At 41.9% G+C, this 521,614-nt stretch overlaps 2 protein-coding genes and 1 long non-coding RNA gene across 5 annotated transcripts; 2 read left to right on the top strand and 1 right to left on the bottom strand.

The window, feature by feature from the left end:
• The first annotated feature begins 19,237 nt into the window (after positions 1-19,237).
• On the top strand, positions 19,238-51,591 carry RGCC (regulator of cell cycle). The gene is made up of 5 exons (XM_038370411.2): positions 19,238-19,763; positions 20,353-20,586; positions 45,356-45,469; positions 49,300-49,362; positions 51,211-51,591. The coding sequence occupies exons 1-5, from the start codon at positions 19,727-19,729 to the stop codon at positions 51,216-51,218; spliced, it is 456 nt and encodes a 151-aa protein (XP_038226339.1). The 5' UTR covers positions 19,238-19,726; the 3' UTR covers positions 51,219-51,591.
• Positions 51,592-115,049: 63,458 nt separating this feature from the next.
• Positions 115,050-416,529, bottom strand: VWA8 (von Willebrand factor A domain containing 8). Of its 3 annotated transcripts, XM_038402763.2 has the most exons (46): positions 415,991-416,529; positions 404,847-404,924; positions 385,680-385,810; positions 381,214-381,324; positions 359,442-359,609; positions 355,373-355,537; positions 354,620-354,669; positions 353,404-353,512; positions 341,823-341,927; positions 335,057-335,188; positions 332,631-332,765; positions 332,458-332,535; positions 316,087-316,247; positions 312,700-312,813; positions 305,077-305,245; positions 304,617-304,694; positions 296,463-296,578; positions 295,310-295,416; positions 293,083-293,189; positions 287,299-287,370; positions 275,130-275,206; positions 246,993-247,068; positions 242,593-242,728; positions 241,182-241,301; positions 238,913-239,118; positions 229,485-229,636; positions 216,811-216,919; positions 215,580-215,718; positions 213,503-213,702; positions 205,740-205,856; positions 204,655-204,719; positions 204,428-204,553; positions 203,590-203,699; positions 199,650-199,757; positions 198,281-198,435; positions 190,553-190,754; positions 186,414-186,495; positions 182,967-183,171; positions 158,582-158,690; positions 157,722-157,878; positions 142,535-142,643; positions 137,602-137,727; positions 135,832-135,990; positions 123,630-123,728; positions 121,540-121,778; positions 115,050-118,965 (listed from the first exon to the last, which is right to left on the bottom strand). In XM_038402763.2, exons 1-46 carry the CDS (start codon positions 416,364-416,366, stop codon positions 118,857-118,859), a joined length of 6,054 nt encoding a protein of 2,017 aa, XP_038258691.2. In that variant the 5' UTR covers positions 416,367-416,529; the 3' UTR covers positions 115,050-118,856. The 3 variants fall into 3 exon arrangements, with proteins under 3 accessions (XP_038258691.2, XP_038258710.2, XP_043360479.1); XM_038402782.2 differs by lacking the exon at positions 199,650-199,757 and having other exon boundaries at positions 415,991-416,528; XM_043504544.1 differs by lacking the exon at positions 199,650-199,757 and having other exon boundaries at positions 213,503-213,706; positions 215,581-215,718; positions 415,991-416,528.
• Positions 207,343-212,293, top strand: LOC122457951. Its single transcript, XR_006277741.1, has 3 exons — positions 207,343-207,477; positions 208,370-208,491; positions 212,218-212,293. It is a non-coding gene; the product is annotated as an uncharacterized LOC122457951 (long non-coding RNA).
• Positions 416,530-521,614: the final 105,085 nt, after the last annotated feature.

The following is a 521,614-nucleotide window of genomic DNA, read 5'->3' as shown; positions in this document are numbered from 1 at the left end:
CATCCATCTTCACAATTTTCTTTTTAAAAGGTTAGTGATATAAATATGAAAAGGAATAAGAGTCAGAGTCGTAGCTTCATACCAGCTTGTGCTGATGAAGTACTGTTGAGGATTTTAATATTACTAAGGTCTTATGTTGGGAATTTGTCATGGTTTCATCCATCTGTAGCTAATCACCTACATAGCTGCGTTAGCACCAACACCTTGTGAACAGGTTAAACCTAGTTTCAACTAATATAGTTGCATGTCTATAATAGGAATTCATTCATACAGAACTTATAATCAAGGCAATTCCCCAGTTCAGGGATTTGAACAGCTCTCCCAGATGGGAGGACCATGCCCTAGCCATTGAGCTATGGCGTATTCTAAATTGAGTGTTGTTCTGCTGTGCATGTCACAGTGACAAGTCCTGGTCATTCATGATAATGAATAGTCATAGGACCAGGAAGAGAGCCCAAGCAAACGACTCTACAGCTTGATGGTTAGGGCAGTCACCTAAGGTGTGGGAGACTAGTTCCTGCTCCAACTATTCTTCAGTTATTTATATAAAGTGGAATCGCTTCAACAGCAGAGCCCCACATCAGAATACCCCATGGTCCAGTAACTAGGGCATTCCCCTGTAGCACAGGAGACACACATTCAAATATCTTCCATATCATGCAGAGGGGGAGTAGCAGTGTGGCTGCAGTGGCTTGTGCTAACAACCTGAATATGTACCAGGGAATTGGGGAGTGGAGTTGTACATGGGAGGCTAGCCTGAGCCTCTGCCACACTGCTATTTTTAGGTACTAGCTGAAGCAAAGCTAGCATCTGTATCTGTCTGAGCTGGTAATTGCACCTTTTAGCTGCTGTGTTGCTCTTAATGCCTAGGAAAGGAGCCCACAGTGTACCTCCACCAGCTTAACATGCTTTCAAATATAGTTTGCCCTTTTCTACACTCAGATTTTAATGTGTGTTAAAACATCTTTTCCCCATGTAGACAGCCTTTGAAGATAGGCCTTTGCTGCACAATTAACCCAGAAGATTGGCACTCAGGTCAGGGCACCCAGGTTAGCCTAGCCCAGGTGTCCACATTCTCACAGCAAAACCCTACCCATGTTCATGTGTCTTCATGGTTTCTTCACTTGCATGTATCCCATGATTATTCTTCAAGCGATGGTCCCTATGTGTATTCCATATGTGGAATACACATGCACACCATGAGCTTGAGTCCTGAATTTTTTTTGTTAGCTATGTGCCATAGCGCTCCTGGTGCTGTGAACTGAGGGCATAAAAGTTGGTGTGGGCTGATGCCTTTCCAGTTCCTTCTTACTGCTGCATGCTTTGAGTTGGAAACTTTGGTATCCTTGGCTCCTTTTTTTCCTGTGTCATTGCTGTAAAATGTTGTATATAGTTTTTTAGTAGCTTTAGTAGTTTTTTTTATAGTCTACATAGTATAGTTAGTATTTTTCTCCATTATTTTCCCAACCAGGAACTTTTTCCTTGCAAGAAGTCCAGAATTATGCCCAGGGTTCAAACACTGTATTTTCTGCCCTTGCTCCTTTTTAGTGTGTGACTGTAGCGAGGTGCAGCTGACTCCCTCTTGCTTCTGCCCCTGCTGCCCTCACAAACCTGTCAGAGAAGCCTCAGGTTGATGCAATCACCAGTGTATTTTATTGATATCTATTTCCCACCACCACCTTACTATCTATATACAGGATTTTACAGTCAGGTTTCACAAGCAGCAGACCAGAGCCATCAGGCTCTCGCAGCCTCTGGCCTTTCCCTTTTCTCCCCCTGGCTTCCTTCCTCCCAGCCTTTATAACCCCTGGCTAATTAGGCTGGCAGCTGTTTCTAGTTGCCAGTCTTCATCTTTGCTGCCTACAAGCCTAGCTTCTCTCCAAGTACTCTCCAGAGAAGGGCAACATCAATAGCAAGGTGACAATTCTGCCCAACGTTTCAGACTCATCTGGAGGACAAAACCAGAGAAGATTTGGGTGGGGCTTCCTTTCGTCACACCAAATCCTGAAGCTACCACCGTTATCAACACCATTTTCTTGAACTGGGATGCTCGCTTGGGCAATCATATGGCACAGTATGGGAGTCCAGAATGCATATCAATTTACTAGAACTCCGGGTGATTCCTCGAGGTTACAATGCCTTCATCTCACTCATTTGATTCAAACATGTCCAAGTAACAGTGGACAAATTACAACAGGATTTTATATGAAAAAGGGGAAGAGATCTCTCCTTTTGTCCATAGGAGCAGTCACCCTCTGGAATTGGTCCATCAGCCATCACCTAACCCTATCAGCAGCATATTTGCCAGGCTGCAAAACTCCCTAGCAGACTGCCTGAGCAGACCTTTTCCTGCAAATTATGAATGGGAGAGTCACAATTGAGTTTTCAACAATATATTTTCCCAGTGCCAATCAGGGACATTTTCACCTCTCAGTCAAATAGGTAATTTCCGTGGTACTGCTCCAGATCAGCCCTGGGAAACAGGTTGATGGGAGATGCCCTACAGGTGTCATGGAAGGGTCGCCTGGGGAATGCTTTCTCTTCCTTTACGTTGATACCACAACTTCTGCAGAAGAGCCACCAAGACAGAGCTTGAGTCATCTTGATTGCACCCAACTGACCAAGACAGTGTTCGTTTACAGATCTGCTGAAGCTCTTAATTCAACTGTCCATGGAAAATCTCCACTTTGCCAGATCTTTTAACACAAGACAGGTGCAGGTTCATGCAGTCCAAGCCAGGATCGCTGCAATTCAGAGCCTGGTATTTGGATGGGCAGAAAAGACTCAACGAGAAGCTGGTACTCGGCAAAATGGAAGCATTTCTCCTCTTGGGCTCATCAGCGCAACTTGTGTCCAGAATGTACTGGGATCCCTGCTATCTTGGAGTATCTACTTATCCTTAAGTCTTCGGTCTCTGCAAATGCATTTAGCAGCAACCAGAACTTTTCATCATATGGCGGATATCTATACAATCTTCACTCATCCTATCACAACTAGATTTCTGAAGGGGATTCTCAGATCCTTTCCACCACTAGTGAAATTTGCACCAATGGGACCTCAACTTTGTCCTATTTCCTCTGACTAAACCCTCCTTTGAGCCTCTAGCTACATTCTCTGTGTTCCATTTGTCCACAAAGGTGGTCTTTCTAATAGCTATAACATCAGTCAGAAGAGTCGGCAAGCTGGGAGCACTCATGGCATACCCACCATATACTACTTCTATAGAGAAAACTCTCGTCCCAATCCCACCCTAGATTTGTTCCTAAAGTAGTTTCCAAGTTTCATGTGAGTCAGACAATCCACTTACTAGTATTTTTTTTTTCCAAAACCTCATGCCTCAGATGAAGAGAGACATCTGCATTCTCTGGACAGCTGAAGGGCTTTGGCCTTTTATCTGCAAAGAACAAAGGATATTAGGAAGACACCTAAACTATTTGTTACCATAGCAGAGCTATCAAGGGGTCAAGCTATATCTGTGCAGAGACTTTCAGAATGAATCTACGGATGTATTATCCTTTGTTACCAACTAGCTTATGCTCTCTCTCCAGAGAGGGTGAGGTCTCTTCCCACTAGAAGGTAAATTACTTTGGCTGCATCGCTGATATGTACCGCTCCTAGAAATACATAGAGCAGCTACTTGGAGCTCTTTGCATCCCTTCACAAGTCATCAACTGTGGGGACAGCAGTACTAGAGCCAGCTATTACTTCTGCACGCACAGCCTATTTTACTACTGCTTGTTAATCTCCCACATGTTGAATATACGTAGGGACCATCACTTGAAGAAGAAGTGGCAGTTATTTACCTGTAACAGATGTGTGGTCCCTGTCTGTATTCCACGACTCCCCTCCCTCTCCTCTGCTGCAGCTTGTTTTGAACTGTGGTAAGAACTGGAAACTGGAGATGCGTCTACCCATACCACTTTTGATGTCCTTGATTTAGAGCCTGAGGAGAGCTACGGTGCATGTGCGGGCCAACTTGCAAAAGATTCCAGACTCGTGCACATGTGTATTGCATGTGTGAAATACAGATAGGGACCACTCATGTCAAAGAACTTCCAGTTACTGGTAAGTAATCTCCATCTCTTTGTGTTGAGATGATCTAGGATTCTTTCCCAGTCTGTTGGGTCAATTGCAAAGAGAACGTCTGTCCTTTTACAAGGAATTGTGGGAAAGCATTGGAGGACTAGCAGTACCTTCATGATTTAGCTTCACTGAAAAGTGGGTAAATTCCAGCTCAAGTTAAAGTGGAACCTGGACTCTAATCCATATCCCCAGTTGGGTAAACTAGGTTGGGCTTAATGCCCTGCAAACTCGGACATGTGTGGACAGTAGGAGGGTTTGTGTTTAAAATCCTGGTTGATCGTGCAGTGAAGATGTACCCTGAGTGTGCTGTTAATGTCTAAAGTTACTCCTAGTCAAGGGGACTTTCTTTTTTCTTTCTCTCTCTCTCTGTAATGTGGGGAGTAAGGGGTATTAGGTAAAAAACAGGATGGGGGTTGGTTATATTATTAGGAAATGGATAAAAGTAGTAAGGGGTTGATAACATACTCTAAATGAAAAAAGAGTAATTGCAAACTCCATGGGGCAGCGACTGTCTCTTTGTTCTGTGTTTTTACAACACTTAGCACAGTGGGGTCCTGGTCCATGATTTGGACTCCGAGGTGCTATGGCTATACTAAGACAAAATAAAATCTTTGAAAAACAAATAAAATGAAGTGTTAAATTGTGGATGAGCTAGTGCAATACACAGGGGCATAAAGGGGTCTGTCCTTTGCTCAGGAAGATTCTAGTCCTATGAGATTTAGTATTTAAAAGTTACCTCTTCCTCCTCTATCTATTTAGCTTGTACACTCTTTAGGGTAGCGTTTCTCAAATGCAGCCATTTTCTTTTCCTGCAACAACGACAGCCTCCTGGGCACTGATGGGGCGGGATATCAGCCTCTTACCCCCCGCTCCCCATGTTGCTCCTGGATGTGCTGCCCTGCACTGCCTCTGGAGATGGGTGGGGCACAACATTGCAGAAGCTAGGTGAGTTCTCAACCCACCTTGGAGGCAGGGGAGCCCTCAGATGGTTGGTTGGCAGGCTCCGGCAGTGGGACTTCAGGAGCCTGGTTGTGGGTCTTTGGGGGCTGGCCCTAGTTCTGGCTATGGGGATCTGGCTCCAGACATATTGCGGCAGGAGCCGGCCCTGGGTGCTGACCCCTGGCCCAGGCCACGTGGCAGCAGGTTCTGACTCCCAACTTCAGTTGCGTAGCACCCGGGTCTGACCATGCAGCAGCAGGCGCTGATCCCCAGCTCCAGCCATATAGGCTGACTATCTCCTCCCCCATCGCCCCTGGCCCCCGCTGCCTCCCCCTCCAGCCCCTCCCTCATCCAGGGCTTAATTTGTCCTGGGGCTTACTGATAAAGGTAATATTAAACATGCAAGTATCACTTTTCACAGCAGACTTACTAGGTAGCTGGGAGGCTGTGATAAGTGATACTTGAATTTTTTTAATATCACAGCGTCCTAGCTAGCTACTAGGTGTGCTGTGAAAAGTGATATTTCTATGTTAATATCACTTTTCACACCATTATTTTTATTATTGAGTCCACACAAAAAAACTCCTACATAAATAAATTACAATGATTTGGATATGTATATGTGCATATTTGTTTTTCCTACAGTTAATTAAACAAGAGTTGCTGGCGGCACTCTGAAGTCACCAAAAAATTTGTTGAGAACCCCTGTTTTGGGGCAGGAGCCCATCTCACATGTATGTAAAGCAATGAGATATTGGTTTTAGTAGTACCTCAAAAAATCTGCTATTTCTAGAACAGACCCTTAATAGTTATGTCTTTTATTGATTTCTTGTTCTATTGTTGGGAAGGGGGTGGTGTTAAAGTGTTTTCCTCTTAAACACAAACGGTTATAGAGGGGAAGAATGGCCCACTAGATAGGGCACTAATGTGAGACTCAGGAGACCAAGTTCAATCCCAGATTAAGCAAATTGCTTAGTCTCACTGTACTTCAATTCCCCATCTGTAAAATGGGAATTAATAGCTCTTCCATGTCTCACAGGGTTGTGAGGCTAAATATGTTGTAGGTTCTGAAGTTGCTTTGATGGTTAGGAGGGGGCATACTGTTCTGAAATAAAACCGAAGAGCATTGTTCCCCTTTGGAGCTGATTCAGTGAATGCTCTGCACGTGAGACCCCAGCTGACGATAGTGAGCATTCCAGACCTGTTTCCTGATTCTCCACTGCCTTGTTTGCAATATTAGGTGTAAACTGATACCCAATTCAAATGATAGATTTTAAACTGTGCACAGGTGTAAATGGCTACACAAAATGAGGCCTATGGGCAACAAGCACAGCAGGAGAAACCCTTTGCTTGCTTTTTTTTTTTTTTCTTTTCACTTTGAGAAAAAGATGCTGAAGAAGGAATATTCTAACACTGTCTGGATGGCTTCTCTCTAGAGATGGTCTCAAGCTGCAGAGTTCACATTCAGCACCCTTTTTGACACGCCCAAATTTATTGGATGTTGAGCTCTGCCTATTTTGATTCAAGCTTTTTGCTTTTTCTTCATCATCATTATCCCCTGGCACCTTTCTCTTTGGCAAAGGTATTCGATATTTTTTTCAGACTCCATTCGAGCGTGACCCACAGCCATTACTAGGCCTATGAATGTTACTAACCCAAACCTGAGTGTTACAAACCTCTGAACAACTTTCCAACAGCTGCTATTTCTTTTTGAAAGAACCTGTCACCAAAACATTTCCTCCTTTTGTACCAAATGTGGATGTTTATAAATCGCTGGTATTGTGTAAGATATTGATCCTTAAAACTGCTACACCTTGATAGATAGAAAAGCAATTTTCAGTAAAATTTTCAAAAGTGCCTAAGTGACTTAGGTACTTAGAAGTCTAAGGCTCATTGAAAGTCAACGGGATTTAGATTTCTAAGTCCAGATCCCCAAAGCTATTTAGTCACCTAACTCCCATTGGCCTGTGCCTTTTGAAATAAAGACTTAAGATCCAAGTTTTTTTTCACCTGCAGGCCTGCACATGATACACCAGGCATAAGGCATGTGTTGTTTTCAGCTGGAGAAATGTGGTGAATAAGGCCAATACACAATTTTAAAATTCTAAATGTCCTACGATAGCTTCTCTAATTTGTAGCATAAATAAAATAAACTTCATGCACAAAATATGGTCTCTGTGCAGCCAAATATTTTCAAATGTGGGTGCCTAAAGTTGGATTCCTATATCCACATTTCAGTATCTAAATAAGTTATCTGATTTTTCAGAGGTGCTGAGAATCAGCAACTCCTGCTAGGTTTTGTGGATGTTCAGAAGCTATGAAAACCAAGCCATTTTTACTTAAATGTTCAAAATGTGGATTTAGGAGACTGTTTTAGGCATCCAGTTTTGAAATGTTCACCTATATTATTATTAAAATACAATTCCCTTAATACAACACTTGATATTAGGCATTGCATCCTTTAGCTTCAGGACTAGCATACCATGACACATGGCTTCTAATGCACATCTTTGTCATAGAAAAGTGCGCACTATGTCTATCACTACATTGAGAGGCATGCTACTAAATGCTGCAGTAGAAACAATTTCTATTCATTTGTGATTCTTCCTATGTGATGTTCTGTCACTATTCAACAAAATAAAGGCTACTTATATTTGTAATGCAGTTATAAGTATGTTTTCTCGTAACAACGGTAAGTTAAAAAATAATTCAACTTTTTTTTTTAGTTGACCCCTCAGAGAGCATGTAGATGACAGATGCCTCATGACTCAGCAAGGCACATAGAACACGTGATCCCTGACTCCATGTTTGAGACTAACTTTGAGACTGCGGGATATAAATTGGAGAGTGTGACATCATCCCCTTGCCTCTTTCCTGCCCCGCATTTCTGGATTATGATTTCTAACAAAGAAGAACTTTGAACAATGGACTGAGGACTCTAGTATTTGGGATGAACTAGAGAGACTTATTACCAGCTGGCAGATTTAACATCACTGCTGTTATCCTGATCTATAAACTCTGAAATCAACTGTAATGTATAAGATTAACTTTAACCTCTTAATAACTCTTCCTTTTTTATATATATTAATAAATGTTTTGGTTTGTTATAAAGGATTGGCTACCAGTGTGGATTTTGGGTAAGATCTGAAGTTTATTTTGACCTGGGGTGTGTGTCTGGTTCTTTGGAACTGGACAACCCTAATAGATGTGATTTTTTGCTTTTAATAATCATTTATCACAGAAGTCTGGTTTGTCTGGGTGATGCATGAGGGGCTAGAGAGCCAGAAGGCCCCTGTCTGTGGCTTGGAAGAACACATTTGTAACGGCCTTGATGAAATCTGATGAAAGAGAATATAGCACCAGTTTGGGGTACATGCCCTGTTTTCTGGCAGTCTGACCTGAGATTGGTGCTCTTAGCTGTGTCCCATACTAGGAAGCATGACACAGGGAATGAGACTGAAGGCTTAAGTGGATTCTTCATGTCATGGTGTAATATGAGCTATGTTCATAACATAGTTCCAGATTTCACCTAGACTTGCAGTCTGGGTTTAGTACAGGTCTTAAACTATACACATATTTTTGATTGTGTTGTACTGTTGTTCAATTGTTGTTGTTTTCTTTAAATCTGGTCTTCCGTAAATATATTGAATATACAGCTGTGACTACAAATCAGCAGAAATAACCTCATAAACAAGCACCGGAAGAAATTACAAATGGATGCATCATAGAAGATTAGGGTTGGAAGAGACCTCAGGAGGTCATCTAGGCTCAAAGCAGGACCAACACCAAATAAATAGCCAGGGCTTTGTCAAGACAGGCCTTAAAAACCACTAACGATAGAGATTCCATCACTTCCCTAGGTAACCCATTCTACTGCTTCACCACCTTCCTATGAAATAGTTTTTCCTAGTATGCAACCTAGACCCGCCCCCACCCCCCCACTGCCACTTGAGACCATTGCTCCTTGTTCTGTCATCTGCCACCAGTGACAACAACCGAGCTCCATCCTCTTTGGAACCCCCCTTCAGGTAGTTGAAGGCTGCTGTCAAATCCCCCCCTCACTCTTCTCTTCTGCAGACTAAATAAGCCTAGTTCCCTCAACCTCTCCTCATAATCCATATGCCCCAGCCCCCTAATCATTTTCATTGCCCTCCACTGGACTCTCTCCACTTTTTCCACATCCTTTCTGTAGGGCCAAAACTGGACACAATACTCCAGATGTGGCTTCACCAATGCTGAATAGAGGGGAATAATCACTTCCCTCGATCTGCTAGCAATGCTCCTACTAATGCAGCCCAATATGCAGTTAGCCTTCTTGGCAACACTGTTGACTCCTATCCAACTTCTCGTCCACTGTAATCCCCAGGTCCTTTACTGCAGAACTGACACTTAGCCAGTCAGTCCCCAGCCTGTAACAGTGCATGGGATTCTTCCATCTTAAGTGCAGGACTCTGCACTTGTCCTTGTTGAACCTCATTAGATTTATTTTGGCTCAATCCTTCAATTTGTCTAGGTCACTCTGGACTCTATCCCTACCCTCCAGTGTATCTACCTCTCCCTCCATCTTAGTCATCCGCAAACTTGCTGAGGGTGCAATCCATCCCATCCAGCTCATTAATGAAGATGTTGAACAAAACCAGCCCCAGGACCGACCGTTGGGGCACTCGGCTTGATACCGGCTGCCAGCTAGACATAGAGCTGTTGATCACTACCCATTGAGACCAATGATCTAGCCAGCTTTCTATCTACCTTATAGTCCATTCATCCAATCCATATTTTTTAACTTGCTGGCAAGAATACTGTGGGAGACCATATCAAAAGCTTTGCTAAAGTCAAGAAATATCATGTCCACCACTTTCCCCATATCCAGAGAGACAGTTATCTCATCATAGAAGGCAATCAGATTGGTCGGGCATTTGCCCTTGGTGAATCCATGTTGACTGTTTCTGGTCACCTTCCTCTCCTCCACGTGCTTCAAAATGGATTCCTTGAGGACCAGCTCCATGATTTTTCCAGGGACTGAGGTGAGACTGACCGGTCTGTGGTTCCCCAGATTCTCCTCCTTCTCTTTTTTTAAAGATGGGCACTATATTTTCCTTTTTCCGATTGTCCAGGACCTCCCCTTATCACCACACGTTTTCAAAGATAATGGCCAATGGCTCTGCAATCATATCAGTCAACTCCCTCAGCACCCTCGGATGCATTAGATCTGGCCCCATGGACTTGTGCATGTCCAGCTTTTCTAAATAATCCTTAACCCAGTGGTGGGCAACCTGCAGGCGGCATGCGGCCCGTCAGACTAATCTGCTGGCGGGACGCGAGACAGTTTGTTTACATTGACCGTCCCCAGGCACGGCTGCCCACAGCTCTCAGTGGCCACGGTTTAAAATACAGCCAGCTTTCCTGGACTCCTTTCTACCTCATAGCCTCTCAGGGGATCCTGCCCATCAGTTCCCTGCATCACAAAACAGCACTCTGAATACATGTTATTTTTATAAAATAGAAGCTGGAAATAGAAAATGAGCATATGGGTAAAGTTTCTGCCATAGATTCTCCTTCAGGCTGGAAAACTAGAGTATAGTTTAGTTGGCTTTAGGTTTTTTCCCCACTATGAGATGTCACAAAAAATATTCCAGGGTTGAGAAAAACTGGCAAAAACAAAAGCTCTTTTTGATTAAAATGAAATACAATTGTCTAAGAACATCGGAGGAGAGGGCTGGACAGCACTGACCCCAACTGTATGGCTATTTCTCATTTATACAACTCTTGGATTAGCCAAGAGGTCTGCTTTGCAAAATGACGGCATGGTTATTTCTCAGCGCCAGACATGCAAATCCCTGTGCTCTGACTGGGTTATTTAGTAGCTAATCAAAGCACAATAATCTTTGTGTTCTGCTTGTCCAGTGCCTAGAACAATGGGGTCTTGGTTCCTGCCTGGTGCTATGGCAATACAAATAAATAAACAATGAGAAATAAAGACAGTACAGATATTTATTGATAACTGTAGAATGCAAATCCTTTGGCTACTGCTCTCACAGGCATAACCATGTGCCCCCACCGAACACGCTGCCTCTGCTTCTCCCTCCCACTCTGTTATTGCACATGGACCTGGTTCGCAGCAGCAGCCCTGGTCCTGTTTCTCCTGATGAAATGTTCCTCCTCCTCCTCCATTATTTTGAATACTCCTGCTTCAGTGATTGGTGCATGCTGATAGGTCAGAATCTAGCTGTTCACTCCTTCCCACGCTCCCTGTAATCATTCTGGTTTTTAGAAGGCTTTGAATGGACACAAAATTTTACACATCTGTACAAGGATAAAAACAACACTTTCTTTGTTCCAGAAGTGAAAACATAAAATGAGGGACTGCTGTAGGGTTATTTCAGTCTTGTAATACAGCAGTTAAAATTAGTTTTATATTGCATTAACACACAACTGTCTTTTGTCATAGTGTTTTTTGTTTGTCCCCTTTTTAGCTGAGTGGTTAGCAAATATTTGGGGTCTTCTGGACTTTTTCCAGTAGGAAAAAACACAGCACCTCAGGTGTCTTCAGACATGGCTAAGGACTATATACTAGACAGACACAGTCTCTCCAAATGCATCACAGTACCTCCAAAAGTTCTGGACTCTCTTTCAGGTGATGGAAGGACCCACTGAAGGTCTGTGTGGGAATCCCATTCCCACATTCCTCACCCGCCAAGATCTTCTCAATAGGTGCCACCCTTTTTTGGATGCAGGGCTCACCTCCACAGGGTTACAGCCTAGGGCAAGTGGTCTACACAAGAGGCCATGCTCCACAGCAACTTCTACATCTAAGAGTAGTTTGATAAGCTTGCCAATACTTCTTTCACAACATACAGGGTCACTTTGTCAGGATAATGCTGGACAACAGGGCAACAAACTACCAGGCCTCTAGAGTACAGTTGCAGACTCTCCGAACGGGAACTTGCACCCAGATCATGAATGGGAGCTCAACGATACTGTCTTCCACAGCATCTGCTAGAATAGGGGCTTATCAGACGCAGACTTCTCTGCTAATCCAATCAACACAAAATGTTGCCCCTTCTGCTCCAAGGAAGGATACAACCACAACTCACTGGAAAATGCTCTGATAACACAGTGGCCACATACCCTGCTATATCCTTACCTGCTTCTACCTGTAATTCTCAAGACCCTGCTAAAACTGTGACAGGAAGAGCAAGAGTTATCTTCATAGTACTGTCCTGGCCAAGACAAGTGTGGTACTCAAACCTTCTTCACCTCTCTGTGGCAGTGCCTTGCAGCCTTCCCCTGAGGAGGGATCTGCTGCCACAGAACTCGGGGATCTTGATCCATCCCAGCCCCTCTCCTTGAACCTGAAAGCTTGGTTCCTGATGGTTCTTAAGCATGGAGCTAATCTGTTTGGCTAGACTCGTGGGAAAACTAGATGATGTCATAGGAGACTCACCATTCACTACCTTCTACAGAGATAAGATTTCACTATGTCCCCATCCTCACTTCCTCCCTAAGGTCTCAGGAAATCCAGGTACCAGTGTTCTATCCAAAGGGCTCTTGCCTTCTTCCTTGACAGGACTAAGATCTTCGGGGCCTCTCCAAGACTATTTGTGTCTTTTGCAAAGAGGAAGAGAGGACAGCCCATTTCCACAAAAAGACTGTCAGAGTGGGTGTCAGGTTGCATCTTAATGTGCTATGAGACTGCTGGAATATCTTGGATCTGCCTCCTCAGCACCCACCTACGAGTTAAGTTATTGGCTGAGAGTATATTACAGGGGAGCCCCCATAAGGGCATATACTTGAAGAAGAATGGGAGGTTACTTACTGTACATTAACGTGAGTTCTTCAAGATCTTTTTTCCCTAGCGGTGCTCCACCTCCCGCCCTCCTTTCTTGCCACTGTGGAGTCTCTGGCTTTGTGGCTGAGAATGAACTGAGTGGTGTGGGTCCATGCCACCTCATATGCCGTTGAATGGGAACACGAGGAGCTGCTCTGTGCAGCCATGGGCCCACGGACAGTGCTTCACAATCTCTGCTCAAAGCATCTATAGTGACAAAACATCTGGAGGAACTCAAGTTACTGTACAGGTAAGTAACCGCTCCATCTCTGATTTGCAGAGACAAATAGTGAAACTAGACAACCGACTTCACAATCTGCAAGCACAAATACTTGTGTGAATCAATTTTAGGGTTCTTCTAAATGTAGATACATAAAGCTGGGAGCCCACACGTGTGTCAAAAGCACAGTAGTGCCTCATGGGAGCCTTGCTATTTGACAACAGAAGAGTTCCTGCTAATATTTTTAAATTCTTTCCCTACTGTGTCCTTTACAGACACATGCCAAATCAGTAGAGCTACTTCAACTAGCTGTATGGGTCAGCTTGCAAGGTTAAAAACGTAATAGAAAAACATAGGTTGGATTGTAAACACTGTATCATTGGCTCACCAGGAGCTGGAGACGCTGTGGCAAATGTTCAAGAAGTACACTTTTTAAATACACATTGGATTGTTCCTTGGAAGAAGGGAGGGGATTCAGTAGTTGAGGTTTACATTACAAGTCATGTGTTGGATATTTCTACTGAAAACAAAAACTGACATACTTGTCAGTCTACAAGGACAAGTACAGAGGCCTTTAGCAGACAGCCAGATTTCCTTTAGAAGTTACTTTTTTCAGCTGACCAAATGTAGGGCCTTACCTGCTCCCATTGTCACGAATGGCAAAAATTCCATCAAATTCAATGAGAGCAGGTTGGGGTCATTAAACAATATTTATGCAGCTGCAGCCAATATGTTCATGGATGTAGTTAATATGAACCCTTTCTTTAGAATGGATGGGCATAAAATTGATTTCTTAATTTGTTGTCATGCACAAGCTTATGGGCCAAACTGAAAATTGAAATTCACCAGCTGAATCACAGCTGCATTCAGGATAACTTCAGACTGCTTCAAAAACAGTAGAAACTGCTGTAGGCAGCTAACATGGACATTAGGAAATGTTGTTGTTTTGTCTATAGAAATATTAAGATCTTTGCCTAGAAAATAATTAAACATAGTCAAGTGGTTTTAAGCCCCATATTTAGGGTTTGTTCTGAAAAGAAAAGACTCAAGAAGACAAGTGTACATAACAGGTCCGGGACTGAGGAGAGGAAGACTATGAAATCATTTATACTGCATGCATAGAAATTTTTCTGAAATTTTTAAAATTGAAGTTTTTAAAATGTCAGTATTAAAAACACTTTAAAAAATTAAAACCATCCAGTAGTGTCAGAAATCCAGAGAGAAGAACCAGGAGTGCATGAATAACTGTGAGGACTGAAAAAGCTAGGGACATGGCAGGTCAGACAAACCTGGCAGTTCCACTGTTGACTTTCTATGTGATCTTATCCATGTTACTTATGGCTGACTTTTCAAAAGTGGAGCTTGATTTTTGGTGCCTCTGTTTTTGGGTGCCCAAATTAAGACACCTTGGCACTGATTTTCAGAGGTGCACTGCTGAGCACCTACAATTACATTGAAGCCAGTGGGAGATATTGGGTCCTCCAGCACATTTTACAACCAGTACGTGCCTTTAGGTATCTAAATATAGATTCAAGAACCTAACTATAGCCACCCAAGTCTGAAAATCTTGGCTTAACTGTGGCTCCCTTCTGTAAAACGGGGATAATACCTCTCTCACAGAGAAACTGAGAGGCTCAATAATGTTTGTAAAAGGCTTTGAGAACTTCAGATGAAAGGCCCTATTGATGGATAAAGTGTGATTATTATTTTATGAAGAGAAAATGACTGCTCTTGCTTTGTTTACTTTGATGAAATGCAAAAACATAAAGGGCAAATTTTTCCAATGTGCCTACTAAGTGATTTAAGAGCTTAAGTCCTATTCTCAAAAGTGACTTAGGTTATTAGAATCCTATATTTTACTTATTCAGTTATCCTTAGGCTCCTAAGTGCCTAAGACACTTTTGAAAATGAGATTTAGGCTACCATGTTATTTAGACACTTTTGAAAATTTTACCCAAATAGTGAAATCTAGATTATTTTTAAGTTTTCCATTTTAATAACCAGTGTTGTTTGAGATTAGCAGTAGATAAAGTTTGATTATTTATTTCAATAACCATCCAAAAACATGCCTATTTGAACAAAACGTTTTCATTGTGAAAAAAGCAAGACTCTCCAATTTCACGTTTTAAAGTTAAATAACTGTTTGCAAAATTTTACAAAAAATGCAACACTTTGTAAGCACAAAAATGAGTGAAACAAAACTGGAAAATTTAATGAAAAATAGTCCATAATTCTATACAGCCCTGTTTGTAACATAGGTGGTGGTTGTGTTTGTGTTAAACTCTGTTATACACACCTCCCACAAGCCCCAAACAGCAAGAAGAGCAGTGCTCAGATTTTTACCCCCTGACATCACAGTGGATGTCTGCACTTGATGCCAGATGCTAAACTGCTTTAAATGAGCATAGCTCTAAAAAAGCTATGGAACTAAACCAATTTACACCAATTGAGGCTGTGGGCCCTAGAGTTTTGGAACTGTGAATTCTTTTCCAATCACATGCTCAAATCTCCTGCTGCGTCCTCTCACCTCCTTCTATCTTTCTTCTCCTCTCCTCACTCATCAGCTTCATCCCTCTCATCTTTTTACTCTCCACTTTTTTACCCCATTTCCCACCTATCTCACCCCCAAAAAATGATTACGTGCAATGTCACTTTTATTACAGATGGAACAAAAGAATCCATATAACAAGCTGTTAGTCAAACTTCACCCTGGTCACTTGTTTGTACGTTATATCCCTTTTTTCCACCCTTTGTCTGGTTTTTTTGTTCTCTTTTTTTGTCTGTTAAGTCTCTCCCCTGAACAACAGATAGATGCTAAACTTCCTATATGTTTGTACTGTGTCTAATACAAAGTGGTTCTGATTCTGACTGGGGACTTCGGATGCTACCACACTATGAATAATAAATCATTGAGACATGTAGTTTAGCCATGCTACTTTATCGCCCTGGATTTACGCGGCAATCCATTGCTCAGACCTATATTTACAAATTATACTTAATTAAAACTTTTATTATAAGTAAGGCTGCAAGTTTATCACAGAGGTCATGGAAATCATGGATTCCGTGGTTTTCTGTGACTTCCATGACTTCTGCAGTGGCCGATGTGCCTGGCTCTGAGGCAGCTCAGGCAGACCCTGCTCCAGTTGCACCAGCCGCTCCTGGGGCAGTCTCGGGCCACCGCGCCCCAGCAGGAGTTTGGGTGTGAGAGGGGGCAGGGGATTGAGGCACAAGACGGGGTGAGGTAGCACTTAGCTCACGGGATCCCCGGAAGTGGGGACATCCACCTTGCTCAGCTACTAGGCCATGGTCCTGGCCAATGTGAGCTGCGAAGCCAGTGCTCTGGGCGGAGGCAGCGCACAGAGCTGTCTGGCCACACCTCCGCCTAGGAGCTGAGCGATGGGACTGTTCACACTTCTGGGGAGGTGTGGAGCCAGGTAGGGAGCCTGCTGACCCCCCCACCCCCGCTAAAGCACCAGTGGGGTGATAGGCCATGTGCCGCCGCCCATGCCCCCCCCCCAGCAATAGCAAGAGTCCTGGTGGGGCTACATGCTGCTACCCACTCCCTTCTCCCAGCACCTATGGTGACCCTGGGCTACCACCCCCCCCGGCACCCGCAGCAGCCCCGGGCTTCCCCCCCCCCCCCGATTTAGTCAGGGGCATGTAGTAGAAATCATGGTCAGGTCACAGGCCATGATTTTTTGTTTACTGCCTGTCCATGACTTTTACTAAAAATACCCATGACTAAAACGTAGCTTTAATTATAGGTGATAAATATTCAATGCAGTTTTTGAAACAAAATGAAATGAGTGTCCATATAATATCCTCATTACATAACAACCAGTTAATTCCATTAGGAACCCTTATGTATTTCGCTGTTCTCGGCCAATGAATGACTTATCCGTTTTACTTTTGTTTATAATTAGTTTCTACCCGGTCCATTTTCTGGGTCATATACACTAACACAATGCTGTTGTTTTGGGGTTCAGTAATGCAAGGTAAAATTTAAATCAAACCCTTCTTTTATAAAATCCTTGTTTAATATCTGCTAAATTTTAGGGTTAAAGCAAGTTGACAGTATCCCCATAGATGAATGTTTGCTTTAATTCAGCTATACAGTATTTAAAACTCTGATACTTTCCATTATAAGTCTCTTATTTCTTGGGTTTATAATTCCTCAGTAAAAAAACATTGTGTCAAAAGAAATATATTTTTGATTGCAGTATGTGTGTGGGTGTGTAGGTGTGTGTGTGTGTGTGTGTGTGTGTGTGTATATACTACTCAAATCTGGGGAAATTCTACAATGGAATTTTTTTTTATTCTACCAGTTTTACCCTGACTTTAAAGGCAAGAGCAAGTATCTTTCTTAGGGTGTGTTTTCACTGCAGTTACCCCAAATGATCAGCACCTAGGTCTGAGCACCCAGGTTAGTCTAGCTTGGTTGTGAGCAGCCACATACCTCAATACTAGTGCTGCACTTGCCTTTGTGAGGTGCTAGGACTTCTGAGTTCTTAAAACTGCAGTAAGCTGAGCCACTCTGATTCTTTCCTAGTGAACTTTGGAAGAACTTGTCAGTCCCTCTGTGCACATAGGGGGAAATATAGAAGGGCACTGAAGTGTTTTAGCCTGTGTCCTCACTGCAAAATGTGCTAGGTTACCAGATGGAGATAGGGAGTACTCAGGCTTTAACCTATATCCTGGATAGGCTGGCTAGCTATGTTGAAACTGATCTGAAAGCATCACCGTATTTGGGGAGAGGGTTGTGTGTGTGAACGGGAGTTGAGTTAGGGACAATATATGAGTAAGAGCCAGAGTTAACTGCAGTGTAGACAAGCCCTTATTCAAATAGCTCTCAAATATTTCAAAACATTCCAGATGGTCATCTGATTTATTCAGCTCTTTGATATTCAACCCTTTTCAGCCTTTTTCCCATGCAAATTCCTTTTGAAGGAATGAAGCATCACCAGCAGGTACCTCCCCTGAGTAGGTGCAGTAGTTGGATGTTTATTATATGAGAAGTAGAAGTGAAACTGCTAACATTGTTACAGCATTTAAATAGCAATTGTGATAATGAGGCTATAACATTAACACCTATTGATAAATGAGGGACTTTCCCACTTTCAGTGTGGCTACAGCCTCAAAAGCATTGCATTTAGGTGTTTTCTGAAAGTTATCTTCATGGTTAGATGGGTTTCCCCTGTGGTAAGATTGTAATAAAAATGCCTTCATTTTGTCTAAACAGTTCCTCCCGTGGCTATGCTATTGGAGCTGTACGGGTCGAGAATTACAGGATCCAATTTACCTAGTGTAAATTCAGCCTTCTAGTTTTTCCTTTCCTTAGTGCTTTCAAGCCTTTTTTGGAACTGTCTTGCTAGGCCATGTCCTACTGGAGTGACTGTGACTTTACCTGGTGCTGCTGCTGCTGCTGCAGGTACATCATTACTAGACTAAGCCTCCCTGGAGCTCTGCTGACACAAATGCCCCCACGGGAGGAAGTCAAAAGGCTGAGGAATATTCCATCATTGCTCTGATTTTATGGAACATGAAATGCCTTCGAGACTAACGGATTTATTTAGGCTTAAGCTTTCCTGGGTAAAAAACCCACTTCTTCAGCTCCAATAAATCTTTTAGGTGGCCCTGGACTCCTTGTTCTTTTTGTGTATATGGACTAACACCCCTACCCTCTCCTAAGGTGAAATTTCTTAGCTCTCCTCTTGCCAGTACCAACCAGAAGCTAATGTCCCAGAGGGAAGGCGTGCGTGCTGCCCTACCTCTTCTAGTATGAAGCGGGCCGCTGAGCCACTTTATATTCATCCCCAGCAAGGTTCTTCAGCTCATTTTCCCCCCCCCCCCCCCGCATTAAATCAACATTTAACAGCTTTTTGCCTTGATTTTACAGCGCTAGATAAATAGAAAAAATTAGCTGTTGCTCCCCTCAAGGCCCTGGCTCACTTGTAGCTAAAGTCTCCTTGTTCCTGCTGCAGCCTCCTGTTGCTCGCGGGTAGTAAAAGGAAACAAGGCAGGTCTTCTACTCTGCAGCACAGGGCTGTAGCCCTAAGCACTCGAGTGGCCCTGGGGAAGCTGTGCCCACAAGCCGCCCTACTTCAGACTCGCCCTCAGGCCTTCGCTGCCAGGGCCCATCCGCCCCCGGCCGCTCGTGCTTCGCCCCACAGCCAGCCAACGCCTCCCACCCACCGCTGCAGCGTATTTCCTGGGTGGGACCTTGACGGTGTTTTGCTGGGGGGGAGGCCGGCCCGGACCGTCTCTCTCGCGCAGTCTCTGCGGGGGGGGGGCACAGGAGCCAACCCCTGCCGCGCCCTGACACTTCAGGGGAGAAACGCCCGTCCCCCCGCCTCGGGCAGGCTGCATGGGGGGGGGGGTGCTCGGAACTCCCGCCCGGGGAGGCCCGCGGCGGGCACGTGGGAGCTCTGCGGGACCAGGCGGCGGAGGCTGGGGGATAATCCAGCCCCGCTGGCGAGCCGAGTCCTTCCCACGTCGCCGCCCCAGCGCGATAGCGGCAGCAGGGCGCGGCCGTGCCCCCCCCCGACGCCCGCCCCTTCTACGTCTGGCGGCCGCTCCCCCGCGGCACCGGCTATAAGAGGCTCCGGCTGGGGCCGGCCGCACATGCTGGCGGCGCAAAGCGGTGGGAGCTTGCGGCCATGAAGTCCCCGCGAACTAAGAGCGCGGCCGGCAAAGGTGAGCGCGGCTGGCCCGGGCGCTCGGCTGCAACCCCCTAGCGAGAGCCGCCGCCTGGGGCTGGTGGGAGGCGGCGGCTGCTGCTGCCGCCGTCGCCGGGCTGCGGGGTCGGTGCCTTTCGCCTCCCGCCCGCAGGCCGGGCTGTCCCAGGGGCCGGGCGGCGCTGGGGGGGGCGCTCAGCGGTGCAAACCCCCGCTAACGCTGAGAGCAGCGGCGGCGGCCAGGACCCGACCCCGGCCCGGCCAGCTCGGCTGCTGCCGGCTCCCTCTGTTGGCTCCAGTTTCCCCGCTCGCTGGGGGGCCGCGTGGGGGGGGGGCTGGAACAATTTATGTAGGGGGGTGCTGAGAGCCAATGAACCGCCCTGTAAACCCTGCATATGATGGAAACCGTTTCAAGCCAGGGGGTGCTGCAGCCCCCTCCCTACCCCTAGTTCCAGCACCTCTGGGGGGGGGGGTGGCTCCGTCTCTCTCTGAGGGGAGATGGGGGGGGGGGTGTCGCTGCGGGAGGGGTGGCTCGGTCTCCCTCTTGTGCTCCAGCCCTGCTCTCGGAGGGTCTGGGGGATTTTAAGGGTGTCCGCGTTTCTCCTTAGGCTCCGGTGACGGGCTCCCTCGTGCCCTCCCGTCCCGTCCGGGCTCGGGCCCTGGCGCCCTGCGGGCGGACGCCGGGGAGCTGGCGGAGGTGCTGGGCGAGTTCGATGCCGTGATCGAAGACTTCTCCTCGCCCGTCAGCAAGCGCCACTTTCAGTACGAGGAGCACCTGGCGCGGCTGAAGCGGCGGAGCAGCGCTAGTGTTGGCGACGGCAGCGGCGTGAGCGACTCGGAGAGTGAGACACCCCCGCCCTTGCTCTGCCCTCCCGCCCGCTTTCCTTCCCCCCACCCTCCCCTCCCTCCTGCGCAGCGGGCACGGGCAGCTGGCCCCCAGTTAGTCTGCTGCACCACATCTGCATGCAGTTCAGTGTTGCTTTGGCTAGCAAACCAGTTGTTTCACAGCTTATTCCTGGGGGAGGAACTTTCAGAGCTGACAGGTAAAAATAGCTTTGACTTCTAGACACTTGACAGCTCTCCCCCACCCATCACAAAGCAAAACGCTGCTTGGCTTCCCCCCCTCCCCCCTCCTGTCCTTGTATTTTGGTGTCTGGAACATAGGTCTTTTCAGTAGCATTTGGGGAGACATTGTACCAGTTTCTGTGATCTAAACTAAATGGACATTTCTTAAGAAACAGGTCTTTGTGTTACAAAAGGCAGGGATTATCTAGCATTATTTATACTAAAAGAAAAAGGGGTACTTGTGGCACCTTAGAGACTAACAAATTTATTAGAGCATAAGCTTTCGCGAGCTACAGCTCACTTCACCGGATGCATTTGGTGGAAAAAACAGAGGGGAGATTGATATACACACACTTTCATGTTCTCTGTGTGTGTATATCAATCTCCCCTCTGTTTTTTCCACCAAATGCATCCGATGAAGTGAGCTGTAGCTCGCGAAAGCTTATGCTCTAATAAATTTGTTAGTCTCTAAGGTGCCACAAGTACCCCTTTTTCTTTTTTGCGAATACAGACTAACACTGCTGCTACTCTGAAACCCACTATTTATACTGTTGTCCCCTGCTTGCCATAAATTAAAGCTATTATGCATTTAATTGTGCTGTCTTATCCAAGCGTTCCCCCACCTGACTCTTCTTTGTTCCTTCCATCAAACAGCTTGTTGAAGGTGGCCTGCAGAGGATGTCTTTTAATTAATTTGTGTCCTATTTCCCCCCCTTCCCCCCCATCCTCTTATGACGCATAAAAAAATCTGGAAAGATTTATATTTTTAAAATTTTCTTGTTTTTTCCTTCACAAATATCAAGAATGTCAAGTCTGGTCTTCTCTGGTTTTGTCATCTTGGAAGTCTCAGACATTTCTTGTTAATTCTCACACTTTAACTGATCAATCATAAAGATGCAGACAAGGACCGAAGCCCTCTTCTTTTTTTCTCTTCCCCCTTCCCCCCCCCCCCCCACCACAGTGGGTTCCCTTAATGTTGATAATTGCTGGGGAGAATCTTGCTATGCTATACAAAAGTGAAAAGTCAAAGAGAAACACAATGGTACTTGGTGTGGATAAGGTCAGAGACTGGAAAATAAGGTGTCGGAGAAGGAAGAGTTCCCAGCTGGCTGGTAGACTATAGAGGCACTCAATCTTTTTAGAAGCTAAAGAAAACTCTAGTCCGTTCTAGCAGGAAGACTCCTGATGACTTCATCATCTTGTAGCTAACTAAATATTTACTAAACAAGAATGTTGTATTAAAAGTATTTTCACAAGAGGTTTATAGAAATACCAGAAACTACTTCCTCCTCTACCTTCAGTGAATGGTGCTGTTTTCTAGTTTTGGAGATTGCTGTTTTAAAGGTAATTTAAATCACAAATTCCAGTTTGAGGCAAAACATTATTTGCACAGTGCAGAAAAAGTGCTAGTTGTACAAAGGTGTATTAAATTTAATACAGATAGCATACATACAAGCAAAAGATATGGAATCAAGAATGTCCAAAAGCAAGGTAATTGAGCAATAAAGTTTAGCATACATTTGTTAGTGCTGTGATTTTTTTGTTCAAATTTCTTTAAAAAAATTCTATATTTTGGTGGTTGTTTGTCAAGGAGAGTGTACCAAAATTAATAGTAATTAGGAGGACTGAAAGAACCTGCTTTTCCATTAAAAAGCCATAGAATCAATTTTTAAGTTGTCATAAGTTTTTTTTTTTTTAAATTGCACAACCAAAACCTATTTTTTAAATTGCTAACTTCCTCTCCTCAAAAAAATTCTATAGAATTTTCCTTATAAAAACATCTTTCTTATTTTCAGTGAATTTCTAGTAATGAAACTGTTTCTTTCACTAAAATGGTAAATTGGGACCAGATACTTTAACCTAATTAATATTAACAACAAAGGGGAAGGAACACAAGCCAATATAGGGAAAGAATGGGTTAAAGACTATTTAGACAAGTCAGATGTAGTCATGTTGTCAGGGCCTGATTAAATGAATCCTAAGGTAGTTGAGGAACTAGCTGAAACAATCTTGGAACTGTTAGTGATTCTCTTTAAGAAAACATAGAGCATGGGTGAGGTCCCAAGAGGACTGGAGAAGGGCAAACATAATACCTCTCTTTAAAAAGGGGGTGCGGGGCGGGGAACCAGTCAGCCTAGTGTCAACACCTGGAAAGATACTGGAACAAATGATTAAACAATCAATTTGTAAGCACCTAGGGGATAATAGGTTATAACAGTGGCTTTCAAACTTTTGTAATGGTGACCCCTTTCACCTTTGAGTGTGACCTTCCCCCCCTTTATAAATTAAAAACTCTTTTTTTTTTTTTTTAATATATTTAACACCATTATAAATGCTGAAGGCAAAATGGGATTTGGGGTTGAGGTTGACAGCTTGTGACCCCCTGTGAAAGAACCTTGTGACCCTCTAAGGGGTCCCAACCCCCAGTTTGAGAACCCCTGGGTTAAATTAATAGCCAACATGAATTTATCAAGAAAAAATCATGCCAAACCAACTTAATTCCCTTCTTTGACAGGGTTACTGGCTTTGTGGATGGGGAGGGGGAAGCTGTAAATGTTACATATCTTGATTTTAGTAAGGCTTTTGACACAGTCCCACATGACAATCTCACAAGCAAACTAGGGAAATGTGGTTTTGGTGAAATTACTATAAGGTGGGATCAAAACTAGCTGAAAGACTGATTACTACTCCAAGTACAATGGTTTGCTGACAAATCAGGGAGCATATCTAGTGGAATTGTACAGGGTCTGTTACTACTCAGTATTGTCATTTAACATCCTATAACGAGTGGAGAGTATTCTTATATAATTTGTGATAACACCAAGCTGGGAGGGGTTGGTAGCACTTTGAAGGACAGGATTAGAATTCAAAATGACCAAGTTGCAGAATTGGTCTGAAATCCACAAGATTAAATTCAATAAAGACAAGTGCAAAGTATTACACTTAAGTAGAAAAAAAATCAAATAGAGCTACAAAATGGGCAATAACTGGCTAGGTAGCAGTACTGAAGAAAAGAATCTGGGGCTTATAGCGGACACAAACTGAATCCGAGTCAAAAAAGGCTAATATCCTTCTGGGAGTACTTGTGGCACAAGTACTCCTTTTCTTTTTGCGAATACAGACTAACACGGCTGCTACTATGAAACCTATCCTTCTGGGGTATATTAGCAAGTGTCTTGTATGTAAGATAATTGTCCTGTCCTTGGCACTGGTGAGGCCTCTGCTGGAGTACTGTGTACAGTTCTGGAAACCACAGTTTAAGAAAGACATGAATGAATTTGAGAGTCCAGAAGAAAGCAACAAAAATGATAAGTTTAGAAAACTTGACCTGTGAGGAAAGGTTTTAAAAAAAACTGGGCGTGTTTAGCTTTGAGAAAAGAAGACTGAGGGACCTGATAAATCTTCAAATACAGTAAGGGCTGTTATAAAGAGGATGATGATAGGACAAGAAGTAATGCGCTTAATTTTCAGAAAGAGAGAGTTAGGTTAGATATTGGGATAATCCTTTCTAATGATAAGGATAGTTAAGCTTGCCAGGGAGATTGTAGAATCCCCATTTTGAAGATTTTTAAGAACAGGTTCCACAAATACCTGTAAGAGATGATTTAGTTATATTTAGTGATCCCTCAGTGCAGGGGGCTGGACTAGATGACCTCTTGAGGTCCTTTCCAGTTCTACATTTCAATGATTCAGTCGTGCTTTGCATCATCAGTTTGTCAATATGATAGTTTTGTATAAGAGTTTGTTTTTATTTAACACTTTAAAATGTTAGCAATATATTCTTCATAACAATTAGGCTAATGGTTATATTATAAAGGTATTTCCTTCAATCAGTTGGGGTGTAGATATTGCTGATGGGACATTTAAAGTACATATAAATTACCACAATGATTTCATAAACTTCCATTTGTATGAAAGCATCAGGTCTGAGTTGTATATACTGCACTCTCTCTCTCTCTCTCTCTCTCTCTCTCTCGCTTTCTTTTTTTAAGCTGCTGAAGTCTGTGAGTAGTTTGTTCTATAAGCCTGTGTCTACTGCTGAGTCTTCTGGCAATAGTTTCCCATCCTTGATAACAATGGTGCAGTTCCACCATTAATAGTCATAGTAGGAGCCCTACTTTAGACAAAAAGAAAAGGAGTACTTGTGGCACCTTAGAGACTAACAAATTTATTAGAGCATAAGCTTTCGTGAGCTACAGCTCACTTCATCGGATGCATTTGGTGGAAAAAACAGAGGAGAGATTTATATACACACACACAGAGAACATTCCTGTTCAAATGTTGTTCAAACATGTTCTCTGTGTGTGTGTATATAAATCTCTCCTCTGTTTTTTCCCACCAAATGCATCCGATGAAGTGAGCTGTAGTTCACGAAAGCTTATGCTCTAATAAATTTGTTAGTCTCTAAGGTGCCACAAGTACTCCTTTTCTTTTTGCAAATACAGACTAACACGGCTGCTACTCTGAAACCTACTTTAGACAGTTTCTGAAGTCTCCAGCATTTTGAATACAATGTAATCTAACCATGTTCTGATCAAATTTAAAAGACCCCAGTGTTAAAACTCTGGTAGCTCATAGTGGGAGGAGCCTTGTCCACACTAGTATTCTCACTATTTTTACTACCCATTAAATACCCCAGTGCTAGAGTTAAGCTAAATTTGGTACAAAAAATTAGTTAAATCTTATTTAATTATTTCATTAATCTTTAATCCATTAAAAAAAAATTCTCCGCCATTTTCAGATTTATTGCAAGCCTGTAGTCAGGTACTTCAGTTTACTAAGAGACCTGTCTATACTGGTATGTCCTGCCTGGATTTTTTTTCCTTGAGTCTCTAATCTAGTCCTTGTAAAAATACTCAGCAAAACTTGCTTCTCTTTCTGAAGACATCATGTAATATAGTAAATCCCTGTACCATTTTGGTGAAATCAGAGACAAATGGCAGTTTTTAATAAAGAGGGTGTTTCATATCAGAGAGAGGCTCAAATATCAGATGTAAAGATAAATTCAGTTACACTCCCCTTGTCTTTCATAACTCTTCTTACTATGTGTGTTACTTTCCAAGCTATTTCTATTCAAACACAGGCTTCTTCCCTCAGCCCAGCTTCTTGTCCAACTTGATCTTTTAGTGAAGTTGTAGTGACCTCACTATTCCCGTGGCAACACTTGCGTTAAATGTAGCTGGGCTGTGTGGAGACACATTCTTAAAACACAAATCTGCAACAACAGCAAAAGAAATGCTGACTAATTTTTTCTGAAAACTGCTTTTGCTGAAAAGTGTAATTCATATAAACTCTCTCATCTTCATAAATCTGTCAATTCCACACCCATTACTCTGTGTATAAGAGCTACAGGATCATGTTTTTATGGTGTGATCCTACAAGTGCTTGCTATGGGCCATTGTACCACGAATAAGGTTAAGATTTTTTTTTCAGAGTAGCAGCCGTGTTAATCTGTATTCGCAAAAAGAAAAGGAGTACTTGTGGCACCTTAGAGACTAACAAATATATTAGAGCATAAGCTTTTGTGAGTTACAGCTCACTTCATCGGATGCATCCGATGAAGTGAACTGTAACTCACGAAAGCTTATGCTCTAATAAATTTGTTAGTCTCTAAGGTGCCACAAGTACTCCTTTTCTTGTTAAGATTTTTGTCAGTTATTTTTCGTAAAAGCCCAAGACTGGTTGCAGGCAATAAACAAAAATTCACAGAAGCCTGCAACCTGTCTGTGACTTTTACTAAAAATAATGGGGGGATGGGAGGCAGCCCAACATGGCTGACAGCTGCAGGGCTCATAGTTCTGGGGTTCCCATCTACTGCTAAGAGCTGCGTGGGGCTGAAGCAGAAAATGTCACAGAGATCTCTGAAAGTCACAGAATCCATGACCTCTGTGATAAAATCTTTATCCATGAACCACAGTTGGCTTATACCAAGATGTAAACAAAAGGGCCACTGATTTTGTACTTCGGTTTTGGGGTGCCCAACATGAGACATCTTGGGCTGATTGTCAAAGGTGCTGAGCCACTACAAGTACTCTGCACGCACAGGCTGGGCATACCAAATCTGAGCTATCCAAAATCAGTGGCACTTCTCAAAAATTCTGAGTCTACTAGTAAGCGTTTGCCAGGGTCAGGCTCAAAGATGGAAAAAGACACAATGTAGTTACAGCAATTTTTGCACTATTGATCTACTTTAACATTCAATGTACCTGGTAACAAATACCTGGTAACAAATATCTTCCTCTGAAAACTACTGTTTTGTAGTAGGGTGTGCAAATCCCTTCCTCTTTCTAGAGCTTCTGCCAGCAGGATAAGCCACTTTCCTTTTGTAAAAGCTTGCATTTCAGCTCTTGCCCATAATGTCTTGCTAAGGCAGAAAGCATGATCCTTTACACATTGCTTCTATCTGAAAAGTCCCCTTTTAAGGAAATGGACACCAAAGGGGCTAACTGAAGATCTTGTACCATATATGGGAGGCTTCTTGAAAACTTTAGAATTAGAGTCCTAAGATATTTTCCCTGTCTAGAAAATTCTCCCTTTTTGTGATCTTTGTCATACTACTTTAGATAGTATGGTCTTTGGCGCAAGGTTCGTCTCTAACTATGACTATGTACAGCACCTAGAACAATGGGCTCTAGAGCCTACTATAAAACAAAGAATTCTGACATGAACAAACATTAATCAAGATCTTAGTCCTGGATCCATAAAGGGACTTAGGCACATAAAGTCCCAGTTTTAACTTAACTGGGTCTGCGCTGGCACTCATTACACATCTAGGATAAATAACTAACTACTAGGATAAATAGTGCCTACATGTTTCAGCTGAAGCCCTCAGTGAGGTCAAAGTACAAGTATAAAAGCTCCAGGCATTAGATAGTTGTTCTTGTAAAGTTGGTGCTTACAGTAAAACTTCTAAGGCTAGGTCTACCCTACAGACTTTTTTCAGCATAGCTCTCTTGGTCATGGGTAGGATGATACGTGATTTGTGACTGATATAGCTGTGCCAGCAATAGCTCCTAGTGTAGATCCAGTTATACTAATAGAACTGCTTTTTTGGCTGGTATCTGGTATAGTTTGTTTCACATGGTGATTGGGTGGGAATGGAATAAACTATGCTGGCAAAAACACAATTTGGCTGGTATAAGCTGCATCCACACTAAGAGTTCTTTGCCAGTACAGTACACCACTATTGATATATAGGCAAAATAATTCTAGTGCAGACCTTGCCTATCTCTCCTTTCATTTTGCTTCTTTAAATTCTTATCCTTAATTAGGATCTTGAGAATACAAATGTTTCCCATAACTATAGCATTTTGTGCACCAAAAAAACAAAACACTTTTTACAATATAAACCTTAATCCGCTATCCTACTCTGGCTACAATGTTGTAACTTGATATCATTCTTGACTTAGGGAGTAAACTTCTTTGTCAATCAACTCTTAGCTTTCAAAATCAAATCCCACTCATGCTGCTTTAGCATTATTTATTTTATAATTTTAAACCCAGGTAATAATAATTCATCATGAAAAGCCAGCATTCATTAGCAATCCTGCAGTAACAAACCAGTATGTGGATATGGTGGAGAAAAATATTCTAAAAAAATAGTTTGTTGCCTCAAACCTACAACAAGATATTACAATCAGCAGGGAGCAATAAAATGACTAATGAAAAATACCTTATCACTTCTGGGTTTGTTCTGCCCTGCACTTGCCCCTCCTGCATACCACTTTCTTTTACTTTCATTATTTTTGCTCTAGGAAAAAGAATAATCATTAAACAAGAGAAGGTTTGAAGTAAAAATACTGCCTCACAACTAGCAAGATTGATGGGGACTATAGAGGAAACATGTAATGAGAAACCATGATACACATTAAAAATTACAGCTACTGGTTTCCCATGATCCCTTCCTGGTATCTTCCAGCCAAAGAGTTAAGGGAGATTTGGAGCTCTTCAAATCTTCAAGCCCAGGTTGTGCAAGCTGTCTCAGGCTGTGCCTCCCACCTTTTTTATTTTGTTTTAGTTTTTTGTTTAGAGTCTCAGCAGTGGAGCAGAAGGCTGATAGCGTAAATGATGCAGCAAAGTGTGAGCATGTTTATGTCCAAAGTAAATAGCGCTCTCTCTGGTTGTGACAGCTCTATTTCTTCCAAGACTTTTAACGTTCATTTTTAACTGCAGCATTAGAACTATTTAAGTATTTGACTTCTTGATTTTTTAAAAAAATGAACTTCTAGAGCAGTGCTACTCAAAGTGGTGGTCCGTGGACCGGTGCCGGTCTGCGAGCCATCAACTGCTGGTCTGCGCGCACATTGGAAAAAAAAATTGCCGGTCCCTCACATCAGATAGCTTGAGAAGAAGTAGTGATCTAGAGCACTTAATGTTAAGTAGGAGTTGAGCTGTGCAATCTGTGAATAAAAGTTCTGAGCCTTTGAAGAATAATAAATAATGATTTAAAGAGGCTTTAAAATGAAGCTTTAAAATTTTCCCTGTGAAAACTATAGGGATGAGATTTCAAAAACGTTCAGTGTTGGTAAAAAGTCCCTTTGATTTCAGTGGGAGCAATGCTAGGCCAATACTAAACACTTTTGAAAATCTTGCCCTAAGTTGCCTCTTCTAGAATACTATGATGAATATTTTAATAAAATATTTGCATATATCATTGCCTGTTTTAAAAGGGAAGGTCTGAAGATTTCCTTTTTCAGCTAATTACTATCTAGAAAGTTTCAATTGCTTAGCTCATGAAAATATTGTATATTTACATGGCCTTGCAGTGCGTTTTATGCTTTGAGGCTTAACACTGTTCTGGGACAGCAAAGGCCAGTGAGAACCATGAATTATTTCACTAAAGTACAACCCACCCATCTTTACTCCAAACCCTTCATTTTGTAGCTATTTCTTCATCCTCTTCTAAGTATATCAGCTGAACAGACTGACTTGGGTTCAGCTGGCAGCTTTATAAAATGGCAAAGGCTTTTACCGGGTTACTTCTTAAAAGATAGTCACTCAAGGATCATAATTTAACAAACTCTGGTTTGCCAGAGGAATAAAACAAGAAAGCCATAATAATAATTAGTGATGAGACTGATGTCACAGCTAGGAGTGTGTGGCATGGGTAGGAGCAGCCATGTGCTAAATCTTTGACATCAGCCTCTAGCTAGTGGGTATCAGGATGCGTTGGGAGAGTAGCTTCTAGGATGGTGGTGGTGGTGGTGGTGAGGATTTTAAGGCTCACACCCTTTCTGGATTCAGAGTAGCAGCCGTGTTAGTCTGTATTCGCAAAAAGAAAAGGAGTACTTGTGGCACCTTAGAGACTAACAAATTTATTAGAGCATAAGCTTTCGTGAGCTACAGCTCACTTCTGTGTCTTTTGAACGATGCACAAAATACACAAACTGCCCTGGACAGGATGTTTAGGGGAGGGCGAAGATTGAAGCTTCATTGTCCCAGCCATTTCTCTATCCTACATCCAGACTAAACCAAGGCTGATATTTCATAACATAAAAATAATACATAACAAATGGAAGAAATGGGAAGTTGATTGTAATAAATGTAAATCAGAAGCTTAGAATTGTAGAAAGTTTATAAGAGAAGCAAAGGGACACAAGGACAAATCTATGGTCTGCAGAGTGAAGGGTCATAAGAAGGAGTTAAGTATATTAGGAACAAAACAAATCGTAACAATGGTATTTGGTCCATTACTAGATGGCAATGGTAGAATCATCAATAATAACACAGAAAAGGCTGAAGTGGTCAATAAATTTTTCTGTTATGGATTTGAGGAAAAAAACAGATGATAGATCCTATGATTATGATAACACTTTTTCCATTCCCTAGTATCTCAGGAGGATGTTAAATAGTAGCTACTAAAATTAGACATGTTTAAATCAGAAAATCCAGCTAACTTATTTGAACAAGAGTTTTAAGGGAGCTGCCTGATGAGCTGGCTGGACTCTATTGTTGATTTTTAGTAAGTCTTAGTACACTGGGGAAGTTGCCCAAAACTGGAAGAAAGTTAGTGTGCCAACATTTTAAAAGGGTAAATGGGATGATGCAGTTAATTATAGGCCTGTCTTGCCTTGGACTGATGTCAGAATGAGAATGGAGTGGCTGATATGGGACTCAATTAATAAAGAATTAAAGGAGGATAATTAATGCCAATCAACATGGGTTTATGAAAAATAGATCTTGTCAAACTAACTTGATATTTTTTTTTTCTTCATTGAGATTACAAGTTTGGTTGATAACGGTAATAGTGTTGATTGTAATATACCCAGACTTCTCTACTACATTTGACTTGGTACACACAACATTTTTTATTAAAAATCTAGAATTGTGTAAAATTAACATGGCACACATTAAATGGATTAAAAACTGGCTAACTGATGTGTCTCAAAATGTAATTGTGGACAAGGAATCATTATCAAGCAGTGTGTTTCCAGCGGGCTGCTGTATAGAGCGGTTCTTGGCCCGAAGCTATTTAGTATTTTTATCATTGACATGGGAGAACACACAAAATCATCACTGATGAAGTTTGAAGATGATACAAAAATTGGCGGAGTCATAAATAATGAAAAGGACAGGTCACTGTTGCAGGGATATCTGGTAAACTGGGTGCAAACAAACAAGGGAGACCCTGACAGGAGAAAGAAGCCAAACCAAATGGGCTGAGCTCCAGTGAAAAAGTGCTAGGACTTGTGGCTTTAGGTGGAGCAGACTGACAGAGGAAGAGCTCTGGGTGTGGCAGCAGAATCAGAGCTAGGTATGAACTGTTGAATTACATAAGAATGTCCATCCAGGGTCAGTCCAGTGGTCTATCTAGCTCAGTATCCTGTCTTCCAACAGTGGCTGATGCCAGATGCTTCAGGGGGATGAACAGAACACGGCAATTATTGAGTGATATATCCCATCATTCAGTCTCAGCCTCTGTCCCTCTTAGGGGACATCCAGAGCATGGGATTGCGTCCCTGACCACCTTGGCTAGTAGCCACTGATGGATCTATCCTCCATGAACTTATCTAATTATATTTTGAACCCATTTATACTTCTGGCCTTCGTAACATCCCTGGCAATGAATTCCACAGGTTGGCGCTGTGTTGTGTGAAGTACTTCCTTTTGTTTGTTTTAAACCTGCTGCCTATTAATTTCTTTGGGTGACCCTTGGTTCTTGTGTTCTGTGAAGGAGTAAATAACACTTACTTTCTCCACACTGTTCATGCTTTTATAGACCTCTATCTTATCCCCCCTTAGTCTTCTCTTTTCCAAGCTGAAAAGTCCCAGTCTTTTTTTAATCTCTCTTCATATGAAAACTGTTCCATATCCTTAATCATTTCTGTGACCCTTCTCTGTACCTTTTCCAATTCCAATACATCTTTTTTGAGATGGGGGTGACCGGAACTCCACACATTCAAGGTGTGGGCATACCATGGATTGATATTTTCTGTCTTATTCTCTATCCTGTTCCTAATGATTCCTAACATTGTTAGCTTTTTGACGGCCAGTGCACCTTGAGCAGATATTTTCAGAGAATTATCCACAGTGACTCCAAAAGCTCTTTCTTGAGTGGTAACTGCTAAGTTAGACCCAAGCATTTTGTATGTATATTTGGGATTGTTTTCCAATGTTTTTTTACTTTGTAATTATCAACATAGAATTTCATCTGCCATTTTATTGCCCAGTCACCCAGTTTTGTGAGATCCCTTTGTAACTCTTCACAGTCTGCTTTGGACTTAACTATTTTGAGTGGTTTTCTACGATCTGCAAACTTTGTATCTCATTGTTTGTTCCTTTTTCCAAATGATTTATGTATATAATATATTGAACAGCATTGGTTTCAGTACAGATCTGTCAGGGATTTTGCTACTTACCTCTCTCCACTGTGAAAATTGACCATTTATTCCTCTCCCTTGTTTCCTATCTTTTAACCAGTTACTATCCATGAGAGGACCTTCCCTTTTATCCAATGACAGCTTACTTTGCTTAAGAACCTTTGGTAAGGGACCATGTTAAATGTTTTCTGAAAGTCCAAATAGAGTGATCCAGTGGATATAGTGTTTTCCACATATTTGTTGACCCCCTTAAAGAATTCTAGTAGAATTCTGAGTATGAACTTAATTTTGGGGAGTCATTGAGGAGTGTTTGGATTATTTTGCGATTAAGGAGTCTGAAGACTGTGTGAACTCTATTTGATGTTAAACCATCCCCAGTGAGGGGTGCTGCGAACCTGAACAGAAACTGTGTGAAATGCTTAAGGGGCCTGCAAGAGGAGGCTAACAAGGTCAGGATGCCTGCAAAGTGATTGTGACAGATCTCTGGGTACCCAGGACTGTGGGTTACCTTGTTAGCCCCTGCCCCAACATGCGGGATTAGTAACAGGGTATCAGCCCCCTAACGCCACCAGCCTTTCAGCCACTCAAGCAGGTAGAGACGGAAGGGGCACACAGAAGAATTCTTCTTTTTCTTCGAGTAGTGTCCCTATGGGTGCTTCACTTTAGGTGTCTGTGTGCCCCTGCACCTCTAATGGGAGATTTTTGGTAGCAATGTCTCATTGAGCCTGCACGCATGTGCTCTCCCTCCCTCGTGGTCTGCCTTGAGGCTATTTAGCACTGGGGGAGGGAGGAGAGGGAACTCCCTTCTCCACTGCCTTTGGCCTCTGACAGAACAAGCAGTTGTCCCTTCCTTATCTGTGTCATTAAAGTGAGCTGTAGCTCATGAAAGCTTATGCTCTAATAAATTTGTTAGTCTCTAAGGTGCCACAAGTACTCCTTTTCTTTTTGCGAATACAGACTAACACAGCTGCTACTCTGAAACCTAGCATAAGTAGTGTTTGTTTTGTTACCTTTGTTCTCCCTAAAAGTACTCAGGCTAGTGTTTTTATTTTATTCCTTTGGTTTAAAAAGAAAAGAGAAGAAGGAAAAGAACTTCACTTTTCTTCCCTGTCTGGGAGCATTCCCCCTCCCCCCCCGCATCTAGTAGACTTCTAATTATTTTCTTTTTCAGTTTAAAAAAAAAAAAAAGTAAAGACTATGTTCTTCTGTATATTCTTCCCTGCTAGAGAATGACACCCCTGCCCAGGGGCTTGCTTGGCTCTCTCTGCTCCAAGCGGTGCCTCTCCTGCCAGGAGTCAGTTCCTGTAATGGCCAGACACTCACTGTGCCTGGGAGACCCTCACAGAAGTGCTTTACCTGCCACACCTAAAACTGCAGCCTCACAGGGGGGAGGGATAGCTCAGTGGTTTGAACATTGGTCTGCTAAACCCAGGGTTGTGAGTTCAATCGTTGAGGGGGCCATTTAGGATCTGTGGCAAAAACTGGGGATTGGTCCTGCTTTGAGCAGGGGGTTGGACTAGATGATCTCCTGAGGTCCCTTCCAACTCTGATATTCTATGCAAGTATCTATGCAAGGAGCTGGGAGCTGAAGTAAAAATTCCTCCCTATAGAGAAAACACTTCAGTCTGCAGGGGACTCCGGTGGGCGTTGACCTTCAAAAGGGGTCGAGCGGTGAAGAGGCCAGAGAGAACGAGAGAGAGAGAGAGAGAGAGAGAAAGAAGCAGCCACCATCAGACTCCCCCTGGAAAGGCTCCTCCGTGCAAGTGGCCAGTCAGAAGGGTGTTCCCTAGTGCCGCCATCTCTGCACCGATCCCCGAGTACCCGGCCAGCCAGTGGGACTCCCCAGAGTGGGCACTGTTCACACGAAGCTCTGGAAGCTGAAACCTGAGAAGGGGCTTCCTGCTCTGAGCTCTGCTCTCAGCACCGACAAGGGGCTTCTGTAAGCTCTGGGCTGCTCTGAGTTCTACTCTGGGCAACTACTGCACCGAGAGGGCACCGTTACCGTACCACCTCTAAAAGAGCGACACAGAGAAGCCCTGCTGTCAGCTCTGCTTTGGCACCCAGACACCAGAGGCTTCCACCCTCGGCTCTGAGGCAACAATACTGTTCCCTAAGGAGCGGGGACAGTTACCGTACCATCTCTAAAAGAGCGGCATAGAGAAACCCTTTAGTACCAGATGCAACAAAACTCCCATCTAGGAAGTGTTCTGCACCTTCCCGACCATTGATACCGACTACAGAGACTCCTCTGGGTTCCGGATGAGCCCATGGTAACACAGGTGCTCTGATGCTCTGGAGACCTGTGGCCTCAGTACCCAGGGAGAGGAAATTACCATACCGTCTCTAAAAAAAGTGACACCAACAAACTTTTTGTACTGGGCAAAACTCTCTCATTTAGGGAGTGCTCTGCCCAACTATCGGTATTGACAGTGTACCAGGGACCCTACTCTGTGGTACCAAATGAACTCATGGTCCTCCAGGGTACCAGAGCTCATGCAGACCTGATGATTGGGGAAGAACCACAATCCCCATTACTTGGTACCAGGACCCCGGTATTGAGCACACCCTGGCACCCAGAATCGCTCTTAGCACTGGGCTTTATACTGCCAATACCCCAATCAGGGGAACCTTTACTCATTGACAAATCTGACACTGGCCAGGAGGAGATCATTCCCTGGCCCCTCAAGGTGGCCCACCACCACGCTACAAGGGTCCTCCCCAATTCCATCACGCCAACTGCCCATGCCTGCCTTCCTGCCTCTCCTTCCCAAGGCCATATTGTAACTCTTCGGGTATATACACACATGGCGCAACCGTCTCCAGTGTCTCTCAGGACACTGAGCCAGGGCAGGAAAGCACCTGAGCCAGGACAGGAGAAAACTTTTTCAGAACAAGAAAGAAGGGGGAAGGAAAAAAAAAAAACCTGAAGAGGAAGCAACATCTTCAGCATACTTCTCCTCATCTCTCCCAGATGAGACTGTGCTGCCCACCCCTCATTACTAGGTGAAGATTTAAGAACTTTCTGGATCTTACCAAAAGGGTGGCAGACAAGCTGCAGATTCCCTTACAGGAGGTGGCAGATACACATCACAAGTTGGTAGAAATTCTTCACACTACCGTCTCATCTAGAACTGTCCTCCCAATTAATGAGCTGATTCTAGATCCTACCAAAATCATCTGGCAGAGCCAGCCCCCATCGTACCAACCAGCAACAGAGTGTAAACAAAAACAACCCTACATCTCTACCCAAAGAGGCAGACTTAGTTTTCAACATCCGCAACTCTACTCTATCATAGTGGATTAGGTTAATGCATGAAGCAAGCAACATAATGCCAAGTCAACAATGATCAGGCTTCACAAGATGGCATATTCATCGACCACATTACTGTTTAGAGTCATAAATTACCAAACTGTCATGGCCAAAACAATTTTTTTAATCTTGGGAAACCCAGGATGTTTCTGAAACATTACTGGAAACACAGAAAGAACAGATTCAGACCATTCTTAGAGAAGGTCAGTTAATAGCCAGACCGGTCCTAGAGACACCACTGGATGTAGCTGTTACAGCTGCCCGCCCAGTCTCCATGACAGTGGTACTGAGGTGGGTTGTGTTTTCTTTTTTGTTCATTACACTTTTCTAGATTGTCCAAAGACTTCCAATTTGAAGAGCCAAACTCTTTGCGGAAAAGACAGATTTTCTCTCCACATCATGAAGGATTCTCGGACCGCAGTACACTCCGTAGGAATCTACACTGTGGAACAGAAGAGAAGATATACCTCTCAACCACACCACAGATCACAATCTTCTCAATACTCACCATCTCTGTGCTTTTATGAGCTACAGTGTAAGAGGCCCAGGGCTCAAAAGTGAGAACAGTCTGCACCCCAGTCCATGACCTCTCAAACTGCCTCTTATAAGCCCTTGGATGAGTTGGTTGGGGGCCTGAACAATGATACCTTACAGCATCAGCTGCCATCTATACACCTGTCATGCCACTCAGAAGTCACCTTACGTTACTTCTCAGCAGTTAGGACCAGGGCTCTAGAGCAAAGAGATTGATTTCTAGCCCTGAACCTACGGAATGCCTACTTCCATATCTCAATACAACCATTTTACAGGAGATTTCCTACTGCTTACCTTTGGGGCAGGATCACTATAGATACAGACTGCTCCACACAGGGTATTCTCCAAGGTTCACTTCATTGTAGTGGCATACTAACCCTGGTACAGTAACTTTATCAGCACCAACCTGATGTAGTACAAGCGAGAGCGCTCCTCTCACTACCCACATTCATCACCCGGGGACATATGTCTCCCTAATGTGCTGGGGAGCTTACCTACACAACAACAAGGTTCAGGACAAATGGCCTTCCACAGAAATGACCTTCCATATCACTCTTTTGGGTCTAAGGGCTGTCAGGAGGGCCTGTGCACAAACTCTGCCTTTCATCAAAAACAACACACACAGGTTATGATGGACTTAATGTGACCTGTATGTTTTGTATAAATTGCCAAGGAGCTGCCAGATCTCCCTCCATCTGCAAGACATCATTCAAACTTTGGAATTGATGCATCCATCACAATGTGCTCATCTCAGCTGTCTGTCTACAAGGGATACAGAACGGGATAACCAACAGTCTCAGCTGGAATTTTCTCACGACAATGAGTGTATACTGAATTCACAGGTGCTTCAAGATATAGCCACCCTTTGGGGAACCCAGCCTATGGATCTCTTTGCTACTTATCGGAACAAGAAAGGTCTTTGTTACTGCTCCAGGGCTGGTTTGGGAAAACATTCACTTGTAGTTGCCCTCATCTTCCCAGCGGATAGGACCCACTTGTATGTCTTTTCCCAGTTTCCTATCCTGTCCAAGAATCTGTTGAAAATTCAACAAAACAAAGAGAGAGTTATTGTGATTGCCCCTCTTGAGTATGACTGGCAAAGACTGGTGATTGCCCCTCTTGACTATGACTTGACTAAGTCTGGCTCCCTTACCTGATGCAGATGGCAGTATGCCCTCCTGTTCCTCTGATGTCCATCCATTCCTCACCCGCTCTCTCAAAACAGTGGGCTGACCCTTCACCCCAACCCTTGGGTCCTCCGCCTCCATGCTTGGATCTTTCTTTGTTCCAAGGCTTAGAAGCAGAATGCTCTGACAAGTTGAAACACATGTTTGAACACAACCACAAGTTGACCACTCCACATACCTATCTACAAAATGGAAATGACTCCAAGTTTGTACCATTCCAAACGGACAGACCCAGCCTCATCTTTCCTCCCTTTTTAAATTCTCACTCAGCTCCCTTAAGGTACATCTCATGGCAAAAATGGCTTCCCACTTGGTGTTTGCTCAACCACTAATGCGTAGATTCTTTAAGTGCATTGGGACTCTCTTCCCCCATGTGACACCACCCACTCCAGCCTGGGACTTTAATCTAGTTCTCAGGGCTTGGACTAGACATCCCTCTGAGTCCAGGGCAACTTGTTCTCTCTTATACCTGTCCATGATGACAGCATTTCTAATTGCCATTACCTCAGCTAGACAGGAGAAATAGCGGCCCTGATGGCACACCCATCATTCATGGCCTTTGTCTTAAAACTAAAACAAAACAAAAACTCTAAGGCCATATTCCAAGTTTCTCCCTACTTTTTCTGCACTTTCCATATAAATCAACAAATCCATCTCCCTGTTTTTTCCCAAAACCACATTGTGACAACTGGGAGACAATTGTGCATATATTAGATATTAGAAGGACATGAGTATCCTACTTGGACAGGACTAAGGACTTCAGAAAATCCCCTAAACTCTTCCTTTTGTCCACAGAAAGATCCTAAAGCTCTGTGATATTTCCTCAGTCTATCCAAATGTGTCTCTAGTTGCATTAACCACTTAGGAAGGGCGCAACTTGCTCCCGTCCATACGCACTCCATGAGATCAGTTCCTACCTCAATCTCCCCAATCTATAGAGCAATGATTGGGGCCTCTGTCCATACTTTCACAGAACATTATGTGATCACTGAAGATTTGGCTGCTGACACCATCTTCGATTCCACAGTACTCTCTGTAGTAAAAGACTCTGCTCCGAAGTCCCAGCCTCCAGTGGTGGGTACTGCTCCAGAGTCACCTAAAGTGGAGCACCCATAGGGACACTACTCGAAGAAGGAGAAGGAGAAGAGTTACTCACCTTGTGCAGTAACGATGGTTCTTCGAGATGTGTCCCCCTATGGGTGCTCCACAACCTGCCCTCCTCCCCTCTACTTCGGAGTTCTCTATAGTGCTCTGTGGTTGAGAGTGAGGGGGGTTCGCCCGTGCAGTGCTAAATAGCCTCAAGGCAGACCACGAGGGAGGGAGAGCACATGCGCGGGCTCAACGGGACTCTGCTCCCAAAAATCTCCGATTAGAGGTGTAGGGGTACACAGACCTAAGTGGAGCACCCATAGGGACACACATCTCAAAGAACCATCAAGTAACCATCGTTACTGCACAAGGTGAGTAACTTCCTCTTCATGGGGTCTTCTAGTCACTACCTCTCAAGGAGATGGATTTACTACAGTGACATAAAAACCCCTTCTGTTGCTTTAGCAAGTGTCTTCACTACAGCAGTGTAGCTGCAGCAGTAGCACTGTGGTGCAGTCATGCCCAGGGAAACTCCAAAAAACAAGCACAACTAAATCATCTGAAGGCATTCCACTTAAGCAGAATTACTATCAGCACTGAGTAGCAGCCATTGCGGTAAAGCATAATGAGGTTTAAATTTGTCTCCTGGGAGATGTCCTAATTAAATGAAGTGCATTATTGAATTCAAATTCAAATGTTAATTTTGTAGAACTACATTTTTTAGGTTGTTGGCCCCTAATGTGGGAGCTGGCAGCTCTAGAAAAGCAGTACTTGTGGCACCTTGGAGACTAACAAATTTATTAGAGCATAAGCTTTCGTGAGCTACAGCTCACTTCATCGGATGCATTTGGTGGAAAAAACAGAGGGGAGATTGATATACACACACAGAGAACATGAAACAATGGGTTTATCATACACACTGTAAGGAGAGTGATCACTTAAGATAAGCCATCACCAGCAGCAGGGGGGGAAAGGAGGAAAACCTTCCATGGTGACAAGCAAGGTAGGCTAATTCCAACAGTTAACAAGAATATCAGAGGAACAGTGTGCAGCTCTAGATATCACACAATAACAACTCTTCCATTCACTGGAACTGTGACTAATACTTTTCAAGAACTTGGTGTCATGGGGCCATTATTATGAAAAGAGGCACAGGTCCCCTGGCCTCAGAACTATTGGTGGTGGTGGTGTTGAAAAAACCTGAAAGCTTTGCCCCACATCCCAAACCAAATAACATTTATGAGGGGATTAGACCTATTGCTTTTCCATAACACATTCAGCCTTTCTCCACAAGTCCTATAAAATAAGAGTGAAGAATATCATCTCCCGAGGCGGTACCATGGGCTGGTATCTCAGAGCCCTGTATAAAAGAACTATATTAAAAAAAAAATTATCCAAAGACACAAGATCTAAAAAAGCAAAGGGAGCGATATCAAGAGTTATAGGCAAAAGAAATGAGATGTTTATAGATGAGTTTTGAAGAAAGGTAGAGTAGATTAGGCAGAAAGAGGGAGGAGAAATTTGTCAGAGGTAGGAACAAATGATGTTTCGCTCCCCTATGGTGGTCAGATTGTGTGAAGTGTCAGAAGCATCTGTTGCTAATAATAGTGGCTGATGTGCATCTCTGTTCTCAATAGCAGCCGTGTTAGACTGTATTCGCAAAAAGAAAAGGAGTACTTGTGGCACCTTAGAGACTAACAAATTTAGACTAACAGCTCACGAAAGCTTATGCTCTAATAAATTTGTTAGTCTCTAAGGTGCCACAAGTACTCCTTTTCTTTCTGTTCTCGATGTAATTTTGCATACTGCCTTAGATTACCGCACATTGTATTTATTCAGCATTGACATTGCAATTGCAGTGTTACACTCTGACCCTGCTTTTGTGGGGCTATGTTTGCTACAAGTTTTTAAATGATATTTTAAAAACCAGTTCAGTTTAACACGTTTTATCCTGCCATTGTGAATCAGGCAAGGCACATAAGGACTTAACTGAGGTGGGGTAGCTACTGAATTTGATGTAATTACACAAGGGATAAATTTGGCAAACTGACATTTCTCTCTCCTGCGCTTATTCTGGACTGTGTCTGAGATTAAGTGCTTTCTAACATATAGACATTGAAACACTGGTTTTGAAATGATGGATGATCTAATGGTCCCTTCTGGCCTTAAAAATCGATGAATCTGTTCTATAAGCTTTCAGGCATTCTGCCTAATGCTTCTTGCAGAAATTTTTTGTCTGAGGGTGCAGACATTTACCATACGTGTAGTTTGACTTCTGTATTTAAGGAGGGGCCACTCCAGTCAGGCCAACAGGGACGCCTGTGTGTGTATGGCATATTCCGTGCCTGCCCACAGGGGTGCCATTTCAGATTTTTTGGTGGAGGAAGGGGGATGGTCAACTTTAATTGTAATTCCAGGGGCCATTAGACAACTGAAAACTCTTGTTTTTTGGCAGATAATAACTTATATCTGACAGGAGCACTGTATCTAATTCCTATATCAAGAAAGAAAAATAAATAAATATTAGACCCTCTCAACTCGAATACTAATGTGTTCTGACCAGTGTTCCCTCAAATTTTTTACATCCATGTGTGGAATGAATTTTGTTGTGTACAAATATGGAGGAGATGTGTGACACATCCCCTTCATATTGATGCACATAACAAAATTCATGTGGTGGGGGTAGGGCCAAGGGGTTCAGAGTGTGGGAAGGGGCTTGGGGCTGGGACATAGGGTTGGGGTGTGGGGGGATGAGAGGTCTGGCTGGGGTTGTGGGCTCTGGGGTGGGGCTGGGGGTGTGGGCTCCAGCTAGGGGTGAAGGCTCTGGGGTGGGTCTAGCGATGAGGGGTTTGGGGTGTGGGAGGGGGCTCAGGGCAGGGGCAGAAGGTTATTGTCTCTGGGGTGTAGCTGGGGATGAGGGGTTTGGGGTGCAGGCTTCCCTGGGAGGGGAGAAAGGACTCCCCCACAGCCCTCTCCCCGGCTGCGGCAGCTCTGGCAGGGCTGGGCTGGGCTGGGGGAGGAGTTCCTCTCTCCCGGCCATGGCAAGTTTGGGGCAGGTCCATGCTGGGGCCAGCGGAGAGAGACATCTCTTCCCCGCCGCAGCCCTGAGCCCCTGAGCAGGGCTTAATAGGCAGCTACACAGCTGGTTCTGACAGCTTGTGGCAAGTCACTTAAGGGACAATGGTTAGATTTAAAACTTTAATGTATATTCTTACTCAAATACTCTTACTGAAGTCAGAAGGGACCATCGTGGTTATCTAGTCTGACCTCCTGCACACTGCAGGACACAGAACCTCACCCACTCACTCCCGTAATAGAACCGTAGCCTCTGGCTGAATTACTGAAGTCCTCAAATCATGGTTTAAAGCAGGGGTCGGCAGCCTTTGGCACATGGCACATCAGGGTAATCTGCTGGCAGGCCGCGAGACGTTTTGTTTATGTTGACCGTCTGCAGGCACGGCCCCCCGCAGCTCCCAGTGGCCGCGGTTTGCCGTTCCCAGCAAATGGGAGCTGTGGGAAGTGGCACACATCTAGTGTCCCTTCTTCAGCCATTGGGGATTTTTGCTACAGGCAGTCACCAATGGGCCATATGCATTGTAGGCAGTCCTGTCATACCATTCCCTCCAGAAATTTATCAGGCTCAGTCTTGAAGCTAGATAGGTTTTTTTGCCCCCACTGCTCCCCTTGGGAGGCTGCTCCAGAACTTCACTCCTCTGATGATTAGAAACCTTTGCCTAGTTTCAAGCCTAAACTTGTTGAAGGCCAGTTCATATCCATTTGTTCTGGGGTCCACATTGCAGTGCTTAATTTAAAGAACTCCTCTCCCTTCCTGGTATTTATCCCTCCTATGTATTTATAGGGAGCAATTGTATCTCCCCCTGCCTTCTTTTGGTTGGGCAAAACAAGTCAAGCTCTTTGAGTCTCCACTCATAAGGTAGGTTTTCCATTCCTCAGATCATCCTAGTAGCCCTTCTCTGCATCTGTTCCAGTTTGAATTCACCTTTGTTGAACACTGGAGACCAGAGTTGCACACTGTATTCCAGATGAGGTCTCACCAGTGCCCTGTATCATGGTACTAACACTTCCCTGTCTCTACTGGAAATACCTTCTCTGACGCACCACGGACTGCATTAGCCTTTTTCAAGGCTGAATCACATTGACTGTTCATATTCATTCTGTGATCAATCAATATACCCAGGTCTTTCTTGTCCTCTGTCACTTCCAACTGATGAGTCCCCAGCTTATAGTAAAAATTCTTTTTTTTTAGCCCCTAAGTGCATGACCTTGCACTTTGTACTACTAAATATCATCCCATTTCTATTACTCCAGTTTACAATGTCATCCAGATCGTCTTGTATGATATTTCTAGCCTGATGGTTCATCTTTCAGTATGACCTATTGTAGTCTCCTCTTTAACCAGTTCCTGTTCAGCTTTCAGTTCTCATATTCATCCCTATCTTCTCCAGTTTAACTAATAATTTCTCTTGTGTAACTGTATCAAATCATTACACAAAGTAAAACTATTTCCCCATGTTTATTCCCCCCCCCAACCACTGTTCCTCAGACGTTCTTGTCAACTGCTGGAAATGGCCCACCTTGATCATCACTACAAAAGGTTTTCCCTTCCCCCCCCCCCCGCTCTCCTGCTGGTAATAGCTCGCCTTAAGTGATCACTCTGGTTACAGTGTGTATGGTAACACCCATTGTTTCATGTTCTCTATGTATATAAATCTTCCCACTGTATTCTCCACTGAATGCATCTGATGAAGTGAGCTTTAGCTCACGAAAGCTTATGCTCAAATAAATTTGTTAGTCTCTACGGTGCCACAAGTACTCCTTTTTCTTTTTGCGAATACAGACTAACACGGCTGCTACTCTGAAACCTGTATCAAATGCCTTACTGACATCCAGGTAGATTAGAGCTACTGCATTTCTTTTGGCTAAACAAATCAATTATCTCCTCAAAGAAAGATATTAATAACTTTGTCAAGAATCGGGGGGGTAATCGTGTTAGTCTGTATCCACAAAAACAACAAGGAGTCCGGAGGCACCTTAAAGACTAACAGATTTATTTGGGCATAAACTTTCATGGGTAAGAAAAACTTCAGATGCATAGAGTGAAAATTACAGATGCAGGCATCATTATACTGACACATGAAGAGAAGGGAGTTACCTCACAAATGGAGAACAAGTGTTGATGCTACCTGTAAGTTCCGAGTCATGCACGGATGTGTGACTGGCCCATGTGACTCCAAAACTCCATATTGTAGCTGGGATTCTACATGGGGGGAGGGAGTGGTGTCCACCCACAAGAGAGAGTCTATTTAAACCCCGGGGAGACCCCTCCATTTTGTCTTCAGCTGGCTCAAGAGAGAGCCTCTCCACACCGAAGGATACCTGAAAGAAACTGGAACAAAGGACAGTAACTACAGGGGGTGTGAGTGATTGCTGGACCCAGACTAGAAAGAGACTAGTCTGTAAAAGGAAGCTTGCTGGAATTCCTCTGAGGGTGAGGTTTTTATTTGTATTCAGTTTTCTTACTGTATTAGAGATAGACGTGTGTGTTCTATTTTATTTTGCTTGGTAATTCACTTTGTTCTGTCTGTTACTACTTGGAACCACTTAAGTCCTATTTTCTGTATTTAATAAAATCACTTTTTTACTTATTAATTAACCCAGAGTATGTATTAATACGGGGGGGGGGGCAAACAGCTATACATATCTCTCCATCAGTGTTACAGAGGGTGAACAATTAGAGTTTACTCTGTATAAGCCTTATACAGGGTAAAATGGATTTATTTGGGGTTTGGACCCCATTGGAAGTTGAGCATCTAAGTGTTAAAGACAGGGACATTTCTTAAGCTGCTTTCAATTAAGCCTACAGCTGTTAGGGGACGTGATTCAGACCTGGGTCTGGGTTTGCAGCAGGCTAGCGGGTCTGGCTCAAACCAGGCAGGGCACTGAAGTCCCAAGCTGGGAGGGCAGGAAAAGCAAGGGTAGAAGTAGTCTTGGCACATCAGTTGGCATCCCCAAAGGGGTTTCTGTGATCCAACCCATCACGGTGGCCATGCATCTGAAGAAATGGGTTTTTTACCCATGAAAGCTTATGCCCAAATAAATCTGTTAGTCTTTAAGGTGCCACCGGACTCCTGGTTGTATTGTAACTTTGTGACTACTTCCTGAATACAACAACTGAAACAACTGTAGAAAAATGTACAATTACTTTCTGTCATTTAGGCTACTTACTTTTTGCAGTTCACCAAACTTGGAACAGATCATTTAACTTTAGAAAACATCCTAACAGCCCTTTCTTATCATAATCACCTGTTAATCACTGTGTTTATAAATGAAATTCTGACTCCATGTCTCTGGGGTGCAAGCTGGGAGCAGCACATCGCCTGTCTCCTCTGTGGATTCAATTGCACACTCGGACTGCCAGCCTGAGGCTTGCAATTTGGGGGGGGAATGCCTCCCCATACTCCCCCCCGCCCCATACCACTCCCAAACTCCGCCTATGATGTTTACATTGTTTTGTTTTGTTTGTTACTGTTATAAACTTGCCATGGGCATTGGTTTTAATTTCTAATGCTTAGAATTTTTCTTACAGGTGCAGATTCACTCTACAGAAACAGTTTTAGCTTCAGTAATGAAAAACTTAACTCTCCAACAATGTCAATTCCAACTCCAACTTTACCATCTCCAGCAGTAACTTCTTGTAAAGGTAAATCTCATAATTTTATTTTAGGTGTTTAAGTTTCTTCTGAACTCTGAGTGGTGCAGACTCATCTATGTAAAATGTTAATCTACTGATATTTAAGATGCGAACAAACTCCTGAGTGTTAGTATTAAGACTACTTCAAACATAAGTCCTACTAGTATCTATGCTAAACACCAATGGCACACTAGGTGTAATGTCTGCAATAACCAATGGTTCACAGGTGGGCCTGCCAACTCTATTAGCTATAAATCTACAGCATTAAAGAAAACATTAGTTTTTGGCTGATCTAAAATTGTGATGTGTCTTACTAAACACTTACTTGAATGGGTTTATTTTCATTGTAGAGTTAACTCATGGTACAACTTGAATGTTGTCTAAGTCATCCTATGCACACAAAAACGCTTAACTTGAGTGCAGGGGCGCTTTTAATGCAAGTTGGCTGGCCTGTCGGGGTGGATAGCTATAACTTGAGTTAGCACAACTTGTCAGCTGCTGACACAATTCTTCTTTGCAGTATCACTGCTCTCACTTGAGCTGGGCTAACTTGAGAGGCCTTAACTTGAGCGCAGATAACTAACGCCTTTTCTGAAGAGTGATGTCTGCACTGCAGCTGGGAGTATGCTTCCCAGCGGGGACAGGCAGACCTGTACTAGATCTGCTTGTGCTAGCATGCTAAAAATAGCAGTGTGGCCAGTGGTCCAGCTGGTGGCTCGGGCTGGCCAACTGAGTCCTATACCCAGGGGGCTGGGTGGGTTTGTACTCAAGGGGTTAGCCTGAGCCATGCCGCCATGGCCACGCTGCTATTTTAAGGCAGTAGAGCGAGCAGAACTAGCATGGATCAATCTGCCTATGCTGGGAAGCACACTCCCAACTATAGGGCAGACATACTGTAAGCCAATGAAAGGAACAGGCATATATTCAGGCTACACAGAGCTTTCACATAGAGTAGCACCTCAGAGTTACGAACTGATCGGTCAACCACACACTTCATTTGGAACCAGAAGCATGCAATCAGGCATCAGAGATGGAAAAATAAAAGAAAAAGCAAATACTGTACAGTATAGTAGTGTGTTAAATGTAAACTACTAATAAAAGGGGAAGTTTAAAAAAAGATTTGACAAGATAAAGAAACTTTCTGTTCTTGTTTAATTTAAATTAAGATGGTTAAAAGCAGCATTTTTTTTTCTGCATTGTAAAGTTTCAAAGCCATATGAAGTCGATGTTCAGTTGTAAACTTTTGAAAGAACAACCATAACGATTTGTTCAGAGTTACAAACAACCTCCATTCCCAAGGTGTTCATAACTGAGGTTCTACTGTACTTGCTCAAGTATTTTGCCCACCTTCATTCATATTATCTGCATACATGTATGGAGATCTACTGTCACATTCTGGGGTGCAGTCCAGGCTAGTGAGGGGTTGTCACCACTTGTCCCGCAACCTTGAGTGCCTCACAATGCTAGCTCTTGTAGCTCCCAACTGGGCTGCTCACAAACAGCCTGCCAGCATGCAAGTCACACCCTGAGTGTTTGTGTATAGCTGCAGCCCTGGTCCAGCAGCTCTGATCCAAGTAGCCTGTCAGCAACACACTAGTCACACTCTGGCTTCCACAAGCCTTGGTTACTATTTGCATCCCCAACACACTTCCAGTCCTGAATTTTCCCAGACACCCGTGGCCTGCACTGTCCAAACCTCTCCTGGACAGTTCAGATATTAAAGGTCTGTTGCCCCTGTAAAGGGTCAATAATCAAGTTTACTGCTTTAACTGGAGGTACCAAACAGTTCAGTTTAAACACAACACTGGATTAGTTTAGATTAAAAATAAAACAAGTTCATTTAACTACAAAGAGAGAGGTTTTAAGTGAGTACAAATATATGGTAATAAATTCAGAAATGGTTATAAGAGAATAAAGATAAAACACTTTCTAGTAGCTGAAACTTAACAAGCTAGACTTGATTTAAGGTAAAATCCTTATCACAGGTTGCCAGCAACATGGTTGAGCAATTTCTCAGGTCAGGATCTCCCCCCAAAGTCAAAGGGCTGGTTCCTTTGTCCTAGGTGAAAGAGAGTTTGGGGTGTTTTTTCCCCCTCACATTTATAGTCCAGTCAACTTTTGAAATGTAAATTTCTGAGGATTACCCACAGAAAAAATTCATTCCAGTTGAGAGGATGCACACATGGAGTCTTATGGTGAAAGAAGTTCCATGCTGCTGTTTGCTAAAATGCAGATCGATCTTTTCCTGCTTTCCTTCATTGCCAAAGAATGGCAATCACCTGTCAAGTGGCTAATCAACTTTGATAACACCTGGCTAGAGGTGTCAGCTTGTCCTTTATATTTGAGAAACCAGTTTACTCATTTCCTTGACTTCTCTAATAAACACACTGTAGTCATAATTTCAGTTTATAATAATAAAAATTTCATAACTCTAAATACGCATTTTGTACACACATTACACAAGAATATAAATGATCAGTGTGGTTTTTAGTTTTTAAATGATACCTCACAAGGCATATTTTGTAAAAAGATGAGTACAATAGTCTTCAGAGTAGCAGCCGTGTTAGTCTGTATTCGCAAAAAGAAAAGGAGTACTTGTGGCACCTTAGAGACCAACAAATTTATTTGAGCATAAGCTTTCGTGAGCTACATGAAAGCTTATGCTCAAATAAATTTTAGTCTCTAAGGTGCCACAAGTACTCCTTTTCTTTTTGTGAGTACAATAGTGTGTAGGGTGTGAATACAGAGATGCTTAGGGTCACACCTACCCATATGTGAACACACATGCTGACATGCCATATATTTAATTTAAATTCCTTACATAACCTAAGCTAAGGCAATATTAAGGCTGTGCAATTGAGCACCCATTACAGGGAATGTGGAGGGATTTACTTAGGAGGAAAGATGAAAAAGCTACATATGTACAGTTTGATTAAGCCATCTAAGGGGTGGTGGGGACATAACCTTACAAGTATTTGTATATATCAGAATTAACTATTAAGAATTAATAATTATATTATTAATTAATAAATAATTAATAATAATAATTAAGAATTAACTATTTACCTTGGTACTAGGGAGGTAATAATGAGGAATAATGGGATCCAATAAAGCTGGCAGCAGAGACTTAGCAAAGAATTCGAATTAATTCGAATTAATTCGAATTAATTCGAATTAATTCGAATTAATTAGAATTAATTAGAATTAATTAATTAGAATTAGAATTAATGCATCCGATGAAGTGAGCTGTAGCTCACGAAAGCTTATGCTCAAATAAATTTGTTAGTCTCTAAGGTGCCACAAGTACTCCTTTTCTTTTTTCAAAGAATTAGACTGACTGTCTGGAAGCTATTTCTGAGAGCAAGGTTTATTTGATTGTGTAATAGTCTCTAGAAGGAAGTGATAGAAGCCACTTGCAATATTAAAAAACTAGATTGGACAGAATACCAGAATATATACATAAATAACAATTCTTCACTATCAAGGAGTGGACATCTAAGAGTGATGGAAAAAGCTTAACTTTTTTAAGGAAACAAAATGAGTTTTGCTCTAATGTCATCATGTGACTAACTCCCAAAAATAAAGGAATCAAAATTTTAGGCCAGATATACGGACAGTCTTTTCTCTGAAGCATTTGGACATTGCGGTAGGACTATTAAAGGAAGAGGTCAAGGAACTTCTCTGAAGATAATCAAGAAGAGATGAGATACTACTGGGAATAATGTTGAGAGTTGTCCTTCAAAATTCAAGTGGTTTCTAATGGCCTTTATTTGCCTCAGTGACAGAGACTTGCATTTTTCACTTATAAACAGTGCTGACCTTATTCTTTTATTTTGCAGCAAAGCTTGGGGACACAAAAGAACTAGAAGACTTTATTGCTGATCTTGACAGGACATTAGCAAGTAAGTAGATTCACTTTGTGTGGTACCTTAAAAATGATGGAAGTCAAAGTATTTACAATGTAAAACATCAGCAGAGATGGTATTTTTACATAATTTTTACCGTATTTTTACATAATTTCCTTTAAAATATTAGAAGTTTTTTTGTCTTTGTTGTGGGAGAAGTAATGGGGTAGAACATGGGGACAGATCTGCCTTTGTCCATGTATTTGTACTTTTAGGTCTCTTTAGTCTGCTTTTCCTGTCTGATAGTGTGATCATATGCTACATAGATGCTCTCATTTATCCACTCCCCTCTCTCCTTGTATATAGTCCCATTTTTTAGCAGCCAAATTCAACTTGATTTTGACTAACACTTTCTTACATATAGCATTTTTGGGACATGAAACAAGCCATATATTATGAAGTTGCTTTGATAGTACACCTATTATGCAAGCAAGAGTTCTTCAAAAACTGATTCAACACCATGAAAAACAGGCTTGTGTCTCATAGTCCTATAAGTCTAAATAACTGGCCAGTAACTATGAATGACCGGTATAAATATAAGTATTAGACTGCTGTCATTATCTTTACAAAATGATTATGAAATGGAAGCCCATACTTTATACTTCACATTTAAAAAAAAAAAAACACAGTTGATCTAGTCTCCATTAAATACAGACCAAATTTTTCACTACCTGACAATCTGTTATTCAGTTACACTATTCTTTGGCTCTTCATCAGACTATGGAAAAACTCTTCTCTTTTTAAATATTGTGTTACATCTGTTCCCCTTCTCACCGTTTGCCTGTGCTGTTCATTTGGGCCATGGTCTTGTATTCCTTTGCATGCAAACAGAGTGTTGAGCCCACTGGGCCCTAAATAAGCAGTACAAACAAAAAACGAAAGGTGTAACAAAAATTGATGGTGGGTTGTTGTTTTTTTTAAATCCTTTGTTTCCCCTTCTTTGTATTTTTTAAGCCTTAGTTGATTTGCCTTGAGTTTAACTCAAGACAACTTCTTTTATGATCATAAACTTGTGTTATGATCTGGCTTATTGGTGTTTAGCCTTTCTGTCTTTTCACTTGTATCTTAATTCTGGTCTAGTTTCACTTATTTTAAGTGTTTTCTTATTTACTCTCTTTTGCAATGGATCCATTCTAGAGCTATCCATTCTTTACCAGTGAGATTAAATTTATTAATCTGTAGACCCTTTTCAGAAAGGCAGAGAGTCAGGAGATTTGGTATTCAAGGAAGAGCAAAACCCAAAAAGGAGAGTCTGATACAACCTTTTATTTGGGTTTTTGCTGCTAGGGCTTTCACAGTTGTATTGCAGGTGACTTTCTTGGGCTGTCAGTTTCATATTGACTTCATGAGATTGTCCATTTCATAATGCAGGGCAAGTTGAGAGGGTGAATGCCACCTACTGCTGCTATAGTGCATTCTAATAAGACAATGGTCCATGGTTTTTCAACCCTGTCTTATTCATTCACAATGTAACCGCCTCTGCTTTCACATACCAACTTTATATTTGACTCTGTAATGCAGTGGAAAAGACCAACTTCAGTCTTGTATTACTATCACATATTTTGAGTTCTACTATATAGTTGGGGTTATGTAACAGCCTACACTTACTTGTGCAGACGCCTTTTGATACCTAAGACACACTAGAGCAGTGATTTTCTTAAACCAGTACAACTTTACAATCTTTATAACTTTTTGGCTTCTCTATATATTTTTTGTCTTTCTCCCCTTTCACGTCAGTTAAACAGCAGAGAATTTAAGAAACGGGACATCAAATAGACATTTTGTAAGTGAAACGTAATCTTGCTAAGTGTAGCATTTGAGATCTCTCATCTTTCATGTTTACAGGTATGTGAAGCAAAGGGATTTTTGGCATCATCCTTGTCTACAGGTAATTCCTTGAAAGATGCAATGAAGACCTAGTGATGTGGATCACTGAAAGCTGCTGCCATGTCTGACAACTGTCAACTTTGCTATCCAGCATATTCATCTTCTGAACATAACAATAGTCACTTTTGCTAAGCATTTAACTGATGACATCAGTTTTGTAACTTTGCAGCAGGCAGGATCAGATGACTTAAATGTGCCGTTACTATATTTTTTCTTAAAAATATCGCTTAAATTTTAATTTAAAATTGCTTTTATGAAAATATATTTGTAATTTTATATAGTTGGGAAACTTTAATGCTTTTAATATATTTTTGTATACAAATAAAACCTGAACTGAAATCTAGCTGTCTAAAAATCTCTGCGGGTTTAAGAAGATTGAAACTTAATAAATTAAACTTATCTCGGTTCCTGAGAACATGCATCAGATTTTAAAATGTCTGATAACTTACTTCATGATAGGCAAAATAACAAAATGCAGGCTTTATGCAAAACTACATTTTTCTCAATTAAAGGGCCAAAGTTGGTAATTGTGAGTATTACATATTTTAAATATCTAGGAAATTGAGCCAAATGCTGATTTCACAGTAGAATAAGTCTTGTATAATTCTACGGACTTCAGTACCCCTTAGGTGTGTGTGTGTGTGAGAGTTTTCAAGACCTATCCAAGAGACCCCTTAATGAACTTCAAAGCTTTGGTGGTGTCATTTAAATGTTGTTAATATTGAATGAACCACTCTAAGTCAAACACTGATTGGGAGCCAACACACCTAAGGCCAAGTTATTTAAAGATGCGTAGGCCTTGCAGTGCTGAGCAGAGCAATGCCTCAGTGACCATCCCATTGACTTTCAATAAGATTTAGGCTCCTACGTACCTAAGTCACTTTTCAAAGTGTGACTTAGCCATGTAAGTCACTTTGGGTCAGAGCCACATAAGTATTTAGGTAACTGCCTTTTAGGGAGCCTCTGCCTGCCACTGCCTGTAGGCACCTTAGTTTTTGGCTTGTCAGCATTTGCAAAGCCACCTAAGCATTGATGCTGTGCCACAGCTAGTGAGCTCTTACTGAAGAAGAGGCTCCATGCAGGATTCTCAAAGTGGGTGAGGGAATCAGGGCTGGCATTATGACATAGCAAGTAGGGCAATTGCCCAGGGCCCCACATCACATGGGGCCCCCGCAGAACTAAGTTACGAGAGCGGGAGGGTGGCTTGGGCTCTGGCTTCAGCCCCAGGTGGTGAGGCTCGGGCTTCGGCAGGGTGGGAACCCACTCCTTAGTTTCTGCCTTGGGCCCCAGCGAATCCAACGCCGGTCCTGGAGGGAATGCCTGTCTTGTCAGCAGGGCCTGATGCTTTAAGCATGCTGAAAGCATTGAGAGAAAGCTAGATAGTAGGGCTGTCAAACAATCAATACATTTTATCGTGATTAATTGCAGTTTCAATTACACTGTTAATAGAATACCAATTTAAATTTATTATAAATATTTTTGGATGTTTTCTATATTTTCAAATATATTGATTTTAATTACAACGCAGAATATGAAGTGTACAGTGTTCACTTTGTTTTATTACAAATATTTGCACTATAAAAAAGATAAACAAGTGCAATCTACAAGTCAAAGCATGAAGAGGTATACGAATGTTTAGCTTATCTCGCATGTTAATACCTTGCAATGCTGGCTACAAATGTGCCATGAGAATGCCTGTTCTCACTTTCAGGTGACATTGTAAATAAGAAGCATGCAGTATTCTCTCCTGTAAATGAAAACAAACTTGTTTTCTTAGTGGTTGGCTGAACAAGAAGTAGGACTGAATGGACTTGTAGGCTCTAAAGTTCTACATTGTTTTGTTTGAGTGCAGTTATGTGAAAAAAATTCTACATTCGTAAGTTGCACTTTCAATATAAAGATTGCACTACAGTACTTGTATGAGGTGAATTGAAAAATACTATTTTGTCTTTTTTACAGTGCAAATATTTGTAATGTAATGTGAGCACTGTGCACTTTGTATTCTGAAGTGTAATTCAAATACAAATTCAAATTCTATATTTGAAAATGTAGAAAAATATCCAAAAATATTTATAATAAAACCGCAATTAATCACAATTTTTTTTAATGCAGTAAATTTTTTTTTTAGTTAATCACTTGAGTTAACAGCAATTAATTGACAGCCCTACTAGATAGCAATCTTTTCAGTATGTACTCTTCCCTTCTGGTGATTAGGGCATTCATGTGAGAGACCCAGGTTCAGTTCCTTTGGTTGTGTGATTTGGAATAGGGACTTGAACCCCTGTTTGCTACATTTCAGTTGAGTACCTTAAATGCAAGGCTGTTCTAGGATAGATGTCTCTTGACCTCTCCTGTTGAAGCTCTTCTACTTTAATTATTTATATAAACATTTATTAGGCCAGATAAAACTAGAGCTGGCCTGATGCTATAGCCCTGTGGTTGGGGCACTAACTTAAGATGTAGGAGACCTAGGTTCAAACCCTCTTCCACAAAATATTTAGCTATTTATATGAAGTGGAACAGCTGTAACAGACAAAGTTGAGCAGCCCAGCCCAGCCTTCACTGCAATATGGCAGACCTGGGTTCAAATCCCTTCTCCCAGTAACCTAAACACCAGGCTTATTGATTAGGAGGGAGGTGCCTACCTCTCAGCTAGCTGGAAAAGACCCAGATCAATGGGAGTTAGGCACCTAAATATGTTTGAGGATCTGGACCTAAGCCACTCCCCTTTCCGCTTCATTTCACTCCCAGTTAGCTTAGTTGGCACCCTACTCAGCTAGCTGGCTTTTGAGGATTCTTTCCTCAGGTGCCTATATCTCCCCATGTGGCACTTAACTCTAGACTGAGGATTCCATGAGGTGGCAGGGACAGGTCTAGGCATTGCAATGCTGAGTTGAGAAATGTGCAAGTACCTTTAAGTATCAGGTCCTTACAGTACTTACAACGCAGAGTGGAGCAATACCTTGAAAAAATCTGAATGTGACTTTAAGATCAACTTCAGTAGTGTGATGTTTCTCCATTATGAAAGCGTGAAGGAGCTGAAAAGCCACCCTAATGTCTTCCTTTCCTGGACTTAGTGGGCTCCTGGCAAGCACAGACCTGGCATGGCTATCTCAAACATCTCCTTTGCAGCAGCCCATGAGGCATATCAGGGATGTGTTGTGGGAAGGAGGGGATATGGCCAGGATGCATAGGCAATGAGTGGCTAAAGGGGGCTCAGTCTCCCCCTCTATTTTTCTGAGTCACACTACCACCTGTGCGCATACCCAGCTCAGCAGGTAAAGTTCCGCATCCAGTAGTGCCAGGGCCCTGGAGGGTAGTGGGGCGGACAGGCCTTCATGGGAAGAAGGCCCTACCTGCAAACTTGATTCCTGGCAGATGGTGCTGGCTCCCAGCTCCTGAGTGGCGCATCCCAGAAAGGTTCACTGGGGTGGGGGCAGGAATTCAGGGAATGGGGAGGTCCTGAGGAGACTGGGGAGGAAAGGAGAGTCCTGCGGGGATGGGGGGGAATCCTGAGGTGATGAGGGAAGGGAGTCCTGGAAGGAGGGGGGAGATTTGAAGGTGACGGGAGGAAGGGGAGAAGATCATGAAAGGGTTGGGGGACAAGGAAAGTTCCCAGCAAAGGGAGGTGGGGTGAGTCTGAGGTGATGAGGGGAGTCCCAGGGGAAGTGGAGTCCTGAGGGAAGGAGGGATTCTGAGATGATGGATGGAAAGGGATGTCCCGGGGAGGAAGGGGAGTTCTGAGGGATGGTGGAGCTCCTGAGACCCTGTGTTCAGCGGTACCAGGAAAGGGGATGGGGCCTGGCATCCCAGGGATATGACCCTGCCTCCGTGTAGAGGCACAGGTCAGGTGATCCTGGTAGGTTCCTCTGAATCTGCAAGTGTTGAGAGCCAATGGTCAGGAGGGGGAGCCAGGAGCTGCCACTGTGGGGCGAGTGGAGGGCAGGCTCAGCCCCAGCACCCCAAAGAATATTTTCACCACCCACCTATGCTAGGATGTTCTTATTCTCAATTTATTCCCAGTGGTGGAAACGGGCCCACATATGCCTTTGCAGGTTGGGGGTGCCAGTTAAGGTGCAGGCTGGCTGCTCTTTCTAAACTGCACTGGTGTCTAAAATGGCCCCTGGCAAGTCCCAGGACAGGGAAGATGTAATCTCTGCTTCAAGCTCAGCTCAAGAGGATGGATGAACTGGTCCCTTAAAATCGATAGCGCCTGATCCTGATCTCACACTGATGTAATTAAACTGAAGTCAGTGTAGTAAAGCTGGTGTGAGATCTATTGTCCCAGGCCCATTGTCTTTATAAAGTCCCATGCCCCTGATTTCCTACTATGGGTTCTTTACCCACTCATTCTCCAAAGACAGACACTCCTGTCATGCCGTGAGTTAGAGGTTGTTCTTTTCATTTGCCAGTCCCACTTCCCTTATAAGAGTTTTGATTTACTATCTCACTACCAGCTCAGGTAAAAGCCCTGCCTAAAACCTGAAAATGCCCTTTAAAAGTAAATGTAAGATGTTTGTTTAAAAACCCACCCCTTTAAATTTTCTGCTGCAGACTAGAGAGGTAATCTTCCCATTGGAGTGTAGATTGGAGAGAACTGGTTTCAGCTGCATTGAAGCAGAATTTAAACTCAGACAGATGAAACAGTTAAGGTAGAAACTTAAAATGGAACGTTAGCATGTAACTCCAGGCAGATAATGAAGCAACAAAATCCACAAAAAATGGTTTTAGCTGTTGAGCTTAAAGAATTTCAAAATCTGTACTTAGTGTAGGAGAAAAGACTCCAGTCCAGAAAAGTAACACACTTGTAATCATGCCTGAGATCTAATATCTGCTCAGATGGCTACTGTACAGTGGGAAAAATCAAGCTGAGGAATTAGGTAGGCTTGCTCTGGCAAAGGAGTAACAATATGAAAATTCAAACCTGCAGGAGCAAATTTTCCTTTTGGCTACCCTAGTGTAACTGAGAGGAGAATGGCCCTTCCAGTTTAAATTCTTGAATCCTAGTGAGGCTCTGTGTTCCAACTCTAAGGGAATGTTTCTAATATGCTCAGTGAAGGAGATTCCTTGATTTGGCTGAATCTGAAAGTGCTGTCTTTGGGAAGAAGTTCTGTGCCTTTAGCAGATGATAACAGAGAAATAAAAAGGGAAGATGATTTTTTTTCTTATTTTAAGTAATAGCATTAGATTTATATTGGAAAAATGATATTTTGACAACTTGAAAAAGTGACATCAGTTTCACCATCTCCATTTATCACTGATTCCCTGGTTATGAGAGGTAGAACAATCTGATGTGAGAAAAGTGGTGATCCAAAAGTACATGATGCTCAAACTAAATTTTAAAACAATTAGCACTTGAGCTATTATGCTAGAAGAATGGGGATATAAGCTACTTGTTGCACTGTTACTGAACTCAGATAGTTTGAGGTGTTGGGGATGAGACTTGTTCCTTACCGCTGGACCCTCAGATCACATTTTTTGCATTACCCAATCCCTTACAGACTTTGGGCCTGGAATTGAGATCCAAAACTGTCTCACCCCATATCCTGTGTGCTGTTGCCTTGTTTATGTATGTAGTAATTGAAATATTTTAGTTATACTTGTTAGAGAGACACTTTGCTAGGTACCTAGGTCTGTAAGGCTGGATTCAAATTCATAACTGCAATAACACCTCAAGAGGGGTTTAAAATATAGTCCATTCCTTACCTCATATGATATGATGTTAATCTGGGGCTAAAATCAGGCAATGACTTGCTGGCTATGCCTACATGTGTCATCACATTCTCCCCAGCCTAGGCTTTGGGAGTATTAGAAATGCTTTATCTCCGTAGTACCTATTTGCTGAATATTGAGCAACTTTCTTAGGAAAAAGAATACTGTGTTGACAGATGAGTTGTGCATAAAAGAAAAACAGACTATTATTTACTAAACTCAGTGCTCAAACTGAAAAATGTGATTGAAGAACAGAAGTTGTGGAAGTGAACCTCGCTTATGTTCTCCCTCCCATCTGGCCATCACTTGATGGAAGGGTGTAGGAAAAGTTAGGGCTAGGAAAATAAGTGTCTTCAATTGAGCAGCTACATGAGGGTGTTTTCATACCATCATTTCAGGACGGGGTCCCTTCAAATGGAAGGACTCGTTCATAGTTAAGCCTTGTTCTCAGAAGCGGATGTTTGCAGAAGTAAAATACACACAGAAAGTCCTCTAGAAGGCAGAAGCAATCATGTCTGCAAATAATGTTTTTAACTGCCAAGCTCTGTGTGGTTCGAAAGTGAGTCCCTTTCACTGGCAGAAGCTGGTTCAATAAAAGATACTACCTCACCCACCTTGTCTCTCTAATATCCTGAGACCAACACTACAAATATTAATGTGTCACTTTAAAGTCTTATCCTCCACTATCGGCTTTCAGTGTGAAGCACAAGGAAAAATTTTACTAGTAAAATGGAAAATGTTCCACCTTATGCGGAACTCTGAGGAAGTGTAGAGTATTAGCTAGATGCAAACAGCTGTTTTCTAAAACTGACCAGCTCAACAATCCGAAAGTTATTCCCATCTCTGTGGAGTCTCAGAAAAATGGCTGTCTTATGTAAGGTTCATTTAATCAAAAGGGCTTGGGAATGTTAGGACATCTGCTAGACTGTTGGAGTGAAACTTTCAGTAACACAGCTGGTGGTTGTGCTTGGAAACAGAGTGAATCTTATAAAACCAATATGGCTGCTGCAGCTCTTGACTTAAAGCCAAAATTAGATATTAGCATCACAAACTGCATATGTTCCATGGGAAAACTCCAGTTTTCTGTATGACTTTAGTAGGCTCCCCACATTACTGATTTCATTTCAGCTTGGCTAGCAATTCTGCCAGTCTAAATGACAAGATAAAAAAGATGTAACCTAATATTGTTTGCTATTTCTCATTAGTTTAGCATTTGTGTTATTTTGTAAAATAGAACATTTTGGGCTCACTTCTTCTTATGGTTCTTCAGTCATCAGTTAGTTAGTTAGTTAGTACCCATTACGTCTCTGGCGTTTAGGGAAGCGACAAAGCTCCTCCTTTCCTGTCTGTTTCTGGCAAGTCTTTCAATGGTTCTCCAGCCGTGCCACAAGTTTTTCAGCTCAGCTTCCACAGCTCTTTGCCATGTTGTTTTTGGGTGGCCTCATTTTCGCTTGCCTTCAGGTGTCCATCTTATTGTTACTCTGGTGATGGAATCAGTTTCCATCCGAAATACATGGCCAATCCATCTCCAATGTCTCCTGGTAATGATGGTGCTCATATCCTCTTGGCTGCACTGTGTCAATAGATCTTGGTTTGAGATTGTTCTGGGCCAAAAGATATGGAGGATTTTTCTGAGGCAGGTTGCATGGAATGAAGACAGTTTGGGCATGTCATGCTTTTTCATTCCCCAGAATTCTGCACTGTAAAGTAGTGTTGAAAGTACACAGCTCTCATAAGTCTTGAGTTTGATTTTGATGTTATATTTTGATGATTTCTAGACTATATTTAAACTCCTGAAGGTTTTCCTGGATTTATTGATTCTGTCCTGGCTTGTTCCACTGTTCTGGCTGATGGTGCTGCCCAAGTATGTGAATGTTTCTACATTGGGTGAGAACATGATCTTCTATACATACTGGTGGTCGTGAGGCAATATTAAGGCTGAAAGCCTCAGTCATCAGATAAGCATTTAAAGCTGGTTTGTCAGCATCAGACTGGGGTTGGCCATACCACTCAGCACAGAGCATTCTTACAGGAGGTCTGTTCTGTTCTCTAAAAGAAAAAATATAGATCATTTCCCCCTAAAAAATCACAAACTAAGAACATGGTCCTCAATTCCCCGGGGATACACACATCTCATTGGTATCAGTGGGAGACTTGGGGGTACCTGGAATATGGGATCAGGCCCTAAACTAGCAGTGAATACATCTCTATCAAAATCTTTGTTTTTCTATAGCTCACGTTGCTGTAGTACTAAGCGTTTAAATATTTGGCTATGGTCTTTACTTTTTAATATGAGAAAATATCTGTTAAGGCATGACCACATCTTGATGGTTCGGAAAGTTCTTGCTAGTCTAAAAACGTAAAGGGTAGAATTTTGTAATTGTTCTAACGATAGAGTAGTGAATAACAACTTCATTGGGCTGGGTTGTGTACCTGTCCAGGTTACATAGTAGATATAAAAAACAGAGAAATTACAGTTTGATGGGACCTAAGAAAACTCTGATAGTTGCTAGGACTTCATTATGTGGATTGCAGGCAGTATATACCCTAAAAGGGCTAAGCTTGCAAAGAACATAGAGGCTTAGCTGCAGAAATCTTTAACTGAAGTTATACAGCACATCATACAATGCTGCCAGACACAGCTGTAGGAATGAGAGAGAGAGAGTGTGGGTGGGTGTGGGTGTGGGTGTGGTCAGTCTCCATTGCTGGGTCACTAAGCTTAAGTGAAGTCAATGAATACTTAACCCCTGCCCTCTAACAGGGATATCACTTTCTGTAACCCTGACCCATGTCATTTGACTGAAAATAAAGACCTATCTCTTATGAGCATTCATGTGTCACATCTTATTAGATAAATAGTCTGCTCTGCAGGCCCTCTGCCACTTTGGAGAGGCCAGAATGGGGACAGTTCTACTTCTGGCTGCAGTTTTTCTGGTTTTGCTTAAGCATGGTGGCAATCAGAACTTGGCCCAAAATATGCAACATTTCTAATGTACATACTTATAAGAGGCATTGGTATACAAGTATCAGTCCTTTAATGCGTTGTTCTGGGCAAGCATTGTCTGTACAGTGCCTAACACATTTTGGGTGTTACCATAGTATACACGAATTAAACACAAAAAACTACATTAAAAGATCATTATTAAGGTTGCAAAGTCAACCCTCCAAAAGTTAGGAAATTCCCATGTGATGGGGTGTGTACCTCATACCTGTCACAGAAACAGTTGACTAGAGCAAGAGAGCAATTAGTGCAATGGGTTACACCTGGAAGGTGGGCCAGGACCTATTCAGGATTAGGCCTAGATGGGAAGGAGCTGGGTGATTAATAAAGGAAGAACTTCAGGGTAGTAGAAGGGAGGCCTAGGGGGAGAGTAGGCCTTTGACTATTCTCCCAAGAAAGGAGTTCTGGTGAAAGGCCAGAATGGATACTGGGAATCCCCAAGAGTGGAGTGAGCTCCTGTGGTGAGCCTTGACAAAAGGGCAAGATCCCAGGGGGAAGGCACTCTGGGGGCTGGGTCTCTGGAGGAAAGAGATATGCAAAGTGGCAGACAGGAGCCAGGCCTCCAGGGAGAAAGTACTGGAAGGTGGTGTTCAGTACAGGAGCTGGAAAGAGCTCTGCAGAGTCTTGGAGAGGGGCTGGCGAAAAGGGCCTAGAGACAGGCTAAGGTAGGAAGTAGCAAGGAGTCTGAGGAAGCAACCCAGAGTAGCAGGGGGGCCTGAGGTCCCTCTCTAGATGCCAAAGAAGGTTGTGTGAATGCCCCTTGATTAATTTATTTAACTAAAGTGGAACAGCTTCAATAGGAGAGATTGAGACACCTGCATCAGAGTAGTCCAAACTCTCCTATTGAAGTTGTTCCACTTAATTAATTGGTTGAATAGCTAGTGACTAGAACAGGGATCTGCCATCTCTCAGGTAAGTGTCCAAGTCCCTTTTTCCCCTTGAGAAGGAGGGACTTAAGCTGGGGGTGTCCCACATCCTTGGGTTTTATCCACTAAGTTAAAGGTTACCAGGGAGGTCCTTTGCTGGCTATTTTGTGACTTGGTGATTTCGCCACATTTCTTCCCCAGGCTCCTGGATCACAAGCAGAGAGAGGTGCCTCACTGAAGCCTGGATTTAGATGCCTATCCCTGTGAGAGGGGTGGCCTTTCCCCAGTGTCTCCCATTGGCTAGTTTAGGTAGCACGCTGGCTGTGGGGAGTCTAAAGTGCCTGCCTCTTCCCATCAATTGTACAGGGAGCCTAGGTGCCTCCTCAGGTTTTGGGGATCAGAGTGACTTTTCTAGACACCTAAAAGTTAAGTGAGCTGTAGCTCATGAAAGCTTATGCTCAGATAAATTTGTTAGTCTCTATGGTGCCACAAGTACTCCTTTTCTTTTTGTAAAAGTTAAGAGTTGTAGTGCTCAGGATTGCAGTGCCTATGACCTTCTATGGATCTGGGCCAGGGAGATTAAAGTCAGAAGAGTCTGCTAATTTTGTGTGCTGCAAATTAGGTGGGACCTGATTTTTTTTTTTTTTTTTTTTTTTTCAGAGCACTTGGCATTATATAGTGCTTTATCTTCAAAGCTCAGCTCCTATTGACTTCACTTGTGGCTGTGAGTAATCGGCGCTTCTGTAAATTAGACACCGGGGTATTAAGTCAGGTACACAGTAAATGAAGAAAGCACAAGTAGTGACGATCTGTGAAAAGTCTGGTTTAGGTGACTTGCCCAGCATCACACAAGAAATTTCTAGTAGAGATAGGGATAGTCAATTAATTTATTCCTGTCTGCTTTTTCTTACACATCATGGAATATGAACCTTAAAATGTTTGAGTTTGAATTCAAGTTTTGAACCCACCAAATCAGGCCAGACATGTTCACCAATCTTCAAACATACCAAATTGTTTGGAACTTAAAAAGTGCTTTGTAAATCTCCACATAGTTAATTAGTATCTTAATTATAGATAGTAAAATTATCTATAATTAATGGCTTATTTACTGAGGACCAATTCTGGTGTCACTGAAGTTAATGGTGAAATTTTCATTAACTTTAAGACTGACAGCTTGTTCAATGTTTCAGAACCTCCAAGAATTTGAGGTGATCATCTTTCACACAAGACATAAATCTGAGGTCCTGACCACTTGTACTTATTGACGATCCTATAACACTTTTTGCAAGAGTAATCCCATTTCCCAGGCTAAATTCCAGTTTGAGTAAACATCATCCCAACTATACATATGAAATGATGGGGTCTAAATTAGCTGTTACCACTCAAGAAAGAGATCTTGGAAAGATTGTGGATAGTTCTCTGAAAACATCCACTCAATGTTCAGTGGCAGTCAAAAAAGCTAACAGAACGTTGGGAATCATTTAAAAAGGGATAGATAATAAGACAGAAAATATCATATTGCTTCTATATAAATCCATGGTATACCCACATCTTGAATACGGCTTGCAGATTTGGTCGCCCCATCTTAAAAAAGATATATCTGACCTGGAAAATGTTCAGAAAAGGGCAACAAAAATTATTAGGGGTATGGAACAGCTGCCATATGAGAAGAGATTAATAAGACTGGGACTTTTCAGCTTGGAAAAAAGATGTCTAAGGGAGATATGGTAGAGGTCTATAAAATCATGACTGATGTGGAGAAAGTAAATAAGAAAGTGTTGTTTACTCCTCATAACACAAGAACTGTGGGCCACCAAATGAAATTAATAGGCAGCAGGTTTAACACAAACAAAAGGAAGTATTTTTTTCACACAACCCACAGTCAACCTGTGGAACTCCTTGCCAGAGGCTGTTGTGAAGGCCAAGATTATAACAGGGTTCAAAAAAGAACTAGATAAGTTAATGGAGGATAGATCCATCTGTGGCTATTAGCCAGGATGGACAGGGATGGTGTCCCTAGCTTCTGTTTGTCAGGAGGTGGGAATAGGTGACAGGGGATGGATCACTCGATGATTACCTGTTCTGTTCATTTCCTCTGAAGCACCTGGCATTGTTTACGTCAGAAGACAGGACACTGGGTTAGATGGACCATTGGGCTGACCCAGGATGGCCATTCTTATATTCTTGAGTAATTATATTCTGCCAAACTAAAACACTCTCTCATCCAGTCATAGTTAAATATAGTCTTCATGTCCATTCCTAAATTATTAGACTGATACCCGCACTTTCATGAGGGGTGAAATGATTATTGAAATTATATGGCTTATTCATGCTCCGACAGAAGTCAATGGAAGCAGTACTAGGCTCTTAGGAGCTGATTATGCAAACACTTACCACGTGGAGTAGTGACTTTGGTGGGATTACTCAGAGTAGTAGGTGCCAGGCTTAATAGTCACAGCATTTGTAGGATCAAACCCTCAGATGCTATTTTTCATTCATAGCTTTTCCCACTTGGAAAAATGATATATGCAGAGGCATTTGATTAGGTGAAATAAAGTATACAATCTTGTTAAAGTATACTTCCTTCATTTTTCAAAATCTGTCAAGTAGGCTAAATAATTATCTTCTGTACAATGGAGAACAATATGTACTTAATATAATGGCAGGTACATCACAATAACCTCTAAACTCTTTAGCGTATTGTACTGTTTTTCTAACGTCTTTGACTTTTAAATCTTAAGTCCCTTAGGAAAGTAAGATGTGGTTTAGCTGGACTTGGTTTCTATATCAGAAATTTAATGGCCCTCCCTTTTACTGTCTTGCTGTGAAATACTAGCTTTTATATTGGTTTTACAGTTTGTGAAACAGATTTTTATTTTCCATGTTGGATGAGTCCAGTGTTCATAGCTGGAAGAGGATCAGCAATTTAATGAAACATAGTGATTGTTATTACTGCATGCCCCAAACAGTTCCAGGCAATACAAAGCCAGTTCCAAAGGGACATTCTGCAGTTTATGACAAGAACAGTTATGAGAGTTGAATGCTCAACCGGAGAGCATTTGGTTTTTAAAAATCCCTTTTCCCCTCTCTCAGTTCTTAGCATGTGGCTAAAATTAGGTGAGCACAGTAGTAAAGAGACAACACTGTTTCTTGACTATAGAAAATTACTTTGGAGAGAAAACAATGTGAAAAGCTGCCTTAAAACTATTTCACTAGAATCTGAATTTTGTGTAGGAGTAGGGGTATCAGACTTGAATTCTGGTGGAGAGTAAAGATGTCCAGTGGTTAGGGAGACCCAGGTTCAGTTCCCTATTTAGCCACTGACTCTGTGTGACTTTAGCCAAGTGGTTTTCAAACTGCCAGTTGTGACCCAGTACTGGGTCGCAGAATGTAAGGCACTGGGTCGTGGCAGCTCTGGTCAACACCGCCAACCAGGCAGTTAAAAGTCCCGTCAGCAGTGCTGCCCAGCTAAGGCAGGCTAGTCCCTACCTGTTCTGACACCACGTTGTGCCCCAGAAGTGGCCAGCAGCAGATCCAGCTCCTAGGCGGGGGGACCACAGGGCTCTGCATGCTGTACCTGTCCTGAGCACCAGCTCTGTACTCCCATTGGTCAGGAACCAGCCAATGGGAGCTGGGGGTGGTGGTGCCTGTGTGTGAGAGTTGCGGGGAGCTGCTTGTGTACCTCCGCCTAGGAGACGGACCTGCTGCTGGCCGCTTCCAGTGTGCAGCATGGTCAGGAGAGGCAGGAAGCCTGCCTAGCACCCCTGCTGTGCTGCTGACTGGGAGCCACTTGAGGTAAGCCTGTGCCCCAGCCCTGAGCCCCCCAAACCTAGAGCCCCTTTCTGCACCCCAAACCCATCATCCATGGCCCCACCCCACTGCCTGCACCTGCAGCCCAGAACCCTGCCCTCCTCCTGCACCCCAACTCCCTGCCCCAGACCTGAGCCCCCATCCAAACCCCTCATCCCTGGCCCCACCCCAGAGCCTGCAGCCCCATCCCATCCCACCAAAATTCCCCCTCCCCCCCATCGTGGCTAGAATTTGACACTGAACTCATTGCTCTCAGAAAAGGTACAATGGGAAGGTACACGAGTAAATACAGTACATATTTAACAAGCTTTTAACCTCTTGCTTTCCGGACTCCAGTCTTCCCCAACAATGTTGGCCCCTTGCTGTATAATGGAGGATGACCCAGTTTCCTATTTACATAGTGCCTCAGTGAATGAATGTGGCTGTGGAGTCACACTGCTCTCACTGTTTCCTTCCTTGACTGCCAGTGTGTCCTGGTGAATTACAGGCTTATCCTTCTCTTTTCTTTGGGTGCACTAGTCCAGCACTAAGCACTGAAAAGCAATAAAATAAGAAAGGGGCTTTATTTGCAGGGGCTTTCTGAGATCGGCTTTCATACAGTCTCCTCTAGCCTACACTCTCATTTTTCCCCCTCTCGTTTGGTGTTTTAACCACAGTTTTAATTAACACTGTCTTTCATGCTGGTGATTAAGTTTTACAACTTCTCTTGTGTAGGAGAAAGGAAGTTTCCATCTCCAGTCACACATGCTTAATTCAGTGTACCTGGTAAAAATGTCAGGGTTTCACCTTTTTGTCTTTATGTAAGCGTGCGTGCGTGTGTGTGTGTGTGTATACACAAAAATAAGAATTTGAGGGAAGCATTTGTTCCTCCTGAAATGCTAAAACCATGTAAGTTCAATTAGATTCTGATGTTCACTTTTTTTCTTCTTGTTGGCTGGAGCCCCCACAGCCCCACCAAAGTACAATCTCTAGGATTACAGGTAACTGAATTTGACAGCTAGAGTTCTTACACAAGGATGAGTGATCTGTGAAATAATCTTTCAGTGATGCACAATGCATGTGTTGCAGTTTGTAACTGTAATGTCTCTACTGTCTCCATTGAAATTCATTAAGGACTTTTTAAACTAAACCAACTTCTTAAAAATAAAATGGTCATCTGTGATGGGAGCGATATCTATAACTAAATAGATAATAAATAAAACACACACAATATAATAACTTAAATATTGTGCATTCTAACATTGTATCTAGTTCTTAAGATGATGTCACAAATGTTCTCCTCTCCTTTATTTGGGGTACAGAGCTTTGAGCTAGGGGTGTGATTCCCAGTTTTGAGGGACATATTCATTCTCCCTCTGGTTGAGCTAGTGTAGGCTGTGGCAGTGCGATGCGGTGGGAAGGCCTAGCTGCCCCGAAAATATACCTGTCTGAGACATTAGGCTAGCTGCTCCCTCTCCCCAGAAACACTCTTGCTTTAGCACACTAGCTTGATCAGAGGTACATGGGAATGCCTCCCCAAGCTGGAATCAGATCTCCAGCACCAAGGGAAGATGTACCTTTATTCCTGCTCTCTAAGCTCTGTGTAAGGCTCTCTCGCTGTTGTATAATTTATTATTATTTATTTATAACAATCAAGATCAGGGCTCCAGTGTGCTAGGCGCTGTATGTGTATGTAAGAGATGTGGGAAGGGCAGGGTAATCATGACCACCTACTGCCTGTTTGTGAGGTTTGAGAGTTGTCTTAGAGTTTTTATTCAGGCTCTCTGCAGATCAGGCAGACATCACTGTATCTATTTATACCTAGCTCATGTTTCTGAAGTTGTCTCTGCAATGACAAGGGGCTAGAAACGTAACTGATTCATTTTAAATGAAATGGTAGAGAGGACGGAGCAGGTGTTGCAATTGCACTGAAACCTGGTTTTGACCCTCTCCCACCACCCCAGGTTAAGAACCCCTGATAAATGAAATTCAGTTACAACCTACACAGAGACATATTTTCAATGGTAGGAAAAGTGGAACTAGACCCCTAGCCTAAGATAGTCACTACCATCGTCCATATTTAAACCTGTAATATAAATACTTTTTAAAAAAGTGTTCTACAACAATCCAGGTTCTAATCCTTCAATATATTCTGTACAAGGGGCCCTGTGTACCTGTACAGAGGCCCATTGACTTCAGTAGGACTCTGCACAGGCATAAAGCTTCACCTGTGTGGATCAGATTGCAGGATAGGGCCTAAATAGCGTTGAAAACACACAGTTAGTGGCTAGTGATGTTTTGACACTTCCCTTTAAATGTATAGTAAAGCACAATAGTACATTAAACAACAGATTGATAGATGGTAAAGGAAATATAGGGGAAATTTCTTCTCAGCTTTTATGACACCTGATAAGCTATATAATTTGAACTGTAATATTTGAGATTTTTATTGGTAAAATTGTAGTGTCCAGAGGTTGTTCAATACTCAGAGCTGAGCAAGCTGCTTATTCCCTGAACTGTGAAACCTTAGGGATCTGACACACTACAAGTTTGTCGGATTTAGCAGCATTAAATTGAATTAACCCTGTACCCATCCACACAATGAAGCCATTTTTTTGACAGAAAGGACTCTTTAAACTGATTTCTGTACTCCTCCCCAATGAGGGGATTAGTGCTGAAATTGACATCGCTGTTTCGAATTAGGGTTAGTGTGGATGCAATTTGAAGGTATTGGCCTCCAGGAGCTATCCCACAGTGCACCATTGTGACCACTCTGGACACCACTCTGAACTCGGATGCACTGGCCAGGTGTACAGGAAAAACCCCGGGAACTTTTGAATCTCATTTCCTGTTTGGCCAGGTGAGCTTATCAGAACAGGTGACCATGCAGTCCCAGAATCGAAAAAGAGCTCCAGCATGGACTGAACGGGCGGTACTGGATCAGATCGCTATATGGGGAGAGGAATCCATGCTATCAGAACTATGTTCCAAAAGACGAAATGCCAATACATTTAAAAAAGTTTCCGAGGCCATGAGGAACAGAGGCTACAGCAGTGACACAACACACGTGAAACTTAAGGAGTGCCGCGTGAAACTTAAGGAGTTCAGACAAGCGTACCAGAAAACCAAAGAATCGAACGGACGCTCCGGGACAGAGCCCCAGACATGCTGCTTCTATGCTGAGCTGCATGATTCTAGGGGGGGCCGCCACCATTATCCCACCCCTGTCCGTGGACTCCGATGATGGGGTACTCGCCGCCATGCCTGAGGATTTTGCAGATGGGGAAGATGAGGAGGAGGACAAGCTTGAGGAGAGCACACAGCACACTGTTTTCTCCGACAGTCAGGATCTTTTTATCACCCTGACTGAAATACCTTCCCAACTGAATGAAGCCGGAGAAGGGACCTCAGGTGAGTGAATCTTTTAAAATATAATACATGTTATAAAAGCAAGTGTTTTTTAATGATTAAGTAGCCCTGAGGACTTGGGATGCATTCGTGGCCAGTACTGCAACTGGAAAAGTCTATCAACATGTCTGGGGATGGAGCGGAAATCCTCCAGGGACATCTCCATGAAGCTCTCCTGGAGGTACTCTAAAAGCCTTTGTAGAAGTTTTCTGGGGAGAACAGCCTTATTCCGTCCTCCATGGTAGGACACTTTACCATGCTAGTAGCAAGTAATCTGGTATCATTGCATGACAAAGCCTGTCAGCGTGTGGTCCCGGTGTTTGCTGGCATTCAAGCAACATCCGTTCTTAATAACTCTCTGTGTTATCCTCAGGAGAGTGATATCGTTCATGGTAACCTAGTTGAAATAGGGGAATTTAATTACGGGGACATTCAGAGGTACCCGTTCCTATTGGGCTGTTTTCCTGTGGCTGAAAAGAAATCCTCCCCGCAGTTAGCCATGCAGTTGCGGTGGGGGGGGGCATTGGCACTGAGCTGTTCGCGTTTGGCTAGCAGGGATCTTCCCTGATACCAGCCATGCGGTGGGGCGAGGGGTAAAGCAATCATCCCAGAGAATTGGAGGGGGAGCGGTTAGTTTGGTTTCTGCTGCTGCATGTTAACAGGAAAACGTGCTTTGCTTGGTATGGGAGAGGAGGGCACTGCTGTTAGGAAAGTTGCAGAAGCCGAAAGACTATGGCTTACCATGGCCACCTGCAAGCCGAATTCTGTTGCCTGGCCCTGCATGTGTGATTTCTAACACCAAAGCTGCAGGCACTCTATATAAGATGCAAAATGCGACCTTGTACCAAAATCACGTGCTATGTAATGTGAATAGTGGTGTTCGCTGTGAAAGAGTATAGCCATTGTCCTGTAAAATGTATCTTTTTAAATACTTCACTCCCTTTTTTTCCTCCAGCAGCTGCAAATGTTTCAAACCTCCCTCCTCTGTCCCAAAGGCTATCTCAGATAAGGCGGCGAAAAAAACGCACACATGATGAAATGTTCTCTGAGCTCATGCAGTCGTCCGGCACTGACAGAGCTCAGAAGAATGTGTGGAGGGACACAATACCAGAGTACAGGAAAGCAGCTGATGAATGTGAGGAGAGGTGGTGGCAGGAAGATCAGAGGAGGCATGAGGCAATGCTGGGGGTACTGCGGAATCAAACGGACATGCTCCGGCTTCAGGTGGAGGTTCATGAATGGCAGCAGGATCACAGACTGCTGCTGCAGTCCCTGTTTAATTGCCCTCCCTCCTCCCCAAGTTCCATAGCCGCCTCACCCAGATGCCCAAGGGGAAGGCTCCGGACACCTAACATTCCATCCCAGTGGACAGCCCAAGCAACAGAAGGCTGTCATTCAAGAAGTTTTAAAGTGGCCTTTTCCTTCCCTCCTATCCTCCTCCTACACCCCACCCAGGCTACCTTGTGAGTTATCTCCCTATTTTTATAATCAATTAATAAAGAATACATGTTTTTTAAACAATAGTGACTTTATTTCCTTTGCAAGCAAGCTGTGATCGAAGGGGAGAGGGTGGGTGGCTTACAGGGAATTTAGAGGCAAGCAAGAGGGCGGGTTTTCATCAAGGAGAAACAAACAGAAGTGTCACACAGTACCCTGGCCAGTCATGAGACTGGTTTTCAAAGCTTTCCTGATGCGCAGTGCTTCCTGTTGTGCTCTTTTAACCGCTCTGGTGTCTGGATATGCGTATTCAATGGCCAGGCGATTTGCCTCAACCTCCCACCCCGCCATAAACATCTCCCCCTTATTCTCTCAGAGATTGTGGAGCACACAGCAAGCAGCAATAAAATGGGAATATTGGTTTCGCTGAGGTCTGAGCGAGTCAGTAAACTGCCCCAGCGACCCTTTAAACGTCCAAATGCACACTCTACCACCATTCTGTGCTTGCTCAGCCTATAGTTGAACAGCTCTTTACTACTGTCCAGGGTGTCTGTGTACGGCTTCATGAGCCAGGCATTAAGGGGTAGGCCGGGTTCCCAAGGATAACTGTAGGCATTTCAACACCCCCAACAGTTATTTTCTGGTCTGGGAAGTAAATCCCTTCCTGCAGCCTTTTAAACAGACCAGAGTTCCTGAAGACATGAGCGTCATGAACCTTTCCCAGCCATCCCACGTTGATGTTGGTTGTGACATGTCCCTTGCTGATCCACCAGTGCTTGGCAGACACCGCTGAAAAGTACCTCTTGCGGTTTTATGTACTGAATTGCCCTCGTGGTCCGGTCCCAAGATAGGGATATGCGTTCCGTTATAGCCCCACCACAGTAAGGGAATCCCATTGCAGCAAAGCCATCTAGTATGACCTGCACATTTCCCAGAGTCACTACCTTTGCATAGCAGCAGCTCAATGATTGCTCTGGCTACTTGCATCACAGCAGCACCCACAGTAGATTTTGCCCTTCCAAATGATTCCGATCGACCAGTAGCTGTTCTGGCATTGCAAGCTTCAACAGGGCTATTGCCACTCACTTCTCAACTGTGAGGGCTGCTCTCATCTTGGTATTCTTGAGCTTCAGGGCAGGAGATAGCAAGTCACAAAGTTCCACTGAAAGTGCCCTTTCGCATGTGAAAGTTTCAGACCCACTGGGAATCATCCCAAACCTGCAACACTAAGCTGGTCCCACCACTCTGTACTTGTTGCTGGGCCCAGAATCGGGTTCCACGGCATGAGCCTGCTGCAGTAGCACCTGATCTCCAAATTGCCGAGGACTGCGGTTTTAGAGAAATCTGGTTCATGTCCTCATCACCACACTGCCGTCACCTTCTCTCCTGTTTTTTTTCAGGTGCTGGTTCTGCATAACTGGATGATAATGTTGCGAGGTTGGGTTTACAATGGTCATAACTGCTGCAGTGAGCTGAATGGGCTCCATGCTTGCCGTGTATGGCGTCTCCTCAGGCAATCCAGGGAAAAGGGCGCAAAATGATTATCTGCTGTTGCTTTCATGGAAGGAGGGAGGGTTGACTGATGACATTTACCCATAACCACACGCGACAAATTTTTGGCCCCATCAGGCATTGGGAGCTCAGCCTAGAACTTCAATGGGCAGCAGGAACTGTGGGATAGCTACCCACAGTGCATCACGCGGAATGTTGATGCTTGCCATGGTACATCGGACGCAAACCGCCGAATTAATGTGCTTAGTGTGGACGCATGCACTTGACTTTATACAATCTGTTCCCAAAAATTGACTTCTGTAAAATCGGAGTACTTTTGTAGTATAGACATTGCCTGAGAAGCTGAAGTGACTTAAAAATCCCGATCTACTGCTGTTGCTGCCCGGTTAGCATAGTCGTTTTAAGCTATTAGGGTTATTTACACAGCACTGCAATAACAAATGTGTATGGTTCTTTTTAAGATTAAATGGCCTTAATGTATTGTAGCACATCAATTTGGAAGCCCATCATTTAAGGGTTCATCCTACTGTGGAAACGAAGCCAAGTGGAATATTTCTGCTTCTTCTGCAATACTAAAGCAAGTTCAAAATGTCTCTATGGGGGGTGTTTTTCTTTGCAGAGATCTTTCAGCGAGTTTGCATCCTGCAAGTTAGAAAGGTAAGAAGTTTCACAATGGAAAGGGAATGGATTTCATCCTCTTCCACCCCCTACCTCTCTGGCCATGAAGCCTCCCCCAGGAATTAGGACTTCCCTGCTGCACAAGGGATTCTAGGGGATTGGGGAGGGGCTGCTTTCTGTGGTCTGTGATCTGCTCTGCTCCATGGATTTTTTTTTTCCTTTCTCTGTGGCATGCAAAGAGTGGTGGAGGAGAGAGAGAGGCACTGGATCAGAAGATCTGCCATTGCACTGATTATTTGGTCTTGGTCCTTATCTGTAGTGTAGCCACATTAGGGGTGCTCAGTCCTGGGGCCGAGACAGCCTCTAAGGCAGGGGTCTCAAACTCAAATGACCACGAGGGTCACATGAGGACTAGTACATTGGCCTGAGGGCTGCACCACTGACCACCCCCAAACCCCCCTACTTCACCCCTTCCATGATGCCCTGCCCCTGCCCTGCTCCCACCCCTTCTCCCCCTCCCTTCCTGGCGTAGGGCAGGGGGCTGCTCAGGGCAGGGGTTGGGGTGTGGGTATGGCAGGGGGCTCAGTGCAGGGGGTTGGGGTGAGGGGTGTAGCAGGGGCTCAGGGCAGGGGGTTGGGGTGCAGGAGGGGTGGGGTGCGGCAGAGGGCTCAGGTCAGGGGGCAGGGTGCAGCAGGGGGTTCAGGCAGGGGGTGGGGGTGTGGGGTGCAGCAGGGGGCTCAGGGCAGGGGGTCGGGGTGCAGGAGGGGTGTGGGGTGTGGCAGGGGGCTCAGGTCAGGGTTGGGGTGCAGGAGGGGTGCGACAGTGGGTTTAGAGCAGGGGGTCCGGGTGCAGGAGGGGTGTGGGGTGCAGCAGGGGGCTCAGGGCAGAGGGTCCGGCCCGGTGCACACAGGGGAGGCACAGGGGTCTGTGCGTTGTCCTGGCCTCTCCTCCAAGTACCTCCCCCGAAGCTCCCATTGGCCAGGAACTGCGGCCAATGGGAGCTTCAGGAGGTACCTGGAGGAGCGGCCAGAGCAACACATAGACCCCTGTGCACCTCCCCCACCTCCACCAGGAGGCGCAGGCGCTGTCAAGGTGGCGCGGGGCAGGGCAAGCAGGCAGGGAGGGAGCCTGCCCTGCCACTGGTGCGCACCGGGCTGGAACCACTCTAGGTAAATGCTGGAGGGACGGGGGGGGGGCCACGGGGAGCTGGTGGGCCGCAGAAAATAACCCCATGGGCCACATGTTTGAGACCCCTCCTCTAAGGAATGGTGCTGCAGTTGCTCTGTGCTCTTGGAAGCCTTCTGCTTTCACCCCACTGCCCTTCCCCAATCAAATGCTTGTATTAACCATAACTAGATTTGTCCCTTTTGCACTCCTTATGGGTTCTAATGTGGTTGGGCTCGGGGCATGGCTGGGCTTTTTGGGGATTGTCTTTGGCAGCTGCAAAGTGGTCTGGGTGATTGACTCATTCACAAGGGGGAGATCCAGTTGTGTCCTCCACTGGGAATTAAAAGCAGAACAAACCACTATGGAGGCATTCCCGAGACAAAAAAATGGTGCAGTGATTCTTCATGAGTATATTCATGATCTAGGGACATGTCAAGCCTATTTGGGATAGTTCAAGCAGGTTTGGAGATGGGAATGGCTTCTAAATGAAGCAGATAAATTGCCATGCACAGAGGCCACAGATGTGAACCTTGGGAGCACAGAAGGGTTGCCACAAACCCTGTGTGGGAAATCCTCACATATGTTTCCATCTCCCTTTTGGCAGTCCAGTATTGCTTGTGGAATGACTTCTCTTAAACCAAAATGTCTTGCAACCATAGATCAGCACTATGTAAATCATGATCTCTCATCAGAGACTGCCTATATTTCCTATAATGAAAGGGCTGGTTCTGGCAATACTTTGGCTTCCGTAGGCTGGGCGAGAAATCCATTGTGTAACTGTGCTATCACTCAGCTGTTGTATAAACCTGTTCAAGTTGGCAAGATATTTTGAGAGTTGGGGTGCTACCTGATCTTAACTTTATTCATTTTACCCTGGAAACAGACTGTCACAGATAGCTGTGACTTTCGGGGAGCTATTTAGACATCACGGGTCAAAACTCTGCTCCGTTACACTAGTGCAAATCTAGAGTATCTCCACTGGTTTTCAATGGGAGTAACTCTAAATTACATTGTTGTAACAGAGCAGAATTTAACCCTGCAACTAAAACTTCAGAGTACAGTCTTCTAAACTGACAGTTAACAAATACATGGTAGAAAGGTAAGAGCAGACAGAAGTAAAGGCATACGCCTTGATCTTTTAGGGAGTGGAACTCCATGCTATGAGTTCCAAATGCCGGATTGAGGCTGGTTCATTATTCTGTAAAACTAGAGGCAATTCTGGCACCTTGCTGGTTTCTATAACCTCTCAATACCAAATCTTTCTAGAGAGCTCATAGTGGCTCTGTCTGATATGGCAACGAATGTGCACAAGATTAATTGTCTGGGAGCCTCAACATCTATGTGGAGGTGTTTCTGGTATAATAGATGTGATTTAAATAGAGATGGGCCTGAACCAAGCCCAGGATCAAAACACTTGAACTTTGGGAAAGTTCAGATCCAGACAAGGATCTGATCTTTGAGCCTGGCCTCTCTAGAGTGGACTGAAAAAAAATCCCTGGATCCAACTCCCTAAACTTGGATAAAGGTCATATAACAGACTTTTTAAGCCAGAAGGGACCATTATGATGATCTGATTCTCATACCACAAGCCATAGGCTTTCATCAATATTCCTACATCAAGCCCTTAACTTGTGATTGTGATAATTTGAATTATCTATAGCTAATCTCTGCGTCTGGGGGCCATATCTACAATTGTATTACTTTAAGTAGTAGCTGATCACACAAGTTCCCCAGTATGTGAAGAAGCTTCTAATATGTAAACTATTAAGCACAGATACATTTTTAGTCAAGAAAGTCTCTGTTACTGCAGGATTGATTGTCCTCCTAAGCACACAAAATGGTTTAAAAGCGACGCTTCACTGATTATGGTATAGAGAAGCCCAGAATAATCTTGGCTTTTTCTCTCTCTCCCAGACTAACGAGAACTTTAGCAGTAAATTACAGCTGGAAAGCAGACATACCCTACAAATTGGATATGTTTCAGAGTAGTGAGCTGGGATTCCTTCCAGCCAATTATTATTAATGTTAATGACAGTTGCAAGGCTAAATCTCTAAGTTGCTGTGCTGAAAATGTAAGTCTTAGGTTTAGATTGTCTTTAATTGAATAGTAGCAGCTGTAGCTTCATGCACAGAATAGCAATATCTTTGTATCCAAAGGATCCCAAAGTACTTTACACATATAGGGCTCAATCCTGCAAAAATTGGGCCCTAATCTGAAGGCTGTCTACACTTACCAGGGGATCAATGCGGGTAAGACCCACTAAATCAACTGCAGATAGCTTCCCGGTCGACTCCTGTACTCACAGGATCAAGAAGAGTAAGAGGAGTTGACAGGAGAGCGTCTCCAGTGTATTGCATAGTGTGGACCCCGATGGTAAGTAGATCTAAACTACGTCAATTTGTGGTATGCTATTCACATAACTCAAATTGCGTTATGAGTGTCGACAAGGCCTGATGCACATTCTGTCCTCAGGTATTGCTTTATCTGCCACTGAAAATGCCATATTTCATCCCTGAGGTAAGAGGCAATGTTTTTAACACATAGCAACACAACATCAGTTTAGGAAAGGAAATAAAAAAATGATCCAATTAAACTACAAGGGGAACTTGGTTAGACAGGAATGCTATCACCAGAATAGGAGTTTTGGCTGGGACATTGGGTTAAAAGTTCTCTGCTTTTACAGAAAAAGCTATGGGATCCCTTAATGAAAAGTGCTCATCTCAAAGACTGATGCTCCAGTAATTGTGTCCTCTAATACCTACGCAGAGCTTTGTATAATACCTTACCTTACGGACTTGGAGGAATGAGCATCACTGACTTAATTAACACTTTTTTGCACCGTTCCCAATTCTTTGAACACATTTACAAATTTTTGGTTACTTTTAGCAAAGGAGTAACCCGAGTGTCTTCCTGGAGCTTAACCCTTAGAATGCAGACATCTTTCAGCCTGTAGTTGGATGGGTGCGTTGGACCTAATACTTAGACTATATGATGGGGTGGTGAAGTACGGGTTATATGGGCATACATTAGGGATGGTTGTCAATCACTAGTGATGTAGCCATGGGTGCATTATGCAAGTCATCACACACTAATGCTGATAACACCTTTGTAACACACAGTGAGGTGTTTTGTACAGGCCATATTGGTTATAGAAGCAAAGGCCTTTGGAATGTGTCAAAAGGTGTCTTGAAAAAATTACCAGAACTAGTTCTTATTTCCCTCTGCCTTAATGCCTGTTCCTTAGTTTCCATGAGTTCAACTCTACAGGGCTGGGGCAGGTAGGGGGTGGGGAGGGAAAACTCTCCAGAGGTTCCTTAAAATGTCTTTAAAGTTGGTTAACAACTTGTTGCCAAAAGCAATACTGCCATTTCCATGGGGACATTGAGTATCTCCCTTACCCAGTGGGATAAAACTGCTGTTTCTACAGGGCCACAAGATAATAGACTTTTCCTGACTCTGTGCTTTGATTAGCTGTTAACGGTGCAGGACTGAATCTTGGCCATCCATAAGATGTAGAAGGGAATGTTTGTGTCTGACTTCGTACATACAAGGTGACTTACTATGAACGTTAAGCTCTTCAAGTTCACATAGTTAATGAGTCTGCCATACATTTATCTCACTCAAGTGAGACAGATGGCTTTCATTCAGGATTCCCCCTCCACCCCACAAATGAGGGGATCCTGAATGAAAGCCATCTGGCTTAGACACAGTACAGGAAAGATAGAAGTGCTGCTGATTGCCAGTGTGATATGGATCCTTGCTTGCTAGCAACTGGTGGATTAGTGGAAAGGGGACTGTGATGTGTATCCATACTCATTAATGTGAGTAAGAAATAAGCTGAACCCCAGAATCTTCAGACCAGGTCAGAGGGCTCTGGCCCTAATGTGGGGGAGGAGAAGGCAAGAGGTTCTCTTTAATCCTAGCACTGACCTGGGGTCAGTTACAGTCCTTGCCCTCAAGGGAGCATAGAGCCAGCTCCACAGGGAACAATCCATCCTAGAGGAAGTGGGTCCCTGGCGCCGGTCCTCCTCTGCACTGGCCTGCAGATCTGGCAAGTGTGCTGGAGAAGCAGACTGCACTGTTGCAAGGGATGGTGTGTATAAGCCACCCCCGGAGTGACGTAAGTTACATCACCCTCAGCATCGGTGTGGACAGTGCTATGTCAGCGGGAGAGCTTCTCCTGACGATATAGCGACCACCTCTTGCGGAGGTGGATCTATTATGCCAATGGGAGAGGTCTCTCTCATTGGCAGAGACCTTCTTCACCAGACATGCTATAGCAGCTCAGCTGCATTGGTGCAGCTGCGCTACTGTAGCGCTTCTAGTGTAGACTAGGCCTATGTCCCTACTGTAACCTTCAGACATTCAATATCTAATTTGCCTTCTGCTTTAGGCAAAGCTATTTCCAGGAAGGGATTTCCTGAATAGCTCAGCTCTATGTTTAAAAGAGGGGCACCAAAACGCACTGTGTCATTCTGGGCAATAAGTGTTCTACCTGATCTACATCCCTGATTCCCCTGGTTTGGTTTATACTGTTTCCTTAAATTAGACCTAGTCCCATTTAAATAGAGCCATCGTGGGCTATATGCAGCAGCAATTCATGTCTTCTAAACCACTTCTTTGCAGCAGGTTGGTTTCCATGACTATGTCAAACTCTTGCTTTGCTCTCATTGCACAGGTTTTTTCTGCCATTTACTGTAAGGCCTTGTCTACACTGCAGAGTTTTGTCAGCAAATGGCAGCTTTTGGTGGCAAAATAATGGAGGTGTACACACTACAATGCCACTTTTGATGACAAAACTCTTCAGTTCTGGAGACAAGATAAAACCACCTTGATAAGAGAGAGAGGGTTTTTGCGTAAAAGGTTTGTCGACAAAGTGCCAGTGTAGACACTGCCTTGATTTTATTGCTTTAATTGGCCTCTGGAAAGTATCCCACAATGCCCATCCAGACCACTTTGGTCAGCAGTTCCAATGCTGCCACTGCTTGCAGCCAGATAACCAACCATCTGCCCCTCCCCATTTAAAACCCTGGGAATTTTTGAAATTCCACTTCCTTTTTGTTCAGCTCCATGCAGCAGATGCTCTCTGACATGGACCACTGCAGAGCTGCTAGATCTGCTCAGTATTTGAGGAGAGGAGGCAGTGCAGTCTCAGCTGCGCTCCAGCCAGAGGAATTTGATACCTACAGGCATCTCTCTCAAAGCTTGTGCAAAAAGGGATATGGTAGGGACACAGTGCAATGCAGAGCAAAGATGAAGTAGCTGAGGCAGACGTATCAGGAGGCAAGGGAGCCAAACCCTCAGTCCGGTGCTGCGACGAAGACCTGAAACCTGCTATTTTCGTAAGACACTATCTTCGGTGGCAAGCCCATCTCTACCACCAAGAGCCCTGTGGATACTTCAGCAGGGCTGGAGCTGGTGGAAAGTGGACCTAACCTAGAGGACGAAGTCATTGATGAAGAGGTGGGAGTTAAATGGCAATGTGGAGCCCATGGTGGGATCGGCTGGTGCTGTGGCCAGTCAGGAGCTGTTCTCCATCCTGAGATGTCTAACCAGTCTCGGCAGTCACACTCCTTCAAGCAAGAAGCAGGAGAGGAGACCACAGTAAGTGGTTTTGTTTTGTGAAGTGTAGAGGTGAGTTGAGGGCACAGAAATGTACAGGGATGACTGTGTTTCTGTGTGCTGGACATTTTCCGGTGCAGCTAAGCAGTACAGCGGAACAGTGTGTGGATGCACACCAAGATTTCACGGGAATCCTCCAGAGCGATCTTTAGGAAACTTTCCTGGAGGTATTCGGCAATCCTCTACCAAAGGTTCCTTGGCAGAACTGCTTTGTGCCTTCCCCATTGAAGGAAGCTTTCCCATGCTATTCTTCAATCATTTATGCAGGGACCAAAGTGGCACACAGTCAAGCAACATAGGGACTGGGTCGGAAGCTGCAAGCATGCGATAGATGCATCTTTGCTTCCTTACTTAATCTCAGGAGTGAGATATCTGCTACAATGACCTCTGCTTGTGGAAAAGGGTGGAAAAATTTAGAATGTTGTTCCTAGTCGACTGCATATTGCTTTTCTCCCCATGTAGAATGCCTGCTGCCCTGGGATAAACTCACCATGCTTGGGGTGTTCCCCAACATGTGTGCTTGTCTAGGGTCAGTGAGAAAGTGATTGGTATGCAGTGACTCTGGAACATTTTTAATAGTGGGGGTGCTGAAAGCCAGCCTCCTTACCCCGTCCATGGCCCCCACCCCAGAGTTGAGGCCGGGAGCAGGGCCATGTCCGTGGGAGGGGCGGGGCCTGGACAGGGCTAAGCGGGCTGAGGATGAGGCTGGCAGCCGGGACCCTCGGATGTGGGGCCGGCAGCTGGGACCCCGCATAGGGAGCCAGAAGAGTAGCACAGTGAGTGGGTCCGGATCCCACTTGTGGAGCCAGGAATGCAGCCTAGGCACGGGGCCAGCAGCTGGGACCCCACATGCGGGGCCGGGAGCAGAGCCCCATGTAAAACCTGGGGGGTGCTGCAGCACCCCCCATATCTCTAGTTCTCCACCTATGTTGGTATGTTACTAGAGGTGTATTTTATTGCACTGTTTCATTGCTGTACATGTACTTAACAATCACACTTCTGTGTATTGTTCCTTGTGCTTCTGCAGATGTGGCCTTTAGAGGCACTGCCTACACATTGGTGGAGCACCTTCGCCAGATAAGAAAGTGCCTGAGATGGAGCAAGGAAGACATGTTCCGGGAGCTGCTGCAATACTCAGATGCAGAAAAGAGGGACCACATGGAGTGGAGGGAAATTGAAAGGCAGGACAGAAAAGAAAATGAGGCCTTTGTTCAGGAAGCTACTGGGGGGAAGAGGAAGGGGTGGAGGTGGTGGTGGTAGTGTTTTCTGTGCAATAAAAGCAACATTTTTGGTATGATAAGTAATCTTTATTTGTTTCATGCAAGTTCTGATAGCTGGTGGCAGCAACACATACACAAGCAGTTTAATCATAGAATATCAGGGTTGGAAGGAACCTCAGGAGGTCATCTAGTCCAATCCCCAACTAAATCATCCCAGCCAGGGCTTGTCAAGCCTGATCTTGAAAACCTCAAAGGAAGGAGATTCCACCACCTCCCTAGGTAACCCATTCCAATGCTTCACCACCCTCCTGGTGAAAAAGTTTTTCCTAACATCCAACCTAAACTTCCCCCACTGCAACTTGAGACCATTACTCCTTGTTCTGTCATCTGCTACCACTGAGAACAGTGTAGAGCCATCCTCTTTGGAACCCCCTTTCAGGTAGTTGAAAGCAGCTATCAAATCCACCCTCAGTCTTCTCTTCCACAGACTAAACAATCCCAGTTCCCTCAGCATCTCCTCATAAGTCATGTGTTCCAGTCCCCTAATAATTTTTGTTGCCCTCCACTGGACGTTTTCCAATTTTTCCACATCCTTCTTGTAGTGTGGGGCCCAAAACTGGACACAGGACTCCAGATGAGGCCTTACTAATGTCCAATAGAGGGGAATGATCACGTCCCTTGATCTGCTGGCAATGCCCCTACTTATACATCCCAAAGTACCATTAGCCTTCTTGGCAACAAGGGCACACTGTTGACTCATATCCAGCTTCTCGTCCACTGTAACCCCTACGTCCTTTTCTGCAGAACTGCTGCCTAGTCTGTAGCAGGATTCTTCCATCCTAAGTGCAGGACTCTGCACTTGTTCTTGTTGAACCTCATCAGATTTCTTTTGGCCCAATCCTCTAATCTGTCTAGATCCCTCTGTATCCTATCCCTACCCTCCAGCATATCTACCACTCCTCCCAGTTTAGTGTTAGCTGCAAACTTGCTGAGGGTGCAATTCACACCATCCTCCAGATCATTAATGAAGATATTGAACAAAACCAGTCCCAGGACCGACCCTTGGGGCACTCTGCTTGATACTGGCTGCCAACTAGATGTGGAGCCATTAATCACTACCCATTGGGCCCGACGATCTAGCCAGCTTTCTATTCACCTTATAGTCCATTCATCCAGCCCATACTTCTTTAGCTTGCTGGCAAGGATTTTGTGGGAGACTGTATCAAAAGCTTTGCTAAAGTCAAGGAATAACATGTCCACTGCTTTCCCCTCATCCACAGAGCCAGTTATCTCATCATAGGGTATGTCTACACTATGAAATTAGGTCAAATTTATAGAAGTCGGTTTTGTAGAAAGCATTTTTATACAGTCAAGTGTGTGTGTGTCGCCACACAAATGCTCTAAGTGCATGTAGTCGGCGGACTGTGTCCACAGTACCGAGGCAACCGTCGACTTCTGGAGCTTTGCACTGTGGGTAGCTATCCCACAGTTCCCGCGGTCTCCACTGCCCATTTGAATTCTGGGTAGAAATCCCAGTGCCTGATGGGGCTAAAACATTGTGGCGGGTGGTTCTGGGTACATATCGTCAGGTCCCCGTTCCCTCCCTCCCTCTGTAAAAGCAAGGGCAGACAATCGTTTTGCGCCTTTTTTTCTTGAGTTACCTGTGCAGACACCATACCACGGCAAGCATGGAGCCCGCTCAGCTAACCGTCACTGTATGTCTCCTGGGTGCTGGTGGACGTGGTACTGCATTGCTACACAGTAGCAGTTTATTGCCTTTTGGCAGCAGACAGTGCAGTATGATTGGTAGCTGTCGTTGATGTAGTCCTGGGTGCTCTTTTAATCAGGCGCCTGGGCAAACATGGGAGTGACTCAGCCAGGTCATTTCCCTTGTTTCATCTCATGGCAATTGAGTCCTACCGGCAGTGCACTGTCTTTTAATCTGCAGCCAGCAGAAGATAGTGGCCAGTAGTCATACTACACCGTCTTCTGCCGAGCACCCAGGAGGTGACGATGGCTAGCGGTTGCACTGCACAGTCTGCTGCCAGCAAGATGTATAAAGATAGATGAAGTGGCTCAAAACAAGACATAGACCAGATTTGTTTTGTATTCATTTTCTCCTCCCTCTGTGAAATCAATGGCTTGCTAAACCCAGTTTTGAGTTCTAGCCTTGTGGTTTTGAGTTCTATCCTTGAGGCGGCCATTCAGTTTCTTGCAAAGCCACCCCCTTTGTTGATTTTAATTCCCTGTAAGCCATGTCGTCAGTCACCCCTCCCTCCGTCAGGGCAACAGCAGACAATCATTCCGCGCCTTTTTCCTGTGCAGACGCCATACCACGGCAAGCATGGAGCCCGCTCAGATCACTTTGGCAATTAGGAGCACATTAAACACCACACACATTATCCAGCAGTATATGCAGCACCAGAACCTGGCAAAGCAAAACTGGGCAAGTAGGCGACGTCAGCGCAGTTATGAGAGTGATGAGGACATGGACACAGACTTCTCTCAAAGTACGTGCCCTGGCAATGTGGGCATCATGGTGCTAATGGGGCAGGCTCATGTGGTGGAATGCCAATTCTGGGCCCGGGAAACAAGCACAGACTGGTGGGACCGCATAGTGTTGCAAGTCTCGGACGATTCCCAGTGGCTGTGAAACTTTCGCATGCGTAAGGGCACTTTCATGAAACTTTGTGACTTGCTTTCCCCTGCCCTGAGATGCAAGAATACCAAGATGAGAGCAACCCTCACAGTTGAGAAGTGAGTGGCAATAGCCCTGTGGAAGCTTGCAATGCCAGATAGCTACTGGTCAGTCGGGAATCAATTTGGAATGAGCAAATATACTGTGGGGGGCTGCTGTGATGCAAGTAGCCAATGCAATCAAAGATCTGCTGATATCAAGGGTAGTGACCCTGGGAAATGTGCAGGTCATAGTGGATGGCTTTGCTGCAATGGGATTCCCTAACTGTGGTGGGGCCATAGACGGAACCCATATCCCTATCTTGGCACCGGAGCACCAAACCAGAGAGTACATAAACCAAAAGGGGTACTTTTCAATAGTGCTGCAAGCACTGGTGGATTACAAGGAACATTTCACCAACATCAACATGGGATGGCTGGGAAAGGTACATGATGCTCGCATCTTCAGGAACTCTGGTCTGTTTCAAAAGCGACAAGAAGGGACTTTCTTCCCAGACGTGAAAATAACTTTTGGGGATGTTGAAATGCCTATAGTTATCCTTGGGGACCCAGCCTACCCCTTAATGCCATGGCTCATGAAGCCATATATAGGCAGCCTGGAGAGTAGTTAGGAGCTGCTCAACTACAGGCTGAGCAAGTGCAGAATGGTGGTAGAATGTGTATTTGGATGTTTAAAAGCGCACTGGCGCAGTTTACTGACTCAGACCTCAGCGAAACCAATATTCCCACTGTTATTACTGCTTGCTGTGCACTCCACAATATCTGTGAGAGTAAGGGGGAGACGTTTATGGCGGGGTGGGAGGTTGAGGCAAATCGCCTGGCTGCTGGTTATGCACAGCCAGACACCAGGGCGGTTAGAAGAGCACAGGAGGGTGCGGTGCGCATCAGAAAAGCTTTGAAAACCAGTTTCATGATTGGCCAGGCTACAGTGTGAAAGTTCTGTTTGTTTCTCCTTGATGAAAGCCCCCGCCCCTTGTTTCACTCTACTTCCCTGTAAGCTAACAACCCTCCCCACCTCCCTTCGATCACCGCTTGCAGGGCAATAAAGTCATTGTTGCTTCACATTCATGCATTCTTTATTAATTCATCACACAAATAGGGGGATAATTACCAAGGTAGCCTAGGAGGGGTGGTGGAGGAGGGAAGGACAAGGTCACACAGCACTTTAAAAGTTTAAAACTTATTGACTGCCAGCCTTCTGTTACTTGGGCAATCCTCTGGGGTGGAGTGGCTGGGTGCCAAGAGGCCCCCTCCACCATGTTCTTGGGTGTCTGGGTGAGGAGGCTATGGAACTTGGGGAGGAGGGCGGTTGGTTACACAGGGGCTGTAGTGGCAGTCTGTGCTCCTGCTGCCTTTCCTGCAGCTCAACCATACGCTGGAGCATATTAGTTTGATCCTCCAGCAGCCTCAGCATTGAATCCTGCCTCCTCTCATCACGCTGCCGCCACCCTTCAGCCTGCCACTTACACTCTTCAGCCCGCCACCGCTCCTCCCGGTCATTTTGTGCTTTCCTGCACTCTGACATTGTCTGCCTCCATGCATTCATCTGTGCTCTGTCAGTGTGGGAGGACAGCATGAGCTCAGAGAACATTTCATCGCGAGTGCGTTTTTTTCGCCTTCTAATCTTCGCTAGCCTCTGGGAAGGAGAAGATCCTGTGATCCTTGAAACACTTGCAGCTGGTGGAGAAAAAAAAGGGACAGTGGTATTAGAAAAGACACATTTTATAGAACAATGGGTACACTGTTTCATGGTAAACCTTGCTGTTAACATTACATACATAACACATGTGCTTTCATTACCAGGTCGCATTTTGCCTCCCCCCACCGCATGGCTAACAGCAGGGAACATTTCTGTTCAGCCATAGGCAAACAGCCCAGCAGGAACGGGCACCTTTGAATGTCCCCTTAAGAAAAGCACCCTATTTCAACCAGGTGACCATGAATGATATCACTCTCCTGAGGATAATACAGAGAGATAAAGAACAGATGTTGTTTGAATGCAAGCAAACATACACTGCAATGCTTTGTTCTATAATGATTCCCGAGTATGTGCTACTGGCCTGGAGTGGTAAAGTGTCCTACCATGGTGGATGGAATAAGGCTGCCCTCCCCAGAAACCTTTTGCAAAGGCTTTGGGAGTATATCCAGGAGAGCCACAAATGCCAGGGCAAATTAATCATTAAACATGCTGGCTTTTAAACCTTGTATAGTATTCTAAAAGGTACACTCATCAGAGGTCCCTTCTCTGCCTGATGGGTCCAGGAGGCAGACTTGGGTGGGTTCGGGGGGTACTGGCTCCAGGTCCAGGGTGAGAAACAGTTCCTGACTGTCAGGAAAACCGGTTTCTCCGCTTGTTTGCTGTGAGCTATCTACAACCTCATCATCATCGTCTTCCTCGTCCCCAAAACCTGCTTCCGTGTTGCCTCCATCTCCGTTGAAGGAGTCAAACTACACGGCTGGGGTAGTGGTGGCTGAACCCTCTAAAATGGCATGCAGCTCATTATAGAAGCAGCATGTTTGGGGGTCTGATCCGGAGCGGCCGTTCGCCTCTCTGGTTTTCTGGTAGGCTTGCCTCAGCTCTTTAAGTTTCACGTGGTACTGCTTCGGGTCCCTGTTATGGCCTCTGTCCTTCATGCCCTGGGAGATTTTCACAAATGTTTTGGCATTTCGAAAACTGGAACGTACTTCTGATAGCACGGATTCCTCTCCCCATACAGCGATCAGATCCCGTACCTCCCGTTCGGTCCATGCTGGAGCTCTTTTGCAATTCTGGGACTCCATCATGGTCACCTCTGCTGATGAGCTCTGCATGGTAACCTCTGCTGATGAGCTCTGCATGGTCACCTGCAGCTTGCCATACTGGCCAAACAGGAAATTGAAATTCAAAAGTTTGCGGGCCTTTTCCTGTCTACCTGGTCAGTGCATCTGAGTTGAGAGTTCTGTCCAGAGCGGTCACAATGGAGCACTCTGGGATAGTTCCCGGAGGCCATCTAATTGCTGCTAAATTCGACCTCAACGCCTAGTGTAGACCAGGACATAGAAGGCAATTAGGTTAGTCAGGCATGACTTGCCCTTGATGAATCCATGCTGACTGTTCCTGATCACTTTCCTCTCATCTAAGTGCTTCAGAATTGATTACTTGAGCACCTGCTCCATGATTTTTCCAGGGATTTAGGTGAGGCTGACTGGCCTGTAGTTCCCAGGATCCTCCTTCTTCCCTTTTTAAAAGATGGGCACTACATTAGCCTTTTTCCAGTCATCCGGGACCTCCCCCGACTGCCATGAGTTTTCAAAGATAATGGCCAATGGCTGTGCAATCACATCCGCCAACTCCTTTAACACTCTTGGATGCAGTGCATCCAGTCCCATGGACTTGTGCTCATCCAGATTTTCTAAATAGTCCTGAACCACTTCTTTCTCCACAGAGGGCTGGTCACCTCCTCCCCATGCGGTGCTGCCCAGTGCAGCAGTCTGGGAGCTGACCTTATTCGTGAAGACAGAGGCAAAAAACCATTGAGTACATTAGCTTTTTCCACATCCTCTGTCCCTAAGTTGCCTCCCCCATTCAGTAAGGGGCCCACACTTTCCTTGACTTGCTTCCTGTTGCTAACCTACCTGAAGAAACCCTTCTTGTTACTCTTAACATATCTTGCTAGCTGCAGCTCCAAGTGTGATTTGGCCTTCCTGATTTCACTCCTGCATGCCCGAGCAATATTTTTATACTCTTCCCTTGTCATTTTTCCAATCTTCCACTTCTTGTAAGCTTCTTTTTTGTGTTTGAGATCAGCAAGGATTTCACTGTTAAGCCAAGCTGGTCGCCTGCCATATTTACTATTCTTTCTACACATCGGGATGGTTTGTTCCTGCAACCTCAATAAGGATTCTTTAAAATACAGCCAGCTCCCCTGGTCTCCTTTCCCCATCATTTTATTCTCCCAGGGGATCCTGCCCATCAGTTCCCTGAGGGAGTCAAAGTCTGCTTTTCTGAAGTCCAGGGTCTGTATTCTGCTGCTCTCCTTTCTGCCTCCCAGGTTCCCATCTACTTTTGCTTCCCCTACTAATTCTTCCCAGTTTGTGAGCAGCAGGTCAAGAAAAAAAATCATTAGTTTACATGGAATCCTAGGCCACAAAAAAAAAAAAGAAGAAAAAAGAAGAAAGAAGAAAGAAGAAAAAATCATTTGATTACATGGAATCCTAGGCCACAAAAATCACAAGTGCTTCCTAGAAAAACTCAATTTCACTGAACATTGCAGTCCCGAGCATAATGAGATACATTATTGGTTCTCATTTTCAAAGAGTTGCCTCAAAGCCTCCCTGATTCTAATTGCCCTCTCCCCCCCATTTTATCCCTCTAATAGCCCTGGTATCTGGCTGAGCAGCCAGGAGGTCTGCCTCAGCAGTCTACCCCTGAGCAAATTTTTCACCCTTAGCTTCACAAATATTGGGCAGTGTACAACATGCGGCTATGACCATGGGGCTATTTTCCTCATTGAGATCTAAACCTCCATAAAGGCATTGCCAGTGTGCTTTTAATCTGTCAAACCCACATTCCACGATCATCCTGTATCTGCTCAGCCTGTTGTTGGACCACTCTTTACTGTTATCCATGTTTCCCATGTAAGGCTTCATTAGCCATGGGAGTAAGGGATATGCTTGGTCTCCCAGAATCACTATGGGATTTCAACATTCTCCACAGTAATCTTTTGGTCTGGAAAGGAAGTCCCCCTTTGCAGGTTTCTGCACAGGCTGCTATTCCTGAAGATATGTGTATCACGACTCTTTCTAGACCACCCTGCATTGATGTCAGTGAAACACCCGCGGTGACGCACAAGCGCCTGCAACACCATGGAGAAGTACCCCTTCCTATTGATGAACTCCATCACAAGGTGGTCCGGTGCAAAAATTGGAACATGCGTGCCATCTATCCGCCCCTCTGCAGTTAGCCTCTCTGCATCTCTGCAAAGCCATCCACTATTTCATGCACATTGCCAAGAGTCATGGCCCTTCGTAACAGGATGCGATTAATTGTGCACTTGAGCACTTGTGTTAATGCAGCCCCAACGGTCCCTTCGTAACAGGATGCGATTAATTGTGCACTTGAGCACTTGTGTTAATGCAGCCCCAACGGTCGACTTCCTAACACCAAATTGATGCATGACCGATTGGTAGCAGTCTGGAGTTGCCAGCTTCTACACGGCTATTGCCACACATTTCTTCACCAAGAGGGCAGCTCTCATTTGCATGTTCTTGCACCGTAGGGCTGGGGAGAGCTCTTCACACAGTTCCAGGAACGTGGCTTTCTGCATCCGTTGCAGCCAATGCTTGTCATCCCAGACCTGCATAACAATGCACTCTCACCACTCAATGCTAGTTTCTTGAGCCTAAAAGCGACAGTCCAACATATGCAGCTGTTCCGTGAATGCCAAAAGTAATCTAATGTTGCTCCTATCCATGTTGGAAACTACGTCAGGAAACTGTGAATCCTACTGAGTTAGGAACATCACGATTAACTGCACTGCGATCCACAATGTGTTACTGACAGCTAGAAGAGCAGTGCAGGATCCATCCTTTCGCACAGAGATGGCGGGGTGAATAGCAAACAAGGGCTACGATCCACTCCACTGTCGCACAAGACCTAGTGGCAGAAGGTGGTGAGCTGAACTGTGGACTAGCTACCCGCAGTGCATTGCTCTCGCTAGCGATGCTAGTACCCCAAGTGTGGGATGGCCTCTGTGACTGAGGGAGCCTAGCATGAACATGCAATAGTGATTTTCTTTTTTTGGTCGGCGACAAAACTTTTGCCGACAAAACTGTGCAGTGTAGACAAGGCCTTAGTAAATCTCTGGATTCAAAAATCTCACCTCAGCTTCATCTGACACAGACCACTAGTTGCTTATTTCTTAGCCACTGAATACATTCAGCAACTAAAGCAAAGTAAACTGTCCACTCAGTTCATGAGTGAAAGTTGGGCAGTGCATGTAAATCATAGTATGTCGGGGCATTGTTGAAGTTAAAAGCTTCATAGCCTGAAAAGAAATTGCATAAACTCACAGTATTTTCCCTAAAGAAACAGGAATGAACACTTTGGGCTAAATCAGTGTAATGGTTTAGCTCAAACCAAACTGGCCTGAACGTATGTCATTTCACTCTTTTATTACAGCAAAAGTACACATTCGGGGCCTGTTTTTGACTCCACGTGATAAGGCATGTCTAATGCGTATATGCAGATCCTGTCAGGATAGAAGACATTCAGTGGGTTATTTTTTGTTTTGTTTTTGTTTTTTTTAATAGGCACAGATGGCCAGTTTGAAGTCTATCTGGCCATTTGAATGCACATCTCTGGTATTGATGTATGTAAATTAAAGTCCCATTGTTTTTAAACAATAACGGTTCCACAACAAAACACTCTTGTGCTTTGGTGCTGTCAGTCCTTCAAAATCACAGGAGCTTTTGTTTTAAAACCACTGGCTCAGGGGGTTGGGAATGGAATGCAGGCCCTTTGTCTTCCAGGGGGTGCTGGTTCTACTCCAGGCCCAGGTCAAGGGCACTGACTGGATCAGAGGATCAGGTTAAAGAACCTGGAGTCCAACATTTTTGAGGGGAAGTGACATATAGTAGAACTAATAAATGCCCTCAGTTACTCCATGAATGGGGACAACAGAAATGTGTAAACAGCTTTCCATGCAAACTTGATATCCTCTTCAGAAACTGTCAAAGAGCCTTCAAAGTGTCCTGTTGTTCCCATTCAATGAAATACAGAATGAGTTTCTGCTAGTCCTATGCTGTGCATTTCCTCCCAAAATGATAGTTATCATTGATGAAAGGCACATCCATATTCTATTACAGAAATACTACATCTGCAGCAGGTATTTCTTAAAAAAAAATCTATTTGGGGATTAAAATATCTATCTATGTAAGATCTGATTATAAGTCACTTGAGTTTATCTTTTAAAGGTTTCCAAAGAGCATTTCACAAATCTCTTATCTGTGGTTTGTGCAGCATTTTGAAATTAGAAGCAGGATGTTTCTCATTGAATGTAAAATTGCCCAAGTAGAGCTATAAACAGAGCTGTCATTTTTTGAGCTACAAAGAGATTACTGTTCTGCTTCCAAATGTCAGGCTTGGAAACACAGGTTTTTATTGTTTATATATGATTATACAGCAGATAGGGTATTTAAAACAAGATTTCCAATTTGGGAAGAACAGGGAATAGTGATGAACTGTGAGTGAGAAAGAGTTGAGATTTGTATCATTTGCATTACCAGTTAATATATCTGGACTAAGAGAAAACTAAAGCTCTGAAGAGATGAGATGAGAAAGAACTTGAAGTCAAATTTGAGAGGGGATGTTATTTAAGACACCCTGAAAATATTATAATATCTTCTTGGGAGGAAAGAGCGATTCCATTTTCTCTTCCAAGGAAATAAGCCTCTCTCTCTAACAACCCCCCACAGGCTCCTACATTGCCTCCCAGTTTTTCATTAGTGAAATGCAGAAGCTGGTGCATCAGTGTATATATCTGTACAGTATGTGCATTCCATCTACCAGCTGCAGATGGGGTGGCTGCAGGACATAGGAAACAGATTTGAGGGTGATTACATTTTAAAAAACTTCCACAGTGCAATGTGCAGCTGTATTGGAAAAGGACCAACAGGATACTAGGTGATTATTGTTAGGACTAACTGAAGTCTCCATGTTATGGCAATATTATTACAAAGAGGCTCAGTAAGTGAAGTGTCCAAATGCAAAGACCATAAAAACCCAAACATGTCACCTACTGATGATGATACTGGGACCACAAACTAAATCAGAGACAAAAAAAGATTAGAGACTATGTTTCTCAACTGTGAGATTAGCTAAAACAACGGATCTTTCTAGCAATTAATCTTTGGAGCTATAAAAATAGGCACCTTACAGTTAGGGTTGCCAACTTTGTAATATTTAAAAACTGGATACTCCAGCAGGAGTGCCAGAACTGCCCCACCCCTGTCCTATCCCTAGGACCCTGCCCATGCCTTGCCTCTTCCCCCAAGGCCATGCCCCTATTCACTCCTCTTTCCCCCTCCCCTCTGCCTGGGTCAGGAGGTACTCACCTGCAGAGCTAGAGCTATCAGCTGCAGCCACCTGATGCAGGTAGGAGGTGGCCTTAGCTGTATAGGTGCTGGCACAGGTGATGACCTGATGCTTCCTCACCTGCAGTAACTGGACTTGGGGTGTCCGGATAGTAGATCTGATCGGATACTGTCAGGTCCCAAAAACCGGACACCTGGCCACCCTACTAACAGTATAAAGAATGACATGACACTGTCCTGATATCACTGGGAGTTAGTTACCTTTTAAAGATACCTTTAAAAATCCCACTAGACACTTATCTGCATCTTGAGGCATCTAAATACCTTAAAAATATGGCCTATTGTATCAGCTGTGTCCTCGAGGCTGCTCAAAATTATCACTTTTGGTTATCAAGAGTATGTGATACTTTTAACAAAGGATAAAGGTGTTTAATCTGATCTTGTTTCATGAACCATGTGCTGGGCAATAACAAGAGAAGACTTCACACTTGTAAAACTAATCTGGCTCATTATTAACAGAAGTATTTACAGACATACTGTAGCTAGCATTCTATCCATGTGCACACAGATTAACCCCCTGGTGTGTCAACAAACGCTCTTCTCCTGCGACCTGTGCTCCTCACTACAATTTCTACGCATGTTGCTACAGTCCTGACCTGCTATTTCAGTTCAAAAGACATTTTTCAGTTTCTGTCCTGAATCATTGGGGGGAGGGGGGAATTTTAACGCTGCATGAGAGTGGATTTGGTGAAACCAAGTTTTAAATTTAAGCTCGAAACCAGAGCTCAAATATTAAATTTCTATGTAATCCAGCCCAAAAAATGAAAATAGATGAAAAATAGATTTGTGAAATTATGTGCATATGTGAGATAAATTTACAAGCTGCTCCAGGATGCCCACTAGCATCTGTCAAGTACATTGTTTGTAATTATTTGCTCTGCCCAAGTCTTTAGTCTATTATATGCAGGAATAAATAGGTCACAGAGTCAATATTGAAGACAAATCTCGCCACAGTATAAACAACTTAGCTATGAATTTTTCACAGAAGGGTACCTGAAAAACATGGAGCAAACTGCCAAAATCATCTGTTAAATAAGTAACTCAAGAAGGAGCTGGGCATATTTCCAAGACTGGAGAGTATGAGGTGGTTTTGGTGTTAAATAATGAGAGGTTGCTGATTGATATTTCCTGGGGTTAAGGAAATGTTTAGAAACTGGAGGGGGGGGGTGTAAGGGGGATTTCTAGCCTGAATGCGAGTTACAGAATCCATTTTTTTTAGTTTGTCTGTACAACGCATTAGAGGGGCTGTGATTGTGAAGGTCTCCAAGTGCTGCACTTTAACTGCCCTTTGTAAACCTTACTGGTGTGAACTAAAAGGCACCCAGTTTGCATTAATGTAGTCATTTCTCAGTCTACATTAAACACAAACGCGGTAGCTTTCAGTTGGTGCCAGCAGGATCTACATGGGGCAATTAGAGTGCAGTACATCACAGCGTTTTGGTGAGTTGCCTCCAGGACAGCTTCAAGCGTGTTACCAGCACCTTCTTCTGCAGCTCACCATTCAGCCTTTGGGAGAATTACAGGGGCATAAATTCACTTGGATGGGCAGTTCGCAAACAGTTCTGCAATGGACAATATTAGGCAGAAAAAGTGCCGCAGTATAAATTGAGGAAAGACAACCCAGGGCTAGTAATGCTATCCTTCAACACAGGGGTCCCCAAACTTTTCAGGTTTGCGCCCCTTTACCCCGTCCATGACTCCCATTCCGGGAGCCAGGGCTGGGAGCGGAAGTCATGGCTCCTGGGTGGGGAAAAGGAGGTCATGTGGATAGGGATAAGGATGCTGAGGTTGGGGATGGGTCTAGGGCCAGGCCTGGGCCAGGAACAGAGCCGTGGCCAGGGGCCTAGGCTGAGGGATGAGGACGGGAGTGGAACGCAGCCGGGCCACGGTGGAGGCCTTCAGCTGGGCCCATGGCAGGGGAAGGGGCCAGGTGAAGGGCTGGGAGTTGGGACTGCTGCAAGGTGGGGCCAGAGCAGAGGTGGGGGCAGGGTGGGGCTGGGTGGTACTCCCTCCCTGCCTGCCCCTCCTTGGGGGCTGGCCTGGGCATCCTATGCTCCCCACCCTTGAACGTTTCTCTGTGTCCACTACAATGCTAGAACAAGGGGGCCCTGATTCTTCATTAGCGGTTCTTGGTGTTATTGCAATACAAATAATGTAAATAATTCTAACACGAGGCCTACTGGTCCTGATTACAAAAAAGAGAATCCTTCTAAACCTCACTCCAATACCCTTTCAGCCAGAGAATGTCCTGTTGCTGAGGTAATTGTGTATTTGGATGCTCTTTGGGGAAACTACAGTTGGGCTTAAAATAGACAAGCATTTGTATTTACTATGAAGGGTTAGAGCCACAGAATGGAACCCTACCACTGTAGCCTGTCTCACATATGAAATAATACTCTACTATGAAAATGTTATTTTTAAATGCACTGTAACAAGGTAACATTCAATGCTTTTTCAGAGGCTACCTGATAATTGCTTCAAGTATTTACTGAGCTTGGAGCATTTAAACATCACCAATGTCACAATTTAAACAATGCGCATCTTCTCTTCAGGTTTCATGGCAGATAACTGTTTTGGATTTATGTTGTGTCATGCTATCTCTGTAGTATAACCTGCTGTCAGACCTCTGAGAATTTGCAAGTTTCTCTTTTCCCAAACACTAATATAGGGTTTGCCACCTTAAAAAAGCCATGGTTTGCCAGCCTACACTATATAATTACCACACCATCACCAATTATTGCCTATTACAAGTAGAGATGAAAATTGAGTTTCTCAGATACTGCATTATTGCAATGGTATCTGGCATCTTGATAAATACTCACCCCCCACCCGCACACAGAGGTGGAAGAACTGTGAATGTAACAAAAAAGTGAAAGATTCCACATCTTGGGCCAGAATCGCAACCCAGGCTAAACCCAATTGTGCTGTTCCTTGGCAGCAAGGAGAACGTAAAGCTGGCCTTCTTCTACACTACTTGAATCTTCTCCCTCCCCACCCACAACCCCCATGCGCACACACACAGAAGCAGACCAAGGATGAGTGACGGTATGTTCCAGTCATCTTGGGCTATTGCCAAAGTTTTTCTAGGTACTGTTCTAGCAGAAGTACATTACAACGTCCCTGTGGCTGCTCTGATTTGTTCTGAGTTCTGGTTGAACTGCCATCTAGCCCTAGGATTTGGATGAAGCAGAAGGGTGACCGAGAGCCACTTTTGCTTCCCCTTGAGTACTGAGCTCCTTATCTCTGTCTCTAAGTTTTTCACATGGTATCTCAAGTCAGTGGACTGGGGTGAGACCAGCATGGGTGAAAGCAGGCTGGCACCAAAAAGCACAGTGGCTGTATTGTAGTTCAACAACATATTGGTAGGAGAGGCCTTTGCCCGATATTGGCCAATGTTCTTGCACTATAGCAGGGAGACTTAATGAAAGAGGGCACCTGTCCCATCAAATGCCTTAGACTACACTCTCCTCTTTTTATTTGCATGGTTTACATAAAACAACCCCCCCCCACACACACACACACACCGCACCCCCAAAGGGCTATGGAACTCCATTTTGTTGACATATCTCGTCAATAGATATTTCTAGTACAGACGATGCATTAGTATTAGCTTGCTCCAACAATGACATATAAGTAGCATCCTATTCCAGCTGCAATGCAGATGTGTGAACTTGATGACAAGTCTGCAAGGTAAGACATCTGCACAATCAAATACCTATCACATATCTCTCTGTACACCATTCATGTAGCAATGACACAGATAGAGGAGGAATGTTAGAACTGAAATGTCTCACAACCCAGAGAAATAATACAATTGCACCAGAATAGCAGCTCTGCTTTCAGAATAGATTTTATTTTGTTTAAGGCCAACCAGGTGAATAGTATAGTCATGTTATTGCTTATTGAAAATAGCTCTCTGAGTCTTTGCCTGCCTGGAGCACTTGTTTAATCACGTTGCTTGTTAATGTTAGCACAAGCTCATATGATCAGTTGATAATTTGGGGAAAATGGCACGGGAGTTAGTCATATGCTAAATAAAGCTAACCTAAAATAATGCTGCTGGTTGTTTCTTAGGTGTATGCATTGATCTGACATGTAGCTATTGTGTCCTCCAGAGAAAGCAAACCGTGAAAAATCTCATACTAGATACTCAGGTCAACTGTAATTCTAATTACAAGTTAAGAATATGGCATATTTACTACTTTACAACTGTGACAGGTTAGATCCCCTTCTGATGTACTGGGGTTCACTGAGCTCCTCCTGCTCCACCAGCCTGGATTCCCTCTCGCTGTTTTGCTGAATTAGGCTCTCCGGCCTCTTGCAGCACACACACACACAGGTAGGGTCACATCCAGCTGTAGTCAGCTCTGTGTGAGAGGATTCACCCAGCACTCATGTGCACACCCCCTTTGGGGAATAAATCCAAAATAATACTGTCTTCCGCTGTATAGAAAGATCTGCACATAAAAATTCGCCTTCTCCATCATTGTGAAGAGAGATATGCACAGCTTCTTGCCCTCCGCTCCCAGTTGTGGATTGCACAAACTGGATGATCACCAAGAAATAAGTTTATTAACTACAAAAGACAGATTTTAAATGATTATAAGGGATAGCAAACAGAACAAAGCAGATTGCCAAGCAAATAAAATAAAACATGCATACTAAGCTTACAATCTTAGAGAAACTGGTTTCAAGAAATAATTTCTCACCCTATATGTTGTTTTAGGCAAGTTGATGTGTTTCTGTAGCTTAGAGTTCCAGTTATTTCTTCTTACAGACTGGACCCCTGTCTCAGTCTGGACTCACCCTGCCTTTCCCCTCAGGTTAGTTCCTTTTCCTCTTCAGGTACTTTCAGCAGTCTTTCTCTTCGGGTAGACAATGGAGGAAAGTCCAGCCTTAAAAAGGATTAACCCCCTCCCCAGCCTTAAAAAGGATTTACCTAAGGCGGGAAACCTTTGTCTGATCTCCATCTCCCTACAGAGGAAAAGTACCAGCCGTGTCCAAGGTGGTATTTTGCATCATGTGGCATTACCACCTGATCTTGTAGTGTCAATGCAGCACCTCAGGAAATGCCTCAGGAAGGTGGGAGATTAGTATCTTCAGAGTTCTACTGTCCTTCTTAAATGGCTCATTCAGGATGATTGCTTACTGTCTGGTGCATGTGTTTCCAAGCACACACACAGTTGTAATGGTTACATAGTTAATATTCCTAACTTCAGAAAAGGAAATGATACATGCACACAAACTGGATAATCAAATTCAGTAAGGGCACGTCTACACTGGCAACGTTAGCTGTCGTGGCAGCACTTTAACGTGGCTTGTGAGTCGCGGCACACCACTGGAAGAGAGCTCTCCTAGCACTCTAAAATAACCACCTCCACGAGGGGTGCATCTCCCAGCGCTGGCGCACTGTCTACACTGGTACATTGCAGCGCTGAAACTTGCAGCGCTTGGGGGGGTGTTTTTTCATACCCATGAGTGAGAAAATTGCAGCGCTGTAAAATACCAGTGTAGACAAGCCCTAAATCATAACCTTTCCAATGATATCTTACATGAGCCCTCTTGCATAAAGTATAGCTTAGGTATGCCATATTCATATCATAACCACAGTTGCCAACTTTCATGTGGTAAATAAGCACCCCGACTTTCAAAATAAGCCAAAAATCAAGCTAATCCCATTTCAAAAGAAGGCCAAAACAAGCCAATCCATAAGAACCCCAACACTCTGTGTGACTAGATTCCCCCCAGCATGACTGTGGTGGGCCCGTTGTGACTCTCTCCCCCCTTGCCCCTGCTTGCCCCTCACCCCTGCTTGACTCCACTTGTCCCTGCTTCCCGGGAGCCAATCAAAAAAAAAAAAAAGCAGCAACAAGCTACAAGCCAAACAAGCAACAAGCTACAAGCTAAAAACTAGCCAACAAGCAACTCACAAGCCAATTAAGCCAAAAACAAGCCCAATTTCTGTGTTTTTTTTCACGGGCTTGGCATATCTGATCATAACCATATTTCTATGAAGAATATAGGATGTAAAATCACAACAACTATCTAGGAACATTACATCGCACTATTTCTAGCCCCCAAACCCTTGTTAAAGTCAAAACTATTTTAATTACTAGTCTATTACTAACGTCTTAATAATTGTCCTTTGACAATCTAATACTACACAGCCTCAGTTCAGTGCTCTCAGAAAAACCTTGTCAAAAGTAGCTGATTTAAAAGGTCTTCTAGTGCTAGGGATAGTTATTTCTCTTCAGAGGTAAACTGCAGCATCAAGTCCTGGATTTATGAAGAAACTGAGGTGGAAGAAGTTACTGATTATTTGGGATAAAAATTATCAACAACCCAATAGTATTATCAACAACCTGCATAATATTCTGCAGAATTCCAGAGAAAAGAATCTTAAATGGAATAGAAGAAAATGCCATATTGGGCTGAAGGGGGCCTGGTCTATACTTAAGAAGTTTTGCTGGCATATTATGTTGGTTGGGAGTGTGACAAAATCTGGTATTTTAGCAACACTAGCCAAAGAACTCTGGGATAAGCTGCATCTACACTAGAAGGTCAGAAGGGTCCAAATAAATGGCTGCAATTTTGGAACATCTAGTTTTAGTGGCACGAAAAAAAATCAAGCAATTTAAACATATTTTAACTTAAAAATCCATCAACCCCCTAGACTTTTATTTTGAGAGAAGTTGACTGAACTCTGACATTCACTTTTTTTGTAGACTCAGAGTTTCCCACATTTGCACGCATGCTTTTGCTAAGAAAAAATCATCCAGAGAAACAAAGTGTCTTTTGTTAACCTAATTAGCTGTCCTTAAATATCTTAAGTCTCCGCTACAGTATTGGAAAAGGTTTCATGACCTCAGCTTAGCTGTCTCTTTCTTCTAAACTCCACCCGATTATGGTTGGAATTTGCAGAATAGTCAATGGCAGCCATATGCCATGATTTCATACACTCTTCACAATACAGGGTCTTTGAGAGCTGGATGCAGTGAGGTGTTTTTAGATTTCCCTTCGTTATATAATGTCTGGAAAAATACAAAGGAGTGTTGGGTTTGAACAGTCTGTACTAGGCTGGCAGAGTCTAACACCCTTGCAGAGGAAGAATGCAGAACTCCTGTGAATCACCCTTAGCTCAGGTGCTATGGCCATGAATAAAGATACAAAAAAATGAATAAGTGCTGACTCATGTTGGCATCTCTCTTTGTTGTCTTACACTCTGGTACTCTTCTCACTGCCACTCACTTTAGTGGCACTTTGTTTTCCAATCACTTTCTCTAATTTCCCCAAGCAACTCTGCTCTCATATCTTTCTTCATTACCTAACAACCTTAAGGCTGCTCTAAGGCTATGGGCATGGCTACACTTGCAGATGTAGAGCACCGGGAGTTAAACCAGCCCTCAGAGACAGCAGTCGGGAAAGCACTGCTGTGTGTTCACCCTCTGCTCCTTGTGACTGTGAAGCATGTCCACATTAGCTGCTTTTGCAACGCCACAGAGAGCAGTGCAGTGTGGTAGCTATCCCAGTGTGCAAGTGGCTGCAGTGTACTTTGGAAAGGGTTTGCAAAGCATGGGGGGCAGAGTGTGCCAGCATGCTATCTTGTAAGTTCAGACAGTGGCAGGGGGGAAGGAACATCAGCCCTCGCCTCTGTCTCACACACATGCACACGCACAAAGGCCTGTCTTGGCGGCAGCAGTATTCCACAGTAATGGTCGCTTTGTCCCGGAGCAGATGAGCAGCTGGCTGTCAGAAATGGAGCTTTGAAAGGGGATAGTCGCGTGCCTGCAGCTGAGTTCAAAACAATGACCAGAGTGGCCACTTGACTTCAGGGGATTATGGGACATTTCTGGAGGCCAATCACAGCGCAGTAATGCAACACCTCATCCACACTGACATCCTGGTGCTCCAGCTGGGTCGCAGAAAGCTCTATGCTTCTTGTGGAGGTGGATTGTGTGGCTCCAGCCACGGGGTCTGGGCTCTCTACATGCCTTGCCAGTATGGACACCTCAGGAGTTAGGGCACCCGGGGCTGAATTAAAGCGCTCTAACCTTCAAGTCTATTCCACCATGATTTCAACAATTTCCATCCCACCATCAACCTCAGTCTGGACTAGTCCACACAAGAGATCCACTTTCTGGACACTATAGTGCTAATAAGCGATGGTCACATAAATACCACCCTATACCGGAGACCTACTGACCGCTATTCCTACCTACATGCCTCTAGCTTTCATCCAGATCACACCACACAATCCATTGTCTACAGCCAAGCTCTACGATATAACCGCATTTGCTCCAACCCCTCAGACAGAGACAAACACCTACAAGATCTCTATCATGCATTCTTACAACTACAATACCCACCTGCTGAAGTGAAGAAACAGATTGACAGAGCCAGAAGGGTACCCAGAAGTCACCTACTACAGGACAGGCCCAACAAAGAAAATAACAGAACGCCACTGGCCATCACCTTCAGCCCCCAATTAAAACCTCTCCAACGCATCATCAAGGATCTACAACCTATCCTGAAGGACGACCCATCACTCTCACAGATCTTGGGAGACAGGCCAGTCCTTGCTTACAAACAGCCCCCCAATCTGAAGCAAATACTCGCCAGCAACCACACACCACACAACAGAACCACTAACCCAGGAACCTATCCTTGCAACAAAGCCTGTTGCCAACTCTGTCCACATATATATTCAGGGGACACCATCAGAGGGCCTAATCACATCAGCCACACTATCAGAGGCTCGTTCACTTGCGCATCTACCAATGTGAGATATGCCATCATGTGCCAACAATGCCCCTCTGCCATGTACATTGGTCAAACTGGACAGTCTCTACGTAAAAGAATAAATGGACACAAATCAGACGTCAAGAATTATAACATTCAAAAACCAGTCGGAGAACACTTCAATCTCTCCGGTCACTTGATTACAGAGCTGAGAGTGGCTATCCTTCAACAAAAAAACTTCAAAACCAGACTCCAACGAGAGACTGCTGAATTGGAATTAATTTGCAAACTGGATACAATTAACTTAGGCTTGAATAGAGACTGGGAGTGGATAAGTCATTACACAAAGTAAAACTATTTCCCCATGTTATTTCTTCCCCCACCCCACCCCCCACTGTTCCTCAGATGTTCTTGTTAATTGCTGGAAATGGCCCACCTTGCTTGTCACCATGAAAGGTTTTCCTCCTTCCCTCCCCCCTCCTGCTGGTGATGGCTCATCTTAAGTGATCACTCTCCTTACAGTAAAAAAGAAAAGGAGTACTTGTGGCACCTTAGAGACTAACAAATTTATTTGAGCATAAGCTTTGCAGTGTAGCCATTCTTTGTTGCTAGGAGCGAGCTCTCCTGATGACAAAATAAAACTGCGCCCAATGAGGGGCGGTAGCTTCATTGGAGGGAGAGTGTCTCCCGCTGACAAAGCATGGTCCACACTGGCGTTTTCATCATTAAAACTTGTCATTCAGGGGTGTGGTTTTTTTTCACCCTCCTGAGCCACAAAAATTTTAACTACAAAAGAGCAGTATAGACTAGGCCTTAATTATACTAGGAGCCAAGCAAGTTGAAGGGAAGCTGTCAAATGTATAGGATAACTGCAATGTATCACAAGGATATTACCATCATAGATGAGGGTTGGGTGTTTATATAATCATAGAATCATAGAATATCAGGGTTGGAAGGGACCTCAGGAGCTCATCTAGTCCAACCCCTTGCTCAAAGCAGGGCCAATCCCCAACTAAATCATCCCAGCCAGGGCTTTGTCAAGCCTGACCTTGAAAACCTCTAAGGAAAGAGATTCTACCACCTCCCTAGGTAACCCATTCCAGTGCTTCACCACCCTCCTAGTGAAAAAGTTTTTCCTAATATCCATAATGTAGGGATGCAGTTTACAGAGTATTTCAAAGCAATCTGATGTGATGGTTAATTGGAGAAGACCAATGCTTACATGAAAAGATGAGGTGTGGTTTTAAAATGCCATTGGTAGATAAAATATTTTGGGGTATATTTTAAACTTTCTTTAAAAAAATCAAGTATGAAATCTTGAAATCACTTTTATAATGCCTGACTAGGAAAAGGTGGTGCATCTAAGAACTTAAGAACACTAATGACAGGGATTTAACTTGAATTTAAAGTAATAGTCCATCTGCCTGTCAGTCTTGATTCAGCTAATGGATGGTGCATTAATGAGGTAAAGGATTACTATGAATCAGGCTAATAAGTCTGGAATTGGTTCTTTATCTGTTGCCAACACATTGAAGTATTGGAATGGTGCAATATGTTTCATAAATTGCTGTGCTGTTTTACTACACTGACATCATTTTCCTTTACATTTATTTTGCAACTATGTTTTAGTCATTTAACCGAGTTAAAAATTCATTAATGCTCCTGCATCTCGCTCTTATGGCAGTGACGAGTTGTTCCGTAATCACACATTTTGAGATAGAGCCTTTCAAAACTGGATGAAAATCGGCAACTTGTGCTTTCATGAAAATTCAAAGGAGAAAGGAGAACTACTTAAGTTTCACAATGAAATCTAAACCTGATGCTAAGGATTTTGCAGCGAGAATATTCCATGCTAAAAACCTAATTTAAAAAACATTAAGTTTGCAGAGTGAAAGACTCAAGTCAGCAAATGCCAAAGTTTAGGTGGCACAAGCAATCCTTAATTCTGCTCGCTTTTATGTGTTCATAACAATGCAGGGCCTAGTTCTCTGGTGTGATGCAGCTGGTTTGTGGCACACTGCCATAGTAACGAGGCTCTACATTTAGCATAATCAGCCAATGGAAGATTACTCTGCTGTAAAGTTGTTGCAAGGGCTTTTATGACATGCCCTGTCCCTGCTGCTTGGGAACGGGTGCACAGTTGGTGTGTCCCTGTCCCATACAACCTTCCCAGCTGCAGTTTTGGGCTGGTAGCAGGCCTCAGGGTTCTCTAACTGTACGTGTGGGGAGGAGTATCCCTGTACTGAGCTGGCACCAAGCTCAAGAGAGTGCAAAGATGAGCTTTAAGCCACCTATGTATCATCTCTTCCAACATGCACTTGGCAGATCAGGTGCAAACCAGGCTCTGGCTCACTGCCTTTAAATGTATGTTCACATACTTCCACAGGCTTGCGACCTCAGCTTTTGGCAAAAGATCTTGCTTCACTGAGCTCCCTGAGAATGCAAAATAATCAAGATCCAAATTGAATTTGCAAATTAAACCTTTTAAAAGGTATAAACCGCATTGTCACTTTTTATTCTTGGTTTTCTGTAGTGCATATGATTTGAATTCTTAGGTGCTCATTTCCTTTTATTCTGAGTTGATTTTCTGGATGTCTACTAAACTGTCACTTTGTAATTTAAGAACAACTTTGATCTAATGTTTCTTTTAAGTCTTTCTTCCCCTTCAAATTTCAGATTGAAGCACACTTGGATACGCTAATAAATGAACACGCTTCCTGTGTGTTAACTAGGGCGGGTCTAAGTTGCATATACAAATCTGTGCAGTTGCACAAACCAGAGCAGGCAAGTATTTACTTTTTCAGCAGCCAACGGAGTACTTAATTTTGCCTGAAACTGTTGAATGGCCTGATTCTCTAATCTACAGCATAAGTGAAACTCCATTGAATTAATGGCATTAGACTAGCCTAAAACAGTTCTGTAGTGGAGAGGAGCCTCAGGCCCTCAGTTTACAGGCTTGGTGCTGTACTGTGAATGAAGAAGCTGTGCTGTATAACTTTCTTTTATCCTTGCTGTTGAGTACTAGGAACCAGCACTCATCTTGTTCACTAGACCAAGATATTACAAGACAGGAGCCTAAGAGCAGGAATCTATTTTCACAGTTAGGCTCTGACATAAGTGATCAGATTCTCAAAAGTGCTGAGCACTCAGTAACTCCCACTGAAGCCAAAAGGGCCTGGATCCACAAATGGCCAGAGGTGCTGCGATGCTCGCTAGCACCACACCTAACTTTTAGCTACCTAGAAAATCAGTGGCACAACAATGGTATCCACAAAGCCTGAGTTAGGCACCACAGCTCCCTAAACACTAAATGGGGAGAGAGAGAGGTACCTAAGAATGTCCTAGATGGGGAGACTAAGCTATCCAATGGGATGATGCTGGTGAGAGGTATGTGTCTTACCTGCCCCTTCTTGGAACTGGATGTCAGTCACTGTTAGGGATCCACACTCAGGAACCACTCTCCTGAGTCAGGTGGGGCTTAGGCGCCTAAGTCACTTCTTGTGAGAATCAGCTAGGTGCCTGCCTCACTCCTCACAAAGCGAGTGTGGTAGCAGTGACGGACCAGTCACCTTATAACTTTTAGCCCAGTGATTAGAGCCCTCACCCAGGATATGAGGGCCCAGGTTCCATTCACCGGTGGTCTTGATTGGCAGAAATAATTTGAACAGGCGTCTACCACTGTCCAGAGCACTCAGAAACTTTGATATGGGGCTCCCTCAATCCCTCCTGTTGAACCGGTTCCTTTTGTATAAATAATTAAACAGTCATTGGAGCAAGAGGGACTAAAGCCTGGATCCCCCACCTCCCAGGTGGGTGCATTAGCTGCCAGGCTACAAAATCCTTCTCTCCTTGGCCTAATACTCTCTCCTGTTGAAGCTATTCCACTGTGGATAAATAATGAAAGACCGAGGGAGCCCCACAGCAGAACACGCCATAGCTTAGTGGTTAAAGCACTCTCCTGCCAGATTGCGGGTGGTGGGGGTGTCCCAGTTTAAATCTTCTCTCCGCCTTTGGCAAGGGAACTGCACCTGGGTCTCCAACATCCCAGGTGAATGCTGTAATCACTGCACTCAACATGATAAAGTGGGTAGCAGCAGCATCACCAACTTCTCCAGCCACCGTTTGAATGGGACCCAATGCTGTGGGTGGCCTCTGAGCACGCCTATTAGATCAGCCCCCCCCAGGTGAGTGAGATGCTCCTCTGTCTATCTTCTCCTGGTTCTTGGATCACTTTGGGACTCCTCCTGGAGCAGGGAATCTGGATGCCTAGAGTAAAGTAACAGTACACATGCCCAGAGGCAGAAACATAGGTGACTTGAGAACTTTTACAGTAAAAATGTAGGCACCTCCATGGTTAGGCAGCGGCTGAACGGGAGTTTTATGGTTTGCAGTGGCTCCTAAAACTGGGACTTAAACACCTGAGTTTGCTGTTAGGCACCTAAGCGCCTTTGTGGATCTGGGCCCCCCTTCCTCCCCAAATCTTGGCCTATGGACCCAAATCTGCTCTAACACTGGTGCAACTTCAGAATAAATCCATTGCCTGTGGTGGATTTACTCTAAATTTACACTATGGTAATTGCCAACAGAACTTAACCCCACATGGATCCACACACAGACGTATTCACTGTACATCAACTCTCCTTTCCTCTTATACAAGGATAACTTCAGTGAAGTCTGCATGGCTGCTTCTGATTCACAAGAGATTAAGTGAGAGGAGACAACTCGCATGTGAATCAGAAGTAGCCATGCAGGCCCCACTGAAGTTATACTCCCCCCCAATACCAGACCAGGGACGGTGTTCTGGGAGAGGGCAGGCTTTACTTGGTCTGAGGTACACTTACCAGTGGGCAAATGTAGGGGCACTGAGGAACTTAATTATTGTCACAGTTCTTGAGATAATGTTAAGAGGTAAGTTTGATTTTCAAATAGCTTTCCTGTACTAACATTAAATATCTTATACGGACTACTCTTGCTTCATGGGTATGTGTAACATGTTGCCATTTGTGAATATAACTAAATTAATCTCATGTTTAATCCTACTCTTCTGACCTGTTATACTTATTTATAAGGGAATATATTTTTAAAATGCATAGACATCTTTGAGCTGCCTTAGAAACCATCCTATAAAGTTGAGCTGTAGGGGTTCCCACTCTGCAGTGTTGAGCTGCAAACCTAAGGCAACGGATGAAGCTGGTGCCTTACAATAGCCCTTTTTGGAACCAACTTGTCACAGAAGAATTTGTTACCACTGAACTAGTTATAAGTAAATGACAACAGCTATTCCAACAGTACCTGTCGAACAGATTGGTCCTTCTTTGAGCAGGGGGTTGGGTTAGATGACCTCCTGAGGTCCCTTCCAACCTTGATAGTCTATGATTCTACCATGGAGGTTGCTGATTCAGCAGTCTATTTCTGGCCTCTGGACAGAGCAGACACTTGCCAGACACTGACACTTGATGGCTCTACTAGCCAGAATTTTTTTGTTGCCATGTCAACAGCCCCAGAGGTGGTCACTCTACTTCAGAAGAAAATTGTCTTCCCCTTTTTCGGCATGACCATGACCATCTATGGTGTAACTGCATTGAGCACCAACCAAAGGCAGTGTGTAGCCCAGAGACAGCTGAAAACTATTTTTTTCCAGTAGTGGGAACAAAGGCAATTTTCTCCCAAGGGGACACCAACATGGGGGAAATGAGACTTTTATGGAAACAGCAGCTGACCCTCACTCTTATCAGTAAAATTAGAAAACCTGTGAGACAAGGCCCACTAAAGATCTTGAGGTTTTGCTGTTCCTACAAACTCTGGCCCTTATGCAGCAATCTAATACATTCTGCCTACTGCCTGAGCAGATTCCTACTGAAGTCAATGAGCCTGTATGAATGCAGGAGTCCCCCCTGGATCAGAATGCGGGATTAGGGCCTATTTTGCCATTGCTCTTCATAGTATCTTCAGAACACCAAGATGTCTACGTACAATTGTACAGCCAGGCTGGCTGCTTTGTCCTTTCTCTCTTTCCCACCCCATATGCCACACTTAGGCATTTTAATATGCCCACCACAAGAGCTTCAAGACTTCCATTAAACACAATGCATGTCTATTAACCAAATCAAGTCTGAAGAGTTAATAATGTGCTTACACATAAATATAGTCAAGAGGACTTAAAAATACAAACTTATTGACAGAGTAAGTGCAGAAGGCCCTGGTCTTTCCACTTACATTTAGTGAAAGTGAAATATTAGTACTGAGCTAAGTCAACTCAGGCCATGTCAGGGAGCAAAAAATACCTAAACTAGACTCTCCACATGTAATTATGCACAATTTGGCAAGTGTAATTGGTTCTGATTAAAGTGAAGCCCTGAACTACTGACTCCCTTCCTATTCAGGGTGGTCCCTTTAGGTTAGGCCTGAAGTTACCCACAGGGCAGAAGAGGAAAGTTCTCATTGTGGGGGTTGGTTAGCAGATAAAGAGGACTTTGATTTTTTGTGTTTCCCATTCAGACTTCAGCACCTGGCATCATGACACTGAAAGTCTGAACGGCATTAAGAAACATTGAATAAGGTGGATTGGAGGTGTGTGGTCCAGAAAGAGATACCTATTACATAGTGTATCTGTTTTGTTTTTCCATTGTGCTTTTTGTTGCAGAGAGTATAAGTATAGTAAGGCTAGACACCTGGAGAAGTAGAGCAGGGAGTATCTGAATATACAGGAAAGTCCAAGAGAAAAGTAATCAAAATGAGACCTGACAGGCTAGTCTAATTTTCAGCTCTGAAAGTATTTTCTTCCTTTTCTGTTGGGTGTAAATTGTTGGAAAAGGGTTTGGGTTAGTGGCCTATGCCTCAGCATCATCATTATTATTATAGTTTATTTATTAAATGCTGACTGTGCTTGGCACTTGTTCAAACATGAAGACGTCTCTCTGCTATGAGAAGTCTCCAATATAACTCAAATATGGAAAAATACAATTCATATATTATATGATACAGTACCCCATATAGGGACAATCCAGCCTCATTCTATTATTATTCTCAATTAGGAAACTTCTGTAGATGGCCCTAATGGCCTGAAACCAATCCAGGCTTGAATTACAGCTGTTTATATACTATATTCAGACCACATCCGACAGGATTAATTCATAATAGGAAAAAAAGATGGTACATCCCGTTTGCAGGCCTGTACTATATAGTTATAGTAAGTTTGCAGGCCTGTCCTATATAGTGTAATACATTTGCCCAACCAAGTAAATATTATCCTTGGACTTTATACAAACCACTGTCTGCTTGTAATACTCTATCATGTCGCTTACTAAGATGGTCAAGATAATTACCATAAAATGCATTGAACTGAAAAGACCACTGGCAAAAATGGGATTAATATCTGTCCAAAGCAGAAAAGGATTGTTCATCATATTGAGAGGAGCTGAATGAAAGTTTCCACTCTAAGTAAAATATTACAGTGATTGCTAAATTTTGAGTTGTGCTAGGAAGCACTGAATTGTATGTGCTTGTTTTAGGGGAACAATACATTATTATTAAGAGGATACATTCGTCTTAATCCAAAACACTTGTATTTATTTGAGGATATTAACTAACTTTAGTTAATTTAGCTGCAACAACCTTCTGAGTAGGGAAGTAGTTTATTATCTGCATGCTACAGGTGAGCACAGAGATTAAATAACTTGCCCAAAGTCACATACTTGAAGTTTGTAGCAAGGCTAAGAATAGAAACCAGCTCTTCAAATTCTTAGGTCTTCATCCTTCCTTCTATCTTGATAAACACTTAGGGCCAAATTTATCCCTGGTGCCCCTCTACTGTCTATCTAAATTGACAGTTTAAAAAACAATCCTGCATAGGCTGTGTTAGTCCATTTAAAAAGTGACATAGAAATGACTCCATTTTCATTAAACTAAATATTTTAGTGTGCAAAAGAAAGAATAAGCCCTGAAAACACTCCCCCCCCCGTTTTCAAACTATGATGGTGCAAAGTTTATAAATGACAAGGAAAAATACCAAACAGACAGAGCTCAAGTTAGAGAAACAGGGAGATTTCCCCATGTTTAACTTACTGTCTGTAAGGTGCAAGTTGCTGGGTTCTCTGTTCAAAGGAAACTGGCCCTTCAATTCTCTGGATTTCTTTTTAAGTGTAGCCTGATATCCTCATGAATTTGCTTTGTATCAAACATAGTCTAGCACCATTCAAAGATGGCTAGAAGAGTCTGCATGCAGAGCAATATAGAAAACACATTACTTTTCATGATTTCTAGCTTTGTTTTATTATTAAGCATCTCTATAGTGTCATAGATGTACACCGCATTTTGCAGAACATAAGACACACACTGTTCTGAAGAGTTTACAATCTAACACACCATATAAAGCAAGGAACATGGTATAGCAAAAGCTTATTTTACACCTGAGTAATAGCCCACAAGATATGGTGTACCCAAACCTGGGAATATTTGTTGTCTCCTAACAAAATTCAACCTTTTGGCTACAGTAATGCTAAATGAATCATGTTCAAAATTTGTCCTGTCTTCCAGTGGGGTTGGAACACTTTTAATAGTGGGAGTGCTGAAAGCCAGCCCCCTTGCCCCTGTTTGCAACCCCCCCCCCAAACTGGGGCCAGGAGCAGGGAAGTGTCTCTGGGAGGCGGGGACCCAGAAAGAGGTAAGGGGGCCGAGGCTGAGGTTGGCAGCTGGAACTCTCAGGCGTGGGGCTGGCAGCCAGGACCCTTGGGTGTAGGGAGGCAGCTGGGACCCCATATATGGGGCCTGGAGCAGAGCCCTGTATAAAACCTTAGAGTATCTTATAAAGAATTTAGCCAATGCCCATATGGCTGTGCTGCTGGCTTGGCCAGTCTGACTCTTTTGAGGAACCTGGATTCTTAGGGTTCTCTGCCAAGGATCCTGCTAACATACTGGAATGCTATGGGGTACTGGGCTGGAGACCTTTATCCACACCTTCTTGTAGGAAGTCCAGAATAGTTGGAATTCCTGGATCTCTAGGGTCTACACCGTGCTCCTGGCCCCATACTCTGAACTTGGCCCAGCTGGAGGAGTAGGCTTTTAGCACAGAGACTCCCCTGGATGACAGCAAAGTTTTGATGACTTTGGAAGAGAGGCCAGATGTTGCTAGAGCTTCCCGTTAAATAACCAGGATGTTAGCTGGAGACGATGGAGAAAGGGACCCTGGAACAGGATGTCCAGTCCCAACAGTAGCTGCAACACTGGTTCCAGCTTCAGCAATATCAACTCAGAAAACTAGGGTCTCCTCAGGCAGTATAAGGTTAACTTGCTTGTTTCTTGTTGCTTCCATTTATCTTCTGGCTCACTTTCCCCAAGAATGAAAAGGGTGAAAATGCATATAGCAGGCCTTGGGGCCATCTGTGCGACAGGGCATCTGTTCCCATGGACTTGGGATCTGTTTCCCTGGTGAAGTATTTGGGACTCTGTGTTCTTGTGGTTTTCAAACAAGTCAGCTGATGGAAAGCTGGAGCTCTGCAAGATCAGGTTGAAATATTCCTGGTTTAGAAACCACTCCAAGTTGTTGAGTCTGCATCTGCTGAGCCAGTTTGCCTTCTGGTTTAGCTCCTCTTCTAGGGAAGGAAGAGACTCCATTCTCCATTGCTTCTGCATGTAGCACTGGACTCCTTGTCCCTCCTTGGTTGTTTATGTATGTGATCATGGTCGTGTTATCCAACTGAACCAGGACATTATTGCCTGGAACCTTCAAAAGGCTACTTTGACAGGTCTCATCTTCTGGAGACTGATGCTGTGGTTCCTCTCTCCATGGCTCCAGAGTCCTTGTGCAGTTTGGGTTCCTAAATGAACTTCCCAACCATCAGGCAAGTGCTGGTTGTGAGAACCAGAGGATCTGGAAGGCATAGGGAGTGATCCTTGCAGATGTTGCCTGAAACTGTCAATTTTAGGGAATCATGCACTTGATTTGGGACCAGCACATAATCTTTCATGCACTCTGGGGAGCAGTTCCATATTTTGAGCAGGAAGGCCTGGAGACATGTGATGTGCGATCTTGCCCATGGAGTGATCCTTAGGCACAACACAAGAAGGCCCAATAGCTGAAGACACTGAGCCATGGCTGGCCTTGTGCACTCTCAGCGATGGACAGACTTTCATCATCGAGGTGTCTATGTCCATTCACTGTGTCCACTTACTATTGTCATTTCGGGTTTCCTTCCTCTGATACATCTGTGAGGAGGAGGGGCGAAACGAGCTTCTCTGCCTGAAAGTGGGCTTGTACGCCCTTCATAGAACACGTGGCAGAAAGGGGAAGGCCTGCTTTGATTTTTGCAGCATTTTCTGCCACTATCCTGTCCAGCTTTTCTCCAAAGGGGAGAGATCCTGTGAACTTGGAGAACCATAGGACATGCTTGGAGTGAGAGTGATCTGTAGCTCACGAAAGCTTATGCTCAAATAAATTTGTTAGTCTCTAAGGTGCCACAAGTACTCCTTTTCTTTTTGAGAATACAGACTAACACGGCTGCTACTCTGAAACCTTTCCCAGAGCAGAGGCTCCTGGCTGCTGCACTGGATGCCATGACCCTGGCTGAGAATCTCATTGTGTTCAGCAAGGCCTCAGCCAGAAATGCAGCTGCCAGGGAATCTTTCCTAAGTGCAGCGCCAATGTCGGGGTGGTTTCTGTCCGTTGGGCCCTGAAGTCCACCAGCCAGCATTGTGTTGTTCTCACAAAGCACGTGGCTGACAGGGATGCTCTGAGGGCGATCGAGGAAGCTTCAACATCCCTTCTAAGGGTGGCTTCCATTCTCCTGTTAGGTCCTTTAGGGAAGAATTCCTCTTCTGAAGGAACAACCATGTCTCTAGCTCAGGACACTGCTGCTGCATCAATCTTTGGGACTTCAGTAAGAACATTCTTCGGGTCTTGCAACTTGTAGAACCTAACCTCATGCTTGCTGCTAAGTTTACCTGTGCCAGACTTTTCCCATTCTTCCCTGATTACGTCCTCGAAGGAGGAGTACAGGGGCATCGCTGTCTCAGGGATGGCTCTGGAGTGAGAGTATTTGCTTTGAGGCTTATCTTCAGGGGCCTACTCAGATTGAATCTGTGTTGTGGCCACCACCTTTTTGCACTCAGATTTTGGAAAAACTGCAACAATTGTTTTCTCCTCTGCACAGATTCAGATCCCGAAAGCTCGCCTTCCTTGGCAGAGGAGGAGTCTGCATCAGAAGCGGAGTATCTTCTGGATTTCGTATGTACTTTTCCTTCCCCTCTTTATTCTTTTTGGACTTTTTTGGCACACAGTTGTTTGCAGCTTTCTTTTGTGCAGAGCCCTCTAGAAATTTCTCCCTGGAAGTCCTCCACTTCAGGGTCTAATTTCTCCAGAGTGTGTGTGGGGGTCTCATAATCAGAGTTCTCTGGCTTGTTTTGGGAGGAAGGGGGGCTGGATATAAGCCCAGCTTCTCTCCTATGGCTACCTGAGACCTATTTCCAGACTTGGTGGGGGTGGGGCGGGGGAAAGTAAGAGGACTGGTAACCATGCAGGAGACTTATGTCTACGGTCCTGTGTCACCCCAGGATTTACTCCTGGCTTATCTGGATGTAGTGGTTGTCCTCAGAGTCTCTGTTCTGCCCTTGGTCTTTTTCTGTGGCAATCATGGCTACTTGGAGGGGATAGGGGCCCCAACATGCCTATCTGACCTAGAGCCTCATGCCCTAGCAGCAAGAGGGTTAGCTGGGTGGGAGCAAGCTGCTCCTGGGAAAGCTGTCTCACATCTAGAGCCCCATTTGTACTTAGCCCAGTGCTTGCACAGTGGCTCTGTCATGTCTGTAATGGGGCAGAGGAGATCAGGAGGAAGGAGCTGCATTAGAGGTTCTGGGGGCAGTACAACACTGCTGCACAGCTCCTGAAGGAGGAGTAAGATAAAAGAAAAAAGGCTCGTTACTGCACAGAAATGGCGATAAAAAATAAAGATAACAGGAAGGGATAGATGTAAATGAAACAACACTTGATTGCTATCGCAGAGGCAGGAGACCTGTTGGCAAGCAGGAAAAGGAGAAAAGGTCAGCATACACTATGCTGCAACTTTGAACAGCCTCTGGGAATTGCAGAGTAGAGGGGAGCAGCCCTGCCGTATCAGACTTGTGGGAGATGCTGGGCTGCAGAAAATACCTGTAGCAGAGTTACACCATGAGAATGTTGTGCACAATATTGAAACAAAATGTGATTGATAACTAGAAAGCTCTTCACAGGCTTGCATGTTGTGTCAAAATGAAAAATTGTATATAAAGTTCAGAAAGCCAAAGTTCATATATTTTAAATCTATCTTTCTTAGCTTGGTTGTAGAATCTGATTGTAAAATAGTTTTGACATTATAACATCTTTTGGTTTCGTCTGGAATTTCCAAAGGCTCTTTGAAAGTCGGTGAAAGAGCATAACTCCTTTAGCTGCTTTTGAAAAGTTAACTCAGAATATTCAGTGTCACAGCTGGTCTCCTTTTCAAGCCCACTTATGTGATCATCTGATCTAAACCAGTGGTTCTCAACCAGGGGTCTGGGGCCCTCTATGGGGCTGCAAGCAGGTTTCAGGGGGTCCACCAAGCAGGACCAGTATTAGACTTGCTGGGACCCAGGGCAGAAAGCCAAAGTCCCACTGCATGGGGTTGAAGCCCAGAGGCCTGAGCCCTTCCACCCAAGGCTGAAGCTGAAACCTGAGCAACTTAGCTTCATGGGGCCCCCTATGGCATGGGGCTTTGTGCAGTTCCCCTGCTTGCTACCCCCTAACGCTGGTCCTTGCTTTTATATGCAGAAAAAGTTGTTGTGGCACAAGGGGGCTGTGGAGTTTTTAATAGGACATGGTGGGGCCTCAGAAAGAAAACTGATCTAACTTGTATATGAAAGAGAATGTGAACTCAACTCAGAAAAGTTAACCAGTGAGAAATAAAAGATGAGAATGGGGTCATTTTTAAAAGCATATCTTTTAAATTAGATAAATTGTTGCTTGTTCATTTAGATAATTATGTGAACTATGGTTCTTTTCACTTTAAAGGCTATATGTATTGTTAATCCAAGTAATAACACTTCTACTATCAGAACATAACACTGCTTCATTTCATAGCAATGTGCACACTAGCCAGAAAAATACCACATGTAAAATTTGGGTTACTTACTTAGCAGTTCGCAAAAAGAATAGGAGTACTTGTGGCACCTTAGAGACTAACAAATTTATTAGAGCATAAGCTTTCGTGAGCTACAGCTCACTTCATTGGATGCATTTGGTGGAAAAAAAAAGTTTTTTTTGTTTGTTTATTTTTTTTCCACCAAATGCATCCGATGAAGTGAGCTGTAGTTCACGAAAGCTTATGCTCTAATAAATTTGTTAGTCTCTAAGGTGCCACAAGTACTCCTTTTCTTTTTGCGAATACAGACTAACACGGCTGCTACTCTGAAACCTTACTTAGCAGTTATGCAACATTGGCATTCGAAAATAATCTGTATATGAATCATTGTATGAGTGGCAAGGAGAACACTCTCTCTGTTTAAAGGTTAAGATTCAGACTATTCCTTGGCTCCCAAAAGCTCTTCAGTCCTTCTCCAGTTGAGTTTGCTTTGCAAGCGGTTTTTCTAGGGGAATCTTTGTTTAATAGGGTTTAAACCATTTTAAATAAACAAGCACACATTGTTCTGTAGGAATAGAAAGGGCAGGCAACATTCTCAGTGAATAGTGTTTAGTCACTTAAGAGATTTGCAAAAAGAAAAGGAGTACTAGTGGCACCTTAGAGACTAACAAATTTATTTGAGCATAAGCTTTCGTGAGCTACAGCTCACTTCATCGGATGCAAAGTGAGCTGTTGCTCACGAAAGCTTATGCTCAAATAAATTTGTTAGTCTCTAAGGGGCCACAAGTACTCTTTTTCTTTTTGCGAATACAGACTAACACGGCTGCTACTCTGAAACCTGTCATTAAGAGATTTGCTTATAGATTTTTTTTTTAAACTATCATTCCTTAACAGCATGGACCTACAAGGTGTTAAAGTCCCATTGATTTTTCTGGCACCTGAGGGCACTCTGCATTTCATAGGATAGACTTGGCAACTGTGTCTATATTCCTCCTTCCTTATTAATGGGGAGATACACTACAGTGCATAGTGTCCCTGGAAGCTTAAAGACTCCAACAGAGTTTGTGTGGTGACTAGGGACTTGGAAAGGCCACACTGAGTGAATTTCAACTTAAACGCTTAATGGAAAATGTCTGTTCAGCTGTAAAAACACTTGAATGCCACGAGTGCCCTTCTTATAATAATTTGGGCAGAGACTGAAAGTGAGAAATGTTGCCTATCCTTTCATGAATGGATCACTTTTTTTCCCTTTCTTAAAAATAGGAACTATATTAGCAATTCTCCAATCATTCGGTACAACCCCTGAGTTTACAGATTCATTAAAAATTCTTGCTAATGGACTTGCAATTTCAGGTGCCATTTAGTCCCATTAAGCTGTTTGAGTTTCGCTTCTACCTCAGATATGGTAATATCTACCTCCATATCCTCATTCCCATTTGTCATGCTACCATTATCCCTAAGATCCTCTTTAGCCTTATTAAAGACTGAGGCAAAGTATTTGTTTAGATATTGGGCCATGCCTAGATTATCTTTAACCTCCACTCCATCCTCAGTGTTTAGCGGCCCCACTTCTTCTTTCTTAGTTTTCTTCTTATTTATATGGCTATAGAACCTTTTACTATTGGTTTTAATTCGCTTTGCAAGGTCCAATTCTACTCGACTTTTAGCCTGTCTCACTTGATCCCTACATGTTCTGACCTCAATTAGGTAGCTTTCCTTGCTGATCCCTCCCATCTTCCACTCCCTGTATGCTTTCTGCTTCTTCTTAATCACCTCTCTAAGATGCTTGCTCATCCAGCTTGGTCTACAACTCCTGCCTATGAATTTTTTCCCCTTTCTTGGGATACAGGCTTCCGATAGCTTCTGCGCTTTGATTTAAAGTAATCCCAGGCCTCCTCTAACTTTAGATCCATAAATTCTTCAGTCCAATCCACTTCCCTAACTAATTTCCTTAATTTTTGAAAGTCAGCCCTTTTGAAATCAAAAACTCTAGTTGCAGATTTATTTTTGTTAATCCTTTCGTTCAGTTTGAACTGAATTAGCTCATGATCACTTGAGCCAAGATTATTCCCTACAACCATTTCTTCTGAGGTCCTCGCTACTCACCAATAGCACTGCTCCTGTTTTATGTTTGTCTTTCCATTGATTTTTGTTACATCAGTGTATTAAATTAAGAAATTAAAACTTTACAAAGGAAGACTCTGAGCTATAGCATTACATACATAATGATTTCCAGACATGTCTGCAAAGGAAACTAAACTAAAGATGATAGATTGTAACGACAAACTTCAAAATATGTAACTGAATGACTGATTGGGTCAATGAGACAAGGTTGGTGAGGTAATATCTTTTATTGGACCAACTTCTGTGGGTGAGAGAGACAAGCTTTCGTGCTTACACAGAGCTGAAGAAAAGCTTGTCTCTCTTACCCACAGAAGTTGGTCCAATAAAAGATATGACCTCACCCACCTTGTCTCACTAATATCCTGTGACCAGCACCGCTACAACAACACTGCTGGAGTCAGTGTCAAGGATTAGCAACCTGCTCTTAATCTTTTCACACTTTTATTTAGGCGCTTTATACTAATACAGGGCATTTTACAAGTAATGATACAAGGCTGCTTTAAGTTTTTAAATGTGCTTGTCTAATGCACTTTTCACATTCCAACAGAATGAATTCTGTCTTCTATTTATACCATTTGCTGCAGTATGCATCATAATCCTGATGGTAATAAATACATCGAAGTGTCTCATGCTGCTTGAAATGAAAAACAACAGTCAGTACGATTACACTTTATACACACAATCATTTAATGATTTTAATGAAAACCAATTAAAAATTGCATTATTAGAGGTAGTTAAGATTACTTAAGCAAGGATGCTAATAACACATCAGTTGCAGTAAATCAGAACCCTACAATAACAAACAATATCCATGCAACGAAGCAATGGCAGTTCAGTAAATAATAGATTTCAAACTCCTAAGATGGTATAATTAACAGTGAGAAAAGGAGAAGTCAGATGTCCTTTTAAGATACAGTAAGTCCTATTAAATCAAATGGCAATTTAAGGGGATCATTGGTACATGTATTTTGGTGGACTCTGGAATGCTAAACAGGCAGTGCTGAAGTGAACAGCTAATCAAGATGTTTCTCAAAATTGTTTTAATTAAATGCATATTTGAAAGCTCTGTCATGACTTAAGGACACAGAAGACCAGTGTGAGTTTGCTAAATTCTTCTATTAACTGGCTGAGCAGCAGAATTTTTTTTTTTGTAGATTCTAGAGGAAGGGAAAGAACAGCTGCTATTTTGATTTCTCAATGCCAGAGTGATGGATATTAAAGCAGGTGAGATATAGAGAGTCCAGATGGAATTTCTCATATTATAACAATGTAAAGGGACACTGTCAGGTCAACTATGTCCCAGAAGTGAGACACATAAGTAAAGACCCTTCCAGAACCAACTGAAATCATTTAATGGTTTGAGGTGGGAGGCGGTGAGGCGGGAGGGGGGCTGTCTTAAATTCCACCAGAAGATGCTTTTTAAAAAATTCTCTTGAAGTGTTTGAGTTGAAACTGATGCAGCATGTTGTTAGTACATGGAATCTGAAAATAAAATTGAATAGACACTGGATGGAAACAAAATAAAACAAATATTTTCATTGTGCCAGAACTGTGAAAGAACTGCACATAATTAAACAGCATAAATAACTAGTACACTAGATTTTGAACATTTTTAATAATCTGAGGTGATGTGCGCTATACTTTTTGGAAACATATTTATCCTTGTCAGTCTCCTTTTTAAAATGTAAGTTCAAAATTTAATCTAAACTACTCTACTGTGTCCCCAAAAGAAATTGGAGTCCATTAATCTCTATTGCAAAGTTAATGAGGTCACTGAAGTAAACAGAGTTACACCAGGGATGGATCTGTACAATCAAGTGGTCTACAGCAGTGCTTCTCAAGCTAGCTGATGTGGGGGACTGGCAATCTTTTTCCCCAATGTGTGCGCAGACCAGCAGCTGATGGCTTGCGGACCAGCACCGGTCCGCGGACCACCACTTTGAGTAGCACTGGTCTACAGTAAAGTAAGTATGATAAAAATCTTTAGTTAATTTAAAAGGGAAAAGTATTTTCCTAACTGTAAGAATCTTTAAGGATAAAAGTAGAGTTTATTTTGAGAAATTGCAAAAAGTTGACTGCTAAGGAGTAATAATTCCATTTAGCACTATTATACTTAGGGGGCTGTTATAAATACAATGAATGTATTTATAGGTCTGAGAAGCTTATATAATCATATTTTGACATGTGCAGGCAGCAACTGTGTGATTTGTTTTTTAATCCAGTCACAGAGTAGTGTCCCAGTGATCTCTTCTCCCCAAGAAGCATAAGACAGTCCAGCTGGGTGTTGCTTTGAGTGCCTGGCCAGTTTTTAAACTCTTTTTGAATTAGGTTTATTTGTGGAGTTTAGTTTGAACAACTACTTCACAATACTGGGGAAAGACTTACTGCTATGGTATTAGGTATCTGGCAGGGGGGCAATTTAATTTGGCTTTTCCACATCCCAGGTGAGTGCTCTAACCAATGGGCTAAAAGTTATAAAGTGGGAACCATGCCCACTGCCTCCTCCGGCTGGGTTTTGAGTGGGACATTTGAGCACTCTTACAGTAGCGGACCCCACATGTGATTTAGACGGCTGAATACCAGTCTTCCCTGGTTTGTGACTTGCTTTGGGACTTGGGCAGGAAATCAGTGTTTGACCGCATGCCCAGAGATAGAAACAGAGGGGCCTAGGGAACTTTTCCCCTGAAATGTTAGGTGCTGAGCGAGTTTAGGCACTTACCGAGTTAGGCAGGAGGTTTGTGCATTGCAGTAGAGCCACACCTGGCACTTAGACACCTAGCTCCCAGAATGCCTCAGTCTTTGAGTTGCTGAGCACCCTTGACTGCCTTTGTACTTGAATGGAAGTTGAGGGTTCTCATCATCTTACAGGATTGGGTCCATAATGCTGCTGTGGGGCTGACATGGTGGAAAATGGCAAGACTAGCAAAAATGCATTATGGTACATTTAAAAACTGTGATGGTTTTGTAGAAATGAAGGAACAAACAGATTCTCTCTCATCACCCCTCATCCCTCCCAAACAGCATCTTTAATGTAGCTAGAAATCTTGTAGGAATTAGGAAACTCATTTTTGCAGTGAAGTACCACAACTTCTAAGCATGATTGGAGACAGTGCTCTTTCTTGCATCTTTCATCTCTTTATAATAATCAACCATGGGGCAAGTGTCTTTTTATTGGTGGTGATGAGAGTTAACAGTTACTTGCGGTAGGGTAGTGAATTCAATTTATTAAGTATTCCAGTGTTCCTGAAGCACAGTGATTGGAAAAGTACTATTAGTTAGCCCATATATAGGGATTTTCATCTTCAAAGTGCTGTACAAACTTCAACCAATTTAATTCTAAAGCAAGAGTTCCTGTTTGAGAATGTGGAAATGGGAGGAACATATTTACAATAGAAAAGATGCAGAGTGAGAATGTTCTGCATTAAAAGAAGACCCCCAAACACAGATTTCCTACCAAAATGAAAACCACATACTTTTACTCTCTTGATCTATTTTTCCTTTTTACTTATTTTCTTCTTTATTAAAAGTGTTTTTCTGACGCACAGATCTGCCCTCCAGCTCCACATTTTAGAAACCAAAACAGAACATGCAAAGAGCTCTTGAAGTGGAAGCAAAATGTAATAAAACCATGAGCACATCCAGCCTCTGGGGGAAGAGGCCCTTTCCTAGGAGTCCTGGCAACAGAGAAACTAGACGTCATCATCTGCTACCATGCAGTGACAAAGTCATGGTGGTGCACCCTTTTGAAATGTTCATAGATGAGTCTTAGACCCCTTTAACTCTGTCTTTCCGGGAAAAAATAATTTAACTTTTTTCTAGGGATTTTTGCTACTCTGAGCTGTGCGCCAGATCCAATAATGTATGTTTATACTGCAATGTTCCGAGCTTCCACACCATTCTATTGTTCCTGACATCCAATAGCAAAGGTCAGATGCAGATCAGGATAAGCAGTCTTGTTCGAATGTGCAGTTACTTGCATTTCTAATTCTGAACACAGCACACACAACAGTGGAGCAGATTAGCTGTGTCCGACTTGCACATTGCTGTATAACTTGGTATTCAACCCCATGAAACACTGATAATAAAATTGAGTAAAATGATGCTGTCCCAAAGAGCTGCTGGCAATATATCAGCCAGAATGGTCACAAACGATCTGTTATCTGTCCCTCTGTTCATTTGTCACAGATATTTTGTGCACTACATCAACCCCCTTGAACTCTCTTACCCCTCTGAATGCAGAACTTTAAGTCACTTGATGGCTATGCTGTACGATTTCACCAAAAATCTAAGCTACACAGTGTTATTTTTGGTATTTTGATTAAGGGACTGTAATATTTCAATATGAAAATTATATTGATCAGTTTTATAGTTCTTATCTTCAACAGGAGCTGATTTTGTCTTTCACCAGGCAGCTTGTTTCTGAATTGTGTTTGTTACATTGTGTAATTATTTAATAGTAACAGGAACTTCTTAGGCACTGGACAACATGGTGGATGTAAAGATCTGCTGCAAGATTTGGGGGATCTGCTTGGTATCCAGGGCAATAAAAGACCGGCCTGCTGGTAGCATCTTCTGCAGCCTAGGGATCAGAATGGGGGAAAAAAAGAATTACCATTGCAAATTATGTTTCTGACCGCAAACCAAAGAGTCCTGAGAGTTCCTTAAGAAAGGATGTTTTTACTTTTGAATCCCTTCTGATACATACCATTCACACTGCTGCACTATGCAATTAAAAACTTAGGAAAGCAACAGTGCAAGGAAACACTGAAAGGGGTTATGTCACAGAGGTCTTTTCAGCAAGACAACTGACCTGTTTCTACAGATTTCCATTCCTTTGTTATTGTCACTGTTTCTGGTGTGTGAAAATCTCTGCTGAGATTAAGGTACCAGTGACCAAACAAGGTATTAGCACAGTGATCTTCTAGAAACAACTAAAAACTCACTCTCTGAGGGGGATCATTTAGTTCATTTAAAAATGTTACTGTACTAACCTGGCAAAGTGTTTGGGAAACTTTAACTCCACCCCACAAAAACTACTGATTTTATCTGAAGTTTTATATATTGGCTATAAATGTGCTGTTGATACTTCAGCTTCTAGCTTACAATAGGTTAAAATGAATTCATGTTTTTCTACAGCTGCTAGCCCAAGGCCTAAGATAGTCAGCCTTGTACATTTTTATTCAAAGCTTTTAATAGTACACAAGATGTACATTACAAAATTCACATCACTAACATTTAATCAGCAGTTTTGGTGTATACTGTTTCACTGATTTTTTAAAACAAGTTTTAATTTATATTTGTGTCCCACTATCATTTCCCTATAGCCTATAACTCAATCCCAGAGATCTCCCATTTGAAATGAAAATATAAGCCATGTGGAAAGAAAAATGAATAAAAATAACTCCCCTCCTGCCTTCCCACCCAAAATTATATTTTGAAGGAAAGCTTTGCTTAACTATGCATATATATGCAGTTGTATTTCAGTGATACCGTGTCATATATATATATTCCATATCTAGTAAACTGGTCAAATTGATAACCTCTTTTCCTCATGGATGAATGTGAATGATGAACCCATTTTTCCAGTCAGAAAAATAAAACTCAATCTCCAATAATATTTCAGAATAGGAGCTCATTATGGGGAACACAAACAATAGATTGATGGAACCTGCAGAAATTCAGTGAACAGCAACCACTGTGCAGCTGCATGTTCCAAACCTTTTAAAATTATACCATATGCTGTGGCCTAACTCCTTCTCGGCTTGATCCTACCACCCTTTCAGTCAGTGACTTTTTTTTTTTAAAGCAGAATTGGCCCTTTAACATTAGTAGTAACTGGCACATGTTTATGATAGAGATAATAGCTTTGAATTGTATGTACTGGTGACTGGGCAGCAGATGCAGAAGGTTGGTTTGTATAAAAGTTCTCTGTCTCCCCTGTACCATCTCAAGCTATGACTAGGGCCCCACCAAATTCCCAGGCATGAAAAACATGTCACGGACTGTGATAGCTGGTTTCCCACCATGAAATCTGGTCTTTTGTGTGCTTTTACCCTATACTATACAGATTGCACAGGCCAGACCAGCGTTTCTCAAATTGGGGATCCTGACCCAAAAGAGAGTTGCTGGGGGGTCGCAAGGTTATTTTAGGGGGATAGGGGTATTGCCACCCTTAACTTCTGCACTGCTTCAGAGCTGGGCAGCTGGAGAGTGGCAGCTGTTGGCCAAGTGCCCAGCTCTGAAGGCAGTGCCCTGCCAGCAGCAATGCAGACGTAAGGGTGGCAATACCATACCATGCCACCCTTACTTCTGTACTGCTGCTGGTGGTGGCTCTGCCTTTAAAGCTGGGATCCTGGCCTGGAGCTGCCGCTCTCCAGCTACCCAGCTCTGAAGGCAGCGCCACCGCCAGCAGCAGCACAGAAGAAAGGGTAGCAGTACCGCGACCCCCTCTACAATAACCTTGCGACCCCCGCACAACTCCCTTTTGGGTCAGGACGCCTACCATGAAATTTCAGACTTTAAAAGCTGAATTAATGAAATTTACAATTTTAAAAATCCTATGACCATGAAATTGACCATAATAGACCGTGAATTTGTTAGGGCCCTAGTTATGATATAGGCTATATGTATATATATGTGTGTGTGTATGTCTATATATAATCTCAGAAATATAGTTAGTTGTTAGACTATATACATGTATTTTTAACTCCCTCATTAGGAAAGAGTCCTCGGGTGCTGATTTGTGGCCAAAACCTTAATTCCGTACTGGATTTATGCCTTTGAAAGCCACTGTCTCGGAGCCAGAGAACTGAATGGATACCCTTTTGATGCCACTAATGTCTTGAATTGTCTGGAAAAAGAGTAGCAGCCGTGTTAGTCTGTATTCGCAAAAAGAAAAGGAGTCTAAGGTGCCACAAGTACTCCTTTTCTTTTTGGCTGGAAAAAGTTGCTGTTAAGTAGCATAAGGCCTATGCTGCCACCACTGCTCATCAAACAACATGGGACAAGAATAAAATCTTACTGACCTGTAACTTAGAGCAGAACACTATTGCTTGGTCATTGCACCTACATACTTTTTTCTGAAAGCACTCTTTAGAGTCATGAAAAAGGCAAATCACTGTATTTTTCAGGGACTAGCAGCAATAATATTTACCTGTCTGCCTGGTCTCCTAAGGATCCTATGAATATGGCAAAAGCATTAACTTGAGGGTTGATGGTCAATGTTTGGGCAAATCTTGCTGGTGGGATACCATATCGTTCAAGATTTGCATCGCTTAAAACTATGACAAAATATTCATCAGCCTCTTCTTTAGCAATTTCACGAACAGCATGCTCCGTCCCTTCCAGAGTATGGTCTCCGCTCATACAGAATTGAGCATGGGCGTGCATTATCTGGGTACACAACAAAACCAAAAGGAAATGTATAGAGAGAACTATTCCAAATAAAACACACATTTTAGTTGGTATGAAAGGGAGCAAACATTCTTCTAAGCCATATTAAGTGAAACACATTTATTAATGTGCATCCTGCTCCAGATTTTAGAGAATATGCAGCATTTTAGGATTCATTTCACTCAATACAAACATAAATTCTTAAAATCCAATTTGCAATGTCAGAACTGGAAAAATCACACAGTGGGAGTTTGGCTTTCAGAACTAGAGAGTGAAGAAATAAAACACTATGGTAGGCTGGAGATTGTTTCCCCATTGCTATAGATCTGAGGGAGAATACCTTGACCAAATCCCATCTGTTCATAATGTATATTAAACTAATGGACTTCAGAATGAAGTGTTATTGCCAAATATAAGACTCATGATCAGATTAAAGAATTTTGTGGCCCTATACACTGTGGAAATTGGGGCCCCCCACCTTTCTTAAAGTGCTTTCATCCCATATATGCCACCCCCCGCCACAAAACGCAGAATGCCCCTCTCTCCACCCCACACACAGACCCCTGAATGCCCCTCCTATCCTATACCTACAACCCTTCACCACCCCCCACTTATCCTGACAGCAACCCCCACACATCCCAGCAGCCCCAACATGCATCCCACTCCGCAGGCCCCAAAATTTTTCACTTACGCCATAGCCCACCAACAACTCTCCCCAGCTCCTCACCACTGCCCTCCGACTCAATGCTCCCATTCCAGGCGAGGGCAGCTCCTCTCAATCCCAGTCTCCCAGATCTGCTCCCTCCCCTTTCCCGGCCCACGTGCACACGGCCCCGAACTGCTCAGGTCTGGCCCAGCCATTCCTCCATCACAACAGAGGAGTGTCTGCCCCAAATCTGAGTGAGTGACATTGTGATCTGGTGCACAAGGTGGCTGCAACACCCAATTTTGTTTTTGTTTGGTGGTCAGGGACCTCTTTCAGTGGGGCTCTGTGAAAGTGCCACAAGTGAACATTGGTTAATCCAGTCCCGCTCATGGTGACAATATAGACTTTAAAATTATTTAAACGTATGGTTTACAAAACAAGAGAGAAATGTGTAATTCTGCAATGGAGAATATGGAGGACATTTCCTATACAAAAACTAGGGAGTTTGGTCAATGGAAAACCCAGTTCTCCTAGTCTAATAAAACTGCCTATTTCTGGGGGAAAAAAACAAACAAAACAAAACCCTTCATAAGAGACACACTGATTTAGAAAACAAAATATACAGTTCCACAGTGCCATTCTGTTAATTAGTTCAATTCTATGTTATATTCAGATTTTCTGCTGCTTTGATGCAGCAAAGGTTTCCTAATTACATTGACAGTACATGTTTGCTTCGCAATGATGGTTTAACACCTTTTCAATCTAGGAGTTTACATACTCTTACTGCTATTACAGCACTTTACGGCTTCCAAGCACTGTACAAACAAATATTAAGGATCACCCCCAGAGTTTCACTCATCAGTGGCTACATGTTAACAATAATATTTTTATTAACAGAGAGCTTTCCATTATAGCTGTACCAACTGATCAGTGTGTATGGAACTTCCTGTAATCATTAATGGACTGTTTAGGACATAGATCCCAAAGAGATGCATCCTTATTCTATTACTATAGCACAGGTTTTTTAAAGTCGAAAAGTTTTTTCCCCAGCTTCGTTTTTACATACATGACTCCTCGTATCCCTCCTTTGCCTCCCTTCCAGCAACTTCCCTCTCTTTACTTTTTGTATTCTGTGACCTGTAGGAACTTATCCTCAGCATTTTAGAATCCTTGATTATCCAGAGCTATTTATTAACAGGATTTACCTTAATAATCTGTAATCTTTGTTTATTATTCTTGGGAACTTTGTCACACCCAACCAATGCAAGGTTGAAGCCATCTCCTGAATGTCCAACGATATCGTACTGCAGGAAAGAGAATTAAAGAGTAATCTGTTAAGAATAAGGAGTGACTGCTGACTCAGAATGACATGAGGTCTGATCAAAGGCAATTTGCTTTTAACTAAAAGATAAATACTGACTGCAGTTTACATTTATGATCAGTTTAAAGGAATTGATCACAATTTCTCACTACCACTAAAACACTTTTGCAAGATAAAATTGCCCAAACTAATGAAAATAAGCATCAGTAACTCATTAATTTCTTGGGTCTGATTCTGACTCATTCCACCAGTTTTACAGTGGTGTTAAGTGAGATTAGAATCTTAGTTTTTTACACTGCCCATTTTATCTGTAGAGTTACAATTTACTCTCTTCTCCCTGCAATCTCGCACACAAGAAGTGGATTGTTAAAGAGTAGCTCTGATGTTTGAAAAGCTGTTTATGTGACCTCACTGTGATCTGAAAAAAAAAGTGTTACATGCTATTTTTTAAAATCCATCCTTCACATTTTAGGTCTGCACATTAGATCAAAACCTATGGCTGGAAATACCCAGAGGGGTGAGTTCCAAGAACCCCATTATGTTTTCTGATTTTTAATAATGATAATAATAGCATTGCATTCAGCATACTTTGGGCTTAGTGGAGGAACAAATCCAGTACAGTAATGCAGTCACACGGTGAAAGCACAGTGCTCAGTATTCAATACTGTATCGCTTCCAAAAATTATATATATTTTGTTCAAAACAATATGGGTTACTTTCTAAATTCCATTAAGTGTAGAGATGAGGTTCTCTTGAGTTTAAGGTCATATGACTCTTTCATAATGTACTATCTCTTTGGATCTGGACCTTCTGATTTCTTCCCCAGATGGCTGTTCTGACACTGATGTTAGCGTACCAACTTTAAGGGTTTCAGGGTAGCAGCCATGTTAGTCTGTATCTGCAAAAAGAAAAGGAGGACTTGTGGCACCTTAGAGACTAACAAATTTATTTGAGCATAAGCTTTCATGAGCTACAGCTCACTTCATCGAGCTGTAGCTCATGAAAGCTTATGCTCACATAACTTTAAGGGGGTATTTCATATTTTGCTGCCTGGGAATACCACCCTGCTGCTTAGCACAAGACAATAATGAATGAGCCTTTCACTCTGAAGCTACTGGGTTCAATTTGAATTTAGATGATTTGTGAAAGTAGGCTTTGAGTAGCTCCTAGTCCATACGTCACAAAACCAAGTCACAGTTTGGTATGCTTCTCATTCCTGTATGAGAGAGGTCCATGACTAGTGTCTATGGGCAACTGCAGGCCAAGGCGAAAAGGTATCTGAAAAACTACTTGGAAGCTTGAGCACCTGGCTACAGTAGGACTGACTTAATCAATGCTATTAGTCTCACACTTTAAGAATCATTAGCACAAAAAGGCTTACGAAAGCAGCTTCCCAAATAACTTTTATAAACAGAAGTCAAATGCAGAACATCTTGGCCTTCTATTTATCTTTCAGTGTCTAGCAGCAGACAATGCTTTTTCTCATGAATGCCGTTGGGAAAAAAGATTAAGTAAGAATTAAGAACTTTGGGTGTGATCCTGGTGGAGGGTTTTTTTTTTTTTTTTTAACACAGTGCAAGTTAGCCTCACACATTAGCCTCACAAACATGGCTGCACACACAAGGGAGATTAAAGAGATTATAAACATAAAAAAATCAATAATAATGGGGGATATCAACTATTCCCATATTGACTGGGTACATGTAACCTCAGGATGGGATGCAGAGATAAAGTTTCATGACACCTTAAATGACTGCTTCTTGGAGCAGATAGTCTTGGAACCCACAAGAAGAGAGGCAATTCTTGATTTAGGCTTAAGTAGAACACAGGATCTGGTCCAAGAGGTGAATATAGCTGACCCACTTGGTAATAGTGACTCTACATAATAAAATATAGCATCTCTGGGGGGAGGGGGAACACCAAAGCAGCCCACCATGGTAGCAATTAATTTCAGAAAGGGAACCTACACAAAAATGAGGCCATTAGTTAAACAGAAATGTAAAGGTACAGTGCCAAAAGTGAAATCCCTGCAAGCTGCATGGAAACTTTTTAAAGACACCATAAGAGAGACTCAATTTAAATGTATATCCCAAATTTAAAAACATAGTAAGAGGACCCATAAAGTGCCATTCTGGCTAAACAACAAAAGTAAAAGAAGCAGTTAGAGGCAAAAAGACATCTTTTAAAAAGTGGAAGTTAAATCCTAATGAGGAAAATAGAAAGGAGCATAAACTCTGGCAAATGAAGTATAAAAATATAATTAGGAAGGCCAAAAAAGAATTTGAAGAACAGCTAGCCAAAGACTCAAAAAGTAACAGCAAAAAATGTTTAAGTACATCAGAAGCAGGGAAGCCTGCTGAACAACCAATGGGGCCACTGGACGATTGAGATGCTAAAGGAGCACTCAAGAGAGATAAGGCAATTGTGGAGAAACTAAATGAATTCTTTGCATCAGTCTTCATGGCTGAGGATGTGAGGGAGATTTCCAAACTTTGCAAATTTGAGGAACTGTCCCAGCTTGAGGTGTCAGTAGAGGAGGTTTTGGAACAAATTGATTAACTAAATAGTAATAAGTCACCAGGACCAGATGGTATTCACCCAAGAGTTCTGAAGGAACTCAAATGTGAAATTGCAGAACTACTAACTGTGGTATGTAACCTATCATTTAAATCAGCTTCTGTACCAGATGGCTGGAGGATAGCTAATGTGATACCGATTTTAAAAAAAAAGACTCCAGAGGTGATTCCGACAATTCCAGGCCAGTAAGCCTAACTGCAGTACCATGCAAATTGGTTGAAACTATAGTAAAAAACAGAATTATCAGACACATAGATGAACACGATTTATTGGGGAAGAGTGAACATGGTTTTTGTAAAGGGAAATCATTCCTCACCAATCTACTAGATTTTTTTGAGGGGGTCAACAAGCATGTGGACAAGGGGGATCCAGTGGATAAAGTGTACTTAGATTTTCAGAAAGCCTTTGACAAGATCCCTCACCAATAGCTCTTAAGCAAAGGAAGCTGTTATGGGATCAGAGGAAAAGTCCTCTTATGGATCAATAATCAGTTAAAAGATAGGAAACAAAGGGTAGGAATAAATGGTCAGTTTTCACAATGGAGAGAGGTAAATAGTAGTGTCCCCCAAGGCTACCAGTACTATTCAACATATTCATAAAAGATCTGGAAAAGGGGTAAACAGGGAGGTGGCAAAATTTGCAGATGATACAAAACTACTCAAGATAGTTAAGTTCAAAGCAGACTGTGAAGAGCTACAAAGGGATCTCACAAAACTGGATGTCTAGGCAACAAAATGGCAGACGAAATTCAGTGTTGATAAATGCAAAGTAATGCACATTGGAAAACATAATCCCAACTGTACATATAAAATGATAGGGTCTAAATTAGCTTTTGTCACTCAAGAAAGAGATCTTGGAGTCATTGTAGATAGTTCTCTGAAAACATCCACTCAATATGCAGAGGCATTTAAATGATTAGGAGGATGGAACAGCTTCTACATGAGGAGAGATTAATAAGAGGATGGGAATTTTTGGCTTGGAAAAAAGATGAGTAAGGGGGGGGATATGATAGAGGTCTATAAAATCATGACTAGTGTGGACAAGAAGAACAGAGAAGCGTTGTTCACTCCTTCTCATAATACTAGAACCAAGAGCCACTAAATTAAATTAATAGGAAGCAGATTTAAAACAAACAAAAGGAAGTATTTCTTCATACAACACACAATCAACCTGTGGAACTCTTTGCCAGAGGATGTTGTGAAGGCCAAGACTATAACAAGGTTAAAAAAAGAACTAGATAAATTCCTGGAGGATAGGTCCATCAATGGCTATTAGCCAGGATGGGCAGGGATGCTCTGAAGTATTCCTAGCCTCTGTTTGCAAGAAGCTGGGAATGGGTGACAGAGGATGGGTCACTTGATGACTTCCTGTTCTGTTCATCTCCTCTTAAGCAACTGGCATTGCCCACTGTGGGAATATAGTATACTGTGCTAGATGGACTATTAGTCTGACCCAGTATGGCCGTTCTTATGTCTGTTTAAAGCTGACTTACAGCCCATGTGTGTTACAGCACAAATCAAATAGCCCAGTAATGCTTAAATTGGTGCAAGCTTCATTGACTTAACTGATTATTGCACTACTTGGTGCTGAATTTTCTAATACCATCAGATGCTCTGTGAAAGATTTTGCTCTATTAAACCTCTGGGTATACAAACTGCAAAACACAAGTCTCCCTAAATATCATCTTTTAGTTCATTACTTTTCTTCAGAAGTTAGTAAAAGTTCATTCTGCTATTAAATACAACACATACTGTGTTGTTGCTACTGTGCAATTCAGAAAGTGTGCGTGAAATGAGAAAAATGTCATCTTCCACTGCTGCTACCACACTCTGCACAAAGATGTTGCTTTTTTCAAAGCAGTAAGGAAAAATGAAAGGCCATGTTTGTTGAATGGAAAATGTATTACAAATCAGACAGGCTTTTGTTGGAAGGAATACCAGCTCTTCCAAATTCCCTCCAGTTCTGGACAACACTAAATATACCCTTTAATATTTTTATTTAGCCTGCCACCCGCTTGACTTTAAAAAAGAAATTATGCTGCCAAGCATTACAGAACTTTTCTACTTTTCCCTCTTCCACTTAAATGGCACTGCCTCTAACGTCAGCTTCTCAGCTGTGGCCTCCTGAATTGTGTATATAAATGTGTAATGCTCCCTTTTAATATCACTATAAATCAAAAACTTAAGGAATTTCCCAACAATTATATAGCTTGCAGTTCATGGAACCATTTCTGAAGTTTTTTGAAACCCTCATAAAACCTTTGCTGCATAGTCTAATAACAGAGTTATGGCTCTTGATCTAAAACCATAAGACTTTGTACTTTATGTAAAGCACAGAACTAACGTCCATCTTAGGAGCTATTGCATTTTCAAATAGGTTCAGCGTGTAATGGACAACACTAGAAAAGATGCTGTAATAATTTCAAATCTGCAAAATGACTGCTATTATAATGTGTATCCTGGCATTTGCACATGTGAAAAGGGTAGATGGATATGCAGGTGCACCTTTTGCATGCATGATTTAGGAGTGGCTTTTAAAAATGTGACCTCCTGGAGTACTACACAGTTAGCAACGGTAGTAACATTTATTAAACGCCAACAAGGAGCTCAGCCACTTACAGGACAATTGGACAGAGAACGATGCATGTTACCTTCCCCAAGAAACTTAGAATCTAAATAGACAGCACAGAATGAACTGAGAGACTTGGAAGAAGGTTCAGTTTTAGAGCTTCATTCTCCTCTCTCCCACACCTTTAATATGTTGAGTTAGAGCCTAAGCCCTTGTGAGATGCATGGAAGAGGCGATTTTGGAGGAGGAATTTAAAAGATGGATTTAGACCAACTGATTCCCTGATTGTAGAAAGAATCTCCCTTCTCTTCCTCTCTGAACAAGGTTGTCCCTATGAGAACTGGAAACAAATAGCCACCTTGGGCATAAAGGTGAACAGACAGACAAAAAATGTCCATTGTCACTCTTCTAACCTTAAATGGATCACTACCATATTGTCTGTCTTGGAGCAACCACACTGTGCATTTTTAGTTCTTGCCCCTCGATAAATGAAGTAGCAGATAAAAAAAAAAGTGAGTCTACTTCATGTATTATGTAATCAATATGTCAGGCCTAAAGACTAATCTGACAACAAGGAAATCCTTGTCTCATGGGATGATGACCAAAAGGATAATATATATGTATTTGAGAAAGGGAAAAAAGTTCCCTGATTCAGTCCCCTTTTCAGCAGAGAACTAATTAAAGCACAAGAACAAAAAGTGGGCACAGGCTGGGGAGTGGTTTTAAGCAGTCAAAAATAGAACTTTAATAACAGGAGCAGAGAATTTCAATATGTAATCAGTTTTGAACATTTTGCTTATACTGCTGCTTCACAGATCCACCAGACACTCCTAAAATCTGCTCTCAAATGGCTGCTCCTCTGAGAGGTTAATCCAGTGGTTTTCAACCTTTTTTCATTTGCAGACCCCTAAAAAATTTCAGTTGGAGGTGGGGATCCCTTTGGAAATCTTAGACAGTCTGTGAACCCCCAGGGGCCCAGGGATCACAGGTCTGAAAACCATTGCATTAGTCTACAACAAGAAGAGGTATCAGCAAGTATCTCTGAAGGTCAACAAATTCTGTCAAACCAAGTTATGGGAAGGGTGTGGGGAAAGGTGGAGGGATAAGAGAGAAGAGAAAAGAATGAAGGCCATTTAACTCTTGCCTCTAGAGAAGTAAAGTAGCAGAGAGAAAAAACTGTGAGTCTACTTCATTTATCATGTAATTAGTAACTCAGGCTACAATTCCCAAACACTCTAAAGACTAGTCTGATAAGATAACAAGGAAACCTTTGTCTCATGGAAGAGATAAAATGATAGTATGTATGGGGGAAGCATAGTTAGCTCAACTGTGGCTGGGTGCACCCACTGCCCTACAATTTCATGGGTCCAAGGCTCCCCCATTGCCCATTTGGGTCAACTCTGCTGGTCAGTGCAATGTGAGGCCATTTCCCCTTATTGCTAACTTTGGAGAGAACAGCACTGGTGATGACACTGGTCTTCTGCAGACCTTATGCTCCAATTGTGTCTAGTCCTTATGAAGCAGCAGAGAGAGAAATGGAGAAAGAATAGTATCTCACTTGCCCCAGATAAGAGCTCCTCTAATTCAAGATGGGTCCAGTTGGGGCAGAATCAGGGAGCTATATCTAGCTCCCTGACACCACCTCTATTCTCTTGTACTGAACAGAGATCTGATGCACGGGAGAACTGAGCTAAGGTCCAACTTAAGTGCAGCAGACATAATGGAAGAGGAGAATGCTTCTTTGGTGTGCCACAAATTTCCAATATCCTATCCACCACTATTATGTTAAGTATAAAATGAGCCTTGCAGTTCTTTACGAGAGTGGCAATTGTCACAACTAATAACTGTGTTCCATTTTTGTGTGACTGTTTTTATAACCATTAAGTTGGTTGTTAAAAGTGTGACTAATACTACAATTAACTACACTTTTAACTACTTATATGGCCAAATATGTGGTTTGACCTATGCCATTAGGGGACATGCCCAGCCAACTGAAATTATTTCTGAATACGATGTGATGATCTGTAACCCACAGAGAGGAATTTGAGATTTTTGAGGCCAGAAGACAGCATTGCAATCATCTAGTCGGACTTCTTGCATAGCAGAGGTTATAAAACCTTGTCCAGTAATATCTGCACCAAGGCACCATTATTTCTGTTTGAGCTACAGCCTATGTTTTAGAAAGACATCCAGCCTTTAAATCTAGACTTCAGGAGACAGAAAATCCAACATATGCCTTGGGAAGTTGTTTCAATGATTTATTGCTCTCACTCTTAAAAATGTGCACTTTATTTGTAGTCTGAATTTGTCTAATCTAGTAGAAAAAGGTGTAACAAAATCCAATGGTTGCAAACTGATGATAACAAGCCATCTACTATCGGAAATCTCTTCTCCATATAGGCATTTGTAGATCTCTTAACCTTCTCTTGGATAAAATGACTGAGCTTCTAAAATCTCTCACTATCAGGAACATTCTCCAGACCCTGTACTCATTCTTGTAGCTCTTTTCTGAACCCTTTCCTATTTTTGGAAGTGTGGACATCAGAACTGACAAAATATTCCAGTAATAGTCTCACTAATGCTGTACACAGAGGTCATCCCACCTCTCTACTCCTATATGTTATTCCTCTGTTTATGCATTCAGTGATGGTGTTTGTCCTTTTAGCTAGAGCACTGCATTGAGAATTCATATTTAGTTGGCTAACTACCATTACCCTAAATCCTTTTCCATGTTCCTGCTTTCCAGGACACTGACTACTATCATGTAAGTGTGACCTACATTTGTTGTTCCTAGATGTATGGCCTTGCATTTGGCTGTATTAAATGAGCCCACCTTACCAAGCGATCCAGATGATTGCTCTCCATACCTGACCTACTCCTATCATTGTTTACCACTCCACCAATTCTTGTGTCATCTGTTTTGCCAACAATGATTTTATATTTTTCTTCTGATATAAGGGAACTGACCAAGTACCAAAATTTAGAGGAGATGGCAACAAAAACTGGAACAAAGAAAAAAATTCTGGATCCTTAAATTGAAGACATTTGCAACTCAGGGTTTAAGGGTAACCAGCAAAGGAAAAAATAGGCTTTGTCTTTTCAAAATTTCTTTACTTTGATTAATGAAGGCCTGAAAGTTTGTTTTTCCTTGTTTCTTACATCAGAAATTCAAATCTTGTTTTGTCATTTCCCAGAAGACGCTATGTAAGACTGGTAAGCTTATGCCACCAGAGAAGCTATGTAAATAGGCTTAGAAGGAGTTGATTTTTATGGGTAAATGTCATAAATGTCAATTTCACCATACACACACAAACCCACTGCACATTATTTCCTTTGATTGTAACTTAAATTTATGGATGGGCAAAATAAGAACATAAGAATGGTCATACTGGGTCAGAACAAAGGTCCATCCAGCCCAGTATCCTATCTAGTGACAGTGGCCAATGCCAGGTGCTCCAGAGGGAGTGAACCTAATAGGAATGATCTAGTGATCTCCTGCCATCCATCTCCATCCTCTGACAAACACAGGCTAGGGACACCATTCCTTACCCATCCTGGCTAATAGCCATTAATGGACTTAACCTCTATGAATTTATCCAGTTCTCTTTTAAACCCTGTTATAGTCCTAGCCTTCACAACCTCCTCAGGCAAGGAGTTCCACAGGCTGACTGTGTGCTGAGTGAAGAAGAACTTCCTTTTATTTGTTTTAAACCTGCTGCCCATTAATTTAATTTGGTGGCCCCTAGTTCTTATATTATGGGAACAAGTAAATAACTTTTCCTTATTCACTTTCTCCACACCACTCATGATTTTATATACCTCTATCATATCCCCCCTTAGTCTCCTCTTTTCCAAGCTGAAAAGTCCTTGTCTCTTTAATCTCTCCTCATATGGGACCCGTTCCAAACCCCTAATCATTTTAGTTGCCCTTCTCTGAACCTTTTCTAATGCCAGCATATCTTTTTTGACACATCTATACACATATTCAAGATGTGGGCACACCATGGATTTATATAAGGGCAATAAGATATTCTTTTTCTTATCCTCTATCCCTTTTTTAATGATTCCTAACATCCCATTTGGTTTTTCGACGGCCACTGCATACTGCGTGGCCGTCTTCAGAGAACTATGCACGATGACTCCAAGATCTTTCTCCTGATTAGTTGTAGCTAAATTAGCCCCCATCATATTGTATGTATAGTTGGAGTTATTTTTTTCAATGTGCATTACTTTACATTTATCCACATTACATTTCATTTGCCATTTTGTTGCCCAATCACTTAGTTTTGTGAGATCTTTTTGAAGTTCTTCACAGTCTGCTTTGGTTTTAACTATCTTGAGCAGTTTAGTATCATCTGCAAACTTTGCCACCTCACTCTTTACCCCCTTTTCCAGATCATTTATGAATAAGTTGAATAGGATTGGTCCTAGGACTGATCCTTGGGGAACACCACTAGTTACCCCTCTCCATTCTAAAAATTTACCATTTATTCCTACCCTTTGTTCCCTGTCTTTTAATCAGTTCTCAATCCATGAAAGGATCTTTCCTCTTGTCCCATGACAACTTAATTTACTTAAGAGACTTTGGTGAGGGACCTTGTCAAAGGCTTTTCTGGAAATCTAAGTACACTATGTCCACTGGATCCCCCTTGTCCACATATTTGTTGACCCCCTCAAAGAACTCTAATAGATTAGTAAGACATGATCTCCGTTTACAGAAACCATGTTGACTTTTGCGCAACAATTTATGTTCTTCTATATGTCTGACAATTTTATTCTTTACTATTGTTTCAACTAATTTGCTCGGTACTGACATTAGACTTACCGGTCTGTAATTGCCAGGATCACCTCTAGAGCCCTTCTTAAATATTGGCGTTACATTAGCTATCTTCCAGTCATTGGGTACAGTAGCTGATTTAAAGGATAGGTTACAAACCATAGTTAATAGTTCCGCAATTTCACATTTGAGTTCTTTCAGAACTCTTGGGTGAATGCCATCTGGTTCCAGTGACTTGCTACTGTTAAGTTTCTCAATTAATTCCAAAACCTCCTCTAGCGGCACTTCAATCTGTGACAATTCCTCAGATTTGTCACCTAGAAAAGATGGCTCAGGTTTGGGAATCTCCCTAACATCCTCAGCCGTGAAGACTGAAGCAAAGAATTAATTTAGTTTCTCTGCAATGACTTTATCATCTTTAAGTGCTCCTTTTGTATTTCGATTGTTCAAGGGTCCCACTGGTTGTTTAGCAGGCTTCCTGCTTCTGATGTACTTAAAAACCATTTTGTTATTACCTTTTGAACCTTCGGCTAGCTGTTCTTCAAACTCCTTTTTGGCTTTTCTTATTACATTTTTACATTTAATTTGGCAGTGTTTATGCTCCTTTCTATTTACCTCACTAGGATTTGACTTCCACTTTTTAAAAGATGCCTTTTTATCTCTCAGTGCTTCTTTTACATGGTTGTAAAGCCACGGTGGCTCTTTTTTTGTTCTTTTACTGTGTTTTTTAATTTGGGGTATACATTAAGTTGAGCCTTTATTATGGTGTCTTTGAAAAGTGTCCATGCAGCTTGCAGGGATTTCACTCTAGTCACTGTACCTTTTAATTTCTATTTAACTAACCTCCTCATTTTTCCATAGTTCCCCTTTCTGAAATTAAATGCTATAGTGTTGGGCTGTTGAGGTGTTCTTCCCTCCACAGGAATGTTAAATGTTATTATATTATGGTCACTATTTCCAAGCGGTCCTGTTATAGTTACTTCTTGGACCAGACACTGCACTCCACTCAGGACAAGATCGAGAGTTGCCTCTCTCCTTGTGGGTTTCCTGTACCAGCTGCTCCAAGAAGCAGTCATTTAAAGAAAAATGCTGTTTGAGAACTTATTAGGATATTTACATTGTATATTTTGACATGTGATGTTGACAATTTGTGTTTTAATGGTTATAAGGCTTTACCTTCTCAAATCTCAGTATCTGTCATAAATAATTATTTTCCGATTCCCCTGTTTTCTGACACCCATAACTTCACAGAACTGTTAAAATTTAAATAGATAAAAATAGAAAAAATGCATAAAAATAAACACTGAATCTGTCAAAATTTTAAAAAAACTGAATTCTGCCAAGCCAATATGTAAATAAAAATGGATTGACTAAGATAAGGACAGGATTTTTATTCATTCTATTTAAAAATTTTCATATTTTGTTTTGATTAACATCTATTTTAAGTAATATGCCTGAATAGATGGAAGAAAGGTCTTTACTAAATATCCAACACCTGTACCCTTTCAACTAAGGGCTGAACTCTCATGCTTTGGTTCTCCAAGAATGACCTCCAGCAAAACCGGGAACTCCAGACCTGGCATCCTTATTTCTAAAGTTAAGAAAACCTTTCAGGCCATATTTATATATCATAGAGAAGAAAAAGGGAGGAGGGCATAAACCTAATTTTTATTTCCCTTATGAGTTATCTGAAATAAGGTTTGGGTCTTATACCGGTCAGTGTGAGAAATAGCCACTTTTCTTATGTTCATATCATCATAGGAGGATTGGAAACAATGGTGAATGTAGCAGAGGGGAAGGACCTGGTTCTTCTTCCAGCATGTATGCATGGGTGTTTGAGCTCTGGTCACCAACAAAGTCTAGTCATGCTTGTGTGTGAATTGAGCTCATGTCCCTGTGTTTTATAGGCTTATAGGCTTTTTTTAAAAAAAGAATGTTTCATAAACTGAATCATAATCTGCACTCATAGTGTTCAATGCTTTCTATCCAGGGGCTGGTATTATTTTCAGGCTGCTAGCAACAGATTTAATTAAGTCTATATTTCCTTACATGCATGAATAATACTCTTTGGCTAGACAGAGTAATGAAATACTTTTTTCCACTGCCTGTACGCAGCCTGTGCAAGTACTCATTACCACTAAACTCCTGGCCCAGCTATAGTTACCTTAAACTTGTGCTCGTAATTCTCAAAAGCTTCCATGACCATGCAGACAGCCTCCATGGAACGCTCTAGTCGACCATCTACCCCGTTAAAGCGATACATGCTGCCAGAAACATCCACTACCAGGCGCAGACGCTTAGGCTTCTGCTGAGGGCTCCCAAGCTATGAGAGAAAAAAACCAGAAAGAACTTTACGATTGGGAAAGCTACAGTTTTGATAAGAACAACACACTTTAAAAGGAGTTCTCACACACTTTTCCAAAACACGAGACAACAAAAAACTCAGGCAATCTCTCTCTAGCAAGTTCAGGTTATTTTTAAAAAAGGTGAAATTATTTGAATTTTTCTGATTAATAGTTGAGAAAAATTTATTTTAGATACCTGAATCCAGTCTCTTTCTTTCTCTGTTTTATATACTCAATGGCTGGAAAAAAAATACGACGACTCCACACATTTATAGGGAAAATACCTTTGTTGCTATATTTCTAATTAATAACATTTTATTACCATAAAAGGAATCTCAAAAATCCAGTTTCTGCCAAGCGATGTAAGGGTAGTGCCTCCTTGAATTATGGTACTAAAGGGGACTCCTATAAGATTGTAAAGTTTGTCTGTTGAAGTTAATACCTTTCTAAAAATGTGTGAAGTCTTTTTCTGATTAACTCCTCAATTTTGTACATTCTGACTGTAAAGCTTTCCCCACTCCCACTTCCCCCTCCCCCTTCAATGTCTGTTTTAACAATTTCTGTCATACTAGGTTCTGGAAAGGTATTTTATCCCATATACAATGAGACAACTCTGGATTCAAATGAAAGGTTATTAAAAGATGGTCTGGCAAAAAAACAAATATTTAAAATGTTTCTTTATCTGTAACTGATTTCCAAATATTTCTCTTTCATTCAGCTAATTATCATTAGCATTTGATAATTTTTGGTTTAGTTTCTTCTTTTTATTATTAATGTAAAGGACTGCAATATCAACTCCACCCCCATCCCACTGAAGCCCATGTTTATATATTTTAATTAAAAATGTAAAATTGCCTCCTTAGCCTTTTCCCTGCTCTTTTTATAATGTATTGAAAAATACAAAACCAGCACTTTGAAGAGTACTGGAAATTAGGATATTATAGCTTTTCCCTTACTGAGCTCTTATTTAGGATAGCTAGGCTGCATAAGCTGTTCAAAACAACAAATAGTGAGACCATGTAGCATGAAAAATAATTTAGAGAGAGTTGTATCAAATATGTATTTAGCTACTGAGAAGAAATTATGTTCTAAATGATTGTTTGCAAAATAAAATTCCTTCATGTGTAAAACTTAAAAATTAAAATTAAAAATAATCTGCTATATTAAATCTGCCTATTACAATATAATGATGATTAAGACAACTACCCTTAAAGTTGCTTTGTTGGTGTGTGTCAACTGGTTTCACTTTCAAAGACTCATATAATTCTAACAAAAAAATTTTCTGACAAGATGAGTCAGATCCAAAATGATGAGTAATCATAAAATAGTAGATTTTTAAAAGCTTTTATTTAGATTTTAATTATTCACTCATTTTCTCATTAATTTTATATTAGAATTGTTAATTGGCAAATCCGAAAACCTGAGTGCTGCAAGTTTTCTTATATCATGATAAAGTGTGTTAGTGAGGAAAGATGTGATAGTCATTTCATTTTATTTGAACTTGTTAACCATCTTTACTAGGCTAGCATAATGGAGCTCAAGGAACTAATAAACTCGCTAGCTGCACCCATTAGTTATGGAATACTTACTTCTGGCTCAAGCTCTCCCCGTCGTTTATAAATGGCTTTTTCTCCTGTTAGTCCATCAATTATTTTGGCATCATCTAGCTCTCCAATAGCTTGGTGTCTCAACCATTGTCTTTCCTTACCTTTGGCCTACAAGAGAAAAGCATCCTTAATTCATTCAGTGCTGCTGGAACATTTTATACTGTTTAAGAGATACAGAACATGACACAAATATGGGTTTTCTTTGTAATTATGTGCCAGCTCTGGCACAAGTTGGTGAAATCTGAACACATTTTCATCAATGCCTGGTCTCTCTTGCTGAGAGACTAATTATTGCTGACAAAGAATATATTTTTCCCCACAATTTTTGTCACTTCTAAGCCTGTTCACATACAGAATTTGAAATATGGACCATGTAATCTTTGCATTTTAATTGCAGATATGTTGGAAAATAGTACACAAATGAATCTATGCAGAAATCCATAAAGCTAGAGGGACAGGCACAACAGAAGTGTTTTCCACCCAGGTATTGTGAGAAAATGTATTGGATGACTAAAACAGAGGCAAAACTCAACAGTATTACGTAAAAATACTGACACTGAAGGAGAACCCTATGTAATGGACTCAAGTATCAGAGGAGTAGCCGTGTTAGTCTGTATCCACAAAAACAACGAGGAGTTCGGTAGCACCTTAAAGACTAAAAGATTTATTAGGACATAAGCTTTCGTGGGTAAAAAACCCACTTCTTCAGATGCATGGAGACAGATGCATGGTGCGTTTGAGGTGGGTTTTTTACCCACAAAAGCTTATGTCCTAATAAATCGGTTAGTCTTTAAGGTGCCACCGGACTCCTCGTTGTTTTTATGTAATGGAGTATGAGTAGTTCCTTTTATAACAGCATTCATAATAATCTGGTATGCAATTTACAATCAAAACATTGCAAATAGTAATAATCAAGAAATGCTAACAATGAAATCAAGAAATGCTAACAGCATTTTAGGCTATATAACTAGGACCATTGCCAGCAGATTCAGGGACTTGATCATTCCCCTCTATTCGGCATTTGTGAGGCCTCATCTGGAGTACTGTTTTGGGCCCCACACTACAAGAAGGATGTGGAAAAATTTGAAAGAGTCCAGCGGAGGGCAACAAAAACGATTAGGGGGCTGGAACACATGACTTATGAGGAGAGGCTGAGGGAACTGGAATTATTTAGTCTGCAGAAAAGAAGAATGAGGGGGGATTTGATAGCTGCTTTAAACTACCTGAAAGGGGGTTCCAAAGAGGATGGATGTTCTCAGTGGCATCAGATGACAGAATAAAGAGTAATAATGGTCTCAAGTTGCAGTGGGGTTGGATATTAGGAAAAGCTTTTTCACTAGGAGGGTGATGAAGCACTGGAATGGGTTACCTAGGGAGGTGGTAGAATCTCCTTCCTTAGAAGTTTTTAAGGTCAGGCTTGACAAAGTCCTGGCTGGGATGATTTACTTGGGGATTAGTCCTGCTTTGAGCAGGGGGTTGGACTAGATGACCTCCTGAGGTCCCTTCCAACCCTGATATTCTATGATTCTCAGACTATGCACTTTTTGCAACCATGGTTGTTTGTGCACTGACTGTTAATACTGATGTACCATTCTCTACAGCTAAATCCTGAAGTCCATACGCTAGTAATACTCCCACTGAAGTAAGCTCTGAGGAATTGGGTGCTTAGACAAAAATAATGTTAATAATAATATAAGAACAAGGATTGTTTCACAATGACTTGCATGTCATAGGGTCCATTTGAAGATAGCACAGTTTATTTGCTGAGTGTGGATTTCATGTTTCACTTAATGTATGGTCGGATTCACAGGATCTCCACTTTAACCCACTGGTCCTGTCAGTACAGCTGAGATTTTCATGGAAAGAGAGAATTATTTGGGAGTGAAATGGGATGGTTTGTGTGTGTCTGTCTCCCAACCTACGAGAAGTTGGACATTATACTCCTTTCCTGTAAATTAAACATCAGTGGGACTGGATTAAGGCGTAGGTATTATAGATCTTTGCTAGTGCTCCTGGAGTCACATGATTATGAGGACAACAGGGCTTAAGTGTCCTCTTAATGGTCTCTCATTGTCCTCACAGATCCTGGTTCTTTCAACTGTTAGAAATGTCAGTTTGTCTTCCTTTGAAATTACCTCTCATCAGAAATCTTCTGAAGCAGGGACCATGTTTTGCCAATCCCAGAGAAGTTCAAGATGCATGCCTAGAATTTGAGAGGACAGATCTCTGGAACTTTGTACACTGTGGACAGCTATTTGATGACCCACTACAGTCCACAAAAATTCTACATCCCAGCTCACTGCCTCTGGCATGTGTTCAAATGTAGGTGTTCTGAACATGTCCTCAGTTTGAAATCAGTTCTAGCAAAACCTACTTTTGGTTCTTAATTGATGGATTCATTAAAGGTCTGAGCTCTAAAGCCTTATATGTCCAGGTGTCTTTGTTAGAAGTCTTCTGTTTACACTCTGGAAAAGAGATTTAGTTTAACACACAGATTTCTAGGTTCTCCAGGCAGTGAGAAAACCTCACCTTCCACTTCAAGCCCACATAGCCAACTGGATACTGAATTTCATAGTGGAACAACTGATGGAAACAGGTGTCTTATTTCCCAGATGGGCAAGGACTGCGAAAGCCACCATCTTCATATGAATCTTGGGGAAGCGGTTGTGAATCTTGTATGAGAATGGGCAGAAATCATCCTTCTTATTTAAGAGCTCATTCTACAAGATCTATTTCCACTTCAGGAGCAGAGAGGAATATGAGGAAATCTGCAAAGCAAATGATTTGGGCATCTTTTCTGATTCATAAAGCAATTCAAAGTGGAAGTCTCATCTTCCTCTGATGTAGCCTTAGGTCAATAAGTTTGCAGTCTGTCATTCTGCCTTGGTTCCTTTTCTGACTGTATTAACTTCCAGATGATATATACACACCCTATAAAAATTTCAAAAGTGATGGCCAGTTTGCCCTGTCTCACACAGAGACACACAAACGTGAAAAGAACAGTAAAATGGGCTGAGATAACATTTTATTCACAGCATTGACTATGAGTATGGATGGGTCTTTAACACACCCAGTTCTGAGGACTGCTGTTCTTTCAAATATTTGTGATCTACTTCCTCTTGGTCAACAGCAAGGGAAAAACAGCAGAAGGCAATAAAGTTTCAGCTTCACTGAGCATATTCTTAATTAGTTTAGTTATTGTTTACATTGACAAAGTTATAGCTTTGAGGATATTCACTACGGAAGGAAAAGATATGTGGAAAGAAAATGTTTTGACTAGCGGCATGGTTCACACACTCCTTCTACTCTCTTAGTCATTTTCAGAAATGTGTTTCAAGTGATGATAGCTTCTTCTTGAAGTATGTTTGCTATTCTGATTATGCATTAATTAAAAGTATTTGAGTTGTAAACATCTTAAGGGAAAAACAAGTTGACATTCTTTTCCTGCTAAAATTTGAACTAGTTTCTTCTCCAAAACATTGCTAAATTATTTAGAATATTCAATGACTATCCCTTCCACGTAGAATTGCATACAGTTCCTATTCTATCTATAAAGTAAAAGCAAAACCAAACCACACCAAAGTGTTTTCAATATATTTTGCAAATGCATGTGATGCTGCTAAAATAGAAAGAGCAAACTGTGCCTGAAAACTCTCAAGCTATTTTTTCATAATGATTTTCAGTTGTTTTTATGTCAATAAAACAATGGCCCATCTTTAAAGGATTCATGATAAAGCAAGAAGAAAAGGAGTACTTGTGGCACCTTAGAGACTAACTAATTTATTAGAGCATAAGCTTTCGTGAGCTACAGCTCACTTCAAAAGCAAGAGACAAGTACACAAATATTAGGGTCTGAATAATATAAACAATGTGCACACATTATACAATCATAATAAGTTTAAATTTGTCTTTATTTCAAACTTAATTTGAGAAGTTATGAATTTGTACGTCTAGTTATTGCAGTTTATAATACCTCCCAAAGTTAGAAAGTGATTGAGGATTTTTAAGGAGCTTAGTTTTCAAAACCATAATTACTCAGTAAAATTTGACCTAAAAGTGACACCACTTTTAATTGCACCACTGACTTTATATTTCTGAAATAAAGAATGTCTGCCTGATAAGTTAACTAGTTCTATGTTTTCTCATCTCTAGTGCTATCCACATCTGCTCCCATTAAAAATGTAAAAATTCTTTCCTTTTTCCAACTTTCTTCACTTTTATCTTGAAATGAATCTACTTGTTTTTGTTTATAGTATTTGTGTACAAGCATTGCTGGAAGCTAGCACAGTTCTATGGTTAATTAACTGATAATACAGCAAACAAAGGCAATAAAGGACAAACTTTCTTGTTGGTTATGTACTAAATAAAGAGAGCAGCTATTTTTATTTTTAAATGTGCCAATGCGATGTTTCTTTTAAACTGAGTCAAATTTAAGCTTTATAAATTTAAGCTTTCTGCTACACATAGTCGGATGCCTGAAAAGCTATGACCAGGCAGGAGCCATGCGCCCTCTATGAAAATCTGCTTTATTCACACTTCTGAGCCACAGGGGGGCTCCAGGACAGAATCAGGGACACGGAATGGGATCCATGCATTGTCACACACATCCTTCTCATCTCCCAATGTCTCTTCTCTCAATCGGTTTAATTGTGCTTCTAAACAAGTCATCCCTGTGGTGAGTTGTGTGGGAATCCTGATTCTTGGGTTGGCCGGAACACAGGTCCACTTTAATGCTGCTTTTGAAATAGTCACATATTCCTGTGTTTGCCCTAATTGTATGTAGGACCTGAATTTGCTCTCGACTCCCAATGATAATATTAATCAAATAGTGATATAATGTTAAAGCACAGTTGGTAACATTTTGGTCCTAATCTAGTGAGTTGACAGTTCCCTTTACCAGTGAATCAAGTGTTACCTGCAGATTGTCTAGGATGATTCGGAGAGACTGAACTTGTCTTCGGACAGCTCCAGAGAACTTTTCATAAGTAGATGCATCATATTCACTCATCTGGATCTCCTTTAATCTGAAGCAAGAAAGAGGCTAAAAAATTAAGAATGGAATCGTGAAAAAGCATCTAATGCATTTCTACAGGGAGGGGCAAATTTATTTGTTGACAATAGTGTGACAGACCCAGACCAGTGGGGAGCAGGAGTCTGGTAGAAGGCAAATATACTGGCCACTGGAAGAACAGTTTTCTGTTCCCTGAGTGACCAGAGCAGGGGCTGCACTAGAGCCATCAGGAACCTGTTAGAACCAATTAAGACAGGCAAGTTAATTAAGGTACCTGGAGCCAATTCAGATCATACTAGAATCAATTATGGCAGGCAGACTAATCAGGACACCTGGTTTAAAAAGGACCTCCCATCTGTTAGTGGAGGTCTCAGTCTCAGATCTTTTTGTTTGTGCAAGGAGCAGGGAGTGAGAAGGCATGCTGCTGGAAGACTGAGGAGTACAAGCGTGATCAGGCTTCAGAAGGAAGATCCTGTGGTGAGGATAAAGAAGGTGCTGGGGGAGGCCATGGGGAAGTACCCCAAGGAGTTGTAGCTGTAGCTGTCATGCAGCTGATATAGGAGACATAGACAGATGCTATCCACAGGGCCCTAGGCTGGAAACCGGTGTAGAGGGCAGATCTGGGTTCCCCCCATCCCCTGATCAGACATAGGAGGAGCTGATCTGGTCTGTGAGCAACACCAGAAGGGAAGGTCTAATTTGGAAAGGGATCTGGTCTGTCCCCGACCCACTAGGTGGGACAACAGAGACTGCAGAGATTGTTCTCCATTTCCCCCATGCTGGCCAGTGATGAGGTCAGCTGAGTGAACGGCAGGTTTGAGCCTCTAGGAGAAGCGGCCAAACTGAGGCCTGCCGTGAACCACTGAGGTGAGTAAATCTGCCAAAAAGTGCCGGACCCACCAAAGCAGAGGAGGAACTTTGTCACAATAGCTAAACTCAAACAACAATGGACGGATTTTGAGGAGTAGCAGCTGCTTTTGTTGAGTTCTGAAGAGACAGTTAACAATGGATGTCCACAAAGCCTACATCACATTTAAAATGTATGGAGGGTACTAATCCTTTAGCAGTCTCAGATCCTTTTGTTTTAGTAATTAGGCTGCAAGTCATATACTTTAACAACTGTGATAAAATTACACAACCGTTGCTGGCTCAGGTGTAGCTATATGTACATAAAGGGAGTTGTTAAGGTGTGTATTTTTTACCTCATTTGTAATGCATTTTAAACATTCTGGTAACCAACATTTATCACAAAGATAAGGTTAAGTAGTGCTCTGAAAGTCTGTCCTGATAGATCTAAAACTAGTTAGTACCTTTTAAACACCCTTTACAAAACAAAGAAACCTCAGAACAAATGGAAAGTTTTGAACAAATGTTTAAAAGAATTACTCCTAAACAAAGAAGACAGAACACAGAGCTTAGTGTTGTTAGGAGGTCTAAAATAGAGAATTATTTCTGAGCTGCTGATACTGGTATATATATTTTATACCATCTCCTCTAGGGCTGGTCTAAACACACATGTTCTACTGCTTTATCTGTTTCTAAGCAAATATAGTGAAAGCAGTGCAACACCCTACTATGGATGCAGTTACACTGGTACAAAGGTGTTTATATCTGTATAGCTTATTTCCAGTAGAAGCACCTTTATACCAGTACAATTGCATCCACACCAGGGGGCTGCACTACTTTAACAATATTGGTTTTTAATCAGATATAGTTAAAGTGGTACAAAAACTGCAGGTAGACTAGGCGAGGTAAAACTTAATTTGCTATTACAATATACTTGCCTCAAGCATATTATATAGTAATAGTAACATGAATTCTACAGATGCATTAGGGCCGTGGTTCTCAAACTAGGGCTGCCGGTTCCCGCAGCCCCCATTGGCTTGGAGCGGCAAACTGCAGCTAGTGGGAGCCACGATCGGCCAAACCTGCGGAAGCAGGTAAACAAACCGGCCCGGCCTGCTAGGGGCTTTACCTGAACAAGCGGCGGCCCTAGTTTGAGAACTACGGCATTAGAGCCTAATCCAACTTGCAGTGAAAGCAACAGAAAGACTCCCATTGCCTTCAGTGGGAGTTGGATCAGTCCCTTAATGAATAATGTTGAGACATAAAGATTACAACTTTGTTTTCTTTACTATGATCTAATGTTTTTCTACACTGAATTATACACTTTGTGAGACAGTTGTTACAGAAGATTATTACAGCACCATAGCTAGGAAGAGGAAAATTCTCAATATTGTGCACTGAGACAAAATAGGTGAGGTAAAATCTTTTATTGGACCAACTTCACAGAGCTCTTGTTTAGGAAGGTAACCAGAGTGTCTAAGCAGACCGTCCGTAGCTATTGTGGGGCCCTATGCAGCCGTCCCGCAGGGTGTATGAGTGGGGCCCCAAGCCTCCGCCTGGGGGGGGATGGGGCTAGCTTGGGGGTCAGAGGGGAACCTCCCCCCAGCACTCACCAGCGGCGCAGCTGGGGCCAGGCTGCTGCACTTCCCGCCGCCAGTGAGTGCAGGCCCAGCCCTGCTGCACTCCTCAGGGGTGGAGTGGAGCAGGAGCTTTGGGAAAGGGGTGGAGTGGGGGTGGGAAGAGGCGGGGCTGGGATGGAGACCATGGGGAAGAAGCGGGGCGGGGCTGGAGCACCAAGCAGCTGCGCAGGGCACCAGGAAATTTGGTGCCCCAAATTTCCTGGTGCCCTACACATCTGCATACTTTGCGCATGGGTAAGGATGACCCTGTGTCTAAGCTAAATACAAGTTGGGACAGATTGTAAAGCATAAGGTGTTCACACATGCTGAAAGAGACCACTTAAAATGAAGTAGGCAGTTATTGGTAAGCAAGTGGGTCAAGGGCATGTGTGGTGTTGTGATGATCCATAAAACCAGTCTCTGCTGAGTCCATGGTTTTTAGTGTGTAGCAGAGTTATCTTGTGTCTCATATCCTGGGACCAACACGGCTACTGCAAACAACATTGTGCACTGGCATTTACCTTGGTGACTCCTGGAATCTGAGTTTAATACCTTCGCATCACAGAGAAAATGTATCTCCTAAATATTAAACTAAAGATCATGTTTTACTATAGTAGTCTATGTGATGTTGTATTATTTAAATGCAACAAATGGACCAAAGGTATTAACATAATCATTCACTGCCCAACATTAAACAGTGTTAAAGGTCTGAAGTTTAGTATACAGAGACCTCAGCCTGCTTTGTATAATGGCAAACATACCATTAAAAATCCTTTTAACTTTTGAAATGTAAAGTATTAAGTAAGACTTCATTTTAACCACAATTCTTGTTCCCTTTCCCTTTAGCTGGAGAGAGTTTTTAAAAGGAAAATTCCCATTGTTTGAGAGTCTCTTGGAAGGTAAAAACTGTCCTTCTGAGGGAAAGAGAAGAAGTTAGTTGAGTTGAGTTAGAGCTGTTGTTATTGCTGTTTTAAAGTCCAATACTGTTTCATCTCAGGTGGTGTTTTGGACACAGCTGGGATTCAGCTGGATAAATCTTACATTAAACATTAGAAATTTTAAAACAAAGTTTTGTTTGAAACAAACTTTGAAAATAATCGCTTGTTTGCTGAAGTGCCATCTTCTAAGAGAGTCACACATTGGGCTGCCAAAAATATTGCATTAATTTAGATGGAATAAATGGATCAATGTGCAAATATAACTGTCCAACATTAAATAGTGTTAAATTCTGTTCCGTCTCCCTTTAGCCGGAGAGAGTTTTAAAAGGAAAAAAAAAACCATTTGACAGTCTGTAAGATGGTACCGAAGATGATAAATCTGTCCTTTTGAGGAAAAGAGAAGTTAGTTGAGATGAGCTGGAGCTGTTTGTTGCTGCAGCTGCTGCTGAAGTCCGATAGATCCCGTTTCACCTCAGGTGGGTTTGGGATTCAGCTGGAGCTGGTAGGGGTGGTGATATCATCTGGATCCCTCTCTCTGCCTCAGTTTGGTCAAGACACCTCAGAATTAGGACAAAGGTCTAGGGTCTCAGGACATGGTGCGGGAGGCAGACATGATGGAGAAGCTCACTCTAGTAGCCTCCGTCTGTTTCTTCTCTCTTCCATCCACCCAAAGTCTTTCTTTAAGAACCCACAAAGGGAATGGTGGGTGGAATAGCCCATCCCCTCGTTATTTTGTCCATCAATTAAGCCTAATATCAGACACACCAATTCTGGTTCATTAATTTCCAATTTCACATATTCTGTTTTTACCAAAAATGAATTTAGCAGTCCTTGAACAATATGAGTAGGCCCTTTTGCTTAGCTTTTTAATTTTTTAATTTTTAATTTTTAATTCAGCTTTTCTATCTCCTTTTTGTATTTTTTCCCATCAACATTAGTTATTATAGATTATTATGACATCTTGTGAACTTTCACATACTTTTTACAGTTGAGCTCACGAGAGTAAATTTATAGGCCCAATTATCACAACAGTGATCATCCACTATGAAAGTCCACCTGCCAGAAGTAGTTTGATTACACTACTCTATTAACACTCACATGTCCCTCCAAATATTTACAAAGGATTGTCTAAATGTCAAGGTGGATCCTGCATGAAAAATGATACAATCAGCAGACTACAATCTATTAATTTGATGTCTACAGTGGCTGTACCTTTTATCCTCTCCCTAGAGAAGGGAATTATACTGCAAGATTAATAAGAAAACCACAGTGCTTAGTTTTCCTCCTCCCCCCCCTCCTGCTGGTGATGACTCATCTTAAGTGATCACTCTCTTTACAATGTGTATGATAAAACCCATTGTTTCATGTTCTCTGTGTGTGTGTATATACATCTCCCCACTGTATTTTCCACCAAATGCATCCGATGAAGTGAGCTGTAGCTCACGAAAGCTTATGCTTAAATAAATTTGTTAGTCTCTAAGGTGCCACAAGTACTCCTTTTCTTTTTGCGAATACAGACTAATACGGCTGCTACTCTGAAAACAGTGCTTAGTTTAGAATTAAAAACAGTTCAACAAAAGAGCTATGCAATATCTGAGGTTTTGTATAAATTGTCTGATCTTTGAGAGCTCAAAAAACACATTGTGCTTACAGGTATGGATGAATTGTATGATCACATTACACATAAAAATCCACCATGTGGGGTTTAGGTACAATGAAATCTGGAAATAATATGACAGGTTGTAACAGTTTTATGAAAAATCTCTTGTAAGGTGTGTGGAACTCTCAGGGGATTCTAGAAGTTGAAACTAGGGTGGAGAGTAGCAGAATAAACAGAGACCACTTTTATTCAACTGATAATGTCAGTGATTTGATGTGTTTCCATAGCCAGTAGTATTCAGCCAGGAAATTTCAGGAGTGATAATTTTAAATCCTAGTCTCTCACTCAGAACTGCTAAACAGGCTGCACTATATTTAAGTAGTCTTTTCAGATAATTACATATAAACAGTGAATCTTGCAATTCACTTCACTCTTTCCCTAGTCTAGACCCCAACATTTCTTGGACTATGCAGCAGGTTCCTTACTAGTTCCTATTACCACTCAGTAAACTTGACAGTAATATTATTATTTATTATTTGCATTATTGTAGTGCCTAGGAGCTTTAGTCATGACCATTCTGATGAGGCTTTTTGAGGTTTGTGGTCTTACATTGGCCTGGAGAGAGTACCAGCCACCTTTCAATGTCTTGTAGATTACTGAGGGGACTGGAGAAGTTTGCTTGGCATATGTTGACAACATTTTTAGCCAAATCTGGGAAGAACATATGTCCCAGGTTAGGAGGCTTCTCCACTGCCTTAAGGAGGCAGGACTGGCTGTAAAGGTAGAAAAGTATAAAGCGAAGTAGTGGAAGCGACTTATCTGGGACACAGTCTGGGGAGTGGTCACATGAAGCCAGACCCCGCAAAGATGGAGGTCATTAAGGACTGACCCGCTCTCAAAATAAAAAAAACAAAAACAGGCCCACTTCTTTATTTGATGGTGGGGTTTTACAGGAGATTTGTACCCCCACTTTAACTCCCTAGCTGCTCCTATCATTGAATTATAAAAGGGTAAGTAAGACAAAGTAGTTTGGATGGTACAGTGTCAAATAGCTTTCTGTGAACTTAAGGAAACCCTAAGCAAAGATCCAGTGCTGGTAAACCCAGATTTTGACAAACCCTTTATGGTCTTCAGATACCTCAGACACTGTGTTGATGCAGACTAATGCTTAGGAAGAAAGACATCCATTTGCACAGCTAAGCACAAAACTGCTCCCCAGGGAAAAGAATTATGCAACTATTGAAAAGTAATGTCTTGCAACTGTGTGGGCTCGTAAGAGGATACATGGAAGAAGATCTGTATGGGTGGCACTATATGGATGGTATACGGATCGCTTGCCTGGCTCAATCATATGAAAGGTTCTAATGCCAGGTTGTTATGGACTATAACCCTCCATAATTATGATTATGAAAGTAATTCATATTAAGGGGAATGCAAATATTATTGCTTATGTGTTGTCCCAAGGAAGTGCTTGAATGTCCCTAGATCACTGGGAGTAATTCTGCTCAGTTGTTCTTAAAGGGGAAAGAGATGTGGAGCTTGGGGGAATTTTTGTAATATTTTTATGAAGCATTATTCAGTTTACCCACTGACTTTGCATGTCTAGTCACTGAGTGTGAAGGGATTAATTTCTATTCTGGGACAAGAGGAACGAGAGAGATGTTGGAATCATATAGGTGTCAGCCTGTCTGGATGGGACCAAAATGCACCATCAAGAACTGAATGGAATCAGTACAGATAAATGGAGAGACAATGGAAGACCCAAGGACTGGACATTAACTTGTGAACATAGCATAGCTGCATCTGGAGACAAAGCATATGTCTACACTGCAACGTAAACCCAGGGTGTGTGGGGGCTCAAGTATGCAGGCTTGGTAAGTCAAGGCCTGAGAGTCCATGCTGATTTAGAATTTCTGGATTCGGGTCTCCCACCTGCACTTGTGCATCTATACTGTACTTCGCAGGCCCGAGTCAAACCAGTTTATCCCAAGCTTCCTAGCACCCTCCCGAGCTGTAGCCACTCTAGCCCTTGTTTGTGGTGCAGTGTGAGAAAACTTGACTGCCCATCCCATGGTAGTTTACAGGAAGTTGTTGCAGCCTCTAATACATCATGTGGGGCCATGTTTTGGGTCTGCATGCCTCTGGCAACTGGAGCCAGCAACAAGGAGTCACCACCATCTATCCTGCTTGGGCTGGAGTCTGAGCCCAGGCTTACATTCCAGTGTAGACTACCCAAAGGGATCAGGTATGAACAAACACAGACAGCTGCAGCGGCACAGAGGCAAAGAGGCTCCATCCTCTTTGGAACCCCCACCTTCAGGTAGTTGAAAGCCATGTATATACATTTATATGATGTATATAATGTTTGCCATTATACAAAGCAGGCATGAGGTATCTGAAGGGAAAAGCTCAGACTTACAGATGGAAGCAGGTCTGGGGAATTTTGAGGGGAGACTGGGTGAGGAAAGTGGTCAGTGGAAGCATGTGACTAAAAGAACCAGGCAGAGGAAAAGACAGGCTAGTGAAGGAGAAATAGAGCTCAAGAACAGGTTTGCAGAGTTGGAAAATGAAGAAGGGGCTCACCAGGTAGTTGCTGAAGGTGGAAGGGCAAGGAAGAAGAAAAGAGAGGCTAGTCCTATAGGAAAAGGGGAAGAGTCAAGGGAGACTACACCAAATATGAGCCCCAGGAGGATACAGGATGGGTTGAAGAGGATTATAAGGCAAAATAGGAATGGAAAGAACTTGCAGCCAGAGGGAACAGGGGAGAGACTGGAGAATAGCACTGTCACCAGGAAAAGGCAGGCCTATGTGATAGGGGACTCTTTATTAAGAATACACAGGCCTGTAACCAGAGTAGATCCAGAGAATAGAAGGGTGTGCTGTCTTCTGGGTGCTAAGATATGGGATGTAGACCTGAGGTTGAAAAGGATCCTAAAGGGAGCGGGAAAGAATCCCCTAACTATCCTTCATGTGGGAACAAATGATACGGCTAGATTCTCGCTGGAAAGTATTAAGGGAGACTATGCTAGACTGGGGAAAACGCTTAAGGAAATTGAGGCTCAGGTGATCTTTAGTGGGATCCTGCCTGTTCCTAGAGAAGGGCAACAAAGATGTGACAAGATTATAACTGTCAACAGATGGCTTAGGCAGTGGTGCTATAAGGAGGGCTTTGGGATGTATGGCCACTGGGAGGTATTCATGGACAGAGGGCAGTTCTCTCGGGATGGACTTCATCTGAGTAGGGAAGGAAATAGACTTCTAGGATGGAGGCTGGCACAACTGATAAAGAGAGCTTTAAACTAGGAATTTGGGGGAGATGGTTGGGAGATGTCCAGGTAATCTCCACGCCAGATTTTAGCATTGAGAGGGAAGAAGACGAAGTAAGAAAGGATACAGCCGTGGGTAGGAGAATGTATATAAGGAGCGAGGGCGGTGTGGATACTAGTCTAATAAGTTATACTGGCTGTAGAATGACTGTGCCTCTAATAGGGTACAAAATGTGAGCGAGGCCAAACAGCAAAAATTAAGATATTTGTACACCAATGCGAGGAGTCTAGGTAACAAAATGGAGGAACTAGAGCTACTGGTGCAGGAAGTGAAACCAGATATTATAGGGATAACAGAAACATGGTGGAATAGTAGTCATGACTGGACTACAGGTATTGAAGGGTATGTGCGTTTAGGAAAGACAGAAATAAAGGTAAAGGTGGTGGAGTAGCATTGTATATCAATGATGAGGTAGAATATAAAGAAATAAGAAGCGATGCAATGGATAAGACAGAGTCTGTCTGGGCAAAAATTACATTGGGGAAGATAACGAGTAAAGCCTCTCCTACGATAGTGCTTGGGGTGTGCTATAGACCTCTGGGATCTAATTTGGATATGGATAGAGCCCTTTTTAATGTTTTTAATAAAGTAAATACTAATGGAAACTGCACGATCATGGGAGACTTTAATTTCCCAGATGTAGACTGGAGGACCAGTGCTAGTAATAATAATAGGGCTCAGATTTTTCTAGATGCAATAGCTGATGGATTCCTTCATCAAGTAGTTGCTGAACCGACTAGAGGGGATGCCATTTTAGATTTAATTTTGGTGAGTAGCGAGGACCTCATAGAAGAAATGGTTGTAGGGGATAATCTTGGCTCAAGTGATCATGAGCTAATTCAGTTCAAACTGAACGGAAGGATTAACAAAAATAAATCTGCAACTAGAGTTTTTGATTTCAAAAGGGCTGACTTTCAAAAATTAAGGAAATTAGTTAGGGAAGTGGATTGGACTGAAGAATTTATGGATCTAAAGGTAGAGGAGGCCTGGGATTACTTTAAATCAAAGCTGCAGAAGCTATCGGAAGCCTGTATCCCAAGAAAGGGGAAAAAATTCATAGGCAAGAGTTGTAGACCAAGCTGGATGAGCAAGCATCTCAGAGAGGTGATTAAGAAGAAGCAGAAAGCATACAGGGAGTGGAAGATGGGAGGGATCAGCAAGGAAAGCTACCTTACTGAGGTCAGAACATGTAGGGATAAAGTGAGACAGGCGAAGAGTCGAGTCGAGTTGGACCTTGCAAAGGGAATTAAAACCAATAGTAAAAGGTTCTTTAGCCATATAAATAAGAAGAAAACTAAGAAAGAAGAAGTGGGGCCGCTAAACACTGAGGATGGAGTGGAGGTTAAAGATAATCTAGGCATGGCCCAATATCTAAACAAATACTTTGTCTCAGTCTTTAATAAGGCTAAAGAGGATCTTAGGGATAATGGTAGCATGACAAATGGGAATGAGGATATGGAGGTAGATATTACCATATCTGAGGTAGAAGCGAAACTCAAACAGCTTAATGGGACTAAATCGGTGGGCCCAGATAATCTTCATCCAAGATTATTAAAGGAATTGTCATCCAAAATTGCAAACCCATTAGCAAGAATTTTTAATGAATCTGTAAACTCAGGAGTTGTACCGAATGATTGGAGAATTGCTAATATAGTTCCTGTTTTTAAGAAAGGAAAAAAAAAGTGATCCAGGTAACTACAGGCCAGTTAGTTTGACATCTGTAGTATACAAGGTCCTGGAAAAAATTTTGAAGGAGAAATTAGTTAAGGACATTGAAGTCAATGGTAAATGGGACAAAATACAACATGGTTTTACAAAAGGTAGATCCTGCCAAACCAATCTGATCTCCTTTTTTGAAAAAGTAACAGATTTTTTTAGATAAAGAAAACGCAGTGGATCTAATTTACCTAGATTTCAATAAGGCGTGCCACATGGGGAATTATTAGTTAAATTGGAGAAGAAGGGGATCAATATGAACATCAAAAGGTGGAAAAGGAATTGGTTAAAGGGGAGACTGCAACGGGTCCTACTGAAAGGCGAACTGTCAGGCTGAAGGGAAGTTACCAGTGGAGTTCCTCAGGGATTGGTTTAGGGACCAATCTTATTTAATCTTTTTATTACTGACCTTGGCACAAAAAGTGGGAGTGTGCTAATAAAGTTTGCAGATGATACAAAGCTGGGAGGTATTGCCAATTCAGAGAAGTATCGGGATATTATAGAGGAGGATCTGGATGACCTTGTAAACTGGACTAATAGTAATAGGATGAAATTTAATAGTGAGAAGTGTAAGGTTATGCATTTAGGGATTAATAACAAGAATTTTAGTTATAAGTTGGGGACGCATCAATTAGAAGTAACGGAGGAGGAGAAGGACCTTGGAGTATTGGTTGATCATAGGATGACTATGAGCTGCCAATGTGATATGGCTGTGAAAAAAGCTAATGCGGCTTTGGGATGCATCAGGAGAGGTATTTCCAGTAGGGATAAGGAGGTTTTAGTACCATTATACAAGGCACTAGTGAGACCTCACCTGGAATACTGTGTCCAGTTCTGGTCTCCCATGTTTAAAAAGGATGAATTCAAACTGGAGCAGGTACAGAGAAGGGCTACTAGGTGATCTGAGGAATGGAAACCTTGTCTTATGAAAGGAGACTTAAGGAGCTTGGCTTGTTTAGCCTAACTAAAAGAAGGCTGAGGGGAGATATGATTGCTCTCTATAAATATATCAGAGGGATAAATACAGGAGAGGGAGAGGAATTATTTCAGCTCAGCACCAATGTGGACACGAGAACAAATGGGTATAAACTGGCCACCAGGAAGTTTAGACTTGAAATTAGACGAAGGTTTCTAACCATCAGAGGAGTGAAGTTTTGGAATAGCCTTCCAAGGGAAGCAGTGGGGGCAAAAGATCTATCTGGCTTTAAGATTCTACTTGATAAGTTTATGGAGGAGATGGTATGATGGGATAATGTGATTTTGGTAATTAATTGATCTTTAAATATTCAGGGTAAATAGGCCTAATCCCCTGAGATGGGATATTAGATGGATGAGATCTGAGTTACCCAGGAAAGAATTTTCTGTAGTATCTGCCTGGTGAATCTTGCCCATATGCTCAGGGTTTAGCTGATTGCCATATTTGGGGTCAGGAAGGAATTTTCCTCCAGGGCAGATTGGAGAGGCCCTGGAGGTTTTTCGCCTTCCTCTGTAGCAAGGGTCACGGGTCACTTGAGGGAGGATTCTCTGCTCCTTGAAGTCTTTAAACCACGATCTGAGGACTTCAATAGCTCAGACATAGGTGAGGTTTTTCGTAGGAGTGGGTGGGTGAGATTCTTTGGCCTGCGTTGTGCAGGAGGTCGGACTAGATGATCAGAATGGTCCCTTCTGACCTTAGTATCTATGAATCTAAACTGGGGTTTAAGCTGCACACAGTTCGAGACAATGGACTCTAGCAAACCATGGAAAGTTGGAGCAATTGCTTCAGTCAATGCAGACTCTGACTTAAACTTGGCATTTCCATGCAAACCTAAGGACTTTCAAAGGGTTGATTTCAGTTGACTAATAAATGCTGGCTTATTCTGAAAAGACTGCCCTGCATTGCTCCCTGCAGGGGTAAAGTCTCTAACAGGAGCCTGAATTCATTTGGACTTACTGGAGAGTGCACTATGACAAACAAGGGTGTTGTGACCCAAAGGGCCCAATCTTGGAGTCATGAGACTGCATCATCCTTGTAAAAGCCAAACTAAAAGCCTGGCAATAATAGGAGTACACCCAAAGGGACTATCTGAAGGCTGGGACATCAAACCCCATGTAGATCCATGATAGCTGGTGACAGACTGTCAGGTACTGGATAGAACAGTAGTATTTCGCAACAAGTTACTGCAACAGCTAAAACATAGTAAGTCAAAGGAAACAGTAAAGAAAATGGTGTTTAATTGGCTCCATAAGGAAGATTATACAGCCGTTTAGTGAGAAAAGGTTAAGTGTTGGAAAAGCTAACCAAGTCACAGCTGATTGAACTGCTTGAGAAGGATAATTAGGCCAAGAACCATGGTCCAGTTCCAGACAAAATTCCAAGTAAGCAGCCCAACTCATCAGCATCAGTCAGAAGGGACAGAGGCCCAGCTATCTCAGAGGGGAGAAGAGAGTCCAAGGAGGACAGCTGCAGCGTTATACAGAATCAATGTGGTTTCAAGCTCCCAGAGTGGGCGAAATACAGTATTGTGTGTATATGTCAGTGGTGGGCAACCTGCGGCCCATCAGGATAATCCACTGGCGGGACACGAGACAGTTTGTTTACATTGACCGTCCTCAGGCATGGCCACCTGCAGCTCCCAGTGGCTGCAGTTTGCCATTCCCAGCCAATGGGAGCTGTGTGAAGCGGTTATGGCCACAGAGATGTGCTGGCTGCTGCTTCCCACAGCTCCCATTGGCCAGGAACTGCAAACCGCAGCCACTGCAAGCTGCGGGCAGCTGTGCCTGCGGACAGTCAATGTAAACACTGTTTTGCAGCCTACCAGCGGATTACCCTGATGGCCCACGTGCGGCCCATGGGCCGCAGGTTGCCAACCACTGGTATAAGTCCTGGGACTTTAATAATCCATGAGTTATTGATGGTTATTGATATTCAGGTTCTATAGCACGCAGCTGCAACATTCCCATGTCATCTATCGGTAGGCGCTAGCCTCCCCTGGTAAGAAGGATAACATTCTAAAAAGGGGTAACTGGGGGAAGGGAAAAAACATAAAAGCATGTTGGAGGGAGGTAGAGAGGGGTGTGTGTATGCATCTGTATGTATAATACAAAAAGCTACAAAATGTCAAAATATTTCATAGCTAACTGCAATAGTTGAGTCATTTTGAAGAACAGATATATAAAGTGAGGTAAAAATATTTACCAACATCAGGTTCTATAAATAAATGAATAAAATATTGTACAAAAAGGAAATAAAACTGGGGTGGGTGTACATATTGCCAGTTGAAGTAAGTTTTTCTAAAAAGCCATTTTGTTTCATAGAATCATAGAAGATTAGGGTTGGAAGAGACCTCAGGAGGTCATCTAGTCCAACCCCCTGCTCAAAGCAAGACCAATCCCAACTAAATCATCCCAGCCAGACCTTTGTCAAGCTAGGCTTTAAAAACCTCTAAGTATGGAGATTCCACCACCTCCCTAGGTAACCCATTCCAGTGCTTCACGCCCTCCTAGTGAAATAGTTTTTCCTAATACCCATCTAGACCTCCCCCACTGAACTTGAGATCATTGCTCCTTGTTCTGTCATCTGCCACCACTGAGAACAGTGTAGCTCCATCCTCTTTGGAACCCCCACCTTCAGGTAGTTGAAGGCTGCTATTAAATCCACCGTCACTCTTCTCTTCTGCAGACTAAATAAGCCCAGTTCCCTCAGCCTCTCCTTGTAAGTCATATGCCCCAGCCCCCTAATAATTTTTGTTGCCCTCTGCTGGACTCTCTTCAATTCCTTTTGTTTTCCATTATCATTTTCTGTGCAGCTCTCATACAGTGTTTATGTTTTCTTTGTCTTAACTGCTTTGAACTCAATGTTAACCCCGTTGATGATCATAGAATACTACAGGTAATTTGGTAATAAAATACTGCTGAAAATAAAGTTTTGAGCTGAGTGTTAAAGAGCTAAATTGTTAATTAAACAAAAATCTAATGATTTAACAGTGCAGTGCACATTCTACATTTAATACCCCCAAGAAAACAATAATAAAAATTGTTTATATATCTGTGTAAGTAAGTGGCATTCCCACCCTGCTTAAATAACAGCAAATGTCAGTTCCTGATGGAGCTTCTCCAGAACTTGGTTGTTTCTAGGATTTTACTCATCTAGTAGTTCCTTCTGTCCCAGTGACACTCTCAAACTATCACATAGACTGGGAGGGAAATAATAGAACCCACTTGGTCTGGCTGCCAATATGAGTCAGCAGAAGAACTCTGCATCTTTATGCAACATACCACAGTTTGACATTAGGGTGTGTCAGCAGAAAATGCTGAATTTCTATGCATGGTCTTAGAACCTGACACACTTTGCACCTAAAAGCTATTACACATCATGCTAATGCTGGTAAGAACTCTGGTCCTCTTAAGAAAGTCATCTGAATTATGACAATTTATATCAGCCAAAGACTTGGCCCTAGATCCTTTAAAAATAGCCATTTTGCTTTTCAAGGATAATTTTCAAAGCAGTTTAAAGGGACTGTTTGTTGGATACTGAAGCTTTACAATGGTGGATTTTTACCATCTGTATATAATCTGAATTCTTCATAATTTAAATGGGAATTTGTATATGGTTATGACATTTTTCTTAAGAGTAGGAGCATTTACATCAATGACCTGAACAAATTCTCACTCAGGTAATTATAAACTGCCCACACAAATCACCCTAGCATTTTAACAGTGTGGTTTCAATTAGATATAGTTTTCTTCACTTCCTGTCTTAAACTGTGAAACAGTATGCAGGTGTACTGGTAAACAGCTGTGATTACTGTATGCAGTGTTGTTGTAGCCGTGTTGATCCCAGGATGTTAGAGAGTCAAGGTGGGTGAGGTAATATCTGTTATTGGGCCAACTTCTATTGGTGAGAAAGACAAGCTTTCAAGCTTACACAGAGCTCTTCTGTGACTGCTGTAATTTCATCTGAACAATTTCAGCCATCTTTGTTATAATGCTTCCATACAGCTATTCTTCTTGGCATGGATGGGTGGTGGGCAGAATGGAAGCCGAAATAAAATTTGAATACTAACCTCTGTTTAAAGGCCTTTTCACCCATCTCCCTTGCAGCTCTCTTCACCTCCTCAGGAACAGCATCTTTCTCAGCCTGAGATATCTGGTAAACTTTGTGGCCAGCATCCAGTCTATAGGGCCCACCTTTGCCGCCCAGCCCTGCTGTGTCTCTCCCACCTAGAACAGATAATATGAAAATCAAGAATGTGTCATAACTATCACATACATCTTCCTCTTTTAAAACCTCCATTATCACCCCACCCCAAGTCCCATAGAAAATACTTTATTTGCATCTGCTTGCATCTGTACTTTCAAAAGTGAAGTAATACCATGGTAAAGCGGAGTTCTGACTCCAGTTTTATACTATTTTGCGATCAAAATAAGGCCCTTTATTTTTCAAAGATGAAATTCACCCCTGTGCAGAGAGCTTGCACTCCACTTAACTCCTACTTTAATTCCTCAAAGCTATTAGACCTTAAAACTATTAACTTTGCTTCCTGTAAATTAACAATGTAACTCCAGAATTTATTGTTGGTGTGCCTATGGTTTTCACTACTGTGTGTAGTGTGACTGCTGTCATATCATTCAGAATTAGGAGACACTGAACTCTTTGTATGGATGGAATCAGATATTAACAACCTTAACCAAGTGTAAGAAATAAAGATTTCTAATATCTACTTGCCTGGTCCTGGGCATCTATGTTTATATGATTCTGAAGAACGTTTTACCTTCCACAGAATGCATTCAGTGTGGATTAAAAACTGCCAGCAGGAAAATAATTTAATGATAAAATACTTTTGAAATTTAGAACTGTCACCAAAGTTATCTGAAACATCCTTCAAATACTCATGCAAATCACGAGAACACAACAAATGCTAACCTGTTCCACCAGCCCAGGTGTTTCCGCCAACATGGGGCATGTTGTCTAGATCTATCTTTCCATGCTTAGGGGAACTCACATCCAAACCACTGTCTCTCTCAATGGTTATCTGTGAAATTAAAAAGAAAATGAAAATATCTCTTATTATACCCAGCATGAATTCTATGACCATCGTGATGGCATGATAATACATTGTGTCCTACTTAGGAGCCATAGGCCCAGAGTGAATTCAAGAGACGTATTATTTCATAGGCCAGTAACTACAAAACACGTAAAAAAAAAAAATAGCTGGGAGGAGAAAGGTCAGAGCTGCACAGGCTCTTAGAATACTGCAAACCAACCAAATCACGGAGCAGTCTTGGGACTTGTCCACACTAAGAAAAAAGGTGTTTATTTAAAATGTGATAACACTTTTAAAATCCGAACACAGACAGGATAAGAAATAGTTTTAATGTGTGTTGGTTGGTTGAGGTGAAGCTGAGGGGTCACCTCATCCAGCTAATATGTTAAAACTACAACTCAGTGACCGGTTTCAAGATGCCAGCTTCAAAGACCTGAAGGCTGACCTCTCTTCACTCACAAATAGGCAAATTTCCTGCGTCTCTCTACCAACATGCTTGAACCCTGTTCTTAAATAAAAGGTTAGTTCAAGTTACACACTCATTTAATCCTTGGCCTGTCTGCCAACAAAGGTGATGTCTGTAATGGTGGTTTTCTGATATGAACACTTGTCCACTGGGGGGCTGGACTTTGCCCACCAGCTCAATAGACACAAAAAACACCAACAGCGGTCGGATGGTAATGACAGCATCAAATTGAAGACATATAGGTAAAAGAATGATTCTCCATTACCACTCCTTTGAGTCATCTAGTGGCTCAATTCCTAATGCATACATTTTCTTTACAGTAAATTTTGTATAAATTAAAAGCTATTTACTGTTACTTGAAATATAATGACACAGAACTGTAGGTAATCAAATTGATCTAGCTTCTGTGAATGAACTCTTCCCACCCATATACTTACTTTACATTTATTTTAATGTAAAATTGATGCATTCTGAGAGTACACAATTTTACAGGCCATTAAGGAACAAGTTCTCTCGCATTAGCAGTGTTTCCAGCAGAGCCGCAGAATAATTTAATCCCTGAATTTACTGTGTGCTGCAGACTCAACGCAACACTGATGGGAATTCCAAATGTTCCTATGATCTGAAAACATGTTCTAAAAACAATGTATTGGCAACAGTTCAAAGAATAACCTTTTTTCATCCTCATATTATTTGTATTAATTCATAAAGGCATAATATACCCTCTGTGAAACATGTCATTAATGTGAAATAAAGGTAAATAAAGATCTAATCTGATAAATATCATTAATTTAAAATTTGCATACTAAAAACACACCACGGTGTTTTGTCCTTATTTCAGTGGGCTGTATAATTTTTTTTTAAGTGGGTGCCTTTAGGGTTAAAGTAAACAGTACCTTTTAGTGTAACTGCTTGACTAGCATTTTAAACATACCAAAATCAATGGGTACACCAAAATAGCTGAGTTTATTTAAAAAGAAAATGAATGTAGACCTTATAAGATGTAATAAAAATATTTATTCTTTAAAAAGAAACTAAAAACATGGGAAATTAGCTGCACTTTGGCCCTCATGGACCCTTTCTCTATTGAAAAATAAACAAAAATCCTACAAAGGAAAGCTTTATGCAGCTTGTTTTGGTGTACTTAGTGACATTCAGCTGGTACCTTATTTTTCCATTGAGCAATAGTTCACAAAGTGCTGATTATTTTGAAAGACAGCCATTTTTGACATATTGCTATTGGAAAGTTATAGTTTGAGATAGAATTGTGTACTAGCTAGTGTTTGCAATTTTAAAATTAACATAAAATTATAAAGCCCTTTTTTTGTCAGCGTAAGCTGCATCTACCCACTTTTCAAGTGCAAACCTACCCTTATACTCTGTGGCAATTTAATTAATACTTTAGCTTTTCCTAAGAATTTGGCACCACTATTGCTCTTATTTTGATTAACAATCTGTCTTACTGTTCTTAGCACAGCAAAATATTCAATATTATCTTAATTTTTATTAAATTAAAACAGACAAAACAAAAAAAATAAGTGAGAGAAAGAGCAAGCAAGCGGTCTAGAATTAGTCTTAGTTTAGCAACTTGCCCTTACTAAGTTCTCTGTATTTAATTAGCAGATGTTTTTGTTTGAATATTTGGAATACTCAAAGTGCTAGTATGGTATATAACAACAGTGATGTGTATTAACTGTTACAGTGACCTGGACATGGATCAAAAGGGAAGGCTGAATCAAAGATGAAAACACGACTATGGACTTGAATGACTTGGAATATTAAGACACAAGGAGGAAGGAGAAGGTTATGGGGGAAGATGAAGAGCTAAGTTTTGATCACGTTAAGGGTCAACTAACGGCTTGACATTCATAAGGGTAAGTCATAAAGATAGGTTGAGAATTTTGTTTGGCTGGAAGAAGATAGGTACAGAGTATATTTGTGAGTCATCAGCATAAAGATAATAGTCAAAGCCATGATAGTGAATGACACCATCCAGAGAGGAAGAAAGGGGAAGTGACAATGACAATGAAAGGGAAAGAGCAATGACAAAGCTTTGAGACTTCCACAGTAAGTGGGAGAGTGGAAGAGGATCCCCCTGCCAATGAAACTCTGAGGAAGCAATCTTAGAGGTAGGAGGAGAACCAGGAGAGAACAGTCAGGGAAGTCAAAATTTTGAGAAGAATTAGTCAATGACACCAATGGCAGCTGATATGTCAAAGAGGAGGAGGAAGAGGTCCTGAAATATGGCAGGTAGAGGTTCTCAGAGACTGGTGAGAGCCATTTCAATTGACTGTAGGAGTGGAAGCTAGATCGGAGGGGATCTTAAATGAAGTTAAAGGCATATGTAAGACAAAGGTGGTAGACTGCATGATCAATGAGTTTGAAGATGAAGCAGAGAAGAGAGATGGGATCAAAGCTGGATTTTTTATAATGGGAGAGATCAAATTTGTGCATCCTTTGGTTAACTGGATCCTCCACTGTGTGAGAGTTCTAAGGAGAGCTAGGTGAAATGCAGCAGAATGTGTGCTGGAGCTAAGATCACCCCTCAACAAAATACAATCAAAAGTTGGGAGTCATCTTAAGGTAATTGACTGTTAAAAGTTAAGCAGAGTCAGGAAAATGGAAAGATTCAAGTAGGGGAATGATCTAGTTAGGCATGTTACACATACATAGATAATTTGCCAGTAGAAATGCTAACTATCCCTTCTGATTAGATTTCTTTTGAATTCATTGTATGCCTTTATCAAACTAGTTAAATAATTTGATTGTTTTAGTCAGGTTTTAACTATAGTGAAATTTCAATTTTTCTTGAAGTGAAACTTGTGCCATTTAATTATGTGTTTATAACTGTAGGCAAATGACAAGCTTTCCTCATTACTATTAAGATTTGCATGGTATGCTGTGCATATCACAGCTAAGTGAAACAACAGATGAATTCAGTCAAGAAGTCTTTTGAGCTGTAGCTATGAGGTAAAGGTGACAGCAGAATAGCTGGAAAATATTTTGAAATTTTTCTTTTAAGATTTCCTTCTCTGAGGACTGGTTTCCACCATAACCACAAGCTCTACAGTGACCATGGCATGTCTTTCTTTTTTGTGTGTCTAGTTTTGTTTACATGTTAGTGATTCATGCTCTAGAAATGGATTTATTTTTCCATTTTATTTGCCTTTCTTTGGCCAAGTACTTCTTCAGGGTTTCCTACCCACAAAGAGCAGAATTGTCATCCTCTACTAAGCTGCATATGAGCCTGATCCTGAGTCCTTATGAAGACACAATTTCCAATGAAGTTAATAGGTTGATCTGGACAAGTTGTCCAGGGCCCTCAAATTCTAAGGGAGTTAAAGGCCTGCCACAAATCACAGGATAAGACCCCAACTGACTCGATCACACAGTTCTGGCTTTTTAAACATCTCACTGTATTACAGGACTGACATATATTTATCTCCTCTTACTGATACTCCCAATACTAGGAGTGATATAAACTAACAAAGAAGAAAAAACACATCACTCTTCATATATACAAATGTGAAGTAGACATACAGCCTCAGAGAGCTCAGATATATGACTTACTGAATTGAATGCCACAATGAAATTAGGTCTTCCGTATTACATTTGTGCCAATGAGCTATTTAATTTATGCCATACTGTAATATGTACAATATGGAGACCTATGCTGGCCAGGCAATATATGAAAGGGGTACTCTGTCATGTGTTAATTGAGTCTAAGCTACTTAAATATGTTTGGAAGTAGGTCCAGAATTACATTCACAACACTACTTGTGTAAATGTGTCATTGCTTACATATTATTAAATAAAAAGAAAAGGAGTACTTGTGGCACCTTAGAGACTAACAAATTTATTAGAGCATAAGCTTTCGTGAGCTACAGCTCACTTCATCGGATGCATTTGGTGGAAAAAACAGAGGAGAGATTTATATACACATATAGAGAACATGAAACAATGGGTTTATCATACATACTGTAAGGAGAGTGATCACTTAAGATAAGCCATCACCAGCAGCAGGGGGGGGAAGGAGGAAAACCTTTCATGGTGACAAGCAAGGTAGGCTAATTCCAGCAGTTAACAAGAATATCAGAGGAACAGTGGGGGGTGGGGTGGGGGGGAAAAATACCATGGGGAAATAGTTTTACTTTGTGTAATGACTCATCCATTCCCAGTCTCTATTCAAGCCTAAGTTAATTGTATCCAGTTTTCAAATTAATTCCAATTCAGCAGTCTCTCGTTGGAGTCTGGTTTTGAAGCTTTTTTGTTGAAGGATAGCCACTCTTAGGTCTGTAATCGAGTGACCAGAGAGATTGAAGTGTTCTCCAACTGGTTTTTGAATGTTATAATTCTTCACGTCTGATTTGTGTCCATTCATTCTTTTACGTAGAGACTGTCCAGTTTGGCCAATGTACATGGCAGAGTGGCATTGCTGGCACATGATGGCATATATCACATTGGTAGATGCGCAGGTGAACGAACCTCTGATAATGTGGCTGATGTGATTAGGCCCTATGATGGTATCCCCTGAATAGATATGTGGACAGAGTTGGCAACGGGCTTTGTTGCAAGGATAGGTTCCTGGGTTAGTGGTTCTGTTGTGTGGTGTGTGGTTGCTGGTGAGTATTTGCTTCAGATTGGGGGGCTGTCTGTAAGCAAGGATTGGCCTGTCTCCCAAGATCTGTGAGAGTGATGGGTTGTCCTTCAGGATAGGTTGTAGATCCTTGATGATGCGTTGGAGAGGTTTTAGTTGGGGGCTGAAGGTGATGGCTAGTGGCGTTCTGTTATTTTCTTTGTTGGGCCTGTCCTGTAGTAGGTGACTTCTGGGTACTCTTCTGGCTCTGTCAATCTGTTTCTTCACTTCAGCAGGTGGGTATTGTAGTTGTAGGAATGCATGATAGAGATCTTGTAGGTGTTTGTCTCTGTCTGAGGGGTTGGAGCAAATGCGGTTATATCGTAGAGCTTGGCTGTAGACAATGGATCGAGTGGTATGATCTGGATGAAAGCTAGAGGCATGTAGGTAGGAATAGCGGTCAGTAGGTTTCCGATATATGTTTATGTGACCATCGCTTATTAGCACCGTAGTGTCCAGGAAGTGGATCTCTTGTGTGGACTGGTCCAGGCTGAGGTTGATGGTGGGATGGAAATTGTTGAAATCATGGTGGAATTCCTCAAGAGCTTCTTTTCCATGGGTCCAGATGATGAAGATGTCATCAATGTAGCGCAAGTAGAGTAGGGGCATTAGGGGACGAGAGCTGAGGAAGCGTTGTTCTAAGTCAGCCATAAAAATGTTGGCATACTGTGGGGCCATGCGGGTACCCATCGCAGTCCCGCTGATTTGAAGGTATACATTGTCACCAAATGTGAAATAGTTATGGGTGAGGACAAAGTCACAAAGTTCAGCCACCAGGTTAGCCGTGACAGTATTGGGGATACTGTTCCTGACGGCTTGTAGTCCATCTTTGTGTGGAATGTTGGTGTAGAGGGCTTCTACATCCATAGTGGCTAGGATGGTGTTTTTAGGAAGATCACCAATGGACTGTAGTTTCCTCAGGAAGTCAGTGGTGTCTCGAAGATAGCTGGGAGTGCTGGTAACGATGGGCCTGAGGAGGGAGTCTACATAGCCAGACAATCCTGCTGTCAGGGTGCCAATGCCTGAGATGATGGGGCGTCCAGGATTTCCAGGTTTATGGATCTTGGGTAGCAGATAGAATACCCCAGGTCGGAGTTCTAGGGGTGTGTCTGTGCGGATTTGTTCTTGTGCTTTTTCAGGGAGTTTCTTGAGCAAATGCTGTAGTTTCTTTTGGTAACTCTCAGTGGGATCAGAGGGTAATGGCTTGTAGAAAGTGGTGTTGGAGAGCTGCCTAGTAGCCTCTTGTTCATACTCCGACCTATTCATGATGACGACAGCACCTCCTTTGTCAGCCTTTTTGATTAGGATGTCAGAGTTGTTTCTGAGGCTGTGGATGGCACTGTGTTCTGCATGGCTGAGGTTATGGGGTAAGCGATGCTGCTTTTCCACAATTTCAGCTCGTGCACGTCGGCGGAAGCACTCTATGTAGAAATCCAGGCTGCTGTTTCGACCTTCAGGAGGAGTCCACCCAGAATCCTTCTTTTTGTAGTGTTGGCAGAAAGGTCTCCGTCGGTTAATATGTTGGTCAGAGGTGTGTTGGAAATATTCCTTGAGTCTGAGACGTCGGAAATAGGATTCTAGGTCACCACAGAACTGTATCATGTTCGTGGGGGTGGAGGGGCAAAAGGAGAGGCCCCGAGATAGGACAGATTCTTCTGCTGGGCTAAGAGTATAGTTGGATAGATTAACAATATTGCTGGGTGGGTTACGGGAACCATTGTTGTGACCCCTTGTGGCATATAGTAGTTTAGATAGCTTAGTGTCCTTTTTCTTTTGTAGAGAAGCAAAGTGTGTGTTGTAAATGGCTTGTCTAGTTTTTGTAAAGTCCAGCCACGAGCAAGTTTGTGTGGAAGGTTGGTTCTTTATGAGAGTATCCAGTTTTGAGAGCTCATTCTTAATCTTTCCCTGTTTGCTGTAGTGGATGTTGATCAGGTGGTTCCGCAGTTTCTTTGAGAGTGTGTGGCACAAGCTGTCAGCATAGTCTGTGTGGTATGTAGATTGTAATGGATTTTTTACCTTCAGTCCTTTCAGTATGATGTCCATCTGTTTGCATTTGGAGAGGAAGATGATGTCTGTCTGTATCTGTGCAAGTTTTTTCATGAAGTTGACAGATTTCCACTCTATACGGCTAAATTCAGTGCCTTGCATAATGACAGGTTTCAGAGTAGCAGCCGAACCACCTGATCAACATCCTCTACAGCAAACAGGGAAACATGCCCCCCCAGGTCATGTAGATGTAGAACCTACATTTCGTGGGTAAAAGCCCAGCCCTATTAAAGTGAATAGGAATTTTGCCATTCACTTCTATCGGACCAGGATTTTATTCCATGACTCTAATGCCTAATTTACCATGCGTTTCTGAATCTGTAAAATGAGGAATAGTATTTCTGACCTACCTCTTTTTCTGCCTATAGACATTCAAAACCCTGTATATTTTATGCTTTGGTAAATACCACTGCCCCTACACTTTACCAATTCTGAAACTAAGACAGAGTGAGGGTTAATTGACTTGCCTGTGAAGCATTCTGATTTAGAGATTTAGGTATAGGAATGGAAGTCAAGTGACCAGTTTTCTGATCAGTTGCAGTTGTATGACTTCAACCATGTCATGCATCTTCTCTGAACCTCTATATTTCAATCTGTAAAATACGAGGAATAATATCTAGCTGCTAAATGTTTGGAAAGTACTATACTAGTGTGACATGGATGGGTATAGAATCAATGGCTTCCAGGAATGTGTTTAAACCACTAGATCATGTGGATGTGATTGGTACCACCTTCTCATGCTTTTTCCAAATTCACAAAGGTGAATTTTCATATGAACGTGGCATGTCAAGTTCCTGGATGATTCCTTTCTAACAATTCTCAGTCTACCAATATATCACAAAAATTAAACATTTCAGGAGGCATGAAATCATCCAAAACCAGCAGACAGAAACTGCTGAACAATTTTTGCTAATCGTTTTTCATCAACTTTGTTGCACCTTGAATTGCTCCTACAAAACCTTAGAAGTTGAGTAAATAATTTACAGGGGCAGGAAAGGCAAGAACATGTTTTTTGAACGACGGTGTTTTCACAGAAAAGAAAAGAAAAGAAAAGAAAAGAAAAGAAAAGAAAAGAAAAGAAAAGAAAAGAAAAGAAAAGAAAAGAAAAGAAAAGAAATCTGGGCAAGAGAAAAGTTGAACTGAACTGACATACTTCAGACACCTCTGAATAAAGAGGCTGTTCAGAAAGCCAAAGAGAGGTTCTGTAGCTCCACAAAAGTAACATTACCAATCTACGCTGGGCAACAATATGGATTTTTTCCTGTTATTTAAGAAATACCACTTCTAGCCAGCAGGAATCCTGTGAATACAGATTAGTATAAAAAAGTTTATTAGTATTACATTTCTTATTTATTTCTTTAAATCTTGCATATGAACTATTGCCTTCACTAGATAACCTTTTATTAGTCTTTACCCCAAATCGCTGTCTCTTTGCCACTCAGATTTACATATACACGATTTCATTATTAATGCTCCATGTCCAAATCGTCGGTAATACAACAATGTCCTGGACATTTTCCTATTCTAATTTAGGCACTTTGGTTTACTGCAGGAAGGACAATCATATTAGTGTTCTGCATCCTGTTCTCCTAGGTACAAAATCCCATCCTCCTCTTGTATTATTTTGACATCATTTTTTTGTAGCAGAGATATAACCTGTAGACAGCAGATGTACCTAAGGGCTAATCTACACTGGCAACATGGTTTGTGTGGTCTTGGTGCAGCGCTGGGAGAGAGCTCTCCCAGCACTCTTAAAAAAAACCCACCTCCACAAGGGGTGTAGCTCCCAGCACTGGTGCATTGTCTACACTGGTGCTTTACAGCGCTGAAACTTGCAGCGCTCAGCGGGGTTTTTTTTCACAACCCTGAGTGAGAAAGTTGCAGCACTGTAAATTGCCAGTGTAGACAAACCCTAAGTAATGATTCAATCAGAGACTGACTCAGTCAATAAACCACTTTAGTGGTGACCTATTCAGTTTCTAAAACAAATTGCACCACAACTAACAATAAACATTTGTCTAAGACCTAACTGCCCGTATATTCAGTCAAAGTACATTTATAAGACTATTTGCAATGGAGCCATCTGATGACTCAACAATGTTATCCCTTCTTGAACAGCACATTGAGATGCTCCTTGCCTTTGTCAATGAATAACTCTCAACATCCATCTAACCCCCCCCCCTCAAAAACTACCTGTTGTTAGTGCTGCTGTGTTTGTGGATCTATGCTGGTATAAAGATGCCCTCCTATGACTTCTCCCTGTATACATTGATACAAACAAGTTACGTCATATACTCCAGATGTTGTTAGACAGCACCTTTATACCTTGTACCTGGTAGTTAGATCAAAACATCCTCATCCATTATCCTGTTACGCCCTCCTTATCTTTATGAGGGGTCAATGTGTTCCTGTACCATCTCTTAGGAATGTGTTTACATAGTTACTTGAAAATTCTCATCCTCTCAGGTCAGGAATGTGCTTACTTGGTTAGTTGACATCTAGTATTGCTAGTCTATTAAGGCCTACTTTAGTTCATGCTGTTTGCCATGCCTAGGATTTCAGCGAAGCCTTCACTACCAACTGGCCTCCAGTACTCCCCTCATCTCTCCTAATACATCTTTTTTTTATGTCAGGGTGTATCAAATATTATCACTGCAGAAACAAGACGTCATCGTCTCATAATACAAAAACAGTTTCACTGATACAACTCCATGTATAACTTTCATTGCTCCTTTCTTCAGTTCCTCTCTTTCCTGTTCTCTCCTGAGTCTACACAAATAATCTTACTAGTCAGAAACATTTAATTTCTCCTTCACTACCTATTTCCTTGTAATAGTAAGAATTAAAGAGTCAAAGATATTGCTGGTCCTAGCACATTGATAGTTGCATCTCTGTGGTGTATTTACCTACAGTGATGACAATTATCTTGTGTTCCTGCAAAAATGGCACAACCCCTTTAATTCTTTAAACTATATCATGAAATTCTAGCAACATGTAAGCACTATGTCTCTAGTAAGAAAGCTGCATAAACTTTGAAAAATGTACCCACACAGATCTGAAAATGCTGAAAGCACTGTTCCAATGTTTCCTCTATTATATGATGGTTTGGTGCATACACAGTATATTGGTCAGTCATAAACAAAACAAAATTAAATAAAAAAAGTATTTTGATTCCCTCATAATCATCCTAACTCTATCGCAAGCTGAACACACTGAAACACTGAAAAGACATGGAATCAGACATCTTGTTCTACTTCAACATGTTCTGTATTTTAACACCTGTGTAAATTCCATTTTGTATCTGTCATCACCACAAGTTTCCAAGTTATTTTTTTGTTTAAAAGATGTGAGATCATGGCTTTCCTAACATGCTGTTCCACCAAGTAACAAATGACTATAGCATATAGATTGAGGCAGGAGTACTTCTCATTTTCTTCTCACAGAACTCCTAATTAGTTTCTAATTACATTGTTTTGGCAGTTTATTTTACTACGTGCAAAAGAAACCATGTTAAATTAATGCTGAGTCTTTTAAAATTATTGGGTGAATCTGTTATATAAAAAAAATGAAAGACTGACAGTACAGCTTAAAGAGAAAGGTCAAAAATTTCAGAAGTGCCTAATGACTTAGGAACTAAGTCCCATTAACTTTAATTCATTACTTGTGACTTAGGCACTCTTGTAAATTTTATCCACTGTGTGGACAGCATTATGTGAGCCCATGTAGATCTGCCAATATATATCAATTCTTGGACACAATATCGCTGTTATTCCAGTCCCGATTATCTTCAGAATGCAGATGATAAAATATATTGTAACTTTTAGAGATATGAATAAACATCTGAGACAAGGATGAGTCCACCATAATCATTTTCATTTGGGATCTAACCAGGATTTGAATTCAGACTTTCAGAGTGAAACATTTAACCAGATTCAAGAACGATAACTGACCATTTTTATACTCCTGATCTCACCAAGCTGAAATGAGGACTGATTTGCTTGAAAAATTAGCATCTCATGTTCTGACTTGGGTACCTAAGAATACAGTTTCTTTTAAATTAGCCCAGAGAATCAATAATGGGAACGGCGCTGAAGGGAAGACAAAGTTTCTGATTTGCAAACAAGGGGGAGATTTTACTTGCAGAAGAAAACTTGAAAGGAATTGCATATGAAAGCAGAAAGATGATAATTTTCCACAGTCTTGGGGCCTGCAAGCTAGACCAAATGTCAAATTTTCCCTTAGAAAGTACAGATCTGAAATATCAGCTTTGTGGAAGAGACTGAACTGCTGGCTTTGTTTTACAGGTGAGCCACCTACATCTAGAATTACTATAACATATTAACTGATCTAATATTTTGATACCTTGTTTCTTTACAGTGATTACAGAGTAAGTTTAATAATGGCGGAACTATTATCTTTGTTTGATAACAGTGTCATCACTCATGTTATGAGCTCTAGCCTCTAAGGCCACAGCACTCACTGGTGCAGACACTTTGAGCAATAGCACTGAAGGATGATTTGTTTGGGAAACAGATTATTTTTGCGAGCTACGGTCTCCCACATTTCTAGGGGAAAGAAAGAGACACTTTGTATCTACCTGCTCTAGGAGAAAGCTAGGATTATTGTTCCCATTTACCCTTTGTCTGTCTTCTCTAATTAGTTTGTAAAATCTTCAGGGCAGGGACTGTCTTTCATTACGCATTTCTACAGTGCCTACAATGAGATTCTGATTTCAGTTGGCAGCCTTGATGATGATGTCACTGTTTCAGGGTAACTACATCTGTATTCCCCAGCTCTGTGATCCACTCCAGGAGTGCCAGTCAGGTCTCAGGTTTCCAGCCATCACCTGTGTCTGGATTGGAACCCTTTGACCGACTCCCTTCTGAAAAGAGGCACTCTCTCAGAGGACTATGACAATGTTTTTACAAGAGGCCACACAGCTCTTCCAAGCAAGCACATTAATTCAAAGGGCAAAAAGCTTTACAGACAAAACATAAAAAACAACAAATAGATTTAAATTCACCCTCTAAACATACCAGAAAGCACCCATCTTCCACACGGACAGTCTGACAGACAAACATCCCTTCCAACCCTTCAGCAAGGGTTGGGGCCTCCCCTTGGACAGAAAGGCATTCCCATTTGCTAGGCATCCGGTTTTCGACCAGAACGCCCAGTCAAAAAGGGACCCTGGCTGCTAAAAGTCTGGCTGACTGCAGCTGCCAGCTCCAAGTAGTTCCTGGAAGCAGCTGGCATATCCTTCTGATTCCTAAGCACAGGGGCGGCCAGAGGGGCTCCGTGTGCTGCCCCTGCCTGAGGCACTGGCACCGCCCTGACCACCGGCTCAGCAGCTCCCACAGTCCGGAAACCGTGGGCAATGGGAGCTGCGGGGGTGGCGCCTGTGGATGGAGCCACCTGGCCTACCCTCTGCCTAGGAGCTGGAGGGACATGGCAGCTACTTCCAGGAGCCACCTGAGGTAAGCGCCACCCAAAGCCTGCACCCCAACTCCCTACCCCAGCCCTGAGCCCATTCCCGCACCCAATCTCCCTCCCAGAGCTTGCACCCCCTCTCACACCTAAACCCCCAGCCCTGAGCTCCCTCCTGCAGTTAAAACCCCTCAGCCCCAGACAAGAAACCCCTTTTGCAGCACAAATGCTTCATTTCCTGGCCCCACCTCAGAGCCCACACCCCCAGCCAGAGGCCTCACCCCCTCCCACACTCCAACCCGGTGAAAATGAGTGAGTGAGCGAGGGTGGGGAAGAGCGAGTGATGAAGGGAGGAGGAATGGAGTGAGCAGGAGCAGGGCCTTGGAGAAGGGGTTGGGCAGGGGCGGAGCCTTGGGAAGAGGGAGGGCAGAGGTGGGGCAAAGGTGTTCGGTTTTCTGCAATAGAAAATTGGTAACCCTACCATTTGTTGAATCAAAAGGCCACAAGTCAGTTCAAGCTCATCTTTTTATACCAAAAGGCCTTTCTTTGTTTCCTAGTCTCTAGAAAACCCAGGAGATGCAAACCACCCTGAGGGTGGAACTTCTCTGGAATTGTTTAGTTTTTGTGACTTGCCTTAATCCTGGAGGAGCTGTGCTAACCCTTGTCAATGAAACAGAACACAATCATACCTAAACCACTCATACATTTAATACAATGGTCCCCAAAGACATTGCATGGGGTTGCAATATTTAATAGATGAGATATAATAGATATTTAATAGATGAGAATCGTTAGCGTTTTTAGCTCACTGATACCCTCATGTGGTCAGAATAAGCAATTATTCTCAAAAGAAAAATATAGAAAATGTTACCCTTTCAATTAGTGAACAAGTATAGTAGCTATATGTAGTAAATGATGTCATTTAAATACCTTCCCTTTCAGCAGATATGAAGGATTGCAGCCATGTTCTGCACAAACTTCATGACAAATATGGCATTTAATGTCATAGAAAGGCTCATTTTTCAAGGCAATGTTTTAGAATAAAACTCCCCTCTTCCCCTGTCAACACTAACTGAAAAATATTTCAAAGGATAAAATTTTCCAAAGCACTTCAGTGACTCCGGACCCTAACTTTCCTTTTTAAAAGTATTATAGGCTCTTAGGATCCTAAGTCTCACTGAAAATGGGACTTCAGCTTCTAAAAGCCTAACTCACTTTTGAAAGGACTTAGGAGCTTTTTATATTATTACCCCAATTCAACAATCTGGTTTCCAAACTGAATTGATTCATGTGAACACAAGATTGAACTGATGTCTTTTCTGGATGTAAAGCATGTGCAAGTTGCAATCACACAACAGTCATTAGGTCTCAATAACACCTAACTCTAGAAGTAAATTTGAGCAACTAAGCTGTTTTAGTGCTAAACTTTCTTGAGCAGTATGGTATTTTACAGCTGCAGGAAATTAATGGAAATAATAAATGAGTTGAATAAAAATAAAAGTATTAACCCACTTAAAGGGTGAATAACTTACTATAGAGTTGCTTATGCACAATTGACGAGAGGAAGGAAAAAAGAATGCTCCAGGACTGCCTGAAAATTATGGAGAATTGAGTAAGCAATACAACTTATCTGCCCTCAGACTACAGGAGAGGAAAGGGGGACATCTCAGGGGATGAAGGAAAAGACACTGCCATTAAAAAAACAAAACAAAACAAAAAAACTTTCCAGGATCCTTTTTCTTCAGACATATAAATAATACTTTGAACTTAATATTGCTTTGGATTTACTCCAAAGTAATTAAGTGTAACTCCCTTGATTGCATTGTAAGGGGAGATATAATTGCTCTCTAAAAATATATCAGAGGGATAAATACTGGAGAGGGAAAGGAATTATTTAAGCTCAGTAACAATGTGGACACAAGAACAATATAAGAATATAAACTGGTCATTGGGAAGTTTAGACTTGAAATTAGATGAAGGTTTCTAACCATCAGAGGAGTGAAGTTTTGGAATAGCCTCCAAGGGAAGCAGTGGGGGCAAAAGATCTATCTGGCTTTAAGATTAAACTTGATAAGTTTATAGAGGAGATGGTATGATGGGATAACATGATTCTGGCAATTAATTGATCTTTAAATATTCATGGTAAATAGGTCCAATGGCCTGTGATGGGATGTTACATGGGGTGGGATCTGAGTTACTACAGAGAATTCTTTCCTGGGTATCTGGCTGGTGAATCTTGCCCATATGCTCAGGGTTCAGCTGATCACCATATTTGGGGTTGGGAAGGAATTTTCCTCCAGGGCAGATTGGAAGAGGCCCTGGAGGTTTTTTGCCTTCCTCTGTAGCATGGGACACGGGTCACTGCTGGAGGATTCTCTGCTCCTTGAAGTCTTTAAACCATGATTTGAGGACTTCAGTAGCTCAGACATAGGTGAGAGGTTTATCGCAGGAGTGGGTGGGTGAGATTCTGTGCCCTGCATTGTGCAGGAGGTCAGACTAGATGATCATAATGGTTCCTTCTGACCTTAATATCTATGAATCTATGAAACTATGTGCAGAAGTGTTGCCCGTCTGAGGATCTCAAGTGCTTTACAACATTAATAAATATACCATCACAACACCCTGGTGAATTAGCTACCAAGCCCATTTTACAGATGAGGATACCGAGGCACCAACTACTTAAATGATTGGCCCCTGGCTCAAACTCAGGTTCCAGGGATGCTGCCATGGAGAGGGGATCTTGCCAGACCCCTGGGTCTTGGCTCTAGCTTGGGCTCCAGCCACTGGCAGGCTTCCTGAGGAGCTGTGAAGCCTGAAACACTAGCAGGTTTCCAATGGAAACCAGTCTGTGTTGCAGTGAAAGTTTTGTCAAATCTGTAATAGATTTAGTGAAACATTTTACTATAAGGAATTGGCATTTTTTAATGAAACTGTTTCACCTGAAAATTCCAAACGAGCTCTACTGGGAACACAAGACTCAAGACCCCTACAATTAATCTTCCCTCCTCAATGTGCAATGAGGTTAAGGCTTTGCTGCTTCTCTCAGCTGATTAACCCATAGTCTATGAAAATTGTCATTTTAGGTTCCCCCCCTCACTTTTTTCTCCCATTTCCCCCGCATGGTTTGAACTATTGCTATTTACAATTACAAGGTTTAGATATTATTTCTGAATTCTAAAACTTTTGTTTTCCTGACTCTGAAGACTTTGCCTCTTTAAGGCTATGTCTACAGTACGAGCTACGGGTTTGATTTCTCCTGCTCATGTACACATAACCACACTAGCTCTCACCGAACTAGCATGAGTATAAATAGCAGCATAGCCGCGGTAGTACTGGTAGCGGCAGTGGAGGCATGGCTGAGCTGTGCTGAGTAAAAGCTGCAAGAATTTCATTTTTTTCTGGGAGGTTGCAGTAAATTTATATCTTCGGGCCTGTTACTGGTAACATAGATTAATTCAACCAGTAGTTGGGGTGCATATTTCAGCAGTCTGCATGCACTGTGCTGCATATTTTAGAGCAAAATGTGAAGATTAAAGAATGAAAAGGAAAGTCTCTATCAGCGATCACAATTTCTAATGTATTTTAAATGTTATATGGTGAAAACTAATTGATGGCTTATTATTCACTTGCAGCTAAATCTTGCACGGTGTATGCAAAAGGTCTTAAAGGCAGGGAAAAAAGTGCTTTACTTTTGGTGGGCTAAGGGCAAGATGAGGAGAATGAAGGGAGCCTTCAAGTGTTCCATGCACCTAATGGGTAGAGGACTTGGGGAAGGAGCTGGTGGACCACGACTGCACGGATCTCAGAATCAAACAACCTTGTATAGGGGAATGGTGGGAGAGGAGAACAGGAGGTTTAGGGGCTACTGCAGCCGTGAGGCTCCTCTTTGTGGTGATTGGAGGGCATGCTATCAAACCCTACAGTGTGCAGCACATTGACCTTTAATAAACTAGGAGTTAACTCTTGCAAGGGAAAACAGATGTATATTTATTTTTCATGCAACTATCTCTATCTCCTACAAATTTTAATGTTCCTTTAAAAATATCAGTCCAAACTAAGGTGGGCCTACAAACACTATTATATCCTAATCACAACTGTCTGGTTATTTCATGGCATTGCTACAGGGCAGAGTTAAGATTGTTTGGATGCCTTACCTGTACATTTTCATACCTTAATATGTTTGGATTTCTTGTAAGTTTATCCCTACCTCTGAATTTCCTGGTTTTATAATGCTTATTTTTGGGATAACTATGACATGTTTTTACCCTTAAATTACTGACGTTTACTCAACTTTAACCCCAGTTTAACACAGTTTTAAGATGAGTATATATGTTTTAAATGTTTCTAAGTACACAACTTACATCTGTATTTGTTTACTCACTATTTCCTCAAATCTAATAAATATCAATACATTGTTTGCAGAAGAAAGCTTGAATCTTGGGGGCCATAATCTCACTATGCAATGCTGCCAAACCCACTCAAACGATGTCTAATCAAGAGAAGCTCTCTCATTATTGGATGATTTCTCAATTAGGGTACATCTACACTAGAATAAAAAATCCATGGCCCAGGCGCAGCTAATCCAGGTCAGCTGGCTCGGGCTGAGGGGCTAAAAATTGCAATGTAGATGTTTGGGTTTGAATTTGGGCTCAGGCTGGAGCCCTGGCTCTGAAACCCTGCAAGGGGAGGGTCTCAGAGCACAGGCTCTAGCCTGAGCCCCATAAGCCCAAGTCAGTTGACCTGGGCTCTAAGATTCTGTGACACAGGTTTTTTTATTGCAGTATATGTGCACAATCTAGGCACATAAAAACAAAGGGCATTAAATTGTTTAGTTATTGATGGAGGGGATTGTTAATTATTGTGAACAGAAACATATTGTTCTTTTTAATGTTTGCTGGCAAAATGATAAAATTAGTTCATGTTTTATGTGGCTATGTTTAAAAGACATCACGTTCTCTGACTTGTTCTTTTGAGTGCTGCGAGAATAGCTGTGAAGAAAGCCATTTTGCTTTGCAGCATTTTAATTTGAGAAAAATCACTTTACTCAGTTACCTTGAATTTTGCTCTATCTGTCTATATTGTACTCTTCACAATAGCAAGCATGTGCTTTATTCTCTAGTTCTGAGTTAACCGGTCTTAATACCTCAGATCTGACCACATTACAACATAAAGATTTAGTATCCAAAGTCATAGGCAATCTTTTGAAGGCATTTTCAGTTTCTTAGGTGTGAGGATGTCAGGACTCCTAGATTCTATTTCCAATTTTCCCACTGATTTGATGTGAACTTGAGCAAGTTACCTGACTTCTCTTTGTTTTGGTTTCCCCATATGCAAAGTCGTGATAATACTTACCTCATATAGATCACGTGAAGAGGATATATGTCTGTAAAGTTTTCTGAGATGTGAAGAGTATCATATAAGGATAAAGTACTAACTTTCCCAGTTCCCTGGGTAAGGGCACAACCAGATTCATGTTTTGCAGGAACACTGGTTGAATGTCACATTAATAAAGTGCCAACTGGCCAGAGCTGAGGCCAAAAAGACCATAACCCTCCATGATGTTTCTCTTTACTGAAAACAAGTAAGTAGAACAATCAACAACTGTTCTTGAGAGGTATGAGTCCACCGTTAGGTGTGGTGGTTGGCACAAAGCACCTTGTCTTGGTGTACAGCGGGATGACCAATAGTCTTCTGTGATGTCCAATTTGATGGGAGTGTGAAGATCAAGATTTCTTCATAAAGTTGGCTGACAAAAGTTTTAATAAAAGGAAAAGGAGTACTTGTGGTAACTTAGAGACTAACAAATTTATTTGAGCATAAGCTTTCGTGAGCTACAGCTCACTTCATCGGATGCATTCCATTTTTCCACCAAATGCATCCGATGAAGTGAGCTGTAGCTCACGAAAGCTTATGCTCAAATACATTTGTTAGTCTCTAAGGTGCCACAAGTACTCCTTTTCTTTTTGCGAATACAGACTAACACGGCTGCTACTCTGAAAAGTTTTAATGTCTCTACAGAGTAGAGTAGTGGGGTGTCGGACATTCGCCTGGTTTGGCCTCTCTGCCATGGGCGGTAAGAGAGACCTGAGGGAGGGTTGTGGCTGCTCTGCGCTTTATGCTCTCCAACAGAAACTGCTTTTCAAAAGACTATGATCTTGTGTACATGACATGCATGTGCACCTACAATGGGATGCACAATGACACATCAAGAAAAACTACTCTACTCTCCATCTATCACTGTTTTTAAAGGAAAGAGCTCTGGTATGGAACACAGCAGCTCACCTCTGCAACCACTCGTGGTGCCCAGAGCACAGAAACTGCCTTGAATCTAATGGATCTAATCTAAGTTTTCATGGTGGTATTGTCTAGATTGAGACTGTGAGAATTTGGCGACATTTCACAATGGATCAGTTAGCAGCACAGCTACAAAGAGGGAAATACCATGGAAACATTAGAGTGCATTGGCCGGAGGTCTTCAGTAAGGCACTAGTGGCAGCGTGGTTTTGAATTTTGGGGGTGTGCAATGTGTGGGAAATTTTGTACACATATTTTATAATTTTTTAACCCAAGCACTTTATTTGCACTTGTATTCATCAGGGACTGATGTTTCAGATGTTTGATTTAGGCTTCTAAAAGCATTAACATTTTGACTATAATTTTCTACACTTGGAATTCTGACCCTGAGTCTAAGTAAACCAAGTTTCATGTTCTAGTTTTGGCAACAATTTGCAATAGTAAAATGTGAAGAGTACTGACCATGGGGAATGTTGCTAGATGGCAATTTATCAGAAATGACTAATTTATTTTAATTCTGTATTTGGAGATGGAAAGCTAGCTCTGAATGTTTCAGGTATATAAAGTACCTGATGTATAATCGCATTATTAAACTTTGCACACCTTCTAAAACGTATCTCAAAGCTTGTTTTTATATAAATATTGTGGTGTGAGTGGAAGAACCCTCTATTCTGAATGCATTGCAAACTAGATGGGACATAAGATTCAACAATGTGCTGTAGGAGACAACCAAGCACTGGGAGAATTTATAGGTCTTAGAATCATAGAATATCAAGGTTGGAGGGGACCTCAGGAGGTCATCTAGTCCAACCCCCTGCTCAAATTAAATCACCCCAGCCAGGGCTTTGTCAAGCCTGACCTTAAAAACCTCTAAGGAAGGAGATTCCACCACCTCCCTAGGTAACCCATTCCAGTGATTCACTATGCTCCTAGTGAAAAAGTTTTTCCTAATATCCAACCTAAACCTCCCCCACTGCAACTCGTCCACTGTAACCCCTAGGTCCTTTTCTGCAGAACTGCTGCCTAGGCACTCGGTCCCTAGTCTGTAACAGTGCATGGGATTCTTCTGTCCTAAGAGCAGGACTCTGCACTTGTCCTTGTTGAACCTCATCAGATTTCTTTTGGCCCAATCCTCTTAATTTATCTAGGTCCCTCTGTATCCTATGACTACCCTCCAGCATATCTACCACTCTTCCCAGTTTAGTGTCATCTGAAAACTTGCTGAGGGTGCTCTCCACGCTATCCTCCAGATGGCTAATGAAGATATTGAACAAAATCGGCCCCAGGACTGACCCCTGGGGCACTCCACTTGATACTGGCTGCCAACTAGACATGGAGCCATTGATCACTATCCATTGAGCCTGACGATCTAGCCAGCTTTCTATCCACCTTATAGTCCATTCATCTAGCCCATACTTCTTTAACTTGCTGGCAAGAATACTGTGGGAGATCGTATCAAAAGCTTAGCTAGAGTCAAGGAATAACATGTCCACTGCTTTCTCCTCATCCACAGAGCCAGAGTCTTTTCTGTCTCTAATTTCTAGGTCTGCCCTCTAATAGCAACCAACTAAATTTTACTGAGGGTTCTGTGTACATTGCCCTAAAACATTTAGGGTAAGTTTTTTTTCTTTTAAAAATGAGTGCCTAAAGGAAAGCTTCTAAGCCCATACTTAGGCACCTCATAAAGTGGCCAGATTTTCAAAAGTGCTGGACTCCCAGAACATCTAGTAACTCCATTGACATAAATGGGTGTCCAGCGCTTTTGAAAATCTGAACACTTTATTGGTTGCCTAAATATGATCTTAGAAGCCTAACTTCAGACACGCAGATGTAAACATTTTGGCATACTATATAAAATCCCCGACACACACACAGAGTCCAAACATTTTATGAAATAGGGAAAATTTATGATTACATTTTAACATGTAATTTTACTTTTAGAAACTATTTTTTGTAGCCTCACAGTTTCAGCAGTTTGAACACTGTTGAGTGTATATACAATACAAAACAAATACTGACTGATTTGAAGGCTAACAAAAAATTATACCACTGGATCCCAATTGATGAATACAAAGGCCAAATGGAACAGTTGTGTTTTTGCCTAAAACCTATCCATATTTGTTTAGCCTTGTGGACTGCTCTAGCTAAAGAGAGTTCAGAGGAAGTCCTTGTTGACATTTTATTTAAATACTGTTTGCTTTACATTTGTTTGGCCGCTTATGTGCATACTGTCTGTTCTGAGGTTTAATGCCTGCTTGCAGAAACTAAAGCACAAGTCCAGAAGCTAAAACTAAAACTGGTTTGGAGGCCTGTTTTCAGCTATCAGAACATACTTCCTATCAGAGACTTCAAACCATTTTGCTTCAGAGGACAGAAGCCTAGCAGATATGTTGTGTTGTTCGGTGGAGGGGTCAGAAATGTCTCATTAAATACCCAGGAAAAGTCCAACAACTTGAACAAATGTAATTGCAAGATACTTTTGATTCTTCAAATGTGCGTATTAAGCAATATTTTGATGCAGCTTTTTTAGCAGAGCAGCTTGTCAGTATCTCCTGAGGCCAAGGTTAAATTCACATTTCTTATTTCTTGCTTACTTTCAGACAGGGTAATAATTTTTACGTTTGATAGGGGATAACTTGAGAACATATTTATGCATTGCAGTATCATCCCTTAGCTTATGAAATAAATGCCATATATAAAACAAAGCTATTATGTCTATATCCATTAAAAGGCTAACCGCATATGGAAAAAGGACCTTCTCACTTCCCCACACCAGGTAAACTTATATTTCACAATATGCACATATTGCGTGCCAACATTTTTTAAAAAAAGATACATTAAATGCTAAATGATAAATTATTTACTTGCTGCTTTATAAAATGCTGTGTGCTAAAAATAATGCATTTTGCAGCAAGTTTGATTTGTAATATCTCAAAATCCTGACTTTTTTTTTAAAAAAAATAATATGTTGAAAAACGTGCAGAAATGAATATGGTCTGAATTTACAGACCAAAATGTAGGTTTTCTTCTCAGCCTTTCAGTTCAAATCAATGTTATATAATTTTAAAATCTGACAGTGTCCTGATAGGATATGTATCTCCTGCATTGTCAGAAGGAAGAAGTAGATACACTAACAGGATTTTTCTAACTTTTAGAATCTTATAGCCAACAAAAAAAGTGGCAACGTGTCTTGTAGTAATGAAGATTTGGTGTCAAGAGAACTAAGTTCTATGACTAATTTGCCATTAAATTACTCTGTGAGCTTGGGAAAATCCTGTAGCCTTTCTGTAATAATTATTATTCAATGCTGTAATGTGCTTTGACATTTTCAGATGAAGTATACTTCGCAAGCACAAAGTAGATTTTTTTTAAAATATTCAGCTGAGTTGACTGAAATTATAGTAATTCGATGAGACTGAATCAAAAGAGAGCTACAGAAACAAACTAATTAAAGCCAGTAATCCTGACACTGTTCTTCCAAGATAAGAACAGTGATATTTTGTTATTAACCACATCAACAAAAAGCAACGAGGAGTCCAGTGGCACCTTAAAGATAACAAATAAATCTGTTAGTCTTTAAGGTGCCACTGGACTCCTCATTGCTTTTGTGGGTACAGACTAACACGGCTACCCCTCTGATACTTGATACACATCAACCAAAATGCTCTGGTTAAAACTGACTACATTTGGCCATTAGATGGCGCTAGCACAACTTTACTGACAATGAAAATGTCTGGCACTGGTAAAGCAATAAATAACAACACAAATGTTGGTACTGGAAGAGTGTTTTCTTTTCTCATGACTTTTATGAAAGGCATTTGCTGAGCTCCAGTAACAAGAATATGTCAGTGGTTGCACAAATTTCTATAAATACAGAACATCTTGTGGAATGGGAGTTGGGGGTAGGAAGAGAGAGTGAAAGGAGAATTATACTTTCTGCCTACTAAATCCAATTTATACTTTGGGCTACTGGATCTCTTGAAAATAATGTGGAAAGATTTAATTTAGAAAAGATTAAATCTACTGTCACATTTGAAAGTGCTGGAAAAGGGGTTATACAGATTGATGAAAACTGAAATAATTATATATAAAGTTTACAATTCCTTTTTGTGCAAAGAGACAAAAAGGGAGTAACATATTTATGGCCAAACGGGGCTATATAGAGATTGATATACTGCACAGCATGGTCACTTGGAAATTTATGGCAAAAGCTGGAATAGAACTCAAATCCTTCTGAACCTCATGTCCTACTGATTCAAGTATAGGAAAACCTCTTTTAACTGTTAACAGTATACAGATTATGAGACAGCTGAATAGTGCTGATTCTGTCCATTATACTGCTGCAGTGCACATACTTACTAGCTGATACATGTATATGTATTTTGTGTGTGCGCACACATACCTATGCGCACACAGTACTCACAATTTTTTTTTTTTTTACTTACATGCTGTATATTGTCATTATCTACAAATCTATTCAGCAATGGAATTTTTGAGACACTTACAATTTGGCCCAATGTGCCTAGATTCTCATGGGGACAGCAAGAGACACCACTCTCGAAACTGGACCATTCTCCTGCAACGTTTCAAGTTCCTTTTCTAAAGTATGAGGTGGTACAGCTCTTAAAACAATTCCCAATAATTTCTTTGATTACTGGAAAAATACCTATTTTGGAAATGACTGAAATATTTTCACTGAAACGTTCAAAAAAAATCTATAATGAAGCAAAAAGCAAGCTTGGAAAATTTCAGCCCAAATGGTTAAAGTCTAGTAAAAATGCAAACTGGAAACAGGAGGATTTACTGGAAATGTTAGGCAACTGTAACAACAGGCATCACTACCAGAACGTAAGAACAGCCATATTGAGTCAGACCAGTCGTCCATCTATCCCAGCATCCTGTCTTCTGACAGCGGCCAGAGCCAGATGCTTCAGAGGGAACGAACGGAAAAGGGCAACTTCGAGTGCACTATCCCGTCGTCCAATCCCAGCTTTTGGTAGTTGGAGGTTTCGGATACCTGGACCATGGGGTTGTGTCCCTATCCACTTCAGCTAATAGTCATTGATGGACCTATCCTACATGAACTTATCTAATTCTTTTTTGAATCCTTCAGAATATCTCCTGGCAACGTGTTCCACAGGTTGACTGCACTGTGTGAAGAAGTACTTCCTTTTTTTGTTTTAATCCTGCTGCCTACTATCAGTTCCACCTATAATAAGCTCTTAAAAGACCACATGATTTTTCTGCAAAAAGATCTATTTGATTTTTGTTGCTGGTCTAGGTCTAATTCTACTTCATGATACTTTTCATCACAATTTATTTTTTAAACAACCTAGAAACTTCAACTTACTGGCAATGTTTTGTTAATGTTTTTAACTTGAGATTTTTAAAGTCCTACCTGCACAGGTCTACCATCCTCTTGTCCAATCATGTTTCTCCAGTCCTGCAGAGAGCGCTGTAGGCTGTCAAGTCCCGTCTCCCAAAGCCTGACACTGCCTCCCATATCCACTGTAACCAAACCTACTTTGCCCAGTGGCGCCAACAGAACATCTGTGTCCGAGATCTTTGACAGCCATGATGTATATGGTGAGAGAGACACTGATCTGAAAAATAAAGCCAAATATGGTTTATCTAACAGTCACAATTGATACTAGAGAGAATATTTCTGTAGCCATGGTGCCAATTTTAAAAAATACCCTTGAGCAAGATCACAGAAAGCTGTACAGTATGATCCATTGACAATCCAAGACTGAACCTGGCAGTCCCACTATATTACCCAAAGCACTCCACATACTAGAACTAGATAGGGTAGAAAGATGTTTGCATAATACTGATAGCTGAATAAAAGATAGCTAAGACAAATGTAGCTGTATAAGTACCCTTTCTCTACAATCTATTTTAAGGAGATCAGTCCTCTTGTTAGAGAGAACAAGGGGGGGGGATGAAATAACCAGGTCAAACAGGAAGCAAGCAACACAGAAAATCTGGAAAATAGGGAAGTTGAGCAGAAATCCAAAAGAGCATTTGTATCCTGACTGTTATAACCTCTAAGAATGACCTTTATTCAGGTGCCAGCAGCAAATTTATTAGTGATCCCAAACTTATCATGCTGGGAATTACAGGAATGCTCAGAGAAGAGAAATAAAAGATATGATAAAATTATGATTATAAAAATATTTGGCAAGGGAAAACACAAAAGTACAAAATAAATGGGAAAGAACACAATAGTAACTTTGGAAAATAACTTGAAATAATACAGAAAATTTCTCTAAGACCTGGTTTAGACACTAAGTGGCACCGATTTAATTAAAGGTGTGAAGTTAAAATGATTTAAGCCTTGTCTACATGGCAAGTTACTGCACGGGAAACCAGGTTATGAATCTCCAGCATACCCGCTTGCCGCACAGTAACTTACGATGTAGACACAGCTACGGTGCACTGAAAGTCTTAGAGTATGGCGTGGCTTACTACTACTTGAAATCATAGTACACCAAGCCAAACTCCAGGACTTTCAGTGCACTGTACCTGTGTCTGCATGGGAAGTTACTGTGCAGCAAGATGGGATGCTGTAGATTCACACTGTGGCTTGCCATGCAGTAACTTGCCATGTAGATAAGGCCTAAATCGATTTGGTGCAATTTAAGATTATATAGGTTTAAGAATCCCTTAAATCAGTTTGTAATCATTTTAAACTGAACTGATTTAAAGACTCTTAAATCCCACACTAGGAAAGGTTGTGCCAGTTTAACTAAATAGGTTTCTATCCAATTTAATTTGCGTGTAAACTGTATGCAGACAAGGTTTATCATCTAAATAATCTGAAATTAAATTAGTACAGCTAAATAACATGCAAGTGGGACTGGTTTCATGCCACAAAACTGTCTGCATTACCACATGCAGAAGTTAGCACTATATATCACAATCTTAACCCAGAAGGAAAACTCTGGGACCTTGATTCAAAAAAAGCATACAGTCCCATGTTAAGTTGTCAGAGTTCTATAATTTTTTTTTATTATGTAATGTATTGGAGTAAACAAATATTTTCATTGTCAGAATTGGAATGATTGATCTGTTTGGTGTTATGAAATCTGCTAATAATAGTGATGCAATAACGTTATGTAGTGATATGTAGGTCCTGAAAGTTTGTTATTTTAACTATATTAAATATATGGTGTAGCAACTAACATACCTAGTTTTCTGTAGTTAGGAATGTTTTAGTATATGTATACGTTTGTGTTATAGGGCATTAGAAATTAACCCTTAAAAAGGAAACGTAATTTTATAATCTATTTGGACGTTTGTACATATTTTTGAAAACTTTAACAGGAAGAATTAATGCTGACACAAAATGTGGCATATGTAATTTCAGACCGAAAGTTACCTTTTGGGGGATGTTTTGGGAGTTTGAAAATAGGGCTTATAATTGAAGCTAATTCCATCTCACTTATGAAGCAACTATCACTGCTCCATAATAAGAAGCACCTCCGGAACCAAAAAAGGTTCTGAATATAAATTACTCACCCAGATTTGGAGGAAAGACCCAAACAGGACTTTCACCTGTATTACTATGATTTCATGCCTTTTAACCTATGTGCTGAGGCCCTGCAAACAATGCATTTCCCTGCCAAATGCTCTCTCTACAAATTGATAGCACAAAAGATCTAGCTGCAGATTTGCTCTTTGGCTGAATATATTCAGAACTTTTAGGTTATGCAAACCATGAGAAACATGGATGAACAATCATTTCTAGATAAAGCTACACTGTACTATAAATAGAAATGTAGATTGCTCATTTACATAGTAGATTCCATTAAAAAAACCTATACTAAAGAATGTTAGCGATGCAAAATGAAGCTTTCAAAATTCAGGAAATAATTCCATATGTACCCTCAAAAATCAACTGGAAGGAAGCAGAATACATTTAAAATCTGGTCTCATTCTATAGATGCTCTTAAAGATCATATGGAATGAGCCAGGTTTTTTTAAAATCAATATAATATTTCATACATTTTGGTTACACACACATGCGCAGGACCAATGAAAAGTTGGGAGACTGTTATTCAAGGAAAACTTTATCATTGTGAAAAATGACAATTCATAAGCAAAGTATGCATTTAAAATTATACTTTGCACTTGTTGAAGATGAATTTATTAACGTAGGCTGTCAGGTACTATAATGTGGAGGCCATATAATCTATCTAAGGTACTCATATGGCCTCACAATTTTTAAGGTGTTAATCATCCAGCACTCCTGTGAGGCAAGAAACTGCATTTTACAGACTGGGAACTGAGGCAGAGACAGACTTAAGCGATTTGCCCAAGATCACACAGGAAGTCAGGTGGAGCAGGAACTTGGAGCCCAGGTCCCCCTACCACCGGACTGTCTTTCCTCTCTATACTAGACCTTAGAGAGATAGAAATATGAAGAAGAGAAGGGACAGATGAAAAGAGAGAAGGAAGGAAGCAGGGAAGATGAGGAGACAAAGAGTGAGACAGGGGAAGAGAGGAAATGGGGAAGGGAGAAAAAGGAGAAGAGGAAGGTGCCTCTAATATCAATTGCTAACACAAAGTTTTTCCTGGGTACCAGCTAATGTATAAATACAACTTTTTAATAGAGGAGTACACCATACACATTTGCTGAAGAATTCTGCACATTGGAGTAAAAATTACTTTCACAATATTAAATAATCCAATAGGTAATAAGGAAACAGTGCACTGAAAACCCACCCATGCGTCACATAAAAAATATAAGAAAAGCAAATATCTATTCTAAATAATAGAGCTTAATGAATTGTATTTGTTATTCCTACAAGATGAGGCTGTTTTACTGATGGAAATCAGATACCTGGGAATAGGGATGTATTTAAGTTTCTTTGAGTTAAGGTCTGTTACTTCCAGATATCCAGCTGTTTGTGGAGGAGTGATATCTGCAGATAAATACATTTGTTAAAGAAAATTACTTTAGCTACATCATTAATAAAATATTACATTTGTATTTATCAGATTAAATTTAAACATACATTATACAGAACATAACGGAAAATGATAAACTTTCAAATTAAATGTAGGTCTATACATTGCAATTATTGAATTTTATTACTGATATAATAGTCAACAATTAGGAGGCTACAATAATAAAAGAGCAACATTGTACAATGCAATGGATGTCAAAACAAAAAAAGTCCTGGTCACAAAAATGCCTATCAGGCATTATTGCAACCTCTACCTCATTTCTTTTACCTGTCATTGAAGATAATTCATATTGTTCATCTGACTGACAGTATATTTGTGGAGCATTTCAAAACATAGTGCTTTTAAAAATCTTGAAAATAGCAAGGTACATATTAACTGTGAGGTACTTTTTTAAATTAAATCTGCTGCCTATTAATTTAATCAGGTGATCCGTGGTTTTTGTATTGCGTGAAAGGGTAAATGACATATCTCTATTCATTTTGTCCACACCATTGATGATTTTATAGGCCTCTATCATATTGCCTCTTAGTTGTCGCTTTTCTAAGCTGAACAGCCCTAATTCTTTTAGTCTCTCCTCCTATTCAAATCATTTATGAATATGTTGAACAGTACTGGTCCCAGTACAGATCTTCTCCCCACTGTGAAAACTGACCATTTATTCCTACCCTTTGTTTCCTTCTTTTAACTAGTTATGGATCCATGAGAGGACCTTCCCTCGTATCCCATGACTCCTTATTTTGCTTAAGAGCCTTTGGTGGGGGACCTTGTCAAAGGCTTCCTGAAAATCCAAGTATATATATCCTGGATCACCCTTGTCCACATATTGGTTGACCCCAGCAAGGAATTCCAATAGATTGATAAGGCACGATTTCCCTTTACAAAAGCCAGGCTGACTCCTTCCCAGCATATTGTGGTCATCTCTGTATCTGATAATTCTATTCTTTACTATAGTTTCAACCAATCTGCCCGGGTCTGAAGTTAGGCTTACCAGCTCATAATTACCAGGATTGCCTCTAGAGGTTTTTAAAAATCAGCGTCACATTAGCTATCTACCAATCACCTGGTACGCAATAAATTACATACCACAGTTAGTAGTTCTGTAATTTCATATTTGAGTTCCTCCAGAACTCTTGGGGAATACCATCTGGTCCTTATAACTTATTAATGTTTAGTTTGTTCCAAAACTTCCTCTACTGACACCTCAATTTGGGACAGTTCTTCTGATATGTCAACTGAAAAGATGGCTCTGGTGTGGTAATCTCTCACATCCTCTGTATTAAAGATCGATGCTCCATTAGCATCTCAAATTGTTCAGTCGCCCTATGGATTGTTTGGCAGGCTTCCTGTTTCTGATGTACTTAGTTTTTTGCTTGTTAGATTTTGTGGCTTTTGCTAGTTGCTCTTTGAATTCTTTTTTGGCCTGCCTAATTATACTTGTACACTTGACTTCCTAGAGTTCTGTTTCTTTCTATTTTCCTCAGTAAATTTGACTTTCAATTTTTAAAAGATGTCTTTTTGTTTCTAACCACCTTCTTTACTCTGTTTAGCCACGCTGGTAGTTTTAGGTCCTGTTTTTGTTTTATTTGAAGTATACATATAGTTTGAGCCTCTGTTACGGTGTTTTAAAAAAGTTTCCATGCAGTTTGCAGGCATTTCACTCTTGTGACTGTTCCTAGCATCCTCATTTTCCTGCAGTTCTCCTGTTTGAAGTGAAATGCTACTGCGATGTGTTTCTTTGGTATTCTCCTCCTCCCCACCCCCCCCCGGGATGTTACATTTAATTATATTATGGTTGCTGTTACCGAGTGATTCGGCTGTCGTCACGTTATAGACCAGATTGTGCCTACACTTAGGATTATACCAAGAACTACCTGTCTCCTTGTGGGTTCGAGGACTAGTGCTCCAAGAAGCAGAAATTTTATCTCTGCATTCCATCCTGACATGTTCCCAGTCAATATGGGAATAGTTGAAATCCCTCATTATTATTGGGTTTTTGGTTTTTGTATCCTCTCTAATCTCCCTGGGCATTCCACAATCATGTCACCATCCTGGTAAGGTGGTCAGTAGCATATGCCTACTGCTATACGCTTATTATTGAAACATGGAATTTCTATCCATAGAGAGCCTACGTAAATAAGATTTTTATTATATTTGACTCTGTGCTCTCTTTCACATATAGTGCCATGCCCCCACCACTCTAACCTACTTTGTCATTGCTATATATTTTGTATCCTGGTATTTCCACATCCTATTGATCATCATCATTCCAAAAACTTTCTCTGATGCCTATTATATCAATATCCTAATTTAATACCAGGTCCTCATCTGCACCCATATTTATATTTAGACTTGTATTTGTATACAAGCATTTATAAAATTTGTCAATATTTAGTTGTCTGCCTTCATGTGATGTGGTAGAAGTAAGCAGTTATTTTAAATCCATACTCAGTAAATGATGAAGGCACAAGTCCACGTTTGCCCTTGAGTAGCCCTAATTTACACATCCTTGCTTTCAGACTTAATAAGTATATTACTGAAATATGACACGATCCCTTACCTATGTTTATATTTTGAGAGCACAGATCTATTTGGTATTCTTTGGAAAGTTAATTATTTGCCTTTTTTTTTTAATATAGCTACTATCTAAGTTACCAGTTCCAATAAAATAAAGAACAACTTCTTTGTTTGCTGCTGCTGGAACAATCTTGACAAAATGTATTGCACTGTGTTAGAATCTGGCTGAAGTATTTTAAATTCTTAATAGAAATGAAAGGCTGTGTGCCAAAACTGACCAGTTACTGGGGAGGATGGGAAAAGTAGGGCTACAAACCAAATTCCAGTTATTCCAATTTGACTGGACACTTAGAACAAATATTTTTTGTTTTTTTTTATTATAACAAATTGCAAAGTTGCTGCATAAGCATTCTACAGCATTTGCTCATGCATAAAGCCAAGCTTACAGTGATTTTTAATGATTGTTTTATATGCAATTTTCTTCTGTTTCACATGACAACTCAGTTTCGCAGAATAAATGGTGTGAATAAGCAACCTTCTGCTACACATACAAGCTCAAGAAGGTAAGAGGCATGTATTTTATCCCTGAAATCAAAGTAAATTTCACACATCAGAATGAGTGAGTCAGCTACAATAAAAGCATTTTAATCATTTGAGTGGTTTAAAAATAAAATACACTTACATAATAACAAAATAAAACACTAATCAATTTAAAAAGAAGTACATTACATTAAAGCAATATGTTTTTATTAGGAAAATTATATATAAACAGGGAAATTATATATAAATTATATATAAACATTCATCCACAAAATATAATAAATAGTCAAATGTGATTTTCCTGGGAAGCAGATAAGGAAATACAATAATATCCCATTTGGCAGATGAGGAAACTGAAGCAGATACATTAAATGATTTCCCAAGGGAACATGGCAAATCAATGGAAGAAAAGCAGTTAGACTCAGGAATTGCATATGCTCAATATAATAAAAATATTTTGTTCTACTATGCCACCTTCCATCCACAGATGCGAAGGCACTTTACAAACATTTGTGGATTAAGCTTACAACACCCCGATGATGTACTGGCACACAGAAATGAATGCTAAAGGCTATACAAGGAATATGTAGCCGATTTACCTGTGCATGAACCTCACGAACACCCCTTCTACCTTAGAGCATGTATGTGCACAGATGGCCACAGAGTCAAGTTAATGAAGACACAATTAACTCCATTAGGATTAACTCCACTAGGATACCTGTTCTGTGGGTATTCAGATGACTTAATTCCCTAATCTTACAATTTAGGATCTTTAATGTGCACTAAATTCATTCTAGAATTGGTAAAATGTGTGCAACTCCCCAAATCCAGTTAGGATTTGAAATGTTTGCTTTCTAATTCTTTAAAGCATTTTATAAACATACAGCATGAGTACTCTCCAATTAAAACAAAGCCTTCATCTACAGTTGATATAGTTGAAATACGGTAATCTCTTACCTTTTGGATAAAGTTCTTTCAAAGGGACATCTCCAGGTGCTAAAATTCTGACTATCTGATTAGTAGCTAATAAAGTCACACAATTGATTTGTTTTGCAACTCCAGTTTTACTGCGCCTCCCATAGTAAAATGGATCAGAAGGAGAAGCATGTCTGCTGCCCAGCGATGAGTCTCTCTTCCAGCTGTACACCTCATTGGGAGACTGAGAGAGAGAGAAGATAACTTGAGGACTTCAGTGAGCAAAGACTTGTATAAAGCACCCTTTAAACAAATGGTTTTGATAAGCTCCCATTTCAAATCAAACATAACCATTCTGAACAATTCTCAGTTCATGCCACAACAGGTAGAAGAGTTGGCTGTCTCTGTCTTTGAGGGAGCTTCTGCTACATAAAACAGCCATATTGGGACAGACCAAGGCTCATCTTGCCCAGTACCCTGTCTCTGGCAGTGGCCTATACCAGACCTTCAGGAAGAGTGTACAGAACAGGGCAATTATGGAGTAATCCACCCCTATCTTCCACTCCCAGCTTCTGGCAGTCATAGGTTTAGGGTCATTCCGAGCAAGGGGCTGCGTCCCTGACCATCTTGGCTAATAGCCATTGATGGACTTATCCTTCATGAACTTATCCGGTTGTTTTATGAACATATTTATACTTTTGGCCACCATAACATCCCAAGGCAATGAGTTCCACAGGTTAGTTGTGCACTGTGTGAAAAAGTACTTCCCCTTGTTTGTATTAAACCTGCTGCCTATTAATTTAACCAGGTGATCACTGTTTTTTGTATTTTGTGAAGGGGCAAATAACACTTTTCTATTCACTTTTTCCACACCATTCATGATTTTATAAACCTATATCATATCCCCCCTTCATTATCTCTTTTCTAAGATGAACAGCCCTAATCCTTTTAGTCTCCCATCGTATGGAAACTGTTCCATATCCTTAATCATCTTTTTTTTGCCCTTCTCTAAATCTCTTCCAGTTCCACTATATCCTTTTTGAGATGGGGTGACCAGAACTGGACAAAGTATTAAAGGTGTGGGCATATCATAGATTTATATAATGGCATTATGGTATTTTCTACACCTTTTCTAATTGTTCCTAACATACTGTCAGCCTTTTTGACTGCTGCTAGGCATTGAGCAGAAGCTTTTAGAGAACTATCCAAGTTGATTGCCAGATCTCTTTCTTGGATGGCAACAGCTAATTTAGAACCCATCATTGTATATATGTAGTTGGGATTAGGTTTTCCAGTCTGCATTTCTTTGCACTTAACTTTGAATTTCACCTGCCATTTTCTTCCCCACTCACCCAGTTTTATGAGATCCCTTTGTAACTCCTCAGTCTGTTTTGGACCCAACTATCTTGAATAATTTTGTAGCATCTGCACACTTTGCCACTTTATTGTTAACCCCCTGTTCCATATCATTAATGAATATATTAAGCGGCACAATTCCCAGATCCTTGGGGTACTCCACTTGTTCACCTTTCTCCACTGTGAAAACTGACCATTTATTCCTACCCTTTGTTACCCTCTTTCAACCAGTTACTGATCCATGAGAGAACCTTCCTTCTTATCCCATCACTACTTAGTTTCCTTTGGTGAGGGACTTGAAAATGGCTTCCCGAAAATCCAAGTACCCTATATAAACTGTATCACCCTTATCCACATACTTGTTGACTCCTTCAGAGAATTCTAATAGATTGGTGAGGCCTGAATTCTCTTTAGAAAAACCATATTGACTTTTCCCCAACAAACTGTGTTTATCTATGTATGTTCTTTATAATAGTTTCTTTCAATTCTCCTGGTGTTGAAGTTAGCCTCATCAGCTTGTAGTTGCCAGGATCTCCTCTGGAGCCCTTTTTAAAAAAAATCAGCATTATGTTAGCCACCTTGCAGTCATCTGGTACGGAGGCTGATTTCAGTGATAGGATTTGACTTCCAAATTTTAAAGGATGCCGTATTGCCTCTAACGGCCTCCATAACTCTGCAGTTGGTCCTCCTACTTAAAAAAAAATATTTGGGGTTTACATTTAGTCTGAGCCTCTATTATGGTTTTTTAAATAGTCTACATATGGCTTGCAAGCATTTTACCCTTGTGACTGTTCTTTTTAATTTCCGTATAACTAATGTTCACATTCTTGTGTAGTTTCCCTTATTAAAGTTAAATGTTAAGTGGTGGGTTTTTTTTTTTTTTAACTCCCTTCCCCTCAAAGGATGTTAAATTTAATTACATTAGGTCACTATTGCCAAGCAGTTCAGCTATGAAAAGTTGCTCTTGGGCCCAATCCTGTGCTCCACTAATAATTAAATCAAGAACTTCCTCTCTCCTTGAGGGTTCCAGGACTAGCTGCTCCAGGAAGCAGTCATTAATGATGTCTAGAAATGTTATCTCTGCATCACATCCGGCTGATGACATTTCCCCAGTCAATATAAGGATAGTTGAAATCCCCCATTATTATTGTGTTTTCTAGTTTTGTAGCCTCTCTAACATCCCCTATAATTTCAGAATCACTGTCACCATGCTGGTCATGTGGTCAGTAGTATACTCCTATTGCTATACTCTTATGACCCAAGAACTGAATTTCTATCCAGAGAGATTCTATGGTACTGTCTGAGTCACTGAAGATTTTCACCTTATCTAACTCTGCTTTTTTTTTTTTAAACATATAGTGCCATTCTCCCACCAGTGCAATCTACTCTGTCATGCCTATATATTTTGTTCTCTGAAATTACTGTGTCCCATTGATTTTCTTCATTTCACCAAGTTTCACCAAGAGATAGCAATATCTTCATTTAATGCAAGACACTCTAGTCCACCCATCTTTGTATTCAGACTTCTAGCATTTGTATATAAACACTTACATATTTTGTCAATATTTAGCTGCTTGCTTTCATGTGTTATGTTTAAATGGATTTCTTTTACATTTGGCTGTTCCTCAATAAATCCTACCTGTACTTTACCAACTTCTGTTCTATCCTCTATACTAGGATATAGAGTTCCCCCTATAATAAATTCATCCCTCACAGATATCTCCGTCCGAACCATGTGCTTCTCCGCACCTGTCAGCATTCCCCCAACCCTTAGTTTAAAATCTCCTCTGCAACCTTTTTAATTGTACGTGCCAGCAGTCTGCTTCCATTTTGGTTTAGGTGAAGCCCATCCCTTCTGTATAGGCTACTCTTTCACCAAAAGGTACCCCCAGGTTCTAATAAACCTAAATTCCTCCTCCCTACACCATTGTCTCTACACCAATAGATTTTGCAGTCCTGCCTGTCCTCCTGGCCCTATGTAGGGAACTGGGAGCATTTCAGAGAATACTATCGAGGAGGTCCTGGACTTTATTCTCTTACCTAGCAGCCTAAGTTTGGCCTCCAGGACCTCTCTACTGCCTTTTCCTATGTCACTACTTATAAGGCTATCTTGATGTCTCGTGAGATCTGCTACCTTCACACCTGGCAGGCAATTCACCATGCAGTTCTCTAGGTCATCGCAAACCTAACTAGCTATGTTTCTAATAATCTAAAAACCCACCATTATTATCCGTCTCTTCCTAATAACTGGGGTCCCTGTCCCCAGACGGATATCCTCAGTACAAGAGGATATCATGACATCATCTGGAAGGTGGGTCCCAACTATGAGATCGTTTCCTTTTGCTCCAGCTTGATTCCCTGAGACTTTCACCCTCCTCAACAGCATGGGGCTGTTGGACAGGAAGTGGGACCACTCTAACTCTACTATGTCCCGAACAGTCTCTTCTATGTACCTCTCTGTGCTCCTCCAATTCAGCCTGTGGGGCCTCAAGAGCCTGTACTCTGTCTCTGACAGCTGTGAGTTGCTTGCACTGCATGCATACATATGCTACCTCCCCAAGACAAGCAAGAGGCCAAAAGCACACAAGTCTTGTTTAGGAGAGGTCAGGCTGCTGTGGGCTTCAGAGTTGACTCTCTAAAGCCTTTTCAATAAAAGCACTTTCATTATTAAGATGACACCACAAAAGATTTTTACGCCCTCAGGCCATTCAACTACGAAGAAAAAAGGTTTCAACAATTTGATTTGTAACCAATCTATATAAAGGGGTTTATTTACAAACTGTTTCCCCAACCATGTGATACTGGAAAAAGCCATTAGGTCTGCATTGCATATAAAACTATTTAATGTCTATTTCCCAACATTCAAGAACATAGTTAAAACAAATGTATGGAAACAAACCCATGGAAAACAAACCTAGTCTAATTACATAGTATTTTAAATATAAATCAGATCAAACTGAAATACTATCCTGTAAAAGTATAGAGGGAGATTTACTTGCTATTTTCCTAATCTATTTTGGATTTCAGAATACTAGCTAGCTTTTTTCTAATGCCAGCTAATGGTTTCATTCTCTTATTTACCCTAACATATTATATGACCAGAAAAACATTAGACTAATAGTCCTTATAGTCATGAATCCTGTCTCTGATCTTGGCAAGTATGAGTTGCTTCATAAAATGTACTAAAACCCCTTACTGAAAAGCTATTCAGTAATATTGACTAACATTTCTTTCTAATCCAAGGTAGGTAGTGGTTGTCTTATGCAATGAAACATCAGGCCTAGCCAGTGTAACTGTGGCTGATATTGTAATTATTCTTAGAAATGTCTAAATCCTTGCTTCAATTTTAGTAAGCTCCGTACTTTCAAGTGCTACGGCAGTGAGTTCAATGAGTTAACGTTGTTATGTGCTATGTCAAAAAGTATTTCCTTTTATCAATTGTAAATCTGATGACTTTTAATTCCAACAGGTGTCCCCTTCGCCTTTTATTATTAGATAGCAAACAGAATTATCCTAAAAACCTGCTTAATACCAAATATACCCCTATCATGTCCCTCTTGTTCATCTTCATTCTGTGCTACATCCCTAATTGATATACTCTCCCCTCACATGCCTCACACACAACTATTTCACATTTGAGGACAATATATACCTTCAAGTCAGCAGCACTGCTATGGGTTCCCGCATGGCCCCATAGTATGATAACATTTTTATGGCTGACTTAGAACAATGCTTCCTTAGCTCTTGTCCCCTAATGCCCCTACTCTACTTGCGCTACATTGATGACATCTTCATCTGGACCCATGGAAAAGCCACCCTTGAGGAATTCTACCAGGATTTCAACATTTTCCATCCCACCATCAACCTCAGCCTAGACCAATCCACCAAAGCAGTCCATTTCCTGGACACTACTGTGCTAGTAAGTAATGGTCACATAATCACCACCCTATACCGGAAACCTACTGACCGCTGTACTTACCTACATGCCTCCAGCTTCCATCCAGGACACACCACATGATCCATTGTCTACAGCCAAGCTCTAAGATACAACCACATTTGTTCCAATCCCTCAGACAGAGACAAACATCTACAAGATCTCTATCAAGCATTCTTACAACCACAATAACCACCTGCTGAAGTGAAAAAACAGATTGACAGAGCCAGAAGAGTACCCAGAAGTCACCTATTACAGGACAGGCCCAAAGAAAATAACAGAACTCCACTAGCTATCACCTTCAGCCCCCAGTTAAAACCTCTCCAGCGCATCATCAAAGATTTACAACCTATCCTGAAAAATGATCCCTCACTCTCACAGATCTTGGGAGACAGACCAGTCCTCGCTTACAGACAGCCCCCAAACCTGAAGCAAATACTCACCAGCAATAACACACCACACAACAAAAACACTAACCCAGGAACCTATCCTTGCAACAAAGCCCGATGCCAACTCTGTCCACATATTTATTCAAGTGACACCCTCACAGGACCTAATCACATTAGCCACGCCATCAGGGGCTCGTTCACCTGCACATCTACCAATGTGATATATGCCATCATGTGCCAGCAATGCCCCTCTGCCATGTACATTGGCCAAACCAAACAGTCTCTACGCAAAAGAATAAATGGACACAAATCTGACATCAGGAATCATAACATTCAAAAACCAGTAGGAGAATACTTCAACCTCTGTGGCCACTCAGTAAAAGATTTAAGGGTGGCAATTTTGCAACAGAAAAGCTTCAAAAACAGACTCCAACTAGAAACTGCTGAGCTTGAATTAATATGCAAACTAGATACCATTAAGTTGGGTTTGAATAGAGACTGGGAGTGGCTGGGTCATTACACATTGTGACAAAGTTCCTCCTCTACCTTGGTGGGTCTTGTGCTTATTGGCGAATTTGCTCACCATGGAGCTTCACAGCAGCCCTCAGTTTGGCTGTTTTCATGAACCCACAGTCCAGGTCAACTCCTCCTGTGTCTGACCAGGAGTTGGGAGGATTTGGGGGGAACCCGGGTCCGCCCTCTCCTCCGGGTTCCAGCCTAGGGCCCCGTGAAATGCAGCTGTTTAGAGTGCCTCCTGGAACAGCTGTGCAACAGCTACAACTCCCTGGGCTACTTCCCCATGGCCTCCTCCCAACACCTTCTTTATCCTCACCATAGGACCTTCCTCCTGGTGTCTGATAATGCTTGTACACCTCAGTCCTCCAACAGTATGCATTCTCACCCTCAGCTCTTAGCGCCTTTTGCTTCCAGCTCCTTACACGTGCACCACAAACTGAAGTGAGCTCCTTTTTAAACCCAGATGCCCTGATTAGCCTGCCTTAATTGATTCTAGCAGCTTCTTGATTGGCTGCAGGTGTTCTAATCAGCCTGTTTGTCTAAATTGTCTCCAGAAGGTTCCTGATTTTCCCCAGGGAAAAGGGGCCTACTTAACCTGGGGCTAATATATCTGCCTTCTATTACTCTCCTGTAGCCATCTGGCCTGACCCTGTCACAACATATTGAATCTATTGCCTTAAGTTAAGTATCCTCACACCTTCTTGTCATCTGTCTAAATGGGACATCTTGATTATCACAATAAAAGTTTTTTTTCTCCTGCTGATAATAGCTCATCTTAACTAATTAGCCTCTCACAGTTTGTATGGTAATGTCCAACTTATCTGTATGTGTATATATCTTACTATATATGTTCCATTCTATGCATCCGATGAAGTGAGCTGTAGCTCACGAAAGCTTATGCTCTAATCAATTTGTTAGTCTCTAAGGTGCCACAAGTACTCCTGTTCTTTTTGCGGATACAGACTAACACGGCTGCTACTCGGATGCCTCTCATATTCCTCTAATCAGTTTCATTTCCCTTTCTGGATCTTTTCTATTTCTGCTATAAAATTTATGAAACAGAGTGACCAAAACCAAATATGGTATTCATGATCAGGCACAACATCAATTCAGCCAATGGCATGATAGTATTTTTCTGTAGTACTCTCTAGACTTTTTTTTTTTTTTTTTTTTAAATACAGCTTGGCATCTCATTTACTGTCTTGTTTGCTGTTGCATACTGAGTAGATGTTCATACAGCATTGTCCATAATTATGTCATTTTCTTGAGTAGTTACATTTAATTTAAAACTTTTCCATGTGTATGAGGAGTAAGACTGTTCTTCCATGCGTAGTGCATGAAACTTATCTCCGCTGAATTTCATCTGCCTTGTGTCATCCAATTTCCTATCACTGTCAAGTGCTTCTGAAATCTCTCTACACTCTCTATGCTAACAAACATTGCATATTCTGCACATTTTATTACCTCATTATTCACTACCTCTTGCAAATAATTGGGTTAATAACTATTTAGATGAACTGGTTATGAAATAAATGTAATGATCATTATTTTACAATTTAATAATACTGGTTTTACCATAAGTTCTGGGAAGCCAACAACAATAGTGGCATAATTATGCACATCCAAGAGAATCCTGTTGGGAGAGCTGATCTTTTGTCCCACAGCTACGCTTAGGTTCTCTGAAGATAGTTGGTCACTTGAAACTGTGTGCGGCACACACAAATCAGATGCTAAAGTGGGGAAACAAATGATAATCATTAAATCCAGATAAACAAGAGGAACCAATTATCTTTACAAGCACTGAGCACTAATTACTACTATTCTTATCATAATTCAACAGACATAAAATGAAGAAAAAAGTAAAGATCTGTTTATGCTATATTGTACTACATACAAAAAATGATGTTAAATTAACATTTTTTAGGTTGCAAAGTTGAGCACTCAAAAGTTAGGAAAGCCTTAATTCTGCCAATTTCCTAGATTTTTATGGAATTTTTCTTTTAAGGAAAAAGTATAATCAAATTCTATTATGTACAACAGTAACAATCCCCCCACCCAATCATGAATCATCAGCATGGTTTCATCCGGGAACATTTTGCACTGCAGCAGAGATTGTTGCTACTAGGACTACAGGAATCACCATGTTAGCTAGCAGCAACAGCAGGCTTTTTTCGATGTGTGAGATGGGTTGCCAGTTGCAGGTGGTGGGTCTGGGGACTGGTCAGGGGGATGCCCAGCCTAATGAGGATCTCTCTTGCCCCTGGGAAAACTCCCAGCCCTGGAAAAACTCTGGCCCCAAGTATTTACCCATTTGCTGCTCTTCTCTGGTATTCTTCCAATTCTATTGTAACTTTTTTGAGATGTGAACACCAGAACTGCACACAAGTATTCAAGATTTATATAGTAGCATTATGTTATTTTCTGTCTTATTATCTATCCCTTTCCGAATGGTTCCTAACATTCTATTAGGTTTTTGACTGCTGCTGCAGATTGAGCAGATGTTTACAGAAAACTATCCATAAAGACTCCAAGATCTCTTTCTTGAGTAGTCACAGACAATTTAGACCCCATCATTTTATATGCACAGTTGGGATTATGTTTTCCAATTACTTTGCATTCATCAACATTGAGTTTCATCTGTCATTTTGTTGCCCAGTCACCAAGTTTTGTGAGAACCCTTTGTAATTCTTCCCAGTCAGCTCTGGACTTAGCTATGAGTAATTCTGTATCCTCTGCAAACTTTGCTACCTCACTATTCACCCCCCTTTCCAGATCATTTATGAATATGTTGAACAGCACTGGGCACTGTTCAGATCCATGGGGGACCTTGCTATCTCTTGCTCTCTCCTTGCTCTCTCCACTGACCTCATTTCCTTTGTTTCCTATTTTTTAACCAGTTACTAATCCATTAGAGGACCTTCCCTTTTATCCCATGACTCCTTACTTTGTTTAACATCCTTTGGTGAAGGACCTTGTGAAAGACTTTTTGAACATCCAAGTACACTAAATCCCACTGGATCATCCTTGTTCACATAATTGTTGACTCTTCTCCCTATTAAAAAATTCTAATGGATTAGTGAGGCACGATTTCCTTTTACAACAGACGTACTGACTCTTCCCCCAACATATTGTGTTCATCTCTGTGTCTGATAATTCTGTCCTTTAATATAGTTTCAACCAATTTGCCTGGTAGTGAAGTTAGGCTTACCAGTCTGTAATTGCCAGAATCTCCTCTGGAGCCTTTTTTAATAATTGGCGTTATATTAGCTATCCACCAATCATCTGGTACAGAGGTTGATTTAAGCAATAGGTTACATACCAGAGTTAGTAGTTCTGCAATTTCATATTTGAGTTCCTTCAGAACTCTTGGGTGAATAACATCTGGTCCTTATGCCTTATTACTGTTTAATTTATCAATTTGTTCCAAACCTGCCTCTACTGACAGTGTTCAATAATTGTGGTGTGCTGGCAACATTTTTCTGAGGAATACAAGTGAGAAAAGGAAAACTGCATGTTTTAACTCAATATCTCAGTCAAATCTAAACAGAATATCATGGGATATAGAAAAGGAACTTCAGAAGCCTAAAGGGTTCTTCCTCCTGAATATCAAAGTCTGCTACAAACAATGGAGGTGTGAGATCTCCTCAAATGAAAGGTTGCAAGAATCATTTATAATGGAAAATGATAGGCAGTCTAAATAAAAAGAAAAGGAGTACTTGTGGCACCTTAGAGACTAACAAATTTATTAGAGCATAAGCTTTCGTGAGCTACAGCTCACTTCATCGGATGCATTTGGTGGAAAAAACAGAGGAGAGATTTATATACACACACACAGAGAACATGAAACAATGGGTTTATCATAAACACTGTAAGGAGAGTGATCACTTAAGATAAGTCATCACCAACAGCGGGGGGGGGGAAGGAGGAAAACCTTTCATGGTGACAAGCAGGTAGGCTAATTCCAGCAGTTAACAAGAATATCAGAGGAACAGTGGGGGGTGGGGTGGGAGGGAGAAATACCATGGGGAAATAGTTTTACTTTGTGTAATGACTCATCCATTCCCAGTCTCTATTCAAGCCTAAGTTAATTGTATCCAGTTTGCAAATTAATTCCAATTCAGCAGTCTCTCGTTGGAGTCTGTTTTTGAAGCTTTTTTGTTGAAGTATAGCCACTCTTAGGTCTGTGATCGAGTGACCAGAGAGATTGAAGTGTTCTCCAACTGGTTTTTGAATGTTATAATTCTTGACGTCTGATTTGTGTCCATTCATTCTTTTACGTAGAGACTGTCCAGTTTGGCCAATGTACATGGCAGAGGGGCATTGCTGGCACATGATGGCATATATCACATTGGTAGATGCGCAGGTGAACGAGCCTCTGATAATGTGGCTGATGTGATTAGGCCCTATGATGGTATCCCCTGAATAGATGTGTGGACAGAGTTGGCAACGGGCTTTGTTGCAAGGATAGGTTCCTGGGTTAGTGGTTCTGTTGTGTGGTGTGTGGTTGCTGGTGAGTATTTGCTTCAGATTGGGGGGCTGTCTGTAAGCAAGGACTGGTCTGTCTCCCAAGATCTGAGAGAGCGATGGCTCGTCCTTCAGGATAGGTTGTAGATCCTTGATGATGCGTTGGAGAGGTTTTAGTTGGGGGCTGAAGGTGATGGCTAGTGGCGTTCTGTTGTTTTCTTTGTTGGGCCTGTCCTGTAGTAGGTGACTTCTGGGTACTCTTCTGGCTCTGTCAATCTGTTTCTTCACTTCCGCAGGTGGGTATTGTAGTTGTAGGAATGCATGATAGAGATCTTGTAGGTGTTTGTCTCTGTCTGAGGGGTTGGAGCAAATGCGGTTATATCGTAGCGCTTGGCTGTAGACAATGGATCGAGTGGTATGATCTGGATGAAAGCTAGAGGCATGTAGGTAGGAATAGCGGTCAGTAGGTTTCCGATATATGTTTATGTGACCATCGCTTATTAGCACCGTAGTGTCCAGGAAGTGGATCTCTTGTGTGGACTGGTCCAGGCTGAGGTTGATGGTGGGATGGAAATTGTTGAAATCATGGTGGAATTCCTCAAGAGCTTCTTTTCCATGGGTCCAGATGATGAAGATGTCATCAATGTAGCGCAAGTAGAGTAGGGGCATTAGGGGACGAGAGCTGAGGAAGCGTTGTTCTAAGTCAGCCATAAAAATGTTGGCATACTGTGGGGCCATGCGGGTACCCATCGCAGTGCCCCTGATTTGAAGGTATACATTGTCACCAAATGTGAAATAGTTATGGGTCAGGACAAAGTCACAAAGTTCTGCCACCAGGTTAGCCGTGACAGTATCGGGGATACTGTTCCTGACGGCTTGTAGTCTATCTTTGTGGGGAATGTTGGTGTAGAGGGCTTCTACATCCATAGTGGCTAGGATGGTGTTTTTAGGAAGATCACCAATGGACTGTAGTTTCCTCAGGAAATCGGTGGTGTCTCGAAGATAGCTGGGAGTGCTGGTAACGAAGGGCCTGAGGAGGGAGTCTACATAGCCAGACAATCCTGCTGTCAGGGTGCCAATGCCTGAGATGATGGGGCGTCCAGGATTTCCAGGTTTATGGATCTTGGGTAGCAGATAGAATACCCCAGGTCGGGGCTCCAGGGGTGTGTCTGTGCGGATTTGTTCTTGTGCTTTTTCAGGGAGTTTCTTGAGCAAATGCTGTAGTTTCTTTTGGTAACTCTCAGTGGGATCAGAGGGTAATGGCTTGTAGAAAGTGGTGTTGGAGAGCTGCCTAGTAGCCTCTTGTTCATACTCCGACCTATTCATGATGACGACAGCACCTCCTTTGTCAGCCTTTTTGATTACGATGTCAGAGTTGTTTCTGAGGCTGTGGATGGCATTGTGTTCTGCATGGCTGAGGTTATGGGGTAAGCGATGCTGCTTTTCCACAATTTCAGCTCGTACACGTCGGCGGAAGCAGTCTATGTAGAAATCCAGGCTGCTGTTTCGACCTTCAGGAGGAGTCCACCCAGAATCCTTCTTTTTGTAGTGTTGACAGGAAGGTCTCTGTGGGTTAATATGTTGGTCAGAGGTGTGTTGGAAATATTCCTTGAGTCTGAGACGTCGAAAATAGGATTCTAGGTCACCACAGAACTGTATCATGTTCGTGGGGGTGGAGGGGCACAAGGAGAGGCCCCGAGATAGGACAGATTCTTCCGCTGGGCTAAGAGTATAGTTGGATAGATTAACAATATTGCTGGGTGGGTTACGGGAACCATTGTTGTGGCCCCTTGTGGTATTTCTCCCTCCCACCCCACCCCCCACTGTTCCTCTGATATTCTTGTTAACTGCTGGAATTAGCCTACCTGCTTGTCACCATGAAAGGTTTTCCTCCTTCCCCCCCCCCGCTGTTGGTGATGACTTATCTTAAGTGATCACTCTCCTTACAGTGTGTATGATAAACCCATTGTTTCATGTTCTCTGTGTGTGTGTATATAAATCTCTCCTCTGTTTTTTCCACCAAATGCATCCGATGAAGTGAGCTGTAGCTCACGAAAGCTTATGCTCTAATAAATTTGTTAGTCTCTAAGGTGCCACAAGTACTCCTTTTCTTTTTGCAAATACAGACTAACACGGCTGCTACTCTGAAACCAGTCTAAATAAAGGGGCCGTTACCAGCGCCACCTATAATAGATGTGTGTGTGTCTGTATAGTTCTCAAAATTTCTGAGGCATTTTATTCAAACAATTCCAAGCCCATGTATAGAACTTTGCCATCTTTTTTGAAACAATGATATCAACAACACACTACAGGAAAAGAATGAGACAAAATTACTCAAACATCTAAAGTACCAGGATGTTGTTTGTACAAACACAGAGTTGATAAAAAAAAAAAGAATGACACAGGTTTACACTGAGTACCTGTTGTTAAACCAAAACCCTTGTCAACTGGGTCTTCATTCAATGTATGCAGCTGGCAAACTCCACTCTCTTCAGATACCGTATGCGCTGGCTTGGTTAAAAGAAATTTCCTGTAAACAATGCTTACTTATTAAAAAATGGTGTAACAAGAATATTTATTTATTAAATAGTAAAAATACTTTATACTTGTATAACAAGGATCTCAACATGTTTTACTTAAATAAAGCCTCACAACACATCTATGAGGTAGGTAAGCATTTATTCTCTCTAGTTTACAGGTCAAGAAAGTAAATCACAGAGGGACAGATTTGCTTACGGTAACTATTTATACACTTTTATTTATTGTGAGGTTAAACAGAAACAGGAAAATGGAGTACTGTTCGTTCCATTACACTATGAATCAAAGTAACTGAGAGAGTAGACTAATGAGCTAGATTTTCAGTTAGGCACACTAATATTTGCAAGGACCTAATTTATACAGGCTGTGTAAATTGTGTATGAATGTGGACATAGCCAAATTTGATCTAGATTTTCAGTGGTGCAATTTTACATAGGCTCATCTTGCACACTCACCACTCTGGATTCACAAGTGCAATTTGGGCATGGGGAAATCTGCACCTCTAAGAAATCTGACTGTAGGCACCTAACCACAGACACAAATGAAATCAGTAAATTTGTGTGTACACATCAGGCATTTGTGCTGGTAGGTTAGATGTACACAGATATTGGTGTGCAGCTGCAAATATTGCCAAATATCTCCATTTGTTCTACATTTGTATAGCTCTTAGCACAGGGGATCCTAGACACTACCAAACAAATAATGAATTGGTTAACTTACTGATTCGTTTTGCTTTCCACCAAGAGCCAACGGTCTTCAGCCACTAGGAAAATGGATTTGAGATTGATAGGTAGTGAGATAGTATGAGTTTGACCCTCCAGTACATCTAGCACAATAAGGTGGTTTCTGTGAAATGTAAACCAAGAAAACAATTATGAAGCAGAGAATGTACATGACAACTCTATTTTTTTTAAATAAAAGCAATGTAATTTATAGTTAACTCTCACCCTTCTTCTTTGTAGAACACCAGCCAGTTTTTATGTGAAAACTCTCTGCACATTTTGTGACTGATCTAAAAAAATGCATTACACATCAATTACAATTTACCCGGTCAGTCCCCAGTAGTTTACCCTGACTCCATTTATATATTTATAGTTTTGCTTTTTTCTGTTTAGAAAGGTCAGAAACTAAAATATTTGGCCAAGATGATCAAAAAAATGTGCCTAAAGTTAGGTTTCTAAACCCACATTTAGGCACATAAATAGGTGGCCTGATTTTCAAGAGTGCTGAGGATCAAGCAGCGACCACTGAAATCATACCAAATTTGCTAGTTTTTCTTTAACTAAGTAATTCACTATGATAACTGCATCTCAAAGCACCTTTCCACCTACTCCAAATTCATAAAATTGCATCAGAGTAAAATAAGTAAAATTACAGCTCACTCTGCTCTGGGCTCAACAGAACCATAACAGCTTGGAACAAAATGTTTTGTAACTCTTAGCAAAATATCTGAAAGGGTTTTGATGTAAAAATTACATATCCCTAGACAGCATCCTGAGGAGGTTGTGAAGGCTAGGACTATAACAGGGTTTAAAAGAGAACTAGATAAATTCATGGAGGTTAAGTCCATTAATGGCTATTAGCCAGGATGGGTAAGGAATGATGTCCCTAGCCTCTGCTTGTCTGAGAGTGGAGATGATGGCAGGAGAGAGATCACTTGATCTTTACCTGTTAGGTTCACTCCCTCTGGTGCACCTGGCATTGGCCACTGTCGGTAGACAGGATACTGGACTGGATGGACGTTTGGTCTGACCCAGTATGGCCATTCTTATGTTCTTATATTCTAATCCCTTATTTATTGCCCTTCTATTCTGTAACGATGATATATTCTGCTGGTACAAAACTGAGAATTCAATATATATATATAGAATTCTCAGTTTTGTACCAGCAGAATATATCACACATATATATAGCAGTACACAATCTGTTTGTTCCATAATAAGATAGAAAGGAAGCTATCCTGCTATCATGTCGGTAATACTGAGCTCTGATACGTTTGCAATAGTCTAGCCAGGAAATTGCTGTTCCTCACCGGCTCCTCCTTGTTGCCCCACCAGGCTGCTCTCTTTGGAACTTCTTGGGTATCTGGTGAGAGTAAAAGTCTATGCATGGCACCAGTTTTCGTATCCAGCAACAAGACAACATTACTCTGTAAACACAAAAGAGAGCATTACGCCCAGTCTTCTTAAAGCTCACAGCAACAGGTCTACATGAAGTGTCTTTGTTCTTTGCAATTGAAGCCAACTAATATCACAAGGAAATTTAATTTCAGAAGTATGAATTGGATTTTACTTTGCTGGAAAATTGCAGACTGGATCCTCTGGTCTAGTAAAGCTGATCTCAGTGCAGAATTGATGAAGTAAGGCAAAGGTACAACTTAACTAACAATGGTTGGTCCAGATGAATGGTCCTATTTAAAAGTTCTATACTGTTTTATTCATGCTGAAAAAATCAAATGTTTGTTTGTTTACAGGGAATTATGCAAGTCTAATGTTAATTTGCAGTGGCCTAACATGATTTATGCAGTTAAGGCTTAAATCACCTGCAGCAGCCATTTGCAATCAACTACACAGAAAAGTCATACCAGCTTTGCTTCTTCTATCTTACTAAAAGATTTGCTGCAACTCTTGCGTGTTTCCTTAATATTATGCTAGAACAACAGAACCCTGGGCCCCCCTGAATATTTAAAGTATATGGAAGTTGAAAAACTACTATATGGAAAAAGGTTAAGCTAAAATTTGATCTTATTGTGTGGCCCCTGTAGCATCACTTCAAATATTTCTTTTTAAAACATTCTAAAGTTGTTCCTAAGGCATTAAACTTTTAAGGACTCGAGAAAATGATCACACACAGCCAACCTTAACTGCTCTAAATTAAATTTTAAAAGCTACAAAAGAATAAGCTAATTAAGTCTTGTATTTCATTACTTCATTAATGTCTTGGATCTAAATCTTTGTCATTCAGTGAAACGCTACGTTCCTTCCTTTTTTTTTAAAGACGTATAAAAAAGTCAACTGTATGCGTGTCTAACATCTGAAGTAATACACAGTGAGTGACAAAGGACTAAAAAGGTGAAGTCCATAAGATTCTCCTAAATAAAATACGTACTAACTCAATCTGAGTCACACTTTTTGCAGGTTATTTTAGAGCAATGAACTTTTCATTTTTAATGAGAGCTTACTGTAGCTAAATATGGTAAAACATTTAAAATATCATGACATTTGTAGCATTTGGAAAATTCAGCTGCAGCTCAACTCTTCTAATAAAAGAAGAATTTGTTAAATGCTCACGTATTCCAACCCAAATTATAGGAATGTGGCCCAGGAGAGGGTTTGTTTTGGATTTTGGTTTTCTGCCATATTTTATTTATATACTTCTGCATCAGCATAGCTGACCTGAAGAAATGCATTAGCCTTCCAAGAAACAAAAATCCCCATATGAATCAGTTATGCGCTGCTACTTAGCATTAAGTTTATACGTGCAGTTGGTAATATAAAAAGCCTCTCTACTCCACCCCTTTTGATGTTAATGGTTTCCTTCTGTGCTAAGTGACCGATGGCATATTCTGTCTGTGTTTAATAATAGAATTTTGCGTCACTTGTGAACACATCCAACTGCAGTTCTGGCAATCCTTCAAGTGGGATGGGAAAAGATGGTGATGTGCAGTTCCATTGTGTTTGTTCTCGACTGGGAGAAAAGTAACCTTTGAGTGACCTCATGACCCTGATGTCTGGAATTCCAAACTTTGGACAGATGTAATATCCAGCCTTGTGAGTAGCATTCTTTTATTTTTAGTGACTGCAGTTTTCCTTTTCTTATTGCTGCTTTTATTTTAGTTAGGATTTTCCTCTTAAAAGTCCTTAAACCAAAGTGGGCTGTGATTTCACTGCTGAGTGGAGAAGCTGTGCTCATTTCTTGTTGGCATAGTGGGGAGTAGTGGGGAATGGCCATAGATAAAAGTAATAATTTAAATATTTAACTTTCACTTACTTCCTCCTTTTTAACCATCTTTCTTGCCCACAACAACATTTCCTGTTCTTTGGTCCTTAACTCCATTCCCAGTTTCTCCCTCTTACATGCCTCCTCTCAAACACAGCCATGCTCACGCATACAGTTTCTTCCTCTCTTGTCTTATATGCCCCACCCCCTGGAAACACATATATGCAACAAATTCAAATATTCCTCCCCTTTGAGTTATAGATGAGACTTACCTCTTGGCTCTTGGTCCTTGCAAAGTAAACTGCTCCCTACAGTGTGTGGGGAACATGTAACAATCACACCGCATACACAAAAGGAGGTTCATTATAGCAAACAGAAAACTATTTTTTCCCAAATTGTGGATGTTTATACTTGTAAACTTAGGGTTTGTCTATACTGTGCGGTAATGCATTCTACAGGAACTTTTAGTTCCTACCAGCAGGGTCTGCACAGACCAATTAATGTACAATCCTTTTGTGTGCTTTAGGAATCACACCCCTGTAGAGTGCATTACTCCACCATGTAGACAAGTCCTTAATGAGCTTTTATATAACACGTATTGTTTGTAAAATATAGTGTGAGAACCTTGGAATTTCTAACTGTTAAAATGCTTTTATACGGCAAAATGTTACATTTAAGAGTAAAATACTATGATGGGTTAATTTTATTGTTGTATTTCTATAGTTTACATTTCAGTTAATGAGAGCTTAAGAACAAGATGGGATGGAAGTACAGAACAATGTGTGGGAGATTTTGTCTCTGTGTCAACAGAGTCGAAGTCCTCACCTTGTGCAAGATCCAAAAAGGTCAGAACTTGATTTAATCCGTGTATCTTTCAAGAAAACAGATCTCATTCATGAAGGTGCAGCATCAGATCTTACTGGGGGACTAGATGCCTCAGAGCATTGCTTATGGGCTGCAAACCCTCCAATCTGTAGGTCACCAATTTTAATCCAGACCAGTTTACTATGGATTAAAAACTGTTCCCACCTAACGGATGCAGACTCAGCAGAGGGGTCAAAAACCTCATGGGCCACAGAGATTGAACTACCCCTGCTACTCATAGAGCAAGTTTCTTCCACCACATCCTCCAGATAAAGATCAAAGTATGCTGGCAGGGCACTGTGTGTGGACAGCCTGTCCTGGTGATAACAGGAACTTCATTTACTAGGATGCTGAATCAATGCTTTTTACCAGCACTAAATCCACACAATTTTTTCTAAAACAGAAGTTTATTGTTAGATACATTGGTTCTAAATATGCAAATAATCTAATTAAATAATTTGCATGTGGTTTGCTTCACTCACTCAACTCCACAAAACTTACCTGCTATCTACCTGTTACCATTCAGACTGGCCAGCAGCATTGGGTGTATTCAGAGGGGAAACACTTGGTCTGTGAGTGGGAGGGTATCCTGCAGTTTTGTGTGGTGGCAAGGAACACTGCCACCAAGCTATTTCCCTGAAGAGCCGAAGGCCTCTGCTGAGCACTCTGAACTCCTTCCCCCACAGAACCATTATGGATCTACCACCAAGATTCAGGTGACAAAGGGGAAGCCCTCTTAAGTTACCAACTGAAGCATTTGACATAGGAGAGATTAAAAAAGGGCCATGCTTACCACTGAGATCCTCAAGCCATTCAGCAGAATGTGAGTCTCCCATCCCTCTCCCAAGGAATTGTGGGGGTAGCTTGAAAGTTGGTAATCCCCACAAATATGCAATTAAGTTAAAGCCCCAAAAAAGTACATTTTAGTAACATTTTATTTAAGAAAGGAGGAAGAAATTAAGAATTTTTATTTTAGTGCAATGCTCTTAATTCAATCCAGATGGACATTATATGAGAAAAAATAAATAGCAGCAGTTTGTCTGCACAGCCATAGATATGGCTGTCTCATCCTTTCCACTATAATTATCTATTTAAGCGAGTTTTGTAATTGAATCATAATTGTTTATCTAAAAATGTTTTATTAAAACAGCTATTTGGAAAGTCACTACTTTGTGATACTAAGTACTGGGGTACTTTAAAAACAAAAACAACAAAAGGGGAAGCAGAGATTTTATTTTATTTTTAAAGTGGTTTTTGTTTCCTTTAAGATTTTAGCATTTTTGGGCCCTTTTTTTGAATACTCCTAACTGGAGGTCAGGTGTACATAAAGATACCTGGTATTTATTATAGCACTTTCTGTCTCCAAACCACTTTACCAGTGGTAGCTAATCCTCACAATGTCCCTGTAAGGTTGGTTCTGTATGTTATTACTCTCCCTATGCAGTCACAAGGAAGATGCAAAACAGAAAAGTTAAGTGACTTGCCATAGGCCAGTGGCAGAGCTTAGATTAGCACTCAGAAGTCCTGTGCTTGGTTCACTATTTGTTTTTGCTTCTATAGTGCTTATCACCTCACAAATATCAATACATTTGGCCTCATTTAGGTAAGTAATAGCATCATTCCCATTTTACAGATGCACAGACACATTAAATGACTTGCCCAGGACCACCTAGTAAGTCTGTTGCAGAGCAAGGTATAAAACCTAGGTCTCCTGTTTTTTAACCTCACCGTCATCCTTGTCCACTAGATTACACCTACCTTCTGAAAGTTTAACTGAACTTTACTTGAACTATACCAAACTCTTGATTCTACAAATTAAGGCTGAACTAGCTTGCCAGCAATACTGTCAAGCCTTCTGGCCTATGGTTACAACTGGAAATATTTCAAGATCAGATGGATTCTCAAAGTATTATATTTTTACACTTCTCAGCGGGACCAGAAGTGCAGAGATTCAAAACATGAAGAAAAAGAAAAAAACCTCTCTCTCTCTCTCTCTTTTTATTTTTTGAAGCCTTAAGGAAGGATTATTTCACTTCAAGTTAAAAATTCTGGATAAAAGTACAAGCTGTGTTACCTGACTTGTCCAATTTGCCCACCTCTAGCCTTCAAAAACCAGGGACAAATAAAAAGAACTCCAAATGTAGCATTTTCTAAAATCTTCTGATTTTTTTTGAAGTGGACAATAGTGTCTTTCCTTCCCCTTCCCATGTCAAAAGTCAGGTGAGGAAATGCCACCACAGGGGTCTTCCTCGTCCTCCTGGAAGCAATAGGCTGAATGAATGTTAGCAGTAATCTGGCCTCTGCTCATTCTGCCTGATATGAAACTAAACAGACTAAATGAGCTGTGAATTAAGGGAGAGCCCAGATCAAAGCTTCAGATCACACAGCAGTGGCCATCAAGGCTACTCCAGGGTCCAGTCCACCAGATAAATGCCCTGTTCCTTGGTATCCCATTTTGGGCCTTGCACCGAGCAAATTATTAATCTGGACTTCAACTGGTAAAAAATTAAATAGAACGATAGGCAACAATCCATGGTGATTAATAATATGCTACATGAGTGGATCATACTCCTTAGTTTTTCTGCATAAAGTGCAAGAAACTAATTGTTATAGAACGGTTAAGTCATTTTTGAAAGGATCCTAAACATACACAGGCTCTGTAAATCCAAACTGTCAGTTTAATGAAGTATATTTTAAGTATCAGTGAAGATCTATTTTAATATTAAGTTTGTATATGAAATCCTAAGCTAATGCAAAACATACAGTAATATTATTGTTAGTATATTATTTTCCAGCATGATAATTAGGTTTATTTTTAGAATGCCTTTGCCCAATTGTGCACTTGCTGAGAAAGACATGGCTGAAGTTGCCAGTATTCAAACTTATGGTCAGAGAAAGAAAAGGTTACAGCTGAACAAAAGTCAACAGCAATGTTTCATTGACCCACAGTAGCCAACCTACAGTACAGTCTTTATATCAGATTTTAATTCAGGCTTTTATTGAAAAACGTATCCCAAAAGGACAGACATTATCACGGTGTAAAACCAATCACTGAGTTAACTGCCAAAGGTTTCACAGAAGCCTTTGATAAAATATTCCCTCCCCTCCCCAAAGAAATTCAATGCTACTGAAATTTGGTTAAAAATAATACTAACAAGACAATTATTTTCATTTTAGGAATTTCAGAAGTTTAGATATATAATGGGAGAGTATTGCTTGGCTCTGCCTTCAGAAAATGTCTAGTATTCTAAACGTTCTCAGGCACTGAAGGCACAGGATTAAGTGCCATCTGTTTTATAATTTCCTGTACTGACTTTAGTCATAGAGGGCAAAGCCTTGTTTTGAACTGAACAAACTTGTTATGAGCTTCCCAAAATAGCTCAAATAGTACTTTTACAACTAATCAAGACAATTCCATTGGCAACAGTGAAGGAAGTAAGCTTTTAGATGAGAATTGGGAAAATGCATTTTAGGGGCCCAATTTAACATGGATATAGGCAAATGCAATTCTTCTGAGATCAGTAACAGGTTGCCCCTGTTTACATATGCACTGAATTTAGTCACAAGTCTGAGACCAGTAAAGAGTGCTTATATTTAGGCTACAACAATATGCATGGCTTCCTGGGATGTTAAATGTGTATGAAATATTTGACACTCCATCAGCTGTGTTGTTAATGGAAATTTCTCATTCCCTCTACTAAATGCAGGAAAGGTTCCTCTGAGCTTGCTAATAGCCACTGGGAAATGTGGAAAGAAACCAAGAACCAGTAGGAAAAAAACAAACAAACAAGAAAAGGAAAAGGAAGGCTGGTGACCAACAATAATGATAATTGTTAATGCTACGTCTCATATCACTTAGGAATGTAAACAGGACATAAGACTGGAAGGGACCCCCTGAGCCATTCATTCTAATCCCTTGCTATCGCAGGTAATACTATCATATAACCGCATTCATAAATTTATCAAGGGCCATCTTTAAATTAGTTGACTACTGCTATTGGAAGGCTGTTCCAGAATCTAACTCCTCAAACCTTCTAATTTCCAGTCTAAATGTTTTCATGGCCATTTGTGTTTGTTTCAACATTGCTATTTGGCTTAAATAACTTTTCTTCCTTTCTGGTGTCTACCCACCTCAGGCATTAATGGGACACAATCATATTTATTAGGCTATTATTATAACTCATATTATACTTATTCTTTTTTTTACTCATGTCAGCATCTTGGTAGCTACTCTCCCATCCCCTGTAAAAAGGTGTAAAATTGAAAATATTCTAATCAAGTTCTAATAGCAGTTCCAAATAAGACTACTGAAGTGATGGGCCCAAACCAAACAGATCTGACGCTGAGAAAGTTAGAATCCAGATCCAAACTTTGCAACTCTTATCCATCTCTACAATGTGGTTTACACCACCATCTTGTTTTACCCAACCATCCTACTCTCCGTTTTGTGTTCCCACAAAACTCACGCTATGGAAAGGGAAACACATGATACTTAATAAAAAACAATGGTAGCATGAACAACTGTGATTCAGAAGTCATTTATTTTTTATTAAAAGTTAAAAAACTAGAACAGGGATGAGCAGGGCTTGGATTTGAATACACAGTCTAAAATAAGGTAGTTTAGACTTAATAAGTTTCCTCTGCTAATTTGAGACTCCCAAACTCAAATCATAATCTCCTTTCCCCCCCTTCCAATAGGTCGCAGTCTACTTTTACCACTAACAGGATAAACAGGCAAATCTCAGCATTAATAATGCAAAAGTACATAAAAACATACAGTAAACCAGCCTAAACACTGCAAGAGAAAGTAGAGCTGAGGGACCCCCTCTAAAGGTTTATTAGACTAAGTGCAATTAGGCTAAAGTATCCAGAAGTGTGCATATTTATCTCACAACCTACATAGGCTGAGGAACCCCAGGGATCCTACTCTTGCTGTACAACTTTCCTCACAATGAAACATGAAACAGGAGGATATCTATTTATTTATTTTACCTGCTCTTCATGTAGAATCACTTGCCCTTTGAGTGGATTTCCCAGAGGTGCCACAGTCACAAAGGGTTGCCATATGCTTCCAACCGTTCTTGGGAAGATGTCATAACAATCCACAAAGTATCCATTTTTACTAGATACATTCATGAAATATAAGGAAACTGGATTGCATGTAGCCACATAGAGAATATTTTCAGTCTCATCTTCGGAAATAAGAAAGTAAGGCAAAATTAATGAAAGTAAAAGACTCTGTCATAGTTCAAAATCATGTTAACCAGTAGATTATTTGAAAACTGAATGATGAACTATTGTGGGAATACAGCAACATATTTAAAATAAGTTTATCCTATTATGGCACATATATCAATCAATCAATCTATGTAAGACTATGTGCTACTCTTAACCTACAGCTGCATTCCCATGATGACAAAGGGAATTTTGTACATAAATCAAGGATGCAATGTGGTCTATATGTAAACTAAACTTTTAACAGTCAAGTTGCTACCTGCTTCACACTGACTAGTCACTCCCTCCAAAAATATTCGAAAAGATATTTGAGTAGCAGACACAAACCTCGTTTGCCATCCAAATCAATTGCTAAAGACTCTACTTATAGGAATCCTCATAACCAGAAACCTATACAGGATACGCAAGTTTACTTATAAAAAAGAAAAGTTTCTAGGAAAGAGAAAACTGTAGTAAAAGTTTTCAGATGCAGACTTTTTAAAAATGTGTCCACTTACTGGAACTAAAACACCAGGTAATTTAATAATTATAGACAAAAGGAAGGAAGTTTCATGTGACAAGGGAAACAACAGTTTTTGACTCACTTTAGACATTTCTGAGTATCAAATTAAAACTGTAATTTCTATTAGTGTCATCAAAAAATTGTGAACATGCTTAGAAAGTGTAGCCACAATCAGAAAAAGGCAGCGTTATCAGTTTTTATAATTTTAATGTATTTACAATGTAAAATAAATTACAGTCACAAAATTTATTACATTTTATAATATACCATAAATAACAGTCACAAATATCAATAATGATGTGATGTGCATTGGGGCATATCTATATCTATATCTTTCTATATATAATGTAGTTAAATAAGGAAGAATTGATTCAATAAGAAAGGGCACTGATCAGCATAAGCAGCAGAAAGAAAGCACAGAGCTTTGCATGCTACAAGTCTTCCATTTTAACTGGTTTTAATTAGGGAGGGGCAAAGTTAGAAAGACTTTTTTAAATTAATTTTGAAACAATGTATTATATCAGTGGTTCCGAAACTTGTTCCGCCGCTTGTGCAGGGAAAGCCCCTGGCGGGCTGGGCCGGTTTATTTACCTGCTGCGTCTGCAGGTTCGGCCAATCGTGGCTCCCAGTGGCTGCAGTTCACTGCTCCAGGCCAATCGGAGCTGGTGGAAGTGGCACGGGTCAAGGGATATACTGTCTGCCACTTCCAGCAGCTCCCATTGGCCTGGAGCAGCGAACCGCGGAAACTGGGAGCCGCGATCGGCTGAATCTATGGATGCAGCAGGTAAACAAACCGGCCCTGCACAAGCGGCGGAACAAGTTTGGGAACCACTGTATTATATAATATAAAAATAAGGCACACTTTGAATTACGCATCTATATTCCTTTTAGAATCAAATCTCCTTCATAGTTTACGTTATCACCAATATGTTTTAATGGAATTATACTCCTCTTTCGTGACTGATTGTTTTAAGCATTTTGTCTTCTTTTACTTAAAAAAAAAAAAAAGTTAAACACAAAGAAGAGAAAAGCAAGCAATATTATTTTTTTCTATATCTCAGGCAGGCCTCACAGTACAGGTTCCCAGAAATGCATTCTCTGTGTTACTGCGCATACACTCAGTGCAGAATTTGTAGTTTCTTTTTTATTGCCATTACAAAAATGTGATATTGCTCTTGCATGTGTCAAAAAAGGGAATAAAAATTACATAGTACTGACTATTAATGAACAGCTATGATCTCATCTGTCCAATTCCGCACTGTCTCCAGTGTAACTTATATCATACAACAACAGGGAGGGATCATTACAAAAGTTACAAATATTTTACTGTACCTTCTGCTACAGCAACATCACAGACTAAGTTAACCTCATTCAATGGCAGTGTCCAAAAAGCAAGTTCTTCTGTGAAACTGAGGGACCTTGCTTCATGCCGTTCTAGTGGAAATCCCTGAACATTTAAATATACTGGACCCTAAGAGAAAATTATAACCATGAGGACTAGGTATTTTATTTCACTCACCAACCTTTATAAATGTTGGGAGTTTTCCTAAAGATTTCTATTGCTTTTAGCACTAAATGCCAGACCAAGCATTATAAACAAAAGAGAAAGGCTTATATTTGGGAAGAAACCAGATTGCTTTTTCTGTAAGCTCTCTGTATCCCATCTGGAGCCCTGAAGATCCTGACACCATTTCCCCCATAATATAAAAGCCACACTGTTGTCCTCTCTTTAGGCTACGTATTTCAACTACTACATCCATCTAGTCATGGCGAACTGCATGGAACTTAGTATGGAACCATGATCCTTAATCCCATGGAGGAGAGGTCACATTGCCTGGAGTGTTTTTGATCAATAATGAAAGACCGGAGCACAGTGCATATGTGCAAGGAAACAATTCTGAATTTCTTGATTATGGAAGGTTTAAAATATCAAACAACATTACAATAACAGTTCCCCCCCCCGAAGTAATAATTAATAAAGACAGGCCAAGACACTGGGTTTGTAGAGGATGTGGATTAGGTTCAGGTTGGAGGCCAAATCAGACCAAAGGTTCAGATTCAGATTTGAGAGAGAGAAAATTTTGGAAGAATTCAGCTGCATGTGAAATGAAACTGGAAAACAGGCTCCTTCCCATTTTAGATCTCATCCAGATGAGTTATGATCTGGGGATTGAAACTGGACCTTCCCACATATCCATGCCTGTTTCTGGGCTTCTCTAAAAATGGCATTGTCACCTTCATAACAAGAACTCTGCAAGAGCTTTTGAACTCAACCCTGCAAAATCCCCCCACCCCAGTACTCCTTTAAGTATATGTCCTGCATATTGAGGGCTCACAAGATAGGACCGCACAGCAACTCAGCAGTGTGAATGCACAAAATGGTCTACTTTTTTAAACTGTAAAATTAACAGCTTTTATTTTGTTACAAAAATCAACTCAGATTCTTCTTTCTGCAGAAAATGAGACAGCTTATATTTATTAAATCATAATCTGGATGATATTATATTGCTGTAAAGAAAAAATGACTAATCAATATTTTTAAGCATAAAAAAAAAACACACACCTTTATATTTAACTGATGGGTTTCTGTTGGACACAGTAGTTTCTGCTGTGCATTCCCTGATTGATTGATTCTCCAGTAGCCCATAAATGTATGGTCTGGCAATGGTAGCCTGTCAAACAACATATAAACAAAGAAACATTTATCCCTGTTAATTTGCAATGAACAAGGGATACGTCATTTAACCATAGAGTTTTTCCAAGAGGCTATTTTGAATATTCTCTTCTTGAAAATGCTCCCTTGCTGAAACATTCAATTTCTTTTAAATGGCAAAAATTTCAATTTTCTGAAACACAAGTAATCTCAGGATTTAAAAGACCATGCTCTGAAAAGAAAAGCTTTAAAAAGTCTGAATTGTCTGAGCTGTATAGCAAAGCATATTCAGTGCTCTCTTGATCAGCTTAATTCAATTAAAGAGGATGCCAGAATGAGTGGGAAGAGCTCTTCTAAGTGATATTTTCTTCTAGGAAAACTGCATAATGAGTACAGTAAATGTTGCACCAGGTTATTGCTGCAAGAAGGAACATTAATTGCTGTTGTATGTTCTCCTACCCCCAGTGGGTCACACAGTACAGACAATGACCGTATGCTAATTGCCTATGGGGCCAAAATTAGCTTCGGTTTGCCAGAAGCGGGGAACGGGTGACAGGGATGGATCACTTGATGATTATGTGTTCTGTTCATTCCCTCTGGGGCACCTGGCATTGGCCACTGTCGGAAGCCAGGATACTGGACTAGATGGACCTTTGGTCTGATCCAGTATGGCCTTTCTTATGTTCTGATGTATCACAAGAAAGTGCAGAAGGATGGTCCTTCTGTATGACCTGTTAAGGGTATCTATATGGCAGGTTTAGGGTTTCTCATAGATGCTTAGCCTCCACTACTTTCCATGGTCACCTGCTCACAACACAATCTTTGCCAATCCTGCTGAAAAGATGGGGTTAATTTGCCTAAACTTGAACGATGTTCTTGACCTCATTTTTTTCCATTTGTTTTTCATTCAGAAAGAGAACATGTGAGCCACTGTCAAAAATAATTTCTGTAATAACTGAAAATATTGGTATATGATAAAGTAGTTTCACAGAATATAATACACACATTTCTGTTCTTCCTCTACTCTCTCTCAAGTGATTTGCAACTACTAATAAAATGATTTAAAAGTTTTGTTAATGCAGAATAATTAAATTAAAACCAATGAACTGATATGCTAAGATACAGTATCAGAAAATTTCCTTTTGGTCTCTCTTATTTGGAACTAGTTGGCATGTAGCATGTATTTAATTTGCTTCTAGCATAAGTAAACTGAGAGCACGTGCAAGATATTTCTAAACACTATTTAAACGTCTTACGTTATTGCACAACTACAAAACTTGGCATGAGAATAGAAGACATCCTTCTAAAAATACATCTCTGAAGGCTATTTTAAGTAAGTTCTCCAAGACCGTTTGTTGTCTGTGCTTGATCTCTCTTGTTCTATTTGTCTCTGTCTGTTCCTACAGTCAGAATTCTTTAAAAATAATAGGCTCTGCAATTAAAGGAGGTTTGTTTCTTATAGATATTTTGGTCAGAGAGGGGCCCAAACCAGAACCCTGGGTCTGAGGCCCCCCTGAACTTTGGAGAAGTTAAAATCTTTCTCTAATCCAACTTTAGGAATGAACGATTATATTTTCTAATCTTTCTGAATAGCACAAGAAAAATAAATGAGAATATTCTAATAATTGTTCTGCCCATGTACCTCAATCAACCTGGAGGGGCCACTTCTTGGGGTGAGAGAGTAGTTCAGTCTCCATACCCATTCAGTCCTTGGCCCATTTGCTGAGACTCTCAATAAAGTTGCCAACAATATGTTTTGTGACATTGAATTAGGTAATGGATTGAAACCATCAAAGCATTTCACATAGGTCAATGTTCAGCCATAAAATGGTAATGGCTTTTGGTGATGCAATCTGGGCTGAATTTAAACTAGCTTGACAGGCGGTGTTTTCCGTTATCTTTAATCCGCTAGTTAACCAGCTCTGAGAAGACAGTTTTTATGACCGCCTACACCTATTTACAACATCAGTCAATACCAACGTTTGAGAACTATATTTCTTGTAATTGCTTCCTATTTTCAATTTCCCCTTTTTAATTATTTGCAGTGTGAGGCCTGTTTTTAACATTGATTGGAAAAAGATTAATATTTTTGAACGAATTTTTGTTCACAGTGTCTCAACCTTTTTAATCTGTTTCCAAACCAGTCTGGCCAGTTTTCTCCCACATCAGGAGTCAAAATTAAGCCAGAGCCAAAAGAAATTCAAGTATAACACAGCTCAGATTATGACATCCAATCCAATCATTAATATTTATTCTGGGTATACTCTTTAATGCACATATAACCCCAAGACAGATGCATTTATGCATAGAGGAGTATAGAGTCAGTTACTAGAATGACATGTTGGTTTATTAATGAAAGTAAATTTCACACTAAGAGTTTTGTTTTGGATTTCAAAATGATTTTTTGGAAAAGCCTGGGTTTGATCCATTTTTGGGGGGTGTGGCAGGGCAGGGGTAAAACCCCTTTAATGCCCTGCCAAAATGCTGGCTAAGCCCTGCTTTCTGGTAGGGAAGACAGGTGTAGGGGCCCAGGCAGCCAGCAGAGAGCCCAGCTGCAGGCCCTAACGAGGGCCAGCTCACAGCAATACTTGAATTAAGTAGCAGCAGTTGGGCTGAGGAAGGGAAGGGCTATAAAAGCCCTGGAGAAAGCTCAGTCAGGAGGCTAGCCTGGGAGCAGGTAGGAGGCTTACAGCTCTGTCTCCTCACCAAAGGCAAGGAATGTCATGGGCCAGGAGATCCTGGGAAAGGTCTGAACGGGGATAGCTGTTGGGGGGATAAAAGGGACTACATGGTGGCAATGTAAATAAAGACACAAGGGTAAAGCACCAAAGAAGGCGTTGGGACTCTATTTGGCTGGCCAACACAGGGCACAGGCATGAGGAGGTGGAAGCCTGTGTGGACCCTGTGACGCGGGTTATGAAGGAAGTACATGAATTTAAATTTATCTGTGGGTACTATGAACTTGGTAACAGTACCATCAACTTCACAAGGACTTAGATTTTAGTTTTGAACTCTTACACACAACTCTCATGTGTCATGCATTATAGATCGATGAACCTACTAATAATTATGACTACTTATGAAATTTTAAAATTTTCTCCAGTCTTTGGAAAAGCTACATGCTCCTTTTGAGAGGCAATTAGAACTGATCGAGATATACACCAGACCTGTTTGAAACTGGGTCATGTCCTGAAGAAATGTCAAAGATTAGAGCCTTTGTTTTAAATCTGAGATGTAGACAACGCATGAAAATATCATGAGTTTATAAATCTTCTATTTCCACACTTCCTAAAAATGATTTCTAGTAGGCTGGTGAGATATGAGGTAGTGTTTGGCTAGGTGTTCTTCAAATTCTTTTTTGGCCTTCCTAATTATATTTTTACACTTCACTTGCCACACCTTACGCTCCTTTCTATTTTCCTCACTAGGATTTAACTTTCATGTTTTAAAGGATGCCTTTTTGCCTCTCACTGCTTCTTTTACTTTGTGGTTTAGCCATGGTGGCGCTTTTTTGGTTCTCTATGTTTTTTAATTTGGGGTACACATTCAAGTTGAACCTCTATTACATTATCTTTATGATGTCTTGCTGGAGCTTTGCTTTGTTAATAGTGCATTTTTTTCTTTTCTTTTCCACTAAGGGGACTAAGTTCACCTTTCTCCTAAATTCTTAAGGTTTTAGTCTCTTCCCCAGTTCTGAATGGTTTAGTCCCTTGGATTTGTTGTAGAAGAGACAACATGATTTTTGTAAAGGGAAATCATACCTCATCAATCTACTAGAATTCTTTGAGGGGGTCAACGAGCATGTGGACAAGGGGAATCCAATGGATATAGTATACTTAGATTTTCAGAAAGCCTTTGACAAGGTCCTTCACCAAAGGCTCTTAAACAAAGTAAGCTGTCATGGGATAAGAGGGAAGGTCCTCTCATGGATCGGTGACTGGTTAAAAGATAAGAAACAAAAGGTAGGAATAAATGGTCAGTTTTCAAAATGGAGAGAGGTAAATAGTGGTGTCCCACAGGGGTCTGTACTGGGTCCAGTCCTATTCAACATATTCAGAAATGATCTGGAAGAAGGGGTGTCAAGGTTCCTTCCCCACTCTGAACTCTAGGGTACAGATGTGGGGACCTGCATGAAAGACCCCCTAAGCTTATTCATACCAACTTAGGTTAAAAACTTCCCCAAGGTACAAACTTTGCCTTGTCCTTGAACCGTATGCTGCCACCACCAAGCGTTTCAAACAAAGAACAGGGAAATAGCCCACTTGGAGACATCTTCCCCCAAAATATCCTCCCAAGCCCTATACCCCCTGTCGTTGGGAAGGCTTGATAAGAATCCTCACCAATTGTACAGGTGAACACAGACTCAAACCCTTGGATCTTAAGAACAATGAAAAATCAATCAGGTTCTTAAAAGAAGAATTTTAATTAAAGAAAAGGTAAAAGAATCACCTCTGTAAAATCAGGATGGTAAATATGTTACAGGGTAATCAGATTCAAAACATAGAGAATGCCTCGAGGCAAAAGCTTAAGTTACACAAAGACACAAAAACAGGAATATATATTCCATCCAGCACAGCTTATTTTACCAGCCATTAAACAAAAGGAAATCTAATGCATTTCTAGCTAGATTACTTACGAATTTAACAGGAGTTGGAAGGCTGCATTCCTGATCTGTTCCTGGCAAAAGCATCACACAGACAGAAGAACCCTTTGTTTCCCACCCCTCTAGACTTGAAAGTATCATGTCCCCTTATTTTGGGTCAGGTGCCAGGGAGGTTATCTTAGCTTCTTAACCCTTTACAGGTGAAAGGGTTTTGCCTCTGGCCAGGAGGGATTTTATAGCACTGTATACAGAAAGGTGGTTACCCTTCCCTTTATTTTTATGACAAGGGGAAACAGGGAAGTGGCAAAATTTGCAGATGATACAAAACTACTCAAGATAGTTAAGTTCAAAGAAGACTATGAAGAGCTACAAAGGGATCTCACAAAACTGGATGATTGGGCAACAAAATGGCAGATGAAATTCAATGCTGATAAATGCAAAGCAACCACACTGGAAAACATAATCCTAACTATACATATAAAACAATGGGGTCTAAATTAGTTATTACCACTCAAGAAAGAGATCTTGGATTCATTGTAGATAGTTTTCTGAAAACATCCACTCCATGGGCAGCAGCAGTCAAAAAAGCTAACAGAATGTTGTGAATTATTAAGAAAGGAATAGATAATAAGACAGAAAATATCATATTGCCGCTATATAAATCCATGGTATGCCCACATTTGAATATTGCATGCAGACCTGATCACCCCATCTCCAAAAAGATAGATTGGAATTGGAAAAGGTTCAAAAAAGGGCAACAAAATGATTAGGAGTATGGAACATAAAGTTCCCTTATGAGGAGAGATTAAAAAGACTGGGACTTTTCAGCTAGGATATGATACCGGTCTATAAAATCATGACATGTGTGGAGAAAGTAAATAAGGAAGTATTATTTACTCCTTCTCATAACACAAGAACTAGGGGTCACCAAATGAAATTAATAGGCGGCAAGCTTAAAACAAAGAAAAGGAAGTATTTCTTTATATACAACAACAGTCAACCTGTGGAACTCCTTATCAGAGGATGTTGTGAAGGCCAAGGCTATAACAGAGTTCAAGAAAGAACTAGATAAATTCATGGAGGATAGGTCTGTCAATAGCTATTATCCAGGATGGGCAGGGATGCAAAACCATGCTCTGAAGTGTCCCTAATCTCTGTTTGCCAGAAGCTGGGAATGGGCGATGGGATGGATCACTTGATGATTACCTGTTCTGTTCATTCCCTCGGGGCACCTGGCATTGCCTACTGTCAGAAGACAGAATACTGGGCTAGATGGACCATTGCGCTGACCCAGTATAGCCATTCTTATGACTGGAGTCACTGGCAAAGGTGTGAGAGGTAGTGGGAACTTGTGAGTTTAAGATGTAGGCAGAAAGTCCTACACAAACTTCTTCTGTCTCTGGAATGATAATCTACAGTATCAAACAAGAGCTCTTATTCACACTCTTCATCCAAAGCTAAAGCTTGTTTGTTTTTATGTCTCTAGAGACCCCTAATGTGACATCATATGGAATAAGGACCAACACCTAACACTCAATTCCATTGAAATATTTCCTAGTCAGTTCTTTGATTGTGAATCAACCTGTCAAATCCTGTAGATCCATTTTGTTTCAATTGTTACTTTGTGACTATTTTACCCTGATGGCTCTAGATCCAGGATTCACTACTAAATATGAGGTGGTTATGTAAATGTTTTTGTGAAGGAGGAGGAGATTGGCCCAAAACCTTTAGTCAACATGGTGATTCTACACAAAATTGTTTAATTTGATTTTCTTCATGTACAATAGTCTATTGGGAGAATTTGTCAGAAAATAATTATCTAGAAGCAAAATATAAATGGAGTTCTTGAGTCCACTAAAAATGAAGAGACTAAGTTTATAGGAATCAAGTTACTTATAATCTGTGTTTTCTGAAGGTAGCTATCAGAACTGATATAGCCGCAGGCAGGAGTTATAAAAGACTACTAGCAAATTGGGGAACTCACAGTCTTGTGAATCAAAGGTGGGATGGAATGTTTCATAACACAAGAACTAGGGGTCACCAAATGCAATTACTAGACAGCAGGCTTAAAACAAACAAAAGGAAGTATTTCTTCACACAGTGCACAGTCAACCTGTGGAACTCTTTTCCAGAGGATGTTGTGAAGGCCAAGACTATAACGATTAAAAAAAGAACTAGATAAATTCATGAAGGATAGGTCCATCAATGGCTATTAGCCAGGAAGGGGAGGGATGGTGCTCCTAGCCTCTGTTTGCCAGAAGCTGGGAATGGGCGACAGGGGATAGATCACTTGATGATTACCTGTTCTGTTCATTCCCTCTCAGGCATCTGGCATTGGCCACTGTCGGAAGACAGGATACTGGGCTAGATGGACCTTTGGTCTGACCCAGCATAGCCATTCTTATGTTCTTTGCCAACCAGATCATGGCACTTCAAACAACTTTTGATTAAAGTCTTATTTGTATTATTTAAGGTTTCAGTTTAATGACCTTCCTATTTCTTATCCATGAGACAGGAAGGGGAAAAAAGAGACATTAAAAAATTCAAGCAGCTTGAAGTTTCCCTTGTCTCCAACTTGCTGAGTAAAGACTAAAAATTAAATAGTTCTCCTGTTCTTTCCTTTCTCCCCCTTCCCCTTATGGGAACAGCCTGACCAGTCATTCAACAGAGAAGCATAGGGCTTAAAGGAAGTCACTGTCACCCTGTCTCTCCATACAGTCCCTGTTGCGCAGCCCTACCCAGCTCTTTACATTTTCACTACCATAGCTCTGCTCAGTGATACACAAAGCAGGGAGGGAGATGCTGAGGAATGGACCACAATGACAAGACAAGTTAACAGAAGCAGCAGCTTAGCAACTGAAAACCCACTCACCAATAGTCAGAGAGGGAAGGAATAGGGAACAAGGTATGCAGTAGAGAAGAAAAAGGGAGGAAGATGTGCAAGATACCCTCATACTAGCAGTTTGTTTTAAATTATGTCAGGACCAAATCCAGAGGGCTTCACTCTCTCTTTATTCAGTCCTATTTCATGTAAACACCACAGAGCTCAATGTAGTAATTTGCTAGAGTTAGAACTGACAACAGAGTACTTTCTATCATCTATTACATGTATGATATTTAAATTCTTACAAATTGCTTTCCCCCAGTTTTAGGTGTAATAATACACTCCATGGTGAGCTCCTAAGCAGTGAATGTGAACTGAGGCACTCTACTGCTGTATGGGTCTCAGCATACCTAAGGTGTGTGAAGATCTGATGAACAGTGCACAACCTGATGTGCGTTATTTTGTACACAACCTTCAGCTGCATTAGATATCAATCAAAAGGAAAAATAGATAAAAACCAATAGCTTTCCAGTGTGCCTGGCTGAGTGGGTACCAATTATAATCACTACCTTCCAAGAACAGGATATGTAGGTAAGTCATCTCTCCTTTATAAACATCAATTCTACAACTCTAAATTTATCAAAAGATATTGTAAAATTCATAAAGATACCCCGACTTAAACAGAGGGGACTACTAGATGGGGAGCAGAGAGAACGGAATTATACTCTCCCACTCCTTTCTTGACAGGCAATACCAAAAAAACCCGTCAGTTAACTCAAAGGATCCTGGGAGCCAGGACCTCTCCCTAATCTATTATCTGACCACAGATTAACCTCACAGAGACATTTTCAAACCAGCTCAATCAGAAAAAGGTTCAGATGATTTTAAAATGTGAATGGGCGATGTATTTTCTGACTTGGAAAATTGGAGATCTAGAGAAGATATGATAAAATAATGAATGGCTTAAAGAAGCCCAATTTGGTGTTCCTATTTAATATTTCCAAAATAGCATGGTGAAATTAAAAAGGCAAAAATAGAAAAAGTACAAAAAATAACTTTTCAAAGTCACACATGAAACTCATGCCTACATGATATTCTACCCTTATCACGCAAGATCTCAAATACATAGAGTCCTATTTACTCAGTACTTGGACAGGAGAAAGCTCCAAAGAACAAATATGCTACAAGATGTGATGCTGGTGACTCAGTAAGTAGCATTCTTCCCTCTGTGTCAGTCGTGAACAAATGTCCAGAATGGTGCTAGGAGACATTTAGTGGAGATTCTGTCCTTCAGAGAGCAGTTAAAGACCTCACAGCATTTGTGAGTTTAGTGTTAATCTGGTGTCTTGGCCAAATTTCATCTCAGGTCTTACATTTTCCTGGCAGTTTCAATTAACTATGATAGTTTCCTTCGCTCCTTGTCCTGAACAAATGCTGCAGAAGTGATTGACTTTCAGTGGCATGTGAAGTGATCTTTTATACATAACTATTTAACAAGGATATTGTAAATTGATTAGTTAATGTTTGTGAAAGTATACTGAGATCACTGAATGAAGGGCTGTTAAGAAATGCAAAGTATATTATCGAGGAAAATAGCTTAGTACATTTTAAAAATGTGAGCTATATATATGTGAATGAGAAAAACACTTGAAGTTAAATTAGCTAAGAACAATATTTTATGGGCCACTACTAACCAACTGGAGAATCACACTGAATTTTCCCCAACTTACTGTATTGTTTAGTTAGGTGTATTTCCTCAAAAGTATCTGTGATTAGCTAGTCAGCCTCTCTTGTGGAGAAACGGCTTTTGGAGGTTTATAATTTTGTTTCCTGGTGTCTGAACACAACTGATTTCTCTGAGGGCTCTCCGTTCTTTTAAGCTTGACAATCTGCTCCAAAATCTCATGCCAAAGACTGAAACCATGGAGCATGGAACTATTATAATTCATTTAACTTTGGAGAAATGGAGTGAGATTCTGTAGGCTACACTGATCACTTCCATGAAATAACTCATATTGCAGGAATCCCTTTTTACTCGCCATTAATGATCTCCTAATACACAAGACTTGTCACAAGACTTCATTCCAGAGTCTAAGCAAAAATTCCAGAATGGACAACTGCATTCTGCCTACCTAAATTCATCCTGAAATTTAACTGGATACAGTCTTCTTCTGTGTTTCTTGTCCTAACTGCTGTGTAATACTCCTGTGTGTTGTTCATGTGCCTAGCATGCTTTTGTTTCTATATAGATAAACAACACCTATCACATTCCACTCTGGTTTAGTGGTAGATGAAATAATTCCTGCTTGTAAATGTCTTTTGGATAAAGTGATATGGAACAGATACAAAGATTCACCTCTGCTAATATGACACACTCAGTATATTTAAAATAAAATAAAATATTCACAAACTGTTGTATCCAATATATTAACATATGCAGTAGAATTCCTGTACAAGTGAAACAATGCATCAATAGGTTTCAGAGTGGTAGCCGTGTTAGTCTGTATCAGCAAAAACAACGAGGAATCCTTGTGGCACTTTAGAGACTAACAAATTTATTTGGGCATAAGCTTTCATGGGCTAAAACCCACTTCATCAGATGCATGGAGTGAAAAATACAGTAAGCAGGACATAGATATATATATATACAGCACATGAAAAGATGGAAGTTGCCTTACCAAGTGGGGGGTCAGTGCTTAATTGAATTGGCCTCGTTAGCACGGACCCCTCCACTTGGTAAGGCAGGGGTGGCCACCCTGAGCTTGAGAAGGAGCCAGAATTTACCAATGTATATTGCCAAAGAGCCACAGTAATACGTCAGCAGCCCCACAGGAGCTTCCGCTCCCAATACCTCCCTCCCACGGGCAGCCCCTCCGATCAGCGCCTCTCCCTCCCTCCCCACACCTCCAGATCAGCTGTTTCATGAAATGCAGGAGCTCGGACAGGAAGTGGGAGGAGCGAGGGCATAGCAGGCTCGGGGAGGGGTTGGGAAGGGCAGGGCGTGTGGCAGAGCCAGGCGTTGAGAAGTGAGCACCCCCTGGCACATTGGAAAGTTGGCACCTGTAGTTCCAGCCCAGAGTCAGTGCCCATACAAGGAGCCGCATATTAACTTCTGAAGAGGTGCATGTGGCTCCGGAGCCAAAGGTTGGAGACCCCTGTGGTAAGGCAATTCCCATCTTTTCATTTGCTGTATATATATACTACTTACTGTATTTTTCACTCCATGCATCTGATGAAGTGGGTTTTAGCCCATGAAAGCTTATGTCCAAATAAATTTGTTAGTCTCTAAGGTGCCACAAGGACTCCTCATTGTTAATGCATCAATAGAATTACATCCATATCCTTTAGTTTAGCAGTCTCTACCAACTAATGTCTAATGGAAATGCGTCTATAATCACTAAAACCTGTTACTTCATTTGGCATAATTGGCAATCTGCTGAATAACAAGAATATTTCTGGAGATCTGGATTCAAGTCACAAGTGAAAATGAGTCAGGCGGTCTCATCCTAATCTCTATTTGATTATTTCACAAAACCATCACATTAAACAGGAAACTTGAAAATTAGGACTGAAGTACAGTGGCAAAACTACGTGGAAATATTTCCATAGCACTCAGACACATTATTCCTGGCTCGAACCAGCATCATTATTCCACTCTTAAATTCCTGTAAAATGTTTTCTAAAATACAAATAGGCCTAGACTAAAATCCCTAGAAATGAACACTTGTGAGCACTGGGGAAGTTCAGATAGAATATTCTTCTCTATAAAGGGCTGAACCCTGTATCTAATCACCTCCGAATCTGTACATGAACTTCAAGGCTAAGACCATATCCATTAAAAACAAACTGTATATTTATTTTTCTAAAATCCTTAATTAAATTAAATAAAATGCCAACTTATCAAATATAAATGATCATTCTAACTCAGACCCACTTTATAGTCCTTCAAAACAGAATTCAGCAAATGATTTTTAGCAAGTAAATTATGGAGATTGTGGCACCAGTTTTAGGGGTATATTGCCATCTTGATGCATATGGTAGTTACTCAGGCATTGAGTTCCTCAGACACGCAATTCCTCAGACATACAGAGGAAAAATTATGCCATAGTAATTAGACTGACTGTCTTCTTCAAAACATCTATGTAGGTTGCTAGGCATGATTATAGTGGTGCTCCTGCAGCAGAAATCTAAACATTGACAAGTGATAAAGACATTTTGTCAGTGGAGTCAACTAAGCTGCTTCTAAGCAAACATAAAAGTAATATAATCCTATGTAAAACTGAATTTTCCATAACCCATCCTTTGCTTTATTATAAAAGGGAAATATTTGTTTCTCCATAAACAGATCCTTGATTGGTTTAATGGTTTGTTTTTTCTGAGATTACTTAAAAGATGTATTAGATTTTTCAAAACATCTCAGAGGAAGTTTAAAAAACTAAAAATAAAAACATTGCTGTTAATTATGTTTATTTATCAAATAATATATTATCGGAAGGCAGAAAAAGACAAACATCCATGTGAAGTGCAAAGGTATGAGCTATATAAGCTGTGATTTAACAATTTAGTTTTTTTTTTAAATGGCTATTTTATTTCTGATCTTTCATATTACATAGTATCACATAGTATAACAAGTTCAGTCAACGGCCATGATTATTAAACAATAATGGAGATCTGGATATAAGCAAATGTTAAAACCCTTCTTGTTGCCTGCAGGGATAACTAAGTGCTCTGACATGCTATGATGATGTATTTTTATAGAGCTGAGGATTAAGGACCAATTCTTGCTCCCATTGAAGACAACAGGATTTGTTTTGCTTCTGAGTTTAATGGCAAATAGGAAAAGATCTGTAGTAATTCAATAAAAAACGCAGACGGAGAAAGAAACAAATATTTCCCTTTATTTGTTTGTACCTGTTTTTCAGACATACTATTAACATTTACATGGACATTAAATAGAGATGACATATTAGTAATTTATTACTACTAAATTTACTGGTAAAATATAATTGTCCATTATTTGCAGAAGACAAAACTTCAACCATAAGAGTATTTAGCTTCAAGTATCCCAGGTTGTTGTTAATCAATTAGCAGCAAAATAAAAGAAAGCGAAAAATGGCTGATAGAGACAAGTGTTAATATATATTAGGTTAGCCTTACTCCTTGGCCAGCTGTATACTGGTGGGTTTTGCTCCAATAGGTATCCCATGTTTGTGCAAAGTGCTGATTAAAGTATCACGCATTTCATTGTTGTAGGAGTCAAAGTCAAACACATTTCGAACCACATTTGCAAGTCCTTCAGTTGGAAATTTCTGCACAGAAACAAAACCCCAACATTTATCTTATTACACATATCTATTAAGTTATTGCACATACTAAAATATTTTATATTGTAGTTAGTCTGTATAGTTAAACTGCTAAAGTCAGTTAAGAGAGAAATGCTATGTTTATTTGTCATGAAGCAATAAAACAAATGGTATATTTATTTCCTGGAAAGACAAGTTCTGTTTAAATTAAACAAAACAAAACATCAGATTAATACATCTAAATACTGAGCTCTAGTAGTCATCTTCTTAGTGTTGCTAGATAGAATACAACAGAAACAACTAACACAAAAATTGCAGAACTAACAACATGCATGCTAAACTTCACTTCCCTATTGCTTTGCTTTTTGTCGCATCTCTTATGCTTTCTTTATATGTTATCTATTTAGATTGTATGATCTTTGAGGCAGGGACCTTATCTTCTTACAAGTAAGAATGCTTAGCAAACTATTGGCAATTTAGAAAGTACATACTTTTAAAAATAAAGAATGAATAATGAAGTTAATTTAGGGTGGGAGTTGCAAAGGTTCTCAGTGCTGGCCTACCACAGCTCCCATTGAAGTTGATGAGAGCTGAGGTAGGCCAGCACTGAACACTTTTTGAAAATCCCATTGTTGGCTGCTCTGGGTGCTGTCTCTTTAAGGGTCCCAGCTTTCTCCTAAGTGGTACCCTTTCAGTCCTACCAGTCCATGAATTCTTAACTTAAACTGAGTCTATTAGCCCTTAAACACCAGGGCTTGCAGTTTTCTTTTCTCTTATCAGTTCCTTAGAAGCAGCCTGGCATGGGGCTGTTGTCCCCTCTGCTATCCCAGGCCTTTCTGCCTCCCTTTTCCCTCTCTGTTCTCCCTTCTTTGTAGCTGGGCTTGTTTTCTTTATCTGTCACAGAGACAGGTCCATACCTACACAACTAGCAATGCTGGCAGCTGGGAAGGGGTGCAAGCAGCCTAACAGCTTGTCAGCAGGGAAGACTTTCCTCTCCCTTTTGCCTATGCTCAGTATGGGGTTTGTAAACCCATTACACCCTTCCTTAAGTGACCATTGCCCCATTCCTACAAACACGTATGCACATGCTTAACTTTACTACCATTGTGAGACTACTCATAATTAAGCATATGCGTAAGTGTTTTCAGGGACAAAAAATTCCCAAGGGGCACATTGTGAACTCATCACTCTTATTTGGTAGCAATTACTTGCATAAGAGTCCCAACTGTGCAAGTAACTGCACATCAGTGGAATAAGGGGTTCACAGTCAAAGTTCCATTGCGCACTTTGACATACTCCTGTCTGAAATAGTGGTACATCAAAACATACTATGGAATTATTACTGCATGGTAGCAGGGTCCACACGATTAGTTAGTGCATGAAAAGCTGATGCACTCTACATTCACGCCCTGGCTTGCTTGCTGCACACTAAATCGCCATATAAACAAGCCATTTTAATGTGTGTATCACAAAATACTACAGCATTCATGCACAAGAATAATACATACACAAGAATATGCCCTAGAAATTTTGCATATCTGGAGTATATAGAAAAGGCTGCATTATTACTTAGCTAATTATTTGCTTTGCAAAATATGTAATTATGGGATTGTAGAAGTCATTCTCTAGCTGCCCCCAACACATTTAATGTGGCTATTCCTTACTGAATAAAATATAAAAAAGTCCTCTGATAAATGTTCTAAGTTAAGTTGCTTGAAACATTTCAGATAGAATCCCATGGAAAAAGTTAATTGACATTTCTGAATTGACATTTCTTAAACTCCTTTCTACTAATAAGACTTACAGCACTGACTAATTTCACTATCCTGGAATCAAAATAAATATATTGCACAGAAAATAATCTACGCATTTATCATGATGTATAATCAGACAGATCCACTGCATACACTACCCAAAATTAAAAGCACAAATATCTACTTATATTGTTACTACTTAGCACATAAAACCATCCTGCCTGCAACAAAATTATATTTGGACAACTTCTATATTCTGCAAAATATATTTAATAGACATTGTTGGAAACAGAACTTATCAGGATTTGTATATACTGTAAACGTAACTGAAAAACATGATGTGATATATTTTGAATTTTAGAATTTCTGCAAAAGTAAAGCAAATCATCATATAATTAACAGTACACAGAGTATATTTTGAATAATAAAACAGTAATAATGATGAATAGTTATGGTTATATAGCATTTCTTAGTAATAACTCACATTCTTCCCCTCATTATAAAGTGTAACCAACAAGCTTGCACCAATTTAATTAGTAACTTTCAGTACAGTATCTGAATACGCTAGAGGATAATGACAAGTTTCAGAGTAGCAGCCGTGTTAGTCTATCTATTGATACTGAGCTATTATCAGCAAATTGAATCTATTTCCCCATGTTAAGTATCCTCACACCTTCTTGTCAATTGTCTAAAATGGGCCATCTTGATCATCACTACAAAATTTTTTTTCTCCTGATGATAATAGCTCATCTTAATTAATTAGCCTCTTGGATTGGTATGGAAACTTCCACCTTTTCATGTTCTCTGTATGTATATATATCTTCTTCCTATATGTTCCATTCTATGCATCTGATGAAGTGGGCTGTAGCCCATGAAAGCTTGTGCTCCAATAAATCTGTTAATCTCTAAGGTGCCACAAGTACTACTGTTCTTTTTTTAAGAGGATAATGATTAGCCTCGTTTGCTCTACATTTATTGTTTCATGTAGCTTACAGAGGAAACTGCAAAAGCTTTAATAAATTGACTCAAATGTTATTCAGCCCACCCAATAGTCTCTTTATCCTCTTTTGAACTATTTTGTTTCTTCTGACATACATCCCTCACTTCACTGAAACTGATATCTCTATGCTTCCTCTACCAATATTATATGATATGAACTTTATTTCTTTAGAGGCAGATCATCACTTTCACAAAAATTATTGTGAACTAGAGAACTTGTCAATAGGTTCTTCACTTAACTCCATTTTTAAAAATTGAGCTCTACTGCTTCAAATGGTACAAATTCAGCAAATTTTTAATATCTGGCTGGAAAACTGTTTACCAAAAAATGTCACTGACAGTTTACTTGAAGCACAAAATGTGTCTGTCTTTACAGATCATTTACTTGATATTGATTTTTAAAACCAGATTAGCAGACAAAATATTGATTCCCCATCAGTACATCCAATTCTCATTCACTGAGTCTTTCCATTACAAGTAACGCTTCTTTGAGTGTCTTGGAGTACTTTAATATTTTACTCCTAGATTTCTGGTTATTTTTGAAAACAAAAACAGTTTTTGCTTTTAGCAGTTTCATACTGGATATATTTTATGCTTAATGCCATTACATAGAATGGCTTGAAAAAAAAAAGTACTTTACGTGAATTTAAGCTTACGTGAAATGAAAAGACAGGTACTATTGTAATCTACTTTAAACTACCGGTACTCCAACGGTCATTCTGTTATGTCAGCATTTACATTCTATGTAGCTTGATATCTTACCAAATACTTTGCTAAAACTACTTTTTTGAAGAAACCGCAAGCACAGTAGCAACCTATTAACACTGTATTCTATTATTCAATCTAAAACATTTTACTGAAATAGTTTTCTCAGCATGAGCACAGAGATGCTGAACTGTTATTGGAACACAGCTCAACAGTTTTCCTCAGTTCTGCAATCCTGCATTATGACTGGTTGTGAGTGATTTATCGTCATAATCTCTATAGGGATATGGCTCCATAATCACAGAGTATGCATATCACTGTACTTTGATTGGCTGACAGTCAGAATGCAGATATTTACATAATCACTGTACTATTGTACTGTACTATACTGAAACACTTAAAATTTTCAGGTTTTCTGCCAAAAACAAAGATATTGCCTTAGCTTCTAACCCCTTTCTGTAGAAGCAGAGAAGTTCCAAAATTACATGAAAGAAAACAACAACATGAGTACAAAGAAAGTGAGGCTGCGGAATTGCTGTAAAGGAAATTGTTTAACCATATGACTAAATTATCTCTTTCCTTCCTATAGGCCAGCACTGTTCATTGACTCATTTCCCTCCTTCCTTTCCTCCTCTCCCTTCCCTCCCTGAAGTCCGGCAAGGTCCTTACTCCAGAATAACTATTATATTTTTATTTACACTAATTGTTTACATTAGGTTAATCCCACCTGCTTCTTTACTTGCCAGTTTTGAAACACAATTTACTGTAAACTGTCGCTCCTCTGCTAAGCAGTAGCCGATGTCAGGGCCTTGGAGATAGGTTTTGCATTGAAGGAGAACTCAGTGATGCAATCTGCATATTTACTTAAAAAGAAAAGGAGTACTTGTGGCACCTTAGAGACTAACAAATTTATTGGAGCATAAGCTTTCGTGCTGTAGCTCACGAAAGCTTATGCTCAAATAAATTTGTTAGTCGCTAAGGTGCCACAAGTACTCCTTTTCTTTTTGCGAATACAGACTAACACGGCTGCTACTCTGAAACCTGTCATTATGCAAGGCACTGAATTTAGCCGTATAGAGTGGAAATCTGTCAACTTCATGAAAAAACTCGCACAGATACAGACAGACATCATCTTCCTCTCCAAATGCAAACAGATGGACATCATACCAAAAGGACTGAAGGTAAAAAATCCATTACAATCTACATACCACACAGACTATGCTGACAGCTTGTGCCACACACTCTCAAAGAAACTGCGGAACCACCTGATCAACATCTTCTACAGCAAACAGGGAAAGATTAAGAATGAGCTCTCAAAACTGGATACTCTCATAAAGAACCAACCTTCCACACAAACTTCCTTGTGGCTGGACTTTACAAAAACTAGACAAGCCATTTACAACACACACTTTGCTTCTCTACAAAAGAAAAAGGACACTAAACTATCTAAACTACTACATGCCACAAGGGGACACAACAGCGGTTCCCTTAACCCACCCAGCAATATTGTTAATCTATCCAACTATACTCTTAACCCAGCAGAAGAATCTGTCCTATCTCGGGGCCTCTCCTTTTGCCCCTCCACCCCCACGAACATGATACAGTTCTGTGGTGACCTAGAATCCTATTTTCGACGTCTCCGACTCAAGGAATATTTCCAACACACCTCTGACCAACATATTAACCCACAGAGACCTTCCTACCAACACTACAAAAAGAAGGATTCTGGGTGGACTACTCCTGAAGGTCGAAACAACAGACTGGACTTCTACATAGAGTGCTTCTGCCGACGTGCACGAGCTGAAATTGTGGAAAAGCAGCATCACTTGCCCCATAACCTCAGCCGTGCAGAACACAATGCCATCCACAGCCTCAGAAACAACTCTGACATCATAATCAAAAAGGCTGACAAAGGAGGTGCTGTCGTCATCATGAATAGGTCGGAGTATGAACAAGTGGCTACTAGGCAGCTCTCCAACACCACTTTCTACAAGCCATTACCCTCTGATCCCACTGAGAGTTACCAAAAGAAACTACAGCATTTGCTCAAGAAACTCCCTGAAAAAGCACAAGAACAAATCCACACAGACACACCCCTAGAACCCCGACCTGGGGTATTCTATCTGCTACCCAAGAGCCATAAACCTGGAAATCCTGGACGCCCCATCATCTCAGGCATTGGCACCCTGACAGCAGGATTGTCTGGCTATGTAGACTCCCTCCTCAGGCCCTACGTTACCAGCACCCCAGTTATCTTCGAGACACCACTGACTTCCTGAGGAAACTACAATCCATTGGTGATCTTCCTAAAAACACCATCCTAGCCACTATGGATGTAGAAGCCCTCTACACCAACATTCCACACAAAGATGTACTACAACCCGTCAGGAACAGTATCCCCGATAATGTCACGGCTAACCTGCTGGCTGAACTTTGTGCCTTTGTCCTCACCCATAACTATTTCACATTTGGGGACAATGTATACCTTCAAATCAGCGGCACTGCAATAGGTACCCGCATGGCCCCACAGTATGCCAACATTTTTATGGCTGACTTAGAACAACGCTTCCTCAGCTCTCGTCCCCTAATGCCCCTACTCTACTTGCACTACATTGATGACATCTTCATCATCTGGACCCATGGAAAAGAAGCCCTTGAGGAATTCCACCAGGATTTCAACAATTTCCATCCCACCATCAACCTCAGCCTGGACCAGTCCACACAAGAGATCCACTTCCTGGACACTACGGTGCTAATACGCGATGGTCACATAAACACCACCCTATATCGGAAACCTACTGACCGCTATTCCTACCTACATGCCTCTAGCTTTCATCCAGATCATACCACACGATCCATTGTCTACAGCCAAGCTCTATGATATAACTGCATTTGCTCCAACCCCTCAGATAGAGACAAACACCCACAAGATCTCTATCATGTATTCCTACAACTAAAATACCCACCTGCTGAAGTGAAGAAACAGATTGACAGAGCCAGAAGAGTACCCAGAAGTCACCTACTACAGGACAGGCCCAACAATGAAAATAACAGAACGCCATTAGCCATCACCTTCAGCCCCCAACTAAAACCTCTCCAACGCATCATCAAGGATCTACAACCTATCCTGAAGGACGACCCATCACTCTCACAGATATTGGGAGACAGGCCAGTCCTTGCTTACAGACAGCCCCCCAACCTGAAGCAAATACTCACCAGCAACCACACACAGAACCTCTAACCACCAACAGAACCACTAACCCAGGAACCTATCCTTGCAACAAAGCCCGTTGTCAACTCTGTCCATATATATATTCAGGGGACACCATCAGAGGGCCTAATCACGTCAGCCATACTATCAGAGGCTCGTTCACCTTCGCATCTACCAATGTGATATATGCCATCATGTGCCAGCAATGCCACTCTGCCATGTACATTGGTCAAACTGGACAGTCTCTACGTAAAAGAATAAATGGACACAAATCAGACGTCAAGAATTATAACATTCAAAAACCAGTCGGAGAACACTTCAATCTCTCTGGTCACTCGATTACAGACCTGACGGTGGCTATCCTTCAACAAAAAAACTTCAAAAACAGACTCCAATGAGAGACTGCTGAATTGGAATTAATTTGCAAACTGGATACAATTAACTTAGGCTTGAATAGAGATTGGGAATGGACGAGTCATTACACAAAGTAAAACTATTTCCCCATGTTATTTCTCCCCCCCACCCACCCCCCACCTGTTCCTCAGATGTTCTTGTTAACTGCTGGAAATAGCCTACCTTGCTTGTCACCATGAAAGGTTTTCCTCCCTCCCCCCCTGCTGCTGGTGATGGCTCATCTTAAGTGATCACTCTCCTTACAGTGTGTATGATAAAACCCATTGTTTCATGTTCTCTGTGTGTGTATATAAATCTCCCCTCTGTATTTTCCACCAAATGCATCCGATGAAGTGAGCTCTAGCTCACGAAAGCTTATGCTCAAATAAATTTGTTAGTCTCTAAGGTGCCACAAGTACTCCTTTTCTTTCTGGCTGCTACTCTGAAACCATATTTACTTAGTGTAACTTGTTTATTTACACTACATACAATAGTTATTCAACAGAAGTGGGAACAAAAGGCTCACATTGAAACCCCTCTTTCGGAAATCTCAGCCCCACACATCAATACCCTGTTCCCAGAAAGTAACTCTGCACTAATAATTGACTCCAGTGAGGGAAATTGAGGAAGAGAGCCAACTCTCATACTGTTTGCCACAGCTTTCCCAAAACAATCTGCATCAGAAAACTAACAAAGCCGTGTTTCTTCAAATATTGTACACTTCTTGCGCACTACGAAAAATAACTCATAAGGCAGTGTAACATTATCATTTGGTGAGGTTTGCCATTAAAACGTATATTCTAATTACAGATTATTTGGGGGTGTGGCATTAGGAAGAAAGAACCAAAAGGGTTGTTTTTCTTCTAAACAAATCTGCCTTTCAGCAGTTTGGCAGCCCATTTTTATCTTTCATTTAAAATTTGATTATTTGTTTTAATATATTAATACTACTAATAACACGATACTTGTTTCTATTAATCTGATAAATCACTATGACCTGGCCAATAGCACCTCAGCTTTCAGACCTGTAGCTCATTCAGCCCAGGATAGTTATTACATCATAAACATTCAAATTATCAGTGTTGTTATGCTGTATTTATATTATGGTAGCACCCAAAGGCCTCATCGGCATTCAAGAACTATTGTCTGAAGAACAACTAAAACTGCAGAATGATAAAGTCCCTGCTCCAGAAATCTAGAATTACTAGGTATAAGTATCATTGTAACTTAAAAAAAACCCTATACTATTTCTGAGTCATAATATCTTAATGTCACACACACAAATTTGACACCCCTCCCCCGCTCAGCCTCTCACCACCACCACACAGCCCCTTTGTGCTGTATGAACATACATGTAGAAATGGTACTTTTGCCAAAGAACTTATAATAAGAGACATTATATTAAAATAATTATTACAACAATATTTCTAAAAAATATAAATTTAACACAGTAATATCTTAAATCTAAGAAACAGCACTATAATAATTAAAATACCTACATCACTGATTATAAGTAGTAGAAAATACAAACATTCCATATTCAAATAAGCAGCAAATACGTTTCAAGTTATATAGCTATTCTTCTATTAACAGAACCTAACTTAAACCTTTTAACTTTATTATTGAAACAGAATTCAGGATATTGCATTTTGACTGTGTGAGGCAATCAAGGTACATGAGCAACTGTTTGCCAAGTGCATATTCATGTACAATTTTGACAATACAATACGATTTTTGATCTATTATTCTTAAGCAATAGTGTTCAATTTCCCATAAAGGCCATGTAAATCAAAAACGAAACATCAGGCAAAAGTGTAAATTATTAAGTTATGTTATTCTTATAAAAGCTCAAGTAATTCCATCAGAAAGACCAATATGAACAATGCATAATAGGTTCACTTTCTCTCACAAACACAAAGAACATAATGAAAGATAAAAATGTATTGTATGCATTGTACACGCTTACAAATAAATGTTCACAAAGATCTAACTATCAACATACATATAGAACCCTATCATTGTGTTATCTGAGCATCTAGATATTGTTACCCTTTCTAAATGCAGTTGTTGGACAAATCCTTCCATCCATAAATTTGATTTATTACTTATTTTAAAAAAAATCTTTATCTATAGTACTTGAAGGTTTTTCAAAGAGTATACTGCATTACTGTTCATTTAATTTATTGCATTCTTTTGAATTCAAGATAATGCATATTGTACCTGTAAATGTTTTACTATATTTACAACTTCTCTTGTTGAATAAGGATAGTTAATAATTCCTTGGTCAGCCAAGCTCCTCAGTTCTCCAAAAGCAGCCACTAGTTTCTGAAGGATTGACTCAGGAACATCCGGTCCATACCGTCTAAGCATAGCCAGTTCCGACTGTGGTTTGGGATTATCAATTGCATGGCAGCTAAAAATATTCCCTAAAATAAAATATATATATAGGGTTCATTTAAGCTTTAATAAAAAGAGAGTTTAATAATAATAGATAGTATCCACCTCGTATAGTTGAAAAACCCTGAAAGCCTTCAGAAAGTACTGAGCACACACCCCCTGAAAAATCAGGCCACTTGAAGTCATCTCATGCTGGTCACACAAAAACGAGGCATCCAAAAATCAATAGTCACCTTTGAAAATACAAAATTCTTAAGTCACTCTTCCTGAATAAAGAGACTGAAAGCTGAATTAGAAATGCCTGAAGGCAAGGTTCGCAAAAAAAAAAAAAAAAAAAGAGAGAGATGGAACAGGAACTTCTGAACTGTCACTATAATTCCCCGGAAATGAGAACTTCTTCATGAAGTTGTGCTCTAAGCACTCTGCAGGTAAGTGCTCTCTCCACAAATGCCTGTTTAGACCACAGGAGGTAGCTTTGCAAAATTTGTCCACTACCACCTCTCCTCAGTCAAGGAAGTGGAGCGGACAGTAAATTTCAGTACACAGATAATTTCTGAAGGCTTATGGAAACCAAACCCGATCCATTTGGCCATTGCATAACTGGACATCTGGAAAGCTTTCCTTCAACTTTTGAAGAGAACAAAGAAAAAGGGATTTATTTTCCTGCTTCTAATCTGTCTAACTTCACTTTGAATGTGCTTCTGAAGTCAAAGAAACAAGGTGTTTTCCATTCCTGGTTCAGAATTGGGAAAATCAGAAGGGAAGTGTAACTTGCCTAGGTGAAAAGGGCGCAAAATGTTTGGCAAAAACTAGGACCAACTTGTTACTATGAAGAACCAATATGGACAGTTGTGGGAAAGTATGGAGAGCTTTATCCCTGTCTTGGCTAAGGAGATCAACAGCCAGAAACCAACTTCAAGAAGAAGCAGCAGAAATTGACTGAATGAAGAAGTGCCACAGGGTGGCTGGCCCCTGGAAATGAAGGAAGTTCAGCTCCCTTGTGCTAGAACAGATGCGCCCAGTTGGACCAATTATGAGAGTGGGACACTCCAGAGCTATAATGAGCCAGGCTCTCAGTATGGAAGGGGGATTGCTCATGGAGCAGGAGCAGGCACAGGAAGTGGGAACCTATTGGAGGGAAAAAGAGCCTCCAAGAAGAAAGCCTTGGAAGGTGCTCTGTTAAAGGAGTACAGGAGAATCCTGCCATAGGCCTTCAAGCAGGAGAGACTGAAAGACAAAGGGGAATGTCCCCAGGAAGTTGTAGCCCATGGTGTGCTCGGGAACTGTTTTGTTCTTTTTGCTTATATTTGGAAAATAAAAGTATTGATCCTTCATGGGCTGGGGAAAGGATATAGTCTTCCAGGACGCTTGAACAGAAGTTCACAAAAGCTGAGGAGGATCACTTTTATAATTCACTCAAGGCATCAGGAAGCTAAATGAATAGTGGAGAAAGATCAGTTCTTTCAAGAGCAGTCTGATGCAAACCTAAAGCTTAGGGCATAGGGATGTAGGGTCATTACCGGGCCCTGCTGAAGATGATCTTGACATGAAAGCAGAAGGGTTTCGACCCCTGGAAATAGCATCGAAAGGTAGAACTAAGCCTGGGGCAATTATGACTAAAAGCAGTTTTCTTTAGGAGTTTCCATGTGAGCAGAAGGAGAGGACATATTTAACCAGGGGAAAGTTCTATGGAATAGTAAAGACATCCTGGTCCAGCGTTGCTGGGTGAATTTCACTGGGAACAGGTCTACAACATGGACATCCCATTAGGACTGTAAAACATTTGCTCTTGAGTACCACTTTCCTGGAAGAGTCTTGGATTTGGACATTTGCCCTTGCCCACAGGAAAATATGTGGAACTAACTTTCTTGCTGAACAGATGTACATCTCAAACAGGGTCATGTCTAAGGCAATAAGTGTCCTGCCCTGGACGCGGAAGTAATAGATTTAGGGGTCCTCTCCCGACCCCAACCACCCCACTCTTCCTTTCACCATGATATCAAGTAAAAGAAAGAAAGTTAATGTTCTCCCACACCCAATACCATTAAATATACCTTATTTACAGTGCTCCCATTTAATACAAATCACTTACCTAGTGTGCCAAAAAAATCATTACCCAAAAAAGGAAATCCGGGTCTATTTGCTAGAACTATCATTCTAAAATCAGGATGAATTACTATTACATTTTCTCTCCCATCTACATTAGCAGGATCTGGAAAACAGATTGTTAAAAAATGTTTTAGTTTTGCTATTTATGAACCAAACAATAGAAATCTGTACATCTTCCAAAAAAACCAAAGTCTTTATCAGCATGTTGCTCCACTATGAGAGCTCTAGGCACTTGCTATAATTATTTTATTTCATAAACCTAGAGGAATAATTTGTTCCAAGCTCAGCAATGCATTGAATATCTCAGGACCAGAGCAACTTGTGCCTTCAGTAAAACTTGTGGGAGAAGGTTGGTACCATGAGCTATATCCATGAGAACCCCCTTGTGGAGATTTCTACATATTGCCCTGTGTGAGGCAGGGAGAAGAGATCTGGGGCTTGCCCTCCTATAGAAAACCCTGTGCACAAACTTGAAGACCCCCAGAAAGCTGTGAGAAGCCAGAGCCACATGTGCAGAGAATGTGCAAACTGGCTCAGGCTAGGCTACTCCACCTGCTCCCTGCAAGCATATCTTCATTGGTACCACAGGGAATCCTCTCACAATTACAGAACCAGGATATTAATTTAAACAACCAGAACTATTTCTTTTAAATGACACCCTAGAGATTTGTGGTCACCCAGTATAATTCTAGTATTGTATCACTTGAATACTGAATAATTACTTCATTCACACTTAAATCCGTGCTCCTAATCGGTTTAAAAGAAAAACACCACCTCTATTTTCATCACACATATAGCATTGTATTGAGAAACAGTGAAGATGCACTTCAAATGCAGCTCTACTCTGAAAAGTAACTAAAAATTCCAACATGTTTCAGTTTTTTCCTCCAGTGATTTCCACCTGATGAAATTCTTATGATGAAATTTTCTCATCGTACAAGTAAAACAGCAACAAAAAAAATACAAAGATTTTTGCTAACTGCCAGCCCTAAAAAAATTCAACCTGGGACCCAAAACCTAAGATATGGATCTGGCAGACCAAAATACCTTTTGAGCAATAGGACTGCACAGATGTAACCAAGAACACAATTTGGTCAAATGAATCCTTATAACGGGAAGTGATGAAGACAGAGCTCAACTTGACTTTTGAATCCCCACCTGAGAGGGTTGCCAATTCGGACAATAATAACTGAAACACTAACATAGTGGTTCACGGGCATGTTTTCAGAGTCTCTCTACAGAGAAGTACCACACTTAAAACTCTAATTGCTAACATTTGCACAGCATACATTTTTTTCGACCACTCGACTCTTTTGTAGCTATGGCTTAATAAATGCAATTGCTGTAAAATGGCAACATACTATGTTTTACTGTAGACTACAAAAGCAACTTACTGGCAACAAGGCGCCTTCCATCTGACAGAACCATTTCTCCACTTTCCACAAGTGTTTTTAAAATACAGGTAACATTTGTAGGTGCTTTGTCTGCTTCATCGATAACCAGAATATGCCCCAACTTGACTGATTTCACCTAGAAGACAGAAGAAATGAACTGTCATATATATACACACATACATACACACACAAATATTGCAATATTGATTTCTCAGTTTCTTGTAGTAACATTTTGTATTTTCCCTCTATAAGTTAATATAGAAAAACAAAGAGACAGTAAGTGATTACTAATATAATGTTAAAGCATTAATAAATTGTTGCTTGAAAAACTGATGAAAGAAATGGGCCCTGTTAATACCAAAAATGTGTGTTTTCAGTTGGGCAGTTAATTAATCCCAGTTAACTCATGCGATTAATTCAAAAAAATTAATCACTATTAAAAAAAATTAACCATGATTAATTGCAGTTTAAATCGCACTGTTAAACAATAATAGAATACCAATTGAAATATATTATAAATATTTGTGGATGTTTTTCTACATTTTCAAATATATTGATTTCAATTACAACACAAAAAGAAAAGGAGTACTTGTGGCACCTTAGAGACTAACAAATTTATTAGAGCATAAGCTTTCGTGAGCTACAGCTCACTTCATCGGATGCATTTGGTGAAAAAAACAGAGGAGAGATTGATATACACACACAGAGAACATGATTGATATACACACACAGAGAACATGAAACAATGGGTTTATCATACACACTGTTAGGAGAGTGATCACTTAAGATAAGCCATCACCAGCCGCAGGGGGGGAAAGGAGGAAAACCTTTCATGGTGACAAGCAAGGTAGGCTATTTCCAGCAGTTAACAAGAATATCTGAGGAACAGTGGGGGGTGGGGTGGGGTGGGGGGGGAGAAATAACATGGGGAAATAGTTTTACTTTGTGTAATGACTCATCCAAGTGCACAGGGCTCACTTCATAATATTATTTTTATTACAAATATTTGCACTGTAAAAAAGGTAAATAAAAGAAACAGTATTTTTCAATTCACCTCATACAAGTACAGTAGGGCAATCTCTTTATCATGAAAGTGCAACTTACAAATGTAGATTTTTTTTGCTACATAACTGCATTCAAAACAAAACAATGTAAAACTTTAGAGCCTATAAGTCTATTCAGTCCTACTTTTTGTTCAGCCAATCATTCAGAGAAATACGTTTGTTTACATTACAGGAAATAATGCTGCCCACTTTCTTATTTACAGTGACAGCTGAAATTCTATGAGAGAACAGGCATTCACATGGCACTTTTGTAGCCAGCACTGCAAGATATTTACATGCCCCTTCATGCTTTGGCCACTATTCCAGAGGATATGTTTCCATGCTGATGACGCGTGTTAAAAAAATAATACATTAATTAAATTTGTGACTAAACTTTTTAGGGGAGAACTGTACGTCTCCTGCTGTTTTACCCACATTCTGCTATATATTTTGTGTTACGGCAGTTTCAGATGACGACCCAGCATATGTTGTTCCATTTAAAAACACTTTTGCTGCAGATTTGACAAAACGTAAGGAAGGTACCAATGTGAGATTTCTAAGGATAGATAGAGCACTCAACCCAAGGTTTAAAAACCTGAAGTGCCATCCAAAATCTGAGAGAGATGAGATGTGGAACATGCTGACAGAAGTCTTAAAGGAGCAACATGGCGATGCAGAAACTACAGACCCTGAACCACCAAAAAAGAAAATCAACTTTCTGTTGGTGGCACCTGACTCAGATGATGAAAATGAATGTGCGTCAGTCTGCACTGCTTTAGATCATTATCGAGCCGAACCCATCATCAGCATGAAAGCAAACCTCTGAGAAAAGTATTACAATACTTCTTTAATAAGCCCCAATCCTGTATAGTTTACAGAGAATTGACAATTGCAGATTTACTTCTGTTTAAATATGCATCAGCAATCACGCATATCAGAGGGGTAGCTGTGTTAGTCCGGATCTGTGGAAGCGGCAAAGAGTCCTGTGGCACCTTATAGACTAACAGACATATTGGAGCATAAGCTTTTCTGGGTGAATACCCACTTCTTCAGATGCACGTAGTGGAAATTTCCAGAGGCAGGTATAAATATGCAAGCAAGAATCAGGCTAGGGATAACGAGGTTAGTTCAATCAGGTAGGGTGAGGCCCTCTTCTAACAGCTGAGGTGTGAACAACAAGGGAGGAGCTTTGAAATTTCCACTACATGCATCTGAAGAAGTGGGTATTCACCCATGAAAGCTTATGGTCCAATATGCCACAGGACTCTCTGCCGCAATCACACATATGTAGCTATATATATGCATATACATAAACACAATGAATTGAAATAAAACATATTTTAATGTATGAACCCTAGCTCTGTTTTCCTTTGTATTTCTAATTGAAAATAGGTAAATTATATATTATAGCTAAGGCTGCAAATCTGTGATGGACGTCACGGAAGTCATGGACTCTGTGACTTTCTGGGACCTCTGTGACTTCTGCAGTGGTCAGTGTGGCTGGCCCAGGGGCCGGCAGAGCAGCTTGGGCAGCCCCTAGGGAAGCCGCACTGGCCACTGCTGGGGCAGTCTCGGGCCACCGCGATTCCCCCATCCCCCAGCAGCAGCAGAAGTTTGGGTGTGGGAAGGAGCTCAGGACTGGGGCAGGGGGCTGGAACATGGGAGGGGGGTCGGGGTGCAGGCTCCGGGCAGTGCTTACCTCAAGGACCACCCTGGAAGTATCAACATGTCCCTCCCGTGACTCTTAGGCAGAGGCATGGCCAGGTGACTCCGCGTGCTGTCTCCACCCATATGCACCACCCCCGCAGCTCCCATTGGCCACAATTCGTAGCCAATGGTGGCTGCAAAGCCCATACTTGGGGCAATGCGCAGAGCCCCCCCGGCCACACCTCCACCTAGGAACCAAGGGACATGTCACTGCTTCCGGGGAGCTGTGGGAGCCAGGTAGGGAGCCTGCCAGCACTGCCGCCCCCAGCACCAGTGGGGGTCCTGGGCCACCCCCTGTCCCCGAGCACCCGTGGTGCCCCAGAGCTGCCTCCTGCCCCAGAGCACCTGATTTAGTCAGGGGTATATAGTACAAGTTATGGACAGGTCACAGGCTGTGAATTTTTGTTTACTGCCCGTGACCTGTGCAAGTCTTTTACTAAAAATACCTGTGACTAAAACATAGCCTTAATTACAGCCAAAATTTTAAAAATTGGATGCCTAAATCCTAAATCCATGTTCAGGCACCTAAATCAGTGGTATGATTTTCAAGAGCTGAACTCTCAGCAACTCTCACTAACTCCCAGTGTTCTTCCAACAGAAAGTCAATGGAAACTGTTGAGTGTTCAGCATTTTGAAAAATCAAACTACTGATCTTGGTGTCTGAATATGGATTTGGAAGTCTAACTACAGGCTCCCATGTAAAAAAAAAATCTTAACATATGTAGTATTGAAGACTACCTCTGGATTCTGTCTAGCTAATGGAGTGGATGCTTGGGCAAATGCTGCTGGGAGAGAAGGTCTCATCTATCATAGCAGAACCTGAACTCCATGAATGGCATGACATGCAGAAACAGATTCTCTTGCATACACACAGACCATATGCCTGTGCACGAATGGTGATTGCCTGCGCACACATGGAAAAAGCCTTGCCAACATGCAGTGTATTGGTATGTATGGAGGAAGGGCAGCAGGTGATACTGAAATGAGGAGGGAATGCTAGAAGAGGATGAAGAAATGCCACTGATCTGGGGTGAGAATGAGGAGAAGCTGACATGACAGACGAGTGGTTCTGTTAAAGCAGAACCAGGCGGAAGGGGGTGCTGCAGCTGGGAGGGAGAGGAGGAGGTTGATCAGGAATAATTCTGCTGATTGGAGTCTGGGTCCTGATTGCTTGGGAGGATGGAGCAGAAGGCAGTAAAGGGTTTAGGAAGTGGGGCACAGGTGTCATGGGGCTGAGTCACTGGGTATGTAGGATGTGCGTTTAGAAGCTGGAAGGGAGATATGGGAAAATTTCAGTGCATCAGCATTTGAGGAGTATCAAGTAATTCCAAAGTGAAATAAATAATATGCTCCTTTTGCATGTCAGATACACCAAGACCCCAGAATACTACACTGATTGGCTTGTGGCACAGAAAATGTATGTGAAATGAACAATAATTGCCCTTACTGCCAATAATGTCTTGCCATATTTGATTCTGTTGCTGAATTATAATATTCTCATGAAAGTTACAGTACCCAGACCACAGGAATAAGAATTTTATAATTTAGTCCATAATTCCTTGGCCTTGTGGAGCTTCCAATATATTTTTTAGCATTGTTTTATTAATGAAAATAGATTTTCAAATCTACAAATATAATTTAAATACTGACCAGTGGTGAGTCTTCATATGTAATATAGCCATCTGTAACGGAAGGCTGCAGAGTAAGGCTCTGTACAGTGGTATCCCTGAGATTTAAAAAAAAATGCAATTGGAAACAAAATAAAACTGATTTTTAGTCAAACTAAAAGGAAAAAAAATAATATTAAAAGCAATACTGCGGAATTTTCTCTCCTGTAACAGGGAAAGCATGACAAATAAAAAGCCCACAAACCATTATGCACCAGAGTGCAGAAACTCATGGAACCAATGTACAGGGTTGAGTAAGATAGTGATGTCATGTACGAAGTGTAATTTTATTTTTTTAACTTCATGAGGTACCAAAGTGATAGGTGCCTGGGCGCCCAGAGAGCCTAACTTTTCCACTCCACTTTCTAAAACCTATAAGAGAAGTTGACTGAGGATGATTAGAGAGACCATGATTCCTAACTGGTCAGAGAAGTTACTGTTCAGCAATTTCTCTTCCTCACTCAAAGTTTTCATAGCAATTCCTTGCCCCTTTGAACCTGGGAAGTGAGAAAACTAAACATTGAATCCCACCTCTCCCATATGGAAGTGCAATGTGCTACCACTAGTTCTGGGTAAAGCATGCATGTTTTAAACTATAATTTTCATGAAAAACATTTCCAAATGTCAAAGAAATCCCCTCAGATAAAGCAAACTGCTTAGCAGTGTCAAAGTGAAGTCCAGTTAATATTTTAATTGCCCTGCTCCATACTACTATCTCCAAGAGAAAGTGAGATTAGAAGAAAATAGTTCTGACCAGAAAATAGTTCATTTTTACTACCTGAAATGCACCAGATGGAATAACTATTTACTAGAACTTGATACATCATTGTATCATAAAGTGCTAAAGTTAGTTGTTGTTTTTTGATTTTTAATGGCATGGTGTTCCTTTCTTTCCAAAATAACATACATTTAGGGAGGTTTTTTTTTTTTTTTTTTAAAAACAGTCTGATGAAAATGTGGGGGAGAGTATACCCTTAATTTCAGTTAGTACAATCGACTTCAATTAAAACTAAGCGTGCAGCAAATGAAGAACAGATTGCAGTTCACAAAGGTCAAACAATATCTCTTTATCTGTTTAAACCACAAACCTTATTATGAGATCTGATTTAACAAAAATCACACTCACCTTCATCTACAGCCATCTACTGAATCAGAATTGTTTGTTTAACCTAAGGTTTTTGATCACTCAAAACTTCGACCTTAGATTTATCTTCAGATTTTGTAACACATTTGAAAAAACCAGCAAGAACTCAGATAGGCTTCATAGACACAGGAAATCAAATATAGCATTGTTTGTAGTAAATTGTAAAATGGAAAGCATCCAATTTTAGCTGAAAACTGGAAGTAGTTAACATCCAAATCTCCTTTATTTGCTGTCGGTAGCATTTCTATCCCCAACAACTACTGCCTTGTTTAACAAAGGTCATGATTGATCTGCCCTAAGGTTTCTGCTAATAACAAAACAAACAAAAAACCCCAAGCAAGATCATAATAAAAACACAAACTACTAATTAAATCTTTACAGCGGGGTATTTTTTTTTTTTTTTTACAGACAAACGTAAAATGAAACACCACTTTCCTATTACCTTAACCCATTTCTGTCTTGCACAGCGAAATCAATACTAGATGCAGCAACAACTTCAAATCAAGGAAATGTTATGGAAACCTTTTATTCTTTGATCACTGATTACTTATGATATAGGCCAAATTCTCAGATGCTGTATTTTGGCATAAATCCATTGAAGTTATAATCTTTAGTCCAAACTCAGAGTGCTTTAAGGGTACAAGAATTTTATGACACGTAAACCATGCCAATCAAAGACTAGAACACACACATCCAGTGATCAATCAAATCTGGAATAAATGAGTTTTCATGAGTTGTTAGAAGGATAAAAGGGATTTATAAAATTTATCTAAAGTTTATTTAATTTTATTTAAAATTTATCATATACTAACAGGACTGTTCAAAGTATAAAAGGGGACACAACAAAGGCACAAATATGGGAGCACCACAGGAACAGGAGACAAATGGAGCAATCAGGAGGAAAGCCTGGAGAAAACACGAGGCACAGGGGAGGCGGTTACAGAAGGCTTTGAAGACTACAAGTCTGACCTTCATAAAAAAAGGAGAGGGAACCACTGCAGAGACAAAAGAGGTGGGGAGATGTACAGTGGTATTATGAATGGGCATAAGAGGGTATGGGCAGAACTGGAAGAGAGGAAAGACAAGAGACCAATAAATGCAATCAGTGTAAATAAGAACAGTGGGTTAGCTGGTTGTAGTTAATCATATGGCTCCAGTATGAAACATCATCTGACATGTTAAAAACTGGTCCCCATCTACACAGAGTGCTAAAATCATGCTTTATGTCATGCTAATTAACACAACTCATAACATAATTTTCAACATAGTTTTCTAGTGAAGACGAGCTCTAACTGACAAGGATGTCTTTGGGGGATATCAACACTGAAAGCAGTGGGAGGAAACAGGATCAGGTGACAGAAGGCAGAAATGTTTTAATCATAAAGGATCCTGCAAAATGTAGAAAACATTCTACAAATACATTAGAAGCAAGAGCAAGAGCAAGACCAAGGACAGAATAGGCCCGTTACTCAACAAGGGGGGAAAGACAATAACAGAAAATGTGGAAATGGAAGAGGTGCTTAATGACTTCTTTGTTTCAATTTTCACCAAGAAGGTTGGTGGTGCCTGGACATCTAACATAGTGAATGCCAGTGAAAATGAGGTAGGATCAAAGTCTAAAATAGGGAAAGAACAAGTCAAAAATAACTTAGACAATTTAGATGTTTTCAAATCACCAGAGCCTGATGATATACATCCTAGAATACTCAAGGAGCTGACTGAGGAGATCTCTGAGCCATTAGCAATTATCTTTGAAAAGTCATGGAAGACGGGAGACATTCCAGAACACTGGAAAAGGACAAATATAGTGCCCATCTATAAAAAGGGAAATAAGGACAACCCGGGGAATTACAGACCAGTCAGCTTAACTTCTGTATCTGGAAAGATAATGGAGCAAATAATTAAGCAATCAATTTGCAAACACCTAGAAGATAACAAGGTGATAAATAACAGTCAGCATGGATTTGTCAAGAACAAATCATGTCAAACCAACTTGAGCGCTTTCTTTGACAGGGAAACAAGCCTTGTAGATAGGGGGGAAATGGTAGATGTGGTATATCTTGACTTTAGCAAGGCTTTTGATACTGTCTCGCATGACCTTCTCATAAACAAACTAGGGAAATACAACTTAGATGGAGCTACTATAAGATGGGTGCATAACTGGTTGAAAAATCATTCCCAGAGAGTAATCACAGTCATGCTGGAAGGGCATAATGAGTGGGATCCCGCAGGGATCGGTTCTGGATCCGGTTCTGTTCAATATCTTCATCAACGATTTAGATAATGGCATAGAGAGTACACTTATAAAGTTTGCGGATGATACCAAGCTGGGAGGGATTGCAAGTGCTTTGGAGGATAGGATTAAAATTCAAAATGATCTGAACAAACTGGAGAAATGGTCTGAAGTAAATAGGATGAAATTCAATAAGGACAAATGCAAAATACTCCACTTAGGAAGGAATAATCAGTTGCACACATACAAAATGGGAAATGACTGGCTAGGAAGGAGTACTGTGGAAAGGGAACTTGGGGTCATAGTGGATCACAAGTTAAATATGAGGCATCAATGTAACGCTGTTGCAAAAAAAGCAAACATCATTCTAAGATGTATTAGCAGGAGTATTGTAAGCAAGACACAAGAAGTAATTCTTCTGCTCTAGTCTGCACTGATTAGCCTCACTGGAGTATTGTGACCAGTTCTGGGCACCACATTTCAGGAAAGATGTGGACAAATTAGAGAAAGTCCAGAGAAGAGCAACAAAAATGACTAAAGGTCTAGAAAACATGACCTATGAGGGAAGATTGAAAAAACTGGGTTTGTTTAGTCTGGAGAAGAGAAAACTGAGAGGGGACATGATAACTCTCAGTTTTCCTAGTTGATGTTTACTAATTAGAAGCTCTCAGCATTAGCCAGGCTCTATCAAGACATGAGCAATAGAGCCTTGCATCCTCATCACGCTCCACACAGAAGCAAGAAGTGGGAATGTAGGAGAAGGTGAGAAAAATGGTCTAATAAATTGTCATCCTGTTTAACTGAGACAATTAGTTCTGTCCTATTAAAAGCGGACACCGAAATGATATAGTGTCATTTCCTACTGGATTATTTATGCCTCTACAAAAAGAAAAACCTATCAGCTCTTCTCGATCATGATGCTGCTGGGTTCACGACAGTGTCTCCAAAACTCTTGTTGACATTTTTTTTCTTACTCCATCCCACGATTATATTTGTTTTGCCTAGGCAGGTTTTCCTTCTGGTAGCTGTGCATTGCTGCTGGTGCTTTGTTTAGCCCAGATTTATTTTTTTCTGGGGTTTACACATTTGTTCAACACTAACATGTCTCAATTAGTTACCATCTGATTTTGATTCCTAGTATCCAATGGAGTAGCTGTGAGACCTTGGAAAAATCCCACTAGCAGAAGCACTTATTGAACAGATGGTTTGATCAAGTACTGGTGGTAGAAGAGAAGAGGTAATCCTTCTGCTGACTCTGACCATTTTCTTTAAAACTATGTAAGTCCTCCAAAAATAATCTATTTTGGAGAAAAGACATTCTTGCTAGGGTATATTTAATTACCTTAATTAATGCAATTACCATGCCCATTCAATCCTGCTGGCAATTTAAGCACTGAGACTAACCAGGGCGTCAATTAGTACTACATGCAATGTTGCCTTTTTTAAATGCAGTCACTTCTTCACTAAGGGACTGGATCAAAATCACTACTTACCTCAAACAGGCCACCAAGGGACTGGAACAAAATTATTACTTATTTCACACAGGCCACTAACCATATTGGTCATCATTACCAACCTGGATCATAATTCAAATCAGTCAACTAGAGAATCAAAGTCTCCATATCCCATTGCCAATTTCCCCAAGAGATTAAGCCCTCTAAGCAACTTATTTGAAAATAAGTGGAAAATTTGTTACCTGATATTTTACTTTCTGGGACTAACTTCTTCCCCAAGTGCAAGACTACTGAGTTGATCCTTTCTTACTGCAAATACGGGAAGTAGTACAGATTTGTTCATCAGGTCTGTGGCTTGGCCACATTCCTTCCACTCTCACTCCAGATGAATATTTCTAAAGCTGTTTGGAAATGCTAACTCCTTATTAATAGATTAATATTAAACAGTAATTGCTTATTCAACTATAGGAATGGAACCTGGAGGAGCCACGTAAAAGACTTAACTTGAGTGGACAAGACTGTGAGGAGAGATCAGTCCTAGACGGGATATCACTGAGTAACAAATTTTTCATTCTGGATCCTGACCTCTTCTCCATTCTGAGACATATGGGATGTAACTAACAGTAAGGAAAAATTAGTTGAGGAGGAGGAGGGAAAGAGAGAGGGAAGTAGGACAAAAGAATAACGTTCCCTCTTCCCTAGAATTGGTATTATTAGAGTATTCTGAGCAGCTTCTTGCTGAATGATGTTTCCCCAGAGGAATAAGAAAAGGAGTACTTGTGGCACCTTAGAGACTAACAAATTTATTTGAGCATAAGCTTTCCTGAGCTACAGCTCACGAATGAATGTCAAGCTAGTAATGCTTTATAGAAGCATTGATGGTGTCCAGGTGACAGCTTTACAGATTTCTTCTGTATTGGCTGATGTATTTTCCACCTAGGACATTACCAAGGAAGTGTTTGAACAAGCTCTGATCTCTTTTATAATTGGCTTACATTCTGCCAACAGAAAAATAAGCATATGCCACTGTTTAACTGAGATGGGAGAGTGAGATGTCTAGGGCATGTTGTAAGGAATCCAGAACAAACATTCAGTTTCACTAAGGTTAATCTTTCTATCTTGAAAACAGCAGGAGAATTTTGTCCAAATCCTTGTGTAGGCTGAGAGGGTGGAATGTTAGGAGAATCCCTCTGGAAAATTATCCCATATTATTTAGCATCTACTGCTCAACTGCCAAATTATTAGGCTCAAGTAGACTGAATTTAGATACAGGAACAGGCCATGTGATTCAAGATCCAGCCTGCCAGGAAGATGGACAGCTGCCTCCTCCCCAGCTGGAGGTGATGAGACTGACCACTGCTTCTTCCTTTTTTAGCTTTCAAATCACATTTCCTAGTAGTGAAAGGGGAGAAAGCAGAGGACCTGATTCGACTATTTATTGAGGCAGAATGTATGTTCCTGCCAGTGAACTTTGGTCTGCTTTCATGATTAATAATAGTCTCACCGTTGTATTTCAGCTGAACACAAATAAGTCATTCTGGAGTGACCGAGATTGGAGAAATATTTATTAGTTCAGGGACTGTTTTGAGTTGTCTAATTGCTGAGGGCTAAGCTACTCCATTCTTGTATCTAGTGTCCTGATTGCTGTCTTCTCTGGGAAGTTGATGCTCTGGAGCCTGTGTGACCTTAAACATGTTCTCTGTGTGCACTTATAATTATATCCCTAAGATTCCTCAGCCAGGCTATTATCACTATTTCAGCAACACATTTTACTTGTTTGACATCAGCAGAACTATTACTTGTGCTATAAAAGGTACAACTCAGCATGAGGAAGGTGGCAGAACCAAGCCCATAGAAACTATATGTCAAATTAACCTTTCCAATCAATGTGCCATCTTCAAATGGTGAAATTATATATCCTTCCCCCAATTTTTTATTAAACTATAATTAAATCATCTTACCCTAACTGCTAGCTCCTCAATGAGGGAGATGTCCTTCTACGACTCCCACATTGTGTTTAAGAACATGTTTCACTCAGTGAACAGCTGGAAACATTTAGATCAACTTGAGAGGAAAGTGAAAATCTCTGCCTTTCTATCCTAATTGTATTTCTCCATGACTACCAAACATCAGCAAATTCAAGCTGAATTCAGCTTCTAACAAGGTAAATAAGCTCTTTAGCAGCTGGAATCTGCCAATTTCAGCACCAGTCAGACCAACAGTTTATGAAAGGCTAGCGATGGGAATAGAAAACACAAGCTTGGACGAATGCTTGCAAGTCTTACACTGCAACATTACAATGACTGAAAACATACACAAAAATGGAAATAACAGTCACGATAGTCACTGTTTCAATGCTCTTTAATGAAGAGAAATTTATATCACAAAAGTACTATTGTTAATATTTATTTCCCATCTCATACATTGTTCAGAGAATAAAGCACAGTTTTAGGCTATTTTGTTCAGTGATGCATGAACAAATATAATAATAGTTTAGACATGCATTTCTACTACTCAAATTCATAACAAAGAACAGATATTTATTCTTTATATGTCTGCACAGATTACAGCAACAATGACACTTTCAGCTGGTACATCAGGTATAATACTGTCACTTAATATTTCTTCCTCGCTTTGGCATAATTGTCTATGAATGTATATAACTGAACCTAAAACCTAAGCTCTATAAAAGAACAATTTAAGAAATTCTCAGGGACATTAATACAAAAATGATTTTTCTGTGATTGATTACCTGTAAAATTCAATGTAGCTGTAGCCATGTTGGTCCCAGGAGAAGTAGAGAGAAGATAGCATAGGTAGTATATTTTATTGGGCCAACTTCTATTGGTGAGAGAGACAAGCTTTCAAGCCACACAGAGTTGCTCTTTGTGGCATGGAAGCTTGTTTCTCTCACCAACAGTACTTGTAAAATTGACAGACCTGCCAAACTCAAGTAAACATGCAGATATATTTTGCCATTTAAATTGTTCCCTGCTGTCTTAGATTCTAACTACCCTGAGAGAAAGATGCCCATCAAACACCAGCTTGCAAGAACAGCTATATCTTAATTATACTGTAGAAGCTGTCTTGGACCATGAAAGCTCTTCTTTCTTAAATCAACTTTTTAATTTAAAATTTTTAAAAATCTGAAGTCACAGCTTAAAGGGTAATTTTAAATGATCCCAACTGGGAACACAAATAATTAGATTTATAATGATTAGGTGATCTGTAAAGAGGGGAAAGAAAATTAACATCAAAAGATTAACACACAATTTATACTAAGTGTTGCTTGTAGGGACACCAAAAGCTCATTTCCCCCGCCATTCATTTGATTGTTAAAGATCTCAAAATAATCATGTTTATTTTGAAAAGGACAGCATGTGTGTCAAGTCAGTCTCTTCTTTTTAAAACTGGCATACTTCAGCAGTTATCAGTGAAGTGGAAAAGGCACAAGACACATTGTATAGCTTTTCAAAACAGGAATTAATATCATCTCTTTAATCATCAATCACTAAAACAAATATATTAGCTATGACAAGGAGGTGCAGTAGTAGCAGTGCAGATTCTCAGCCAAAAAAACCCCCTACAAAAACAGGGAAGTCCAGCAACAAATCAGTTAAAGTCATTTTAAATAATGGAAAGAAAGTCTTCCAAATACCTAACATTGCTATATCCAACTAATACTGGTATTTTGTTACTAGTGATAAATATACAAATATACTATGTCAAATCATCTACCAGCAAAGCCACTATGCACCTTAGCACACACAAACAGTGCGGGGAAAGAAGTTTTTTGAAATTTCAGTTAGAAGATAGCAAAGGATGAATTGAAGTCTTAATATGGTTAATTAAAGGAGCACCCTGACTAAACCTTTATATTTATATTCAATTAAAAGGGAGAGAGAGATTCTGCAACTTCTAGTTGCAAGAAAATGTACAGTAGTTTATATTCTCAAAGACAGCCTTCCAGAGGAGAGTACAGAGAACAACTATGTCCCAAACTAAAGGCAAGAGCATGGAGTAGCTTGGATTTTCAGGCCCTCTGTCTCTCTTTCTGGGCACTGACTCATTTCAATTTTCCAGGGAGATATTTTTAAGGAGAGTTCTCTCAAGACAGAGCCAGACAGACATTCAAGTTCTCAAGCAGCATTTTTCTTACTGTTCCTACCTGTAAATTTTGATTATTATCAAAAGACATATTTTTTCCAACAACTAGGGTATGTATAGTGAAATCAATGTTTACAGACACTTACTGACAAATCTAATCCTTCCAAGCCTACAGATATTTTAAAACGTGATGTCTCCCCCACAATCATATATCTCTCATTCCTTCTTTTTGCTGACTCAGGATACTATATTCAAGAGTTCAAGACAGTAGATAAAAGAGGAACATCAGAGTTTCTATGGTTTGCAACTATATTCAACTACATAGAGTTTGTTTACTCATATCATCCGATCTAATCTGGGTTTTTAAAACTATACTTTGGAAATATGGATATTTTGGCATGGTCAGACACAGCCAAAGATTTTAGTGAGAAGAATGGACTTGTTTCAAATTGCATAGTTGCTCAATTTGGTTGAATCTATAACTGAAAGCAAATGGAAGCACACTTTCATAGCTACATCACCGAATTCTTTGTACCCTTCTTTAACAGAAATCCAGAATTCCTGGTTTGTTAGATTTGAAAACTTAACCTTCTGCATGTGATCACTTGAAAATTCTGAGATCTTCCAGAGCTGAGATACTTAAAATTGGAATGGAGTAAACTGTTACCACAAACAGGTTTTGAATCTGACCAGTATCTGTAGATTCATGTTCAACTCCAGGAAAATAAACATAAAAATGGGAATACAAAGCAGACAAATGAGCTAATATTTGGTTTTTAATAGAGTTTTGATCACTTTCGCTCTATTCTTTTTAAAAGTCTGATAACACTGGAAACATCAATAGGGCTTTCTAAAGTCAAATCAACATCAGGAAGGCTACGTTTTAGTCATGGGCATTTTTAGTAAAAGTCATGGACAGGATACAGTAAACAAAAATTCACAGCCCGTGACCTGTCCATGACTTTTACTGTATACCCATGACTAAAACTGGGGGTGGCGGGGTGGGTGCCATAGGTCCTTGGGAGAAGCATGGCCCGGGTGGCACCATGGGTGCTCGCAGGAGTGGGGGGGAGGAGGCAGGTTGGCAGGGCTGGGGCAGTTTCCCTACCTGGCTCCTGGGAAGCAGTGACCTCCAGCTCCTAGCTATGCGACCTCCTAGCTCCTCCATGCTGCCTCTGCTCTGCCCAAAGACTCCGTTCTGCAGCTCCCATTGGCTAGGAGCTAGGGGAGAGGAGTTCCTATTGCCCTTCCGGGGAGGCCCTCCCCACCCCAGTAAGCACCGCCTGCACCCCAATCCCCAGCCCTGAGGCCCTCCCGCCAAACTCCTGCTGCTGGGGGGGGGGCAGAGGGGCCAGAGACTGCCCCAGCAGCAGCTGGTGCGATTGGCTCAGGAATCCATGACTTCTGAGACCTCTGTGACAAACACAGAGCCTTTATCATCAGTAATCCCTCAATTTTCTCTTTCGTTATCTAGTATCTTTGTATTCCTACCTTAAAGTGTTAGATTCAGTGCATTCAGTTTGCCAAATATGTCCACCAGGTAAGCTTACACAGTCAAGAAGTCTACATTACACATGTAATCTGCAAGGTCTATTTTCTCAAGGATAAAATTCTGAGTTTGTCATGCAATTCAAAGACACGTTGTAATACTTTCCCACATGACAATCACCTTCACTGACTTCACTGTGAAACAGAAGCTGAGTGTGGTCAGAGCCAATCTCTGCACAGCATACTAAAACAATGTGTGTCTGCTGCCCAGAATTTTACAACAAACTATTTAATAGCAATGTAGAGGGCTTTGTGTATTTCAGATTGCAACGTATTCTGTGCTAAAGCCTGGACGATGAAGCATACCATGTATCCAAATTGCTGCTGGTGCTGCTTTCTTTGTTCGTGTTGCAGTTCCACCATTCTTTCCAACCACAGTTGCTGCCCCAACAGTGCTCAGGCCCCTGCCTAATTAAGACCTTCAGCCATTATGAATTTATGAAGGATCTTGAATAGTTCCTCACTAGTTGTTTGTGTTGCTTTGTCCGCAAAATAAAAGTACTGCAATTTCTGTACCTGCTTTGCCAATCTCACATAACACAGAAGCTGAACCATGTTAGCTACGTCTGAGGATTCATCAAGCTCCAGTGCAAAATATTGACCCCTCTTAACTTGTTCTATCAACTGGTCCTTGATGTCTTCTGCAAGGTACTGGTTACTACCTAGGACCCCATTCTTGGATTGTGCACTCTGAAACTGGTATAAACTAAGGTGAATTCCACAGTCCCTAGCTGATGAAACTTTTTACCTCCTCTTAAATTTTATTAACTACAGCTCAAGTTGTACAGCTTTGGCAAGAAACTGAACTTTCTTCCATCCACGAAAGAGCTTGATTCAGAATTCTACACACAAAGGAAAGAATTTATAATGGAAATGGAAGGATAACTATTATATCTCTAGACAAAAAAAAAAAAAGGTGGCATCTTAACAGAAAGGAAGAACCTGTGAGATGACAAGGTGGCTGAGGTAGGTTTTTTTTTTTTTTCCTTCTTTTCCTGGACCACTTCTGCTGGTGAAAGACATGCTTTTTAGCTTACACAGAGCTCTTCTTCAGAAAGAATCAGTGTCACAGATAGAAATACATTTACAACTAAGAGATGCAGAACTAAATGTTAAAATAATAGACAGAAGTTATTTGCACTCCAGCAAAAGCCTTTCTCCATATATAATTAGCTTCTAATGTAATAGAAGAAGAGAAGCAAAATGACGCTTTTCCATTTTATTACATCAAGGGAGCCAGCCAACTAAACTTGATGGTACCTTCTTATGTGGTTTTTGTGTAGCAGCTGGGAGCTTATATTTTTACATTTATATGTTACTCTCATCAGTGATAAGAAGGGTTTTATTGTCTAACAATGCACATGTTTTTCCTTGAGTCTTTTGAAAAGCTTAAATTGTTTTTCCATTGCAGAATCCCTTTGCCCTGAGAGGCTTTGTAATTTTTAACTAAGTGCTGTCACATCCATTTTTCTTCAAACTAATGAAGGCTTTTCCACACACACACCCTAATCCCCCGTTTAAATAAAACTTTACTTTTAGAGTCATTCATTCTATTAACTTTGGCTTCAATTGTTTTTAATACACAATTTTTTCATTTCTCTTCATGTGATGGCAATTTTTTAAACGACTAATATAACAGAAAACAAAAGTTAGCAATGGCAAAAGTGATAAGACGGACGAAGACTATTAAAAGAACAATACTACTACCAACAGTTTATAAATTAAAAAAAAATGTTAAATACTTGACTATGAATTTACATTTATATAGTGCCTTTCTTCTAGAGGAATCTCAAAGTTCCATATTAACTTTACCAATGGATTTTTAATCTCTATATAAGAATCAGTTCACCCATAATTTAAGTATAATCTCTTCTAGAGAGAAATGTGACAACCATTAACCAGCACCAAACAACACTAAAAAACAGTTTAGGACAGCAAGTAAAAAAATAAAATATGCAACTGAAACTATAGGCGGAATGTAATTATCCAAATAACAATTTAGCCAGGATTCTACACACTTCCCACTCTTGTAAATAAAAATGCCATGGAGTCTTTAATGTCTCAATACTGCCTTAGAAGGAAGAGTGCCACTTACTATATTCACCACTAACTGCAAACGATTTTTTTCCTTGGAGGTCTCCCATACTTAGCCTAACCCTGCTTATTTTATGAATTCAAAGCCAGAGGTTGTATGTCTGCTTGTAACAGGGTAGCCATTGACTGAGAGCACCTTTGTGGCCGGGATAGCTTTGCAGGCACCCTCTCCTATTTAATAACTGCACACAAGCTTTAATGTGGATAATAACACCCCCTGCCTGGGGCTAGTTTAATAACAACTGCAGTTCTTAAAATTCTCAGGGTCCCAAAATACAGTCTATCACTACACAACAGTCCATACTTCACTCTGCTGGCTATTCTCACAGCTGCAGCCCTTTTTCTGTCCCAGTCTGTTCTCACAGTTTGTCTTTCCAGTTTTTCTAGGCCCAAACTCCATTTGAGTTTTCCCACAGGAAACATAGCCCCTCCTAGGCTCATCTCTGTCACAACTCCTTTGGTCTTGGGGACTTCCATACAGGAGGCCTTCATATCTTTGCTGGTTCTCTAAAATGTCTTGAGCTCCTCCCCTTCATTGCAGCCTTGTCCTGTTTTTTATAGGGCAGTCACCTTGATTTCTCTGGGGTATGACTCATTCTGTAATCAGAATACCCTCAGCCTGCCAGCCACCCTATTACACAGCCATACTGAGGTTATGTGATTTATGTACCTTAAATGTATGTTTTTATTGATGTGTTATACAACAGCCCCTAGAAGCTATCTTTAATTAGGATTTTATTTCTGATTATAAATAAATGTGATTATTTATGTGTATACTTGTTATGAGGCATTAAAATACATTTGAAGTACAGGAAATAACTTACCCTGAAGGAAATGGCCCACAGTTTAAGTGATATTTTGTTAATCAAACATGTTTTGGAGGTTCTTCCCTATTAACTGTATCAATGTGTCCCCTTAAATTAATGTTGTGAGTACCAATTTTAGTGTCTGAGAACAAAAAAAATACCTAAAAATGTAAAGATGACACTCAGGAAAGTAAGAAAACTCAGCTAAGAACTGTAAGAAAGTTTAGGAAGAATGATTTATGATTTATTTGTATTACCCCTTGCATGTAAATCAGAAGTAATACAAATACATCAAAATGTCAGAAGGGATCCTATTTATTCCGCCTTTCAGTTCCCTTCATCATTATCATGTACAAGTGTATTTATGAAATGTGACTTCAAAATTACTCATGGTATCAGTTCACCGACTCTGCTTAGGAAAGTGTCCTCTGATGCTTGAATAATATATATTCTATAGTTTAAATAATCCCTCAAAATTCAATTTACACCATGTAAATTAACTTCTGGATATGAAAATTGGGTAGATCGTTAGAACTCCTTATGATATTGTACCAATGAAACAAAAATATTTCAACAGCATTTTTAGTTGGATAGGTACCCATTTACTGAGAAGAGAGTTGGGGAATCTTTCATAATGTATATTTACATCTTATAATAGGACATACTACAGTTACACTTTATTTTTTTTTTCTATTTCCCCCATATTATTTACTGAAAGTAAAATTTTCAAAACATGTCTTACAGTTTGTCTACATGGGGACATCCAGGAAAGTTAATCTAAATTAATAAAAGGTGTGAATTTGAGATTGATTAGTTAAACTACATAAATCCCATTTCAAACAAGACTAGATCAAAGAGCATTAACGAATAGTTAACAAACGTCAGCAGGGTCTACACAGACACTTAATACAAATAAGTATTAGACTGACCTAGCTACATCGTTCAGCACTGTGAAAATTTTTTAACCCAGTGCAATTTATTTAGGTCAACCTATCCCACACTGTAGATGCAGCTATGTTGACTGAATAATTCTTCCAACGACATAGCTACAGCATCTCAGAGAGCTGGATTACCTACACTGTTGGAAAACCCTTCCATCAATGCAGGAAGTGTCTACAATACAGTGACACAGCTGCAGCGCCATAGCTATACCGCTGTGGTGTAGACATACCCTTAGTATGCGGCAGGTTAGTATGGGGTAGATTCACACGCCTGCTTGCTGAGAACTAAATGTTTCCGTAGACAAGCTCTCAGTCCCGTGGAAAGTCAACAGGATTAGATGCTTTTGAAAATGGAGCTTACAGCAGGCTTACATTACAGCTACTGCTGAAGCACTACAGCTGCGCCGCTGCAGCAGCATGGTGTAAACGCTTCCTACATTGATGGGAAGGGTTTTCCCAAGAGGTGGCAACTAGGTCAAGGGAAAAATTCTTCTGTCAACCTAGCTGCATCTTCTCCAGGAGTTAGATCAATCTAACTATGGCCAGAATGCGAAGCCCTGAACAACATAGCTAATGTTGTCAAACTAATGTCAAACTAATTTTTAAGGATAGACCAGATCTGAGACTCCTAAGTCACTTAAGGTACTTTTGAAAACTTTTACATTGATTGAATTTTATTGATCATTTTCTTTTATTTCCTTTTCCATTTCTCTAAAATTTTTTCAAAATAAATTACTATATTTACAGTGGTTCAACTACTGGTAGATATACATGTAACATTAATCTTTAAGACTTTGGCTACTCTTTTCCCCAATTCTACCAGTTTCTTCTGCAGCAATTAAATTAATTATAACCAGTATTAAGGATATGTGATGGTTAAGAATACATGTCTAGCAAGTGAACATTGAATTCAGATGAGATAAAGTGAGGTGGAATTAGAGTGTTCACCTCTGAACTTTAAGGAATGCGGAGGTCATGAGCGGTCAGACAAATAATGACAGAGCCAAAAAGAGAAGGTCACAATCCATCAGTTAGAGTATACTTGCCTTCAGTCTCCATGATTTGACACTTGCAGAACCAAGTCAAATTGATGGACATTTACAGAAAGTATAACTCTGCTCACAATAGGCTAATGTAACCCATGTATAAAATATTAACAATATGACAGAAAAGTTTGCAATTACTTTTCTGCAGTAAATAGCATGTGTTAGCGTGTTCACATGTGCTGATGCTAGCGAGTTACTGATCAGCAGAAATACTGCAGGGCATAATAGGTGATTATCACCCCAAGGCAATGCTCACACATTTTTGAATAAAGATATTCTCTGTATTATCAATCAATTGGCTACTTGCTGGAGAGAAAGATAGATATAGAACCAAGAAGCATAATAAAGCACATATCTTTTGTAAACCTAAACACAGTCTACAACTTACTTGACACTGGATTCTAAAAGTATGCCTCATTATTTATTACCACCCTTATTGAAAAGCTCTATAGAATTTCTTCAGAAAAGCCCATCAAATGTGATAGGAAATGCTGACCTTTCTATATACTTTTTAAAATTACTTTGTAGAATTTCATAGGACTGTATCATTTTCTATTAAATTCTATAGAATTTTTTCTACAGGGTGTTTACAGATCCTTGTAAGTATACACAGAGTTTTTAGAAAACTCAAAAAGGTTTTTCGTAACTGAGATAAAAAGAGGAGGTTACTCACCTGTGCAGTAACTGACCTTCTTTGAGAGGAGTGTCCCTGTGGGTACTCCACTCCAGGTGTTGGTGCACCCTGTGCCTTCGCTCGGAGATTTTTACAGTACGTGCACGCGCGGTGCCTACCTCACACACTTAATGTGCCTCAATAACTGGTGTGCACGGCCGGGGTTCCTCAGTTCCTTGTATACAACTACTCTGAACTCCAAAGTAGAGGGAAGGAGGGTGGGTAGTGGAGCACCCACAGGGACATTCATCTCAAAGAACTGCACATGTGAGTAACCTCCTCCTCTTCTTCGAGAGATGTCCCTGTGGGTGCTCCACTCCAGGTGACTGAAAAGCAGTATCTCCTAAGGAGGTAGGGACTTCAGATCTGGTAAGAAAGCTGTGGACAGCACAGCTCAGCCCATCTGAATGTCAGTCAGGGGTCCCTGAGTAAAAGCATAATGTTTAACAAAGACACAGGTATGCTCTGAAGCCCAGGTGGTGGCTTTGCAAATATCTGTGATGGGAATGTTACGTAAGAATGCCACAGATGTTGACACAGAGCTGGTGGAGCGTGCTCTAACAGAAGTTGGAGGATTCATCTTCTTTAATTGGTAGCATAGGTGGATGCAGTCTGCTATCCAATTGGGTATTCTCTGGTAGAGATAGATTTACCTCTGGATCGTTCTGCGATTGCAATGAAAAGTTTAGGGGAAGCTCTAAAGGGGTTAGTCCTATCGAAATAAAAGGACAATGCTCTGTGCATATCGAGTGTGTGCATTACTGATTCAAAAATGTTTGCATGCGGTTTAGGAAAGAAGGTTGGTAGATGGATAGGTTCATTGAGGTGGAAGGAGGAATGCACCTTCGGGAGAAATTTAGGATGCATTCGGAGTGTGACTTTGTCCTTAAAAAATATAGTGTACAGTGGGTCAGCCATAAGTGCTCCAAGTTCTCCTACATGTCTGGCAGATGTAATGGCAACTAAAAACTCAGTTTTCATGGATAGATGTTGGAGGGAGCACGTTGCAAGTGGCTCAAATGGATGGCACATCAAGCATGTGCGTACCAAGTGTAGGTCCCAGGTGGAGAGGGTGGACTAATGTCTGGATATAGGGTCTGGAAGCTCTTGAGGAACCGCTTTGTGATGGGGTGGGCGAAGATAGTAGTGTCTCCAGTCTTATTGTGAAATGCCGTAATTGCTGCTAGACGTACCTTTATGAAGCTAAAGGAGAGCCCAGATAGTTTAAGTTCTAAAAGATAGTCTAGTATTAGTGAAAGAGGGAGGAAGCAGGAGTGGTTTTGCTTGACGGAGCACCAGTGAGTGAACCTAGTCCATTTATGGAGATAGGTAATACGTATGGATTGTGTTCTGCTATGTAATAGTACTCTTTGTACCTGTTCAGAGCAGTCTAGGTCCTCATTAGATAACCATTGAGGAGTCATGCTTTGAGGTGCCGCACCGTTACGACCCCTGCATTGTGATAATAGGTTTGAAAGGGATAGGGAAGTAGAATTGGCAAGCAAACTAACATCCTCATTAAAAATGAGTATCACGCCTGTCTGGGCCATGTAGGGGCTTTTAGTATGACTCTAGCCCTCTCCGCTCACATATTTTGTAATACCCTGTGAAGAAGTGGTATCAGAGGGAATGCATATAGAAAATTGTCGCTCCATTTGATGGTGAATGCATCTCCCATTGAATGCTTTCCTAGACCTGCTCTGGAACAGAATTCCTGGCACTTTTTGTTGGTCGCAATTGCAAAAAGATCCAGCTGCGGATAGCCCCATATTTTGAACATGTTGTGTAGGATGGTATCATTTATCTCCCATTCGTGATCTAGGGGGAAAGATCTGCTGAGCTCGTCCGCGGTGGTGTTTAGTGAACCAGGTAGGTGGGAGGCTGAAATTTAGATATTTTGCTGGAGGCACCAATTCCAAAGTTTCATAGCCTCCGTGCAGAGGGAGTGGGATCAAGCTCCCCCGTGTCTGTTTATATAAAACATTCAGGAGATGTTGTTGGTCATGATCCTGATGTGTTGATTCTGGATGTGTGGGAGAAATTGGAAACAGGCATTGCAGAATGCTCAAAGCTCTAAAAGGTTTATATGTAGTGAGGCTTCTGTAGGGGACTAGAGTGTCTGAGTGGTGTGGTGTTCCATGTGTGTTCCCCAGCCTGTGAGGGAAGCATCCATTGTAATTATAATGAAGGGGTTATAACCTGCGCAGAGGTTGTGTGGAAGAATCCACCATGTGACTGAGTCCTTAACTTTGGTAGGCAAGGACAGAAGTCTGTTTAGGCCGTGCACATTCGGTCTGTAGCCAGTGGTCATCCAACCCTGCAGGCACCGCATGGAGAGGCATGCATTCTTGACCACAAATGTGCAAAAGGCCATATGGCCGAGAAGTTGCAGACAGTGACCTGCGGGCTGTTTTGCAACTTGGCAACTTTATGGTGTTGAATCTGGAGGATGGGAGAGATGAATGTCTGGTTGTGGAATCAAGGTGAGCACCTATGAACTCTAGTCGTTGAGTAGATTTGGATATATATATATACAGACACACTATATATATATATATATATATATATATATATATATATATATATATATATATATATATATACACACACACACACACACACACACACACACACACACGTACGTTAATGTGGATTTGTTTTTGTTTATTTGTAGGCCCAGACCCTGGAAACAGTCGATGGTCATCTGCATGGCTTGAATGGCCTCCCCAAGAGTCTGTGCCTTGAGCAGACAATCATCCAGGTAAGGAAAAATTATGACTCCTTTTTTCCACGAGAATCTTGTAAAAGACGCTGGTTGCTATTGAGAGGCCGTCAGGCAGAACCCTGTATTGGTAGAGATTTGAGCCCATAACAAATCTGAGAAAACGCCTGTGGGCAGGGTGTATAGTTACATGAAAATAAGCATCCTGCAGGTCAAGGACTGAAAACCAATCTCCCTGCTCCAGTGCTGGAATTATGGTTGTGACGGTAACCATTTTGAATTTTTGCTTTTTGATGAACTTGTTGAGTCGCTTGAGGTCGAGGATGGGTCGCCATCCCCCACTTTTCTTTTTTGTCAAGAAGCAATGGGAATAAAAACCCTTTCCCATGTGCTGATCGGGAACCGTCTTGACTGCTCCTATTTGCAGAAAAGTTGCACTTCTTGGTGGAGCAAGTGGTCGTGAGAGGAGTCCCTGAAGAGGGACTGAGTGTGGAGTAGGGGAGGCATGGATAGGAAGGGGATGGAATAGCCCAGTCGGATGACTTCTAGGGCCCATCTGTCCGTAGTGATGACTTGCCAGTTGTGGTAGAATGGGAGTAAACGGTGACCAAAAGTTTGGATGGGAAGTATAAACCCTGGAAGGGAGGGGGGAGATTTTCTATACCCTCGACCAAGACTTCAAATCTGCTTATTAGATAGAGGGGGTTGGGATGGTGCCAATGATGTGGGGAATCATCGTTGATGCCTGGGTCTCTGGAAGTGTTGCTGCTGGTAGTCGTATGGCCTCTGTTGTTGTGTGTAGGCCGGGTATCGTGGGCATTGGTAAGGCTGATACCTGTATTGTCTTCTTCTAGTTGCCGCTGTATGGATGCCTAGGGATCTGAGTGTCGCTCTGGAATCCTTCATGATGTGCAGCACCTCGTTGGTTTTTGCTGCAAATAACTTCTCACCATTGACGGGGAGATCCTTCATGATGTTTTGTACCTTGAGTGGGAAAGAAGAACAGGTAAAACGTGAAGCCTGATGCATCACTAAGGCCGCCATGGTGCACCGGGCAGCTGTGTCCGCAGCATCGAGGGCAGGCTGCAATGCCATGTGGGAAATAATCTGCCCTTCAGAAACTACTGCTTTGGATTGTTGTCTCATCATTAATAAAGTCCATGAGTTTCCTGTAATTTCTGTGATCATATTCGGCCAGTAGGGCTGCGTAGTTTGCCACTCTAAATTGTAGCATGGATGATGCATATACTTTGCGGCCAAGTAGGTCCATTCTTTTGCTGTCCTTGCCAGAGGGAATGGACTGGAAATGCTGCTGTTTGTTCTTTTGGGAGGCTGCTTCTACCAACAGTGAATTTGGTGCTGGGTGTGTGAAAAGGAATTCTGAGCCCATGGAGGGGTTATAGTATTTCCGGTCTGCCCTTTTGCAGGTAGAGGGTATGGTGGCTGGGGTTTGCCACATATTCTTGGCAGGGTCCATAATGGCTCCATTAATAGGTAGGGCCATCTTGGAGGAGGTCGAAAGTTGTAATATGTCGGTCAGCTCATGCTGAGTGTCCAACACCTCCTCCAGAGTGATCTTGAGCTCATTAACCACTCCTTTGAAGAGGTCCTGTAAATGAGTAAAATCATCTGCTGTTTCATAGATTGATAGATTCTAAGGTCAGAAGGGACCATTCTGATCATCTAGTCCGACCTCCTGCACAACGCAGGCCACGGAATCTCACCCACCCACTCCTATGAAAAACCTCACCTATGTCTGAGCTACTGAAGTCCTCAAATTGTGGTTTAAAGACTTGAAGGAGCAGAGAATCCTCCCTCAAGTGCCCCGTGCCTCATGCGACAGAGAAAGGCGAAAAACCTCCAGGGCCTCTCCAATCTGCCCTGGAGGAAAATTCCTTCCCGACCCCAAATATGGCGATCAGTTAAACCCTGAGCATATGGGCAAGATTCACCAGCCAGATACTACAGAAAATTCTTTCCTGGGTAACTCAGATCCCATCCATCTAATATCCCATTTCAGGGGATTTGGCCTATTTACCCTGAATATTTAAAGATCAATTAATTACCAAAAATCACATTATCCCATCATACCATCTCCATAAACTTATTGAGTCGAATCTTAAAGCCAGATAGATCTTTTGTCCCCACTGTTTCCCTTTTAAGGCTATTCTAAAACTTCACTCCTCTGATGGTTAGAAACCTTCGTCTAATTTCAGGTCTAAACTTCCCAATGACCAGTTTATATCTATTTGTTCTTGTGTCCACATTGGTACTGAGCTTAAATAATTCCTCGGATCATCCTAGTAGCCCTTCTCTGTACTTGTTCCAGTTTGAATTCATCTTTCTTAAACATGGGAGACCAGAACTGCACACAGTATTCAAGGTGAGGTCTCACTAGTGCCTTGTATAATGGTACTAAAACCTCCTTATCTCTACTGGAAATACCTCTCTTGATGCATCCCAAGACTGCATTAGCTTTTTTTCACAGCCATATCACATTGGCGGGTCATAGTCATCCTATGATCAACCAATACTCCAAGGTCCTTCTCCTCCTCCGTTACTTCTAATTGATGCGTCCCCAGCTTATAACTAAAATTCTTGTTATTAATCCCTAAATGCATAACCTTACACTTCTCACTATTAAATTTCATCCTATTACTATTACTCCAGTTTACAAGGTCAACCAGATCCTCCTGTATGATATCCCGGACCTTCTCTAAATTGGCAATATCTCCCAGCTTTGTATCATCTGCAAACTTTATTAGCACACTCCCACTTTTTGTGCTGAGGTCAGTAATAAAAAGATTAAATAAGATCGGTCCCAAAACTGATCCCTGAGGAACTCCACTGGTAACCTCCCACCAACCTGAAAGTTCACCTTTCAGTAGGACCCGTTGTAGTCTCCCCTTTAACCAATTCCTTATCCACCTTCCAATTTTCATATTGATCCCCATCTTTTCCAATTTAACTCATAATTCCCCATGTGGCACAGTATCAAACACCTTACTGAAATCTAGGTAAATTGGATCCACTACATTTCTTTTGTCTAAAAAATCTGTTACTTTCTCAAAGAAGGAGATCAGGTTGGTTTGGCAGGATCTACCTTTTGTAAAACCATGTTGTATTTTGCCCCATTTACCATTGACTTCAATGTCCTTAACTATTTTCTCCTTCAAAATTTTTTCCAAGACCTTGCATACTACACATGTCAAAGTAACAGGCCTGTAGTTACCCGAATCACTTTTTTCCCCTTTCTTAAAAATAGGAACTATATTAGCAATTCTCCAATCATACGGTACAACCCCTAAATTTACAGATTAAAAATTCTTGCTAATGGGCTTGCAATTTCAGGTGCCAATTCCTTTTATATTCTTGGATGAAGATTATCTGGGCCCCCTGATTTAGTCCCATTAAGCTGTTTGAGTTCGCTTCTACCTCAGATATGGTAATATCTACCTCCATATCCTCATTCCCATTTGTCATGCTATCATTATCCCTAAGATCCTCTTTAGCCTTATTAAAGACTGAGGCAAAAGTATTTGTTTAGTATTTGGGCCATGCCTAGATAATCCTTGACCTCCACTCCAACCTCAGTGTTAAGCGGTCCCACTTCTTCTTTCTTTGTTTTCTTCTTATTTATATGGCTATAGAACCTTTTACTATTGGTTTTAATTCCCTTTGTAAGGTCCACCTCTACTTGACTTTTAGCCTGTCTCACTTTATCCCTACATGTTCTGACCTCAATAAGGTAGCTTTCCTTGCTGATCCCTCCCATCTTCCACTCCCTGTATGCTTTCTGCTTCTTCTTAATCACCTCTCTGAGATGCCTGCTCATCCAGCTTGGTCTACAACTCCTGCCTATGAATTTTTTCTTCTTTCTTGGGATACAGGCTTCCGATAGCTTCTGCAGCTTTGATTTAAAGTAATCCCAGGCCTCCTCTACCTTTAGATCCATAAATTCTTCAGTCCAATCCACTTCCCTAACTAATTTCCTTAATTTTTGGAAGTCAAAACTTTTGAAATCAAAAGCCCTAGTTGCAGATTTATTTTTTGTTAATCCTTCTGTTCAGTTTGAACTGAATTAGCTCATGATCACTTGAACCAAGATTATCCCCTACAACCATTTCTTCTATGAGGTTCTCACTACTCACCAAAACCAAATCTAAAATGGCATCCCCTCTAGTCAGTTCAGCAACTACTTGATGAAGGAATCCATCAGCTATCGCATCTTGGAAAGCCCTACTATTATTACTAGCACTTGTCCTCCAGTCTATACCTGGGAAATTAAAGTCTCCCATGATCACGCAGTTTCCATAAGTATTTACTTTATTAAAAACATTAAAAAGGGCTCTATCTATATCCAAATTAGATCTCAGCGGTCTATAGCACACCCCAAGCTCTATCCCAGGGGAGGCTCTAATAGTTTTCTTCCCCAATGTAATTTTTGCCCAGACAGACTCTGTCTTATCCATTGCATCGCTTCTTATTTCTTTACATTCTACCTCATCATTGATATACAATGCTACTCCACCATCTTTAGCTTTATTTCGGTCTTTTCTAAATAGCACATGCCCTTCAATACCCGTAGTCCAGTTATGACTACTATTCTACCATGTTTCTGTTATCCCTATAATATCTGGTTTCACTTCCTGCACCTGTAGCTCTAGTTCCTCCATTTTGTTACCTAGGCTCCCTGCATTGGTGTACAAACATCTTACTTTTTGCTGTTTGGCCTCGCTCACATTCTATTAGGCACGGTCATTCTACAGCCAGTATAACCTATTAGACTGGTATCCACACTGCCCTTCCTCCTTATATACATTCTCCTACCCATGGCCGTATCCTTTCTTACTTTGTTTTCTTCCCTCTCAATGCTAAAATCCGGCATGGAGATTACCTGGACATCTCCCAAACATCCCCCCAAATTCCTAGTTTAAAGCTCTCGTAATCAGTTGTGCCAGCCTCCATCCTAGAAGTCTATTTCCTTCCCTACTCAGATGAAGTCCATCCCGAGAGAACTGTCCTCTGTGCATGAATGCCTCCCAGTGGTCATACATCCCAAAGCCCTCCTTATAGCACCACTGCCTAAGTCATCTGTTGACAGTCATAATCTTGTCACATCTTTGTTGCCCTTCTCTAGGAACAGGCAGAATCCCACTAAAGATTACCTGAGCTTCAATTTCCTTAAGCGTCTTCCCCAGCCTAGCACAGTCTCCCTTAATACTTTCCAGCGAGAATCTAGCCATATCATTAGTTCCCACATGAAGGATAATTAGAGGATTCTTTCCTGCTCCCTTTAGGATCCTTTTCAACCTCAGGTCTACATCCCATATCTTAGCACTTGGAAGACAGCTTACCCTTCTATTCTCTGGATCAGCTCTGGTTACAGGCCTGTCTATTCTTCTCAGTAAAGAGTCCCCGATCACATAGACCTGCCTTTTCCTGGTGACAGTGCTATTCTCCAGTCTATCCCCTGTTCCCTCTGGCTGCAAGTTCTTTCCATTCCTATTCTCCCTTGTAATCCTCTTCAGCCCATCCTGTATCCTCCTGAGGCTCATATTTGGTGTAGTCTCCATTGACTCTTCCCCTTTTCCTATAGGACTAGCCGTCCTTCCACCTTCAGTGACTACCTGCTGAGCCCCTTCTTCATTTTCCAACTCTGCAAACCTGTTCTTGAGCTGTATTTCTCCTTCACTAGCCCGTCTTTTCCTCTGCCTGGTTCTTTTAGTCACATGCTTCCACTGATCACTTTTCTCACCCAGTCTTCCCTCAGAATTCCTCAGTCTTCCTTTCAATTGCAAGTCTGAGCTTTTCCCTTCAGATACCTCATGTCTTTGCTCCATCATCTGCTCAAACCCCTTCCTAAACTCAACCAGACTTTCCACCTACATCTCCAAACCTCGGATCTTTTCCTCCATCAGCTCTATCAGACGGCATTTCATGCAGACAAAACTCTTATCAGATACCCCCTCCAGGATCATGTACATACCGCAGCTTCCACATCCAGTCATCTTCATTGTGTCTTCCACGACATGAGTCACTCCCACTGCTGCCTCTGTATCTGTCCTAGCCTTCCCACCTAAATCCTGTTACACTGGGAAACACAAACCACACCAAAACACCACCACCCACAGCAAAAACAAACCCCAAACAAGCACCAAAATACAAACTAACTCCCACTCGAACTCCCCTGTTTACAGCTCTGTTTGCTGGCTTCTGTGCCGCTACAGCTGTCTGTGCCGCTGCCTGACTGGCTGGCTACTTTTATAGGACCCCTAGTCAGAGAAGTCCCGCCCCCTAATCAGGGCTCAACTTCTCTCCCTAGTGAGGTGGATGAATTATTATTATTTGGGGAGGTTCAAGTGCCTCCTTGTCTGCATGCACCGTTGCAGGTTGCCCCGTCCATCCGTCACAGAAGTGTGGACGGGTACAGGAGAAGATCTAATGTTGCTTCTGCGTGGGCTGTACTGGCTACTGTAGTGCCTGCTGCAGGAACGCCAGGCGTTCCAATAATGCCATTGTCCAGAGAAGGGGATGGGTGGTCACATCCATAGGTGTCCATATCAGGGTGGTAAATCCCTGGAATATGAGGACCTTGGTCAGCTTGGTCCTATGCTAACAGGAGTGTGAAGGGGGAGGAATGGTATGGTGAAAAAACTCTCTCCACTTTGTCATCCTCATCACTAGAAAAGTGAGAGGGAATAGGGAATAGCTGTTGGTGCTGTGCAGATGGTCCCAGAGAAAGATCGGTACCAAGTAATCAGGAATCTGGAGTTGGCGAGATTAGCAAATCGCTGGAATGAATAAATTAGGATGCTGAGGTAAAAGGAGCCAGAATATATAGCACTGGGTGTGGCGGCGGTGCCATACAGTTGGCTGGTGCTGAGCGGTGCAGCGCTGTATGCGGAGTCATAGGTGATTGAGGTGTCGGTGCCGGACAGCAACCATACTTCTGTGTGGCACAGGCAGACTCAGCTGAGTAGACACCGAGTCCTTTGCGGTGCTGTGCAGTGCCATATAAGAAGAGGCAGGCAACTTTAAGTCCATAGTTGCAGCACCGGAGTGCTGCGTACCAGCAGCAGCTGGGATACGGATGGTGCCAGGGATGCCCAGAGCATCGTATGTGCTGAATCGCAGAGCAGTCGGCACTGATGAGACAGACCTAGTCAGAGACCGTTTGGAGGCCAGCTGGTCTCTGTGAAGTGATGAGCTGGCCGTTTTTTTGTTGTTTTCTTGTCCTTAGTGGACTTAGCAGGGCTCTGTCTCAAGTAGGACTCCTGACCTGGGTCAGAGGCAGATCTGAGGAACTTCTCCATTAGAATTAACTTGAGTCTCAATTCTCTGTCCTTTCATGCTCTAGCCTTTAGTTTACTGCAGTAGGCACATTTTTGGGGGACTCCCCCAAACAGCGAACACACTGAGAATGGCCATCAGAGACAGGGATGGCCTCTCTGCATGTAGTGCATCTCTTAAAACTTGGGGAGCCAGACACAGTATGAACTGTCTAACTGACAGAAAAAAACTGAAGTAAAATAAATTTAATTTTAATGTGCATGCATCATTGAAGCATGGTTGGCAGGCACCGCACATGCGTGGACCGTGCGAGTACTGCTGTAAAAATCTCCAAGCGGAGGCGCCGGGGCACACCAACACCTGGAGTGGAGCACCCACAGGGACATCTCTCAAAGAAGAAGTTTGAGTTTTTAGTTAGAACACGTTAGCAAGCACATTTTAACTAAAGAATTCTAAAGCTCTAGTTTAAACAATGCAAGTTGTACTTTAGCTAGTTGGTTGATGTGAAGCCAAACCGAAGTACAACTTGCATTGTCTAGACTAGCGCTTTAACACATTAGTTAGAATGTGCTAGCTAAAGTATTTGTTTAAAAGAATCTTTTACCCTATTCAAGAAAAACCCATGGAGACATGAGGCTAGATTTTTAAAGATCAATGGGAGTAGGCAACTAAATACCTTTAAAAATCTGGCTCACGGTTCCTATCTTAAGGAGCTTCCAGCCTAGCAGAAAAATGTAACACAATATAGCTAAGCAATTCAGATGCAAAAATGTATATGCTCTGAGTGACAGCAACACAGAAAAGCTTTGTGAAATAAACAAGTTCTGGAGAAGAGAAAAGGTGTTCCACACACAGGAAGTGGGAGGCTGTTCCATGCAGAGGAGATGGTATGAAAGCAGGCACAAAGCTGACAGTAGGAGGTAACAAAGGCTGCATTTAGAAGGAAAGCTGAGAGCAGAGAGATAGAGGGATGGAACTATACCAAGTCTGAGTGTGAAGACAAGAAACAAAGTACATGTGGAAGTAGAACAAGCCAGTGAAGGGAAATGAGAGGGGAAATGACAAAGGGATGATTTAGACAAATGGCAGCAGTGAAACTTTTTTAGTAGCATTGTTTTAGATACACTGGGGCAAAAACAGGCAGGCTAAATTTAAACACTGTTTGAAACTAGGTTGATGGGGAAGCAATTTGATCCAAACTGATTCTTCATTTAGATGGTCCAATGTATTGGACTATTGATGTCCCATCCATCATTCCAGTGTCTCCAAGGGAAACAGACAGGACCTCCACAGCTTCACTTTTGAGGACTAAGCATGTAAACTGTTGATAAGTTGTTATAGATCAATCATTTGTTGCTATACATGGTTGATATATAATCAGTCATTATATATCAACCCTTTGTTGTAGATTTTGAATTATTTTGATTTGTGAGGTTTTTGCTTTTTTATTGTTCGCATATGAAAAAAGTATAAAGAATTTTTCATATTCCCCTCTCCCACCCCATCCTTTTTCTGTATGTCTGTGATGGAGGTGCAAAGTAGGGGTGGAAAAAGAAAAAGAAAATAGTAGCTACAACTTCCAGTCTCCACAACCCACTTGGTAAATTTTCAGACAAACACCTTTCTGTTTACTCCCATGTTTGGGAGGAGCTCCCTGTAAACATCTGCAAAGCTACCTCATCATCTTCCTTCAAATCCTTTCTTAAAACTCTTCTTTGCTCTGATGCCTACAATAAACTAGACAACAGTCAGGTCCTTGTGTGCTGAGACAACTGCCTATCATGTTGACCAGTATTGTCTCATTGTTTCCTTATACTCTTTCATCTGTCTGTAGACAGTAAGTTCTCTGGGGCAGAGAATGTCTTTTTGTTCTATTTGTACAGCACCAATCACACTTGGATCCTGGTGTCTGACTAGGGCTCTTATGCATTACAGTAATACAAATAATAAACAATAATAAATAAAATTTCAGGAACATGAGATGCAAACATTTAAAAGCTCAGCAGTGAAAATCAAGATGACATTGAAACAAAGAAATCATGTAAAGTGACATTCTTACCTATGCAGCTGTAAATATTCTCTGGGTCTATTTAACAGGTGAAGGAATCGGTCAACAATCTTGTTTTTTCCCACGCCCTGAAATAATGTATATTAAAAAAATTACAGACAAAGAAGATACAGATATTAAAGTAATATCCAAGAATTGTCTACAGAATAAGGTCAGAATTCCTTTACAATCTAGTAGAATCTCACACAAGATACAAAAGTTTTGATCGCAATTACAATACTATATTATTAGGTTTACACCAATGTTTAGTTTGAAAAAGAAAAGCCATATTCTTTGTAACTGCATATTTTGTCTGTCGTACTACATTTTACGATTATAAGTTTTGTAGTTCTTATTTCTACATGCTTTATTTCATATTCAGCGCTACTGGTTTAATAACAGAGCACACTAACATGAAGTACCCAAAGCAAAGGAGAAAGTGAGCAGCAAATACAGAATACAAATATAATCTACAACTATACTTTGTCTAATAGTGTTACCAGTATTTGGATGACTGAAATCTACATCTCCTTTTAACTAATTTCTAGTACTCTAGTCCCTTTAATTCCCAGCATTTGAGAGACGTACAGTAGGGGTACGGATGGTGGGCTTACACTAAATACAAATACAAAAGTAGTAAACTTGATAGTCAGGGGAAACATCTAGGAGCAACTGGCTGTGGTTAGAGCAGGGGTGGTCAAACTGTGGCTCCGGAGCCACATGTGGCTCTTCAGAAGTTAATATGCGGCTCCCTGTATAGGCACCGACTCTGGGGCTGAAGTTACAGGCGCCAACTTTCCAATGTGCGGGGGGGGGGGGGTGCTCACTGCTCAACCCCTGGTTCTGCCACAGGCTCTGCCCCACTCCACCCCTTCCCACCCCCTCCCGAGCCTGCCATGCCTTTGCTCCCTCCCCCCGCCCCCCCCGAGCCTCCTGCAAGCCACGAAACACCTGATTGGGAGGTGCAGGGAGAGGCACTGATCGCCGGGACTGCCGGTGGGTGGGAGGCACTGGGAGCAGGGGGATGCTGAATTACTACTGTGGCTCTTTGGCAATGTACATTGGTAAATTCTGGCTCCTTCTCAGGCTCAGGTTGGCCACCCCTGGGTTAGAGCATTGCCTTTTGTTCAATATCATGTACAATATCTTCTAACCCTGTTCTACTGAAATCAGTGGCAAAAGCCCCAAGTTAAAGTTATGGCTCATGCTGATCCATTGTTTCTCTTGGACTATCAGATAACAGTGGAGGGCAGTGATAACTTTCTCCATCTATCAATCAGAGGGTGAAACAATTCCTCTCTTACACAGACCATAGCATAGTGGTTGCAAGATTGATAGATGGGAAAGATAGTAGAGTTGTCAGTCAGAGAAAAGAAACAAAGGAAAGAGATCAGGAGGAACTATAAGTTCACAATTTTGGAAAATATGGAGATTGTGATGAGACATCTAAGATACTTAAAGAGACATTTGAAAATGTAAGACCGAACAAGGAAGTAGAGAAGTAGATTTGAGAATCATTCACATAAACGTAGCAGTTGAAATCATGGAAGCATATAAGGTGCCAATAGAGAATAGAGAAGAAAAAAAAAGCTGGTGACCAAAGAGAACCACAATGTATTCTTACAGTGAGCTGAGTACGAAACCGGTTGAAAGACCATACTCGAAGAGTAGTTATCAATGGTTTGCTGTCAAATTGGGAGGCTATATCTGGTAGGTCCTGCAGGGATCAGTCATGGGTCTGGCACTATTCAATATTTTCTGAATGACTTGGATAATGGAGTGGAGAATATGCCTATAAAATTTGCCGATGACACTAAGCTGCGAGAGGTTGCAAGAACTTTGAAGAACAGGATTAGAATTCAAAAGGATCTTGACATATTGGAGAATTGTTCTGAAATCAATAAGTTGAAATTCAATAAAGACAAATGCAAAGTACTTCACTTAGGAAGGAAAAATTAAATGCGCAGCTACAAAATGAGGAATAAAGGGCAAGGTGGCTGAAAAGGATGCAAGGATTATAGTAGATTACAAATTGAACGTGAGTCAACAATGTGATGCTGTTGTGAAAAAGGTTAATATCTTTCTGGGATGCATTAATAGGAGTGTCCTATGTAAGACACGGGAGGTAAAAGGTCCTGCTCTATTTGGCACTGGTGAGGCCTCCGATGGAGTACTGTGACCAGTTTTGGGTTCCACGCTTCAGGAAAGATGTGGACAAACCTCAGAGAGTCCAGAACAAAGCAACAAAAAAAATGACTGGTTTAAAAAATCTTGACCTATCTTTGACCTAAAGATTAAAAAACTCGGCATGTTTAGTCTTGAGAAAAGACAACTGATGTGTTAAGGGCTGTTATAAAGAGGACTGTGATCAATTGTTCTTCATGTCCACTGCGAACAGGACAAGTGGAAATAGTCTTAATCTGCAGCCAGGGAGATTTAGGGTAGATATTAGGAAAAACTTTCTAACTATAAGGGTAGTTAAGCTCTGGAATAGGTTTCCAAGGGAGGTTGTGGAATCCCCATCATTGGGGGATTCTCCACAATGTTAAAAACAGATTAGATAATCATCTGTTAGGGATGGTCTAGGTTTACTTTGTCTTTCCTCAGAGCAGGAGGCTGGGCTTGATGACTTTTCATAGTCCCTTCCACCTCTGCATTTCTATGATTCTATGATACCTCTATATTTCACACTTTAGGTTATACTACATAAATAAGTCCACCTTTTCATGATTTCTTGACATCACAATCTCCCAATAGAGTCATAGCTTTATATACAAATGTGATGGGGAGATAAGATATGCTTCGTATTACTGGCATTTTTATTTTCAATAATTGCCAGTATCCTGTAATCACGTGCTTGAAAAATTACTGGACTTTTAAAATTCTCTAGTATTTGGAACAAGGCAAAATATAGCAAAATCATATGTTCTTCTACAAAGTCAAAGAATACACATTTTATCAGGTAGAAATAAAACATAGCTGGAAAACTGTAATATCACATATGGAGATGATTACACAACCATACACTACTGTTACTTAAACTATGAGATTTTTAAAACCATAAATGGGCTGATGCACTAAAATGTTCCACCTAGTTTCAGCACAGCTACCCAGGAGGAGAACTGCATAATGCACTTTTTTTAAAAGACCGTCAAAAACAATGGCAGATGGTTACAGTCAGTATCATGTGCCAATCCCTAGTAGAGTCCATCCCTAATTCTCTGCTGAATGGGACTCGAGCCAACTATAGCAAAAAGCAAGCTGCAGAGAGACAGATCGACATACAGAATCAGTACAGAACACATCAAATATCAAACAAATTGGACACTCTACTAGAAGAAGAAAGATTCTTTGGCTTTCATCTGTATTTAGAGAGAAAGTGTGATTTATCTGTGTGTTTGTAATACTGTCTTAGGAACTAGGGTGACCAGACATCCCGATAAAATCAGGACTGTTCCGATATTGAGCAGTTTGTCCCGCATCCCGACCAAAGTACGGTCGGGACACCATTTGTCCCGATATTTTGTTTAGAGCGCGTCTTTTTTTTTTCCTTAGGTGGCACTGACAGGCAGGGGGAGCGCTTTTTCAATTGTTACACTCACCCAGCATGTCCAGGTCTTCGGCGGCAGGTACTTCTTTCTTTGCTGGCAAGATTTATTTCCTACTGCCTAAGGTGCCAGGTAAGTGTAACAATTGAAAAGGCGCTCCCCCTGCGGCGGTCCCGATATTTTGTGTTTAGCATCTGGTCACCCTACTTAGGAACTCACACATATGCAATTTAGATATTTCCCAACTACTAAACAATTTTGTGTTGTTTTCCCCTCATCTCTCTAATGGAGGAGAGGACAACATGGCTGCCTTTTGTTAACTTCTTTCTAAGTTATCATTTCCAATGATGAGAGTAAGAATATGCCTAGCTTCCAAAAGAATGTTCAGATGCTAAATGGGTGCTGTAAAGCACCAAAGAATGGAGTGAGCAGTACTAACACCACTACCGGTGAAATCCTGCCCCTTGAAGTCAATGGGAGTTTTGCCATTGACTCCAGTAGAGCCAAGATTTCACCTTAGACATTTTTTGTGTGTTTCATCAAATACAGTCCCTTTTTTGTTGTAGCTTTATTTTAAATCAGTAAGAATGATGTATTTTTAAAATATGCATATAATATTTAGAAACAGGCATTTCCCACTAGATCGTAATGATTATAAAAATGTTAAGATTGGTCAACTTTTAAACTTAGCTGCTTGAAGGAGTACAGTATGTGCCTGCACAGATATTGTGGTATACCTCACAAAATCCTTGATTGGCAAAAATGGTTAGGGAATCAGAGTCAAAGCTCTTTCATTCTATTCCTGACTCTCCCACAGACTCGCACTATGACAAGTCATCACCTCTGTTTGCCTCAGATTTTCATATCTATAAAATGGGAATACCTCACCAGAGTCCTTCAGTGATTAACACAGTGTTTGTAAATCAGCTCTCTGGATGCAAAAGCTTCATGTAAGTGTAAACTATTGTTGTTATTAAGAACAATCTTCCAGCAAGAGGGAATGATTTAACTAAACACTTGGGACAGATCCAGGCCTATTATAAGGTTCTGTTGTGCCATCAAGAGACCACTAACGCCAGCTTAACTGACTTCCTGAGGAAATCCTAACTGAGAAAGAGCCAGCTGGCTCTACACAACCCTAACCTGGCCTCCATGGTATAAAGAATGTGTTGGGACATGGGCAGGGAAAAAAAATACTGCAGCACGTTGGAACAGCCTCTTAGGAAAAGTTATCAGTGGACCCAAGTTAGAATAACCCTGAAACAAGCCTGTGGTAGCTGTGGAGATTGAGGAGCATAAGGATGGCATAAAGCCACCCTCCTTGAGTCTTGTACTAAAGCATCAAGAATTAAGCTCGCTCTCTTATATACACACTGATATCTAGAGTAATCAGCAATTTAACTACACACTTCATATAAAAAGGCTGAAAATATTGGGTTGTTCTATGGGCAGACTGAGGTAACAAATAATTCCTGCAATCTCATGTAACTTGCCCCCATGGATCAGCCAGATTTAACATCACCGCCCACAAAGAACATGACCAATCAGCTTATCAGAAGCACAAGAAGAATAAATTAGTTCTTCTTTTCTGAGATATCTGCATAGCACTTGTGTATGAAATATTTCCGCTATATAAGCTTAAAATATGCATTAATCAAAAAATAGAGATATATGCAAATCAGGATGAATAAATAACAGTTGTATTGAAGTTTTGGCTAAGCCTAATAAATATATCTGAGAAAAGCAAGCGTTAGTACATTCTTCTATTCTGACAGAAATAGAGCACACCTGAGCTATATAGCACATATAGCAAATATAGCACACCTTTATGTTAATAGCAAGGCCTTCTTTGAGGTGGTACATTCTTCCTTTGTAGAGGAAGCTGCCCTCCTTCACAGGCAATAGATTGAAGAAAAAAAAAAAGTCCTTTAATTGCTTCATGTAGCAGAGCACAGCTGGACCTCCTGGCTTCTGCATCTGATAAAGTCACTCAGTGACCCTCTGGTTCTGAAACCACTGGTGCTTTTATTTACAAGTCTGTGTTCCCACCACCTTCTGACCACATAGTGTACACAGCTCTGGGTTCCTTGTGTCTGAACCCAAGAGGGAAGGGCTTTCTCCCTGCCTGCACTCCCTCGCTCTCCTGCCATCCCACCACCCAGGCTTCCTTCTTCCCAGCCTCTTATATAGCCCTGGGCTAATTGGGTTCTCAGTCCCCAATTAGGACAGGCTCTTTCCAGTCAGCTTCACTTTATTCACTTAAATGGTGTGGCAGGGGGCTGATTCTGCAGTCTCGCTGCTCAGCACCCTGTCACATTCCACAAAACAAAGTAAACAATATACATTTGCTATTCTGAGTTTTGTTCAGTGTTACATGCCATTATGGTATTCCTGGTTTCTCCACAAGTGTGTATGTAATTAGATTGGAAGAAGAATACTATCTTTGAAGGAAACATGGTCAAGTTTTCTGTAGAACACGGCCTTTGAAATACCTTAAAGAAAGAGTCAATCATTTGTTTTATTAATTTCCTCACACTAAAATTTATTTCTAGTAAGAGCATAATTTTTCAAGTTTCAGAGTAGCAGCCGTGTTAGTCTGTATTCGCAAAAGTACTCCTTTTATAATTTTTCAAGTAATGTAAGGTCACATCTCCATCAGCTAAAGTAAGGCCTCGCATAAGGCTGGATGCCAATTTCATAGTTTCATAGAGAAGACAAATTATTGTATTTTTCTACAGGCAGTTACATTTTTAAAATCATTAATACATTTTTGAACTACCTACTTACTGCTGGCTTACTTTACAATTCTCACTAAGTGCAAGAGAAATAGAAATTGCTACCAACTGAGCTTGTGATGGTCTTCGTTTAAATTATTAACAATGACATTTAGCACTTTTAGAGTATGCTACATCTTTAAAACACGTTGTACCTTTTACCCTCCTCCTCTTTTGTCTATATGCTGTTTATTTAGATTGCACACTCTTTAAGGCAGAGACCTATCTTATAGATATGCAAAGTGCCTAGCATTTCTGAAGAGAAAATAATAATAGTAGACCCAGTGTAGAAATGTTAACTAGCAAATCCTCAAGCCCACCTGAGAATTGAGGAAATTCAAAATGTTGAAATTGCTGTATTTAGAAATAATCTAAACTACGTTTAGCATTTCTGAGCCTCCTGCTGGTCATCACTGCCCTGCTTCTTGCTGAAAAGTGACCATTGGGATTATGAAAGTCCGGTATAAAATGTACCAAGCCATTTTCCAACCTGCTTTAATAACTCTTTAATGGAAAAGGTATACTTTTAAATATTACATTTTTATTTTAAAAATAGTTTTTAATGCTAGTTAAATGAGCACTCAAGCAGGATAGAAATTGGCTTATGATTTATATTGATGATAAAAGTGTTGTCAATTTTCAAGGGGCGGACAGCCACCACAGGCTCAAACAGCCCCTTTGATTTGACAATTTTCAGCAATGAAAACTGCAATGAAGTGGGAAAATGGAAGGCCTGGAGGAACAGGGAGCATGTGTGTCTGTGGTCATTAACAGATAATAGCACTGGTGAGCAGGGCTGGTGTGGAATGTTCTCCAATGCATCTCGGAGTCCCACTCCTCAGTCACATACAGCAGCTGAACTGCTCTAACTCATGCTGTGGTTTTCTGTCCTCTTTATGAGCAGAATAATGAAGAGGATACCCATAATTTTGGGAATACCCACATAACCACCCATTTCCTTCTGGCCATACCCCTTTTCTCTATTATGCTACCTGCTATGCTGGTACAGACTGCATTACAGACAGTCTATGCAGGCAGAGAACTGTGCAAGTGCACTGTACATCACGGTCAGTGTGCTTAGTCAAGCAAAGAGGTATAAATTGAATTTAGAATCCATGAGTCTGGCCATCTACTTTGAAACTTCAGTTACATGAAGCAGTGAATAATCTGAGCAAGACACTATAGAACAGATAAGATTTAAAACATGACTCCTCTGCCTTTGCTATGAAGTGGTAAAGAATGTTTCGTGGATCGCAAGGGTCACACTGCCCTCAAGCCAGGGCAGAACCACTGCCATTGATGCCAGTTGTACCTAACCTGACCCAAGAAGATTATCATACAACCATTCTGTTTTAGTTACTAGTAAATGTCCTGACAGAGGTGAACTTTAAGGAGGAATTTGAATGAGGAAAATAAAGAGTCCTTGTGGACCAAAACAGATATAGTTTGTTATGAAGCATTTCTGTATATTTATTAAGCCTTCAAAGAGGGCCTCTTAGGGATCAACAGACACTAAGGCTATGTCTACACTGCAATTTGTCCATCGGGGGTGTGAAAAAAAAAAACACCCCCCAAACCAGCAAAAGTTTTACTGAGGAAAAGCACCGGTGGGGACAATGCTTTGTCAGTGGAGATGCTCTCCTGCCGACGAACTTACTGCCACTCATTGTGGGGAAGGGGAGGTTCATTCTGCTGGCAGGAGAGCTCTCTCCTACCAGCAAAGAGTGGCTACATGGGAGACCTTACAGTGGCGCCACTGTAGCGGCACAGCTGTGTCGCTGTAAGATACGCAGTGTAGACATAGCCTAAGCAATGTCTTCAACTAATTGTCTGAATAGCTTGTACTGGGCATGTGTCAAAAAGTGAGTATAAAATAGAGTAGTTCAGTTCTCCAACACTAGACTGAATATATTAGTACTTTAGGATTATGAAATAATGGAGAGCTGAAGCCTTGTGACTTCTTACTTTTTGCTTTCGTGTGCGCTTTCTCTCTCGAAAAGGAAAGAAAACACTTGAAACATTGCAAGTTTTGTTTGGTCGCTTCAGGACTGTTCATATTTGCTTAGATTCCATATTAAGGGCAATGAAATTAAAGAAATTGGCATCTCCATTGATATGGCTTCTAAAATCCAGCAGTTCTGACAATTTCCTTCCCTGAAAAACTGTTCAGTAAATTTTATACATACAAGCAAACTTAGACGTTTGGCAAAACCGTTAGGGGTGTGTGCGCGTGTGTATGTATATACACGTGCGTACACATGCATGCATGCACACACACCATACACAAACATTTTTCATGGACATAATTTCTCTCCCTTCTGCCAAAAATTGGAAATTAGTAAAGACACTAAAGGTCTGGACAGGACCAGATTAAGGTCCCAAGTTGGGATCAGTTGTCTAACCTGCAGGTATAGTCTGTCAAGACCCTTCAGAAAATGAGGGACCATTGGGTTGGCGAAGACCGAACGGCCAGCCGCTCCTGGATGGAACACCAAAATGGCCACCAGATGGACCTTGAGAAATGATACTGAGAGGCCCTGTGTTTCAAATGTAGTAGGTAGTCTAAGATAAGAAGTATAGGTGCCTGCATCGGGAGAGTGTGAACTTGAGAACACCAGATTGACAATCTTTTCCACTTGGCTAGGTAGGTGGCCCTGGTGGAGGGTTTCCTACTGCCAAGTAGGACCTCCCTAACAGCCTCAGAGCACATTAGCTCAGTCGGGTTTAACCATGAAGCTTCCAAGAGTTGAGTTGAAGAGACTTGAGGCTGGGATGATGGAAGTGGTCGTGGTCTTGGGTGATCAGGTCCAGAAGCAGGGGCAACGAGATTGGGGTGTCCAGTGATAGCTCCAGGAGCGTGATTTACCAGTGCTGACAGGGCCAGGCTGATGCTACCAGAATGACCGCAGCCCTTTCCCTGTGGATCTTGGGCAGAACCCTGTTGACAAGTGGAAATGGTGGGAATACGTACAACAGGTGGTCTGTCCAAGGGAGGAGGAATCCATCTGTGAGGGAGCCCGGACTGTGATTCTGGAAGGAACGGAACTGGAGGCATTTTCTGTTGCTCTTTGTGGCAAAGAGGTCGATTCAGGGATCTCCACACCTTTGGAAAATGTTGTTCACCACGTCCGGGTGAATAGACCACTTGTGATTATGAAAGGATCTGCTAAGATAGTCCGCCAACTCATGCTGAGAACCTGGGAGGTAGGATGCTATGAATTGAGTGGGCTATAGGGAAGTCCCACAGCTTGAGGACTTCCCAACACAGAGGAGAGGAACGAGCTCCACCCTGCTTGTTCATATAAAACATCGCAGTTGTGTTGTCCATCATCACCTCTGCTCGTTTCCCTTGCAAGTGCGCCTGGAAGGTCTGACATGCCAGGTGGACTACTCTCAGCTTCTTGAAATTGATGTGGAGTGAGAGCTCATCTTGCAACCAGAGACCTTGGGTCTAAAGTTCTCCCAAGTGAGCACCCCACTCCAATGCTGATGCATCTGTCACCAGGGACAGGGAGGGCTGGGGCTTGGTGAAGGGGACTCCTGCGCATATCTTCTGTGGATTGAGCCACTACTGGAAAGATTCAAGAACTGACACAGGGAGGGTGACCATCTTTGTCCAGACTGTCATGCCTTGGCCAACAGTCTGATGCCAGCCAGGCCTGGAAAGGTCTGAGCCTCAGCCTTGCATGCTGTACCACATACATACATGCTGCCAGATGACTGAGGAGCTTCAAGAAATTCCTCACTGTGGTGGTGGCTTTTGGTGATGAAAATAGGAGAGGAGAGAGGAAACCCAAAGGTCCAAGAACATAAAAAAAAAAAGACTTCTCTGATCAATTTGTACACCTTCCTTTGCAGATAAAAGGAGGATACAGCTCATGCATATACACTAACATTATTGATCAGATTCTCCTCTAAGATGCATACCAACCCACTGAAATCTTTGGGAGATGTGCACGGGTATCTAAAGGGAAATCACTGTGCACGTGCAAAGACAAACTGATCAAAACTGTTAGGTACTGTGACAGCCAGAAGGTTAAGGTCTCCCTAGTATCTAGCAGTGAGTCTTAGCTGGACTGACGAGCTCAGTGTACCACAACTCACTATTGTTATAATCTGTATCTAAAAGGTGTCATGTAAGGTATCATATGAGAAATGGCAACATACCAGTCATTCATATTATTGCATAGTGTATGTATGGATGATATATGAAAAATTATAAATATGTGCTGGAAATATGTTTGTAAAATGTGTTTGGGAAGCAGGGCTTAAGTCACCCAGTCCTAGACAAAGGAATGTGATTCCACCTCCTTGAAGGTATCTCCAACATAAATTAACCAAGGCGAGACAATGAAATTACATTTACATGCAAGGTAGACAAAGCCAACAGGCAAATCAGTGGGGGGATGGCCACTGGTTTGTCACTGTGGTGAGAAAACTACTTTGAACAAAACACTCTAGTTTGTTAAGTAAGGTTTTAGTCTTAGAAGCATATTTTACTTTTGTTTGTAATCATTTCTATCCCAATCACTTCTACTTGGTGTCACTTAAATATCTGTTCTTTGTTAATAAACTCACTCTTGTTCTGTTACACAACCAATCATCTCAGTGTAGTGTTTTAAATTGAAGAGTGAAACCCTCAGCCAAGCTAGCAGGCTGGTACTGTGCACTCTCTCTTTAAAGGAGCAGCAAGCTTAATAAGGTTTAGTGTGTGTTCCACTGCGTGGGACTGGATTCAACAGGAGAGATGATTTTCGGGAAACTCAGGACTGGAAGGGCTGTTGGTGTCACACTGCATGGAGTAACCTGGGTGGGGAAAGCCATGCTGGAGCTATTGTGCTTGGGAGAATGCTGCTGGTATCAGGGAGGTGAGCCAAAACTGCACAGCGCAAAGGCAACCAGGGCTACAGGGTAGGTGGTGACAACCCCCTACTGGTCTGGGATGAACCCCTAAATGTTGCAGTTATTCGCTGTATAGTTTGTCTCTCTCTTGCTCACATACAGACACAAAAACCTTCAACTAATTGAACACATTGTGTCCTCTCCTACCCCAAACACACAAATCACCACTGATCCTATATTATAGAAAGTGAAAGACAAATGTGTGTTATAGTCCTAAAGAAATGCTGGTAGAGTTAATCTTTCAGTCCCTATCAAACAGATCACACAAAACAGTGACATCAGACTTAGTTTCTAATCATAGATTAAACTTTTAATTTAAGTTAAATGAATAGAAAAGGATAGTTTTTTTTTAATTACAAGGTTTGCAAGCAAGCAGAAGATGAAAACCTTGGCACCTTGAATGGGAAAGTAATAGTGTACATGGCACAAAAGCAGGCTTATCTTAATGTGGCTGCTTTTAAAAATATTTAACATATGTCAACTGGATTAATTCCTAATATCTAGCCTCTTGTTACTTAAACTTCTGTGCTGACAGTGATCAACAAGCTGTGTTTTATGGACACAACCCCCCCCCCCCATGCCCTGAATTCTGAGCAGGATTAATCAGACAAAAAGAAAGAGTCCTTATCAACTCTTAAGAACACCTGAAGTGATTGAATTTGATATACAGTCAGTTTTCTATGTTGCTGCACAGAAATAATTTAAGGTACCTTTCAAATAAGGCTATATATTTATACACGATACTAGTATACTTGTCTTTTTAGGTTTAGATTTCTCTGTAGTTAGTTACTTATTTTAAAACTAGATTGCAATAACATTCTCAGATGTAGGCACATGAAACTGAAGATTTATCAATGGCACGATAGATGCAACTTCAACAAAGCAAAAGAGTTTCACTTGCTTATACCAATGGTGAATGTGGTCCACACACTGTAAAGAGAGAGATTTTTAACTTACCTGGTTGCCAACTAGAAGAAGGTGTTCTCCCAGCAAAAAGTCTTTTAGCATATCCTCCATCACCATCATATGCTAGAGACAAAGAAAACAAGAATTTTAAATACTGTGCTTATACACACAAAATAAATGCAAGATTACTACTTAAAGTATTTTTCACCAGAACCCTTATCTATATCTATTTATTTGTTAGTCTAATGAAACAGAATTGTCTCAATCAGAGCAGAGGGAATCTATTCAGTAACAAACAAAGATGTACAGTTTTTAACTCCATTGATATACTATCCTGCACTCTGACCGGCGTTAGGTGTCTGATTTCTGTATTTCTCAATAACTCTTCAGAATGAATTTCCCTTTAGTATGGTGGGCTAATATTTGTCAGCCACAGTGCAAGGACTGATGTAATGACTGTATGTATGTAGACTGCATCATGGAACGGGCCACCCAAATACCCCGAGAAAACCTGCTTCAATACAGAATTAAAACCCCTGCCACCTGCACACCCCTAATTGTCCCATACCACTCCACACTGGAATCCATACAGGGCATCATTAAACAAGTACAAGCCGCACTCTATGTGGATCACATCCCGAAACAAATCTTTCCTTAACCCCCTCTTCTGACCTTCAAACAACCTCCCAAACCTCTCCAAACTCATCATCAGAAGCAAGCTCCCCATAGACCAAGACACACCAACTCAAAGAAGCACCAGACTCTGTCAGAACAGATGCAAAACCTGCAGACATATCTCCACCCCCGACAATACACCTTTCAAGATCCATGGATCCTGCACATGCCTATCACAGCATGTGGTGTGCCTCATCCAGTGCACTAAATGCCCCGATAAAGCTGTGTGGGTGAAACCAGAGAATTACTATATTCTTGAATGAACTCACAAAGGAAAATGATAAAAGACTAAGACACCCTATCACCTGTGGTGAACACTTTTCACAAAGCAATCACTCTCTATCTGACCTACCAGTCCTCATCCTCAAAGGAAATCTACTCAATACTTTCAAAAGACAAGCTTGGGAGCTTAAATTCATAACTCTTCTAGACAATAAAAACTATGGACTGAACAGAGACACTGGATTTATGGCTTATTTTATTACAACAAGCTGTAACCTACTAACATTCTCTTTTTGTCTTCTGACTGCAGAGGTGCCACTCTACCTTCAATGGTCCCTTAGAATATGTGAATAACTACTATGCTAAACACTCTGTTCCATCTTGCATTTAGCTGGGATGCTCAGAGTACCTCTCAGACACAGAGTTCTTCTTCAAGTAGTTTGAAAGCTTGTCTCTAACAGCAACAGAAGTTGGTCCAATAAAAGATATTACCTCACCCACCTTGTCTCTATAATCACCAAGATAAAATTTTGTCACAGAGGTGACAGATTCCATGATTTTCAGAGACTTCCATGACATTTTCTTCAGCCCCGAGCTGCTGGCCTGGGCATCGCAAGTGGCAGAATCCCAGGGGCTCTGAGCCGCCACAAGCTCCCTGGAGCTGTCAGCCACTGCTAGGGGTGGCAGGGAGCCCCGGAGCTGTCATTCCCTCCCCTACAGTCAACCTCCCCATTTTTTTAGTATAAGTAACAGACAGATCATGGGCTTCCATGAATTTTTATTGCCTGCAACATGTCCATGAGTTTTACTACAATAACCATGACAAAACCTTGAGTTTAACAATGACTAAGGCTACGATTTTCTCACAGAGGTTGCAAAAGTCATGGAATCGATGACTTTCAGAGACCTCTGTGACTTCAGCCCACGACAGAGTGGAGCTGCGGGGTTCCCCCACCCCCCGTGGTTGGCTGGGCGGCTGTGGAGGTTGTGGGGGTCCAATTTACCATGGGCAATGGGGGAACCTGCAGCTCCGAGCTGGGGAACTCCAAGCCACCACAGGCAGTGGGGGTCTCCAGACCTCCAAGCCGAGGGTGGTGGGGAGCCCCCGCAGCTCCAAGCCGCAGAGAGCAGGGAACCTTGGAGTTCCTAGCTGCCGGGGCCCCTGCAGCTCCCAGCCAGCAGTGGGGGACCCCAGAGCCCCAGCAGAGATGGATGCTAGAGATCTGTCTAGCCTAGAAACTATGACTGTTTCTTTCGGTCACAGATTTTACGACTGCAAAACCAAGCCCTGTCACCTCAAATTTAGATGACTATAGTTATGTCCATAACAGTACCTAGAGAAGACTCTTGAGCTGGAAGCCCCCCCACAAGTATAAAAGAAAGAAAGTGGCTGGAAAAATCATTCTCCAGAAATACCCACAACTTTGGAACTCTCCCCCATCCTGCATTGGATCAAAATAGTTTAAATTTGTTGAACTTCAAGGCATGCAGCAAAGTCCATCTTTTACTCAAACTTTTGGAGAGGAAAGAGCATGCAATAGATTACAGCAAACTACAATAATCAAGAACGAATAGGAACATTTTTTGTGTTATGTGAAGAAAAGTCCCAATGGTCAAATTTGTCTCTGGTAGAACTCCACTAAGTCAAGAGACGAATTTGATCCAATATGTTTATAATTACACACATTTATATCACCTAAAGGTGAGACATTGATTTCAAATACAAGTTTCTATTCCAATTACAGTTTATTTTCCAGGAAAAAAAACAAAGAAAATCCATCCCAAATCAAAAGTGTGTGGCAATACTGCATTTCTCACAATCTCAGAATTAGACTGATTAATCACAGCCACTGTTAAAATACTTGATATATTTAATACTAACTAAATGTTATAAAACATTCTAACATGTACAATTAGTAATGTACTTGAAAACAAATATCAACCTAAACTTGCTCCAAATAAATAGATTTGTTGCAAATAAAAATAATGTAATCATCTAAGGAGCTTGATAACATGAAAAATGCAGGCTGCTTTACTAGCATCAAAATCTTGTGTATCCTCTGTATCTAGTGAAAATAGGTCATCTGTAAGTAGGTCAGACAGGGTACTTAGAAAAAAGGAATAACTGTCTTTACATAAATGTAACATAATATTTTTTTCTTTCAGCATCATCATCTCATCATTGGTATTTGCTTCTTGAAATAGTAACTCATGCATTATTACTGAGTATACAGAAATATTCAATTTAGAACACTGCAAAAGCTGTTTTGATTTTCAAATCGCTCTAGACCAGAACAAAAGGCAATATTTTAATGATGCTTATAATCAAAGCTTAATAATGCAAAATCCTAACTACCCAGGTCAAGAGACTATCAAATGCAGCATCATTTTTGAGGAGTAGGGGAGAAGGCTTGAAGACAAATTACTGTATTTACGCATACACTGTAAATTTACAGCTGACCAGATTAGTTTTAGTCTAGATTTAACATCATGTATCCCAGCAAGCCATGCCCATTACACTTTGAGTTAATTACTAAAAACACGGGAGTACTTCCTCACATTTCTTCATTTAAACAAACAAATCTTAAATTATATAAATAACTGTGCTCAAGTTGTTTCCCTCAAACAACTGTTTTTGCACAATAAATGCAAGTACTCATTAGAAATTGTCTAATTTTCCTAGCAACACGGTCCAAGCTAGTATTGTAGTAAGATATACAGAGAACACTTACAATCACGTCATGTTTATATAAGAGATTTGCAAATGGAAATGTAAAAATTCCACTAGCTTTGGCAATACATATTCAATGCCCCCCAATAGCTAGGCTGATTGGGACATTTAGCACATATCTAAAAATCATTGTTCTTCTTCTGAGGTTCACAATATGCAGCCCAGTTTAGATAGCTGGCTACAGCTTTAGTACCACATCTTCAGTTGCAGCATGCTGTGATTTCACAGCAATGCTGAAACCCCACTGGAACATGAAATGTTTTGGGGGCAAGTGTGCATAACTTAATGCTGGGTTTTTAACGACATCACGCAATAATGGAATATATTGCTTTATTACCCATAGGCCAGTTTCATTCTCCAGCAGAGTTTTATGGTTGTGAAATCATCATCAGAGCACTTTAATGTGTCACACTGGGGTGGGAGCTGGCAATGCAGGACTAAAGAAGGAAACTAATTTTTAGTTGGTAATATGTTACTTTCTGACAGTTTTTTAGGAAGATAGATTTGGGACAATTTCCTTTATTCAACATGTTTAACAAAAATGTGACACCTAAACAAAGCAGATAAATAATATTCTAACATAGGTCAGGTTCAGATTTTTGCAGTACTTTCAATTTGTAATCACTGCAATTATTGTCTCCTTGAACAAGAAAATGGAAAGAGTAGCACACACACAAGAGCATTGTTCTAGGGTTTAGGATTTCATCTGTGAGAGTCCCAAAGTTAAAGTACTTTATTCAAATGATAGCACAGAACAAAACCTCAAACATCGAATTTTACGAGGAAAAATTAAGAAGATTCTCACAAATTCACATTGCCAGCAGGGCCCATGCAGTGGAGGCTGCACTCTCTGCTCTGCAGAGGACCAGCAAATGAGGGGGAAAAGAAAGAAAAGGATATGAAAAAATGAAGGAAAGGAAACTCCCTAAGGAAGAGGCCCTGCCAAGGCTCTAAAAGCTAGTGCTAATAGGCAAACACTTCATAGGAACTGCCTTTGGAAGGCAAAGCATTCAGGAGATTCACTCAGCGGCAGGCCCTATGGTTAAGCATACCCTGGACTGACAGGTGACACTTCAGTGCTCTGGTGACCAGACACCTGCCCTCTCTAGTGAAGAGCAGTGGACCTACCTTTGCTAGAGAAAAACACTTCCCCTTTCATAGCATGTTCACAGACCCACTTCTTTGCTTTTTGTTATTTTTCTTATTCTCTTTCCCTTCATATATATTCTGGAATTTTTCTGGGTCAGGTGAACAGTGTGAGATGCTGAAACAACATTTCTATTAACACCAAATAGCATGATAATTGTGAGTACAGAGCAGAAATTTTAACCATTAGTAGCCATATTAAAGATTTGTATATATACAGCATTGTTCTCGAGCAATTCTTGCACTCTGATTAGCTAAAAATGTCAGCCAATTAGAATCCTGGGACTTGCACATAATATAGAATCCTGGGACTTGCACATAATGTAGTTATTAAGAATATTATACAGTGATTATACAAGTTAGACACTCAGAACCAATGAAAGTGCACAGACTACATAAATGGAGGAAAAGTATGCTGCAGCAACTTTTGTTGTACTTCTGCACTCTAGCGATTCCATTTTAGAATAATAACTGAAATGTATTTAAACAGGAGTGCATCAGTCTATGATTTGGCTCAGTATGCTGTTAATAAGCATATTGTTTGTGTATTAAAAAAGTGTTACAAATAAAATTACTATGAACAGTGATAGGTTTTCAAAAATGTAATTGTTTTTGTATTTTAAAAATATATACAAGTAATTCCTAATCCAAATTGTGTACTGCAAGCTGCAAAACTTCAAGTTATAAACTTCTAAAAATAGGATCTTAAAAAGGAACTGTTTTCCTATAAGAATAGTGGCTTAGGCAAGCTGCAATAATAAAACCTCTCAACACAGTACTTTATTGATTCACTATAAACAAAATCTAGGTTCAATAGTTGTTTCTTTACTTTTTATGAAAGTTCTACAAGATTTTTATAATCTCTTCACAAAGGGATGGTTAAGAAGCTTGATCTCTAGTCATCTGAAATGAGCACCAAATTTACCCACAAGATTAAAAATTTTCAAGGATCACTGTGTCAGCCTGATGCAACCACTTCACAAACATGCTCTTTAAAAAAATCTTTACTACAATGTTTAACAAACTCTATTGCATCTGTAGAGTCAGAGAAGTGCACTAACCTGGGTGTTCTCATAAAAGAGAACATCAGGCACTTTCATTTTCTCATTGGGGTTATAAACAGGCATGGTGGCAGATCCAATCCTCAGAAACCCATTATGTATTTCACCTATACATTTTATGAAAAACAAAGAATTGCTTATAACACTGATTTGCAGATATGGGGTCAACAATACTGGTAATGAGATAATGAATACATTTGTTGCAATGTTGGGTACAGCAAAGCTTCCAGCTTTCGGAAGAAAGAGGACAGAAAAGGAATAGCATAAAGCTCTAAGGCTTAAAATGAGTTCCATTACAATGTGTGACAAATTAGTGATGTTAGGGGGACAAGTATCAGAAAGAACACTGCAAATTGTGACAGCTGCTTTGGCTGAAGCCTTAACTTGGTACTCCCTTCCTCTAATCATTGAATGCCATTAAAACTGTTTGACTGTACTCACCCCTTGGAGAAACAGCATGCCAGTCATTTCCTTTAAACTTTAGGCAAGATAAAGTCACTGTTGGTTTCTCTATTCAGCACATTTTATACAAATGGTTTAATAACACAAAATAGGCACATTTAAAATGTCGGTGAAAAGTGGCTAAATTTACATATGTTGGGGAAACATTCAGAAGTAGTTTGGAGAGAAAAATAATTAAAACCACTGTATTGGCTAACCACAATAGTCTGCTACCAGGAGTTACGCTACAACACAGCAGTTTCAGACAGTCAACTCTGCCTCCCACAGATGCTTGCCCTTTTCCTCTATTCAGACATCCTGTTGGGTTGGATAAACCTGAACTGTAATACTGAGAAACTGCTCTCCATTGTTTGTTTTTATTTTGTTTAGTTTAACTCTGCTATGGTTTTGCAAATGGCAGAGTTACAAAATTGCTGGTAATATGAACATGAATTTATTAAATCTGCTGTATTTTTGGTAGTTCTAATGTTGCACATTGTTAATGAATCAGGTTCAATCAGATTTATAAAGTAATATACAGTTTGCATATTAGTGTCAGTTTTGCAAAAAACTAAACTTTGAATGCAACGGAATGACTCTCTAGTCATATTACTATAATTCAAACTATCCTACCTATATGAAGTTAGTACTTTGCCCCAATTTTATACCACATATGTTTTGAAACTGAAGAGAGGCTGCATTACTACATACAGTAACTTAGACATTTTTATTGGTACAGCATTTTCCAAATATATGTTAAGTCATGTCCCCTGTTTTAAAGATCTAGCAATGAAAACAGACAAGACAAACACATGTAAAACAAAACTCTCAACAACTGTGCAGGAGAAGAACAGCAAAGAGAGTACTAGTGAGGCTAGAAGAAAATAAAATAAGTTGAAAAGAAGGATTTAGTGGACAGGAAGTGACAGACTCTGTGGTACATGACAGAAAACATGAAGCTGAATGTAAGAAAAAAAGATGGAAACAGGAAGGCCAGAGGATAGAGAGGAGTAAATTGGGGGGGTGGGGGGAAGATAGGAAGCGAGATAAAAGATGAAAGCGGGAATGATATGTACAAAGTTAAGGGGGGGCAGGGGTAGAGCACAAAATTTATGTGGTAAGAGACAGAACCAAAGAGGGGAAAGAAATGTTATCAGAGTGATGGGAGAGGAAGTTGTCTATAACAGTAATATTTTGTATAGTACAGAGAAAAGAAGAGGGAAAGCCAGACTAGAGACAGATTGCCATAATCAGAGTGAGAGATGACCAAGGACTTTTGCAAACACAATAATGAACGAGAAGAGCTTATTTGGGTCATAATAAAGAGGAGGATGCACAGAATATTGGGGAGGTGGAGGATGTGCTGCAATGGAGAAAGATCTAGAAGACTCAATCACACAAAAATTGTAAGCCGGGACAACAAGAAGGATGACACATGCAGTTGTCAAGAATGCTAACAGAGGAAGGTAGCAAAGTGACCCAATAAAGCGAAGTGAACAAGGGCCGCATTGATCTGGGAGACTTAAAAATGTAAAGGTCACACACAAAATTCCACAGGCCAGGCTACGATAAAGAATCACTTAGATTTAGGAAGTTCTACAGTTATGAAAATTTAGAGAACTTGTGTAGAGAAATATAGGTACATTCTTTAGCAAGACAACAGCTAAGGGATGTATCTAAAGCAGGGCACACTTAATTAAGGGAACATTTAATACATCTCTTTGTGTTCAAACAGTTGAGTAATGTTCATGAAAGATTAAAAACAAAAAAAGTGACAGAAGCTTACAACTATAATCCTTTTCCTCTTGTTTCCTAATATCATCTGGGTTTATCTCAATCCCTGAATCCAGCAGATTTTTATGTAAAGCTGATCTTGCGAGATTCGGCAAAAACCTAAACCAAGGAGGGGGGGAAAAGGAAGGTCAGTTTTTACTTTTCTCAGGGTTCTTTTTGTCTTCCAAGATCAACGTGACACTTCACCCTGACTTCGTGCCCTAAATAATACCAAATCCTGTCCCACTCTGATAGTTTCCAACTCCTCACCTACTCTATCTGTGCTTAGCAAAGGAAATGGGACCTTGTGCTATTGGAAATTATCCAGTTTCCTTTCCCCACATCAATAACTCCTAATTCCAAAGTTATATGAGTAAAAAAAAAAAAAAATACAATCACAACATACGGAAAGTTGTAGCAGCCAAGTATCCTTTAGACTTAATCTACATTTCAGTCCCAAAATTTATATTAATATAAATTCTCATTTTAAAGCACTACATTGTTATGTGGGATTCCTGTGAAGAAGCTGTAATGACGAATGAGTTAGGATGCTGAGGGGACAATGACCTTGTTCCTTCCACAGTTAATTGGAGCCAGATCCTTCAGATGTGACTGATCCCAGATCATACAGGCCCCAGGCTTGGATAGCTTAAGATTCTCAGTACCTTGGAGAATTTGGCCCTTAGATTTTCGTTACTCATATTTTCAGAACTTTTTATAACTGCTGTTGCCTTTCTTTGCAAAATCTGAGTTGTCTACAACTTTTTTAAAAAATGCAATGCCTAAAACTAAATACAAACCTCCAACTGACACCTAACCACATTGTATTCCATTAATACAATCCTGAGTAATATTTTATCTTTGAGACAGCATCACACTTTTGACAATCATTAGTTCTGAAGACCTATTTCTATTAAGTCATTAAGCATATGCCACACACACACATAGATTAGAAAGAAGTACTAAATGATTTGTTTCAAATGATGTTTGAAATCTGGGAATTCCATAGAAGTGAAATCTAACATTCTTTGATTAAGGAGGATCGGAATAGTAGCAGTTCTACTTTTAATGTCTAACTCCTTTAAAAAAAATTAAACCATCTTTTTAGCATATTACCAATTGTTTCTTTGAACCTTAAACTTTCACAGTAAAATTAGCATGGCTACCTGGAAAGACAGGCTTTATTGACAGCATGGTAGAGACTTTCATCTGGATACTGCGATAGCCGACGACAAATTCGTAATAGCTGTCGTGTGGACAAAGATGATGCCAGTGACTGTGCCTGCCAAAAATAAAAGGTAATTTTATTAATAGTCCTCTTGAATTTAAACTGGAACAAACTTGGAAAAAAACTATTTACATTCAAAGCAATTATTTCAAAATTTTGGTCTTAAACAGGTGCTTTCATCCTCATATCCCAGTTTGCACCACTTAATCATTCACAGGTCAGAATTCCATGTTTGTAGCAGGAATCTACTACCATGGAAATAATTATGTCATCAAAATGTCAGCATTATGATTTCATTGAATGAGCCAACAGGAAGAAAAATGTATTGGCTAAAACAGATGTGTGTGCTATATAAGATGTGTTAACATTATATTATTAATTATTATTATTTATTAATATTATTAGGAATTACAGCAAAAAGACAAATAAGTGAAAATTAAATTATTTGTGTTAAAGCTGATTTATCTGAAAGTTTCCTGCAGTACTTTATGGCACTGCCTCAACTATATGATATGCCTCTGCATATATTAGAGATACAGTATCCTGATTTCAGATCATCTCATGTCCATTATTTTTAAATGAATTTGGCATTTGTAATAGAATTGACATCCTGGAAATTGAAGTCTTCTATTTATTACCAGCTGAATATAAGCTCCCCATGTGAAAGAGCAAAAAGAGATAGCACAATCCTTGATGTATAAACAAGGGAATAATGGGCAAGAATAGGGAGATTGTATTACCTACTTATACAGTACTGTGCAGGGCATTACTGGAACACACTCTCAAAACTGGGTGACTGGGCAACAAAATGACAGATGAAATTCAATGTTCATAAATGCAAAGTAATGCACATTGTAAAACATAATCCCAACTATACATATGAAACGATAGGGTCTAAATTAGCTATTACCACTCAGGAAAGAGATCTTGGATTCACTGTAGATAGTTTTCTGAAAACATCCACTCAATGGACAGCAGCAGTCAAAAAAGCGAACAGAATGTTGTGAATCATTTGGGAAGGGATAGATAATAAGACAGAAAATATCCTATTGCCTCTATATAAATCCATGGTATGTCCACATCTTGAATACTGCATGCAGATCTGATCATCCCATCTCAAAAAAGATGGATTGGAATTGAAAAAGATACAGAACAGGGCATCAAAAATGATTAGGGGTATGGACCAGATTCCATATGAGGAGAGATTTATAAGACTGGGACTTTTCATCTTGGAAAAGAGATGGATTAAGGGGAATACAATCGAGATCTATAAAATCATAACTGGTGTGGAGAAAGTAATTAAGGAAGTGTTATTTATTCCTTCTCATAACACAAGAACGAGGAGTCACCAAATGAAAATAATAAGCAGGAGGTTTAAAACAAACAAAAGGAAGTATTTGTGGAACAATCTGTGGAACTCTTTGCCAGAGGACGTTGTGAAGGTCAAGATTACAACAAGGTTCAAAAAAGAACTAGATAAATTTATGGAGAATAGGTCCATCAATGGCTATTAGCCAGGATGGGCAGGGATGGAGTCCTTAGCCTCTGTTTGCCAGAAACTGGGAATGGGCGAAAGGGGATGGATCACTTGAGGATTACCTGTTCTGTTCATTCCCTCTGAAGCACCTGGTATTGGCCACTGTTGGAAGACAGGATACTTGGCTAGATGGACCTTTGGTCTGACCCAGTAGGGCCGTTCTTGTGTTCTGGTGTCCACATATACAAATGGATATTGAAAGTTGGAGACAATTCAAAAAGAGCCATCAAAATTATTCAGTATGGAAAATGTGCCTTATAATGAGCACTAAAGGAGCTCAATCTATTTAATTTAATCAAAGAGAGAGAGGATTAAGAGACTACTTGATTGCAATCTGTAATTACACAGGAAAAAGGTATTTGATTCATCTGAGGATATGTCTATACTATGGAGAATATACTGGCATGATAGCTATAATCCATAATGTATAATAATGGCATAATCTCATATGTAGACACAGCCTACACCAATGGCAGAGGTTTTTCAATTGGTGTAGAAATACCACCTCTGCAAACAGCAGCAGCTATGCTGACAGAAGCATTCTCCCATCAACATAGCTGTGTCTATGATGGGCTAGGTCAGCACAGCTATGCTGGTCAGGTGTGTAGTTTTTTCAGACCATGACAGAAGTAGCTATGGTGACCAAACTACTAATGGGTTCTTGAATCTAGCAGCAAAGACAATAATGTTTGCAAGGGTCTAACACTTGAAGTCAGAAAAATTCAAATTAGAAATAAGATGCAAATTTTACAATGAGGGTAAATTAACTATTGGAACAAATTGAAGTCTTTATATCAAAACTGGAGATCTTTCTAAAATAAATCCTTTCATTCAACCACAAGTTATCAGATAAAATTCTGCGTGCTGTGTTATGCAACAGTAAAGATTAGATGATCATAATGGCATCCTCTGGCCTAATTTATGAATCCACAAAATAAGTACATAGCATGGGTGACAAAAATACAAGCTTCTTCACACCGTCCTGCCAATGTTTCTAAACTCTGCTTCAGTGAGGCCACCTGTAGAAGCAAGCTAACAGTTCAAGATCCAAGTCCATTCATTCTTGAGTCTCTGCTGAGTCCATTTACAAAATGGACTGTTATTAATTAAATAGAGGAGCTAGGCAGGAAAAGGTTTTCCTGTCATGAAAATTTTTGAGATTTCAGAAATTTTTCCATCTCAAATTGAAATGAAAAATAAAAAAATCTCAAAAATGTTTGTAAACCAAAAGTCACAAAAATAATTTGGTTTGGGTCAATCAAAATATTTCATTTTGATAATTTGAAAATAATAAAGGGAATCACTGACGTGAAACACACATTTCAAGGCACAGCATGGGCATGCTATTTATAGATACATCTCCCAACCTGTGATGTGTATAATTATTTTATATACATATATGCACATCTGATATCATACTGATCTGCAGGTATCTTCCAACAGTGAATCATCTGTCTGATAGCATACACTTTCTCTGGATATTTCACAATGCTATGGATGTTAGAGAGACCCTTTTTTTAATCGCTCTGTTTAGACACCAAACACTTTACAAACAAATACATTCCCTTTTGTAATATATATTGTTAAAGAACCACATAAATGCCAATAATGCAATAAATACATAAATAAGAATCGGGTTCACTTCCTTTTATTCATTCATAGATTCATACAGTTTAAGGCCAGAAAGTACCATTACATCATCTAGTCTGACCTCCTGTATATCACAGGCCATTAAGTTGCATCCAATTACCAACTATTGAGCCCAATTACTTGTGTTTGACTAAAGCCTTAGTTGTGTTTGGTTGAAGCATAATTTCCAGAAAGGCATCCAGTCTTAATTAGCAGATATCAACGGACGGAGAATCCACCACTTCCCTTGGTAATTTGTTCCAGCGCTTAATCATCTGCATTGTTAAAAAGGTGCATCACATTTCCAATTTGAACGAGTCTGGCTTTCAGCTTCCAGTCATTGGTTCTTGCTATGCCTTTCTCTGCTAAACTAAAGGGCACTTTAGTACCCAGTATTTTCTCCCATGAGTGTACTTATATACTAAATCGAGTCACCTCTCAATCTTCTTTCTAATAAGCTAGATAAATTGAGCTAAGTCTCATGCCATAAGGGAGTGCTCAAATCATTTTTGTGGCTCTTTTCAGTCATTAATTCGAGTCCCCTCCATCCTTCCTGCACTGATGTTGGCCCCCCTGATGGACAGTAGTCTCTTCCACTCCTCTATGTCATTTGCTGCTGCTTCCATCTGCTATATGGTGTTGAGATCAACCGTTCTGCCCTCCCTAAGAATTCTTCTTCATGGTTTCTCTTGGGGGTACTTGTTTCCTCACACTTGGTTTCTACTTGACAGCTTCATGCGGGAGTCTGTGTGTTGTCATCTGGAGTACATGCCCCAAACATGTCCAGCACATCCTTCTGATCCTGGTGGAAACAAGCTGCTGGTTCATGATTTCTTGGATCTCTTTGTTTGTAATGAAACCTTTTCAACCAATGACCAGAATCTTTCTTAGGCACTTATTTTTTTTGAAGGTGTATAGTTTTAGTAGATCTCCAATTCTCACAACTGTATGTTATCAATGAGATTATGTTTGAACTGAAAATTCTCAGTTTTGTTTTGATGCTATATATATTTGATTTCCCTACATTGTTAAGTTTAGTACATGCTGTGAATGCTTTTCCTATTCTTGATGTCACTTCCTTTTTGAGCTCTCCATTGGCCAGTAAGTTTTCTGACAGATAAGATAATTTCCTGCAATAACCTTGAAAATCCTTATTGTGTTAAGGTTAAATATCTTTGGATTTCATTGTATTAAAAATGCAAACTTTATGTATTATTGTGAAATTGTATGTAATGTCGGGGGCAGGGGTGGAGGGATGTACCCAATGACCAACTTAAACCCTGGGAAGTGTTATGAGCTTCAAAGAACTATTTTAAACCATGTGCCAGATATGAATGAACTTTTGGGACAAACAAAATTAGGTGGGTTTCGCAATAAATCTCTGGGGCTGTGGTTCCCAAACTTGTTCCACCGCTTGTGCAGGAAAGGCCCTGGTGGGCCAGACTGGTTTGTCTACCTGCTACGTCCACAGGTTCAGCCAATCGCGGCTCCCAGTGGCCGTGGTTCGCTGCTCCAGGCCAGTGGGAGCTGCTGGAAACAGCAGACAGTACGTCCCTCGGCCCGCACTGCTCTCAGGAGCTCCCATTGGCCTGGAGCAGTGAACCATGACCACTGGGAGCCACGTTCGGCCGAACCTGCGGACACAGCAGGTAAACAAACCGGCCCGGCCCACCAGGGGCTTTCCCTGCACAAGTGGTGGAACAAGTCTGGGTACCACTGCTCTAGTAAATGTAAATGTACCACCATCCAGATATGCAAAATTCCAGCCTTTTGAAGATATGCCCTGAGGAGAGAGCTACTATCTGCCAATCACCTATTACATGAGGACAAGATCAAAAGCACAAGATGTACAAAGAAACAGGCTGATCGGTGCAGGCTGTGTACTTGTTCTAAGCTAACACCTGTTTTAAACTTGTAACCACAGAAAATCCCCTAAGTGGGATTTGAAGGACTGATCACCTGCGATAGCCCTTGCTGGAGTCGGGGGGAGAGGGGAGATCCTGCCTAAGTTATTAGAATGCGTGTAGGTTCTATTATTGTTTTTAATATGTTTGCTCTGTAATTCTATCACCTTAAGAATAAATATGCTTGTGTAGAAAGGGCTGTATGGAAACTATAACTGGGCAATTATGCTGTTTATAGCTTTTGAGGAGAAAGCAAAGCAGGCCTGCTTAGGCAGTCTGTCTTGCTGGGAAACTCACAGCTGGAATAATTTTTGTTAGGAGGGAGAGAGAGATGTGGGACTCCAGCCCAAAGAGGCGATGCCTGAGGTGCTGGGAACCTAGGGAACCTTGCTGGACCACAGGGTGGAAATACAGGTGCAATTGCCCTGAACTGTGACAGGTGCTGCCCAAATAGATGAACTTTTCTACTCGCTTGATATTTTTGCCTTCTAATGTGATGTTACTGCTTGAGGTACGAGTTTCAGAAATATTTCTTTTAGCACAATTAATTCCGAGCCATGCTAAGTCTGCCATTGCTGGTAAGTTGTCTGTCTTTGTATGTAACTTTTTTGGGGTGTCACTCAGTAGCACAATATAATCAGCAAAGTCCAGGTCTTCTAAGCATTTGCCATCTACCCATTCTATTCCTGTGTTTGTCTTGTTAATACACTTCTTCATTATCCAGTCTATGGAAATGCCAAACAGCAGCGGAGATAAAATGCAGCCCTGTTTCACAGCTGTATCCACACTGAACCACTCTGTTGTCTGGTTTTTTACCCTAACAGAGCACATCTCATCTCTGTACATGGCCTTGATGATGCTGACAACTTTAGCTTGGAGTCCATAGGAATAAAGACTATTCTACAACATATGTCTGTGCAGACTGTCAAATTTCTTTTGAAAAGCTTCTCTATACCCTCTCTAACTTTTAACTATTGTTTTAAAAATGTGGACACCAGAACTGAAGGCACTAGTCTACTATCGGTCTCACCAATGCCATATATAGAGGTAAAAATCACTTCTCCACTCCTACTCATTTCTTCTTTGTTTGCATATTCACAGATGGCATTAGCTCTTTTTGCCACAGAATCACACTGGGAGCTCATGTTGAGTCACTTGTCACTATTATCCCTACAATACAGCATGAAGTCCCTGATCTGTAGGTATGGCCTGCATTCCTTGTTCCTAGATGAATAACTTTGCACTTGCCTATATTTAGGGCCCTACCAAATTCACGGTCCATTTTGGTCAATTTCACGGTCATAGGATTTTAAAAATCATAAATTTCATGAATTCAACTATTTAAATCTGAAATTTCAGTCTTGTAATTGTAGGGGTCCTGACCCAAAAAGGAGTTGTGGGATGGTTGCAAAGTTATTGTGGGGGGGGGGTGGTATTGCTACCTTTACTTCTGTGCTGCTGCAAGTGGCAGCACTGCCTTTAGAGTGGAAAGTGGTGGCTGTTGGCTGAGAGCCCAGCTCTGAAGGCAGAGCCGCTGCCAGCAACAACGCAGAAGTAAGGATGCCAAGGTATGGTAATGCCACCCTTACTTCTGCACTGCTGCCTGCAGAGCTCGGCCATCAGTCAGCAGCTGCCACTGGCTGGCCACCCAACTCTGAAGGCAGCAGCACAGAAGTGAGGATAGCATGGTATGGTATTTTTTTTTTCAGAGTAGGAGCCGTGTTAGTCTGTATCCGCAAAAAGAAAAGAAGTACTTGTGGCACCTTAGAGACTAACAAATTTATTGCCACCCTTACCTCTGCACTGTTGCCTGCAGAGCTGGGCCCTCAGTCAGCAGCCACGGCTCTCCAGTTGCCCAGCTCAAAAGGCAGTGCAGAAGTAAGGGTGGTAAAATCACAACCCCCGCTAAAATAACCTATATTTCTTCCTGGAATGCAGCCAATCAAAAATCTAAACCGTAACATGGTGGGAAACTATTACTGGTGCTAAACTCCTGAGAGTTGATGCAAGTAGATTACTGTGTATAACCTAACCTAACACAAGTTACATGTGAACACCTATACATTCATGTTAGGTGTCTCCAATAAAAAAGTTTGAAACTTTTTATTGCAAAAAGTAAAACATCAATTCACTATTTTAGTTACCATTGAAATTAAATTTTAAAACTGAGTCTTGACTGTATCAGTTTTAAAAGAGTTCCGCAGTTTTTGTGCCAGTAGTAATTTTTTTTTTTTACATTACTGCGTTTGTAGAACTGCCTACCACAGTTATACTACTGCCTGTTCTGAGCACTTTCCTCTTTTCCCCATCTCCCTACCTCCCTGTCTGCATTTTCTAATGGTTAGATAGTCCTCCCTGCCCAAGTAATCCCAAAACAAATCCAGGTATCAAATTTACAATTACTAAAGCACTGTATTACACATAACAGTATTTGTTAAGGGTAGGCGATTTTAAATAATTCAGTAAACAATTTAAGCATATGCTTTAGTCCATCCCTATTCAATAAAACACTTCGGCACGTGCTTTTAACTCCCATTCCTCTTTTATGCATTTGCTTAAGTCATATTGACTACAATGTACATGTTATAATACTGCATGACTTCACTAGAATTTGAGCATACATGCTTAAAATTATGTACATGCTTCAGTGCTTTTCTTAATCAGGTCCTAAACAAGTATATTAAAAAAGTTGCCACATGTATATAGCACAAGAAACCAGTGTTGGATTTCCACAGCTGGTTTCTCAAATCCCATTGAGGCAGGGTCTAAGAATACTGTGCTGGCAGCACACTCTGCTCCTGTGGCCATACAAGAAGTGAAGGAATTGGCTCCAGAATGAGCCCAATCCAGCCTCCACTGGTCAAGATAGATCAGCATAAGGCAAGAATGAAAGGAAATAGGAAGCATCCTCACATTGCTGGAGAAAATAATTCCTTTGTTGAAGAGAGAAAATCCTGACTCTAAAAACAGCTACACATATAATGACAACAAGTAAAACACAAAACTGAAAAACTAGACTCACTGTGGGGTCATTTGTCTCCCGAAGCTTGTGTGTTAACGATAACAACTCTTCCACCGCAACAATGGGCACATTTGGAATCTGTTTAAAAGACAAAAAAATTTTATATATATTTCGTGTGCATATGTAATTTATATAGACACACACATATGCACCTACATAAACACAGCCTGCATATATGTACTGCATATACATTTATTTCAAATCAAAAAGGAATAACTGTGTCACAAAATATGAAAATGTACTGTAATAGAAAACTACCAAGATGAATTTATACCAATTACAGTAGAAGATACCCTAGACTTAAAAATCAAGGAGTCACTTAGGCTGTGTGAAAGGATTTCACCTCATATAAGAAAAGGGAGTATCTATTGTATATTAAAATATTCCAGTTCATAATCATATTCAGCATTTTAAATAGGAACCAATATTAATAACTGACCAAACCATTGCAAGTGCTTACCATTTCTTTAATAACTTGAATTTCTTCATTCCTGGTGAAGGATTTAACATTATGGAACAGAAACAGAGTTAGAAACTCTGGGCCTAACCATTGCTTTGTGCTACTTCCTATGACAGGAGGCTCGGCCAGGGCAACTATTCTGAACGAGGAATGGATAGGAAAGATGGACCTGCAAGAAAATATTTTTTTTAAATGCATTACCTGGTCAAAGCAGCAAATAACAAATCTGAACTTAGAAACTCCACCTGAGGTACAATCAATCTTCAAGTGAATTATTGTATTAAGCCACAGCCACCATTTATATTCAGGACATTCACAATGCAACATAAAAAAAATCAAAACTGACAAAAATTGCATAATGTAACTAGCAATGTAAAAAACAAAATATATCTCTCATAAGTTGTAATGCCTACAAGGTTACCCAAGTTTTGACTTCATATACAGCATGACCTGCATGATCAAGTTGAGCAAATACCAGTAACCATGCTTCCATTTGTTTACTCTTTTGTATGTATGAAATAGACAATTTACAAATGTGATGGTTTTGAAACATTCTCCAAGAGTATCACCTAAAAGAGTATTACAAAAAGGCAGATCTGGGAGGCTGCAATATCTTTTGAAGCAGCAACAATGGGTAACTTTTTCTACTTAATTAGATGGACAGGAAAGATAATTTTGTAGTTAAGACACTAGACCGGAACTCGGGGAGGATCTGGGTTTAATTCACAGACTGACTTCCTGAGTGACTTAGAGCAAATCATTTAAAACTTTCTGTGTCTCAGATCCCCATCTGTAAAATGAGGATGATACTATCTCCCATCCATTGTCTCTCTTTTCTATTTAGATTATAAAATCTTCAGGGCAGGGACTGTCTTTTAATATGTTTCTATACAGTGCCTAGCACAATGTGATGCTGATTTCACTTGGGGTCTCCAGGTGCAACTGTTTATACAAGTAAATAATAGCAACTCAGATGTAAATTAGTTGGATGTTGTAACACGGCATACAATATTTACTCAACACCTCAATTACAATTAATTTAGTATTCAAAAATGAGAAAATTGTAATGCAATCATTTATATTTCTCCTGCCTGTTGTCATATGCTACTTTGCATACAATTCTGTTTGAAATTAGAATATTTTGGCCCAAATTCCATCTTTGGGGGAAATTATGGGTGTAACCGAAGGTAGAATTTGACCCTTCAATTTAAATTACACAACGTATAATAGCTTAGCAGGCAGATCTGGTATATACAAGGAATCTGATACAGCACAGCGTATACAGTGAATACCCTTGAAAAACTGTTTCCTGAATATGCTGCGCTACATCAGACTCCCAAATCAAAGCAAACAAAGTGGATGGCATTGGTTACTCTCAGCCTGAAGTCAGAAGCCTAGAAGCTACACCCAGATTGATAAAAATAGAAGGAAACGTCTGAAAGCATCATGTGAAATAGGAACCAATGGGTATGGTTGCTAGGCGCAGAAAAGGTCAGGGAACAGTGACCAACCTTATTATAGGAGAAACTGTTTTGAAGATAGGAGAAGGCATGTTTAATTTTCGATTAACCTTTTTTTTTCATTAGTAATAAAAATATTCAACATACATTAAGCTCACTCCTGATCCTAGCTCTGGTCCTTTTGCAATGCTTCTGTGTCATAAAGGATCTAAAACGCAGTCAGCTTTCCTCAGCTGGGAATTCCCCCAATGCAGCTGGGGGCATTCTGGAATGTGGCAGGGAGTGGATGAGATGGATAACACAGCCAGAGCACAGTGCACTATGGCAATCCCCCTTATGGGTATGGCCCGTTGGGCACAGTTTTGAGCTGTTCTGAGAAACAAGCCCCCAGATGAGCCAAAGATCAGGAGTGGGGAGACACAAACAGCACCCCATTGCCCCCCGCTCCTCTCAGGGATAAAGAGTACATCTGAGGATTGAATCCATTATTTCTGAATTAGCTACCAGCAACAGTATTCCAAAAAAATCTTTGAATTTTTAAATTGCATATTTTAATAACTTACAAATAGAAAATTTCCCCGGCAAAGGAATTTTTAATAAACCAGCTATTGATTGAGGAAAGCTTTCTAACATTAAAAGCTACTGCACGTTGGAAAGCTATCTACAAATGCATTTCTCTTTTTGTTCTCATTAACTAATCTACTGAGCACTTTTCTGGTATATTCTCTTCTCCATCATTTGCTCTGTGGCCTGGTGCAACATATGTTTCAGTTTCCCAGTTTGTAAATGGGAACAACATTCATCTGCTTCAAAGGGTGTTGTTTGGATTAAATGTTTGTTCAATCTCTTGAAAATGTAAAGCCAAATATTTAATTATTATTTTAAAAAGAGCTTAATCCTGCAAACTGGAGAGAATCCTGCAACTGGAGATGAGGTTGTTCAGTACTCTGTAGGATCATATTCTAAACCATCATAGTCACTGTTTCTTTGTGGAGCTATGTTTATTAAGTATATGCCATATTTGATCACTCTGCAGACAGAAACCACGTAAGTAACTCCAAAGCCTAACACACTAAGACCTAGAATAAAATTGGCTGGAGGGATTGGCAATACTTTATTAATGTTGAGTACCAGATATCTTCTTTCTTTCCTCTTGCCTATTCAAACTGTAGGTCAGACAAGTAGGGGAGATCATCAGACACCATTTCTCTCCACCCAGGGGTAAGAAGAATCTTAGGACTTGTCTACACTACAGGGGAAATTTGATCTAAGCTACACAATTTGAGTTACGTGAATAGCATAACTCAAATTGATCTAGCTTAGACCTATTTACTGCAGGGTCCACACTATGCGATGTCGATGGGAGAGCATCTCCCGTCCACTCCTCCTACTCTTCTACTCATTGATCCCCCCCGTAATTGTAGATAAGCCCTTAAAGAAAATAACCTCACTAAGGTCGAACAGAGAATGCAGCCTCACCACTACAGTGCTAAAGACTGTCTTTGGCACACAAAGAGCATTCCCTTGCTGCCGCACATAAACTTTCCATTTATTTGTCTTTTCCTCTTCTCCAGTTTCACAAACCATCATTTACTAGTGCAAACAAAATGAGAACAAATATAGGAGTGGCGATTGTTTACAAAAGATTATCACCATACAAAAGTATAATTGTGTGTCAGAAGGTTAGGTGTTTGCATATGAAATATTTATGTAATTCACGTATTGACAACAAAATTTAACAATAACTATAATTTAAAGAGGTTTTAGATTGAGGACATATATTTAAATTAAAGGGAAAAACTATGCTGCATCTTTTCAAATATTCCATCACTTATCCCTGTCAAAATAAAAAGTTATCAAGCATCTGTTTCCTTATTACTTTTCTGCAATGTATAACACACTGGCTTCGATTATTGTGTTTTTTAATTAACTGACTGCTTTAGTATATGTTCAAACACACTAAAACTGAATGAACAAACAAAAATAAGTGAAAATAAACAACTCAGAACTAAAGGATGGTTAATATATTCAGTTAAAATTTAACATATTGGAGCTCCTATTGTCTACAAAATTCACCTTCTGCCACATTGCTTATATTTGTCTCATATGCTGTATGTGCTCTCTTTCAGCCTGGTCACATGGACAGTAATTCATTGCCTTAAGGGTATTAAGAATACCCACCCATGCATTATAATCGGCTCCTTTCAGCTTTTGAAGCAAATCTGATTATATAAACATTTCTATATTTTTCTCTACTAGCTGCCTGTTTACTATAGTAAATGCTTAATATATGGAAAAGTTTAAAAACAAAACAAAAAACCATCCAAACAGTTTAAAATACCGTTTCATAGAGAAACTATATCTATGTCTTCCAACTGTATTTATAGTTATGGAATGCCACCTTCACAATATCTGCCTCAGCAAATGCTTATGCAGGAAAATTCTACACAGAAAGCCTGGATATACATTCTGAATCAATTTTAAGTGACTGCATTTCTTTATGCAGAACTAATTCAACATGATGAATCATACAATTCTATTAATAGCTAAAACTGTGCAGCAACAATTTCTCTATACGTAGAGAGTCTTTTTAAGTCCCTTCCTCATCGCCAGCATAGATTTCTTCCCCCATTATCCATAATCTACAAAATAAAATTTCCCCATGTGACCTGATGCCATTGTACCTGGACTGTTTAGTAATAACACAGCACAACTGGCTAAAGAGAAGGCCAGTGGAAACAATTTGCAATGCAGGCAGCTAGCTAGCTCATAGATAAAAGGCCTTCAACTCGCCAATGAGTATCCTCCATCCCCATAACTGCAAATCAGCTGCTTGAGCTCTTGTCATGTCTGCCAGAGTCATCCCACCCACCCGCGTGGCATATAAACCTTGTTTAAAAAACTTAGTGCAGACTATGGAAGCAGTAAGGCGGTGGAACATCAAGCGACAATGTAACTGACGGCACATGTAAGATCTTTTGAGTCAGAAATATATTTTATTAGCTCTTAGAGAAGTTATCAGCTTTAACATACATCCTCCAAAAATTTTAATTCAAAAATAAAACTATGACTTTTAGCCTAAAAAACCAGAAGTCACTGTAATATTATTTCATTTGATTTTTGTAAACTAAACAAATAACATGCCACCACCCCCACTCAATCCCTCAAATTCTGCCCCTCTTCTTAATTAAAAATGTTCAACTCTTAGGAACACATGTAATTTCTCTGGGTCATAATACAGCCTGTGTAATTCTCCTTTCTCCTCCACCCTCCCCTCTAAAAATAAATAAAATAAAGTGATGTTAAAATAAAACAGTTGTTATTCTGTCAGAAGAATCATCTTATCAGCTTTGGAAATTTGCATTAAGTGTTGGGTTATACAGTACCTAAAATACCACAGATTTACTCTGGGTGAGCATCTGTGTTCTTATTATTGAATAGGTGCCCAGATTTAAAAAAATATGTTAGTGGTTAATTAAACTAACTAAAAGAATGCAGGTATAATCTCTCCAATCATGTTTACTTTACTATTAATTCTTTTACAGATGGAAAGATCACTTGAAAGATTTGTTAAAATGTTTCTTGCTTCTTTAGAAGAGGATACCTTCTACAATTCATAGAATCATAGAATATCAGGGTTGGAAGGGACCTTGGGAGGTCATCTAGTCCAACCCCCTGCTCAAAGCAGGACCAGTCCCCAACTAAATCATCCCAGCCAAGGCTTTGTCAAGCCTGACCGTAAAAACCTCTAAGGAAGGAGATTCCACCACCTCGCTAGGTAACATATTCCAGTGCTTCACCACCCTCCTAGTGAAAAAGTTTTTCCTAATATCCAACCTAAACATCCCCCACTGCAACTTGAGACCATTACTCCTTGTTCTGTCATCTGCTACCACTGAGAACAGTCTAGATCCATCCTCTTTGGAACCCCCTTTCAGTTGAAAGGAGCTATCAAATCCCCCCTCATTCTTCTCTTCTGCAGACTATACAATCCCAGTTCCCTCAGCCTCTCCACAAAAGTCATGTATGCCAGTCCCCTAATCATTTTTGTTGCCCTCCACTGGACTCTTTCCAATTTTTCCACATCCTTCTAGTAGTGTGGGGCCCAAAACTGGACACAGTACTCCAGATGAGGCCTCACCAATGTCGAATAGAGGAGAATGATCACGTCCCTCTATCTGTTGGCAATGCCCCTACTTATACAGCCCAAAATGCCATTTGCCTTCTTGGCAACAAGGGCACACTGTTGACTCATATCCAGCTTCTCGTCCACTGTAACCAATAGGTCCTTTTCTGCAGAACTGCTGCCTAGCCATTCGGTCCCTAGTCTGTAGCAGTGCATGGGATTCTTCCATCCTAAGTGCAGGACTCTGCACTTGTCCTTGTTGAACCTCATCAGATTTCTTTTGGCGCAATCCTCTAATTTATCTAGGTCCCTCTGTATCCTATCCCTACCCTCCAGCATATCTACCACTCCTCCCAATTTAGTGTCATCTACAAACTTGCTGAGGGTGCAGTCCACTCCATCCTCCAAAGAGTTAATGAAGATATCGAACAAAACCAGCCCCAGGACCGACCCTTGGGACATTCTGCTTGAGTGCCTCTAAAAATTCCCTAAAAATGCATCCATTCTTCTCATTCTTAAAAAGGGAAAACCCTAAGGAATTTGCCCCATATCATCCAATCTCCTCAATTAATTTGGATTTGAGAATTTTTGCAAAAGTTTTGGATCATCGATTGGAGTCCGTTCTCCCGTGTCTTATATCAACTGATCAAACAGGTTTTATTAAAAATAGGAATTCAGTTTTAACATTCATATAGTACAGGCTCTCATTGAACAACCAAGAAAAGTAGTATCAACTTACCTTTCCCAATGCAGAAGAGGTGTTTTATTTCACCTAATTTACTACAGTCACCTTATTACTGAGGTAAAAGTTATAAGGAAATATAGAGAAGAATAGAAGATTTTTTGTATTTTACTTCAGAATCCAAATATTATACTATACAAAAGACCCATGCAATTGTACCCATTATATAGTTGACATACAATCCCTAATATTTATTTTCCTGCACAAGGCTCTGTTCTAATTATAGGCAAACCATAATGACTTGTATATTGTAAAAATCAGCTTTTGCTCTTGGCCCCTGTAAAACAAGTATTGTTATTTATCACAATATAATAAGTATAAAAACCACATTATTTAAACTGTACTGTCATCTAAGAATAACAGTTTCATCTCTTCAGAATTTATGGAAGATAGTATTACATATTAAATTATGTTTGTTTTAAGTAACATAAAATAGAATCCTGGCCATTAACTGAAATCAGTCAGTACAATGACAGTGTATCTGTCTGGTCATCAAAGGACTTGAAATATTTCAATACAGAATATTTCTAGCAGACAACTGGAAGTCAAAAAGCAAGAAGAATAAGCATGACAGGCCCCAACCCATCTTTAGGATTTCCTGCCTCATGTTAATTCTAAATTATATACCAGTTTTCTAGCTAATCTATTGGAAGAAATAATTATAACATTCAACTTCTTTTTGTTTAACTCTTAATGTCTCTTAATAAAATGCTTCAAAACAATGCAGTGCATCTATGGATATGTCTACACAGCAAAGAACCACCTGCAGCCGGCCCAGGCCAGCCAACTTGGGCTCATGGTGCTCAGACAGCAGGGGTGTTTCACTGCGGTGTAGAAATTTGGGCTTGGGCTGGAATGCAAGCTCTGGGACCTTCCTACCTCACAGGGTCCTAGAGTCTAGGGCTCCAACCTAAGCCTGGCAGTCTACACAGCAATAATACAGCCCTGCAGCTCGAGCTCTGTGAGCCGGAGTTGGCTGGCATAGGCCAGCTGCAGATTTTTCTTTGCTGTGTAGACATACCTTATATGTCTAAACTTTTATGTATTTATATTGTTTCTTTCAGCTAAGATATTTTAATATTTCTGCTCTAAGTTTCTCTTTTAAGATTTTTCTTCTCATGCTAACACAAAAAGTACTGAGGATAGCAGTATTAAAAACAGATTCTGTTACTGATTTAAAAATCAAGCATCTTGCAAGAAACCTTAGTAACATCAAGCAATAAAATAGAAGACTCTTTACAACCTGAATCACATACAAACTACTTTGAATACCATGTTAGCGTCTAACAAATTACCTCTGTTGTAGTTCCTTATCGGAGAGCTGCAGTTCGTCTTTTAAACTTTGATACCTATCTTCTCTTAGTAATCTGGTGCCATCATAAAGAGTCAGTTCTCTGTCATGGATTAGCCTATTCGGGAATTCAAAAGAGAACAAAAATCTAGTATTTAATTGCCTTAGTTTTTACAGTTATCTCAACCAATGTTACTTTAATGAGGAATTCTATCCAAGAAGTCTTAATTTCAATGCCTGAGTTAACAACAAAAGTTGGGACCTATAGCTTTCAGTGAAGGACCTGGTGATGAGAAAAATACCAGTTAAATGGCAAGCTCAAGAAAGAACTTCAACTATTTTCTGTAAGTACAGTACGTAACACCATTTTTCACAGAATTTTTTTTTCAGAGATAAACAAACCACTGAAGACCATACATGAAGACTTTCTATTATACTCTCACTGTGTGTGGCACGAAATTCAGAATATTTTTGTCCGACTGATACGCAGTGTTATATTCCTATTTGCTCCTAGAAGCAATACATTTTAGGAGTCATCTTAACTGATATATATTCTGTTAGTGAAAATGAAAAGAATCCGAGGTGAACAAAATGCACAAGAGAAAAAAAATGGACTTAAGCCCGGCCCTGCACTACTTTGTCCTGCTTTTTTTGTAATGTGTGAAGAAGGCATGAAAGGTCTTTTCAAGCCAGTTTATTCTTATAGATGGGGTTCTGCTTAAGTTTTTATATTAGAACTTCAGGTCTTGTCTACTTCGAAGACTTTTTGGATGAATGGAGACCTAACAGGGAGTATGATAGCACACGTACCAGGGAAGTGAAACCTAGTTGAAAGATAAGGAATTATTTTTATTTAGACTGTTGGTTTTGCTAACAGCTATGTAACTACAAAACTTGGGTGAAAAGCTCTTTTTGTTAAGGATTCAACACCACTTCCCCATTAGCAATGAGCTGACAAATCTCCCTATTTGCAGTGTAGTTGTAGCCATGTCAGCACCAGGAATTAGAGAGACAAGGTGGGTGAGGTAATATCTTTTATTGGACCAACTTCTGGTGGTGAGAGAGACATGTCTTTGAGCCATACAGACCTGAAGAAGAGCTCGGTGTAACTCAAAAGCTTGTCTCTCATATTAACAGAATTATGTTCAATTAAAGATACTACCTCACCCAACTTGTCTCTAACAATTCCCTATACATATTTCAGAGCCATCCAAGAAGTGCACCAACAACAAAAAAGGGAAGACAAGACTTGGCATTCCTGTTATTTCTACAAAAAACAAAATAAGCAGAATATTTTTGGAGGTGTGAAAAAAGAGAGAAAAACTATTCAGGTCTTTGTACAACACATCATAAAGAGGCAAAAAAGAGCACAAATCCACGGTTTTTCAGATCACTTCAGTCAAAGAAAAAAAAGAGGAACAGAAAGCAAAGGAAGCACTTTTCATATTTATCAAATTATAATGAAACTGACAGGTTGACCAATAGCAATTTGGAACTGCCATCTTCCTAATTACATATTATGGTACAAATACAGTTTGAAAATAAATGGGCTAGCTATGTCTAATGCAAGGATCACCCTGGTATCTAATAAAAAACTGAAGATCAGAAGAGATTATTAGGTTTTCAGAAAGTTCAGATGTTAACTGAATTTTCTAGTTTATGCACTACAAATGCCGTCATATGTTTGTATCAAATATGTAAGCACAATGATGAAAGTCTTATTTGTAATAAAACTTAAAAGGTGATAACATGTTATGAGGTGCAAACCAAAAAGAACTGAAGATATGTACATTCAAAAGTGATATTTTTACTTGTTCCAAGTAAAAAGAAAATTTTCATTTATACAGGCAGTTTTGGGCTCCTTATTATGGGGCAGATTCTGGTACCTCCTTACTCCTGATTAGCACTTTCCTACACAAGTGGCCCCATCACTCACGGATATTACAAGGGTATTACTATTCAACATGAACACGTGTCAAAAACTGGCCCTATATGAGTAGTAATTATTTACTAACAATACAGTTTACATTATTATGTGTAACTTTTATGATTTTTGTTTTTAATTCATCAGAAAACAAGAACGGCCATACTGGGTCAGACCAATGAACTATATAGCTCAGTATTCGGTCTCTGACAATGGCTAGCGTCAGTTGCTTCTGGCACAGATTTAGGGATACCCAGAGCATGGAGCTGTATCCCAGACTATCTTGGCTAACAGCCATTGATGGACCTATCCTCCATGAATTGATCCAATTCTTTTTTTTAACTGAGTTATACCTTTGGTCTTCACAACATCCTCTGGCAGTGAGTTCCATGGGTTGACTGTGTGTTGGACGAAGAAATACTTCCTTTTGTTTGTTTTAAACTTGTTGCCCATTAATTTCCATTGGGTGACCCCTAGTCTTTTTAATATGTCCTAGTATGGAAGCTGTTCTACCCCCCTAAACATTTTTGTTGACCTTCTCTGCACCTTTTCCAATTCTAATGTATCTTTTTTGAGATGGAGTGACCAGAACTGCACACTGTATTCAAGGTGTGGGTTTACGATAGATATATATAGTGGCATTATGATATGTTCTGACTTATTATCTATCCCTTTCCTAATGGTTCCTAACATTCTGTTAGCTTTTTTGACTGCCAGTGCACATTGAGCAGATGTTTTCAGAGAACTCTCCACGATGACTCTAACATCTCTTTCTTGAGTGGTAACAGCCAAGTTAGACTCCATCATTTTGTTTGTATAGCTGCGATTATATTTCCAATGTGTATTACTTTGCATTTAGCAACACTGAATTTCATCTGTCATTTTGTCATCCAGTTAACCAGTTTAGTGAGATCCCTTTGTAACTCTAGCACTCAGATTTGGACTTAACCGCCTTGAGTAATTTTGTATCATTGCAAATTTTGCCACCTCACTGTTCACCCCCCTTTTTCAGTTTCCTTTAATCAATTTACTAAACAATTCCAAAAAAGCATTTTTCAGAGTGAGTATAATTAATCAGTCATTTAGAAGCAGAATGCATTTTCAAATACTATTTATAATGTCTTTACTATTTAATAAATATTAACCTATTAATGTTTAGGCCTCATAGTTTTCACTAGGATAGAAACAACTACTTTTTCTAATTCAGTTAGAGTACAGCATGAATAAACAGCTGCAATTTCCAATATTAATAAAGGTTTACATAAACCACTCAGGGCATGCTGCTGCTCTCAATATCTGAGGTCCCAACATAATGTATTCTGTAAAAATCCAATACCTTGGCTGCAATTTTACAATATACCTGGAGTTGCACAGCTGTGTATTTGCAAACAGGACACAGTTTCTGAGCATGAATGTCCTGAATGAACAAGTCTCAAGCACTCTGCTTAACAGGGTTCCCATACCGACCTTTGTAGTACAGCTAGGGTGCCAGAGTTGACGCGATGAATACCATCAAGAATAACAAGCTTCCCATCCAAGGCAGCAGTAACAAGTGGAGATGGTCTCCAAGCAGTGTCTCCATTTGGAAGAGTATACCTTTGCTGCACCAAATCTCGAGCTGTCATATCCTATGAATAACAATTATCAAAAAAATGCATTTAAACTAGGGTTGTCAAAAGATTAAAAAATTAATCATGATTAATCGCACCGTTAAACAATAATAGAATACCATTTATGTGAAGAGTTTTGGATATTTTCTACATTTTCAAATATATTGATTTCAATTACAACACAAAATATAAAGTGTTCAGGGCTCACTTTATATTTATTTTTATTACAAATATTTGACTGTAAAAAAACAAAAGTAACAGTATTTTTCAGTTCACCTAATACAAATACTGTAGTGCAATCTCTATCATGAAAGTTGAACTCACAAATGTAGAATTATGTAAAAAAACAAAACAAAACTGCATTCAAAAACAAAACAAGGTAAAATTTTAGAGCCTACAAGTCCACTCAGTCCTACTTCTCGTTCAGCCAACCGCTCAGACAAACAAGTTTGGTTACATTTTCAGGAGATAATGCTGCCCGCTTCTTGTTTACAATGTCACCTGGAAGTGAGAAAAGGCGTTCACATGGGCACTGTTATAGCTAGCATCACAAGATATTAATGGGTCAGATGTACTAAAGATTCATATGTCCCTTCATGCTTCAACCACCACTCCAGAGGACCTGCATCCATGCTGATAATGGGTTCTGCTCGATAATCATCCAAAGCGGTGTGGACCGAAGCATATTCATTTTCATCATCTGAGTCAGATGCCATCAGCAGAAAGTTGCTTTTCTTTTTTGGTGGTTTGGGTTCTGTAGTTTCCATATCGGAGTGTTGCTCTTTTAAAACTTCTGAAAGCATGCTCTCCACCATGTCCTGCTCAGATTTTGAAAGGCACTTCAGATTCTTAAACCTTGGATAGAGTACTGTAGCTATCTTTAGAAATCTCACGTTGGTACTTTCTTTGCGTTTTGTCAAATCTGCACTGAAAGTGTTGTTAAAGAAACAACATCATCCAAGACTGCTATAACATGAAATATATGGCAGAATGCAGGTAAAACAGAGTAGGAGACATACAATTCTCCCCCAAGGAGTTCGGCCACAAATTTAATTAATGCATTTGTCATAAATATAAAGGGAAGGGTAATCACCTTTCTGTATACAGTGCTATAAAATCCCTCCTGGCCAGAGGCAACATCCTGTTACCTGTGAAGGGTTAAGAAGCTCAGCTAACCTGGCTGGCACCTGACCCAAAGGACCAATAAGGGGACAAGATATTTTCAAATCCTGGGGAAGGAAGGCTTTTGTTTTGTGCTCTTTGTTTACGTGATTGTTCTCTCTTGGGACTGAGAGAGGCCAGACAGAAATCCATCTTCTCCAACCCATCCTAATCCAAGTCTCCAATATTGCAACCAGTATAGGTAAACCAGGCAAGGTGAATTAGTTTATCTTTTGTTTTATATGAATTTTTCCTGTGTTAACAGGGAGGTTTATTCCTGTTTTCTGCAACTTTAAGGTTTTGCCCAAAGGGAGATCCTTTGTGTTTTGAATCTGAATTCCCTGTAAAGTATTTTCTATCCTGACTTTACAGAGGCGATTTTTACCTTTCTTTTTTTTTTTTAAAATAAAATCCTTCTTTTAAGAACCTGACTGATTTTTCCATTGTTCCAAGATCTAGGGGTTTAGGTCTTGGATGATTTTGTAACAAATTGGTTAGGATATTAGTCTGAAGCTCCCCAGGAAAGGGGGTGTGTAGGGCATGGGGGGATATTTTGGGGGAAGATGTCTCCAGACAGATGTTCCCTGTTCTTTGTGTAAAATGCTTGGTGTGCTATGGCAGCATACTGTTCAAGGACAAAGCAAAGTTTGTACCTTGAAGAAGTTTTTAACCTAAGCTGTTAAGAATAAGCTTAGGGGGTCTTTCATGTGGGTCCCCCACATCTGTACCCTAGAGTTCAGAGTGGGGAAGGAACTCTGACAGCATTATTTATTTAACGAGCATCATCAGCATGGAAGCATGTCCCCTGGAATGGTGGCTGAAGCATGAAGGGGCATACGAATGTTTAGCATATCTGGTTCGGAAATGTCTTGCAATGCCAGCTACAAAAGTGCCATGCGAATGCCTGTTCTCACTTTCAGGTGACACTGTAAATAAGAAGTGTGCAGCATTATCTCTCATAAAAGTAAAAAAAAAATTGTTTGTCTTAGTGATGAGCTGAACAAGAAATAGGACTGAGTGGACTTGTATGCTTTAAAGTTTTGCACTGTTTTATTTTTAAGTGCAGTTATGTAATATCTACATTTGTAAGTTGCACTTTCACCATAAAGAGATTTCACTACAGTACTTGTACAGTACTTGTTGGTGAATTGAATAATACTATTTCTTTTATTTGCCATTTTTACAGTGCAAATATTTGTAATAAAAAACAACAATATAAAGTGAGCACTGCCTACTTTGTATACTGTATTGTAATAGAAATCAATATATTGGAAAATGTAGAAAAACATCCACAAATATTTAATAAATTTCAATTGGTATTCTATTGTTTAACAGTGCGATTAAAACTGCAATTAATCACAGTTAATTTTTTTGAGTTAATCTCATGAGTTAACTACAATTAATTGACTGCCCTAATTTAAACTGTATTATACTGATCTATCAGAGCTTGATTTCATTTGCAAGTACTATATTTTGTTTTTTTAAAGGGGCAAATGCTCAAACATATTTAGGCAAGAAATCTTTGTTTTAAATAAAATTTTAGTTTCTATACACATTAACATAGCCTTTTCAATACTCCAACAAAAGGGAATCTTTTAAAAGCAATTTAAATGGAATTTTTGTTTTATGCAATACATGTCTTTGAGAAATATAGAGCTCTGAGTATAGAAGGGAGCAGCAATTGTCACCTGGCATCAACTGAAGTCACTCAATTGTAAGACTCTGCAGAAATTATAATTAAATCAGGTACTGATTTCACTGATGTGAAACACGGGTAAAAAATTCTATTAAATATCTCAGTTGTATTTTATTTTTCTGGGTCTTAGAAATTAAGAGTGGGAAGAGAAGGTAAAGCAACAGAGGGACCAAGAGCCCCCATTCAAAATGGAGTAGAGTTCCATATGTCTATTTTGTAGACAAAGCAACAGCAAATCAGAGGAGGGGGCCAGCATATCAACCACTACATATATATTCTTTGCGTGTTCCCTCATAGGAGATACTCCCCGTTGCTATAGAGGAAATCGTAGTGGCCACCATGTGTCCTGGAAGATGAATTCCTTCCTCCTGTTTAAACTGCAGATGATCTAACCAGAGCATAGCCCCATAACTTTGGTTGCAGGATGGATAAAAATCAATGATTATTTTTTTAAATAAAAAAATCTTATTTTTTAATTTAAATCAGATTTTTTTGATAAAACACTTTCTGAGGAAAAAACCTATCTAATGATAGTTTTAATTAAGATATATTATAGCTCAAAGATATCTCATCATGGAGTAGGGATTTTAAATTCTAATTCTATAGTATGAGACAATATATTCATGTAATATTGAAGAAAAGTTTTGTAAATGAGTTCCAACAGTTCATGGATTAGGGATCCAATCTTATGGGATTCCAGGGCCTTCTGTATACCCAATTAGACTCAGTGTTCAGTCTAGAAGATACAGTTTTGCAGTTCTCAAACAGTGGCTTTGTGTCTCCAGAGATAACATGCTTGTTAACAGCAAAAAGTTTTAAAATAAATAAATAAATAGAACAACAGACCTCAACCCTCTGCAAATTTGTGTACACAGAGTCAATCCCTTACCTGTCTCTAAAAGTGCAAAGTTTCAAATAGTTCAATGAATAGAAGATTGCTGGGGACAGAATAGATCTGGACAAGGAGAAGAAGTCTGGAGATAAATGTGAGACGGAAGGGACAGGCAGCAGAAACAAAAGTGAAACTGTTTGAACAGCATATTCCAGAAGTCTTGAGGTCTTTCTGAGTGTAACCTTCATTGATTTGAGATCTTCCATACCATTCTCTCACTAGCAGGGAAAACCTATAATCGCAGCAGGCCATAAAAGAGACCCAGTTTGGGAATATTTTAATAAAGTTCTTCTACTTGTGGGTAAGACAGGCATGCGTGCAAAATGCAAACATGCAACAAAGAAGTGCAAGGCCTGGTTTCCCGGAATGAAACAACATCACGAGAAGTGTTCCTTCTCAGGAGGAAGCTGCATTGAAGATGATGAAAGGAACATGTCTGAACATGCAGGATCTTCAGGTTGGTGGTAACCAACAAGAATGCTCTTTTATGTAGAAATCCATAATTAAATTGAGTCTTCCTGACTAGTGATTTAAATCAAATCCACCCTGTTTGGTTGTTTGCAGTGAACAGCATTTGGCCTAATAATCAGAGGTGGGAAAAATATCTGTTGCTGCAGTTACCGCTTTCGCATACATTCTTCTTACAGCCGTAAATCCTTTGAACTTTAAACAATGAAAATAGAATAAATTACATCATATAGCCTGGATCATTTCCTCTTTCTGCATTTCCTTAACAGTCTTAAAATAACAAGACAAAGTCTTGTTCCTTTGAGGCTTCCACGGATATGTAACTTCAGGTTTCACCGTCAGTACCATAAAAAGAACACATCCTTTTACTGTTGTACTTATCCACCATTTTGCTTTACTATTGAAATACTTAGTCTACACACAGAATCTTTATCAAAACAAAAGGAAAATATACCAAAAATATTTCTGTGCCCTTGAACTGCCACTTATTTCAGAAATTCTCTATACATTCTGTAGTTAATAAATGATGCACAGGAGAATGTACTATAATGCAAAATTAAATTAAATATCACTTTATACCTGACTCCTCTTTGGAAATGAAATAAACTGTGGGTAGTATGAATTCATTAAGCTAAGACTAATGTTGAAAGCAAACAAAGACAGACACCAACAGCCCAAATGGAAAACCTAAATTTGCTGAAAATAGAAAATCAGAAGAGCAGAATGCAATAAAGACTAATTCAGAAATAAAAGCAAACTTCACATCATATTCTAAATGACTTGAATTGGATTTTGTCTGGTTATGTAGAGATGAAAAACTATCTTGTTACCAATTCTCTCAATTATTCAATTTCTGTGTTGCGGTTAAAGTTATTAGTTTTTGTCCAAAGATTTCTTTATTAGTATTTATTTAACCTTGATTACTTATTTAAATATTACACTAGTAATATATTTCATATTCCCTCACTCTGAAGTTGAAAAACAACTGCATTTTCTTTTTTTCTGTTTTGAGCCAAGTCCTTGTAAAGTCTGATTCGGTTATAAGACAGAAAGGTTATTTCGTTTCCCTTTGGACTTAAGCCCCTTTAGACTCAAGCTTTCATTGTGTTTTAAGGAGGTTAATTCTTGGATTTTTTTTGTTTTATTTTACACCAAATATTACAATTTATTCTTCATACTTGCTTCATTACTCTTTCTCTGTCTAAAAGTGATTTGACAACTACTCTTATAATGTGAATGTCACATAGAAAGAACTTTCACTAAGGATTCTGAAAACCTTTTATATCAAAAGAAGAGGATCCAAATAATCTATCGCAGTAGTTCCCAAAATTTTAATGCAGAGATTGTCTCATGGAGGCCTTCGTCTCCCATTTTGTTATCATATACCACCTTTTCGCCCATTTCTTATTGCATAAAATCCCTGTAGCAACTACAGCAATTGCTTACATGGGAAAGTAATTTTAGGAAAGTATTTAATTTATTTTTAGTTGTCTTTGAATGCACTTAAGCAACTGGAAATGAGGAGAAGCAGCAGCAATAGTACCACATGACCAACCAGCTCCTTCCTGTGGACAAGAGTTTGGGAAACGCTAGTCTAAATTACTTTAACAGAAAAAAAACTTAAAACATTCCTCCCTTGCAGATGTTCCAGAAAAATCTAATATTCAAATAGTAGTAGCTTTAACACAAATTTGCACTTTGATTTTTTTTCTAGAAAATAATTAACCTTTATAAGCATTTTAATACTTTTTTTTTTAAACTAAGGCGTGTCTTTCACTAACCCAGCCATTTGTTGTTACGTGATCTCAAAATTTTCTCTACTACCTACTTCATTCCTATTTTCTGTTTGAGAAATCTTGGCAGAATGTGAATCTAACTTGGCATCAAAAGTAAGAAACCTAGACTCTCTAGCTTCTGAATTGCGAAGAAAATGATCACTGTTGGTGAAGCAATTGAAACTGGCTAATTGGGATGCTTCTATTGCCATAGTTGCTAAAGGGGAGTGAGATGTAAGGGACATAGTGCTATTATTTTCATTAGATCCTTGAGAGCCATGCAAAGTTCACTAAGTAAAAGCATGTTCCCTCTCTCTCTTTTTTTTTTTTGCGCTTTCTTTCTGGATATATTTTAGGAGATAAATAATGGGAAATTTAATTTCTTCCCAGAACTTTTTCCTGAAGGCTACTGAGTTAAGCCTGAAGAGGAAAAAAATATTATTTCTTCAGCTGAAGTTTACTTCATTGCATATTTCTGTGCCTATATTATTACTTGCTAAATTATAATTGACTATGAAGACACAAAAATTTATTGAATTTTAGGATTAGGATTATAGTAAGAGATTTTGGCCTTTTAAAGAAGTCACAGACTTTTTCTTGACCCAAAAAGGTGAAACTAGATATTAAATTCTATATTGCCTAGTTATTGAATGAATGCATGTCGTTAATATTTGTTCTAGTATCAGATTAAATTATAAAAAGAAAAGGAGTACTTGTGGCACCTTAGAGACTAACAAATTTATTTGAGCATAAGCTTTCGTGAGCTACAGCTCACTTCATTGGATGCATTTGGTGGAAAATACAGAGGGGAGATTTATATACACACACAGAGAACATGAAACAATGGGTTTTATCATACACAATAAAGTTTTATCATACATAATAAAGTCCTTTTATCATACACAATAAACGGCTTGTCTAGTTTTTGTAAAGTCCAGCCACGAGGAAGTTGGTGTGGAAGGTTGGTTCTTTATGAGAGTATCCAGTTTTGAGAGCTTATTCTTAATCTTTCCCTGTTTGCTGTAGAGGATGTTGACCAACCTTCCACACCAACTTCCTTGTGGCTGGACTTTACAAAAACTAGACAAGCCATTTACAACACACACTTTGCTTCTCTACAAAATAAAAAGGACACTAAGCTATCTAAACTACTACATGACACAAGGGGCCACAACAGTGGTTCCCTTAACCCACCCAGCAATATTGTTAATCTATCCAACTATACTCTTAACCCAGCAGAAGAATCTGTCCTCTCTCGAGGCCTCTCCTTTTGCCCCTCCACCCCCACGAACTTGATACAGTTCTGTGGTGACCTAGAATCCTATTTTCAACATCTCCGACTCAAGGAATATTTCCAACACACCTCTGACCAACATATTAACCCATAGAGACCTTCCTACCAACACTACAAAAAGAAGGATTCTGGGTGGACTACACCTGAAGGTCGAAACAGCAGACTGGACTTCTACATAGAGTGCTTCCGCCGACGTGCACGGGCTGAAATTGTGGAAAAGCAGCATCACTTGCCCCATAACCTCAGCCGTGCAGAACACGCCATCCACAGCCTCAGAAACAACTCCGATATCATAATCAAAAAGGCTGACAAAGGAGGTGCTGTCGTCATCATGAATAGGTCGGAGTATGAACAAGAGGCTACTAGGCAGCTCTCCAACACCACTTTCTACAAGCCATTACCCTCTGATCCCACTGAGAGTTACCAAAAGAAACTACAGCATTTGCTCAAGAAACTCCCTGAAAAAGCACAAGAACAAATCCGCACAGACACACCCATAGAACCCTGACCTGGGGTATTCTATCTGCTACCCAAGATCCATAAACCTGGAAATCCCAGATGCCCCATCATCTCAAGCATTGGCACCCTGACAGCAGGATTGTATGGCTATGTAGACTCCCTCCTTAGGTCCTATGTTACCAGCACTCACAGCTATCTTCGAGATACCACTGACTTCCTGAGGAAACTACAATCCATTGGTGATCTTCCTAAAAACACCATCCTAGCCACTATGGATGTAGAAGCCCTTTACACCAACATTCCACACAAAGATGGACTACAAGCCGTCAGGAACACTATCCCCGATAATGTCACGGCTAACCTGGTGGCTGAACTTTGTGATTTTGTCCTCACCCATAACTATTTCACATTTGGGGACAATGTATACCTTCAAATCAGCGGCACTGCGATGGGTACCCGCAAGGCCCCACAGTATGCCAACATTTTTATGGCTGACTTAGAACAACGCTTCCTCAGCTCTCGTCCCCTAATGCCCCTACTCTACTTGCGCTACGTTGATGACATCATCATCAGCTGGACCTCTGGACATCATGGAAAAGAAGCCCTTGAGAAATTCCAGCACGATTTCAACAATTTCCATCCCACCATCACCCTCAGCCTGGACCAGTCCACACAAGAGATCCACTTCCTGGACACTACGGTGCTAATACGAGATGGTCACATAAACACCACCCTATATCGAAAACTGACCGCTATTCCTACCTACACGCCTCTAGCTTTCATCCAGATCATACCACATGATCCATTGTCTACAGCCAAGCTCTTCGATATAATCGCATTTGCTCCAACCCCTCAGACAGAGACAAACACCTACAAGATCTCTATCATGCATTCTTACAACTACAATACCCACCTGCTGAAGTGAAGAAAAAGACTGACAGAGCCAGAAGAGTACCCAGAAGTCACCTACTACAGGACAGGCCCAACAATGAAAATAACAGAACGCCACTAGCCATCAGCTTCAGCCCCCAACTAAAACCTCTCCAACGCATCATCAAGGATCTACAACCTATCCTGAAGGACGACCCATCACTCTCTCAGATCTTGGGAGACAGGCCAGTCCTTGCTTACAGACAGCCCCCCAATCTGAAGCAAATACTCACCAGCAACCACACACCACACAACAGAACCACTAACCCAGGAACCTATCCTTGCAACAAAGCCCGTTGCCAACTCTGTCCACATATATATTCAGGGGACACCATCAGAGGGCCTAATCACATCAGCCACACTATCAGAGGTTCATTCACCTGCGCATCTACCAATGTGATATATGCCATCATGTGGCAGCAATGCCCCTCTGCCATGTACATTGGTCAAACTGGACAGTCTCTACGTAAAAGAATAAATGGACACAAATCAGACGTCAAGAATTATAACATTCAAAAACCAGTTGGAGAACACTTCAATCTCTCCGGTCACTCGATTACAGACCTGAGGGTGGCTATCCTTCAACAAAAAAACTTCAAAAACAGACTCCAACGAGAGACTGCTGAATTGGAATTAATTTGCGAACTGGATACAATTAACTTAGGCTTGAATACAGACTGGGAATGGACGAGTCATTACACAAAGTAAAACTATTTCCCCATGTTATTTCTCCCCCCCACCCCACCCCACCCCCCACTGTTCCTCAGATGTTCTTGTTAACTGCTGGAAATAGCCTACCTTGCTTGTCACCATGAAAGGTTTTCCTCCTTTCCCCCCCCTGCTGCTGGTGATGGTTCATCTTAAGTGATCACTCTCCTTACAGTGTGTATGATAAAACCCATTGTTTCATGTTCTCTGTGTGTGTATATAAATCTCCCCTCTGTATTTTCCACCACATGCATCCAATGAAGTGAGCTGTAGCTCACGAAAGCTTATGCTCAAATAAATTTGTTAGTCTCTAAGGTGCCACAAGTACTCCTTTTCTTTTTGCAACTACAGACTAACACGGCTGCTACTCTGAAACCTGTCATTATGCAAGATTAAATTATGATATTGATATCCAATGCTAATTACTTAATATCATGAATTTAATTTTTTTGTAGAAACCAGATATGTCCTACTTTTTTTTCTAGTTTATCCCTAGGGCGTTTCAAGTTCTTAGTAATTTCCAGTCAAAACTGGATACGAATTTTGGAGATGTACTTCTGGTTAGGCTTGGAAAGGTTAGATACAATTTGTGTTTTAATGGTTCTGATCGTTTACATTAATCTTGTCTCGATTTTATGTTATTTCTATAATAAAATTGTTGCACTAGTATAAAAACACTAGTATATGTTTTAAAAATTATTTTATGCAGAAAATAACTCTATTCTGGCAGACATATATATATATATAAATATGTACATACACACATACACATACACACACACACACACACACACACTGAATAACAAGTTTATAAAAGTTATTAATATCACCTAAATATAGCTTTATAATTCCTAAAAGTCAAAGAAATGTCTTTGCAAACTCTTGCCTTAGAATCTGATCCAACTCCCATTGAAATCAATGGAAAGACTCCCATTCACTTCCATGGGAGTTGGATTAGGCCCTTTTGCATAGGCATCATAGATACCCTTTTGAAAGTGAAAGTTTAAGCCATTTTATAAAGTGACTGAGTTCATTTGTTCAAGTGACCTCCTCAGGTCCCTTCCAACCCTGATAGTCTATGATTTTTAGCTTTATCTGTCATGGGCCCCCAAATGGGACGTCCTTAGCTGCCTTTCCACAGATCCATTCAGGCTAGAGGTGGGGCCTGGAAAAAACTTTGCCTGAGTCACTGGTATTGTAGCCACATTCCTAAGTTTCCAAGACCAACTGGCTTCCTATACCGGCAATGAGTAAATACCCTGACATTGTGTACACAAATAATGAAGATTTCCCTTAGTATATAACAAGGGTCAGGCTTCATTTGTCATGAGTGGGTTCATTTGATACCTTGATATCAGTTAGCTGAAATTCTCAGCCTGTTCTCGTATCAAACTCTGAGCCATCCTGCAGAGAAAGACTAATCCCCTGGGAAGTATATAATAGATAAGCCCACTGAAAGTGAAAAATTGTACAGGAAGGGGAAATGATGTGCACAATAACTGTCTTCAGAGGAGTTTGAACCTCATCATATAATCCTGAGGTAAATACTGGAAGAGACAGGTTGATCTATTCATCACTTAAAACTCATATATAAATGTGAATAGAACTAAACCAATAGTATTTTGTAGAAAAATATTTCTTCAGGAAATGTTTTTCTATAGTTTAGTGTTTTTAGTTTTATTCAGATATTGGTCAATGCTGGAAGTCTTCTCCCATCACATTTCTTTGACTGGCATGCCTGAATATATGGAATGCCCTGAAGATCTTGATGTGCCACAGGTTGATTTTGACTTATGTCTCATTCAAAGCAGAGCCATTCAGATGATTCCCAATATCTTCCTTCTGAAGGAAGACATATTTTTTCATATTCTTTTATTTAAGGCCTGTTTTCAGAGACAAGAAAAAGAGTGGGGGGAAGGGGAATCAAACATTAACTGAGAGAAATACCCCATGGCCATTTTCTATCCTGCAGAATTATATGACAGAAAATGACAAAAGATGATAACCAGGGAATAACTTGTCAGACTCAGAACAGACATCAGCTGTGGATTTGCAATTCTTCCAAATATGTTCCTGTCAACCTTTCTATGTTACAGATCTAAAATTTAAGTTTGGTCCGTAGGCAGAGCTATGCCAGATTTCAGTTTCAGACAGGGTTTGCGTGAGCCGCTTTTTCTTTTTTATAATAATATTTACTTGTCTAATGATTCTTTACTTTTCCAAATGTGCTTAAATAGTGAGCTATTTGAGAATACATAGTCAGATTTCAGGATGTAATAACACATATATCCATTCTAACAGGAGCAAATATTCTTTTTAAAATTACTGTTTGTAATTTGAGATTTGCTGGCTATTACTTAGCATTTAAAGAGAGATTTATTATTTCTGGAATAAGATTAAAAAAACCTCTCTTTTTATTTCACTGTCATTTGAAAAGATAATTTAAATTAGATGCTACTGAGACCTTTTCTCCCCCTCTTCCATTCCCACGCAGGACACTTGGCAGGTCATTGGTCTCCTCTTCACCAAGCTCAAGCAGGGCCATGATGGGGCTGAGGGCCTGTGAGCAAGAAACACACTTGGGCCCATCTACTGGGAGGAAAAAAAAACCTGCCCCCACGCTTGTTACACTGGCAGGAGTCTCTTACAACCTACCATCTGGAATCCAGCTGCAGCAACTCCTCAGCCAGAGGCTCAGGCACTCTGTGCTGAAAGGAGAGAGAGAGAGAGAGATGCAGGGATAAAGAAAGGAGGAAAACTGAATGAAGATAAAGAGAAATGAGAGAAGAAAAGGAAAAAGTACAGCTGGGAAACAGTGGTAGGTAAAAAGTAGGACCTCAGAAGCTGCCACACATGGCTACTGCAGAAGCAGAACACTTCTGGGAAGAAGAAAAGGAGTACTTGTGGCACCTTAGAGACTAACAAATTTATTAGAGCATAAGCTTTCGTGAGCTACAGCTCACTAACACGGCTGCTACTCTGAAACTTCTGGGAAGGAATATTGTGGGGGGGGCCTTTTTACATTGGCCAACTTTAACAGCCCTGTGTAAGCTCGGAAGTCCCTCCTCACCCTCACTCCCTTCACCTACATACACGCTGCTATCACCTGGAGGCTCCCGCCTGGTCAGCCCTCAGCAGGGGACGCACAGAGAAGGAAGCACACCAGGTTGTCTGAAATCAGGCTCGACAGCCAACCACCTCTATGTTATGAAGAGTCTTGTGATATCTGACATTCTTCTTAAAGCCCCAACTCTTTTAGCCACACGATTATGAGAATCACAGCTTCCTTAAAAAAATAATGCCTAGCCCTTACGGCTGCAGAAAGAAACTTGAAAACAAAACTTTAAATGCTCAAAAACCAGAAGACAAATAAAAAGTCCATCTTTCCTGTTAACATATCATGATTTTTAAGCCAATCTCATGGTTTTGGGGCCTGATACTTGAGGTTGGCAATACTGTCCCTGTGCGACTGCTGCGGGCTGTACAACACTCAGTTGAATTTTGGAGATGAAGAGGATGAAAATAAAGGGGATACATACAAAATGGGAAAGGACTGTCTAGGAAACAGTACTACAGAAAGAGATCTGGGGTTATTTAGCCTGTGATCTACTGTATGATTCAACAGTGTAATACCGTTGCCGCAAAAAAGAGAGAACACATAATTCAGGGATGTATCAGCAGGTGTGCTGTAAGCAAGACAAGAGAAGTAATTCTTCCACTCTATTCCACACTGATAAGGCCTCAACTGGAGTATTGTGTCCAGTTTTGGGAACCACATTTCAAATTGGAGACAGTCCAGACGAGAGCAATAAAAATTATTAAAGGTCTAGAAAACATGACTGATAAGGAAAGATTGAAAAACTTGGGTTTGTTTAGTCTGGAGACAAGAAGGCTGTGGAGAGACATAACATTTTTCTAGTACATAAAAGATTGTTACAAGGAGGAGGGTGAAAAAACTGTTCTTTTAATCTCTGAGGATAGCACAAGAAGCAATGGGCTTAAATTGTAGCAAGTACTTACACTACATTCACCTTGCACTGATATAATGAGTTGCAACATTACAGTTGCAACCCCCTTTTCATGTTTGCCCTAACTAAGTCCCCAACCTGCTATAGAGAAGGCAAAACCCGCCCCATACCTTGTCTTGGCCAATCTGGCGGTGAGAGAAAAAGCCTTTCCCAGCCCCCCAAGAAAAGAACAACTAACAATGTCCACAGCAAATCATAACAAAACCTGATATTTAAGTACATCCACAGGAGGGACAGTGGGTGCTGCTTTGCCTGGTCCAGGTAAAGGTGCGCTTTTCCTGCACCGGTATGGACCTGCATAGTTCCCTCCTCTCTTCTGGCCACCTGGGAGGGGGAATGGGTCAGTGTTCCCATGATGACCTGGTTTAACGCTACCGCAGATAGTCAGTCTGGCTCTCTACCCCTTAAATTGGCCAAACACCTTTTCCTGCAAGCCAGACACTGCTTAACGTGTAGCAAGGTCATTGTCCCATGCCTCCTACAGTCAACCAACAAAGCCATCCATTTGTCAGCTTTTTGCAAAAATGTCTCTATACCTTTTTCCATCCCTTCCCTGAACTGCTCTGTAAACTGTCAACCTTGTTCTCCAAATCTCTCCTCAAGACCCACCTCTGACAACACATAGGTAATCAGTCAATTAATGATGGCTAGGCTGATTGCCTGAAAGAGACAGTGGCACTTACATTATCTATTTACAATGAAAAAAATGTAAATTTGTGTAAAAATTGTATATATTTGATTAATCTTTCTCTGCTCCCTTCCCCCTACACTTCATAAGTCATTTCTCATCTTAGATTCTAAGCTCTGAGAGTAAGGTACCATATCCTTGAATGTGTTTTTCTAGAACCCACCACAACTGAGCCTCAGTCCCGACTGGGATCTGTGTTATATTTAATATAAAAATTAAACAACAAGAATCATGATAAAAATCAAATAGTAGTGGTTTAAATTCTATACATTATGCATCAGAAAAGTAAATATGTAAGACAATATGAGAAGATTATGGAATCTGAACAAAGAAAAAAAGATTAAAGCTATACATACTCCTGGAAGAATTCTACATAAAAATTAAAAATCCTGTGAACAATATTTTAAAATTCTGAAAAATTCTGCATATTTTATTTGTCAAAATAACACAATATAGTCATGTCAGTTTAAATTATTTTGGTAATTTATTTCAAAATCGTCAGCAAGTATGTCTGTAACAATACAGGTTTCAGAGTAGCAGCCGTGTTAGTCTGTGTTCGCAAAAAGAAAAGGAGTACTTGTGGCACCTTAGAGACTAACAAATTTATCTGAGCATCTTGAACTCTCTCTTCAAAGTTCTTTTCAACTTTCTCTTACAGTACTTGTTGACTATCGGTCTCGTGCCAGTATTTAGCCTTAGATGGAGTTTACCACAAGCTTTGGGCTGCATTCCCAAGCAACCCGACTCCAAGAAGCCTGGGGCCGCTACTGGCCTCACACTGTCCACAGGCTGTGCCTCGATCAGAAGGACTTGGGCCCCCGAGAGCGGCACTGGGAAGTGGGTCTTCTGTACACCACATTTCCTGCGCCCCACCAATGTGGTGTACAGAAGACCCACTCCCCACTCTCATTGTCAGGCACATCTGCCCCTGTTCCCATGTGTCCCTGTGCCCCTCCCCCATCCCCATGTGTCCCTTAATCTCCACTCATCCACCCCTCCCTCATATCCCCACATCCCCACTCAGTCCCTATCCCAGTCTGTCCCCCTTTCATTAGCCCTTTTGAACCCCAGTCTGTGACCCCCCCAGCAACCCCATGTGCCCCATGCTGTTCACCCCCCCCCCATATCTCATGCCTCCTGATCTGGCCCTACAAGCAGGGTGCTGTGAGGAACCCAGGTGCTTCTCTTCCCTATCTGCAGCTGGGGCGGCTGTTCTCTGTTCTGACACCACAGCAGCCCCTTGTGGGCAAAAGGCATACTGCACTCCGGCAGAATGTATTTTCTGCAGAGAAAAAAAACTTCTACACAGGACATGAATTCTGCACATGTGTAGATTCACAGAATTCCCCCAGGAGTATACAGAACATAAAAAGTAACACAAAAAGAAGGTGCCCAAAACATAAAAGCAAATATGCATTTTCAACACAATAAAAAAACTGCCTTCCAGAATACAAAAATGAAGATGGTGGAGAACTCCATTTCACTATTTTATAGCATACGGACAGACAAAAAAAGGAAGGGGAAAAGGTCTTCTAGGGCCTCTAAATATGCCAAAACAACTAGTCACCATGCAGACCCAAAGGCAGGAAACACACTTAGGAGAACAACATCCAAAGACTAGAAAGAAAAAAAACCTTTTCTTTCTTACATTGTTATGTTAATTCACAGCACCAGCTGTCAGCTCTTTGCAACTAAGAAATATCATAGTTTACTTTATTGAACAAATCTCCTTATACTCCACTCACTGACATTCTCTCTTTCTATCTCTACTAAGAGCCTGAAGTCAATGGTACCTTTGCTACTGACTTCAATGGAATTAGTATCCGGCCCTATACACAAAGTAACCTACCTTAGAATTCCATACCATACTCTATATAATAATCTCTCTACGTAGCCCTGCAAATTGGAAGAGACTCTGCAACTCAGTATTCTGACATCAAGTGAGCAAGGTATCTCAAGAACTACTTTCCTTACATTCTTGTATTACTTTTGCTTCTTTCCTTAGAATGATCTTTCAAAGGCTGTAGCCTTACACAGAGATTCCATCTAGTTTCTTTCATCTGTAACCTGTGTGTGTCATGTTTCAGACCATTTGTAAGGCATACGCACCACTGTATATTTTACTTTACCTGATACAGCATGACAGGCTCTATGTTGTATCCTAACATATTGGCAAACTCCTTAGCAATAACTGTTTTGCCACAGCCCTGTAAAGTAAAAAATAAAATAAAATAAAAATTAAGGAATTAGATTTAAAATATCTTGCAAGGAGGGAAAAAGAAGAAAAATTTACAGTTCTTACTTTTCCGCCTATCAAACACATATCCTTAACCATATGTGACTGCATCATTTCTGCCAACAGCTGCTTATGGCTGGAAGTCTTTATGAAAGTGTCTGATCCAGAACACAGTTTTAATGGTCGACTCCCAGCTGGGACCTACAAGGAGAAAAAAGATAAACAAGTTATATGAAAGTGGTTTAGGCTCAGGGCCAGATTGGTTTACACTGGGTCAGTATCCCTATAACTTTTCACTGGTGATTGCATTCTTGTGCTCCAGAATCTAAATATTTTAAAAAAAAAAAAAAAAAGTTGCCTTTATGGCTTGTGGTTGCCAAAAAAACAAAAACAAAAAAACAACCACCCCATGAAATATGAATCAAATGGAAATCAATGCAATGGTATTTGGTTTGGTTTGCAGGCAACATGAATCAATAGTCCTGAGAGGACTCTGACTCAACTCAGTAGGGTATTAAACACTGAAAACCAATTACTAAGTGAACACTAGAATCATTTATTGCAGATCAGGGGGTAAGAAAGAGGAGAAATGATCCTATGATGAACATATGAACAATCCACTTGGAGGGAAATCTCACTCCGGTGTTATAAGTGGGCAGAGCTTTGCAAAATAGCAACACTTGTTTTTCCTCTAGTTTAACCCCTGCTTAAGCTACTAAATTCTGTTGCTCTTTCCACACACACATACTGTTCACTACTTCCCCTTCAAATTCCTCCTTTACTCTTGTTCCCAAAGAGGCCGTTCATTCCTCAGAGAAACTCCTCAATCAACTCTGAGTTAACCCCAGTGCCTAATGAAGCTAACTATTTCCTTCAGAGCAGCTCTTCAATCAGCTTCTCATAGATTCTACCCAATTTGCTCCTGCTCTCCAACCTCCTTCACCTCCATTATACAAACTCTCTGAGGCCATCCTTCCCCAGTGCCACTCAGCTCTCTCTCTGCCTCCAATTAACTCTATCTCAGTCTCACTGAATTCAACCTTTACTTTAAACTCAGATCAACATGTGTTTCTTTAAAAAATGTCTTATTTCTCCAACCAACAGACCATAAACTTCACTGGAAGAAAGAATACTAACAGTATTTGATGTGAGTAATATGAAGACTTTTTCTCCGTTTTCTGTTTCAACATCCTGCGTTGGAATAATATTACCAAGCACATTTTATTTGATGTGGTGGACAAAAGGAAAGAAGGAGACAAAAGGAAAGCGTTCGTGATGCTCTTGGGTCTATCTTCTATATAGTTATGTTTTTATTTAAAGATATAGTGAAAAAAAATGATTCTTTCAGAAAAACATAACTATATAGAAGATAGACCCAAGAGCATCACAAATGCTTTGTATTATGCTATTCCATGGTGCAATGCAAAATAAGAAATCAAGAAAGTACTTTTCCACCAACATTTTAGTAATTGATTAAATAAATAGATCATGTCTCTGAAAAAATAACCACATAGAAACCTGCATGAGTTACCTAAAAATAAAGCCTTACTTTTCCAGTTCATAAATTACATTTGCTAAATATTACCATAAAAAGTGAATATTCATTGAGGCACTCAGTCAAATTCCTTATCAACGTAGAGCATCAAAATGTAGGTGAGAGTCAACAGAAAGTAGCATAACAAATTTGCGGTAGTGGTATGAAACCAAGAATATAGCTCAGGGGTGGGCAAACTACGGCCCTCGGGTGAGATCCGGGCCGCAAGCCGTTTTAATCCAGCCCTTGAGCTCCCACTGGAGAATGGGGTCTGGGACTTGCCCTGCTTCGACGCTCCAGCCGGGGAGCAGGGTCAGGGGACGCTACATACAGCTCCCAGAAGCAGCCATATGGCCCTGCTCCAGCTCCTACGTGTAGGGGCAGCCAGCTCTGCATGCTGCCCCCACCCCGAGCACCACCCCTGCAGTTCCCATTGGCCAGGAACCTCAGCCAACGAGAGCTGCAGGGCTGCCTGGCCACGCCTCCGCATAAGAGCCAGAGAAAGGACATGCCCCTGCTTCCGGGAGCCACTTGAGGTAAGTGCCGCCCGGAGCCTGCACCCCTGAGCCTTTCTCTGCACTCCAACCCCCTGTCCCAGCCCTGATCCCCCTCCCGCCCTCTGAACCTCTCGATACCAACCCAGAGCAGCCTCCTGCACTTCAAACCCCTCATCCACAGTCCCACCCCAGAGCCCGCATCCCTAAGCTGGAGCCTGCACCCCTTCCTGCACCCCACTCTGCTGCCCAGCCCAGAGCCTCCTCCCGCACCCTGAACTCCTCATTTCTGGCCCCACCCAGAAGCCCACACCCGCAACCAGAGCCCTCACCCCCTCCTGCACCCCAACCCCAATTTTGTGAGCATGCATGGTGGACCATGCAATTTTTATTCCCAGATGTGGCCCTTGGGGCACGAAGTTTGCCCACCCCTGATATAGCTTGCTGAATCTGTGAATCATTACCTGGAATTTCACTTCCTTTTCAGCAATCTGGAGAATTACATCGGCCTGTAAGGTCTTGCTTCCATGTATTCTTTCAATTTTTTTAATCCTACTGGGAAGCAAAGGGCTTTCTGAATCTTGGAGCTCAAAACGCTGTAAAAATTGAGAAAGTAGTAATTATTTAACAAAGTACTGTGTTTTTAAATATTTCCACTGAAAACATGGCAGAAATTGATGCAAGACTAATTTCTTCTGAAGTTCAATATCCATTTGCTGTAAGAACCTTAATACTGGAAAAGTTAAAATGGACCTTTTAAGATGCTAACATTGGTATGTATCTATTAAGTGTTCTCTATCCAGTTATTAGCTTGCTGCTCCTCTTGTCAAACAAATTAAACTATGTTGTGAGCTGGAACAACAGAAATCTGTGAATTCCGAGAAATCCATGAATTCCAGATCTTTGTATAGAATTTTGTGTTATATAGATTTTAAGGTTTCTTTTCTAAATAAAAAAAATCTAAGTTATTCTGATTGCAAGATAGCCCTATTGATATAATTTCCCACTGCTGACTTGTTGATTTTGAAGCCAGAGAGACTGAAATAAAGCTCCAAGCCTCCAGCACACCATTTATCTTTGACGACTATTAGGACCACTTAACATCCAGCTTAAAAAAAAAATGCACATCAAGTTAAGATGTTTATTTAGTTTGATAGCCTTGTGTGTAATTAAAGGTGAGGGCTCCCTACACACAAGAAACTTTTATTATATAGCCTTTAATAGGCCAAGGAAAAAATATTGCCCTTTTGCCCCTTTTATCACCATCTCTGCCCTCCACCCCCCTCCATTACTCTACGCTGTATGCAGGAGGCGTGAAATTTTTTTTGCTAAAAACGGTGGGGTTTGAGGTTTTTGGTTTGTTTTCATCTTATCTGTTTATCTTGGTGGAGCTTGGGGTTATATTAGAAATTCAGGTCTTCTTATGCTTGAAAAAGTTATGGTGTCACTCTATTGACATCAAAGGAGGTAAAAGAGTGAAAGCTAAGTAATAGAGAGCAAGGGATTTTTAGTCAGATTTTTTAAACTACTGTTTTTTTCTTAACACCTCTAACTCTAGTGCCTAATGAATACTTACAAGAGAGGACATGTCCATGTGTAAGATTCAACACACCTACGCACGCGCACACACACACTTCAATAAGGGTGTGAGCGCTCGCCACACACATCCGAAGGCTTGTCTACACTTAAAATACTACAGTGACACAGCTGTGCCACTGTAGAGCTTGAATGTAGATGCTACCTACGCTGATGGGATGGATTCTCCCATCCTTGTACTTAATCCACCTTCCCAAGGCGGTAGCCAATCTGACGGAATGATTCCACCCGGAACTTAGGTCAGCTTAACTAAGCCACAATGGGATGTGGATTTTTCATATCCCTGACATATGTAATTAAACTGACTTAACTTCCTAGTGTAAACCAGGCCTAAGATTCCCCAAAAAGTCCTCCCATAAAACCTGCTATTTCGGAGGTAAAAAACAAGTAAAAAACTCAACCCACACTTATTTGGGAAATGACTTTTCGTCTTTCTTCTACATAATCAAGAAGCAAAAAGGACCCTAACTCATTTTTAAAAATTGGTTCCAAAGCATCTTAAATTTGGCAGGCCATCTTGGCCATAGCCTCATGTTCCAAGCAGGTGAAAGGATATTCCATAGGAATTAGGTTATGAAAGTTCAGAGTTCAAATATTATGATAAATTTCTGTCTGGTAATTCAGATAATGATGAAGATTGCTATTGTGATGAAAACATTTGATGCAGTGTTGTTGTAGCCGTGTTGTGTAATATCTTTTATTAGACCAACTTCCATGGTGAGAGAGACAAGCTTTTGAGCTCTGCGTAATCTTGACTCTCTCACCAATAGAAGTTGATCCAGTAAAAGGTATTACCTCTCCCACCTTGTCTCTTGAAAACACTAGAGTAAGATTCACATTATTTTAGGCACATTCAACTGCATTTATTAAAAGTGTGTTGCAAAGAATATAAAAATCTATAATAAGCGATGGTCACATAAACACCACCCTATATCGGAAACCTACTGACCGCTATTCCTACCTACATGCCTCTAGCTTTCATCCAGATCATACCACACGATCCATTGTCTACAGCCAAGCTCTACGATATAACCGCATTTGCTCCAACCCCTCAGACAGAGACAAACACCTACAAGATCTCTATCAGGCATTCCTACAACTACAATACCCACCTGCTGAAGTGAAGAAACAGATTGACAGAGCCAGAAGAGTACCCAGAAGTTACCTACTACAGGCTAGGCCCAACAAAGAAAATAACAGAACGCCACTAGCCATCACCTTCAGCCCCCAACTAAAACCTCTCCAACGCATCATCAAGGATCTACAACCTATCCCGAAGGACGACCCATCACTCTCACAGATCTTGGGAGACAGACCAGTCCTTGCTTACAGACAGCCCCCCAATCTGAAGCAAATACTCACCAGCAACCACACAACAGAACCACGAACCCAGGAACCTATCCTTGCAACAAAGCCCGTTGCCAACTCTGTCCACATATCTATTCAGGGGACACCATCAGAGGGCCTAATCACATCAGCCACACTATCAGAGGCTCGTTCACCTGCGCATCTACCAATATGATATATGCCATCATGTGGCAGCAATGCCCCTCTGCCATGTACATTGGTCAAACTGGACAGTCTCTACGTAAAAGAATGAATGGACACAAATCAGACGAATTATAACATTCAAAAACCAGTTGGAGAACACTTCAATCTCTCTGGTCACTCGATTAGACCTAAGAGCGGCTATCCTTCAGCAAAAAAGCTTCAAAAACAGACTCCAACGAGAGACTGCTGAATTGGAATTAATTTGCAAACTGGATACAATTAACTTAGGCTTGAATAGAGACTGGGAATGGATGAGTCATTACACAAAGTAAAACTATTTCCCCATGGTATTTCTCTCCCATCGTTCCTCAGATATTCTTGTTAACTGCTGGAAATAGCCTACCTTGCTTGTCACCATGAAAGGTTTTCCTCCTTTCCCCTGCTGCTGGTGATGGCTTATCTTAAGTGATCACTCTCCTTACAGTGTGTATGATAAACCCATTGTTTCATGTTCTCTGTGTGTGTATATCAATCTCCCCTCTGTTTTTTCCACCAAATGCATCCGATGAAGTGAGCTGTAGCTCACGAAAGCTTATGCTCTAATAAATTTGTTAGTCTCTAAGGTGCCACAAGTACTCTTTCTTTTTATAAAAATCTATGTATCTTTATTTGTACAAGGTACCATAGCATTGCAAATTAAGGCTAGAAACAATTATTTTTTGTAACATAATCAGACATATGCTTTGGCTCTTCACTCTCAGAGTCACATTCTGGACTAAAAGACTACAAATATTTCATGTTTAAATGTGAACTTTTTTAAAAAAAAGCACAAGTGTACTTTAGTGTAAAACTGCCAAAAATTCTATTTTTATTTTAACAGCTGAACCAATTTCATCGACCACTAAACATGGAAGAAGAACAGACAAAAAGCTGAGAATGTGCATTCTGAGTTTCATCTTGAACTGAGATTTTAATTGGCAAGTTAGAGACCCTGATCCAAACTTAACTGAAGTAAACAAAAAGACTCCCATTCAGTTCAATATACTTTGGATCAGGTCCAACGCTATTTCCACATGCATTGCTGATAGACTCTTATAATTACAGCATCATTTCCAGGTGCAATTATAACAAGAGAAGGAAACATTTTATTTCTTCACATTTCTCAAATACAACTACAGATGGCTATCTAATGCTCCGGGTGCTAACAAAATAAATTAAAAATTACAACAAAGAAAGTACTTCCCACGAATATAGTAAAGTTTCAATCCTTCAATCATTACTCAAAAAATTAACTGAAATTAAAGAGAATACTGACTATGTAACAGATAAAGCTCAAAATGGTTACACACCACCAAATCACATTCAAGAATAAAAGTAACCAACTCCTTAAGCACCTACCTATATAACGTGTAAGAGAAAAAACTGCATTATTGTTTGTGACTTCAATCTGAGTAACATAAAGCTGGAGGTTAGAGCTGGTAGGGAATTTTTAAATGAAATTTCTTTTCATCAGAGAATAGGTTAACAGAAACCAAAACTTTTCACAGGAAATGCTCAGTTTCAATGAATTTCTTGAATCGAAAAAATGTTGAAAATAGTTTCTAAATGTTTTGTTTTGACATTTTATAAGTGAAAAATTCCAGTCTTCCAGTTCAAAATAAAGTTCTGTGTCAAAATCTAAGCTAATTATACTAAAAAATAAAAATGGCCAAAATTGAAACATTCTGATTGATCTGAATTAATTATTTTTTTCCTAGATTTTTCAGTTCACAAAAATTTCCAAGATTGACTTTTTGTCCCAATTAGAAACAGGAAAAAAACCATTTCCGGCCCAGCTCAACTGAAAGTCTCATGCTACTAATAGTAAAACATCTTTGCAATTTCTATGTAGTATAAATGACAATTACCTAATTCACAAAGCATTGCATCTAACATAAAAAGAATTCTATATTAGACCTCATCTTGACAGATAAAGAGGAAATGATCTTAGAACTAAAAGGTTAGTCGTTGCTTTGGTACAAATGATCATGACTTAATTATATTTGTTATGTGCAAGCAGAATAAAGTTCCAACCAGTAATATTTATACAGGGTGCTTTTAAAAGGACCAGTTTCACAAAGCTGAAAACAATTATGAGCCATATCAGCTGGGAGAATTTAAACAGAAAAAAATATAAATGTTAACTGAGAGATGTTGAAATACATTTTACTGAATTCCCAAAAAATCACAACTGAGGAAGAACACTACACAGATTAAAAACCAGACTGGCTTAGGGAAGCGAAAGAAGCAATAAATAAATTTTAAAAGTGGAAGAAAGGAAATGTTGATAGCAATTAATACAAATTAAAAGCTAGAAATTGTAGAAATTGATAAAGGAAGCAAAAGGACACAAGGAAATATCTACAACTAACAGAGTTAAGGAAAAGAAGAAATTTTTTTTTAGTGTATCAGGGCAAAAGAACTCTAATGGTATTGACTCGTTATGAGATGGAAAGTGTAAAATGGTCAATAATAATGCAGAAAAGGCAAAAGTGTTCAATAAATATTTCTGTTCCATATGTGGGGAAAAAGCCAGATGATGTATGCATATCCTATGATGAAATACTTTCCATTCCAGCATTAACTAAGCAGGATATTAAATACCCACTACTAAATTTAGACATTTTAAAGTCAGCAGGTACACACTTATACCCAAGGATTTTAAAAGACCTCCCTAAGGACCTCTCTGAACAGTTAATATTGATTTAAATAAATCTTGGAAAACTGGGGAAGTTCCAGATGATTGGAAAAATGTTGTGCCAGTATATAAAAAAGGCAAATGGGATGACCCAGGTAATTATAGGTCCGCCAGCCTGACGCTGAACCTGGGCAAAATAATGGAACACCCGATAAAGGACTCAATTAATAAAGAATTAAAGAAGGGTAATATAATTAATGCCAACCACATGTGTTTATGGAAAATAGATCAAACAAACTTGATACTCTTTGATGAAATTACAAGTTCGAGTGATAAAGATAACAGTGCTGATGTAATACATCTAGACTTCTGTAAGACATTTGTGTTGGTATTACACAACATTTTCATTAAAACCTAGGACAATACAAAATCAATATGGCACACAAATTTATAAAAATCTGGATGACAGGTCTCAAAATGTAACAGTCAATGCCAAGCATCACTGAGCATGTATGTTTCTTGCTGGGTTCTGCAGGGATTGATTCTCAGGCCTGTGCTCTTTAATATTTTTATCAATGACGCAGAAGAAGACATAAAACCATTACTGACAAAGTTGGTAGACAAAGATTGGGGGAGTGATAAATAATGAAGAGGACGGATCCTGGATTGCTTAGTAAACTGGGTACAAGCAAACAATAAGCCTTTCAATATGGCCAAATGTAAAGTAATACATCTAAGAAAAAAGAATGGGGGACAGACTTACAAGTCGGGAAATTCTATCTGGAAATAATGACTCTGAAAGAGACTATGAATCTAGGAAAATGTTGGCAGGAGGAGAAAGTGGACAGGGAAAAGAAGAGACATAAAATACGCATTTTCTCTTTCTTTTTTTTTTTTTTTAGTTTGATGGTTTTTGTTCAGCATTATTTCAGAAAGCTCTATAGATTAACTGAATGTTTAACAGGTACAAATGTCCATAAAGATAAACAAACTAGTAGAATTGTCACGACACACTCAATATTTTTCATGTGAAGTCATTTAATCACAATTAATTTTCTAAGAAGTTTATGAATTTTAGAAAAATTATTATTTTCCATTTTAGTGACAAAGACCTATCGTGTCAATATCTTCTCGCTAAGGCCCTGATTCAGTAAGGCACTTAAGCATGTGCCTAACTTTAAACATGTGAGTAGTCATATTGAAATCAATGGGACTATCACATTGTTAAAGTTATGCATGTGTTTAAGAACCTGTGAATTGTGGCCTAAATTCAGTAGAAGATATAAAACACTCATCTAATAAAATCTGTTGGTTTATGAAGGTATTGTTCAAAATCTTTTTTTATCAGCATTAACATATATTATTTAAATAATTAGCATTGCTTTGATGTCTTATTATGATTTAATGGGGCTACTGTAGTAACTGACTGCTCTCTGGGATTTGTATATAAAATGCACAGTACTCACTTTTAATGCATCTTCTACTGCAGTCCTGCTTTCCTTTCCTAGTAGGACATTATAAGGGTATAGCCATTTGATTATATGCTGGACTGACATCATAGGGAAGGAATCCTAATTAGAAATAAAAATACAGGAAAGATCAATTCCATTATCCATTAACCTGGAACACATTATACTGACACAACTGCAAAAGAGATAACAAACAAGTGCACCATTCAGCTTTTGAGACAAAACCAGGGACACTTCATCCATGCTTCCCTAATAGCTGTCTCACCTACCTCCCCACCTCCACTCCCACTCGGTCTCATACTCTTTTTCTAATGGTGGAGAGAGGGGTCAATTGTTGAAACTGCAGATTCTAAAGAATCTCAATATGAACTGAAGAATGAGCCACCAGCTGTTGATTTCTAACATCACGCAGAGGAGGCAGGGTAGTTTCAAGATATGACAGCTGCTGTCTTTCCTTCTGGTGCTCTGTGCTACTTAACTCCCTTGAGGTGTTGGAAGACATCAGGGAGAAGTAAAAAGTGTTGCAGTTGCTTATTGCATATACTGGCCTCCACTGCAGACTGCTAGTAGTCAGAATCTGGTATGTTTTTTAAAAAGTGCTGTAACCAAGAAATTCAGTATGCTTGAACAAATCTTATCTGCTCACAGACGGTCCTTGTTGTTTCTGCTGCACTGTAGGTGTGAATGGTGCTAAAAAGACAAATCTCAGCTTGCAAGACTTTATAATTGAGGCTAAACAACATGAGGAGGAGGGTCTAGATGCATCAGTTACATCAATATACACTGTAGAGGTTAGGCATGCATCTTGTAATTGGATCTTAACAGAATTTGACTGGATTTCAACAGAATTGATCAAATATAAATATTTACCAGGTTGGAAGTGGGGGGTTGTTTGTTTTTTTACTTAAGTCATAAATGGTGGGAGGGAAGACAAAAGGTATTTTAGGAAGAGAGCAATGTGGTGAGGCCCACTACACAGTGAGGCTGTTTTAAGTATCGGAGGTAACATGAAAGGAGTGAAGTTATGAGTGGGAGAAAGAGGTGAAAGATTGGGAGAAAGCAAGCAAGGATTGCCAAAGATGAGAACATAAAAAAAGGTGCAACAAGAAAAAAAGTCAAAGATGGAGACGAGTGATGCAACGCAGTCTTGACAGTGAGGAGGAGTATGAACTTTATGTGGAAACACAGGAAGCCAGTAGGGCGATTCAAACAAGGTGGGAAACGATTAAAGCATCAGGAAAGGAAAATACATTTTGGCTGCAGCATGTTGAAGGCCGACGGGAGAATAATCAGTTTGAATACAAGCCAACAACAGAACTACCATAGAGAGATCAATAAAAATTACTAGAGATTGACGCCACTAAACTGCAGAAAGACACTTTCCCATAGGAGTGTGAAACTATAAAAAGGACCGAGAAGACTCGCATGAAAGGGGAGATTAGAATTTTCCTATTTTTAAGATTTCTTAAAAGTGGACGCAGTTTAGAAACATTTTAATACTGAAACCAATGTGACATTTTGCCCCTCCACACTTTTCCTTTATCTTCAGTTTTCTATTTCAATCCATTTTCATATGCAAGTCAAGAGATCAGGCCCATTTCTGTCACTTCTGATACCTGCAATCTGCTTTTCTTGGGTGTAGAGACTTAACTTTGTATATAGTGATAGTAGGACTTCTCAAGAAGAGTTACTGGTTACAAAATGTTAACATTGTTAAATTCTAATGTTTTGGGATCCTTAAGGGTATACTTTTTAATCACTTTTCAAAAAGGAACTGAAACTAACAGCAGCCATAACTGTAGTAAAGCAAGATTTTTTTATGAGGAAATTCAGCTATGACATTTAAGTTTAGGCAATACTGGCTATTAGGTACTTGGAACTAAAAAGGCTCTTACAAGATATTTATAAATTAAGCCTTATTTTACTGTGATTGCTGCACTTACTTGAATCATTCTGTGTATGGCACACTATAATAAATCATGCTAACATATATTTTCTAAATATCTCTGAGCAAAGAAATGCAATGCAATGGGCAGTTTCATAGAAGTAATAAATAAATATCTGTATTACAGAAATCTGCAGCATGGTTGAGTCATTCATAGCAATTTATAATAATTAAATATTGATTCCATTACACTGTACAGATTTTACTTCATAATTCAATTACTGGAAATTACTGAATAGTTCAGTTAATATTGTTTAGCTTAGAAATAGGCTATTAAATTACTACACTTTACTTCCAATTATTTGCAGAAAAAAATAAATTGCATTAGCAGTCTAAAACAATTTGATTACTAAGTGTAAGTAATAACTAATATGTTTCTGTTTCTTTTTTTTTTCTTCCTTTTTTTTGTACTAGGCAAGCCCATAAATAACGGAGTTATGGTGCAAAGTAAAAAAGAAATAAAAAGCTGAGCATAGCTATGAATATCATTGGGAATCACTAGGTATTAGCTATGTATACCCTTCAATGGGAGAAAAAGAAACTCCAGAAAACTAAAATCCCAATCAATGCTCAAATTTACCTGCTCTACAGTTGGAATTCCATATAATTAAGTGCTAGATTGTGCAACCCTTACACAGATGAATGAAAAAAAAAAAAGTCTACTTACCTTCTCGTAACTGTGTTCTTGGAGATGTGTCCATTCCAAGCAGGTGTGTGAGCTGCGTTCACAGTCATCAGAAATTTTTTCCCCAGCAGTATTTGTCAGGTCGGCTGCAGAGCCGCCTGCAGTTGCGCCTTCATGGCAGTGTATATAGGTCCCTGCCAACCTGCTGCCTCTTCAGTTCCTTCTTGCCAGAGTACTGACAGAGCAGCAGGCAGGTGGGTAATGGAATGGACATGAGCAACACATCTCAAAGAACAGCAGGTACAAGAAGGTAGGTAACCATTTTTTCTTCTTCGAGTGCTTGCTCATGTCGATTCCAAGTAGGTGACTCCCAAGCATTTCCTAGGAGAAAGGGCGGGAGCTCAGTGGGTCGCAGACCACAGCACCGCTCTGCCAAATGTGGCATCATCTCTGGCCTCCTGAATAATGGCGTAGCGCAATGTAAAAGTGTGGACCGATGACCACGTTGCTGCCCTGCAGATGTCTTGAATAGGGACTTGCGCCAGGAGGGTGCCACCAAAGATGCAAGCGCTTTTATGGAGTATGCCGTCAGCGCAGGGGCAGGTATCTTTGCCAGGTCATAGCATGCCCTGATGCAGGTCATGATCCATGAAGATATTTTTTGGGACAATACTGGAAGTCCCTTTATCCGCTCCGCAATGAAAAGTTGCACTGATTTCCAAAAAGACTTCGTTCTTTCAATGTAAAAGTCTAACGCTCACCTGACATCCAGGGAGTGCAGTATTCGCTCCCGGTTGCCAGTGTGTGGCTTAGCAAAGAACACTGGAAGAAATATGTCCTGGATTATGGGGAATTGTGAAACTACCTTTGGGAGAAAAGCTCGGTGTGGCTGCAACTGCACCTTGTCCTTATACAAGACTGTATATGGGAGTTCAGAAGTTAAGGCCTTAAGCTCAGACATCCTGGCTGAAGTTATAGCCACCAAGAATGCTACTTTTCAGGAAAGGTAGAGAAGAGAGCTCAAAGGCAGGACCCATCAGTCTTGAGAGCACCAGGATGAGATCCCATGGTGGGGGGGAGGGGGATTGGCTGTCTTACTTGAGGGTTCAGTCTAATTAGTCCTTTGAGGAAGTGGCCAACCATGGTGTTGACACAAAACAACCATCCTTAGAAGGGAGGAGAAAAGCATCTGTAAGAAAGCCCAGGCTGAGATTCAGAAAGGTACAGAACTGCTGACATTTCCTCTTGTGCCTCATTGTGAACAAGTCCATCCAGGGAAATCCCCAATGTTGGAAGATGCTGATCACGATATCCGGTTGAAGCAACCATTTGTGATTGTGAAAGGACCTGCTGAGATGATTGGCCAGGTCGTTCTGAGAGCCTGGAAGGTACAATGCCTCTAGATGTATCGATTAGGCAATGCAGAAGTCCCACAGTTTGAGGGCTTCCTGGCATAAGGAAGAGGAGCGGGCACCATCCTACCTGTTTATGTAGAATATCACTCAATACCGATATACATCTGCCCTCCAGATGGGTTTGGAATGTCTGACAAGCAAGGCGAACCACTCTTAGCTCCCTGAAATTGATGTGCAGTGAAAGTTCTGCCTGGGACCAGAGACCTGAAGTCCAGAGTCTTCCAAGGTGCATCTCCCATCCCATCGCCGAAGCATCCATGACCAGTGACAGCGAGGGCTGGAGCCTGGAGAAGGGTACTCCTGCATACGCCGCTTGCCACCACAGGAGCAGGGGTGGCAGGCTTGTAGAAATTTTGGTGGTGCCCAGAACCCACCCCTGCCCAAACTCTACCCCCCACCTGCCCAAGGTTCTGGGAGGGAGTCTGGGGACGGGAAGGGGATGCAGGGGTTAGGGCTGTGGCTGCAGATGAGGGGTTTGGGGTGTGGGAGGGGCTCAGGGTGAGAGTAGGAGTGTGGGGGTGAGGCTCTGTCTGGGGCTGGGGCACTTGTGGGGGTTAGAGAGGCTCAGGGCTGGGGCAGAGGGTTGGAGTGCAGGGGGATGATGGCTCTGGTTGGGGCTGGAGATGAGGGGTTTGTGGTGTTGGAGGGGGCTCAGGGCTGGGGCAGAGGGTTGGAGTGCAGGGAGATGAGGGCTCTGGCTGGGACTGGGGATAAGGTGTTTGGGCTGTTGGAGGGGCTCAGGGCTAGAGTAGAGGGTTGAGGGTGCGGTGGGCGGGGTGAAAACTCTGGCTGGAGGTGTGGGCTCTGGGGTGGGGCAGGGCTGGGGATGAGTTTGGAGTGCAGGCAAACTGCTCTGGGACAGGGGCCAGAGAGGAGGACTCCCCCCAGCCCTTTCCCTGCCGGCAACAGCGAGCTCTGGGGGAGGAGCCCCCCTTTCCTGCCCCCCCAACAGCACACTCACCCCCACCACTGTCACTGCATGTACTCCTAGGGCCCCCCTCAGGTCCAGGAATCTCCTTCGCCTCCCTCTTGGTGGGTGCCGCCTCCCCCCCTGCTGTTGCCCGACTGTACCCTCACTAGGAGTAAGGGATGGGGCTGCCTCCTTGCCCAGCATGGGGCAGAAGCGGTGACTGCGGGCGGAAGGACCCCCTGTGCTGGTGGAGGGTCCCGCCGGAAAAGGGAAGCGTCTGAGGTAGAAGGGCAGGCTCAGAGTCAGTGTGCCCTGCCAGTGGAGATGTGGGGCACTAGGACCCTGTGGCAGCAGTTGCTGCAGGGAGGCAGCATGGAGCTGCACGAAGAGGCAGAGGCAGGGATGCTCTGCTCCGGGGCTCGGGGAGGCATGCGGAGAACGGGGGGCAGCAAGAGGGGGTGGGGGGACACCCAACCCCAAATATTGGTGGAGCTGGGCCCCAAATATTGCTGGTGCTAAGGCACCACGTGGAGATATAACTTGCCGCCCCTCCATGGGAGGGACTCAATAACTGGAGAAGGAAGAGTAACTGTCTTGTCTAGGCGGTCTCGGTTTGACCTGTATACTGAGGCCAGCCAGGCCTGAAGAGGTCGAAGCCGCAGTCTCATGTGCTGAACCGCATATGTACAAGCAGTCATACGACTGAGCAGCTGCAGGCAATTTTGCACCGTAGCAGCAGGCTGTCGTTGTAAGCCCTCTATAATGGTGCACCTGGTCAGAAAATGCGATTCCGGAAGGAATGCTTTGGCTTGACCTAAGTCTAGAAGAGCTCTAATTAAGCCTATCCTCTGAGTGGGGGTTACAGTGCCGATTCCATTTTGAGATATCCGACTCTGGCTCTGAGTCCGACGAGGACTCTGATCTCGGTGACCAAATGGGGTGGTGCCAGGAAGTAGTGTCAAGGGGAAGGCGGCCGGTGCCGCATTATGGCTGGTTTGCGCTTAGAAGGCATAACGCTTTTCTGCAGTGCCGGTGCTGGCTGAGCTGTCATAGATACGAGGTCCCTGGCTGCCTCAAATATGTCCGGAGTGGACAGAAGATCCAGATCCTCTACTAGACTCTCCCGAGTGAGGGAGTCCACCAGTACCGGACTCAACGGATCTCTCTGCAAGGGTGGTGCTAGTTTAGCAGGAGCAGGGGCCGAGTGTCCTGGCATAGGATGCACTCCGCTAGCGCTCCTGCATTCCACGGCTCTAATTGTGAGTGAACGCCCCCTTTTGGCTCTCTTCTGCTTCTTGTGAGGCACCGGCGAGTGCGAGCGGTGCCGGGTAACCACAGTGGAGGTCTTTGATGCCAGGGAGTGGCAAGAGTCTCTGGACCCAGAGTCCTTTTTCCACGCCGCAATCTCTCTCACTGTGGCTGGTCCGCTCCGCATTGAAGCACTGGGCTTCGGTGATGCAGGCTCTGCCGGCTGGGAATGGAGAGCTGACTCCACAAGGAAGAGTTTTAACCTAAAGTCTCTCCTTTTTGGATCTTGGGTGGAAGTCTTTGCAGATCTTGCACCTATACGTCTGGAGAGCCTCCCCTAAGCACTTTAACAAGAGTCATGGGGGTCACCCCTGGGGTAAGGCTTCTGGCAGGACCTACATGGTTTGAACCCTTGAGACCGAGGCATGCCGCAGTCCCCAGAAGGGGAAAAACACAGTGGGGGAAACCCTAACAGAAACTTACCTAACCAACTATAAACACTAACTAATACTAAGTTAACTATTTACAGGTACAAAGAGAAAGACCACTAGGGGATCGCTTCCCATATCAAGAGAGGTTTCAGAGTAGCAGCCGTGTTAGTCTGTATTCGCAAAAAGAAAAAGGAGTACTTGTGACACCTTAGAGACTAACAAATTTATTAGAGCATAAGCTTTCGTGAGCTACAGCTCACTTCATCGGATACATTTGGTGGAAAAAACAGAGAAGAGATTTATATACACACACACACACAGAGAACATGAAACAATGGGTTTATCATACACACTGTAAGGAGAGTGATCACTTAAGATAAGCCATCACCAGAAGCAGGGGGGGGAAAGGAGGAAAACCTTTCATGGTGACAAGCAAGGTAGGCTAATTCCAGCAGTTAACAAGAATATCAGAGGAACAGTGGGGGGTGGGGTGGGAGGGAGAAATAACATGGGGAAATAGTTTTACTTTGTGTAATGACTCATCCATTCCCAGTCTCTATTCAAGCCTAAGTTAATTGTATCCAGTTTGCAAATTAATTCCAATTCAGCAGTCTCTCGTTGGAGTCTGGTTTTGAAGCTTTTTTGTTGAAGGATAGCCACTCTTACGTCTGTAATCGAGTGACCAGAGAGATTGAAGTGTTCTCCAACTGGTTTTTGAATATTATAATTCTTGACGTCTGATTTGTGTCCATTCATTCTTTTACATAGAGACTGTCCAGTTTGGCCAATGTACATGGCAGAGGGGCATTGCTGGCACATGATGGCATATATCACATTGGTAGATGCGCAGGTGAACGAGCCTCTGATAGTGTGGCTGATGTGATTAGGCCCTATGATGGTGTCCCCTGAATAGATATGTGGACAGAGTTGGCAACGGGCTTTGTTGCAAGGATAGGTTCCTAGGTTAGTGGTTCTGTTGTGTGGTGTGTGGTTGCTGGTGAGTATTTGCTTCAGATTGGGGGGCTGTCTGTAAGCAAGGACCTCTCCTTTTGCCCCTCCACCCCCACGAACATGATACAGTTCTGTGGTGACCTAGAATCCTATTTTCAACATCTCCGACTCAAGGAATATTTCCAACACACCTCTGACCAACATATTAATCCACAGAGACCTTCCTGCCAACACTACAAAAGAAGGATTCTGGGTGGACTCCTCCTGAAGGTCGAAACAGCAGCCTGGATTTCTACATAGACTGCTTCCGCCGACGTGCACGAACTGAAATTGTGGAAAAGCAGCATCGCTTACCCCATAACCTCAGCCATGCAGAACACAGTGCCATCCACCGCCTCAGAAACAACTCTGACATCATAATCAAAAAGGCTGACAAAGGAGGTGCTGTCGTCATCATGAATAGGTCGGAGTATGAACAAGAGGCTACTAGGCAGCTCTCCAACACCACTTTCTACAAGCCATTACCCTCTGATCCCACTGAGAGTTACCAAAAGAAACTACAGCATTTGCTCAAGAAACTCCCTGAAAAAGCACAAGAACAAATCCGCACAGACACACCCCTGGAGCCCCGACCTGGGGTATTCTATCTGCTACCCAAGATCCATAAACCTGGAAATCCTGGACGCCCCATCATCTCAGGCATTGGCACCCTGACAGCAGGATTGTCTGGCTATGTAGACTCCCTCCTCAGGCACTTCGTTACCAGCACTCCCAGCTATCTTCGAGACACCACTGACTTCCTGAGGAAACTACAGTCCATTGGTGATCTTCCTAAAAACACCATCCTAGCCACTATGGATGTAGAAGCCCTCTACACCAACATTCCACACAAAGATGGACTACAAGCCGTCAGGAACAGTATCCCCGATACTGTCACGGCTAACCTTGTGGCTGAACTTTGTGACTTTGTCCTCACCCATAACTATTTCACATTTGGTGACAATGTATACCTTCAAATCAGCGGCACTGCGATGGGTACCCGCATGGCCCCACAGTATGCCAACATTTTTATGGCTGACTTAGAACAACACTTCCTCAGCTCTCGTCCCCTAATGCCCCTACTCTACTTGCGCTACATTGATGACATCTTCATCATCTGGACCCATGGAAAAGAAGCTCTTGAGGAATTCCACCATGATTTCAACAATTTCCATCCCACCATCAACCTCAGCCTGGACCAGTCCACACAAGAGATCCACTTCCTGGACACTTCGATGCTAATAAGCGATGGTCACATAAACACCACCCTATATCGGAAACCTACTGACCGCTATTCCTACCTACATGCCTCTAGCTTTCATCCAGATCATACCACTCGATCCATTGTCTACAGCCAAACGCTACGATATAACCGCATTTGCTCCAACCCCTCAGACAGAGACAAACACCTACAAGATCTCTATCATGCATTCCTACAACTACAATACCCACCTGCTGAAGTGAAGAAACAGATTGACAGAGCCAGAAGAGTACCCAGAAGTCACCTACTACAGGACAGGCCCAACAAAGAAAACAACAGAACGCCATTAGCCATCACCTTCAGCCCCCAACTAAAACCTCTTCAACGCATCATCAAGGATCTACAACCTATCCTGAAGGATGACCCATCACTCTCACAGATCTTGGGAGACAGACCAGTCCTTGCTTACAGACAGCCCCCCAATCTGAAGCAAATACTCACCAGCAACCACACAACAGAACCACTAACCCAGGAACCTATCCTTGCAACAAAGCCCGTTGCCAACTCTGTCCACATATCTATTCAGGGGATACCATCATAGGGCCTAATCACATCAGCCTCACTATCAGAGGCTCGTTCACCTGCGCATCTACCAATGTGATATATGCCATCATGTGGCAGCAATGCCCCTCTGCCATGTACATTGGCCAAACTGGACAGTCTCTACGTAAAAGAATGAATGGACACAAATCAGACGTCAAGAATTATAACATTCAAAAACCAGTTGGAGAACACTTCAATCTCTCTGGTCACTCGATCACAGACCTAAGAGTGGCTATACTTCAACAAAAAAGCTTCAAAAACAGACTCCAACGAGAGACTGCTGAATTGGAATTAATTTGCAAACTGGATACAATTAACTTAGGCTTGAATAGAGACTGGGAATGGATGAGTCATTACACAAAGTAAAACTATTTCCCCATGGTATTTCTCCCTCCCACCCCACCCCCCACTGTTCCTCTGATATTCTTGTTAACTGCTGGAATTAGCCTACCTTGCTTGTCACCATGAAAGGTTTTCCTCCTTTCCCCCCCCCTGCTGCTGGTGATGGCTTATCTTAAGTGATCACTCTCCTTACAGTGTGTATGATAAACCCATTGTTTCATGTTCTCTGTGTGTGTGTGTATATAAATCTCTCCTCTGTTTTTTCCACCAAATGCATCCGATGAAGTGAGCTGTAGCTCACGAAAGCTTATGCTCTAATAAATTTGTTAGTCTCTAAGGTGCCACAAGTACTCCTTTTCATATCAAGAGAGAAGCAGCAGCTCCAATAACCATCATGGGCAGTAAGAAGGAACTGAAGAGGCAGCAGGTTGGCAAGGACCTACATACACTGCCATGAAGGCACAACTCCAGGGCCGACCCAACGGATACCACTAAGCACGCACACCTACTTAGAATCGGCATGAGCAAGCACTAGAAGAACAACTACTTGTTTAAGTGCTCACCAAGGTGAGTAATGGTTGCATAATCAAGCCCTAAATAAAACAAAATAGATTTTTCACTTGAAATTCTCTAGTTTCTTTTGTTTGCACATATCCCCAACATATATGGACAAAACAGCAATGAACTATCCTGTCACAAGTATATTTTTGTGAAATACATAACTCAACTCATTTTGTTATTCAGTGATGCTCCTTGAATCTGGAGCATTATAAATGGATGTAGTAAAAATCATCCATTTGAGTGCATTCTAGGTAAAATGTGCTGTTCAGGTGATCAGACATTCACTTAGCATTATTACATTAAAAAAAGCACTTTGTGTAAGGGCCACAAAGAGCATAATTACAATGGCACAGATGAGATTAGCCTCCTCCTCACTCCTCACTATAAAAAGCCTTCTGTTTCAGACAGGAGTTTTTAGTCTGGGAGTCATGACCCTGTAGGAGCTTGCAAATGTGTTGAAAGATGGGGAGCAAGCAACCACCTTGCCTTTCCCATATTGCTAAATGGTCAATGGTCCTAGCCAGATGAGGGGAGGAACCCAAGGTCCCAGAGGGGAACAGGGCCGCATCATGGAAAAAGTTGAGAACCTGGTTTAGGAAGCTATAAATAGATCAGAAACTGGGACACAATGATAACACACTACATTTTTTAATGTAAAATAAAATGCTTCCTTCACCCCTCAGGTCAGATAAATAGCTGAGGGGACATTTTATTTCCACTATTTTGGAAGCAGTCTGACATTAATTTAAAAGTCATTTTCACTACAGGGCTAGAACAATAAAATGATGTAATGTATTTAAAAATCCAACATATATTCCTTTCCTAAAGCACACTATAAATTAGTCTAGTTTCTGTGCTTATCACTTCATAGTTTTTTATGTGGTATCAATAAGTCAGTTTCTCTTATATAAATTGTTACAAATTCCTCCCCCCCAAATAAACACACCTAAATCAATTTTAAATCACCTGGCTAATCCACACGCCTAATAAATTAATTGAATCTAATCATCGTTCAATACACCAAGAAGCTCTGCTGAAATCTTTCTTGTCTCATGATTCATAATAATTTATCTTACATCTTACATCTGCATTTCATCTTACATCTGGATCTCTGCAGACTTTATGGTGCCCACAGAGATCCAATTAAAGATATGTCCAATGAGATCCAATTAAGAGAGAGAAAGATTTTTTTAGTGTTCTTATTAATCTAGTAGTTCCAAAGACACTAATAAGATATGAACAGTTCAAATTGTATCTGAGGAAATTCCTCACTTTTAAAATTTCACTTCACAGTTACATGCACATACCAGAATCTGAACTGCAGCTGATAAACTGTCTAAAGGAAAATCTGGAAGTCCTAGAGTAGAAGATTCCTGGGAGCAGAGAGTTGTAGCAAAAGACAAGAGCTGAGAGATTCTGGAAAATAAACAAGAAATTGTAATGTTTTATACATGCAAAACATACTTTAAAACTTTAAGCCCTATGAAGCTAAACACAGCATAAGATGTTGAAGCAACTTCTGAATATAAGTAAATTTTATCTAAAAGTTCTACAGAATTAAGGACTCACAATATGAAAACTGTAATTATATATAAAAAACTGTTCAAACATATTCCCATACTTACTAAAAATTCCCTCAGTTCTCATCAGTCTATCGGGTGTGACAAAGCTCCAAGTCTGTTTTGGTGGGTCCTGTGCTTCCAGGCAGATTCTGTGGCCTCAGAAGCTCACTGAGCTGCTTTAGCCTAGCAGCAAGGGCCACAGCCTAAACCGAGTTACTTTCATCACAGGCCAGTATGGGAGGTGGGAAAGGGGATACCCCACCGTCTCTGCTGCTCCTTTGAGTTTAGAAGGTGTTGTTCAGCCCCCTGCCTGGATCGAGGTCTGCTTCCCCTCTCAAGAAGGTCTCTGTCGAGCATGCAGGAGAAAGAGGAACCTGGGCCCACCCGCAGCTGTTGGTGGCTTTCCCTTCACCACTGCAGCTGTTTCGACTCCCTGGGCCACTTCCCCACAACCTCCTTTTCTACCTTCTCCCTTACCTCAGTCCTCAGCAACACTTCCTCTCCTCCAACTCTTTCTCTACCTTCACCCTTCCTCAGGCTTCAGCTATCGCTTCCTCTCCTCCAATCTCCTTCCCCTGGAACTCACTGAAAGGAGAGCTTTTAAGCAGTGTAAATGGGACCTTGATTGGTTCCAGCTGTCTCCATTAGCCTAATGGCCTTAATTGATCCTTTGCTAGTTAATTGTAATCAGGTGCCTGCATTAGCCTAACAGCCTTAACTGATCCTTAGACAGGTTAAATGGCATTGGGTGTCTTGATTGGCCTGGGGTAGCCATTGTTTGGCTATCCAGGGAACAGAGACCTGCTCATCCTGAGGCTGATACATTTGCCTTCCACTACTCTTTTATAGCCTTCTGGTCTGAGTCCATCACAAGGGATACAGCACACAAATTGCAAACAATCCTGACAGGACAGAACATTCAGCCTCTCAACACTACTTTTTTGTAATGATGAAAATTTACCTCTGTGCAGAAACATTTGATCCAACCGAGTATAATAGCTTAAGATGGTCCTGAAAATAGAACATAGCATCACATATCAGATTAATTTCTAGGTTATACCATGGATAACAGTGCATATTGTGCAAGATGTTTTCTATTTCTCATCTAATTAGACACTGAGCCTTTTGTAGCAAAAAGCCTGGTCTTGGCACACAGAACTAATTTTCTAAAAGAAAAAAAAGTTAGCATATCTTTATTTTAGGATTATATTGTTTTATTGAAATTAATTTTAGCTACAAAATAAAAACATCAAAACAGCCATGGTGGGTCAGACCAATGGTCCATCTATCCCAGTATCCTGTCTTCCGACAAAAAGAAAAGGAGTACTTTTTGTGAATACAGACTAACACGGCTGCTACTCTGAAACCTGTCTTCTGACAGTGGCCAGTGCCAGGTGCTTCAGAGGGAATGAACAGAACAGGTGATCCATCCCTGTTGGCAAACAGAGGCTAGGGACACTTCAGAGTATGGTTTTCAGTCCTGTCTAATAGCCATTGATGAACCTATCCTCCATGAATTTATCCCTTGGAGATTCTCTCTTTCTTTTCAGTAATTAACTGGGCATCAATATGACCCCCTCCCAAAAAAGGGTCAAAATATTTTATTCATGTTCAATGATTAATTTTTGAATGTATAATATGTAAAATACAAGATTAAAGTATCAATTAGTCCTGCTCTGAAAACAAGCTCTAATTGATCTACAATGGCACTTACCTTAAAGGGTAGATGATAAACATCTCTTGCTTGAAATCTAGAACGAAGAGGAGGGTCCAATGGGTTACCAGAATATCTAGGTACCGGCAGGCCCAGAGCTATCACACGAAAATCTTCACTTACTCGAACAATCTTCCATGCATCTAACTCAGTTTTAGTATGTTCCTGGACCAATTAAAATAAGGTAATAATTAGAATGCAATGACATCTTTTAGTGAGGGCCCTGATGCCCGAGCTACAGACTGAAGACCTCTACGGGAGGGATCAAAAGAGTGATCTTCCAGTTAAATTTGGTCTTCTGCTTCCCTCGTCTTTAACACAGAGGGCCAGGATGAAATGTTCTATCTTGATTTAAGATCAATTTGTAGATCATATATCGAGGCCTTCTAAGGTAAGGGTGACTGAAATATGCTTCACTGACTTCAGCCTTCAGGCAAGCTAATAATGCATTTCCACAGATGCTCAACGTTTGGAAGCTATGAATTAGAGTTACAAATATCTTTCTCTCTATAAAGAAGAGAAAAAACAATGAAACTGTGTTATGTATTTTCTTCTACAGAATTAAAAGTCTAACTTTAGCAAGCTTGCTTTTTTAACTATAATGAAGGGATTCTCCTCTGAATAAGAAAATATTTTGTTTGTATATAATATGCTGTACCACAAGTAATAACAATACAGGTTTATCACTGTACTCTTTCTGAAGAGTACATCTATTTCATATTGTATACTTCAATCACATTGCCAGGAAAAGACTCATTGCAGACAAAGAAGACAGTTCTGCAGTCTTCCCACATTACAATCAAGTCTTGCTTGAAATTATACATGACTACTTCGTGCAGACCCAACGCAAGAATAATGATTAACATAGAAGAACAGAAAATGAGCCATAACTTATGTAATACAATATTCCCAAACAAAAAAACAACAATATTAGATTTAGTATCACTATAGGAGTTTTATTCAAATCAGATAACATTAGCAGTATACCTAAGGGACCAATTTAGAGCCATTTTATCATTAGCAAGGTACAAAAAAAGGTACTGCACAATCTCAATCAATTCCTATTTGAATTTAAAGTCAGTTTTCACATCTCCTCCTTAAATGTAGCTATGATAAAAAAAACCCCACATTTTGTACTTCAGTATGTTAATTACATTTTCATAAATTACCTCTCCTAACCAAAACAGACTGGAATGGATCAGAAATACTCTAAAAGCAAAAATAGGCATAACCACCAACCATAATGTCTCAGAAATGAGTTACAGTATTTAATGGCTCAGTGGGCAATGTTGTGTAATAATATGTAGGATTGTGGGTGTATTTAAGTTGGAGTAGGGCGCAAAATTTTGGACAAAGTTTATTTGTTGAAATATGCAGTTTTAGGTCTACTGAAACTATTCATGAATTCAACACAAATCTGCCAAATAGTTTCTGACAAAATATTTTCAAGGTAGCTTCATGAAGTGGAAAGAGAAGGAGCTTGGATGGTGGCCTCTCTATGCCTTATTGCCTCGTGGCTAGAGCAGTCACCTGGAATGCTGGAGACCGGATTCAAGTCCCTGCTAAGCATGATTCAGAACAGGGACTTGAACTTAGATCTCCCCCGTCCCTGATGAGTATCCTAACCATATATGGTATTCTGGAATAGGCCTCGCTCAATCTCTCCTATTGAAGCTGTTCCACTTTGTATAAATAGTCATTGGAGCAGGGACTTGAACCCAGAACTCCCCCTCCCATGTGAGTCCTTTAACCACTATCCTCTCTCTCTCCTAATGAATATTTAATTATTTAATACAAAGTGAAACAACTTCAACAGAAGAAACTGGGCGAGACTCACCCTGGAATACCCTATAGTCTAGTGGTTAGGACACACACCTGCAAAGTGGAAGGACCCAAGTTAAAGTTGCTACTCTGAATCAGACAGAATGGGGACTTGAACCTATGATTCCCACATCCCAGGTGAGTGCTCTAACCATAGGATTATATAGTATCCTATATAGGGGCAAAGGACACCATCTCTTCATCCTGTGGTGGTTTTGTGAACGGTGTTCCCAAATTGCCTTTACTTTTATTTAAATATGCAGTTAAAACACTCCAAATCTAAATTAAACATTTTGGTCCAACAGAAAATTTTGCTAGACCTGAATTTTTTTTTCCTGTTTTGTTGAAGGGAATAAAAAAAATTTGTTTCAGATTGATTCGAAACAATTCTTTTCAACTTTTTGGTTTGTCCAGAGAACTGAAAAATCAATTATTCACAGTGCTCTATTTGCAATTTTCCTTCCTATGACTCGTGTAGGCTGAGCCACATGGGACTCCATCTCAGCCCAGTACTGAGTTTTATGGGAAATTTAGTGAAGATTAGAATAAGGACATTTAAAGTCACTTTTTCAAATTGATCTGAAGTTAGAAAAGTTAACTTGTATTAGCTCATAATAATTGATATCCCACACTAAGACAGAGGTAGAAAAAGGAGCAATTGAAATGCTGAGGGGAAAAGAAAGAACAGAATACTTACGCAGTTCAGTCATGCTATAGTGCCAGGAAGCAATGAAGAACTGAGCAGCTGATGAACTATACACACTACTTAAGAGACTTGAAATGAAGGACAATATTTTTCCCCAACTTTGCTTAAAGCAAGCTTAAGCTATTTCTCGTTTGCTGGGTTTTTTGAACCTGGTAGAAGAAAGCCCCAGTTCTAACTCCCTGTACATAAGGCCTGGTGGAAACACGCTTCGTACAGTGGTATGTGTGCCTTTAACTGAGAAGATACTATATTTTGTTTGCATTCCCTACATCAGCTTTTCTGTCCCCTCAAGTTACAGACTGGCCATGTTCATACAGAGATGTTTCAGAAATATTGTAGGCCAAAGTCTAACATTATTTAAAAATGATTATCAACTGACAAGCTACTGCTCATTTGGCAGATGGGGGTAGACTAATAAGAAGAAATATGGATAGGTACGAGTCAGGTGGATGGTAGGAAACTGACAAGGTATGGGATAGGAAACCATGGGACATGTAAGTAGAGTACAGAGGACTGACAAACAACCTGCTCAAACTTAATTTTGCCTCATAAAACTTGAAAAAATGTACCAGAGGTCAAAGTCATCAGTTGGAAATTATAAAATCCCATTTCCTATTCAAGGGATCAATTTCCAATAATCTCGCTGTAATTTACATTGGCCTTTTGCACATATTTTTGCAAATTATAGGATGAGTGAACGCAGGAGTGAAAGTAACTTAAAGGAGGTACCAGTACGTGGGCCGGCCAGGGTCCTGGGCGGGGCGGGGCCTTGGGTGGATGGGGCAGAGCTGGAGCCAGACTCCCCCAGCCATCCCTTCAGCGCTGCCCGGGGCTCCAGCAGCAATTTAAAAGGCCCAGGGACGGCTGGCCAGAGCCCCGGTCCCTTTTAAATCACCAGACCCTGGGGTAGATGCTCCTTTAGTGTGTCCCCTCACCCCGTCAGCAGGCCTGCCAGTACGGCGCTTAAAGCCCTGACGCAGCAGTGCTTTAACATCGGCTGTGTACTAGTCCATATTGGCCACCACTTTCTAACTGGTACTTACTTTCACCTTTGAGTGAAGGATTATATGGCAGCAAGGAATGCATTGCATCCCTTAATCGTTCGTTTTCAGACATTCTACAATTTTTAGATGGGTTTCTAAGGAGAGTAATGTTATTTTGACGTGTTAGCTCAACTCCACTGGAACACTTCCAATCTCAACTTTTTTTTTCCACAAATGTTTTTCTTTGTGACTCAGAATAGCATGCATTTGCTAGAAGTAAGTAGAATTTACTTCAATATTAGTAGCCAGTCTCTCTCTATGAGAATAAAGGACATTCAGGAGACATTTTTTAAAAATTTATTTTTAAATGACCAAATGGCTGATTTCACCCATGACTTTCACTTAGCCAGCTATCATCTTGAGTCACGTCCTCACCCAGGTGAAGACACCTCCATTGGATGTACCCTGTTTATCTGAGGACATCTCTGACATAGTTAATAGGGTCACTTCCCTGTCAAAAACAGACAAAAATTCAAACCAACATAATGCTTTCCTGTACCTGTAGCAGCTTGTCATAACGTTCTGCAGACATAAGAAAGCGCCCATCTTCAAGCTGCATTTCTCTGTTTTCCAACAAATTGTTTAACACAGGCAAGACATTCCGCTCTGCCTTCTCCAAACCCTCCAACACAAGGATTCTGCCTTCTGTAGCTGCACGGACTGCACACTTTTTCAACAAAAACAACAACATTAAAAGACATATACAGTATAATATAGCACATGAAATCCAACTGAAAATGAAGGGCTTAATCCTGCACACATTGATGCCTAAGTAATCTGAGTCAATGGGACTGAGCATGGTAGTAAGTACTATTTCCATTAGTACCATTTGGAGGATCTTACCCTGACATAACAATTAAATTGAACACATTTTTCTGTAGAAAGAATTAGTTACCATAGGCGTTTATCTAAAAAACTATTTAATCCAGGCAACAAAACAGCATCAAAACAAACACTGGAAATTTTTTGTGCAATTTTTTTATGTTAAAAATCTGATAATATTTCAAGCACAGAATGTAAAACTAAATATTAAAAGTTAAAACAATAAAAACTCCAAATATGTTCAACTTGTTCCATGTTCACAAAGCATTCCTTTACTGATTCAAAGTGAAGGGAAGACACAATTCTGACACTCACATTGGGTGGTACCTCACTGAATGTTAGTAGCCCCACTGAAATCAGTGTAGTAAGTGACTACTTTGTATGTATAAGGGTGGTAGTCTCAGGCCCTTAAACCACATAAGCAGCAATCAAGCACACTGCAACAAGACTCAAACCACCTCTTACTGTAATGCTGACAGACCCCGGTCATTGCCGGGCGGGATCAAACCTGGGACCTCTGAAGTATGAGCCTCTACTGCATAAGCTAAAAGCCACGTGGCTCTTAGCTAAGGCTGTAGCAGACTAATTAATCTCTAGCTAGGTTAGTTGCCCCTAGAATGGGACAGAGCACCACACCTATCAGGCCTGTCTACTGAGCTGGGCAGTGAAATGTTGCATCAATTAAATATATCTTAAGTGACAGAAGGGACCAACAAAATCAGTTGCTTAAAGATATTTTGAGTGCCTTTGTATCAGTGTAGTAAGATGTAAAATCCTTTTGCTGGCATGTATTTTTTAAATATACATAGTGAATATTAGCCATTAGGTATTCAGATGTGCCAATGAATATTTACTTCTTTTGATTTATGCTTTTTGATTTTTTTACCCTATATTTTTCATTTACTTTTAGCACACACAACAATTCTGGAACAAAGGTATTTAAAAGTAAAAAAAAAATGTAGAAAAATTCAATATTGTGTTTCAGAGTAGCAGCCGAAGTGAACTTATGAAGTGAGCTGTAGCTCACGAAAGCTTATGCTCAAATAAATTCGTTAGTCTCTAAGGTGCCACAACTACTCCTTTTCAATATTATGTTTACAATAATCCTACAAAAGTTTACAAACAATCACCAGTTTTATGACTGTGTAACCTCATCACTACTCTGCTACTCCAGTTTTACACCAATGTGACTCCATTAAACCAAAGGTTCTTTGTTTATCCCATGGTAAAACTGAAGTAATGCCATGATGAATCAAGCCCAGTATTATTTTAAAACAATGACAAGTTACTTTAAAAAAAAACGTTAGTTAACTGAAATAGGCTTCTACTAAATGTAGAACAAAATTATATTCAAAACATTTGGGGATATTTTGGAGTTCTTCCTGAAACAGAAGGCTGCCTCAAAATGATGTTCTCTTATCTAGATTTAATCATATTTTAGTTTGGGGGATTTTTTATCTTTGGGTATTGATTTATAGTACATAATTTGAGCCAATGGTCAAAAATGACCCTTAGTGCCAGTAATTACATGCAACCTCCTCATTGCCCATCATCTTAGTCCCTATAAAACTTACAGTACTTAGATTCATAGATACTAAGGTCAGAAGGGACCATTCTAATCATCTAGTCCGACCTCCTGCACAGCGCAGGCCACAGAATCTCACCCACCCACTCCTATGAAAAACCTCACCCATGTCTAGCTATTGAAGTCCTTAAATCATGGTTCAAAGACTTCAAGGAGCAGAGAAGCCTCCCTCAAGTCAACCATGCCCCATGCTACAGAGGAAGGCGAAAAACCTCCAGGGCCTCTCCAATCTGCCCTGGAGGAAAATTCCTTCCCAACCCCAAATATGGCGATCAGCTAAACCCTGAGCATATGGGCAAGATTCACCAGCCAGATACTACAAAGAATTCTTTCCTGGGTAACTCAGATCCCATCCATCTAATATCCCATCTCAGGGGATTTGGCCTATTTACCCTGAATATTTAAAGATCAATTACTTATCAAAATCACATTATCCCATCATACCATCTCCTCCATAAACTTATCGAGTAGAATCTTAAAGCCAGATAGATCTTTTGCCCCCACTGCTTCCCTTGGAAGGCTATTCCAAAACTTCACTCCTCTGATGGTTAAAAATCTTCGTCTGATTTCAAGTCTAAACTTCCTGGTGGCCAGTTTATACCCATTTGTTCTTGTGTCCACATTGGTGCTGAGCTGAAATAATTCCTCTCCCTCTCCTGTATTTATCCCTCTAATATATTTATAGAGAGCAATCATATCTCCCCTCAACCTTCTTTTAGTTAGGCTAAACAAGCCAAGCTCCTTAAGTCTCCTTTCGTAAGACAAGTTTTCCATTCCTTGGATCATCCTAGTAGCTTCATACCCAAATATTCACAATTATCATCCTATAGAAGATTCCTGAATCCGAATACTAGACTATTTACAAATAACTGATTTACACAATGGGGTGGCCTATCGCACATGTTTACAAAGTAGCAACAGGGTTCAGTTTAGGCATAGGCAGCCTCATAAGGCACTACATCAAAGAGTTTTACACCAATGTAACTCCATTCAAACACCTACATTAAGGCACTTAGCAGAAGTTTTCTTAAAACATTTTTACTTAAGGACATAGCTGCAAAGGAAAAATGACCAAAGTTCCTTCCCAGCATGTCTCTTCTAAGCACCTACAGGAGCACCTCATGTCCTCCTAGCATCGAGCCCTTTGTTAAATAAGAGAGGGAAATAAAGAGAGAGCAAAGCAAGGGAGCTGGAGTGAAAGGAAGGGGATAGTAGGCAAAATGAACAGGGAGAAAAAGGAGGGGGGGAACTGGAAGAGAATGAAGGGAAGGAGAAAGGAAAAGAGAGGAAATAAGGAAAAAACCAGGAGGAAAAGTAGGGAAAATTTAAAATCAGAAGAGTTTGCACCTGGAAGAAAGGGAGGGAGACCAAGAACTGGGTCAGGAAGACTCAGGTGAAAAGGAGTAGGAAAAAGGTATTAGGAAGAAGAAACAAAGAACAAAAATAAGAATGAAAAATGGAAAGCAAAAAACTCAGAAAAACACAGATAATTGAGATGAAAAGGAAAAAAGAACAAAAAAAGATAAGGCAGGGAGAGAGAATGGACCAAAACCAAGTGAGATGCAACCACACACCGGTGTGTAGCACTGTGGATATGATGAGAATCAAATGCAGGTCCCTCACAAGAGGCAGATGGAATTCCAACCTGAGAAGACTGTGAACCCCTTATCTTAGTTCTGTTTATGCACAGCAGAGATACAGCACAAGCAGCAGCAGTGCAAGCTTCTCATATCACTACTAAGATAGCATGTGTCATAAATATAAAGGGAAGGGAAATCACCTTTTTGTATACAGAGCTATAAAATCCTTCCTGGCCAGAGGCAAAACCCTTTCACCTGTAAAAGGTTAAGAAGCTAAGCTGGCACCTGACCCAAAATGACCAATGAGGGGACAAGATACTTTCAAATCTGGAGAGGGGGGGAACAAAGGGCTCATCTGTCTGTGTGATGCTTTTGCTGGGAACAGATCAGGAATGTAAGTCTTACAACTCCTGTAAAGTTAGTAAGTAATCTAGCTAGAAAATGTGTTAGATTTTCTTTTGTTTAATGGCTTGTAAAATAAGCTGTGCTGGAGGGAATGTATATTCCTCCTTTTGTGCCTTTTTGTAACTTAAGGTTTTGCCTAGAGGGATTCTCTATGTTTTGAATCTGATTACTCTGTAAGGTATTTTCCATCCTGATTTTACAGAGGTGATTCTTTTACCTTTTCTTTAATTAAAATTCTACTTTTAAGAACCTGATTGATTTTTCATTGTTCTTAAGATCTAAGGGTTTGGATCTGTGTTCACCTGTACCAACTGGTGAGGATATTTTGGGGGAAGACGTCTCCAAGTGGTCTCTTTCCCTGTTCTTTGTTTAAAACGCTTGGTGGTGGCAGCATACTGTTCAAGGCCAAGGCATAGTTTGTACCTTGGGGAATTTTTTAACCTAAGCTGGTAAGAATAAGCTTAGGAGGTCTTTCATGCAGGTCCCCATATCTGTACCCTAGAGTTCAGAGTGGGGAAGGAACCTTGACAGCATGTCTAAACCCTGTTTTGGCAGAAGCACTTCTAAAGACAGTGTGGAAGATCATTTCTGTTTAAATCCTTGGCTTTTCTAGTAAGATTGCAAATAGTTGAGTCAACTGTGACAGTGATTTTGTGATATGTGTCCACTAGCAAACGGACGGAGACCATCAGCTCATTTCACAAAGGTTAAAGAATCATCAGATGCTCAGGACTCCTGAATACTATCCTCTACAAACTGGATTCAAGCCAGCGACTTAGAAGAGAAAGGCAAACTGAATATCCTGGCACCTGCCTCCAAATCAAGTCCCCTTCTCTTGCACCTGCAAATAAATTCTACAGAAACTTCTGACTGAATATCTAGCTTCAAAATAAACATCTGAGGAATCCGGAATGCAACTAGCAAATAACAAGCAGTCCTTGTGTTATTTTCCCTTAAAATGAATAACTGGGTGGACATAAATTAATTGCTTCCAAAAGCAAAACATTTCTAAATTAGTTTTATTCTGTTGACTCAGAGCAAAAAAGTACGTTTTAAAACAACACCCCTCTCATATCACTATTTCAAACACATAGCATAAAATGTCCTATCTCCTACCCTCCATCCCCAACTATACAATTCTTGTATCAAAGGAAAATTATTTTGATATTCTTGTTTAGAGAGATCATCGATCCAGTCAATAAAATGTTCCAACTGACTTAATAGAAAACTTCAGTCTCCAAAGTTGTCAATCCAAGAGCTTGCATGAGCAAAACACTCCTACTTTGTGTAATTGGGGGTGTGGAGAAACCCAGAATAAACTTCAACAAACTACTAATTTCCCAGTTTAGTAGGATTTGCATACTATAAAGCTATAAAGACTTTATGAGTGAGTTATACTAGCCAGGGGAAAATACACAAACTGCTCATTATAGTTTCAAAATATTTTGAAAAAAGAAAAGGAGTACTTGTGGCACCTTAGAGACTAACAAATTTATTAGAGTATGAGTATCCATAATATCTTTTTGCCTTACTTAAGACACACATACTATGAATGTAGATTTGCAGAATTTATATCCTACCAACATCAGTGCAAATTCACTTGGAGGGTTCAAACATGAAGGAAATCTGTGTTTTTTCTTGCATGTTATGAGCAGGTGTATGACAGAATCACTAATTTGGAGGAATGAGCAGGCTACCAATTAATAGTATGATTAGAATTTTAATCCATAAGGAACATATTTTTCTACATTAACTTTTTTTTTTAGTTGAAAATGAGTCTGATGGACCAAAATTTAATAATGAATTAAAACTCCATTTATAACCCATTCTCCTGGACATGACAAATTATTCAAGATTTTGCCTTAAAAATATATTTCTCAGTATATGTTATCTTTCCAAATATTATTGCTATATCTTCTTTTGCTTATCATTTATTACAATTTTATTTATTTTTAAATGCTTCTGTCCATAGCCAATTTCTTGTATCAAATTTCTTTGATACAAGCCAATTTCTTTCACCTTCCATGAAAATTATTTATAATGTACCCATCACCATAATATGTAGGTATTAATTTTATCACTATAATATTAATCCGATTATGCTCTCTATGGATTTCTACAGTACAGCTATGAAGTATTAGAAATCACTCCCCAAAATCCTATGAAATATGCACACAGCATTTATCTACCTCTAGAGAACTCATGGAAAGTAGTATTAACATTATATCCAATGAAGGTTACTCCTGAAAGCAAAACAGCTATAAATCTTCCTTTGGAAAAAAATTTATGCATTCTGATAGCTCACAACTAGAGTATTTTCAATAAACCAGATACAATGCAAAACATCCATTATTTCAGTTTTATCTGCATCAGGATATGTATTTTAGTTTAAAAAAATGACAAAAATAAAGGGGGAAGGAGAGAGGGACAGAAAAAGTTTGAAATCTCTCTTTGAAGATCTTTTTAAAAATGTTTCCATGAAACTGTCTTAGTTATATAATAAAAATACAGAGATTGTTGTGGTTCTCAGCCTCCAACCAAGGCTCATTGTAATATTTGTTCAACATGTTCAAAATAAAATATCAATCATCGGAAATAAAGGTAAAGGTGGTGGAGTAGCATTGTATATCAATGATGAGATAGAATGTAAAGAAATAAGAAGCGATGCAATGGATAAGACAGAGTCCGTCTGGGCAAAAATTACATTGGGGAAGATAACTAATAGAGCCTCTCCTACAATAGTGCTTGGGGTGTGCTATAGACCTCCGGGATCAAATTTGGATATGGATAGAGCCCTTTTTAATGTTTTTAATAAAGTAAATACTAATGGAAACTGCGTGATCATGGGAGACTTTAACTTCCCAGATGTAGACTGGAGGACCAGTGCTAGTAATAATAATAGGGCTCAGATTTTCCAAAATGCGATAGCTGATGGATTCCTTCATCAAGTAGTTGCTGAACTGACTAGAGGGGATGCCATTTTAGATTTGGTTTTGGTGAGTAATGAGGACCTCATAGAAGAAATGGTTGTAGGGGATAATCTTGGTTTAAGTGATCATGAGCTAATTCAGTTCAAACTGAACGGAAGGATTAACAAAAATAAATCTGCAACTACGGTTTTTGATTTCAAAAGGGCTGATTTTCAAAAATTAAGGATATTAGTTAGGGAAGTGGATTGGACTGAAGAATTTATGGATCTAAAGGTAGAGGAGGCCTGGGATTACTTTAAATCAAAGCTGCAGAAGCTATCGGAAGCCTGTATCCCAAGAAAGGGGAAAAAATTCATAGGCAGGAGTTGTAGACCAAGCTGGATGAGCAAGCATCTTAGAGAGGTGATTAAGAAGAAGCAGAAAGCATACAGGGAGTGGAAGATGGGAGGGATCAGCAAGGAAAGCTACCTTATTGAGGTCAGAACATGTAGGGATAAAGTGAGACAAGCTAAAAGTCGAGTCGAGTTGGACCTTGCAAAGGGAATTAAAACCAATAGTAAAAGGTTCTATAGCCATATAAATAAGAAGAAAACTAAGAAAGAAGAAGTGGGGCCGCTAAACACTGAGGATGGAGTGGAGGTTAAAGATAATCTAGGCATGCCCCAATATCTAAACAAATACTTTGCCTCAGTCTTTAATAAGGCCAAAGAGGATCTTAGGGATAATGGTAGCATGACAAATGGGAATGAGGATATGGAGGTAGATATTACCATATCTGAGGTAGAAGCAAAACTCAAACAGCTTAATAGGACTAAATCGGAGGGCCCTGATAATCTTCATCCAAGAATATAAAAGGAATTGGTACCTGAAATTGCTAGCCCATTAGCAAGAATTTTTAATGAATCTGTAAACTCAGGAGTTGTACTGAATGATTGGAGAATTGCTAATATAGTTCCTATTTTTAAGAAAGGAAAAAAAGTGATCCAGGTAACTACAGCCCAGTTAGTTTGACATCTGTAGTATGCAACGTCTTATGCAATGCAAAAAAAATTTATGCAATGCAAAAAAAATTTTGAAGGAGAAATTAGTTAAGGACATTGAAGTCAATGGTAAATGGGACAAAATACAACATGGTTTTACAAAAGGTAGATCCTGCCAAACCAACCTGATCTTCTTTGAGAAAGTAACAGATTTTTTAGACAAAGGAAATGCAGTGGATCTAATTTACCTAGATTTCAGTAAGGCCTTTGATACTGTGCCACATGGGGAATTATGAGTTAAATTGGAAAAGATGGGGATCAATATGAAAATTGAAAGGTGGATAAGGAATTGGTTAAAGGGGAGACTACAACGGGTCCTACTGAAAGGCGAACTGTCAGGCTGGAGAGAGGTTACCAGTGGAGTTCCTCAGGGATCAGTTTTGGGACCAATCTTTTTATTACTGACCTCGGCACAAAAAGTGGGAGTGTACTAATAAAGTTTGCGGATGATACAAAGCTGGGAGGATTGCCAATTTAGAGAGAGACTGGGATATCATACAGGAAGATTTGGATGACCTTGTAAACTGGTGTAATAGTAATAGGATGAAATTTAATAGCGAGAAGTGTAAGGTTATGCATTTCGGGATTAATAACAAGAATTTTAGTTATAAGTTGGGGATGCGTCAATTAGAAGTAACATAAGAGGAGAAGGACCTTGGAGTATTGGTTGATCATAGGATGACTATGAGCTGCCAATGTGATATGGCTGTGAAAAAAGCTAATGCAGTTTTGGGATGCATCAGACGAGGTATTTCCAGTAGGGATAAGGAGGCTTTAGTACCATTATACAAGGCACTAGTGAGACCTCACCTGGAATACTGTGTGCAGTTCTGGTCTCCCATGTTTAAAAAAGATGAATTCAAACTGGAGCAGGTACGGAGAAGGGCTACTAGGATGATCCGAGGAATGGAAAACTTGTCTTATGAAAGGAGACTTAAGGAGCTTGGCTTGTTTAGCCTAACTAAAAGAAGGCTGAGGGGAGATATGATTGCTCTCTATAAATATATCAGAGGGATAAATACAGGAGAGGGAGAGGAATTATTTCAGCTCAGCACCAATGTGGACACAAGAACAAATGGGTATAAACTGGCCATCAGGAAGTTTAGACTTGAAATCAGACGAAGGTTTCTAACCATCAGAGGAGTGAAGTTTTGGAATAGCCTTCCAACGGAAGCAGGGGGGGCAAAAGATCTATCTGGCTTTAAGATTCTACTCGATAAGTTTATGGAGGAGATGGTATGATGGGATAATGTGATTTTGATAAGTAATTGATCTTTAAATATTCAGGGTAAATAGGCCAAATCCCCTGAGATGGGATATTAGATGGATGGGATCTGAGTTACCCAGGAAAGAATTCTTTGTAGTATCTGGCTGGTGAATCTTGCCCATATGCTCAGGGTTTAGCTGATCGCCATATTTGGGGTCGGGAAGGAATTTTCCTCCAGGGCAGATTGGAGAGGCCCTGGAAGTTTTTCGCCTTCCTCTGTCGCATGGGGCACTTGAGGGAGGATTCTATGCTCCTTGAAGTCTTTAAACCACAATTTGAGGACTTCAATAGCTCAGACATAGGTGAGGTTTTTCATAGGAGTGGGTGGGTGAGATTCCGTGGCCTGCGTTGTGCAGGAGGTCGGACTAGATGATCAGAATGGTCCCTTCTGACCTTAGTATCTATGAATCTATGAAATGGGTTTTTGAAATTATGCAACAAATCACCTTGATAATCCTGATTTTGAATATTTGTTCTTGTTAAAAGGGTGAGGGGAATTTGTGAAATGTTTATCTCTAGGTTTATTGTAGCTGTAGCTAGGGACTATTTTGCTCATCGGATAGAAACAAGCTCTTTCCTTCCAACTGACCACCTGTGCCCAGAAGCAATGACAGTATGGTTACCTGGATACCTGCCCTGGGGTATATGCGCTGTAAAAATTCAGTGGTTAAAATAGGCTGATTTGTTGTCCAAAAGCAAAAACCTTTAATAATATATTATTTGGTTGGTAATGGCTTATAGAATAAATATGTTATGAATATTGCTTATTACAGTCCATTCCACACCTAAAAAAATGTTAACTTTAAAGCCATGAATTCCTACGTTCAAAAATCCCAGAAAAAATTATTTTATAGTTTTTCCTATAATCACGCAATTTTGTGCATCTCCAAATGACCAATACAAAGTAAGACAACTACAAGAATCTGTAAATCCTGCTATGAGATAAAACAGTGGCCATGGAGCAAAATTATATTGTGCATGTGCATGCAAAATGCATGTACTGGCAATTGTAGGGAGAGGTAAAGCTACTGAGTGAAATCAGCTGTCACTGGATGTTGAAAATATGGAGCTGTGTCCTATTGCGTTAATTTATGAGACTATATTAGTAATTATGAATACCTGAAAGATGAGAAAAGAGTCTGATAAAATGATTTTAAATAAACTGGCTAACTCATCTTATTTTTGAGTCTTCAAAAGCACTGAATTTACCAGGTAGTTGTTTCACATTTGCTATAGTTACAATGGGAAAGGTGCTGAGCAATACTGCAAACGGATGATTCTTAGTGGGGGAAAAAATGAGTAAATGAACTGAAGTAATAATAATATATACTTCCTCCAAAGTCAAATGTGTAAACATTATCCAAAAGTTGTTAAGTGGCAAGATAGAGACTGGCTCTTCCCATAATCGACACAAAATAGTTCTCTTTAGATTCTCCATTGAATGTCTTTTGTCTATTGAAGTGGAATAGCAGAATTTTGGAGCAAGTGACTTTTTTTTTTTAGAACATCAACAACATTGAAATATAGCATGAATGATCATTTAAGTCTCTGTTCAACACCTTCACCACCTCTTCAACATTTTTCCACAATCAGGCTTAATGGAATTCTCAGGAAGACTGTGCATCTCTACATTTGCATCCAACAACAATAAATATATTGACATTTGCACTGAGGACAAAGAGGACTTTGATCAAAAGAATTCTACACGGGCATTAGACATACAAAAGCAACCGAGGGATGGTTTGGAATAATTTGACAGATTACAAAAGGATCATACTACTATCAGTCTCAGCAGTAACCTGGTTTTGATCTAGTGAAAAAAAAGCCAAAAACCCCAGAAACACTCAGGGACAAAACTGAAAAATTATTCAGAGAACTTGTCCATTACTTAGCCAATGTGACTGATCACAACTATATAGGTCATAAATTGAGCTCAGAATAAAAAAGAAGCTGAAATGTGGTTGATGAAAAGTAAACTTGAATTCCCTTTTTTTCTTTTAGCAGTTAAAATTGAATCTCACGATTTCTACCCTGAAATCGTGCAACACAAGCCAGGTGAATCTAGATTTTTATTAATTTTTAAAAAGACCTGCAGTCTTGTCCAGCCAACAGCATTACTGGAGAATACTCAGATTGGTTTGCTTCTTCTAATAGGCTAGGCATAAAAAAAGGCAAAAATGTATTGGAATATAGTTTTAAAATTGGTTTGTTTTTGTTGCTAATCCAAACATTCTTGGGTAGAATGTACAATGTTGTAATACTTTAGTTGATAAATATAGCATGTAAGCAGCCAAATATTTATTGTAACACTAACAATTTTGTAAGAAAGCAGAAAAATCCACATTCCAAAATCTAGAATGGCTGACCAAAAACAGTTACTTAAGCAAGTTCTTCGTGAACACTAATGCATCATTCAAGTGGTAATTTCTCATCTTAAAATTTTATTTTAATGATATATACAAACTTTATTACCATTCAAGGTGCACAGTTTTATGTACACTGCGCCTTTGCTAAACGTTAAAGATGCAGAATATGTAATTATATATTTATAATAAAATGTTCTTAATATGGACAGAGTTGAACTGAAATAAAGTAACTTAAAACAAACCTATCTCATGGAGTTAATGTAACAGCTGATGGAGTTTATTTTCATGCATTTAGTTGATTGTTAAAAAAAAGAGAGGGAGGCCCAGACCCGGGGTCTGGCCTCCCTGGCCCAAGATGGACCTGACTTAGGGGTCCTGTTTCTGTACCTACAAGCTCTGTTTTAGACTGTGTTCCTGTCATCTAATAAACCTTCTGTTTTACCGGCTGGCTGAGAGTCACATCTGACTGCGAAATTAGGGTGCAGGCTCTCTAGCTTCCCCAGGAGCCCTGCCTGTGTGGACTCGCTGTGGGAAGAGCATGGTGTGAGAAGGGGATGCTGAATGCTCCGAGGTCAGACCCAGGAAGGTCGAAGCTGTGTAAGCTTCTTGCCCTGGAGACAGTATGCTCACAGAAAGGAGGCTTCCTCAGAGTCCTTACTGGCTTCATATGGAGTAGTTCCAGATCATTGCCCAGTGACTGCGTGACAACTGGGTTGTGAGTTCAATCCTTGAGGGGGCATTTAGGGATCTGGGGCAAAAATTGGGGATTGGTCTTGCTTTGAGCAGGGGGTTGGACTAGATGACCTCCTGTGGTCCCTTCCAACCATTATATTCTATGGTTCTAAGATAGCCTTCTAGGTTCTACCCTACCAGATGGGTGCTATCCTTGTTGGAAGAGGTTAGAGATGTATGAAAGAATTTATAGCCAAAAGCTAGAATTTATAGCCAGAAGAAAATCAAACATATCTTCAGCATCACCACTACTCAAAAGCAGCATTAGCTCTCTCTAACTCCTACTGCTTAGCCACGGAGGGAAGCAACTAATCGCAACAAAAACCAAATGGTTACTAAGGTGACGTTAATAGTTCAGAAAATTTGCATCAAACATAGAAAGCAAGACATGTATGAGGAAAAAAAAATCTATATTTGAATACTGAAAAAATGAAAACAGGGTGTTAATCGGTATAGTCCTTTCTCCCTGTTACAAAATATGCCAATAATTTTAGGGTCTTCATCTGCAAGTAGCAGAGTAGGATCAGACTCTTAGGTAGAAAATGCTCTCATGTGAGGGGCAGGTCACAAGGATTACCAAAATAGTCCCGCTTCCATATGAGGAGAGATTAATAATACTGGGACTTTTCAGTTTGGAAAAGAGACGGCTAAGGGGGGGGGATATAATGGAGGTCTATAAAATCATGACTGGTGTAGAGAAAGTAGATATGGAAGTGTTGTTTACTACTTCTCATGACACAAGAACTAGGGGTCACCAAATGAAATTAATAAGCAGCGGGTTTAAAACAAACAAAAGGAAGAATTTATTTACACACCGCACAGTCAACCTGTGGAACTCCTTGCCAGATGATGTTGTGAAGGCCAAGACTATAACAGGGTTCAAACAAGAACTAGATAAATTCATGGAGGATAGGTCCAACAATGGCTATTAGCCAGGATGGGCAGGAATGGTGTCCCTAGCCTCTGTTTGCCAGAAGCTGGGAATGAGCGACAGGTGATGGATCACTTGATGATTACCTTGAAAGGTTATAGGGTTTTTTTTTAAATAATATTGCTATGACTCAATTTTTAGGTGATGGAGGATATCACACAATATTATCCAGATGTAGTCAGAGTCCCAAATTAGTTAAAGTAATGAAGATTTAGCGAGGAGCTACTGGCAGGCACTGACAGAGCAACTAATTCATAATTAAATGCCAGATAGAGGAGAGAGACAATTTGCATCCTTAACCAATAATTTCAAGAAATTGGGTTGTTCTTGCCCAACTCTTTTTATTGCAGTACATAGTACTTTTGTGCTATTTGCACTCAAACAAATGCAATCATCTCAACTCTTTCATGTAATTAACTCCATGTCTCATTTAATTGTCTTAATTAGCTTTCTGATCTCTTCTGATTAACAGAAACCATACTCAGTTCTAGTGGTGCTATCTTCGGGGACTTCTTGTCACATTCATTTTCTAGACAGGATAGTTTAGCTGTCATTTTTGACATTGAACTGATCATTACAATAAATCTTGCAACCTATCGTAGAAAATCTTTCTGCTGCCTAGGCAATCAGAACACAGCAAATATTTTATTTTTCAGCTTATGATTCAGGTGCTTCATAAAGATGCACCATAGGGATACAAAACTCGTGTATTAAAAATACTGTGCTCCCATATTTTGCACATGTACTGACTTTATGGCTATGTATTTGCACACACAAAATGGGCAACGATATACACAATTACCTGCTCTGTGGACAAAATTTAAATAGCAAATTTAGAAAAAACCAGTGAAGTCCTTTTATTTCTGGGCCCCCTACATAAGGCACCTAGTTTCTCATTTGCAAAAGTAATGACACTCATAGGTTCAACTGAGGTGAATGAGACTTTAACATTCTTTCTGTACAGTTTCTTTGGGATGCAAAAATTGATACCAAAGCATATGAGGTCGCTGTTAATGATTTGCATTGGATGCAAATTTAAGCTGATGTATATATTGCTCTTCGGTATGTGACATGTAAAAAGACAAATAAGAATGGGAACAGTGCAACTATACACAAAAAACTTTGACCTAAATCCTCTAAATCCCAAAAATAAGCTATACTTGTATAAGCAACTTCATACCAGTTTAACTGCATCCACACTTAGGGCAGGTCTACACTACAGCCGGGATCGATGCTCTGAGATTGATCCCCTGGCAGTCGATTTAGCGGGTCTAGTGAAGACCCGGCAAATCGACAGCAGATCACTCTTCAGTCGACCCCTGTACTCTACCCACAACGAGAAGAGTAAAAGCTAAGTCGATGGGAGAGTTTCTCCTATCAACCCCCGCAGTAACTCGACCTAAGGTACATTGACTCCAGCTACGTTATTCATGTAGCTGGAGTTGCGTAGCGTAGGTCAACTTACTGCGGTAGTGTAGACATAGCCTAAGGTGTTACACTGATTTAACTATATTGTTTTTGTAAGGGCTAGAGGTCTATGGCTAGCAACCTTAGTACTAAGGAGACGTACCTGAGCAGGAATCAGCTGATTCCCAGCCCACAAAGAGCAGCAGAAAGTTTCAGAGATGGGGGAAATGCGAAGGGAGACCAGACTGGAGTATAAAGCCTGCTGGGAGCAAGTAGGCTCCATCAGAAAAACCTGAATTTGGGAATGAGATTACAGACAAGGGAGAAGATAGGCCTGAGCATTACCTAATAACAGGATAAATGAATGGATTTGAGAACTTTATTTTGAATCAAACATACCTCCAAGGAGGAATGGTACTGGATGGTACTCATGTGTGTGGCATTTAGGTAAGGAGCCCCTGGAAGGGAAAAACTGAGGCAGGATGCTGCAAAGCCACTCCGACCATGAGGGGACACCCAGAAGGCAGTATGCCCTGACAGGTTCTAAACAGATATAGTTTAAGCGGTACAAAAATTCTCTGGAGACCAGCTCCTCTATCCATAAAAAGAACCAAATATGAAGAAGAGGCCATTTGAATGTTTAAGTAATACAAGAAAATTCAGACTAATTACTTCACATGCAACATAATTAACACATGTAATAATATTACAGAAGGTCAAGAGGTTACTTAATTGTCTTCATAGCAGCAATAATGGCATTTCTGGAGGTTTGTAACAGTCATTTAATGACTGAATAGAAAAATTAATGGCCATGGACAAAGACAAGAAAACAACACTTGATACTCATTACCTGACAGAGGCCAAGTAACTGGTCATTAACCCATTATAAATTTTTTATTTTACACAATTTAAAACAGAAACTAAAGTATAACATATAATTTGAGGTTTTCCATTATTTCACCACAGCTTAGTTTTCTCAACTTTTGAAGTAATTTACCTGTCCAAAAGTAAATACTTTTTCACCCATCAAAAAGATCCATTCCCAAATGCACCCACAGCTACAATAATTTTCAAAAATATTCAACCCATTGCTTCATAATAAAAAAATGCGGTTACTATTTCTGATCCATTAAGATCTCTCAAACCTATATTTAAAAAAAAAATCACATTTAAGATTAGAACCTCAGACTCAGATACTCCATGTAAAAAGACTACATTCAAATATGTATGCTTCTAAAACAACTAAGATGCCAGTTTACAGTATTTATTCTCTCTGTCTCTCTTTATATTAAACTTAGAGCTATAAATAAGAACATTATCTTCTTAACAGTCTCAGACAGAAGTTCGACAAACTTTTGTAGTTCAAAAAAACCGAGGAGTACTTGTGGCACCTTAGAGACTAACAAATTTATTTGGGCATAAGCTTTTGTGGGCTAAAACCCACTTCATGAAGTTGGCCACAAGTACTCCTCGTTTTTTTTTTGCTGATGACTAACACTAACACGGACTAACACGGCTATCACTTTGAAACCTGTCACCATGCAAAGGCACTGTATTTTCTAGTTCAGTGATCATGGAGCCTAATCCTGATTCACTTTTTTAAAATAATTTCTGGTAACAGCATGCCAGCATTAGTTACGGTACAGTATTATTTAGTTACAGTACTGTATAAGATTGTATACTAAATGTTGAAAAATATCAGAGACATCATTATGGCACGAGCTGTGCTACACAGAGCCTCACTTATCTTCAGCAACTGAGAAATACACAGGGCTTTATTCCACCAGCAGAACTCAGGCTACAGGCTTCCCTGATGTTCAGAATATAAAGCTGCTCTCCATTTTCTAGGGGGTCACAAGCAGTAGGCACTCAGATACCGGGGTGACGGGCCTGGTGTAAGAACTCTGGGCTTATCTACACTACAAAATTAAGACGACTTTATCTAATTTGACCTTCAGCCTCCGAATTAAGTTGATTGGGCATGGTGTGGCCACACACACTGTCTCAATGGAGTGCGTCCTCACTAGCAGTACCTGCATTGATGCACAAAACAGTTCATCATGGATAGCTATCCCAAAGAGCAACTTGCCGCAGTGTGTTTTGGGAAGTTTGTGCAATGCCTCATGGGACCAAAACATCGTCACAAGGGAGAATGGGAACATTGCGTCGGCATCTCATAATGCACTGTGCTCAATGGCAAACAACCCAACGGTTTTCGCACCTTAAAACCGTTGCGCGTACGCCATAATCCAGAAATATGGAGCCTGCTCAGTTGTGCACTCTTGCTGTGAACATTTCAAACACCTCGCACCTTCTCCTGCAGTATTTCCAGATCCAAAGTAGGGTCTGCCACATGGAACACAGCAATGTCCTGCAAGCAGCCCTGCTGCAAGACATTGAAAAAAACAATTCACAGTTGCTGCTGGCAGTCACAGAGCAGCTGCACTCTGCGGAACGCCGTTTCTGGTCCCATGAAGAAGCACTGACTGGTGAGAACGCATTGTTTTGCAGGTATGGGATGACAAGCAGTGGCTGCAGAACTTTCGAACGCAGAAGGCCACCTTCCAGGAACTTTGTGCAGAGCTTTCCCCTGCCCTGCAGTTCAGCAACCCAAAAATGAGATCTGCTCTGACAGTGGAGAAATGAGTGGCGATCGCTATTTGGAAGCCTGCAATGCCAGACAGTTACTAGTCAGTGGGGAATCAATTTGGAGTAGGTAAATCAACTGTGGGAGCTGCTGTGCTCCAAGTGTGCAGGGCCATTAATCAACTTCTGCTACGAAGCGTAGTGAGTCTGGGAAATGTGCAGGACATAGTGGATGGTTTTGCTTCGATTGGGTTTCCTAATTGCAGTAGGGCGATAGATGGGAAGCATATCCCCATCTTGGCACCAGACCACCTTGACAAAGAATACATAAACTGACAGGGATACTTTTTAATGGTGTTGCAAGCTCTGTTGGATCACAGGAGGTATTTCACTGACATCAACATAGGATGGTCGGGAAAGGTTCATAATGTGCGCATCTTTAGGAATTTGGATCTGTTCAAAAAGCTACAATCCGGGACTTTATTCCAGACCACAAAATGAACATTGACGACATTGAGATGCCTATAGTTATCCTGGGGGACCCAGCCTACCCCTTGTTCCCATGGCTCATGAAGCCATACACTGGCTGGACAGCAGCAAGGAGCGGTTCAACTATAGGCTCAGCAAGTGCAGAATGGTGGTTGAATGTGCCTTGGGTCGTTTGAAAGGGCACTGGAGAAGTCTACTAACAAGGTTGGACTTTAGTGAAGAGAACATTCCCATGGTTATAGCTGCCTGCTGTGTGCTCCATAATATCTGTGGAAAAAAAAGGGAGGAAATTTTTAGGGGTAGACAGTTGAGACAGATTGCAGCCATTTTTGAGCCAGACACCAAGGCAATAAGAAGAGCACAGCAAAGTTCTGAAAAGCCATTTCAATAATGAGTCACAGTAATGTGAGCCGCTTGTCTGCACTGTGCTTTCGCAAACCTTCATCTGCCTTGTCCCCGTAAAGCCAACCCAAGCCCACTGCTTTTACTCAATAAAGAACATTTATTTCTCAAATCCATTTACTTTATTTATTTAACAAACATAAGTAAAGAGGGAGAACAGAAAATAAAGGTAACCTTGGGGAAAAGGGGTTGTAAAGTTGAAACAGGAGAAACATTTTCAACTGTGTAACATGATACTGCATTCCAGACCATCAAAGGCCTGTGAATTGGCACCTTCTGTTCCTTGTACCTTCCCCCTGCGTTAAGTGAATGGGATAATGGACTTTTCCCATGCCTCAGGGAACGCTTGGGAGGATGATTCTGCGCCAGGCAATGCTGGCTGGCTGTCCACCAGAGTCTGAAGAGGGACTCTACCCTAAAGCTACTGTTCCTGCAGTTCAATCAGATTTCTCAACATGTCTGCTTGGTTCCTCACAATCCGAAGCACCACATCCTGTGCCGCATGCTCTTGCTCATTGGAAGTTTTTCTGCTCCTCCATGTCCATGTCTAACTTCTCGGAAAGTGAAATCCTCCACGCTCTCAGCTCTGTCACAGCTGTCCCGGAGGCGTTCATTCGCTCAGTGAACATGTCCTCCCACATTCTCTTTCTCCTCCTTCTAATCATCAAAAGTCTGCTTTCAGGTGTTGATGACACACTGAAGGACACATTTCCATCTGTCAGTCATAGGAAAAAATAAAGGAGCTATTGTACATGAATAAAATGTTTCCATAGCAGGGCCATTCTCATAAAAAAAAACCAAATCCTTATTACACTAGGTGCAAGCCATAACTGTTCACTGTGCCGTTTTGCTGCTCCAGCCATAGTGAGTAGGCCCCCTGGGTCATGGGTGACTGCACTTTTCATGAAGTTTATGGCAGGCTAATCTTGGAAGCAGAGGTAGCTAGATGAACAATGGCCTTTCCCCATAGCATCATGGGAAGCTGTTTACTAACTGTGGGCAGAGGGGGGACTTTTTCACTCCCAAATTGCAGAATCTCTCACGTGGGGCCCCAGTCCCCTATCAGCCACTTTAAACTACTTGCTGATCCATGCCGAGCAGAATAAAGGCACATTAGCAGCTGTGTGTTTTGGCGATCCTGAAAGTGTGTGTAGGGAGGGGGGTCTGCATGCCCTTTTTTTTCTTCTAAGTGCACTTTTAATGAGAACTTCCCCCATTTCCCCTGGGCAACCCTATGAGATATCAGTCTCCTGAGGGTAACAGAGGCAGAAAGGAAGGAGATGCTGCAAGTGTCTGGGTATAGACCCAGTCCTTCTGCTGCTATGCTGTGTACCGCAATGATGCCAGCAGAATTAATTCAGGAGTTGTGTGGAAAAGTGTCGTACCATGGTGGAAGAAATAAGACTGCCCTGCCCAGAAACCTTCTGCAAAGGATTGCAAACTCCATGAAAGTTTCCTAGAGATATCCATTGAGGATTCCCGGGCTATCCCAGTCCACATACACAGTCTTTTCTGGGGGCTACCATCTGTGTAGCTGGAGCGGCCTCTTGTAAGCAGAGAGCCACAGCACCTCACTTTTTCTTCACAGTAAACATGCCATATCACCAAATGGGTGTGTCCGCTAAAGTTTAACTGAACTTTGATTGTAACTGTATACTCACCAGAGGTGGCTTCCCCAGCATCACGGTCAGCCACCGTGATGTCCTGCGACCCACAGGGTTCCAGGGTTAAAAATATTTCCTGGTTCTCGGGGAGAATGTATCCACCGCTCACCTGTCTCCCATTCTCCTCCTCCTCCTCATCCACCATATTGTCTTCCTTGTTGTCCCTAGACTCACACACGTTGCTTGTGGGGGTGCTGGTAGGGTCACCCCTGAGAATCGCATGCAGCTCACTGTAGAACTGGCATGTGTGGGGTTCAGGACCAGAACAACTGTTTGCCTCTCTTGCCTTCTGGTACGCTTGGCGAAGTTTTTTTTATTTTCAAACCGCATTGCTGTGTGTCCTTCGTGTAGCCCTTCTCTCCCATTCCACAAGTGATGTCAGCGTTTCTTCTGCTGGATCAGAGTTCTGCCTGCACAGACTCTTCTCCCCACACAGCGATGAGATCCACCACATCCTGTGCAGACCAGGCTGGAGCGCATTTGGGGCATGTAATCTCCATGATCAGCTCTGCTTAAGATGGCATGCTCCCAATGCTGATCAAACAGGAAATGGGAAATCAAAAATTTCCAGGGCTTTAGTAGGGGCGGGCTGTTTCCTGTGTACCTGGCTGCAGTGCAGCAGAGTTGAGAATGATCTCCAGAGCAGTCACAGATGAGCATTGTGTTAGTTTTTAAAAGTCATATGATACATAGAATACATAATCAACAATAACACAAATTTAGATGAATATATTTAACAATACGATTTAGATATTAGAATCTGGATACTCAGGTATCTCACTCATGACAAACTGTAGAGAGATTTGATTGTGAAAAGTGAAATATATCCATGATGGAGATTGTTCCTCAGTAATTGAGAGTTAAGTTGGTTGTCCATTTAGAGAAAAGTACTTGTTACTTTCCTGACTGTGCTTCTCATCGACACGCTAGCTCATCCCTCCTGGTATTGCCAATGGAGTCTATTATAATCTTACCCCCAGGGATGCATCTCAACTCCGGCTCAGCTGTGCCAGTGGAAGTAATTCAAATCCAAAGTGTATTGTATACATTATTTTATATCATCCTTTTGGGGTATATTTCAAGATAGCCTACATAGAGCCTCCTCTATTTTGAAACAAACCATACTCTGTGGATCACACAAACTATAGAAAACTAGTGTCTGGCTTCTATGTTTTGCATTTATATAGCAACTTACATTTGAGAAACTCAAAAGCACTTTATAAATATAAATTAAGATTTAATGCACCTGTGCGAGGAGTATAATATTCCCTTTTATTACTAAAAGGTCATTAGATCTGTTATGATTTTATACATAGTAACACGGCACATACATTTACTTACCCTCAATTAAAGTTTAGGTTATGAAAGCTTCATTATTATAGGCAGAACATCAGTATCTAAATTAATGCTCCTAATGAACACAGTTCTATTTAAAATGCATGTAGCCATGTACCAATAAGTTCATCTCATTTCTCTTTAAGGCCTGAAATGCGGTCCTTAAGCATGTGTGTAACTTTTAACTATATTAGCAGTGCCACTAAGTTCAGTGCTTAAGTACTTTGCTAATTTAGGGTCGCAAGCCATGTCTACACTTACCAGTAGATCGGCATTGCAGCAATCAATGCAGCAGTGTGCAGTTAGTGAAGACCTGCTAAATCAATCACGGAGCGCTTTCTGGTCGACTCCGGTACTCCATCTCCCCAAGAAGAGTAACATAAGTTGGCAGGAGAGCATCTCTCATTGACCCAGCACAGTGTAGACACCGCTGTAAGTCGACCTAAGCTACATCAACTTCAGTTATATTATTCACATAACTGGAGTAGTACATCTTGGGTCAACTTACTGAGGTAGTGTAGACAAGGCCTCAGTGCTGAAGCATTTTCAGAAGCAGCAAAATCAAGTGGACTACATAAGCCTTTCGGTCTACAGAAAAAAGCACCTTAAATCAATATTTCTGGAATTCCAATTTACAGCTTTAAATGTATTTCTTTTTGATTTTTCAGACTGTAATTTCCTTTGGACTAGCTGTAAACAGTAAGAAGTTTGGGATGTGACAGCAACTTGCCTGATCAATATAAAAAGCAGTCCCAGCTCGGATCTCTCTGCGTTGTTTCAGATCTGTTTCTGTGGTGTCCCTTGACAGTGCAATATACTCAACCTCTCGTTTGGTCAGCTCCTGTGGGCAGTAGTGAGAAATTTTTACACAGCCCTAGGCTGTCGCACAGTCATTTACAGTAGCTCTGAACAAAAATTTAATATCTCTTAGTTTTAAGATATTTACAGTGTTTTCTTCCTCATACATAACAGTATGAATTTTTGCTCAATAAAATTTTTATACTTCCCAAACCTGTTCTAAAAATCATAACAACCACCTATAAATTCTCTAAACTGAACCGCTAAGCCCTGTAAACTGCTTTATCTCCAAGATGACTTTTTAGTAGTGGCCACTGAAAAGCAATGAGTCATAAGCAAAAATGCACAAGTTTCCTATTAAGTTCAGGAGTATTATAAGTTCCCACCCTGCTTCTGTTCAGTGATGTTAATATTGGTCTCAGAAAATAACCACTGAGTTTAAATATCCTTGTGAGTATGCTGAAGAACTACAATTTTGGCCTACTGAATCAAGCTGTTATTTTTTGTAAGCTTTTTGGAGCAAGGACTGTGTTTGTGTTTATACAGCGCCAAGCACAATGGGGTCTAAGTCCATGATTGGGCTCCTGGGTACTATGGTATTTATTATTTACATTAATAACTAAAAAGTTTTAAAACTGGAAATTAACAGATTACCTCTATAAGAGAAAAAAATGGGTGTGTGCCATTTTGCTGTTTTATGGAATAGGTTTGAATTTTCCCCCTCATGTTTGTACCCTACTTTGCTTTTTTTAACCTTAGAAATAGCAGGAATTTCAGGTGAGTCTCCTGTTCTTCTGTAGGTCTCAGTGGGGACTTGGAGATACACACCAAGAATGCTCTCAGCTCTTAGCTGAAAGTGTTTTGCATCTTTACCAGAACTTTCTTCCCAAACGGTTCATTTGAACATTTGTAAGCAAAACAAACTGTGATGTTTCACTCCACATTCTTTATGAAAATATGCTTATGAAATGAATATGACATAACTGAGATATACTTTATGCAAGATGGCTTGTGTAAGATATCATTGGAAAGGTTATGATTTACTAAATGTGATTATCCGATTTGTATGCCAACATCACTTCTGTATCTAAAGTTAGGAATACTGACTATGTATCTGTATTTCAAACGTGTTACTTTGGGTGTCACTCACAACTAGCCCTTCAGGTACAACAATGGAAAAGCCAGACAGAGCTAATGGCCCATTAGCAAAGACAATGGGCTGTGAAAGAGCTTAGTCTTCTAGTGGACACTCCAGACAGCCTAAGAGTAATGGCTGCCACTGCCCTGCAGAGACATTGGTCTGAGTCACCTGGTACTGGACCCACCCCTGGAAATGCCAGTGTTCTTCCACTGGGAGACTAAAGGTTCCTGCCATACACAAGAGCTATATAAGGCAGGGGAGTGACATCATCATGGTTCTCCTTTGCCTCTCCACCCAGAGATACTGAAAAACACCTAGAAGCAAGAACGGAACTGAGGGGAGAAGGGTTGAACCCAGGCTGGGAGGGCGACCAGTCTGTGAGTGGAAATACCTGAAGTCTCAAGCTGCCGGCCAGTGCAGCTGCCTTTCAAGACTTTTTGTAATCTACCTGTAACAATAGCTAGGGTGAGAAATTACTATTTGTAACCAATTTCTTTAGTGAAACAAGCTAAGTTTGTGTGTTGTGTTTTATTTGCTTAGTAATCTGCTTTGTTCTGTTTGCTACCCCTTTAACCACTTAAAATCTGCCTTTTATAGTTAATAAACTTATTTCTTGTTTATAATATAACCCAGTTTGTGAAATTCATAACTGAGGGGAAAAGGGGGAGGGGGAGAGAAGAGTCTGTGCATACCTTTCTCCACATTGACGGAGGAGACAGATTTCATAATATACCCTTAGGTCTGCACCCCAAGGGAAGTGGACACCTGAGCGCTGGGCAAATCCTTTAAGCTGGGTCCCTAGAGCTCATCTCAGTGCTCTGTCGTTCTGCAGTTGGGTGTGGCCCTGATTGTGTGTGTGCTGGAGGAGGCTTAATAGCCTGGCTCAGCAAGACAAGTGAAAAGGGTGCACTGGCTGGCAGAACAGGCTAGTTCAGTGGTATCTCAGCACATTAGGTGGCATCTCGAAGGGGGGCAACCCATCACACAAACATAAAAGATTTTTACGCAATCTTATCCAGTCAGAAGACAGGATACTGGGCTAGATGGACCTTTGGTCTGACCCAGTATGGTCATTCTTATGAATAACTGCCATTTAATTACATTTCATTTCCTTGACATCTAGTAAGTTATAATGATACCAGTTCTCTCATGGTCCATACAATCTCCCAGGACAGATGCAATTTGCATTTTTAATGTAAAAAAACAAAACAAAACAAAAAAACATATGGCAAGGAAAATGCTTTCTTTATACAACATGAGGAAGCACAAAAGGGCACATTGTGGTAGATTTCAAAGCTAATGGATGAAGCCACACACCCATGGATCATAGTGGGGTGGGCAGGAAACCTCACACATGGTGCAGTCACAAGACCTCCAGCAGATAGTTTAGATCCAGGGGGTTAGTGTCACACTCCCTCCTTTTTCCCTAGGGGACAGGGGATAAAAACAAATGCATACCTCTACCTAAACACTATGAGGAAAATCTGCAAGGAAAACCTCAGAGTATTCCTTCCCTCAATCCCTTCCCTCAGTTTTTCCATGGAGGAAGCAATGTGGCTCACTGTCTTTTACAGTATGCAGAGATCTTGATTCCGAAAGGTATGAAATACAAAGAATAGGCTAAAAGAAAAGGAGTACTTGTGGCACCTTAGAGACTAAAAAATTTATTAGAGCATAAGCTTTCGTGAGCCACAGCTCACTTCATCGGATGCATTTGGTGGAAAAAACAGAGGAGAGATTTATATACACACACAGAGAACATGAAACAATGGGTTTATCATACACACTGTAAGGAGAGTGATCACTTAAGATAAGCCATCACCAGCAGCAGGGGGGGGAAAGGAGGAAAACCTTTCATGGTGACAAGCAAGGTAGGCTAATTCCAGCAGTTTACAAGAATATCAGAGGAACAGTGGGGGGTGGGGTGGGGTGGGGAGGAGAAATACCATGGGGAAATAGTTTTAATTTGTGCAATGACTCATCCATTCCCAGTCTCTATTCAAGCCTAAGTTAATTGTATCCAGTTTGCAAATTAATTCTAATTCAGCAGTCTCTCGTTGGAGTCTGTTTTTGAAGCTTTTTTGTTGAAGGATAGCCACTCTTAGGTCTGTAATCGAGTGACCAGAGAGATTGAAGTGTTCTCCAACTGGTTTTTGAATGTTATAATTCTTGACGTCTGATTTATGTCCATTCATTCTTTTACGTAGAGACTGTCCAGTTTGGCCAATGTACATGGCAGAGGGGCATTGCTGGCACATGATGGCATATATCACATTGGTAGATGCGCAGGTGAACGAGCCTCTGATAGTGTGGCTGATGTGATTAGGCCCTATGATGGTATCCCCTGAATAGATATGTGGACAGAGTTGGCAACGGGCTTTGTTGCAAGGATAGGTTCCTGGGTTAGGAACAAAAAAGCTTCAAAAACAGACTCCAGCGAGAGACTGCTGAATTGGAATTAATTTGCAAACTGGATACAATTAACTTAGGCTTGAATAGAGACTGGGAATGGATGAGTCATTACACAAAGTAAAACTATTTCCCCATGGTATTTCTCCCTCCCACCCCACCCCCCACTGTTCCTCTGATATTCTTGTTAACTGCTGGAATTAGCCTACCTTGCTTGTCACCATGAAAGGTTTTCCTCCTTTCCCCCACTGCTGCTGGTGATGGCTTATCTTAAGTGATCACTCTCCTTACAGTGTGTATGATAAACCCATTGTTTCATGTTCTCTGTGTATATAAATCTCTCCTCTGTTTTTTCCACCAAATGCATCTAATGAAGTGAGCTGTGGCTCACGAAAGCTCATGCTCAAATAAATTTGTTAGTCTCTAAGGTGCCACAAGTACTCCTTTTCTTTTTGCGAATACAGACTAACATGGCTGCTACTCTGAAAAGAATAGGCTATTTTTCCATTTGTGATTGCATATGGTAACACTTTTTCAACTGTTTTTTCTTAGTAACATTTAATTGATTAAGCAAAAAAAAACATTCACTTAAATGTTTGTACCTTTTATTCATTGTAAAATAAAAATCAAACTTTGTAAAGCTTGTGCATGGAATAAGTTCTTTGGCAACTCAGTAACAAGTCATATAAGCTTTTCTAATATTACCTTTTACAATTCAACAAGTAATAGAATACATACATACACCTACACACATATAGACATACATGCATGCGTGCACTGACACACAGACACACAACAACTACTAAATAATCTTATTTCATTAATATAAACAAAGTTTTAAAACGTACCAGGTACTGCATGGCAATAGAGCGTCGAAGGGGTCCAGGGGGGCCTATAAGAAAGACGTCTTGCCCCAAAAGATCTTTTTGCATTATCCATCTTAGATGTTGGACTACAGATTGGGCCAAATTGTCTGACACTGTAAGAAAAAGATATATATATAAATTAACTCTAGTCTAAATTATGCAACTTTAAACAAATACTATTAAATGAGGTTCGTGGCCAGTAGGGATTACTGACATTGTACTCCTTGTTTATTTAGACTTTAAAATTGAATACATACATAAATAAATCCAAAGTTGAATAACTCAAAAGCAGCTAATTGTGCCCATAGTCTCTGTAACCACATATGTTCCCTATCTACCCTCATTCTCCCTGCCTCTGTCTGTTCATTTGTTTGTTAAATTCATGTCACAGTTTGTCTCAAATCAGCTTTTAAACTCTTCATGGCAGGGACTGTCTCTTATTACGAGTTTGGTTCAGTACCTTGCACAATGTGGCCCCAGTCTTGACTACTGTAACATGAATAATAAATAATTACTACTGTTATTAGAGAAACAGGACTTATCTAGCCTATATCTCATTGCTTTCATATCAAATGATATTTATTAAATAGTAATGTTTGCACCAGATCAAGTAGCTTAGTTGTAGTGACAAATAAGGTCTAATTTGCTAGGGGTTTTTTTAATCAAATTTTTCTATATATTTTAATCTACTATAATACAGATAAGTAGCTATGCAGAGTTAAAAATTCTAGTCAAATCTTAGTATTTCAGTCTTCTATAATATGCAGCCTCCAAAGACAGACTGAAAGCTAAGACTCAAAGCAGATCCACTGGTTCTACATTAGAGTTGCTGAAGTCAGGGATGGAAGTATACCAGAAAAATACTACTTATCCTGTTAATTTACATTCCAGTATACTGCTCAAAGCATAAATCGATACAGTTGATATAGTTTTTGATTTGTGTGTTTCTGCTTACTCTCTGATATGCAAAATTTGGTAATTTGGAATAGATTTCCCAATCAAAAATAAAAATTAGCAAGACTCTTCTGTGTCTTATTTTCATTCTTCCTATATGTTTTGCAGCAGCCTTTTATCAAACAATCCTAAGTCTGTTTACAGTACATTATTAGAGATAGTAATGGACTTGCTAACAAAAAATGTGCCCAAAACATTTAATAAAATTTAACACAAAAAACAAAAATATGTTCAAATGCAAATGATTTCTATGAATGGTTATACCACCACCGACTATACCAGTAGATCTCTCTCGTAGACAGAAACTGTCACAGAAGATTTTATGCCTTCCACAACATATCCAATTCTCACCTCAGCATACTCCCAATTAGGGAGTAATTCCTAGGCAAAAGCAATATAAAAGTTAGCCTATTCTTTATCTCAGACATGCCACTAAAGAACTCCCCTAGGATCCTAAGTGTTGGAAAAGCTACTGGCACTGAGTCTTACAAAATAATTAGCCATTAAGTACAGCATATGTTTCCTCTGTGACTTGCCATTGCGGCAGACTATTTAGAAGAGAAAATGAAGGAACACAGAAAGAAGGCAGTGATGAAAAAAGTTCTTTCACCTTTTCCTTCTAATCAGAGAGGACCTTCCAAGGCAGTGGGTGAAATCTGAGTCCCCAAGGAAGTCAATGAGAATTCAGCCATTAACTTCAATGAAGCAAGGATTCCTCCCAGGGCCCTAAGCCCTTGGGAGTCTGACACTGAACAAACCAAAGATTTCATGTTGTCCTTATACAAGCTCCCAGAATTATGGAAAGACTGTCATATATCCAACCGTCATAACTTTTTCACATAGGTTTCACTGTCTCCATCCATGGAGGCAGACGATTCTTGTAGATTGCAGAGTTTTTAAGGAAGGGTGTGGTCTGAGCCATCTGGTTAAGCTGAACCATGAATTCAGAGTGGGCCCTCAAAGAGAACAAGGAATCAAACTTTCAGAAAAACCAGGATGGGAAGCAGTAAATCATAAGAGCGCTGGAAAAAAATCTAAGAGTTACCACATCTCCCTTGATTTAAAAAGATATTAGGCTGTACACTCTATCTTCATTCCATTCAATCTGCCTTCCCTATTTTTTGTCCCAGAACAATCTCAAACCAAGACTTATTCACACAGTGCTTCCAAGAAGATATGAGCATCATCATTACCAGGAGGCATTGGAGATGGATTGGCCATGTTTTTCAGATGGAAACTGATTCCATCAACAGAATAGCAATAAGATGGACACCTGAAGGCAAGCAAAAACGAGGCCACCCAAAAACAACTTGGTGAAGCTGAGCTGAAAAATCTGGGGCACAGCTAGGGAACCATTGAAAGACTTGCCAGAAAAGGACATGAGTGGAGGAGCTCCATCACTGCCCAAAACACCAGAGGCATAATGGGTACTAATTAACTAAACTAGGCTGTACAGTCAGTAAGAAGCAAGAACTAATACATAGGACCACTGTTTTTCTATGCAAGACCAGTAAGAGGCACAGAATAGAGCTAGCTGCTGTCCTCTGAGATAACTGCTATGTGAAAGTCTTTGCAGAATCAGGGCCTAAAGCATCAGAGGATATCTCAGACAATTTCAGATGCTAGTGATGTACCCAAGCCTTGCAGAAGAAACAAAGAAACCAGATCTTGAAAGATAAGTGATTTACAAAGTGATTTTCTATGTCTGGCTTTCATTTTTTATTTATTATATTTTATATGCATTTACTGGCTGGTGGGATGATCCAACCATTTTTATATTGTTATGAAAAATTAATTCTATATGCACACCCAGAGAACAAGATGAGCATCTGTTTTATAAATCTAAATAAATGCAATCAATTAAAAATAGATACAAATTATTTATCATTTCATCTTACCTAGATATTTAGCTAATCATCTCTTGCCCTAAAAATAGCATTTGGTACCTATTCATTTTAAAAGCATTTTAATTCAACTTTAAAGTTAATCACATTTCTTGTATGAAAAGCATCTGTTTAAAGCATCAGGGTGGACAGGATACACTACAATGCATCATATAAAACTACTCCATGTTGTTCAGTAAGATCCTCAGTGCAGAATAAAAAACTTCAACATTTTAAGCTGAATATTTTGACCTACCATCCAGGAAAACCACTAAGGCTCGATCCTGCTTCCACTGAAGTCAATCAGATTTCCATCATTGATTTCAATGGGAACAATACTGGGCCCTAAGCACAAACTGTTTAAAATAACATACGCATTTATATTACAAAACCAAAGGGAACAGACAATTCAAGTAAGTGCTTTTAAACAACAGATTATTTATGGACACATAAATGATAACATATTGTTTATTCCATCTGGTGTCACCATACAAACACATCTATGCTGGAAATATATTTTCTTCAAATTCAACATGCATTGCATACATAACACATACACACATTATGAAAAATAAATTCCCCACAGAGAATAAGAGAATGTTGGGAATCATTAACAAAGGGATAGATAAGAAGACAGAAAATATCATATTGCCTCTCAATAAATCCACGGTACGCCCACATCTTGAATAATGTGTGCAGATGTGGTCACCCCATCTCAAAAAAGATACACTGGAATTGAAAAAGGTAGAGGAAAGGGCAACAAAAATGATTAGGGGGATGAAACAGATTCCATATGAGGATAGGTTAAAAAGACGGGACTTTTCAGCTTTGAAAAGAGACCACTAAGCGGAGATACGATTGAGGTCTATAAAATCATGACTAGTGTGGAGAAAGTAAATAAGGAAGTGTTATTTACTCCTTCTCATAACACAAGAACTAGGAGTCACCAAATGAAATAAATAGGTAGCAGGTTTAAAACAAACAAAAGGAAGTATTTCTTCACACAATGCACTGTCAATCTGAAGAATTCTTTGCCAGAGGATGTTATGAAGGCCAAGACTACAACAGGGTTCAAAAAAGAACTAGATAAATTCATGGAGGATAGGTCCACCAATGGCTATTAGCCAAGATGGGCAGGAATGGCATCTTTAGCCTCTGTTTGCTAGAAGCTGAGAATGGGCGACAGAGGATGGATCACTTGATGATTACCTCTGAAGCATCTGGCATTGGCCACTGTTGGAATACAGGATATTGGGCTAGGTGGACCTTTGGTCTGACCCAGTATGGCCATTCTTATGTTCTTAGTAGTGTGAAACTTTCTATGAGAGACTTTGGGAAATTAAAAAAAGCTTCATTTAACACATAGTTCAAGAAGAGAAGGCTCATGCAGCAAATCAGAAAAACTGCACTACCAAGAGACTGCTATTTATAATTGCTGAAAAAGTATTTGCTTTTAAAAAATATGACCACAAATGTAAAATTGTTTTAATAAATAAACCTATCCTAAAAATTGTAAGATGCCGACCATCCTTGACAGGCATTAATTACGTTCTTTAACCTGTTTTATGAACTTGTCCCTTGTGCTTTTTTATTATGACTGCTCTTCAATAAGAGGGTTACAATAGCCATATATGATGTTTTAAGTAGGTAGGAAATCTTGCTGTAAAACTAAACTCTTCAATTTCACTAATGCATTAAAAGCATGGCAAAGTCAGCTGTCATGCAGCGTGACTGTGAATGCCTCTGGTGTATTTCACAATAATATGTGTAGCCAGTTCTATTTTTAGGATGGCCTCAAGAAAAAACTTCGGTCAGAGTTAAAAGCAGTGCCAGAAATAGAAACAAGATTTAAGAATGTACAGCAACATCTGCAAAACAAAGTGACATGTAGAACAGAACATAAATGTTGTACAGCATACAAGAAAATTCTAACTCTCTGGGGCATTCCCCCACGGATTTAATGTACTCCAGTGCACTTATGTTCTCCTGATTGTAGTATTTACCCTGGAGTATTAACATCCAGAAATACTGGTTGTTAAATTCCTACAAAATTTCATAATTTCCCTTTTTAGGGATAACAACACCATAGGCAGAATTCCTTACTGACATATTTAGTACCGAGGAGCTGGGAAATGTTTCTTTGCTTACTCGTTCCAAATCATTCTGTTAGCATGCAGATTAAAGTGCTATCAATTAAAATACATTTTGTAAAATAACAAAAGTCAATACACTGACTATTTCTAAAATCAGAGGCAATATGTTTCAAATAAATGCTGAAAAGTCATCAAGGAAAGTATGCTCCTAGATAGTCTCTCATGACACTACCTCTCTTGTTTTTCCAGAAATTATTTTTATACTAAAATTTAACTTCTATACATCATTGATCCTCTCGATAAATATACTCTATATATTAACTATGTTTAAATTACTCAGTTAAGTACTCAATAATTCAGGAAATTATGAAGTTATGATTGTATATACAAACTCGCCTCTACTCCTTGTACCTATGCATTATAATTTAGTCCATAATTAGGTGAACCCATTTTTTCGACACTTTATTTAGCAACTTATATTGAACAAGTGCATCTAACTTACATTATTTGTTGTGTACTTAGACTATTTTCATTGTATATCCAGTACATTGTATACCCAGTATACCTATATTGACCTACACTTTTTATATGGTTATATTCTCTTATCTATCGTCATCAGAGAAGTACTATACAAATATTTTATGGCCAATAGTAAAGCTTTTTTTAAGGTGAAATTTATGGGTTGAGGCAAACTAGTTGAAAGTTAGATTGCATATATAGCCACAAAACGTTCACTATTATTCAGCGTAGCTCTATTGGCTTCAATGGAGGTAAGCTGATTAACACCAGCTGAGGATCTGGCACTATATTTTTATTTTGAGTCTGTAAGATGTTGTATAAGAAGAGTTTGCAGTATATTCTGTGTAAGTTATACACTAAAAGACCACCAGGCACACACAGAATAGTATACAGTATTACAAGTTGCTACGCTTGTGTATCTAAGCTGGGGGAAAGAAAGTGCATATTATATTATATTATATTATATTAATTGAGAGGCAGGAGGATACCTTACAAAGTGTGCATGCATTGCTTATAATGTGTAGTCAAGCCTGAGCCCGAGAATCCTCAAAAACACCTAAAATACAGTCTTTGCAGCACAGGATGGCTGTCGCTGCTTGTTCTTCCTAACTGGCAGATGTCAAAATCAAAATGGTTACCCAGCCAAAGATACAATCCAGCCCACTAATGCTAGGATTTGCAGCTTGTACCAACTCTGCCCCCACAGAAAGGGTGAAAGCCACCACTGAAAGACTCTAGGCCGTCTCTCCTGGAAAGTCTCTCTGTTCCAGCTAGAGTGAATCCCATAATTCTGGAAGATTCATTTTCGTTCATATCTACCATCTTTACGCAGCAGGCAAAGAAATTTACCCCCAACAAGATAACATCCACTCCCAAAGGAGCAACATAACATACTAGATCACGTAGAAACCCAAACTGCCTTGGCAAAAACAGAAAAGAAAATGCAATGGTTAGTCAGGATAACAGCAACATACATTTAGCAATAACATACCAATGGAACGTTCAATAGAAAATGATGATGGCTTATCCTGAGCCTTGCCTACAGTGTGTGGATGGGGTCAGAGGGAAAATCTTGCGATATAAGAAGACCTTGAATAGCCCTTTGGCTCCTTCCCCAGAAGAGACTAAAGATGGGGAAAGGAGGCTGCTTCTTCTGTCCCAATCAAGATATCCTTAGAGGCAGAGAAGTCACCAAAGGTGCAGCCCAACACACAGACAGGCTATGACTGGGCGAGTGTGCCAAGGAGCCCTTGATAATCATCTAGGAAAACCTGCAGCAAATCCAGCCCACTGGGCCATCACCCCACTGCCTTCTGAGTCTATGAAAAGGATAAAGGAGAGGCAGGGAGCCTGAGCTGAATAGCCAGGCATTGGGAGGCAAGGAAGGGTGGCTGAGCTTAATCAAGCAGTCATGTACAATGGTAAAGTGTAAAACTAAGGAGACCACAAGTAGACCAGTCTTACTTTGCATGTAATAAGTACAGTTTTCAAAGGCTCACAATTTGATCTAGTCCAAACCAATTTTCACTGGAGCCCAGAAAATATTTTTTTTCTTATTCAAGTCTATTTCTCTGCCAAATTTCTAACCCTAGCCACGTCTGTGCTAAAGCTGGTAAAGAAGCAAGTTGCAATTTTCATGGAATTTGGTTCTGGTTTTTTTAGGAATATAGGCATTGCCACAATGGATCAGACCAGAGGTCCATCTAAACCTGGATCCTGTCTCTGCCAAAGGCAGTACCAGATGTTTTAGAGGAAGGTTTAAGCAGTAGGCACATGTGGGATTATCTGCCCTCCACAGTAGGTCTCATCCTGATTACCTTAGTCCTTGAACGTGAGGTTTAATAGCCATCCCACATTTTTGTCATCATTAAATTCTAATTATGTGTATTCTTGATATCCATATAAATGTCCAATCCCTTTCTGAATCTTGCTAAATTGTAGGACTCAATGACTTCCTGTGACAAAAGGTTCCATGACAAAATTATGTGCCACACTAAAAAGCATTTCCCTTTATCAGCTTTTTATTTGCCATTTTTAAAATTTAATAAAATGAACTCTTGTTCGTGTGTTACTAGACAAGGAGAACAGAAATTTCCAATCTATATTTTCTGTACTTTTCACTATTAGAATACTTTTATGTTGTTCCCTCTTATTCATCTCCTTTCTAAGGTAAACAAATTCCAATCTTTTCAATATCTCTTCATATGAGAATTTTTCTAAGCCCTAATAATTCATAGAGTTACAGAATTTAAGGCCAGAAGCAGCCATTAGAGCATCTAGGGACCACTAGATCATTCTTATCACCTTCTCTGAACCCCCTCTAATTGTGCAATCTTCTTTTTCAGATGGGGTGACAGTACTAGATGAAGTCACACCACTGGTTTACATAATGGCATTATTATTCTCCATACTATTCCTTATATATCTGATTGCTATTGTGACCACACCTACATACTGAGCAGAGCTCTTTATTGAGCTATCATGACACCCAAGTCTCTTTCCTGAATTGATACAGTTAATTTAAAACTTTGTAAGGTGTAGAAGTAGTTCAGTTTTTTCCTCCAATGTGTATTACCAACTGTGTGCATTTATCAACTTTGAACTTTATGTAACATCGCATTGCCCATTCACTTGGTTTGGTTAGGTCTCTCAAACTCCTCACAATCCTCTCTCGCTTTTATTAATCTACATAACATCATGTCATCTGCAAATTTCCTCACCCCATTACACACCAGCCCCTTGTCTAGATCATTAATATATTAAACAGCATGAAATCTAGTATAGAACCTTAAGGAACCCTGCTGTTTACCTTGTGCCATGATGAACATAGACCATTTAATCCTATTATTTGCCTTCTCCCTCATAGCAAATTTTTGATCTATGACGGTACTTTGCATCTCACCCAATTATTAGTTTCTTTAGTAGACTCTCACATGGTACTTTTTCCAAAGGCCTTTTGGAAGTCTAAATAGACATCAACCAGTTCTCCTTTATCCAATAATTTAGTGAGAAGTTGAAAAAATTCTGAGAATTAGGGAGACATGATTTTCCTTTGCAAAACCATTCTGGTTAGACGCTGTCATATCATGATCTTCCAGGTGTTTTGTCATTCTGTTTTTAATTACCGTTTCAACCAATTTTCAGGTACAGATATTTACTGGTCTTGCAATTCCATGGATCATCCATAGAGCCAATTATAAATACAGTAACATTTATTACCCTCCAATGCTCTGGAAGTAGAGTAATTAGAGTTCTTTGAGATAGGTGTCCCTGTGGGTGCTCAATTTTAGGTGCATATGTGTCCAGTGCCTTTGATCAGATATTTCTGGTAGCAGTGCCCAATCGGCCCACAACTGCACTCTACACATCTTTGTGCCCTGTACTAAGACTATATAGGTCTGTGTGGGTAAACTGCCCTTAGTTCTTTCTCTCCCACAAAGTCCACAGAGAAACCCCAAAGCAGAGGGGAAGGAAGGTGGGTAGTGGATCACCCACAGGCAGATATGCCTCAAAGAATTCCAGTTACTGCACAAGGTGAGTAAGCATTCCTTTTTCAAGTAGTGTCCCTGGAAGTGCTCCATTTCAGGAGACTCCCTAGCAGTAACCCCTTTAAGGAGGCAGGAGATTTGGAACAGATTCCACTACTGAAGAGAGAACCACATTGTCTACTGCAGCATCCAGTCTAGCAGCATGAACGAAAGCATAATGGTTGGGAAAAAAATATGTACTAAGGTTCACATTGCAGCTCCAAAGATTTCAGCAACTGGAACATCCTTGAGAAGGGTACAGATGTAGAATGTGATCTAATAGAATGTGCAGTCATTCATAGGGAAGGTTGAACATCAGTGAAACCATAACAGGTAACACATACAGAAATCCATTTAGAGAGTCTGTGTTGGAAACAGTGGATCGCATAGACCTATCTGCAAAAGACACAAAATGTCCAGAGAACTTCCTGAAAGGTTTGGTTCTGTTCAAGTAAAAGCCCAATGCTCTTTTGACATCTAGTGTATGGAACATAGCTTCCTGTATTGTCTGACGTGGCTTACAACTGAAAAGGAGTACTTGTAGCACCTTAGAGACTAACAAATTTATTAGAGCATAAGCTTTCGTGAGCTACAGCTCACTTCATCGGATGCATTTGGTGGAAAAAACAGAGGAGAGATTTATATACACACACACAGAGAACATGAAAACAATGGGTTTATCATACACACTGTAAGGAGAGTGATCACTTAAGATAAGCCATCACCAGCAGCAGGGGGGGGAAAGGAGGAAAACCTTTCATGGTGACAAGCAAGGTAGGCTAATTCCAGCAGTTAACAAGAATATCAGAGGAACAGTGGGGGGTGGGGTGGGAGGGAGAAATAGCATGGGGAAATAGTTTTACTTTGTGTAATGACTCATCCATTCCCAGTCTCTATTCAAGCCTAAGTTAATTGTATCCATTTGCAAATTAATTCCAATTCAGCAGTCTCTCCTTGGAGTCTGTTTTTGAAGCTTTTTTGTTGAAGTATAGCCACTCTTAGGTCTGTGATCGAGTGACCAGAGAGATTGATGTTATAATTCTTGACGTCTGATTTGTGTCCATTCATTCTTTTACGTAGAGACTGTCCAGTTTGGCCAATGTACATGGCAGAGGGGCATTGCTGGCACATGATGGCATATATCACATTGGTAACGAGTTCACCTGCGCATCTACCAATGTGATATATGCCATCATGTGCCAGCAATGCCCCTCTGCCATGTACATTGGCCAAACTGGACAGTCTCTACGTAAAAGAATGAATGGACACAAATCAGACGTCAAGAATTATAATATTCAAAAACCAGTTGGAGAACACTTCAATCTCTCTGGTCACTCGATTACAGACCTAAGAGTGGCTATCCTTCAACAAAAAAGCTTCAAAACCAGACTCCAACGAGAGACTGCTGAATTGGAATTAATTTGAAAACTGGATACAATTAACTTAGGCTTGAATAGAGACTGGGAATGGATGAGTCATTACACAAAGTAAAACTATTTCCCCATGGTATTTCTCCCTCCCACTCCACCCCCCACTGTTCCTCTGATATTCTTGTTAACTGCTGGAATTAGCCTACCTTGCTTGTCACCATGAAAGGTTTTCCTCCATTCCCCCCCCTGCTGCTGGTGATGGCTTATCTTAAGTGATCACTCTCCTTACAGTGTGTATGATAAACCCATTGTTTCATGTTCTCTGTGTGTGTATATAAATCTCTCCTCTGTTTTTTCCACCAAATGCATCCGATGAAGTGAGCTGTAGCTCACGAAAGCTTATGCTCTAATAAATTTGTTAGTCTCTAAGGTGCCACAAGTACTCCTTTTCTTTTTGCGAATACAGACTAACACGGCTGCTACTCTGAAACCTGAAATTTTGGAGACAATAGTTGAGAATTGATCAGGAGCCACCATGAAGGGCAAGAGGTGAGTCTGATGAGATAAGGACACCACCTTGCCCTGGCCAAGTTGGTGCAATCAGAATGACTCTGGCTTGGTCCTGATTGATTTTGTTGAGAACCTCTAAAAGCAATGGAGTTGGTGGATACACATAAAACAAACAACTTGTCCATAAAACGAGAAAAGCACCTCCTAAACAACAGAATTTCATGCACTTAAGGTTGGCTGCATGGCCAAAAGATCATCCTCTGGAAACCCCCAAGCTTAGGAATATTTTATCGAGGACTTGAGAGGCCAGATCCCATTCGTAATTTAGGGGGAAATGTCTACTGAGACCGTCTGCCATGGTGTTTTGTATAACCAGGAGTTAAGAAGCTCAAATGACTATCTGGTTGGCCCTGCGCCTGCTCAAAAGATTAATGTTTTGGTGTAGAGCAAGGGGGAAAGTCCTCCTCTATGATGATTGATATGATATATACAAACTATGTTGTCTGTTACAGTCTGACAACAGAGGCGGGCACCTACAGCCGTGATGGTTTTTGAGAAACCCCCTGGGGCAGAAATCAGGCTGCAGGGTAGGACCCGATACTAGTAGTGACCATGATCAACTATAAAATGAAGAAATCTTTTGCAAGAGGGATGAATTGTTACATGGAAGTAGAGGTTGAAAGCCGCAAACAAGTCCCCGAACTCCAAGGAGGGAATAATAACTACTCGGAACACCACGCTGAATTTCAAGATGTCTCACATTCTTGTTCAAATGGCTGAGATCTAGCATTGGTTCCCAAAACCATTTTTTCTTGGGTATCAGAAAGTACCTTGAATAGAACCCTTTTTCTTTGTACTGAAGTTGAACTAGAGCAGGGGTGGACAAACTATGGCACGGGGGCCGGATCCAGCCCGTCAGCCATTTTACTCCAGCCCTCGAGCTTCCACTGGGTAGCAGGGTCTGAGGATTGCCTCACTTCGGTGCTCCGGCACTCCAGCTGGGGAGCAGGGTCCATGTGGCTCCCGGAAGCAGCGACATATCTCCCCTCCAGCTCCTACGCATAGGGGCAGCTAGGGGGCTCCGCTCTGCACATTGCCCCTGCCCCAAGCGCCACCACCGCAGCTCCTTTTGGCCGGGAACCGCAGACAATGGGAGCTGTGGAGGCGGTACCTTCGGACAGGGCAGTGCGCAGAGCTGCCCAGCCGCAACTCCGCGTAGGAGCCAGAAGGGGGACATGCTGCTGCTTCTGGGAGCCACTTGAAGCAAGCACCGCCTGGAGCCTGCACTCCTGAATCTCTCCCTGCACCCCTGCCCCAGCCCTGTTCCCCCTCCTGCCCTCCAAACCCCTCGATCCCAGCCCAGAGCACCCTCCTGCACCCCAAATTCCTCATCTCTAGCCCGACCCCAGAGCCCACACCCCCCAGCCGGAGATGGAAAGCTTCGGAGAACAAGGTCCACTATATTCCTTATAAGACTGAATCTGGGCACCTCGAAACTACTTGCAGTACATTACCTATGGGCTCCAATAAGGCCAATGAGGAGAGGAGGACCATGAGGCACGGAGGAAGGTAGCCATCACTGGTCTTCCCAAGAAATAATAGGCAGAGGTCTTCTATGCTGCCTCTCTTTCCTCTGCAGAGGGGAATAACATCTCCTCGAATAAACTGGAGACCCTTGAACAGAAAGCTGAGTCTGAGTCCGAATGCTCCTCCATATATTGTAAAGGGGGTGACAAACCTTCTCCCTGAATGGTAGAAGTTTAGGAAGCAGTAAGTTTCAATACAAAATGTGCACTTGGAGACCCAGCAGATGGTACTAAGAGGTGTCTGGAAGTCGCAAGGAGGCTCTTTCGGTACCATGAGATCTTTAGGGCACCGGAACTCCTAAGATACCAGGAACATGATATAACTTGACATAGGCTTCGAGATTGTTCCCGATGTTGCTGTCTGAAGCACTGATGAAAATACCGATGGCACCACAGACTCTGAGGAGGCTGTTTTTCTTGCTATTGTGGGCTCTGATGGTAGTAGTAGTCATATTTGGTCCCATTCTTTTACTGCCAAGAGATAGATCTGAGATGAAATCTTAGAGTGCTTTACCATACCTGAAGTAGTCAGTGCCTCAACAGCACTCCTTTTGGAGACTGAAGTCTCCAGGGACTGGATCTTCTTTGAGGAGGAATTCTTAGTCCTGCTCCTTTTATCCCCTTCCTTCGTCTTTGAGTGTAAAGTTCAGAACTGATAGACCAGTTATAGATAACCTCAGTCACGGAGAGTTTTGGGATCTCGATGCTGCCTGCACGCTGGAAGCTCTTGTGACCATGATCTTAAAGTAGACAGGGTACTAACAGAACTAGAGGGTTCCTGTACAGGGGGCTTCTCCATACCCGGGCCTGAAGCCAGTCTTAAGGTTTGCTTCATCATTAATAGCCTCTACTTAGTTTTCCTGTTTTTATGGGATCTTCCCTTAAGAGAAGTGTAAATCTTACACTTGCAGGGGAAATGCAAGTCTCCCAAGCAATGCCCGACTCGGCAGGAGAGGCACCTTTTAAAACCCAGGGAACCAGGCATCCCAGATACAAGAAAAAAAAAATTGACCCCTGAATAGGGGTAAAACAATATTTTTATTTTTTAGGAGGAAAAAAGAACATGGGAATAACAATTCCAACAACTACAAACAGCTAAGTATCCTATAAACTAACTTAAGAACTAACACTATGTACTATATTCTAATGCTAAAAAGAAAAACAGCCACACAATAAATTCTGTCACTGGACGAAGGTGGTTGAGAAGGAACTATGGGTGTTTAACATGCACACACCTATATAGTCTTGACATGAGACATGAAGAGGATGTGAAGGATGCGCGCACGGGCCAAACATACACTGCTACTAAAAATCTCTGACCAAAGGCAAAGGGCACATGCACTCCTGAAGTGGAGCAACCACAGGGACACTACTCAAAAAAGAACAGTGGCTGTTTTTAAATCAGAGATTGGATAGTTTTTTAAGTAAATTAGCCATTTCATACTTAAGCTCCTTCAGAACTCTTAGATGTAAATCATTGTTATGGATTTCATGTTTTTTAAATTATCAGTTTGTTCTACCACCTCTTCTTCTGACATCTCAATATCTGCTTTCATATATTTCTAATCCAACCATTTCTTTCTAAAACTGGTCAACATTTTTTTTGCAACTTCCTTGTGATTCTGGGGAGCCTATTAAAAGAAGGAAGTATAACTTTGCCTCACTCTCCTCCTAAACACTGGTGGCTGAACAATTTTTTCTCAAACAAACAAACAAACAAACCCAGAGCAGGAAAAAGCCTTGACAATTTCAGCCTGCAAGCTGAAAGTTTCAGAAATATATGACTACCTGAGAAACACAGCTTATATTACCTTAAGTGCAGTTATTGCTGTAAATCCTGCTATTAACACAAACGTATTAATCATTTATGGGCCTAGTAATGTCACTAACTTTTTAGCAGAATTGCTAATTAGCTTCAATAGGGAATTCTGTTTAAAGATCAATGCTACAAGATGGCTCTGTTTTGCACTCAACATCAGTAGGAATTACTGCTTTAATTATACTATATTGTGAAGTAAATAGAGGGGACCATATAAGAATACTTTAATTTATTAGTAGAATACTTCTACAGAAAGTTCAACTCATGGTCTCTGTATGCTATTCACCGGCAAAATGCTCATCCACTGGACAGACGTAAGGTTGTATTTACGAATATTACATTATAATAATTTAAAATCCAGTATGTTGAAAGTCTTTTTCTGGTAATCTGATTTTACAATATATACTGCGTCCAAGAAAATTACATTAAAAGAATGTTAAGGTTGCAAAGTCAACCACATACAAATTAGGAAATACCAAAATGAGGATTGCCAGTGCATATGCATATAATGCAGTCATTAATTACACGGTGATGTACTATTTTATCCATTTGCAATCAGGATGGATGGTACTCATTGAATAAGTAGCCATTCAATATTTATTTTTGTCCTCACCCTTCAGTGTGTCCCCCCATGCACTATTTACTCATACCATGCAAACCTTACATCCTGAATACAGAATTATTCTTGTCTAGGGACTTTTCTATGGTGTTTTCATTTTCAGGCTTTAATTCTTTACAAACATAAATTAATTTATCTTCAAACCCTGTATGAGGTAAGGTGATATTATTGTCCTTATTTTACATATGGAGAACTAATGCAAAGAAATTAAGACCAACATTTTCAAAAGTGTCAGCTAATTTGGGGTGCTTAACTTCAAAAGCTTAAGGCCCGATTATTCAGAGTACTTACATTTTATAACGCTTCATATGTTCAGTGCACAGCTCCCATTAACCTCAGTTGCAACAGAGTGATTCTGCAAATCAAACCCCCCAGTTTCTCAAGTTGGGCACCCAGAAAATGAAGAACTCAGTGACCTCCGTGAAATTTTAGTTTATTTGATTTGCCTAGCATCACACAGGAATTTTTTTTCCTGATGTGCCTTATGCCAAAAGTATTTGAGGGTGGTGTTATCTCTGAAGTATCAGGGATACCAGACAGGGTGGACCAGTGCTCTGAGGTAGTACAGAGAATCCTCTTTCTTAGATATCTGGCTGGTATGTCTTGCTCACATGTTTAGCAAATCTTGTAACTTAACCACATGTCCTCATGGATGAGGCTTTTTTTTAAACAACTAACAAAATCATCCAAAGCACAAGACTTGGTGGCGATGGGGGACTTCAACTACCCAGACACCTGTTGAGAAAAATAACACAGCAGGGCACAGATTATCCAACAAGTCTTGGAATGTATTGGAGACCATTTTTTATTTCAGAAAGTGGAGAAAGCTACTAGGGGGAAGGCTGTTCTAGATTTGATTTTGACAAATAAGGAGGAACTGGCTGAGAATTTGAAAGTGCAAGGCAACTTGGGAGAAAGTGATCATGAAATGGTAGAGTTCATGACTCTAAGGAATAGTAGGAGGGAGAACAGCACAATAAAGACAATGGATTTCAAGAAGGCAGACTTTAGCGAACTCAGGGAGTTGGTAGGTAAAATGCCATGCGAAGCAAGTCTAAGGGGAAAAACAACTGAAGACAGCTGGCAGTTTTTCAAAGAGACATTATTAAGGGCACAAGAGTAAACTATCTCACTGCGTAGGAAAGACAGGAAGTATGGCAAGAGACCACCCTGGCTTAACAGGAGATCTTCAGTGATCTAAAACTCAAAAAAGAGGCCTACAAAATGTGGAAACTCGGTCAAATTACAAAGGATGAATATAAACAAATAACACAAGAATGCAGAGACAAAATCAGAAAGGTCAAGGCACAAAATGAGATCAAACTAGCTAGGGACATAAAGGGTAACAAAAAAAATTCTACAAATACATTAAAAGCAAGAGGAAGACCCAGAACAGAACTGGCCGTTACTCAATGAGGCAGGAAAGACAACAGAAAATGTGGAAATGGCAGAGGGGCTTAATGACTTCTTTGTTTCGGTTTTCACCAAGAAGGTTGGTGGCGATTGACGTCTAACATAGTGAATGCCAGTGAAAATGAGGTAGGATCACGGGCTAAAATAGGGAAAGAACAAGTCAAAAATTACTTTGACAAGTTAGATGTCTTCAAATCACCAGGGCCTGATGCATCCTAGAATACTCAAGGAGATGACTGAGAAGACATCTGAGCCATTAGCAATTATCTTTGAAAAGTCATGGAAGACGGGAGACATTCCAGAACACTGGAAAAGGGCAAATATAGTGTCCATCTATAAAAAGGGAAATAAGGACAACCGGGGGAATTATAGACCAGTCACCTTAACTTCTATATCCTGAAAGATAATGCAGCAAATAATTAAGCAATCAATTTGCAAACACCTAGAAGATAATGAAGTGATAAGTAACAGTCAGCATGGAGTTGTCAAGAACAAATTGTGTCAAAACAACCTGATAGCTTTCTTTGACAGGATAACAAGCCTTGTGGATAAGGAGGAAAACAGTAAAATGTGATATATCTTGATTTAGCAAGGCTTTTGATACTGTCTTATATGACCTTCTCATAAACAAACTAGGGAAATGCAACCTTGATAGAGCTACTATAAAATGGGTGCATAACTGGTTGGAAAGTCGTTTCCAGAGAGTAATTATCAGTGGTTCACGGTCATGCTGGAAGGGCATAACAAATGAGATCCCGCAGGGATCGGTTCTGTGTCCGTTTCTGTTCAATATCTTCATCAGTGATTTAGAAAATGGCATAGAGAGTACACTTATAAAGTCTGTGAACGATACCAAGCTGGGTGGGAGTGCTTTGGAGGATAGGATTAAAATTCAAAATGATCTGGACAAACTGGAGAAACGGTCTGAAGTAAGTAGGATGAAATTCAATAAGGACAAATGCAAAGTACTCCATTTAGGAAGGAACAATCAGTTGCACACATACAAAATGGGAAATGACTGGCTAGGAAGGAGTACTGCGGAAAGGGATCTGGGAGGTCATACTGGATCACAAGCTAAAAATGAGTCAACAGTGTAACACTGTTGCAAAAAAAGCAAATATCGTTCTGGGATGTATTAGCAGGAATATTGTAAGCAAGACACAAGAAGTAATTCTTCTGCTCTACTCTGCACTGATTGGGCCTCAACTGGAGTATTGTGTCCAGTTCTGGGAGCCACATTTCAGGAAAGATGTGGACAAATTGGAGAAAGTCCAGAGAAGAGCAACAAAAATGATTTAAAGGTCTAGAAAACATGATCTATGAGGGAAGATGGAAAAATTGGGTTTGTTTAGTCTGGAGAGGAGAAGACTGAGAGGGGACATGATAACTGTTTTCAGATACATAAAAGGTTGTTACAAGGAGGAGGGAGAAAAAGTGTTCTTCTTAACCTCTGAGGATAGGACAAGAAGCAATGGGCTTAATTGCACCAAGGGCAGTTTAGGTTGGACATTAGGAAAAACTTCCTAACTGTCAGAGTGGTTAAGCACTAGAATTAATTGCCCAGGGAGGTTGTGGAATCTCCATCATTGGGGATTTTTAAGAGCAGGTTGGACAAACACCTGTCAGGGATGGTCTAGAGATAATACTTAGTCCTGCCTTGAGTGCAGGGGACTGGACTAGATGACCTCTTGAGGTCCCTTCCAGTTCTATGATTCTATGCCAAAAACTAAGGGACACTATCCAATAATTCAGGCCTCAAATTTAGATCACAGAAAATAAATACATACCCATATAGATTTACCAAACCTAACAGAATTAAAATGTTGTAATTTGTTGTTATTGAAATTAAAGTATTTCTATTAGTGCAAGAGAACTGGATACTGACTAAACAAAAGTGAAATGGACTAGTGCATTTTCATTGTTAAAATTGGGTGAAATGCAAAAGTAAATGTACAGCACAAATGGTGTCAAGTATCAGGGGTATGCCTGCATCTGTGATTTTCACTCCATGCATCTGAAAAAGTGGGTTTTTACCCATGAAAGCTTATGCCCAAATAAATCTGTTAGTCTTTAAGGTGCCACCAGACTCCTTGTTGCTTCTTAGCACAGATGTTTAGGAATTTTAAATGACGTAAAGTAGTATTTCTCAGTTGGTGTGTCACAGCCCCCAAGGGAGTCACAAGGCATTGAGAGAATTATTACAAGCTAAAGCAAAGAAATCTCACTTCCCCGCTCCCTGCACACCCTTACTCTTCAAGGTCAAATACGCTCTATCAACCTCTCCATACACATACACAGTTAAATTATATAGATTTATTGTTACCAATATATTTTGTACTCTGACTTGTATAGTAAATGTGTACAAGTGTTGTGAAAATGTTTTACTTCAAATAAGGGGTTGCCAACCTGAGAAGATTGAGAAACACTAATCTAAGGTATTAACAGTAATGAACATAAGTAATTTATACTAAAAGTACTGTAACATCAAGAGTATCTGAAGGAATGAAGTAAGACCATATTATCTAAAAATCCAAACAACTTTAATGCAACCACAGTCCTACCACAACAGTGCTTGCCTCGCCTAGCGCCAGCAACAGGCCCACCACAAAAAGCATTTCCATTTCCATTCTCATTCCCACAGCTTCTCTCTCAAGGGGGATGGCAGGGTAGGGTGAATACCCATTACAATTTTAATCAGCATCCCTCTAAAAAATATATTCTTCTCGGTTTCTTCTTTAAAATATTGAGAGATAAGTTGAGACATATTGTTTGCATGAGAGTAAGGGTTTGTAGGACTGGGCTCCAATATTCTAGACACATTATACATTCACTAGCCAAAGGAAAGAGGTTTCTTACTGTAGTTCAGTGGCACAAGTTCAGGACTCTTCGGCATTTTGAGTTTAAATGATACATCTCCAATAGTAACAGTATCACCTAAAAAAAAAGAAGAAATATTAAAATATATTGTACGCTTTTTTTAAAAACATACATGTGCTTTCAATAATGCTGATACTGTAGGCCTAAAAGTGAAGAAGGGTATGACTGCACATTCAGGGAACAGCCTCTGCTGAGTTTCAGAACTATTACTGTACTGGCATCTAACACCTTCCAACGGTTCAAGCACAGGATATTTTTGGTTTAAATAATAACTGAACACTTCCATAGACAGTACTTTTGTTGTTGTTATAGCCAGAGCCCTCTGTATTCCACAGCTATGGAATTCACTCTTCGCCACAGAGCTCTGCTTCAGAATCTGAGCTTTCATCTTTTAAAAATTAATCTTCTAGCCCCCATGACTGCAGAACCTTGAAAATGTGAAATGAGCATAACTTAATGGAGTGGTGATTTTCCAGAGTATGCAGACAGCCTAAAACAATACCTCTGAGCTGTGCAAACTGACCCACTCATCTCAATCAGTGCCCTATCAACTCAATGGTTGTTGAACCTGAAGAATCTGGTATCTTCCTAAGATGTCACAAAACACCAAGTCCTTTAAGCTCTTGTGAAGTTTTAGAATTGGTAGCTTAGTTTACGGTTATATTTTTCTAAGAGATTGGGGTGGCAAATATATGGCCTGCAAGTCAGAGCTAGCACCCAGAACCCTCTCATGAACCCCCAGCTCAGCCTATGTGCTTCAAAAGGATCCTGGCCACAGCTCGCTGTTTGCAGCAGCTCACAAGAGGCCATAGGGGACAATAAATGTGTTCGCTCATCATTTTAACATGTATGCAAAATGTCTGACGTTGATTGCATATATTCAGAGTTTCCAAGTATCCCTTATCTATGGTTAATTTAGAGGGTCTTTCACCTCCTTTTTTGAGTAGTTGATTTTTCCCATCCACCTTTCTCTAGTTCAAACAGTTCTTTTAGGAGGATTTTTTTTTTTAATTTTAAAGTTCACTAATTCAGATGTTTTGCGCCTATTAGATACAGACACATCCCTCCTCATTTTAAGCACCATTAGAGACCAGAGTATGCAGTGGAATTACGGGACATGAAAATATCACAGCATGGAGGAATGAGAGCAGACTCCACGGAGCTACTTCTCCCATTCTTGCATAGTTGGGTGGGAAGGGAAGTGGGTGAAGCCTTCACTACACATCTTATACCCCCACAAATTCATCAGCCAGCCCAGCTGAGCTGGCAGAGAGGGGAAACTATTTGGGCGAGGTACAGAGCTGGCGCAGATTACTTCCTCCTTGGAGCAAGAGAGGAATTAGGGATCATTTTGTTACACTCTAAGATTCTCCTTGGGCAACACCTAGTTGTACTGCCATTTACCAGGGTCTATGGCAAACCCATAAGCTAGTCCTTATTGATGGACTTCCTCTCAGGTCTTACAAGTTTTCCCTGATAAATTCTAAAACCCTAACTATTCCCTTGACTCTCTCAACTGGCATTATCTTATTCTCCAGCTTTGCTACCTTTATCTTTTCCCAGCATCCCTTAATTGGCTGTATTCTTGTCTTAAGTTGCACTTTTCAATTTTCCATTTCCAGTACAGATTTGTATTTCATTTTCAACTTCCAGTCCTTGGCCAATCCCTCAAAAAAAAAAAAAAAAAAAACCAACACATTAGCTCCTTCTCCTTACAATCTTCATTTTTGGATCAACAGTAATGTAATGTGTCTGAATTATGATATTTTGTAGCCTCCTTTCATGCTACTGTATTTTAATACCATATTCTTCTTGCTGTTTCCTGAATCCTGGTTCCTAAGAAATGCTTCAACAAATCTAACATTCATTATTTAATACCCTTTAACAGTCTACAAGAAGCCCTGTATTGACAAACAACGTATGCAGTGTTTCCTACATTAACTCCACTTACATCAATATAATAGGTCAGTCTTTCCCTGTGGCTAGTTGACGGTTACTGTACCTTTAAGCTCAGGATCCCTTTAAAACTCACTCTTTCCATTTGCTATAAAAAAAATGTAGTAAGCCAGCACTTCAGGGCTGAAAACTACAACCAAAGCATCCCCTCCCACTCTCCTTATGCGTCTGCAGCTCTAACTTCTCTTGCTCACTAGGGTGATAATGAAGGGCTAAGCAAGCTGGATCCAAGTAGGTAGAAGATATCTGAAGTTTCGGCAACTGTCCCTAAGGGGTCCACTGCTTGCCTGAAGTCCCACAACCTCCTTCTTCAGGTCATCTTCTTGAATGCTAAAATTCCTCTTTGTCTGATTGTCTGCCTCAGGAATTCAGTGTCAGTTTGTTTTCTTGCCTTCCCCCACCCAACGAGCGACAAAACAAGTGTATATGACTAATTAGCTACTAGCTTAAATCATAGATTCATAGATACTAAGGACAGAAGGGACCATTATGATCATCTAGTCTGACCTCCTGCACAACACAGGCCACAGAATCTCACCCATCCACTCCTGTGAAAAACCTCATCTATGTCTGAGCTATTGAAGTCCTCAAATCGTGGTTTAAAGACTTCAAGGAGCAGAGAATCCTCCAGCAAGTGACCCATGCCCCATGCTACAGAGGAAGGCAAAAAAACTCAAGGGCCTCTTCCAATCTGCCCTGGAGAAAAATTCCTTCCTGATCCCAAATATTCATTACATTCAAGCTATAAACATACTGTCTCTCTCCTATATACACATGATTCTTTCAAATACAGCAGGAATTAGACAGGGGCTGAAAGGATAAGATGTGTGATACCAGACAAGGAGTGGGCCAGTAAAAAAAAAAAAAAAGAAGAAGAAAATCAAAACCAAAACAATTTCCTTCTATTTTTGATGTTTCTTGTATACAAAAATAAGACACTATAAGCTTTAGGATCATAATAGAAACTAGTTTTATTTGACCAACTTCTTACCAACAGAAGTTGGTCCAATAAAAGACATTACTTCGCCCACCTTGTCTCTCAAATGTCCTGGTACTGACACAGCTACAACTACACTGCATACAATGGAAACTACAGCAGTTTTTTAGACTACCTATTTTATTCACCAAGCAAAGCAAGGCCTTACACTCAACTCAATGGCATTTCTCTGTTTGTCTGTCTTCCTGTAACATGATATATTCTGAAAACCACATCCTGTCAATTCCAAAGTTTCATGCACTGTTCTAGGTATCAAAGAGCAGAGCCTATTGATTTTGATGAAAATGAGAAAACCAGAAAAGCCTGAAATTCCATTAAAATCAGGCCCATACAGTGCCCATTTGGTGAAAATGGGAAAACAGGAAGGTGGAAATAGGGGACATACAGAGCTCCTGACATCTGGTTAGCAAACACATCAGATTTAACCAGCTCTATAAAAAGACCAGTTGATGACATCCATTAACACTGTCCAGGTTACATCCTCCTCTCCATCTCAGCTCTGCTCATGATGGCAATGGAATTTAAAATGATGATGCCCTGAATGACTTATCTCCCAGACAGAAAGAAAATTAATAATTTTACAAAATTACAAATTGTGGTGAAATGGAAGAATGCAAGGAGCTCCAGGTGTGTGCAATGAGCTCAGCCTACAGAAACACCACAGTGTGCAACTCTAGTCTAGGTTCTTATATCATGCTTATCTCTATGGTTCATATATAAAGGGACCTCACCAGTTCTTCTAACATCAGCATAGTCAGGTATGTTATTTGGGTTCCGTCTATTGACGCACAGTTTTTTTAAAAGTTACAAACCTATTTTATGAGCATTCCAAACTTTCCCTCTTTTTGTACTACCTCCATCAAAATGGAGTTAAAATACTACAATGGCACAGTTGTGTCACTGTAGCGCTTCAGTGTAGACACTACCTAGGCCAATGGAAGGGATTCTCCCATCGCTATCAGTAATCCGCCTCCCCGAGAGGCGGTAGCTAGGTTGATGAGAATTGCGCTGTTGACCTTGCACTATCTACACTAGGGGTTAGGTCATTATAGCTACATCTCTCACCTACATTTTTCACATGCCTGAGAGATATACCTACACCAATGTAAATTCCTAGCGTAGACCAGGCCCTAGAATGAGCACAGATGAAATCCTGAAAACCACAGCTGAACAGACAGCTTTGGGGAAAAAAGTGCCAGTTTAAAACTGAACCTTAACATAGTAGCTCAACAGCACTTTCCTGAAGCTGTGCAATTTTTAACTTTCACTCAAACACAGCAGAAATGTTGGAAAGTGAGCTTCTAAATAAAGATATTTGCTTATCTTGAGTTAATTTAGCTAATAAAAATGTGACATTCAGGGAAACTAACACCCTCTATTTTTCTAGAACTGCAATTTAGTCTGGATAACACATTTAATATACCCCTATTCATACCATTGTTTCATGTTCTGTGTGTGTATATCAATCTCCCCTCTGTATTTTCCACCAAATGCATCCGACGAAGTGAGCTGTAGCTCACGAAAGCTTATGCTCAAATAAATTTGTTAGTCTCTAAGGTGCCACAAGTACTCCTTTTCTTTTTGCGAATACAGACTAACACGGTTGCTACTCTGAACCCTATTCCTACAAGAAGTGAAAAAATCCATGTCTACACTATGGTTGCTACAGCAGCTATAGTATAGCCTCATAGTGTAGACACAGACTACAGATTCAGAAGGGGGTTTTCCATTGCTGTAGGAACTGCACCTCCCCAAGTGACAGTAAATAGCACTCTTCTGTGGACCTAACTGTGTCTATATGGCGGGTTGGGGTTAGCATAGCTGTGGTACTCTGGAGTTTAGATTTTTCACACCCCTGAGTGCTGTACGTACGTTGACCTACGTTTTAAGTGTAGATGAGGCTGATCATAGGTTCTGCAAATGATCAGCAGTGGTCAAGAATTAGGTCTACATTCAGACTATCAAACCCATGCCTAATCCCACATAATAATTTCATGCAGACAGCTGTCCACACACATGGATCACAATCACAGGATTGGAGACCTAGCTTTACATCTCATTTAAAAGCTCATCTATTACTTTGATATTTTTTCCACCCCATCAAATTATTTTTCCTACAAGTGGTGAATAAAGAGCTATTTTTAGATCTATTTTTAAAAACTGTGAGATACAAAGGCCTGATCTACACTTTAAATTTAGATTCACATAGCTACTTTGCTCAGGGGTGTGGAAAACCCTGACCGACAACTATCCCAACCTAACCCCGGTGTACGTGCAGCTGTGCCAACAGAATAATGCTTCTGCTGACCACATCATCATCATATCATCAGGGAGGCAGAGTTCCTAAACTGACAGAAAAACCCCTTACATTGGAACAGGCTACGTCTACACTGTGGGGTTATGCTGGGCATATCTACAGCAACATAACTATGCCAGTATGGTCTCCGTAGTGTAGACATATACCACTATTGTGTATGAGAGTGAGTCATATATAAAGACAGATAAATACATTACATCTTAATCACAATTTAAAAAAAAAAGTAGTAGAAAATAGTTTTTCCTACATTTTTCTATTAGCTACTTTTTATGGTGAAATAACACATCATGAAAAACAAAAGAAATACAATAAATTTAAAATGGCCATTTTAAAACAAAGAATCCCCTCTATAATTTTAGACTCCTATCTGAAAGGACGTAGGCATGTATGTAACTTTACTCACTGTGAGCAGTCCCACTGAGGTCAGTAACATTATGCATATAAATAATTCCAAGCACATATGTCAGTCCTTGTAGGATTAGGACATTAATGAGACACGGGGAGGTTTGAAATGCATTCTTATTGGGTGATTGAGAGTTCTCTCTTTTGCCCTCTTTAGGTCTGAAATTATATGATTACCATACTGAAAAAGTGATCTCAAAATATCTATAATTCAGTTTTATATAAAATATTCATCTTCTCCCTGCAACTAATAGCACAAACACATTTAAACTGTGGTGTTATGCACCGCTAACACTAATTTCTGTGTGATTATACCACATCTGTTTGAGAAAAGTTCAACAGCTAAATTATATCTATATATATATTTTTAGATCCTTATTTCATGATAAAGTGAAGAAAAGGAAAATAAATGCTTCCAACTGATATCATTTATAAAACACCTTTACAAAAGGACATGTAGCAAAGAGAATGGCAACTCATCCTTAGAGATCCAATTTAAGCTTGAAAAGGGTAATGGTATTGTTATTAAGAATTCGGTTTTTCCTTTTCCGCAGCCTTTTTGAATAAATTATTACAAAGTACAGTAAGCATGTATTTTGAGTTGAATGCATGATTTTACACTTATTTAAATAGTTCTGTGCCTGCATTTTGGCTTGTGCATTGTACTTTACTTATAAATTTATTTGTGCTCGCAGACCTATTCTATACACACCTGAAGGATAACTGTGGTCTTTGGAATACTGGGGGTGTTTTGTTTTGTTTTTTTTATGTAAGTGTTCCAGGAAAACAGTATCACAAGCAAAAATTTGTTCCACTGCTTCCTTTTTTTGGGTTAACTGACAAAGTTAGCTCTATATCCACTGCATTAAACAGTCTGCAGACACTGTAGAGTCCTTGTAGAGTGCTTGAATCAGCTAAAAAAGTTCAACTTCAGGACAACAAGGTTTATGTATTAACCCAAAAATATTTTCAAAACAAACCGACAAACAATTGTGACTATAATTAAATATTTACTAAATATCAGAAGTTAAATTTAAAACAATTGCAAGATTTTGAATTTCACAGCCTATACACTGAATTTTACTCAGAGAATGACCAAGAAATCATGTTTATTAAGTGTTAATAGCCTGTTGAGCTGTGCATGGCTATGTCTACACTGCACACCTTACAGCAGCACAGCTATGCCCTATGTAAGGTATGCAATGTAGCTGCTCTTTGTCGGCAGGAGAGGTCTCTTGCTGACTAAATAAAACCACTCCCTCCAATTCCCCTACTCCCATCTTCATGCCAGAGACTCTGTATGCCCCCGCAAAAATTCTCTCTTTCACCATATGCCAAGAACTCACAGTCTTCCCCATTTCCCTTGTAACTGCTCATCTTAGCCTGCTTACATCTAGAGGGTTGCCAACCTCCTTTCACACACAAGGGGATCCTTGCTTCCCTCCATTTCTCCCCTAATTTGGAATTTGTAAAATTATTTCTTTTCTCTCTGTCTGGAATATAAGTCATTCAGGCTGTCAACATTTTAAACGCTTTGGAATGATGGGCAGAGCTGAGATGGGGTATGTTGTTATGCTGGAAGGTGTTAAAAGAAAAAGTTGATGGCAGCCATTTTTTTTTTTTTAGATTCCTCTAGACAACAACAGATGTGGTTAAAGCTGAGGGTGTGCTAACCAAATGCCAAGAGCTCTGTCTCCCTCCCACCCATTTCTGGTTTCCACCAAAAATCAGTAGGATTCTTCCCATTTTTGTGTATAACATATCCTGCAATTTTGGAATTGATCACTTGTGGTGTTCAAGAATTATGCCCGGACACACAAGCAGAGAACTGCCATCAGGAGTGTAGGCCTTACTTTGTTCAGCCAACTAAAAGGTTGCACAGTTCATTGCTCATAAGCTCAGCCATCAAAGTAAATACATTTTTTTTTAAATTTTCATCACCACCACTTCACTGAAGAAAAGTAACAGACTGTTATACTCCACTGGCTTGGAACATGCAACCTGAATATAAAAATTCTCAAATGGACCAACTCTTGGCCTTTATTCAAGAAATCAAACAATAATCAGAAAAAACTAGGATCTCCCATTTGAGCTGCAAAGTGCAAATCTCTCACAAGTATTTCCATGAAGCTTTAGTAACCCCTTTTCTCTTCCCATAATTCTATGACTCCCCACCTTCTTAACTCTCTGACACTGGCTGCCTGCATCTGTTCTTCCACAGCTCTTCATAGGGTGCCAGGAGGCCACTACTCCCTATTGCAAAAAAAGTTAGGGGGAGCTGGGTGTGACCCCTTCACATTTTACAAAACTGTGACAGGCAACCATTCTGTCCCAACACTGAGGAGCTACGGCCACACTAGTATCTGGGATGTGTCTCAGCTTCAGACAATCAGGGAGCCAGACTGACTGTTGCTTACCTAGCTGGCTGCAGCTTCCAGCCCTTCCCAAAAATCTCTTTTTGCATAGGGGAAGAGAGGAAACACTATATCAAGAAGCCTCCTAGTGGGGACAGCCCCCTGAAAGCCCATGGAGAAGGTAATGAAAATACCCATTGTTGCAAAAGAGGAGGAGCAGGTTACCCGACTGCACACCCAAAGTTGTCAAAGGTATAGAAGTCCTGGGTCCTGCAAGAGGATGCGGGGAGGACCTAAGGAGAATGAGTCCAGTGGAGGAGAATAGGCAATAAATAGAATTCCTAATATCAAGACCTCACTATTCACAGGAACATAGGAATTGCCTTACTGAGTGAGATCCAAAATCCATCTAGTCGAGTAGCTGGTCTCTGACAGTGGCTTCAGAGTACGTGCAAACCCTGAGGCACAAGGCTTACTATTCCTTCCAAAATTATCATCATTAATTTTGATAACAAGAACAGAGTTATCCATAGATGTACCCCATCTCCTTTTGAATCTCTCTCAATTCTTGGCCTCAATGTCATCCTGTGGCACAGAGTTTTGTAATCTAATTATGCATTGGGTTAAAAAGTTTCACAGTCTAATTATGCATGGGGTAAAAAAGTACCTCCTTTTATTAGTTTTGAATTTTCCACCTTCTAATTTAATTGAACGCCTTCTTGTTCTTGAGTTATGAGACGGGAGAACTAAAGCTCCTGATCTACCTGTGTTATACTATTACTTACATAACTTTTATCTCACACACACACACACCCCCCATGCATCTCCTTTCTAAGGTAAAAAATCCCAATCTTTTCAATCTCACTTTTTATAATTTTTTTCCTATTCAAACATCCTCTGAATATTATACTAGCTCATTATATTTATTCCTCAAACTAGCTCCTTCCTTGATTAACTCAAATCTGTTCAAGTATTTGACTGATTGTCTCATTATCTGGCACCAAATCTGAGTAGTAATGCTGTAAGTAAGAATTAAAACAAGTACATAAATTTAAGAGACTATCAGGACCTCTCAAAAGGATTCTAGCTCAATAATTCATAATTGGTCATTATTCATTCTATAGTTAGGAATTGTGATGCCTTTGTCACACACCCAGAAAAACGTAACCTACTGTTGGCATATGTTATTGTTTTAAGAGCCAGTACTAATTTGTGTGAGGCTGTCACATTTCTTGAACATCATTATAAGATACTCTGGGATTGTTCAAGGAACTGGGTCCCACTCATCCCAATATATGCAGGACAACAGTTAATTATACGTCCTAACAGTGCTGCTTAAGGGAACATATACAGGTCCTGAGACCATTTTTTAAACCTGTAAAATTGCCTCAAGGTAGGAGGAATATATTCTACAGGCAAATCCAATCCTGCAAATAGATCAGTACCATTGGACCCCTGAATGTAGTGTGGTTCTGCCTTCATAAGGTGGCAACCCTGTGCAATGTAATGATACAAGTATCACTACTCTGTCCCAGGGGAGTGGTTCTCAAACTATAGGCTGCAGAGCTCTTCCTGATGATCCACAAAATGAAGCATTTTGAAACAAAAGCAATAGACAGATAAGGCAAGTGTTTTGGAGGCCTTTTCTCTCATGAGGTGCTTCGCAGAATGGAAAAATTGGTGAATTATTGCCCTAAAAATGAGGCAACATCCCCCAATTTCACTACAAACCCTATACATCCAGTGGAGTGTAGATAGAGAGGAGCTGGAACTGTCCTGCTCCTATTCCCCAGTTACTTTCGTTTTGACTTTTCAGACAAGAAAAAGGGATACAAGACCCTGAGAAAATTTTTAAAGTAAAATCCACCAAAAAAAAAAAACTCAACGCACCAAGTGCGTTGAAGATGGCATGAGATGGAAGATACCGCTAGTGTGTGAGGAGGGGAGAAGATTAAGACTAGAGGAGATTAAAAACATGTAGCCAGTGAGTTTGGGGATGAGGGAAGGAGGGAATTAGAACTGGATCTGGACAAGTGAGATTGGGATTTGGGAGCAGTAGGGGCTGATGTGGATTAGATTTGGGGGCTGGGATTTGGGATTGATGGTGAGGTGTGGAGGAGGCATTAGAGGCTGATGGTGGTTGGATATGGGGTAGTGAGGGGCTAATGGTGAATGTGGGGGGGACTAGAATTTGGGTTTATGGTTGAATCTGAGAGCTGGGATTTTGGAGCACTGAGGCTGATGGTGGAAGGATTTAGGGTCAGTGGGAGTGGATGGGGACATGGAGGGGACTGGAGTTTGGGAACAGTGAAAGCTGAGTGGATTTGAGGGCTGTGGGGGCTGATGGTGGGATGTGAAGTAATGGAGTTTGGGGGTGGAGAGGGCTGGAGTTTAGGGCCAGTGGGAGCTGATGGTGGCAGGATTTGGGATCAGTGGGGGCTGATAGGGGATGGAAGGGGCTGGAGTTTGGGGGCAGTGGGGACTGATGGTGGGGGATGGAAGGGGCTGGAGTTTGGGGGCAGTGGGGACTGATGGTGGGGGATGGAAGGGGCTGGAGTTTGGGGGCAGTGGGGACTGATGGTGGGGGATGGAAGGGGCTGGAGATTGGGGGCAGTGGGGACTGATGGTGGGGGATGGAAGGGGCTGAAGTTTGGGGGCAGTGGGGACTGATGGTGGGGGATGGAAGGGGCTGGAGTTTGGGGGCAGTGGGGACTGATGGTGGGGGATGGAAGGGGCTGGAGATTGGGGGCAGTGGGGACTGATGGTGGGGGATGGAAGGGGCTGGAGTTTGGGGGCAGTGGGGACTGATGGTGGGGGATGGAAGGGGCTGGAGATTGGGGGCAGTGGGGACTGATGGTGGGGGATGGAAGGGGCTGGAGTTTGGGGGCAGTGGGGACTGATGGTGGGGGATGGAAGGGGCTGGAGTTTTGGGCCGCTGGGGCGGATGGTGATTGGATCTGGGGCAATGGGGGTTGATGGGGGCGTGGAGGGGGCTGGAGAGCTAACGGGGGGCCGTGGAGGCTGTCAGGGGTGTAAAAGTGGCTGGAGTTTGGGGGCGGAGTCACACCCCATTAACCCGAGAGCGGGGGGGAGTTACCTGCGGCGGCTCCCGGGCCGTGCAGCGCCCTGACCTCCGGCTGCAGCTGCCTCTCCCCAGCCAGGCGGCCCCGCACCAGCTGCTGCAGAAGGAGCCGGACTCTCCGCGCTGCGGGGCCGCCGCTGAAGCACAGAAGCCGGGACTGCATGAGGAAGGCCGGGCCGGAGACGCGGACGGGGCTCGGGGAAGCGACAGGCCGGGGGGGGGGGGGGGAAGGGAAACGCCGAGGCACGAAGTCCCACCGGAAATTGGCGCCGGCCGGACTCGGGCTGCCCGGGGAAGGAGCCGCCCGGGCGGCTGGTTGTGACCGCGTTTGCCCCGGGGCCCGATCCTGGCCCCTGGGAGCCAATCCCAGCGCTTTGCCATCAGCTTGCATGGGAGCAGGCCCGGGCCCCGAGAGGCAGGGACTGAGTGAACCTGCCCCGAGTGGGTCCGTCTCTCCCCAGCTCAGGGGTGGGGGGAGAGGTTGCTGGGGTGCTGTGCCATAGTCTCCCCGCCCCCTTTCGTGGGGGTGGGGATGGGCACAGGGGGATTTTGCTCTGGGGGTGCCACCGTCTCTGCCTTTCTCTGTGGACGGAGCGGGTGGGGGTTGCTCTGTGGGTGTGTCAGCACTGGGATCAGCCTTCAGCCACCCAGCAGTGACCTGCCCAGTTCAGTTGCACTGTAGCCTTGACGAGTATCTAACCTGTACTGGTTCCTGGGCTAAAGTGCTGGGTTGTGAACTGGAGCTACTGACAGCTGATGGCCTCTGTGGCCTCCTGGAGTCACAATACACTTTGGGGGCCATCATTTGCTTTTCTGTATCAGTACAAGTGTATATGTGTCGTAGCGCTAAGTTTCCCGCCCTACTATTCAAACAGCAAGAAGAAAGTTTTGAGGGATGTTCCACGAGCAGGAAGAGGGATGCAGTACAGTACTGCGATCGGATGACAGCGAGGGAGAAAGGGGAAGTCCGGGAGAAGGCATAGTGACAGCAATGCATGTCTCTGACGCGCTAATAGAAACAGGGATCAGGAAGTGATCTGAACCCCCCTTGCACGAGAGTAAAGTGTATGAGGGGACAACGTGTCAAAGAAGGGAAACTGGGAAGAAAAATACTCCTGCAGGAATTCTACACCAAACAAATAAAAATTCTGCACATGTTTTAAAATTCTGCAAATTTTATTTGTCAATAAATAAATTTGGAGGCTCCAGCATGGCAGTGGGGAGCGCAGGGCACTGGCTGCATGGAGATGGGAGATCATCCTGCAGCCCCCCTCACATAGAGGCTTGTTGGGGGATTCCAGGTGCAAGGGCACAAAGTCAATGGTGACGCTGCACCTGACCCTAACACAGGGCAAGGGCCAGGCTTGCGCCAAAAACACCCCTAGGGTTGGGCCCTGCCCCGCCACACCAGGTACAGGCAGGCAGGCTCAGTCCAGCGGGATCCAAGTGTGGAGGGGCTTAGTGTGGGGTTGCAGTTGTGGGGGGAGAGGGTTCTGTGTGGGGCAATCTGGACAGCTCAGTGAGGTGGGGGGGTCTCGGTGCGGGGGGGATCTGGATGCATAGGGGTTCGTTGGGGCGGTTCCGGGTGCAGAGGGAATGGGACTCTGCAGGGGATCCAGGTGAAGGTGGTTGAGGTTAACAGGGGGGACTGGGTATGGGGGGCACCGTGGGCAGGGATGCGGGTGTTGGGGGAGTGACGATTGCTGGGGTGAGTGTCAGGGTGCAGCTGGTTGGGGCTCAGTGGGGATGGGGTCTAGGTGTGGGGAGGATCTGGACACAAAGGGGCTCGTTGGGGAGTTCCAAGTGCAGGGGCAATGTGACTCTGCAAGGGGGGTTCAGATGAAGGTGCTTTGACTCGGGGTGTCAGTGTGGGGGGATGGGTCTAGGTGTGGGGGGTCATCGAGGTTCAGTGGGCCTGGAGCTCATCGGGGTGGGAGTTTGAGTGTAGGGGGGTGGTCCAGGTGCAGGGGTGGAGGTGTGGATGTAGGGGGGGTGGGGCTCAGCAGTGAGGCTCTGGGTGCAGGGAGTTGGGCTCGGCAGGGTGAGGCTTGGTTGTGGGTGTCTCAGTGGAGGGAGGCTGGTTATGGGGGATCCATACATACGGGTTGGGCAGCCAAGGGGCAGCTCCCCGTACAATGAATCCTTCCTCTACAGCTGAGAAGCAATGGGGACAAGAAGCAGGGGTGCAGGGGGGAGATGCAGAGCTTCCTGCAGCTGGGGGAGGTGAGTCTTCAGTAGAAGAGCAAATCCTGACCTCTTCAGCCTAGCTGGGACTAGCAGCTGAGCCCAGCTCAGGGTAGAAGCCACCGGCCAGGGCGTCACTAGCCCCTTCCCTACACAGTGATTTACCTCTCCACCAGCTATTCCAAAAGCCTGAAACAATGCACCCATGCTGATGGAGAGGGGCGTATGACCACTCTTGTGGCTTCCCTTTGCTTCCCCATCAGAAAGTCATTTTTATGAGGGGAAGCAAAGAAATCTGCAGGGGATGTGAATTCTGCGCCCATGCAGTGGTGCAGTATTCCCTCAGGAGTAGAAAAGGTCTCAAGAGTGAGACAGGGGACCAGCAGATAAATCAAAGGACAAAGGGTCCAAGAAAGGTTAAAAATATGGACAGAAAACAATAAAATGAGATACAACTGGGGCATATATAAACTAATATTCCTTGAGAAAAATAATCAGAAACGTTTTTGATGAGAGACCGGAATCCTGAAAATCGGTGATGCCAAAACAGGTTTTGGGATGATTGTGGATAGCAAATTAGAGGTGATTTTTGCAATTATATGTGACAACAAGAAAGGTCAAATGTAATTTTGGGTTGCAGAGGCATAACAGAGCACAGAGGCATACAGTTTGTGTGACGTTGCATCCATTTGCATGTATCACATCACCAGAGAAGAAGAACTCACTGGTGGGAATTCGGAGAAGACCATCTAAAGCCTTAATCCTGCAATTTACTGTGTCCAGGCAATCAGGCTCCACACAGGCTCTGCAAAATGCAGGATTGGGGCCCAAATGAATAAGGCCAGGAATGACTCATTTATGAGGAAAGAGATAACTATTTCACTGACTAAATTATTTTATCTAGTTATATTCCTAATCTGAAGTTCAAGCCTCTGGTCTTGGGAGCAAAGAGGCAAACCTGGAACCACCTCCCCTTTTGTACTGGATGATTTTTTTATTTAAAAATAAACCTAATTCTGTTTGGCTAGCCTTTGCCATTTATTCACTTAGAATGCAGTGTTTGTGGATAAATATAGTTATGATTCCTCATGCATTTCATGTACAGACAATTTTTAGATATTACATGCAAAACACAATGTACAGATAATGTTAAGTTTGCAAATTTAAAGACATAAAAGTCAGGAAATGCAAAAGCTCAAGATCTCAAACATGAACTCACTGGACATAAGAAAAGTTATATTGGGACAGATCAGTGGTCCATCTAGCCCAGTATATTGTCTCTGACAGATTCTTAAGAGGGAATAAGCAGAATAGGGCAATTTTGAGTGATCCATCCCGTTGTCCACTCCCAGCTTCTGGCATTTGCAGTTGCAGGGTCACCCAGAGCACGGGGTTGTATCCCTGACCATCTGAGTTAACAGACATTGATGGATCTATCATTCATGAACTTATCTTAATTCTTTTTTGAAACGTTATATTTTTGGCCTTCACAGCATAGAGTAGCATATGGCAATGAGCTTCCCAAGTTGACTATGAGTTCTGTGAAGAAATACTTCCTTTTTTTATTTAAACCTGCTGCCTATTAATTTCATTGACTGACCCCTTGTTCTTGAGTTACGTGAAGGGGTAAATAACACTTCTCTATTCACTTTCTCATGATTTCATAGACCTCTATCATATTGCCCTTAGTCATCTCTTTTTTAAGATGAACAGTGCTAGTCTTTTTAATCTCTTCTTGTATGGAATCTGTTCCCTCCCCTTAATCATTTTGGTTGCCCTTCTCTATACCCTTTCCAATTCTAATATATCTTTTTTGAGATGGGGTGACCGAAACTGCGCACAGTATTCAAGATGAGGGAACACTGATATATTGATATAGTGGCATTACAATATTTTGTTTTATTATCTATCACTTTCCTAATGGCTCTCGCCATTGTTAACTTTTTTTGTCTGCCACTGCACCTTAAGTGGCTGATTTCAGAAAACTATCCAAGATGTCTCCAAGATCTCTTTCTTGAATGGTAACAGCTAATTTGGACCCCATCATTTTGTAAGTATAGTTGTGATTTTGTTTTCCAGTGTGCATTACTTTGCATTTATCGACATTGAATTTCACCTGCCATTTTGTCATTCAGTCACCCAGCTTTGTAGAGATCCTTTTGTAAGTCTTTATAGTCATTTTTAGCCTTATCATGAGTAATTCTGTATGGTCTGCAAACTTGCCACCTCACTCTTTAACTCCTTTTCTAGATCATTTATGAATATGTTGAACAGCACAGCTCCCACTCTAAGTCTGGGGGACCCCAGTATTTACCCATTCCATTGCAAAAACTACCCCTTTATTCCTACTCTTTATTTCCTATCTTTGAACCAGTTATTGAACCATGAGAGGACCTTCCCTATTATCCAATTACTGCCTACTGCACTTACGAGCCTTTGGTAGAGGACCTTGTCAAAGGCTTTTTGCAAGTCCAACTACATTATATCTAGTGGATCATGCTTGTCCACGTGCTTATTGACCCCCCTCAAAGAATTCTAATTCCAATAGATGAAGCTTGATTTCTTTTACAAAAGCCATGCTCACTCTTCCCCAATGTATCATGTTCATCTGTGTGTCTGGTCATTATATTTTTTACTATATTTTCAACCAATTTGCCTGTTATTGAAGTTAGGCTTACTAGCCTGTAATTGCCAGGATTCCCTCTGGAGCCTTTTGTAAAAATAGGCATTACATTGGCTATCCTCCACTTCACTCATCCAGTTGCCCCAGACCCTGGTTGGCAAGCTTTCTGCTTCTGAAGTACTTTAAAAAAAAAAAAGTTGACATTTAATTTGTGTGTCCTTAGCGCATTGCTCTTCAAATTCTTTCTTAGCCTGTCTTCTTATACTTTTTCGCTTGACTTGCCACACTTTATGCTCCCTTCTATTTTCCTCAGTACAATTTGACTTCCATTTTTTCAAGGATGCCTTTTGGCCTCTAAGCACCTATTTTATTCTGCTGTTTAGCTACGGTGGCATTTTTTTAATCCTTTTTTTATTTGGGATATACATTTAGTTTGAATCCCTATTATAGAGTTTTTTTAATAGTCTCCATGAAATTTGCAGGCATTTCACCTACTCGGCCATTCCTTTTAATTTCTGTTTAACTAGCTTCCTCATTTTTGTGTAATTTGCCTTTTTTGAAGATAAATGCTATTGTGATGGGTTTCTTGGGTATTTTTAGCTCAACAAGAATGTTAAATTACATGATGATTGCTATTACTGAGCAGTTCAGCTACATTCACCTCTTCGACCAGATTCTGTGCTCTACTTAGGACTAAATCAAGAATTGCTTTGCCCCTTGTGGATTCCAAGAAGCAGTCATTTATGTTATGTATCTGTATATTATGAAGCCATGACTCCATAGGTAGTTTTAACTAGTGATGAGCTGCCAGAAGCTGAAGAACTGATTCCTTCAGTCCCTCTGGGTCCTTGGCAGCACTTCGGCAGCACGTCCTTCAGTCACTCCGGGTCTTTGGCGGCACTGAAGGACCCGCCCCCAAAGTGCCGCCGAAGGCCCAGAGCGAGTGAAGGACCCGCCGCCGAAGTGCTGCCAAAGGCTCGGAGTGCTGCTGGGCGAGTAAAAAATTCACAGGGGAGCCTCCCCAGCCGAGAGCTCAGGCGGGACGGACTGGACAGTCCCGCGGGCCACATGCAGCCCGCGATCCAGAGTTTGCTCACCCCTTTAACAACCGGTTCTAAACCAGCTTCAAAATTTAACAACCAGTTCACATGAACTGGTGCGAACCAACTCCAGCTCACCACTGGTTTTAACTAGTTTGTAAGTGTGATTTGATGTGATCTCTTGCCCCGAATACCAACTTTTTTAAAAAAAGTTTTAATGCTGAAATTCCTTCTCTTTCTATAACCAAAGAAGAATTTACCCAAAATTTTAGATTACTCAGCTGAGACCTTTTGCACATGCAGTAGAACCTCAAAGATACAAATACCAGAGTTATCCAAATGACCAGTCAGTCTGTACCATGTGAAACCAGGAGTAAACAATGAGTCAGCAGCAAAGACAAAAAATAAAAAAGCGCAAATACTCTACTGTACCTGTATTGCATCTCAAAGATAGACAACCCAGACGTGCCTATCTCCATCCCCACCCCCACATGTGGGGCAGCAAGATGCTGGGGCTCCAGCCCAAGACAGTCAGAGCCAGTAGAGCAGGAGCTGCGCTCCTTTCACTGCTTCCCCCTGCCAGGAGAGGGATGCGCTGTTTTGTATCTCCACTTCCCCAGAAGGGAGACACTCTGTTTTTTCTCTCTCCCCCTCTGTCTCACACACACACCTGCCAGAAGGGGGACAAGCTTGCACAATCATACCAGCACTGAATAGGGAGCTCAGCTGCTGCTGAAACTTGACGTGGAGTGTCAGCTCCTGGATCTGGAGCCTGAACTGGGTTCTGTTCAGAGTTATGAACATTTCAGATTTATGGACAATCTTTATTCCCGAGGTGTCCTTAATTCTGACATTCTTCTGTGTAGGAGATTGCATACTGGCAGGTTTTACACTTTCAAAAAAGTCTAAGGTTTTTGGAATGTAGTATTTCAAAACTGGCCTGGTTTAGAAAGTGCCAGTTCTATTCATCTTGCCTCAATTAAAACTCATATTTAAATATATTTGGAAGATTTAAAAGTTAATTTTAGAGAAATTTATGAACCTCTGAAATGATCATAAAAAGAAAAGGAGTACTTGTGGCACGTTAGAGACTAACAAATTTATTTGAGCATAAGCTTTCGTGAGCTACAGCTCACTTCATCGGATGCATTTGGTGGAAAATACAATGGGGAGATTTATATACACACACAGAGAACATGAAACAATGGGTTTTATCATACACACTGTAAGGAGAGTGATCACTTAAGATGAGCCATCACCAGCAGTGGGGGCGGAAAAGGAGGAAAACCTTTCATGGTGACAAGCAAGGTAAGCCATTTCCAGCAGTTAACAAGAACATCTGAGGAACAGTGGAGGGCGGGATCGGGGGGAGAAATAACATGGGGAAATAGTTTTACTTTGTGTAATGACTCATCCATTCCCAGTCTCTATTCAAGCCTAAGTTAATTGTATCCAGTTTGCAAATTAATTCCAATTCAGCAGTCTCTCTTTGGAGTCTGTTTTTGAAGTTTTTTTGGTTGAAGGATAGCCACCCTCAGGTCTGTAATCGAGTGACCGGAAGGATTGAATTGTTCTCCGACTGGTTTTTGAATGTTATAATTCTTGATGTCTGATTTGTGTCCATTTATTCTTTTACGTAGAGACTGTCCAGTTTGACCAATGTACATGGCAGAGGGGCATTGCTGGCACATGATGGCAAATATCACATTGGTAGATGCGCAGGTGAACAAGCCTCTGATAGTGTGGCTGATGTGATTAGGCCCTCTGATGGTGTCCCCTGAATAGATATGTGGACGCAGTTGGCAACGGGCTTTGTTGCAAGGATAGGTTCCTAGGTTAGTGGTTCTGTTGTGTGGTGAGTGGTTGCTGGTGAGTATTTGCTTCAGGTTGAGGGGCTGTGTGTAAGCAAGGACTGGCCTGTCTCCCAAGATCTGTGAGAGTGATGGGTCGTCCTTCAGGATAGGTTATAGACCCTTGATGATGCGTTGGAGAGGTTTTAGTTGGGGGCTGAAGGTGATGGCTAGTGGCGTTCTGTTATTTTCTTTGTTGGGCCTGTCCTGTAGTAGGTGACTTCTGGGTACTCTTCTGGCTCTGTCAATCTGTTTCTTCACTTCAGCAGGTGGGTATTGTAGTTGTAAGAATGCATGATAGAGATCTTGTAGGTGTTTGTCTCTGTCTGAGGGGTTGGAGCAAATGCGGTTATATCGTAGAGCTTGGCTGTAGACAATGGATCGTGTGGTATGATCTGGATGAAAGCTAGAGGCATGTAGGTAGGAATAGCGGTCAGTAGGTTTCCGATACGGGTGGTGTTTATGTGACCATCGCGTATTAGCACCGTAGTGTCCAGGAAGTGGATCTCTTGGGTGGACTGGTCCAGGCTGAGGTTGATGGTGGGATGGAAATTGTTGAAATCATGGTGGAATTCCTCAAGGGCTTCTTTTCCATGGGTCCAGATGATGAAGATGTCATCAATGTAACGCAAGTAGAGTAGGGGCATTAGGGGACGAGAGCTAAGGAAGCGTTGTTCTAAGTCAGCCATAAAAATGTTGGCATACTGTGGGGCCATGCAGGTACCCATCGCAGTGCCGCTGATTTGAAGGTACCCAGAAGTCACCTACTACAGGACAGGCCCAACAAAGAAAATAACAGAACGCCACTAGCCATCACCTTCAGCCCCCAACTAAAACCTCTCCAATGCATCATCAAGGGTCTACAACATATCCTAAAGGACGACCCATCACTCTCACAGATCTTGGGAGACAGGCCAGTCCTTGCTTACAGACAGCCCCCCAACCTGAAGCAAATACTCACCAGCAACCACACACAACACAACAGAACCACTAACCCAGGAACCTATCCTCGCAACAAAGCCCGTTGCCAACTCTGTCCACATATCTATTCAGGAGACACCATCAGAAGGCCTAATCACATCAGCCACACTATCAGAGGCTCGTTCACCTGCGCATCTACCAATGTGATATATGCCATCATGTGCCAGCAATGCCCCTCTGCCATGTACATTGGTCAAACTGGACAGTCTCTACGTAAAAGAATAAATGGACACAAATCAGACATCAAGAATTATAACATTCAAAAACCAGTCGGAGAACACTTCAATCTCTCCGGTCACTCGATTACAGACCTGAGGGTGGCTATCTTTCAACAAAAAAAACTTCAAAAACAGACTCCAACGAGAGACTGCTGAATTGGAATTAATTTGCAAACTGGATACAATTAACTTAGGCTTGAATAGAGACTGGGAATGGATGAGTCATTACACAAAGTAAAACTATTTCCCCATGTTATTTCTCTCCTCCACCCCACCCCCCCACTGTTCCTCAGATGTTCTTGTTAACTGCTGGAAATGTCCTACCTTGCATGTCACCATGAAAGGTTTCCCCCCCCCCGCCCCGCTGCTGGTGATGGCTCATCTTAAGTGATCACTCTCCTTACAGTGTGTATGATAAAACCCATTGTTTCATGTTCTCTGTGTGTGTATATAAATCTCCCCACTGTATTTTCCACCAAATGCATCCGATGAAGTGAGCTGTAGCTCACGAAACTTTATGCTCAAATAAATTTGTTAGTCTCTAAGGTGCCACAAGTACTCCTTTTCCTTTTGGGAATACAGACTAACACGGCTGCTACTCTGAAACCTGAAACTATCATCAGATCCTGGGGAAGCTAATAAGACATGAATTATTCCTGAAGTAGAATGTGCCATTATACACACACAGTTCAATTGGGTAGTGGGATGGGCAGGGGCACAACCACCTATAAGAGGACAACTCCAGAGCCCAGGACATACAACAAGGGCCATGAGTGTTAATAATTATATGGAGGTGAGTGGAAGGCTTGGGAGAGTATACTAAAAGGCCAAGAAAGAGAGGTAACAATGGGACTACTCATGTTTATAAAGTTAAGCACATGTAAAAATGCTTGCAAGATCAGAACCTGAGATTATCAGCTTTGTTAAGAGGTGGTCTCTACCACCTGTAATTGTACAACAAGGACCTGATCTTGATAAGAGGGCTCTGGGCATAACTAATACAGATGATAAACCATTCTGTACAGCGGGAAACAAATAAGATGCACAACTATAGAATTATGCTATACCAATGCGGTAAAGAATGGCAACTGTTTCATACTGTGCATGTACAAGACCCATTGTTAATTGTGTATGTAATTTAACACCTATAAAGTTTGAAGTTTAAGTTCAGTCATTTGAGTTGTGTATATTAAAAAAGTCTTTTTTAAGTTCCAAAGTATATATTTTTCCATTTTTGTATCTTCAAAACTGCTTAAATTAAAAAAGCCATCTTTGAAGAAACATGGAAAGTTTCAAGGAAGAATGTATATAATAGAAAGCTGAATGCAACTACTATGAATACTATGACAACACACTATTATCCAATGACCTTTGAGCAGGAGATTTCTTTACATTGATGCAGACAGTGGTTGTGTGTAGTTATAAATCTTTATTTCTTTTAATGCTTTAGTATTCCTTCTGTTTCCTGGCTACTCACAACTGACTTAGCTCTACAACTGTATTACTTTCTATACATTATACTAAATCATTCCTCTTCTGTTAGAAGAATGACTCCTTATGTAGTTCTCTCCTATGATGGAGTAGAAGAATTGAGCAGATGCTCAGGGTGGTTTTCCACAGATGATTTAACACCAGGAACAAACATATTTCATAGTTTCATTTCCTAGACTTAACAGACTAATACATTCCTGTTTGGAACTTGAAGATTCTTAACAAAATGCTTTACTTTTTTTTAAACAGAGAAAAGATATTTCAAAGAGTGAGATCAAACAGCAGCTCTCTGACAGCTTCCAGACTGTTCTCTCTAGTAGCTGTCAGCTGCTTTGCTGCACAGCTGTATATCCAGACTAAATTAATTAGATACAGGTGCAAGCTGTAAAGAACAATATATCATCTTTGACCTGTTCCCAGTCAATTCTAGCACCCAATAAAGAGAGCAGACACCTGGGATGAAAAATCCTGGCTGCACTGAAGTCAATGGCAAAACTTTAATTGACTCAATGAAGCCAGGATTTAACTCCTCATGTTCTGTTTGACCCATCTGCAATATATGCAAAGATAAATAACCCTTTACTTGCTCGTAATCTTTTGTATAGAGGATCTTCCAGAGCCATATCCAGAAGATGGAAAAGGAAACCCATCTTGTTATGTTCTTTAGGGAATTCAGTATTTTTTATTCCATCATCCGATAGTGCTAGTAATAACTAGGGCGGGGTTTTTTTTGAGTTTATTAATTTCATTCTTTTTTTTTTAAATTCAAGTTTTATGTAGATGTCCAAAAATCAGGGGTTCTCTCTTTACAATATATATTGTAATGAGTAATATTTTTGGAATGTTCCCTAGTGTACTTTAGCTGTTTCAAAAAGCACTATATTAAAGCATACTAGGAAACATTTACAGTTGAATGTCCTCAGAGTTATGAACACCTCAGGAATGCAGGTTGTTTGTAACTCTAAAATGTTTGTAACTCTAAACAAAACATTATGGTTGTTTTTTCAAAAATTTACAACTGAATATTAACTTAATACAACTTTGAAATTTTACTATGCGGAAGAAAAATGCTGCTTTCCTTTTTTTTTTTTTTTAAGTAGTTTACATTTAATACAATACTGTACATTCACCTTTTTCCCCCCTTCTCTGCTGCTTTCTGGTTGCATATGTCCAGTTCCAAATGAGGTGTGTGGTTCACTGGTCAGTTTGTATCTCTGAGGTTCTACTGTAGTGCATACCAGAAGGATCTATATGGACCAATTAATGTGCAACACCTTAGTGCGCTTTAGAAATTACACCTCCCACAGTCTTTACTGTTCTGTTTAGAAAAACCCTTAGATACAAGTAACCTTTTCCAGTGTTTCTCTTTTCTTAAATCCTATATGGTGTTACATGGCCTTGCATAGAAGTTTTTTTTTTTTTTTTTACTTCATGCTTTAATCTAGGGCAGGGATTGGCAACTTTTGGAAAGCCAGGGAAATCTGCTGACAGGCCGGGATGGTTTGTTTACCTGCAGCCTCCGCAGATTTGGCCAATTGCAGCTCTCACCTGCCACGGTCTGCCGTGCCAGGCCAATGGGGGCTGCAGGAAGCAGCAGCCAGCACATCCCTTGGCCTGCACCACTTCCTGCAGCCACCATTGGCCTGGCATGGAGAACAGCAGAAAGTGGGAGGTCCGATTGGCCGAACCTGTGGACGCTGCAGGTGAACAAACTGTCCCGGCTCACCAGCAGATTTCCCTGGTGGGCCGCATGCCAAAGCTTGCTGATCCCTGATCTAGGGTTAAAAATCAAGCTATTTATTCTACCACAAAAAGTATTTTAACATATTATTCCTCCCCAGAATAGCATGTCATTAGTTGATGGTTTGTTTAACTCTTTGTACTAGTACTTTACTCAAGAAGCAAACATTCACTACGTAAAATTGTTTTTTGGTGTTTTTTCCAGGGCTTTAGAGCAGACCCTGGAGCTGGAGTATGGAGCAGCTCCGGAGTAGTGGAGCTGCAGGTTTTTGCCTGGAGCTGGAGCAGAGCCAGAGCAAAGCTCCAAAGCCCTGTTTTTTTCAGAATTTTTTAGTTGTTTTTTTATTCCCTTTGTCTAAATTGAACAGTTAATTAACGAAGAACATTATCAAATTTTAAGCAATAATGACATCTAGGTCAGGAGCTTCTTGGCAATTGATGGCTGACTGGAAGAGTTGAAGTTTACCTAGCCAGGATCTGATTGCTTGGAAATGTCTGCTTTGAAGATAATTTTATTGCAGGCATGAATGCTGTAATTTTTTTTTTTTAAGTACACAAGGTAATAACAAGCTATTTTGTTTTTTTTCCCTTTGCCCATTCTGGCAATTGCACAATGATGCTTTTTAATTTACTACGCTGGTTGTTTTCTAGCAGCTAAAGATAGTTAATGGAAGTCATTGTAAACACAAAACTTCTTTCTGAACATTTTAGTTCCATTCAGGGCTGGCCTTACCATGAGGTGAACTGAGGCGGCTGCCTCAGGTGCCAGACTGTTGGGGGGGGAAGGGGGAAGGGGGGAGCGCCACTAGGACCCAGAGTGTAGAAAATTGTGTCTGCTGCTGGTTCATATGTGTTCTCTCTGCTCTAGATGCACAGAGATGGTGGAGTGCTGTGCTGGAGGAAGGAGGGCAAAAGAGACATAACAGGCAGGCAGGAGAAAAGGTGAGAGGGAATAATAGAAAGCAGCAGGAGCTGCAGGGAGAGAGAGGAGGAGGAGGGGCAGAGGTAAAAGTAAGCCAGTAAGCCCTGCTACGGCATACCAGTAAGAGCCGGTGCGCCATACCGGGACTGGCTTTCCCAGAGGGCAATTTAAAGCCCTGGAGTAGTGGCGGCAGGGCTGCAGCGGGGATTTAAAGGGCCCCAGAGCTCCAGCCACTGCTACCGCCCCGGCCCTTTAAATCTCCACCTGAGCCCTGCTGCCCGAGCCCTGGGGTAGCAGCGGCGGCAGCAGGGCTCTGACAGGGATTTAAAGGGCCCCGGAGCTCCAGCTGCCATTACTGCCCCGGGTCTTTAAATCCCCGCCGGAGCCCTGCTGCCGAAGCCCTGGGATAGCGGTGGCGGGGCTCCAGAGTGGATTTAAAGGGCTGGGGAGGTAGCGGCGTCTGGAGCCCTGGGGCCCTTTAAATCCCTGATAGAGCCCGGCCACCATTACTCCAGAACTTGGGCAGCAGGGCTCAGGTGAGGATTTAAAGGGCTCGGGGCTCTGGCAGCTACTACCACAGTGGAGCCCCAGGCCCTTTAAAGCTCTGCCAGAGCTCAGAGCCCCAGGGTAGCGGTGGCAGACGGGAGCTCCCAGGGCTCCTCAGTGATTTAAAGGGCCCAGGGCTCCCCGGTGGTAGCGGCAGCTGGAGCCCTGGACCCTTTAAATGAGCCCCGGGGTTCCCAGCCGCCTCTGCAGCTGGGAGTTCGGAGGTGATTTAAAGGGCCCCGGGCTCCAGCTGCCACTTCCGCAGCTTGAGCCCTGGCCCTTTAAATCAAGATTTAAAGAGCCCAAGGATTTAAGGCCTTGCCTCTTCCGGTTAAGGCCACACCCCCTGCTCAGGACTCTGGTGTACTGGTAAGTCCTCTAACTTACTTTTACCCCCGAGGAGGAGCCTCTTATGTACCTCTCTAGCACCTCCAGGAGCCTGGATTGATTAACACCAGCTTCTCAGAGAGCTTCCTGTTTCCTGCTGCTTCCCTGAACCTACTTGAGGAGAACAGGCAGCCGGGGTGAAAGTAAGTCTAGTGACTTACTGGTATAGGGCTGGGCTGGGGCCGGCTCTGGCCCCCAGAAGGGGCGGGGCCTTGGGTGGAAGGGGTGGGGCAGGGGGAAGTTAGAGCCAGCCCTGGCCCACCCTGAACCAAGTGCCTCCTTCCCCGTCCCCGGGGTAACAGTGGCAGATGGGGGCTCTGGCAGCAGTTTAAAGGGCTCTGGGTGGTGGCGGCGGCCGGAGCCCTGGGCCCTTTAAATCGTCCCCAGAGCCCCACCGCCGCTTCCCCAGGGCTCCGGCAGCAGGGCTCCGAGGAGGGGGCTCCAGCCGCCACTACCGTCCCGAGGCTCCCAGTAGCGGCTGGAGCCCCCAGCCCTTTAAATTGCTGCCAGAGCCCCACTGCTGGAGCCCTGGGGAAGCAGCGGCGGGTCTCCGGGGACGATTTAAAGGGTCCGGGGCTCGACCGCCGCTACCCCCCGGGGCCCTTTAACTTGCCGCCCCAGCCCTGCCGCTGCTTCCCCAGGGCTCCGACAGTGGGGCTCTGGCAGCAATTTAAAGGGCTGGGGGCTCCAGCTGCTATTGGGAGCCGCAGGCCCTTTAAATTGCGCCTGCGGAAGCCGATCCACCCCGGTATGGCACACCAGCTCTCGCCAGTACGCCATACAGGGGCGTACTGGCTTACTTTCACCTCTGACAGGTAATCAACTGAAGTAGTAGAAGCCAGTTAGGCTCTTAAGATGCTGATATCTTCCCTCACTCAGGCCCGGCTACCAGCTGCTTATTTGTCCCCTTCAATTGAGTGTTAAGAGCCAATATAGCTGGCAGAGAACAACAGTCATCAGTGAAAGAAGAAAACGTCCCTCTGGGGCAGCATTCAGAAAAAGAAAGAAAGCAAAGGAAGCTTTTCTATCTAAGCAGAAAGGAGCTCTCCTGAGATACATAGACACAAATGTTCACGGTGAGCCTTCCGGCGCCAGTGAGGATGTGAGTGGTGAGGAGACGCCTGATCTTCCAGTTAGTCAGAGTGCAGGTGACCTGGCAGCTATTGCAGCATCTGTATCTCCATCTCAAATGTATGTAAATCATGCGTATTCCTGAAGAAAAGTGTAAATCAGAGAAGAGTGTGGTGGAGGCACAAGAAACAGCTGCTGCTGAGTTTAGTTCCTTAAGTCTAGATGATCCAGGACTGTGGACCCACTTGAGCAATAGCCTGGTACTGCATGGGCCACAGCAAGTGAAAAACTTCATGTTCCCCAAAGATAATGAAAATAGAAGTTTCCATCCAACACATTACTGGTGTGATGTGATCCCCAGTGGTGACAAAGTGAAGAGGCCATGGCTTATATACTGAAAACCCAGAATGCTGCAATGTTTTTGTTGCAAACTCTTCCAGTCTAATGTTCCAGCCACATGGGGTTCTACAGGAACAAAGGACTGGAAAAAGCTGGCTAGAAATCTGGAATGCCATGAGAAGGCAGCAAATCACCAGAGATCAGTCCATACGTGGAAAGAGCTTGATATGAGACTAAGGTTAAAGGCCACCATAGATGATCCGCATCAAGAGAAGATTGCATCAGGGTCTCTACTGGCAAAATGTTCTGAAAAGGCTCATTGCCGTTGTGAGAATGCTTGCTACCCAAAACCTAGCACTGCATGGCACTTCAGATCAGCTGTATGTGCCAAACAATGGAAACGTCCTTAAAATTGTGGAGATGATGTCTGAGTTTGATTCTGTACTCCAGAAGCATCTAAGAGTCGTCACCACCCAAGAAATGTACACACACTACTACCTTGGAAAAACAATTCAGAATGAGACCATACAGTTACTGGCAACAAAAGTCAAACAGAAAATTGTGGCAGATATGAAATCAGGAAGATATTACTCTGTTATTCTAGACTGCACACCTGACATCAGCCCTATGGAACAAATGACTTTAATGGTGCATTTTGTAACAACAACAGAACCTAGTGAAAATGTCCCTGCAATGGTGATTGTCAGAGAGCATTTTCTAGAATGTATTGACATTGATTATACTACAGGAGCTGGAATGACAAATGTGCTTCTTAAAAAGCTGGAAGATATGGGAATTGTGATAGCTGACATGAGAGGTCAGGGCTACAATAATGATGCCAACATGAGAGGAAAGAACAGAGTAGTGCAGATGCGGATCCAAGAGTTAAACCCTCAAACTTTTTTCGTCCCATGCAGTTCTCATTCATTGAACTTGGTGGTCCATGGTGCAGCATCAGCTTCTAGTGAGGCTGCTGAATTTTTTAATGTAATTCAAAGCATCTACGTATTTTTATCTGCATCAACTCATCGATGGCAAATTTTGAAGCAACATCTGGGAACATCCTCTCTGACACTGAAACCACTGAGCCACACGATGGGAAAGTTGAGTGGAGGCAATAAAGCCTACCAAACACAAAATTCGGAAGATAGATGATGCCATAGTTGCCATTATGGAGGATAATGCTATGACAGGAACTGTTCATGGGAGAACAGTGGCAGAGGGACATGGAATCACCAGAACATACATACCTTCAAATTTCTGTGTGGCTTAGTGTTGTGGCATGACGTACTGCTTGAAATAAATGTTGTAAGCAAGAGACTCCAAGGTGTTGATCTTGATATATCTGGAGCAATGGAACAACTGGACAAAGCAAAGTCATCCTTACAGTCTTACCGGTCAGATGAGGGATTTCAAAATGTTCCGAAGAGTGCACAGAAGTTGGCAGAGGAACTTCGCACTGAAGCTATTTTCCCAGCCATTCAAGAATACAAGAGTCACTGAAGAAGAAGACATTTTGATTATGAGGCACAGGATAATCCCATAAGAGGCCCCCAAAAACAATTCAAAGTTGAATTCTTTAACCAGGTGCTAGATTGCTCGATACAGTCAGTTGAAGAACGTTTCATGCAGAGCAAGAACACAGCAGTATATTTGGGGTGTTGTATGATATTCCAAAACTCCGCACTATATCTGAAGAAGACCTACATCAGCAATGCAGGGCACTAGAGACAATGTTGACACATGATGACATGCATGATATTGATGCGAGTGATTTAGGTGATGAACTGAAAGCCCTTTCAACATACATTTCAGCAGGATCATCTCCAAAGGCTGTTCTGGAATATATGTGCACAAATTCAATGACCACCCTCTTTCCAAATGCTTTTGTTGCTCTGTGCATACTTCTAACACTTTCTGTAACAGTTGCCAGTGGAGAATGCAGCTTCTCCAAGCTGAAGTTAATAAAAACACATCTACGCTCCACAATGACACAGGAGAGGCTGGTCGGCCTTGCAATCATCTCAATAAAGCATGAGCTGGCCCAGACTGTGGACCTTCAGGAATCAGTTCAGATCTTTGCAGCCAAGAATGCACGAAAAGCACCACTTTGATTATTTAAACAGATAAAAATGCCAGTGTTTACTATGCAGACAAGAAAAGTGACATTTGCTGTTCAGGCATTTGAAAGTTAAGTGTTACTTAAAATTTTTGAACAAGGCATTTTAAGTTGTTAGTTCTCCTTTATTGGAGTAGGTAGCAGAGCAGTACTATGAGAGGAGAACAGGTAGAAGGCAGAATTGAGACCTTTGAAAGTTTTGACCCAAGCGAAAGGGTATGGGGGGCGTCATTTGAGCTCCCTGCCTCAGGTGCCAAAATGTTGTGGGCCGACCCTGGTTCCAATGTTCCACTTTCCATAAGTACATGGATGGCACCAAAAGCTTGTATAAGTGTGTAGGGAATAGAAAGAGTTCCACTGCATGTTTTCTTTCTACTTAGTCCCCACAGAAGCCATGCTTATTCCACATGATCAGGGCCATGGCTACAGCCCGCCGTTGGGGACTACAAAGACCATTGTTCTGGTATCTCTGTCCCAGTTTGGGAGACCTAGAAATGTCAAGCCAATTTTTTTTTAAATAAGGGTCTCGGATTAGCTGCAACAGCTTTCATGCCAGCAGGCTCCCATTAGCTTCTGTGGGGTTCCATGTAGATTCAGGACTCTATGTGCATGGAAGCTATTGAAGGATCAGGTCCTAGCCCTTTTCATTACACATATAGTCTTGACAATGCAACCTGATCAGTAGGACACTAGTCTGGATAGCACTTAAATCCCTGTGTATGAGGCTCAGTATAGCAATGCCTAACTTTTAGACACCTAGAAAAATCACAGGAACAACATTGTTATCAACAAAGCCTGGGTTTGGCACATAGGCAGCCAGCTATACGGTGAATTGGAAGAGACGGGCACCTAAGAATGCAATCCACCAAAAGCCAGTATGCTAGATGGGGAGCTGCCTGCCTGTCAGGAATGAGGACTTGCAGTTGCACCTGCCTGGGCTCAGACTGCCTGTGAGTACAGCTGAGCCACATTAGGGCTGCCTGATAAGCTTCTTTGTCTTATCAGCAAGAGTGGTCAAACAGCAACCACTGGGCCCTGGCTGCTCAACATATGTACCTGCAGCTGTGATCTCTCCTATGCCTGCCCTGCTCCTAGCCTTCCTAGTCTCATCCTCTCCTGGGTCAGTTTAAGGAATTTGTCCATGCCATATGAGTAATCTTTTGATGATCTGTGCCATACATGCACAACTGAGGCCAAACTCTGGACCTTGGCTGGTAGCCAGCTATGCTGCAGGTTTTCACCACCTTTATGATGGACATCAAATGGATGAATCTACTCAGTGCTACCACTTCCAGCTCAGTTTGAATGATGACACCATGGACAAGCTATCACAAGTAGAACCCCCAATCAGCCTGGATGCATTTATTAACCTGTGTATTAAGATTGATGACTGGCTATCAGACCACCAGGAAAGAAAGAACCATTCAACCCATACCTGCTCCGCCAACCCTGGTCTGCTGACCTCCTGTAACCTTCTCCACATGCACACATACCAAACCCATGCAAGCTGACATAGCCCGGCCATGTCTCTCTGATGCCAGACTCCAGGCCAACATTTTTACTATGGGATCAGTGCACTTCTAGTCTACTGTTGAACAGGAAGAGGTGGTCTGCATCTCAGGTGGGAAATAGAGAGGGCTGGGAATCTTCCCCTCAAGACCGCAAATAGCCTCTGCACTTGTCCAGCAGTATCCTAGCAGCAGCCAACGAACCTTCTACTTTGAGAGATTCTGCCATGTCAGAGGTCAACTTGATAGCACTAATAGACTCTTGTGCTTCCAGCTGTTTTATGGACTCAGATTTTGCTCGAGGTCGTGGAATTCAGATACAGTTCAAGGCTCTCTCTCTCACTTGGTTGAATCCATTGACAACTCACTTCTCTCTTGGAGTCCTGTCATGCATGAGATGACGAGCTTCAAAACCAGCTCTTCAGGGACACCATGAAACCCTTCAGTTCAATCTAGTACGTTCCCCACATTCTCTGGTCATCCTCAAGGCCACCTGGCTTTCTACCCGTGACCTATAGATCCTCTGGAAGTTCCTGGCAAGGTTCCATTCTGCTCATCATTCTGCAACAAACAGTCCTGCTTCCTCAAACCCTGGGTTCAAATTAAAAGCAATGCGCAATTCAATCCCAAGGACACACTGCCCCTCTGCGGGCACAAGAACCGCAGTGATGGACTGTGAAACCACAGATATCGGCTACCCACACAAGATCAATAAAACACCAGGACCTTGCAGATGTTTATGACAAGAGGAAGTCAGACATACTTCCCCCTCTCCTCTCCCTGCCACCCCATCATTGCTGTGACTGCACATAGACCTCCAGCCAGGTGCTCAGATTTCATTTGGCCGTATTTACTCCCTCTTGGAGTCTGTGTTGAATAGAACCTGAAAAAGAGATTAATCCAATTTGCCTATCCAGCTCCCCAGCAGGAAGCCCAGTTTTCTTTGTGTCTAAGAAGGATGGCTCCCTGTGCCCTTGCATGGAATAGCAAGCTTGGAACAGATATCCTTTGCCTCATTCATGAGCTTTGAGAGACTTCATTCCACAAGGATTTTCACCAAGCTGGAGCTTTGTGGGGCCTACAACCTATTCCATATCTTGGCAGGGGATAAATAGAAGATGGCATTCCACACCCACGACAAGCTTTTCAGATACCTATTGATGACCTTTGGGCTATATAATGCTCCCACAATCTTTCAGCACTTTATCAATAACACATTTAGGGACATGTTGGACCAGTTTCTACTGATCTATCTAGATGACATCCTTATGTTTTCTGAGAACCAGGCCCTTCATAATCAACATGTACACTGTGTTCTGGAGAGGCCTCACAGAGCCACCTCTATTGTAAATTAAAGAAATGCAAATTTGATCATAGCATGTTCAAGTTCCCTGGGTGTATATTATCCCCAGGCGGGTTAACTATGGAACCCCACAAAGTGTCTGCAATCTCTGAGTGGTCTGCTCCAAGTGACATGCATGGGGTACAATCATACCTCAGTTTTGCCAACTTCTATTGGCATATCATCAAGAGGCTTTCCCACCTGGTAACTCTCATTACAGCACTCCTTTGAAAGTGGAGCTAATTTATCTGTTCCTAAAGGCCTAATCTGCCTTTAACCAGTGGAAGAAGGCTTTTACTACTGCTCCCCTCCTTGTCCATCCTGACCCTACCAAGGTTTTCGTCATGGAGGCCGATGTATTGAATTTCACTATAGGAACTGTCTATAAGTGGGACCCTGTAACCAAGTCCACCGTTGTGCCTTCTACTCCAGAAAACTAAGTCTGGGTGAGTGGAACTATGACATCTGAGACAAGGAGCTGCTCCCAATTAAGGCAGGTTTTGAGGAATGGCATCATCTCCTTAAAGGAGCCCAATTCCCAGTTCAGATCCTTACAGACCACAAAAACCTGGCATGTCTTTGTACAGCCCAAAATCAAAATCAGTGCCAGATCCGTTGGTCTGTTTTCTTCACCCAATTTGATTTAATTGTTACATACTGCCCAGGTGCAAGAAATGGGAAGGCAGATGCCTGTTTTGCAGGGATGAACTTTGAGTCATGCACACCTCGTTCAGCCATCCTTAGCCATCCAACTTCACTCTTGGAACAATAGACAGGGACCTAATGTCACTCATTCAATTCCCAGTGCCTCATGAGCACTTCACCATCAGACCTGCAAGACCTCAAATGATTTAGGCACTCAGATTGGTTCAGAATTTTGGTTGTAGGATGGAATTCTCTACCATGGAGACTGCATTTATGTTCCATTTGGCCAGCCGAGATGCAAGGCTCTTGGATTATGTCCTGACTCCCAGCTCGCTGCCATTTTGGTCGAATTAAAATCAGGAACTTGGTTTTGCAAAACTTCTGGTGGCCAGATTTACACTCCTATGTCAGGAAATACATTGACTCCTGTGATCTGTGTTCCAAGACCAAGAACTCTCGTGAAATGGCATTTGGTCTTCTTCAGCCCCTACCCATCCTCTCTCAGCCCTGATCTACTATGTCCCAGTATTTCATAATAGAAATACTCTGCTCCTGTGGATGTTTAGTTGTGTTGGTCACTGTTGATCTCTTGACCAAGATAGCACACTTTATTCCCCTCTGTCATGGTTCCCGCCATCCTGGAAGCCGCTGGTCTTTTTCTTGAACCTGTGTTCTGGCTCCATGGGCTACTGTGGGGCATTGTCAGACCGAGGCATATTTTATCTCCTTCTTCTGGCAAGGACTGTTTAAACTGTTGGGTATAGAATGCCTTATTTCCTCTGTTTATCATCCACAGACCAACAGACAGTCAGAGCAGGTGAACCAGATTCTCCAACAGTACCTGTAGTGCTTCATGAATTACCACCAGGATGACTGGGTCTCCTTGCTCCCATATGCCAAATTTGCTTATAACAACATGATCCAGGCCTCCTCTCAGCAGAGCCTGTTTTATGCCAGTGTTTTCACCCTCACTTCCACACAGGGCAGCCTATGAGCTCCTCGGTCACTCCAGCACTGGACCTGGTCACCTATCTGCATTATGTACAAGAGCTCACAGAACACCTATAAGCAGCTAAAAAGCTCTACAAGAAGTATGCAGAAAAGGGCCATCAAGCCACACCTAAACTAGCTATTGGGGACAAGATCTGGAGGTCAATTCAAAAATCTCTAGTCCCTCCCAGCCTGTGGCCAAGTTACATCATCATCATCAATACATGGGACCATCAGAGATCACTGAACATTAATAAGTACTAGTGCCTCAGTGCTTTTGAACAAGGATCTGAAATTTGGCAGGGAATTCATCTTGATAGCAGGAGTGTTTTTTGCTACCCTTGTGAAAATCTGCTTAAATTTGACCAAATTATGAGCCTCTGAAAATCATAGTTTTCATGTGGTCAATAGAGATTTGTTAGAATTTGATAGTAAAGTTCTGACAATTGTCTGTATTACAATAGCATAGCAGTATCACTGTAATTAAGGTTGCATCACAACTTCTGTTTAGAGGACTTAAAGGTCAACCTTTAAAGTCAACATGCTTAGTTATATTCCTTTGAAATTTGGTGTGCTTCAAGCAGAAACAGCATAGGGTTAGTGACCCATATTGGGGGACATTTGATATAGGGGTTGTAGAGATAAAAGCCCTGAAAAGATAACCATTTTGAAAAAGTTTCTAGCTTAGATTGACTGGAGTTTTGTTTTTTTCTCAGAGCTAGAGCTTAAACTATTGATGTGAAACAGGTCAAAATGGTCTCACTCTGGCAAGTTTTACCCAACATTGGGTGCAATGCACCCATTTTGGGAGACCCAAATTGAGACTGCTAATTAAGAAATGTACAATTGTAGTGTTAGATGGAATCCTGTGGATGAGAGTTAACAGTCTGTAGGCAGTAAAGAGCTTGTACATTTCAGCAACTGTGGGGATAGCAGAGAAAAGGTATGTATGTGGGACCTACCTTGTGGGGCATTGCTGAAAGAGGGCAGAGTTAAGACTACATGGGCAACCTTAATTGCTCATTTCATGGTTTTCAGAAACTTGAGTTTTGCTCAACTCAGCGTTCCGCAAAGGGATGACATACCACCAAGCAACCATAACTCCGTGTTAATGTGCTATTTTTTGCCATTAAAAATTGAGCACACTTAGGTTTGGCAGAATTTTTTATTTTTATTGCTTAAAAATAAACATTTATCAATTTAAATTTGTACAGCAAAATTATGGGGTTTAAGCATTTTATTTTTATTGATTTAAATTTTCAGTTGTGTGAAATTGTTGTGCAGTCAGACAGTTATTTAATGACAGGAGATTCAAGAATTAAAGTTTTCTAACAAACAATTTGTCAACATCACATGTCAAAATACAAAGTAAATATGCCTAAACTAAAGGTCTTAAGATGCGTTTATCTTGTTTCGCCTACCTTTAAATTTAGATAATTTTCTATGGAAATATGTTTTATCTGTTTGTATATATGGTGAAATCGATGTTTACCGACAATTACCATTAAAAATCTAATCCTTTCAAGCCTTAGCATATGCCAGTCCAGAACTGCAGGGACTGAGCAGGATTTTCCATGCAATTGCTCCTCCTAGCAGCCAGGGGCCACTGTGGCGGCTGGCACAGCAACAGAGAAGAAAGACTGTCTCTTGTGTACTCTCACTGTTCCCTCTGCTGGCTCTCAGGCAGTGAGGAGGAGGAAGCAAGCAGGCTGAGTGGAATGCAGAGGGGTGAGGAATTGACTTGAGGGTGAGATACTGGGACAAAGGTCCAAGGAGGAATGGGGTTAGAAACAAGGATGTGGATCCAAGATAGTGGGGGCCTGGGATGTAGAGGCATGGGGGATTAAGGAAACAAATGGGACAAGGACAGGTGTGGGGGGGACAGAAGCAGGAGGGTCTGAAACCACTAGAATACACTCCCCTCAGAACCTAGAGGAAAGCTAAGGTTTCCTCTGTCTCAGCATTTCTCTGCTGACAGCAAATAGCTGTGAAATGTACTGGCAAAGTGTGTGCCTCAGCTCACTCTAGTGACTTGTCTACATAGAGGATGACAACCTACTACTGCTATCACTTACTCTGTTAGCTCAAGTGGCGGAGGACTGTGATGTTGAGCTAAAGATTCTAACTCCAGTGATGAACCAGGTGGGAGTCAACATGATTCAGCATAACGGAATTTGGTTTTTTTCCTCTGTTTGTTTTAAATTTCAGAAACTGCATATAAAATTGTAGATTAAAATGTTAAGGTTGCAAAATCCAGGAAATACCAGAATTAAGTTTGCCTGTTGTCAAGGTTCCTTCCCCACTCTGAACGCTAGGGTGCATATGTGGGGACCTGCATGAAAACCTCCTAAGCTTACTGTTACCAGCTTAAGTTAAAACTTCCCCAAGGTACAAACTATTTTTACCCTTTGCCCTTGGACTTCCACTGCCACCACCAAACGTTTGACTAGGTTTACTGGGAAAGTGTTGTTTGGAAATGTCTTTCCCCTCAGAATCCTCACCAAAACCTTGCACCCCCTTGCCTGGGGAAGGCTTGATAAAAATCCTCACCAATTTGCATAGGTGACCCAAACACTTGGATCTTAGGAACAATGAAAAAAGCATTCAATTTCTTACAAGAAGAATTTTAATATAAGAAACTGTAAAAAGAATCACCTCTTTAAAATCAGGATGGTAAATACCTTACAGGCTAATTAGATTCAAAACACAGAGAATCCCTCTAGGCAAAATCTTAAGTTATAAAAAAGACACAAAGACAGGAATATCCATTCTATTCAGCACAACTTAATTTTCTCAGCCATTTAAAGAAATCATAATCTAACGCATACCTAGCTAGATTACTTACTAAATTCTAAGACTCCATTCCTGTTCTGTCCCCGGCAAAAGCATCACACAGACCCTTTGTCCCCCCCGCTTTGAAAGTATCTTGTCTCCTCATTGGTCATTGTGGTCAGGTGCCCACAAGGTTATCCTAGCTTCTTAACCCTTTACAGGTGCAAGGGTTTTTCCTCTGGCCAGGAGGGATTTTAAAGGTGTTTACCCTTCCCTTAATTTTTATGACAGCTGTGTATTCTTAATTTGGCACCCTTGGGCATATCTGTTATGACAGTTTAATTACACAATTACGCACTACTTTTTCAGAGGAGCCATGCCTCATTCAGTGCATAGGATGGACAATGCTCAAGGAATGAATCAGGGCTTTGTAATTAATGAAGCTGTAATCTGTAGGACTCCTGCTTCATTTGTTGAAAGGGATGGCTGGTGGATAGTGAACAAGGCTGTTGATTTCAGGGAGAGAAAGGAGGGACTTGTGCTTTAGGCAGTCAGAATCCAGTTTTACTGGGTGACATCTATCACTGCTTCTGCCATAGGGTTCCTGTGGGATGCTGGGCAAGTCATTTACATAGACCTTTTTCCAGGTGGCCACTAATTGAGTGTTCCTCATTTTCTACGTGCCTGACTTGACACCATAGGCTTTGAGTTGCAGCAAGGAGTGCTCACTACTTCTGCAACTGAAGGCAACAAGAGCTGTACTTTGACCACAGAGTGCTATAAAATGGTATGTACTCTGGAAAAAAAATCAAGTCCTCAGCATTTCAAATTGGGCATCTAAAATTAGGTTATATTTGACATTAATTTTTGTCAGTCCTCCAGTTGTAAAATGGGAATTATTTTACTGCTTTCCCTCACAGGGTTGCTGTGAAGATAAATTAATGTTTCTGAAGCACTCGGATTCTGTCGTGTTGAGCACCATAGAAAAGTCCCTGAGGCAGCTAACAATTCTATATTTGCAGTAGGGTTTGAACAGTGTGCAGTAAATAAGGCATATAGCTATGCACTGAAGTGAGTGCCACCCATTCTGTCCCTTAAATTAGAGTTAGGAACTGTGAGAGGGGAGAGAAGAGTAAGTGATCATGTAATGAAAGACCATTATAATGCATAGGCACAAGGGGTTGAATTGACAACCTTAACTGTGGCATTTACTAACTTTTGAGTGCTTGACTTTGGAACCTTAATGCTATTTTAATGTAGTTTTTGTATATAAATTTAGTCTGGGTGCAGCTGTACAGAACAACAGCTTGAGAAATGCTTCTTAGCAGATTAAGTGAGATGTCTTGAAGTTTGCTACCAGATCTTAGTGGTTCTGAGGCCTAGTCCTGCTCCCACTGATTTCAGTGGCAAAGTGATAAAATTTCCATTAACTTCAGTGGGAGCTGGATCACAGTCCTTAGAAACCTTTTATTTGCTTATTATAAAGTTTAAGCATTTGTTCAAGTGGATGTTTTGTGATTCTTCAATACACATTTCTTGAATAGAATTACTTTACAGATGAATGATATAATTCCTTTGGCTTCTTTACTTTCTTCATTTTTTTGGACATTTTTAGAAATGAGTCTAGTTACTTTAATATAGTGTGCAAGTGATCTCCTACACACATTTGATTCCATCATTATGCTCATTGAATACCATCTTAAATTTTGCTACTGAGCTCTGAGCCCCCAGATATGGTTTAGCTGCAGTCTTGTTTTTTTAAGCTTCTTGCCACAACATTTGTGTGATGCTAATAGTTGGGTTCTTTGCCCAGTTAAATGCATAACAAATGTAACTGGTGACAAGGCAGCCACAAAGGTGCCTGTAAAGCTGTTAGTGTAACAGCTGTACAGCAGTTAACAAAAGATTAAACTACTGTACTCGTGGCAGGTGTGGAAAGGGATTTAATTTCTTTCATAATGTGAAAGTTGCTTAAGATAGAATAAAAGCCACAAGAAAAGCTATCAATCACTGAGAAGAGATGCAGATAGGAAAGATGCTTCAATAAAATAAATTCAGTGAATATGATGTTTTTGAATCTGGGCTTAATCCTGATCCCATTGATACAAGATGAAGTCCCACATGCAGTGCATACTAACTACATGTGTCACAAAGATAATTTAACATTTAAAAAGGTAGTGGAGGAGCTAATATAGAAGAGCAATGTGCAAAACTTAGTTTTGGTTTAGCCTTAGAATTTGCAACATTGGCCAGTAGGGCCTCTGAGCAATATGGAGGTTACTCAAACCCAGAGGAAGAGAATATTTATTGTATTATTCCTGAATACTTGAAGACTTGCCTCTCTACAGGCATTAATTTCATTAAAAATTGTCAGCCCTCCTAGCTAGCCACAGGGTAGTGCTGCTGCTGACACATGGTACAAAAATTTAGCTCAGAATGGAGGGTTAGGTCTACACCCAACTTCCGTTTAGGCAATATAATATCCTAAGTCCTTGCTTTAGGGAGTAGCTGATGAGAACCCCTTTGGCATGTGTTCTTGGGCTGTATTACGAAGCAGAAGAGAGTTCATACTCCGCTGCCTAACCCCTCCACCCTGTCACCCCAAATAAAATAAAAGAAGCAAACTTGTACCTTTTGCTCTGTCACCTGCAGGAAGAGCAGTTACAGCCTATATGACATATCTATGTGAACTTGGAATGTAAAACCTTATATTGGGCATACATAAAAGGGTAGAGTTAAATTTGTTCTGAATTTCCTGGTGTTTGAAATCCCAAACAATGTTGTATTAATGTATTCTATTGCACTGAATATAAATGAATGTGAGTAGGGCCATTTGAAGTGTGTGTGTGTGTGTGTGTTTTCCAGGAATTTAAACTGAAAATTAATTAAACCTACATTTACAAAATGGATTATAAATTAATTATCTTTGAAAAATGGAAAAAAAAAATCACCGATGAGGACATGCCAGGATTTGCTTCTAAAGAAAGATCTTGAACATATTTGAAATTCAACTCTTGTAAAGTCCATTTCTGGACCCAAGTACAATCTGCACTCTTTCTGAATAAAGAGTATTTAACACAGAACCTCAAGGGAAACTGAGTTAATTAAAATTCCCTCAGTATTTTGATTAATACAGCACTCTCTTTCACTAACTAAGCAAAGACAAGCCACACTCATTTGGATTATTTCTGTACTTTCTTCTGTTTCTTAGAATGTTCAGGTGAAACAATATAAACAAAGTTAGTAATATTACCATAACTAATTGAGAGCGGCTTCTAAAAGAAGGTGCATGGAATGTTAAAAACAAAAAACAATCAGACAAACCACTTTTTTGTTTTAGTCTGAATTTCAGGATCTTTGAATGTGTGGGTTCCTATCACCGTCTTTCTTCAATGTACTGTAGCTCACTGTTTTCAGAGTAGCAGCCGTGTTAGTCTGTATTCGCAAAAAGAAAAGGAGTACTTGTGGCACCTTAGAGACTAACAAATTTATTAGAGCATAAGCTTTCGTGAGCTACAGCTCACTTCATCGGATGCATTTCATCGGATGCTGTAGCTCACGAAAGCTTATGCTCTAATAAATTTGTTAGTAAATGCATCCGATGAAGTGAGCTGTAGCTCATGAAAGCTTATGCTCTAATAAATTTGTTAGTCTCTAAGGTGCCACAAGTACTCCTTTTCTTTTTGTAGCTCACTGTATAATTTTAATCAGATAATCCATCAAGGAAGAGTCAATGTTATGACAAGTGAAAGAATGTACAAATTTTCATTGCAAAAAAAGTTTGATTAAGGCAGCACACAGAAGGGTTAACACAGATTATGTCTTGCATTCAGGATTGGATTGCTTGTTTTGTTCTGTTTTAGAACATTTAAACCAGAATTGGCTTTGAATATCCATGAAATTTATGGATTTCTCAAATCAAGATTCCATCCTGTAACAGGTTGGCACTCGCATCTTGTGAGCACCTCTCCCCAGTGGCTAACAGGGAGAAGGGGAGGGAGACCCAGGCCTATCTATTACTCCATGTCCCAGCTCAGGGACCTTGTAGATAGCAGTCATCTGCCACATCCCTTTAACTAAACTGCGTCACTTCTACATTTCCCTGGGCTACTTCCCCACAGCCTCAACACATTCTTCACCCTTATCTCAGGGCCTTGTTCTGGTTGAGTCCCAGCAGTCAGCATGGAGATCCTTCTCATGCCAACACCCCCACCCTGGTCTCTGCCAGCATTGCTCTGTCTAAGCCACTGTAGCTCCCTCAGCCAGCCAGTGACTCTGGCTCTGCAGCTTCTTGTATGTGAACCTGCTGGCTCCAGATTGGCTATTCCCTGTGACCTCCCTCATTGGCTGCTTCCCCACAACCACTCTAGGCTGCTTGGAGGACTTTTCTTCTGCTCCTGTTTGGGACAGGGTGTGGCAGGACTGCAGGGTCTTCCAGAGCGCCTTAGAGGGTCTGGTATACCCCGTCACATCCCCACAAATTGATCTGAATATATTTGTAAAATTGAAAAAGATATTTTTGTTTTAGTTCTTCCTACAGGGAGTGACCCAGCACACTGTCTTAGACTTTCTCTCACTATCCTGACCAAGGGGATTGCTTTCACTGTCTTAATAAGTAAAACGGATTAATGTTCCTTAAAATAGCTGTATAATCCCACTTAGGCTTTAATCTACACCTGGTACGTTATTCTTTCCCTTTACAATTCCTTTCTCCATTTCTGACATTGGCTGTGGGTGATGGTAGAATTAAAGATCTGACTATACAGCACTTAAAATGTACTAAGCATTACAAAGCAAACAACATAGGCATTTGCTCTTAGTCTAAGAGCTTGACTGTGCATGTTCATGCACTACTCACTCATCCTTTGATATCCATAGGAGTACTCACATGAGTGAAGTTACTCTTGCGTGCATTAGTGGGCTTGGGCCGTGTGACAGAATGAATGTGTAACACACAGAGGAAGTGTCAGGGAGGACAAGAATTACAGTGATAAGATCAGTTACTTAATTTTGATGTGTGCAGCTCTTAGTTCAAATACATACATTAATTATTTATTTAATGTTGACTTGCTTTGAGCAGTGTGGAAGAAAGGAGCATTTAGGAAGCTTTTGAAATGAGGAGAGGGCGGTGGCTAGCTGAACAGGGAACAAATGGCCCTGGTGTCACTGCACAGACAAATGTATGCTCAGCCATACAGATTTGATTCCCAGTTTAGTTGTGCACCTAATTATTTAACTATCACAAAATCTAATTAGTGACCAAATAGGAGAGTGGTATCCATCCAGCATTAGCAATAAAGGAAAGAGAAATAGAGGGGAATTTGAATGCATTCACAGAAATAGGAGGTGTGCCTCTTATACATGGCAAGAGATATCAGTAAACAATGACCATCTCATTGTCCTCCTTCAAATCCACTTTGAATACCTTTAATCTCTCCTCTGCCATGATGACTACCAAAAAAAAAAGAAACTTAATCATAGTTAGGCAGCTGGTATTCTGTGACTTATCAGGCTGCCTAGGATTGTCTTATTGTTTCCTTGTACTCCCTGTTTGTTCTATTCACCTGTTGTGTGTTCTGAACTTAGGGCTTCTTTACACTGGCAAGTTTGTTCACAGTAAAGCAGCTCTGAGCACAGTAACTCCTGAGGTGTACACACTGCTAAGCCACTTAGTGCGCAGAAACTGTGCAGTTGCAGTGCTCTAAAAAACCACCTCGACGAGAGGTGTAGAGCTTTCTGTGCCAGAGCTACAGCACTGCGGTGCCAGTATAGACACTGTCATGATTACAATTCTGCAATTGGCCTCCAGGAGGTGTCCCACAATGCCTGTTCTCACCTATCTGGCCATCGGTTTGAACTCTACTGCCTGCCTTCAGGTGGCCACCTGTCAGCCCCACCCCGTACATTCCTTTGCAAATTTGAAAGTCTCCTTCCTGTTTGCTCCCTGACGTGTGCAGTGGTCTCAGTGCATCTTTCCAGGTGGCCATGCCTGCTCCACGCACCGGGTGATCCCCTGCTTGGAGCAATGCTGAGCTGCTGGACCTCATCGGCATTTGGGGAGAGGAGGCTGTGCAGTCACAGCTGTGCTCCAGCCGTCGGAATTTTGATACCTATAGACAGATTTCTAGAAGCATGATAGAAAAGGGCCATCACCAGGACACATTGCAGTGCAGGGTCAAAGTGAAGGAGCTACAGAACGCCTACCACAAGGTGCGGGAGGCAAACCTCTGCTATGGTGCTGCGCCCACGAGCTGCCGGTTCTACAAAGAGCTGGACGCAATACTCGGTGATGACTCCACCTCCACTGTGAAGTCTCCTGTGGATACTTCGTTGGCTTCGTTGCCAATCGAGAGTGGACCGAGCCAGGAGGAGGCAATCTTGGATGAAGAGGGGGAGGTGGAAACAGAGGTGGAGGATGACTCGGAGGTCAGAGATGCATGCAATCAGGAGCTCTTTTCTACCCTGAAGGAGCCGAGCCAGTCACAGCAGGTGGATATTGGCAAAGCGCAAACAGGAGAGGAGGCCCCTGGTAAGTGGATCTGATTTGGAAATTGCTGAAGCGAGTTGTTGGGGGCAGGAGGGTTGCAGAAAGCAGGCTTGTCTCCCACATCATGCCTAGTTTGAGTGGCAGAACAGGCTGTTGATACACTCCCTCACTTCACGGGAATCTCCCTCAGAGATCTCCTAGAAACTCTTGTGGAGATACTGGGCAATCTGCTCCTGCAGGTTCCTCGCCAGAGCTGCTTTGTTTCTTGCCCCATTAACGGTAACTTTCCTGCACCACTGTGCCATCGGGGGGCGGGGGAGATGGGGGGGACTATAGTTGCTAACAGGCTAGCTGCACTGGGGCAAAGGCGGAAGCCGTAGACTTGGAGAAGACCCTCCCTTGATTCCCTGCTCACCCTCAGCAGTGAGATATCTTCCAAAATGTCACCTCCTGTGGAAAGTGTTGGGACAGGAATGATTATCAGGCCCACCCTACAGTGCTGGCTCTCCCCACATGCCCAAGAGCCACGTTCCCAGTGTACAGCAGTGTCCGGGAACAGTGATTTACCCTGCCCCTGCGGCTAATCACCATATTGGAGGTCTTGTGGCTTATGTGTGCTTGCCTGGGGTCAGCCAGTTAGTGTCAGGTGTGTGAGTACTGGCTGTCTTTTAAAGCACTGAAACAGTAGTTGTCTGTGTTGCAAACAATACTGCTTCTGTAAAATGTTGCATTTAAACTTCACAGAAATTACCTTGGGAGGCCAGCCTCTCTTATTGGTGGCAGAATGGTTGCAAAGAATTTGAAATTGGCCAAGAAGGACTAAGGAGGACTTTATGCATGAGGTTATGATGCAGTCCGCTGCAGAGAAAAAAAACATTGAAGGAGTGTCGGGACAGCGAGAAGAGGGATCGAAAGGAGAACACAGCACACCAGAAAGAAGCCACGGAGCAGCTCTTAACAGTTATGGAGCGCCAAGCGGACACACTCCAGGAGATACTAGCTCTTCAAACCAAGCAGCTCCGCGTCTGCCCTCCCCTGCAGCCACTGTCGAAAACTCTTTTCCATGCGCCTCCACACACTGCCAACACACTCTTATCAACCTCCGCAGCATTCTGCTCCCAATACCCACTACTACTACTACTACTACCCATACTATACTATGAAAGGGAAGGGAGTCCAGGAGAGCTGGCTGTATTTCAAGGAATCCCTGTTGAGGTTACAGGGACAAACCATCCCGATGAGTCGAAAGAATAGTAAATATGGCAGGCGACCAGCTTGGCTTAATGGTGAAATCCTAGCGGATCTTAAACATAAAAAAGAAGCTTACAAGAAGTGGAAGCTTGGACATATGACCAGGGAAGAGTATAAAAATATTGCTCGGGCATGTAGGAAAGATATCAGGAGGGCCAAATCGCACCTGGAGCTGCAGCTAGCAAGAGATGTCAAGAGTAACAAGAAGGGTTTCTTCAGGTATGTTGGCAACAAGAAGAAAGCCAAGGAAAGTGTGGGCCCCTTACTGAATGAGGGAGGCAAGCTAGTGACAGAGGATGTGGAAAAAGCTAATGTACTCAATGCTTTTTTTGCCTCTGTTTTCACTAACAAGGTCAGCTCCCAGACTGCTGTGCTGGGCAACACAAAATGGGGAAGAGATGGCCAGCCCTCTGTAGAGATAGAGGTGGTTAGGGACTATTTAGAAAAGCTGGACGTGCACAAGTCCATGGGGCCGGACGAATTGCATCCGAGAGTGCTGAAGGAATTGGCGGCTGTGATTGCAGAGCCCTTAGCCATTATCTTTGAAAACTCGTGGCGAACGGGGGAAGTCCCGGATGACTGGAAAAAGGCTAATGTAGTGCCCATCTTTAAAAAAGGGAAGAAGGAGGATCCTGGGAACTACAGGCCGGTCAGCCTCACCTCAGTCCCTGGAAAAATCATGGAGCAGGTCCTCAAAGAATCAATCCTGAAGCACTTAGAGGAGAGGAAAGTGATCAGGAACAGTCAGCATGGATTCACCAAGGGAAGGTCATGCCTGACTAATCTAATCGCCTTTTATGATGAGATTACTGGTTCTGTGGATGAAGGGAAAGCAGTGGATGTATTGTTTCTTGACTTTAGCAAAGCTTTTGACACGGTCTCCCACAGCATTCTTGTCAGCAAGTTAAGGAAGTATGGGCTGGATGAATGCACTATAAGGTGGGTAGAAAGCTGGCTAGATTGTCGGGCTCAACGGGTAGTGATCAATGGCTCCATGTCTAGTTGGCAGCCGGTGTCAAGTGGAGTGCCCCAGGGGTCGGTCCTGGGGCCCGTTTTGTTCAATATCTTCATAAATGATCTGGAGGATGGTGTGGATTGCACTCTCAGCAAATTTGCGGATGATACTAAACTGGGAGGAGTGGTAGATACGCTGGAGGGGAGGGATAGGATACAGAAGGACCTAGACAAATTGGAGGATTGGGCCAAAAGAAATCTAATGAGGTTCAATAAGGATAAATGCAGGGTCCTGCACTTAGGATGGAAGAATCCAATGCACCGCTACAGACTAGGGACCGAATGGCTCGGCAGCAGTTCTGCGGAAAAGGACCTAGGGGTGACAGTGGACGAGAAGCTGGATATGAGTCAGCAGTGTGCCCTTGTTGCCAAGAAGGCCAATGGCATTTTGGGTTGTATAAGTAGGGGCATAGCGAGCAGATCGAGGGACGTGATCGTTCCCCTCTATTCGACACTGGTGAGGCCTCATCTGGAGTACTGTGTCCAGTTTTGGGCCCCACACTACAGGAAGGATGTGGATAAATTGGAAAGAGTACAACGAAGGGCAACGAAAATGATTAGGGGTCTAGAGCACATGACTTATGAGGAGAGGCTGAGGGAGCTGGGATTGTTTAGTCTGGAGAAGAGAAGAATGAGGGGGGATTTGATAGCTGCTTTCAACTACCTGAAAGGGGGTTTCAAAGAGGATGGCTCTAGACTGTTCTCAATGGTAGCAGATGACAGAACGAGGAGTAATGGTCTCAAGTTGCAATGGGGGAGGTTTAGATTGGATATTAGGAAAAACTTTTTCACTAAGAGGGTGGTGAAACACTGGAATGCGTTACCTAGGGAGGTGGTAGAATCTCCTTCCTTAGAGGTTTTTAAGGTCAGGCTTGACAAAGCCCTAGCTGGGATGATTTAACTGGGACTTGGTCCGGCTTTGAGCAGGGGGTTGGACTAGATGACCTTCTGGGGTCCCTTCCAACCCTGATATTCTATGATTCTATGATACACTCAACACCCATCCATCTGCAGTTTGGCCCTGCTGAAGTACAGCACCTGCTGCATTGTACTCCAAAGGAGAAGGTTGGATATGATCCCTGGACATACACAAATCTGTAGCCATCTCGGGACCCTTCCTCCTCTTGAGACCTTCCATTCCCTCATTGCTTCCATTCTGCCCCCTTCCTCATCCCTGCAGATTAATTTTTTCATTTGACTCTCTCCTCTGATTGTTGTCTATCAATAAAAGGATTGTGTTTGTTTGAAAGCAATCTTTATTCTATTAAGTGAAAGCAAAAAGAGCACTGGAAAGCAACATACATACAGCTGTGTTAAGGCCCCTTCTTGCATCATGTGCACCAATCACCTCCTAGCATTACAAGCACTGCAATCCTGAGCATAGCAACAAATATTAGTGACTTTCAGCTTCAAATTGATGCTTCAAAGCATTCCTGATCCTTATGGCCCCACGCTGTGCCCCTCTAATAGCCCTGATCTCTGGCTGTTCAAATTCAGCGTCCAGGCACTAAGCCTCAGCAGCCCAGCCTTGAATGAACCTTTCACCCTTCCCTTCACAAATATTATGGAGTGTACGGCATGCAGCTATAAACATAGGAATATCGTCATTGGCCAGGTCCAGCTTCCCATATAGGCAGCACCAGTGGGCCTTTAAAAAGCCAAAAGAACACTCAACAATCATTCTGCACTTGCTCAGCCTGTTATTGAACCGCTTCTTGCTACTGTCAAGGTGCCCTGTGTATGGCTTCTCCCAGGATCACAATGGGCATTTTGATTTCCCCTATGGTGATCTTCTAGTCCAGGAAGAAAGTCCTTGCTTGCAGCTTCCTGAACAGGCCAGTGTTCCAAAAGACGTGTGCGTCATGCATCTTTCCAGACCAGCCTGCATTAATGTCTGTGAAATGCCCACGGTGATCCACAAGCACCTGGAGAACTATTGAGAAATACCCCTTGCAATTAATGTACTCGGTGGCCAGGTGGTCTGGTGCCATGATTGGAATGTGTGTGTCATCTATCACCCCTCCGCAGTTAGGGAAGCCCATTAGTGCAAAGCCATCCACAATGTCATGCACATTGGCCAGAGTCACGGCCTTTCGGAGTAGGATGCGATTAATGGCCCTGCACACTTGCATCAACACGAGTCCAATGGTTGACTTTCCCACTCCAAACTGGTTAGCAACCGATCAGTCTAGAATAGCCAGCTTAAACAGTGCAGTCATCATGTGCTTCTCCAACAGGGCAGGGCAGCTCTCATTCTCATGTCCTTGCACTGCAGGGCTGGGGCGAGCTCATCACACAGTCTCATGATGTGGCTTTACTCATGCGAAAGTTCTGCAGCCACTGCTCGTGAAGTGCATCACGATGTGATTCCACCACTCAGTGCATGTTTCTCGAGCCCAAAAGTGGCTTCAACAGTGGTCAGCACCTCCGTGAATGCCATAAGAAATCTCATCGTGTAGCTACTACACATGGCAAGATCAATGTCTCACTCCTCTTGCCTGTGTAGTTTAAGGAATAACTCCACTGCCATTCATGACGTGTTGGTCAGTGCGAGCAGCATTCTTGTCAACAGCTCGGGATCCATTCCTGCAGAAAGAGGCAGGGCAGGGCACACAGTACACAAACCATTGAAAGATGGCGCCAAATTCGGACGGAAGCACAGGGATTGCAGGGATGCGGAGCAATGCATCATGGGGCATTGGGACAAGACCCAGGATGCCCCACCACTCCTTCCACCTTCCCACAAGTCTTAGCAGCAAAAGAGAAAGAGGTGCTCTGTTGGATAGCTGCTCAAAGTGCCCCGCTCCGAATAGCGCTGCAAGTGTGAACACGTTATTGCTCAGGCAGCTGACAGTGTGAACACACAACAGCGGTTTTCCTTCGGCGCTCTCTGAGTGGTGCTGTTACTGCCAGCACTGTAACTTTGCGAGTGTAGATGTGCCCTTAGATTGTGAGCTGACTTTTGTTATGGTTTGTACAATGCCTAGTACAGTGGGGCCCTGAACCATGACTGTGGCCCTTAAGCACAACAACAATACAAATAGTAAGTGTGCTGGAAAGAATTCCCAAGGCTTTTATCATCATATTCATATCATCCTCCAAATTACAGATTGGAACATTAAAACCAGAGTGAACTGTATTGTCTCTTTTCCTTCAGGCACTCAGATACGCCTAGGCACCCAAAATCCCACTCACATAGGAGTGCATAAGCTCTCTGCCAGCTCTGGCTACTCAGAAATACCCCTAGGACAGTGGTTCCCAAACTGGGGTTCATGAATCCCTGGGGGTTTGCAAAATGTTACAGGGGGTTCTCAGGAAAAAATTCCCTAATGGCGGACAGAGCTGTCCCTAGGGACTCCGGGCAGCACAGGGCCAGCAGCCTGGAGCCTCAGGACTTCTAAGAGCTAAACAGACCAAAGCAAGCATATGTATCACACTGAGGAGATTTAAACTTCAAGACCTTATAAGAAATGGAAAGGTAGATATATTTTGCTGTTTTTAAAATTAAATAGGCAGCTAGTATTGTTTTTAAAATTATTATTATGAACAAGTTTAAGCTTTGTTGTAACGTGCGTTGTTTGCCTGGACTGAATGTTTGTGTAGGAGGAACTCTTTGAGTTGGCTTCTTAAATACCTTCTTGCTTTTTCGCATCTGATACTCCTTGATGAAACATAAAAAGAAAAGGAGTACTTGTGGCACCTTAGAGACTAACAAATTTATTAGAGCATAAGCTTTCGTGAGCTACAGCTCACTTCATCGGATGCACGAAAGCACGAAAGCTTATGCTCTAATAAATTTGTTAGTCTCTAAGGTGCCACAAGTACTCCTTTTCTTTTTGCGAATACAGACTAACACGGCTGCTACTCTGAAACCTGTGATGAAACATAGAAGCCTTGTCTTATAACAGGTTTATTCAAAGTGATACAAGCTACGAAAGTGAGATCTTAGAAGAGCGTTGCCGTTTTCATAATGTAATAAAAATACTGTATTGATAAATAACAATTAATAATAAATAGTGTGTAATAAGCATGTCATAAAAACAAATTTTATATTTCCAAGATCACTGTTTTATAATTTATACTCAGGTGAAGGAGAAAATCTCTGGAAATATTCATTTTTAGGAGGGGGTTTGCGAGACTTGACATTTTAGTGAAAGGGGTTCACAGTTTGTTAATGTTTGGGAACCACTACCCTAGGGACAGCTTAAAGTCTGCTTTGTTCCACCAGAGTTTCTAACTCTCTCCTGGGTCATCTTGATGTCTGCTTTGTGGAACCGGCACAGAGTCATCCATTTTGACCCAGTTTCTGCACTGAACAGGGAGACAGAAGAGATGTTTGGAAATGGGATAGCGTGAAAAGGAGCATCAGTAACATTTTGCACACACTGAAATCTGGATAGTGTGACGGGGCAAGGTCAGATGGCTATAGAAAAGTAGTCTTATTGGGATCCGGGAAGTGGGCGGGTGAAGCAGCTGCAGACAGCTGCAGCGGCACAGGAGCTAGCAAACAGAGCTCTAAACAGGGGAGTTTGAGTGGGAGTTCTGTTGGAGGAGAAGGTAGTTGTACTTGGTTTTGTATTTTTAGTATTTGTATTTGTGTGTGTGTAGGGGTTTTGTGCTGGGAGAGCAGCTGAGCCTGATTAGGGGGTGGGGCTTTGTGCTGAGAGAGCAGCTGAGCCCTGCCTAGGGGGTGGGGCTTCTGACTAGGGGCCCTATAAAGGTAGCCAGCCAGTCAGGCAGCGGCACAGACAGCTGCAGTGGCACAGGAGCTAGCAAACAGAGCTCTAAACAGGGGAGTTTGAGTGGGAGTTCTGTTGGAGGAGTTTGTATTGTGGTGCTTGTTTGGGGTTTGCTTTTGCTGGGGGGGGTGGCCTTTTTGGTGTGGCTTGTGTTTCCCAGATTAACAGGATTTAGGTGGGAAGGCGATGACAGATACGGAGGCAGCTGTGGGAGTGACTCCTGTAGTGGAAAATACATTGAGGATGACTGGATGTGGAAGCTGTGGTATGTACATGATCCTGGCGGGGGGAACCGGTAAGAGTTTTTTCTGCATGAAATGCCGTCTGATAGAGCTGATGGAGGAAAAGATCCGAGGTTTGGAGATGCAGGTGGAAAGTCTGGTTGAGTTTAGGAAGGGGTTTGAGCAGATGATGGAGCAAAGATATGAGGTATCTGAAGGGAAAAGCTCAGACTCACAGATGGAACCAGGGCTGGGGAATTTTGAAGAGAGACTGGATGAGGAAAGTGGTCAGTGGAAACATGTGACTCAAAGAACCAGGCAGAGAAAAAGACGGGCTAGTGAAGGAGAAATAGAGCTTAGGAACAGGTTTGCAGAGCTGGAAAATGAAGAAGGGGCTCAGCAGGTACTTGTTGAAGGTGGAAGGGTAAGGAAGAAGAGAAGAGAGGCTAGCCCTATAGAAAAAGGGGAAGAGTCAAGGGAGACTACACCAAATATGAGCCCCAGGAGGATACAGGATGGGTTGAAGAAGATTGTAAGGAAAAATAGGAATGGAAAGAACTTGCAGCCAGAGAGAACAGGGGAGACACTGGAGAATAGCACTGTCACCAGGAAAAGGCAGGTCTATGTGATCGGGGACTCTTTACTGAGAAGAATAGACAGGCCTGTAACTAGAGCTGATCCAGAGAATAGAAGGGTGTGCTGTCTTCCGGGTGCTAAGATACGGGATGTAGACCTGAGGTTGAAAAGGATCCTAAAGGGAGCGGGAAAGAATCCCCTAATTATCCTTCATGTGGGAACAAATGATACGGCTAGATTCTCGCTGGAAAGTATTAAGGGAGACTGTGCTAGGCTGGGGAAGACGCTTAAGGAAATTGAGGCTCAGGTGATCTTTAGCGGGATCCTTCCTGTTCCTAGAGAAGGGCAACAAAGGTCTGACAAGATTATGACTGTCAACAGATGGCTTAGGCAGTGGTGCTATAAGGAGGGCTTTGGGATGTATGACCACTGGGAGGCATTCACGGACAGAGGTCAGTTCTCTCGGGATGGACTTCATCTCAGTAGGGAAGGAAATAGACTTCTAGGATCGAGGCTGGCACAACTGATAAAGAGAGCTTTAAACTAGGAATTGGGGGGAGATGGATGGGAGATGTCCAGAAAATCTCCACGCCAGATTTTAGCATTGAGAGGGAAGAAGATGAAGTAAGAATGGATACAGCCGTGGGTAGGAGAATGTATATAAGGAGTGAAGGCGGTGTGGATACTAGTCTAATAAATTATACTGGATGTAGAATGACTGTGCCTAATAGGGTACAAAATGTGAGCGAGGCCAAACAGCAAAAATTAAGATGTTTGTACACCAATGCGAGGAGTCTAGGTAACAAAATGTAGGAACTAGAGCTACTGGTGCAGGAAGTGAAACCAGATATTATAGGGATAACAGAAACATGGTGGAATAGTAGTCATGACTGGACTACAGGTATTGAAGGGTATGTACTCTTTAGGAAAGACAGAAACAAAGGTAAAGGGGGTGGAGTAGCATTGTATATCAATGATGAGGTAGAATGTAAAGAAATAAGAAGCGATGCAATGGATAAGACAGAGTCTGTCTGGGCAAAAACTACATTGGGGAAGAAAACTAGTAAAGCCTCTCCTACGATAGTGCTTGGGGTGTGCTATAGACCTCCGGGATCTAATTTGGATATGGATACAGCCCTTTTTAATGTCCTTAATAAAGTAAATACTAATGGAAACTGTGTGATCATGGGAGACTTTAACTTCCCAGATATAGACTGGAGGACCAGTGCTAGTAATAATAATAGGGATCAGATTTTCCTAGATGCGATAGCTGATGGATTCCTTCATCAAGTAGTTGCTGAACCGACTAGAGGGGATGCCATTTTAGATTTAATTTTGGTGAGTAGCGAGGACCTCATAGAAGAAATGGTTGTAGGGGACAATCTTGGCTCAAGTGATCATGAGCTAATTCAGTTCAAACTAAATGGAAGGATTAACAAAAATAAATCTGCAACTAGGGTTTTTGATTTCAAAAGGGCTGACTTTCAAAAATTAAGGAAATTAGTTAGGGAAGTGGATTGGACTGAAGAACTTACGGATCTAAAGGTAGAGGAGGCCTGGGATTACTTTAAATCAAAACTGCAGAAGCTATCGGAAGCCTGTATCCCAAGAAAGGGGAAAAAATTCATAGGAAGGAGTTGTAGACCAAGCTGGATGAGCAAGCATCTTAGAGAGGTGATTAAGAAGAAGCAGAAAACATACAGGGAGTGGAAGATGGGAGGGATCAGCAAGGAAAGCTACCTAATTGAGGTCAGAACATGTAGGGATCAAGTGAGACAGGCTAAAAGTCGAGTCGAGTTGGACCTTGCAAAGGGAATTAAAACCAATAGTAAAAGGTTCTATAGCCATATAAATAAGAAGAAAACTAAGAAGGAAGAAGTGGGGCCGCTTAACACTGAGGATGGAGTGGAGGTTAAAGATAATCTAGGCATGGCCCAATATCTAAACAAATACTTTGTCTCAGTCTTTAATAAGGCTAAAGAGGATCTTAGGGATAATGGTAGCATGACAAATGTGAAGGAGGATATAGAGGTAGATATTACCATATCTGAGGTAGAAGCGAAACTGAAACAGCTTAATGGGACTAAATCGGGGGGCCCAGATAATCTTCATCCAAGAATATTAAAGGAATTGGCACCTGAAATTGCAAGCCCATTAGAAAGAATTTTTAATGAATCTGTAAACTCAGGAATAGTACCCAATGATTGGAGAATTGCTAATATAGTTCCTATTTTTAAGAAAGGGAAAAAAAAGTGATCCGGGTAACTACAGGTCAGTTAGTTTGACATCTGTAGTATGCAAGGTCCTGGAAAAAATTTTGAAGGAGAAATTAGTTAGGGACATTGAAGTCAATGGTAAATGGGACAAAATACAACATGGTTTTACAAAAGGTAGATCGTGCCAAACCAACCTAATCTCCTTTTTTGAAAAAGAAACAGATTTTTTAGATAAAGGAAATGCAGTGGATCTAATTTACCTAGATTTCAGTAAGGCATTTGATACCGTGCCACGTGGGGAATTATTAGTTAAATTGGAGAAGATGGGGATCAATATGAACATCAAAAGGTGGATAAGGAATTGGTTAAAGGGGAGACTGCAACGGGTCCTACTGAAAGGCGAACTGTCAGGCTGAAGGGAGGTTACCAGTGGAGTTCCTCAGGGATTGGTTTAGGGACCAATCTTTTTATTACTGACCTTGGCACAAAAAGTGGGAGTGTGCTAATAAAGTTTGCAGATGATACAAAGCTGGGAGGTATTGCCAATTCGGAGAAGGATCGGGATATTATACAGGAGGATCTGGATTACCTTGTAAACTGGAGTAATAGTAATAGGATGAAATTTAATAGTGAGAAGTGTAAGGTTATGCATTTAGGGATTAATAACAAGAATTTTAGCTATAAGTTGGGGACGCATCAATTAGAAGTAACGGAAGAGGAGAAGGACCTTGGAGTATTGGTTGATCATAGGATGACTATGAGCTGCCAATGTGATATGGCTGTGAAAAAAGCTAATGCGGCTTTGGGATGCATCAGGAGAGGCATTTCCAGTAGGGATAAGGAGGTTTTAGTACCGTTATACAAGGCACTGGTGAGACCTCACCTAGAATACTGTGTGCAGTTCTGGTCTCCCATGTTTAAAAAGGATAAATTCAAACTGGAGCAGGTACAGAGAAGGGCTACTAGGATGATCCGAGGAATGGAAAACTTGTCTTATGAAAGGAGACTTAAGGAGCTTGGCTTGTTTAGCCTAACTAAAAGAAGGTTGAGGGGAGATATGATTGCTCTCTATAAATATATCAGAGGGATAAATACAGGAGAGGGAGAGGAATTATTTCAGCTCAGCACCAATGTGGACACAAGAACAAATGGGTATAAACTGGCCACCAGGAAGTTTAGACTTGAAATCAGACGAAGGTTTTTAACCATCAGAGGAGTGAAGTTTTGGAATAGCCTTCCAAGGGAAGCAGTGGGGGCAAAAGATCTATCTGGCTTTAAGATTCTACTCGATAAGTTTATGGAGGAGATGGTATGATGGGATAATGGGATTTTGGTAAGTAATTGATCTTTAAATATTCAGGGTAAATAGGCCAAATCCCCTGAGATGGGATATTAGATGGATGAGATCTGAGTTACCCAGGAAAGAATTTTCTGTAGTATCTGGCTGGTGAATCTTGCCCATATGCTCAGGGTTTAGCTGATTGCCATATTTGGGGTCGAGAAGGAATTTTCCTCCAAGGCAGATTGGAGAGGCTCTGGAGGTTTTTCGCCTTCCTCTGTAGCATGGGGCATGGTTGACTTGAGGGAGGCTTCTCTGCTCCTTGAAGTCTTTGAACCATGATTTAAGGACATCAATAGCTCAGACATGGGTGAGGTTTTTCATAGGAGTGGGTGGGTGAGATTCTTTGGCCTGCGCTGTGCAGGAGGTCGGACTAGATGATCAGAATGGTCCCTTCTGACCTTAGTATCTATGAATCTATGAAGCCCGTCCACTGCTAAAGGATCCCCCTCAGCCTAAAAGGGGGATCCACAGGACCTAGATGCCCAAAAAATTCCGGGGGACAACTAATAAAATAACAGGGATAGGAGCTCGGTCAAAGGGTCAAATGAAGGGAACCGGACGGGGACACTGAGCAGAGAACCCCGGGATTCTCCCCGCCGGCACCTGACGCGACGGTTACTTCGGGGCACACTGGGGTTTCAGATGGTGCCTCGGGGGTCTTGAAGGGGAGGGACTCCCGTGGAGGGGAGATACCGCCTCCCAATGCTGCCACGTCTTCCCCAGCTGGCTCTAATGGATGGAACACACCCGTGGGTAGAGCGGAAGGCTCGGCATCGGTGCCCCCCTTCCTGGTCTTCCGGGGGGCCTCCGCGTCAGATGGCAGGAGCGGAGCTCGAGCCTTCCGCTTGCCCCGCTTCCCCTGGACTAGGGCCCAGCCCTCCATGGCATCATCCGGGGGCTGGCTAGCAGGGGTTGTGTCAGGGGGCAGAGACGATGACTCAGGGACTCGAGGGGTAACGGTGGGGCAGCACAAGGGAGGGAAGATTCCCCTTGGGGCGGGCCCTCTCCCATGCTTGGCGCTGTCCCTGCCGCACCCTCCTCCACAGGCCCCGCCAGATTGCAAGCAGCGGGGGTGGGGTTCTCCCGCTCCTCTGGGCATAGTTGGGGAGGTGCCCCTTGGGCCTGAGCGGGAGCAATGGTGGATTGTGAAGGAGGAGGGGCGGTTTCAGGTGCCGGGCAGCCAGGGGTGTCGGCGATGACGGGGCCGGTGCCCTGCCGGGGCTCGGGGGTCCGGGGTGCCCCTTCTTCCCGGGCCGGGGGCAGTCCCTCCGGACGTGCCCCATCGCCCGGCAGAGGTAGCACCGGGCCTCCCCCGTGGAATAATGCACCCTGTAAGGGGTCCCCTCGTAGGGGACTAGGAAGGACCCCTCGAGTGCCTCTCCGTCGCGCGCCGCCGGCGGCAGTTGAAGCTGCACTTGCCGGCGGAAGGAGAGGACGTGACGGAGGGCGGGGTCTTTGCAGCCCAACGGGAGAGGGCTGATGATAGAGATGGGTTTTCCCAAGGTAGAAAGGGCGGGTAACAGGGCGGCATTGGGGAGAAAGGGAGGGACGGAGGTCAGAACCAGGCGAACGCCCTGGTCCTCTAGTGGCTCTAAGAGGACGAACACGCCCCCCAACGCCAGGCCCTTCTCCACCGCCTCCTGGGCGGCGGCCTCCGATGCTAGGAAGAAGACGACCTTGCCATACATTTTGGAGGCCGCCACAATGGTCGTGGGCCCCACTACCCTCGCCAACGCCCGCACATAGGTCTCCACGTGGGGTGATGCGGGCACCAGGAGACAACGGACGCCGTGCTTCCTGGTCATGGTGGGAAAGGGGCCCCGGCCGCTATAGATGGTAGCGGAGGCGGTGGGCTGGAGAAATGACGTAGCGGCAGGCGGGGGGGCTGCCGCCACCTGGGCGTATGCTCTCGGGGCCGGGGGAGGGACACCTGCAGAGCTGGTGGAGGGAACAGCGGGGAGGGGCGCCCCAGCTGGAGATGGGGCCGGGGCACTGGGGGCAGCCCCTGCCATGGAGGGCCTGGTCTTTTTAGCGGGGCCCTTCCCCTTCTTCTTCCCCTGGCCCTTCCCGCCGGCTGGGGGGACTCCCCCCAAATCTGAGGGGGGGAGAGAAGTGGTAGCAGTGGAGGTCACCCCGGTGCCCGTCGCTGCTGGTGCCCCAGCGGGGGCGATGGCAGATGGTTTGGCAGCGGAGGTAGAAGCTTGAGGGGGTGACGGAGGGGTAGGCGGGGGAGGGGGAGCTTGGGCTGCTGGAAGCTCTCATCCCCCGCCATCATGAACAAGGAGGAAAGGGGGACACCAAAAGGAGGAGGGGAGAGGGGAAGCAGGTCGACCACTCCTCCCCGCTAGGCTGCAGGCAGGGGAGGAGGGCGCCAAAAGGGGTGGGCTGGACGGGGGGCAATCAGGGGTTAGGGGTCAGTCACCGACACAAGGTGGAAATTCCGGCTCCTCTTGGTGCACTATGGGGGGCAGGATTCAACAACATTGAGGGTGCAGTGAAGAGGGTTGCAACTGAAATGGGGAGTTGCACAAGCGCATGGGAGGGGGCATGGGCACATGGAGCGAGGGGCTAAGCGGTCTGGGGGTAGAACAGGGAAACCAAGGGGCTAGCTTCAGAGGCTGGGGCGGGGCAAACAAACAAAGGCTGCAGAAGGAAATGGGCGGGGCAGGCGAACAAACTGAAGCTAGTAAGGGGGGCTGGAGCAAAAGAGGAGGCAAAGCAAGTGGCAAATGGGGCAGGTAGTAAAGGGCAAAGCTGGGGGGTAGGCAGTCCAGGGGGGGGCACATGTGCCCATGTGCACTTGCACAAGTCTTTTTTAGCTGGCTGCTGCTTCTGGCCCAAATGGTGGAAATAGGGCGTGGCAAGCCAAGCAAGCAGCTAAGTCCAGAGGCAGGAGCTGAGGCAGATGGTATACAGCGAGTGGGGGTGGTGGAGGGGCAGCGGTGGTGGTAATAGTGGTGGGGGTTGGGGGGGACACACAGATGGATCGGGGGGCAGCTCCACACCACACCCCCTGTGTCCCTACAAACACAGTCAAAACCCCCACCACAAGAGCACAGTTTGGAAATTACTCAGTCTTAGGGCCCCCTCCACGGTGGTCTGCAAAGTCTCTAGGTGCTGCCCCACTGGCAGATGATCCTCTTCTTCTCCTCCTCGGGCTTCAGCAGCTCCAGGCAGTGGCCTCTGCAGCAGCAGCAGCAGCTCCAGGAACTCCAGGTGGTGGTCCAGGCAGGCAGAAAGGACCCCTCTCAGGTGGTGGTATCCACAACAGCAGTGGCTGGGGTCCTTCACTTCTCCTCTCTGGGGAGTGGGCTAGCAGCCCCCTCCCCACCCCAGGGCTGCAGTTGGAGCAGTAGCAGCACCTGAGAGTGGGGGGTCCAGCAGCCAAGTAGCAGAGAATGGGGGGGTGTCTGGCCCAGCCAGGGGAGCAGCTGGAGCAGCAGGGAGAGCTTAGGGCCTAGCAGCAGCAGGAGGAGCAGCTTCCCACCTCCCTCCAAGCTAGAACGCTATGGGAGAGCAGTCTTATTGGGATCCGGGAAGTGGGCGGGCGAAGCCCGTCCACTGCTAAAGGGTCCCCCCCAGCCTAAAAGGGGGACCCACAGGACCTAGATACCCAAAAAATTCCGGGGGACAACTAATAAAATAACAGGGACAGGAGTGCGGTCAAAGGGTCAAAAGAAGGGAACCGGACGGGGACACCGAGCAGAGAACCCCGGACAGAGCCCACTGCTCCTCAAAGGCGTCAAGGGAGTCAGAGGACGCCGCCCAGAGGAACTCTGCCCGGATACGTGAACGGACCGAGGATCGGAAATAGGCCCCACAGTCACAGGAGACTCCATCGGCCAACCTCCTCACTCTGGTTTTGTAGATGGCCATTTTAGCTAGGGCCAGGAGGAGGTTGACCAGGAGATCCCGGGACTTTGTGGGGCCACGGATAGGGAGTGCATAAATGAGAAGGTGAGGGGAGAAGTGCAACCAAAAACGTAATAAGATATTGGTGAGGAGCCGGAATAGGGGCTGCAGCCTGGCACACTCCAGGTAGACATGTGCCAGGGTATCCCTCACGCCGCAAAAGGGGCAGGTGTCTGGGATTGTGGTGAACCGCGCCAAGTACACGCCCGTGCTCACGGCTCCGTAAAGGAGCCGCCAACTGACATCCCCGGCGGGCTTTGGGACTAAGATGGAATATAGGCTGCCCCACCGGGGCTCTGCACCCTCCAAAGGTGGCAGGAGGTCCCGCCATTTTGTATCGGGGCGGGACACAAGGGTGCGGGCGTGAAGGGTGTGGAGCACGAGCGTGTAGAGATGTTTTCTTGGCGCGGTTTGAAAACAGACCGGCTGCATCTCGTGCAGCCGGCTTCTAGTGAAGGGGTGAAGGGATCGGTTGGGTCCACGGGGGAGGGGTCCAATTAAAAGGTCCGGCGGGCCTGGGGTAGTGGGTGGGCGGGGCGTGCCCTCGTGCAGGACCCGGTCGAGATAAACCCGAGCAGCGGGCGGCAAAGCGGCCTTCACCTCCTGAAGTATGCATCGGGGAGTACAAGGTCTGGAAAGCCCCATACGCTGAGCGAAGGTTAGGGGATCCAGCCAGTCTCCCCGGTCATAGTCCAGGAGGTCTCCGACTCTTGTGACCTCTGCCAGGACCAACCTCTGGCGCACCGAGCGGGACTCCGCCACCTGCAAACGGAGCTGGGGGTTGTGTAGCAGGGGCTCCGCGAGGAGATCTGCCCCCTCGGTGGCCGCCACGGACCTGCTCGTTGTAAAGAGTTTCCAGGTCCGGAGGAGGTCCTGGTAGAAGACCGGCAGCCCGGAGAGGTCTCGCGGAAGACCTCTCGGATGGAGATAAAGGAGCTGCCGGTCGTATCGGAGCCCTCGGAAGCGGCGCAGGAAGGCGTGCGCCAGTATGCTCCACGCCGGACTACCTGCACCATAAAGGAGCCTCTGCAGGGTCTGGAGGCGGAAGACATGGACCTGAGTAAGCAGACATTTGAGGCCCTGCCCTCCCTCCTCCACAGGTAGATGGAGAACCCCTGCAGGGACCCAGTGCAGTCCTGACCAAAAGAACTCCAGAATCGATGTCCGCAGGTTGGTCAGGAAAGCCGGGGCCGGGACCAGGGTGTTGAGCCGGTACCAAAGCATGGACAGGACTAGTTGATTAAGCACTAACGCTCTCCCTCGAAGGGAGAGGCACCGGAGCAGTCCTGTCCATTTCCGGAGCCGCTCTATCACCCCGCCCTCTAAATTCTGCCAGTTCTCCGGCGGAGAGGGATGCGTGGCAGAAAGGTAAACGCCCAGATAGAGCAGCGGACCCGTGCTCCACCGGATGGCTTGAAGCGCGGGTGGGCGGGGGCTCGCCTGCCGCCAGTCCCCTACCACCAAGCCAGAGCTCTTGACCCAGTTGACCCGCGCAGAGGAGGCTGCTGAATAGATGGCCTGGCAAGCCTCCACTCGCACCAAGTCGCCCGGGTCCTGGACCATGAGGAGCACGTCATCAGCATACGCCGACAGGACCAGCCGCAGCTCCGGCTCCCTCAGTACCAACCCTGTCAACCTCCTTCGGAGGAGACAGAGGAAGGGCTCGATCGCCAGAGCGTAGAGCTGGCCTGAGAGGGGGCACCCCTGCCGTACTCCTCGCCCGAAGTTGACCGGTTCGGTCAGGGTCCAGTTGAGTCTTACCAGACACTCTGCGGAAGCGTACAGCACCCGGAGAAAGTTCACAAATCTGCGTCCGAAGCCAAATGCCTGCAGAGTGTTCATTAGATACCCGTGATCCATCCTGTCGAACGCCTTCTCCTGATCTAAAGACAGGAGGGCGAACGACAGACCATCCCTACACCCAAGTTCCAATAGGTCCCGGACCAGATATAGGTTGTCGAAGATACTGCGGCCCGGGACGGTGTAGGTCTGGTCTGGGTGGACCACGTCCGCCAGCACGGACCCTAGCCTCAGGGAGATGGCTTTTGCCACGATTTTGTAGTCCGTGCTGAGGAGCGAGACGGGACGCCAATTTCGTAAATCGCGGAGGTCCCCCTTCTTCGGCAATAAGGCGAGCACGGCTCGCCTGCACGAAAGAGGGAGGACCCCGCTCTGCAAAGACTCGGCCCAGACGGTGACTAGGTCTGGGCCCAGGACGTCCCAGAACACGCGGTAGAACTCCACGGTCAGCCCGTCCATGCCCGGAGATTTATTGGTGGGCATGCGACGGAGGGCTTCCGAGAACTCGGCCAGAGTGAGAGGCAGCTCTAGCCGGTCTCGGTCGCCCACGCTGACCGTCGGGAGCTCCTCCCACAGCACTCTGCAAGCGTTAGGATCGGTCGGCTCCGGGGAGAAAAGGCTTGCGTAGAAGGCTCTCGCCCTCTCGCACATCTCCACCGGATCCGTGAGGGGGGTGCCATCCTCAGTCAGTAGGCAGATGATATGTTTCTTAGCCCCCCTCTTTTTTTCCAGGGCGTAGAAGAAGCGGGAGCCGCAATCCATCTCCCGAAGGAGACGGATGCGGGATCGAACAAAGGCACCCCGGGCCCGATGGTCCTCGAGGCTCCGGAGCTCCTCCCGCTTCTCCCGGCACGCTCCGCAGAGGGGTGGATCCTCGGGGCTGGCGGCCAGACGCCTCTCCAGCTCTAAGACCTCCCGTTCCAACTGCTCTATCGCTGCATCCCTCCGTCGGCTGGTGCCCCGGGTGTAGTCACGGCAGAAGAGCCGGGCGCGCACCTTCCCTACGTCCCACCACCGCCGTGCCGAGGGAAAGGCACGCCGCTGCCCTCGCCAGGCCAGCCAGAACTCCCGGAAGGACGCCACGAAGCCCGCATCCTCCAGCAAGCTGTTGTTAAAATGCCAATAGGCCGGCCCCGGCCTCTCCGCGCAGAGGGAGGCTGTCACGGTGGCTATGTGATGGTCAGAAAATGGGGCCGGCCGGATGCTGGAGGAGTGGGCTCGTGTAAGATGAAAGCGTGATAAATAGATGCGGTCCAACCGGGAGTGGCGCGACCGATGGGCCTCCACCCGGACAAAGGTGAACGTGGAAGCGTCATCCGGGTGGTGGTCGCGCCAGACGTCCACCAGGGAGTGGTGTTCGACTATCTCCTGGAGGACGGCCACGGCGGCCTGGCTCTTCTCGGTTCCCGAGCGGTCTCGTTCCTCAAGGGTGATGTTAAAGTCCCCTCCCAGGACCAGGCACTCCTGAGGATCCAAGGTGCCGAGGAAGGCGGATGCCTGCTGATAGAATTGCAGCCGCTCCGGGCTCGCTGCTGGGGCATAGATGTTGACAAGGTTGACTACGAGCCCCTCCATTTGGACCCGGAGGTGCAGCAAGCGACCCGGCACAGCCTCGGCGACCCCCAGCACTTCGGGCCGTAGGTCGGGGGAGAACAGGGTCGCCACTCCACCCGTATGAACTGTGAGGTGGCTAAAGTAGACCCTGTCCCCCCAATCCAGCCGCCAGCTGTCTTCGGCGGTCGGATCCGTATGGGTCTCCTGCAGGAAAACCACAGAGTACCTCCCCTCTCGAAGGAAGGAGAGCACCTGGGACCTGCGGAGACCCATCTTACAGCCACGGGTGTTCAATGTTGCGATGGTAAAGGGTGCCATGAGGAGGGCTGGGGGGGATCCTCGCCGGCAGGGATGCTCGTGGCTCCCGGCGGGCCGCGTAGCAGTCCGTGACCCACCCCGTAGGTGAGTAAGGAGTCACGGAAGTGGCGGACCCGCTGGTAGGCCGCGGCGCCCTGTCTCCCGGTCCTTTTCCCCTCCCCCATGAGGGCCCTTGCGGCCCGGAGGATTTGATTAAAGTCCCCCCATCGCTGGAGGGCAAGCTGGACTTTGTTGCGGGAGCCACGGACGTCTTCTAGGAACTCCCGCAACTCCTCTCGCAGCGCATGGGGGGCTGGGGTTATGGTCTGGTTGCTTCCCGATGGGGCCCTTGGTACAGCCCCCTGGCCCAGCGGGACGGGCAGACAGGGTGCGGACCCCCGACGGGGCTCTTGATGGGTTGACCTGAATGCTGGGGCGATAGGGGGCGGCGGAGGGAGGATAGCAGCCCCTGGTGGGTCGGGACGGGCAAACACAAAGTCCATTCCCTGGGAGTCATCTGTTGGAAAGGGGAAGGAGACTGTCCCAGGGGTGGCAATAATATCTCGGGAGGTGGGCGGGAGAAGGGCAGGGGCAGGGGTAGAGGTGAGAGTCTGGGTCGAGAGAGGGCTCTCACCGATGCCGGGCGCAAGCTGTCTGGTGGATTTGGCAGCCACGGCATCAGGAGGTGGACTTTCTTCTGTAGGGTCCTCTCCCGGAAAGGAGGTCGAATGTTCCTCACCAGCGAGGGATGCCCCTGGTGGCTCAGGTTCCAGCCGCGTGGCACTGGCCGTCGCCTCAACTGGCTCGGTGGCTCTCAGCAGGGTGCCTTCTGCAGCCGGGTTGATGGAGGAGTCCAGGGGCTCCTCGGAGGTGGGAGCAGAAGCAACGGTTAGGGGGAAGGAGTATGGGGAAAGGGGGGCTGGAAAGAAGTCGCCCAGATCGAGGCCCGCTGGCATAGGATCGTCCTCCCCCTGGGTGACCGGGGTCAGACCCAGGGCCTCGATCTCCTCATATATAGAGGGGAAATTATTTTCCGCTACCCCAGGATTCTCCCCGCCGGCACCTGACGCGATGGTTACTTTGGGGCACACTGGGGTTTCAGATGGTGCCTCGGGGGTCTTGGAGGGGAGGGACTCCCGTGGAGGGGAGATACCGTCTTCCAGTGCTGCCACGTTTTCCCCAGCCGGCTCTGGTGGGTGGAACACACCCGTGGGTACAGCGGAAGGCTCGGCATCGGTGCCCCCCTTCCTGGTCTTCCGGGGGGCCTCCGCGTCAGATGGGAGGAGCGGAGCTCGAGCCTTCCGCTTGCCCCGCTTCCCCTGGACTAGGGCCCAGCCCTCCATGGCATCATCCGGGGGCTGGCTAGCAGGGGTTGTGTCAGGGGGCAGAGGCGATGGCTCAGGGACTCGAGGGGGTAACGGTGGGGCAGCACAAGGGAGGGAAGATTCCCCTTGGGGCGGGCCCTCTCCCATGCTTGGCGGTGTCCCTGCCGCACCCTCCTCCACAGGCCCCGCCAGATTGCAAGCAGCGGGGGTGGGGTTTTCCCGCTCCTCTGGGCATAGTGGGGGAGGTACCCCTTGGGCCCGAGCGGGACCAATGGTGGACTGGGAAGGAGGAGGGGCAGTTTCGGGTGCCGGGCAGCCAGGGGCGTCGGCGATGACGGGGCCGGTGTCCTGCCGGGGTTCGGGTGTCCTGGATGCCTCTCCTTCCCGGGCCAGGGGGCAGTCCCTCCGGACGTGCCCCATCGCCCGGCAGAGGTAGCACCGGGCCTCCCCCGTGGAATAATGTACCCTGTAATGCGTCCCCTGGTAGGGGACTAGGAAGGACCCCTCCAGTGCCTCTCCGTCGCGCGCCGCCGGCAGCAGTTGAAGCTGCACTTGCCGGCGGAACGAGAGGACGTGACGGAGGGCGGGGTCTTTGCAGCCCAACGGGAGAGGGCTGATGACAGAGATGGGCTTCCCCAAGGTAGAAAGGGCGGGTAACAGGGCGGCATTGGGGAGAAAGGGAGGGACGGAGGTCAGGACCAGGCGGACGCCCAGGTCCTCTAGCGGCTCTAAGGGGACGAACACGCCCCCGACCGCCAGGCCCTTCTCCACCGCCTCCTGGGCAGCGGCCTCCGATGCTAAGAAGAAGACGACCTTGCCATACATTTTGGAGGCCGCCACAATGGTCGTGGGCCCCACCACCCTCGCCAACGCCCGCACATAGGTTTCCACGTGGGGTGAGGCGGGCACCAGGAGGCAACGGACGCCGTGCTTCCTTGTCATGGTGGGAAAGGGGCCCCGGCCGCTATAGATGGTAGCGGAGGCGGTGGGCTGGAGAAATGATGTAGCGGCAGGCGGGGGGGCTGCCGCCACCTGGGCGTATGCTCTGGGGGCCGGGGGAGGGACACCTGCAGAGCTGGTGGAGGGAACAGCGGGGAGGGGCGCCTCAGCTGGAGATGGGGCCGGGGCATCGGGGACAGCCCCTGCCATGGAGGGCCTGGTCTTTTTAGCGGGGCCCTTCCCCTTCTTCTTCCCCTGGCCCTTCCCGCCGGCTGGGAGGACTCCCCGCAAATCTGAGGGGGTGATAGACGTGGCAGCAGTGGAGGTCACCCCGGTGCCCGTCGCTGCTGGTGCCCCAACGGGGGCGATGGCAGATGGTTTGGCAGCGGACGTAGAAGCCTGGGGGGGTGACGGAGGGGTAGGCGGGGGAGGGAGAGCTCGGGCTACTGGAGAGGTCTCACCTGTCTCATCCCCCGCCATCATGAGCAAGGAGGAAAGGGGGACACCAAAAGGAGGAGGGGAGAGGGGAAGCAGGTCGACCACTCCTCCCCGCTAGGCTGCAGGCAGGGGAGGAGGGCGCCAAAAGGGGTGGGCTGGACGGGGGGCAATCAGGGGTTAGGGGTCAGTCACCGACACAAGGTGGAAATTCCGGCTCCTCTTGGTGCACTATGGGGGCGGGATTCAACAACATTGAAGGTGCAGTGAAGAGGGTTGCAACTGAAATGGGGAGTTGCACAAGCGCATGGGAGGGGGCATGGGCACACGGAGCGAGGGGCTAAGCGGTCTGGGGGTAGAACAGGGAAACCAAGGGGCTAGCTTCAGAGGCTGGGGCGGGGCAAACAAACAAAGGCTGCAGAAGGAAATGGGCGGGGCAGGCAAACAAACTGAAGCTAGTAAGGGGGGCTGGAGCAAAAGAGGAGGCAAAGCAAGTGGCAAATGGGGCAGGTAGTAAAGGGCAAAGCTGAGGGGTAGGCAGTCCGGGGGGGGCACATGTGCCCATGTGCACTTGCACAAGTCTTTTTTAGCTGGCTGCTGCTTCTGGCCCAAAGGGTGGAAATAGGGCGTGGCAAGCCAAGCAAGCAGCTGAGTCCAGAGGCAGGAGCTGAGGCAGATGGTATACAGCCAGTGGGGGTGGTGGAGGGGGCAGCGGTGGTGGTAATAGTGGTGGGGGTTGGGGGGACACACAGATGGATCGGGGGGCAGCTCCACGCCACACCCCCGGTGTCCCTACAAACACAGTCAAAACCCCCACCGCAAGAGCACAGTTTGAAAATTACTCAGTCTTAGGGCCCCCTCCACGGTGGTCTGCAAAGTCTCTAGGTGCTGCCCCACTGGCAGATGATCCTCTTCTTCTCCTCCTCGGGCTTCAGCAGCTCCAGGCAGCGGCCTCTGCAGCAGCAGCAGCTCCAGGAACTCCAGGTGGTGGTCCAGGCAGGTAGAAAGGACCCCTCTCAGGTGGTGGTGGTGGTGGTGGTATCCACAACAGCAGTGGCTGGGGTCCCTCACTCCTCCTCTCTGGGGAGTGGGCTAGCAGCCCCCCCCCGGGGCTGCAGTTGCAGCAGTAGCAGCACCCAAGAGTGGGGGGTCCAGCAGCCAAGTAGCAGAGAATGGGGGGTGTCTGGCCCAGCCAGGGGAGCAGCTGGAACAGCAGGGAGAGCTTAGGGCCTAGCAGCAGCAGGAGTAGCAGCTTCCCACCTCCCTCCAAGCTAGAAGGCTATGGGAGAGCAGTGAGAGGGAGAGAGGGATTCGCTCCAGGCTAAACAAATCCCTGGGACCAGATTAAGTGAAATGGAAGATGCTCCAAGTCAATTAAGACACCTAGGGCCAATTAAGAACTTTCCAGAAGGCAGGGCGAATGCTATGTTGATTGGGACACCTGAAGCCAATCAGGGGCTGGCTAAAACTACTTAAAAGCCTCCCAGTCAGTCAGATGGGTGTGCATGTCAGGAGTTGTGCTGTTAGAGAGGCTGATTAGTACACACCATATCAGACACAAGGAAAGAGGCCCTGAGGTAAGGGTGAAGTGGAGCTTGAGGAAGTAAGGGCTGCTGTGGGGGAAGTAGCCCAGGGAATTGTACATGTTTGTTTCTAAAAGATCAGCTACCATAACTGATACTATTAGGGTCCCTGGGTTGGAGCCTGGAGTAGAGAGTGGGCCTGGGCTCCCCCACCCACCTTTTTCCCGTTTAATCACTGAGACTGGGAGACAACAGAGACTGTACAAGGAAGGATAACTTCTTCTCATCTCCCTTGCTGGCTTATGATGAAAATGGCTCAGTAGACTGTGACCCTTGTCCCTAGAGAAAGAAGGGTTACGTGGAGGGTCACAGTGAGTCTCTGAGGCTAGCAAAATTCACTAGGAAACGCAGGACCCACGGAGGGAAGGACAGAGCTTTGTCACAACTGGTGTCAGGAGTGGGATTTGGCATCGGGCTTTGTTGCAAGGATAGGTTCCTGGGTTAGTGGTTCTGTTGTGTGGTGTATGGTTGCTGGTGAGTATTTGCTTCAGATTCAGGGGCTGTCTGTAAGCAAGGACTGGCCTGTCTCCCGTTGGCAACTCTGTCCCCATATCTATTCAGGGGACACCATCAGAGGGCCTAATCACATCAGCCACACTATCAGAGGCTCGTTCACCTGCGCATCTACCAATGTGCTATGTGCCAGCAATGCCCCTCTACCATGTACATTGGTCAAACTGGACTGTCCCTACGTAAAAGAACAAATGGACACAAATCAGATGTCAAGAATTATAACATTCAAAAACCAGTTGGAGAACACTTCAATTTCTCCGGTCACTCGATTACAGACCTGAGGGTGGCTATCCTTCAACAAAAAAACTTCAAAAACAGACTCCAACGAGAGACTGCTGAATTGGAATTAATTTGCAAACTGGATACAATTAACTTAGGCTTGAATAGAGACTGGGAGTGGATGGGTCATTACACAAAGTAAAATTAGTTCCTCATGTTATTCTCACCCCCACTGTTCCTCAGATGTTCTTGTCAACTGCTGGAAATGGCCCACCTTGATTATCACCACAAAAGGTTTTCTTCCTCTCCCTGCTTCCTGCTGGTAATAAGTGATCTTAAGTGATCACTCTCCTTACAGTGTGTACGATAAAACCCATTGTTTCATGTTCTGTGTGTGTGTGTGTGTGTGTGTGTATATAAATCTCCCCACTGTATTTTCCACTAAATGCATCCACTGAAGTGAGCTGTAGCTCATGAAAACTTATGCTCAAATAAACTTGTTAGTCTCTCAGGTGCCACAAGTATTCCTTTTCTTTTTGCTATTGTGGGGAACGTTCCTGGCTTATAAATTACCCCTGTGAAATGGGCTAGCAAAAGGATCTGAGTCCTTGTTCCCACTTCCTTTACCCAGAGGCCTGCCTGACCTCAAGGGATCCCCTTCCATTCTCCTGTGTGGCAGAGTCCTCATAACCTCAACAAGGCTGGGCCCAGGATTTGTGGGAGGCTCGATCCCCAACCTTGTTGTGGTCACTTAGAACAGAAGCGAGGGTGTCTCCACTCCAGGGTGTTCTCTCTGCTCTGGACACTTCCCTGACCCACTGATCATTACATATAGTTCAAGAAAATACAATTTATTAAGCAGCAATCAATTTTAAAATAAATAAGGAGAAAAAGGGGAAAGGTTAAAAGGAAAACATATAACCCTGCTCAGTGGCACAGGGACATTGTAAACGGCAGTCTCTGGGATGTAAGGGAAGTGCATAGTCTGTTCCTCACAAGTCCCAGGCCTCCTGCCAGGCCCTGGCTGTGTTGCAGGGATGCTGTGGGTTGGATACTTGGTCTGGCAGTGGCCACACGCCTTCAGGCTCTAGGTGGCAGGACTCTTCTTCCCAGCATCAGCCCCTCTGCCCCATCAGGATTATGATCCCCTCCAAGTCTGGCCTGCAAGGCCTCTTGGCTGGGGGCATCTCCCTGAGGTAGGCCCGCTGCCCAGGGCCCCCCCTCACTCTCCTTAGCTGCTCACCGCAGGTGCCTCCATGCTGCTCCAGCCCCAACCCCAACACTGCTGCTGCTCTGCCTCCAGAGCCCCTCTGGCTCTGGTTGCTGCAGCTCTCCTCCCAGCACAGGTCTGTTCTCTGGGCTGCTTCTGTGGCTCTGCTCCCAGCACTGACCTGCTCCCTGGGATTCTTCTGTGGTTGGCACAGCTCTGCTCCCCAGCTCAGCTGTTCTGGCTCCTGCTCTCTCTTTTTAGCTCAGCCCAACTCTGGCCCAGGAAGTTCCAGCTCATACGGAGGATGGAACTCCCTGACCTCCTAACTTCCTCATTAGCCTGCCCACCCTGTCAATCAGTCTGACCTGAAGCATTAGCCTCTCCCTATTGTCCCTGGTAACTGTCAGTCTCAGGATCCTGATTTCCCACCACCCCTTCCCCTTTCTTTTGGTACTGGGAGCTAGCAAATCCAAATTCCCCCCACTAAGTTTTAGTAAGGGGCCAACAGTCTCCTTACACTTAGGGTTCAAAGTCTTAGGTCCTCTCTCCCAAGTCCACTACACACAGTGCATAGAGCACATTTGGACAGCGAGGTGCATCCATCTTCACCCCTCTTATTTCCAGCCAGGAAATGAGCTGCTACAGCCCTGCAGTTCATTTTATGTAAGCCTGCTGGGAGCTCTGATAGGCTGCACAAAAGTAGCCATTCTAGGCAGGCCTGGTGGACCCACATTCACTGCTCCTTTCCCAGGGCAAGGTGTAATAGGATGGCAAGGCCTCCAGCGGGGGTTCACTCTGTCACAGACAATCTAAGAAGGAGACTGCCAGAGTGTAAATGGCTGCATTTGTGTAACCCTTCTGCCAGGTGGAGCCAGCAGCAACCAGGGCCAGGTTCAATATCTAGGGGTTCCTTTTCATCGACACAACACAGAACTGGCTCAAGCCTCCACCCAGTAACCTGGAAAAATTACACACCTGGGCACCTCTGAGAGGCAATATTTCCCCATTCACAAGCACAGAGTCCGAGTGTAGAAAAGAAACTTTTTAATGAAAGGAGGGAAGTCACCTCACATTAATTAGGGAAAATGCTACAAGCAGGATTAATAATCATAGAACTGTAAGCAGGAGACCCACCCCAGAGTGTGTGGGGCAGTGCCTTCCACCTCGTGTTCTTGAGTCCTACAACCAAGAGTTCCTTTTCTGTGCCCCTCTCCATACCCCACTCACAGTGGTTGTCCTTGGTCAGAGAGGACCCCACGGTATAGAGGCACCTTCCACCTGGGAAAGAAGGCACCTTGCTTGCTCTGGCATCTGAGCACTTACTTTGGCTGGCCGCCCCACCAACTGCTGCTCCTCTTCGCTGGCTGTCCTGCCAGCTGCAGTTCCTCTGTGCCTCACCAGCCACTCGCTCTGCTCACCACCTTGCCAGCCACTCGTATTCCAGCTGACTATCAATCACCTTCTGCTGTCACCTGCCTCTCTGTTGTGACCCTTGCACATCAGTCTCTTAGTAATTGTCAGCTCTTAGCAAGCAGGACAGAAACACTGCCCTATCTCAAGTGATTTCAGCTCTGATTGAACATTTTAAAATAATGAAGAGGCTCCTAATAGAGTCTTTTTTCCTCTTTGAACAGTGAGGAAGAAACATGTTAAACCAGCCCAGAGAGGACCCTTGGGGAGGAGCTACGTGCTCCTGTCTGAGATACTTGTCATCACCCTTCTTACTTCCACAGGGCTTTGGCATTCGAGCCCCTGGCTTAACGAGGTCCTTTCAGCTGAGGGTAACCCCCTTATTTGGGACAGGTTAAGCACAGTTCTGCTCCCCTTTATTCGCAATAATGCCAACATTGGTAACAGCATTTCTCTACCCCTTTATTCGGTACTAAGATGACTTGTAACCCAACACCAGACAAAGTTGATCACTTTGAGCAACACACCACTCTATCTGCTGGATATCTAAGCAGAGTAGGTGTGTTCATGTAAATACAGTTTGCTCTTGAAGTCTCTCCCTCTCCCAGCTAGTTGTCAGGGAAGAATTCAGCAGACCCTGCTTACATAAGGATCACAAAGAATGAGGAAAAAAGTCACAGAAAGGTGCATGGAGATCAGTTTCTAGCCAGTACAAACTTTAACATCAAAAAAACTGTTTTATTTACTACTATAGTTTGCTTATCTTACCTGCTTATCACTATTAGAAAAGATATACATTTCATTATATCAAGTTTCTTGCTAAATATATTAGTTCAGGCAGAAATTCTTGAGCTCATATTTTAAAAAATATTTCAAAAAAATTGTTCCTCAGTCCCAGAATAGTTTGTGATTATTAAGAACTTCATGGGAAAGAGCCATCATTTCAGCTCTGTGTCGTAAGTAGTTTACTATCAAGAAAAGTGTAGTGCAAAACATTTTATTTATAGAAGAACTGCAGATTGTTTTATGCCTATATGGAATTCCAAACAGCTGTTTAGCAATCTTTTATTTCACTTCATACAAGATTGACCAGGCCATGGTTTTTCAAAGACCAGTTTCTGGCTTGTCTAAATATAGATAATGTAGAGATTTTGTTTCAAGTGCTTTTTTCTGTGAGGGGGTACTTTCTTAGTCATTTTATCTGTACTTCTCACCTTAACTACTACTTTTTTACTGATGATACTTAGCTGCACATATCTTTTGATGCATGGTAGCTTCAGCACAGATCTGAATTCTAGCCCAGTGCCTTGGCCACAGGATTGTGCTTCCCCTCATGCTTTAGCAATAAGCCCATCAACTTGCAGACCCAACCAATCAATGTTCTTCTGTGTTTTGCATGATTTGTAGTGGGGTGTGCTCCTTAGCTAACCAGCAGGTATTAATCAGATTAAATGTAGTATTTTACAGCAGAGTCAGACATAGGCTAAACAGTTCAAGCAAATAAAAAAAGCTAAAACCTTCATCCATCTCCTGAGGTAAACTTTTGCACTTTGTTGATTATATTCCTCCTTAACAGTTCCATGGCCTGTTACCGCATTTACCCCAAGGTATATGTAGCCACTCTTCCATCATGGTGAGATGGTCTTTTGTAGTGATGGACAGGCAGTTTTTTCCTCTCTTTCCTGCCCAGATAATATATTCAGAAGATGGGTGACCTCCTGCTCTGCTAGGTGGAGTGAGACCAACCTGTCTATTTATAAGCATTTCTACAGCACCTGTCCCCTAGCTTCTAGGCCTTCTTGGCAGCTGATGCTCCTATATAATGGAACAAGTATGTGTAAGTGGCAGGACTCAGCAAGATTGCTGCTGTAGCTAACTACTCTTTCCTGCATTCTAGAACAACTTTTGCTAGCTCTTTTATTCTGCCAACCACATTTTGTAGGAAAGAGCCTAACTTCCCACTCTTGTACTTCTCTCACAGCATTTTCGGTTTGTTTCGCTGGTTTTATGGATTGTATTTTCAATGTATCTAGAAATTGTCTCCTATAATTACACCCTAGAATGCACTATGTGCATAAGAATCACTAGAGCCAAATTTTCTAAGCTTGAGTTTGATTCTGAGGTGTATTTTTCTCTGAAATTTTGTTCAGTTATGGACTTATCTTTTAATTGACTTCAGTGGGCTTTGGAGCGGGTCCTTTTACTGGGAGGCAAACAAGAGAGTCATAATTGGTGCCTCTGAAACATTTAACATGAAAGACAGGATGTTATTGGAAAACAAGAGCTCGATTCAGTCCCTTGTGGATAACACCCACTTGAATGAAGATGCCATCTGTTGTTTTCTTGGATTGTGTCAAAATATATGAAATAAATGGGAAGAGAGAGAAGCAAAACTAGAGAGAAAAATGTAAGCAGGAAATAATGTTTGGAAATTTACTATTAAAGAACAAAAAATGAGGAGCAAGGATGTGAAGCATTTTATGTTGGGTGTCTGAAAACCACAGTGGTGTAAAGGGACCAAAAAATGGACAGGCTCACTGGATGGAGGAAAGCTAGTGTAATTGCTCTATACTGGTCCTCCTCACAGTCCCCAGTGTAGAGGCTGTGCTGGGTACTGGCAATGGAATGGGGAGTGGAAAATAGGGGCAGCATAAAGGTGGCTTAATGCCATTATCATCCCCCATTCATGTACCAACCAGAGCCTAGCTGTTACAAAGAATCCAGCCTACAGTCCCTGTGCTGAAAAGTTACAATCTAAGCAGACACACAACAGGACAAAATAAAGGAAAGACGTAGGGATAATGAGAGTTACAAGTACAAAATTTATTTAGCTTAGTGATAGTGAACACATTTTGGTGGTTTTCTTTTGGTTTTTAATTGGGGTGTCTTAAGACTCAAGGTTTTGTCCAGGGATATCCCTGAACAGTAACAAGCCTGCTGGTGAGAGAGAAATGGGGTAGCTCATCAAAATGACCAGTTTAATCATCTTTATGAGTGTAATATCTTTTCTTCTGCTCTTAAATTATGTTGAACTTCTTGAGTAATATGTACAATAGATATTTGACACAGATTTCCAATAATATACAATAGAAGACACACGTTATATAGAAAATGATACTTTTAGAATTTTGTAAAATAAGAAATATTTCAAATGACTACATCATATTATTTACATTAAAAGGAAGCCTAACATAGGAGTTAGTTCAGCTGTTTGCTTCTGAATTTAAACAAACACTTCATGTATTGGGTAAATATGATGGGGTGTACCTGGCCTTTGCAGCTCCCTACAGGAGGTACCATGGTCCTACTACCCACTACGCAGCAGCAAAGTGGGAGTAAAGCAGTAGCAAAGGTAGATCCTCCAGGCATGCCCAGAGAGGCTTCTCTTGAGCAGCTATCTTGGAAACTACAGAAAGCTGGTCCTCCAAGAACTAGAAGGGCTGGAGACAGCCAATTAGAGCCCAGCAGGTCAGTCAGTGGCTGGGACCAGAGCAGGGAGGGAGAAAGAAAGAAAGATCTATTTACAGGAGTCTGAGGATTAGCGAGGGTTTATCTCTGGCTACACTTACATAGCTGGGTTTGGAGGGAGAGAAGGATCTGAGAACTTTTGGCCCTCAGCTAAGGATGAAGATAAAGAGGTCAGATGGACAGAAGCCCAGGGAAGTACTAGCACTGAATTAAATTGAGCAGTCTGTTGCTGCTTGTAATATGGTCTCTGAGTTGGAGCCTGGAGTAGTGGGTGGGCGGGCCAAGGTTCCCCAACTGGCAAAGTGGTGTAAACCCCAGAGCAGAGGGGGCATGCCTCACCTAAGCCCCAAGAAGGGGACAGAGCTTGTTTGGAAGCCCAAACAAAGGGCCCAGAGCTGGGGCTGAAGACCCAGGTGGGGACAGATAGACTGTCTATTTTTTGACTATTTGCTACCCTGGAAGAGGTTCATTTTGACTGTGATGTGGTCGGAGGCCAAGCCACTATGGACCTGCCCAGTGTGGTTTACAACCTACAGGGGTACTCAGAGCAGGAAAAGGACTGCAGTACTACACCCAAACACAAGGAGGCACTAAAGAGAAGTGTCCCCCTTACGCTAACACTTACTGTTACTAAAAGGTGTCAGATTTGTCTGAAAGCTGTATTTTCATATTACTGCTTTTAAGAATGTTTGAGAATCAGTGGTATAAAAAGATTTCCTGCAGAAGAAATAAGGTTTCTTTTCTTTTATTGATTTCTAAGGGCATCAGCTTTAGCAGTGAGGCACTTATTTATGAGACAAATGTTAAACAGAGGTTGAAATTCTATTTTTTTTTTACACCCTATGCAACCTCACTGCTGTAAATAAATTATGAAAAAAAAATCACCTAGAGTAGATATTGCTGTTCTTAAGGAATAAAATTAAGCAAAATAAAAATGAGAACAAAAACTATATCTAAAAAATTGAAAATATTTTTATCCATCCTCTAAGGCTTGCTAAACTTCAAATCTAATTCCCACCCAGGGAAGCAAATTCCACAGAGAGACTTCCTCCAGTGAGCAACTTCTGCCATCAGCCCCGAAGTGTTTAATCACAAAAAGTCACAGCAAAATACTCCCAACTGATCTTCAACGAGTATCATACCATTCCAGGCTTTAAAAATTTTGAAAAAAGTATTGAAACTGCACCATGGATAGAACAAGAAGTCAGTATAGAGGCTTGGGTCTTGATCCAGGAAAGATTTACACATGCACTTAACTTTACTCACTGTGAGCAGCTGAACTTTATGGGGCACAAAGTTTAAACACCTGCACAAGTCTGCAGAATTGGGCATTAGTCTTGATCTTGTAAGCACTTGGCACAGATGTTTAAATTTATTTTGTTTCTTGAGATGGATGATCAGAAAAGTCAAAGGCGTACTCAGTGGAATGGATTGCCCCATGGTTCAGTGCTATCACCCTTGCTGATAAATGTCTACACAGATGAACAACCAGAATTCCCTGATGTGCAAAGATTCATTTGAGTCATCTGGATCCCTCTCTCTGGCCCAATCTAGGCAGCACATCCCAGAGAATTAGGACAAAGTAGGTCCAGGATCCTAGAAAATGGTGGGGGTGGCAGCCATGATGGTGAGCCTTGCTGCACTGGCCTCATTTTGTTTTTCTCGTATTTTCCCACCAATGTTTCTTTTAGGACCTGAAAATAGAATGATGAAAGAATAGCCCATTCCTTAGTCCACCAATTAGGCCTAATATCTGACACAGCAACTATGCTTTGTTAATTTTAGTGGGTTCCACATATTCTGTTACCAAGCATGATTTTAACATAGTCCTTGAACCATATCAGTAGCCCCTTTTTGTTTAGACTAATACCAGTTTGTCTTTCATACTTTTCCCATCAACATCTGTTATTATGACATTTTATAAGCTTTTACACACTTTTACAGTTGAGCTCACAATCAGGGTACATTTGTAGATCCAGTTATTGCAACAGGGCTTTCTTGTGTTTGAGGCAAAAATGCTATATTTAAATGCTACAGATTTCTATTCTCTAATTATCTGTCTTCTGTCATGAGTTAATGGTACACAACATTCAGACTTAAGATTCTGAACTATGTTTACTTTGCATACAGAAATATTCAGTAGTTGAGCTTTGGGTCTTGCATCCTGTTAAACCCTGGATTTATGTGTAGGGTATAGATTAAATAATAGTTCTCTAAAATGAATTCCCTTGTTCATTCCCTCCTTTCTGGCTTGGGGGAGAACAGGATTGCCCTTAGGACACTCACAACACTTGTAGTTCTGCATTGAGACAATGAATATAATCTAAACTCATGCTTCAGGGCTTCAGCAAGGTGCCTGCAGGGGTCAGGAGGGAATATTTTTCCCTGATGCACAATTGAGCAGATTTATTCTGATTATTTTTTTTCACCTTCCTCTGAAGCATCAAAGATTGGCCACAGTTGAAGATAGGACACCGGCAAGGGTGGACCACTGCTCTGAAGTGCTACTGAGAATCTTCTTTCTTAGGAGTCTGAGTAGTGTGCCTTACTCACATGCTCAGGGTCTAGTTGATCACCAGATTTGGGTCTAGGAAGGAGTTTCCCCCAAAATAAGATTGATAGTGACCTGGGGTGGGTCACCTTCCTCTGAAACATGGGATATGGTTTGCCTTCTAGAATCATATGGGCATATCTCACTGTCACAGGGCAGCTGCCCTTTATGGGGAGATAGTCTGTGACAGTCTTATGAAGGCCTCACCTGTGGGTTATTGACTACTCCAGATGGCTGAATAATAAACAAGTACCTGCACCTAATAAAGTTCAGTTAGAGGGGAACTCTAAAAAAGAGGTAGAGAGAAGCTCCCAGGAAAGGCCTGAGTTCGGAGCCTAGAGGGTTAGCTTTCCAGGGAGCCCAGTAGAATGGGGAGCCTCTAAAAGGTGCTCCTAGATAGCAGAGTGTCTTAGGCAGAGGACTGCCATTACCAGGCATTCAAGAGGGCCTAGTCTCAGCCAGGGGCCTTCCAGACGCTGGCCAGAAGCCCAGCCTGGCAAGGATCATCCACTGTTCCTGAAGAAGCGTTGCAGTAGACAGATCTCCAAGGACTCCTGATTCCAGAGAAGGATCTTACCCTGATAGGGGTCAGAGGCTGGAGCAAAGAGAACCCCTGGGGAAGAGCTTGAGTAGACGCAAGCCCTGGAATCATGTGGGACAGCTGGACTAAGAATGACCTGGTCACCCAGCTAAGATACTGTGGTGGAAGTTTTGTTTATGTTAATGTTAATAAATGAGAATGAGACCCTCCACAAGGGGATGCTCTTTAGTTTGGACTTGTTGACACCGTGGGTGATGGAAAAGTCAAGTAAGGTCTCAACTGCAACACCATGCCTGTCTGCAAGGGCGGATGCCAGGTCACCTGGAATGATGATACTCGCCTACTAATTCCCTGCCATTGCAGGGGCTTTGGGCATTGGCCTTGGTATTTTCTGTTCTCTGCATGCGGTACACTACAGTTTAGCCCAGCTAAAGTCATTGGGCTCAATATAGGACTATCTGGGTGAAATTTAATGGCCTGTGATATACGAGGGTCTAATAGATCTTTTGGTCCTTTGTGGCCCTAATCTCCATGAAATAAAAAAGGGTAAAAAGTGAGTCCCTTAGATAGCAAACAATTTTACAATATGCTTAATTCTGCTCATATAGACTTCTCTATTTGCACGCATCTGAGAGCAAAAGTTGGTCCATTATGTAAAAATGCAGCGATACTGAGATTACTTAAATGAAAACATGCATCTCAGAAGGTCTTAATTTGTTCTCCTTTCTGAAGGGTTGGTCTCTGAATCTTTGTACCATGTACAGCTAGATCTGGAAATCCACACATGTAGACAATAATGTAAACATCAAAATGAGCAAGCTACTCCTTGATGATAGTAATAACCACAATCAAGCTTCACTCTGAAAAATCATCATTTTAGATAGTTTCAACTTCAAATTAGAATCCAACAAATCTAAAAGCCAGCTGTGGATGGGCACTAACAGGGAAAGTTCATCACTTGTTGCAAAAGTCATGGAATTGGCTTGTGTACGAGTGTAGCAGCAATTGTTGATGTATGCTTTTGATGCAATCAAAGCGAGTGCAGATTCTCATATTTTTTCATTGTAAACTTTTTTGATTTTCTTGACAGTATGTGCTGTTCACAAAGCTAGGTAAAATCAGTGCTCTGTATTTCTGTCCCTCTGCCTCCTTAAATCAGGGGAGATTGCTCCAAGGTCAGCACAGCTCTGGTAAGCCAGAGAGCCAGATTTTTTTTGTATAGCTATTTAGATACCTAAAGATGCAGATAGGCACCTAGGTGCCTTCGCAAATCCCACTAGGTGCCTAGTGAAATCAATGGGAGTTAGGTGCCTAGGTGCTTTTGAAAATCCTACTAGCCACTTATTGGCATCTGTAAGTGCTAAATACTTGGTTTGAAATACTTTGCGGAAGCGGGTTTGAGCTACCTGTAGCAGTTCCATAGTGAGCTATGTCTCCTCTGAATCTACAGGTACCCTAATCTTTTTAGCTAAAATGTCATTCTGATTATTTATGGAGGTGTTATAAAGACATGATGATTTTATTATTGATATTGATTTAAACTATGACTCTGTAAAACCAAATGTTAGTCTCATCTCAAAGCTGCAGAAAAGTTGCAAATGCTTGGATGAAAAGGACATGTTCTGACTGAATTCACTATCTTGAAAAGTAGTGCAAAAAGCAAATGGTAACATAATGTAAAAAACCATTTTGCTTAGAAGCAAAGTTTGGAGCAGTTTTAAATACAATATTGTGAACTTGTCAAACCAGCGTTATAATCTCTGCAGTGGGTACACAGCTCTGAATACTGCTGAGGATATTTGTAAAATATTTGATTTTGTAATTTAATTTTGCTCAGGAATTTTTGTAACTGTTTAATTGTAATTTGTATACAGATTTTTACTAGACCCAATTCATTTTGTTTTTTAAGTGCCCAGTTCTTCCACTATTGCTCACCTTGAGTAATACCTTACTCTGTGAATAGTTCCAATTATACCTGTGATATTGCTCATGGAGTAAGTTGCTGCTGGCAGAACTAAAGGGCATTATCCTGCTAGATAGTCTCTGTGCCTCTGACAGGTGTTGAATGCTCTCAGCTGCCTGTGAAGTCAATGGAAGTTGATAGTGCTCAGTACCTTACAGGTGTAGGCCCTATAGGAATACAAGCTTATTGAAGAAGATAGCGCAAATCAAATGAGTTGTACAATGCTGAATAGATTTTCCTTATCGTATTTTATATTTTGGTTAAGCTATGAAAAACAAGGCATTCAGTATTGGTAGGTTTATGGTACTGTATTAAGCACTGACAGTAGTTCTAGTGGTTCAGGTTGAAGAAAGAGAGAACTGGCAATTAGAGGATTTTGAGGTAAAAAAAAAATGAAGATTTAAAAATAAGGCCCTGATCCAGCATGCAGGTACTCACTTGCCTAGCTTTACTACTGCGAGGAACAGGGTGGATAAAAATCATTGATTTTTTTTTAACAGAAATTTTTTATTTAAATACAGGTTTATTTTAAAAAGTAACTTGAAAGTTTATTTTAAATAGATTTGACAACCTACGTTGCAACAAATGTATTGTAATTTCTTAAAGTTGTTTAAATTAAAATTTTAAAATTATTAATTAGCATGTTTACTGCCAAAGTGTTTTTTTTTTAAAAGTCAAACCACAGAACTGATGGAAGTCACTGGCTAAGCACTTTGAAGTAGTTTGTTGAAATGCTAGGCCAGCTTTTGTCAATAGTAGCCTCTTCTGCTGGTGCACAGAGAATTTTCTTCACTTCAGTTCAGTTCATTTGACTAGTTTTGTTCAATGACAGTTCACTCAAAGTTAAGAAATCAACTGGGAGTTGAAAAAGCAAGGAAGCTTATTTTTCTCTTAGAATCTATTAATAAAAACTAGGTTTGAGAAGAGAGCTGCTCTCTGAAGGACAGTGGTGACCAAAATCAATCAGTCCATTCATTAACTACAACTAATACTTTGTTTAATAAATCAGTTAGTTTTAAATGTAAAACATATTTTAATAAGCTCTTCTCTTATGTATCCAGCACACATAATGTACTTTTATTTAACTAAAAAAAGTTATGTGCATTAATTGAATATTAATTTCCATCCAAGTAGAGCTTGAAACAAATCACAAGCAAAAATTAATCTAAGGTAGAAGCTAATTATTCACCACTAGTGTAATAAAAGGGTAAATATTCAGAATCTGAATAAATATCAGTTAAGCTGTATAATTGTTATATAAATGTCTTCTGGTTAGCAAAAAAGCCCAAATTCAGTGTAAAGGCTATATCTAGTTGCAAATCAACATGTTTTAATGTTTACCAACCAATAAGAATCAAAGATTTCTTTAGGAAAATAAGTAAGATACAAATGCTAAAGGAGACTAGAATCAGTTTCCTGCTTGACGATTTAAATCTGGACTGAAATTGGTGATTTAGACTCCAACTTTAAGGTCAGAAAGGACCATCTTGATCATCACTTTGATTTAAACCAGTCCACCCTGATGAGTAGTGCCTTTGAAGACCCTGTAGAATATTGCTGAAAGCTATGGGTACAGGACAAGTCGCTCAATATAATTAAGAAAGTAACACTCAAAAATAGTAGGTGTAATCCTGGCCTGATCATAGTCAGCAACAAAACTTCCATTGACTTTAAGTTTACTGCTATTTACTGTGACAAAGTTCCTGCTCTAGCTTGGTGGTCTTGCACTTACTGGCGGATTTGCTCACCTTGGAGCTTCACAGCAGCCCTCAGCTTAGCCGTTTATCTGAACCCACAGTCCAGGTCGACTCCTCCTGTGTCTGACCAGGAGTTGGGAGGATTTGGGGGGAACCCGGGCCCACCCTCTACTCTGGGTTCCAGCCCAGGGCCCTGTGGAATGCAGCTGTCTAGTGTGCCTCCAGGAACAGCTCTGTGACAGCTACAACTCCCTGGACTACTTCCCCATGGCCTCCTCCCAACACCTTCCTCCTGGTGTCTGATAATGCTTGTACACCTCAGTCCTCCAACAGTCCACATTCTCACTCTCGGCTCCTAGTACCTCTTGCTTCCAGCTCCTCACATGCACACCACAAACTGAAGTGAGCTCCTTTTTAAAACCCAGGTGCCCTGATAGTCTGCCTTAATTGATTCTAGCAGCTTCTTGATTGGCTGCAGGTGTTCTAATCAGCCTGTCTTAATTGTCTCCAGAATGTTCCTGATTGTTCTGAAACCTTCCCGGAGTGCATGCAGTGTTTTGCTGTGTGCATGGGGTTTAAGATCTGTGTGCATGCACACAGTTTAGAGGGAACAGTGACTGCAAGGAACTTGGAGAGGTTATTGAGTCAAGCCCCCGTGCTGAAGCAGAACCAAGTATACTAAGACCATCCTTGACAAGTGTTTGTCTAACTGGTTCATAAAAACCTCCATGTTAGGGATTCTACACCCTTCCCTGGAAGCCTATTCCAGGCTTAACTATCCTTATAGATAGGTTTTTCCTAATAACTAATCTAAATCTCCCTTGCTGCATGTTAAGCCAATGACTTCTTGTCCTACCTTTAGTGGAAATGGAGAATAATATATCTCTGTCCTCTTTATAACAGCTGTTAACATATTTGAAGACTGTTATTGGGTTCTTCATTAGTCTTTTCTCAAGACTAAACGTCCTGTTTTTTTCACTTTTCCTCATAGGTCAAGTTGTCTAAACCCATTATCACTTTTGTTGGTGTCCTCTGGACTCTCTCCAGTTTGTCCACATCTTTCTTAAAATGTGGTGCCTGGAACTGAACACAATATACCAGCTGAGTCCTCACCAGTACTAAGTAGAGTGAGATAGTTACCTTTTGTGACTTACATACAACATTCCTCTTAATACAGCCCAGGAATATTAGCTTTTTTTGCAACTGCATCACGTTGTTGATTCATATTCAGTTTGTGATCCACTTCTTCTTAGCATATGCACAACTTGCCTCAGGTGGCATGTAACCAGGATTCATCACCGAATTTGGTCCAGTGGTTGGATCATTAGCTCCCCCATCTTGGGCCAGGTACTGGCTGAGAATGGAATGTGAACACTAATCCATGGTCCCCTGTGATTTACTACAATCCACAGATGCTTTCCAGCACTATAACTGTCTAGCCAGTTATTCCCCATAGTTGTACATTTTATTTTTTTTCTTCCTAAATGTAGTACTTGTCTTTATTGAATTTCATCCTGTTGATTTCAGACCAATTCTCCAACTGGTCAAGGCTGCTCTGAATTCTAATTCTGTCCTCTAAAGTGCTCCCAGTTTGGTGACATCCACTCCATTATCCAAGTCATGAATAAAAATATTGACAAGTACTGGACTCAGGACAGATCCTTGCAGGACCCCACTAGATATGTTCCCCTAGTTTGACAGGAAACTATAACTATTCTGAGTATGGTCTTTCAAACAGTTTTGCACCCACTGTATAGTAATTTCCTCTAGAAATTCTAGAAAATTCACATTTTCCTGGTTTGCTTATGATAATGTCTTGTTGGACTCTGTCAAAAGCCTTCCTGAAATCAAGATATCTCCCCATCCACCTCACCAGTAAGTCTGTCAAAAAATAAAATTAGGTTGGTTTGGCATGATTTATTCTTGATAAATCCATGTTGGCTGTTACTTATAACTCTATTCTCTAGCTGCTTACAGATTGATTGCTTAATAATTTGTTCCAGTATCCTTCCAGGTATCAAAGTGAGGCTAACTGGTCTATAATTCCCCAGCTCCTCTTTTTTCCCCTTTTAAAGATAAGTACCATGTTTGCCTTTCTCCATTCCTCTGAGACCATACCTGTCCTCCATGAGTTCTCAAACATAATTAACAATTCCAATATTTGGGTACCCTATGGTGAATATCATCAGATCCTGCTGACATGCATACATCTAATTTTATCTAAATACTCTAACTTGTTCTTTCCCTATTTTGGCTTGTGTTCCTTCCCTTGTGTTGTTAATATTGTTTGTGTTAAGTATACGGTCACAATTAACCTTTTTAGTGAAGACCAAAGCAAAATAGGCATTAAACACCTCAGCCTTCTTGATGTCCTCTATTCTTAGCTTTCCTTCCTTGCTAAGCAGAGGACCTATGCTTTCTTTTGTCTTTCTCTTAGTCCTAATAGAACCTTTTCTTATTGCCTTTTATGTCCCCTGTTAGGTATAATTCATTTTGCACTGAAACCTTTTTGATTTTGTCCCTACATGTTTATGCTGTTCTTTTGTTCTCATCTTTAACAGTTTATCTATATTCCCACTCATTGATTTTTTTTTCCCCTCAGGTCACTAAAGATCTCTTGATGGAGCCATATTGGCCCCTCACTGTTCTTCCTATCTTCCCTTCACCTTGGGATAGCTTGCTGTTTTACATTTAATATTGTCTCTTTGAGAAACTGTCAGTTCTCCTGAACTTCTTGTTTCTTTTCTTCCCATGGGACCTCACCTACCAGTTCTCTGAATTTGTTAGTCTGCTTTTTTGAAGTCAGTTGTCCTTACTCTGCTCCTTTCATTTCTTCCTTTCTTTAGAATCATGAAATCTATCCTCTCTGGATCATTCTCATCTAAACAGCCTTCAATCTTCAGATTCACAACCAATTCCTCCCCGTTAGTCACAATGAAGTCCTCCCTGGTTACTTCCTTCTCCGTCTGAAACAAAGTTGTTACCCATACATTCCAAAAACTTACTGGATATTTGTAGAGCTCTGAGGAATTTTTCTATTCAAAGGGTATTTGTGTAAATTTTTTCTTTTTTTAATTATAAAATAATGAAAATAGTTGTATTGGAAGAATGTGGGTAAATTAAGAAAAACTGGAGATTTCAAATTAAAGGGGTTACAGAGTGAAATATTCTGATATACCAGATATATAGGGGTGAAGTCAATGGAATTTTTAAGAATAAATACTTTTGCCAGTAATTTCAGTGGTATTGGTAACTAACTAGTTACACCATCTTGTACAAGCTGCCAAGAACACTTAAAGAAGCATATCAACTCATCTCTTATAAATACTTTAGATGCATAAGGACATAAGAACAGCTGTACTGGGTCAGAACAATGGTCCATCTAGCCCAGTATCCTCCTGTCTTCTAACAGTGGGCAATGACAGGTGCTTTAGAGGGAATGAACAGAACAGGGGATGATGGATCACTTGATGGTTGCCTGTTATCCACTCCCAGCTTCTAGCAGACAGAGGCTAGGGACATTCAGAGCATGGATGAGATCTAAGTTTTAATAATTCTAGCATACCTCCCAACTTCATATTCAATTAAGATGTCATTCCCTATTTGTACAAAATATTTTGGCATATATATACTTTTTATTTTAAAAACTGCATCCCATACGACTTATACCTTGTCTGCTCTCATAGGCTAAGCAGAATTGGACCTTATCAGCACTTGGGTGGAAGACAGTTAAGAAAAACCCAGAGTCTACGGGAGCTGGTATCCATATTTCAGTAGGAGGCATTCTTCCTTAAGAGTGTATACTAACCCAATACTACCACATGGTGTTCAGTACTGCTGAAGTAAACTTTCTGTCAGATGAGATGTAAAATCAAGGTCCTGATTGATTCAGGTCATTAAAGAGCAATACAAAACCCAAACAAAGACAATCCAGTCCCTACTGACTGAAGGGAAGACAAGGAGATAGTATAGTGTACACATGAAGATATAATTATATATCTTGACAGGTACTCAAGTTTAGCATTTAATATATATTCATCCAACCTGTTGAAATAATTTCAATCAGTAATGAAATGCTGCTATTTCTGGAGTGGAACAGAGAGTCTGTTCAACATTGCAACACTATCCAGTAGGTTTAGAACAGGAAATGAAGAAGAATATTATGTCCAGCTGAAAATTAGAAGAGGATTTCAATAGGACTACTCATGATATTAAAGTTAATCATATACACAATTGTTTGCTGGACTAGAGCTCAGCTAAATTATACAGGTGCCTTTAATTTCAAGGTTTCACCCACTGCAAGGGGTGGGGGGGAGTAATTTTTGAAATATTTCCTTAATGCTTTATTCCCAAAGTTTAACAAATACCTGGCATCTTCTTTAAGATGCAGTTAGAAAAGGCTGTGAAATTCCTTAATCTCATCTAATCTATTCCTGTTACTTCTCTAAATCCCACTTAGTTTTATACTGATGTGTCTAACAAGGCTCAAAACTAACAATATAAGCATTCTAGAACTGACACACTATTCCTCGGTACCTTCATTAAATAAATACTACTTAATGATCTCTTAATACTAGCAATATTTCTCTGCTTATGAATCCAACTTTAAGCAACCTCTTTTTTTTTCCTATGTCTCATTTTACCTTTCTGAACCTCCTTCCAGCATCGTAGTAGATGGAGTGAGGTTGTTGGTCAGTTGCCTAAAGTAACCAAAGCCAATGTTACTACATAGCTCATCTGAGGTCAGAGTGTCATATAAACTATTTGGCTGTAAATCACTGTCCTAAGTAGATTGTGAACCAATCATCACTATGATACATTTACCCTCTAATAACCTGACTTCTACTTCAGAATCCAGCTCTATATTAAACATTTATCTGCCAGTTCCTTGTGCTGCTTCATTTTTAAAGCACATTTATTCTTTTGGGTAACAAAAGAATGACAGTACTGTAAAGTAGAATTTTAAACTACATTTTATTATATGTATATTAAATTTTATTGAAGTGTGTTAACATATTCTCGGAGTGTCCAGAAATGTAAGTCAACTTGTTACTCCCCTGGCTCAGCTGCTAAATTATGTATCTGTTAGCTAGCCCAACAAATGCCTCAGGACTCTGCCAGCCCTTGCTTGGTCTTGTGGGTAACACTTGCTACATATTCATTTCTGAACCCTCTTGAAAAGCTTTGCCCTGCAGTATCCAGCCCCTGTCACTGGACAATCACAGAAAATTACTAAGGACTTGTCTACACCATAATTCTTGATATAGTGTTAATACATGCATTTCTTAATGGCATTAATGCTTTAATGATATTAGTGTGATATTTTTATATGATAACTTACATGACATGACAGCAATGTGTTAGGTCTAGGGAGTTTGTCAGGCCCAGGCCCGCTGACAGCAATTATGGACCCCAGGGGAGAACAGTCTGTGATGGGTTGAGTCACAGAGACCCCCTTGGGATTGCCACCTGATGTGCTGGGACTACCTCTGAGCCCATTTTCCCTGGCAGCTTGGGACTTCAGTACCCTGCCTTGTTGAGCCAGACACGCTAGCCTGCTGCAAACGCAGGCCCAGGTCTGAACAATGTCCCCCAAAAGCTGCAGGATTAACTGAAAACAGCTTAAGAAGTGTTCCTGTCTCCAACACCAGATACCCAGTTCCCAGTGGGGTCCAAACCCCAAATAAATCCATTTTACTTTGTATAAAACTATACAGGGTAAACTCATAAATTGTTTACCCTCTATAACACTGATAGAGAGAGATGCACAGCTGCTTGCTCCCCCAGGAATTAATTGCTTGCTCTGGGTTAATTAATAAGTAAAAAGTGATTTTATTAAATATAAAAAGTAGGATTTAAGTGGTTCCAAGTAATAACAGACAAAACAAAGTAAATTACCAAGCAAAATAAAATAAAACACACAAGTCTAAGCCTAACACAGTAAGAAACTAAATGCAGGTAAATCTCACCCTCAGAGATGTTCCAATAAGTTTCTTTTACAGACCAGACTTCCTCCTAGTCTGGATCCAGCAGTCACTCACACCCCAGTAGTTACTATCCTTTGTTCTAGTTTCTTTCAGGCATCTCTTTGGGGTGGAGAGGCTAGCCTCTGAGCCAGCTGAAGACAAAATGGAGGGGTTTCCAGGGCCTCTTAGATTCTCTTTCTTGTGCAACATCACAGCCATGGGATCTCTAGACACCTTGGCAAGTCACATGCCTATGAATGATTCAGCTTTTTGCAGGCCGATGCCATTGTTTACATGTTAGTTTGAACGTTCCCAGGAAATCTCAGATGTGGATTAGCGTCTCCCAAAGTCCATTGTTAGTTAAGTACTCCCAATTACTTGAATAACCCCTTCACACTATCTTGACCAAATCTGTCTTATGTGCTTCCTACAGCAAAAACTTTAAATACAAGCATAGAGCCAACGCTCATAACTTCAGATATAACAATGATACATGCATACAAATAGGATGAATATATTCAGTAGATCATAACCTTTGCAAAGATATGTTACATGGCATATCTAGCGTAAAACATATTCCAGTTATGTCATATTTACACTCATAAGCATATTTCTGTAAAGTATTATGGGGTGCAATGTCACACAGTCAATGGGCCCCCATGCATACACAAGCTGCGCCCAGGCGGATGCGGCCACCTGACATTTGGGCGCTGCTGTGCCTGCGCTGGCTGGTGCCCAGAGAGCTGCCGGCTGCACTGCTGATGCCCAGTGAGCTGCTGGCTGCGCGGCTGGATAATGCTTTTCTGGCATGGCCAGGGCTTCCACATACCCTCTCGGTAGGGTTGCCAACTATCTAATCACGCAAGCCCAAACACCCTTGCCTTGCCCCACCCCTTCCCTGAGACCGTGCCCCTGTCCTGCCCTTTCTCCAAGGCCCCATCCCTGCTCCTTCTGTCACTCGCTTTTCCCCACCCACTCACATTCACCAGGCTGGGGCAGAGGGTTGAGGTGTAGGAGGGGGTGCGGAGTGTGGGTTCTGGGAGGGAGTTTGAGTGTGGGATGCAGGCTCTAGGCTAGGGCAAGGGGTTGGGGTGCAGGAGGGGGTCAGGTGGTCAGTGTTACCTTGGGCGGCTCCCAAAAGTGACCGACACAACTCTTTGGCAGCTGCTCCTCGGCGGGGGGCCCCAGGGGCACCACTACCCACAGGCACTGCCCCCTCAGCTCCCATTGGCTGCAGTTCCCAGCCAATGGGAGCTGCGGAGTTGGTGTTCAGGGCGGGGGCATAATGCCAAGACCCCCTCCCCAGGGATGTGCCAGCCACTTCCGGGAGAGGTGTAGAGTGAGGGCGGGCAGGAAGCCTGCCTTAGCCCCCCTGCGCTGCTGGTGGCGGCGGTGGCTGGGGGCCCGGGCAGTTGCCCCTTTGCCCCCCCCATTGGCAGGTCTGGTCAGGCCTGATAGGAGTTGCTGCAATGTGACAGTGAACCCTTGGCCAGTAGGCATTCAGGGCCACTTACAGACCTGACCTAGTATTTGGGACAGTTATACATATATGATTATTGACTTTAATTTTAAAACTTCTCTTTGAAGTAAAATGAAAAACATCATGGAGGCAGATTGTTTTACATTTGTGTATTTCACCAGTAGCAATGCTGCTTTTGAAAATCTTGATGAAATGAAAAGTAGCAATGCAAAATGAGACATAGATTGTACCACCTAAATTAAATCTTAACATTCAAAAGATATTTTTATATTACATTGATGCATAATAGGTTGCAGAAAAAACAGACCCACAGTCTTATTATAGATATGTCAAATCTAGCAGAAAAGATGTGAACAAACACAGAATGCTGCAGTCATTAGGTTGTTCTTTTATTCTTCCAATTGGGTAAAGCATCTTATCTCTTGAAAAACGTTCTCTTCAAAAGGGTTTTCACCTTTTAAAGTATTTTCTTTTTAAGTAATTATTAGGGATGTACAGAAGTATTTGATATACCAAGCAAATTGAACATAGTTCAAAAGGTCAGCAGATTAGGAGTGAAGCTTTGTGAACATCATGGAAACTTTAGCAATGAAGCTATTTTTATCAAACCAAAAATTGAAAGCAGCATTTGGTTTTCCTAAGGCCATGTGAATAGTATAAAAAAGTCAGAGAATTTGAGAGCAATGTGGAAGTCCTCAGATTCTGTCTATTTTTCATCATTGCCAAGGTGGGACAGTCTGATTTGCTAGCTGATTAGAATTTTATGTTTGCTTTATAACTGAGAGGTCAATTTTTATAAATGGTACAAATGTTTGAATCAAACAATAAGATCAGGAATGAGAAAGTACAATGTTAAAATTTGCTCTATGCAGAAACTTTGCTCAGACTCTCTTCAGAGTGGAGGTTAATTAACGACTTAGGAGTTCTTTTCAAAAAGAAAAGGAGTACTTGTGGCACCTTAGAGACTCCTTTTCTTTTTACGGATACAGACTAACACAGCTGCTACTCTGAAACTTTTCAAAAAGGAGAGGGATAGCTCAGTGGTTTGAGCATTGGCTTGCTAAACCCAGGGTTGTGAGTTTAATCCTTGAGGGGGCCATTTAGGGATCTGGGGCAAAAATTGGGGATTGGTCCTGCTTTGAGCAGGGGGTTGGACTAGATGATCTCCTGAGGTCCCTTCCAACCCTGATATTCTATGATTCTATGATTCTAAGACTTGCTCAGACAAAGCACTAGATAATACAAAATAGTTTGCAAAAAGAAAAGGAGTACTTGTGGCACCTTAGAGACTAACAAATTTATTAGAGCATAAGCTTTCGTGGCTCACGAAAGCTTATGCTCTAATAAATTTGTTAGTCTCTAAGGTGCCACAAGTACTCCTTTTCTTTTTGCGAATACAGACTAACACGGCTGCTACTCTGAAACAAAATAGTTTGTGGCACTCTGTTTTGATACATAGTAACACAGGATTTAATTACTTTAGAGGGAATGGCATACTGTCCCATATTTCAAATGATAACATGGACAATACCGTGTTGTTGTAGCCATCTTGGTCCCTGGAAATTAGAGAGACAAGGGAGGTGAGGAAATATCTTTTATTAGAGCAATATCTGTTGGTAAGAGAGACAAGAGTTTGAGCTTATGCAGAGCTCTTTTTCAGATCTGGGAAACTTAGGCCGTGTCTACGCTACAAAGTTAAGTCAACATAAGGCAGCTTACATCAAACTAACTATGGAGGTATACAATGCACCTCCCACCAATTTAATTCTCCTGTTATGTCAATGTAATAAAACCACCTTGACAAGAAGCATAGAGCGTAGGGTGACATAGTTAGAGTGACACAGTGTCAGTCTAAACACTGCATTGCTTATGTCACCCTAAGTGCCCCCAGAACATGTCCCACAATGCCCATTATGACTGCTCTGGTCAGCAATTTGAATTCTGCTGCTCTGCAGCCAGGTGTACAGGCATGTGCCCCTCCCCTTTTAAAGCCCCAGGAAGTTTTGAAATTGCTCTTGCTGTTTGCTTGGCATGGAGAGCTCTCATAGCAGCTACCCAGGTGAGCATGCCAGCTCCACGCAGCAAACGTACTCCTGCTTGGACTACACAGGGAGGTGGTGGATCTCCTTGGTCTGTGGGGCAAGGAGGCTGTGCAGGCACAGCTCCGCTACAGCCACAGGAACTTGCTTGGGGCATGGAGGAGAAGGGCTGTGATAGGGAGGAAAACTCTCGCTCTGGTGTGGGGCTGCAGACATGCTACTTCTACAAGGAGGGGGCTGGGGTCAGGGTGATGGTATATGGCAGGGGAGCAGTCAGGGAGAGGGTCAGGATATTTATCCTCTGGCTCTGGGAAAAGAGAGTATGGTTTTAAGGAAGAATGAAAAGAAACAAAATTAAAACTTTCCCTGGAGAAGTAAAACCAGACACCACAGCAGTAGTAGCAGATACTGCAGCAGTACCCAAGGAACTCCACCCTGTGGGAGATTAAACACAATGACAGACACATACACACCCAGCTGTGAGAACCTCGTTGATGTATGTGCTTGTGAATTCCCTGTTACCTCCCCTTTAAAGATACTTTCCCCTGCCTGTATGAAGTTTACTTCAGCATTACATGGGTATGTCTGCATGGTTGTGGAATAAAACTCTACTTATGGAAACTGAATTTATCTTTATTATTCTCCATCACATAGTGGCTTCTGCTAACATTCAAGACAATAGTAATATGCACATGCACATTGTTATAGTCTGGCTCACACAGCAGTCATTGCAATGTTCATGGCATGGTGCAAACAAACAATACCGGGCTCAGCTTCCTAAATCCAGACCAAGTTATAGGCCCCACAGAGTGAAGTCTCTTTAGTGAAGACTCTGGTGGAGCAAAGTCTCTAGAAGAGCTCATTGATGGGTGTACCTATTCCAGATAGTTACCTTGTAATCCACACAACAATGCAGGGAGCTGTCTGTCTTAGCCACAAAGAAAATCAGGACCCGCACTGATTTTCCCGAACAAATGAACCCCTTTCCAAGTCCAAGGTTCTGTAGGGACGGGCCTGGAACCCAGGTCTGTGGGGTTGCCAACACCTCCACTGCCACTACCTTGCAGCCATCGTAGGGTTGTATGCATTACCCCTAGATCCCATTGAGGTAAATGCCACAGGAAGTACCACCTCAGAGGCTGAACTGACAGTTTCCCTTGTGGCTCCTGCCTGGTCCAGGGACCCTGTTTAAGCTCAAGAGGAGTTCCAAAAGTGTCTGTGCAACAAAGTGGACACCCTTGCCAGCTGTAGTGATGGACCTGCCTCTCAGCTTGCTCTTGGACTCCTGCCCCTTGGCTCTGACTCCTAATTCCTCACTCTAACCATCACTGCTCTGCCCACCCAAACTCTGGTCAGGACACTGAGAGGATGGAAGTAGATACTCCTCAAGGGAAACTTGGCACCAGACTGGAGGTCAATAGGACAGTCACAGTGATGGTGAGGTGGCAAGATCCCAGCCTTCTTACTGAGAACATTTGCATAGTCTTGGTACTTCATTGGGATCACCAAGGCTGCTAGGAGGGCTGTGGTAGCTAATAAGAGTGCGCTTGCACTGGCCTCCTCCCACTCAGAATCCCTAGGCACACAGGGCTTATGCAAGGTTGAACTACAGAGAACCTCCAACCTAGAACCTCCAACATGGAACTGTGTTCAGGAAGACAAGACTGATAGTATGGAGAACTAAAATGTACCATGCATGTACCTCCTAGGATGCGTGGATCATGAGTGGTGATCCAGGCGATGCCAAGAATAACTGGGAACTGCGGGGTGCAGACCTAACTGAACTGAACTCCAAGGGCACAGTCTTTTGCATGATTGGGCCTGATGGAAAAAAGGGATTCATTAGGGAACTCCTTCAAATCGGAGAAAGCCTTGCAATGTTTTGCAATCTTATTCCCTCAAGTGAATTCCAAGTCCATAAAATTACTGGAAGTACCAGAGTTCACTAGAGCCTCCAGTTGACTCTGACATGGAAGAGTACCACAGCCAAGTAGAATCTGAATGTGTGTCAAGTGCTGGTTAGATGCTGCCAGACTACCAGTGGTAAAATGAGGGTGCTGCAGGTGAGAGGAATGAAAGAAATGCCAGGCCAGGCCAGCTCAGACTCCCCTATCTGGGCTAGGGCCTGGTGTTTCCTGACCAAGATGTGGATCAAGCCTTGGCAGGAGAGCTCAAGGCAAAATGTCCAGGTTCCCTGCAATACAGATATAGACTAGACACCCAACATTGGTTCTTCTCTTGAAGAGGTGGGGCCATGCCAAGCTACATTGGTTCAGATTGTTGGCTGGACAAAGGACGTTGTCTGGCAGGTTCCATCAACATAGGCCTGGGTCAGGAAACCATTCTCCTTTCTTGACTGTGTTCTGAAAGGCAATTGTCAATCTTGATACTTGGGTTGATTAAGGCATCCAGCCCAGTCAGGGGTTCCACCCATGCCAGCTCATCTTTGATCTCATTGTTTAAACCAAGTGGGAAGTGATAGCACTGCATGGCCTCATTCCAGTCAATGTCTGCCACCAAGCACTGAAATGCTGTGGCATAATTAGCAACCAGCTAGAATCCCTGCCTCAGTGCTTGGCATGCAGCTTCTGCCATACATGTATGACTCAAGTCATCAAAAATCACTGCCATGGCTTTAGACAAAGTCCAGGAACTAGATTTCTCCAAAAGTGGAGAGGCCCAGGCCAATGCCTCTCCAGTTAGCAGACTAATAAGTCCCACCCTGGTCCAGTCTGTGGGATACCTTTATGGGTGCAACAAGAACAGGAGATGACACTGGTTTAAAATACCCCATGGAACTTTTGACAGTCATGGTCAAACTTGTTCTACAAAGAAATCTTAGTTCTCGATGGCCTAGGGCCAGGGATGGTGTGGCTTGTGGGTGGGATGAGGTGGCATTAAAGGTGGGGCATTAGGGGTGGGAGGTGGCATTAGAGGGTGCCCTGCACACCCAGGTTAAGTGTGCCCCAGCAGTAAAATGTTCTCAAGGGAAGAGAAAATAAGAATTGTATCTATTCTAGTCTTTCATTCAAAGGTGTGGGAACTATCCCAAAAGCTGCCATGTGGATTCCAGGTGTGGTCAGGGTGAACATAAGGCAAAGCCTAAAGGAGCAGAACAGGTGATAGGCTTAGTGATTACTTCATAAGAAAGGATTTTCCCATTATTTACCCATCAGACAAGCATGCCTATACTGTTCTTTGTAACTCTTTAGTCTCCTCCAGGCTTACAAAAATGAAGCATTCATAATAACTTGGCTTGTTTACATTGTGACTTGCAGATTCATTCACCTTCCGTTTCTGTTGCATTTTTCTCAGCTATCTTCCCAGCTTTCTCCAAATGTTTATGCTTTTTGCTTCTATGTCCAACATGCTGCATCTCTTTTCTTCTTTTCAGTGAGTTTTAAATTTCACTTAAATTTTTGTTTAGATTTTTTTTAACGTTTAAAAAATAAATCTAATCATTGTCCCTGATCTAGGTAACTTTCCTTTTAAAGCGCCCCAAAAAGCATAGTACAATACCATAGTGTATTAATCAGTGTATAAAGGGATAATTTCAACTCAGTTGACCTAAATGGAGTTATACCAGTGGTACGTTTAACCCAGTGATTGTAAGAGCACTAATGTCTTCCATTTTTACTTACTTATTTTTTTCTACTTTGTATTGATTTATATATTTGGCATGTAAATGTATAAATCTTGCAGCTGAGTCAATTATATAGAGGAACTGTACTGAAAAAAAAACTGTTTTCTTTGCTGTTCTTTCGGTAGGAAAGAGTTAAGTAAAGGAATGAAAAAAGTAGCACCTACCACAATATGAGTAGGCAGAATGATGGATGTTACTCACCCTTTCCATTCTCTCATTAGTGCAGCTTCCCATCTTCCCTTCACTATAACTAGCCTCATAAATCCTGATTTACTGCTGTAAAATGTCATCTCTTTTCTGTTATTCAGTCTCACCACTCCATAACTTCTCATTGCTGCCACTTCCCAATCACTAAGTAACAGATAAATCCAGTTCAAGAATTTCATGCACCAACCAGGCATTCTCTCAGCTACTCAGACACAGACTCCTTTGCTCTTGTGAATCTAAAATGACAGGATACATGGAAGAAAAAGAAACACGCAAAGGGCCAGCTAGTGCCAGACTATTGGGCAGATGCACAGGAGGGGTGAAAAGAGTGCAAGAAGCCTTCCTCCCCTGCTACGCACAGCAGCTGGGTAGTCCCTGTGAGTATGTCTTTACTGCAGTTAAGCAGCCATGGCTGGCCTATGTCAGCAGACTTGGGCTACAGGGCTGTAAAATGGGAGTGTAGATGTCCCCATGAGGGGTGGGGGAGATCCCAAAGCCCAGGTTCCAGCCTGAGCCTGAATGTCTATGCTGCCATTTTATAGTCTCGCAGCATGAGTCTGCTGACATGGGCCAGCTGTACGTGTTTAATTACACTATAGACAAACCATGTATTTCCCTGAGTGCTGGGACCCTCCTCTACATGCATCTCTCAGGGCATAAAATGGTTGTCACAGGATTCATTCACCACTGGGCACCTTCTTGTGACTGTGTCTAGGTTAGCTCCATTCAGGTCTGACACTCCCCGCTTCTAATTCGCTCTACAGAATTCGCAGCGCTCCCTTTTCGTGACTCAGCCCTCCAGCCAGGTCACTATATACTCCTCTTCCTCTGTGCTGTCAAAGTCCCCCTGGGGGACTGTCCACATGTTGTTCCAGACAGTCTTCTACTCCAGGTCCTATGCTACTTCCCCACTGACTGGCAGGGGAAAAATGGGTTCACCCACAATTCCTGATTCCAGCCCAGAGGCCCTATGTCTAGCAACTATGGTCTGCTTGCTCCCAGACCCTGTTGTTGTTTCTCTGGACTCCTTCTCGTCTGCTACTTTCCGTCTCTATTGTCTGGCCCCCTCATCTGGGTTTACCAGCCCAAACTCTTGCCTCCCAGGGAATAACTGTAGACTATTCCTTTTTTTGGGGTTTTGCCAGACAAGTAGCCCCAAACACATCTCCCTTGTCCCAAGGCATGATTGCAGACTACTTCCCCTACAGCCCTTTTCTGGTCTCAGCTTGCTGACTTTATACAGGGTCAGTTATAGGTTTCATCATCAATTAGGCTTTCAGTCCCTGGCTGGCCCTAGGTGCGGGCTATCAAGTTAATTATCCTAGCAACCTGCTCTGCCTTGTATAGGGTCGACACCATCTCACAAGAGGAGATGAGTCGAGTCGGTGGCGCTTTTCTCCCTTCTACACCAGCTAGAAGAGTGTCTTGGCTGATGAGGTACCCAAGCCTCTGAAGATTCTGCTGTGAGAAAGGGAGCATGGGGATGTAATGAAGCATCAGATACACTACTCACTATAGGTCCATCCTTAGTTTATTGAATAACACTTTTCTGAGTTGGTATGATCCTTTTAATGTAGAAAAGTTTCAGTCCCTCCTCCAGTTAGATTCCTGAACTTCTAATCCTTCCATATGTAATAGTCGTGTTGATTTGAATGGGAGCTGTGTGAGCGTGCTAAGGGCTAAATGATCAAGCAAGTAGCCAATGTCATCCCTGTCAATCATGATTATTAAGGCCCCATAGTGAAGAAGTTTCTCCTCAGAAAAGTGCAGACTACAGACACACATGGATAATCTTCTTACCTTAGACAATTTCACTGAAAGGTGGACATATTCTTCTAAGTCAGATTCCAGAAAGCAGAAATGTTGCGTCCCAGGTGTGACAAGTTGCCCTGCTTAGAATGCCATCTGATGTACTTGAGATACCACTGAGCCTGTCTATTATGCCAGCCTGTATACCCTTTTTACCTGTCTTGCTGAGCCAAGCTATTTTATTAAGTCTCCTCCAGCACACACACAGGCAGGGCCACACCAAACTGCAGAGTGAAACAGACACTGAGATAAGTTCTGTGAAGGCTCAGCTTAAGGGATTTGCCTCCAGCACTCAGGCGTCCACCTCCCTTTGGGTGCAGACCCAAAGATATATTATGAAATCTGCCTCCCCCCTCAATGTGGAGGAAGGTATGCACAGCCTCTTATCCCCTGCCCCAATTGTAAGTTGTACAACTGGGGTTATATTATAAACAAGAAATAAGTTTAATAACTACAAAATGTGAACTTTAGGTGAATATAAGAGACAGAACAAAGAAGTTTACTGAGCAAGTAAAACAAACTACACAAGCTAAGCTCAATATACTTAAGAAACAGGTTACAAAATGTGATTTTTTTACCCTAAATGTTATTTTAGGCAGGTTTCAAAGTTTCTGTGGTTAAGAGTTCCAGTTATATTTCTTTTCAGCCTGGACCCCTGTCTCAATCTGGACTCCCCCCTTGCTTTCCCTTCATGTGTCTTTTGCAGTCTTTCTTCTTGGGCAGACAGACCATGGAGAGGAGGAGTCCCGTTTGCCTTCCTCCCCACCCTTAAATAGGATTTACATAAGGCAGGAATCCTTTTGTTTCCCAAACTTGGCCCCCCTCCCCCTCTTAGTGGACAGTTACAAGAAGTCCCAGGTAATGTTTAGTACCACCTGACCTAGTAGTGTCACAGTTACATTCCCGGATGACTCCCAGGAGGGAGAGAGATTAGTTAGTATCTTCTTGGTTTTGTTGCCCCTTCCTGATGGCTCATCAAATCTGATGGCCTGTTGTCTGGTGAGTGTCTTCCCAATAGACACCCAGTTGTAATGGTTACATAGTCCATATTCCTAACTTATACACAGAAATGATACATGCATACAAATTGGAAATCACATTCAGTAAATCATAACCTTTCCAATGATACCTCACAAGAGGCATCTTGCATAAAGCATATCTTGGTTATGTCATATATATATTATAAGCATATTTTCATAAAGAATATGGAGCGTAGCGTTACACCATGGCAAACAATTTGCTTCTGAAAATGGCTTTTTTTATTAGTATGGCTGCCAAGCACTTGAGATGGACTTAGGTAAAGCCATGTTTGGAGAGTTTGTAACATTAGGTAAAATGAATACCCTGTCTGATTCAAGCCAAGGTAGGCAAAACTTCCCATCTGCTCTGAGGAATCTACAGTCCTTCTAAAACATTGGATTTAGGAAAGCCTGCTAGGACTTGTCTCCTTCTCTCCACACTGGAAGATATTAGTAAGAGTTTCTGAACTTTTGCAAAGGCCAAACAGGTGAGTCAGAAGGATTTCTATAACGGCTACAGAACGCCTAAGGGCTGCTGTAAGGCATGGAGCTTAGTTTCTTAAGTGAGTCTGGCAGTTTTTGTCTTTTCTAAAGAAAAAAAAATATTTAAAGGGAAAGTACTGCACGTCCTTAACATGTTTATTCCTGAACATTTTGTAATCTATACAAAACAGACCACATCAGTGGCTCTTTGGAATAAGAGGAATCCCATGGGTGAGTTAGAAGTTCTTTGTATTTCTCTTGCTGGGAAAATGGAAAACTTTCTCACTATCTTAAGACACAATGATTAATGATTCTGTATCTTAATTTTAGCAGTAGTTCTGACTTTTTTAAACTTTTGATTTTGTGGATTCATGAAACAGAGGTTTTTCTGTTTTGCAAGGATTTGGAATTATATGAATCCCACTGCAACTTGGCACAGAGAGGAGCCAATTTAACTAATGGAAAAATCACAGAAATGGGATTTGAGGGAAGAACTGCCTCTCCCTATGGTCAATACACTGGAGTTCACTATTGAGTAATCAAGTGGGGCACGGACAATGGGACAAGGGTTTAATCAAGGAGTTTAGGCACCCAAGGAAGTGAAGCCACATACTTCTCTTGGGGAAATAATCCACTGCTGCCTGGACATCCAACAGGCATGTATGTTGATATTGCTAAAGTCAGAATCAAAGTTTTCATCATACAGCAACCATGAATTCAACATCTTTATTAATTATCTGGATGATGGGATAAATTGCACCCTCAGCAAGTTCGCAGATGACACTAAACTGGGGGGAGAGGTAGACACCCTGGAGGTAGGGATAGGGTCCAGAGTGACCTAGACAAATTGGAGGATTGGGCCAAAAGAAATCTGATGAGGTTCAACAAGGACAAGTACAGAGTCCTGCACTTAGGAAGGAAGAATCCCATGCACTGCTACAGGCTGGGGACCGACAGGCTAAGCAGCAGTTCTGCAGAAAAGAACCTGGGGATTACAGTGGACGAGAAGCTGGATATGAGTCAGCAGTGTGCCCTTGTTGCCAAGAAGGCCAATGGCATTTTGGGCTGTATTAGTAGGAGCATTGCCAGCAAATTGAGGAAAGTGATTATTCTCCTCTATTTGGCATTGGTGAGACCACACCTGGAGTATTGTGTCCAGTTTTGGTCCCCCCACTACATAAGGGATGTGGACAAATTGGAGAGTCCAGCAGAGGGCAACAAGAATTATTAGGGGTCTGGAGCACATGACTTACAAGGAGAGGCTGAGGGAACTGGGTTATTTAATCTGCAGAAGAGAACAGTGACCCCTAGATCTAGGTCCTTGAACACATTTAATTATTAAGGATTCTTGTGACCTTTTGTTTGAGAAGCATTAACACATCTATTGTTTTCAGCAGGCCTTTGATACTTAGCAGGGAGAGTCTTCTCAAGTTACAGAAGCAACTCTTCTTTGTCCCATGAAATTCTGTTCAGACACAGGGCTCATCTATACACATATTTTTTTCCAGTTATAGCATTTAATTACACCACTATAGTTATACCCATGTAACTCCCCATGAGAATATTCTTACTCCAGAATAAGAGTGGATTTTTTTTCCTCTTAGTTTAAACCACTTCTAAATAAGGTAAATCTGGAATAAGTGTCTACATAGGGAGTCATACTGATGTAACTAGAGCAGTTTAAAGTCATACTCTACCTTTATAGTGGCATAACTTTCAATGTGGACAAGCCCTTAGCTGAATTGCAAAGTGTTAACAATCAGTACTTCCTTTCTCTCACTTGTGTTCCTCAGGAAACATTTGGCGCCTGACAAAATCTCTGAAGCATTCTAAAGACTCTAGTCCACGTACCAGGAACAACTGGAACCTGCCAGAGCCACTGGAGCAAGTGCAAAAAGGGATGCTAAGCTTGGGATGAGTCAGCATGCAGAAATAGGAAATAAATCAGGTGTCTGTAGTGAATGAAGTTGTTGCCTGTCAGACCTGTTGACTACAGAAGTTGGAAGGTGTGTAGTGGGGTGTCGGAACAGGGGAGGATAGGGGACCATGGCCCCATCACTTTTCAGGGCGAGCAACAGGGGGGAGGGGCAGAGAGGAGCAAGCGGGGGCTGGGGTCTTGGGGAGAAGAGGCGGTGCAGGACCAGGATCTCGTGGGAAGGGACAGCGTGAGGGCGGGAGAGAAGGGGTGATGTAGAAGCAGGGCCTGCAGGGGAAAGAGCAGTGTGGGGGGCAGGGCCCTGGTATGGGCACCCATGCCCTCCCCCACACTTTTAGATAGCTTCCATCGCTCCTGGTGTGTAGTGAATGAGGCAGGAGATTTCAGGAAGCAAAAGGATGGCATTGTGGTCAGGGGTGCAGAAACTGCAAGGGCCAGGAGGGTCATGGCCCCCATGTGACTGGTTCCCCCTGAGGTGCGACCTGGAACTGGGATACTACTGAGCCCCCCTGAGCCATCAGCCTGGGCTCCCTTTTACACTGTGCTGCTGTGACAGGCCCCCTCTAGGCTCAAGCCTGCACCTTCACCAGCACATATACAGGTAGGGACACACCCAGCTGCAGTTACATGCAGATGCTCTGACCAGCCCCTGCATGGGAAGGCTCCAGCTAGGGTACCTCCCAGTTTCTAGGCATGCACCCCCTCTGGAGTATAAACCCAAAATTATATTGTCTTGCGCTGCACAGGGAATTGTACAGTGCGGCACAATGGTCTGGGCGGTGGGGCTGCAGAGCCTGGCCTGACCCGTTGCTTTGGGCGGCATGGCTGCTTCTCCTGGTGCAGCCACGCCACCAGCCACCGGTGCTCCAGGCAGCGTGGTAAGGGGGCAGGGAGCGGGGGGGGGGGGGAAGGGAGGTTGGATAAAAGGCAGGGGAGTTCGGGGGGGTGGATAGGGGTCGGGGTGGTCAAAGGGCAGGGTACAGAGGGGTTGAATGAGGCAGGGGTCCCGGGAGGGGCAGTCAGGAAGGATAGGAGGAGTTGGATGGGGCGGTGGGGGATGGTCAAGGGACAGGAAGCGGGGGGGATGGATGGGAGTTCCAGGGGGGGCCGTCAGGAAGCGAGAAGTGCGGGGCTTGATAGGGGACAGGAGCACAGCTTCCCCTAACCGGCCCTCCATACAATTTCAGAAACCCAATGCGGTTCTCAGGTCAAAAAGTTTGCCTGCCCCTGATCTACACTACAATGTTCCTTCTACTGATTTAACTTTAAAGTCAGAACAGAAGGGGCCATTGTGATCATCTAGTTTGACCTCCTGCACATTGCAGGCCACAGAACCTCAACCACTCCTGAAATAGACCCCCAACCTTTGGCTAAATTACTGACAACCTCAAATCATGGCTTAAAGACTTAAAGTCACAGAGAATTCACCATTTACACTAATTTAAATCTCCAAGTGACCCATGCCCCAGAGGAAGGCGAAAAACCCCCAGGGTCTCTGTGAATCTGACCCAGAGGAAAATTCCTTCCCAACCCCAAACGGTGACTCTGAGCATTTGGGCAAGATACTCCCAGCGCTCTAAAAAAACCACCTCAACAAGGGGTGTAGCTCCCAGCGCTGGGGCACTGTTTACACTGGCGCTTTACAGTGCTGCAACTTGCTGCGCTCAGGGGTGTGTTTTTTCACACCCCTGAGCGAGCAAGTTGCAGCGCTGTTAATTGCCAGTGTAGATAAGCCCTTAGTTTCTTTCTGAAGTTCTTACAACCTTTCATTTGCATTCATATTGGTGACAGGAGACCCGCTGTGAATGATTAAATACCCAATTTACTTGTAAACAGATGGAAGGACAAACATCTCTTCTCTGACAGAGCCTGTATTTCACCTTTGCTGGTGACCAACCCCCCAGACACAGACATTAAGAACATATTTTCAGTATATTTATATAACTTCTTACATAGTATCTGTACATACATTTCACAATTATCTTGATGATGAGAGTGACACAGGCTTTTTTATTCAAGACCTCACATGACACTCTTTTGGTGAGCAGAGTCAGGAGATTCCTGTAACCACAAGTTCTGGCTTCCTCCAGACCCTGGGGATGCTCTACCCCGGGGGTGCTCAACCTCCCACTCTACTCCAGGCCCTGTCCCCAACCCTTTCTTACCCCCAAGCTCCCGCCCCTGCCCCACCTCTTCCTGTCCCTGCTCCGCCCCCACCCTGCCTCTTCCCACTTTCACTCCCTCCTCCAAGCACACCCCATCCCCATTGCTCCCCTGCCCCCCACCCCAGTGCCTCCTGATCTGGACCAGCTGATCCCAGTGGGCAGGAGGTGCTGGTGAGGGGCAAGGGGAGCTGGCTACTGGTGGGTGCTAAGTACCCAGAATTTTTTTTCCGTGGGTGCTCCAGCCCTGGAGCACCCTTGGAGTCGGTGCCTATGCCTGTAACCCCTATGCGCCCTCTCTGTGCCCCTTGCCAGTTGGCACTAAGAGCTTCCTATGTCAGACAATGGCTCTTTATAAAGGTTTAAGACTTTATGAGACATGCTGTATTAAGCCTTGTAAGATCTGGAAGATCAGAAAGTAACACTCCTTTATACAAAAATGGCTTACTTGTTCCATGCCCTGAAGACTCTTTTCAAAATTCACTCTGCAATTTTAAAATGTAAAACAACTAGTTGGATCCTGATCTCACTTGCACTAGTGTGAGGCTGGAGTAAATCCATGAAAGTCAGTGATGTGAATCCAGAGTTTCACCACTGATACTGAGAACAATATCTAGCCTAATGGCTTTAAATCCCTGCTTCACACACTACCTACATCTTAATTTGCACTGTTAATTTCTGAGTGCATTAAGTCTCAGTGTCTCCAAAGCTGCTCCTCTTACCAATCAGTCACCCATGACTGGTTTTCCCTTCCTTTATTGTTATAGTCAAAGGATGTGCCAATACACATAATGGTGCTTTGATGGAATTTTCTTTCCTATTATAATTTAGAAGGGTTTGGTATAATGCCTCCTTTCAACTCTGTGAAAATGATATAATCAGTGTGACCCAACTACCAACCAGTTTACCCTTATGGTTTATAAAATTATACAACTAGTTGACTGAGAATGCTCTTCATTCTTGCAGATCAATCATTTTTACAGCCTACTGTTGTGGTTTACAATGAGCAGGTTGTGACATCCCAGATCTCAAACCCAAGCTGCTGAATGCTCAGACAGCTGTTGCATCTTGGCCACCACCCAATATCTAGTGAAAGCTGGAAGGCTGAGAAACTAACAGGACTACAGCCTCAGCCAAAGCACCACCCATGGGACCCCTGATTGGAGGATTGCCCAGCTCCACTGATTGGTCCAACAATACTATACAAGCCAGAAGGAGGCATAGCAAGTTGTCTGAGCAACCAGGTGATCCCTCTGCTGCCGTATTAGACCCTGTATGCGGCACCCAAGCCAGTTCCTGATTCCTGCCTTGCCCCTGCCCTTTGCTCCTACTTCCCACAGTGATCCTGCTCTGTCTGATCCTTTCCTCTCCTCCAGTTCCTGCCCTTATGCCTTGCTTCTGTCCATCGGTTACCAGTCCTGTCTCTGACTCCCAGTTCTGACTCTGGCTTGATGCTTGGCTGTGGCAGTTGATATCTGACCCTGGCTCTGACTCTTAGCTTCAATTCCTGGCTCAGATTCTGGCTTACCCCCGGGCTCTGGTTATCAGCAGTTGACCTGGTGCTGGCCCTTGACTCTGTTCCCTGACCTAGATGCCTGCTCTGACCACTAGACTGCCTACCTCCTGGTCCCTAACACTGGTTTGCCTAGAGCCACACACCAGCCCCCCCCCAAAATTAGATGACTTGAAGGACTTGAATGGGTGGGGGTTACTTGTGGGGATGACATGGCCAAATCTGAAGACGTATCTTGATTGACGAACAAGGAATGCAGTAACAACCATCCCTACCATACGCCCTGTTCCTGAAGGTTTCCTGCTGTTTTCAGGACACAGTGGTACCAGAATGGGTTTGGCAGTATTGAGATTTGCAGTTGGGGATTAGGCCATGTGAGACTACTCCTGGGGATCACTGCTCTGGTCCTAATTCTGCTTAGCCTCTCACTTGCCTGACAGATCCACAGCTGCCCTGAATGGAAAATCCAACTATTTCACTGTGGCATGCATTCCACTTCCATTAAAAACATCCTTACCAAATGGAACAATGATAGTAGAAATATTTTTCAGTGAAGCTCTAGAATTTATTAAAAGTGAATGGAATTCCATCATTGAGAAGTGACTGACCCAGCACATCTTTAAAACAACTTGACAACCTGACACTATCTTGTTTTAATGGACACTTGCAATCATTATTCATATAGTGTCATCAGTGTGCATTATGCTGCAAAAGTAGAGATAAGGTACCCCAGCACTGGGCTTCCTGGTGCTATCCGTTCTCTACACTGCCCCATGGCTGCTGTGAATGATAACTGGAGATTAATTCTTTATTTGTTTTGTTTATGTACATTCATATATTTTTTGTTTCTGAAATAAAATAGCATTTTGCCTTTGCTGAAGAGTCTTCTCAATCATATTGATGGTGAAACACAACCATAGTTCTAGAGTCTCAGTTATAGCTTTCTGCACTTGATCTCTATTGACAACAACGTTCAGTACTTCAAAATTCATTTTTCAAAGTCCTTCACCAGCTTTTTGTGAGCTACCAGGACAGTTTCTTTCTCAGTGATCATGACCTCCTGCAACAGCTTCTTTCCAGGGGAATTGTCAGCCTCAAGAATGAGCCTTGTGTTCATGGGAGAGACAACACTTTAATGGTAACTGGCCCCTATCAGTGACTTTGCTCTTGAATACTTGAGAATCCCCAGAAACTTCACCTCTGTCAAAATAAAATTTAAAAACCATCTTGAACATAACATCCCAAGTTCAAGTATACAGGTGATCCCATTGACTTCAGTGGGACCACCTGTGTTTAAAGTAATGTACATGCTTACCATACTAAACTAGGGCCTCACTCTCCCCATGTTTTTTTCCAGCAGTGATTTTCTCAGGCCTGGCCTTACTCACTTAAAGTGCCACATTAAGAAAAAGGCTTAAAATGTCCTAAAATAACCTAAAGCTCCTCCTTATTTCATAAAGTGCTTCTTACTGCAGAACTCAAACTTCCAGTGAAATGAGTAAACCTTTCCTCTCTTTTATATGCACTCATTCATCCAGGAAATAATGCCATGGGACTGGCCATCATAGTCACCCAGGGGTAGTAACAAATAGCAAATATACAAAGTGAAGGCAGTTTGTGAGCAAAATCTATAGGCTAATATTTGTTCACATGAACCATTTGTTGAACTATAACGAATAGCAAACAAATCCATAAAATCCATTCTGTCTGTGAACTGGATAAATGCAGAATTTGTCACAAGCTGTTTACTACAAATAATTTGTCAAAGTGCTGCTTCAGAAGTAATGACTTGAGGGGTTTGAGGAAGTTGCCAGCATTATGTGCAGTATATAATGGGACAGCATACAATGCTTGCAAGTTCTTTAAAATGCTTTCCGTAGTCCACAGGTGTTACTTCAGTCTTCTCAGAATGTTTGCCAGACTGACAAATATAACCAGCTTACTCTGTTTTTAATATCTGTCTCATTTTAATGATCTAATGCAAGCTGCAACTACAAATCTTTCTGGCAAGAACAACCCAATTAACATGTTGATTAAGCCCTATTTCAAAATGTTATGTAGAATTATTAACCCAAAAGAAAAGCCAACTGGCACATATACAAAATGAGGGATGGACAGTAACACCTCCTTGAAGAGAAATCTGTCTTTAAAGAATTTGTTTGAAATGGGCATATGTTACTATGTGCCAGATACCAAGAAGAAGGAAGAAACAGGTTCGCATAGACTGAGGAAAATTAGTACACACCAATGCTATAATATACTCAAAGTGGCATAGATGTTTGTAACAGGAAGAAACATAAACCAATATAAAAAACTGAATATGTTCTTTGACCTATGTTCTTTGAATATGTAGTGCAGGGGTGGTCATCTGCACATTAGGGGCAAAATCATAAAATCACAGAAATGTAGGACTTGAAAGAACCTTAGATGGTCATCAAGTCCAGCCCTCTGTGTTGTATACCTAGTATTATCCCTGACAGGATTTTGTCTAACCTGTTCTTAAACACACACCCCCCACCCCATCCCCAGAAGCCTATTCCAGTGCATAACTAGCCTTATGGTTAGAAAGTTATTGCTCATATCTAATCTGAGGCTTTTCTGGCAAGTTTCTGAGCAGTAAAGCAGCTTTCTGTGCTGTAACTCATGAGGTGCACACACTACCAAACCACTTAGTGCACAGAAACTGCACAGTTGGAGCGCTGTAAAAAAAAAAAAAAAAAACACCCCGACAAGAGGCATAGAGCTTTCTGCACTGGGGCTACAGTGCCCCACCAGTGCTAGTGTAGACACCCTGGTTGATTACAGCGCTGAAATTTGGCCTCTGGGACATTTTCCCACAATGCCTGTCCTCACCTCTCTGGTCATCAGTTTGAATTCTACTGCCCTCCCCTCAGGTGACCAATCGTGAGCCCCACCCCTTAAATTTCTTGGGAATTTGAAAGTCCCCTTCCTGTTTGCTCCGTGATGTGTGCAGTGGTCTCAGAGCATCTTTCCAGGTGGCCATGCCTGCTCCATGCATCAGGCGATCCCCTGCTTGGAGCATTGCCGAGCTGCTGGACCTCATCAGCATTTGGGGAGAGGAGGTTGTGCAGTCACAGCTGCTCTCCAGCCATAGGAAATATGATACGTACAGACAGATTTCACGATGCATGATAGAAAGGGGCCATGACTGGGACACACTGCCGTGCAGGGTCAAAATGAAGAAGCTGCGGAATGCCTACCACAAGGTGCGGGAAGCAAACCACCACTCCAGTGCTGCACCCATCAGCTGCTGGTTCTACAAAGAGCTGGACGCAATACTTGGTGGTGACTCCACCTCCATTGTGAAGGCCACTGTGGATACTTTGGTGGCTCGTGTGCCAGGAGGAGGAAATCTTGGACAAGGATGTGGAGAGGGAGGGAGACCCAAAGGCAGAGGATGTCAGAGATGCATGCAGCCAGGAGCTCTTCTCTACCCTGGAAGAGGCTAGCCAGTCACAGCTGTCGGAGCTTGGTGAAGCGCAAGCAGGAGAGGAGGCCCTGGTAAGTGGCTTTGATTTTGGTAATAGCTGAAGCGAGTTGTTGGGGGCAGGAGGGTTGCAGAAAGCAGGCTTGTGTCTCTATGATATGCATACCACCATGTGTCTAGACTGAGTGGCAGAACAGGGTGTTGATTGACTCCCTCACTTCATGGGATCTGCCTCAGAGATCTCCCCGAAACTCCCATGGAGATACTGCACAATCCACTGCTGCAGGTTCTTTGGCAGAGCTGCTTTGTTTCTTTCCCCATTAAAGGTAACTTTCCCATGCCACTCTGCCATCACTGGGGAGGGGACCATTGCTGTACACAGGCAAGCCGCATAAGGGCCAGGGCAGAAGCTGCAGTCTTGGAGAAGTCCGTCCCTTGATTCCCTGCTCACTCTCAGCAGTGAAATATCTTCCATAATGAACACAGCCTGTGGAAAATGTGGGGACAGTAATGATTATAAGTCCCCCCCCATGGTGCTGGCTTTCCCAAAGTGCCACGTGTCCAGTGTACAGTACGGTCCTGGAACACTGATTTCCCCTGCCCCTGCCATTACTCACCATTTTGGGGGTCTTGTGGCTCATTTGTGCTTGCCTGGGGTCAGTCAGTTAGTAATAGGTATGTGAATAGTGGCTATGTTTTAAATCACTGAATCAGTGGTCTGTGTGTTGCAAACAATACTGCTTAGGTAAAAAGTTGCATTTTGGGCTTCACAGATATGAGCTTAGGAGCCCAGCCTCCCTTTTTGTTATCGCCAGCTGAACAGCTGCACAGAATTAGAAAGCGGCCACAAAGAACTAAAGAGGATTTTCTGTGTTTTGTCACTCTGTGGCTGAAAAACAAGAATTGAAGGAGTGGCGGGACAGCGAGAAGAGGGACCGAAAGGAGAACGCGGTGCGCCAGAATGAGGCCATGGAGTGGCTTTCAAACGTTATTCCAGGCGCTACTAGCACTGCAAACCAAGCAGCTCCGCACCCATCCTCCTTCTCCTGCAGCCACTGTTGCAAAACTCTTTCCCATGCACCCCCCAGACCTCTCCAACACACTCTTATCAATCTTCTGGCTCCAGTCTGTACCTGCTGCATTCCACTCCTCCCCCATCACAGTCCAGCCCTGCGGACTCCCAGTACCCACTGCACTCAATGCCCGTCCCTCTGCAGTTTAGCCCAGCAGAAGTACATTACGTGCTGCACTGTATTCCAAAGGAGAAGGTTGGATATGATACCTGTTCATACACAAATCTTTAACCATTCCAGGACCCCACCTCCGCTTGGGACCCTCCCTTCCCCCATCCCCCTCAGTGCTGATGTGTTTTTTTGTTTGTCTCTCTCCTCCAAATGTTGTTTTTTAATAAAAGAATTGTTTTGGTTTTATTCCATTACTTGAAAACAAACAGAGCCCTGCAAAACAACAGGCAATTTTCTTAAACCTTCATAGTGTATCATCTGCACCAATCACAATCACCTCCTAGCTTTACAAGCACTGCACTCCCAAGCATAGCAATAAATATTAGTGGCTTTCAGCTTCAAATCGATGCCTCAAGGCATCCCTGATCCTTATGGCCCCACGCTGTGCCCCTCTAACAGCCCTGATCTCTGGCTGTTCAAATTCAGCATCCAGGCACTAAGCCTCAGCAGCCCAGCCTTGAATGAACCTTTCACCCTTCCCTTCACAAATATTATGGAGTGTACAGCATGCGGCTATAAGCATAGGAATATCATCATTGGCCAGGTCCAGCTTCCCATAGAGGCAGCACCAGTGGGCCTTTAAACAGCCAAAAGAACACTCAATAGTCATTCTGCACTTGTTCAGCCTGTTGTTGAACTGCTTCTTGCTGCTGTCAAGGTGCCCTGTGTATGGCTTCATAAGCCATGGCATTAAGAGATAGGCAGGGTCTCCCAGGATCACAATGGGCATTTCGATTTTCCCTATGGTGATCTTCTGGTCCAGGAAGAAAGTCCCTGCTTGCAGCTTCCTGAACAGGCCAGTATTCCGAAAGATGCATGCGTCATGCACGTTTTCAGACTAGCCTGTGTTAATGTCCGTGAAATGCCCATGGTGATCCACAAGCACCTCAAGAACCATTGAGAAATACCCCTTGTGATTAATGTACTTGGTGACTAGGTGGTCTGGTGCCAGAATTGGAATATGCATGCCATCTATCACCCCTCCGCAGTTTGGGAAGCCCATTTGTGCAAGGCCATCCACAATGTCACGCACGTTGGCCAGAGTCATGGTCTTTCAGAGCAGGATACGATTAATGACCCTGCACACATCCATCAACACAAGTCCAACAGTTGACTTTCCCACTCCAAACTGGTTAGTGACTGATCGGTAGCAATCTGGAGTAGCCAGCTTCCACAATGGAATTGCCACACGCTTCTGCAATGGCAGGACAGCTCTCATTCTCGTGTCCTTGCGCTGCAGTGCTGGGGCTGCAGAACTGATCACACAGTCCCATGAACTTTTCTTCATCCAAAAGTTCTGCAGCCACTGTTCGCCATCCCAGACGTGTATGACAGTGTGATCCCACCACTCAGTGCTTCTTTCCTGAGCCCAAAAGTGGTGTTCCACTGTGGTCAGCACCTCCATGAATGCCACAAGAAATAACTTTGCGTGGTGAGATCAATGTTGAACTGCTCTTGCCCTTTTGGTTTAAGGAATAACTCCACTGCCACGTGTGACGTATTAGTAAGAGCGAGCAGCATATTGGTCAACAATGCAGGATCCATCACGGAGCATTGGGACGGGACCCAGGATGTCCCGTGACCCCCTCTGCCTTCCCACAACTCTTAGTGGCAGAAGAGGAAGAGATGCTCTGTGCAATAGGTGCCTAGGGTGCACTGATCCAAATACCACTGCAAGTGCTGCAAGTGTGAACACACTATTGCACAGGCAGCTGACAGTGTGAGCAGTTTTCCTTCAGTGCTTTCTGAGCAGCGCTGTAACTCCCAGCACTGTAACTCTGCCAGTGTAGACATATCCAAATGTCCCTTACTGCAGATTAAGACAATTACATCTTGTTCTATTTTTAGTGGCTATGGAGAACAATTGATCACCATCCTATTTATAGAGGCCTTCACATATTTGAAATAGCCCTTCACACATTTGAAGACTGCTCTTAGGTCCTCCCTCAGTCTTCTTTTTTCAAGACTAAACATGCCCAGTTTGTTTAACCTTTCCTCTTAGGTCAGGTTTTCTAAACCTTGTATCATTTTTGTTGCTTCTCTCTGGATTCTCTCCAGTTTGTCCACCTCATTCCTAAAGTAGGATACTCAAAGCTGGACACAGTACTCCAGCTGAGGCCTCACCAGTGCCAAGCAGGGTGGAACAATTACCTCAAGTGTATTACATATGACACTTCTGTTCATACAACCTAGGATATTATCCTTTTTTGCAATTGCATCACATTGTTGACTCATATTAAATTTGTGATCCAATAGACCCCCCTAGCCAGTTATTCTCCATTTTGTATTTGTTCCTTTGATTTTTCTCGTGAGTAGAGAACAAGAGGATGACAAGAAAATGGTGGCTAGACTGTGTATGGGAGGATGGAGATGATATGGAGTGAGCATTGGACCAGCAAGCCTCAAAAAGACTGACCAAGTGACCCAACCCCTAGGAAAAGGGATTTTTTTCTTCATAAAATGTGTGCCAGGAATTAGGGCCTGCAGCAGAGCAGTCTCTGGACAACCTAACAAACACAGTTGGCCTGTAGCTGCCTGATTGGCTACACTGCCTGATTAGTTGGAAGTGTCAGAAGACCAGCTATTAAGCCCAGCAGCAGCAGTAGTTTGGTGACATCTCAAAGCATTCATCCACGGCTGTGATAGCTCCTTCACCTGCTTGTTCCCAGCCCTGTTCCTGCTTTGTTCCAGCCTTGCTCCTGCCTTGCCTTACTTCAGGTAACACAGTTCTGACACTCGGCTCCAATTCCTGAATTCTGACTTTGGTTCTGACTCTTGGCTCTAGCATCTGGCCACTGACTCCAGTTCTGACCCTGAGCTCTGATTCCTATTCTGACCAAAAGGCCTGACTTCTTCTCCAACAAGGTTTGAGCAGCCCCAACACAAACAATAAGGGGACTAGAGATGATATAGCACATATTGATCCTACAAAGGTCAATATCTCTCTGAGAGAGATAGTGGGAGACATAGAGTTGTCGTAGAGCAGTGGGTTGTCCCACTGCAGGTGCAGAATACAGTTCTGCGAGCTCAAGCCACACTGCCTTCAGCTCTGACCCCCACATTCCACAAGTGCAAGTTCCTTCTGCCTGACAAGTTCATTGGTGATCATGACACATGTTGAGGGTTTCTAAATCAGTGTCAATTCCTTTTTCTTCTGTGCCCATGGTCATACTGACCAGTGGGATTGATTATTAGCCTGCTTACTGGAGAGACACTGGCTTGGGAGTCTCTACTCCTGGAAAACTCAAACCTGTTTCTGAGACAATTTGAGGACTTCATTAGAGCTATAGTGGTGATCTTCAGTGACACAAGTAATGAACATACAGCTGAAGCTGCCCTTCAGGTATTGCGACAGGGATGGTGGCCAGTTGCTCAATATGCGGTGTAATTCTGACGCTTGGTAGTAGACACCGAGTGGAATGAAGCTGTCCAGCAGTGTCATTCCTGGCTTGGCCTCAATGACTATATTAAGGATGAATTGGCACTGGTGGATGGAATCCCTTTCCAGCCTGGTCGCCTTAGTTGACATATACATCAAGATCAACGATGGCCTGAGCAAATGCTATCAAATAAAAAGATGGTAATCCCTGCTCCCTCCAGCCCTGCCGATCCTGGGTCCCCCATTACCAGTCCCTCCTCCATTACCCAAAGCCATGCAAGTCAATCAGGTCCAGCCCAGCTCTCTGACATGGAGAAGAATGCTTGTACTGCAGAGAATCAGGACACTTCGCACCAAGCTGCCCCACCAAGTTGTACTCTGGTCAGGAAACACCAAGCTCCACCCCCAATTGGGGGGGGGTCTAGGCTGGGTTGGTGCCCCTCCCCTGACTTAGTGGATTCCATAGATGGGTCATTCCTTTTGTCAGGACTAGTCATCTACCAGACAGCTCCCTTAGAGGTAACTACCCTTTGAGGTAGTGAGAAGTCCTCAACTAGTTTGAACTAATTTGTGAATTGCATTCGTCAATTGTCCTTGGCATTCCCTGGCTTGTCACCCATGATCCGCACATCCACTGGCGGTCCCACAGTACGCTTTGACTCCCGTTCTCACAGACAATCCTGTTCCCCAAGAGCCAACCCAGGACAAGCAACCCTTTGTGGCTTACTCTAAAGAATTCAGAGGCATAAAGAGAGGATTCAAAGGTGATCGTGGCAATCCCCAGGACCTCACCATTCCTGTTAAATATCAACACTATGTAGATGTGTTTGACAAAAAGAAAGTCAACACCCTACCACCTCACTGCAGCTGACTGCCCCATCAACCTCCAGCCGGTGACAGAGAGTCCCAGTTACTCTCTCTCCAAACCCAAACTGCAGGAACTCCAGAGTTATCTTGAGGAAAACCTGCAGAAAGGGTTCATTTGCCCCTCCTCATCTGTAGTAAGGGCCCCAATCTGCTTTATGGTAAAGAAAGATGGCTCCTTCTTTCATTGTCTGGTCTACCCAGCTCAGAACAAGATCACAATCTGAAACTGGTGTGATGTTATTGACATGAACTGTGACCTGTATATATCATTGTTGCAACCAAGATCCTATAGTTGCAGCAAATCTTGTACAAAGGAGGTCAAGTAAGGTGTCTATGGAAAGGTTGTAATTTGCTAGTTATGATTATGCTGTCTGCATGTGTGTATCATTTTTGTATTTGAAGGTATGAATATTGGCTATGTACTTGAATCTCAGTGTATTTGATTCTAAGTAGCATCAGTGAAGCATTTTGTCAGCCTCTTAAGAAAGGACTATTCTGAGTAAGTGCCCAATCAAGAAACATTTAACTGACAATGGACTTTGGGAGCCACCAATCCATATCTGAGCTTTCCTGGGAACTTTCGAACTAACATGTAAACAATGGCGTCAGCCTGCAAAAAGCTGAATCATTCATGGACATGTGACTTGCCCAGGTGGCTACAAACTCCATCTTGTTGCTGTGATTTTGCACAGAAGAACAAAGGGGTTTCCACCCACAAGAGAGAGAATATAAAAGGCCCTGGAAGCCTCTCTATTTTGTCTTCAGCTGGCTCAAGAGATGGCCTCTCCAACCCAAACTGATGCCTAAAAGAAACTGGAACAAAGGACTGTAACTAGGGGGGTATGTGAGTGGTTGCTAGACCCAGGCCATAAGCCAAAACTTTGGTCTGAAAAGGATTGGGCCCAGACTAGGAAGGAGTCTAGTCTGGGAAAAAAGCTTATTGGGACATCGAGGGTGAGATTTGCCTGTATTCAGTTTCCTACTGTATTAGGCTTAGACTTGCGTGTTTTGTTTTATTTTGCTTGGTAACTTACTTTGTTCTGTCTGTTATTACTTGGAACCACTTAAATCCTACTTTTTATACTTAATAAAATCACTTGTGCTTATTAATTAACCCAGAGTAAGTAATTAATACCTGGGGGAGCAAACAGCTGTGCATATCTCTCTATCAGTGTTATAGAGGGCGGACAATTTATGAGTTTACCCTGTACAAGCTTTATACAGAGTAAAACGGATTCATTTGTGGTTTAGTCTTCCAAAAAGACTGAATACTGGGTGCTGGGAAAGTCCCTGTTAATTGAGAAGCCCCTGAGCTAAGTGAATCTTAGGTTCTGTGAACTGCAGGGGGGCATGGCCCACCTCTTGGTCTGTGCTGTAGCCAACTGCTGTGTCCAGCTCAGCAAGACAGGAGTGGAGGGAAACCTTCTCTGGCAGGGGGGTTTGTTCTCAGTGGTATCCCACAACATCTAGTGATAGTCTGATGGAGTTTCTGTGACCGGGAACCTGTCACAACTGGTATCCCTACAACTTATTAATGAGCTGTTTGAAAGACTTTGCTCTACCAGGTCTTCACAAAATTGGACTTCTGTGGAGATTATCACCTGGTGAGGATCCAGGAAGTAGACAAATGGAGACTGCCTTCCATATCATGTATGCTCATTTTGAGTATTTGGCCATGCTGTTTGGGATGTGCAATGCCCCGGCAATCTTCCAGCATTTCATAATCTTCACAGCTTTAGGGACATGCTGGTCCAACTTGTCATCATTTACCTGGCTAATACCCTAATTTTCTCCAAAATTAAGACCTCCACAATCATCCTATGCACACTCTACATGGGAGTTATTTAAGTTAAGTTAAGCACCTGTGTGGACACAAGAATAAATGGATATAAACTAGCCATCAACAAATTCAGGCTTGAAATTAGGCAAAGATTTCTAATCATCAGAGGTGTGAGGGTCTGAAACAGTCTTCCAAGAAGAGCAGGGGGACAAAAAACTTAACTGGCTTCAAGACTGAGCTTGATAAGTCTATGGAGAGGATGGTATGATGAGACTGCCTACAGTGGCATGTGGCCCATCGGCAACTGGCAGTAGCAAAAATCCCCAGCTGCTAGAGATGGAACACTAGATGGGGAACACTGAGTTATTACAGAGAATTCTTTCCCAGGTATCTGCCTGGTGGCTCTTGCCCACATGATCACCATATTTGGGGTCAGGAAGGAATTTCCCCCCAATCAGATTGGCAGAGACCTTGGGGGGGTTTCACCTTCCCCTGCAGCATGGGGTATGGGTCACTGGCAGATTTAAACTAGTGTAAATGGTGAATTCTCTGTACCTTGAAGTCTTTAAACCATAATTTGAGGACTTCATTACCTTGGCCAGGGGTTAGTGGTCTATTTCAGGAATGGGTGAGGTTCTGTGGCCTGCAATGTGTAAAAGATCAGACTAGATGATCACAATGGTCCCTTCTGACCTTAAAGTCTATGAGTCTGAGTCTATGAAGCTGAAAAATGTGAGTTTGATAAGGACAGAGTGGAATTCTTGGGATATACCATCTTCCCCGAGGGACTCGCCACGGACCCGCAGAAGGTGGAAGCAATCTCTGACTGGGCTACACCCAAGGATGTACATGGGGTGCAGCAAATCTTGGAGTTTACAAATTTCTGCAGGCAGGCAATTTATTAAAGGATTCTCCAAGCCTGGATGCAAAAGGGGGCCTGGTTCACCTGGGCAATGTCAACTCAGTCATCCTTTGATCAACTGAAGAGGTCATTCACCTTACTCACAGACTTGTCTGTGAGTTCTCTGGTACTGGCTACCATGGATTCAGCCTCCCATCTACACCAGGTGCACTAGGAGCTCAAGAAACACTTGCAGTGTGCCAAAAAGGCCTATAAACACCTGCAGACCAAGATGATCAGGCTGTCCCCAATCTGTCCACGGGGGACAAGGTGTGACTCTCTGTCCAGAACTTTAAATCAAGCCATCCATCTACCAAACTAGACTGCCAATACCTGGGCCCCTTCAAGATTATAAAATGGGTGAATCCACTGGCCTTCAGGTTACAGCTGCCCAATTCCTTGAAGATCCACCCCATCTTTCACATCTCACTTTTAAAGCCCTACATTGAGAACCTATGCCCAAATTCCTCCACCCCACCACCACCCCCCATAACAGTCTGTGGACAGGAAAAGTACTTGGTCCACCAAATCCTTTATTCTCTGTGAGTTAGAGTAAGGCTCTAGTACCTGGTGGAAAGGGAAGGATACAGACTAGACAAGTGGTCTTGGGAACCAGTAGAGAATGCCCCAGACATTGTGGAAAAGTTCCATCAGAAGTACCCTAAGAAATCAGGCCCCGAGACCCCTATAAGGTGCCCTTGAGTGGACAGTACTGTCAGGAAGCAGGGCCTGCAGCAGAGCCAGTCTCGGGCAAGATGACCTGGCCTGTAGTAGGCTGCCTGATTGGCTACACTGCCTGATTGGTTGGCAAGGTCAGCAGACCAGCTTTTAAGCCCAGCAGCAGCAATTTAGTGGCTGACCAAAGCATTTGCTCACGGCTGCAATAGCTCTTGTGCCTACTGTTCCCAGCCCAGCCCTGTTCTTGCCTTGCATTGCTCTATGTAATCTGGTTCTGACCCTCGGCTCCAATTCCTGACCTCTGACTTTAGCTCTGACTCTTGGCTCTGTGATATCCGGCCCCTGACTCCGGCTTGGGCCACTGAGCCTGACTCCTGCTCCAAACACTAGGTGTGACTGTCCATATCCACTCAGTGACAGTGCTGTATTTTGCATGTGTTTATGGAATTTCATTTTGTTGATTTCAGAACAGTTCCCCAATTTATCAAGGTCACTTTGAATTCTAATTCTGCTCTCCAAAGTGCTTGCAACTCCTACTAGCTTGGTGTCATCTGCAAATTTTACAAATATACTCTCCACTCCACTATCTTAGTCATTAATGAAGTCAGCAGAGTTTGAACCTGGTACCTTCAGTGGTAAAAGTATGAGTCTCTACCACTTGAGCTAAAAGAACAATTTCCTCAGCTGTTAGTTGTAGTAGAGTTTTATGCTACTCTGTCAATCTGTCACTAGAGAGCAACAAAGTCAAACACTGTGCTAGCATGAGTTACATCAACAAAGAGTTTTTGCCCAAATTTTCCCACTCTTTCTACTATTGGTTGTAGCAACAGTGAGTGCTTGGGTAAACAAGACTCCAGAGGGACCACTACATCAGTCAGCTCTGCTCAAAACAGGTCTACAAACACGGTGCTTAAAATGCCAGTGGCAGCTGGCAGTTTTTCTGCACTAGCACACCTACTGTTGCTACACCACTGACACCAACTAGTAGTGACATTTTTGTCATAAAAGCCTAGTATAGACAGGGCCAAAGAAGACCAGATGACAAAGAGTGCAAACAACAGTCATGTCGGAACCTACTGTAGATCACCAGTAAAAGAAGTGAGCCGAATAACATCAGCGTAAAGATACCCTTCATACGATCACATCTCCAAGCAGCACCTTATCTACATGAGCAATAGGAGTGACAAGAGAGAAGCTCGTTGGCCCTCACCCACAAAACTCTTAGGCAATGATGAGCAATCACCCATCATTACCTTTTGAGATCTCCCCTCCAATAACAAGGTGAACCACTGAAGAGCAGGTTGTCTACTTCCACCAGGGGTACAGTCTTACCACCACCACCTATCTATCAACAGATTGCTGATAGATCTAATACTATCAAGAAGAATAGCTCCCTTCTAGATCCATTTCTAAAAGACCATCCATTACTACAGAGCAGATCTGTCTCTATGCCATGAAACAGACTGAAACCATAATAAAAGATGGTAAAATAGGTTGAATCCTACACCTGCAAGACCTGATCTATCACCATTTTAGGATTTTATACTGCCACCCATCTGAGTATGGTAACTGAGTACCTTCCACCTAAAATAGATTGGCAATAGCAGAGTTCATGGTGGACTTCATGGGGTCTCTGGGGTTGTCTACATACAGTTTTTGCATTGATTTAACAAATCATTAGAAAAACCAATTTCATTAAATTGGTGCAACCTCCTAGAGTGGATGCAGTTATAACAGTTACCAAAACAAGCTATATTCCTATAAAAGCCATTGTGCAAACAGACCTGGTCCACATTATGAGACTGCATCATTTTAACTAAAATCCAAAATGCACGTGTAGATAGTCCTCTCAGTCTTCTTCCTTTTCTGGTTATAGAAGGCTCTACTTGGGGTAGGGTCTCTGTATACTCTCAATACATTTTACAAAATGGGAAAACTAGAGATCAGATAGTTGTTTCCCAAAATGTTAGTGCCAAAGGAAAGTTTTTAAAGATTAAGATAGTCGTTTTTACGAAAACTATCTTTCAGAGTATCATCATAAAGACAAATTCCCTTCCTGTTTCTTTTGAACTGCAACTATTGTTTAGAAATAGTAAATCCTCTTCTGATTATTGGTGTTTTTTGAATAGGTGATATTGACATTATTTTTAAAAGTCCAATTTGATTGCTTCAGATTCAAAAGGGCCTGTTCTGGCATGCTGGAATGAAAAGGAATACAGAAGGGATAGGTTAGTCAGTGGTTCCCAAAATAGGGTTCGTGAACACCTGGGGATTTGCAAAATGTTAGAGGGTTCTGGGGGAAAAAATTCCCTAATGGCAGACAGAGCTGTCCCTCGGGACCCCAGGCAGCATGGGGCCAGCAGCCCATGGACTTCCAAGAGCTAAGCAGATCAAAGCAAGCATATCTATCCCACTGAGGAAATTTAAACGTCAAGACTCCTTATAAGAAATGGAAAGGGGGGATAGTTTTTGCTGTTTTGAAAATTAAATAGGCAGCTAGTATTGTTTTTAAAATTATTATGAAGAACAAGTTTAAGCTTTGTTGTAACCTATGTTGTTTTCCAGGACTGCTCAAGACCTGAATGCTTGTGTAGGAGGAACTCTTCGAGTTGACGTCTTAAATATCTTCTTGCTGTTTCACATCTGATACTCCTTGATGAAACGTAGGAGCCTTGTCTTGTAATAGGCTTATTCAAAGTAATACAAGCTGTGAAAGTGAGATCTTGGAAGAGCGTTGCCGTTTTCATAATGTAATAAAAATACTGTAATGATAAATAATTAATAATAGTGTGTAATAAGCATGTCATAAAAAACTAATTTTAGAAGTCCAAGATCATCCCTTTTATAATTTATACTCAGGTAAAGGAGAAAATCCCTGGAAATATTCATTTTTAGGAGGGGGTTCTCGAGGCTTGACAGTTTATTGAAAGGGGTTCACAGGTTGTTAAAGTTTGGGAACCACTGGGTTAGTGCAAGATGGTGTAAGTATTGTTTTTAGCTGTCGTCAACAATTCTTCGAGTTTCATTTGTTTAATCTGTCTTTCTGTACATGCA

The sequence above is a fragment of the Dermochelys coriacea genome, chromosome 1 (genome assembly GCF_009764565.3).
Source record: "Dermochelys coriacea isolate rDerCor1 chromosome 1, rDerCor1.pri.v4, whole genome shotgun sequence".
NCBI lineage: Eukaryota > Metazoa > Chordata > Testudines > Dermochelyidae > Dermochelys > Dermochelys coriacea.
Note: the sequence above shows the minus strand (reverse complement) of the source record. Positions and strands in the feature narration are given on the sequence as shown.

What these genes read in the sequence shown, in the direction of transcription:
- RGCC (XM_038370411.2), top strand. Translation starts at nt 19,727, where the DNA reads ATGAAGTCCCCGCGAACTAAGAGCGCGGCCGGCAAAG. An exon ending in TAAGAGCGCGGCCGGCAAAG is followed by an intron (nt 19,764 to 20,352) that starts GTGAGCGCGGCT and finishes GTTTCTCCTTAG; the next exon opens with GCTCCGGTGACGGGCTCCCT. An exon ending in CGGCGTGAGCGACTCGGAGA is followed by an intron (nt 20,587 to 45,355) that starts GTGAGACACCCC and finishes TTTTTCTTACAG; the next exon opens with GTGCAGATTCACTCTACAGA.
- VWA8 (XM_038402763.2), bottom strand. Translation starts at nt 416,366, where the DNA reads ATGCAAGCTGATGGCAAAGCGCTGGGATTGGCTCCCAGGGGCCAGGAT. An exon ending in TCAAATGTTTCTGCACAGAG is followed by an intron (nt 353,513 to 354,619) that starts GTAAATTTTCAT and finishes TTTATTTTCCAG; the next exon opens with AATCTCTCAGCTCTTGTCTT. An exon ending in TCTTTTATGAGAACACCCAG is followed by an intron (nt 287,371 to 293,082) that starts GTTAGTGCACTT and finishes CTTTGTCTCTAG; the next exon opens with CATATGATGGTGATGGAGGA.